Source organism: Symphalangus syndactylus, chromosome 3 (genome assembly GCF_028878055.3).
Source record: "Symphalangus syndactylus isolate Jambi chromosome 3, NHGRI_mSymSyn1-v2.1_pri, whole genome shotgun sequence".
Taxonomy (NCBI): domain Eukaryota; kingdom Metazoa; phylum Chordata; class Mammalia; order Primates; family Hylobatidae; genus Symphalangus; species Symphalangus syndactylus.
The window spans coordinates 80611258-81187973 of record NC_072425.2 but is presented as its reverse complement, the minus strand read 5'-3'; the positions used below and the strand labels follow the sequence as shown (position 1 = coordinate 81187973).

Below are 576716 nucleotides of genomic sequence, written 5' to 3'. Positions count from 1 at the left end.
AAGATACCCTGTATGGCCAGGAAACACCATTTCAGAAAGCCACGAAGTAAATGATAGTGAGGGATGAATGGTAGGGAGAGAGCACTGAGACTGTGAAAATGCTGCTTGTATAGCACTTTAGGCTCCTAGTGAGGCAGATCAAGAATTGTCTTATTATCTCGATATTGTATAATATGTTTCAAAAAGCCCATCCGGAACATTATTTTGATTTGTATTCCTTTAGAATCAACTTCAATTTCCAGTACTATCTTCTATCATTTATGTTGTTATAAAAGTGAATCAAATATTTGTAGCAAACTGTAGATTTTTCTTCATATAAGAAAAGAAAAAGACTATGATGATAAAGAAGAAAGACAAGCAAGAATGAGTTTATGCCCAAGTGTTTAGGGTTATATTGTATTTTCAATACTGTCTAGTTGTTTCTACACTGTGGAGATCGTGGGGTTTTCAAAAAATTAGGTTGAACTAAAGAGGAAATGATACAACAGTTTCTAGACATTTTTAGTCTGTTTGTATGATGAAGTTGAGTTCTTGCTCACTTACCTTTTCTTCACCTCCCATTCCTCCACCCCTCCCCGCCCCACACAAACCACACACTTGCCCTCCAGGCTGGGAGAAATTCATTATGTGGAATATCGTCTATCATACCACTTCTTCCCAAATACCTGCACGGTAGAGGAATTAATTCCCAGAGGGAGAAGTGAAATTTCCTGTTACAGATGCATTATATTTTATATAGTATCTTTTCACTGAAAGATCATTTATCTGATTACACACCAGGAAGATTTTCAGTTTCCTCCATTTCTCCATCACTGTGTATTACGTGAAGTTATTTCTTTTGCTTTCCTTTCCCCTATTGCACTATGTTCTTATATATGTTTCTAATAGCATCTTTCTCTTTTAGCAAGCAGTCTATAATCTGGACTTTAAGAAAACCTAGGCAATACCATTCAGGACATAGGCATAGGCAAGGACTTCATGTCTAAAACACCAAAAGCAATGGCAACAAAAGCCAAAATTGACAAATGGGATCTAATTAAACTAAAGAGCTTCTGCACAGCAAAAGAAACTATCATCAGAGTGAACAGGCAACCTAAAAAATGAGAGAAAATTTTTGCAACCTACTCATCTGACAAAGGGCTAATATCCAGAATCTACAATGAACTCAAACAAATTTACAAGAAAAAAACAAACAACTCCATCAAAAAGTGGGCAAAGGACATGAACAAACACTTCTCAAAAGAAGACATTTATGCACCCAAAAAACACATGAAAAAATGCTCATCATCACTGGCCATCAGAGAAATGCAAATCAAAACCACAATGAGATACCATCTCACACCAGTTAGAATGGCCATCATTAAAAAGTCAGGAAACAACAGGTGCTGGAGAGGATGTGGAGAAATAGGATGTGGAGAAACACTTTTACACTGTTGGTGGGACTGTAAACTAGTTCAACCATTGTGGAAGTCAGTGTGGCCATTCCTCAGGGATCTAGAACTAGAAATACCATTTGACCCAGCCATCCCATTACTGGGTATATACCCAAAGGACTATAAATCATGCTGCTATAAAGACACAGGCACACGTATGTTTATTGCGGCACTATTCACAATAGCAAAGACGTGGAACCAACCCAAATGTCCAACAACGATAGACTGGATTAAGAAAATTTGGCACATATACACCATGGAATACTATGCAGCCATAAAAAATGATGAGTTCATGTCCTTTGTAGGGACATGGATGAAACTGGAAACCATCATTCTCAGTAAACTATCGCAAGGACAAAAAACCAAACACCGCATGTTCTCACTCGCAGGTGGGAATTGAACAATGAGAACACATGGACACAGGAAGGGGAACATCACACTCCGAGAACTGTTGTGGGGTGGGGGGAGGGGGAGGGACAGCATTAGGAGATATACCTAATGCTAAATGACGAGTTAATGGGTGCAGCAAACCAACATGGCACATGGATACATATGTAACAAACCTGCACATTGTGCACATGTACCCTAAAACTTACAAAGTATAATAATAATAATAAAAAAGAAAAAAGTATACAACTCAAAAAAATGAATAAATTAATTAATTAATATATTGAACTTGTGTCCTGCAACCTTGTTGGTTTCACTTACTAGTTCTAGTAGCTTTCTTTTTTGATTATTTGGAATTTTCTAAATAATTGTGTCATCTATGAAAAAAAAAAGTCACCTACACTGCAAGGCTGAGTTTTTAGTATTGGGAAATATGTTTAAATTAGACATAAGCTACATTTTGCTAATAGTTCTCAGATAGTTTTGCAAACAGTTCAACATTTCATTTATCCAAAGGTCATTTATTTTGCAAGCTTGATTCCCAAGAAAATAACTATGATCCTAAAAGGACTCTGAGATTTAAGAAGAGATATATCTTATGTGAGTGTTGTGCATAGTATATTTGCTCCTATATTAAGCATAATTCCAACTGGTTTTCTAGACTGTAGGGAGTTAAAAAGAGGCAGTAAGTCTGTTTAAATCAGATATACTGTCAATGTCAAAAAGGGATAGCTGGCAAAATAACAATAGATAAAAATAAAAGACACACTCAACTTTACAGATTGGAAAAATTACAAAACCATGATTACTACGATACAGAAGTAAATTCATCAGACACAGAAGAATAAATATATGCCTCATTTATTCAGTTTATGAAAAAACATGAATGTGTAATATGCCTTCTTAAAATAATTTTTCCAAATCAACTACTAGTTTTTATTGGACATATGGCATTTTGTTTATAAGTTATCTAATACAATCTCAGAAGACTGATTTTTGATAGTAACAATATGCAAACATCGTCTTCACTTTAAATTTCAAAGCACATACAATAATATTACTTAACAGTATAAATACTTTGAAGTTTCAAATATTTCTAGGCAACAGTCTTATAGGAATGCCACATTATCATTTATTTATTTGATAAATAATATATTTACTTGGTACCATCTATGGGCCGAGAATATTGTGTGGTGCTAAGAATACAACTGTGAAAAAGATATTATTTCTGATTCTAAGGAGTGAAAAGTCTCCATTGGCCCCCAGGTCCATATTAATATTCATACTAAATGTTCATTCATCTACCTGGAAATATTAAGTGAGGTGACATAGACTTTTTTTCTGGCACATAGAAAATGTTCAATGTTTGTTGAAATTGATTCAACTCTCATGTATTTTTCACAACTACCCAATGAGCTTAAGCGTATCACTATCCCTACTGACTGTCAACTTATTACTAAATCTCTTTAGCCCAGAATCCTTAACTTTAAAATGAGTATGTAATTACCTAACTTTTGGGGTTATTGTGAAGATTCAAGAAAATAATAGCATGTGCATATATTTTTTTAAGTTTTCTCCTTCCCATCCTTTTAAATGCTTATTTCCAGAAGATCAGATGAAAGAACCATAACATCATGGTGGAATATATTTTGATTGCCTTTTGAAGTTTACTAATATCATTATTTTCATAATTTAAGCATCATTTATTTTTTGCAAATTAATGTAAAATAATTTTGTAGAGCACTATTGGAATTATTATAATAGAGTATATACATACATTCAGTGATGTCAGGATTTTATTTTATGGATAATTATTGAATAAATCATGTTGCATTGGAATTTAGTAATGCAAAAATCATAATTCACATTTGGGCTCTATATACCTTTAACACCTTGTTCCTGTATCTCAAATCCTACAAGGATACGCATGTATTACTTTATGCTTCATAGCTTTTTGTAGATTTTCTCTTCTCCAATTTTTAAAGTATGTATTTTTTGAGCAAAGTGTAAGGTAAGCAATGAGTTTAACATTTGTAGCCAGGGCAGACCTTCAAGAGTGGGCAGTTAGTTGATCTAGGAAGCTTCAGAAGTAGGATGTGGGAGAATGAGAGTTTGTCCATCAAAAGTTAGGTGAGCCTGTCAGTGGTCATTAGGCAGGTACCAGGAGAGCTGAGAAGCAAGTAGCAAGGATCCCACCTAATGGCAAGTGAATTTTGGAAGGGGAACTTTCCAAGTTTTTGCTCCAGATCTTGGCAGTGTATGTCTATATGCAAAAAAGAAAAGAAAAGAGACCCAAGTATGTTAACAGTGACTCAGTTAATATAACTAAAATGCTGGATATTTTTCATGGTGAATATTGGGACAGAAGTGAGCAGAGGTGAAAATTGTCATGAGACAAATAACAAGAAAAATGAAAATCACAGAAAATGTAGTTAATCAGCAAGTAGATTTTGAGCTGTGAACAAGTGTCACTATGTTAGTCCTGGGACGTATAAAAATATAGGAGCTTGCACCTTTAAGAAGCATATAATCCAGCTGCAGAAATCATCCTTCATTAAGTAAAAAGAAAATATAATTTTAAAAACATTCAGAGAATGATTTCTAACAAATTGTTTGCATGCTTCTGAGACATAGGACATGTGGCTCATGTTGTGATCTAAGGCTAAAAGAGCAATTTGTTGTTGATCTCTTAAAAATAGTCCCACCAATTCCTAAATCTGCATCAAGTCAATTTCCCAACAGTTTTCTCTCTACATACTATTAAGCTGAACAGCATTGAAAGAAATTGATAATTATAGTCTCCTTTGTAATTTGCCTTGTAAAGTATTCTCATTGAGATTCACTTTCCAGTACCCTGCCTGGATTGCTAATTCTTTTCAATGAGAATGCTTTGGCTGAGTTGTGTTATTAATGAAAATTTATGCCTCCCAGTAACTTTTTATATGAGGGGAAAAGAAAATAGCAATGACAGGAGAGAAAAGGAAACCATTAATATGAAATTCATATACAATGTTGCTCTCATCCTCTGGTTGGAGGTAGTTTTATATTCTTGGAACTAGAATTTACATTAAAACTTCCTGTGCAGCACAGTGGCTCATACCTATAATTCCAGCTACTTGGGAGGCTGAGGGAGGAGGATTGCCTAAGCCAGGAGTTGGAGACCAACTTGGGCAATATAGTGAGATTACATCTCTTAGGTTTTAGGTTTTTTGTTTTTTTTTTTTTAATTAGCTGGGCATAGTGGCACATACCTGTAGTCCCAGCCACTAGTGAGGCTGAGGCAGGAAGAATTGCTTGAGCCCAGGAGTTTGAGGCTGCAGTGAGCGATGATTGTCCACTGCACCAGCCTGGGTGACAAAGTGAGACCCCATCTGTAAAACAGACAAGCAAAAACTTTCTTTGTGACATGGTGACATTATTGAGGATTGAAGGTTATGGCATATAGTTTAGTCACATTAAATTAACTTAAGGCTTCACTGCGTGCTTTGCCAGCATTTCAGTCCTGTTTGAAAGGCTTTATTTTACTATGTGATTAGCTATATAGTTGGTCCCATGCAAGGAAAAGATTCTGTGCTTATGCAAGAAGACTGTCATACACAGAGCTCGTGAACTTTTTTTTTAAACCACTGTGATGGGTCAAGGTTTCTCCTGAATCTCTCTAGCTTTGCATATTTCCATGATGTGCACGACTTGACTGTCTTGCTTCTGGAATTAGCTCTGTAAGAGATTATGTTCACTTATGATCTACGTGGCTAGTTTATAGCACTTTGGCAGTTTCAGGAATGTACTGTCTCCCCATGGGTTGTAGAAAATGATTCTTGCTTCCAAGTTCTGGAGGCTCTCCAAATGTGGAAGGGGTGAGGAAAGGATAACATGTAAGTAAAAATAGCCAAATATTATTTTGAATAAATCCCACGAGGAATGAACACAAAATGGTTCATAGCATATATGTTTAGCAAGACCAGTGATCTTTCATAATGACAGAAGAGTTTTCTCCAAAAAGAATCCTTGTTCCAATTCATTTCTTATATTTTTATGGGAACTTCTTGAACTAGAAGCTTCAAATTAACACATATTTTATGTTTGTATGTTCAGTTTGTGTCATGCATGTCAGAAAAAAATTCCATCTGGCATTCAAGGTCATAGTTTGGGATGGAGAAAGATGGCACTGGTTCAAATGGGTAGACTACTGGACAATTTCTCAAAAAACATCTGAAACAGTCTCTTGTCTGTGCTCTGGAAAATGAGCAATCAGAATGGTACAAAGCTCTGAAATCAAGGGAGACTTCTGCAAGCCCAAATTTCTCTTTTAGTACTCTTTCCATATTTTATATTTATTTCTCTTCATTTTCTTGAAAGTATTTATTATTTGTAAGAAATGCACTACAATGCCTCTGAGTTAGAAGACATAGAGAGAATGGAGAAAAATCTTGGGAGGCTGTAAATGAGGCAATCTAGTATAGAAGCAACTCAGGTTGGAGGAAGAAGTGTGTGCATAGGCTGACAAGCCAGGCCAGCCCCTGTAGTTGCCTTGTGTTGAATCTTGGTCTTAGTAATAACCAGCATGTGACTTCAACAAGTCTTTTTCACTTTGCTTATGTGTAAAATGGCAGTAACAGTAGCACTTACCTCAATAAAGTTTATGTGGTGATTGAATAGCATATGGCTTATAAAACACTTAACACAGCATAAAATAGACACTCAAAAATTACTAGCCATAACAGGTTAAAAAATGTTAGTTATTATTTGAGAAACAAAGTTTGAAGATAAAAATGAGATATCAGAGAACACATGGGAATATGGAAGTTAGTTGTACTACTAATGTGCTGAGCAGAGTCTTAAAAAAGTATGTGTCCACCTGGCAAATGAGAAAATAGTGCCTTCCTGATACAGAGGGCATCATGGTCAGAGAGTATAGCCCCTAGGTAAAAAAAATACCATGGTATAGGTGAAGAACTACAAAATGGTTTGTACTTTAAGAGTATACTGTTCAAGGCAGGTGGATGTGGGAGACAGGATTTCAGAATTAGATAAAAGCTGTCTAATGAAGGCCATAATAGTTTATGTAAGTAGTTTGTACCTGTCCCTATGAGTAGTAGAATGCCATTGCTGGATTGTAAGCAAGAGAGTAGCATGGCCTGTTCTCCCAGACTGTCACGAGAGCACAGATTTACAAATTAAATACATTGCTCTTCATGTAGTCCCTTCTCAAAACCCATACCTATCTTTTACTCTTTGGCTCTTGACTTTAGTTGCATCCTACACTCATGCCTTGGTTTTGATTGTATGTTCTATGTTTATTATATGAGTATAGCTTGCCTGTAACTACATTAGAGAAAGGGTAGATTTGTCCTCATTTTCACCATGCAAGTATTTAGATAGGGAATCATTGTAATGCTCAGATTACTTTGCAAATCAAATATTTCTTATGAAATATATTGGATTAATATTAAAAATATATTCACTTATACAAATAGTGTTTATCAGGTAGGGCAAAGATATATCTATTTTAATAATCTAGTATATTAGAGTAGCCATGCAATACTTGTGTTCTGGAAAAATTATAAACTCACAATCACCTAAAATATTAGTCTTTTGTCCCTTAACCAATGTCTCCCATTGTGTCTCTCCTACAACTCATATTCTATGTGGCAGGCATGATGATTTTTCCTACAAGACAAACAGAAGGGAAATTTTATTTAAAACTTGAGGATATGGAAAGCAATAGAGAAAGTGAGTGAAGGGATCTAAAAGAATACTAGAAATACTGATGAGAATAACAAAATGATTTGGAAAATCCTTAGTACCTGCTCTTAATACTAATGGTTGCATTCTGAAATTCAGCTAAAGAAGCTAAGAGGTGTCAAAAATGTATCACATTATGTTCTAGCAGATGGTTAAGTAATATTTTTTCGTTAACTCATTGATCTAAAGCTCTTTCATCTGTATTAAAATTGTCCTAAGGAAAAAAGAAGTTTCAGAAATGTTTGTCATCCTTTATTTTGAGGGAAAAATCCATTTTCTATGATATCTGTCAAGTGCAAAAACCTATTTAAAGGAATTAGCTGTAATAATTCACTGCTTTGAATTGATTCCTTTTGCAGTATTGCTTCCCACACTTTCATCTTATTTCATTTAAGTGTCTTTATCTTGCAGTTTCAATGATCAAAACTTATACAGTACAGAATATATATGTACATTGTGTATATATATATATATAATATGTGTATGTATGTATCCTAAATACCAACAACCTGTTTAAATGCAACATTTGAGACTTACTTTTCTTGTATAGACTTCCTCATGTCTGCCATGCCCTCTAATGTCTGTCTGTTGCCTGTATACTCATCTTTTAAATACATTATTCTGCAGGTGTTATATCAACCGTTTTGGAAATTTTGTTTGAGTTCACTGTTTGAAGGTGGCCTGTGTTTGTGTGTATGTGTGTGCTTTTATTCCACAGGAGAGGTAACAGAGACACAGCTTAAAAATAAGGGCAAAAGTTGAAAAACAATTTTAGCAAAGTATCATAAAAGGAAGACAAATATAAGCAATGAAAAAGTGACTTGTGTTGGTATATGTTGATATTTATTGTTTATAATCTGAGAATCTTAGAGTTAATCTGTGGGCCCTGAAGGTGGTTGCCAAGGAGGCGTTCCAAAAAGATCTTGAGCAAAAGGAGCGTCAATGAAATAAAGGGCTCAATATACATTTATATTCTAGTATTAGCAAGAAATCTGGTATGATTTTCTATAAATCTGAATTAGACCATTTTACTCCTCTTTTGAAAAATTTGTAGAGATTCCCAATAATCTAGGTAGTGATTTTAAAGCTTTTTAACTTAAATATCCCTAAGGACAAAGAAGAGACAATTATGAAATTTCTTTGTCTTTGAGTCTTACCTTAAAAATGTATCTGAATATTTTATTTATTTCACAATTTAAAAGATTGTATTAAAATTTTACTATCAAGCAAAACAAATAGACCAGAAAGTTTCATCAGGTTTCTTTATATTTTAATAGAACACTGATGTTACCTTCAACATTCATCCATTTCACACATCCAAAAAAATTAACCGAGCATTTGCTATACAGTACAGAGTGTCAAATGATGGAACTGTGTGCAACTCACTATATTTTATCTCTTTGTATGAGCATCTTTCACAATAAATTGAATTTCTCGAGAGTAAGGACTCTTTATTATTCACTCTCATATCCCAGTGACTAGCATAGTGGTTGGAACACAGAAGATGCTGAGAAAATATTGAGTAAATAAAAATGTTTGTTAACAACCATTTCAAAAGTTTATGGTACGTTATATATTGCCATACAATAAAAAGTTTATAGTACAAACATATATGTATTTGAGTTCTTATTCCAGTATCATCCTACTCAAATCTATTATCTTTATTTATATCAGAGTCATTGATCTTAATGCTAATTCTGAACTTTCCCCAATTTTATATATTTGGCAAATATGCATGGATTTTTAAGTTTTGCACAAAAAAGTTTAACATCTAAACTCCTCCTTAAGCAAGATACACAAGACCTATGACTATCTGTGTCGTGCCTATTCTTTCAGTGTTAACTCTTACTGCTCTCCTTCAACTCAGTACATTTCACTTTTTCCACACCTCCGGGCTCTTACCCATGTTTGTACATATGTGCTTACATTTTGCCTAGACTGCACTTCTTTCTTTTGGATCTAGCAAATTTCTACTAATTCTTCCAGACCCATCCCAGGCATTTCTATATTTAAAACCTTCCTTGACCAACAGATGTAATCACTTCTTGTATGCAATCACTTTCCCTAATTTATACTTTTATTGCTATTATCCCCAAACCATGTTCCAAGGAAACTAGCCCTGCAGAATGCTAACAGTGTATTGCAGAGGGTAGGGGATAAAGAATATTCTAGGGTCAACAAAATTGGAAAATTATGTATTTAATAAAATTAAGCAAGTGCTTTTATTCTAGGAATAGTCAGAGCCTTTTCAGTTTTCATGTTTATCATGAGTCTTTAAGAGTAGACTTCATCATATGCAGAGTTTCCCATATATATTCCTCTATGAAATACATGTTTCACACATCATTTAACATCCCATCGGACACAAGCCTTCTACTAAATGTAGTTTGTGAAAGCTGTTCTATTGTTTTACTTACTATGATTATTTTCTTAAGACATGTGAGTCCTTGAGATCAGGGACTGTGCACTCAGTAAAATTTGCTACTCTTTTGCTTAGTAAAATGTGAGTAATTGTCTGAATATTGACTTAGTTTGCATATGAAAATATTCCAAATCATATCTCAATGAAAAGACTAAAAAAGTATCACTTTTCATCCATCTTATTTGCTGGGATTTTGTTTGAACTAGCGCATATGAATGTTTGATAAATAAGTAAAACATGTAAATAAAATGAGAATTTATTTTTAGTGTACTCTACCTATTTCAATGTTAGAGTTCTTCATATGCTCAATTTTCTATTGCATTATATTTTAATGGTCAAGAAGCTTTAAAAATAATATACACTAAAATTTTACATTTTTATAGTACTTAATATTGATAATTACTTCATGTTGATCATTATTATGCACATATTCAGTTGGAATTTTATAAAAGACAGTACAATTATTTCAACTATATTTAAGCCTATATTTAAAATATTTAATAGGCTACTGGGTGTAGCTAAATCCCTTTATAATATCAGATATAGCACCAAAATATTCATACAGACTGATGGCAAAATGTACCCAAGGTGCAAACATAGATACTTAGATTTACCATCTGAAATTTAGTTAGCTTTCATTCCAAATAGATTGTCAATATTGCTCCCATAATATATTTTAATGAATAATTGGCTTAAAAATACACTAAGAACATTTTCTACTCAATACTAACCCAATTTGTGGCAAGATAAAGAGTTTATAAAAACCACCTGAATTTGTGTATTTGATGATTGTTAATTGGTTTGGCTGAATTTCTTCAGTTGTTTTATTGAATCTACGAGTTGATTCAATTAAAAAAGTAGAACTTTATCAAACCTGTTTGCATACACATTCAATGCCATTGTTTAAACATTATTTTCCTGGTGTTAGACTATAGCCTGAGAAGTGAGATAAGCATTCTACTGCCATTTCTCTTCTCTCTTTCCCTTCTATGAAATGATTATTTTCTTCAGATAATTATTTTAAAGTCTGGAGATATAATGTTACTGAGAGCAATGTTCATAAAGAACATTGTAAGTGAATTATTGAAACATTATTCTCAAGTAGAGTTCTTAAAAACACAGGGAAATATTGAAGAATTAGAACTAATAATTGATCCTTATTGGTTAGTTATATGGAACTGTATTTTTCTTAGACAGTTTGACACACTTGCATTCAAAAATTTTATCTTTTTTCACTTTGAAGATACAATTGTAGTCTTTTAAACTACTCTACCAATTTAAACAATGAAAAAAAAGACTATTTCTATTCAAAACGAAGGAAAGGACTCAGGCTCATTTATACTGTTCACCACAATTAAGGGATAAAATCAATGAGGAGAGTGGGCCATTTAAATACAACTATTAATCATTCATTTTTATATGGTTTAACTTTTATTTTTATAATGACAATAGAGTATAAAATAGAAATATGAGGAATCTCTTCCGGGCAAGTTAATATATATGTTTAAAAAGTCATGAAAATGTAAAGATTGTGTTTTTAATAGTGATACTTCAACCCATAGTCAGGAACACTCTACTGTATTCACATACAGCATGGATTGATGGTAGCAGAAACAATGTTCTTGGATTAGGTTGATTTGATAAGTAAACTAATTAGGTAGAGAAATGTTTAATTCCAATGTGACTGATCAGACTTCAGTGTTTACATACCATTTTTATTTGGTCATTTTCTGAGCCTCAAAGTTAAAATGAGCAAAGAGGATCCTAATCTAATCAAATCTTCATAATTAATGCTACTACGCTAGATGTTTAGCAACAAGGATCATGGCCTTGGCCTCCCCCAAAACTGCTTTAATTGTTCTCTGCAGCTCAAAAGCCCACTCTTTTTTACTGTCTTTAAAACTATGATGATTTGTTAAATAGAACACTTCTTAAAAAGCACTTATACTCAGACTTTAATGAACAGAGGATTCATCTAGAAAGTTTGTGAGTAGGCAGATTCACGGGACCCAATACCCTATCTGTTTGATGGGTCTTAGATTGGACTTAGGGGTCTGATTTTAAGGAATGTCCTTAAATCTGTTACAGGTGGTCCACAGATTACATTTCAGAAGCACTGTGAGAGAGAATAGTTGACAGCCCAAAGAACAATGTTCAAAGGGTAGACAAGTTCAGATGTGTTTCAGACATCTTGCATACAAGGAAATTCAATCCACAAGACTGAACATTGCAAGAAGTCATCTCAAGAAGGGAGTGTAAGTTATGGTGTGATGCATGAGTCATGTGGAATGGTGTGCCTATGAATCCAAGAACATTCTAGCACTACCTCCTTCCTGCAATGCAAGGACCAGGGGATAAGGAAATGAGATTTGGCTATAGTCAACTCTAAGAAAGGCAGAAATTGCTGGATAATTTAGCCTGATTTGGTGACTTAATTTCAAGTCCCAGTGGATAGTGTTACCAAGTTTACTTCTGTACAGTCAGTCTCAGAATTGATTCATAAACTAGATAATATTGAACCAATAGGTGGGGACTAGTAATTGAAGCAAAGAAAATCAGGTAAGAAATGGCAGTCGAAACATTCCAAGTCTGCCTTTTATAAATATTCTAGCTGATCTCCATTTTCCAGACTCATCGTATGGTAACAAATAATTGATTCTTCAAAGGGAGAAAAAAATGGGATTTTGGTTTGTTTGTTTCACTCTTTGGTAGACAAGTAGCTTGTTGGGTATTGAGTAGTATTATATAAAGTAGCATTTTACTTTGTTTTTCCTACTTTAAGTAGCAGTACTCAGTATTCAAAAGAGCATTGGCAACAGGCCAACTATTAAATATTAAACTCCTTTTCTGGCTTTATGGATATTTATTTTAAACATTGCTCATAACCACTTTTTTAAAAAAAAGAAATGCACTTACTTCTGTGCTTTGCTTGAAAACAAACTATTTGTGGATACTATGGCAGAATATGCAAGAAGTAAGAAATTAGTCTACCTTGTCTGCCATAGGACTTTGAGATGCTTTGTTAACCCAGCCAGTGCTTCCCTGTAAGTAAACTTTGGAATATAGTGGAGACAGCTAGTGCAAAATCCAACAACAGCACCACATAGACAGGCTGTGGCATGATGCTTTGATTCATAGGCTAGAAAGACACCAGAAAACCATTTGTTATAGAAAAGGCCAATATTAAAACAGCCAAATAAAATCTACCTTCCCAACACACACACACGCACACACACACACACACACACACACACGAATGTGAATATATAGGCAGAATGGATTGTTGTTGCCAACAGAATCAAGCCTCGCTCCTTGATGTGATACTTATGGCCCTTCACTATGTGGTACCAATCTGGTGGTGATGCTTTTCTTTGTTCCCTTAATACATCCCTGACTTGTTCTACATTGTAGTCAAACTGGATAACTTAACACTCCCAAACTTACCCTAGGTATTGTGGCTGCACTCTCTCATCACACTCTTTCCTCTATTTGCTCTGCTGTTTTCTCCAGATGCAGAATCCTACCAGTCACTCAAGGCTAGCTTAAATGCTCCTTCCACCTAGAAGCTGTCTGTTCTTTATGATCAGAAGGAAATAAATCACTTTCTTTTCAATTTCCATAGCACTTTTAGATTTACCTTCTTTTCTAGGCCTTTCCATTTTCTCGTTTCTATTATATTTATCTGCATCTGGATCATCGCCTTTCTGAAAACTGTATGTTCTTGGGCATCAAGAACTGGTTGTCCCTTCCCTGCAATTGCCTTTAGCAAATAGCTTTATATAGGTAGTAAGTATGCAATATGTATTTTTTAACAAACGTCTTCTTCTGCATGCATTTTGTCTTATCACTAAGAGTTCAAAATATGAGCCTTGAAATTTAAACATCAGAACGCATTCTGACTCTATGGTCTATTAATAAAATCTAAAATAGTGTTATAGCAGTTTTTAAACGTGTTTTGGGATATGCTGTTGTTTAACTTTTAGTACCAGTCATGTCTTCGACTATCAAATTCTGCAAGGTTTTTTGTACCACCTGCTGTCAACCCAGAAAGTAGTCTCCATTTTGTAGGTGCACAACTTTCAAACTCATACAGCATTTTAATGCTGGTTTTATTTGTCCTTTTTTCTAGCTTTTCAAGATATTTTTAGATCTTAATCAGTTTTGCCAGTAAAAAGAGTAGCTGTCTCTCTCCCTGCACATACCCCCTTCATTTGCAGCTCTAGGTAGTATGATCCACAGAGAAGCTTAGCAATTCATAGATAAAACTGAGTGGTACAAGGATAGGTATAGAGACCTCTCTTCTATCTGGCATCAATTAAAATCAACAAATTATAAATCATCTACTATGACCATAATCCTCTATCTTATCCACAAAGATGTCAAAGGATATTTCACTGCCTTACTGTAATCAATATGTGTTCTTATTTAAAAATTTTTCCCAGTATACCCAGTGCATCACAATAAAAAGGGATGAGTTCCTATATCAAGCAAGTAATGTAAAGTTTTGTGTTATAAACTTGTTTGCATTTTTTGACAACATATATAGTTCTCCAGTGTTAGCTGTGCATTTAGACTTTAATGAATACTGAGAGAAGATTCTATTAATCATTTCAAAATAGTGAAAGCTAACAGTTTCAATCTTTTGAAACATCTATTAATTTAATTTTTTTAGAGATGAGACCTCACTGTGTTCCCCAGGCTGACCTCCAGCTCATTAGAGGAAAAATCAGTTGGTTGCTGTCTTAGTCCACCTGGGCTGCTATAATGAAGTGCAATAAACTGTGTGGCTTATAAGCAGCAGAGATGTTTCTTACAGTTCTAGAAACTGGGAAGTCTAAGATTAAGGCACTAGTAAATTCCATGTCTGGTGATGGCTCACTCTTCTGGTTCGCACTTGATACCTTCTAGTTGTGTCCTCACACAGTGGAAGGGCAAACAAGCTACCTTTGAGTTTTATAAGCAACTAATTCCATTCATAAGGACACAGCCCTCATGATTAATCACCTTCTAAAGTCTCCACCTTTTAATACTATTGCATTAGAGATTGGGTTTCAGCATATGAAATTTTAGGGACACAAACGTCCAGACCTAACAGTTGCAATTATGAAAAGTAATACAGAAAAATCCAGAGTCATATGGGGATAGATATCAGGCAAACCTAACCTAGGATGGAGGGTCAGGGAAGGATTCTCTAAGGAAGTGACAGTTAATCTAAATCCTGATACGAGTTGGACAGCCAAAGGGATGTTGACAGTGGGGCACTGAGGGGGGAGGGTAGATTCTTTAAGGCAGAGAAAGGAACACCTATCCTGAGATAGAGAAGGAGTCTGGCACTTTTTAGAAAAATTAAAGGCATCCAGTGCGACTGCAGGCAGAGAGTGAGAGGGAGCATAGAGGCTTCCTATCATTTATGGTATTCCTGCAGGCCACCTATTAATTTTAGATTTTAGCCCAAAGGGAATGGGAAGGCAGAAAGCCTATTTGCTTATTTGTATTTTGTTTGTTTTAATTAACAGTGAAATATAATCAGGTTTGCACTGTAAAAAGACCACTCTGGCTGCTCTGTAGGGAATGGATTAGAAAACAGCATAAGTAGGTGAAGGAAAACCAGTTTGAAGGCTTTTGCAGAGGTGAAGGAGAAAAATAACAGTACTTTGGAGCACATAATAACAAAAGGGATCAAGATTAGTGAATAGAGTCGAAAGAGGTTTAGGAAATAGAAATTATAAGACTTAGTAATTGATTGAATGTGGTGAGGAGCAAAAAGAAAAAGCCAAGGCTTTGTCCAGCATGGTGGATATTAATTAAGTATAATAGTTGCCCAAGGACAAATAGCTAATAAATGTTAGGGATTTGGACCTTGTTTAAAATTTGTGCTGTTAGCAGTATGCTCCTCTGAAACCCAGCTTAAAATGGCCAGGCATTCCAGTATTTGAAATTTTATATTATAAACTGGATGTGCTTGAATGTGCATAACAACATAATGGAGAGACATGTGCAATTTAAAATGAATAATGGAGCAGATCCAGGATCTGTCATTCAGAATTAGCTTTGATGACTCTTCAGAGAACCTATGAAATAAGGGGTTCCTTAATTTGTTTCATTCCATATCCTGGTGATAAACATAATAATCATAATGAGGTATTCAAGGTAAAATGAAAAATAAACATTCCCTAGGATCCTTGAATGAGAGAAAAAAATTTCCCCAAATTATAAAATCATGTATTTTCTCTGTAATGTTCTATCTTGCTCTGTCTCGCTTAATAATATGAAAATTGTGATACATATCCTCGAATTACTTTGTAACCATTTGCACAGATCAGGAGAATTAATTATATGTGAGGTCAGGTAGAATCTCTCCTTTTTTGAATTCAGATGCCCTTAGTAATGTGAGGTAGTAAATCCTAACCCATAATCATGTCTTTTTTTTCCCCCTTCTGGGTTAACAGAGAATCACAAAGGAATTATAGCCACAGGATTTCATCTTTAAAAATGTTGCCAACAATAAGTAACATTGTCACCAGGCAGAATCAGTTGCAATTTTGTCTTGTATATTCTTAAATTTTTGTTTCAAATTTGCTTTCAAAGTGTATTACTTCAAGTTTCTCTGACAGCTCTGAATGCTGTTTTCTATGTAATATACTTTTAGGTGTAATTGCATAGGAACACTGTATACATTATTCTGATGGAACAAAGGGAATAATAAAATATATTTAAAAAATAACAATTTTAAATGTTGATAGACCACTACAGATGGTGACACAATTTTGCCTCCTTCACAAGCTTGCTACTGTGTACATAGTTATAGGAATATTTTTCTAGCTCATTCCTTTTCCAAGAGAGGCAAATCAAGACATGTCAGATTATGCTTGATCTGTGGAAGATGAGCAAGTTCTGTGGCTTTGATCACAAGCTTCAAGATGATCAGGATGAGGTGTAGGGACCATGTGTCTCCAGCCATTTGGGACAATATGAGGAACATGGCAACTATCAAGTGAGAGGAAATAAGTTGTTTTGCAATACAGAAACCACCATTCCCATTGACAAGGGCTCAGACTTACGGAATCAAGAAATAACAATAACTTCTGAAAATAAAGGATAAAAAGTAGCATGTTAAGAAGGTATATTATTATTAATAACATTGTCATGTGGAGTGGTGAAGAGCACAAGCTCTGGACCCTGGCTTCTGGCATTATCAGTCACTAGCTCTGTGACTTTGGCTAAATTACTTAAGTGAGGCAGTGTTCTTGGGTGGCTTTGTCACGGGATCCTTGGGGTGTCACTTCACCAGCCAGAAACCTCTGTAGACAGCAGCACCTTCTGCCTGAGTATTGCTTGCTCTCACTGGGCTAGTTCTTCCCACTTGGCCCAGCAGACTGCACTTGGCTTGCACTACCAGCCTGGATCCCACACCTGCTAAGGCTGAGCCAGGTGCAGAGTGGCAAGGGGTATGTAAGTAAGTGAGTGTGGGGTCTGACTACTGCACACAGCCAGGTGTACTGGCTGCTGCAGCAGGGTGGGCAGCTCCAGGCACCGGCACAGGTGCTGACTCCATGCAAGGCTCCAGTTGGACCAGACATACCACAAGAAACTTCCACTGTGGGCACCAGTGTCTGGATGAGGGGAATATGGTGGTGCTTAAAAGCTCAGAGATGCCAGAAACCACAGAGCCCAAAGAGGGTGTTATAGCCTTTCACAGCCCTGGCTTGGGGAGCTCCAAGGTCTGGACTCCAAGAAGGACTTCAGCTCTTCTCTCTTTCATGTCACCTGCAGCATGGTGAGTGGGTTGATGGGGGCATGTTTCAGCCCATTTCTGTTACAGCTCTTTTAGTCCTGCTGCGTTGTTCTGGCCCACAACTCATGGGCTGGCCTGGCCCCACTGCTGCTTCTGTTGCATGGCGTGGCCACCCAGTGCCAGCAGAGAACAGGAGGGCTATAGTGTTACAGCAGCTTTGGTTTGGGGAACCCCAAAGTCTGGGCCACCAGAAGGGTCACCACTCTTCACTCCCACAGTCTAATAGTGTTTCACCACCTGCAGCTCAGCGAGCCGGCCAGGAACATGTTATAGCTTCTTTTCCTCCCATTGTTTGGTGGATCCTGAGATCTTGTCCCATATCCAGGAAGAATGAGGAGACATGGACAACTGGAGGGTGAGCATGGCAGAGAGGAACTTTATTGAGTGACGGAACAGCTCTCAGGACACCCAAAGTGGGTAGCTTCTATCCACAGGCAGTCTGAGTCTGGCTGAGTCTGGGGTTTTTATGGGCTCAGAAGGGAGGAAGTCTGTGCTGATTGATCCATGGACAGCCATGGGTGCGACTAGAAAAAGCACCATAAGTTCTCACTCCAGGTCCTGGACTCCTCCTGGAACAGCCAGCCCAGGCCCAGGCTTCAGATTGTCCCTGGCTTGAAGGTGAGGTTCCACCAGAGACCACCCCTCCCACCTAGGAACCCGTCTGCCTCCTGCCACCATCAACGTGCTGTTTGTGGTGCTCAGGCTGTCCATGCTGAGGGCTGCCCACAGGCCCACACCAAGTCACCCTCAGCTCCCTGGCCTCCCTCCCACACTCATTGGCACCCAAAGTCCAGAGGGGGCCAAGGCAGCAGGGGCTGGCATGTCAGCACTGCCCCAAGAGTGCTCACACCTGGCCAGGTTGTGACAGCACCCAGGCTCAGCCACAACTTTACTCAACATTGGAGCAGCCACTGGAAGTGGGGAGAGGCCAGGGAGCAGGAGCAGGCACATCAAGCCTGAGGGGTAGGGGGCTTACCAGGCCCCCAACAGCACAAGGATGCCCGAGTCTAGAGCCATGGGGCAGCTGCACCCAGGAACATGGGGCTCCTGCCCCACCAACGCAGTAGGGGTCAGGGCTCCCGCCTGTTGCCCGCCCCAACCAGCTCAACAGAGGGTGCAGCCCCAGCCATGCCTCCCCACCTGCAGCTGGCATCCCCACAACAGTTGCTCCAGATGGGCCTCTGCCACCATAAGTTTAAATGACGTTATCCATTAAGGATATTAAGGAGTGTTAGCTTTTATTACTGTTATTGTTACCCTAATGTACTTTCCCAGCCAGAACCTTTAACAAGCGCAGCAATAGGCACCTGATAGATGAAGCGAGGCAATTGGTATAGAAGCCTATTTTCCTTTTTCGTATTATGTCATTTTTCCTCTTCCACTCATGCACATGCCATGGTCTATACAAAATTATAACTGAAGTATTCCTTATTTTAAAGCTTATCAGTCCATGTGTGTTACAAGCTCACTTTTAAAAGCCCTCAGTTTGTGGGGAAAAAAAAAACAATGTTGGGGCTAATATTTTTAATATTGAGTATATTAAAAATACATACTATGTAATGAAGTTACACCAAAGCAAGGATTGGATCCTCTATAATTGAAGCAAATTTACTACCAAAAGCGTCATGTGCCTTCATAATCATAGAATTGTGATTTTAACTAATGGATGGCCATGAATTTGTAAGAATATATATATATATATATATATATAATTGTCACAGGAATGCTTATACCACTGATGGTGTTCAACACTGTAAGAGAAGATGTAAATGAGCCTAATTACCTAGCAGAAGCCCCTGGCTCTCCTGAATGTAAACTCTTGATTGCTGTTTCAAAGAGAGTCTGTGTTTAAAAACAAGAAAATAAATGAATGCATTTAATGGAAGTATATGTTCCTTTGGCCCTAATAATAGAGAGAATAAAAAAGAAAAATAGTTGGTAAGTATTGAAGAAGGAAACAAAAAAGTTTATAGAACAAATACAGCACATTAGTACACTTTAAAATATTTTATTATTCTTTAATTAACAAATTGTAATTGTTCACATTTACATGGCACAGTGTGATGTTTTGATATATGTATATAATGTAGAATCATTAATCCATTCTTTATTGTTAAAAATTATGATGTACTCTTAGCATAAACAATCAGAGAAGTATGAAAACCAAAAACTTAATGTGGTTATGTCTTGGTGGTAGGATATGGGTTGGTCATTCATTTACTTATTATTTAGCTAGCTATTTTCTTATTTTTCTGCTATGTATTTTTTATATCCTTAAAGAAGAAATAAACAAAAATGAAAAGTAAGCTGACCAGCTGACAATTAGGAAACTTTTTTTTATAATTTGCAAAACTGAACAATTTTTTATTATGTTCAGGAAATTTAAGAAATCCCTCTGAGATCACAGGGAAGACACTAAAATTCAAACAAATCAAATAGAAAATATACATTGCAAATACATTGCCCTTGGCAGAAAAGTTTTCTAAAATATAATAATAAAAAGATCAAATCAATGCAAATTTTGAAGAGCATTTACAATATAAAACAGTGGGTGAAGTTAGGGAATATCTTAGTTCAGTGAAGTCAGAGACAACTAACAATCTTAACCACAATAAGTTATCAAAGTATAATTTTTACAGCCACAGAGACTTCTAGAGAGTTATTTGTTTGCAATAAATCTCAAGTAATAGGTGACTTCAATAATACAAGGAAGAATAATTTACTATTCATCAAGGAAAACAAATCAATAGGATAATATGTTATTTTCTTCTTTGTTATTAAGAGAAGTAGATTTTTATGAAAAGCATGGTAACTATAAATGCATGATGAAAAAGAAGAAAATCAATGCCCTTATAAGATGTCAAATTCCCTGTCTTGGGCAGTTTTCTCGATGTGTAATGCCTAGACAACTGGTATAAAAAAAACCTGGGATGTTCCACCCTGGCCACCAAATCAAATTATCTGGAGTCACATTTCCTAGGAATCTGCTTTTTCAATAAGTGCCTAAGTTAATTCACTGAAGTTTGAGAACAACTAACATGAAGTATGGGCTAAAATCTATCAAAGGAAGTATGGGGTAAAATCTATCAAAGATGAACAAAGTGGTAGATTTCATACTTCTCTTTATACAAAGTGCTTCTGTATTTAACTGAAAGTTAGTTTAATATATAAACTTCCTGAAGAGAGAATGGGCTAATGCACACACACAAAAAAGAGCCTCCAGTGAATTTATACCGCTATACTTGTGACTAAGGTCATTTTGTGAAATTTATTTCTCACAGTTCTGGAGGCTGGGAAGTCCAATATCAAGGTGCCTCAGCAACTGGTGAAGGCCTTTGTGCTGCACTGTCCCAGGCAGGTAGAAAAAAACTGTGAGAGGGCAAGAAAGTGAACTGGAAGTCTCAAGAATCAATTCATGAGGGTGGAGTTCTCTTGATATAAATATCTCTCATTACACCCCACCCCTCAAAGCTGTTACATTTGGGATTAAGTTTCCAACACATGCTTTTTCGGGGAAACATTCAAACCGTAGCAGCTTGTATATACACTTTTACAGATATGCCTCTAGGTCATTTTCATTCAAATTGTTTTATATATTCTGAATAAGTATGTGAACTGGGTAAACTTTAAAATGCTTTTCTCTCATTTGCATAACTGATAGAAATAAAATATTCTTGTTAATCATTGAGGCATATGTAGTACGTTTCAGCTGATTAATTTTGTTCTAATGTGATCCCTGTTTATTTTTAATCCTGCTTCATAGAGTAGTCATAGTTGAAACAGAAAAGCATTATCTGAGATATTTATATTCGTTTGGTTATTAAATCCAAAGGTAAATTACTTTTGTTGTTTTCAGAGTTTTTATGTAATTTTTTTATCCTATGGTATTTCTAAAAGGCATGACTAAACTTAAGCTCTGGAAGGTTTAAGAAGCCAAAAATATAGGAAGAATTCATGAGACCAATAGTATGTTAATATCAGACGTAACATTCTGTCCTCATAATTGATGGCTTTGCTTTTCCGAAGGGGCACTATTTCCAAATTCTTCTGAAGAGCTAAAAGACATTTTTCCAGAAGTGAACATTTTAGCCCTTGATGACCTTCAGTGGCAGTAGTAAATATTTGTAACCTTAAGTCCTCATTACTACTTGCCAATAGCTGATGCATTAGGGTTCTCCAGAGAAATAGAACAAATAGGATATATGTAGATACGCAAAAGGAAATTTATGCTAGAAATTGGCTGATGTGATCATGGAAGCCTAAAAGTCCCACAATATACATTCTGCAAGCTGACGAACCAAGAAAGCTGGTGGTATAATTCAGTCTGAGGCTGAAGACAGGAGAACCAGTGGGACCACTTATCTAAGTCCCACTACCTGAAGACCCAAGAATCATGAGCTCTGATGTTTGAGGACTGAAGAAGATGGATGTCGCAGCTCAAGAAGACAGAAGGAAAATTTGTCCTTCCTCTACCTTTCTATTCTATTTGGATGCTTAACAAATTAGATAGGGGATCTTTTTACTAGATCTACTGATTTAAATGCAAATCTCTTCCAGAAAAACCCTCTCAGACACACATGGAAATAATGTTTTGCTAGCTATCTGGGCAACCTTTACCTCACTCAAATTGACCCATAAAATTCACCATCCCACCTAGTTTGGGAGAGAAAAAGACTAGCTGTACGATAATTTTTTTCAATAGCCACAGAAATCAATATAATCAGAAAGGGAACCATCATGAAACCCCTAGGCCTTTGGTGTGACAAGGAAAAGAGAAAACTAGATTACTGGAGCCAAAGCCAATGTTTCAACCTTACAATTTTCCCCATATTCTTAAATCACTTGTTTGGTAATTATTGTATGAAAAAAAGTATTTTTCTTTGTAAGATACACATTTGGAAGAGGAGGAGGTAGTTGGGTCTATGGTGTTAACACTAAAAATTTAAACTGTTAAAAATGATATGAAAAATTATGCCTGGCAGAATTTTTTTTGCGCTACATTGGAACATTATGAAAGGGCCTTCTGAGCCAAATATATGTTGTTTGTCCTTCAGAACCCCTCTTCATTGTTATCTATCTTTCTTTTTTTTTTTTTTTTTTATTATACTTTAGGGTTTTAGGGTACATGTGCACAATGTGCAGGTTTGTTACATATGTATCCATGTGCCATGTTGATTTCCTGCACTCATTAATTCGTCATTTAGCATTAGGTGTATCTCCTAATGCTGTCCCTCCCCCCTCCCCCCACCCCACAACAGTCCCCGGAGCGTGATGTTGGGAATTGAACAATGAGAACTATCTTTCTATAGGCTCAAGAAGTCTGATGTATGTAGCTCCCTTATCCTTTGGCTTCCTGAGTTTAAAAAATGGAGATGGCATCAAGAGTTGAGAAAGGGGGAGAAGAGATAAATTGGTCAGGGTTTTCCAGAGAGATAGAAGTGATCTTTGTGTGTGTGTGTGTGTGTGTGTGTGTGTGTGTGTCTGTGTCTGTGTTTATAGAAGGGATTTATTAGGGAAATTGGCTCCTGTGATTTTGGAGGATGAGAAGTTCCACAACAGGAGGTCTGCAAGCTGGAGACCCTAGGAGGCCAGTAACATGTCTGCCGCCAATTGTGACAGCCTCAGGACCAGGGAAGCCCATGATATAATTCTCAGTCAGATGCTGAAGACCCAAGAATGTGGTGAGTGGGGAGGCTGCTGGTGTAAGTTCTAGGGTCCAAAGTCTGAAGAGTCTAGAGTTACGATGTACAAAGGCAGAAGAAGAAGAGTGTCCCAGCTCTAGGACAAAGAAAGAAAAGTGTTTGCCTTTCCTCTGCCTTTTTGTCTTATCTGGGCCCCAGCCCAGGATCGTGACCACTACATTGAGAATGGACTTTTCCACTCAGTCCACTGACTCATAAGCCAACCTCCTTTGATAACACCCAATTGGCACATCTGGATATAATGCTCTACCAGTTATCTTGGTATTCCTTAATGCAGTCAAGTTGATGCCTATAAGTAACCATCACATTGAGGTATTTGAACCCCAGTTCACTCTGCCAGGTCTTCAAAGGGTGGCCCCTTTCCTTTACTGAAAGCTACAGCTCTTATCACATGACCCTCTCCACAGAGCTATGCTTTCAAGGCTCCAGGAACTGTTCCTTACCCTTGCCCCATCAGGCCTTGCGGTGGTAAGAACTTCCTCCTCTTGCTACCAGGCAGTACTGCCTTATCTCTTCTTCATTTCTCTATACCCTGACACACTTTTATAAATACTCTTCCTGGCCCGGCACAGTGGCTCACATCTGTAATCCCAGCACTTTGGGAGGCCGAGGTGGGCGGATCACGAGGTCAGGAGATCGAGACCATCCTGGCTAACATGGTGAAACCCCGTCTCTACTAAAAATACAAACAATTAGCCAGTCGTGGTGGCGGGCACCTGTAGTCCCAGCTACTCAGGAAGCTGAGGCAGGAGAATAGCATGAACCCGGGAGGTAGAGCTTGCAGTGAGCCGAGATCGCACCACTGCACTCCAGCCTGGGCGACAGAGAGAGACTCTGTCTCATAAATAAATAAATAAATAAATAAATACTCTTACTTATTCTTCTCTCTCAAACAGACTTTCCAATTTCCTGCCAGAATCCTGACAATCACTGTCTCCAGGTATTATGACATATGTCTATGTTCAGTGCCAATAGTTAAAACTATTAGGTTGCAAAGGTCTTGGCAGAAACTAATCTTCCATTAAGATTTTATGTTCTTAGGATCTCAAAATTATTTTTATTATATAAAGAGTAAATTTAAGTCCTGACTTTACCAAGTGAAAAACAAAACATAACAAATACTTGAAGTCCTTGCAATGGATAATTTGGTCAAAAGCTTCTGAGAAACTGTGGAGTGGGCTATTTATTATGTTAAGAACACAAAGAGAGACTATTTTTTTTTTTTTATGTGTATATTTTTTTTTTTTATTATACTTTAGGGTTTTAGGGTACATGTGCACAATGTGCAGGTTTGTTACATATGTATCCATGTGCCATGTTGATTTCCTGCACCCATTAACTCGTCATTTAGCATTAGGTGTATCTCCTAATGCTGTCCCTCCCCCCTCCCCCCACCCCACAACAGTCCCCGGAGCATGATGTTCCCCTTCCTGTGTCCATGAGTTCTCATTGTTCAATTCCCACCTATGAGTGAGAACATGCGGTGTTTGGTTTTTTGTCCTTGCGATAGTTTACTGAGAATGATGTTTTCCAGTTTCATCCATGTCCCTACAAAGGACACGAACTCATCATTTTTTATGGCTGCATAGTATTCCATGGTGTATATGTGCCACATTTTCTTAATACAGTCTATCGTTGTTGGACATTTGGGTTGGTTCCAACTCTTTGCTATTGTGAATAGTGCCACAATAAACATACGTGTGCATGTGTCTTTATAGCAGCATGATTTATAGTCCTTTGGGTATATACCCAGTAATGGGATGGCTGGGTCAAATGGTATTTCTAGTTCTAGATCCCTGAGGAATGGCCACACTGACTTCCACAATGGTTGAACTAGTTTACAGTCCCACCAACAGTGTAAAAGTGTTCCTATTTCTCCACATCCTCTCCAGCACCTGTTGTTTCCTGATTTTTTAATGATGGCCATTCTAACTGGTGTGAGATGGTATCTCACTGTGGTTTTGATTTGCATTTCTCTGATGGCCAGTGATGAGGAGCATTTCTTCATGTGTTTTTTGGCTGCATAAATGTCTTCTTTTGAGAAGTGTCTGTTCATGTTCTCTGCCCACTTTTTGATGGGGTTGTTTGTTTTTTTCTTGTAAATTTGTTTGAGTTCATTGTAGATTCTGGATATTAGCCCTTTGTCAGATGAGTAGGTTGCAAAAATTTTCTCCCATTGTGTAGGTTGCCTGTTCACTCTGATGGTAGTTTCTTTTGCTGTGCAGAAGCTCTTTAGTTTAATTAGATCCCATTTGTCAATTTTGGCTTTTGTTGCCATTGCTTTTGGTGTTTTAGACATGAAGTCCTTGCCCACGCCTATGTCCTGAATGGTATTGCCTAGGTTTTCTTGTAGGATTTTAATGGTTTTAGGTCTAACATATAAGTCTTTAATCCATCTTGAATTAATTTTTGTATAAGGTGTAAGGAAGGGATCCAGTTGCAGCTTTCTACATATGGCTAGCCAGTTTTCCCAGCACCATTTATTAAATAGGGAATCCTTTCCCCATTTCTTGTTTTTGTCAGGTTTGTCAAAGATCAGATAGTTGTAGCTATGCGGCATCATTTCTGAGGGCTCTGTTCTGTTCCATTGATCTATGTCTCTGTTGTGGTACCAGTACCATGCTGTTTTGGTTACTGTAGCCTTGTAGTATAGTTTAAAGTCAGGTAGCGTGATGCCTCCAGCTTTGTTCTTTTGGCTTAGGATTGACTTGGCGATGCGGGCTCTTTTTTGGTTCCATATGAACTTTAAAGTAGTTTTTTCCAATTCTGTGAAGAAAGTCATTGGTAGCTTGATGGGGATGGCATTGAATCTATAAATTACCTTGGGCAGTATGGCCATTTTCACGATATTGATTCTTCCAACCCATGAGCATGGAATGTTCTTCCATTTGTTTGTATCCTCTTTTATTTCATTGAGCAGTGGTTTGTAGTTCTCCTTGAAGAGGTCCTTCACATCCCTTGTAAGTTGGATTCCTAGGTATTTTATTCTCTTTGAAGCAATTGTGAATGGGAGTTCACTCATGATTTGGCTCTCTGTTTGTCTGTTATTGGTGTACAAGAATGCTTGTGATTTTTGTACATTGATTTTGTATCCTGAGACTTTGCTGAAGTTGCTAATCAGCTTAAGGAGATTTTGGGCTGAGACAATGGGGTTTTCTAGATATACAATCATGTCATCTGCAAACAGGGACAATTTGACTTCCTCTTTTCCTAATTGAATACCCTTTATTTCCTTCTCCTGCCTGATTGCTCTGGCCAGAACTTCCAGCACTATGTTGAATAGGAGCGGTGAGAGAGGGCATCCCTGTCTTGTGCCAGTTTTCAGAGGGAATGCTTCCAGTTTTTGCCCATTCAGTATGATATTGGCTGTGGGTTTGTCGTAGATAGCTCTTATTATTTTGAGATACGTCCCATCAATACCTAATTTATTGAGAGTTTTTAGCATGAAGGGTTGTTGAATTTTGTCAAAGGCCTTTTCTGCATCTATTGAGATAATCATGTGGTTTTTGTCTTTGGTTCTGTTTATATGCTGGATTACATTTATTGATTTGCGTATGTTGAACCAGCCTTGCATCCCAGGGATGAAGCCCACTTGATCATGGTGGATAAGCTTTTTGATGTGCTGCTGGATTTGGTTTGCCAGTATTTTATTGAGGATTTTTGCATCAATGTTCATCAAGGATATTGGTCTGAAATTCTCTTTTTTGGTTATGTCTCTGCCAGGTTTTGGTATCAGGACGATGCTGGCTTCGTAAAATGTGTTAGGGAGGATTCCCTCTTTTTCTATCGATTGGAATAGTTTCAGAAGGAATGGTACCAGTTCCTCCTTGTACCTCTGGTAGAATTCAGCTGTGAATCCGTCAGGTCCTGGACTCTTTTTGGTTGGTAAGCTATTGATTATTGCCACAATTTCAGAACCTGTTATTGGTCTATTCAGAGATTCAACTTCTTCCTGGTTTAGTCTTGGGAGGGTGTATTTGTCGAGGAATTTATCCATTTCTTCTAGATTTTCTAGTTTATTTGCATAGAGGTGTTTGTAGTATTCTCTGATGGTAGATTGTATTTCTGTGGGATCGGTGGTGATATCCCCTTTTTCGTTTTTTATTGCATCTATTTGATTCTTCTCTCTTTTCTTCTTTATTAGTCTTGCTAGTGGTCCATCAATTTTGTTGATCTTTTCAAAAAACCAGCTCTTGGATTCATTAATTTTTTGAAGGGTTTTTTGTGTCTCTATTTCCTTCAGTTCTGCTCTGATTTTAGTTATTTCTAGCCTTCTGCTAGCTTTTGAATGTGTTTGCTCTTGCTTTTCTAGTTCTTTTAATTGTGATGTTAGGGTGTCAATTTTGGATCTTTCCTGCTTTCTCTTGTGGGCATTTAGTGCTATAAATTTCCCTCTACACACTGCTTTGAACGTGTCCCAGAGATTCTGGTATGTTGTGTCTTTGTTCTCGTTGGTTTCAAAGAACATCTTTATTTCTGCCTTCATTTCATTATGTACCCAATAGTCATTCAGGAGCAGGTTGTTCAGTTTCCATGTAGTTGAGCGGTTTTGACTGAGTTTCTTAATCCTGAGTTCTAGTTTGATTGCACTGTGGTCTGAGAGACAGTTTGTTATAATCTCTGTTCTTTTACATTTGCTGAGAAGAGCTTTACTTCCAACTATGTGGTCAATTTTGGAATAGGTGTGGTGTGGTGCTGAAAAAAATGTATATTCTGTTGATTTGGGGTGGAGAGTTCTGTAGATGTCTATTAGGTCCACTTTATATAGAGCTGAGTTCAATTCCTGGATATCCTTGTTAATTTTCTGTCTCGTTGATCTGTCTAATGCTGACAGTGGGGTGTTAAAATCTCCCATTATTATTGTGTGGGAGTTTAAGTCCCTTTGTAGGTCACTGAGGACTTGCTTTATGAATCTGGGTGCTCCTGTGTTGGGTGCATATATATTTAGGATAGTTAGCTCTTCTTGTTGAATTGATCCCTTTACCATTATGTAATGGCCTTCTTTGTCTCTTTTGATCTTTGTTGGTTTAAAGTCTATTTTATCAGAGACTAGGATTGCAACCCCTGCCTTTTTTTGTTTTCCAGTTGCTTGATAGATCTTCCTCCATCCCTTTATTTTGAGTCTATGTGTGTCTCTGCACGTGAGATGGGTTTCCTGAATACAGCACACTGATGGGTCCTGACTCCTTATCCAGTTTGCCAGTCTGTGTCTTTTGATTGGAGCATTTAGCCCATTTACATTTAACGTGAATATTGTTATGTGTGAATCTGATCCTGTCATTATGATGTTAGTTGGTTATTTTGCTCGTTAGTTGCTATAGTTTCTTCCTAGCCTCAATGGTCTTTACAATTTGGCATGTTTTTGCAGGGGCTGGTACCGGTTGTTCCTTTCCATGTTTAGTGCTTCCTTCAGGAGCTCTTTTAGGGCAGGCCTGGTGGTGACAAAATCACTCAGCGTTTGCTTGTCTGTAAAGTATTTTATTTCTCCTTCACTTATGAAGCTTAGTTTGGCGGGATAGGAAATTCTGGGTTGAAAATTCTTTTCTTTAAGAATGTTGAATATCGGCCCCCACTCTCTTCTGGCTTGTAGAGTTTCTGCTGAGAGATCAGCTGTTAGTCTGATGGGCTTCCCTTTGTGGGTAAGCCGACCTTTCTCTCTGGCTGCCCTTAACATTTTTTCCTTCATTTCAACTTTGGTGAATCTGACAATTATGTGTCTTGGAGTTGCCCTTCTCGAGGAGTATCTTTGTGGCGTTCTCTGTATTTCCTGAATCTGAATGCTGGCCTGCCTTGCTAGATTGGGGAAGTTCTCCTGGATAATATCTTGCAGAGTGTTTTCCAACTTGGTTCCATTCTCCCCATCATTTTCAGGTACACCAATCAGACGTAGGTTTGGTCTTTTCACATAGTCCCAAATTTCTTGGAGGCTTTGTTCATTTCTTTTTATTCTTTTTTCTCTAAACTTCCCTTCTCTCTTCATTTCATTCATTTCATCTTCTATCAGCGATACCCTTTCTTCCAGTTGATCGCATCTGCTACTGAGGCTTCTGCATTCTTCGCGTAGTTCTCGAAACTTGGCTTTCAGCTCCATCATCTCCTTTAAGCCCTTCTCTCCATTGGTTATTCTAGTTATCCATTCTTCTAATTTTTTTTCAAAGTTTTTAACTTCTTTGCTATTGTTTTGAATTTCCTCTCGTAGCTCAGAGTAGTTTGATCGTCTGAAGCCTTCTTCTCTCAACTCATCAAAGTCATCCTCCATCCAGCTTTGTTCCGTTGCTGGTGAGGAACTGCGTTCCTTTGGAGGAGGAGAGGTGCTCTGTTTTTTAGAGTTTCCAGTTTTTTTGGTCTGTTTTTTCCCCATCTTTGTGGTTTTGTCTACTTTTTGTCTTCGATGATGGTGATGTACAGATGGGTTTTTGGTGTGGATGTCCTTTCTGTTTGTTAATTTTCCTTCTACCAGACAAGACCCTCAGCTGCAGGTCTGTTGGAGTTTACTAGAGGTCCACTCCAGACCCTGTTTGGCTGGGTGTCAGCACCGGTGGCTCAAGCAGAAATGCAGAAATCACCCGTCTTCTGTGTCGCTGGGCCTGGGAGCTGGAGACCGGAGCTGTTCCTATTCGGCCATCTTGGCTCCACCCCAAGAGAGACTATTAATAAAACGCCCAAGTTAGTAATCTTGGTAACTGCTTTCTATTGCGGATCACTGCTGGCAGACACAAATAGAAACACTGAAAATGAAATAAGTGGCAAGAATGTTAAACCAACCTGTCAATCAATCAGTGAGTATTTACTGTTCTAAAATCTCACGTCCCCAGTCCACTCTTTCTATTGATTTATCCAACGATTTGCCAAGTTTTGGTCATTCTGTTATCTTTTGTATTGATTTTTATTACTCTCCATTGACCCCATTGCTCATAAGAACTGCAATCTCACATGGTCCATTGTCATATCACTTTCCTTCTTAGTCTGATACTCATTCTCCAAGGAGAGAGCTACTTGATACACAAAAGCAGGAAGGGATATTGTCATTCTAATCCTAGCCATCAGGACTGAAGATCATGAGACAAATGTGTAAGCCTGCATTCCAGTAACCAATCTACGTTGTTTTTTCTCCTATTACATTGTCATTCTATGTTAAATTCACAGTCCGTCACAGTAATCTTGAAGTCAGAGAGAATGACAATTAGGCATCTAACCTCACAGTCCAGAGATCATTAAAACATTTGTGAGCAACTCCTATTTTTCTATTACATAGTATGTTTTTGTCCTAGAAATATGAGGCATCACAATTTTTGCTAATTTAGAAGTTTTCTTGGCCACAAAGCACAATAACCTTTCTTCTTATATATAGTGATACCACTAAATAAAATTTGATATGATTCTTAGATAACAACGTTATAAAGGTACTACAGTGTTAAATTATGAAATATGGTTAAAATGACATAATAAACAAGACTCGAATTACTTTACAGTAAAATTGAACAGGTTTTCATTTAATGTGTAGCCTTTAGTGTGTGTAGTTGTTTGAATCTGGTCTATATTATTTATTTCCTGTAGTGAGTTTGTTTTAATATTTGTATATTAAGTGCTCACTTTATGTTCTTTATTATAAAAAATTACCAGTGACAAAGTTTGTTTCCCAAAAGTGAACTCTGCTAAAGGGAAAAAAGTGGGTTTTTTGACAGGGAATTGTTTTTTAAATAAAATAAAAGTGTAAGGAAGAAAAATGTAGAGGTTATAGTGGATCAAGAGAGAGCCTGGAATACTCTAAGCTAACAATAGAATGGTAAAATATAGTCTTAATGGTTTGTATCAATGTTTCATTTTTCCTCCTTCTTCTTTTGTACAAATGTCCCATGAAAATAGTCAATAAACCTTTTAAAAACAATAGAGAAGAATAGATATCCAAGCTATGACTCAGACTAGAGAATAAAATAAAAGTGACTCCAAATTATGGATTAGGAAAGAAACGAAAGAGAAATATTCATATCTGATTGTATTGGCCTTCTCATTTGAAGTAAATGTGATATAAAATTTGGCTTTGAGAGCATAAGAGAATAAGGCATTTATGGGGAATATTGAAACAGAAGACTTCTGGTTTGATAGAAGCCAATTACAGGAAGGATAAAAATGTCTTTTCTCAAGTCCCATCTCCAGTATTTTTTTTTTTTTTTTTTTTTTTTGATGCTCAAGAACTTTGTTCTGGCAGTGCTCTTACAAGATAGATAGTTATAGAGAAAGCAGGTTGTAGCATGAGCCAGACACAATCAGGGGTCAGATGATTGACTAACCAGGAGGGTCTCTGTCCTCTATCTGAATAATGTTCTTAGTATTTTGGGGACTCTTCTTTTTTTTTCCTTTTCTTCTTAATTTTTTTATTTTAATAATTTTTAGGGTACAGGTCATTTTGGGTTATGTGGATAAGTTCTTCAGTGGTGTGTAGTCATTCTTTCTGACTACACAATGTGTAGTCTTTTATCCCTCACAACCCTCTCTTCCCACAACTCATAGTCCCCAAAAGTCCATTATATCGTTCTTATGCCTTTGCAGTCCTCATAGCTTAGCTCACACTCATAACTGAGAACATATGATATTTGGTTTTCCAATCCTGAATTACTTCACTTAGAATAATGGCCTCCAGTTCCATCCTAGTTGCTACAAAAGACATTGTTTTGTTCCCTTTTTTTTGGATGAGTAGTATTCCACAGTAGTATAGTAGTATTCCATATACATATATATATATAGCACATTTTCTTTATCCACTCATTGGTTGATGGGCACTTGGGTTGGTTCCATATCTTTGCAGTTGCAAATTGTGCTGCTGTAAACGTGCATGTGCATGTGTCTTTTTCATATAATGACTTATTTTCCTTTTGGTAGCTACCCAGTAGTGGGATTTCTGGATGGAATGGTAGTTCCACTTTTAGCTCTTTAAGGAATCTCCGTACTGTTTTCCATAGTGGTTGTACTAATTTACATTCCCACAAGCAGTGTAAAAGTGTTCCCTTTTCACCACATCCACATCAACATCTAATGCTTTTTGACTTTTTTTGACCATTCTCGCTGGAGTGCAGTGATATCTCATTGTGACCATATCCAGATTTTAATGAAGATTTCTTTATTTGCTTTCAGAAATATGTCTTAAATCTGTTTTTTTCCTTTCCATCAGCACTATCCCAGGCTTTGAGGTTCATCTGTTTCTGGTTTGCATGTCCCTAAGTAGAGGGGACATTTCTTACTTATCTGCTTTTCTGGCTTAGCATGATGCCTGATACGTAGAATCTTTGCAAATTATATTTGTGGAATAAATAAGAATTGGAAGAGTTTTAGAATACACCCAGTGGCTGAGATCTTCCCTTTATATAGGGGTGAAGGATCACAGCTGGGAGAGTAGGAAAGGGATAACAGGCTTGGGTTTTATAATTTAGGAAGCCTATTTGCAATATCACATCTTAACATACACTTTTCCAACTTGGAATTGTATGCAATGGTGCCTTCCTATGAAACCATCTGCTGTTACCTCTTCCGTGTCTTTATAATCCACTGCTTTTTAAGAGAGATGATAGCCATTTTGAATGCTAAAAAGTAGCAATTAATTACTATGCTTGGTCTTTCTGAAACTATATTTTTTCAAGAAAATCCAAGATTGGGATTTTTTTAATGCATATTCTTATTGGCTTACTACTGTCATTTCCTCCTCATTTCTACTCTCTCCAGAAATTAAAACAAGATTTCTTAACAACATTCATTTTCTACTAGTGAAATTGTGATTAATTTTCAGTATATATGGCTGATAATAAATTGAAAATGTAGTCAAGCTGAAGTCAATGTTTCTTTTATCTGCAATGTTTTATTATGGAAATTAATAGAAATTAAATACAAACATCAAAATCCTGTATTTTAAAAGTGCAGTTAATACAAAATGTATCTTATAACATTTTTCTATTCTACATTCATGATTAATGTGACCATAAATGCAAAGAAAATAGAGACAGAATTCAGATCTGAAAGCATTCAGACTGTCCTTTATTAGCCCTGAAGCTACAATCAAATTAACCCATGTGAATAGATTTATTTTTAATACATGTAAATTGCCACAAAATCAATCACAGTTAATAGGAAGTGGAAACTCGTATAGTTGCCACTCTGAGCAATAACAGGGAAAGTTTTGCCTTTTGATTTTTTCCGTCATCAGTTCCCTTCTTTTTCTTGAAATTGCAGTTGAACTATTTCTATTTTATATATATTAGTAGATATCTTATTATTTTAAAAATTAAATTAATATTGATTGGGAAAAATAATTTGTTGAAATTGAGGTACAACTTCAGCTCACATAATGTCTTTTAGTGTCAAAATGAGCTTTTAATAAAATTCAGTGTCTGTTTTCCACAAGTTTGACCCATAACTAAACTATCTCCCCCATAGTCATTGTTTATTTTTAAAAAGATGACAAACTATTATATACCTTCTTCCTTAACAGTAAAGGCCTAAATAGTATCTCATCTGTGTGGTCTTCTGACCTTTCCAGGCAGAGCTAATCACTCTTTTCGTATGGCCCTACAGTGCATTTATAGAGTATGGTAAGGCACATTTATTCATATTACATTATGGTTTTTTGATTAAGTGCTCATCTGGATGTACATACAGTGAATTATTAGGGCAAGGACTATATTTCAATCATATGTGATTTCCCATCACCTACGTATTTAGGGAAAGAGAGAGGGAGTAAGTAAAAACAGAGCACTAGATTTCAAAAGGAAAACAATGTCCTATTAAGTATTATTGGAGACAGAGAATGAATACTTTTTCATTGTGCTTTTGAGGAGAAATCAGCCTAAATTGGAATTCACTTTGGATAAAACATTTAAAATAGCCCATTTAAGATAATTGAACTTCTGTTTATTATATAAAACTGCATCCATAGATGTCAGTGTTTCAGCCACAGGGCTTTCTGAAAGAGTCACAGAATATACCGCAAGGAGCTGCCATGAACTGGGAGAATGACCGTAATTGATCTTTTTATTTCTAACTTTAGTGATTCTTTCCAGACTTATATATGAGTTGTTAAATCACAAATTCTGTTTCTGTCAATGCCATAATCAAGGGCCATGGTGCTAGAAATTCTACATAATTTCAATCTCGATTAAAATATAAAAATTCTGTTTCTTTCTTCCAAACAATTGTTCTATAGATCAGTCATTTCCAATTATTTAAGGGATTTAATATGTGATTTATCTTTGATTGCTCTCTCTCTTTCTCCGTTCTTCTCTTCTTCCTTTCTTTAATATTTACTGTGCCCAACACTAGGCAGATGATAGGAAAACAGAGAAATTGAGTTTGGTTTGGTTTCAGCTCTCAAATAGATTTAAGTCTAGTTAGGAAGGTACTGGATGTGGTAGACAGTCTCTTAGATTACCTTCTCCACCCCCGACAATGATTCCTGACTTCTAGTGTTTATTACTACTAGAAAATAATTACTGAGTCAAGTAATCTGAGGCAATAATCTGAGGCAAGATCTAGGTAAGACTGTCCTACTAGGGACCCCAAGTAAGCAGGTGCCACAAGGTCCCTGGCCCCCACATCTGCCCTTGACATAACTCAGCTCAAAGTGTCAGGATGGAGGTTGGGCAGGTTTAACTAAGGGTAGTTCTCAATATGGGATCAGCATCAGCAGGAGCAGCCCAGGGTAACTTGTTAGAATGCAAATTCTCAGGCCCCATCCTAGACTGAAAGAATGAGAAACTCCAGGAGCAGGGCCCAAACATCTGTACTTTAACAGCCCTCTAGGGGATTCGGAAGTACATTCTAAGTTTGACAACTGTTGTCCTGAAGGCCCCCCGGCACTCGCAGAGCACAGGATCCAGGGTGACACATTGAGGGTACTGTGAGGTGCTGCTGGAGAAAGCTCCATTGTGTCTGCACGTCACCTCTCATATAAATGGGGCATTTCTGATGGAACCACCATCACACAGACTTAAATCAGCTTTGGTTTTAATTATTTTCTAGTAGTAATGCTACTACTATTACTAGTAGTAATACTGGTAGTAGTAATACTACTGCTAGTATTTATGTTCTCTATCATCACTTCTTGAATGTGGCCAGACTTACTGCTTTCAATGAATAGAATGTGACATATGTGATGGGATGTTGCTTTTGAGATTAGGTTATTAAGAAAGACTGTTGTTTCTGCCTTGAGTTTCTCTCCCTCTCTCTCTCTCATTACTCATGCTGTAGTAAGCAAGTTATCATGTTCTAAGAAGCTCAGTGGAGAGGTCCACTGGTGTACAAAGAAACAAGGCCCTCAGTTTAATCACCTACAAGGAACTGAGGCTTGACAGCAACCACAGGTGAGCTTGGGAAGCAGATTCTTTAGTCCCAATTAAGTGCCGGAATCACTGCAGCCCCAGTCAACACCTTGACCACAATGTAACGAGAGACCTTGAGCCAGAACCATCAGCTGAGCCAGCCTTGAGCTCCTGGCATATAGAAACTGTAAAAAAGTAAGCATTTGTTGTTTTAAGCTACCTAGTTTTAGGTCAGTTTGTCACCCAGCAAGGCATAACTAATATGTAATATGACATTGAGTGTAAGCAACCCATTCATTAAAAACAGTATACTGATGGCATATAGGAAAAATATAGGTGAAACAAAAGAAGTCATATCTATTTGAAATAAAATGAAGTCAAAAGTCTTTTGATTTTGAATTTAAAAGATAAGGAGATTTTCTCTAGGAGGATGATGTTGGAATGAGAGAGAAATTATTCCAGGAAAAGAGTTATGTGAACAAAGCCTCAGAGAAGTGAAACAGTATGGTGTATTTTGTCAGTTTTTTTTTTTTTTTTTTATTATACTTTAGGGTTTTAGGGTACATGTGCACAATGTGCAGGTTTGTTACATATGTATCCATGTGCCATGTTGATTTCCTGCACCCATTAACTCGTCATTTAGCATTAGGTGTATCTCCTAATGCTGTCCCTCCCCCCTCCCCCCACCCCACAACAGTCCCCGGAGCGTGATGTTCCCCTTCCTGTGTCCATGAGTTCTCATTGTTCAATTCCCACCTATGAGTGAGAACATGCGGTGTTTGATTTTTTGTCATTGCGATAGTTTACTGAGAATGATGTTTTCCAGTTTCATCCATGTCCCTACAAAGGACACGAACTCATCATTTTTTATGGCTGCATAGTATTCCATGGTGTATATGTGCCACATTTTCTTAATCCAGTCTATCGTTGTTGGACATTTGGGTTGGTTCCAACTCTTTGCTATTGTGAATAGTGCCGCAATAAACATACGTGTGCATGTGTCTTTATAGCAGCATGATTTATAGTCCTTTGGGTATATACCCAGTCAAAGGGCTAATATCCAGAATCTACAATGAACTCAAACAAATTTACAAGAAAAAAACAAACAACCCCATCAAAAAGTGGGCAGAGGACATGAACAGACACTTCTCAAAAGAAGACATTTATGCAGCCAAAAAACACATGAAGAAATGCTCCTCATCACTGGCCATCAGAGAAATGCAAATCAAAACCACAATGAGATACCATCTCACACCAGTTAGAATGGCCATCATTAAAAAATCAGGAAACAACAGGTGCTGGAGAGGATGTGGAGAAATAGGAACACTTTTACACTGTTGGTGGGACTGTAAACTAGTTCAACCATTGTGGAAGTCAGTGTGGCGATTCCTCAGGGATCTAGAACTAGAAATACCATTTGACCCAGCCATCCCATTACTGGGTATATACCCAAAGGACTATTTTGTCAGTTTTAAGTACTTTGTCATGCTTGTGTGCTATGATAGAGCATAGGATGCTATACAAATCTTATATGCCATACTAGGAAGATTGAATTTTATGCTGTAGGGCCTGGGATTGAAATTTTGAAAACAAAGTTGGTACCTTTCACCCACCTAAGTCACATGGCTGACACTTTGACCAGGACCCTCTTTTGCCAAACCTATGAGGAGAATCTTCTTCTACACTATACTCCAGTCAGCTGTTATCAATCAACAATCAATGAAATGAAACTATGAATCTCGTCAAAATATCCAAAATCACACACACACACACACACACACAAGGAAATCAGCCTCTCCCTGACTCCCCATCTTAGGGATTACTTATGATTCTTCCTGGTAGTTTCTGAGAATTAGACACACACATATCTAATTCAATATAGGAAATCTGAAGACGTAACTAATTCATCTTCATAGATGCTACAGGGGTTTGCAAAAGCAGTGACCCAATATTACATATTTGTGAAACTGAACTGCAAATCTCGTAACATCCTACCTAGGTTATCTTCGGTTTCTTACATCCCTCCCTCTTTTTTCCCGCTTCTCAATTTTTATATGGATGGATTCAAAATCAGTTGGAACACCAGGGGCTACATCTTTAGTGACATTAAGAAGCTATAAAAGAGAAGATAGAGAAATGAGAAAATTGAAGTACTTTAGTGGTGATGACTACAGTAATTAGTTTAGTGTATAAGAGCTTGAAGATTATTTTTACTGCCATCTTCTACTCTAAGAGGATTCCTTGAGTCATTAGACATTTCTAGCATTTCAGGTGTCCCAACTGAAAAAGGTGGGGGTGGTTGATATATTGAACATCCTCATATAATATCATCAGTTATGCACAGCTCCATATTGGTTGTTCTCTCCTACATGTTAAAGAGTGGCTAAGAGGAAATGGACCTCAACTACCAAAGAGAGATTGATGTTTCTTGAGACAAGTTTTAAATTTGATTCATAAGATAAGGGGATATCTTTGGGACTAACACATTGTCATTATACCATACAGGGAAGAAAAATGGGCTTTGTTATTACCCTATCACTATTTTTTTTATCTAAAATTTTAAAACTCCTGTGAGGTTTTTAGGAAGAAAAAAGTCCAGAGCATACAATATATTCTTATTAATGCACTGTGTCTTTGCAATGTGTTCTGCAAGTTTGCTGGGGCAGGATAATAGCAGAATACTCTTTGTATCTATTTCATTTTTCTTTAAACAGATAAATATGCTAAGCAAACATTAAACACTGAGCTGTTAAGATGATTTATTAGAATAGTGCTGTTTCTATTTTTCACTGCTATGATACAATTGTCAAAAAAGTATGTAAGTAAACAGTATGCTTTATTTTCAACCAAAATTATTTAACAAGTTATATACTTAAGTCAAGATAAAGAATCATGTTCTCTTAGAGCTACCTGTTTATATGGCTAGGCCTTTTGGGTATAAGGATAACCAAAGGGAACTAGGATGCACTGAAAGTTTACCACTTAACACTATTTTACATTCTCCCTAAATGCAGTAGATATTAATTTCATTATTATGCAGGTGAGAAAACCCATCCTTGAAAAATTCAAGTAAGTTGTCAAAAGTCATTCATAACTGACAGAGACAGTTTCAAATCCAGGTGTGTCTGATTCCAAATCTTCTGCACCTACTATATAACCAGCAGCAACTACATCTGAACCCACCATGATCCTGATGAAAAGCAGAGTCAAGCTTTATAGCAGTATCAACTGCTCTGATTGAAGCTAAGTAAATCACCCATTTTTGAGTCAATTGATGTCAATGACTGAAAACCCCGCTGCATTGCCAAGCAATAGTTAAGGTCTGGTTGTTTTGATCAGATGACTTTCTCAGCAATTAACCATCCTGATGAACCAAAGAATTGATTAAACATGAAAATAACCTACTTTTGGAAAATGGAAACACAGTCTAATACAATCTCATAGTTTCCTTCCTCTGTGGAGAAGCAGTGATTCTGCTTCGTCAGCCAGAGGATGAAGGCAGGCAAGATCCCCTTTCCTCCTCTGCTTATTATTCACATTGTAATTTTCTTAACCACTTTCCTCAAAGATTGCCCAAAGAATCCTCTCAAATATCAGAAACCTTGTTCCTGATCCTCAGATGAAATATAAAAGCCAAATAGATGGCTGTTTTGTTTACTGTTCTGTGAAATTGCATTATTAGGTGAGGCAGCATTTTAAATTAAGGAGTGATACATGGCTATAACTGGCTTCAACCCGTTACCTTTTTATGATTAAGGAATATTTTGCAATGTTAAAAAATCCTGGGGAAACGATCGAAGATGTTTCATGCTGCTACTGTCCTGGGTGTAACTGTATTACCAACAGAGACTCTGCAAAGGAAACAGATGTGATACTGTTTAGAGAAATAAAGAATAAGATCTAGAACGTAATAGGATGATTTCAAAAGTCTCGATTGAAAAAAGTAGCAGAGGTTGACCTATTGAATGTCCTCATATAATATTATCAGTTATGCCGAGCTCCATATTAGTTTTCCCATACATCTTAAAGTGGTTAAGAAGAGATGGCCTCATCTAACAAAGAAGGAGTGATGTTTCCTGGTACAGCTTTTTCACCTGATGCATAACACAAAGGAATACCTTTGGAACAAACACATTGTCCTTATGCCACAGAGGGCTGATTTGGACTAATCAGCTAAGTACTATGCTAAGTACACAATGAATGCTCAGTAAATAATAATAGCTAGTTGTTTGAGTAGTGAAGGGATCTCATTCATACACACCGGGCCTTCACATCTCTTAAGCAGGAACTCATGTGTGAGAGCAGGTGGGCTGGACCACTTGCAAGAAACCCCTCTAGTGCCCCATTATCCATCTATAGCAGAGCTCAGGGGAGAAGGGAGCTCTTAATGGGTTTTTCAACTCCTCTAGACTATGTCTTCTTGTGTTTTAACATCTTTGTATCCCTTGCAGCATCTAACCTAATGTTTACTGCATAGAAAGTGCTCATGTGTGGTTTTTAAATGAGAGCAAAATAAATAGGAGAGAAACTTATGATTCATTTGGTATCCAAAGCAGCTGAGAGGTAAGAAACCAGATATTAGGTTTTCTAAAATGCCTCTATGTGCTAAGTGCCAGTCTTCGTTTATGGTATATGATAGCTACACCTTTGAAAGGAAATTATAGTAAAATATTAATAAATAAGTATTCCAGTAAAAATCGGGACCTCATGTTTTTCAGTGTCAGAGGAAAGACAGGAAGAAGTAACATCTGAAGTGTATCTTGATTGTTAAAGGGGAGTTTGGCAGGTAGATGATAATCTATGTTCTCACTCTAAAAACAACAAGAAATGCTACAGGCATAAAACCAGGGTGAAGAATGCTCAGTGCAATTTCCCTTTAAACAACCTTAGACTATATCTATTGAGCTCCATCCTCTTGGATAGACACTAAACCTCCATTTAAGCCACGTGCACCTCAGGGGCAACCTCTCTATCCCCATCTTTTACAAACATGGCAAAGGGTATGAAAACATCAGCACAATATACTTGCATATTTAAAAACTTCTATTGATAGTGCTCCCTTCAAGCTAACAAATAACAAAACAAATAATGTTTTGATTGCTTTTCTACCAGTGGTGGCAGAGTAGTGCTAGTCCATGCAAAATTCATTTCATCCTTTTTATCTTCCAAATTAATAGGTTGTGAATACAATTTTCGAATTACTGAATTTATAGTTTTATTTTGAAATCAGCACAATGTTACTTCTTTTCCAGATATATGAGATTAGTTCTGGAATTATACGTCGTATGTCTACTTCAGTACATGTACTAAATGTTTTATTATATATTATGCATCACTAATATGTTATAGGCAAAAGTATAGGGAGAGATATTTTATTTTGGAGGGGGATGTGCTATTTATCATTTTTCCCCAAAAGTGTTTATTGGTAGGATAAATTATTGTTGTGTATCATAGCAAGTGTGTATGCATGTGTGTGTCATCTGTTAATCTGCCATTTTATCTTCATAAAGGCAGAAAGAAGAATTTCATTTTAAGTAGTTCATTTCAGTAATACAGTTCAAAGTATCTTAAATGTGTTCCACTTCAAAACAAATGACTCTATCTTCTCTGAAGCAAAGCAAATTATAGTTATAGATGAATTTAATCTTGAAAATACGCCTAAAGTAGATCTCAAAAAGAAGCAAGCTGAATAGGCATTTCAAAAGGAAAGTAATTTATCTACATTTAACAATAACAACAACAACAAAAATATAGTCAAACTCTAAAGAAATTTCTCTTTGAGAGAGTTCCCATTTTGGCTTCTCTGGACAATATGTTGTGAAAATATATTTGATTAACACAGGTCATAGGCAGCTGGTGCAATGAGTGTGAGGACACTATATTTTGGAGAAGATGCTTTAGTAGATAAGATCTTTGATTTTGTTGTTCTTAATTTTAAAATGTAGATTTTCATTGGATTTGATTTCTACTAGATAAATTACTTCCCTGTAACCCCTAACAAACGCTATGGTGTTGGATATTGCTCTTATCAACACAGTCACAAGACAGGAATATTCCAGACCGTGATAAAAGGAGAAAGGCTAGCAGCATAGCACAGTATTAAGAGTATGAGCTTTAGTGCCAGGCTGCCTCCACTACTTCTTTAGTACTATCAGAGCAGGTGATTTATCCTCTCCTAGACACCTTCCTTTTCTAAAATGAATATTATAATAGTTTCTACATCTTAGAGCTTATGTGTGGATAAGTGAGCCAATATATGTGTATGTGTACAATATATATGTATATATATATATACACACACACATATATACTGTGTATACACACGTATATATACATATACACACATAATATATAATATATAATACATATATTTAATATATAATATATAATTATGTGCAATTATTTCTTTCACATAGTAAGCTCTATTAAGAGTTTTACTTGTATTGTTAAAGTACAAAATGTAAAGGCACTTAAAGAAAAGTAACTATGGGAGTTAAAGAAGTTGAAAATTATGTATTTATTTTGTATTAATCAAAAACACTAGGGCCCTGCACTGTGGTAGAAAATTTAAAAATAACCCATTTAAGACCTACTGTACATGAGACATTAAATATGTTATATTATTTGGTCGTCACTATAGCTTTATAAGGCAGGTATTACTATCCTTATTTTACAGAAGAAAAAAATTGAGAAATTAATATACTTATCCAAGACCAATGAACCACTGTACGGTTGAAAGAACTCAAACAAGGCTTGCTTAATTCCAGGGCCTGACCATTTAACTACTGCACAACACTGCCTCTTATGTAATCTTGATTCTTACATATGGAACTCATTGACACAAGTGTAGCTAAACATAGCACCTGGCTAAACAGAGTATAAAAGAGAAATCAAGCCTTGTTGTAATAACTGGAATACTGGATCAAGTTACAGAACAGAAAGTAGTAATTAATTTGGTATTACATTGATGTACTTAAATGACGTCGACTTACATGTTAATTAACTATTGCTGCATAAAATGCTACCATAAATGTTGTGACTTAAAATCAACTACCATTCATTTAGTTCATAATTCTGCTGGTCAGTTGTTTTAGATATGGCTGGGTTCTGCTAATCTCGGTGAGCCTGATCATATATGTGCAGTTAGTTGTGTTGTCTGAGGACTGACTGATTCCAAATGACCACACTCACATGTCTGGCAATTGTCTGGCTATTGGCTACGGTACCTCGGTTCTCCTACATTTTGTCTATTCTCCAGCAGGCTAGCCTGGAATTATTCATATGGTGGCAGCAAACCAAGAGTAGAAGCTGAAAGGGCTCTTGCAGGCTAGGCTTAAAAGTTGTATAACTTCACTTCCTTCGTGTTCTTCTACACAAAGTGAGTTGAAAAACCAGCCTAGTTTCAGTGGTTGGGAAAGAGATTCCTCTTCTTCATGAAGGTGAATAAAGAGTATTATAGTCATTTTCACAATCTGTCATGGCTTATATAGGGGTGATCCTACTAAGTGACTTAATTTCCTTATAAATTAGTATGGCAGACAATGTGGACAAGGGGTAGGCAATGGATGGGAATTGGTGGCATGAGCTCATAATAGTCTCAACACTATTGATAGAGATCTGGGAAAAAGAGACACCCTCTGAATGAGGCACTTCATGATTTTTCTATTTAAACCGGATTTAGGAAATAGGGCAGTCGATGTAGCTGTTTCTGAAATTAATTCTTGGAAGACCACATTTAAAGATAATAATTTTAAAACACTCCATCATTCTATTTCTCTGAATTATATCTTGAAAACGAACAAATATTTAGGTATTATACACCTTATTCACCCAACTCTAGAAGCACCACTGTTAAGCACTTACATTTTGGTTGAATGACATTGGTCCTCTAAAACAGCTCATATTTATATAAAACATAGAGTGGACGTAAATGAAGTATTTCCTAATTCAGTTTTCTTCACATGTGAATATTTTATAAATATGTAGAGCTACTATAAGATTTTTCCTTTCTAAGAATTACCGTGGGGAATTATAAACCATGCCACTAATCACCCTGGAAATTTTATTCTGAACAGAGTGTAAGCTAATTTAGTGACAGGTAGCATCCTTAATTGATTTAATTTTTAAAGATGCATATGTAGTTCTTTAACCATAGCTGAGAAATCACAAAGGACATTCATTGATAATTAGGTTTCATGGGTTCATTTCCTTTTTTGAAGTTTTAGGTTATTGATGATTAACTTGAATATTCTAGTTCTAAATCGTTTACTGTTTAATTTTTTTTTTTCCTTATTTGTTAGGCCTAGAGTGTCTCAGGATTATTTGGCAAAGATGGAATCTGCTCTGTCACGTAGTCTTAGGACATTCTCTTAATATTTAAGTGTATATTCCATTAAAAGCTTTACTCAAAAAAGGAAACTTTTTAAAAAATTGTGGTGGAATACACATGACATAAAATTTACCACCTTAACCATTTTTAAGTATATAGTTTAGTGGCATTAAATACACTTATACTTTTGTTTAACCATTACCACGATCAACCTTTGGGACTCTTTTCATCCTGCAAAACTGAAAATCTGTATCCATGAAAAAATAACTTTCCATCCCTCCTTTCTCCCAGCCCCTGGCAACCATCATTCTTTCTGTCTCTATGATTTTGACTATTCTAGGTACCTGATCATAAGTGGAATTATAAAGTATTTGTCCTTTTGTGAATAGCTTATTTTATTCAGCATGATGCCTTCAAAGTTTATCCATGTTATAGCACATGGATTTCCTTCCTTTTTATTTTTCCTGAAAAATACTCCATTGTATATGTGTACCAAATTTTATTGATGTATTCATCTACTAATGGCCACATAGGCTACATCCATCTTTTGGCTATTGTAAATAATACTGCTATAAACATGGATATACAAATGTCTCTTCAAAATCTTGCTTTTAGTTATTTCATATATATACTCAGAGTAGAATTGCTAGATCATGTGGAATTTATGTTTTTAAGTTTTTGAGGACCCGTAATATATTTTGCATTGCAGCTGTACCATTTTACACCCCTACTAACTGTATACAAACACTTCAATTCATCTACATCCCCAGAAACACTTACTATTTTCTGCTTTCTTTTTAATAGTAGCCATCCTAGTGGGTATTAGTTGGTAGCTCATTGTCATTTTGATTTGTCTTTCCGCTAATGACTGTGATGTTTAGCATCTTTTCATGTGATTGTTGGCCATTTGTACATCTTCTTTTGAGAAATGTTTATTGAAGTCCTTTACCCATTCTTTCAAAAAATCAGGTTGTTTTGTTGTTGCTGTTGAGTTGTAGGAATTATTTATGTATTCTGGATATTAACCTCTTTTTAGATATATGATTTGAAAATATTTTCACTCGTTATGTAGGTTGCCTTTTTATTCTATTGATAGTGTCCTTTGATGCACAATTTCAATTTTGATAGAATTCAATTTGTCATTTTTTATTTCATTTCTTTTCTTGTCTTTGGTTTTGGTGTCACAACCAAGAAATCATTGCCAAATCCAATGTCCTGAAGATTTACCCCTATGTTTTCTTCAAAGAGTTTTGTAGTTTCAGCTCTTACGTTTAGGTCTTTGATCCATTTTGAATTAATATGTATATATGGTGTAGGTAAGGTAAGGGTCCATCTTCATTCTGTTGCATATGGATATCCAGTATTCCCAGTTTGTTGAAAAGACTGTTCTTTTCCCATTGAATGGTCTTGTCACTCTTGTGGAAAATCATTTGGTTTTATATGAGATGGTGTATTTCTGAGCTGTCTACTTTTTTGGTCTATATGCCTGTCTTTATGCAAGGACCACACTGTCATGATTATTGTAGCTTGGTATAGTTGACCCTTGAACAACATGGGTTTGATCAGCTGTGGTATGCTTATGTATGAATTTTTTTCAATTAAATGCAGATGGTGTTCATAGAATGTGAAATCCTTGTATCTAGAAGGTGGACTTTTCACATATATGGGTTCTCCAGGGCTGAACGCAGGACTGGAGTATGAGTGAGTTTTGGTACTCTCGTGGTCCTGAAACCAATACCCCATGTTTACCAAGGAATGATGGTACTAAATTTTAAAATCAGAAAGTGTGAGACCTCTAACTTTGTTTTTTTTCAAGACGTTTTTGGCTATTTGTTGTCCCTTGAAATTCCAAATGAATTTTAGGATGGCTTTTTTTTTTTCTGCAAAAAAATGCTTTTGGGATTTTTATAGATATTGCATTAAATCTGGAGATTGCTTTGGGCAGTGTTGACATTTTAACATTATTAAGCCTTCTGATTAATTAAAATAGAATGTTTTTTCATTTATTGATGTCGTTTTCTATTTTTTCAGCAATTTTTTTAGTTTTTAGTTACAAATCATTCATCTTAATTAAGTTTATTCTTGTTCTTGATGCTATTATAAATTAAATGGTTTTCTTAATTTCCTTTCAGTGTATAGAAATGCAACTGTGTTAATTTTGTGTTCTACAACTTTGAATGTTTTCTGTTTCTTTGTTCTACTGTATAATGATCATGACAATTTGGGCAAAAGGAAAGCCATTTAGTATTTACCTTGGGAGATATTAAATGGTTTATTATTAAGTGATTTATACAATCACCAACTATATTATTTTCTTTAAACATTTCAAGAATCTTTGAAATTTGGTTAGTATTTTTAGTATTTTTCCAGCATTCATTTCTTAAGTCATGAGAAATTTACATGCTTGATGGGAAAATCTAGTCCCTCTCGACATGGCCACAAAAGAATGATGAATACAGAAAAAGGTATTCCAAGTCAGTTCTCCATAAATATCATGATACAGGGCTATCTTACTTTGTACAAACCTATGGGTTTGACACAGAGAAAGAAAGGAGTGATGGTAAAAAATTTTCTGAACTTTAGCAGAGTTTATGCCTGTTCTCTTTGAATATGGGTCATATTACTTTTATACAGAACAAATGGTACTATAGTTCAGCCCTGTGACCTATATCTACACAGAAATCCCTGGCCCCTCCCCAGCAATAGCTGTAAATTAATCCCCTTGATCTGCCTTTTTGTCTCCCTTACAAACAATGGTATGCATGTAGTAGATGGGAAGTGATATATGAAAAAATGTGTTTGTACAATAGATGAAGCAAGTCTTTATAGTGAGCCAGCAAGTTTAAATTAAAAACTGTATAACCATAAGGAATGTTCCTCTCTTCACTATAAATGGCATTGCTAATTATCAATAAGAAAATGTCACCTGCTGCTTTCTAAAATTGACCTTGTAATTAAGAAGAGACTTAGCGGTTATGCCTGAAGGAGAAATAAGTTTTACAATAAGAAGTATTACTTCTAGAGTATTTGGAAATGCAGATTTATTTTTACACTTTGCCATGTTTGGATATTTTGGAGCTATAATTTTCTTTGGGCAATGAGACTTCCTTTGTGAAGTCACAAACTTGTAATACTAGGACTCTAAGAAATTATACAAAAAGATGAATTCTATTCTTCCTCAGCTGAGGCAATGGCCTTCTTAACTTTGATATACTACAGCACTGCCAGACATGCAAATGTGTCATTTGATGTTGGTGACTTTTATTTTTTCTTTATATTCAATTTTTCTACCATGCAATTATTTTCTCACTTTTTAAAATTATAATTTGCCAACCTCTTATATTGGCAGCCACCTTACTTATTACTTTTTATAATCCATTTCTTAGTCCGTATTTTTAAAATTGAAAATAAATTTGTATTTACAGATAAAAATTATACATAACTTTGTTCTTTTGTAGTATTTCTATTATTGGCAATGTTGCAAATTTAGATTCTTCAGAATAGAAATTTTAAAACAAAGGATTATTTTATTAATATCATTGGTCTTAAGGTTGATTTTTTTATTTTCGGCTGAATATGTTTTATTTCGGAACTGTAAAATAGAGAAGTGATATTTTCTTTTTTTTTTTAATGTATCTCCACATTTGTTTCTTTGTTCTTATAGGAGATTGAAATGTATTGGCCAGGCTTGTTCTTTTTCCGTTTCTATGTTTAAGGACAAGATGGACTAATGGAGTCAGACTTGCTTGTGAACAAGTCTTACCTTTATACAACAGCTTACATTAAGCAAATAACCCCTCTGAATCTATTTTCACATCTGGAAAATGGCAATAGTATTACTAAATATAGATTAGTATTGCAAAAATGAAATAATGTTTGTGAACTACTACTCAATAAATATCCAATAAATGTTTTTCTTCGTTTACACAGCATATACATTTGAGAAAAAACAAAAATTCAAGAAGTTTTCAAAACTAAGCAAAGCTGGAAGATCAAATAGCTTTTATACTACTTGCTGATTGGAAAAAAAGATGGAAACTCCCCTATTCATTTCCTTAAGTTAGCCCAAATCTGACAGTAAAACAACACGAACTATAAAAGTAACATAAAAGAATACAAAGGAGAAAAAATTATATAACATATTAATTCTGCAGTTTAGTAAAATAATAATATGCTTTAATTATGAGGGATTTACTCTGGAAATATTAGGACTGATCAAAATTAGAAAATGACTTCAGTAATTGATCATGTTATAGATCAAAGGAGGAAAAATGTGTATGAATATTTTGATTAGTACTAAAAACACATTTGTTGAAATCAACAATATTCATTCCACATTTTCAAAGACAGTTTTTAACATGATATAAAAGCTACCTCAAACCATATTAAAGATTATGTTAAATGCTGAAACAGCACAGACATTTCCTTTTGCAATCAAAAATTTCCTTGTAATCCAGAAAGTTCCCTTATAATCAAGAAGCTGCAGCCTCTGATCATTTGCATTTATTAAATGCTTCCTATATGCTGAGCCCCCAGTCTAAATGGTCTCTTTTAATCTTGCCATTTACTTTAAGAGATTAATCTTATCCATTTTACAGAGGAGAAAATGAGGCAACTGACCCTTAGGTATAAATGTAAATTGTCGGCTGGGCACTGTGGCTCACACCCGTAATCCCAACAGTTTGGGAGGCACGGGCGGGCAGATCACGAGGCCAGGAGTTCAAGACCAGCCTGGCCAAGATGTTGAAACCCCATCTCTGCTAAAAATACAAAAATTAGCCTGGCGTGGTGGCAGGTGCCTGTAATCCTAGCTACTCAGGAGGCTGAGGCAGGAGAATGTCTTGAACATGGGAGGCGGAGGTTGCAGTGAGCCAAGATTGTGCCACTGCACTCCAGCCTGGGCTACAGAGCGAAACTCCATCTCAAGAAAAAAAAAAGAAATTGGCCTAACATTACATAAGTAATAAATGGCAGAGTTAGGACTTATTCTAGGTCCTTATAATTTGGGGATTCTTAAATATTCAGTGCTTTCTTACTGAACAAGGACACTAATCCTATGCTCATGGTACCAGAAAATTAGGAAGTCTAAATAAATTGTTGAAGGAGTTTGATCTCTGTTCATTAAAAATAGTAGTTATCCACCGGGGGAAAAAATGGAACCTCTCTTAGACTTCCTTAAATTGTGGTTCAATTTAGTTTTTAGTGCTTCAAGTCTAAGAATGATAGTTCAGTCCCCTTTCTTACCACCCAAGGAGTTAATGATGAGAGTTTTCTGAGAAGATGACCACAAATTCATTGATTAGTTCACTCATAAAAATCCATTCAGAACCTACCTTTTGCTCTATGTTTTCTGCAGGATGAGGGATGTGGAGATGAATACAATTGAGTCTTTACTTTAAAGATACTCACAGTATAGTAGACCCAACAAGCATGTAAACAACCTGATAGTATGACATGACTAACAATAAAAAAGTTATACCTGGTACACAGATGTTGCACACAAGGTAATGACGCACCATTGAAAGTAGGAGTGGCATTTTTTTAGGGATGTCTTCTTGAAGGAGACCACATTTGAGAAGGATTGTGAGAGTTCTATAAGATTTCATCATGTAAAGTGACATAGCAACCTGATGTTTCTTCAGGGAACCACAAACTATGTATTACATCATTAAGGGAAATTTTTCTCACCTTATGGAATAATTATCTCCTAATAATTATGCAGTGTATTATTTATATATTATCAAACTTATCAGATGCTTATTATTCAGGGCAATACCACATTTTAAAATATAATTACTCTCATAATTACTGGCATAAATAACAAATAAAATATGTTAAAGTGATCTGCTTTGATTTTATTCATTATGACATTTAAATGTAGCACCTAGGACTGTGTTGGCTTTCATAATGTCTTTAATGGAAAAGAACGGGACTGAACACCACTGAACTGCAGCCATTCCTAATAGGGCTTGGTTTAAACTTCTCCTCCCTGCCCATTTCATGTCCCTGGAAACCAAAAACAAGTTGGCCTTGCCAGAGTCCTTCACAGACTAACCATTTCCCCAATGACTTCTTTTATAAATTTCACAGCAATATATAACTGAAACAGCTTTTTTTATCTGAACTCCTTACTATATTGCAATAGTTTCCATCTATAGTGATTTATTCACTAGGTCAGAGTTACAATCTACATACTTAATGTACTTGATATTTGCAATAAATTGTGTACTTCTAAAGGGCTGTAAGGGTATATAAATGCATATGTGTGTCCATGTATTTCTTTTATTAGTACAAAGAATTAGGTACATATGTACAATTCTTCATCTAAGTAGGTATGGAAGGAAAATGTATACATTAGATTAAAAAATACAAAGGATTTTGTCCTATATTGTATGGCTTTATCTTAACATTAACAGCTTAAATATAACCTAATAAAAGCATCTTCTTATACTCTGCAGCTCTCTGGACGAAAACACTCCACTGTTCATTGCTTTTGAGACAGGCTCTGACCTTTTCTAAGATACTTACAGTGAGGAGATAACATGTCATATTTTTTTCTCGATAGACATTTTGAGGGTCTCTTGCATGGGATTTGAAGCTGAGTGTGCTGGGATAGAAGGGATTCACTCATTGTAATTCATTCGGAACACTTTGTAATCTTGAGTTTCCCTATCTCTCTCTAAAAATAATTAATGCTTCACAAAAGGTAATATCTCTTGAAGCAAATTTAATTTAAAAATCTATTTTAAGTGATGTGAGGTGATGACACACTTTAGTAAATTGTGGATGTTCAAAATATTCTTAGAAATCAGTTTTGTGTGTGTGAGTGCTTTAAATTCAAGAATCACAAAGGAAAGACAACCATAGCAATTCTGTTCTTTTTAAGGAATGCTGTTGATTATAAATGATTACTACCCAAGCTTATTAATCTAGCATCTTTAATTAAACTGGATAATGATGAAGTATATTGATTTAACAGAAAATGTTTAATTTTATGAAAAGAATATAATTTTCTGGCTTTACTTGTGTGGTCAGAGAAACCAGATTGTTTACATATCTGCTATAGCTACTCCTGTCACATGTGATAGTGGTATAATGAGCAATTTTGCCTAAGATTTTGATAAATTAATCAAAAAACATAAAAATCCTCAATCTTTACAGTTTTTTATACAAATGAAAAGTTGAGCAGATAAATGGAAATAATTTTGTTCAAGCCTTTGGTTTAATAAGGTGTATTGTATTCTGCAAAAATCTAAACCTGAATAGTGTTAAACACTTGTTGATCTTTCTGAATATAATAGAGATCACAACTACAGTTCATATAAATATACTAAAAAGATATTATTTTCATCCCTGCATTTATGTAACTTTTTTTAGCACTTACTATGTGCCAGCCACTATACAATAATTAGTTGTAAAACAGGATTACAGCTGTCATGGGACATATAGTATAACACTTTTTCTGTAAAGGTACAGACAGACAAATAAAATAATTAAAAACTAAGGTGCTGTTATAGAAAGTGATACAAGATACAGCATGGCCTCCCTTAGCTAAGGTCGTGGGTGTATTTGAGATTATATTTAAACTGGGTCATGAAGGATAAATAATTGGAAGAACACTTCCAGGAAAAAGATAGTGCATTCAGAGACCCTGAATTGGAGAAAAGATCGGAAGACAGGAGCCAAGTGAGCTCCAACAAGAGCATCTTGGAATGAGGTAGCAGACAGCAGGGCCATTGCATGCAGGACCTTGCAGGCTGCAGTAAAGAGTTTAGGATTTATTGCCAATGTAATGGGATGCCATTGATCATTTTGGAAAGTGTTAACATCCAGATGTCATTTAAAATATATTATCCTGCCTGTTGTCATCAAAAACATTTTGACTGTCAGAAGTGGAAGTAGACAGGCTGGAGAGAGAGCTAAGAGAAAGACCCAAGGTCCTGGATTTACTGAGACAGGTATTTGATAGTTTCCTATCCATTCTACTGCATTATGGGAGTGAACTTTATTTAACTAAAAACAGAAGGAACTAGCACGTGAATTGATTAATATTCTAAATGCATGTCGAAGAATTTGCCATTATCAGTGATTTTGGTGCATGTCCTTCTATTCCTCTTCTGCTCTGTTTTGCTCTTTTTTTATATGTGTTCTGGTTATTGTCACTTAACAGTATAATTAATGACCACATACCATTAAATAATTTTCTACAATGTTATCTTTTAGACACAAAATTTTACTGCTTAGATATACTATATGTTTATTTAAATAACCCCTTATTTTTTTTAACTCTGGACTTGTTTTCAATGCTCTACTATAAAAAACAACTTTTCAAGAATTTTCACTCACAAAATCTTAATGCCTATCTTGAATGATCTCCTGAGGATATATTATTTGTACAAAACCATCACTTTCTCTAAAACAAATATCCATCATTACTGTGGCAAAAACACAGAACAATAAAGCCCAGTTGAGAGGAGGCTGTAAGGCAATCAGCTTGGTGCACTCACTAATAAATGGCTCGTTAATACCCTTCAAAAGTGTCTCCCACCCCCATCAGAAGATGATTCAAATTTGTATTTTAACAGTCCAGCATGTTATTAGTTTTGGGGACTCTAAAGGTTTTAAACAAATAGTTGGAAATTTGAATATTAAATACACAGTTGGTAAAGTATATTTTCTCTAATCTCCTTCTTCTAAAACAGCTCATGATTTGGAAAATGATCAGCAAATATCAGCCCCTCAATGCTCTCTTCTTTTTGCAGCAGGTTTTGAAGACTAGCAAGCACGTGGTGAGGGAAACTATGTTGAAAAGATGTGTTAAAATTTGTTTATCTATGTGTATTTAACAAAATATATTTTATATATTTACATATATGTACTTTTTCAGCTCATCAATAGCCTTTTGTATGGATTTCTACCTGCTGCAAGGGCTAGAACAAAATAATGATGAAATAGACAACCTCATGGACCGTGGAACAAAATAAAATCCTAAAAATTCAGGGACCTTCTGACTCCAAAAACAGTAACAAGTGAAGTTCTGAAAAGTCTTATTATTTTTTATTTTGATAGCTAGAAGCCTAGAATAGGAAGCCCTGGGGTGGAAAGCTTATGGAGCCTGTCTCTTTCACTTACTTGTCAAAAATATTTTTTAAAAAACAAGCTGCTGCTTTGCTTATGTACAACGCTGATTCAGTGCAAATATGTGTCGTGGGGGAGGCAATTTTGTGATTCACTTAAGAAATGCTATTAATGTGGGAATTAAATAATAATTATAAATTAATACTAATTGATTTAATAATATTAATACTGCTTACATTTTTACAGCCTCTCTTCAAAACACCAGTCTGTTTGATCATCATAATAATTAACATTAGTAACAGAATCCTGGCTTCAAATATATCTTTTTTTTTTTTAAGTTTTTTTTTTTTATTATGCTTTAGGTTTTAGGGTACATGTGCACAATGTACAGGTTTGTTACATATCTATCCATGTGCCATGTTGATTTCCTGCACCCATTAACTCGTCATTTAGCATTAGGTATATCTCCTAATGCTGTCCCTCCCCCCTCCCCCAACCCCACAACAGTCCCCAGAGTGTGATGTTCCCCTTCCTGTGTCCATGAGTTCTCATTGTTCAATTCCCACCTATGAGTGAGAACATGCAGTGTTTGGTTTTTTGTCCTTGCGATAGTTTACTGAGAATGATGTTTTCCAGTTTCATCCATGTCCCTACAAAGGACATGAACTCATCATTTTTTATGGCTGCATAGTATTCCATGGTGTATATGTGCCACATTTTCTTAATCCAGTCTATCCTTGTTGGACATTTGGGTTGGCTCCAAGTCTTTGCTATTGTGAATAGTGCCGCAATAAACATACATGTGCATGTGTCTTTACATCAGCATGATTTATAGTCCTTTGGGTATATACCCAGTAATGGGATGGCTGGGTCAAATGGTATTTCTAGTTCTAGATCCCTGAGGAATCGCCACACTGACTTCCACAATGGTTGAACTAGTTTACAGTCCCACCAACAGTGTAAAAGTGTTCCTATTTCTCCACATCCTCTCCAGCACCTGTTGTTTCCTGATTTTTTTAATGATGGCCATTCTAACTGGTGTGAGATGGTATCTCACTGTGGTTTTGATTTGCATTTCTCTCATGGCCAGTGATGATGAGCATTTCTTCATGTGTTTTTTGGCTGCATAAATGTCTTCTTTTGAGAAGTGTCTGTTCATGTCCTTTGCCCACTTTTTGATGGGCTTGTTTGTTTTTTTCTTGTAAATTTGTTTGAGTTCATTGTAGATTCTGGATATTAGGCCTTTGTCAGATGAATAGATTGCAAAAATTTTCTCCCATTTTTAGGTTGCCTGTTCACTCTGATGGTAGTTTCTTTTGCTGTGCAGAAGCTCTTTAGTTTAATTAGATCCCATTTGTCAATTTTGGTTTTTGTTGCCATTGCTTTTGGTGTTTTATACATGAAGTCCTTGCCCACGACTATGTCCTGAATGGTATTGCCTAGGTTTTCTTGTAGGATTTTAATGGTTTTAGGTCTAACATTTAAGTCTTTAATCCATCTTGAATTAATTTTTGTATAAGGTGTAAGGAAGGGATCCAGTTTCAGCTTTCTACATATGGCTAGCCAGTTTTCCCTATCTTGTAATCAAGTATTAATTTATAACACAAACAAAGCATAGCCTCTGTTTGAAGTATATGTGAAGCAGAAAGGATCAGTCTAAGCTCCACCTGCACAGCAGGTGCCACACCTACCACTCCCACATCTCAGCCCTCAGCTTAGTCCCAGAAGTAATCTGTTGAACCCTTCAGCATAATGGAGCACAGCTGGAAAGCCACTGTGGTACGCTGTGCCACGAAGATGACAGTAAGAGTCTCTTCCATTTCTTTTTTCTTCAGATGAAGAAAATTAAGCCCAGAGAGCTCAATGATTTGTTCATTACCGCAGAGCTATTGAGAGGGAGAAGTTGGAGGGAAAGCGTTTTATGCCTGTAGAGTTCTCATATCACTTTTCTTTAATTACATTTACATGGGGTTACGTGTGTGTGTGTGCTTATTTTATGGGGAAAGGAGGAACAGGTAGCATACAATATGAATAAAGACCTACATGTGAAAACTTAGGCAAGTCACTTTTCCAACCATAAAATGAAAGCTTAAATGATAGATAAACCCTAGCATATCCAAAATTAAATTATTCTGTTTTCAGATGACCCTTAAACAATATGGGGTGGGGGTTAGGGTTGCTTATCCCCTGTGCAGTCGAAAATCTGCATTTAATTTTGACTCCTCCAGAACTTAACTACTAATAGCCCACTGTTATCTGGAAGGCTTATTAATAACATAAACAGTAGATTAACACATATTCTGTATGCTATGTGTATTATGTACTATATTCTTACAATAAAGTAAGCAATAAAAAAAGAAATATTATTAAGAAAATCATAAAGAAGAGAAAATGTATTTACTATTCATTAAGTAGAATTGAATCATCATGAAGATCTTTACCCTTATCATCTTCACACTGAGTAGGCTCAGGAGGAGCAGTATGAGGAGGAGTTAGTCTTGCTGTCTCAGGGATGACAGAGGCAGAGGAGGTGGAACAAAATCTGCATAAAGGTAGACCAAGGCAATTTAAACCTATATTGCTCAAGGGTAAAGTGAACTTATCATTTAAGGTGAGTTAAAATTTTATTATGAAATTTAGATTTGTTAATGAAAATCTAAATTTTAAATGCATATTTTATGTCATTGCTGTTGCCTCTTTTTTGCTGCCAAATTATTTTCTTAATTTTATTTTCAGATTTATAATTAGTACTATAGAAATGCAACTTATTTTTGGGTTCTGATTTTGTGTCTTGCTATTTTGCTGAATTAATTTACTAGTTCTATCAGATTTGGGAAGAAACTTTAGAGTTTTCTGCACGTAAGATCATATCATCTGCAAACAGGAATAATTTTACGTCTCCCTTTTCAATTTGAATGTTTTTTAATTTTTATTTTATGTTTTTGCCTAATTGCCCTGGCTTGGGCTTTCAGATAAACAACCCTATTCACAAATGGGCAAAGGATTTGAATAGATATTTTAAAAGAACATATACAGATGGCCAATTAATCATTAAGCATGAAAAGATGCTCAAAATCATAAATCATTAGAGAAATGCAAATTCAAACCACAATGAGATACCACCCCACCACTAAACTGCTATCAAAGAAACAAATTAACAGGGTTTTTTTTTTTTTTTTCACTTACAAGTGGGAGCTAAGCTATGAGTATGCAAAGGCAGACAAAGTAGTATAATGTAGTGAACACTGGAGAATCAGAAGAGGGGAGGGAGAAGTGGGCTGAGGAATGAAAAACTACTTGTTGGGTACAAATAACACTACTCAGGTAATGGGTACACTAAAATCCCAGACTTCACCATTATACAATCCATCCATGTAACCAAAATCCACTTGTACCCCTAAAGCTATTGAAATAAATATTTTTAATAAAAAAAATAACAAGTTTTGGCAAGAACTTGAAGGAATTTGAAACTTTGTACACTGTTAATTGGATTTAAAATGGCACAGCCACTGTGGAAAACAATGCGGTGATTCTTCAAAGACTTAAAGATAGATTTACCAGTTATCCAGCAATATCACTTCTGGGTACATACCACAAAATAATTAGAAGCAAGGTCTTGAAGAATATTTGTATACCCATGTTCATAGCAGCATCATTTACAATAGATAAAATGCTTGAACAACCCAAGTGTCCACCAACAGATGAATGGATAAGCAAAATGTGGCATCTACATATGATGGAATATTATTTGGCTATAAAAAGGAAGGCAATTATAGTTTATGCGACAACTTAGATGAGGTACCTAGAGTTGTTGAAATCAGAGGCAGAGAGCAGAATGGTGGTTGGCAGGAAGGGGAAACAGTGATTTATTGTTTAATACATAAAATATTTCAGTTTTGCAAGATGCAGAATTCTGGAGATGGATGGTGGTGATGATTGTACAACTACATGAATGTACATGATACCACTGAATTGTATACCTAAAAATGGTTAAGATAGTATATTTTAAGTTATGTGTATTTTGTTACAATTATAAGAATTGAAGAGAAAAACCAAGGATAAAATCATTTTGCTACTCAGAAAACTTGATAGATTTTGAAACAGATCCTAAAAAAAAAAAGGAGCATGTGGTTTATTAATCACTTTGCTCTGGAGTTGCCTGGTTTTTAAATAACTAATCTTAGCATGTTTTCATATGCCTGTTAAAAAATCCATCCATTTATTTGTTTAGAATGCTCTCCTAATACCTGATTTATAATGATATGCTATCACATTTAAAGGAAAAAGGATAAGTTCCAGCTTGTCTTGAGAATTTGTTTTTGCAGCTAGCAGCCTTCAGAGGTAGGCACCTGTGAATTCTTAGCAACTTCCCTAATCTCAGCCAGTTTTGGTCGTCGTGCATGTTGACACTGAGGGGAAAGCAATTTGTAAGGAACCAGACCTTTTTTTCATCAACTAACTACAGTGAAGCTGTGCACTTTTACCTCATTTGCAAAAGTATTCTATGAAACATTTTGAAATTTTTGCCTGACGATTGAGTTTTCATATTTTATCAGAATAAAAATGATCGGAATTACAAGATGTCAGAGTAAATTGTCAAAACTAATGATGCAATAGAAAGCAAGTAACACATACACAGTGCACTTCCCCCTTATTGCGTTTGTTGATCTGAATCTTTCAAATACAGATTGTCATAGAGAACAAACTTTCTCTTACTATACTTTGTCAGTCTTTATCTTGGTGATAACGAGCCACTGGCAGTCACGAAGCAGCAGTCTCATGCTCTCATTAATGTCAGGACTTAAGTCACAGGAAATCTCGTGGGACTCCTGGCTCTGGCACTCATTTTTATTTTGTTTTATTGTATGTTTGTTTTATTAGTGAGCAAAATTCTAAACAGTCTTTCAGCTGGTTTGGGGAGAGGGGAACATTCTTATTTTTATGCCTGTGCATTTCTGTTAATGACTCTCAGACTTTTTATTTCAATATGCAAGTGGCTTGTTATTCTTTAGCAGAAAACCCCCATAAAGTAAACAACTGTTCAACTCTGAGTAGTTCATGTAAATCCTAACTTGCCTGGTTAGTAATTTATTCATATACAAATTATAAAATAAGGTGGAGAATAAATTTTTAAGAAGGCTGAATCAAATTATAACCTCTATTTCTTCCTTTCCCTTTCCTTTCTCTTTCTCTTTCTCTGTTACTTTCTTCCTTTCTTCCTTTCTCTTTCCCTTCCTCCTTTCCTCCTTCCTTCCTTTTTCTTTCTTGTTCTTCCTTTCTTCTTTCCTCTCTCCCTCCATCCCTCACTTCTTCTCTCTCCCTCCCTCCCTTCAGCCCTCTTCCTTTCCTTCTCCCTTTATTTCTCTCTCCCTCTCTCACACCCTCCCTGCCTTTCTCTCTCCTATCGTGAAATGTACGATTTTCATCTCCTTTAGCCTCAGTTTCATTATTTCAAAGAGGTTGTTGGGCTAGATGGTATCTGAAGTCCCTTCTACTCTAATATGCAATGACTGTGATTCTAGTGGTGGGTTCAGGAGAAGAGTAACTGCACCAGATAATAACCTGGACATTATTAGTGTGTGATCCTGATGCTCTCTTTTCCTTTTATAATGACTTCGAAATATCACACACACACACACACACACACACACACACACACACCCCTGCACATCTGTTAAGCCAGCTTTGTAATAATAATCCAGATTTTATATGAAATATAAAATTTAAGTCTTCCTACAATATGAGTATTATTTATAAGAGTCTCAACAGTGAAATATATTAGATCATTTAACACTATTCAAAAATCCACATCAGATTCAACAAAAGTGACTCATGTACATAACTATCCACAGCAAAGTTCAAGATAAAACATTGTAAAATTGTACACTTGTGCATGCTTTCGTAAGAAATGCATAGGATGGATCTGATTTCTTCTTTCATAAAGGAAATGTGAAGTGGGCGTTAAAATTATGTTGGCTTGTGTTTCTGAAAGATGAGATGGTTGAACTCTATGTAAAGGTATCTTGGACAAGCAAATGATCCTGTAGCAGGATCACAGAAAATAATTACCATCCACAATGGGGTATACAACATGAATTTTTTTCACTTGTTCTCAAGAAGTTTTCGTTTTAAACACATGAGCCATGTGTTCAAAAGTTATTTTTCACATAATGCCTACATGAAAATGATGCTTTAGACAGGTGCCCAGTGGGAGTTAAGGTGATGCAAGGGAGGGGGTGATTATTGAAAACCTGTGCTGTGTTCTTAGTGTCATATGGTAATGTGGTGAATATGGCATTAAAGCAGGAGAAATTTATTTCTAATAATGTTTGTAGAAGCTTTTAAAGGAAATGCTAGAAGTTCATAAACCACTGTGGGGTCTATTTTCTAAATTCTTCCCTTTTTATGAACTTCAAAGAAAGTGGTTCTCTTTGTCATCTAGGAGGACTATAGACTATAGACCAGGAGGCCATCTTTCTATTTGTTTTGTTTTGCTTTTTATTATTATACTTTAGGTTTTAGGATATATATGCACAATGTGCAGGTTTGTTACATATGTATACATGTGCCATGTTGGTTTGCTGCACCCATTAACTCGTTATTTAGCATTAGGTATATCTCCTAATGCTGTCCCTCCCCTCTCCCCTCACCCCACAACAGTCCCCGGAGTGTGATGTTCCCCTTCCTGTGTCCATGTGTTCTCATTGTTCAATTCCCACCTATGAGTGAGAACATGTGGTGTTTGGTTTTTTGTCCTTGCGATAGTTTGCTGAGAATGATGGTTTCCAGCTTCATCCATGTTGAATGACTTTGAGAAAGTTAGGAAGCATCCCTGGTCCTGAGTTCCCTGATGTATAAATAAAAGCATAATCCTCTGGAGGCTTTTCCAAATCTACCAGTCCACGTTGAAACTAATAATAGTGATAATACTCAAGATATTTCTGGTGTTTCTTATTTGCCATGCAATGTATTAAGTGCTCTGTAAAGTGATCTCAGTGAAGCAAACATATAGAGGAAAATATTCACAATATTCATAAACATTTTCTTGCTTTACACACGAAAAAGCTGAAATTTAAAGGAGATAAATGATGTACCCAAGGGTACCTTGTAAGTTACTGACCATATATGAACCTAGGCTGTGTACTGACAAAGACAAGTGTTGGTTTTACCCAACAGTCTCTCAGCACTGCCTCCTCCCTTTACAGATAACAGGGTTGTTGAGAAAATTTTAAGCAAAGTAGTAAAATAATCAGATTGCTTCTCTTTTCTGTCTTTCTCTCCCTCCCTCCCTCTCGCTGTACTCTTACTACTCCATGAATTACTTTGTCCAGTCAAGGACTGGGCTTTCTGTACACTATTTCAAATGTGCATTGTTTTACAAGTTTTTATTCTGTTAGAATGCCTTGGCCAACAAAGAAGACTTCACTGGGGTGAATCTTATGGTCTGCTTGCTTCACAGAAAGGTTTATGGATAAGACTGAGATACAGACTTATTTGTAAAATTATAGTGATTCAGTAAATACAATGTAAGGAAAAGGCTAACAGTTTATTTTAATGAAATCAGGCATCCTCCTGAAATAGAACGATTCTCTCCTCCTCACCCCTTTCTCAACCTTCCCTTCAGCATGTGTCATTTCACACTTTCATACTTGTTTTGCTATGTGCTGCAAATCAGCAGAAACCCTTAGGAAAATTTGCAAGTGTTGGCAACAAATCCAAGTTTCCTTTCTTAAGCTGTGTGCTGTGGCCTTAGAAACCTCTCCTCTGTGATAACCAGAATCTTGACACAGGGACTTAGGTGAGCTGAGAAATCTGCATCTGTGCTTTTAATTCTGTATAATCATTTGCCTCCAAATAGAGCCATTCATTAAGGAGCAATAATAACCTTTGAATAGTGCTTTACACATTTGTGGCTAGCCTTTCAGCCCTGCCTTGCTGAGTTACAAATAAGTTAATTTTCCATATCATAAGTGATTGTTTTCTATAACCTTACTCTTGCTCATTGTATTTTTCTATCATTTTTTTCTCTTTGCCTCAATTATTCCTTAACCTGCCCCTCCCTCCTTTTTTTCTTGTTTTTAAATTATTTTCTTTCTTTTCTTCCCTTTCTTATGTCCTTCCTTGTTTCCTTATCCTGATAAATAGTTTATTCACCACTATAAACTATCATAAGTGCATACATATTTATATATGCATCTCTACATATAGGGATATACATATAGCCCTAGAAACAAAAATGTAGTAGTATCATATACTCTTTCTTATAAAACTTAGCCCCTGCAGTTGGAGATTTCTTTAGTAACTGCCCCCAACACAGGAATGAAGAGATTAATTGGGATTTTTGCTGGTGGTTATCTTCAGTGTCTGGACTATAGAATCGTCATGAACTCTAAAAGCCAAGTATCAGTAGAGCAGTGCAGTTGGAAATTTATTTTACCTGGACCAGTGTTGGTGGGAAGAATGAATTAAAATAGCTTTTGCACAGTACCTTTTTAAAATCTAGAAACATGTTTATCCGAGTTGCATATTTAACTTGGTCCTTAAAGAACAAATAAGAAATAAGAAGAAGAACAATTTGGTTGGAGAATGCTGCAGATGGATTCACATTTGTCTAGAGATGCCAAAGGAAATTTTCTAAAGTATTCATAGTCCGAATCTGGTGAAGATAGAGTAGGGAGAGTTGTTTTCACCCGTTCTGTTAATTAATCTGAATATATGGTTTTATTATATAGAAATGAAAAAAATAGAGGATGCATAAAAGGAGTAGCAAGCTAATGTCTGGCTGGAAATGGTCATCAATTAAATACATTTAGCCATAATGAAAAGCAAAGATTGACAGGTGGTAGCAACATTCCAGAAATCTTTTGTTTTTGTTTTTGTTTTTCGGTTTTTTTTTTTCTGTGTGTGTGAGATGGAGCCTTGCTCTGTCACCCAGGCTGGAGTGCAGTGACATAATCTCGGCTCACTGCAATCTCTGCCCCCTGAATTCAAGCGATTCTCCTGCCTCAGCCTCCTGAGTAGCTGAAACTACAGGCGTACGCCGCCATGCCCAGCTAATTTTTGTATTTTTAGTAGACATGGGGTTTCACCATGTTGGCCAGTCTGGTCTTGAACTCCTGACCTCAAGTGATCCGCCCACCTCCTCCCAAAGTGCTGGGATTACAGGCATGAGCCACCACATCCGGCCGCACATTCCAGAAATCTCGAATGTAAGTCAAAACTTCAAATTCTATCCAATGAACAATGATATGTCAAGGGAATTTTGAAAACAAGGAATTGGAATAAAGATAAGAAGAATATGAATGCATTGGTAGTGCAGGAAGGAACTAGATTTCTGGAGAAAAATTAGAAAGCTATTGGCATATTTAGGAATTAAAGTACCTTAATACCTTGCTAATAGCCAGCCATGTAATAAATGCTGTTTGGTTGAATGAATAAAGGAATGAGGTAACCTTTAGTCTACACACGGTTGGTGAAATAAAAAATAAAAAGGAAGGAGGAAAAACGGAGTCATATAAAAACCATAGAGAAGGCTTAAGTATTGATGGGAGGTGGGAAACGAAGAGAAGGAAGAGTTAAAAATACCCTGACACCAATGGCTGGAAACTGGATAGAAAGAGAAGTGTGTCTTATTCTAAAAACAACCACTTCTAAAACCATTTTCAGTGGATAACTAAAACAAGCACAGCAATATAGTAATTCTATTTTACTCTCCTCCTTTTACTTCTAGAACGTGTATTTGTATGTGTCTGTGTGTTTCTATTATGTGGTAAATGCTACAAATCTAATAGCGATAGAGGTAAATTTAATACATTTTTAAATGGAGGAAAAGCTACCTACATGAAGCAATTGGTGAGGTTGGTACTAGAAATAACAAATTAAATTGAATTTGATGTGACAGTAAGACCTCTAAATAGAGGCGATGGGCCCAGACTCCCCTGAGAAGACAGGAATGATGACACAGTTTTAGCGTTAACTATGATAGAGGTTTCAGAATGAGCACTCTCTTTGGAGGACCCAATTCTATTTCAATTGAGAGTTCACATATTAATATAACAATGTTGAATAATAATACCGTGTTGCTAAAGCTCAAGAGAGAATAAGAAAATGCCTTCAATTAAATATACAAGTTACGTAATATATATTAGTGTTCTTTGAAAGTTTTAAACTTGCAGAATATTAAAATGTCAGTGAACCTAATCAAAGGCTTCTACAATAAGATCCCTTGGCAGGGATTTGGTTTTCAGTGTTGTCTTTCTATACCTCCTAAAGAGAAAGGCACACTCCTCCTTATTGAGTTAGATCTTTTTAAATTTAATTGAAAATTAAATTTCCGCTGGCTTGCTCCAAATGAAATTCCTCAGTCAAAGGTTTATATGGCAAGCTCAAAGGTGTAGTCCTTCTGGAATTTTACACACACACACACACACACACGCACACACATACACAAAGCGGCTGAGCCTCTAGTTTTAACAGTAGTCACATTCTTCCATACATTTCAGTAGCTACTACTTTCTACTCTAAAAGTCACTGCAGCTCACTTATGGATGAAATTATTCAGGCTTGCCATACCTATAGTGGCAAAAAATGATTATACAAAGTGAGATTACAATAAAGAGCTGATTGTCAAGCCTGAATGCAGGTGCCCAAGTGATGCAAGCATGCCTGGAATATTTCAAAAGAAATTTATGTCAAAAGAACTATTCCAGGGATATTCCAGGGAGAGGCAATACTTAGCCTCTCACTAGCCAAGCTTTAGCTCAGCACAGTATTGCTGTAGGTTCTCATACTTCATATATATCTTTTTCTTATGAATATAATTACATACATTTTATGGTACATTGTAGAAATTCATTTCTGACAGAATATTCTTTTTAGTAATATAATTTAGAGTAAATAAAATCTATGAGACTTTCAGTTTTCAAATGCTTGAAATAGAGTACCTGTTAAGTTTAATAATTTTTTAAAAAGAAAAGTAAGTTAATAAAGTGAGCTGATTTTTTTCTTTAAACCTCTACCATGAATCATTTGGAGAATATATTTATTCATCTATTATAGAAAAGAGCAACATATTGTTTTAATAATACAAAAAAAGTACAGAAATAAGCAATGAAAGAAAGCTTACTTATTAGCATGTGCTGAAAGAAAGAAATAAAAAAGACACCTTTGAAGAAAGTAAGTTGAGATATAGGGGTATATTTTTAGGGATATTTGGGGCAAAAATTATTAATGTGGATTAGCAAAGTTATTCATACATGAATGTTACCAACTTCTACTTGGTCTTTAAGGGGAAAAGATTTTGGCTTATTGGGTCAGCTTCTGGGCTTCCTTTGGTATAAAAAAAATAGGTAAAGACAGAATTAGAGAGATAATTAAAGAAAGCAGAGAGACTAAATTAATCTTCATCTTAAGGAATTAGGAGAAGAATAGAGATAATGCCAAAAAAAGGATTTAATTCCATTTAAAAAAATCTTATATTCATATTCCATGTGCAAATAACTGTACCAAGTGCTTTTAGGGTATGAAATTGAGTAGGACCCAGTCCCTGATCTCCAACAGGCTCACAATTTTATAGGCAGGAACCAGATTACTATTATGTAAACTCTGCTTCTTGACAAACTAGATTAAAGTTTCATGCATATTATTCTGGGAGTCCAGGAAAAGTTGAGGTCATCGTTTCAAAAAAGAAAAAAGGAGAGGGGTGGCATTGTCATAATTATTTAAAACAATGGCATTTTAGTCATTCTTTGAGAACAGGGTAGGGCCTCGATAAGTTTAGAAGAGGTTAAATAAAGGTATTGCGGGCAAAGACAACAATCATGGCAATGTATACATATGTAACAAACCTGCACATTGTGCACAAGTACCCTAAAACTTAAAGTATAATAATAATAAAATTTAAAAAAAAACGACTATCATAATTACTGCATTCATCAGAATCCTGGCAGGACAGGTGGCACTCCAATGATATATATTACCATTTCTAGAACAGAAAGAGCCAGAAGAGCTAGCTGTCAGACCTGAAGAGAAGCTGTAGCCATGAGGAACAGCCACCTTATAGAAGCTGCAGCCTTTGACAGAGTAATGCAACCCCTGCCATCCTGTAGAGGAGCTGGGAGGGAGCCTTGGGAATAAATACTCCAAAGTTTCCTCTCCATTCATCTCCTACAGGAACCTCTCTTTGCACTACTCCAACCAGACACCAAAGAGAAAGGAGCCCATTAATTAAGTCCATGAAGTTCAGCATTTTGGAATACAGAGCCAGTGGGAAAAGTACAAGGCAGATCTGCAGCAGCAGAGGGGGAATATTCAGCCAGCACAGTCATTATCACATTTATCATCACTAAAGTTGACTAATTATCAAAGTTATCTTAATGACAGTTCACGTGTGTTATCTCATTTATTTTTCACAAAAACCCTAGATAGGGTATCATTATTTTATGCATTAAGAATCTGAGGCATTGAAAAGCCTAGTAACTTGCTCTTCATACCACTACTGTTAAGTGGTAGAGACCTGATGCGATTTTGCCAAAACCCTGCTTTTTCTGCTGCACATTCTACCTTCTTTTCAATGAAAAGGTTAAAAGTGTAAGGTGTTTGGGAACTATCCTGTTGAAATGTTGCTGAAGCAGGGGGTCCACTGAGAAAGAAGACAGAAAAAACGTGATGGGAAAGATAGCCTGGGATATAGTGGGGAAAGGGTTGTCTCTGACATGTCATGTCAGACGTGTGCCTTAGAAAAGGACCTTTGTAGAGTTAATTCTGATCTAAACAGAGATGATGTATTGGAGGAGAGAGAGTGAAGGAGAGCAGATACCTAAGAGGAAAAGAAGAGAGGAAGGAAGGGAGGGAAGGAGGGAGAGGGAAGAAGGAAGGGAGGGGAAGAGGGGCAGAGAAGTTAGGAGGCAGTGTAGGGATCTGCTGGAAAGATTCTTCATGGCAAAAAGTTGTAAAATCACTGATGATTTTTGTTATACTTCTCATTTGCTGTTTTTTGACACCTTGATGATGATTTCTTATTTTCTAATCTCACTTTTTTCAATGTTTTATCTTCTATTCTGCATTAGATTTATATATAATATGAAGTTTTAACTGCGACTATTCCTCTTTTCACATACTAACACTTTTTTCAACAAATGGGGGAAGAAAAGAGAGAGGAAATATAAATAAAAGAAAATAGAATTTGTTCTTTGTTTCATAATGCCTATCCTAAGTTATTGTTTTTTCTTTAGCTGTGTGGCTGTAAGTACTCATAAAATGACAAAATAGATAAGGGAGGAGATCCCAGCCTGCATTATTACATTAACTGTATCCACCTGGGTGGGGTTTTAGACTTGCTTATGTCGCCCTAGTGAGGCCTTGGTCACTTAAATGCCAAAAAGCTAGTCTTTCCTTATAAATCTTATCCTTTTTTTCAATCTAAAGAACATTAAACATATTTACAAGAAAAAAAACCAACCCCATCAAAAGGTAGGCAAATGATATGAACAGACACTTCACAAAAGAAGACATTTATAGGGCCAACAGGTTTTCCTGCACCTGCATTAAGCTTTAAGTTTGAAAAAGCCTCTATCAACCATCATTAATTACGCTTTTGTCTCAACTCTTCTTTGTTCATGGGTATCTTTGATAATTATTTGTCCAAGGTTTGAGCTCTCAAAACACTATGCATAGAATATTATTAATGATACCTTACAATGCATGTTGTTTTACAAGGCACTTTTACATCCCTTAGTCATGTTATTCTTAACTCTCCAACAAACCAATTGTTTAAATCAGTGATATACTGGTAAATGTTTTACAACCAGGTCTTTTGGGTAGAGGGAGCCATGGTTTGTAGTGTTTGCTGGTTTCCATGATGTAAATTCACCTACCATGCCTAATTTTAAGCTATTCATATAACATCATTGAACATGCAGCTGGAAAGAGGTGTTCATAATTGACTCTCACATGCCAGTATGAGCCAATTCCTGCACACTACTGGAACTGGAACCTAGGAAAATTCATACGTCCTGTGAGCTCCCACAGATCATAAGAGACAGAGCTAGCACTTGGATCCAAGTTCTTCTGAATCCCCACAAATTAATTCGCTTCACAAAATAGGCTATAGTGCAAAGATATAATTGTATCTTGGGCTGGTCTTTCCGGTGCCAAAGGATCACAATAGAGTCACTCCGTCTGCTTTAGACACCCCCATTGCATTCCGTGGTCAGCTCCATTGTGTCCACATAGATGGACCTGCCACTATTATTTGCTTCCAACAAAATAATGCTGCAAAATTAAACTGACTGCTTTTTGGGCGCCATAGACCATTCATTTTAATTTTATAAACTAAGCTCTACTTCAAGTATGGTATTAGTTAAGGAATTATTTATATTGATTCTTCAACAGATGCCTTCAATATGTTCAAAACAGGTATTACTTTTAAAAATCTGCCCACTGCAAATATGTCGGATGTAGAATCTTAGAACTGAAAATAGAATGAACATTAAACATCTGTAAGTCAAATCCCATAATTTAACATAATGCCTAATGTAATTCAGAACTCTGCCTTCTTGGGAACTCTTTCTAATACTCTAAGCTAGTTCCAACCAGAATCCTTCCCTGATCACCACAGGAAGTATTAACCCCATAATATTTCATAGTAGGTGGAAAATGGTCACTTCATTGTTTAAATTTGCATTTCTTGGATTACTTTGAAGATGAACATTTTATTTATGTTTTCCGTTTATTTGTATTTCTTCTTTAATGAATTATTCTAACCATGTTTTCCCTGTGTTTCTATTTCTCATCATTTTTAACAGTTATGTAATTATTTTTATTTGCCTAATATTTACATTTAAATCTACAAATTATTAAAAGGGTCATAATTTATGTAATCAGTCTAACACTTCCAATATTTATATACTTTTCCGTTTCACTTTCATAACGAATGTTATGATAAAAATATTTGTGCACATATTCATTACTATTTCCCTAGGATAAATTCCTAGAATTTGACTCAGGTCAAAGGCTACACAGACTTTTAAGGTTTTTCCTTTATGTTGCTTAAGTCCCCAGAAGAAAGGTTTGCTAGTCTATGTGTCTATTTTCTTAAGCCCCTCATATTTGCAGAAGAATGCATATTTAATTATTGTTGGGGGTTTAGTATTGGGAAAAATTCTTCGGCAGATTTTCTCTTCTGGTAGGATATTTGGATGTGCTAAATCCTATTGATGATGAAGGAGGTGAGAAGATGCTGCCAAACTCCCTAAAGCTTGGGCAAATGCCTTTGAATAATATGATCCCCTTTGTCCTACAAAGACAGAAATATATCTTTTTGCTACATTGAGTTTTTGACTGTGATTGAACTGAGATGGAATGAGAGTCTCCTTGAATTTTGTCACTCAGGGAATTTGAATGTAAGAGGAAAAAGAGTTAAGTGAAAGGCCTTGAGATACTTAGCCAATCTCCTAGACACCATTTGCATGCCATCCTTCAAAAATTACATTTCCTGAATCAATAAAAATATAGAGAAATATGCAGGTTGTTAAAGCAAAAAATTATACAAGTTATAGAGCCTCTTTTTTGGCCTTCTCTCTCTCAATCTGGTTTTTACTCACCTTCTTACCTGCTCTAACATACAGTTTCTATTCATCTAGTATAGGTTTCTACTTCTCAGCATGCTGTGAGATTTTATAACAGACTGTTGGCCCCAGCTGCATAGTCAAAAACCTCTCTTTTCTCTTTATCTATATTGCTTAACTCTTTTCTGAATGGATTTTAATCCCTGTTAACAAATTATCTTATTTTACATTTTTGCCAGACTGTATCTAAGCCAGTTTTTATACCAAATCAAGTTATGTAAGTAAGATTTATGGAAATGAGAACCAAAAGAAAGGAAGTCACTATAGAAATGTTTATTCATAACCAGATTATAAAAAGGATTTCTGCTAAAATTGTGCTAGAAATTAAAATGAATATATTTGTATATTAAATTACCACTAACTCTTTGCAACTGATAAAACCAAACTTTTCATTCAACGCCTTCTAAATTCAGGTACAGTGTTAGGTAACAGAGTCCCCGTATATATCATTGATGCTGTAATCCACCTTAGATTAAATAGTCTGACCTCCACATAACATGGGTTATGCAAATAATTTCTGACCAGTTCCTGATCAGCCAGGGTAATCATAACACTGACTGATCTTTTCCGTCTCAGTTCCCAACCTGGCACTTATAATGGCATTCCTTTAATACAATAATTTTCTTTTATTCTCAATGTATGACTTTTGCTACTGAACGTAAATGACATTTATTAAAGCCCATTGGAGTACATGTGTAATAGCACTATACTCTATAGAGAGGTACAAAGATCACAGAATTTGGGGAGATGTTGGCCAAATAATACATATTTGCAGTTAGATGGGAGGAATGAATTTAAGACATCTATTGGCCGGGTGTGGTGGCTTTCGCCTGTAATCCCAGCACTTTGGGAGGCTGAGGCAAGTGGATCACGAGGTCAGGAGATCAAGACCATCCTGCCTAACACGGTGAAACCCCGTCTCTACTAAAAATACAAAAAATTAGCCAGGCATGGTGGCAGGCACCTGTAGTCCCAGCTACTCAGGAGGCTGAGGCAGGAGAATGGCGTGAACCCGGGAGGCAGAGCTTGCGGTGAGCCGAGATCGCACCACTGCACTCCAGCCTAGGCGACAGAGTGAGACTCAGTCTCAAAACAAATAAATAAATAAAGATATCTATTGTACAGCATGGTATTGATAGTTAACAATAAAATGTCTTCTTGTAAAATCCAAAATGTGGCTGTTAAATATTCTCACCACAAAAATAATAACAATGTGAGGTAATACATGTGTTAATTAGCTAGATTTATCCATACCGTAATGTGTATATATATATATATGTGTATATATATATATATATGTGTATATATATATATGTGTATATATATATACTTCAAAACATCATGTCATACACGATACCTACAATTTTATGTCAATTTAAAAATCAATAAATGTGAAAAATAAGTACAGTTTTTATTTTTATATATCTTATCCTCCCAAGAAGATATTGAAGGATATGGATCCTATTCTCCTTTTACTGCCTCTTCCATAGGAGTTAGTAGGAGTTATACATATTATCAAGACTCATTACATGCGAAGTGATAGAACTCTTCTTAGAAAATTAAGTCTAGGATTATTAGGAAGGAAGTACTCATGAGTTACTGGACAAACATTCCTGAGAAGAATGGATAGGCAAAGATAATGAGCCCAGGGCATCATCTTTTTACATATAAATTTATTATGATTAGTAAAGGAGTAGCCTAGATTAGGAAAATACTTGCAAAATCATCTTGAAGGATAGTGAATCACTGTGGTTTTCTATCAGACATAGAGTAAATCTGAACTCTTAACCTCTCTGATTCTACCTCCCACTCCTCAACTTTTTACTAGGTTCTCTCTGGGAAGCTGGCCAACTTGCTAGTTCTCAAAACCCCAAGGAAGTTTCTCTCTCAGAGCACTTGTTGATCTGTCTGCCTGAAATATTGTTCTCCCAGATAACTGCATGGATGACCCTTTGATTTAGTCAGGACTTTTTTTTTTTTTTTTTTTTTTTTTGAGATGGAGTCTCGCTCTGTCGCCCAGGCTGGAGTGTAGTGGCGCGATCTCGGCTCACTGCAAGCTCCGCCTCCCGGGTTCACACCATTCTCCTGCCTCAGCCTCCCGAGTAGCTGGCGCTACAAGTGCCTGCCTCCAAGCCCGGCTAATTTTTTGTATTTTTAGTAGAGACAGGGTTTCACCATGTTAGCCAGGATGATCTCGATCTCCTGACCCTGTGATCCGCCCGCCTCGGCCTCCCAAAGTGCTGGGATTACAGGCATGAGCCACTGCACTCGGCCTAATCAAGACATCTTAAATGTTACTTCCTATTCAAAATTGTCAACTCCAAGTATGACACATAAAATAGTAAATAAAATAATAAAATATTCGGACTGGACTCTCTAAAATAGTCCCATGTATCTCTATTTCCTTACTTGGATTTACTTTGCATATGATTCATAGCACTTGTAACTCGCAGCTTTGTCATAAAGAGTAAGTGAGTCAATACATAAAAAGTGCTTATAACAGCACCTGACACCTGGTAATTTCTAGGTAAGTGTCATTAAATAAATCATCAATCTTCTACATTTTGTGGGAGGAAATGGAGTCTCAGAAATGAAGTGCCCAATAACTAGTTGTATGGGATCCTGTGGAGCTCACTGTGAATTATGGTAGTCTCCCTAGTTTCCTCCTGCCCAATGAATACTCCTATTTTTAACCTTTTTTTAACCAAGACAAATAGATAGGAATCTATATTCAAGACCAAAGGGCCAAATTTAAGATCAATATTAATTTATAACACAGAAAGAGAAAAAGCTTGCTGAAATTTTTAAACCACTAATAACCAAGCTTAATAAGTAGTGTTTCAAAAAAGTATCCATGACAGAGGAGTGTGAATTTGCCCTGCTGAGGTCTGAGCGATGGCCAGAGAGGACCAACTGCAATTATAAAAACTTATCAGAATGCTATGGTTTTATTTCAAGAAGTGATGAAAACATTGCATTCAACTTTACACTATATCTATGTCTGTTTAAATATATAAGTGATATTTTAAATTATTTACCACCCAATGAAATTGACATTACAGGATTTGTGCGGGCTTTGTTGGTTAACTTGCCATATGAGTATATGCCCAGGAGACCAAGCTTTCCACTTTAAGCAGCAAGGACATGATTTTTTTTTTCACTTCTGTTATTTTAGGATTTACTGTCACATATTTGCTCCAATATCATAGTTGAAATGGTTTTGAAATATACTTTATGCAACAATATCCATCTTCTTGGCAACGAATACATACTCTTCTAAACTTCTAATATGTGGGCATTGAAAGAGAGCATGCCAGTCTTTGGGTAAAATCACAATAAAGTGACATTTTCCAGCACACCTTGCACTGAATTTAATTGATGAAGCTATTCACTAATACATTTTTTTTTACTTATCTCCTTTGTTTCTTATAACTACATGGTTTACCTATTTTATTTTATTTTATGATCATAGAACTTACTTCAAGGACTAGTATGAAGGGCTTTCTTCCGTTTATTTCAAATAAGAACAGTTATCAGTTTTGATGGTGGGCTGGGACCCTTATGAACTACATGTTAATTTTGTTTCCTATGCCAATGATTCCATGTTTTAATAAAACAAGAATGTCTAAGTTTTTTTCTCAAGTGCCAAGACAGATGATTGTTTGAGCTCTGGTAATCTAATGAATGTGAGAGCAATGGCCTCATGCCAAATGGGAGTTAAATGCAAAAAGATGGGGCAAGTTTAGCTTTTCTACCTTGTAATGAAATTAATACACTCTCCACATGTGTTCATTTTACTAAAGAAGAAAATGACAACAGTTTGGGGCTGGCAATTCTATAGTTAATTCTGTTATTTCTGTTAGCTACACTGTGTTCAACTGGAAAATGAAATGGATTATTTCCTTCGCAGAGGATTTTCTTTCTTAATAAGAATCTGTATGTATAGTACTGGATAATAACAAGGAGTTCTAAGTACAGCTAGCTCAGTACTAATCATTTATTTCTTATCTGTTACCTCTACCTACCCCCATACATCTTCTAATGGATTTAAAAACAAAAGACATTGAGGGAGGAAAGGTTAATCACCTATCTTGTATCTGCCTACCTTTTTAACTAAAGGAATGTCTTCTTTCAAAAAGGCTATAATTTAGATAAGATTATCTTTACTGAAGGAATAAAGGAAGGGAGCAAGAAAATGAGGGAGGCAGGAGAGAAAAGAGGGAGGCTGGAAGGGAGAGAGAGCACTGGTAGTGAGGGCAGTGGGGAAAAAAGAGGAAAAGGCTTTTCTCGCTGTCACCTGATTCTGTTTGGATGATGGAAAAAACAATCCCCATTTGCTCTGTAAGCAGTAACTACGTTTCATATCTCTTGCATTCAGAATTAGAGAGTACTGACAGTGAAGTCCTCCATCAGAAAAAGGCCTGGCAAACTGTGGTTCATAGTCTTTATGCAAAGTGAAGCATTGCATTGGAAAGAGATCTTCAGATATACCAGATATGGCTTTGGTATGGACCTGTTAATCCTATGAGCACTGACTGGCTACCCTTACCTGGGCGAATACATTGGTGTCTTAGTTTTGGTTTCGTCAGACAGAGACTCTCATGAAAAGATTATATTGTAGGAAATTTATTTGGGAGTTAATCCCAAGAAACACTGATAGGAGAATGAAACAAGGGAAAAAAAAGAGGTCAGTACAAGTTATCAACCAACTTACCATTCAGTAACTGAGCTGAATCCTGCTGGGGAACACCGGCAGCTAGTATAAGAGCTTTTTCCTCAGAGTTATCCCCTCTAAGGGGCAAAGGGTGTTTATCTACTAACTTCCATTAGTCATTAGTTGAAGGTTGCTTGGGAGAGGAGAATGGGTGTTAATTCCCTGGCACCTTTGACCTGCCCTGCTGTACTGGGGCAGACCAAACTCTGAAGAAAGACATCGAGCAGAAAGATGGAGTTGCTGGAAGCTGGAAATCAGGCTGATGTTTTCCTCCTGGTAAGACCTGATGTTCACCTCTGACAGTTGATCTTGCCTTGCATTCCACTCCACCGCTCTTTCTCTCTCTTGTTACCCATCCCCCTTCTCCATCTTAAGGATAAATGTTTAGTCTTGCCTTGTGGTTCAGTATATTGTTGTTAATATGACCACCACCTCTCCTACCTGAAGGATAAAATTTGAAGTTTTCACTGATTTGGCAATCAGCAAAATACCAGATCTTGAATCAGAAAATGCAGGCTTAAGTCTTGCTGTTCAGTCTAGTTTACCAGCTTAATAACTCTTTCAGCCTCATTTTCCTTGCGTATGAAATGGGAATAATGTAATTTTCTCTGCTGAACTCTAAGAGTACTGTAAGGACTTAATGAGATAATACAAAGTGTGTTTACTAAATATATGTCCTTTCATCCTATATTCTAGAACTGGATCTCCATGAGGGCAGTGTTTGTGTTTTGTTCACTGCTGTTCCTGTCCCCAGGGCATAGAATACATCCCACATAGTAGCTACAGGACAGATATAAGAATTACCTATTAAAAGAAAGTAAACATTGAAGTATATTTCCTTGATTTCAAATATTAGCTCAGCTATTTGCTGGCTGTGTGATTTCACACAAGGTTTTTATCACTCTAAGAGACCTTTTCTGAGGGATATATTAATCAAATGACTTTCTGACAAGGTTGTTCTAAGTATTAAGAAGTTCCTAGGGACATATTCTCCCTCAGCACCATTCATAGCCTTATCCTTGGGGATAGTGTTACAATTCATACATCTAAATTTGAAAAAACAATCTATTAAACTACTGCCATAAGAAATATTTTTGATCTTTGCAGCTTCTGGCCTGGAGCTTCTAAAACGCTTGGCGTCTCCTGAGTGATCAGGTGTCTTTTGTTATTCATAACAAGCCCCCTTAAGAGTACACCTGAGTTTATTGTAATAAGGTGGTTTATAGCTGGGCCCTTAGATAATCTCAAGATGGGACTGGTCACCAGAAACACCAAGTGATTAGAGGGCTGGAACTTTTAGCCCCACCCACTGACCTCCAGAAGGGTAGGGGGAACTGGAGCCTGGAGAGAAGAGAGTTGACGAACACCTCCAGGTGTTGGGAATGCGGTTTAACTGAAGAGAGCATGGAAGGTCTATGCACCTGCTGCTCTCCCATACCTTGCCTTATGCATCTCTTCCATTCAACTTTAACATCACCTATATGAGGTGGAACTACAATTTCTACTCACTAATGTGTAAATCACAGCTCAGGGAAGTTAACATGACTTTTATGTGAGCAAACAGCTAGTGAATAGCACAGACAGGACCTAGGCATGCCCGACTCCAAATCCAGGGTAAAGGTGTTGCTTTTATACTTTTTCTCAAGAAGTAGCCTTCCTTCCCTCATGCATATTGTCAATTAGATCCTAATTAATAGACAAAATATCTTAACTGACTAAAGATGGCAATAGTCAAGGTGTTTCTTTTTGTTTGTTTTTATTTTTGAGATGGAGCCTTGCTCTGTCACCAGGCTGGAGCGCAGTGGCACAATCTCGGCTCACTGCAAGCTCCACCTCCCGGGTTCAAGAGATTCTCCTGCCTCAGCCTCCCGAGTAGCTGGGACTACAGGCATGCGATCACGCCCCGCTAATTTTTGTATTTTTAGTAGAGACGGGGTTTGACCGTGTTGGCCAGCATGGTCTCAATCTCTTGACCTCGTGATCCGCCTTGGCCTCCCAAAGTGCTGAGATTATAGGCGTGAGCCACCACACTTGGCCAAGGTGTTGTTTTATAGGCACATAGTTATGGATTCAGCATAAAATAGGGTTTTCTTACTAAGAATTATTTTTCCCTATTAGATTTTTGTACAATGTAGCCCACCTGCCTAGAGTAGGTATTTAATAATGTTGTATAAATAAATTAGGTATTTATTGGTATATTCAAAAATAATTATAAAGAATTTCCATGTGACAAGGAGGTGTCAGGCTTTAATTAAGGACATATCAGCAATAAAGAAAACATGATTCCTATTTCTGACAGGTCTCCAGTCCTGCGGATGAGGTGATTAAATAAACACACACACAAACATAAATACAAATTGTGAAAAGAAGGAAAAAGGGGAAAATCAAGGACAAGATGGAATAATAAGGCCATTAGACAGGGAAGGCCTTGGTAAGGAAATGATAACTCATAACAGAAAAACAGATGATTTCCAACTGCCCCGATTTACGTCCCCTTGACAGGAATCCAGGCACTGAAGTTTTGAATCTGATGAACCCCCGTTAAGAGCACACCTGAGTTTATAAGTAATAAGGTGATTTATAACTAAGCCCTTAGATAATCTCAAGATGGGGCTGATAATACCACCTCCTTAGATATAAGATCTGATTTCTAATAAGTTAAAACTGGGCCTATGTAAAGGGCCACAAGGAAACTCTTTGATGATGAAAATATTCCATATCTTAATCAGTGTGGTGCTGATTATTTGGATTTATAAATTTGTCTCATTTCATTGAATTTTACAGTAAAACTTTGCAAATTGTAATACATTAATTATACAATAATAAAGTTAATTAAAAATAAAACTAGATTTAAGCTAATAGGTCAATAAGCAAACAAATTAAAGATGAATTCAAATGATTCCGAATTACCCACATCTAAGTTTTAATGGTTTTACATGTCTGGGAGTCATGTGTTATTGGATCAGTACATGCAAACAGATAACTTTTACATCTGTATCAATAGTTCTCTCTGACAAGTCAAGTATATCAGACTTTTTTTTTTTCACTAATGCTACTAAGATAGAAGAGTAAAAGAGATAGATGCTTTTTCAATGATGTGAAATGTTGGATTTTCCCCCATACTGTGGCTGCATTCCTGAATAACAAGAGCATCACGATAATGTCTTTTGTTTATAAAATTCCTAGCTCTGAAGAAATCAAATTGCTTTGAATTTATGTCTACATTAAATAGCTTTTACCTAGGAGAAGTCAGATGTGTATTATGCCCATTTTGCAGGGAGGAAGCAGGAGCACAGGAAGCTTTAGGAGATGGCAGACTTAAGTATCTGTCAAGGGCTACAAGGGCTGTGATCATAAACATTCTGAAGTTTGTTTTTTTTTTTTTTTCATTTATGTATCATTCAAAGAAAACCTATTTCTGCTCTATGTGTATATGTCAGCATTTTAATAGCAGGAGAACAATGGAAGATGTTCATAAACACAAAAGCTGAAAGTATTTGTAATACCATTTCTTTATTCCAGACTTGATAAATTGATACACAAAGTGATACAACTAGATAATTATTAAATAATACATGGCTTGGGAGTTAACATCCATTATGCATAGATGTGAATTAAGATTTCAAAGTAAAAGGTTCTTCCTTTATTATTTGCCAAACAACCCTAAACATGTTTGTGCTGAAAGAAATAGTTTAATTTTGTAGTCATCTGCTGGATGTGAACAATGGGAAGGCTATTTGCTCACAATGTGTGGTAGCATCGTAGAGCAGAAGGCAGCAACCGTGGAAGCAATGAGCTGAGGTAGGATACAGCTCAGGCATTTACTAGTTGGGCAACATTGAGCCATCATGAAGCATTGTAAGAATTAGAGAAAATGTCTGGAAAACACGTACATGTTGTCTGGCAGACAGTAGACACTAAAAATAAAATAAGTAACTATTATTGGTATAATGGCTCTTTAAGGGCAATTTAGGAATAGTCCAAATCCAGACATCAGGAAAGGGAAGCACGGAATGTTGGAACATGAAACCAGGGCCAGATTAAGACTTTATTTCTCCTCATATTAGAAATATATCAGACTATATTAAGACTTTATGTCCCCTCAAATCAGAAATTTATGGTGTCCTCCATAGGTAATTCAAAATAAAAATATTATTCAACTACATAATACAACTCTAGATGTCTGCTGAATGTAAAATAGTTTCTAGATTTTATTATTGCAAAGTTCTGGATGCATTTATGAAAGGTGAGGTTTTTGTTTGTTTGTTTGTTTCATGTGGGAAGCTGAGATGCTAGGTTGGCTGGTTTTCTAGGAAAATGATGAGGCTCCCTGCAGGGTGATACAGCACTAAGTGGGGCTGACTGTGAATCCTCTAAGAGATGAGGCAGGAATTTAGGAATGCTGATGTCTAGAGATCTTTGGTAGGTGGGAATGATGCCTCTGTGCATGGTTGTCAACATTTACGGAAGACATAATTCTTAAAACTTTGTTGAAGGTGGGGATCTAACCCAGCCAGGTCAGGAGAGTTGAAGAATGTTTATGATGTAAAACTTTAAAACTCTGATATCTAGCTTCCAATCTGTGGTTAGAAATCTCTGAAATTGTAAAGTAATAATATTTGAAGACAAATATTATTATCTTTGTCTGATATTATCTTGTCTTTATAATATAGCTCTTCCTAGATACATTGATAAGTGGCATATAAAATATATAATTTTATAAATATAAGCTAAAAGAATAGTTCATATGTTTTGCAGTTCAATATTTTTATTATTAGAGTGACATAATTACTTTAGATAACAATCTCCTAAAGCTGGTTTAAGGTGAGAGTCTAAAGAGACATGCCCAAGATTCTGAGGACATAAAGGGCTGTAGCTACACTTTAAGGTAAATTACAAATAACCTATCTATACCAGGTTATAACAAAAATAATTGTCTTCCTTGAGCCTTGACAATGAGTGAAAAAAAACGAAAACCAATAATTTTAGTAACCACAAGTAGGTTCTCACGTATGGTTTGCATCCTGAATTCATTCTACTTGGGAAATCCAAAGAGAGAGAGAGAGAGAGAGAAAACCCTCAAGTCAAATATTTACAGTTGGTGAAGTTTGGTAAAGCTTCTAAATACATGGCAGGAGAAAATGCAAATTATATCTGATTTAGTTCACATTTGGCTCGGGCATCAAAGAATTCCTTCAGATAAAGCTTCAAGGAATATCAGCTTAGAGTCAAAAACCACAAAATACACAAGGAAGTACCATAAATAGGCATACCACAGATGAGAAATCGTATCTTGTGAACCTCATGAATAACGAGGGACATACATATTAAAATGAAGGGTGAGATACAGGATTGGCAAAAATTAAAAGTCATGTAATATGAAGTTTTGGCAAAGATGTGGAACAAATAAAATTGAAAAAGTCCATGTTTCAAATAAACGTATTTCGGAAACAAATTGGCAAATTACAGTAAAATTGAACATATGCATGCCCTGTGACTCAGCAATTCTACTCTTAGCTATAAACCTAAGGGAAACTTACGTGTCCCAGGATATCTGAATCAGGAGACACATGGGTGAACATTAACAGCAGCAATGTTTATAATAGCAAAATAGTGGAAAAAGCCCAATGTCCATGAACAGTTGAATAAAGAGTGGTAATGGGTTATTTTCATATAATGGGATACTCTATACATTAATGAGAATTAACAAACAACAGATGCATAAAAGAGCAATTCTATCATACAGACATGACACAGAGAAAATAGCAAGTCTAGTTACACAAACTTTAAAAACATGCAAAGTAGGATGTTAGAGGTTATTAACCGATGTAGTAAAACTATGAAGAATAGTGAGGGAATGATAAAGCTCTATGTTTATTTTATACCTTTGGTGGGTAGGAGTAATGGCTGATCTCAGTAATGGATCCATGAGGGCCTTAAAAATGATTGGCATGCTGTGTCCGGAATTGGTGGGTTCTTGGTCTTGCTGACTTCAAGAATGAAGCTGCAGACCCTTGCCGTGAGTGTTACAGTTCTTAAAGATGGCATGTCTGGAGTTTGTTCCTTCTGATGTTCGGATGTGTCTGGAGTTTCTTCCTTCTGGTGGGTTCGTGGTCTCGCTGACTTCAGGAGTGAAGCTGCAGACCTTCGCGGTGAGTGTTACAGTTCATAAAGGTGGTACCTCCAGAGTTGTTCGTTCCTCCCAGTGGGTTTGTGGTCTTGCTGACTTCAGGAGTGAAGCTGCAAACCTTCGCAGTGAGTGTTACAGCTCTTAAAGGCCACGCGTCCGGAGTTGTTCATTCCTCCCAGTGGGTTCGTGGTCTTGCTGACTTCAGGAGTGAAGATGCAGACCTTCGTGGTGAGTGTTACAGCTCATAAAGGCTGTGTGGACCCAAAGAGTGAGCAGCTCCAAGATTTATTGCAAAGAGCAAAAGAACACAGCTCCCACAGCGTGGAAGGGGACACCAGCAGGTTGCGGCTGCTGGCTGGGGTGGTCAGCTTTTATTCCCTTATTCGGCCCTTCCCACTTCCTGCTGATTGGTCAATTTTATAGAGCACTGATTGGTCCATTTTTGCAGAGTACTGATTGGTGCATTTACAAATCTTTAGCTAGACACAGAGCACCGATTGGTGCGTTTTTACAGTGCTGATTGGTGCATTTACAAACCTTTAGACACAGAGTGCCAATTGGTGTATTTTTACAGAGTGCTGATTGGTGTGTTTACAAACCTTTAGCTAGACAGAAAAGTTCTCCAAGTCCCCACCCAACCCAGGAAGTCCAGCTGGCTTCACCTCTCAATGCTATATTACTTAAATTGGCTACCTATATTAGGTACACAGTGTTCATTGCATTGTAATTATTTATCGCTAACACAGTGTTTACAAACATTCTTACTGTATTTTCAATACTTAATTTTTAAAAATTAGAAATAATATAGACACAATGCTGCTTGATATTCTTCTTATTCCCATAGAAAATATAAATGTTTAATGTTTCCCTTTATTTTTATTAAAATCTAAGTAATTATTTTGTCAAATATTTTTAACATATTCATCTTCATAACTTATTCTAAGAAATATCCACCTACTTTATAAACATCCTATCTAGAATAGTTTATTTTTAAAATTAGAAGTGCCATATTGGAGAAGGTGTGACAGAAATTCTCATATACCACAAAAAGTACTGCTCTGTTAATTGAGGTAACCAACTATGATTGTTTCAGAAGACTATTAAAGTTTTTATTTGTTGAAGATATTGTGTTTTTTTTTAGAGTTGTATACTCTGTCATCTCTCATTGGCATGATACAGAATAATGAACATTCTCTTCATCTTTAGAATCATTCATTGAATTATATATTCTCTAATCTTTCTTCATCATTATTTAAAATGTTTTTTCTATTGGTATGAGTAGGAACAGGATATGTACAGTTTAGGGAAATATGAATCAGAGGGAAATTGAGTAAACACACCCCCCCACACACAGACAGGGGTCTCTCTTTTAGTATTTAGTGTCTTAGTAGTAAATGAAAGAACTAGAAAACTTGCCCAGCTAGAAAGCTTGCCTCTCTCATGTGCACATCAATGTTAAAGGACACGGCCAGATTCACAGGATAAACAGGCAGTTCTTCATCTCTGTAAGAACGTTGTGTATCCTTTCCCTTTATAACAGAGATACACTACACCTTCTGAAATCTTTGGAACAGGTGATCCTCAGGCAGGCAGAGGGATATAAGTCATCGATGTTGTGTTATGTGCAAGGCTTCCAATATTAAAGTCTAACTTACTTGGAAAGAAGATTTCATGCCTGTTGATATTCCTCTCAAAGGCAATTATCTGCTGCTATCATGTCTGAGTTCCCAGAAGGCCCAGAACTGTAGTATTTTATTAATGATGTTCTGTAAGGAGATATATATTGAATTGTGTTATTTCATTAAAAATAAATTCCACACAGTTTCCAAGGATATACCAGCTTCTGTAATAAATCTAAACTGCCATCCCTCCTTTCTCTCTGGGTCCATTTTCTTTTGCCTTCTCCGCATCTGTGACTAAGCGTAGATGCAGTTATCTGGAAAGGTATGCTAATGAAGCACATGCACATATATTTTTCTATTATCATTTCCTGGTTTTTATGGAAAGAAACACAATTCATAGAGGATTTAGTACATTTGAGACTTCCACGGCAAGATTATATTTTCAATATTTATCTTTTGTTCACTCCATTTCCTTCTGCTTCATAATTTTCCATAAGCTGCATACACCTTCTTTCCAGCCACAAAGCCTAATTTTATTTGCCAAGAAAGAAGAAAACAGCATTATGAAGCATAACAGTATCCGTGCCTTTTCTATATTTCTTAATTCAGAGCAGAGTCATGAAGTTGAATACAGCAATCCTTCCCCACTGACACACCTGATTGTGAGTTCTCCTTATATAAAATCAACCTGTATGTGAATTTGCTTTTCAACAGCTGTGAGAAAATGGAATCTAGTCTAGTTAAGCCCAGTGAATTTTAAATCACTTCAGGTGAAGTTAATTATATTATAGAAGGAGCAGAGCTGAAAGTAGCAAATTAGGTAAGGTTAAATGCTACAGGAATAGATTCTAATCACTGAATCTTTAAAAGAATGAAAGGAAGGTAATTCTTCCTTTAAGATTGGCCATAAAAACATATTCTTAGAAGACTTCAATGCATCTCACTAGAGGTCAACCTCCAAGAACTTAGAGCTACGCCTCTCTTTGTGCCCTCCCATACCCCGGTGTCTAGCTTAGTACATCACATGTAGTAGACATTTAGTAAATATTAATTGAATGAAAGGAGAATGAATAGGAGTAAATAGATCACACCCAAGAAACAAGAATCAAATTAACCTTAGATTTTTCAAGGGCAACATTGTATACAAGAAAACAGTGGAGTGCTATTTGTAAAGTATTAAAATAACTTAGGATCTAGAATGTGATATCTGGCTAACTGTTGTTGAAATGTGAAGACTTTTTTTTTTTTTTTTTTTTTTTATCACACAAAGCCTCTGAAACTTTGAAAAGACCCACACAGGGAGCGGTTTGGATCAAGTATCTAGATGAGAAAATTGTTTAAAATCTTAGGAGATGTTGCAAGAAACATATTTTTAAAGTAATTTTATTCCTTATTATAAACTGTTATAAATATTGCTAAGAGCAAAGAAAAGAGAAAGCACTAACACAAAATTAAAAGTCTAGAATGATAATGCCAACATGACAGACATATTTGAGGAGTGGAATTCAATGAATGTGATGTGTGCTGAAGTGTTTGTTTTAAAAATAGTGGGAAAAAGGGGAGACAATTATTACTTAAAGGTATAGAAAAGGAGACAAAATTGAAATAATAAACTAAAATGAAGTATACCAAAACATATCAAGAACTACAATAAAATGTTAACTGAAAAAATGTCCAAATGATTACATACAACATTATTACCCTTTTTAAGTTAAAAATATCACACATATGCAGGCATATATATGTATATATAATGTATGGTGGATAACATGGAAATGAAGGGAGTGATAAATGTGGAATTCAGAGTATTGGTTGCCTGAGGCGAATTATGTGTTTGGAGTTATAGAGGAGCATAGGGTCAACTTCCTAGTTTTTGTTTTGAGTGGCAGGTTTGCTCATTATATTATTAAAAATCTGTAATTGTCTAAATGCAATTTTCAAATTGTCTAAAATAAACTAAATAACTATTATGATAGAGATCAGTAATATAGTAATATTTATCACTAATTTAACATTTATAGATTTTCACATATGTTGTATTGTATAATGTTTTATTTTAGTGAAAATGAACATATATAAAAGACTTTCATAGCTGTAATCCTGGCCTCAAGCCTTATAACTTTATTTTCTGTAATAGTATAAGATCATAGGTTTCTCTACCCCAGATTCTTTTAACACAGGGATTCTATGCAAACCTAAGCACTGCAGGTGAGGTGGAAAAAATGCATATACAAAACAGATGTATTTTCCAATTCAGAGCTTCCTTATATTAAAGTCTCTGTTTAATTAATTTTACACAATATTACATGGTTGACTAACTCCCCTTCTCTAAGCACCCCTGGGAATATCTGAAATATTGTACAGATGCTCTTACAGAGAATTACATTACTAAATGTCATTAACGTAAATCAACATTCAGCATTAATTTAGTGGTTGGGGCTTGGAAGTGACAAACCCATGGTTTTCATTCACCTCCAAATTCCTGTATATATTTATGGCTTCATACACTGGGAGTTTCTCTATATGGACTGCTTCCTTTTCAGGTAGGGATCCCCAGAGGAGTTTGACTCCCCACTCTCTAGAAACTGCTGCCTCACCAGTAGCCTCTACTGCCTTCACCATGTTGGCCTTTTTGGAAGCCTTCCTCCAATGAGATCACGGACTTTCTCAAGCCTTTTTCATACTGTTTGGTCACTTGTGGAAGATTAAAAACAGAGGAGAAAGTATTCTAGATAGAGAGGTAATATATATAGATATACAAGAGGCAGAGCAGAAATGTAGAATCTTACACACACACACACACACACACACAAAAATGAATGGTGATCTATAGTGTTTCAATTTTAGAAATGAAAGAGTGAGTGCTGCTAGCAACCCACGTGGGCAGAAGTCACCCATGGAGGTCCTTGCATGCATTTTAGGGTGAATATTCTTCATCCTACAGATGAGGAGCTATAAATGAAAAAAATTTAACTGGGAACATGGACTCAGGGGACTTAGCTCTGGATTGGGCTTGGGAAATACCAACTCTTTAGCACATTAGAAGACTTCACTTCCACACTTACCACCTTTTACTATAGGATCCTTGTTCTTTTTGTCCACATTGTTTTAACTGTTATATATTTGTTATATGAAATAAATCTCTACAAATCCTGTTTGGAAGCAGGTATGAAAAAAGGATGAAATTTATTTAGTGATTTCAATGTATCAAGAACTTTTGTGGTAGTATTTTATTTAATCCTCACAATAATCCAGGGAGGTAAACACTATCTATTACGATCTCCATTTTACAGATTAAGAAAATGAATCATGGGGACAAGTAACTTTCCAAAGAGCACACAGCAACTTAAAGAGTTATGTCAACTGTCTAAAAACAGAGCAAGTATTATTGCCCACTATGCTTTAGTATTTTTTATTGAAATGTACGCTGTGGCCTGTATAACTGAATGATAATATCCTGTATGAAGATTTTAGGTGTTGAAGAGCTGCAGACTGCATGTGAATGACGCCCCGTGAGATTCAAGGCTTTGCTCTAAATATTGCTGATGTACAACACGGAAACATGAAATGTGTTAATTGCTGTTCAGCTAACTCTCCCTATGTGCATTGTTTCTGTCCTTAAAATAAATAAGCACCTAGTGATGGTCCACAATGTGTTGTAGGTATTTAACTAAAATCATTCAATACATAATTTATCAATGTGATTATTTTGGAAAGACGTACCTAATGAGTTTTTCCATGTGACTCATTCCATGAGAGAACATCTTTATCTTAATTCTAGACATTTGAGATTTTGTAACAATACTTTCATATTTTGAATGTCACAAATATAAATGCAGCCAGCTGAGATAGCTTAATAATCACAAACAGTAGTAAAGAAGAAATGGAACGAATGTTTATTTTGTGTCTAATACATGCCAAGTACTATTACCGCACTAATTCTCAAAACAAACCTTGAGGCAAGTATTATTATCCCCATTTAATAGAGAAGGAAACAGAGGCTCAGAGAAAGTAGAGAACTAGCTCAAAATTTCCCTGTTGATAAGTAGTAGTGCTGGGATCCAACCTAGGTCCATCTATATCCAAAGACTTGGCTCTTTACACTGTAATATCCTGATTGTAATATGCTGCTATTAAAAGTGTACAGGCATCCGTGGATATATAAAAAGAAAAAGAAAAAAACTGAAGAAACAAAATGTAAATGGTGGCCTGAGCCTACTGACTCACAGGGCAGCATTCTAATGATTTGGCCAAAAATCTTCCCCAAATTGCAGTGTTGGGTTAGAAGTGCGACATAAATGACCATCTGGGTCAATGTTTTCAGTGTCAGTACAAGACCACCTTTCTCCAAGCTAAACACTTCCATCAGACAAAATTGGTTAAGGTAGGGGCAGACGGTGAATATTTCCTTTTAAATCCAGTATTACAGTCAAAGAATAATGGAGGGACTTTATAAATAGATAAACATTTTGAAAATATGGTATTTTTTATTGATGGTGCTGATTCATACACAAATATGGTTTTATATATTCAAGATACAAATGTGTCGGCATATACATTCCAGCCTAAATTACAAAGACGTATTTGAACTCCCCACACAAATAGTTATAATTATGTCCTGTATTCCATGAGCAGCTGTGATTCCTGAGATCTTTTACCTGCATGCGTAGCCATACTCAGTTCCAAACTGTATGATTATATTAACAGCCTGAAACTCACCAACCAGTGGAGACTGAAATTATTTTTGCTGCCACTGGCACCCAAATACCCACAGACTCACAGCTTTTCCCTATTTCTACCATGTTTGACCATGTTAGTCAAAACTCTGCAATTGTTTTTGTTTTGTTTTTGCTCTGCTCTGAAGTTACCTTCCACACTAGGACTCTGGAAAATTGATGGCTTTCTCCCTGAATCCAAACCCCATTCTATATAGCAATAGTTATTGTCAGGGATCCTTTTCTGAAAGACACCACTTTCTACAAACCAGTGGTGGACTTCATTGCATATTGATGCAAATCAAAATGGTGTTTACTGTGTTCCTTTGGGCCCTGTGTAGAGGAAGCTCTTGACCTGAGAAAGAAATACATACTCAAGGGCAAGCCCATAGTTACAGCCAGCCTCTACTCCTTATTTCTTCCTCATATGCCTGAGTTGCTATGTACCTAGCATTTCTCATTCATGTGAAATACACATTCGTCTCTGCTTCTCTCTTCCCATCCAATCCTTAGTGTTCCATGTTCTTATTTTAAGCCTGGACTGCAGCTATTCTATATTCCATCTCCAACCTATCGTACATATCACTGTCAGAATGATCTTTCCTGAACTTCATTTTGTTTATACTATCTCTTTTAAGAAAGACTTTGTAGCTTCCTATTAGCTACCAAATAACCTAAAAAATATTAAGCTTTACATTGAATGACCTCCACGATATGATGTTTCTCATCTTTCCAGACAACTATCCTGTACTTCCTCACTCCTACCCTACATGCTTATTCAACTTGTCTGGTTTTCATTCTCTGGTCGCTGACCTTGACTCTTCTGTACCTTGAGGACTGCCACCTCCTACTTCTCCATCTATTTCCATTAACCAATTTTTAATGGACTTTTTCTCCATGAAGTATTGTATTTTAAAGACTCTTACCATTGGAAAAAAAACCTTTATAGTCACTGAGTCAATAATTTACTCCCCTCTACGATATCCTCTATTAATGGTCACCTAGCTTATGTCTGGTGGCCTTATGGAAATTGGTGGGTAGGCTAAGAAACAGACTTATCTGTATGTTGCCAAGTACATTTTAGACACATTGTATATGTTTGAAACCTGTTTGTTAAATGAATGAACACATGAGTGAATGATTGATGGATTGGCTGTTTCTTAAGGCAGGAGTCAAACTTTTCCTGTAAATAGTCAGATTGTAAACATGTTCAGCTGTAAATATGTTCAGTTCACATATGGACTGTGTGGCATCTAGTTAACTCTGCTACTGTAGCAGCAAAGAGGACATAAATAATCTGTAAATAAAAAGAAGTAGAATGTTTGTGGCCTGTAATTTGTGAACCCCTCTGTCTTAAGTTAACATAAGGCATCTTGAGACAGTTTTTAGTTAGTATTCTTCCTCTTGTTACTTCAAATTTCTCTAGCTAAAATGTTATGATACTTAGATGTTCCAAAACAACTTGCATGCCCCCACTTGAATGCAACTTCTGCCATTCCTTGCAGTATTTTTAGTTTCTTCACTCATGAAGCCCTTCTCCCAGATTGTGTCCCATTTGTTTGTGGATCTTATAAAATCTGGTATCTTCAACTAAAAGCAATGCTTCATCTTGATATGACAACTTAAAAGTAAAGCAAGTTCATTTCCTGCCTTCCTCTATATACTACAGGCGTAATAATAAAGCATACAATAGCATTCATGTTTGTGGGAGGCACATCACATTTCCTGTTGATCCTAAGTCATACTTTTGCTCTGCACTCTTGCCTAAACCATTCTGTATTAGGGAGTGCTGGTTTTGTTTTGGGGAGGAGGGCAGGGGAGTACTCGAAATTTAACTTGTAACTCAAGTAAAATTGTTGAACAGAAACAGATAGATAACCAATTGGAGCAGAGTATAGACTAAATCCTGGGCTTCTGATTTTATGTAGTGCTCTTTGAACCACACCACTCTACTTTCCTAGTGAGAGAGAAAAAATCATGATTTCAAATTAGTTAACCTGAGCAACATTTGCCAGCCTTGTCAATAGGGCCCCATCAAACACACATGAAACACACCTGCTTTCACTCTCTTGCAGGTGCTACCTCAGCAATTTTTATAAAATGCCTTCTCATCTGAAAAACACTTTATGGCTTCATGCTAACTATACTTCCTTCAAAATTTACCATATGACTTTATGACATTGCCCCAACCTCTTCGTGTTATTTAATTAAAAGTTAAATAACTTTTAAAATTTTTAATATCCAAAGGAAATTATTAAAACATTATTTTCCATGCTGATAAGCTCTGTCCTGGAGAGCTCTTTGTGGTTCAAAGTTAACTCCACGCCTTTGTCAGTCTTTATCTGTTTGTCAGACTACTTTTTGTAAGTGCCTTTGTGACGTTAAATGTAATGTACTGTGTACTGACAATCACTCAGCTATAGGAAATCTGGGTGTCTTGGGCAAAAATTGACTTTCTTTCCTGAACTCATGAATATTGATGTCTAGAAACTGAGGTGCATTTTTGCCAGTGTCAGGTGTACTTGCATTATAAGTCAAAGTAAGCTTGCGGGTAGGTCATATACATCTTTGTATCTTCCACAATCCTGATTAAATTATGAATGAATTGATGTAAATCTATGTTGCTGCCTTTCTGAAGTTTCCAGGTTTATGTATTAATGGTGCTGTTTAAGAATAGTGAATGATCCCAGAATAAAGTTAGAAAGCCTAACTCGACAGTTCCGTAGCCTCATCAGTCAGTAGGGAGCAATGGTCTAGTAGAGTTTCTGGAAGTCTGGAAGAATCTTTGACTTAAAGCTCACTGAGTAGAGTGTGCTTTGCAAAACCTGCTGCCTCTTGGTGGAAAGTCCCCCATTAGCTGCATGCTTCATTAAAGCGTTTCCTGTATTTATTGCCACATGGGATATATAACACAGATTCCATGGGGAGGTTCCTATCCCAGTTGCCACAAGTTTAAGAGTTTCACAACCCTCTGATACTTGAGAGCTCTTTCAAAAGCCTCCCTGCTTAAAATGGCATAAATCACCTTTTGTCCACTAACTGAACACAATTAAAGCTAAAACTAAAGCGAGTAGCTCTTCCTGGATATGTAGCAACTATTTTCTGCCTCACCATGGACAGGTTAGGATACCTTTCTTGGAATGCTTTAGTTTTACTTTTCTGTCTGAGGAATTTTATCTACAATTGCGTTTGTATTTATGACATTTAAGCCTTTGATGCAGTGTGGTGGTGGCATAACCTGAGTAAACCAGTGATGCCACAAATACTCAAATAGAAAGCACAAATGATTTGATCATTAAGAGCTAAGAATTAAGAGTTGTGAATGAATTAAGAGTTGTGAATGAAATAAAAGACTTGTTGATTTAAGAATTAAGAGTTGTGGGCCGGGCGTGGTGGCTCACCCTTGTAATCCCAGCACTTTGGGAGGCCGAGGCGGGCAGATCACGAGGTCAGGAGATCGAGACCACGGTGAAACCCCGTCTCTACTAAAAATACAAAAAATTAGCCGGGCGTGGTGGCAGGCGCCTGTAGTCCCAGCTACTCGGGAGGCTGTGGCAGGGGAATGGCATGAACCCGGGAGGTGGAGCTTGCAGTGAGCCGAGATTGCGCCACTGCACTCCAGCCTGGGCGACAGAGTGAGACTCTGTCTCAAAAAAAAAAAAAAAAAAAAAAAAAAAAAGAGTTGTGAATGAAATAAAAGACTTGTTGATGTAGAATTTCTTGAGGACTAGTGTGAAGCACTGTTCACTGCTTGTAAAATCTTAACTGGATTTTCTCACAACTGCATAGAATTAGGTAACTTCTGTGTTCTGATTGTAAATGCTGCCTGAAGTAACATTTTACTGGACCGTAAATTGTTCTGACTATATTTCATGCCTGATAAAATCCTTACAGTTATTGCAGAAAATGTAAGCCCTTGTTCCATAACTAATCTTTTAAGTTTTCTGAAATAGAGAAGTCTTGAATAGTCTTCCTAGAAAAATGGCATGATTAAAAGTACCATATTGTTCTTTGCAAATAGGCTAGTATAATTAAGGATTTTGGTCACAGTAACCTTGGAATGAGTCCTGAGATACATTTTATAGGATATACACACGTGTGTACATGTATACTATATCCACTTGAGCCTTGAATAATGCAGGAGTTGGGAAACTAACCCCCACACACACAGTTGAAAATCTGTGTATAACTTTTTTACTCCCCCAAAACTTAACTACGAATAGCCTACTGCTGTCTGGAAGGCTTACTGATAACATAAACGGTAGGTTAAAACATCTTTTGTATATGTATTGTATGCTGTATTTTTATAACAAAATAAACTGCAGGAAAGAAGATGTTATTAAGTAAATCATAAGGGATAGAAAATGTATTTACTCTAAGTAAAACTGGACCATCATAAAGGTCTTCATCCTCTTTCTTTTCACATTGAGTAGAATGAGGAGGCAGAGGAAGAGGAGGAGTTGGTCTTGCTCTCTCAGGGATGGAAGAGGCAGAAGAGGTGGGGGAGGTGGAAGGAGAAGCAGGCATATTTATATAATTTTTGTGGAAAAATTTCCATGTATAAGTGCATCTGCACAATTCAAATCTGTGTTGTTCATGGGTCAACTGTATTTTAATATAATATTATAAATCAATGTGTGTTTGTACATATCTACTAACATCTCTGTAGATGTCTAGATTTCAAGAGATCTAAATACATTACTTTAATATTCCAGTGGCAGTATAATTGTAGCTATTGTGTAATACTGAAGAATGACGACCTCAGGCTGAAATATACCATCACTGCCTATGTCTACTGCACACACAAAAATGTTTTGAAAATTTGTTTCAACTCTTCCTTTTGAGAGGTAGAAAGATATAATGGAAAGGATTGGATTTCAGAGCCTGACATATCTGTGTTCAACTCTCTGCTCCCTGTCTTCCAAATTTTGTAAATCTTGATTTAGGTAAATTTTCCAGTGAAACAAACTCTAAGACAGAAGTTTTCATGCATGAACTTTATTGGGAAGTTACATGGGATCAATGTATTTATAGGTTTCCCAAGCTGAGGAAAGGGAGTCCGGTCTCTGTAGTACAATATTAATCAGTCATTAGCAGGAGCTGCCTGTGAATAACCTGTCTTGGTCAAGGCAGTTCCCTCGGGTGGAAGGTAGAAAATTCCCAGAGAAGGACTCAGCTGTGGGCTACCAGCAGCCAGCACTTCAGGCAGCTAGGGGAGTGAGTCTTTGTCATGAAGGTGGTGATGCCGTGCGGCATCTACTTGGCACTACTTGCATCATATAATATGTTTATCCCATCTGAGAACAGCTCCTCCAGAATCCGAATAGGTTGCCATCTTTAGGAAACCTCTTAGAGGAAGATTAGTGGGGAACCATGGCCCCTATTATTCAAGCTCACAATAGATACTTATTATCTCTCGCTTCTCTTCTCTTCTCTTCTCTTCTCTTCTCTTCTCTTCTCTTCTCTTCTCCTCTCCTCTCCTCCCCTCCCCTCCCCTCCCCTCCCCTCCCCTCCCCTTCCCTTCCCTTCTCTTCTCTTCTCTTCTTCTCTTCTCCTACCCAGTCTAAAATTCTCCCATCCTCAGCCAGTACCCCAATGAACATATGTGGCCTACCTTGTGGAGTAACACAGACTATTACTAAGGGATCTGAACCCCTCCTCAACATTTTATTTTTAGGCTGCTGCACTTGTCCATTTATTACAAAAAAAAAAGGAGCAAGGAACTTTCACAAAATGCCTAGTGTATCACCTGCATGCCAGATATTCTTTTCTGCCCTTATTATATAATAGCAGCCATATCAGATCCTGATGAGGAGACAATTATCCTGGCAAAGAGAGTGACCCTTCTCCTTGCTGCCAATCTCTTGACACAGGAGCCCAAAGTAATTTGGTGTAGGATATAGCTTGAAGCTTAATGAGATTCCTACTGTGTCCCCACTCAGAGGCAGTGTCTCCTCTCAGAAACAACCTCCCTCTGAAAACCAGGATCTCTAGACCCACAGAGCCTAAACTTTTGTGAACAGGAAATGCAAATTTCCCATTTAAGACTGTGGGAGTGATGCTAAGTTCAACCACTTCTGTATTTTCCCCTGTGTTCCTAGACCCATGTATTCTACCTGTTGGGGATACAGTATCAAAGAATGGTCATTGATTTAGAGAATTTACCACATCTTTAGGATTCAAAAGGCTGTTCCATCACTCATCAGACCAGCACCTTCTGCGGCATGCAGTGCTTACCAGGACAAGTGGATCTCATGATTATATGCCCACTTTCTGCCTCCATCCAAAGTAGTCCCATTGGTCTGGATGATATTATGCAGTATTATGTATTCAGATTTCAGATACTCTGTAGGCCCTCAGATCTGGGTGCTAAACAATGCCCTGCAGGCATGTAAGTCAAACCCTTATTTGTAATTTGCTCAGTTCTAGTCAAAAATGAGTTACTGCTCCTTCTAAGGTAGAAGATATCATAATCAGCTTATGTCTGAGTAGCAGGCTGAACCGGGGAATAATACTGAATTGAGACCCAGCATCCACCCCTGTTGCTATTAGGTTGGACAGCTCATCTACATTTTCAGGTATGGAAAATCAGAAATGAATAATTGAACAGCCCCATTGCAGCAGATGGATGCTGCCAAAGGAGTGGAGAGAAGCTTAGTGGGGTGTGTGTGTGTGTGTGTGTGTGTGTGTTTGTGTTAAGGGGTGTGTGTGCGATAAGGGGTTGGAATTTCTTGGGTGGGGTGTTAGAAATATAACAAAGTCCAGAAAAGGTCCAAGAATAGGTCCTGGGAGTTCTTAAGCTGTACAAGAGGGTAGTCCTCTAAAAACTCACTAATTTATACACTTTGTCCTTATCATTTTAATTTCCTGTTTTTGTTTGCCTTCAGTTTCTGAATTTCTTTTTCAATCTTACTTTACTTTTGGTCAAGATGGGTCAATTTGTCAAATTAAAAGAACACAGGCTAACTTGGTAAATTTGGGCAAATAAATGACTTTTGTGAGACTCAATTTTCTCATTTGTGAAAGTGGAGTAAAATTGTTATTATAGAATTTTAAAACCTGCTTATAAAGTGCTTATACATGGTGGGTGATCAATAGTTGCTTATCAATATTGAAACAATCCTAAACAATTACTGCTGAGCTAAGGAGGAAAGGATAGAGCTTCCATCCTTGTTTGGGGCTCTGGTTGTACAGATCTGGCAAGCTAGAAAGAAGGCAGGCAGATGAAAGGAGTTATTGGAGGTCTGCTTCCCATTTTATCTAGGGACCCACCTAATAAGCTGTTTCAGTGATTGGCCTTGTGTTTTGTTTGTTTGGTTTCTGCTTTCTTATTAAAATAGTATAATTTTTGCATTTATTTTTGGATGTCCTTCTTTCTATGTTGTTACATTTTTAAAAATTTATTTTCTGCTTATAAAAAAAATTATAAACGCTTAAAGCATAATATTCATGCATCATGAAGGAAAAAATTTCCCTCTTCAACCTCTTATTAAAAGGTTACTTTAAGTGTCTGATAGCTACTCCTTTATATTTGTTTCTATGCATAATTGGATATTACAGATATATATATATATATAAACATATTTTTAACAAAAGTAGGGTCATGTTATGTATATTGATGTATCAGATACTCCGTAGGCCTTCAGATTGTGGTGCTGAACAAAGGCCTCATGTCCTTTGTCCATAAAATTGGGACAATACTACTACTTACCTCATGAGGTTGTTGTGCGGGTTAAAGGAGAAACCTTTGTGATTCACATATGCCTGTAACATGCGTCTGTGTCATACACATGTAAGCCTGGTTGTGTTATGCCTGCCATAGTAAAGATTAGCTATTATTAGTACGTTTGTCTGAATCCATATCTTTTTGTTTGTTTGTTTGTTTGTTTTGAGATGGAGTTTTGCTCTTATTGCCCAGGCTGGAGTGCAGTGGCCTGATCTCGGCTCACTGCAACCTCTGCCTGCCAGGTTCAAGCAATTCTTCTGCCTCAGCCTCCCAAGTAGCTGGGACTACAGGCGCACGCCACCATGCCCAACTAATTTTTGTATTTTTAGTAAAGATGCGGTTTCGCCATGTTGGCCAGGCTGGTCTTGAACTCCTGACCTCTGGTGATCTACCTGCCTCAGCCTCCCAAAGTGCTCGGATTACAGGCGTGAGCCACTGCGCCCGGCCTGAATCCATATCTTAAATCCCAACATGATGTTTTATGTTAGTTTTTTTCTCTTACCTCCTCATTCCTCAAAGAGAACAATGACTAAAAAAAACATCAGTTGGGTAAATACAGCATTATCATAATTACAATTTCCCTGAGAAAAGTGGCTTGCAGTTTGAATATTCAGCATCATAATTACAATTTCCATAAGGAATGTAGAAAATTTATTATGAACAACAGAATAATCACTTGGTCCATAAGGGAGAACAGATTATTAGGGGAGTAAGGAGAGAGAAGAAGCAAAAGCCTGTGTTCTAATCAGCATTCAAGAGTAGAAATATAGAACCTGAGAAGAAATTTTAATAGCACCTTAAAATATCTTGCCTGAATTTATCAAAAATCTTATCATGATGGCTTCCATGGGATAAGTGCTGCCTATATAATTTTTTCTTTCACACAATTTAATCATGTTTATTAAACATCCCCTCTGCATTTTTACTCATTGTCATTCATATTTTCTATACTCATAAGAAATTTTGAAAAGCAAATTATGACAAAATTTAAAAAGTAAAAATATATTAAAAACAATATGGGAGAAAAAGAGTTTTACCAGTTTTTTTCCTCTCTGTAGTTAAATGCTTCTTTCCTGTCCACAAGAAAAATGGATAAAAGTTAAAAGAAAAAGAGAAAATGTCTTTTTGACTTCTTGTGTTACTTTAATTGGCTTTTATTTCAATTTCCCTTTTGTATGTGTTTTCTATTTTTTAGGTGAAGTGAGAAAAACAGAATGCAGCTTTCAAGGTTGGTACATTTTATAATTTTTATTGTAAATTGACAATTTGTAATTGTATAAACCTATGGGGTAAAAACTAATGTTATAGTGTATGACTCCAATGTGGAATAATTAAGCTAGTTAACATATCCATCCATTTAAATTCTTAACATTTTTTGTGGTGAGAAGATTTGAAATTTACCCTCTTAGCAATTTTCAAATGTAAAATACTCTATAATTAGTTAGATTTACCATGCTGTGCAATAGAACTAACAAGAAAAAAAGCTTATTCTTCTGGTCTAACTGAAATTTTGTACCCTTTGACTATCATCTCTCCATTCTCTCCAACAGCCAGCCTCTATAACCACCATTCTATTCTCTATTTATGTGACTTCAGTTGTTTTAGAGTCTACCTATAAGAACGTGCAGTATTGACTTTCGTGCCTGACTTATTTCACTTTGCATAATGTTCCCTTGTTCTATCCATGTCATAAATGACAGAATTTAACATGTATGTTAATATGAAACAATATGAAAGTAGCAGAGCGAAATATATCCTTAGCTTTGCACCAATAGTTATTAGAAAACATTATGTTTTTATTTTCCTCACTCATGGACAGAAAAGTACAACATAGACTTAAGTGAATTCAATATAGCAATTAAATATAATAGCTGATTCAATCTGTAGCAAAATTGTGAAGTTGGAAGTACATAACATTTTCATATTAACATTTAATATTAATAATTTTTCACTCCCTCCATCTATCCATCATTCCATCCATCTACTATGCATATATTTTTATCAATGACTCCTAGTTACATATTGTGTGCAAGGTCCTATCATCTAATTTCCTCTCTTCATACATTGTTTGGCTGACCTTCAACAGATTCTCAACACTACCCCTTGCTCCAGCACTTTCTGCTTCTTACTAACAATGGAGCTTCACCTATTGTAACAGGTATTCGATTTTAACTTGCTGTATCTGATAAATGAGCAGTGTTTCCCCAGCATTCCTCAGCTTGTGTGTATGCCAATATGTCTACTTCCAAATAATTGGGGCAAAGAGGAAATCATCAGTGTGATAACTACCAAGTATATTGTAATTCAAGTAAATTAGGAGAGTACAAAAAAATTCTAATCTGGCCTCTGAGATAGAACACTCAGAACTGAATTTATATATGCGCACCCTTGGATAAAGGTATAGTGTAGCCCTGCAGTGACAAGGTACTATGGCCCGAATGTTTTTGTCCTCTCAGAATTACTCTGCTGAAGTCCTAACCCCCAAGGTGATGGTCTTAGGCGATGAGGCCTTTTGGGAAATGATTAGGTTCATGAATCATGAATGGGATTAGTGCCATTATAAAAGAGGCCCAAGGGAGTTACCTTGCCCCTCTCAGCATGTGAAGACACAGAAAGTGCTGTCTCTAAGGAAGCAGGCTTTCACCATACAGTACTCCTGCCTGTACCTTGATCTTGGACTTCCCAGACTCCAGAACAATGAAACATACATTGCTGTTGTTTCAATGCACTAAATTGATGGCATTTTGTTAAAGCAGCTAGAACAAACTAAAACACAAGTGTTCTCATTATAAAAGTTTGAAACATCAATGGGTTGAAATGGAACTATCATCTCCACACTGTACTCCATAGATAAATGGTAAAACTTAATTATCTGCAATGTCCTTATGGAGAAATTAAAAAAGGAAAATAATTCTTGATAACTCCAGACCCATCTCCAGGAAACATTTAAATATTTGTGTGAAGGGGCCCAAATCTGAACCTGCCTGTGAAGCCTAGTCTATCCCTACAATATCCCATGGTCATGCCTCCATTTACACGTACTCTATGTAGATACTTCCGATGGCTTGCATTAGCCACTGTAGGTATACTCATGCCCTTCTTATAAAAGGGAAGCCCAGTAACAGATTTTTAGATTGAAAAATGCTTCAACTGTTATTCATTTTAATCATTTTTGTCTTCAAATAATAAAATCCAGGCCTATAGAGGTTAAGTATGTAAACTGTTCTAAATCAGAGTTCACTAATGACCAAATAGGGACCACAGTCACATTGTTTGCCATCTTAACATGGGGCATCCCACAGTGGTTGGTATGGAGGGTGGGAAGGCCTTTCATTTCGAATGGAAACCATTTCTGTAACAACACATTTCATACCAATCTGTTGCCTAAAATTGTTTATGTCCTCTATTTTTAAGCATTTCTCAAAAACCCTTTTACTTCCCTGAATATATCATGATCTCCCTGAAGGTAAAGCTCATGGCTATCATTTCTCTGTATTTTTACCATATTTATAAAGTTTAGGTAAATGTGGTGCAGTTCATTATTATTCTAAACCTTATCAATAACACTGAACCTCTGCGTCTATTCCAACTCAGTGAATCCCACTGATATTCTTTGTAGAAGATCTAGAAAAAAAAATCACTGAAGGAAACCAGAAACCAAAGAAAGATGGCTGGGTTTTGTTTTTGTTTTTGCATGTGTGTATATTTTGGAAAGTGTGTGAGGAGGAGGTGGTCAAAAGAAATCACTTAAATTTATCTGAGACTATGTGGGTTTAATGTTTTGCAGGGTAAACCATTAGAGCGACTGAAGAGAATAGAGAATGCCTACTGAAAATGTGAACGTATGTTTGGATAGATAGAGAGGATCCAGAGGCTAAACATTAGAATAAATAGACTCAATTTTTAAACACAGAAGAAAGGTTAGGAATAAGAAAACTAATTTCCTTTTTATTATAGATCTTAGATCTAATTTCCTTTTGTCCTTCCTGTGTATTTGAAAATAGGATGTAGCTCTTCTTTCCATGTGAGAGCTGTTTAATATTTTCACACTGAAAGTGTCGTGTTTAGATTTGAGCACCACACATTTAGAAGTCTATAAATAACCTATTTTGCCCTTCAAAATATACAGAATGTCAGTCAAAGAAGCAGAGATTATACAATTATTAATTAAAAAGGAATACCAATATTCACTTTACTCTTTCAAAGATCATTAAAGGTGATCAAATTTGTAACTCACCGCAACTCTTTTCAAAAATCCTTTTCTTCACCTGTCACATATTTCACACTGCAATGTTTCAAATCTCCATCAAAACCTTAAGCTCTTCTTAAGCCCTAGTTCTTGCCACTTTTGTTACATATGTATCTCTCTCTCCTTTCTTCCAGCATTTTATTATGTAGTTCAACCTAGTCTCTTTTACTAAAACCTTCCCTCTCACCCACCGACCTCTCTGATTTTATCTTTCTAGGTTTTCCTATGAAAGAGGAAGAGATAAGAATTAATAGGCAGGTTATGTAAATGCTGAGTGTACCCAAATGTCAGTAGATCTTGTCTCAGCCATGCATATTTTATAGCATGGTGATGGACTCAAAACTGCAAGCAGTGGCAGTACGTGTAGTGGATATAGCAATGGATTCACTTTTAATTAAACAGAGTGTGAGCTTTTATCTCTACTCCCTCCCCAAAAGTAACTAAAATAAGAATAAAGGATAAATAATGCATAACCCCCCAAGGACAAAGTAATCAAGAAAGGTGACAGACAATACCAGACTAAAAATGGCAAACACATTTTCAAAAATGGTAAGTGGATGGACAAAGATAGTCATAGTAGCATGACTGAAGGTTGAAACTGAAGCAATCAGAAAAGTAATAATAATGAAAAGGAGTCTGAGCTGCTGATCCCCAGAAGTGCCCAGAAATGAGAGATATTAAAGGTAGGGATTAAGGAAGTGACTGAAAACATTAAAATGGGGGTTGAAAGTTTGTAAATGGAAGAATTGGGCTCCCAGATTCTTTCCCACATCATGAAGCCAGGCAACTACCCTGGCTTCATTTTGTCAAAGACTTGAGATGTACTTTGTGAATTCTGTAATTCAACTGGAGAAGTACTGGTCTTGCAAATCCTAAGATCAGTTTAGGACAGAAAGAAGGCACTCTAGGCTGGCCGCGGTGGCTCACGCCTGTAATCCCAGCACTTTGGGAGGCCGAGGGGGGCGGATCACGAGGTCAGGAGCTCGAGACCATCCTGGCTAACATGGTGAAACCCCGTCTCCACTAAAAATACAAAAAATCAGCCGGGAGTGGTGGCGGGCACCTGTAGTCCCAGCTACGCGGGAGGCTGAGGCAGGAGAATGGCGTGAACCCGAGGCAGGAGATTGCGCCACTGCACTCCAGCCTGGGCTACAGAGTGAGACTCTGTCTCAAAAAAAAAAAAAAAAAAAAAAGAAAAGAAAAGAAAGAAGGCACTCTAGTGAAAACAGGATTTAATTAAAGTATACAAAAAATAAGATAATTAAATAAAAGTATGCTTATGAGAAAATGAGACCCTTGATACATCTCTCTAACTTCACTCTCAGAACTCTGGAAGCCAAGCAGGAAAACAAAGGATTCCTCTCTGGAGACTAAAGAACTCAAAAAAAAGAAGTGCAGATAGGGATACTGTTTTCTCCCAGCGAAAAGTTCAGTGCTGTATTGTGGGCTGCACTAAGGCTTAGGGACTGACAGGTCCAGCAAACACACCCAGAGATTCCAATCAGCCTTAGAGGTCCTGCAATAAACAGAAGGAAACTGCTATAAACAGAGGGGGAAGTTGTACACCATGAAAGAAGAACACCAATACAAACAGAAAAAAATAAGACAATGCAGGGTGTGATAGAAAACAATGGAAAAGCTATAATACTCTCAAAATGATGAGACATTATATCCCCTAAAGTAGAACAGGATGTATAGATAGATTAGAGATAGAGATAGAGATACATAGATAGAAGTAGATTTACATAGAGAGAGACAAAGAGAAAGAAAAAAGTAAAAGCTCTTGGAAAAAGAGGGAAAGAAATTGGAGTATATTGGAAGTTACCCTTAAGGAGAGTTTCCAGAAAGTTGAAAAAAATGACAAAAAGATTAAAAATAGGGAAAAATTCAATAAACCAGAATTAATGCAGAATACCCACCATCTGACTCATAATAGTTCTTGAAATAAAGAAAGGTTGGAGGTGAGTGATTAATAAATAATTGCAAACTAATAGCCAGAATTATTTTCAGATTAAAAGGGCCCAGTGATGCTACCAATAACAAATAGGATACCAAAATCATCATGAAAGTTCAGAATAGAAGAGACAGAAGAGTACACTACAGCTTCCAGAGAGAGAAGAAAGAGGAAAAAAAGAGTCACCTACGAAAGCATAAGAGCCAGAATAGACCATGACTTCTCAGTATCAACCCTGAAAGCTAGAATTCCATGGAGGAATATTCTCAAATTTCCACATACTCCACCAAGAAAGAAGAAAAAATGGCCTCCAGGAAATAAGGTCACGAATATAAGAAGGAGATAAAATTTCCCAGGTTATCAGTGAAGTTCTGGAATATCAGCTTATGCAGCCCCCTCTAGATAACAGCCAGTTCAGCAGACCAGCTGCAGCAAAAATGTAGAAAGAAGGACTCCAGGAGGACTGTTTTAAAACCAAATACAATACAATCAGCAAAACCAGAAAGAATGATGAATGCGTTCACACATATTAAGAGAAGATTTTCAGTTCTGCAGGATGATTTGGGAGTTAATTAATGACAGATTTATAGAAATCATGCAAGTCATGAAACAGGGCAATTATTAACTCCAGGAGAGATAAGAATTGGAACTATTTACACTATCTTTTCAATTTTTCTATAAATGTAAAACTAAAATGAAAAGTTTATTTACATGTAAAATAAGATATATAATCTTACAAAATTACAAAAAAAAGAATTGAAATAAATGTCTAGAACATCATATTATTCAGCTGACAATATGAATAGTCATAATAATGTAAGTGCTGACTTTTGATTTAACCAAAATCATACTACAACTATATAGAGAAGATAAATGTATATGTGTTATATGGGCAGTTTTAAGAAGCTAAATCTGTATATTCCATATGGGAAATCGATGAAAAAGATAAAAAGGAGGAGGAGGAAGAAAAAATGGCATTTTACCTGTGTCATTAGAAACAGATTATTATCAAAATATACAAATATAAGAGGTGAGAGTAAGCCTGTTGATAAGAATAAAGCAGATTATTATTATTACTCTATTTTCCTATTAGTGTATCATTAATATATTATTATAGAACTACTTGGCTTTTTAAAATATTAATCTGTATTACTTTCATAAAATAAAGCAAAATTTAAATGTATTTAATATTAAAAATTTATAATTTACTCTAGCTTTACATACCTGCTTTACCACTTACCTTAGGAAAGTCACTCTTTTTTTTTTTTTAACTGGTTTTTTTGTATATTTGTTGGATTTTTTTTGCTTTTCCTCATAAGGAAGCTAATGCAAGTGAATGATCCTACCTTAATATCTAACATGAAGCAGTGAGTCCTCCAGCATTCTTTTTCATTTCCCCCTTAAAGGAGCCAAGAAATGTGTTAGCTTCTTTCAGATATTTGAATGAGTCTTATGTGGAAGAGAGATGCAATTTGGCTTTGGTTTCAAGTGATAAAAACAGGAGCTGAAAGGTTCAAGAAAACATATCCAGCTCAATATTAAAAGGAACATTATTGTAAAACATGGCTATCCAGGGCACAGGTAACTGGTGAGTTCTCCATGGTAGAGTCTTTCAAACACATAAGGGGAATGAAATACAATATAGAGGTAATGCAAGTGATGAATAAGTAAACTAAGTAATGTTCCAATCCTTCATTCTATAGACTGGATGATGTTATGCCCTGCTACTTCTCCACAGATGCAACAACCACCAGAGAAGCAAGCTGTAGTTACTAATATGGTAGCAATTAAGATTAGACGAAAAAAGAACAGGCTCCGATTGCTTTACATACTAAGGAAAATGTAAAAAGTAGACTTAGAAAGGGATCTGAGCCAAATTCTGGCCCAGATTTAACATTGTGAAAAAGTTCAAAGTAAGGGTGAAATTCTGACATCTCATTTGAAAGCAATGCAGCTCTCCTGGGAAAGGACTGACTCGGGGCTTGCTTTATTATGAACTCCATCCTTTCTTAGTCACACACAGACAGACTCTGACTTGTATATATACTCTGCCCACTCTGCCTCTGCCTCTAAGGCCTCCAGAGTAGACTCAAAGTGGATTCATTTCCCCATTGGAAGAAAAGGAAGAGAGAGAGAGAAAAAAACAAAAAGAGGATCCAAAGGTTCCTTTGTACCTCCTAGCTCTTGTCCCTATTCTTGAACTCTGAAAAGGCAGGGTAAACGGTCAACCCCAAAGCAGGTGAAGAAATCCTACTCCAAACCACTCTTCACTCCCTGTGGCCCTGTCTTCTCCTTCCTATTCCCTGTTTTGCTTTTTTTCCAGGTCCCTTTAACTGCCTACTCACTTGCTACCTCAGCAATCAACCCTCACCCAGGCCTGCAGGAGCCTCTTTCCAGGATAGGAATGTGGTGCAAGCTCTTGCGCTAGGGGGTGTTGCAGTTTTGCTTTCTGATATTTAGCTATCCAGCCTGTTTGAAAATAGGGTCACCTCTGCAGCACAGATCCAGTTCTTAACTCTTAAGTCGTATTTCTATTGGTTACCCAATACCCAGGCAATTAATTCCAGGCTCTTTAGCATAACACTTACATTTTTCACCATCTGGACCAGGTGACATTTCCAACCTCCTATCCTGATCTTCCTCTAGAAAGCTCCCTTTGTTCCAACCACACTAAATTCTTCATGTACCCTCTATTGAGAATGCCCTTTCCCGCCATCATCCCTCTCCCATTCTCTCCCCTCTCTGCAGCACTCTGACTAGACTAACTGGAATATCTCTCCCTCCTCTGTAAAACCTTCTTATATTCCCTTATTTGAACTTAGAGAGCAATCCCTCTGTGCTCCCAAGGCTTTTTGCTCATACGTCTATTATAGCACTTAACATGATGTATTTTATTACCCAAGGCTTTTTGCTCATACGTCTATTATAGCACTTAACATGATGTATTTTAATTTATGTTTTTCTGGGTTTATCTTTCCTACCTGATTTCTCAAATAAAAGCATCCTATTCTTCTTGGTATTTACAGTACATAACACAGTATAAGGTTTGTAGCAGGGACCCAATTAATGTTATTTGAATGAATGAAATAAATATGTGAATGAATGAGAATGTACGCCATAGTGTGTGCCTTTTTAAACAACTGATCTAAAAAATTAGTGATTAAACAAAGAAAGCTTCAGTAAGCATCTTGCACATCTGGACAATTGTAATGCAAAATATTTACTTAGGAGGCAAAGAGATAGTCTCTTTTCTTGTTGAAATATAAAGGAATTTTGTTTCAAGGAAAATTACATTGAAAACATAACTGTCTATAATACAAGAGTCTAAGTTTATATCTTTGGGACAGTTCTTATCTTTTTACATTACAAGAGTGAACACGATTTAAACCAGTGTGATGATGTTTCCAGACAGCTAATAAAAAGGAAGATTAGAGAGCGATATAAAATGGCAGGTGCCTCGGCAGATTCCACATCTTAGACATTAAGCACAGAAGTGAAGCTGTTTTCTCAAGACCACCAAAAGTGCTTGATGTCAGCTTCAGCAGCATGATGCCGTTTTGACTGAGGTGTTCATCTTACCTTGTATCCCTGTTAGAAAATAATATAGAGAAAAAAAAAATACCCTAAAGCTAACAGTGGTAGATGATGACACTCAGAACAGAGAAAGCATCTGAAAAAAGCAGACTCCTGGAAAAAAGAATGTTGAATTATTTCTAGTCAATCACTTGCAACATATCCTGTGCACTCATAGACCAAACTGTTATGTCTAATCATATAAAGAATCATCTGCAGAAGGACTATATATTCTATAACTCACTTTATATCATAATCTCTTAGGGAGTTTAGAATTATGACTATTTAAAGATATGAGAGAAATGCACCAGGGTGATATTTCTCCTGGTAACTCACATGACTACCAGGGGTAACAGCCATCTTTACCCAAAAAGTGAATACAGAAAATACATAATCTTTTGTTTTGGTAACCTAATGAATGCAATTACAACAAATATTTTCTCTTTTGAGCTTTCTTTATCAAAGGTAACTTCAAAACCACCTCCTGTTTGGAGACAAAGGTAGTGCCGAGAACATGCTGTGAATATAGGCTAAAAGAAACACAAAGCAAAGAGACAGATACGTTAGGTGAAAATAATTGTCAACCTCAAAGACATCTAATGAACATGGAACAGGAATCTCAGAAATTGATCATGAAGATAATAGTAGACATTTTGTAAATGTACAATTTGTAATAAAGGGTTTTTTTTTAAGTGAACACGTGCATCTAGCCTTGACTAATTAGCTAATGACTGACTCCACTGATTGGTGGGGATGATTAATTTGTGAGCTTGTCAAAGGACAAATAATAATAAAGTCCTCTGTTCCAGCCTTTTTGCTGATGGTGCTGCCTGAATGTCTTTATATGTCTAAAGAAACCCAAACTTCTTTAGTCAATGTGACTGTTACCTGAAGGCTTATTATCAGGGGCCAAAGATAAGTTAGAGATATTTCCTGGATTGGCTCAAATCAAATTACATATTAGCAGAGGAGTTGCCCACTGCCCCTTCCTGATAAACGATCACTTAGCCTCAGGTCTGGTTTTCTCATATGCTGTTCTTCCTCTTTATTTTCTTACTCTTGCTTTAGTTTTCCTTCTCAATAGGACTAATGTGTATATGTCATGGCTATTTCACTTGTCATTGATCTGAAAGTCAGCAGAGCATAGGATCTGGAGACAAACAATCTGGGCTTGAATCCCAGTTTTTCCACTTACTGTGTACATTTTGGAAGAGATGCTTATAATCTCTAAACTTGGGTCTCCTCATCCACAAAATGGAGGATGCATCCTGAGGGGTTTATAAATATTAAATAGGATAATCTTGTTTAGGCCTGCCGTAGATACTCAATTGATGTTATTATAATAATTAAGTGATTATGCTGGAGAAGGGGAAGAGACATGAAGATTTTCACACTCTACACTTTGACCATATGTATAAGCAGTTCCCTTAAGTTCTTACTCAGAAAATAAAAATGCAACAGACATCTATTTTTTCTTTTGCTTAGATGCTGGGAGAATTAGAACCAAATTAATCTTGTTAGAATACAACACTTTTCAAAATACTGTTTTATTTGTATCTTGACTGCTAGAAGAATTAGAGTCCAAGTCAAAGTCAAATAACTTTACTGGGTCGGGCGTGGTGGCTCACACCTGTAATCCCTGCACTTTGGAGGCTGAGGCGGGCGGATGACCTGAGGTTGGGAGTTCGAGACCAGCCTGACCAACGTGGAGAAACCCCGTCTCTACTAAAAATACAAAATTAGCCAAATGTGGTGACACATGCCTGTAATCCCAGCTACTCTGGAGGATGAAGCTGGAGAATTGCTTGAACCCGGGAGGCGGAGGTTGCGGTGAGCTGAGATCATGCCATTGCACTCCAGCCTGGGCAAAAAGAGTGAAACTCAGTCTCAAAAAAAAAAAAAAAAAAAGAAAAGCCAAATAACTTTTCTTCTAGGCTAAGTTCCCCTTTTCTTTTGATTCTCCTGTTACTCAATCTTTGTTCTTGGTTTATCTATAATTGTATAATTTTATTTGTATTTGACTTCTGGGTTCTCTCAAATCCTTTTGAAGCAAAACAGTGAAATCTTTAAGCTTTCAGAAGTCCTCTGTCTCTCTCTCTCTCTCAAACACGCACACACGCGCGCACACACACACACACACACACACAATTTACACCATTAAAGGGAAATGATAAACCTAGTTTGGCCTATATTGGTTCCCTGTGAACCTTTTTGAAATTGCATATTTCCATGTCCAGCTTTAGATATTCTGATCCTCTAGATCAAGGTGGAGCCAGGAATCTGTATGTTTTAGCAAGCATTATGCACCTAGGAAATTCAGACTCAGACAGTACTCTACCACACTTGGAGAAACAATGGCCTATGTGATGCAGCAGGCATAGATATAAATGAGTCTGGCTTTCAAAGCAGAAACAGTTACCATCTCTGTGACCTTAGAAAATCACTCAACCTGAGATTCAGTGTCTTCATCTTTAAAAGATGGAGAAACTTGTAAATGTCTGTTAAACCTAACTTATAAAGTTGCTATAAAATGTCTGTTAAACCTAACTTATAATAAAGTTGCTATAAAAAGTAAATGAAATGAAATATTATATATCACAAAGATGGAAAAAACATATTAATTAAATGATTAATTAATTAATTAAATGAACATCAAATGATTAATTAATTAATTAAATGAACATCTAGGTTTCACAATCTGCAAAAAGACCCATATGAATTTTTAGAGACAAATAGCTTTTTTTTTGTTTAAAAATCAAGGCCCTTTGCTGTGACTTCTGACTGCTCCAGATAGATTAGGTGTGTTAAATCTCAGGTCATGACTCATTAGGGAATTGTGTAATCTGGTAGTAGCCCCAGCATTTTTAAAATACAGTAGAATAAAATGAAATAGAATAGGATAAAGATGAAAAATATCAGAGCACATTGCCCATAAGAAGAAGTTTAAAATCAGATGTCTAATACAGTAGTCTCCCTTTGTCTGCAAGAGATGTGTTCTAAGACCCCCAGTGGATGCCTGGCCACAGATAATATTGAACTCTACGTTTTTCCCTATACATACATACCTATGAAAAAGTTTAATTCATAAATTAGGCAAGTAAGAGATGAACAACAATAACTAATAATTAAATATTAATTATAATGACATACCATCATCACTACTCCTGCACTTTGGGGCCGCTTATTAAGTAAAATAAGCATTACTTCAGTACAAGAACTGCTTTACCTCAACAGTTTATCTGAAGCAAAACAGCTACTAAATGACTAACAGGCAGGTAGCACAGTGTGGATCCACTGGACAAAGAGATAATTCACATCCCAGGTTGGACGGAGCCGAATGGCCCACAGTTTAAAATGTATTAATTGCTTATGTCTGGATTTTTTCATTTAATATTTTTGGACAGCTGTTGACCATGGGTAACTGAAACAATGGAAAACTAAACCACAAATAAGGGGGGACTATTGTATTTAAATGTAGTTGTTTTTTGTGCCATTTTGTGTCTTCTCCTGAGTTACTCCTATATATTCTGAGTTGTGTTTGGAGGTCATACTCAAGAATAGAAGAAGAGAAGTGGTGGCCAGTATAGAGGGCAAGATGGGGCAGGAAGCAGGCAGCATCTATAGGTGAGACTGTGTAAGGGAAGCAGGAATATATGAAAAAGAATATGATTAAAGGAATGTTAAAAGGAATACAATTAAACATTATCATAGGTATGCATGTATAAGGAAAATGGCATATACATGGTTTGGTACTATCTGCGGTTTCAGGCATCTTTGAGGAGAAGGACAGGAGAATATGTGTCTCTTTAGTGCTTTCAAAAATCTTGTGGAGGGCACTAGGCTTTTAAGATCATGCAGAAAGGAGTTTTAGAGCAGCTTCTTAGAAAATTTTAAAAAAGAATGATCCTAAAAAGCTGAAAGACATGGGGCAGTTTGTATGTGCAAATATTCTAAGCTTAAAGCACACTGGTAAGGGAAAATAGTACTTTTCAGGTATAAGTTAAATTATACTTTGCAGGTATAGGTTCCTTGATGTATCAGATGCTCTTCTAATCCCCAACTACCTCTACCGAAAGCAAAGTTTAGGGCTATCATGAAAGATGGAGTCCTTTTTGTGGCTGACGGTTTAAAGGAATAGTGCTCTAGCATCTGAAAGTGAATTTTGAAATTCATTTTTCTCATTTTAACAAAAACACTGCCTTATGTAATAAAATAATACATTATATGCACTATTTAGTGGGTACATTAATGGCTACCATTTGTGAGCTCATACCATATACTAAGAATTGCACTACGTACTTTACAACCATGATCTCTTACCTTCCAGAACTCTAGGGGAAAATTTTAGTGTACATGCTCTATAGATAATGTTACTGAAGCTCAAAGAGATTAAGTAATTAACCTCAATCCACATGAGTAGCCAGGGCTAGAAGCAGAATTCACACCCCGATCTCTACAGTCATTTACTTGCAGCTGTACCTCACTGCCTCAGCCCCTAGGGTAAACTGGTGCTTATGGACTGATTTTGGAAGGTCACCATCATATGTAATATCTTTCTGAGAGGGAAGCATGCCTGCGAAGTCAAGCAATTTGGCTAAACAAAAGTGTTGTGCATTAAGCAGTCAGCCACTGCTGAAGATGCTCAGTGTCTCAACGTCTTCACTATACACATTGGGTATGTAACTGTCTTGTTTCTCAGTGGATTCTAAAGGGACTTGGTGGAAAAAACAGCTGCTTATTTGTTTCTCTTTTAAATGTTAATTTTGTGGTATGCTTCATAAATATATTTGCATTCTGTCACCCAAATGATAGTGATTGAGATGAAAATAATATCATGCTAAAAATATATTTTGGATTGTACAGTTAGAAAACAAATAGGTTCATGTATTTTTGTAATTTTACGGCCAGGGTTAGGGCAGGCATGTGTGTGGTGTGTGTGGGGACAGGAAATGGTATTACTCTCGGACCAATGTTTTCTTTTTGTTTGTTTTGTATTTGGCAATCAAGAAGGTTGATGTTAATTTGATCCAGAAATTATGCTGCATAGAAGTAGAGAGTATAGTATGCTCTGGATATCTAGTCCCAGATTCTATTCACTGTATGCATCCAGTGAGGGTTAAAATGAAAAAATGAAGCTGTTGTGACTAGCTCTGACAGGAACTCAGGGGACTTTCTCCTCAGTTCTCCCCCACATTGCAAAGCGAGGAGCCTTTTGTTCATCCCCTATCCAAGACCATGAGAGGTACAGATGTCCTCTTTGCAGTCGATTCTTTTGTAAGTAGAAGTTTGGGTTAGGCAAAGGAAACAGACAGCAAAACTGCTGATTTTCAAGGGCATCTTGCACAAGGAAATTTGCATCTTGTGATTCTCCTCACTCTCTCTGGTGTCTGAAAACAATCTGGAGTTATCAAGCCTTGACAATAGCTAATGAGAATGAACAGACTCACACAGATTCCCCCTTAGCAGCAATTGGATTCAACCTTTACAAGACAGGCAAATCAGCCCAAATAACCTATTTTTTTGAATGAATAAAAAGATTTTCTAGCCTCTAGCAGTTGTCTACTAAGAAGGAAGTCTGGTAAAGAAGTTGAGCTGTAATCATGACAATAAGACCTGTAGAATGTTTACTAAGTGCCAGTTATGTAGTGCTTCACATCAACCCTGTGGCCTGGGTACCACTGCCACCACCACCTTCATCACTATAATCCCCATTTCATAAATGAGGAAACTGCAGCACAGAGAAGTTCCATTTTCTGCCTGTGGCCCATATGCCTGGTTCCAGAGGTCATGGGCTCAACTCTTTTCTTCCCCAGTCAGGGTAAAAACTAAGGTATATCTGAATTCTGAGCTGCCTTACTTAAGGGCTGTCATCCTGAGACCTGTGGAAAAGGGGTTGGTTACAGTTCATCAGATCTTCAGCACAGTATCTCATGAATTATTCTTTCCATTTGTGACTGATCAATTAAAAAATAATGATTTAGAGTCTGCTATGAGCTAGGCACTGTAATATATGACAGGAGATATTGCTCAGTGGCTGAGGTGAATCCTGGAGCCAGGCTTCCTTGATTAGAATTTACTTACTAGCTGTGACCTGGAGATGTAACTTAACTTCATGGGCTTCAGTTTTCCCATCTAGAATTGGAAATAATAATAATTACGTTCTTCATAGATTTAAATTAGTTAATTAAAGTAAATCAATTAAAATAGTGCCTGACACATAGTAACAACTCAATAAGTTTTACTGTTATGGTTATTACTAACCTGTTTTACAAGCTAAAAATTATAAAATAGTTTTGTTGTAGTTATAATAGTCTAGATAGAGAGAAAAATGAATCATTCTGGATCTACTCTTTTTATGAAATTAGTCTAGATTTTAAAACAATAAAATACGTATAACTTTTTAAAGTCTTAATTAAGTTACCCTTTTCTAACCCAGGAATGTGTATGCATTTTTTAAATTGTTGGATTTATTTGATTTAATTAATTGATTTGATCAATGTAGCTAATATGTATTGATTCCCTACTAGGTGCTAGGAACAATGAATGAAAAATCCATGCACAAAATTTGTAGAATTAATGCTCCATGATAAGTTTCCCACTCTTTTTCACTCTGATGTTTATAAAAACTTTAACAGAAAATTAAAATTAGCACTGAACCTGTTAGTGATTCTATAGAATACAAGAAAAATGGTGCCTCATTATTAGTTGAAATATCATTTACCACATTTCTGCTTTTCATTTGTTCTGGGTAAAAATATCATTATCTAAGTAAAAATGTTTCCATAGACTATCTATACCCCAATTCTTGCTTATACTATATGGTTATAGTTGTTTCTAATCAAAGATATGTCTCACTTTAAAAACACAACAAATTTAGGATTATATTTTGGGGTGAATATTTGTCATATAGAAAAACCAACATGTCTATGATGAGTGTTATACATAATTTATATAATTAATTCTGCACTAAATATTTGCTCCAAATTAGTCACAACATAGACCATATAATAGAATTGTATCCCTAAAAAGATCAAGAAGTATTGGTCCTTTCTTTTTTGGGAGGGGCTTTATTTCTGTATCTGAAAGACTTTTAGAGGTTTAACTAATAAAAGGTTGTATTTTCCAGCTGTTCTCATTTGGCAGATGGTTAATTTTAAGCCTATAGAATAAGTATGCTTAACTCACTTTGTAAACCCGAAAGAACCATAAATTAGAAAGCTAGATATATTTTATCTGTTTTAACTATTGGCCATCCCAATTGCTCACCGTGATCTCTGCTGCTGGGATAGATTACAACAAATGATATTAATATATTCTATTCTTGAATGCATTAATGCCACATTCATTTAGTGAAATTGATTGCATAGGAGCCTAGATATGTATATTTAAATAATTAATAAACATTTTTACTTTGAAGTATGTGGGTGGCCCTTTTAAAATTCTCAGAGCAGTTTTTACCCCACCCCATATTTCTGTTCTAAGAAATAACATCATCACTCAGTGGAAGAGGAAGTAAACTTGCGTAGTATCTCTCCAGAGGTTAGAAATAGGATCCAATGGTAAGAGCTTCTGGGAGGCAAGATTTCTGCTCAATAGAAGGATGCGCTTTCTGATAATTAAAGCTGTCTGACAGTGGAGAAGTGACTACCTGTCATGGGGATAATTCAGGCAGAGACTGGGTGATTATCATTTAGAAATATGGTAAAAGGGATAATTCAGGTGGTAGAACATTTGATTAAGTGATGTCTCAATTTCCTTACAACTGAAACGTTTTGCTTAGGATTGTGGAAGTTCTTATCTAACCTAAAATTTTTTCCATGAAGAAACAGCTACATGGTACAGTGGTTAAAAACGCAATTTTATGATAAAACAGATTGACCTGGAGTTTGTGCCTTGTTGCTACTGACGAACAGAATGACTATAAGGCACTCATTCAACTTTCCCAGAGACAGTTTCTGTAGCTGCCAGAAAGAACAATATCTAATAAGTGAGTTTTGAGGATTGAGTTTTTTTTCTTCTTTTTTTATTTTATTTTATTTATTTGTTTATTTTTATTATTATACTTTAGGTTTTAGGGTACATGTGCACAATGTGCAGGTTTGTTACATATGTATCCATGTGCCATGTTGTTTTGCTGCACCCATTAACTCGTCATTTAGCATTAGGTATATCTCCTAATGCTGTCCCTCCCCCCTCCCCCCACCCCACAACAGTCCCCGGAGTGTGATGTTCCCCTTCCTGTGTCCATGAGTTCTCATTGTTCAATTCCCACCTATGAGTGAGAACATGCGGTGTTTGGTTTTTTGTCCTTGCGATAGTTTACTGAGAATGATGTTTTCCAGTTTCATCCATGTCCCTACAAAGGACATGAACTCATCATTTTTTATGGCTGCATAGTATTCCATGGTGTATATGTGCCACATTTTCTTAATCCAGTCTATGGTTGTTGGACATTTGGGTTGGTTCCAACTCTTTGCTATTGTGAATAGTGCCGCAATAAACATACGTGTGCATGTGTCTTTATAGCAGCATGATTTATAGTCCTTTGGGTATATACCCAGTAATGGGATGGCTGGGTCAGATGGTATTTCTAGTTCTAGATCCCTGAGGAATCGCCACATTGACTTCCACAATGGTTGAACTAGTTTACAGTCCCACCAACAGTGTCAAAGTGTTCCTATTTCTCCACATCCTCTCCAGCACCTGTTGTTTCCTGACTTTTTAATGATGGCCATTCTGACTGGTGTGAGATGGTATCTCACTGTGGTTTTGATTTGCATTTCTCTGATGGCCAGTGATGATGAGCATTTTTTCATGTGTTTTTTGGCTGCATAAGTGTCTTCTTTTGAGAAGTGTCTGTTCATGAGGATTGAGTTTATACATGTTACAATATCTCATGGGTATGGGTCTACAAACCTAGGCAGTCATGTCTTTCAAAATACAAAGGGAGAAATGATTGAGAAATATACCTGCTTGGAACTAGAGGAACATCATGATATTCAATGATTTTTTTAAAAAAAAATCTTTAAATCTGTAATGTATATTGGACCACTTTGATTCATGCTTAGTTTATAATAGCCGGAAGCAAATATCTTTGTGGCAGTTGTATGACAATTAAGACACTTTAGCAACTGCATGGATGAAGTATTCACAATTGATTGCTTTCTTCTGGAGATAATTCCATAATCTATTTCTAGATCAATAGCTCTGTATAGACACTAGAAGTGATTAAATATCTAACTAAATGCTATAAGCATCATTGTAATATCCTGGGAATCTGGAAATCACATAATCTCTCAGTTCATGTTTATCACTCTCTTTCAAGCCAACATCACCTGGGGCAGTTTAAGGTTTTCTTGCACATTTGTGTAGCATGATGATACTCATGCTGGCAACAATAAATCAAACCTCTGGTGATAGATGTTTCTTCTGTAAGCACACATACACATACCTTAATGCAAGTCACATTTCCCAAAGAGTACAGTGTGAGTATTACGTGCAGATACTACACAAAAGCAATCTCTCTTAGCCTAGGGTTTCGATCCTTCACTGTGAACCCTCCTGGAGCCTGCTGATCAGCATGCAGAACCAAGTTCCAGAGAAGTACAGAGAAATCTCTAGGGATCTCTGTCCACCTGTGAAGTGAGAAAGGATCCATATATTATTTGCAGACCCATCTTCACTTGTTCTCCTTGAGAAAGCTTTTGTTGTTATCTTAGAAGTGGAAATATATGTGTGTTTCAGCTGGTGTCTAACACATTTAGTTACAGAATACAAAAATGTTCAGCACTTTAGGGGGCAAATGTTATTTTTGGGGAAAAAAAACTTTTCCAAAGCAATGCACACACACACACACACACACACACACACAGAGAGAGATAGAGAGAGACAGAGACAGAGACAGAGACAGAGAAACAGAGACAGATTTGGCTTCTGAGATTTGTAATACAACCTGGGGCAATGAAGAAAAAAAATAGATGGTTAAGACAGGTAAGTAGAATTATAGATGTCTATTAGACTAACATGTTTAAAAGATGAATGTTCTCTGGACTAAAGTTAGAATGAATTTCTCTTTCTATTAGACTTAGTTTTAGAATGTTTTGGGTAGGTTTCTTAGCACCTTTAATAAGTGAGCACATTTCTTTTAAAATGTGTCAAATCATGATAAAAGCTGCTGCACTCAAAAGGCTCCAGTTTGCAGTACAAATTCAGCAATGCACAACAGCAAGCTGATCAAGTCTCGGTTTTATTTTATTTTTATATGATATCATTAGGTTTTATTTGGCTGCTCTTAGCTGCTGACAACAGCATACCTCCTATCAAATTTATTGTGAATTAAGAGATGATAGGTATGAAGTTATATTAAAAGAGTTTTCAGTGTGAACTTACATACAGTAGAACAAATTGGTAAAAACAGCTATGAAAATGTTTTATAATGCATAACTATTTGTCAAACAAGGAGAAAAAATGTGTACAGGATTGTTCTATTGTGTTTAAGGGGATGGGGATAGTTAAAGTAACAAAAATAGCTTTGACAATATTGTTTAAAAAACTTATTTCACCCCATGTGTCTCGAGCCTGAACTTTGAAATTTCACCTTAACTCCTACTGTTTGAAGATTTCTACATTTGAGACTTGAAAGAATTGAGAAGCAAAATCACATAAAAAATTATGAAGTTTTAGAACACCTAAAGCTATTACATACTATCATTTTGATATGTAATTTGGGAGCCATTGGTAGGATTTTGTGGTTTTTATTAGCCTAAGTCATATTTGCTTTATATTTCCAAAGCAATAGGTTAACATGAATTTGCATAATTACCATAAAATAGAGCAAAATTAATAATGGACCTCAACAGGGTACATCCTCATCTTTCCCAAACCTATTGGTATGAGTACCATATCACCTTAAAAGCCAAAATTAAAAAAATATATATGTCTTAACAATTTTAATCAGAACTCATATGATGTGAACAGCATTTTTGTCATGAAAATATTTCTTCATTAGATTACAATCACTGCTTATATTCACTATACCTACAATCCTATGACCTGTTTACCTAGAAAGCTTCTAAAATACTTCTGAGAATACCTTATACTCCAAAGTGTTGAAAACAAGTGACATTCTTTACATCCAAATCTTTTTAATGGGTTATTTCTATAAATGATAATGCTAATTATCTCAAGAGAGGCAGTAACAACATAGTAGAAACATCTTTGAGCTAGACAGGAGACTTGACATTTCTCAGTAGTACTCAGCACTCAGGACATTTGTAATTATAGGGTCAGTGTCTGTCTTCCCACTGAAGTGGTTCTCAACCTTGGATGCACATTGGAATTACTGCACACCTTTAATAATAATGATGCCTGGGTGATACCCTAGAGATTCTTGTTTAATGAATTACAGAGTGGAGTCTGGAGATTAAGATTTTCAGAATTGAACAACTTAGCTTATTCTAATATGTCACTAAGAAAATTGTGCATTTGACTGCACATTCAATGACAGAAGGGACCTTATCTTCAATGAATAAATTGATATCTAGCGCAGAGTAGACTGTTGCTAAATATTGGATGAATGGATGGATGGATGGATAAATGGATTGATGGATTGTATTGACAACTTTTCTTATCTTTATGGATCTTGGTTTTGTGTGTGTGTCTGTATTTATCACTCCCTGCCAGGTCAACTTCAATGTGTATGTATATATATTAAGAGGGTTGAGCTACATATCTCTTCCTTTTATTCAGATGACTTTCCTGAGAGCCCATTGTAATGGGTCTAGCTAGTGTTTGTTTTATCAAATGCAAGGGCCTTAATCATAGGAACTAGGAATATTTAAATATCCAATAAAAGCTATAATAGGTTTAATAATTTTTGCTGAATTAAATGCAAATTTTTATATTTTATAAAATCCTTTGTAGGAATGTTCTATTTTTATTCTTTTAAATGTAACCATGGATTCACATCCTATATCCTTAAAGATTTATTTGCCCTTGGGAAAGAATATAAAACATATTTTGTATCTGCAAAAAATGACACTTTTCAAAAATTGACAAATGGGATCTAATTAAACTTTAGAGCTTCTGACAGCAAAAGAAATTATCAACAGAGTAGACAGACAACCTACAAAATGGGAGAAAATATTTGCAAACTATGTATCTGACAAAAGTCTAATAACCTATATCTATAAGGAACTTAAATTTACAAGAAAAAAGCAACTCTATTAAAAAGTATACAAAGGACATAAACAGACACTTCTCTAAGAAGGCATACATGTGGCTGACAAGCATATGAAAAAAAGGCTCAATATCACTAATCATTAGAGAAATGCAAATCAAAATCATAATGAGATAGATCCCACACCAGTCAGAATGGCTATTAAAAAATCAAAAATAACATGCTGATGAGGTTGTGGAGAAAAGGGAATGCTTATACACTGCTGGTGGGATTATAAATTAGTTCCACCATTGTGGAAAGCAGCGTGGCAATTCCTGAAACAGCTCAAAAGAGAGCTACCATATGACCCAGCAATCTCATTACTGGATATGTACACAAAGGAATATAAATTGTTCTACTATAAAGACACATGCACATGTATGTTTATTGCAGCACTATTCACAATAGCAAAGACATGGAACCAACCCAAATGCCCATCAATAATAGACTGGATAAAGAAAATGTGGTACACCATGGAGTACTATGCAGCCATAAAAAAAGAATGAGATCATGTCCTTTGTGGGAACATGGATGGAGCTGGAGGCCATTATCCTTAGCAAACCAACGCAGGAACAAATACCACATTTTCTAACATATAAATAGGAGCTAAATGATGAGAACACATGGATACTGGGAGAGGAACAACAGACAGTGGGGCCTACTTGAAGATTGAGAGTGGGAGGAAGTAGAGGACCAGTAACCATGTACTAGGCTTAGTACCTGGGTAACAAAATAATCTCTACCACAAACCCCGTGACACAAGTTTGCCTGTATAACAAACCTGCACATGTACCCCTGAACCTAAAATAAAAGTTTTTTTTTTTTTTTTTAATGATGGTCTTTGTTTCCGATAAATCAGAAATCTGTGGAAGATACTTTAGTTATCCAAATTATTTGGTGAGAATTTTGTCTAACAAAGTTATTTTTTATAAATCTTTTTCTTTGTCAATTAAATTAGGCTATTCCAGTGGGACTGTTGTCATGATACATTATGTGGGTGTTGTTTATATAAGGACTTTTGCTGTTTTTGTTTAGGAAACATTTATTTTAACTAATCCTTCCTCATTGTCACTACTGAGCAATTGGCAGTGTCAAGAGTCATAGAAGCATTAACATTTTATACACAATGAGCCACGTGTGTAGGCCACAGTAGTGATTTTATTACAATGAGAGTCAAGAAGACTTTGCTTTGGTGAAAGAATATTGGACAAAACTCAAATGTAAGTTGAAGGCAATCTAAAAATTCATTTAAAACTTGTTTTCCTTCTGAAGTCATCCTTCAAAAGGCCCATGTCGTGATGAAATTTTAGAGGGATTAAACTTGAGTAGGTCAACATTATATAATGAACAACACTATATTATAATCAAGTTCAATTGCAATTACTAAATGATCCAGGCCTGCTAGTTTGATACAAAACTGCAATAAGTTACCCTATATTTGAAAGGTCATTCTGGCATTCTAGCAGTTTGATGTGTACTAGTTAACGGATTGACCAAACGCTTTCAAACTTTTTCAGTTCGTGATACCCTTAGTGTCTCAGTAATATTTTCATGGCAAAAGAGATATTTCACAGTTTTATTTATTATGCACTTAGGCCCTTAGTAACCACTTGAAAAAATATATGAATTAAAAGAAAAAATTATATTTAATTCAATTCTTAAATAGCCGCAATTAATTACTGGCTGGAGGTGTGAACCTGTTGGGCGCTACATGGTTTCTCAAACCGTAGAATCAGAATGGAAGCCACCCTCATTCCCTGTTCCAAGGTAATTCTTAAGGGGTACCTGGCGTGAACCCAGGAGGCGGAGCTTACAGTGAACCGAGATCGCGCCACTGCACTCCAGCCTGGGTGACAGAGCGACACTCCATCTCAAAAAAATAAAATAAAATAAAATAAAAAAAAATATATATATATATATATGCCAGGCGCGGTGGCTCAGGCCTGTAATCCCAGCAATTTGGGAGGCCGAGGCTGGCGATCACAAGGTCAGGAGATCGAGACCATCCTGGCTAACACGGTGAAACCCTGTCTCTACTAAAAATACAAAAAATTAGCCGAGCGTGGTGGTGGGCACCTGTAGTCCCAGCTACTCGGGAGGTTGAGGCAGGAGAATGGCGTGAACCCGGGAGGTGGAGCTTGCAGTGAGCCAAGATCATGCCACTGCACTCTAGCCTGGGTGACAGAGCAAGACTCCATCTCAAAAAAAAAAACTATATATATACATATATATATATATGCACACACACATATATATACACATATACATACATACATATATACACATATATACATATATACACATATATATACACATATACACACATATATACATATATACACATATATACACATATATACATATATACACATATATATACACATATATATACACTATATATATACACATATATATACACATATATATACACATATATTTATACATATATATATAATCTGAAGATCCATGTCGATTCCATTATTTTACGATGCAGTGACATTTATAAGGAAGTAGAAAAATTAAGTTAAATCTTTTTAATTATGATGAATATAGAAAGGGCATTTCTTGTTGAAACAAATAGGCTAAAAGAGCCTTGGTGTCAGCTATGCCTCTCTTAGAGAAAGGACTGTGACCCTGTCATCCTGTTGAATAATCTAGTGATATGCTTTAACAGCTATTGTTAAAATAGATTTTACCAAGCCAAGGACAACAGTTTGCTTATGAGCAATGAGAAGTATGTAGTGTTACCACAGTGCACCCTTTGGAAAGTGCTGCATGTATAATTAGTGAGGCCCTTCATAATTCATTTTTATTGTACAAATGCTGATTAAATGTATACCTTCTTCCACTCAAATGTAACATGTCCTTTCCTCAATATATTTTATTAGGCTATGTGTATATCTCAAGCATAGATTAATTTGTTTTGTAAGATTTCAAAACATTCCTTTTTTAGCCCTGTAATGAATATGAAATGGATCCCTACTGCCTATCTTAGAGAATGCGCGTTTCATAGAACTATTTAAAAAATAAATCCTTTTAAATTGCCCATCTGCTTAAGGTATGTTTGTGGAACATTAGGACTATGTCATGTCTTAGAAACATGTGTCATACTACTCTTTGAGGGCATTACTGCATTTTAAGGAATAAAATAATATTATTAAGAAGTATAATTTTTCCAAGAGATACAGTAAGAATATTGCTAGAGATTTGACCCATTTGTGAAAAATCTTTGCATGATTATTAGCTTGCTAAAAATAAAACGAACTCTGCAAACGTGATCCAAGCTGTTCTGTATGAAATTATGTGCTAGTTGCACAGTCCCCTGGGAGACCAGTGTGAGTCCAGATGCCTCTTTGCTGGTTTGTTTCATTTCTGGGGTTCATTTTCTAGAGCTTTTTATCATATTTTCAAAGTACAGAAGTCAGGCATCTCAAATTCAAGTCTTGTCCCCTCCAAACTTTAAAAAATATATGACATTGATATAATTTGGCTGGATAATAACAAACTGAACAAATAAGATATTTTCTTTCATTGAAGGTTGGTAATATTTTCCTCATTTAAAAATTTTTGGTTGGGCACTGTGGCTCACGCCTGTAATCTCAGCACTTTGGGAGGCCGAGGCGGATGGATCACCTGAGGTCAGGAGTTCGAGTCCAGCTGGCCAACATGGTGAAACCGTCTCTACTAAAAATACAAAAATTAGCCCGGCATGGTAGTGCATGCCTATAATCCCAGCTACTCAGGAGGCTGAGGCAGGAGAATCTCTTGAACTCGGGAGGTGGAGGTTTCACTGAACCAAGACTATCCCACTGGACTCCAGCCTGGGCGACAGAGCAAGACTCCATCTCAAAAAATAATTTAAAAAAAAAGGAATTTTGTAAATTGTGGGTCAGAATTCAAGCTAATGGAAACCTGTGGAAGAAAGAATTTTGCAGGCCTACCTGTGGAATCCGTAATTCTTTCCAGAGGCAGCGATATTACAAAAAAAAAAGTGCGAGGATGTCCCCAAGCAGAAAACCACCTTCATTGCAATGCTGACAGTATCTGGGTGTCCCAGGGTTCCTGGGGAGTGAGTGCAACTGATATCCCCGCTGTACTGCTACTGTGCTAAGTGGTTTTATATCCACTGAGAAGGATGTGTCAACAGGTGGCTGCTCAGGCCCCTAAAGAACGGATGGAAGTGAGGTCTCTGTGAAGCCTCTGGGCCAGATCTCTGAGGAGTATCTGTGAGGGGCATCTCACCCACGGCGAGGATGCTGCGTGGGAGGACTCAGTGCCAGGCTCCTGGTGAGAACTCTGAGTGAGGTCTCTGTGGAGCCTCCGTGTGAGGTTTCTGCGTGAGTTCTGTGTGGGAAGTCTCTATGAAATCCGAGTCAGTTTCTGTACGAGACCTGTGAGGCCACATGAGGTCTCTGTGGGAGGACTCCATTGGGCAGCGAGAGGGCCCTGTTGTCTCTTGTGAGGCCTTTGCAGAAGGTCTGTGGGAGGTATCTTCCAGAGGTCTCTGTGGGGTCTCTATGGGAAGTCCCTGTGTGAAATCTCCGTGCTGGGTCTCTGTGTGAGGGGCCACGGGACTATCTGAAGTCCCTGTGAGAGGACCCTGTGAAAGCCCCACAAAATCTCTGTGTGGAATGTTTGAGGGAATTCTCTGCGAGAGGTTTCTGGGCAATGAGTGTGGAGCAACCTGAGGCCTGTGTGTGAGGAATCTATTCAAGGTCTCTGTGGAGAGTGGGAGGTCTCCAGGCAAGGTCTCTGTGTGAGGAGGACTCTGAGAGAGGTCTCTGTGAGGCAGTGGGGGGTGCCGTTTGCCATTTCTGGGGCTGGAGGCTGGAGGTTGCAGTGAGCTGCATGGGTCTCTGCATGAGGTCCCTGTTTTATGACGCTGTGTGAAGTCTCTGAGGTCTTTGTGGGGTCTCTGTGTGAGATCTCTCTGTGAGAACCATAGAAGGTCTCTGACATTTGCGGGAGGTCTCTGTGGGACTGAGTGAGGTCTCTCAGTGTGGCCTCTGTGGGGTTCTCTGTGTGAGGACTCTGGGAATCTCTGTGTTAGGTCTCTGTGGGGCACCATGAGGTCTCTGAGAGCTCCGTGGGGTCTCTGTGGAGGCTGCATGTGGCTCTCTGTGGCAGTGAGAGGTCCCAGTATGCTCACTCTGTACGAGATGTCTCTGTGAGGTTCCTGCGGGAGGTCTCTGTGGGTCTCTCCATTGCTGGCCTCGCTGCATGTCATGGGAGGCTGAGCCGCAGAAGGGCTAAGGGCTTGTGGCTTCCTGTGTTCTTGCTGGCCTCTCATCGTTGCCTGTGGCGCTTCTCTCCGCCCGAGCCGTGGGCTCCACGTCCAGCTCCTCCACATCCCAGGACCCGCCTCTTGGTTTCCTGAGGGAACCCAGCAGCAGCCAGGCATGGCCCATCCTCAGTGGTCAAGGTCCCAGCTCTGTGCCACACTCTCTTGAGCTCCCGGGGGACCGGGGCTGCTCTCCGCTCCAGATCCCAGCTGCTCCTGCTGATCCTGGCTCCGCTGTCACCGCTGGGCCCACCTTGGAGGCTGCTTCAGTTATCCGGGCCCCAGACAGGACCTGGCCCCTGGAGAAGCCACAGGCTGGGGACTGTGCCCACCGCCCCCTGCACCCCTGGTGCCGGCCAGTCCCACATGTTGGGGGCAGGGCCATTTCCATTGTCATCTAGATCAGTGGCACTGCCTGGCACAGGCCTCTCCACCATTGAAATGAGGCCCCCGGAACTGGGCCTCTTGCACGCCTGTATGTGGCACAAGGCAGAGAAAACTCCCTCTAGAGACCTGGCTCCTCCTGTCCCTGATTTGTGGAGACCTCCTGCTTTCCCATATGGACAGGGCCCAGAGAGGGGAAAGCTGTGCGGAAAGCAGACGGAGACAGCAGGGACGGCTCCTGCCCTGCCCACACCCTGCCCATTCTGGACAGGTCACTTCCAGCTCCCTTGTGTGTTCAAATCCTGCCTGCCTGCATCTTCCCCTGCTGGTCTCTGGGGCAAGCAAGGATGTCAGGAGCTAGGGGAGATTTGCTGTGTGACCCCAGCTCAGCTGCTGGGCCGTTGTAAGTCACCACCTCTCCCCAGGGAGCAGTCCTGGGGCTACGTGTATATTAAAGGTCACGAGACTCCGACTCATGCCTGGGGTTCTCTAGTCCTTGCTTTTTCACCTACCGTCAACACATCCTTTAAAAAATTCAATAGGTGGGCCAGGCACCATGGCTCATGCCTGTATTCCTAGCTCTTTGGGAGGCCGAGGCCGATAGATCACCTGAGGCCAGGAGTTCGAGACCAGCCTGGCCAACATAGCAAAGCCCCGTCTCTACTAAAAATATAAAAATTAGTCAGGCATGGTGGTGGGTGACTATCATCTCAGCCACTTGGGAGGCTGAGGCAGAAGAATGGCTCGAACCCAGAGGCTGGAGTTTGCAGTGAGCCGAGATTGCACTACTTCACTCCAGCCTCGGCAAAAGAGCTAAACTCTGTCTCAAAAAAAAAAAAAAGTTCAATAGATTATTATGTGCAAGGTTATCAAAGATGTTAAGAAATTCGTCTTCCTTATTCACTTTGCCTTCTCACTAATATGGCCCTCTGTGTTGGGGGTAAATGTGGTCTTTCTAGGTCTGTGATCTGGGAGCTGGAGCAGGGATGGACCCTGGGGTGGGGCCAGGATGAGACACTAGGCCCCCTAGGCCTGTCTGAGGGGTTGGAATGTCAGAGTCTCCTGGGTCGCCGCACCACTTATGGCTCCCTCACACACACCACTTCACCTCCTCTTCAGTTCTCTGTCTGCATCCTACAGAGTCCCACGATCAGAAGCCTCTGCACACACAGGCATACCCTACTCCATTCACCCAGAACTACTCTGAAGCTGAGAGACAGGTAGGTGAGATAGACAAAGTCCGGTAACCCAGGAGCAGGGTCATTCACTCATCTGGGGCAGGGGATTTCACGGCCCTCAGCAGCCTCCATGGACCCCCGGGCTCCAGACCCCACCTACACATGCACAGAGCTGGAAGGTCTGTCCCCACTGCCACTCCAGAGTGCGAGAAAGGGAGAGACAGTGGGATGGGGACTCCGTGCTTCACATGTTGGCTGAGCTAAGAGGGCCCATCTCCATCCCAGCCCTTGTCAGGGAGAGTAGGGGCTTCCCAGGGCAGACATTACCTATTCTCCACCAGGATACCCAGGGTCAAGACTTCTCCTGCTTCTGAACTCAGAGCCCAGCACTCTGCCACCTAAACTTCCACTATTTTTTGACACATGAAGCTACTGGGCTGTGGCACTTCCTGGAGCCTGCATGGAGATGTTCAGCCCTGTGACATCTCTGCAAACCTTCTCCTTACAGCTGCATAAAGTTTGAGGTAGACAGTAGTAGTGGAAAGATGGGTTGAACCTTATTTCAGAGTGGGATCTTCATAGGTTTTTCTCATCTTGTTTTCAGAATTTTTGGTTGTTTGTGTAAAGACAGTATTATGGAACCCTAAGGTTCAGTGAAGGAACTCAGGATGAAGGTGGGCTTACAGCACCACTGTCAGCATCCCTCCATGTCCTGTGGCTTCCAGAAACCAAGCTCACACCAAGCATGGCACAAATAAAAGCCATCACCCTCTTATGAATAAAAAACCATATATATTGTGGAATATTAAATGTTCTGCATGTACTAACATGAGAAAAAATATTTTTTCTCTACAGAGTGAATTTTTTCTTGAGGATTTGTTTTTCTCTAGGGAAGGCTAAAAAATAATTTGTGACTGACCAAATCAGATACCTTCCCAAAGAAGACAGTGCCTTGGACAGTGGTGATGGTGGCTGGAGGCACTGGGTGTCTTTGGCCGGTGCTGAGGGGGACTGACTGGGGATACAGCTTTCTTGGGGAGCAAGAGTTGGGGATGTCACAGGCCTCATTGTTCATTGTTGCACCGGACAGTTTTCAAGGGCTGCTGATCTCTGATTTGCCTCTCTCTGTTGGGACAACCCTGGCTCTTGAGAGTGGCTTGTTGACTGCTGGCTGCATAGCTCAGTATTCTGCCGTGTTGTGAGTAGAAGAGTTGCCTGTGGTTGCAGGGAACCCCACAGACGGGGGCTTGAAACTCCTGTTTGTGCTGATTTACCTTTGAGGCGTGGTGCGCATGGCAAAGTGACATTTTCTTCTCCAGTTTGTGTCCAACTGCTGTCATGAGCTCCTGAGCTTCAGCACTGCTGCTGTACACACGTGATCTCTTTTTTACTGTTTTTTGTCTCTCAGCAGTGACTGGTGCTTGCTTACTTTTTTTCTTTGAAAAAGCCCACTCAAAAAATTTCTTGATGTTTTCTCCAAGGTGGCTTACTGAAGGAGGCTGTTTCTTTGATGGCAGTAGCTGGATGCCTTCATCCTGATGGGTGTCTTCTGTTTTCCTGACTGGGGTAACTTGAGGAGTCCTCAATCCTTCAAGCCTCTCTTCATGTTTTTCTAAGTTTTCATGTTTTTCTAAGCCCTCGTAGGGCTTCCTAGAGTTCTCCCTCTTGTGAGTAGAGGGAAACGTCGGCCTTTGGCTCTCGCATGAGCCTTGACAGTTTGGGTTCTTGACCTCCTTGTGCCCCAGGTTGCTCCTTCTGGCTGCCATGAAGTCACGTAGCTCCAGGGAAGGCCCCATGTTCCCAGTAGGCATGCTCTGGAGATGGCCCTGGGGCACCTGAGAAGCCAAATTCTCTGAAGGATGGGGCAGAACAGATGCTTGCCCATCTGGAAGGAGCACAACAGCGGCAGAAACTTGAGGCTGGGTCTCTGACTTCGTGGCCATTCCAGGCTCAAATTCACTAACAACCTCCTCCCTAAGGCACAGCTTTCTTGGATCTTGGGAGACAGACACTGTAGGGAGTAGAGAGCTTTTGCTGGTCCCTGGAGCCTCAAAACCACGCACATCCTCACTTGTGGCTTGGAGGTTTGCCAGCATACAGGTTCCCAAGGGGACTCTGGGTTGTGGCACTGCCTCCCTGGTCTCTCCAGCCTTTGAAGATTGGGCTCCTAAGCTCCTGCTCTGCTGGGTGCTGCCTGTGAGGCTGTATGTGAGGGGCTTAGATGGCCACCTGCCCTCCTGTCCAGCTGAAGGAGCCTTCAAGGGCCCATGACCATTCCAAGATGGCATCCCTTGTGGGACCATCTGGAACTGCTCACATGCAGGTGAGGAGACCAGAAGACTCTCTGGCGTGTGAACAGATGCTTTGGTCAGCACCTGCTTTCTCAGACTTGCCATTGGTGGCTTTCTAAGGGACGTGGCCACCTCAACTTTTGAGCCAGCCCCAGATTCACAGGTAGCTGAGGAGGGACCGGCAAGCTGTGTAAGGGACAAGGATGAAACCTTTTCCAGTTTAAAGCACTGAATGGGCTTGAGGACCGTGAGGGGTAGACGCCACCTGTGTTTGACCCATAACCTCACAATGTGGGCCCCCAGCACCTGCTGAGCACACGGCTCGAGGAAGGAAAGCACCTGGGCTGTGTTCACACAGGCTTTCCCACTTTCCGGGGTTGCTAGATTGCTGGTTTTCACGTGGGTGTTGGGCACGGGAAAAGCCTGGTTGGCAGCAAGCCAGGATCGATGCACAGTCATGGGGACCAAGCCCTCGTTGGTCTGGCTCAACCTCCTGCCTATGTGGGCTTTCAGGAGGTTTTCTACACGATTCCTCTCTGTGCATTTCAGTAAATCACTTCCCGAGTCACTCCTCAAGGGCTTCCTCAAGATCCTTTCCGACTCCTCAGAGGTGGCCCCCAGAACCTTCCCTGGGAAGCTTTCCATGCCCCTGGATAGATTTCGCGGGGTCTGCCCCAGAATTTGCCCTAGATGTGGGCACGGGTCCTTCTCTAGCTGGAACTTCACCTTCTGTGCCTCCTTGCTGCTTTCGCCTCTGGACATGGAGGACTGCCAGGGCCTGGGTTTGTCCTTGGCCTGACTTGTCCCTGGCGATTCGTCCCCAAGCTGCATCAGATCTGGAGACTCTTGGATCCTTCCCAGGTTGCCCCAGTGTTGGATGATCCACTTTTTTATGTGTTGCTCCGGTTGTCTCTGGAGTTCAGGACTGACTGGAAAGTTCTCAGGCAGAATGGATGTCAAGCTTTCCTGGGGAAGGTTAGGAGTGGAGACACTACGGATGTCCTGAGATTTTTGGACCCTAGAGGGTAAAGCTAACCCACCTTCTAGTTGTTTCCTCACCAAAGGCCATTCAGGGTGCTGAGTTTCAGGTAGGGAGAGAGCTTGCACTTTGTTCTGCGATGCAGGGCAAGCTACTCCAGTGTTCTTAATCAGGGATGGAAAAGCAGGAGATAGGACTGGGAAAGAGGATTGAAGATGGGCCTGAGCCTCGGCCTGAGCCATAGGTGTGGGCCGGAAATGGGGTGTGGATGAAATAAAGGGTTGGGACTCGGGCCCCAGATGGGACAGGGGCTGGGCCTGGTAAGGCAGTGGGGACAGTGTAGTATCCCTTTGAACTGGGCAGACATTGGACATTTCATTGAACAAGAAAGGAGGAGACTGTAAAGTATAAGACCTGTCAGTTACCCAGGCATTAGCCACCAGGGACTCGCTGTGCAGAGAGGGGAGGCCCCAGAAAAGCTGGCTATGCTTCCGAAAACTCTCCTGCAACAGCCTAGGATCTGAGAGCTTCTGAGGACTGGGCAGCTGTTTCGAGTTCTCTCCCATGTTCCAGAAGGGTTTTGGGGTTGTGGTGTCCTGCTCAGCATCCAATTTCACTAAATTCCCCAAAGAATTTAAGTGCTTTTCTGGGGTCATTTGGTCTGTAAATGATCCATCATTTTCTTTTTCTTTCCAAATGTTGACCTTGGCTCTTTCTGTGACTTGTATCCCCACGGCATGCTGGCCATCAGAGCTGAGCAAAAACGGGCTACCAGCTTCCATCTGACAGGTCTCTGGTGGGTGGCGGGAAAGATGATCTTTCTGGACTGATGAGTTGAAGGCACACCAGGTTCTGGTTGTCTCCTGCCACCAGGAGGAGGCAGAAACACGACTGACTGAGCCGTCAAGGCCTGCGATGGCTGGGACAGAAGCTGCCAAATCTCCATGTGGAGACAAGCTTTGAGGGAGGGTGCCCAGTGGAAGTGCCCCCTCAGGGGATGGAGTCATCAGTGTGGAGCCCCGCAGGGGGGGAGCAGGGAAGCCTTTCAGAGGAGGCGGAGAGCAGGCCAGAGGATCAGGCGTGTGTGGTGGGTGAGGGAAAAGCGCAGGTGGCTCGGGTGAGGGCTGTTCTAGGGGAAGGGAAGGTTCTGGTGGCTGGGAGGCACTTAGGGAGGAGACTGAGGTGGTCCTTGGGCCTGGTGATGGGGTGGAGGCCAGATCCTGAGGATGCTTGGCTCGAGGATCCGGGGAAGCTACCGGGGAGAGAATGGGAGCAGCATCTTCCATAGGCTCATGAGAGGACGGGGAGGCTCCATCAGGTGCTCTTCTGCCCACCTCACCTGGGGGGTCTGGACCGGAGAGCTGAGAAAGGCCACCTTTGTCAAGGTATGGACCCAGGAGGCTGCAGGAGACAGGAGGCATGAGCTGCAGCCAGGAGCAGGTGGGGCCAAAGAGCAGAGTGGGCGCTCGGGCCACAGCCCCTCCACCACCCCACACCCTGAGTGCCCGATTCTCCTGCTACCCCTCGCCCCAGGGTTTTACTCCCATCCTCTGCCCCCCAGGTCTCCCCATCCCAGGTCAGCTCCAGGCTGCCTATGGCCCTGGGGTCGCATCCCAGCCCTGGTAGGAAGCATGCAGGGAAGAGGAAGTGCCTCACCTCTGCAGGTGTGAAAGCAGGTCCAAAGTCTCCTCCAGGCCTCTCGGGCACTCTCTACAAGCTGGAAATCAGGAGACCGGGTTAGGGCAGTGAGGGAGGGGCCTGGGATCTCACAGGAGGCTGAGTGGCTGTTTCTTCAGGGAAGACCATGGGGAATTAGACCCCGGAACCCACACATCTATGTCCAAAGCCACATGGCCCAACGGTAATAGCAAGGCATGGAGGGCGGGGCTTTGTCATTCACAAAGGGCTTCCACACATCGACCCCCCACCCCCACAGTCCTCACAACTGCCCTGTGGGGAGAAAGGACTGGGATGGTCTCAAAGAGCTATCAGCCTTAGCAGAGTTGAACAGCCGTTCCCAGGGAGCAGGAGGCCCCCTCAGCCCCTCCGCATCCAGGCAGGCATTGGTCTCCCCAGGACACACACACTGCCCCCTGCTGGGTAATGCCCAGTCCCTGGCCCACCATGGCTTCATTCCGGCATGGAATCTGAGAAGGACCCGGGGTTCTGATTTCCTTCCTAGGAGCCCCCACCTCAGGCTTCTTCAACTGACTTCTTCAGAGTCAGTTCCCTCTGGGACAGACAAGATCAAATTAACTCTAGTGTGCCCTGGCAGAGCCTTACCTCTCAGACTGTGGTTTTTCATCCTGCCTCTGGGCCTCCCCCTCCACCGTACTGGACACTGGGAGACACGATGTCTTGGGGAGACAAGATGACGCTGGGAGACAAGAAACGGCGAGGAGCTAGGACCGGCTGTCCCTCTCCGCCCCCAGCCCAGCCGCAGCACGCTGCACTCACGAACACCATGGCTGTCTTAGTCTTGCTCAGGGAGCTCTGTGTGCTTCCTCCCACTCATGTTTAAATGGATGACAAACTCCTTTTCTTCTTAGAAAAACAGGAAGAGGGGGCCAGGCGCTGTGGCTCGTGCCTGTAATCCGAGCCCTTTGGGAGGCCGAGGCGGGTGGATCACCTGAGGTCAGGAGTTTGAGACCAGCCTGGGCATGGTGAGACCCCATCCCTACTACAAATACAAAAATTAGCCAGGCGTGGTGGTGGACACCTGTAATCCCAGCTACTCAGGAGGCTAAAACAGAAGAATAGCTTGAACTCGGGAAGCAGAGGTTGCAGTGAGCCAATATCTCTCCATTTCACTGCAGCCTGCACGACAGAGCAAGACTCCGTCTCAAAAAATAAAATAAAATAAATAAAGTAAAAATAGCACACACACACACAGGGATTTTCAATATGAGGTCCACCACGGACGCCATCAGTCCCTGTTCCTCCTCTCCAGGAACACCCAGGCTCAGGCCCACAGGCACTGCTGAGCTGTCAGGTAGGATTCTGCTTCCCAGGAGACCACAGGAGATGTCAGGCCCCGGTGGGAGGCCCTCGCGGGCCCAGCACAGGCCCCAGATCACCCCACACAGAGGAGGGTGGGCCCCGAGCCACCTGCCCCAGAAAGTGGCTGATGAGCCAGGGCTCAGGGCCTGGTCTCCGACAGGGACCTCCCCAGTCTCATGACCGGTCCTGGGGCTGAGTCCAGGGGTTTGATTTTGCCTTGATGCCTCCTGCGCTCCCCCACAGATGGACTGAGAGCTTGGGATGGAAATCCCAGTACACGATCTACCCTACCAAGCCCTGGCTGCCCTGCCTCTCCCTGGAAGCATGATGTTCTGGTGTCTTCTGAGACTTCCCATCGCAGAAGTCTCTCCACTGGATTTGGAAAAGTGGAACTAATAATAAAAAGAAAGGAGAGAATCAAGCTCTGTGGGTTTGAACTGAGGGCTCCTTACCTTTCTCTTCCCAGGAGATGGTGAGGGGGGGTCGTCACAACGGAGGTAAGAGAAGTAGGGGAGTAATAGGAAGAATAACCCCAGGGCAAACACCAAGGTGAGGAGGATATCCAACACCCATGGTGTGTGGCTGGGGGCGTTCAGCGATGAGGCGCTAAGTAATTTTAAAGGAAAGGGAAGATTCTCCATGTGAATAGGCGCGTTGCTTTCAAGCAACTGAGCTCTGGGCATCCCGGTGGAGACTAGGGACTGGGGCCCAGGCCTGTGTCACAGAGCTGGGGCCTTGACATCACAAAGGGCTCCTTTGTTGGGGAGGGGCAGTGGGAGGGGGAGGGGTGGTGGGAGGGGGGCAGAGGGCGGGGAGGTGCAGAGGGAGGTGGAGGGGCAGGAGGAGTGGGAGGCCAAAGCACAGCCCCTCTCCACCCCTCAAGCCGGGGATCCCCCTACCCTCCCACCTTCCACATCCCTCCTTCTCACTAAGTTTTGTCAGTGATAGAACTCAGCCAATTTTCTATTCTTTCTCCCTGGGACATAGATATTACCTGGTTCCTTTAATCTATTGGAGACGGTGGCTTGAAGTTACATATTTTATAGCCCTTGAAAATCTGAAGTTCTGAAATTTTGGCTATGTACCAGGGATTTTTATTCTCAGAATCTCGTTCGTCCTCAACTCCAGCTTTCCCACACAATGTTTTTGTCTTGTATCAATAGAGACAAAATGTAAATTTCTTTTACTCTTATTTAGTTTTGCAAATTTTGAATAGTAAGTTTTAAAAAATTATTTCTATCTCACTTTCAATCAAAGGGACCTACGCACATACAATTAAGATTTTTTTATCTTTTAAAATTTTATGTACTTATGTATTCATTTTATTTTAAGTTTCAGGATACATGTGAAGGACATGTAGTTTTCTCACATAGGCAAATGTGTACCATGGTGGTTTGCTGCACCTATCAACCCATCACTTAGGTATTAAACCCAGCACGCATTAGTTATTTTTCCTGAAGCTCTCTCTACCACCGGCCCTCCCCTGACAGGTGCCAGGGTGTGTTTTTCCCCTCCCTCTGTCCGTATGTTCTCATTGTTCAGCTCCCACTTGTAAGTGAGAACACGTGGTATTTGGTTTTCTGTTCCTGTGTTAGTTTGCTGAGGATAATGGCTTCCAGCTTCATCCATGTGCCTGCAAAGGACTTGATCTCATTCCTTTTTATGGCTGCATAGTGTTCCATGGTGTATATGTACCACATTTTATTTATCCAGTCTATCATTGGTGGGCATTTGGGTTGATTCCATGTCTTTGCTATTGGGAACAGTGCTGCAATGAACGTACACATGCATGTATCTTTGTAATAGAATGATTTATATTCCTTTGGATATACAGTAATGGTATATCTGCCACAGCCTCTGTACTGCACTGTGGGGAATTCTGCCCAGCGCAAACCACACAGTCTCCCTAGCACTGGAAGGGGAAAACCACTAACTAGACCCACAGTAATGGCGGTCACTCCTCCCCCCAGGAACTTGGTCTTCTTAGGCAGACTCCAGGATGCTGTGCTGGCCAGTGGGGATTCCATGCCAATGGGTCTTAGCTTGTGGGGTTCCGTGGGAGTGGGTCTGCTTGGCTCCCTGGCTTCAGGCCCCTTCTCATGGGAGTTGATGGATCTCCTGCTTCACTGGATTTCTGCAAGCCACCAGAGTATGCAAAAACTCCTACAGCTCAGTACCTGCCCAAGTGGCTGCCGACTGGAGCCCCTGCTATGGGTCTGCACAGCTTTGTGCAGACCCGGCCTATACTTGGGACCCAAGGCCCTGGTGGTGTGGGCTCACAAGGGGATTACCTGATCTGGGGTTTGCAAAAATCTGTGGGAAAAGCATAGTTCCTCGGGCGGGTAGCACAATCCCTCACTGCTTCCCTTGGCTGGAGGAGGGAGGTCCCTTTGCCCTGTGCAGCTCTTGGGTGAACTGTCGCCCAACTCTGCTTTGCCTTGCTCTCCATGGGTCACACCAACTGCCTAGTCAGTCCCAATGAGGGAATCTGGACACCTCAGTTAGAAATGCAGAATTCACTGGCTGCAGAATTCACTGGCTGTTTATGTTTGTCTCAGTGGGAGCTGCAGAGTAGAGCTGTTTCTCCTCAACCAGCTTGGCCCCTCCCCCAATTAAAATAATTAATATTCAAAATTTGTAATTCTAATTATGAAAGAATTATAGGTAGTTAAATCTTCAAGTGGTATTTCTGTAAATGTATAGCATTTACAGTTCTGGACTTGGTAATGCTTAAAGTGCATGATAACTTATGGGACTGCTATATAGGCATACCTCAGAGACACTGTGGGTTTGGTTTCAGGCCACTGTGGAGATGAGCTCTTTAGGGCAGTGTGCAATGGAAGTGCCACTGAGTCATGGTGAGATGGAGTCAGAGTGCAGTCCAGCAGTGGGGGAGCAATGAAGGCTTTTGGAGGAGGTGGAGGGCAGGCCAGACAATGGGGGGGTGTATGATGGGTGAGGGGAAAACACGTGGCTTGGCTGAAGGGCGTTCTAGGGGAAGGGAAGATTCTGGTGGCCAGTTCTGCAATAAAACAAATATGGTAATAAAGCAAATCACACAGAAGTTTTGGTTTCTAAGTGCATATAAAAGCTAGGTCTATACTATACTGTAGTCTGTTAAGTGGGCAATAGCATTATGTCTAAAAAAGTCAATGTACATACCTTAGTGAAAAATTATTTTGCTGTTTGAAAATGCTGTCAATCACCTGAGCCTTCAACATCATGATCTTTTTGCTGGTCGGTGGCCTTGCCTCAGTGTTGTGGCTGCTGACTGATCATGGTGGGAGCTGCTGGAGGTGAGGTGGCTGTGGCAATTTCTTAAGATAAGACAACAATTAAGTTTGCTGCATCAATTGACTATTTCTTTCAAGATTCCTCTGTAGCATGCAATGCTGTTTGATAGCATTTTACCCACAGTAGAGCTTCCTTCAAATCGGAGACAATCCTCTCAAACCCTGCCATGGCTTTATCCACTAAGTTGATGCAATTTTCTAAATACTCTGTTGTCATTTCAACAAGGTTCACAGCATCTACACCTGGAGTAGCTTCCATCTCAAGAAACCACTTTCTTTGCTCATCCAAGTTCTCATTTGTTAAAATTTTATCATGAGATTTCAGCAATTCAGCCACATCTTAAGTTCTCTTCACATCTTTTAATCTTAGTTCTCTTGCTATTTCCACCATATCTGCAGTTACTTCTTGCACAGAAGTCTTGAACCCTCAAAGTCATCTGTGAGGATTAGAATCAACTTCTTCCAAATTTCTTTTAATGTTGATATTTTGACCTCCTCCCATGAATCACAAATGTTCTTAATTTTAACCTCCTCCCATGAATTGCAAATGCTTCTAGAATGGTGAATCCTTTCTAGAAGGTTTTCAACTTACTTTGCCCAGATCTATCGAAGGAACGACTATACATGGTGGCTACAGTCTTATAAAATGTATTTCTCAGATAATCAGCCTTGAAAGTCTAAATTACTTGTTGATCTATGGGCTGCAGAATGGATGTTGTATTAGCAGGCATGCAAACAGCTTTAACTTTCTTGTAGTTCTCCATCAGAGCTCTTGGATGACCAGGTAAATTGTCAATGAACAATAATATTTTGAAAGAGATCTTTTTATAAAGCAGTATTTCTCAGGTGTGAGCTTAAAATATTCATGTGGTAAACACATGTGCTGTCATTCAGGCTTTGTGCCATTTATGGAGCACAGGCAGAGTAGATGTAGCATAGTTCTTAAGGGCCCTAGAATTTTCAGAATGGTAGATGAGCTTTGGCTTCAGCTTAAGACCCTAACAAAAGAGTCATCCTGTTCTTTGAAGCTTTGAAGCCAGGCATTTATTTTGCTACCTCGCTGTGAAAGTCCTGGATGACATCTTCTTCCAATATAAGGCTGTTTTATGTGCAGTTAAAAACCTTTCTTTAGTGTAGCCACCTTTGTTGCTTATCTTAGCTGATCTTATGGATGACTTGCTGCAGCTTCTACATCAGCACTTGCTGCTTTTCCTTGCTGTTTTATCTTATGGATAAGACTTCTTTCCTTAAACCTCATGAACCAATCTCTGCTAGCTTCAAACTTTTTTTCTGTAGCTTCCCAACCTCTCTCAGCCTTCAGAGAATTAAGGAGAGTTAGGGCCTTGCTCTCAGTTAGGGTTTGGCTTAAGGAAATGTTGTGGTTGGTTTGATCTTCTATCCAAACCACTCAAACCTTCTCCATATCAGCGATAAGTCTGTTTCACTTTCACACCACTCATGTGTTCATTGGAGTAATACTTTTAATTTCCTTCAAGAACTTTTTCTTTTCATGCACAGTTTGGCTAACTGTTAGGTGCAGGAATCCAAGCTTTCGGCCTGTCTCAGCTTTTAACATGCCTTCCTCACTCACCTTAATCATTTCTCACTTTTGATTTAAAATAAGAGATGTGTGACTCTTACTTTCACTTGAACACATAGAGGCCTTTGTAGAGTTATTTATTGACCTAATTTCAGTATTACTGTGTCTCAGAAAACAGGGAAACCTGAGGAGATGGGGAGATGGAGGAAGGGCAGATCGATGGAACCATTCAAGCACACATGTGTATCAATTAGGCTCACTGTCTTTTGGAGCATGGTTTGTGATGCCCCAAAACAATGACAATAGTAATATCAATGATCACTGATCACAGATCACCATAACAGACATAATAATAACAAAACATTTGAAATATTGCAAGAATTACAAAAATGTAACACAGAGATACAAAATAAGCACATGCTACCAGAAAAGTGGCACTGGTAGACTTGCTTGATGCAGGGTTGCCATAAACCTTCAGCCTGTAAAAACCCCCCTAACACATTTTATGAAGCCAGCATCATCCTGATACCAAAGCCTGGCAGAGACATAACCAAAAAAGAGAATTTCAGACCAATATCCTTGATGAACATTGATTCAAAAATCCTCAATAAAATACTGGCAAACCGAATCCAGCAGCACATCAAAAAGCTTATCCACCATAATCAAGTGGGCTTCATCCCTGGGATGCAAGGCTGGTTCAACATACGCAAATCAATAAATGTAATCCAGCATATAAGCAGAACCAAAGACACAAACCACATGATTATCTCCATAGATGCAGAAAAGGCCTTTGACAAAATTCAACAACCCTTCATGCTAAAAACTCTCAATAAATTAGGTATTGATGGGACGTATCTCAAAATAATAAGAGCTATCTACGACAAACCCACAGCCAATATCATACTGAATGGACAAAAACTGGAAGCATTCCCTCTGAAAACTGGCACAAGACAGGGATGCCCTCTCTCACCGCTCCTATTCAACATAGTGCTGGAAGTTCTGGCCAGAGCAATCAGGCAGGAGAAGGAAATAAAGGGTATTCAATTAGGAAAAGAGGAAGTCAAATTGTCCCTGTTTGCAGATGACATGATTGTATATCTAGAAAACCCCATTGTCTCAGCCCAAAATCTCCTTAAGCTGATTAGCAACTTCAGCAAAGTCTCAGGATACAAAATCAATGTACAAAAATCAGAAGCATTCTTCTACACCAATCACAGGCAAACAGAGAGCCAAATCATGAGTGAACTCCCATTCACAATTGCTTCAAAGAGAATAAAATACCTAGGAATCCAACTTACAAAGGATGTGAAGGACCTCTTCAAGGAGAACTACAAACCACTGCTCAATGAAATAAAAGAAGATACAAACAAATGGAAGAACATTCCATGCTCATGGGTTGGAAGAATCAATATCGTGAAAATGGCCATACTGCCCAAGGTAATTTATAGATCCAATGCCATCCCCATCAAGCTACCAATGACTTTCTTCACAGAATTGGAAAAAACTACTTTAAAGTTCATATGGAACCAAAAAAGAGCCCGCATCGCCAAGTCAATCCTAAGCCAAAAAAACAAAGCTTGAGGCATCACGCTACCTGACTTTAAACTATACTACAAGGCTACAGTAACCAAAACCGCATGGTACTGGTACCAAAACAGAGACATAGATCAATGAAACACAACAGAGCTCTCAGAAATGATGCCACATATCTACAACTATCTGATCTTTGACAAACCTGACAAAAACAAGAAATGGGGAAAGGATTCCCTATTTAATAAATGGTGCTGGGAAAACAGGCTAGCCATATGTAGAAAGCTGAAACTGGATCCCTTCCTTACACCTTATACAAAAATTAATTCAAGATGGATTAAAGACTTAAATGTTAGACCTAAAACCATTAAAATCCTACAAGAAAACCTAGGCAATACCATTCAGGACATAGGCGTGGGCAAGGACTTCATGTCTAAAACACCAAAAGCAATGGCAACAAAAGCCAAAATTGACAAATGGGATCTAATTAAACTAAAGAGCTTCTGCACAGCAAAAGAAACTACTATCAGAGTGAACAGGCAGCCTACAGAATGGGAGAAAATTTTTGCAACCTACTCATCTGACAAAGGGCTAATATCCAGAATCTACAATGAACTCAAACAAATTTACAAGAAAAAAACAAACAACCCCATCAAAAAGTGGGCAAAGGACATGAACAGACACTTCTCAAAAGAAGACACTTTTGCAGTGAAAAAACACATGAAGAAATGCTCATCATCACTGGCCATCAGAGAAATGCAAATCAAAACCACAGTGAGATACCATCTGACACCAGTTAGAATGGCCATCATTAAAAAATCAGGAAACAACAGGTGCTAGAGAGAATGTGGAGAAATAGGAACACTTTTACACTGTTGGTGGGACTGTAAACTAGTTCAACCATTGTGGAAGTCAGTGTGGCGATTCCTCAGGGATCTCGAACTAGAAATACCATTTGACCCAGCCATCCCACTACTGGGTATATACCCAAAGGACTATAAATCATGCTGCTATAAAGACACATGCACACGTATGTTTATTGCGGCACTATTCACAATAGCAAAGAGTTGGAACCAACCCAAATGTCCAACAACAATAGACTGGATTAAGAAAATGTGGCACATATACACCATGGAATACTATGCAGCCGTAAAAAACGATGAGTTCGTGTCCTTTGTAGGGACATGGATGAAACTGGAAAACATCATTCTCAGTAAACTATCGCAAGGACAAAAAACCAAACACCGCATATTCTCACTCATAGGTGGGAATTGAACAATGAGAACTCATGGACGCAGGAAGGGGAACATCACACTCCGGGGACTGTTGTGGGGTGGGGGGAGGGGGGAGGGACAGCATTAGGAGATATACCTAATGCTAAATGACGAGTTAATGGGTGCAGGAAATCAACATGGCACATGGATACATATGTAACAAACCTGCACATTGTGCACATGTACCCTAAAACCTAAAGTATGATAAAAAAAATAACAAAAAAACCCTGCAATATCCGAGAAGCATAATAAAGTGAAGTGCAATAAAACAAGATAAGCTTGTATATGTATGCATGCACACACCAATACACATCTACCTATCCACACACAAATATTTGTACAAACAAATCCTGTATTTTCAAATCCAAGAATACATCATTTGCACCTTAAAAGTATCTGTCATCCTTGTAGTGTCCTTTTCTGTCTTTGTAATCAGGGTAATGCTGGCCTCATAAAAAATGTTTGTGTTCCCTCCTCTTCAACTTCTCGAAGAGTTTGTGAAGAAATGGTATTAATTCTTCTTTAAACATTTTCTAGAATTCTCCACTAAGCTATCTGGTCTTGGATTTTCCTTTTTCAGGAGCTTTTTGACCACTGACTCAATATTTTTACTCATTATTTGTATTGATTTTCTATTTCTTCATGTTTCAGTCTTAGTGGATGTATGTTTCTAGAAGTTTCTCTATTTCTTCTAAGTTAAACAATTTGTTGACACATAGTTGTTTAGAGTAGACTGTTATTATCCTTTGTATTTCTATGGTACCAATTTTAATATCTCCTTTTTTATTCTAATTTTATTTATTTGAGGCTTCTCTCTTTTTTCTTAGCCTAGTGAAAGGTTGGTCAATTTTTATTATTTTTATTTTATTTTATTTTATTTTTTTGAGATGGAGTCTCGCTCTGTCTCCCAGGCTGGAGTGCAGTGGTGCAATCCGGCTCACTGAAAGCTCCGCCTCCCGGGTTCATGCCATTCCTCTGCCTCAGCCTCCCGAATAGCTGGGACTACATGCGCCCGCTGCCTCGCCCCACTAAATTTTTGTATATTTAGTAGAGACAGGGTTTCACCATGTTAGCCAGGATGGTCTTGATCTCTGACCTCGTGATCTGCCCACCTCGGCCTCCCAAAGTGCTGGGATTACAGGCATGAGCCACCGCGCCCGGCCATTATCTTTTCAAAAAATCAGCTTTTCGTTTCATTGATCTTTTCTATTGTTTTTCTAGTCTATTTCATTTATTTCTGCTATGATCTTTGTTATTTCCTTCCTTCTTCTAATTTTGGGCTTCATTTTTTTTTCTTTTCTATTTCTTTGAGGTTTATTGTTTATTTGAGATCTTTTTTCTTCATTTAGCACTTATCTGTATAAACTTCCCTGTTAGAATTGCTTTTGCTTCATCTCATAAGTTTTAATATGTTGTGCTTTTATTTTAGTTTGTCTCAAGAAATTTTATTTCTTTTTTGATGTTTTCTTTGATCTATTGGTTGTTCAGGAGTGTGTTGGTTGATTTCCACATATTTGTCACTTTTCTAAGTTTTCTCCTGTTTTCAATTTTCAGTTTCATGCCACTGTGTTCAAAAAGAATACTTGGTAAGATTTCAATCTTCTTAAATTTGCTAAGACTTGTTTTCTGGCCCAGTATATGACCTGTGTAGGAGAATGTACTGTGTATGCTCACGAAGAATGTGTATTTTGCTGTTTTGGAAAGTAGTGTCCTGTATATGTCTGGTCCACTTGATCTATAGTGTGGTTCAAGTCATCTGTTTCCTTATTGATTATCTGTCTGAATGATCAATCCATTGTTGAAAGTGGGATATGGAAGTCCCCTACTGTTATTTTATTATTGTTGTCACATTGCTTTTCAGATTTGTTAATATTTGCTTTGTATAATTAGGTGCTCCAATGTTGGGAGAATATATATTTGTAGTAATTATATCCTCTTGATGAATTCACCCTTGTATCATTCTATAATGACTTTCTTTGTCTCTTGTTACAGTTTTTGACTTAAAGTCTATTTTGTTTGTTGTAAGAATAGCCACTCTTTCTTTTTTTTTGTTCCCTCTCTTTCCTTTCAGTGTATGTGTCTCTAAAGGTGAAGTGAGTCTCTTATAGGCAGCATATATTTGGTTCTCATTTTACTATCCATTCAGCTATTCTGTGTCTTTTCTAATTTGGTCCACTGATATTTAAAGTAACTATTGATAGGCGTTTTGCAGTTTCTTTGTTCTTTTATTTCTCTTTTGCTGTGCATGATTTGATTATTTTGATTATTTTCTGTAGTGGTATACTTTGATTCTTTTCTGTGTCTTAGTATTAATTCTTTTTTAAACGTGGTAAAGTTTTCATTTGTGTATCTATTACCTGTTTTGTCTTTGCGATTATCCTGAGGCTTACATAAAACATCGTATGCTCTCATGTGCCACATAAAGATGTTTTGGTCATTGATGGGCCACATATACAATGGTGGCCCCATAAGGTTATAACATTTTTATTGTATCTTTTATATATTTAGATACATTTAGATACACAAATGTTTATCATTGTATTACAGTTGCCTACAGCATTCAGTATAGTACAATGCAGTACAGATTTGTAGCCTGGAAGCAATAGGTTATACCATATAGCCTGGGTGTGTGGTAGGTGGTATTATCTAATTTTGTGTAAGTATACTCTATGATATTCACACCATGACAAAATTGCATAATGAGGCATTATTCAGAACATATCCACATTAAGAAATGTATGATTGTAGTTATAATGATCTATTTTAAGTTGATAACAACTTAACTTCAATCACATACAAAACCCTACACTTTACTCTCCTCTACTTTTTGTTTTTTTGATGTCAGCATTTATTTTTTTCTTTATTTTGTAGTTATATTTATTTGTAATTTTTTTGTCTTTTAACCTTTTAAAAGTTAAAGTGATCATACTGCATCATTAGGAATATTTTGAATTTGACTGTATAGTTACTTTTACCAGTGACTTTTTATAACTACATATGGTTTCATGATACTAATCAGTCTTATTGCATTTCAGTTTGAAGAACTCCCTTTAAGATTTCTTATAAAGCAGGTCTAGTGACAATGGACTCCCTTAGATTATTTTGGGGGGTTTCTGAAAAAGTCTGTAAGTCCTAGCCAGAGCAATTAGGTAAGAAAAGAAATAAAAGGCATCCAAATTGGAAAAGAAGTGAAAGTGTCTCTATTTGAAGATGACATGATCTTATATAGAGAAAATTCTAAAGGCTCCAATTAAAACCTGTTAAAATTAAGAAACAAGCAAATTTTCAGAACACATAATTAACATTTTAAAAACCTGTTACATTTCTATATACTAACAGTGAAGTATCCCAGAAAGAAATTAACAAAACAATCTTGGGCCGGGCACAGTGGCTCACACCTGTAATCCCAGCACTTTGAGAGGCCGAGGTGGGCAGATCACAAGGTCAAGAGAGCAAGACCATCCTGGCTAACACAGTGAAACCCTGTCTCTATTAAAAATACAAAAAATTAGCTGGGCATGGTGGCAAGCACCTGTACTCGGGAGGCTGAGGCAGGAGATTGGTGTGAACCCAGGAGGCGGAGCTTGCAGTGAGCTGAGATCGCGCCACTGCACTCCAGCCTGGGTGACAGAGTGAGAGTCCATCTGAAAGAACACAATCTCATTTAGAATAGCATCAAAAAATTAACTACTTAGGAATAAATTTAAATAAGACTGTAAAATTTGTATATACCAAAAACTATAAAACACTGATGAAAGAATTTGAAGAAGATACATATCCCTATTACTCAGCATGATCTACAGACATAATGCAACCCCTATCAAAATTTCAAGAGCATTTTTCAAAGAAATGGAAAAAAGCAATTCTAAAATTCATATGCAACCACAAAAGACCCCAAACAGTCGAAACATCCTTCAGCAGAAAAAACAAAAGTGGAAGCATCACATTACCTTATTCCAAACTAAATTATAAAGGTATAGTAATCAAAATAGTATGGTACTGGCATAAAAACAGACATGTAGGCCAAGAGAATAGACTAGAGAGCACAGAAAGAAATAAATCCATGCCTTTACAATCAATTGATCTTCAGCATTGGGGCCAAGATTACACAATGATAAAAGTTTAGTCTCTTTAATAAATGGTGTTGGGAGAACTGGATATCCACATGCAGAAGAATGAAACTGAACCCTTATCTCACCCTACATACAGAAATCGTCTCAAATGGATGAAAGACCTAACATAGGACCAATATTGTAAAACTCTTAGACATAAATATCGGAGAAGAGCTCCTTGATACTGGTATTGGTAATAAATTTTCAGATTTGATACCAAAAGTAGAGACAACAAAAGCAAAAATAGACAAATGGGAGTAAATCAAACTAAAAGCTTCAGCACAGCAAAGGAGACAATAAATACAATTAAAAGACAACCTAAAGAATGGGAGAAAATATTTACACACTATACAGCTGATAAGAAATTAATATCCAAATAAATTAGGAACTCAGACAATTCCAAAGGATCTTATATTAGTCTGTTTTCATGACGCTGATAAAGACATACCTGAGACTAGGTAATTTATAAAGAAAAAGGTTTGGCCAGGCGTGGTGGCTCTGCCTGTAATCCCGGCACTTTGGGAGGCCGAGGTAGGTGGATCACGAGGTCAGGAGATTGAGATCATCCTGGCTAACACGGTGAAAGCCTGTCTCTATTAAAAATACAAAAAATTAACCAGGCATAGCGGTGGGCGCCTGTAGTCCCAGCTACTCGGGAGGCTGAGGCAGGAGAATGGCATGAATCTTGGAGGCAGAGCTCGCAGTGAGCCGAGATCGCACCACTGCACTCCAGCCTGGGTGACAGAGCGAGACTCCATCTCAAAAAAAAAAAGAGGTTTAATGGACTCACAGTTCCATGTGGCTGGGGAGGCCTCACTCATGGTGGAAGGCTAAAGGCACATATTGCACAGCAGCAGGCAAGACAGAATGAAAGCCAAGTGTAAAAGGAAATCCCTTATAAAACAATCGGATCTTGTGAGGCTTATTTACTACCACAAAAACAGTATGGGGGAAAGTGCTCCCATGATTCAACTATCTCCCATTGGGTCCCTCCCACAACACATGGCAATTATGGGACCTACAATTCAAGATGAGGTTTGGGTGGGGACACAGCCAAACCATATCAGACCTGAAGAGATACATTTCTAAAAGACATACGATTGACAATAGGTATGTATTAATAAAAGGATGTTTTCCATCACTAATCATCAGGAAAGTGCACAATGAGATATCACCTCACATCTATTAGGATGGCTATTATAACAGTAAAAAGGTAACAAATGTTGCTGAGGATATTGAGAAAAAGAAACCCTTGTGCTTAGTTGATAGTTGATGGGAATGTAAATTGGTACAGCCATTACAGACAACAGTATGGAGTTTCCTCAAAAAATTAAAAATGGAACTCCCATATAATCGAGCAATCCCACATCTAGGTATATATCCAAAGTAAAGAAAATCACTATCTCAAATATATATACACTGACATGTTCATTGCAGTGTTATTTACATAGCCAAGATATGGAAACTACCTGTGTCCATTGACAGATGAATGAATGTTTTAAATGTATTACACACACACACACACACAGACACACACACATATGTAATGGAATATCATTTAGCCTTTATACTGCCATTTGTAACAAGATGGATAAACCTGGAGTTTATTGTGGTAAGTAAAATAAGCCAGGAACACACACAAGAAAATCCTGCATGATTTCACTTATATGCATACTAAGAAAATGTCAAACTCATGGTAACAGAGTAAAATGGTGCTTACTAGGGCCTAGCAGTTGGGGGAAAAGAAAAAAATGTTTGTCAGAAGGTACAAACTTTCAGTTATAAGATGAATAAGTTCTGGAGATCTAATGTACAGCATAGTAACTAAAGTCAATAATAATTTATACTTGAAATTTGCTGAAAGAGTAGATCTCAAGTGTTCTCCACCACACACACACACAAGTAAAAAGGTAACCAAGTGAGCTGATGACTATGTTAGCTTGATTGTGGTAATCACCATTTCACAATGTATATGTACATCAAAATATCACACTGCACACCTTAAATATATACAATTTTTCTTTGTTAGTAAAACTGGCAAAAATATCTCTTATATGTTGCCTTGACTCCATTTCTAATTATTTTGTCAAAATAGAAGTCCTCACTGTTTGCATATGTTTAGAAACTTGTGCTACATCCAGAAGTCAGGAGTGGGGTAGGGTGAACTAAGTTACTGACTCTTTAGGAATCTTAGGGTGTGAGATGAGACTGGAGTTCAAGGCCTAGGAGCTGAGTCTGGTCTTGAGCAGCTTCTTTTTTGTTTTGTTTTGTTTTGTTTTGTTTTCTTTTCTTTTGTTTTGAGACGGGGTCTCACTTTCTTGCCCAGGCTGGAGTGCAGTGGCACGATCTGGGCTCTCTGCAACCTCCGCCTCCTGGGCTCCAGCAATCCTCTCACCTCAGCCTCCCAAGTAACTGGAACCACATACAGGCATGTGCCACTATGCCTAGCTAATTTTCCTGTATTTTTGGTAGAGATGGGGTTTCGCCTTGCTGCCCAGGCTGGTCCTGAACTCCTGAGCTCAGGTGATCCACCCACCTCGGCCTCCCATAGTGCTGGGATTACAGGTATGAGCCACTGCACCCGGCCATGAGTAGCCTCTTCTGATATCCCTGGTGTGTTCCGTACACATCTTCTTTGTCTGAATGTGCCTTTCCTTTCTCTCTATTGGTCTACAGATTTTTCCTTCTTTAGGATATTATCAACTGGAATTCAAATTTTTATCAAAAATTGGACCTAGCTCTTTTTATTCATATTTTCCTGATATATTTTTTCCACTAATTTATTTTCAATAGGTTTTATTGAGTGTTTTTTTGACACCTAAAAATTTTACCTGACAATCTTAGCCTTTGATTTATGTAATTATTGTTCTATTACGACTTCTTCCTGTCATCTCATTTTATGATTTTTCATACTTTCTTTACTGTTTATTTTTTCCTATTTGTACCTCTCATTCTGTAGATCAAATCTTTTTCCATTTGTTTGAAATCTGGAAATTTTTAACATTGTAGTGGTGGTTATATCATTATTTATGTTAATTTTCTCAATTTCCTCCATGTGTCAAAATTAATATCATCTCAGCAAACCAAGTAAGTACTCTAGCCTCCTCTTGCCACCTCTGGTTTTCCTTTCTCCCTTATGACAGCCCTTTGTCGCAGGAGGTACTTTGTGAGGTTTACTCGGGGTTGTTTTCAATACGTTATATTTTCATGTATTTTTTAGGGTATGATAAACAGCACCACCATTGATTCTTGAACCCTCAATTCTAACACCACGGTGTATTTCTCTTCTTACTGGGGTGTGTCCTTTAGGCATTTTCAAAGGGATTTATTCGAAATAAAACTTTTGAGGCCTTATTTTATAATGTCTCTTTCTGGGCTTTCATATTTAAAAGATTTTGGCTGCAAATAATTCAAGTATTAAAATTTGTTTCCTTTTAATCCTTGAAAAATATTACTTCATTTTATTCTTGTCTCCAACATTGCTGTTGGAAAGGCTGATGCCAATCAAAACCAATTTTTCCCTAAAGGATGATCTGACTTCTCATCATTTTGACAGGATGTTACAAAACAAAGCAGTCTTCAATGTTCTGAGTATAAATCATTTTGCAATTATAAATTTAACTTAAATATTAATGCAATACAAAAAGAATTAAAACCTTCTTGAGACATGCAAGTGCACAGGAAAATTAACTATCATGCACTCATTCAGGAAGAAAAGGTGTAAAAGAAATTTAATGAAAGAGATGGTCATTAGATGCAAGTGTGGTTGAAAGTAGGGATGCGATGCTGACAAGTGGCAGCAGGCCTGGCAAACTGTCTGTCCCAATTCAATTACTTCATAAAGAGAAGAATAATAACTAGGTTATCTTGGTGATGTGCTGAAAAAAGTGCTATTTTTCCTTTTTAATCATTCAAAACAAAGGTAAGTAAAATTCCTGGGAAATAAGAAATAATGCATTATAAATGTATAAAAGTTGAGGAAAATACTATATTTTTATGAATTTAAAATGCCATCTCATGTAGATGGTTATGTCTTTTCAGAAATACTTTAAAATTGATGACACATAGTGAAAAAATGACATAATTTCAAACAATTAATGGAAGAACATTAATCCATTTTCTTGAATCTTGGAACCAGGATTCTTTTGGGAGGCTTTGGTGTATCTATGTATCATTTCATCGCCTTCACACAAACCAAATCACGCCACCTGTGACTGTGGTTTGAAAAAAAAAGAAAACATAATAATGATGCTGTCAATTCACTTGAGATTCCATGATCAAAATTAACCTATGAACAAAGCACAGACTTTATTATAATTACAAAATAGGATGTAATTTACATAAAATGTGAAAATATAAGCATAGATCCATATTTGATAAAAGTCTAAAGCTATGACAGGGAATGTTGGAGGGGAGGGAAGTTGTATACTAATCTCTACATCCTACTGAGCCAATCAGTGCTGTTCAAATTGGATGGACCATATATTATTTAAACAGTATATTACTTAAGCAAAGAATTAAGCACTGTAAGTATATTATTTAGAGAAAGCAAATTTTTAAAAAAATCCCTTAAAATTATACATTAAAGACTAAATTGGAAATACAGTTTTAGAAGAAGAAAGTGGGGTAAATGAGCTACATTCTCTACCATTCATAAAAAGTCAAGGGATATTACTTAAAATGGATAAAACAAATTAGATGATTATATAACATTATTTACAGTTCAAGAGAATAGCATATAGTAAAAAAAAAGAAAATGATAAATCTTGCCTAACTCTGAAAAACAGGACTGAGGTCTGTGGAAGGAAAAAAAAAGTTTCTGGTTTTCACTGTTTTTTTGCCCATCAAACTGTTTGAATGATTTTCAATGCACATGCGTTGGTTTAATTTAAAAATGTTCTTACTTACAGATCCCCTTGAATTACATGTAAAATTAGGTTTCCTTTAGCCAATGGGGTATGAAAAGTAATCAACTCATCTAATGGAAGTTAAACATTAATAAATTACAATTTGGGGAAGAACATAAATGTACCCATTGAAAACAACCAGAACATAGCACTCGGCTCTACATTCTGCTTATCTAGGAAGTGGAATTCTTAAAATTAAAACAAAATAAGGAGCTTCACATTTTCTTTTTTCTTTCTTTCTTTTTTTTTTTTTTGAGATGGAGTCTCGTTCTGTCGCCAGGCTGAAGTGCAGTGGCATGACCTTGGCTCAGTGCAACCTCTGCCTCCTGGGTTCAAGTGATTCTCCTGCCTCAGCCTCCCGAGTAGCTGGGACTACATGTGCGCACCACCACGCCCAGCTAATTTTTGTATTTTTAGTCAAGACGGGGTTTTGCCATGTTCGACAGGATGTTCTCGATCTCTTGACCTTGTGATCAGCCTGCCTCGGCCTCCCAACGTGCTGGGATTACAGGCGTGAGCCACCACACCCGGCCATGGTTGGAGCATCTTACCAAAGACCTATACTTGTAGCTTTTCATTGGAAAGAAGGGAGAAATTTTATTCATGCCTTGATCTTATTAACAATGCATAACTAGATTGTGATGGCCATTATCAACAGAACTATCATCGGATTCAAAGAGCACTGTTTGTCTCCTTTAATATGGAGAAATATCACAAATAAGTGGGAAATAATTTAATGACTGCTTCATTTTTAATCATATAGCTGGGTGATAATTTAAGTCTGATGAGAATAGATATTTGAACAAAAATACCCAATTCCCTGTTTCATAATTTAATACATTTGTATTAAAAGGTTTAGACAATAAAGTTAATTTTGAAATGCATTATAAATAACTGAGTAATTAACAATCATTAAGTTTATTTTTAAATAAGTGTTTAGATAACTGAGTAATTAGCAATCATTAAGTTCATTTTTAAATAACTGTTTGGTCCACAAAAGATAAAAAATATATTTTAGAAAGAGAGGGCATTCCAAAATCTGTCTCGGGAACATTCAATCTCAAATATATTTTAATGAAGCAGAAATGTAAATACATGTCTAGATAATTTAGGTTAAAAAAGGTAAATTTTGGTTACCTGCTTAACTTTTATGAAACAGATATTTTTCATTCAAATCCAGCATATATTTTGCTATGACTTTCACATCCTTTCCTCAGAGAATATTTACCTAAACATTAGGGTACCAAAGGAACTAGGAAACAAAAACTTATTAAAGAGAAATTTTAAGTGAGGCGCACATTCTGATGTTAATTTGTTTTCAACATTTTATTAATATTTTGAGAACACTAAGAAAATAAAATCCAAAAGGGCAAGTAGGTATCATTGTCTTAGTGTGGGCCCTCTTTTGTCATCCTCTGTAAGATTGCAGTCATCAAAGAGTTTGACCCAAGAAGAAAGTAAAACAGTGGAAAAAATGAGCATTTCTCTAAATACAAATAGTAGAGTCCTTGAAAAAGAATCCTTTAAGGCCTTAGATTTCTTTAAATTTTTTTAGATAAATAGTCTGGCCTATGCAGAACGAAGTGAAATGGTGATAATGAACAGGATAGTGAAGTTTTGTACTAACTGACATAAATGACGAGTTGATTAATGCTTAGGATAGTATGAAAGAATAATTGAATGAAAAATGCAAATCGAAAGAAAAAATACCCAGACAGACCCTTTCCTAAAACATGCATCATGAAATATTTAAAAGCGTCTGCTTTAATGCATGGGCTGAGTCAAAGTAAGGCAAATTTTCAGATATCTAGAAGAGCAAAAAAATTTGAATCCAGAGGTGTGAGTCCTCATCTGGCATTTGCCCTGGGGTGTCTCCCAGTAACTACTGGCCCAGAACCATGAGCACCTAATTCAGGAGACAGAGACTGATGCCCATGCAGGGAGGAATATAGGTTAAAATGCGTTCTGCATAAATCTAGGATTTCTAAAGAGAAGCATGTTAAGTGCCTGGGCTAGGAAAATCCCACCCCCATAAGAAGAAAGTGAAATATATGCTTGTCTTTGTTCCAATAGGGTAGACAAAAAAATGAAAAAAAAAAGGTAATTTCTAAATATAACTCAATAGCCATATTGGTTTGGATTTGAGTTCACACTATCTATGGGCCTGAGAAATACCAGGATGGAAATTAGCCTCTGGCAGTGAGAGGTTAGGCCAGCTGCACTTCCTGGGTTGAGTGTGGACTTGGGGAACTTTCCTGTCCTACAAGAGGATTGTAAAACACACCAATCAGAAACTTTCCGGTCCTAGAAGGGATTTGTAAAATGCACCAATCAGCGCTCTGTAAAACACACCAATCAGCAGAATTCTAAAAGTAGCCAATAGCGGGGAGGATGGAAAAAAGGGCACTCTGATAGGACAGAAATGGAACATGGGCGGGGACAAATAAGGGGATAAAATCTGGCCACCCGCAACCAGCAAGTGGGGTCACCTTCCAGGGTGTGGAAGTTTTGTTCTTTAGCTCTTCATAATAAACCTTCCTATGCTCACTCTTTGGTTCCCTGCCATCTTTAAGAACTGTAGCACTCACCAGAAAGGTCCACAGCTGCTTTCTTGAAGCCAGGGAGAACACAAACCCACTGGAAGGAACCAACTCTGGACACAGTCCTGCGAACTAGTTTGAGTACAGTCATAAAGGGAACATATTTTTCACCCATACTTGGAAATAGAGTTTGTAACACAGCTTTCATTGTAGTTAAGTGAAGATAGTATATTTTACAATAAGCAACACTGGGACCACTGATCTCCATAAGGGAAAAAAATGAAATTGAAACAATCCCGGAGACCAAACATGAAAATATATTTTAACGGATAAAGATAGCTTCTCAACATTTTTAGAAAAAAACCTGGGAGGAATTTTTTTTTTCTTTTTTGAGATGGAGTCGCTCTGTTGCCTAGGCTGGAGTGCAGTGGCGTGATCTCAGCTCACTGTGAGCTCCACCTTCCCTCCCATATTTATGCCATTCTCCTGCTTGAGCCTCCCCAGTAGCTGGGACTACAGGCGCCCGCCACCACGCCTGGGCTAATTTTTTGTATTTTTAGTAGAGACGGGGTTTCACCGTGGTAGCCAGGATGGTCTTGATCTCCTGACCTCATGATCTGCCCACCTCAGCCTCCCAAAGTGCTGAGATTACAGGCGTGAGGCACCATGCCCGGCCATATCTTTTATCTTTACATGGGGAAGAAGAACAAACTACAAGAGGAAAAATTAATTTGATAACACAAAAATTTAATACTACTGTTTATTAAAGGATACTGCAATGTGAAAAAAAATACACAAAACTTGGCAGAGCTATTTGCAACACATCTTACCTAGAAAGGTCTGGTATCCAGAATATGCCTCCTATAAATAAGTGAAAAATAACACGTCTATTGAGAAGTTAGCACAAATAGCCCATAAGCATGTAAAAAGTGCTCAACCTCATAATAATCATGAAAATGAAAATTAACAATTAGATACCTTTTCACACATATTGACAATTTTTTTTTGAAGTCCTGAAACGTGTAGTATTGGCAAGGATAAAGAACCATGGAACTATTCATTCCCCGCACTAAAGTAGGACAGCCATTTGGAAAACAGACAGATGCTGGCTCATACAGCTGATCATAATGTACCCTATGACCCAGTGGTTTCACTATAACCTAGTGCAACCTAGTCAGCCTGATACATGCCCCAGAAAAATTCTTGCATTTGTTTACCTAGAGATATATGAGAATGTTCACAATTTTAAAAACCTGGAAACAATCTAGTTATCTCTCAATGCGGGTAGATAATGGACTGGGTAACTAAATGATCATATATTCCAATAATAGAATACCTCACAGCACTAAGAGCTAATGAACTGCAGCTATTCACATTCTCAAATACAGCACTGCAATGAGATACCACTGCATGCAGATCAGAATGGCAAAAATCCAGAAACCTGACACCACCAAATGCTGATGAGGATGTGAAGCAACAGGAACTCTCATTCAGTGCTGATGGAAATACAAAATGGAGAATAGTTTTGTGGCTTCTTAGAAAACTAAATCTACTCTTATTATACAACCCAGCAATCTTGTTTCTTGGTATATATCCAAAGAAGTGGAAAACGTATGTCCACACAGAAACCTGCACAAAGATGTTTATGGAAGCTTTATTTATAATGTAAAAACTTGGAGACAAGCAAGATTTCCTTCAGTAGGTGAATGAACAAACTGTGGTACATCCAGACAATTGAATATCATTCAATGATAAAATAAATGAGCTGTTGGCTGGGTGCGGTGGCTCACGCTTATAATCCCAGCACTTTGGGAGGCCAAGGCAGGTGGATCATGAGGTCAGCACATAGAGACCATCCTGGCTACCACCGTGAAACCCCATCTCTACTAAAAATACAAAAACTTAGCCAGGTGCAGTGGCAGGCGCCTGTAGTCCCAGCTACATGGGAGGCTGAGGTAGGAGAATGGCGTGAACCCAGGAGGTGCAGCTTGGCTTGCAGTGAGCCGAGATCGCGCCACTGCACTCCAGCCTGGGTGACAGAGAGAGACTCCGTCTAAAAAAAAAATTAAATTAAATTAAATTAAAAAATAAAATTAAAAAAAATAGCTGTCAAGCCACTAAAAGCTGAGCTTCACAAAGATAAGACACTATCAAAGGGAATGATGCCAGATTTTATGTTGAGTCAGTGAACTACCACTGGCTAATATTTTGTACAGTATCAAACAGAATGTCTAGCATTACTGTATTTTCTTTGAAAATTAAAAATAATCTGTGGCACCTTTGTGGATTTATTGCAGCACCCTAAGATGCTTTGGTGCAGTTGGGAAACTAGGGAGGTAAACTGTTTGCTAAGCTAAGGCTGCTATATTCGAGAGTTAGCTAAGCTAAATGTTGGACAATGGGATGGATGGTATAATTTCTTAAATCCTTGAGTCTTTATTAGCTGAAACCATCTGTGTTCAGACAAGTATTTTCCTTTTTGAGAGTGGATATTTTTTACTAGTGCTGCTTATTTATTTATGTATTTTAAAATTGAATGACCCTTTTTCTGAGAATAAAGCTTAATACAAATAAATTTAATCTGATGCAGAAAAGCAAATAGAAAAGAATAAAAATAATATCTAATCCCACAATTCAGGAATACACAGTCTCCGTATTTCTATGTGTATATACCCAGAGACTTTCTGTCCTAATCATGAATGGACATATTCATTTTTCATTACTTATTTTCACAAACATGATTTTGTACTGTTTTACAGTTATATAGTTGCTGTTTTACTGTTATACTGTTTACAGTCCACTTTATTCACTTAATAACATAACCATATATTTTAGATATCTCTCCTGCTTCTTTAAATACTTGTTTTGCTGGAAATACTTTTTCTTAGTGTTTATATGATCCCCATCTTTTGAACTACTGAGACTTTTCATTTTCTTTGTTGATTTTTCTGCCTCCTCATTGTTATAGAAAAAGATCCAGGTTGTTTTTCTGTTATTAAATGAAATTTGTGAATAATTATGTAGGGTCACTGTTCTGTCATTTTTTTGTTACCAATAATGTTAAAATTTATTTACTGAATCGTTAATGTTTAAATTTATCATAATCTTTTGTTGACAGCCTAGAGGGGCCCAGTAGTTTGCAGAGCTGGGGGACAAGATACACAGAGAGACATTACTGGGTGCAAGAGAAACATTTTTGTTCAAAAATTCCCTTAGAAAGTCAGCTTTGGCTGCCTTAAGACATGTGAGCAAGAAAGGCTCAATTATTCCTCCATGCCACCTAATGGAGACATTTTATTTGGAGGCTTTCCTGTTTAACTTACCAAGTAATTCTCAGTCTCTCCGAACTTAATGTTGGGTTTAGGCATCTCCATGATTTCCAGGCCCCACAGATAATGGCAGCTGATAGAAACTCTTCATATGTGACCTATAGAAATCGTGAGAAGAAGTGGGCCCAAACTTTGTCCCTGCATTTTTGACCTGCACTTTCTTGTCTAAGGTCTCAAGAATTCAGGTACCTGAGTAAGATCCTTAAATAGTTTTCAGCAAGAATATGGATGTTTTTTCCTATTATGTTAATTGAGTCATTGTAATCAGTAACTAGTCTCAAAGCTGAGTTTAAATTTTCATCTCAGTCCCAAGGGTACTTTTATCACGACGTCTACCAGTAGTTATACAGGACAATCTATGTATACAGAACAATCTTTGTTGATTTGCCAGAAAACACAAAATATTTACCTTAGACTTCTTTTCAGTCTTTTTATACTAATTTCAATACAGAATAGGCAGACCCATAGCTCTGCAGTCCAAGAAATGGAAGAGATGAGCATGATTTTTTATTTGTTTATTTGAAGCGAGGAGTGTATATATGTATGTTTGTGTGTGTTTATCAACAGCACTTGCTGTTATTGGCAATTTATGTCATAAACTATAAGCAAAGTGTAGGTTTAACTTGTGATTGTCTTATTATGATGCTTCATTGTATGACCCATTACCCTGACTGCCCTGAGGGATATTCTAGATTTCTAAACAGACAATACTTATCTGTTTGACCTCAGGCTATCCTATTTCCTAAATCCTCAGTGTGAAATCCTATGAAAGGTGATTGTCATATGCTTTATAAAATGACCATATGGAAACCCTGGGTTTTGATTAGACCAGATCTTTAAACCAATTTTGCAATCCCTTAGAAATCACTATCTACCCAGCAGCAGGCTTTTGCTGCCATTGAATGTCTCATGATAAAGCCACTCACCTGAAACAAATGGAAGGATTTGATCACCAGGAACAGCAAGACCAATTCTAGCTGTTTTTGTTATTGTTTTGTTTAAATGAGGAGAAAATGCTCACTTACAGAATGTCTTCATTCTGGTCATTCCTTTTACTAAAGGAGAAAAAAGTATATTTGAACCATGTAGAGTCATTTTCAAATAATATTAAATTATATTTAAACTACGTTTGTAAGTTTTTACTCCTCTAGGAGAAGTTAGTGTCAGTCTTTCTCCTCACCGCCACTCACCCCATATACTACAGTACTTTTCTGAGGTTATTACATGATGGAAAAACCTCTAAGATATCACAGAATTGAACTCTAATATTGTAGATGAGAGGAAGCCAAGCCAAGAGATTCCCAGATCTCACCAAAGGCCTTAAGCTGAAAAGCAGCCACCAGGATACCTGACAAGAGATTTGAGATTCCAGTACCACTGATTGCTGGTGGGCTGGTGGGTCACTGCAGCATGGCTGAGACTAGAATTGTACATCTCCATAATTGGGGGTGGACATAGGGGATGGGATGGCACATAGTGATAAAGTTTGCATGTTTGTTGGACTATTTCTTTTCTGTCTATATGTAGGATTTGAGGCATCCTACAGTAGAAATACTTATATGATGATGGGAATATGAACACTAAAAGATCAAGGACAAGTAACAACATGGAAGACAAGGTTGAAACACAGCAGGCAAAAAAGAGCACATACTAGCCGTATAGACAGCCGAGGTTTGTGGCAGATTTTGCTTTGCACTTCCTTGAATTCGAGAAAAGGAAAGTATTTTTTATAGTCAGCATTTTTCAGAGAAGAGAGTTAACATACAGTTCCTTAGAAGAAGCAGAACTTTCTCCATAAGTTTTAAGCAACATTTTCCCCTTCTTCTTTGGTATTTGGAATTACATTGTAAAGAAGGCTTGAGCATTCATCCTAACTCATGAATCTTCCTAACTGTACCCTGTAGGATAAAAAGAAGGTGGTAAATGTGTTACTGGTCACAGAGAGAATCTGAAGTTAGTGAAAACGTAAACAATGCATTGTGGGTATGTGGTGTTTTATTTCCAATAAAGGGATGCTAAAGTTGACCTGTTTCTGTGAACTTTATGGTAGAATGGAAACAATTAGAGATTTTGAGTCAGGAGACCAGTCTAGGATACTTATCTACTGTGTGAGAATTAGAAACACATGCTATATGGTTCTCACAGTGGTTAAATATGGTTAAATTTTGAAAAAATGTTTTGTAATAGGCAAAATTTCATATGCTTAATAACTATTATCCATTTAGTTGCTGAGTATTCTTTTGAGAAAATGGCAAACACTGTATAAGTGCATCTTTTCTGATTGTATTTAATGCCATATTTTTTCCCATGTGCTTTATTAGCTGCTTTCATGGAGGGTTGAGTCCTCATCACTATAAAGTGTGTCTTTTTTTGGCTAATGTTTTGTCTTTGCTTTGTTTTAGAAGTCACCATCACAGAGTTATATTTTGTGAAATAATATTATTGTAACAATGAAGAGTTAATTTGAGTCACAATAGTAAAATATAACATATAACCAAAATGACTGGTAACACAATAGGTGGAAAAACATCTCTTTCTGTTGTGTTTTATTAGATTGCCAAAACACCTTTCCCAGATTCACTGTTGTCAGCATATATTAAAAATAAATTTTAAAAACTGCAAATTTTAGTTTCTTGTTATGTGCTATAAGAGATGGATTTTAAAATGGCCCAGCCATATCTATTGAATTGGTTAAAGATTTATATCAGCGGAAAACTTGTTTTTTCACTTAGTCAACTTTCTTTGTTCATTACACAATCCAGATAACAGTATGTAAAGAAAAACTCGTCCTTGCTTGCCTTAGTTTTTTGTTTCATGATGCATTATTCTGTAGGGACTCATTAGATTGTTTTAATGCTATGCATTTTATTTGCCCTTTAAAGAGAATGGGGAAAAGATACACTGTGCTCTTAAATTTATTGCTAGATTTTCTAAAATAAATGACAAGAAGGAATGATTCCGTTACTAAAATATCCATGTGATTACTTCATCTATTACTGTGCTGAGTAACCTAATAACAAGTTTTTCTATTAAAATGTTCACAGTTTTACATATTTTCTATAATGAGCATCATAAACCCACTTCTTCATGTTCCAAAGACAGACTGCTATTCCATGGAGTATTTTTTTCCTTGAATTGCTTTGCACTACTAAGAAATTAGCCAGACTCTACTCATTTACATCCACTATTTGAGTTTTGAATAAACCAACAAAGGGGAGACTTTAACTCACTCTTGTTCAGAAAATTTGTAAAGAATATGGTAGATTTCTTTTTTTTTGCTAATAGAGTCCCCTTACCTCTCAAAAGAATTGAAAAAGAAATACCGTTCTATTTATTTTAGTGTGATATATGTTAGAATATTACTCTTCTGTCTTCAAATCAAATTTTGTATAATTACAAACATTTTATACCCCATCCAGAAAGACTGTAATGTATTCTCAATTTTATGCATTCCATGAAGCACACATATACGTTTCACTGTGCTATTTTCTGTTGTAAGAGCATAAAATCAGCTAGCACTGTTGAGGGCTTATTATATATGAGACATTGTGCTTCAGAGCTTTATGGAACTATCTAATATAACTTCATACTAACTTTATGAGTTATGAATTTTCCATTTTATGTATACAAGGAAACTGAGACCTAGATAAATTACATAGTTTCCCTGTGGTCACAGAACTAGTGTTGGAATTTAACCTTAGGTCTACCTGATAACAGAATTTGTGCTCTTCACTATTATTCTATTCCACCTGATGGCAAAACAATAGTATATATACAGTATTTTCCTGTTTTACTGAACGGCAGAGTTGCAGACCGGCTCTTCTTGAAGCAGAATTCAACTATGAAGCAGGCTAATGGAGGGGAAGTGGCCAGGCTTTGCAAGATCATTAGAGGCAAGTAAAGCCAGTAGGCACCTATGGCTAAACAGGCTACAGGCTCAGAGGAGAGAACTTAAATAAAGGGGCTCCAGTCAACAGAGTTGTCCAGAATTTTTCACTGCCACAAACACAGCTTCCTAACTTTGACTCCTGTGGGAATTAAGTTCTAATAACCGATCTTCACATTGTTTCTACCATTGCCTAGAAACAATAAATAATATTCACTACTGGTTTTCAAGTATATGCAGATTTCATGATAATAATTAAAGTACAAATTTATTTAAAAGCATCATTGAACTCAGAGTTTATATTTAAGTATTTTCTCAGTTGATAGTTCCTAATATTACTATTCAGTGGGCCTAATTTAAGTTAGGTTCAGAAAATACGTTGACATTAAAAAGTATCCTCATTCAAAAATATTCACAGCCACCATACTACTGGACTTATGCAACTCTGAACACTCACTGAGACCTTACTATTTTGCTAATCATTCAAATAAACACTTTCAATGTACAATTATGTTTAACCTTACAACAATCTATATGGTAAGTCCTATTATCTCATTTTTAGATGTAGAAACTAAGCTTCAATTTTCGCTTTCTAAATACAACTTACTATAAATAGTTTTGTGGAAATTAAAATGGATAATGAACTTAAAATAGCACAGCCTAGGTCTAAGGCAATAAATCTTTACTGTTATTAGTAGTAGTAGTAATTAATATTAGTTCTTTAAAGACATAATCCATTAATTTTATTTGTAAGATCATTGATAATATAACTTACCTATTCCAAAAAGGGGTTAAGAAAGTTAGCAAAAGGACAAATAAGGACATTTTGTTATGACTGAAGAGTAAACAGAATCTCATTAGATTTTAAGATAAAACAAGAGACTGCACAGGTGTGTCATGCTTAGGGAGCATGCTTCAGGCTGTGCTCCAAGACAATACTTGGGAGTATCATTCTCTTGGAGAATGAGTTTACTCCCATCTGGCATCATTTTATTTTATTTTATTTTATTTTATTTTATTTATGTTATTTTATTTTTTTAAGGCTAGATCTGAGCTTTTATTATTCACTAGGCTCTTTTTTTATTTTTATTTTTATTTTATTATTATTATACTTTAAGTTTTAGGGTACATGTGCACAACGTGCAGGTTTGTTACATATGTATACATGTGCCATGTTGGTGTGCTGCACCCAGTAACTCATCATTTAGCATTAGGTATATCTCCCAAAGCTATCCCTCCCTCCTCCCCGCCACCCCACAATAGTCCCCGGTGTGTGATGTTCCCCTTCCTGTGTCCATGTGTTCTCATTGTTGAATTCCCACCTATGAGTGAGAACATGTGGTGTTTGGTTTTTATGTCCTTGCGATAGTTTGCTGAGAATGATGGTTTCCAGCTTCATCCATGTCCCTACAAAGGACATGAACTCATCCTTTTTTATGGCTGCATAGTATTCCATGGTGTATATGTGCCACATTTTCTTAATCCAGTCTATCGCTTTTGGACATTTGGCTTGATTCCAAGTCTTTGCTATTGTGAATAGTGCCGCAATAAACATATGTGTGCATGTGTCTTTATAGCAGCATGATTTATAAACCTTTGGGTATATACCCAGTAATGGGATGGCTGGGTCAAATGGTATTTCTAGTTCTAGATCCCTGAGGAATCACTACACTGACTTCCACAATGGTTGAACTAGTTTACAGTCCCACCAACAGTGTAAAAGTGTTCCTATTTCTCCACATCCTCTCCAGCACCTGTTGTTTCCTGACTTTTTAATGATCACCATTCTAACTGGTGTGAAATGGTATCTCATTGTGGTTTTGATTTGCATTTCTCTGATGGCCAGTGATGATGAGCATGTTTTCATGTGTTTTTTGGCTGCCTAAATGTCTTCTTTTGAGAAGTGTCTGTTCATATCCTTTGCCCACTTGTTGATGGGGTTGTTGTTTTCTTGTAAATTTGTTTGAGTTCATTGTAGATTCTGGACATTAGCCCTTTGTCAAATGAGTAGATTGCAAAAATTTTTGTTTGTTTGTTTGTTAATTTTGCTTTGTATGTTAGTGGATGAGAGGGTGGTGTATTCGTTTGTTCTCACACTGCTAATAAAGTTACCCTAGACTGGGTAATTTATAAAGGAAAGAGGTTTAATTGACTCACAGTTCAGCATGGCTGAGGAGGCCTCAGGAAACTTACAACCATGGTGGAAGGGGAAGCAGGAACGTCCTTCCTCACAGGGCAGCAGAGAAAAGAAGAATGAGCAAGCAAAATTAACAAACAAACAAACAAAAATTTTTGCAATCTACTCATTTGACAAAGGGCTAATGTCCAGAATCTACAATGAACTCAAACAAATTTACAAGAAAAAAAAACCCCATCAGATCTTGTGAGAACTCACTCAGTATCACAAGAACAGCATGAGGGTAATGCCCCCATGATTAACTTACCTTCCACTGGGTCCCTCCCATGACATGGGGGAATTATAGGTACTACAATTCAAGATGAGATTTGGGTGGGGACACAGCCAGACCACATCATTCTGCCCCTGGAACCTCCCAAATCTCATGTCCTCACATTTCAAAAGACAATCATGGCCTTCCAACAGTTCCTCAAAGTCTTAACTCATTCCAGCATTAACTCAAAAGTCTAAATCCAAAGTCTCATCTTGAGACAAGGAAAGTCCCTTCTACCTATAAGCCTGTAAAATCAAAAGCAAGTTAGTTACTTCCTAGATATAATGGGGTTACAGGGATTGGGTAAATACACATGTTCCAAATGGGAGAAATTGGCCAAAACAAAGGGGCTACAAGCCCCATGCAAGTCTGAAATCCAGCAGAACAGTCAAATATTAAAGGTCCAAACTAAACTGCTTTGACTCCTGTCTCACATCCAGGACACACTGATGCAAGAGGTGGGCTTGCATGAAGTGCCCATGGCTTTGGGCAGCTCTGCTCCTGTTGCTTTGCCAGGTACATCTCCCCTTCTTGGTTCTTTCATAGGCTGGCATTGAGTTTCTGTGGCTTTTCCAGGTGCATGGTACAAGCTGTCAGTGGATAGACCATTCTGGGGTCTGGAGGATAGTGGCTCTCTTCTCATAGCTCCACCAGGCAGTACCCCAGTGGGGACTCTGTGTAGGAAGTTTTACCCCACATTTCCCTTCTGCACTTCTCTAACAGAGGTGCTCCAGGAGGGCCCCACCCCTGCAGCAAACTTCTGCCTAGACACCCAGGCATGTCCATACATCCTTTGAAATCTAGGTGGAGGTTCCCAAACCTCAATTCTTGACCTCTGTGCATCCACAGGCTCAATACCACATGTAAGCCTCCAAAGTTTGGGGCTGGCATTCTCTGAAGCAATGACCTAACCTGTAACGTGGCCCCCTTTAGCCATGGCTGGAGATGAAGCAGCTGAGACTCAGGGAACCATGTCCTAAGGCTGCACAGAGCAATGGGTAACTAGAACTGGCATAGGAAACCGTTTATTCTTCATAGGCCTCCAGGCCTGTTATGGGAGGGGCTGCTGTGAAGGTCTCTGATGTGCCCTGGAGACATTTTCCCTTTGTATTGGTGATTAACATTTGGCTCCTCCTTACTTATACAAATTTCTGCAGCTGGCTTGAATTTATCTTCAGAAAATGGAATTTTATTTTCTATCACATCTTCAGGCTGCAAATTTTCCAAATATTTATGCCCTGCTTCCTGTTGAATGATTTGTTTACATTTGATTACAAAATGATTTGTTTAATTATATTTTCTTTTTAGTATCAATTTTTTATTTTAATTTGGAGGGTCGTTTTTCCTACCACAACCTAGCAATTACCTTTAAATAATACATAAGCAGTGTAGAAAATGTCTAAAATACAGAAAAGCACAAAGAGAGAAAGTATTTTTCTCATAATTCTACTATTTTTCTATAAAATATAACACTGTGCTTTCAGGACTTTCTCTATATACATATTCTATATATAATATTTATGCTTTTATATCTTATTTTTATAATATGAAAGTATATATATTCATTTATAATTAAAATTATTAAAATATTGAAAAGCTATGTGTAAAATTTTTAATAAGTTGATTCAAATTTTAGTACTTCAAAACAGTTGACTATGTAAAGAATTACTGAGAGAAATAATTCTGTGATATGTGTGGTCAGCTCAAAATTGTCTTTGTGATTTTTTAAATATTCAAATTTTTATTTAAAAAAGTATTCAAGTAATAAGCAAAATATTTTAAATCTGCTATTGCTATGGAAAATGAGATTTTTTTTTAGCCACAGTTTGCACTGGTAATGATTAAACAAACAGCTTATCACAACCATGCTTCTAAACCCAGATACACATGCATTTACCCAGCTGATTTTTCTGCAAATGTGCAAAAGTAGTTCAATGGATGAAGAATCTCTTTAACAAACAGTACTAGAACCATTGAACAGCAGTAGACCAAAGAATGAAGTTTGACCTAAAACTGATATTATTTTAAAATTAACTCAAAGTGGATTGCAGATCTAAGTGTCAAATATAAAACCATAAAACTTTCTGGAAAGGATGTATAGAAAATCTTTATGACCTAGTATCAGGTAAAGTTTTCTTACATTTACCAAAAACAAATCGAAAAAGAAAAAATGGATAAATTGGATTTTCTCAAAATTAATAACTTTTGTTCTGTGAATGATACTGTTAAGAGGATGAAAAGACAAATTACCAACTTGAGGGGAAATACTTCCAAATCCTCTATCAAATGACTTGAATTAATAATATATAAAGAACTCTCTAAACTCAACATTAACAAAACATATAATCCAATTGGAAAATAAGCAAAAGTCTTAAACATCTTTCTAAAGAATATATACAAATGAGAAGTAAGCACAGGAACTGATGTTCAGCCATTTAGAGAAATGCAAATTAAAACTATGATGTGACACTACTACACATCTACTAGAACAGATAAAATTAAAGATAATACCAAATGTTGGCAAAGATGTTGAGATACTAGATCTCTCATATAATGTTGATGGGAATGTAAAATTGTATAACCACTTTGGAAATCTGTCAGGTTGTTTTTTAAAAAAAGAAATTAAACCTACAATATTACATCTAAAATTATACTACTGAGCATTTATCTAGCAGAAAAGTAAACTTATGTTAACACAAAAACCTGGAAATGAATGTAAATTGCAGTTTTACTTGTAATATCCAAAAACTGGAAACAACCCAAATGTCCTTCAGTGGATGAATAGTTAAATAAACTGTTGTACATCCCTGCCAATATTACTCAGCCAATAATTCACATTTTTAAAATTTGAATGCTTTCAAAAATGTCAGTGGTTATTCCTGGATCATGGTTGACTTTATTGTTTTGTTTTACTACTTTTTAACATTTTTCAGCTTCCTGACTGTTGGCATATATTGTTTCTATAATCTTTAAAAAGTCCTCAGATATTTTTAAGGAAAACAAAAGAATATGCTTCTCAAACTGGGGTAAGATTCTTGTTAAGGAAACCCCACAGCAATGTGCACAAATCCTCTGGATAAGCACATCTTCCTGGAATATCTGTTTTATTTGAACACTTAGCATGGTATGTATATGGAAAGCATGGATATTTTGTGCAGTAGTATATGAAATTTGGGTATATTTTTCACATGTAACAGATGATTACAAAGAAATGTCTTGCCTGAAGTGACTGCCCTAGGGCTACAATGCCAGATCCCTGGAGGGTACTGTGAAGACCTCTCTATATTCATTCTTTTCTTAGATGACAATGTATATGAAGCACTCCTTAGCACAAATATGCATGGAATGTAAAAATACTTTAATGCTAGACTTTCTGTTGTTTCCACCTGTCATTTGACATGTATTGAGAATGTGACACCAGCTCTCCCTCCTAAGCCTCAGCATTGATCCTCTGCCTCAGAAGAGATGGAGAGTGTAGATCAGAATTAACAGCTAACTAGAGGAAGAGAAGGAATTTAAAAATAATTATAATTGTAGTGAATATGAACCTCATTCCACCAACACGGATAGGCAAGAAACATCACATTTCTATTATCTCTAAAGTAACTTAACTTCTATCCCTGGCCTGTATCTCACTGGCTTAGCAGGGAATTCTGACTCAGTCATTCCTGGGTTTCCCCTAGCAAGTCTCATTATCCCTGCTCTGTCTTTGTGCCTGAATTCTGGTGTTTTAAATGGGGCCAAGGCCTCCGGGAATCCTCTCTGCATAGCTGTCTGGATACAATCACAATGCCCACTGTCATAATCCCCAGGATCATTTCAGGTTCATGACTGTGGTGCTCCCATATCTGCCTTGGGCATGAGTAGGGCCAGGACAGCTCCTTGAAGCACATCAATTAATTCCGTTTAATGTTGCCCCTGTTTCGTGCTTCCAGTAAGCATACGACTCCACAGAGAGTTCTTACGTAACCACCACGCCACCCAAACCTACCAGAGTCCCATTCTCTACGGAAAACACTTATTTAAAATGTACTATATACAAGGCATTGTTCTGAGTGCCTTATTACTATTAACTCATTTTTCCTCATAAAAACCCCACTTAGTAGAGGAAAAGGCAGTTACAGAGTTAAAGTATATGATTTTAGATACCTAAACCCATACTATTTTATTGAACTATACGTTGTGGATATTTTTCTAGTGGAATTCATTAACTAGACTTCAACTGAAAAATAGACATAATAATTGGCTAAATAATGTCTTTAAATAATTGTACCATTATTTAGTTCCCTAGTTTGCCATCAGAAGAAATATAAATACAAGTTTTACAAATAGAGTTTGGTCACTCATAGTACCTTTTTTCCTCATGTATCTTATTTGCTTATAAGATTGAAAGCTCTCAGGCCATCCTCTTTCTTATATTTCATTAAATTTCTTACAGTATGTAACATGTATGTGTCCACAACATTCACCTACCAGGGAAGCTACTCTGTGTTCAGAGAAGGCTTCAGAGCAGAAACAGCTCCTGCTTTTACAAAGAAGCAAACTGCAGCACAAGGGGAAGCCTGTAATCTAATTTTCAAATCTGAAATATATATCAGCATTAGATAAATTATTGATAATTTTGCTAATGTTACTGTGCCCCAATATCATGGTTCCCTTTCTTTTATGAAACAGTGGGCTGACAAAAGTATAATAAGGTCATATGTAAGCAATATTTTCATTTCCTTTGCTCTTTTCAAATGAATATAATGTTTGGTTTAATGCACTGAAAGAATGTCTGCTCATGTACAGTTTTTAAGTCATTTGGAGCAATGATGAAACCCTGCTCGAATATCTTACATAGTATTTGTGTGACTTTTAAAGAACTGTGTATGCATAAATCAGAGGATATGGCAAGGCCCTGACATGATTATATTTTGAAAGCTCATTAAAAATATTCTAAGAGTACATCACAGCTTTAATATGCACTCTTGAGGATTAACTGGTTTTCAATTTGGTTTAATTTCCTGAATAATAATGTACATTTTTCATTTGATGTATTTTGAAAACTAAGTAGTTATCACTGGATTAGAAGAAGAAGAAAAATGTATCTTCCCTTATCAGCTCCATCAAGTTACAATTATGGCTTGACTTTGCCATGCAGTTGTCCTAAATATCTTTGTATTTTACATTTGAATGTACCTTAGCCTCCCACCTAGATTAACCTTATACAAATCTGTCTTTAAAAGTGTCTGATGTGTCTTTAGACAATTGCTAGTTGACCTACATTACCCTTACACTGAAAGGTCTCTTTCTTTTAAAGAAGCTTTACCGCAGCTGTAGATTTTTTTTATTGAATCAAGCATTCTTCCTGTGTAATCAACTGTGTTCCCAAATGTAAGTATCTGCCTTCAATTGTTAAAACACAAAGACATGGGCACGATGTTTGCCTAACTTAATTGTTCTTCTTTTTATATGACTCACAACTTGTTAGAAAGCTTCTAGTGTGATGTTTCCTGTGGATGTGTCTCTTCTTTTTACTGACTGATGTTTGGAAAGACCAGCTGGATTTTGATCCGTAAAACTGCAGAAATTAAAGATAAATATCTCTGAATCATAACACTTTCATTTTCTTGTTAAAACAGCTAGCTTTAAACTTTGAGGAGTGAGGATGTTTACCTGATCCCCATTTTTTCTTTCTGATTACATTTAATCATCAGATCACAGACCTGGAAAACAAGGCAGAGATCATTGAGTCAGCCCCCATCCCCAAGCCGATATGTGCTTTAACCATTCACTTCCTATGGACTTTTCCTGGGCCAGAGTTTTACAGGTTTTCCTACTTAGGGATTTATGTATTCCTCTAGGCATGAGTTGAATTCTTATGACTAAATAAGGTTTTGTTTCAATCAAACTCCATTCATTTCCTTTCATTTGATTCTCTTTTCATGAGAGGAACCCATCTCTGTCTTGAGTTGGGCTCTTATAAAACCTTTTCCCCATCCCCCCAACTTTTTTTTTTCTGTACTTAATTTTTATCCCATTTCAACAAGTCCAACATCAAGAAGAGATACTACCACCCTAGGATGATTTGAGAAGTGCCGTTGTAAGAAATTTTCACCACAGAATATGTGTGCCTCTATTAAGACCATGTCTTTTTCATTTATTAGAGAATTGGTATATTCCTGTTTTCACTTCCAGAGAAACCTTCCATGTAAGTCTCAGGCCAGGTAAGGTTCAATGAGGAAGCTCAGTGTAGTGCCTTGGATTATTAGGTTGATGCAAAAGTAATTGCAGTTTTGACAGTGATGGCAAAAACCACAATTACTTTGACATCAACCTAATAGAAACTAGAGCCCCAGGCCTACTATCTACTTTTCAGGATGTTTTAAATCTTAAGCAAGGACTAGAAAAAAAAAAATTCTAAAAAGAGATTGGAAGGTGCCTAAATTGCTCTGAAAAATAAAGTCTATTAAAAAAATCAGAAAATTTTCTTCAGAGTTTACTTAAATGGCACATAACCATGTGCTTTAATTAATTAGGTATCAGGTTAACATAAGTTTTTTGGCAGTTAGGTTCATTATTTTAATGAAAGATCAATATAAGAACTTTATTATCTACAAATGTTTTAGATAATCCTTTAAAAAATCAAGTAAGGCAAAAAGACTCGTTAATAAGAGATGTCATGAGGTGGGAGCTCAGATTTAGATGCGCCCACCACATCCAGGTTAATGACATGTGCAAGGTGATCAGCAATTCCAAAAAAGTTTCTTTTTCCTTTATGTGATTGTTAAAGTATATCAGGCTGGGAATTGTGGCTTATCCTGTAATCCTAGCATTTTGGGGAGGCGAAGACAGGAGGATTGCTTGAGCCCAAGAGTCTGAGGCCAGGCTGGGCAACATGGCGAAACCCAGTCTCTAAAAAAATAACAAAAATTAGCTAGGCATGTTGGCGTGTGCCTGTAGTCCCAACTACTTGAGAGACTAAGGCTGGAGGATCACCAGAGCCCAGGATGTTGAGGCTACCCTGAGCCATGATCAGGCCATTGCACTGTAGCCTGGGTGACAGAGGGAGACTTTGTCTCCAGAAAAAAAAAAGAAAAACTATAACAATATTAGTTACGTGGGAAGAATTTATATGCATCAGGAAATGTACTCCTGTTTTGAGAGATTTACTTTGCATATCTTAGAGCCCAGTTTCTAGAAGTGATTAGGACAGATTCATATTTAGCGTAGATAGCATTTTCAACTCTATTTGATTAATTAAGGTTATGGAGATTTCAGTTTTTTGCTTGTTTATTTGGTTTTTGTTCTTTTCTTTTTGCATATAAAATATAGAAGTTGTTTGCTTCTATATTCTTGGCCACAAATTATGAGACTGAACTAAAAGTTATTTTTAATTAATAATATTTAAGATTTATTGAGAAAGTATGGGTTTTTTTTTGCCCCCTACCAATAAAGAGACCTGGAAAGGAATAAACTCTTTTGTTTCAGTTGAATACTTTTTAAAATTATTATGAAATTATTGGCTTTAGATTACTTAATAAAAAATAAATATTTGGAAACATTATTTTAAAAATAATGTCAACTTCACACAGGTTTAATAAAGAAAATTTAGCCTATTTAAGTTTATAACCATTAAAAAAAAAGATAGAAATAGCAACAGTATCCTACCAGATCTTCATGTCTCTTGAAAATCTGTCTTATTTTTTGAATGAGGCAGAATGAATTATGAAATTTCATATTAAAACCTACCTAAATTATTTTTCTAATCCAAAATTTGCTGTCACTCTTGAACACCATATGTCCTGGAAGGTGAGAGCGGGAGAAGAGTACACCACAAAGCATTAAGCATAAAAGAAACAGGATGTTAAAAGATGGCATGAAGTTGGGGCTCAGCTTTAGACCTGCTCATCATGTCCAGGTGTCACCGTCAAGGTGATCAGTAATTCACAAAAACAGATCACATTTTGGGTGAATCAAGGGTTTCAGAGCCATTATTTATTCATTTATTCTTATAATTCTTTTACTAAATACAGTATTTAGTAAGCATCTACAATGTACCAAGCACAGCCCTTATGGTCTAGGGATATGGAGATTAAAAATATGACCATCTAATATAATGTATCAATATTGGCTCATCAATGATAACAAACGTACCACACTAATGTGTGATGTTAATGCTGAGGAAAACTTGTGGAGAGAGGATGGGTGACATATGGGAGCTCTCTGTACTTTATGCTCAATTTTCCTGTATACCTAAAACTGCTCTTTGTCTTTGTCTTGGGCTGTCATAACAAAATCCATAGACTGAGTGGCTTAAACAACAGAAATTTATTTCTCACAATTTTAGAGGCTGAGGAATTCAAGATCAAAGTGTCAGCAAGATAGATTTCATTCTGAGGTCTCTTATCTTGGCTTGTAGGCAGTACCATCTCACTGTGTATTCACATTGCCTCATCTCTGTGTGGATGAGAAGAGAGATAGCATTCTCTCCTGTTCATTCTTATAAAGTTACTAATTCCATCATGAGGGTGCCGTCCTCATGACCTGATTACCTCTTAAAGACCTCGTCTCCAAACACTATTGCATTGGGGGTTATGGCTTCAATAGATGAACATTAGGGGTGCACAATTCAGTAACAGCATGCTCAAAAAATAAAGTGTTGAAATAAATACATAAAAATTAAAAAGAAAGTGTCTATTGGAAGAGCTAAATACACAAATAGACAAAGTTTAATAGAGCGATACACAGGTGAGGTGCTTTAATAGCGATATGCACAAGGTGATATAAAACCCCAGAGGATGGCTATCTAATTCAGGGTGGGGTCAGGATGGTCTACCTGGAAAAGGTCATGCCTGTTTGAAGTCTTGAAGGGCAAGTTAAAATTAGCCAGATAAAGAATATGGGGGAGGTAGCAGTTGCAGTGGTAAATGAGAGAAAGAAGGGGAGAGTGGGAAGGAAACTATTCCAGGCAGAGAGAATAGCAAGTGCAATTATACAAAAAAATTTTGTGTATGCTTGGATATCCTGGCTTGAACCCAAGCCCTGGCTCAAACATGTCTGAACATGCGTGTTGTACCAGGAGTCAATTATCATGAGCATTTTAGATTGAACAGGAGAAAAACTTGTATATACATGACAAGAAATAATGACTTCGCTGAAGAGACAGTGTGGTGTGTGCCCCTACCTTATTAGCCCAAGCCCTCAAGTTAAGCCATGTGGAGAGAAGGAGTTTAGTAACAGGCAGAAGGTACTGCTTTGAAGAGAGTATTTGTTAGATACAGGGAAATAAGAAGCTCTGCTTTGTGCCATGGGACAGAATTATGACTAGGAGAGAACCATTCTCCCCACTTTTGGACAGAGCCAAAATGAGCTGAGCACAATTAAACTATTAGGAAATCTAGGCTCCTTTGGAAACTGGAGGCTTGGTTTCAGATTTGGGAGCCCTCTGTCTGTCTTAGTAAGTGACTGGAGCAAAGGAATATGCAAAAATATTTATGAACATGAGCAACACACCAAAGAAATACTGGGACTGCTCTTGTGAGGGATAAGGCCTAGCTCATATATGGATAGGGTGAGAACCTGAGAAGTCTCTGTGAAGGCCATTCAATGTATTCCATTAGTTTTCACTGTTTTCTTAGATATTATTTTTTTGTCAAATGGCACCAGTATTAATCCCAGAAGGACTCACTGTCTCTCACTATTTTTGTCTTCCAACAATAAATCTTCAGAATTTTGACTGTGACCTACTAACATCTTGTAACCTGATCAATGTATGATATTGAGATGATATTCTTGGCTTACCAAAATAGTTAATTGGCAGAATCCTATAACTTATTTGAGTTCCATTGGATTATATATATATTTTTATGTACATTGCATTACTCCCTTAATGAAGAAAATTAAGGAAATTTGGCACAATACAGCTTTCCTAATGTTGTGCTTAGTGCCTTAAGGTTCTTAATGATTTGTTTTATGCCATTCCCAAGATTAAATTAAGGTTAGCATTCTAAATTATTTCCATCATTCTGCTTTTTTTTTTCAAAGATGGACTTTTTAAAAAGTCTTTCTAAAAATGCCCCTTCTCATCCTAGTTCTCACAATAATAACCAGCCCCTCAGAGATAAGAACAACATATTCTACAAGAATGCTGAAGGCATATGTTTGGTTGTGAAAATGTCTGACATATTTCTTCTGCTATTCATTTAGTTTTGTTCTTTTTGCTTCACAACCAACTCTCATTCTAATTATCACAACACATTGGACTTTTCCATAATGTTAGATATAAATAACATTACAGACAGCCTTTTACTTTTTGGATACCTTATTGTTAATACCCCTTCTCTACTTATCAAAAGGCAAGTAACAGCTGCCTTCTAACTTTCCTCATTTTGCTTACCTGAGAACGGTTGTCTCATTTCTACTACACATGCTATGAACCATAGGGGCTTTTCCTAGTGATTTCCTCTGGATACAATATATGATTTTCCATTTTCTTTAAGATTCTCCACTGTAATTCTTCTTGCTGCATATTTATTGTCTCTCCTGCTAAGGGCTTTTTGATGCACACATTCACAGGGTCCAAAAGTTTGAAAGGAGTGTCTGGGCCCCTGGCTGCTGAGAGTGTATTTTGTACTTTCACAGAACTCTTCCACTCTTATTTTTTTTCTTTCCTTCTTTCCTTCCTTCCTTCCTTTCTTCCTTTCTCCTTGCCTTCCTTCCTTTCTTTGTTTCTGTTAATCACATTACACTAGACATTTAATGATAGAATATTGAATATCACATGACTTTTTTTATTGATGAGTGATTTTCACATTATCATCACAGCTTTGTAAGAACAGCTGCCAGTATATTTTATCAGATGAAACTAAAATTAACCAACTGTTTTATTGCCATACAAAGCCCATGTATGTATAATATCAATTAGATGTTAGCACAGAGATGACAGAAACAAGTGTGTTTATTTCTGCTGTTTTTGAAAAACAAACATAAAATTCTAAGATAAAATTTGCCAGTTTGACTGTAAAGGGAAGGCCTGTAGTAATTAAACACTGGACCAAAGAATCCTCTACACTCCCCCTAAGGGAGAACTGCTGTTGGACTAAGCTTAGAAGTAGATAAGAATGAGAGAGATTTCCCACCTCAACTCACAAAATGAGCTTGAAAAAGCCATTCCTTCTTCCTCAGAGCTGGAAGAAGTGCATTGCCAGTGGGTCTTGAGCTTATTCCTATTTTAAACATTTTTTCAGGACTTCTTCCTGCTGACTTAATACTCATTCAGCTGGAGGTGGGAATCATGATAGCAGACTTTCTTAGTCCACATGGGCTGCTATAACAAAATAACTTAGACTGGGTAATCTATAAACAATAGTAATTTATTGCTCACAGTTCTTGAAGCTGCGAAGTCCAAAATTAAGGCACCAGCAGAATGAGTGTCTAGTGAGGGCCTGTTTCTCACAGATGGCACCTTCTTACTGCATCTTCACATAGCAGAAGAGGTGAACAAGCCCTTTTTATAATGGTACTAATCCCATTCAGGAGGATGGAGCCCTCATGATGTAATCACTTCCCAAATGGCCACCTCTTAATGCCACCACATTGAGGATCAATTTTTCAACAAATGAATTTTGGAGAGACACAAATTGCATTCAGACCTTAGCAAGCCTGTTGGATGTGAAGAGGTGAATGAGGCCCTTAGCCATTCCCCTAGTGCTTTTCTCAGTAATGGTATCTATGTGTCCAGGGGTGACCATGTAACCAGCATGCCACAATCACCTATTGTGCCTCTTCTCTTGTGACCATGATCCCCAAGGAATATTGAACCTTCTTAACATTTGTGAATTATGGAGCCTGTGATTTGGGATTAGAAAAATACTATTGATGTATTTTATTCAATCATTTATTTTAAAAACATTCATTAAGTATATACCATGTATTAGAGCACTGTGCTATGTTCTGAGGATTAAAGAAAGGCAAAACAGTGAACGATGCAAATATAGTTCCTAATCTCATGGAACATACCATCTCATGGAGGAACCAGGTAATAGACAGATGAACAACAATTACAGTAATTACTATTTGTGGTGAAAACTGTATAAGAAACAAACAGGAAGCAGTGATCTAGAATAGCAAGTTTTTATAGATAGGAATGCCAGAGAAAGTAAGATTTAAGTGAACAAACAAAGGAAGTGAAAAATTGGGTTAGGGTAGAGGAGCAAGGTTAAAGAATCTGAGGAAAAAACCAACACTGGCATGCACTAGAACTAAACACTTTATCTACAACATTATAAAAACAGTTTGTGGCCGGGTGTGGTGGTTTATGCCTGTAATCCCAGCACTTTGGGAGGCCAAGGTGGGCAGATCACGAGGTCAGGAGTTCCAGACCAGCATGACCAACATGGTGAAATCCCGTCTCTGCTAAAAATACAAAAATTAGTCACATATGGTAGCAGGCACCTGTAATCCCAGCTACTCGGGAGGCTGAGGCAGGAAACTCGCTTGAACCCAGGAGGCGGAGGTTGCAGTGAGCCAAGATCACACCACTGCACTCCAGCCTAAGGGACAGAGCGAGACTTTGTCTAAACAAAACAAAACAAAAGTCTGTATGTATGAATTGTCAAAGAAAAATTGCAATGGACAGACTTAAACAGGCAAGGATGACTTTATTTAAGACTGTTGCAATGGGGAGAGAGATTGAGCTCAATTCTGTTTAAATAAAATGTGCAAGAGTTTTTAAGCCCTGGAGTGAGCTAATAGGATAGTACTGGAGGGTACTAGGCCAGAGTTTAATCAATGTGATTAGACCATGTATTAGTTCATTTTCACACTGCTGATAAAGACGTACCCGAAAATGGGTAATTTTTAAAGAAAAAGAGGTTTAATGGACTCACAGTTCCATGTGGCTGGGGGTGCGTCACAATCATGGCAGAAGGCAAAAGGCACATCTTACATGGTGACAGATGAGACAGAATGAGAACCAAGTGAAAAGGGAAATCCCTTATAAAACCATCAGGTCCTGTGAGACTTATTCACTTCCATGAGAACAGTATGGGGAAAACCACCCCCATAATTCAATTATCTCCCACCGGGTCCCTCCCACAACACAGTGGGAATTATGGGAGCTACAATTCAAGATGAGATTTGGGTGGGGACACAGTCAAACCTTATCAGACCATGTGTGTTTACTCGTTGGTACTTAGTGAAGTTTGGCTCCAGCTGTTCTACAGAGACTAGGAGATAGGGGTTCCGTCTTTCTTGATGATTATATTTCAAAGGGATGACTCCTAGGTCCTTAAAAAAGACTTTTCTAAGTTGTGTAACTGGCAAGAGGCTGAAAGAAAATTTATGTCTTAAAGGAGAAGATAAATTATTTATAATTGTGTTTTCTAATATAAATGCCCTAAGGAAAGAGAATTCAGGGGCCTATAATCAGGAACAAACCTGTCTAAAGTTTAGTCAAGCTGAGAGAAACAGGCCATCTTAGTCAGTGACAGAGATGGGGGATAGGTAGGGGGAGAGGGAGAGAAGGAGGGAGAGAGGGAGTGTATGCGAGAGAGCCTGAAAGAGAGATACGTGGAAGAGAGAAGTTAAGAGAGACATAAAATTTAGTTTGCTGCTCCATAGTCACACCCAGTACTGACTATGTTACTGGAAAAGGGTCTTCAAGAGAGGGTTCTTGGATCTCACGCAAGAAAGAATTTGAGGCAAATCAATATTATCAGAGAAGTAAAGAAATAAAAGAATGGCGGGCCGGGCGCGGTGGCTCACGCTTGTAATCCCAGCACTTTGGGAGGCCGAGGCGGGCGGATCACGAGGTCAGGAGATCGAGACCAAGGTGAAACCCCGTCTCTACTAAAAATACAAAAAATTAGCCGGGCGTGGTGGCGGACGCCTGTAGTCCCAGCTACTCGGAGAGGCTGCGGCAGGAGAATGGCGTGAACCCGGGAGGCGGAGCTTGCAGTGAGCGGAGATCGCACCACTGTACTCCAGCCTGGGTGAAAGAGCGAGACTCCGTCTCAAAAAAAAAAAAAGAAATAAAAGAATGGCTACTCCATAGGCAGAGCAGTGGCATGGGCTGCTCAGCTGGTTATATGTATTGTTACTTCTTGATTATATGTTAAACAAGTGTTGGTTTATTCATGAGTTTTCTGGGGAAGGGGTGGCCAATTCCTGGAACTGAGGGTTCCTCCCCTTTTTAGACCATATAGGGTAACTTCCTGATGTTGCTATGGTGTTTGTAAGCTGTTATGGCACTGGTGGAAGTGTCTTTCAGCATGCTAATACATTATAATTAGCATATAATGAGCAGTGAGGATGACGAGAAGTTACTTTCATTGCCATCTTAGTTTTGGTGGGTTTTGGCCGACCTCTTTACCACAGCCTATTTTATCAGCAAGGTCTTTATGACCTGTACATTGTGCCAACTTCCTATTCATCCTATGATTTAGAATGTCTAACCTCCTGGGAATGCAGCCCAGTAGGTTTCAGCCCCATTTTACCCAGCCCCTATTCAAGATGGAGTTGCTCTGGTTCAAACACCTCTGACAACTGTACCTGGTTCCTTCACAATTAAAAACCCATTACTGAAGCCAGAGGTAGATGCAGGTTTTGTGGGGCTTGAAGCTTATAAAATTTGGGGGAGGGATATGGCTATTATTTTTTTAAAAACAGCAACAAATGAATAACTGCTAATGGAAAAATAGGAATGAAGCCTTGACAGGGGCCCATGCAAGCCAGAGACTTTCAATCTTAAACTTGCTTGCTTCATGGTTAATCCCCTTCTGACTCTAAGTATTAGCCTTATGGATACAACATTTTGCTTTAGACAAATAATTTCCTCAGTATAACACATCAAGGCTTTTGTTTATACAAGAGCTATAGAAAGCTGTGACTTTCTCTAGAATCTGCAAAACAAAGGAAGAGCCTTAGAACAGCATTTTTACTGTTAGGTTTCCTGGATTGCTTCGTTAACCTACCTGTCTTTTCTTATCAACTATTAGTATTTTAGGGGTAGCTTTTAATTTCTGTTATGATGCCATGCATTATTTCTATCAGCTTCTTTACAAATTATGTGTCTGATGATTCTTCCTCACCCTCTTATTCTGATATATGGTGATGTTAGCCGTCTACCTTTTAAAGCAGACGATGGTAATTAATTGTGATTGGTTACTGTCCGGTGCCCATTATCCTGCCATTGTTCTCTGAACTTATGTTTGCTTTGATGCTACACTCTGGAGTTATTTACGGCTTATTTCGAGACTATTTTGGATCTATTTGGCTTGCTTCTTATTTTATTGATTGATTGACTGATTGAGACAGAGTCTCCTTCCGTTGCCTAGGCTGGAGTGCAGTGACGTGATCTCAGCTCACTGCTACCTCCGCCTCCACGGTTCAAGTGATTCTGCTGCCTCAGCCTCCCGATTAGCTGGGATTACAGGTGTGCACCACCACACCTAGCTAATTTTTGTATTTTTAGTAGAGGTAGCATTTCACCATGTTGGCCAGAACTCCTGACCTCAAGTGATCCACTCACTTTGGCCTTTCAAAGTGCTGGGATTACAGGCATGAGCCACCGCACACAGCCTGCTTCTTATATTATTTTATCAGGGCAAATATAGTTATATCAAAAGGCATGGAATTTGCCTACAGAATGTGAGAGCTATAGGTAACCCTGGATAACATTAGGCTCACAGATTTTAAACTGTGAATTTTTTGAAGATCCTTTAGAAATTCTACAAGTTTTTCTGTGCATATATAACATATTAAACTGTATTTTAGGTGGCATAATAATAAACCGCCCACTCTGGGACTATTTTTATACACCAGATTTTAACACACTGGAGACCGTCAATATCTAAACATGTGATTCCAGGTTAACTCCCTGCTGGGCACAATTAGAATAAAGATTTTCCTGCCATACCTGCAATCAATGAGTATTTTGAGATTTCAAGGAGGTCAGTTTTTAAAAGCTCACTGTGTCTCACTGTGTGTATACATATAAATAGGGATTTTCTTAACATATTCAGCTAGAAATTTTAAAATATATTTGTCAGGGCAATCTTATTACTTTCACTGAAAGATTTCACAATAAATATTGTGTCTTTGAATACATCAAATTAGCAATTTATTGAGGTTGTCTGTATGATTTTATTTAGAGAGAAAATAGATTCTGCTGTTAAAAAAAATTAGAAAAGCATCTTTATCTCCAGTGACTTACCCCAAATCATACATGTAGTGATAGACAATCAGTACATGACAGTGTTTAAGAGCCTGGCCTTGGATCCAAAGAGATCTGACTTTGAATTATGCCATACATAAATGTCTGATGTGCAAATTCCTTAATTTTTATTAAATTCAGTGTCCTCTTCTATAAAATGAATAAAATAAAATCTATTATGTTTGGTTATTTAAAACAGTATTTATTGTAAACGTGTGTGTGTGTGTGTGTGTGTGTGTGTGTACTGAGTGCCTACTATGTCTAGGAACTATCAAATATACAAAAGAGGCTTGCTATTCTCAGTGAATCTTATATTTTAGTTGTGACAGGTAATATTTTTTAAGCAGAAGGAAAATGGTGTGATATGATAGGAAGTCGTTGATTAATTTTAGCTTGGGTGATCAGTGAAAACCTCTCTGATGAGGAAACATTTGTGCTGTCATCTAAATGATAAGAAGGATTCATCCATGAAATGTAAGGACATTCCAGGCAAAAGGGACAGTTGGAACACAGGCCCAATGCCAGTATGAACTTGATGTGTCTAAAGATGAAAAAAACCCATGTGTCTCAAGGTTAGTGTACAAGACAAAATTGGAGATGAAGCTTAGTAAGCTGAGGTAAGTAGTTTGGATTATTCCAAGTAGCATGGAAAGCTTTTGGAATGATGCAATTTAATTGTATTTACAAAATGGATCTCATTGATGGATGTATAAAAATATCATGCATCAAAATTAAATTGTTGATTTTTTTTCTCTTTTTTTCCATTCCAGTGAGTGGAATCTAGCTTTCCATCACCTGTCCTAACATCCAGTGGAATTTATTTTGGGAAATTATCTCTTCATTGGTGGGTGTAATTGGGTGTAATTGGGTGGTCCCAACCCAGGACATGACCTAAAATATGTTCAGCATATATTTCCAATCTGAATTTGAATATAAGGCAGATCAACAATGAAATTGAGAATGTTTGAAGCCTGTTCATATTGAATGGGACAGGTCCTATAGTCTCTGTTTCTTGGCCCTATTATAGCTCTTCTCTGCTTTGAAATCGCTTCTCCACTCTTCTTTTTGAATTCAAAAACTTTTAATATATTTCCAGTACATTCTCTTTAGCCAGTAACAGTTTCAATTGCTTGCAACCAGAGAACCTTAACTAGTACAGCACATCAATTCACTGGCACATAGTAGGTCCTCAATTACTGTTATGATTACTGATTGAGGTGAACTAGAACTCGGGTTTCCTAACTTTGAATTTTCAGCACACTGGTTTTTGCATGTCTTTTACGTAGTTTCTGCCTGGCTATATGCAGTTTTCTCTGCCTCTAACATGTTATATCTTGTGGGCTGAATGATCCCATAGAGGCTTATTGTGATATGTTTGTCAAATGTTTTACTTCTCAAGCAGGTCTCTGGCTTCTTGATTCTTAAATTTCAGTAGGTAATTTGTTTGGGTATTTTCTCAAGATAGTTATGGAAAAACATATGGAATAGTTTGTATTCAACTCTTTGATAAGCATTTCTTTAAATGAAGTGAGTGTTTTAGTTTCAATGGGAGAAGGGTGAGAATGAATGTGATTGCATGAGTTTGCCAATATTTAAAAAAACATGAACAAAAATTAAAGTAACTTATTCACCCTAAGAAATGTGATTAAATGAGCTCTCATTTTATGCCATGGATTGGCAGCTGCAAGACAAAGTGTATTCAATTATTGATGCTGTCAATCAGACCATACTATAATTCTGTACTATAAGCATCTGCCATTTGAAGCTAGCTAAAAGTGCTCCCCAAGTTTCAATGTCCTGCCATGATAAAACAGGGCTTTTTAACATCAAGAAGGAAACAGAAGGGGAACAGATGTGTGAGGGAGTTGGCAAGTAAACAAATCCCTAGTCTCAGTCTGGATTGAGAGTCCTCTATTGAATTGGATCTTTGAGAAGAAATCTTTTGAAGGTAATGAAGCTGCCATTCATAGAGACAGCGATCTGGCTCCCCTCATTAAACTGTGCTATATAGTACTGCCTCTGTCTTCTCCACTTCTGTGTCCTGTGCCCAAAGTTATATTCCCGATCCCATCCCTAGAACATATTGCCTAAGTGAACGACTAAAGATACCTGTTTGTTTGACCAATTCATAAGTAAGTCTAATGCCGTATAACTATTTCTCCAGGGCCTAAGAGCAGCACACACATCTGGAAAAGTAAATATAACTACTAAAATTGCTACCAATTATGTCTGATAACTGCAGCATCATTCACAATTTGTGCAGTTGCACAGGTGTCTCATTAATGCTTAAATATTGGGATTGACAGAAACAATTACAGTTTCCCTTAGATTTGTAAGAACCCTTCAGTTCAGTGAAAGAGTAGTGGACTGGAGCTTAGAGACATGAATTCTACTCCTGGCTCTCATACTAATAAGATATATGACCTCAAGCAAATTATTTAATCTCACTGGCTGCTGCTGCTTCTTTGAAATGATGGAACTAAGCTATGTGACCCTTGAGAATGAGCAGACTGTATGTTTCCAATGCAAAACTGGAACAACTGACATGTGATGGAATTTTTCTTGGGTGCACAAAGTATATTTTGAACACTAAAATATTCATGTAGCTGGAGTTCCATAGGAGCGTTGAGACAACATGTTTGAAATCAGGTAAGTCTCAGAAAATTAGGGACATATTCTCACCCTATTAATAACAGCTCCCTGTAGCCCTAAAATTCTAGTGCTTTAAGATTCATGGTGACTCAGTGAAGCATTAGTACCTTTTTCTTTTCTGTTTGTTTTCAATCAGTTTTCTTGCATGTAATTTACATACAAAAATTTGCTCTTTTTAGAATTCAGTTCTATGAGTTTGGACAAATGCACACAGTAGTATAATCCCATCACAAGAAAGATGTAAAACATTTCTATCACCCAAAAATTTGCCTCAAACTCCTGTGTAATCAATCCCCTCCTCTCATTCTCATTTCCTGGAAACGACCGATCTATTTTCTGCCTCTATAGTTTCGTCTTTTCCAAATGTCATATAAAAGGAATCATACAGTATGTAACACTTTTATTTAGCATCATAAATTTAAGACTCATTCACGTTGTATGTGTTACTAGTTTAAGTATGTTGCTGAGGGGTTGTGGTAGGAAGAATAATAACAGCCCCCCAAGATGTTCACACCCTAATCCCTGAAACTTATGAATCTCTTATTTTACATGATAAAAGCAATTTTGTAGATACAATTAAGATTTAGAATCTTAAAACAGAGAGATTATCCTGGATTATCTGAGTGGGCTTAATCTAATCATATAAATCCATATAAGAGAGGAGTAAAGAGAAAGATAGATGAAAGAAGGAGCAGAGATTAGAAGACTGACAGGGATTCCACCCATTATCGCTGGCTTTGAGAATGGAGGAGGAGTGGGGCAACAAGTCAAGGAATGTGGGTGGCCATCCCTATTACTTTTGAAATCTGTATGGAAGCCCCAATTTTCCCATTATACATTGTGTTAAATTTGAGTTCGTGTGTAGATCCTGACTCTTTCTTTAAATGTTTCTTTGTCTTCTGTCTGCTGGGCAGTTCATACTTTGTAATTATTTCTAATAAATGCAATACATAAATTGTCAATGACTATAAGGAGTTTTAAACTATTAACTAATGGAAGAGGCTTTTGAGTCAGCCCTAGATTCTAAGGTTCCTTCTGCCACTTACTAACCAGGTGTATGTAGCAAGTAGCTGAACATCTCTACGCTTCAGTTTTTAACTTGTAAAAAGTGGGAAACAATAAAGATTATTGTTATGAGGATTAAGTAGTGTTTTGTCAAGTGTTTGCTTAGTACAGTGCCTAGCCTAGAGAAAGCACCCAAGAAATGATGGTTTTATTATTATTAGAATTTTTAGTAATAAGCATTTCCAATAGTAGTCTTATGTCTTTATATTTTCAAATATAGGGATCTCTTTTGTGGGACATACTTACTCATCAAATACCCATGTGACCAGTAATGCCAGGCAGAATTCTTGTCAATAAACAATACAACAATTGATCTCTCTGTCCTTTGGAGCTCATTTTCTAAGTAGAAAATTTTTATTATAGTTGTGAAAAAGCATGAAATTTAGCTTCAGCCAAACAAGTGTCACATACTATCACTGACCGTTGCAAGTGGCTTTGTGCATGCTATTTAACCTCTTTGAACTTGATAAAAATAATCTCCAACTTCCAAGGTTATCATGAGATTCTACTAAGATGAACACATAGTTCACACTTTAAACATTAATTTTCTTCTCCCAAACAGAAATTTGGAGATTATACAATATAATATATGCTCATAAATAAATCAATGATATAACTAGAAATATGTATATAATTTGATGTTCATGATCTGCACTTAACTTTTTCAAATGCTAATTTACAATTTGGAGTTCTCATTCAATGTATTTCAGTTTTATAGAAACAGTGAAATTAAAGAAATTCTTGCCTTTGCATTTCTTAGGTGTTTATGAGGACAGAAGTGCTTTGAGTCATTGTTGTTCCAATTGTGAAGCAAATTAGTCCAATTGTAGCCTGATATTAACTCAGTGAACCTTGAAAGAACATGGGAATCCTGGTGGGATGAAGGGCCAGGTACCTGTTTCAACTCAGTTGCTTCTTGTATGGCTGCAGCATATGTGTATTCCTTGCTGATAGTCTTTTGATGTGACTCATGCACAGATGTCTGAGAGAATGGCCATTCAAACTCCCTCTTTATCTCTTTTTGTTTTGATATGCTTAGTCCCAACAAAGGTAGGAACTGGGTTTGACTGGACTGCATTATGGAGACTTTAAAAGTTGGCCCATACCCTGTGTGGCAGACAGAACTGTGACTTAAATTAGCAGACAGGGAGCTTTTGAAAGTTAGTAACTGCTAACACAGCTGGCTGTTCTTGTACCCTGTATGAATTAATATAATATTTCATTTTTATCATCAACCTACTTTTATATGGACAGTAGAAAAGGGAGAAAGCAAATAGAATTAATGTCTTTTGAAAATATCTTTTTTTAACACTGTTTTTCAGAATAATGAAGTGGCAGTTGAACCATTAAAATTTCATCCTCACAATATTCAAGTTTCAATTATAATCCATAGAACCCTCGTGGCCTCTGCCAAACTTATTTCACCTTGAACAGCTCTACTTTTAGCTCTTTTACATATTTTGCTTCCAATAATGATCTGAAAGTTCTGAAAGGTTTTACTAATAAAGTTACAAAGCAACATGTTTAATCTAAGGTAGAAACATTTTTCAGTCACCTTTATAAGATTTTTATTTGCCTTTTTAGGACATTATTGTTTGACACAAATTAGGGAGAAATCTTCATCAAAAACTTTTCTTCTAGCTCTCCAAACTGAGATAAATAATGAAAGTTCAATCTAGAATTTCAGCTCTCTCATGAAAATTACATCTGTCTTTTCTCACAAATATATACGGAACTCTTAGTGACAAAATGCATCACATGCTGAATGCATCTTTATAATTTATGCTTCAAGAATAGTTGAGCCAAATCTTCAGACCTCAAAATTTCACATTGTCATGTGAAAAATAAGAAACATAATTGGAATACATTAATATAGTCCAAAAGAATATATTTCTAAGAACTTAATTTTTCTAAGAAAAAGAGAGTTAACCTCTTCAACATAAGGATAATGAAGGATATATGTTGTCATGTAGGTGAAATAGCCAAGTTAGCCTAGTGCATGTAGCATGTACTCAACTGATGCAAGGGACTTTTGGCAGTTAATGGAAACAAAATGGAGAGTGACCTTTCTGTATTCTCAGATGGCTAGCAGATAAGGGTGCTTAAAAGTCCCTCATCCTAATTTTTACTAATCATCCTGGTGTCAGATTAAATGTTTTTCTGAAAGGCCTTCTTGGAACTTCTTAGCATAAATTACACCCTCTTCTACAATCTTATATACTTAGTTTGTGTGTATTTGTTAATGTCTCCTTGATCTCTTCTGCTTGGACACTCTGTGTATATTGGTTTCATAAACGTGATTTGTCCTTTAGTCCAAGTTCAAATGCCGGTTCCTCTCTGGGGACTTGCTTGACATCCTAAAACAACTCAATTTTACATGATCTTTTTTGTAACTTCTTTGTAATTGTACCTGTATTATAGAAGTTTTCAAAGTTTTTCAAATTAGCTATGTACTTTTCCAGATTCCACTTCTTTGCCTCTATTCCCTACTTCTTGCAATATCTTAAATCCTTGAAAAGCCAAGGTCAGTGTCTTAATAATTTTGGGTTCCCTCAAATCCCAACACAGAGCTGGCATATAGTAATCTTCAATTTTTACACAAAACATATTGCCTTATCTGTTTGTCTTCATCCGTTTTTTTTTATTTTGTTAAGAGTAGATAATGAAATACATATCTCCTCACTCACTATGTATTTCATTGTACAGTCATTAAAATTAAAAAAAATATTTTGGTACTGTTTTCAAAATATGTGTATATACATGTATTAATATATATCTAATAATTGTTTTATAACTAACATTTATTGGCTGCTTATTATTAATATATGACAAGTGCCATACTAAATGTTTCATATGTATTTGCTCATTTAAAGTTTATGACAATTCTATAAAGTGAGAAATATTTTTATTATTATCTGTATTTGTAAATGAGAAACTTGAGGGAAAGAAAGGTTTAGAGACTTGGCCAACAATCACATAGGTAAGTGATAATTGGCAGAGCCACTTTTAAATTTGAAACTCAGAAGATCTGGTCCTGAAGCCTACGCATTTAACCCATAAACTAATTTGCATATTCACAAATCTTACACTATTATTATACCCTATACTAAGAATTATGTACTTTGAATGTCATATTCATAGTTTATACTCCAATAAACATATATGAAATAGAAATTACAAAATGATAACATTTGAATATATAAATGAAGTTCTGGTATTTTCTTGCTGAACTACAGTGGATGTTCTCATGTATGCTGGGAGTGCCACATTCCACTTGGATCCCATTGATGAAATGATCTAAACTAGTAAATCATCTACCAATACTTTTAAAATCTCTCTCACTAACCAGCCCTTCTTTTTATTAAAACCTAGATAATATGAATATAATATTTCAAGTGACAAAAATAATTTGCATTCCAGCAGTAAAAACATCTGGTCAGCTAGAATGCTTCCATAAATAAAGATGAGGCACATGGAACAAGTTTAGGATATAAATATTTGTCCTATGGAAAGTCACTCCACATCAGACCAAGAGTGTGTCTTTTTTTTTTTTTTTTTTCCTCGAGACGGAGTCTCCCTCTGGCGCCCAGACTGGAGTGCAGTGGCGCAATCTCGGTTCATTGCAACCTCTGCCTCCGGGTTTAAGAAATTCTCTGCCTCAGCTTCCCAGAGTGCTGGGATTACAGGCTAGTGTGTCTCTTTTTCTATCCATCTCTGATTGTGTTACCAACGATCGTTTGGGAATTATTAGAATATAATAAAGCATTCTATACTCCTGAAATGTTTCATATTTTCATTTTTTTTTCGAGATGGAGTCTCGCTCTGTCGCCCAGGCTGGAGTGCGGTGGCGCGATCTCAGCTCACTGCAAGCTCCGCCTCCCGGGTTCACGCCATTCTCCTGCCTCAGCCTCCCGAGTAGCTGGGACTACAGGCGCCCGCCACCACGCCTGGCTAATTTTTTTGTGTTTTTAGTAGAGACGTGGTTTCATCGTGTTAGCCAGGTTGGTCTCTATCTTCTGACCTAGTGATCCGCCCGTCTCGGCCTCCCAAAGTGCTGGGGTTACAGGCATGAGCCACCGCGCCCAGCCTCATATTTTAATCTTTGCCATTGTTTCCACTGATGTATGTAAATTCAGATTTTTAATGTGAAATGACATGATGGAGCAAAGAGCTGTCAGCTTGTTTTGTGATGGTCATCAACAAAAGCCTAGCTCTGGCAAAGTGCTTTGGGGAAATTGTTTTATATTTTGGCCATCAGTTTCTTTATCTGTAAAATAAACTCAGTGCCTTGAACACAGAGACACTCAATTATTTCTTGAAGAAGGAACAGGAGACAGGTGGAAGGAAGGTGTTAGAGTACATGGTTAAGCTCCTTTTCTGCTCTAAAATTTACTGACTGATTTCTAAAACTTTGTCTTGGGTTTCAAATTGAAAGATTTGTGGATTTATTGATCAACTTTTTGTTTACCCTAACTATGGATCCAGCTGCATTTAAGTGTAGTATTTCATGCCACAATCATGTTACAGGACTTAGAAAGATCAAAAATCAATTTTCGGCCGGGCGCGGTGGCTCACGCCTGTAATCCCAGCACTTTGGGAGGCCGAGGCGGACGGATCATGAGGTCAGGATCCAGACCATACTGGCTAACATGGTGAAACACCGTCTCTAGTAAAAATACAAAAAATTAGCCAGGCGAGGTGGCGGGTGCCTGTAGTCCCAGCTATGTGGGAGGCTGAGGCAGGAGAATGGCGTGAACCCCGGGAGGGCGGAGCCTGCAGTGAGCTGAGATCGCGCCACTGCACTCCAGCCTGGGTGACTGCGAGACTCCGTCTCAAAAAGAAAAAAAAAAAAAAATCAATTCTCACTGATCACAGTGTTTGAAGTTCTCAAGGTGTTAAGCAACTAAGTCTATGAACATTTTAAGGCCCTCTTCAAACAAGAACCCTGCAGAGACACATACAAAGTACCATCAAACTAACAATGTGGATAGGCCTTCTAGTTAATATTCATTGGCACTCCTTACATTCTCCCATTTCCAGTTTGCATCAGGGAAAGAATTTATGACTTGATGCTAATTTCATTTAAAAGCTTCAACTCGAGAAGCAACTTTCTTCAAAATAGAATTTGATACAGAATAAGTTTGAGGGTGATTCTGAGAGCATCCGGCCTCTCTGCCTAACAATCTAAGGAATGGGCTGTCTTACAGACAGGGATGACAATGATTGAAAGATTTCAATTTCTTCTAATCTTTACACATGGAACTTCAAGAATTTGAATTGCTCTAGATTAAAAAAGGGGCACAGTCAACTATTTTCCAAATTTAATGAATCCTGTAGAGTTGAAACCCTCACAAGTTTTCTTGTGTCTTTTAAGCTTCTTTATAAAATATTATATACTGTCCTTTTGTCTGAATTATTCTAACACAAGATACCAAAACCCTTTCTCTGGGCCTTCTGGATCTTTCCCAAATTGCACCTAAGAATTTGAATGTGTGAGAAGGAGCCCAGAGACCCCTCCCATTAAATAGTTCCCTGAATGCTGTGAGTGTGAAAAGCATTCTTTTGAAATGATTCACTTTCCCAATATAGTAGTTATGCTTCCAGATACAATTATGTATTAGCTAAGGATATAAATTCTCTCAATTGTAATTATGTAGTCTTGTTACAAAACTGTCTGTACAATATAGGAAATGAGTGATTAAACTTTTATTCAGCAAAGTGTCATCATCAGTTGTTGAAACAGGTGTCAGTATTATTCTCTGTTGGCATTTTGCTTGGTACCTGGACTGTTAATCAGTTTGTCTGAAAGTGGGGATGATATACTGTTTCAGCCTGAAATCCTTTGTATTTCGTGGGTTTTCATGACATTTAATGTAATAAATAACTACCCTTGGGTCATTAAAAACAAGAAGGTCAAGTTTTCCTTTTTTCCTGACACAGCAGAGCCCTGATTAAGAATAAAGGTACAAGGTGATTTCTTCTGCTCTGAAATCTCATTTGGGTTGAGAGTGATATAAATGATTATTTTAAATGGAAGCAGCAAGGACAATAAGCCACTACTGATTTTATTTCATGTTGGCATATGCTAATAAAACTTAAAATTTTCTCAGAATTATAATAATTGCATTCTGTCTTGTATAAGGGTAGAAATACATTTTTATTAGAAGGGATAAAGACTTATTTGAACCCAATCTAATGATTTTGTAAATACTACTAGTCCCTTAAATAGAATAAAGAATTATGATACTACACAGTACTCTATGCATATTGATATTTATGACTGAAATTCTCTTATTTAGCTTCTTTGCAATTTTATCATTATTTTTAAAATGTAATCATAATCATTTTATTTTGTTAAGTTTTCATGATTTTTTCTCAAAATTTTAATAACTTGATTTCCACTAATCATTTTCTAATTTTCTTTGACCACCCTCTCTCTATTACCCCCGCTTCTCTCCCTCTCATTTTTATTTAAATGATTCACAATTTTCAAATAAAAATTTAAAAAAAATTTGAGCTTATGTTAAAGTTTTATTTCAAAGTTTGCAAAAAGAGAGGGCTAAGCTGGCCAATTGAAATATTCTTTCTCAGTAAAGACAATTTCAAAGTAAAAAGATTGACCAGACAATTATTGGTATCTGGACACACACAAAAAAAAGAAAACATCTAAAACATCTAGCTAAAGAGCATAGATACTTGACTAATAACCAATAAATGGTTACCTAATTTCAGAAGAAACCCTAGTTGTTGTGGGAACTCAGGGACCCCGAACAGAGGGACTGGCTGAAGCCAGGACAGAAGAACATAAATTGTGAAGATTTCATGGACATTTATTAGTTCCCCAAATTAATACTTTTATAATTCCTTACGCCTGTCTTTACTGCAGTCTCTGAACATAAATTGTGAAGATTTCATGGATACTTATCACTTCCCCAATCAATACCCTTGTAATTTCCTATGCCTGTCTTTACTTTAACTCTTAATCCCATCATCTTCGTAAGCTAAGGAGGATGTATGTTGCCTCAGGACCTTGTGATGATTGCGTTAACTGCACAAATTGTAGACCATGTGTGTTTGAACAATATGAAATCCGTGCACCTTGAAAAAAGAACAGGATAAGAGCAATGTTCAGGGAACAAGAGAGATAACCTTAAACTCTGACCACCAGTGAGCCGGGCGGAACAGAGCCATATTTCTCTTCTTTCAAAAGCAAATGAGAGAAATATCGCTGAATTCTTTTTCTCAGCAAGGAACATCCCTGAGAAAGAGAATGTGTCCCTGAGGGTAGGCCTCTAAAATGGCCGCTTCAGGGGTGGCCATCTTTTATGGTTGAAGCTGTAGGGATAAAATAAGCCCCAGTCTCCAGTAGCGCTCTCAGGCTTATTAGGATGAGGAAATTCCCACCTAATAAATTTTGGTCAGACCGGTTGTCTGCTCTTAAACCCTGTCTCCTGATGTTATCAATGACAATGCGTGCCCAAAACTTCATTAGCAATTTTAATTTCGCCCCAGTCCTGTGGTCCTGTGATCTCGCCCTGCCTCCATTTGCCTTGTGATATTCTATTACCTTGGGAAGCACGTGATCTCTGTGACCCACACCCTATTTGTACACTCCCTCCCCTTTTGAAAATCACTAATAAAAACTTGCTGGTTTTATGGCTCAGGGAGCATCACGGAACCTGCTGACATGTGATGTCTCCCCCAGACACCCAACTTTAAAATTTCTCTCTTTTGTACTCTGTCCCTTTATTTCTCAGACTGGCTGACACTTAGAGAAAATAGAAAAGAATCTACGTGAAATATCGGGGGTGAATTTTGCCCGATATCTGGCTGAATTTCCCCCGATATTAGTATTGTTGAACTTTATTAAAAATTGCTTGAGCATTTTATCAGCATTAAAATTTCTTCTTAAAAGAATGATGTGAGTTTCTCTGCTCAAGAAAGTTTTGTTCCCAATCAGATTTGGGACAATGTTTCTTAATAAATTACTACAGATAGAAGAGACTTAACTTTAAAGAAATTTTCAAATTAAATTTTATACTTATATCCCATTTATTTAAATCAGCTCTATTTACCTATAATTTACGTATAATAAAGTGCACATACTTAAAGTGTACACTTTTATGTTTTGACACATGAATGTAGCCATGAAACCATCACTGCAGTTAAAATAATGAACATATCCATCACCCTCACAAGTTTTCTTGTGTCTTTTAAGTTTTTCCTTCCTGCTTCCTCTCTGCGTCCTCAGGCGTAGAACTGCTATCATTACAGAATGGCTTTCTGTAATCATAATTAATTTGAATTTTTATTTTCTAGTGTTTTATATAAATGGAGTTGAAGAGTATACATTCTTTTTGGAGGGCTGCAGGAGAATCTGGCTTCTTTCATGCAGCATAATTATTTTGTGATTCACTGATGTATTGCATGCGCCATTAGTTCATTCCTTTTTATTGCACAGTATAATTCTGTTCCATGGATATAACACTATTTGTTTACCCACTCACATGTTAGTGGATGTTTGAGTAGTTTTGAGCTTTTGGAAAAATGCCAAAAAAGTTTCTAGGAACAACTGTGTACAAGTGTTTGTATGTCATATGTTCCATTTCATGTGAGTAAATACCTAGAATTTGAATGGCTGGATTATATAGTTGTGTATGTTTAACATTTTAAGCTGGATTATATAGTTGTGTATCTTTAACATTTTAAGAAACATCAAACTACTCTCAAAAATGGTTGTGTCATATTACACTCCTACCAGCACTGTATAAAAGTTTAGCTTCCTCCACACCCTTGCCAACACTTGATAAGGTAAGCCTTTTTTTTTTTTTTTTTGAGACGGAGTCTCGCTCTGTCTCCCAGGCTGGAGTGCGGTGGCGCGATCTTGGCTCACTGCAAGCTCCGCCTCCCGGGTTCATGCCATTCTCCTGCCTCAGCCTCTCCGAGTAGCTGAGACTACAGGCGCCCGCCACCATGCCCGGCTAATTTTTTGTATTTTTAGTAGAGACGGGGTTTCACTGTGGTCTCGATCTCCTGACCTCGTGATCCACCCGCCTCGGCCTCCCAAAGTGCTGGGATTACAAGCATGAGCCACCGCGCCTGGCCAAGGTAAGTCTTTTTAATCTTATTTAATCTAATAGCTGTGTGGTAATACCTTGTGGTGGTTTTTATTTGCTTTTCTGTTTTTTTTTAATTTATTTTATTTTATTTTCTAGAAAACAAGAACTAATCACATTGAGCATCATTTCATGTGCTGATGTGCCATCCATGTAGCTTCTTTTGTGAAGTGTGAATTCAACTCTTTTACCTTTTTTTTTAAATTGGTTTGTTTTTATATGATTAAGTTTTGAGAGTTCTTTAGGTATTTTATACATGAGTTTTTTATGTAACTTGCATATATTTTCCCCTGGTTTGTGGCTTTTCTTTTCATTTTCTTACAATTGGTTTTCACAATGCAAAACATTTTAAATTGTAATTAAATCAAATTTATCAATTTTTAATGGATTTTTTTGGTGTAGTATCTAAGAAATCTTCACTTAACCCAAAGACATAAAGCTTTTCTTCTTTGTTTTCTTCAAAAGGTGTTCTAGGTTGAGGTCTATGATATGGTTTGAATGTACCTGCTTTCCCAAAATTCATATGTTGAAAATTTCCAAAGTGATAGTATTACAAGATGTGGCCTTTGGGAGGTAATTAAGTCATAAAGGCTCTACCCTTATGAGTGGGATTAGTGCCTTATAAAAGAGGTTAAGGGAGCTTGTTTACCCCTTTCATCATGTGAGGTTGCAGCAAGAAGGCCCCATCTATAAATCTGCTCACTCCTTGATCTTGGGCTTCCCAACATCCAGCATTATAAATGGCAATTTCTGTTGTTTATAAATTACTCAGTCTAAGGTATTTTGTTATAGTAGCCTGAATGGACTAAGGCAGTCTATGGTCTTTAATTTTTCTATATCACATAGTGTGAGGTAGGAATTAAAATTATTTTGCTTCTTTTTATTTTTTATGTTACCAATTGTTCCAGCTCCATTGGTTGAAGTGACTATCCTTTCTCCACTGAATTATCTTTGTATGTTTGTTGAAAATCAGTTGTCCAACTATACGTGGGTCTATTTCTGGTCTCTGTTTTGTTCCATTCATCTAGTTGTCTGTTTTGACACAAAACCATACTTGAAAACTTGATAAATGCCATTTTCTAAAAAGTCTTGAAATAAGGTATTATTAATTGTCTGAATTTTTTTTCTTAACTTTCAAGGTCTTGGGGAGCTATTCTAGGTTCTTTGTATTTGCAAATAAATTTTAGAATCAGGTCAGGCACGGTGGCTCATGCCTGTAATCCCAGCACTTTGGGAGGCTATAGGTGGATCACTTGAGGTCAGGAGTTCAAGATCAGCCTGGCCAACATGGTGAAACCCCCTCTCTACTAAAAACAAAACAATTAGTCAGGCATGGTGGCGCATGCCTGTAATCCCAGCTACTAGAGAGGCTGAGGCAGGAGAATCGCTTGAACCTGGGAGGTGGAGTTTGCAGTGAGCTAGAATCACAACACTGCATTCCCGCCTGGGTGACAGAGCAAAACTCCATCTCAAGAAAAAAAAAAAAAAATTAGAGTCCCTATGTAATTTATTTAAAAAATTCTGTTGGGATTGTGATTAGTCAGTTTGGGGTAAATTGACATTAACAGTAATGGGTTTTCTAACCCATGAACGTGGCGTATCTGTACATTCATTTGGTCTTTAATTTCTCTCAGCAATGTTTTATGGCTTTCAGTGTACAGATCTTGTATGTACATTGTGAAAGACTCATCCCCATGTATTTCATTTAATTTTATATTATTGGTAATTTTTTGTGTGTAAATTTCAATGTCTAATGTTTTGTTGCTAGACTATAAAAATACAATTGGTTTTTGTATATAATTTTTATATTCTGTAGCCTTACTAAATCCACATATTAATCAGTTCTAGTACTTTTTGTGTAGATTCCAATAGATTTTTGCTTTGACAATCATCTGCAAATAAAGGCAGTTTTAACATTTTTTTTCTAATTTGGATGCCTTTTATTTCTTCCCATACTGAACTGGATAGAACCTCCACTACAATGTTGAACAGAAGTGGTGGGAGCTGACATCCTTGCCTTTTCCTGATCTTAATAAGAAAGCATTCAGACTTTCATCATAAAGTATAATATTAGCTCCAGGTTTTTGCAGTTATCCTTCATCAGGTTGAAGAAATTTCTTTCTAGTTCCAGTTTGTTTAAAGTTTTTATGAGGAATTGATGTTGAATTTTGTCAAATGCTTTTTGTATGTCAATTGAGATGATCATGTGGTTTTTATTTTTTAGTTTATTAGTATGGTTAATATGGTTACATCAACTGCTTTTGTATGAAGCAAATCTCTTTTAATTTAATGTATCTATTGTAAAGTTGCTCTGGCTATTCCATTATATCTGCAAGTCATTTGCCAAATTCTTCCTAGAACATTGATAAGTAATAGAATTAAGGTATTTTCTAAAATAACCGATAAAGACTTTACATCTTATTGCTAACTTTACTAGAGGCATTATAACCTCAGCTACAGTTTATTTATTCAAATTTTGTTTTTCATGCTTTATTTTTTGTTATTCTCTTTGACATACTCCATGCTACTTTGAGTTAGTCTCTGAACTGGGTGCCAGTAAGTTTTCTATTAATTTGAATTGTTTGGTAAAGTTTCTAATATAGTTAAACATAGATCTAAACAAATACCTAAAAGTAAACTTCCAAGAGAAATGAAAACATATATCCACAAAAAGACTTATACAAATGTGTATACTATATAATTCCATTTATATAAAGCTCAAGAACAGGTGAAACAAATCTTTTAAAACCAGAATACTAATTGCCTGTGAGAGGTGTGTGTTGACAGGAAGAGAGATGAGGAAGCTTTCTGGGGTGCAGAAATATTCTATATCCTGATTGAAGTGTTGGTTTCAGGGATACAGTGATTTCTTAAAACTGATCCGAGTGTATACATAAAATCGTATGTTTCACTCTCTGTAAATTGTACAACATTTAATTACATATATATACTTATAAATCAGTATATGTGTTATAATGTAATTATACAAATTATACATATATGTAGCTATTTAATTCTATGCCAGGTGAAGTATATTTTTTAGAATTATATATTTTATATATATATAAATTTTAAATTTTTTAATTATTTAAAATTTTCAAAGAACAAGTTTCTGTATCAGTAAGGACTTTTTGTTATAAATATTGGAAAATGACTCTGACTGTCATAAGCAGAAAAAGAATTCATCAGAAGGAGATTCACATCTCACAAAACAGGCATATGGACAGGAATAAAGAAGCTTGTGCACCTAGATCATATTGCAGGAAAACCTAGTGCTTTAGCTATCACTGTTATGCGTCTATCCTTAAAAATATATGTATAATGTAAATATATATGTACACGTACACACACATACACAGGTGACCCTTAAACAACACAGGTTTGAACTGCTTGTGTCCACTTATATGTGGATTTTTGTCAGTAAAAGTTATACCCAGTGTGTTGGTTCTCCTGCCTCCTTTTCTATCTCCTTTACCTCTTCCTCCTCTGCCACCCCTGAGACAGCAAGACCAACCCTTTCCCTTCCTCCTTAGCCTACTCAACATGAAGACAATGAAGATGAAGACCTTTATGATAACCCACTCCCACTTAATAAAGAGTAAATATATTTTTCTTCCTCATGGTTTACTTAATAACATTTTCTTTTCTTTAGCTTAATTTATTGTAAGAGTACAGTATTTAATACACAGAGCACACAAAACACGTGTTAATCTACTGTTATGTTACAGTAAGGTTTCCGGTCAAGAGTAGGCTGCTAGTAGTTAAGTTCTGGGGGAGTCAAATATTGTACACAAATTTTCAGCTGCATGAGGATGTTGGTGCTCCTAATCCACATGTTGTTCAAGGGTCAAATTTATATATAACTACAGCTTAAAAAATCTGGCCGGGCGCAGTGGCTCACGCCTGTAATCCCAACACTTTGGGAGGCCGAGGCGGGTGGATCACGAGGTCAGGAGATCGAGACCATCCTGGCTAACACGGTGAAACTCCGTCTCCACTAAAAATACAAAAAAAAAAAAAATTAGCCGGGTGAGGTGGCAGGCGCCTGTAGTCCCAGCTACGCAGGAGGCTGAGGCAGGAGAATGGTGTGAACCCCAGGGGGCGGAGCCTGCAGTGAGCCGAGATCACGCCACTGCACTCCAGCCTGGGTGAAAGAGCGAGACTCCGTCTCAAAAAAATAAAAAATAAAAAATAAATAAAAAATCTTTGTGTCACTCCCTCAAGCTTTCATATTTAGGTCATGTTAGTTGAGTCAGGTCACATCCAAGCCCCTCTCATTCCCAGGCTGCAGTAGAAATAAGGCCTTTCCTTCCCTCCAAGATTATCCTCAGCAACAACTTCCTAATAAAAATCAGGGAATTAATAGAAAGAGGAGCATATTGGTTTATGGAAAGCCAAAATGAAAACAAAAACAAATAAAATCATATTCACAGCATATACACACAAGCTGTCCATGACATTGTCTCTCTTGTATTTTGTCTCTATATACCTGATATTGGGATAAAGTGGAATGTAGTGTTTAGGGGAAGGAACTATTAGAAATAGAGAAAGAAATGGGTTGATCTGGCTTTATTCTTGATGTGGGAAATCAAAAGCAAATTGATAGGACAAATGACATACAGAGCATTTATTGTGCTAGAAAGCGTAAGACCTATACAATTAACAAGTCACAAGTTTAAATCTGAATTCTCCCTTATGGCTTTTTGACCTTAAGCAAGCCACTTATCTTTTCTGACCCCATGCTTTTCAATTGCAAAATGGAAGTAGTACCTGTCTCCCAGGCTTTTTATAAAGATTAGATGAGAACATGTATGTAAAGCATACAATGTGACACACTAATTCTCAATGGTTACTTGCCAAATACTTATTATTTTCCCATCTCTCTTCTTTAGAATATTGTGTTACTTTTGATTCATCCCTACTACCATCACCCTCCTGAAAGGAGTTATTATATATATTATATATAAAATATATATATATATATATATATTTTTTTTTGAGACAGGTTCTCACTCAGTTGCCCAGGTTGGAGTACAGTGGTGTGATCAGGGCTCACTACAGCCTCAACTTCCTGGGTTCAGGTGATCCTCCCAACTCAGCCTCCTGAGTAGCTGGGACAACAGGCGTGTGCCACCAGGCCTAGCTACTTTTTTGTAGAGATAGGGTTTCGCCATGTTGCCCAGGTTGATCTCGAACTCCTGAGCTCAACTAATCCACCTGCCTTGGCCTCCCAAAATGCTGGGATTAAAGGTGTGAGCCATTGCTCCCAACCTAAAAGGGGTTGTATATCTCAAATATGCTAACTACATCCCATCAGGAAATGGTATTGCTGTCAAACTCATGCAGTGGCACTGTTCTTGAGGGTGGTTATATGGAGAGATGATAGTTTCTTCTTCATGAAATGTAAGTCCTGATGAGACCACCTACCCTCCATCATTTCTTATTTCCCATTTTAGGCACAGTCTGCCTTACACCAATAAAAACTTGATTCCATTAGCTTGTTTATATGGCTGCTTTGTAATGACACTGGTCTGTGTATTTACTGTATTTTTGTATTAGCTGCTAGAAGTCTTTCCTTTCTACATTTAGTGCTCCTTTCAAGATATCTTATAAGGCAGGTCTGGTGGTAAGGAACTCCCTCTGTATTTGCTTATCTGAAAATAATCTATTTCTCCTTCACAGAGGAAGCTTAGTTTGGCTGGACATAGAATTCTTGGTTGAAGATTTTTTCTTTAAGAATGTTGAATATGGGCTCCCAATCTCTTCTGGCTTGTAGGATTTCAGCTGAGAGGTCCATGGTTAGCCTGATGGGGTCTCCTTTGTAGGTGACCTACCTTTTCTTTCTAGCTGCCTTTAACATTCTTTCTTTCATTTAGACCTTGGAAAATCTGACAATTATGTATTTTAGGGATGATCTTCTCGTGTAGAATTGAAAGGCCATTTCTCACTTTGTGCAATTCATGGAAGAATAATTTTCCCCCAAAAAAGGCTATCTGAAACTCAAAGAGAAATAAATGTTTTACATTAAAAATTGTGGAAAAATACTGAAAAAATTAAAAAATGGTTTTGTTCTAGAAGAGTTCTTAAACATGAGTGTGTCTAAGTGTAATCTAGGGTGGTGTCATCTTCAGAATCTCCAGTCTCACTCTAGACATGGTGATTCATTAATTCTGGGGCATTGCCCAAGAACCCACATTATCAACAACACTCTAATAATTGTGATGAGCTAATTCAGAAGTTGTTTTTTCCCTACTAGAAAGGATTTCTAGGGAGAAGTTTCTGTTTTTTTTTTTTTTTAACTTGTCATGTATTTTGCCAAAGGCAGTGGAAATGGGACCTGTACTATATCTAGAGAACACTGGGTGGTGACTCCTCAATAGTTACAAAGGAGGATCTCAAACTGGTGGCCAAGGACCAAAACCAGTCCAAAAATGTGTTCTTTCTGGCAAAATGGTGTTTCAAATGTTGTTTGTAATATCCTTAGGCTAAGCTTACTTTCTCCAGTTCACCATTGGTGTCTCTCTGGCTCCTTGTCAAAGTCAGCCACACTATATTTACATTTAAGAGACAGACTTGACTCTGAGGCATTCCAGTTTGTGAGCTTTGAGAATTTAAAAGATCTCTCTCTAAATCATCGAAAATTCAGAATATATGAAATATTTGGAAACTGCCTGATGATAATTATATTTTGTTTGTGAATTCTAAGTTGATCAGGCCAAGCCAAATCAATCAGGATCAATTTATGAATTATTTTCTACTCAAATCTGACATGTTCTGACATGTTCAGTGCAGGTTGGACCTCTACTCTTCTTCCATAATTTGTTGGTTTACTTCTCTGTTCACACTACTAGACTACAAGCAATACTTGAACAGGAATTAAGTGTCTTGCCTTGTCCTCTGAGCCTAGCATATTGCATAGAACTTAAAACGTGTTTAAATATTTGTTGAAATGAAGAAGGTGAAAAGGAAAGGAAAGAAGGATGGAAGGGAGGAAGAAAAATGACAATGGAGGAAGGAAGAAAAGGTAGAAAGAAGAAAGGAGGCAGGAAGGGATAAAACACTCAGGAAAGGAAGGAAAAAGGACAGAGGCAAGTTTCAACTGTGGAAAATGTGGGAATGTGACAAACTGATGCCTTATTTTAAGAAAATGAAAACAAGAATGTGGCCTATTTTAATTGGTAAAGTTTCTAGATCATAATCAAATTCAGAATTAGGCATCTTTGAGCAAAGACAAAAACAAAGAGAATTGTGCTTGAGTATCAGGCACTGCGTTCTCAGTGATTGATAACATTACCTGAGATCTTGCTTTATGTCACTTGAAGGGCTTCCTGCTGGGTTCTGAAATGAAAATGATATCAAATGAGTATTTTGCAAGATTATTTCCAGCTTGTGATTACTAATAACGTAGCTACACATACAAAATGGTCATCAGCAAAACACTGATGTGCTATTCATACTTTAATCTAATCAGGGGTTTTGTCATAGTCTGTCAACACAGTCTTCTCTTTGTGTCTTTGTTGTTTTTTTTTCCATTAGAAAAATGAGAGAGAGAAAGGTCATCTGTTGCTTTCAAAATTAAATTCATTTAAAACTGTGTATCTCAAAATCCTGCTATTTTGTTTGTTGGCTTTGGTATCTTCTTTATGAAATAAAACCCACCAGAAACACCATTTAAAAAAAAATCAAGTGAATTGGAAATCTATAAAGTTGTTTGGACACCATGCTGAGTAAGGTGGGTAAGAAAGCGGTGTATTGGAAAGACAGGAGTATCATGGGTTTAAATGCTTATCCAGACCCTATTGAGATCTGAGTAGTCTCTAATATGTCACTTTACTTCCCTGGGACTAAGCTTTTCATCTATAAATTGAGTGAATCTTTCAAATTCAATCTCTAGGAACTTATTATTAATTGAGTTAATACAGTACAGCACTATCAATTAACTGCATTGAAATCACAGCTCCATTTTTCAAAGGTTCTATATCCTTGAGTGAGTAACTTAAACTTTCTGATTCTTATTTTAATCACCATAAAGTGGGCATTATTATAGTATAAACTTCTCATAGTTTGGGAGACAATTAAAAAGAAACTACATATAAAATAGATAGCAACAACATTTACAAGTATTAGCGGTAGTTGTTAATGACCTCTGCCTACTGAGAAATAATTTTTGAACTTTTCATCAGACTAAATGAATAAAAAAAAATTTAGAAGCAATAATTTTGTGAATAAAAAATGGCCAAACCTACCCTTTCCCTAAAATTACTGACAGAAAAGGCTAAATTTGACATTATGAGGCTTTTAGAAAGCCTCATAACTTTGATTATTTATAATCTCTCTGTTTTTACATTCTTGATTATTATATTCTCTGTGTTAGTGTGGGAAAATGAGTGACTTAGACACAAAGCTTCCAAAATATACCAAGATCAAGCAATCATTTAACAAATGCATTGAACTCACTGAATGCTGAGTACTCTTCGAGTTCTGTTGGCCACCTAGAGGGCTATGCAACGTGTCTCCACGGGGAAGATGAAGCTGAGATAATGTATAAAAAACAACTTGTCAACAAATGCAAATCAATAGCCTATAAAATGAGTGCCTAAGTGCTAAGGGGATCCTTTGGAAAGCTTTCTTCAAAGCAATAAGGTAAACTAAAAGGGTAGTAGTGTTGTGCATAAGGAAAGACAAAGAATACCAAAATTCATTCACAGAGCACTTAGGGCCAGACAAACAAACAGGAAAACATGGTTTGTACATGTTAGAATTTCTTCTCCTTTGTTTTCCAAATGTTATTTTGGTCTTGTTTTGTTTTAAATTAATGTACAACAGTGATTTATCAATCACTTCTGTATGCCATGCCCCTATCTGGAACCTCTTTGCATATTGTCAAAAATTCATTTTAGAACATTTAAGTCAACATTAATGAGGTGTAATTTACATACAAGAAAATATATTCATTCTGATTTTTTTTTTTTTTTTGAGACGGAGTTTTGCTCTTGTTGCCCAGGCTGGAGTGCAATGGCTCAATCTCGGCTCACTGCAACCTCCGCCTCCCAGGTTCAAGCAATTCTCCTGCCTCAGCCTCCCGAGTAGCTGGGATTACAGGCATGCACCACCACTCCCGGCTAATTTTGTATTTTTTTTCTTTTTTTTCTTTTTTTTTTTAGTAGAGACAGGGTTTCACCATGTTGGGCAGGATGGTTTCAATCTTTCGACCTCGTTATCCACCCGCCTCAGCCTCCCAAAGTGCTGGGATTACAGGTGTGAGCCACTGCACCCAGCCCAGAATTCATTTTTAAAAGAATAAGTTTATCAAAAAAATGAAAGCATTAAAGAAAATACCTTGTTTTCATACTATGCATCCCAGTAATAGCAGTTTCAAAATATAAAATAATTAAATCCTTTGGAAATCATATTGATTTTAGTAAAAAAAAGTCACTATCTAAGAGCATTTTAAATAATAATTATCCCTACCTTTTGTTTTCATTGTATTCTCATTAATAACATATTTGGAGAGAGATAAGTGAAAAATTATTTGAAGCGAATTTTTTCATAATGAAAGTTGGTGACAGGATACAGTTTCAAACCAATGTCATGGAATTGGTACTTGTTATGACTCCTCATATACTTCTCTTCAAGGAGAATACATGCATTTAATTTTGTATCTCCTTTTAGAGAAAACAAATAGAATAATCATACAAAAATTGTGTAAAGCAACTTTTACAATAGCATCTTCCCCTACCCCCCACACACAAAAGTTTGTTAACTTGGATGTGATGCACAGCACACAGGATTGTATTGCGATTCCTTACACAACAGTTGGAAGGCAGTGACTCTTGTGTTTGATGCCATAGATGTTATTGAACCATCAAAACCTAATTGGTTGGATTATCTGATTCACTTTAACTCAGCTACATGAGGTTGTGGAAGAAGATATAAGAGTGACACAAAGCTATCACATCCAACAACAACCTCACAGGCGTTAGCTATGTGAATTGATCCTTCTATATTGTAGATTTTCCCTTGGCCTATAGTGCTCTACTCACTGACAAACCTCATGAATTTCCCAGCTCTGGTCACGTAGCAGATTGTTCATAAGGTAAGGCTAATTATCTTGATTGGATGTAATGTTGCTGCCTTTCTTGGTTACAAGAAAATGTTAAATCAGAATAGAATCAGTGATAATCTTTTCATAAAGAAAACGTATGTCTTTTCGTTTTGTACCTGTAGCACCAAATCCCATGCCTGGCACAACAGAGGTACTCAAATAAAATTTGTGGAATGAGTAAGAGGGCTAACAAATAAATAAATGAACAAAAGTCAGTGGAAAATCATCACTAGTGAAAAGAAAATACACAAAACTTACCCCTTCTGAGGAGGGATCCATAGCATCATTTCTGTGTAATAAAATAAAGCCATTTTATAAAGCAAGTAGTTATACTGACTTATTTTCACTTTTTTTATTATAAGTGGCAGAACCAAAGTATGAGAAGTGGCACTAAGTCACAGATGGATGCTTCCAAAGCAAGTAGCTTTCAAAAATTTCTCACTTCAAAGCCAGTTTGGAAGCTTAGAAATTATGTTTATAAATGCTTCCCTGTCATCTGGTCCACTAGTATACAGCTTCTTTTAATATCCTTCGTGGCTGCCAAAAGACCAAAAAAGGTTTATCATTCATGAAAACAGGTTTGTTTTATAAAATAAGTGATATGATAATTTCCAGAAGATCTTCAAAGAAGATAGGAAGTAGAAAAAAATGTTGGCATGAATAAAAACAGTTTGCATCTAGAAGCTGACTAAGGTTGTAGGTTAATAAGTACCACAACTTGGATCAACAAATACAAAAATTTTAGACGTGTGTGTGTTGAGGGGGTGTGGATATTTATGAGTATCTAATAGCATCAACATAATGCTCCTGCTTTGAATTGCAGTATGGTCATTTAGTGTCACACATACATCCTCTTTGTTTAAGGAATTATTTTGAAGTGCTGCATTCTAGTGCAAGGCATCTGTTCAGCTTGAACCCTTTGTCATCTTAGCATTCTGGCTGAAATGGCATAATAGGATGTCCTACTGTTGTGCCTTTTAACAAAGTCTCCACACTGACTTCTGGGAATCCATGAAGCTCTAATCACAGGTGCATGAGGATTTATTATTTTGTTGCTTGTTAAAATCAGTTTTTGCACCTGTGTCCATGAATCTTCAGAACATAGTTATTCACAAGTCCCCCTACGGACTTAGAATAACCTCTAAGCCCTTTCTGTGCACTACTTAGAAAATAGTAGTAATAAATTTGCTTCTGTATAGGTATTACTAAATATGGTTGTTATAGTTATAAAAAATCTAATAGTTTTTAAGAGCTACCCTGGGAAGACCAGTGAGAAATTCTGTTCAATAGTATCATCCTACTCGTCTATTGAAGTGTTGTTTATGTGTCAGGTAACAGTCCAATAAAGGTTACTGAGTATACATAGGTTTTCTCTGTATGAATGAAAGTCAAACATGCTAATTAAGTTTAAATGCCATATTTATTCATGGACATAAACAACTGAATCATTAAATATGTGGTACATTGCCCCCAAATGAGCTGTCTAATTACTTTCTTGAGTCTGGTCATTCCTTTGTGTACAGACTCTGGCTACGATGCATTTACATTGGTTACTCTCTTACAGTACTGTCTTACTGTCATACAGTCTGTATGTTGATATCAGTAATGGTGGCTGCTGAATTTGCAACACCTTACATATGTCCCTCAAAGTTGCTTCTCACACATTATCCTAAGAGAGGTGACCCAACATTTATACAAGGAATGTTGACATTGACTGGAGCATCAGAAATCACAAAGGAAATTGTCCTTGATCACAATCTTGTGGATTTTGCCCTATTGCATCCCCTTGCCCAGTTACCCTGAGAATATTATGGGTAAAGTAGAAAAATACTCTGAGTACCCCAACTGGTCACCTACCTAAAGAAGAGGTGGTACATACTATATAGCATGTGTGAGTTTTAATATCAATAATGTTCATTAATAACTGATGGCTTGGGTAGATCAATAACAACATGCAGAGGAACATGCACTTGGCAAAAACACCTTTTGTAGCACATAAACTTCAGTCTTACAGTTTTAATGTTTATCAGCATCTTGAGAAGCATTTATAGTCCCTCACACACTCCTTTATGATTCCCTTATTGATTAAGTTGTGATGCCTCCTGGACCTAGGACACAGTTCACTATTTTTCAGTTAAAATGGAGAAATATCTTGTTTGTTGCAGGTTCGTTTCAAGCAGTTGGCTTGTGGGACTCTGAGAGATGCTGCTGCCCATGACATGCGGGAATTATCATGATCAACTACCCAGCTTGGATTTCACCCAGTGGCCAAGAGCTTTGTGTGGGAGACGGCAAGGGTTGGATTTTTCAAAAGAGTAAACCAGGTAAGGTTCGAGGGAGACATCTGATCATTTCTCACTTGCTCTAAGGGCTTTAGTGTGCTGCCAAAATATATGAATAATGTATAGCTTTTCTATTTGTTTTCTAAGTCCACAGAGCAGGTTGTTAAAGAATGGGGCTCCCTTGGATTTAGGAGATTGCATATAGTAATAATTGAGTCCCTTTACTCTCTAGAGGAGAAAGGAGCTATTTTAAAATACACGTAATGCAGGCATATGAATACTGTAGAGGCCAGTACTATAAAGATTTCCTCTTTAAGCTACTATTCTGAACTCTAATGGTATAAACAGTTGTACTTTTGAAGGTGCATTAGAGAAAGTGTTGCCGTTAAGTATTTATATTTTACAAAATATAGAAGTGAATATCAGTTCGTGGCATATGATCTTATAAATATGCTTCAAAGTTACTCCAATTCAGAAGATTATACCATTGTTCTGTCTTTTATTTCTTTGGAAGTATTTATCATTCTAAGTCTATTCACCTGTTATTTAAGATGGTGATACAATGACATACTGTATTATTTGGGCTCTGAGGATTTAAAATATTGCACTCTTATTCAAGTACTCTTTTATCTACTTTTTTTATTACATGCTGGAAACTCTTCCCAACTATTAACCATATTTTGGTCAGATCTTCTTATCTCTCTCTTTAACTTGCTTCCTCCCCTACAACATAAATTAAATATGTTATCAATAATTACCTGAAGAAACTACAAGCTATTATTGTCTTCTGACTCAAAGACCATCGAAACTTTAACAGTTTCTTTGAATTTTATGCATTGCAAAGCAAGATTTTCTTTAAGTTCAAGTATAGAAACGGAAAAATGTATGTAAAATTCCTTTATTTAGAAAGCAATGGATGGAGATTATTCTATGTTACTAATGCTTGAGCACCTTAAGCTTTTTAAAAAAATATAGCTTTCATACTTTCTGAAAATAAAGTAAATGGAACTCAGTCAGTAAATTATAGCCTGACATAATTATTTGGATATAAATAAAGACTTCTGAAGTGTTTGAAAACAATCTTTTAAAGTTTAATAAACATTAATTTTCAATTCCCTTATATGCAAATAAGTCATTATTTGCATATAAGATGATATCATGAGAGTATAAAACCCAAATCGCTACAAATTTAAAAATTTTTTGAAATAGTGTAGATTACCAATCTCATGGCAGAAATGTTTATTTGATGAACTGAGCTGGTGAATAATTTTTTTGTCTCGTTTAGTGGCAAAGGGGATTACTGTCATTTAAAAGACTTCTGACAGTCTGTAAATGAAAGGGACATCAAAACACAGCATACGTTAGTAGAAGAAAGTGCAACCGAGTTCTGTGCTTCATAGCATTGGCATCTAACACATAACTGTAGTGAAAATACTTTGGGATAGACTTCCATAGTCTTGTATCTTTAAGTCTTAGAGTTAATCCTAATTATTTTTATTTCATTATTTACCACAAAATTGGGTTACATGTCAAAACCTCAGAGTTAGAAGGAAAAACTTAAAAACAAAGTTTTTTTGGAGATGTTAACATTCCTCTCTTAGTACTGCAACCAGCAGACAGAAAATCAGCAAGGATTTAGAAGAATTGAACAATACCATCAATCAACTGGATCTAGTTGACATTTATAGAACACTCCACCCAACAACAAAATATACATTCTTTTCAACTGCATAGGAAATATTTACCAAAATAAACTATATCCTGAGTCATTAAACAGACATTTACAATTTAAAAGAATTTGTGTGTTGATTGTGTATATCAAAGGGAATGAAGAAAAATAAGAAAAAATAAAATAAAAGAATTTGTGGCTGGGTACAATGGCTTATACCTGTAATCTTAGTGCTTTGGGAGGTCAAGGTGAGAGGATCACTTGAGACAAGGAGTTTGAGATCAACCTGGACAACAAAGTGAGACCTCATCTCTATGAAATTTTAAAAAATTAGTTGGGAATGGTGGTGTGTGCTTGTAGTTCCAGCTACTTAGGAGGCTGAGGTGGGAGGACTGCTTGAGCCCAGGAGTTTGAGGTTACAGTGAGCTGTGATAGCACCACTGCATTCCAGCCTGGGTGACAGGGTGAGATCCTGTCTATAAAAAAATAAATAAATAAAAATAATTTAAAAAAAATCAGGGCTAGCTGGGTGCGGTGGCTCAAGCCTGTAATCCCAGCACTTTGGGAGGCCAAGGCAGGCCGATCACAAGGTCAGGAGATCGAGACCATCCTGGCTAACATGGTGAAACCCCATCTCTACTAAAAATACAAAAAAAAATATCCAGGCATGGTGGCGGGCACCTGTAGTCCCATCTACTCAGGAGGCTGAGGAAGGAGAATGGCATGAACCCGGGAGGCAGAGCTTGCAGTGAGCCGAGATCGTGCCACTGCACTCCAGCCTGGGTGACAGAGCGAGATTCCATCTCAAAAAGAAAAAAAAAAAAAAATCAGGGCTGGGCGTGGTGGCTCATGCCTGTAATCCTAGCATTTTGGGAGGCCTAGGCAGCTGGATCACCTGAGATCAGGGGTTCGAGACAAGCCTGACCAACATGGTGAAACCCCATCTCTACTAAAAAATACAAAAGTTAGCTGTGCATGGTAGCAGGCACCTGTAATCCCAGCTATTCAGTAGGCTGAGGCAGGAGAATCGCTTGAACCCAGGAGATGGAGGTTGCAGTGAGCAGAGATTGCACCATTGCACTCTAGCCTGGGCGACAGAGCAAGACTCCATCTCAAAAATAAAATTAAAAAATAAAGATAAAATAATTGACATTATACAAAATATGTTCTTGGACCATAATGGAATTACACTAGAAATCAATAACAGAAAGATACCGGGAAAATCCTCAGACTGTTGGAAATAAAATAATTCACTTAATCCATAAAATACCCATGTGAGGTGGATCTTATTGTTATCTTCATGTTAGAGATGAGAAAGTGAGGCAGAGAGAAACTGAGAAACTTGCCCAAGTTCACTTGGCTAGTGAGAGCTGGAGTCAGAAATTGGACTCAGGCAGGCTGGCTCCTGATCACACTTTGCTCTCCCTTTGATACATGTTGGAGTCTAACTTACCCAAACAAATGCTTCCACAGATCAAATGATGCAGATAACTCACTTGGCTTCATTCAGGATAACTCAGGATAATTTCATTAGTTATGAAGTTCTAGGTTGACAGGTCTTTCTTCCTCCTATAAGCACTTTAAAGATGGTTTTCCATTGTCTTCTGCCTTGGTTGTTTCTGATCATTGTTCTCCTATATGCAATGTGTCTTTCTTCTTTGGCTGCCTTATCTCTGGTTTTTAGCAGTTTGCTGATGACTTGCCTAATGCTAATTTTCTTTAAATTTATCCTGTTTGGAATTTGCCAAGTTTCTTGGGTCTACAAGTTGAATTACTTTTTTTCAAATTTGGAAATTCTGCCATCATTTCCCTCAAGTAAATATTCTGCCACATTCTCTCTCTCTGCTTCTTCTGATATTCTAACTACATGTCAGATGTTGTCCCACAATTATTGAGCCTCTGTTCATTAAAAAATATATTTTTACTCTATCTGCTTCAGCTCGAATGATTTCTTTTCATCTGGCTTCAAATTCATTCATCCTTTCTCCTGCAGTTAAGCCTATAAAATTTGTAAAATCATTTCAGATATGTATTATTCCATTCTAGAAGATCCATTTGGTTCTTTTAAAAAAATCTCTTGGCAGCTATTAGACTATAACTTCCATAAGGGCAGAGCATTTTATCCATTTTGTTCATTGCATTATCCCTGTTCCCTAGAACTGGCATAATATCTGTTCACGGACAAACACATGACACCATCTCCCTAGCTGTGAGTGATGGGCTAAGGAACACGTGGATGTAGTAATGATTTGAGAACAAATGAGAGCGGCCCAGCTCTTTTTCTGTTCACTTCAATGCCTGATGATCTCAAAGTCCACCAATCCTTCTCTTCCTAAAAATCTGTATTTTGGATGATGCTAATTGCCTTAGTTTGGGTTCCAAAGAAGCAGACCTTGGGAACGCCAACCCTAAGATTCAAGTGCAAATAGATTAGATTATTTTGGAAAGGATGCCAGGAAATATCTATAGGTAAGCTGGGAACTGAGACAGGGTAAGAAGGGCAGCTAATAAAGGATGTATTATCAAAAGTGTCATTAAGTGGACAACTACAGCCTAATCCCAGTGGATAATTCTGAGAGTCAGTGCAGGGTTTTTCCTCACAAGAGGCAAGGGAGCTGCAGCTTATATACACCATTCTCATCAGTCATTGGTTGAGGGCTGCTGGGGTTGGGGTGGGAGAGTTAATTCTCCCATGCTTTTGAAACTGACCCAGTAGTCCCATGGATAGTTTTTAAGATAAACATAGAAATTGACCCTTCTGATCTTAAAGCTTGAAACTGACATTTGTCTTCTCTGAGTTCCTTCCTCAGGAAATGATGTTCAGGCCTCTGAAAAAAAAATAAAGTATCAAAGAACTGAAACTCACTAAATACTCACATCCACACAATGAGATGCCAGGCCCTTCACTCCTCATGATTGCTTCCTTGCCCCTCCCCAGTTCCTGTTTTCTCACACATTGTTACATTCCTTCCCTGCTATATAAACCTCTAGTTTTAGTCAATCAGGGAGATGGATTTCAGACTGAGCTCCCATCTCCTCAGCTGTAGCACCCAATTAAAGCCTTCTTCCTTGGCAATATTGTTGTGTCAGTGATTGGCTTTCTGTGCAGCGAGCAGCAGGACCTAGATTGAGTCCCCTGGTGTTTCTGTAACACTTTTAGTCTGCCATATGAGCGTTGCTGGAGACAGCAGGAGCCAGAGAATGACCTCAGGCAGTCCAAAGTCTTGCCGAGTGCACTGCAGTGGTGAGGCGTAAGTTGATATGGGTAGGGCACTTTTGTCAGGTGCTCCACTGATTTGCCCTGAAAACAAGTATCCAGTAAGACCAATGCTTAATTCAGCACTAGGCCCACATAAATATTAGCCTAGAATAGTAGCTAAATCACAGATTTCGGAGTCAACCCAACCTGGGTTCACTTGTCATGTCTTCTATCAATCTGCCTTGTGACCCTAACAAAATTACTTAACTTCTCTGAGCTTTGATTCCCTCACTTAGAAAAAGATGTAATGCAGAAGAATGATGCAGAGTCAATAACAGAGTGCCTGGCACCAGGGCAACACTAGAAAGGAAGACATGTACTTGGCTTCCTGGCATCCCTTCTCCTGGCTGTGAGCTAAAGCAATAAATGATGGAATTTCAGGCATCAGTGAGCCAGGAGGAATTTATATGAAGGACACGAGGAAAGGAGAAGACAATTTTCTGGCATTCCTGAATTACAATGTGGAGGGAATACCTCTTTGCCCTGCTTCCGGATTTCTAGGCTGAGTGCCCAGGAGAGTGGGTACTATTTCCAGAAAGGGAGAGACTGGAGAGAGAAGATGCTTCAGTGCAAGAGTAGCTAATTAAGCAATTTAAATATTGGGATATTTAGCCCATTAGAGGTCAAAACTCTGAATATTGCCCTAGATTTTGATAATATACTAGCTCAAATTAAGTATAGAAAGAACAACTTTTTAAAAGGGAGATAGAATGGCAATGCCAAGATGGCTGAATAGGACCAGCTCTGGTCTACAGCTCCCAGCATGAGCGACACAGAAGATGGGTGATTTCTGCATTTCCATCTGAGGTATCGGGTTCATCTCATTAGGGAGTGCCAAACAGTGGGTGCAGGACAGTGGGTGCAGCACACCGTGCATGAGCCAAAGCACAGCAAGGCATTGCCTCACTTGGGAAGCACAAGGGGTCAGGTAGCTCCCTTTCCTAGTCAAAGAAAGGGGTGACAGACAGCACCTGGAAACTCCGGTCACTCCCACCCTAATACTGCGCTTTTCCAACGGGCTTGGAAAATGGCACACCAGGAGATTGTGTCCCGCACCTGGCTCGGAGGGTCCTATGCCCACGGAGTCTCGCCAATTGCTAGCACAGCAGTCTGAGATCAAACTGCAAGGTGGCAGTGAGGCTGGGGGAGGGGTGCCCGCCATTGCCCAGGCTTGCTTAGGTAAACAAAGCAGCCAGGAAGCTCTAACTGGGTGGAGCCCACCACAGCTCAAGGAGGCCTGCCTGCCTCTGTAGGCTGCACCTCTGGGGGCAGGGCACAGACAAACAAAAAGTCAGCAGTAACCGCTGCAGACTTAAATATCCCTGACAGCTTTGAAGAGAGTAGTGCTTCTCCCAGCATGCAGCTGGAGATCTGAGAACGGGCAGACTGCCTCCTCAAATGGGTCCCTGATCCCTGAGCAGCCTAACTGGGAGGCACCCCCCAGTAGGGGCAGACTGACACCTCACTTGGCCAGGTACTCCTCTGAGACAAAACTTTCAGAGGAACGATCAGACAGCTGAATTTGCAGTTCACAAAAATCTGCTGTTCTGCAGCCACCGCTGCTGACACCCAGCTAAACAGGGTCTGGAGTGGACCTCTACCAAACTCCAACAGACCTACAGCTGAGGGTCCTGTCTGTTAGAAGGAAAACTAACAAAGAGAAAGGACACCCACACCAAAAACCCATCTGTACATCACCATCATCAAAGACCAAAAGTAGATAAAACTACAAAGATGGGGAGAAAACAGAGCAGAAAAACTGGAAACTCTAAAAAGCAGAGCACCTCTCCTCCTCCAAAGGAATGCAGTTCCTCACCAGCAATGGAACAACGCTGGACGGAGAATGACTTTGACGAGTTGAGAGAAGAAGGCTTCAGACGATCAGACTACTCCGAGCTACAAGAGGAAATTCAAACCAATGGCAAAGAAGTTAAAAACTTTGAAAAAAAATTAGACGAATGTTTAACTAAAATAACCAAGGCAGAGAAGTGCTTAAAGGAGCTGATGGAGCTGAAAGCCAAGTTTCAAGAACTACATGAAGAATGCAGAAGCCTCAGTAGCCGATGCGATCAACTGGAAGAAAGGGTATCAGTGATGGAAGATGAAATGAATGAAATGAAGCGAGAAGGGAAGTTTAGAGAAAAAAGAATAAAAAGAAACGAACAAAGCCTCCAAGAAATATGGGACTATGTGAAAAGATCAAACCTACATCTGATTGGTGTACCTGAAAGTGACAGGGAGAATGGAACCAAGTTAGAAAACACTCTGCAAGATATTATCCAGGAGAACTTCCCCAATCTAGCAAGGCAGGCCAACATTCAAATTCAGCAAATACAGAGAAGGCCACAAAGATACTCCTGGAGAAGAGCAACTCCAAGACACATAATTGTCTGATTCACAAAAGTTGAAAGGAAGAAAAAATGTTAAGGGTGGCCAGAGAGAAAGGTCGGGTTACCCACAAAGGGAAGCCCATCAGACTAACAGCGGATCTCTGGGCAGAAACTCTACAAGCCAGAAGAGAGTGGGGGCCAATATTCAACATTTTAAAGAAAAGAATTTTCAACCCAGAATTTCATATCCAGCCAAACTAAGCTTCATAAGTGAAGGAGAAATTAAATACTTTACAGACAAGCAAATGCTGAGTGATTTTGTCACCACCAGGCCTGCCCTAAAAGAGCTCCTGAAGGAAGCACTAAACATGGAAAGGAACAACTGGTACCAGCCACTGGAAAAACATGCCAAATTGTAAAGACCATTGAGGCTAGGAAGAAACTGCATCAACTAATGAGCATAATAAGTAGCTAACATCATAATGACAGGATCAAATTCACACATAACAATATTAACTTTAAATGTAAATGGGCTAAATGCAGCAACGAAAAGATACAAACTGGCAAATTGGATAAAGAGTCGAGACCCATCAGTGTGCTGTATTCAGGAAACCCATCTCATGAGACACACATAGACTCAACATAAAGGGATGGAGGAAGATCTACCAAGCAAATGGAAAACAAAAAAAGGCAGGGGTTGCAATCCTAGTCTCTGATAAAATAGACTTTAAACCAACAAAGATCAAAAGAGACAAAGAAGGCCATTACAGAATGGTAAAGGGATCAATTCAACAAGAAGAGCTAACTATCCTAAATATATATATATGCACCCAATACAGGAGAACCCAGATTCATAAAGCAAGTCCTGAGTGACCTACAAAGAGACTTAGACTCCCACACAATAATAATGGGAGATTTTAACACCCTACTGTCAACATTAGACAGATCAACAAGACAGGAAGTTAACAAGGATACCCAGGAACTGAACTCAGCTCTGCACCTAGCGGACCTAATAGACATCTACAGAACTCTCCACCCCAACTCAACAGAATATACATATTTTTCAGCACCACACCACACCTATTCCAAAATTGACCACATAGTTGGAAGTAAAGCTCTCCTCAGCAAATGTAAAAGAAAAGAAATTATAACAAACTGTCTCTCAGACCACAGTGCAATCAAACTAGAACTCAGGATTAAGAAACTCACTCAAAATTGCTCAACTACATGGAAACTGAACAACCTGCTCCTGAGTGACTACAGGGTTCATAACAAAAAGAAGGTGAAATAAAGATGTTCTTTGAAACCAACGAGAACAATGACACAACATACCAGAATCTCTGGGACACATTCAAAGCAGTGTGTAGAGGGAAATTTAGAGCACTAAATGCCCACAAAAGAAAGCAGGAAAGATCCAAAATTGACACCCTAACATCACAATTAAAAGAACTAGAAAAGCAAGAGCAAACACATTCAAAAGCTAGCAGAAGGCAAGAAATAACTAAAATCAGAGCAGAACTGAAGGAAATGGAGACACAAAAAAACCTTCAAAAAATTAATGAATCCAGGCCAGGCGCGGTGGCTCACGCTTGTAATCCCAGCACTTTGGGAGGCCGAGGCGGGCGGATCACGAGGTCAGGAGATCGAGACCACGGTGAAACCCCGTCTCTACTAAAAATACAGAAAATTGGCCGGGCGTGGTGGCGGGTGCCTGTAGTCCCAGCTACTCGGAGAGGCTGAGGCAGGAGAATGGCGTGAACCCGGGAGGCGGAGCTTGCGGTGAGCCGAGATTGCGCCACTGCACTCCAGCCTGGGCGACAGAGCGAGACTCCATCTCAAAAAAAAAAAAAAAAAAAAAAAAAAAATTAATGAATCCAGGAGCTGGTTTTTTGAAAAGATCAACAAAATTCATAGACCGCTAGCAAGACTAATAAAGAAGAAAAGAGAGAAGAATCAAATAGACGCAATAAAAAACGATAAAGGGGATATCACCCCCAATCCCACAGAAATACAATCTACCATCAGAGAATACTATAAACACCTCTACACAAATAAACTAGAAAATCTAGAAGAAATGGATAAATTCCTTGACAAATACACCCTCCCAAGACTAAACCAGGAAGAAGTTGAATCTCTGAATAGACCAATAACAGGCTCTGAAATTGTGGCAATAATCAATAGCTTACCAACAAAAAAGAGTCCAGGACCTGATGGATTCACAGCTGAATTCTACCAGAGGTACAAGGAGGAGCTGGTACCATTCCTTCTGAAACTATTCCAATCAATAGAAAAAGAGGGAATCCTCCCTAGCACATTTTATGAGGCCAGCATGATCTTGATACCAAAGCCTGGCAGAGACACAACCAAAAAACAGAATTTCAGACCAATATCCTTGATGAACATTGATGCAAAAATCCTCAATAAAATACTGGCAAACAGAATCCAGCAGCACATCAAAAAGCTTATCCACCATGATCAAGTGGGCTTCATCCCTGGGATGCAAGGCTGGTTCAACATATGCAAATCAAAAAATGTAATCCAGCATATAAACAGAACCAAAGACAAAAACCACATGATTATCTCCATAGATGCAGAAAAGGCCTTTGACAAAATTCAACAACCCTTCATGCTAAAAACTCTCAATAAATTAGGTATTGATGGGACGTATCTCAAAATAATAAGAGCTATCTATGACAAACCCACAGCCAATATCATACTGAATGGGCAAAAACTGGAACTATTCCCTTTGAAAACTGGCACAAGACAGGGATGCCCTCTCTCACCACTCCTATTCAACATAGTGTTGGAAGTTCTGGCCAGGGCAATCAGGCAGGAGAAGGAAATACAGGGTATTCAATTAGAAAAAGAGGAAGTCAAACTGTCCCTGTTTGCAGATGACATGATTGTATATCTAGAAAACCCCATCGTATCAGCCCAAAATCTCCTCAAGCTGATAAGCAACTAAGCAACTTCAGCAAAGTCTCAGGATACAAAATCAATGTACAAAAATCACAAGCATTCTTGTACACCAATCACAGACAAACAGAGAGCCAAATCATGAGTGAACTCCCATTCACAATTGCTTCAAAGAGAATAAAATACCTAGGAATCCAACTTACAAGGGACATGAAGGACCTCTTCAAGGAGAACTACAAACCACTGCTCAATGAAATAAAAGAGGATACAAACAAATGGAAGAACATTCCATGCTCATGGGTAGGAAGAATCAATATCATGAAAATGGCCATACTGCCCAAGGTAATTTATAGATTCAATGCCATCCCCATCAAGCTACCAATGCCTTTCTTCACAGAATTGGAAAAAACTACTTTAAAGTTCATGTGGAACCAAAAAAGAGGCTGCATCGCCAAGTCAATCCTAAGCCAAAAGAACAAAGCTGGAGGCATCATGCTACCTGACTTCAAACTATACTACAAGGCTACAGTAACCAAAACAGCATGGTACTGGTACCAAAACAGAGATGTAGGTCAATGCAACAGAACAGAGCCCTCAGAAATAATGCCACCTATCTACAACTATCTGATCTTTGACAAACCTGACAAAAACAAGCAATGGGGAAAGGATTCCCGGGCGCGGTGGCTCACGCTTGTAATCCCAGCACTTTGGGAGGCTGAGGCGGGCGGATCACGAGGTCAAGAGATCGAGACCATGGTGAAACCCCATCTCTCTAAAAATACAAAAAAAATTAGCTGGACGTGGTGGCGGGCGCCTGTAGTCCCAGCTACTTGGAGAGGCTGAGGCAGGAGAATGGTGTGAACCCGGGAAGTGGAGCTTGCAGTGAGCCAAGATTGCGCCACTGCACTCCAGCCTGGGTGACAGAGCGAGACTCCGTCTCAAAAAAAAAAAAAAGGATTCCCTATTTAATAAATGGCACTGGGAAAACTGGCTATCCATATGTAGAAAGCTGAAACTGGATCCCTTCCTTACACCTTATACAAAAATTAATTCGAGATGCATTAAAGACTTACATGTTAGACCTAAAACCATAAAAACCCTAGAAGAAAACCTAGGCAATACCATTCAGGACATAGGCATGGCCAAGGACTTCATGTCTAAAACATCAAAAGCAATGGCAACAAAAGCCAAAATTGACAAATGGGATCTAATTAAACTAAAGAGCTTCTGAACAGCAAAAGAAACTACCATCAGAGTGAACAGACAACCTACAAAATGGGAGAAAATTTTCACAACCTACTCATCTGACAAAGGGCTAATATCCAGAATCTACAATGAACTCAAACAAATTTACAAGAAAAAAACAAACAACTCCATCAAAAAGTGGGCAAAGGACGTGAACGCACACTTCTCAAAAGAAGACATTTACGCAGTCAAAAAACACATGAAAAAGTGCTCATCATCACTGGCCATCAGAGAAATGCAAATCAAAACCACAATGAGATACCATCTCACACCAGTTAGAATGGCCATCATTAAAAAGTCAGGAAACAACAGGTGCTGGAGAGGATGTGGAGAAATAGGAACACTTTTACACTGTTGGTGGGACTGTAAAGTAGTTCAACCATTGTGGAAGTCAGTGTGGCGATTCCTCAGGGATCTAGAACTAGAAATACCATTTGACCCAGCCATCCCATTACTGGGTATATACTCAAAGAACTATAAATCATGCTGCTATAAAGACACATGCACATGTATGTTTATTGGGGCACTATTCACAATAGCAAAGACTTGGAACCAACCCAGATGTCCAACAACGATAGACGATTAAGAAAATGTGGCACATATACACCATGGAATACTATGCAGCCATAAAAAGTGATGAGTTCATGTCCTTTGTAGGGACATGGATGAAACTGGAAACCATCATTCTCAGTAAACTATCGCAAGGACAAAAAACCAAACACTGCATGTTCTCACTCATAGGTGGGAATTGAACAATGAGAACTCATGGACACAGGAAGGGGAACATCACACTCCGGGGACTGTTGTGGGGTGGGGGGAGGGGGGAGGGACAGCATTAGGAGATATACCTAATGCTAAATGACGAGTTAATGGGTGCAGCACACCAACATGGCACATGGATACATATGTAACAAACCTGCGCATTGTGCACATGTACCCTAAAACTTAAAGTATAATAATAATAAAAAAGGGAGATAAAATTAAGTCTGTTTTGAAGGTAAATAATCATAAGATAATGCAATTAATAATTATCTTGTCACAAAGGAAGAGCTCCCCTGTTTGTGAGATATGCACTTTCTTTCTTTGGAATACTTTATCTTTCTTAACTGTATGAGTCATAATTATGGGGAAAATGGACAAATAATTTTGATCCAAGTATTATAACGCAAAATTTCTCCTCACATAGCCCTTCAAAGTGAATCCTGCTAATCAGGATGTACAGAGATAGTCCATTCCACTTTTCTGTATACAAATATATGATTTAGAACTGTCCTCTGGAATATAAAAGATTTGACAGTGAATTAATATGTTTTCACAGTTAAAGGTTAAGTGTTTTAAAATGAACCGAAAATTTATATATTATAGTTTACATTAGTTTTAAATTTATTTTTGTTCTCTGTTGTATGAATGGCAGTCACATTATTTTATGGTGATGTATATTAGCTTCTCCGTAAGGTAGAAAGAGTGTCAAGATGTCCTAATTCTGTTTCTTAGAAGTTTATAACAAAGCTATAAAAATTTGTACTGTTCCTAAGCTTAGAAGCAATTTTTCTCTCTTAAAGCATTTTTTAAAGTAAAGATTTGCCAAGCTTAGGATTACATTACTATAGGCTCATACATAGAAGCAACATTAAGCTATAAAGACAGGATATAAAAGATGAGATCTCTGAAAACATTCCTGAAAATAGTATGCCCCATTAATGGGCTATGCCTTCCCCAAGGTGATTCATGAAAAATACTTAATAGCACCTGTGTATGCAATACATCCCTTGCTGTCTGCAGAGAGCAATGGGCATTCTCACCTGTGTAACTCTTCACATTCTTAGATCTTCTGAAATAAAATCTTGAGAATTTAGTAAGGCAGCTGATTCCCTCATTAAAAATCTCATGTGACTCTTAAATACTTTCTGGCTGCATATTTGTTTGCCCTCTAAACACTTTTTAAAAAGCCTAACACATGTAAAACTGCATGTGGCCAGAAACAAATTAGTAGCCTCCCTGCCCTGTCCTCAAGTAGTTCACACCTACCAAAGAAAAAACAACAACAACAAAATAACAAGCCATATAAACAGACATATGAACAGCTCGTTTCAGGACAAATGAACTGAGAGCTTTAATGACATATTCCAAGCAAAATTACCCAGAAATTAAGATGAAGGACTGTTAAAACTGTTAGAAATATTAAAAAGCATGAAGCTTAAGAGGCATTTCAGCTGCACTGCAATCAAATGGAGGGAGTTTTAATTGATGAGAAACTGGTATGAAGGTATTTGAGGCTCAGAGTACAGTCTGACAAAGTCGCCATTTTGTAAAAATAAACGTTATGTTTGAGGAATGGAAAACTTGAAATTGTGATATCGGGAGAGATGCAAGAAGTGGCTGGATGTATAAGTAGTGGCTAGACTGTAGTGTTTTTGCATGCATGCACAGCTATGGTGGTGTTAAAAGTGAAAATGAAGCCATTTATATATATATTTTTAAAAAGATAATGGCAGAGGGTCGGGCGGAAGTAGGGAAGACATGTACAGAAAGAAATGATAAACTAAGAGCGTTCAGGTCCATGAGGGCGGAAATGTGTGGTTTCTAGCCTATTGTATCTCTAGTGCCTGGAACACTTGTCCTTCATGGATTCTGTTATTCTCTGTTAAATGCTGACTAAATAAACGTCTTCCAATGAAAATCAATACATTTCTACATTTGCAACTTTTTCCTTTATAAAACTGACTTTAAAACCCTTCATACAAAGAATGAAAAGAGCTTGTGTGTTTTTTATCACAGCAGTGCACATATGCACACAAGTGCGCACACACACGCACACACAAACTCTCTCTCAGTGTATGCTTGAAATTAAACCTCAGATCCTGCTTCTGAAATTTACGCTTCAATTAACATGGGGGCAGCTGCTACCCTACTTTATTTCCCTTTTGAGACATTTTTCTTTCTGGCTTTATCCTTCCCTTCATTGTTTTATCATCACATCAATCACTGTGTTTCCTCCTCGAGAACACGGCATGCATCGCAGGCACATTTTTATGGCTAGAAAGCAAACGTAGCCTACTTGGCACATACTGCTCACAAAAACCTAATTAAGTAATTCTGCTGAATGTATCATGTCCTTTCCATTACACTGCATTTGTGGTCAAAGTAATAGGGGACACTTTAAGGATATAGAAAATAACTGGGGGAAGGAGCCTAAAGAAGACACAAAACGCACAAAAAAGTGAACGTCAGTTCAGCTCTATTTGATATAATCCTCTAATGAGCTGCAGCACATTAACACCTCTGGTAGAAGAATCTCCTAACTCAGAGCATCATTTTCCCTTCAGTTATTTTATTGAAAATTACCATTGTTGTATGGCTCCTTAGTAGTACATCAGAGTCAGTATTTTTTGTATGATTGAGTCATCTATTTTCAGAGAAGTTCTATTATGGTCTGAAAATAATCTAAGAAGTTGTTTCTAAATGTGCAGACTTGGGGAAATGTGATATTTTTCACTAAACTGTAATATGCTTGAGGTCAGGGCCTTTGTCTTTCTTCCTTAAGACTTAACCCCAGAGTCCCACATACATACTCGTGTCTGGTAACTGACTGACTGAATGAATATCAAAACCTGTGCTAACATCACACTTCTATCTGTTTTTTTAACTTGTAAGTTCAGGGGTACAAGTGCAGGTTTTTACATAGGTAAACTTGTGTCATGGGGGCTGTTGTACAGATTATTTCATCACCCAGGTGTTAAGCCTAGTACCAATTAGTTGCTTTTCCTGATCCTCTCCCTCCTCCCACCCTCCACCTTCTGAAAGGCCCCATCATCTGTTGTTCTCCTCTATGTGGCCATTTGTTCTCATTATTTAGCTCCCACTTATAAGTGAGAACATGAGGTGTTTGGTTTTCTATTCCTGTGTTAGTTTGCTAAGGATAATGGACTCCAGCTTCATCAATGTCCCTGCAAAGAACATGATCTCATCCTTTTTTATGGCTCCATAGTATTCTATGGTATATATGTACTACATTTTCTTTACTCAGTCTATCATTGATGGACATTTAGGTTGATTCCATGTCTTTGCTATTGGGAATAGTGCTGCAAGGAACGTATGAGTGCATGTGTCTTTGTAATAGAATGATTTATATTCCTTTGGGTATATACCCCATAATGGGATTGCTGGGTTGAATGCTACTTCTGTCTTTAAGTCTTTGAGGAATTGCCATACTGTCTTCCACAATGGCTGAATGAATTTAAACTTCCTCCAACAGTGTATAAGCATTCCTTTTTCTCCACAACCTTGCCAGCATCTGTTACTTTTTGACTTTTTAATAGTAGCCATTTTGACTGGTCACACGTCTATATTTTTAACAGTAGGAAGAATATCTCTCTCTTGTTGGTGGTACCAGTTGGTAATTGGTTCATTCTGTCCATTGTCAGATAATGCTACGTTATCTTCTCATGGTTAACTAAAGTGCCGTTATTTAGTAATAGATATTTTAAAATCACAAAGTGATGTATAATCGTACCCTTGTAGTACATAATAGTATAGAGGATTTAATCTCAAATAAAGGGACAAGAAAAAGCATTATTAGGTATCATGCTGCCTTTATGGATAAAGTATAGTTTCTTCCACAAGCTTTCACAAACTTTGAATTTTTACTTAATAAGGTCTACATGTTGTGAAGGTCTCATATACTTGGGAGAAAGAAGTAGGGTTTGCCATTTTCAGGCTGTTGGGTATGTACTGCTGGGTAGAATTTATTAGAATGCTGCCATCCCAGCAAGCTACCCTTTTCTTCTTTGAGGAGGCAATCTATAATAAGTTGTGATTGACCTATAAACTTTCAAGTTTATCTGACTTTAAGTAAGGCCTAGGTTTGAATCATAGCTCTGACACTAATTAATGATCTTGGGCAGCAGGGCACGGTGGCTCACGCCTGTAATCCCAGCACTTTGGGAGGCTAAGGTGGGTGGATCACAAGGTCGGGAGATCGAGACCATCCTGGCTAACACGGTGAAACCCTGTCTCTACTAAAAATGCAAAAAATTAGCCGGGCATGGTGGTGGGCACCTGTAGTCCCAGCTACTGGGGAGGCTGAGGCAGGAGAATGACGTGAACCCGGGAGGTGGAGCTTGCAGTGAGCCGCGATCATGCCCACTGCACTCCAGCCTGGGCGATAGAGCGAGACTCAGTCTCAAAAACAACAAAAACAACAACAACAACAAATGATCTTGGGCAATGTATCCTCTCAGAGTTTTGATTTCCAATCAGTAATATGGAGATATTAGTAGTGACCCAATGGGACAATTGTAAGGATTAAATGAGATCACTGATATAAAATACTCAGCCAAGTATCTGATACTGTTACTGTGATGATGATGATGATGACAACGATGATAATAATGTGAAGTCTATATATATAGCATGTCTACCTAGAAGTTCATTTGTTTAAAGCCAAATGTCACAATATTTTGACCTTGGTCTCCAGAAGTAAGTGAGATAATCCAAGGCCAGTGCTGAGCACAATGCCTGACACCTCATAAACACTCAATAAGTGTTTTGTTGTGGTAGCAGTTACTATTATTTGCTTTTATAAAACATTTTTCTTCTTCAGGCTCTTTGAAGATATCTTGGTCTAGTGCATTTCTATCAACAATTTCCATCTTACGATAGTGGCAGTTCTACGAGTTATGGTCAGGGTTTTGACTTTGAGGTAATGCTCTCCTTAATAGTCTAATATAGTTCGTATCATATTGGTGCCTTGAGGTAAATAGCATTTTCTTTACAGCCATAGATTACCAGAATGGTTTTTCTATCAAATTATAGTCTTTCGGATCATAAAATGCATTAAAAGCAACTAAATGAAATGTTAACATATATCTTTACAGTAGCAAACAAATCATCCTTCTTTTTTGACATAATTCTCTAATTTGGAAACATAACCTTGAAATACACGCATAGAAACGGTCTTTGGGAATCCCTGACATTAATCTAGCAGTATCTATAATTATGCCTTTAACCTTTTTTTATTACATGTATTTTATTAAAAAGACTGTCATTAATTTTGAAAGAAAAGTTAGAATTAAAACTGTATTTAACATGATAAAATAATATGAAATAACTGACAGCATTCATCTACAACATGCCACCTAAAACCATATTAGGAGAAGAAATGGGATAAATACAGACAATTCCAAGAGTTTCTGGCTAATGCTTTGTAAATTATTGGTTTTGGGTTGGTCCATTCTTCTCAGCGAGTGCAGAATCTACATCACAAGATCAATCTAATCTGAGGTGTAAAGAAAGAGAGTGTAAATGGGAAAACTACAGTGGGAGTAAGTGAATTCACCCAACATCAGCAAAGTGGGCATCGGAAACAAAGGAGGACTGGAAAACTGCTCATCTTCTCTCAGCAGCTCACTTTTCCCCTCAGTGAGGTGCAGAGGAAACAGACATTGGAAGGGAAAGAGATTCAGGGATGTACTGTGGTTGGGAAAGTAGCACTGATATAATAGACTATGGAGTTGATTGAAAGCCAAGCAGAGTCATGCCAGAGGCTAGCAATTTGATAAAATATTTGCAAGAGGTTTGAACTGAGTGGTTAGGAAATCCCTGAGTGAGCAAATGGAACATTTTATTATAAATAATTTACTCATTCTAAGGATAAAGTTTAGCATGAAATTAACATACTGCTGAAGACAAACAATCTTCATAAAGTCTCTTCTTCAGAAATAGGTAAGGAAAATAACCAGTACCTGAATACATCATGTATCTTTCTATTAAATCTAACATGACAATAGCAATAAAATAATAATAGTAACTACCCTAATTTAAATATCAGCCTTAATACAGGTCTTTTATACAAAGGTATGTGTACTCTGAAATGTAGACATGGTTATAAATATATTCAAGATGAAGAAGCTGAGACATAGGAAGGAATGTAATTTACCAAGCTCACACATGTGTGAGTTATTCTCCCAAAATGTCCTCTTTATAAAATCTATGAGTTTTCATTATATTAACCTGGTTTTCATTTTCTAAAATTAATAATCCAATCCCTATGCCATTATACATGTGTGCTATTTGCTCTACTATAAAATACATTTCTGTGATATTGTATAATTTACTTTTCGTTTTGTGTGTGTATTTTGCTTTTCCATGAATTTGAAAGCAGCTTAAGACTTAAAATCCTTAGTATTTCTTTTCATGGAAGGCCCATTGCTACCAGTGATATTATAGGCCTGATTCTAAACAAGTGTTTGCTGATGATAATGTCAACAATCATCTGGTTTTCCTTTTCATCAAAGAACAAAACACTTCATGTATAATTCTTGGCATAATTTTGTATGTAAATGTATATACCCATGACTTACTGAATAGTTACCTACAGGGCCAAGTTAAAAGTTATTTGAATAATACTTTAGTGTTCATCTAAACAGGATTTTTCTTCCTCTAACTAAGTACCAGAGTGATTGAATGGATTGTTTTCCAGCATGTGCACTGGTCTGGAGATATGTGTTCCATCTACAAAGGGCTTTGAAGCCAAATACATTTTGCAAGTGTGTTAATTTATGATAAGGACTGTTCATGAGTATGGACTCAAACAGAAAGAATTTAGGTTTACCTGCCACAGGGGCTCACTCCTTTCTTGCATAATTAGAGAATTGTTGGTAATAAAAAGAAAGTGAATGATATTAAATTATTTTTTTACCTCAGCTCACAACTCTGGTGTTAAGAATGTAAGCCTTGACCAAATGCATTCTTATTCTCCTTTCTCTCTCTGCTCTCTTTCTTGCTTCTTTCCTCTCTTCCTTCCTTCTTCTTCTTTTCTCTCTTCCCCAAAATCCTTATTCTCCTTCCTCTCTCCTCTCCCCTACCTATGAACATGCTAACATTTTCTTCTTGGGGTGTCCCTGTCTTTAAATCTAAACAGATCATCACATCCAGTAGCTATCCCTTCTTTAGAGATGTTGTTGTCATCAATGAACTTATACTTTTCTCTTTTTTTCTTTTTTATTAAAGCAAATTCTGGATATGACTCTCTTCAGAAGCAGGGAAAATTCCTGCTAATGACCAGAGAGACATTGTAGTTTTAAGGCAACTTCAGTAGATTCAATTCCTTTTACTGAAGAATCAGCTTTTACAGCACAATCTGACTTTCACACTTTTGGTAGTAGAATTTGAGACATTCAAAGTGCAGCCTAATTGTTAAGCCAAAGCCAGTTAGTACCAAGCTGCATCACCGACACCATCAGCAAGAGGATTTTACTGAGGTGAGTCTTTTTTTGCATAGGCACTGGGCCACAAGAAAAAGTTTCAATTTCTGTCTGTTCTCACTTTCAGATGCATTAGAGATAATATCTACTCTTAAATATTAACTTTACCCTCAAGGAGTTTATGATGCCAGTGACAAGCAGAGCTGACATGTGCCATTATGCAAAGGAAAAAAAAAGGCAGCACTGTATATGACAGTCAGGAGCTTGGGTAGATGATAAGAATTACAGCAATCCAGAGAAAAAAAGAGGCCATGGTGGACTGGAATCTTCATGGAAACTATGAGGAAGGTGAAGTCAGAGTTTGGCCTCAAAAAAAGGGTGAGAATACAGAAGAGTAGGGAAGATGTGGTGGGATATTTCGGCCAAACAATATGATGAGAGCAGAGGTTCAGGAGAAAAACATGTGGCTTATTCAGGGAAAAGTAAATACATCCTTTGATTGTATGGAAGCATTTGCAAGAACAAGTACAGAAAGAGATGTTTCAGAAGGTAACTGGGAAGAAGATTGTGAAATGCCTTTAAATTTGAGGGTAAAATTGCTGAATCTGAATTCTGAATCTATCCAATGGAAAGCCACTGAAATGTTTGGTTATGAGGAAAATAAATGGAACACTGCATTTAAGGAAACTGAAGCCAGATAAATTTAGCTTTTGTTAATTATTTACTCATTTTAATCATTTATTCAATAAATATGTCAATACAGATTGAGCAAGACATGGTAAGATTTGAGATAAAGGTCTGAATGAAGCAGGAAAGTAGTAAGGAATTAGAAGCCATCCAGAAAAGAAGTTTCAAGAGCCAAATTTGGGAGGGCAGTAGCAAGAGTTGGGTGAGAAGCTATGGGTTTCAATATTTCATCTGTTTATTGATAAGGAGTATATGCACATCACAGGAGCCATGGAGCTCTTCTGGAAAAACCACCTTCAAGTTATAATCTATTTCAGTCAAAGACAAGGACTCTTAGATCTTACACCACAGACAGTGTAGTAACTCATTAAGGGTGACTATATTGCAGTTGTTACTATGGGAAATGATGTCCTCAGATAGACTTAATAATAGATCGGAAGCCCTCAAGCCCATCCTTGCTGCTGTTGCTGCAGCTGAAACTCAGACACCTGAAACTCAGACACCAACACCTGAGCAGTCCACGTGAAGCTAGATTATCCAATAGTAGTAGCACTCATATACTACATCATTTATTTGGAACTGAAAATGTACTGAGTTTTGTTGTTGGTCTTTATAATGATATCTCACAAATACCTCACGATTAACTTGGAGAAAAGTGAAATATCATGTATCCTCACAAACTTGCCCTACCATCATCCGAAGTCTCTCCACCTGGGAACCATCACTGTCTCTCTATTTCTCTTGTCATAGCTCACCATCACTACATCCTTTCCGTTTTTGAAGTATCCCTTTCAATCTATTTTCTCCTCTCCAGGTCTAAAGCTACACCTATAGTTTGGGTCCAATACTTTCTTACCTACATGCCTACAATCATCTCTTTCTCTTAAAAAATGTTTTCCTGTAGTACTCATTTCATAAGTCTCCATGACTTCAATTTTGTTTTCTACCCATTTAAAACCCACACAGAAAGCAAGTCTCAACATATCATCACTAAACCCTTAGGGATAAAGCACTTATATCTTAATGTATTATGGGAAATTCTTCATCATCAAATTTCTTTCTCTCAAGACTCACGCCTGCTATGCCTATGCTTATGCCTTGCCTTTTGCCTCATTGTTATTCCACAATGTTTGTCCTCTCCTGCCCTGTACATCTGGCTTATATTTATCCTTCCTGGCCCCTTGCACATACTTCTTCTACATCTGTTCATCTCACTAGAATGTGAATCCTCTAAGGGGGACCAGGTCTTATTCATCTCTGTGTTCTCAGAACATTTGATTCTCACAGAGCTGGCATGTATGCATGAACATATGCCTTTTCTTTTCAATTATATCAAGACTAAATCACATAATTCTTTGTCAATTTTGATAACTGGAAATCAAACCCTGCTTCTCTTTTTGACTTTATTTCGCTGAAATGCCATTAAGGGATGGGAGAAAAGAATAACGAGTTCTAGAAAACCTAGAAAACTGTTGTGGGCTGGCAAATATGATGTAAATTAGCAGGATTGAAAACAAAAATTCTATCTTCAGCACTGGAAATATTGCAGATGGTATTCAAATGTGACTCAAAAATGTGACTTCATAAAAAATAATAGTATTTATATGGGCAATTCAAAGTAGATGGAAAACTAATTATTATTAAAAAGTTTTAAGCATTTAAATGCCTTTCCATGGTTGTATGTTTCTGGAATTTAGCTAGGCTGTAAAGATCAGTAAATGTTTTAATATTTACTGATATTAAATATACCTATACCCTACCTATACCCTACTTGTATGAAACATAATCAGTATCACATATATACCATTTGTGTCTAGGCCTGTAATCTAATTCCTAGAGAAAATTAAAAATTAACCTCTCATTATATTACATATACTTGTAAATAAGTTTGTTCCCACTATTTTATGACTTAAGTAAGGCATACCTAAGGTCTTGTATTTAAACATTCTTCCCTGCCACATATTTTTTCTACTTTTGCAACTGAAGGAGGAAAGTATAATAGATAGGATTACAATGCTTAAAAAAATCCTGTGTAATAATTAAGGTGCAAGTGATTAGTACATTCTGTCAGTTACTGGGACTTACAGTACAAATGTTGGAAATGATATATATTGTTATGGATATAGAAGAACTAAAAGTAAATTCTTTACATATAAATTTTTATAGCTGGTTACTAGCAAATTTGAAGCACTGAAAGAGGCATCAAATAATTTCCCAGCCAAGAATTCCAACTTGTAGAATTTCTCAAACCCATACCTCCTAGAAAGTCTCCCACCCTATTCCTGAACATCTCCAGGGTATAGTTGATGCAAAATTGATTATCAACTCTGATTTGATGTAAGCCAAAAGAGCACAGTTATTATAGCCCAGTACAGGGTCTAAGATAACTTATGATACTTTTTATTTGAAAAATAATATTTTCTCCTGGCATGAACTTGCAGCAGAATGAAAACATACTTCACTAGCAGAAAGGGCAGTGTTTTCTCCATCTGATCTTTCATCAGATATAATTCTTAAACCAGAACCTTCTGAAATACGTGATTTGGAGGCCTTCCACAAAAAAAAAAAAAAAACTGTCCTGAAAGAGATGGTAAACTACAGTTTGATCTCATTTGTCCTAAATTCTGCACATCATTCACTCATTACTTATCATTGTCTCACCCTTGTGAGCTATGTCCCGTAACTCATTCTAGTCAACATGATGCATTTAATATTGAAAGATTTGTATCTTGGAAATAACTTGACTATTTTAAACTTTGGTCTCTAATGAATCAGAACATAATTGCATTTAGTATCTTTCTACTTCCCAAGTCTAATCAAATTCCACCCAGGGGAGTCTGCATCTGGCCTCTACATCTGGCATTCTTTATGAGATTTATTCAGGGGCATGATTTAAGGAACTCCGTGACTGGACATTGAAGTTCCCCCAGTGTTTGTGTTATGAAGATCAATAGCAAATTCAGCTTGCCTTTACCATGTAGAATATTGTTTCCTGTTTGGAAACAGTTACAGGTTCAAGCAATCATTACACATGCAGAAATCCGGTAACTAGTTTTAGAATATACTAAGAAGGCATTTGCAGTTTTAGTCTAGAAACAAGTCTGTCACAAATCAGAATCACATAATGCCAGATTCTATAGAAGTGGATGCAAAATATCTGCCAGATTAGCCTTTGGACAGTGTGATTCAATCTGTAACGTAGTGTATTTGTGATGTCACCTCTCCTTGTATGAGCTGCAATCCACATCTCTATTTCTCTTCCCCACTAGACTATATAAACATCTTAAAGTCAGGAACTGTTAATTTTTCCCCTTTACTATAGCATTCTTCATTCCTAAAACAGTGACTGGCAAATGGTAGATGGTGATAATTCAATTTTTTAAATGCCTAGTACCTAATAGTCCCTTTATATGTATATATATAAGTAAATTATTTAATTGATAAAATAATAATTATGCATATGAATTTATTGCAATGGAAGTGGGCCTTAATAGTTAACTGGGGCATTTAGTGGTTAAAAGAAAATGATATGCATCTTCTTTCTCCTCTTTATTACTTTAGAAATCAATTACACTGAAAATTCCAATTTGAATATTACATTAAAATATTGGAAGCAGTTTCTTTGCTAGTATTCCCAAATTACACATTTTATTAATTAAAAAAAATAAAATTATCTTCCTGCTAGCAGAGAGTGACATTTACAGTGTGTTTTAGGGGTCTACAAATTTCACCCTGTCTGCACATGCATCTGCATTCACCTTACCTTCTTTTCCAGTAACTCTCCCTGTGTTTAAAAAGAAATTAAAGCAGCTACTTTTCAGAGTTTGCATATCTGACCAGATGTTCTTATATTTGAAAGAAAGTTTTTTAAGACTGTTGCAAATTATCATAATAAGTATTAGATTGCTTCTGTTACTGTTCATAATGTGAAAAAAAAACAGGTGTTAGGGTTGTTGCTACATAAGAAAATAATCACTGGGCTTTAATATGCTAGTCTTAGTCATTTCAAAGTCTGACCACCCAGAGAAGCGTCAGTTGTCTCATAGAAAACTTTTTGCAGAAGACTAGCCACTGGACTGGTACATTGCACTTACTTGCCTCATGCTGGGAGAGCAACTCAGTTCTTTCCTTATTTAATCTACGGCACTATCACTGAAATGGGTAACAGCACCATGAGTACCTGCTACTGGATCAACAGAACCTGTCTGAAATGCATAACCAACCATTCAGATTATACTGATATCCAAACAACTTCCCGATGTTTTACCTCTACCCCAAATCTTCTACACTGAAGAAGAGTAAAAGGACATTGTCTTAAATGGAACACACTAGGAAGTAGCTATACCTAGAGGAAATCACACAAAGATGATCTTCATGTGAAAAAATAACTTCATAGATATTTGAAATGTTAATAACTACTATTAGTTCCCAGTGTTTTTTTGTAAGATCTTAAATTCACAAACTTCTACCTAACATTCTTGAATTTCTTTTCATGTTTGTATTCCCATATTACCCTGAGTTTAGGTTTGTTATAATTCTTAAAGCAATAAATTGTACTTTTGCACATATTTAACTCTCTTGGACTGAGAGCTCTTTGTGGACTCTTATGCATCTTACTTACACTGTAATCCAGTGCCTAATAAGTGTTGGACATTTATTAGCTCTCTCAAAAATGTTTGCTGAATTCATAAATGTAATTTTTCTGCACACTACTTTTATATCATTTTCAAATGCCCATTCTTTGCCTTTCATCCACATCTTTAAATAATTCTGCAATTCCATCACTCCATTTAGCATTCCCTCAAAAAATCAGTCAGAAGATAGTGATAAATATCTACCATCTTATAACATTGTGCTTTGTTTCTCAGGGCCTGCCATACTCCCTCGACTGTCCTAAGATAACTTATTTTCTAGGTGCAGAGATAAAAACACAGAAAAGACTAAATTATAAAATGATGAAATAACTAAAAGGAACACCATAAATTATATGAATATAGTGTATTCTAAAACAATTTCTAAGCTAGATTCATTCTGGAGATCATATCTGGAAAAACTTTGGGGTTTTTGTGGGTGGGTACCAGAGTTTACAGTTTTGAAGGGCTGTCAGACCTCCTGGGAGAATACAGTACAAACATACCTTGGAGATATTGAGGATTTGGTTCCAGACCACCCCAGTAAAGCAAGTCACATGAAATTTTTGGCTTCCCAGTGCATATAAAATTATATTTATACTATACTGTAGTTTATTAAGTGTACAATAACATGATGTCTAAAAAGCAATGTACATTTCTTAATTAAAAATACTGTAAGCTAAAAAATGCTAACCTTCATGTGATCCTTCAACAAATCACAATCTTTTTGCTGGTGGAGGATTTGCCTTGATGTGGATGGCTGCTGACTGATCAGAGTGATGAGTTCAGAAGGTTGAAGTGGCTGTGGCAATTTTTAAAAATAAGAAAACAATTAAGTTTGCCACATCAATTGATACTTCCTTTCATAAAAGATTTCTCTGTATCATGCAATGCTGTATGGTAGCATTTTACCCATAGTAGAATTTCTTTCAAAATTGGAATCAATTCTCTCAAACATTGCTACTGCTTTGTCAAATAAGTTTATTTAATATTCTAAATCTTTTGTTGTCATTTCACCAATGTTCACAGTATGTTCACCAAGAGTAGATTTTCTCTCAAGAAACCATTTTCTTTGCATATCCGTAAGAAGCAACTTCTCATCCATTCAGGTTTGATCATGAGATTGTAGCAATTCAGTCACATCTTCAGGATCTACACTTACTTCTAATTCTCTTGCTATTTCTATCTCATTTGTAGTTACTTTCTCCACTGAAGCCTGTAACCTTTCAAAGTCATACATGAGAACTGGAATCAGCTTCTTCCAAACTCTTGTTAATGTTGTTATTTTGACCTCTTCCTGTGAATTGTGAATGTTCTTTATGGCATCTAGAATGGTGACTCTTTTGCAGAAAGTTTTCAATTTATCTTGTTCATAACCATCAGAGGAACCACTATCTGTGGAGCTGTAGCCTCACAAAATGTATTTCTTAAATAATAGAACTTAAAAGTCAAACTACTCCTTGATTCATGGGCTGCAGAATGAATGTTGTATTAGTAGGCATGAAAACACATTATTCTTATAAATCTCTGTCAGAACTCTTGGATGACTAGTTGACTTGCCAATAAACAGTAATATTTTGTAAGGAATCTTTCTTTCTGAGGAGTAGGTCTCAACATTGGGCTTAAAATATTCTGTAAACCATGATGTAAATCGATATGCTGTCATCCAGGCTTTGTTGTTTTGTTCACAGAACCCAGGCAGAGTAGATTTAGCATAGTTCTTAAGGGCCCTAGGATTTTTGAAATGGTAAAGGAGCATTGGCTTCAACTTAAAGTCACCAGCTGCATTAGCCCCTAAGGAGAGGATCAGCCTGTCCTTTGAGGCTTTGTAGCCAGACATTCCTCTCCAGCTATGAAAATTCTAGATGGCACCTTCTTCCAAAATAAGGCTATTTCATCTAAATTGAAAATCTATCGTTTGGTATAATTATCTCCATCAATGGTCTTAGCTAGATCTTCTAAATAACTTGCTGCAGCCTCTACATTAGCCCTTGCTGCTTCATCTTGCACTTTTGTGTTATGGAGACGGCTTTTGTTAAGCCTCATGAGCCAGCCTCTGCTAGTGTTCAACTTTTTTTTCCTGCAGCTTTCTTACCTTGATAGAATTAAATTAAATCAGGGCCTTGCTCTGGGTTAGGCTTTGGTTTAATGGAATCTTGTGTCTGGTTTGATCTTCTATCCAGACCACTAAAATTTTCTCAATATCAACAATAAGTCTGTTTTGCTTTCTTACAATTTTTGGGTTCACTGGAGGAGCACTTTTAATTTTCTTCAAGAACTTTCATTTGCATTCACAACTTGGCTAACTGTTTGGTTAAGAGGCCCAGCTTTCAGCCCATCTGGGCTTTCCACATGCCTTTCTCACTAAGCTTGATCATTTCTAGTTGTTGTTTTTTTTTTTGAGACGGAGTTTCACTCTTGTTGCCCAGGCTGGAGTGCATGGCACGATCTAGGCTCACTGCAAACTCCAACCTCCGCCTCCTGGGTTCAAGTGAGTCTCCTGCCTTAGCCTTCCAAGTAGCTGGGATTACAGGTGCCCGCCACCACACCCAGCTAATTTTTTTTTTTTTATATTTTTAGTAGAGACAGGGTTTCACCATGTTGGCCAGGCTGGTCTCAAACTCCTGACCTCAGGTGATCTGCTCACCTCGGCCTCCCCAAATGCTGGTATTACAGGCGTGAGCTACTGCACCTGGCCCATTTCTAGTTTTTAATTTAAAGTGAAAGATATGCAGTTCTTCATTTCATTTGAACACTTAAAGGGCACTATAGAGTTATTAATTGGCCTAATTTCAATATGATTGTGCCTCAGGGAACAGGGAGGGCCTAGGAGAGGGGGAAAGATGAGGAACTGCTAGTCAGTGGAGCAGTCAGAATACATACATTTATCGGTTAAGTTTGCCTCTTATGTGGGTACGATTTGTGTCACCCCAAAACAATTATAATAGTAACATAATAGAGCATCGATCACAGATCACTGTTACAGATATATTAACAATGAAAATATTTGATATATTGCCAGAGTTACCAAATTAGGACACAGAGACACAATGCAAGGGCATGCCATTGGAAAAATGGCACCAATAAACTTGTTCGATACAGGGTTACCACTAACCTTCAATGTATAAAAACACAGTATCACAAAGTGCAACAAAGCAAAGCAAAATAAAATGAAGTTTGAACGTGTAAATGAGAGAATTGGTAGATAAACCTGACCCAATAACAGCCTTGAACATTAGAGGGGATGAGCAGCTTGAATTTGCCCCCAACATGGCACCTCCTTTCACTACTGACTCATATCAGAATCTTAGGAAGAGAGAAGGAAATGCTACATAAAACTCTTTAAAATATTAATAAAAATGAGATATCATCCATCTAAAAGATATTGGACACAAAGAGTTTGTCTTTTAATATAAAAGAACAAAAAGGAATAGATGCATTTTATCCCCCTGTAGCTCAGGAATATTGCCTAGTTTTGGGAACTGGAGGGTGCAATTAATCACTAGATAATATAATATGCACAGAAGTAGTTTCTGAAAGAATCACAGATATTATGAAGAGGAAGAAGCATCCAGTGGATGTAACTGTACCTAACTGAAATATCAGTGTTATCCAACAAAGACTTTTCTAGCAGATGGAAGGGAGATCAGAAGAGTATAGTGGCAGATAGACATATTTTTTAGTCCATGCTGACTTTGTTGATACATCAAAATACCTGGAGCAAGACTCAGCAGGGCATATTAGCAGGTGACAGGTTACATACATAATAGATGTTTCAAGGAAAATGAGGTAACTGAGACATGGAGCAATGAAGGAAAGTTTCATAACTGGATTTAGATTAATAAGAATAGATGAGGGAAGTATGGTACTGACAGATAAAGATGAGAGAAGACAAAGAAAAAAATATGTGTGGTCCATATGGGAGGCAACGTGTGCATGGCATTTTGACTAACTGTTGCTCTGTGTACATGAAGAGAGGATGATGAGAAACTGGTTTAGAAATTAAGCCAGGCAGAAATTAAAGAAGCCTATAGCATCATCACCTCAGAAATCAAAACATACAAGGCTCCTGATATGAAGATTTCAGAAATTCTTAGATAGTCAAATCCCCTTGACTCATAGCCAAGCAGTGGGTACTTTGCATATTTTATCTCTCATCTTCAAAAGCTCTCTGAGGTAAGTACTATTATGTTAATTTTGTATAAATCAAAATTAAAGCTCAGAGAGTTTAAGTAACTGACCCAAAGTGACATCTTAAGAGTTGAGCCAGAACTCTAGATCAAATGATTGTGGTTTCACAGACCACTACTTTTCTAATTTTGCTCTACTTGATTCTCTGATCACAATAGGATCAGGTCAAGCTTGAATGTTCCCTTCATTGTTTTATTTCCTTGGATAAAAAATTATGATTCCCTATTACATAAAGATAGAAAAAACATTAAAGGTGGATCTCTAACTTCTTGAAATTAGTTTCTTACATGATATTCACATTACCTGGTAGTTCTTGAACACGTTGACTTTGAATTTTCAACTTTGTTTTTTATAGTGCCTTAGGATAGTTTAACACTGCATATACTCAAGTGTTTTGCCTCACCATGTTAAGGCTGTAAGAGATAATATGCCTAGTTCTTTGACAGAAGACACCTTCTTGTGCTCTCAGTGACCTATAGGAGGAGTGTAAGAGTTAAGGGTGTTAAAAAGGTAGAAAGGATATAGGTTGTATAAAGGAGAATGAGGCCAGTGAAAGAAGTCTTTGAGTTGAAGACTGATGAGGCTGGGATTTAAAAGGCTATGAAGAGGGTAGAGTGATTAGGTTTGACTTGGTATACTTAGAAAATAGACTTTAGGGCTGGGCGTGGTGGCTCACGCCTATAATCCCAGCACTTTGGGAGGCCAAGGCGGGCGGATCATGAGATCAGGAGATCCAGACCATCCTGACTAACACTATAAAACCCCAGGTCTACTAAAAAAAAATACAAAAAAATTAGCCAGGCATGGTGGTGGGTGCCCGTAGTCCCAGCTACTAAGGAGGAAGAGGCAGGAGAATGGCATGAACCCAGGAGGTGGAGCTTGCCGTGAGCCGAGATAGCACCACTGCACTCCAGCCTGGGCGACAGAGTGAACCTCTGTCCCAAAACAAAACAAAAAAAAAACGGACTTTAGAGTAGACAAGACCAGCATTCTGGACTAGAAACAGACATGACTTAAGACTTGAAGATGAAGATACCCATACTGACAGGAAATCAATAAAGGCTTACTCTATTGCTGAATGAGGACAAACTTTCTAAATACTTGTGAGCACCTAACTTAATTAGTTTTAGAGATTGTGCTAAAGCTGCTTTGAATACATTTGAGAATAGCCAATGGCATAGCTACTTTTGTGATGACCCACCTGAGAAAAGGTACCAGTAGTAACTGGGATATCTTGTTCCTGAAGTTGGTTGGAAGAAAGAAGCACCCTATCATGTGGGGTGTTGGTAAAAGGAGTCATTTAGGAAAAAGCAAGCTACTCTGCTGCCACTTCTGACTTGTCTATGTGGAACTTATTTAGCCACACTTTATCTTATGAATCAGTTTGGTTTAGCAAGAATAGCCTACAAAGAAATCACATTCTGCTGAAACTGTGTGTGAATTTGTCTTGGAGAGTTGAAATAATGGATAGATAAATCCAATTTTAAAAGGTAAATGAAAGAAAATCTTCAATTTTCGCAGTTCAGGTAGCATTATGCATGATGTAGTTTTCTCCTAATTTAAAATGAGGGAAATCTCCAAGTTATTTATGAATGCAGTGAGAAAATTAGAATATGCTATCAAATATATCTTGATGTCAGTTTAACCCAAACATTAGCCATGCATTTTAAATTTCCAGAAGCAAAAAAACATGTGCTCATAAGTGGACCTGGGTTACTTTTTTAAATTTACTATCAGAAATGGGTCTTGGAATAATAGAATAGAGGTTTGTATTAGGTACAGTGTTAAAAGAGAGGAGAGAATGACTAGGAATAAATTTGTCACCAGGAAACATTATTTTGATATGGTTAGAATTAATTTTGTGTGCTTAGGTTATTGAGGTAATATAGTAGCAATTATTCAAAAAAATATGTTCATAGATGTCATCTATAGTAAATATTAATTATAACTCCATTTTAGCTCTCAAATATATCCAATTCTCCCCATCTTCTCTTCTTCTGGTTGATATAATGGTCTCTTAACTCAAGTCTGTCCCTGCTCAGTCTGTGCCATTGCATGTGGCTTTTTATCTGGAGGAAAGTGGAGTTCCTCTTTTGTCCATTGCTCTCTAGGCAGGGGAATAGTAGCTGTGTCTGGTGAATTTGCTATGGAAATTAGTTCTAGCCCTAGTATCTGGCTTTTGATAGACTGACATGTCTGAAGACTACAAGGTTTTCTTCAGATTTACTCTCTGAATAAAGATACCAGAATCACTCATTTAGGTACAGCTACTGCTGAGGGCTTAAGTCTTCGTTTTACTGTCTGTATTTCTTTTCTTCCCTGGATTTTATGGGACCGTTAGTTGCCCAAAATCATAACAATCCCAATATCCTCTGATAGAAGAATTAATCAGATGAAATAGTAAGCAAATGCAAAATGGGTAAGATTTGCATGGCAGAATTCAAGCTAGGGTTCCCCTTCCCCTGGTTGGTAGCTTGGAATTTTCTTTTGCAGTCCTCCATGACCTGCCACATAGCTTTCCTGGGCATTTTCAGACTTTGGGAATAATGCTCACTCCTATTTAGTTACCAAAATACTAAGGGACCATTTTCCCTGAGTGAAAGCTTCCAGAGAGTTTCCGTGGCTTTCTTTTTGAAGTGTCAGTAAATTTTAGCCCTATTCCATTTGTCTATACAGAAGGACCACTTTGCTTTTGCCATTGGCAGGATTCGGCGGATACTACGGCCATAAAACCAGTGTAAATAGGACAATAAGTAACTTTATTTATTGAGGCTGCATTCAAAAACAAGATAACTCTTGGGTATGAAATAAAGAATCTCTTCTAAGGAACAGGGGCCATGTGGTCAGCTTATACGATATGCAAGAAATAATTATGTTGGTTGTGAGGAACTATGTGGTTTTCTTTTTAGAAACAAATCAGCCCACAGATACTCATTGAGAACCTATGGGAGAAGCATTGTCCTAAGTATATATGGAGCTTACATTCTAATGGAGGGAACTAAAAAATAGATAAGGTCAAAAGGTAATAATTTAAGTGACCCAAAATGAGCTGGGAGCTTTATTCAGCTGATGTGCACCAGGAGCACCTGAAGACTGGGTAACTCTCCGAGTTAAAGCAGGCTGAGATTTTATAGGGTGAGGAGAAGATGGAGGTACCTGTCCTTGGAGATTGGTTCAGTTGGTAATTTTCATCATTAGCTGCTGTAAAACTTGCTGGTGGTGAGGTAGGAGATTATTTTTGCTGTTAGTCCTCTGCTCATGATTATTGGGCACCCCAATGACTGTCAGAACAATTCTTATGAAAGTTGTTTTTATAAGCCTTGTAGTTTGTTGAAGTTGAGGTTCAAGGGCAGAAGTAGGGAAAAAAAGAATAAAGGGAATTAAAAAAGGAAAGAAAGCAATGTTAAGGCAATTTTGGTTGTTTAACACAATCTATTCAAATAAAATATCTAATGATTTATAAATTGAGTTAACAAAGTAATTTCAGGGAAACATGGAAGAGAGTCTTTAGGGAGGTATCTCTCAGGAGGTGACATTCAAGTTGAAACCTGACTGTTGAGAAGGAGAAAGCCATGTGACGATATGGGAGATTTAGCAACTGCAAATGCTCTGAAGCAGGAATAAGCTCAGCATGTTCAAGGAGAAGAAAGAACAAGAGAAAGAGACATGTGAGACAAAGGTTCGGCTAGAGTTCATAGGCTGTGCTTTGATACTTGATTTTACACTAAGTGCAAAGAGAGGCCCCTGAAGTATTTTTGGCGTAAGAGGAACACAATCTGTTCTCCCTGTTGTCAAGTTTCCTCTGGCTGCTATGTGGAGTATGGACAGCATGGGGTCAGTAGGCAAAGGGGAGAGAACACTTAGAAGGTTACTAAAACAGCCCATATTAAAGATGGGGGTAGTTTGTATTAAGGCTGCAGCCATGAAAATGGTGAGTGGATGACATGGGGAAGAAGAAGTAAGGATGCAGGAAAGGTCATAGTTGACTGGAATTGTTTTAAGCTGGCATCAGCCCTGGCTGCTTGGCAAGCATTTACAGCAGATTCTGATGAGGTGTTTTGGAGACGTGGTACTCAAACCTCAATGTGCTTAGAAATCACTTGGGCATTCTGTTACAGTGCAGATTCTAATTCAGAAGGCCTGAGATAAGGACTGTTTTCCTATTTTCTAACAAATTCCTAGGTCACAGTAATGATGCTAACCAAAGTATACACTTTGAGTAAGAAGGCTTTGGAGGCTATTTTTGGAGATGTCTTTGTCCTTTCTAATTCCCCCAAATACTTAAGGCATCACAGTGGGTACAGCCACATTTGACTTCCTTCTTCACCATTCATAATACCACGTGAAGGCTTTTCCTTGGTCTGTTTATTGGCCCACTGGAAAACATTGTCATCTTAGAAGGCTGGTTCTTGGTAGATTTCCAATTCAAATTTGAAAATGGTAGAAGCTACTTAAATCACTTTATGTCCAAATGTCTTTAGTTTAATATTTTGAGGTTATTCTATCATGTACCATTTACAAATTCTACATTATTTCTGAGAAAGAGTAATGCTTGTTACATGGAAAATGCTTAGTTTTTTACTTAATTATTTACAAAGCTCTGTATGTTTTCACTGGGCATCCTTTAGACTGTGTAGTAGAGACACTGAAAGTATTTGTCCTCTATAAATATGGAAGTCTTTCTAAATTATGTTAAATAATTTAAAGCTAATGTCTTAGTGGGAAAAAGACATTTATAAATGAATATATGTAAAGGTAGTAATCTGACTAAAATATTGCCTATACAAATTAGAAACAACAAAACAATTACTTTCTACACTGTGATTAAATAACAAAGTTCCAAGTTTTTTTTTTGTTGTTTTTTTTTTTACTTTTCTCTTACAAATATAGAGCAAGGGGGAAATAACTCTAGATCAAGAGGACTACGTTCTTGAATTCCAGGAACATCAGAGGAATGCATGGGTTGCTTAATAATTGATGATAGGAAAGAATGCTCATGCTTCAGATGATCTTATGTTACTATTTTCCTTTATTGTTAGGAAGGTATTTTAAGAGTAATAGGCTGAAGATGTTAATAAACATAGGCTCTGCTCAGCCACCCACTGTTTGAGTAAACTTTGGCAAATTATTTAGTCTCTCTGAATCTTAAGTCCTCATCTGTAGAGTCTGGATTATAGAAGAAACTCATAAGTTTTGTAACACTTAAATAGGATATGCCTGTAAATTGTAAGCATGATCTTTGGGTACACAGTAAGCTTTCAATAGATATTAGATATTAATATTAGTAGTACGATTACTAATTACTATTTTCCCAACAAGCACAAATTCGATTCAGGAAGAACTAGTTGGCAGAGCCTTCAAAACATATTCAGTCGTGATCTGCAGCTCATATACCAGCTGCTAATTTGCTTGTTTATTTCATTTGATTTTCCTTAGCTGCACATAAGGGAGGTGGGTGGTAGGAGCTTAATTTATTTGTTCCTTATTTTGAAAATGTGGGTTTTGGCTCTCACACTATTTTGAGGCATGGCCTGGTGGTGGCATTGGCGATATGCATACTTTAGGGAGGTGGGAGGACAGTATAGCTCTCCTGGTGGCTCTAATGTCTTTCTTTCCCCAAGTGATCATCATAGGTGCTAGATTGCTAGTGCTGCCAGCCAAAGGCCTCCTCCCACTGATCTGGAAACACATGAAAAGAGCCATGACTCATGGGCTACAAGTTTTTCAGCTGCTTGATACAAGCACTGATAGGCTCAGCTCCCATATTTCTGTCACCCCACAGGCTGACTGAAGGGGAAAGGGCTCTTTGGTTTTCAAATAAAGTGCTTCCCGAAAATAATCGAGAACAACTGAGTGAGAGATACCGTAAAGAGGGTAGGACATTGTTTCTGTCACTTTGCCGAAGTCAGTGATAAGGATGATCTGGGGTAGTGCCAGGGTATCTTCAGAACCTTAAAGGTATGGCATTTGAAGTAATTTCAGATTTTTATTTACAAACTATCTGAGAATCCCTGCTTTCCTGCCTGGATTTTATCCATTGCACCTTGCACATTTCTCTAGTGGCGCTTAACTCATTGCGTTATTTGTTGTGGTTGCTGTTATTGACCTTCCTGTCTTCTGTGGACTATGTGCTCTGTGAGGGCAAGTCCTCTACCTTTGTCATCTTTAGTTCTCCAGCCCTGCGTTCAGTGCCTGTTAGACAATCAGTACTTAAGTAGCAATTGTTGGCTACATGAATGCATAGACTCGTGAATGGTTGGATGAATGGATGAATGGCTCTGCTGATGAAATTGGGGAAAAGGAAATAATCTAGCAAAGTCTTTTGTGGTGGATGTGGGAATACTTTTTGATTAGCAGAGAACATTTGGTGGGGGAAATTATTGACTCAAAAGCCATTCCTGAAGTTTAGAAAAGTTTATCTTGCTGTGAAACTTAAGGTCGTAGTATAAAGCTTGAGAAATGCTACTCTGTCCATAAAACCTCTGAGTAATTTTTGGGAGAATTTAGAATGAAAGAAGAAAGTGTCCTCAGACATAGAAATGGAAATTTGTGTTGTCATTTATAATGTGACATTTAAATGAAAATTAAAACAGATTTAGTTTATATAAAGATGAGATGTATTCAATCTACAGGAAATTTATATGGACAGAAAGCTTAATGTTCCATTGAGAAAAATGACAGAAGTTCATTCAGGCACTCACTGAAATCATATTTATTAAAGACCTATTTTGTACTGGAAACAATGGACCTAGAGATGAATCAATCCATATCTCAGTCCTCTGGGGCCCAGCAGTTAAATCAAGAGGCAGATGTGTGTATAAGTAATTATAGCAGTAGGAAAATAGAGGTATAATTAAGACATTATGGAAACAGAAGAAATTGACATATTTAACTCTGCTCACAAAAATCTAGAAAAAGGGAGAAGGTGATAGTTCTGAGTGGAACTTACGTGTAAGAGTTTACTATAACAGGAGAGAAAAAGAGGTTATGCATGTGCAGAGAGGGAGTCCAGGAAGAGCAGCATGCATTCTGAGAAATGTGAATTCTTCAGTATGACCACTGCCAAAGTGAGTAGATGAGATTAGAAAGGCCAGCAGAGAAAAATCCCTCAAGACTTTTATACCAAACTGTGGATTTAAAAAATATATTCCTCCATTTAGATGACACATAACTGAAGAATAAAGTAATCTACTAATTGCTTTTCCAAATACTGTGGTATATTGTCTAATAAAGACATTGTGTTGTCTACAGCATGTTCTAGTTTAACTTTAACAGACAGAAAAATATTTATTCAGTGGTTATGTAGTCCTGACCTCATATACTTTTAATTCTTTTGGTAAAGGCAATTGATGAAAAGCATAATAATGTGATTTAATTTTATTCTCTTAGGTAATTTGATATAAATCATTTTACAAATCAGAAAAACATCCAGGAAAAATTATCACTGTAGTTTTAGAAATTGTCTTATACTCAAATGGACTCATTGACAGGGTCAACAATAAAATGTAGGACCTCTAATTTCGTACCCATTGACTTTCTTATGAGACCACCTGAATCAATAAATGCAATTACAGGCACACCGGATTTGTGGTGTTTTATCTTCTTTGTTATGTCATGGAAAGTCTGTTCTAGGTTCACCAGGTTCTTCTGCATGACCCTGAGTGTCTGCCTCATAAGCTTTTCTATTCCTTACTTCAGATACCATCACAGATTGTGGTACTCTTCTAATCTAGTTCAAAATTGCATCTATCTTTAGCCAAAGAATTTGTTAACCAGACATCATCCTCTCAAAGATTAGTTTACCCAGATTCATCAGTGCATTAGAGGAATGGCTACAGAAAATCAAGAGCACATCTTCAAAAGCTACCTAGTTTTATCTGATATTTGCCTGACCTACATTTTTAAAGTGCCTATATGCAAAGAATTATGTGTTTGTGTGTGTGGCTGTGTGGATGTATGTATGCACAAATAACTCTGATATTGACCTTTAAATAGTGGGCACTATGTTGTAAGGCATTATTGTGAGTACTTTCTCATAATAGAAACTAATTTAATCCTCGTCTATGAATGAATACCAATTAAAATCCCCATTTTATAGGTGAGAAAACTAAGGCTCTGAGAGATTAATGTGTAGCTTTCTTATGTCATGAGCCAGGAAATGGAGGAGCCAAGAATTGAACTTGGGTGATCTGAGTCTAGAGCTCATGCTATTAGATGCTGTGCTAGGCTCCATGGAAGAATAATTCCTTCTTTAGTTTCTCCCTGCACCCTGGAACCATGAGTAACAAAGTTCTTTAACTTTTCCTCTGTACTTTGGTGACAGGTTTGCCCAAGATAGATGTACAGCGGGGCACAGCTAGTGTATTATGTTCAGATGTCCACAATTGTCCTGTGATGTGGAATAATGATGTACATGCTACCTTGACATGGGCATTAATACTGGTCATAGCTTACTCAGGGCACAAGGGATCAGGAGTGGCTGAAATGGGAGAAGATTCGCCAGCAGTAACAAACATTCTTACTTAAGTCTCTGTATTTTCTGAAGAGGCACAAAGCAAGAATATTAACCCAATTTGGGTTTTGGCTTTCTGGTTTAACTGCCTCTGCATTAAGATGTCCAAATATCAAGGATGGCATTCGATATTAGGAAAAAAATCAGATAATCCACAGTTATATAACCAAAGAGAAGAACTCTGAGACAGAAAAGAAAGAAGGCAAATTCTTGTCTTGTCAATTTTCTGTTAACCGATTTGAAATTGTAGGGTGTTTAAGCGAATGTATGCTTTCTAGGAGATGGAAATTGGAGAGAGAAATCTGGGAAATTCTGGGTTTGCCCTGGAAACAAGAGAGCAGGATTTAAGTGGCCTTTGTCCATTAGGGGGTCACAATTAGTTGCATCAGAGAAGATGGCAGAAAAGCTCACTTGAAAATTGTAACTTTCTTGTAGGAATCCTCTGAGTGAAGTTCTTTCTTTGTGAAACATTTTACTATTGAAGTAATGTACTACATTTAGATGACAACTTCCTTACAATATCCCAAAGTACATGGCCCTCTGGGGGTACTTCATCAAATGGGGATCTTTTGGGTTATCTTTGTGTCTCATTTCACTAAAGAGAAAGCTTTAGCAAGGTAGAACTTCGGAAGCATCTTGAAATGATGCATAGTGAGTATATTAAAGAAAAGGCATACTTAGTTTAAATGTTTTTAAATAACATCCACTTTTAAAACTAATATTAAATCATTCAAATCATTTGGTGATGAAAAAATTACTAGGTGTTTCTGTATCTTCAGACTCCATCCTTATCATCTCAGATTCTGGCCCCCACTTTCAATGTGTCTCTTTGAATGTGACAGGATGTAAGGAGCAGGCATGTTTATGTCTATGAGCCTTTAAACCTAACCAAAGCATACAGCAAGTCAGGTCAGGTGCTTTCAGAAAGGTGCTAATAAGACCTCTACTTTGGTTTGGGCCTATTTATGTCATATTCTTTTTCTTTTTCTTTTGCCGTTTTTAAAACGTTGTGTTAGAAATAAATTTAAACATACAGAAGTTTCAAGAATAGTGCAAAGAATTCCTGTATCCCCTTTATCCAGAATCACCAGTTTGTAACATTTTATCATATTTGCTTTAATTTTCTTAAGTTAGAACATATTTTTTTCAGATCCATTTGAGAAGTTGCATGTGTCATGCCCCTTTACTCTTTAATACTTTAGTGTATATTTCCTAAAAGCTAAAATATCTTCTTACGTAAATACAGTACATTATTTAAATTCTATCTATTCTACTTTTATCTAATCTACAATCCATATTGAAATTTGTCCACTGTCCCTATCATATAATTTACAGCACAGGTACCAAATCTAGTTTAAAATCATGTATTACATTCACAGTATTAGAATTCTGACTAACAGGAGGGGCTATAGGAAGATAATTTTCAGACAACATTTAGAAAGGAGCTATGGGGGAGTCAGATTTATCCTTTTTATACTCAGAAGAGGTATCCCTGTGAGTGATGTGCCTTTTTATCCTCAGAACAGGTGATACATCCGTCAAGGTTGTCCAGGGAAGCAAAACCAGTAAGATATATGAGTGTGTGTGTGTGTGTGTGTGTTGTGTTGTTGTGTATATACACATATATGAAGATATTTGTTTTAAGGAATTAGCTGTTACAATTGTGGGGCTGGTAATTCAAAGCCTGTAGGGCAGCCTGGCAGGCTGGACACTTTGCCAGGATTTGATATTGTCATCTTGAGTTTTAAATCTGTAGGTCAGGCTATCAGTCTGGAAACTTAGCAGGAGCTGATGCTGCAGCCTTGAGGCAGAATTTCTTCTTCTCTAGGAAACCTCAGTTTTTGCTCTTCAGGCCTTCAGACTGATTAGACAAGTCCCATCCACGTTGTGAGGGCACTCTTCTTAAAGTCAACAACAGTAGTTGTTAACCACATATGTAAAATACCTTTACAATACCACTTAGACTAGAGTTTAAGTAATAACTAGCCTAGCCAAGTTGACAATGAGACTATCACAGGAAGTGATTATCACTCACATTTTATAGATGAAGAGCTGTACCACTGTTTTTACTAAAGGTGCTCACTGTGTGTGGCTGAGCTAGAATACAAATCCAGTGTGTCCCATTCCCAAAACTCATGCTTTTCCATGGCATGCCCTGTTGCCTAACTTCATTGTGGGATGATTCAGGAAGTGGTGAGTTTCCAGTCACCCATGACATGCAAACATGGGCTAAATGACCAGCTAACAGGAATATTTTAGAAATGAGTCAAGCCTTGAATGAAATATTGTAATAAATGACTTATACAATTCAGTTTGCCTTTATGGATTTATATTAACTTAAAAAATAATGTGTTTTAAAGTCATTGTATTTCTTTTATTAGGATATAATATTTTTATGCACAGATACCTTTGTATTAAATTAGTACCCCTAATTAGAATAGACAGATCAATTATACCCCATTTTTTCCTGGAACCTACATTATTTATGGTTTTACCACTTAAACCACTGTCACTATTTGGCAGTTCGGTTTAATAGAGGGCATAGCGAAAAATATGAGTCTTTATAGAAAAGCTGTTCTGTTCAAAATCAATCATAAATGACATCTATGTAAATATAAAGTTTAAATATCCAAATGAGCCATTTTATCTTTATATTTTATTACAAAGATGATTTGATGGCTAAACATATTTTTGTCTTTTTTTTTTTTTTTTTTTTTACTTCACAGCAGAACTGTAATGAGAGCTTATGGTATATCTTGAAAATTATCCTCACTATTAGAAAGAGTTTCATCCATTGTAGGTCATCTTAAGTAACAAATAATAATCATAGAAGTAATATTCAGTAAGCACTTAGTAGGTATCAAGTACTTTGCGAAGTGATTTATGAGCATCGTCTTAATTGTTTCTCATAACAACTCAAACAAGTAAGTACCGTTACAACATCTATTTTAAGGAAAAAAGAAATTAAAAAAAAGCAGGCACAAAAAGATTACATAACCCTAAAAGGAATATCCTACGTAGATCATGTGCAGGTGAATATTTTGTTTTCTAATCTGTACTTCGTGTATTAACACAATGGATTTATTTAATACATAATTCAAACTGTCTTTTTAAAATCTGAGAGTGTTCATATTTCAATAGATGATGGAGGAAGGTAATTATGTACCTTGTCCTTCGTCACCAGCAAGATGATTGCCAAATTAGAAAATTAATTTATGACCTTTTAACACCAAGTCCAAAGTTTGTCCATTAATTTACAACATCTTATAATAAAACCCACTGTTATGACAGCTTAACATATGAAATTCTCAATTGCTTAGCAAATATTAATTTTCTATATTGCAGTCTATAATTACCTTCACTGGGCAATTGCATGGTTCTCTTCTTGAATAATATGTTGTCATCTTAAATTAAGGTGGATTTTTTTTCTCATAGAATTATAGGAATGTACACCTCTGTCTCTAGGGGTATTTGTCACTTAGCAAGGAATAAAGACACCTTTTTAGTTTGATTTTAAAATTTCAAATCTAAAGATGTCTTATTAGGAGTACAGAAAGGACTATGTGCCAAATTTAATTTTTGTTTGTTTTGAGATTTGACTATAGTGAGATTTTGTGAAGAAAAATCTCCTATGTAGCAAAGCAGTATTGTTGGATCTCAACCCAAGGATAGATGGTAATGGTTCAAATATTGTTATGAATACAATGGAAATGTCATGAGTGTCTTTCAAAACTTGTGATGTTACTATTCCTGGCTGAATTTAAGCATGGCTGGAAAAAGAGTAAGCTGGGATTTATCTTTGCCTAAAGATGTTAAAATCCCTTCTAATTTAGATGTTTTTTAATTCTCTAATTCTGCATCTTTACATAATATAGAGAACTTTCCTTATTATGCTTATCATTTTAATAAAGCATAATTCCTATTTTAAAATTACTCATATATAGAGATTTAATTGTATAAAATTATTTTTTACAGACTAATTTAATATCATATAGTTCCAGAACTACACAGTAATTAAGCACTGAAAAATAATGGCAATTAAGGAATAGTCAGTTTTCGGTTATCTAGATGTATGTTTTCCATGTATCCTACTCATATGTTATACTGGTACATTAAATATTTAAGCACACAGACCAAAATTTCTGATGGTGACACAAAGACTGTTGATGATGCCACAGCGGGTTACTAAAATCTGCTCAGATAGCATTCACTGAATGCTCATACCACTGAATATCCAGTTTATTTATAAAACCCCAGCATCAACCACATTGCAGAGAAAAGGGCATATGAGACTAAAGGAAGAAGCTACCCTAAGGTAAGGCATTATTTACTTTCAAAGGTAAGAAACTCATTAGAGGTGAGAAACTCAAGAAATAAACTCATCTGTCTCAGAGCTGGTTTGATGTACAGGTATAGGTATAATTCTAGGTATAAAGCTTGCTAAATACGTAGGACTCTCTGGTCCAAATTTGTTTGAATATGTGTTTCTACCACCAAGATCTAAACCTGTGTGCCTCTGTGAGGCCCACACCCTGATGAGAGGGAATGTAACTACTAGTAATGACAAAGCATTTAAGAGTCTGTCTCACAAGACTGAATATTCATGTTAAACAGTGACTAAGGCACTGTTCCTAAGGTGGATCTAGGTATCTTAGGGAAGGATCCTAAGATATCTCTGAAGTTAGAATTAAAAGTTTGAAGTCAAAGCGACCATCATGACACAGATCAGAATAGAGTTTGGAGCAATATGGAACATAGAAAAGCTTTAACAGGTGGTATAGAGAAGTTTTCAAGAGTGAAGCATTAGTTCTCTTGGCAGTTCAACCTAAAAGTTTCCCAAGTAAAAAAAAAAAAAAAAAAAAAAAAAAAAAAAAAAAAAAAATTTCAAGTCATCATTTGTCCACTTTAAGTAGTATAGTATCCTTTGTATATATGGTTATGCATAGTACAACTGACATATTTATTATTTGTTGGGGTTATCACGATATAATTTTGAATTTATGGATCCTGAAGTTTTTTTCAAATGAGGTCCATTCCACGTCAGTGCAGATGAGCCCACTGCTCATTCTTGCTCTTATAGGCAAACAGGGTGTCCTAAAAATGGGTTGTCCACAGGGCACAATATTGCTGACATCCTGAAAAAAAAATTGTGGAAAAAATAGTCTTCATTTTTGCCGGGTGGTCAATCTATGAGATGTTAGTTGCTGATGCAAGAGAGGAGGCTCAACTGACCAAGGCTTTGGAAGTAGGAAAGGGAGGATCTTGCTCTAATCAGGGCTGATGGCTGGTACAGAATGACTCAGCTATCGTCTGGCTTCCAGACCTTCAGATAATCTTTTTTTTAGTGTTCCTTTCTGAGTTTTTCTCTCACTAGTCTTTCCCTTGATCAATTTCCTTTGGGCTTTCAGGATCAATTTATACTCTCCCCTACCAGTGTACCTCTACTGGTCTCCTTTTAATATGAGGAAATGCTCCTTCTCTGTTTCCTTCCATGACTCTCTCTCTCTCTCTGTTTCTCTCTCACTCATTCTCTCTCCTCCCTGGGTCCCTTTGTCTCTCTTCTTCCCTCTGTTTCTTCCTCTTCCCACAAAAACCTTCTCTTCTGTTTCCTCCACAGACCTTGTATGGCCCACCAACTCAGACCCCAAGCTATCAGCAAGTAAAATCAACATCCCTTCTTTTGTAGGACTGGGAGAAATTAATTGCCAAATCTTCCCAGAGGGTGAAGGAAACTATTTCCATGCCCTTCTTCCAGTACCTCCTAGAAAGAGAAGAAGAAAGAAAAAAATTAGATTTTCAATTAAAGCATAATTCTACCACAGTCATATATTTTTATTTCATTTAAGCAGGTGAATTCTTACTTTATCCCTGGGTAAGTCCTAAATTTAGGCACCTCTGTGGTTCCTAAGCCACCAAACAAAAGAGAAATTATGTACATTCTAATGGGTAGACTGAGTCAGGACTCTGGTATCAATACTGGGGAGATCAAATAAGCAACACTCCTTACAGAATAGCACCAGAACAAAGCCTTTTCTTGTCAGGGTCTGCTATGCATCACACATGCAAACAGACTAATTCTGGAGAGGGTAAAATGTTTAAATTAGAGAATTAAAAAAACCTCATATGCATCTTCTCAAAATATAAATAAAGTTGGTATGGGACCAATCCTCCTGTGATTTTCTTGCCTTGAAACTTACTGTTTTTTTTTTTTTGACTTATGAAATATTCACTGCACCATTTGAAAAGTCAGAACCATGCTTGCCTAGACTTTCAGGTTTCAGAAGAAAAAGCAGTTCCTCTTGGATATGACTTACACACATTGTGTAAACTTTGGTATGGTATATGGTTGGCAAGCCATTGAACTCACAGATAAGAAGGGTAAAAATAACATCCCAATGTCTGTAAAAGATGTTCCGTGTTGTAGTTCACAGCTTTCATTGAGCTGTGGAATTCAGATTTATTTCTAAACCTCTCTGTAAAGGCTCTCTGGTGAGATCTGTTAATCACAACAGACTGGGAACAATTCTTTAAAAGGTATTTTTTAATGAGGCATACATAAGAAGCCCACGTTGAGCATAATATTAAAGGAAGAGCAGCATAATTGTAACAATCTTGTGGGGTGTGTGTGTGTTTTCAATAATTTAGGGTCCAGAAAAATTTTCTGCAGTGATCTTTTTGTATTTTTGTATTGACAATTAAGTGCATACTTTAATTTTATATGACTTGTATTTATTTTATTTCAGCAGCTCTACATTTATTCCTCAGGCTTCACTCTTAGGAAAAATAAGAGAAGGGTCATAGGGGTAGTTTTCTCTTAGGATGGGAGAGAGAGATTTTTCTCCTTTCCTATGACCCTTAATTAAAAATATATTTTTCAGGAAGCATTTTTACCCCAGTGAACACGTAAGTCCTATTCAATATTTTTATAGTCTTTGTATTTGTGAAGTGGTTTAAAATGGACCTGATTAGACACTTGTTTTGTCATCTAAGAAAAAATAAACACTTGAAAGACAACATGGACCCTTCATCATTTATTAGCAAAGAGGTTAAGCTGCCTGCTCAGGTTGGTCTTCCAAGTAAATAGAGGACAAAAGAATAAAATTTGTCATTCTGTAGCTTCTAATATGTATTGCTTTGGTTGCTTACCTATGTGACTGCTTTTTATGCGTTAATCAACACCATAATTATTAGGAATGACAATTGCACATCAATAATTCTCCAATATAAGTACATAAAAAGATTAATGTTACATGGGCTCCAGAATATACAGAAGAAAAGGTCACTAAATGATGTATTGGAACAACCATAACAGACCAACAAATTAAACCCAACAGGAGAGATCAGCATTTGTTGGATAAACCTAATAAAATCTTGTAGTTTATTGATGTTGTTCTTCTACTGGGCAGAAATAGCTCTAGGATAAGATAGAAAGGCAATAAATAAGCATGTGGATCAAAGAGAATTGCTGAAACACAGGTGGAGATCAAGGTAGCTCCAAGTATAGCTGTAAGTACAAATTTTGAGATATCCATCATTGCCAAAATGTTATCTTACTTATGGAATTATTTTTCTGTTACTGAATTATAAAGAAACCAAGGTTTGTTTGTTTTCTCTGAACTCTGAATTAGCGACTTCTAGTAGTCATAATTTTAGTGAGTCTCTGGGAGGCTATTTTTACTAAAGACCATCTTTTAAATCACAAAGAGTCCTTTCTCTTTTAATGACTACTCTCCTGCAGACTGGAATGGTCTTCCGTCTTGATGAATTATTTAAAAAGGCCAGTGGACATATAAATATATGAACACATGACTGATATAGACAAAATGGTAGGTTAAAAAAACGTCCCTTTAAACATGTTTTGTACTAAATCTACATTGAGCTGAATAAGTCTAAGAGACAGTTTATGCTATTTGGACATTTAAAATCAAAATGAATTCTACTTCCAGTCATCTAATCCAATAAACTGTTCAAAGATAATAACATAAATATTTCCATAAAAATAATAATTACAGCATTTATGTCAGAACAAAAAAAAAACAAAAGTAACTTAAAAGTCCATGGGGATTGATTACATAAAAGTTAATACTTTTGTGTCATGAAATAATATGCAGCAATTAGCAATTATGTTTATTAATATTTTTATTGATCCAGGAACATATTCCTCACAATAGATTTAAAGGCAGAACAAAAATTGTACATAGCAGCATCTTTTAGACTCTTTCCTTTGCTAAACATATATTTAAAATTTCTGGGAGGAAATATAGGAAAATACCAAAATTATTAAAAGACTTTTTGGAAATACATTTTATTTTTATACTTCTTTGTATGTTTCACATTTTCTAAAATAAGAATATAATACTGCTTTAATTGCCCTAAAACAATGAAGATTCTTTTACTTTGTTTTTGTTGTAATGAAGCATTTCTATTTTTCAAGCATGTCAAGCTTGTTCTTTGCTGCTTGTACCCTCTGTCCAGAATGTTCTTTTCCCACTCTCATAGCTGGCTGCATTAAATTATTTTACATATTTGCTCAGACATTACTTTTTCATCATTCTTACCACATTATCTTTCTTCATTTTTTTCATGGCACTATCAGAAATTATATCATTAACCTGTTATTTAATGTAATTATTTGTTTGATGTCTGTCTATTGCATTAGAAAGAAAACCTACAAGGGTAGCAGAAAACTTTCCTATCTTGCTTACTTCTACGTCCCCTGGAATTCGGTCTGGCATGAAGGACATATTTGTTCAATAAAAGGATGTGCTCTTAAAGAATTAATCAATAGTTGGCAGTGTGTATATAATTGTCAGGCATATTAAGAAGAAAAAAAGGAACTAACATTAATGAAACCACCTACTATGTTTTGGCATTGGCAGGATGAAATGCATTTTACTTTTGAAGAAAAATATGAGCATTAAGAAAATAAAAATAGAAAAATGAAGCAAGGGGTAAGGGCAGCTTACAAAATAAATGCCAAGAGTTCCTATTCGGCTGCTGGAGTGTGGGCACAGCTCTGTCTCTAAATCAGTGGTCTATATCTCTTTGTTTTGGGTATATATCCCTTTGAGAATCTAATCAAAGATGTGAAACATTCCCTCAGAAATATATTTGTGTATATTTGGACATGTACATGATGTTTTACAAACAATTTCTGCAGATTCACAGACCGCCTTAAGAGTAGTTTCCACAATAAAAGCTATTGCTTTGTCTTTTGTGACATACATAGTAAGTTACAAAGCACAGGATAGTTAGAAATCTTCAGAAGAATTTGCAGTTGTATCTAGGAGCAGCAGCAGAAGTTTTACTTTAGCCTCTCATAGACAGAACACATTGCAAATATGATCACATTTAGTTATTATTACCTCAAGATCAGCAAATAGAATTGCAAAGTTAAAGAACTTGCTAAAAATTGGAAAGCCATCATAGAATTTCATGCGAAGCTAAGTCAAAGATGAATGTTTATTCCACTGAAGCATGTCAGTATAAGTTTTATGGGAGACCTGATGTGTGAGTTATATCTTGAATAGTCGTAAAAATAAAATAATAGCTAGGGCTGATTGAGTGCATTACAAGTGCTAGACACTCTACTAAGTGCTTTACATACATCATATTTTTAAAGTCCCAACAGTATCCCTACTTTATAGAAAAAGTAAAAGAATTAGAGAGGTTCAGTTACTTGCCCCAGGATATTCAGCTAATAAATAGTAGAGCAGGGTTTCAAGCCTAGCAAGTCTGACTCTGTCTTTCCATGCTGATACAGCATTTCTCTACGGGAGGATAAGATTTCAATCACTAGAGAAGAGGGCAGAAGTCAAAAGCCATTCCCAGTGGGGGCTACTATAATACCTGTACAGATGTTACTATATGCCTAGAAATAGCGAAATAATTTTAAGCGTGCTAGGAATAATGTAAGACCAAAAAGAAAGAGAGAGAGAGAGACAGAGAGAGGGAGGGAGAGAAGGAAGGAAGGAAAGGAAGGAAGGAAGGAAGAAGGAAGGAAGGAAGGAAGGAAGGAAGGAAGGAAGGAAGGAGGAAGGAAGGAAGAAGGAAGGAAGGAAGGGCAAAAAGAGAAGAAAGGAAAACATAATTTCCTTGAGACTGTACATAAATCTATTTTCACAACTATTTTGAAATAAAACTGGGAGAAATAAGTATCATTTACTAAGTAACAAAGGAACTCTAGTAAATGAGGGACTCTAATAAATTTAGGTGTTACATGGATTTATGTATTAGATTTGGTATTTCTTGATGAGAACACATGGACACATAGACAGGAGCAACACACACTGGGGCCTATTGCAGGGTGGAGGGTGGAAACAGGGAGAGGATGAGGAAAAATAACTAATGCATACTGGGCTTAATACCTGGGTGAAGAAATAATCTGTACAACAAACCCCCATGACACAAGTTTTTACCTATATAACAAATCTGCACATGTACCCCTGAACTTAAAAGTTAAATTTTAAAAAATTTGGTATTTCTATTGGTTGCTTATAAAATGGTTGTTTGAGTGAGAGCCTTCTGAAAACTTTATCTTCTAGCCAAAAGCAAATATTTTCTTCCGTAAAAGGACAGATTTTATGGCACCTTTATACATAAGTTAAAAGATGGATATGATGGAAGTGAACCTTCTCATGGGATTTAAAGTGCCTCTGAAAGCCATCAATTGCTAAGAACTATAAGATTTTTCTTCATTGAATGTCATGATGATATATTCTTTGCACCAGATATGAAATAAATACATATGTGTCTATCTTTCATCTAGGAAGATAAATCAAGTGCCCTAAAAATAGTCTATTTTTCTGAAATATGTGATATTGTATATTAAGAAATAGTTGAGAGAGCGTGGTTAGGGGCAACCTTTGTGCACATTTTAGTTACCATTTTAATACCATTTCATTGCTATATTCCAACAATACAGTGGAAATAGCACTAAATATAAATGCTCTTTCGTATATCCTGACAAGTTTTAGAAATAATAATGGTAGCATTGTTAATATTAATGTTAAAAATTACTAAAATTTTACCTAGCAACTATTATGTACTAGGAAACATGCCAAGCACTTAAAGATAATAGAATTTAATTCACATAATTATGTTATTGTTGTAGGACTTTCTCCTTAGTTCAGCTAAAAACGGGGGTCCTTGTCACACGGCCATGAAATATTAGGCTCACAGACACCTTGAAGGGTGAGGAAAAATGGAATTTGTTGGGCAAAAAGGAAAAACGGGGGAAAAAAGGACTCTCTCCTGAGCAAGAGTCCGACTAGTACGCTTCCCACTTCACAGACTGAGTCTCAGTTTCCACCCAGGAAGAGGAAAGGCCAGGCTCTTCCCCGCTGCAAATGGAGGAATTTCTGTGGCTCCACCCCAGTGCACATTCTTCCCAGTGTGTAGGCTGGTTGGAGTTTTTCCGGGGACCCGCTTACACTTAGCTGTCTCATTATGAGGCTAGACTATTATGATCCCCATTTTACAAATGAAACTGAGACCTGAGACCTGAGACCAGGAAGGGAAGTTAGGTTGCCCCAGGCCGCAGGTTAAGGTGGTGGTAATGGCATTTGCCCCAGGTGAGCCTGCTTCCAGACCCTCAGGTTTTAACTCCTACCATCTTAACCTTGTCATTCAACTCTGAGAAAAGACTTTCTTCATTTAACATGCATTTAATTTCCAGACAGAAACTACTAAAACATGGTTACAAAAATATAATGCAAGAGGAATCATTTAGCTTACTGCTGAGAATACCTAGGAATATATTTACCTCTGGATTGAGAGAAAGAAATAAGAATGCTTTCTCACTCATCTAAAATGACAGATTATCATAAATTCTAAAATAATTGGTATGCAGCAGCCTTTGTTTTTAACATCCACAAAGTCAAGGGTCATGCCTTCCATTTCTTTTGTGATGTCTCATTGTGTTTAGTACACTGCCCTGCAGAGTTAAGTGGTCAATAAATGCTTGTTGATGGACTTTCCCATTGGGCACCCGTCAATATCCTACAGTGTACTTTTAAGATTTAATGAAACTGTACTCTCATAAAAGAAATGTGCTTCTGTTCTAATACCACATGAAAATCAATATATGTACTATAATGCCTTGAAAACATCCATTAATTTTTCTCTGCCTTGTCTTTCCCACCTGTTTATTGAAGAAAATAATAATTTTTTTTTTTTTTAGCAAATTGAAACATGAGAAAGTTTAGGTTTGATAACTGCTCTGAAAATACTTGTTGCTTACCTTTTAGCAGTTAGGTAGCTTACAAAACCTTTATTATATTCTCCAAATGCTAGTTTTCTTTGTTTATAATTTTTAAGTGTGGAGAAATTGAGACTGTCCATTAAAGTTACTCTGTAAATTAATGGCCAATCTACAATATGATTTGGCTGTGTGCTTGATAACCACTGTATAGGCATAATTAAATCCAGGAGACCTGGATTTCCACATCTTGTGCTATTACTACTCACTGTGTAACTCAAACTCTCTGTCCTTAATTTCCTTATTGGTATAAAGTAAGAGTTGAAGAAAATCATTTCTAAAGTTCTTTATAGGGTAATATTTTCTGATACTATTATATATTTTGTACTATATATACTATATATTCTTATATGTAGTAAATATACTATATGTTTTCATATGATTGCTCTCATTTAACTGAATTTTATGTTAAAATATGACTCATGACTCAAGGTTAGAGAAATATTGGCTTAGAATAGAAATAATGTGTGCCAAATTCTCTCAACCATGGTTCCTACCTGTAATCCCAGCATTTTGGGAGGCCAAGGGGGGCAGATCATGAGGTCAAGAGATCGAGACCATCCTGGTCAACATGGCGAAACCCCGTCTCTACTAAAGAATACAAAAATTAGCTAGGCATAGTGATGCGTGCTTGTAGTCCCAGCTACTCAGGAGACTGAGGCAGGAGAATCACTTGAACCCGGGAGGCAGAGGTTGCAGTGAGCCAAGATCGCGCCACTGCACTCCAGCCTGGACACAGAGTGAGAGTCCATCTCAAAAAACAAACAAACAAAAGTGTTACTATGATTTTTAACCTTCATTCCATTTATATAATGATCTTTGTATAGACCACTGCAAATATTCTTTCATAACATAAAAATATATTTTATAAAATGTGACTATAAATGTTTGTGCTTGTTCTGAAAATTACCAATTTCTATAACATATTAAACTGCATGCTCTCAGAGAGATCTGTAATTTTAGAGTGAAAGGAAACTTGTAGATTATCTAACTTCATTATTTTATAGAAAATAGAGAAACTGAGGCTCAAGGAAGTTAAGCAAATTGGCCAACGTCACATAGCTATTTAGTGGTGGAACATGTAAGAATCAAGATCTCCTAACCCTTGGTCCAGTGTTCTTTCATGTACTTCTCCAGAGAGTACAATTCCAGGTATACAATTTGCAGCTTTGTTTGGTACATACATATGTAGGATTGCTATGTCTTCTTGAAGGATTGACCCTTTAATTATCACATAATGTTCCTCCCTGTATGTAATAGTTTTTTTCACTCTGAATTCTACCTGTTATTAATAGAGCTACTCTTCCTTTCCTTTGAAATCTTGGGAAAATATAATTAAAAGTAAAATTTTCTGCCAATTCAGAAAACCTCTCCACAAAGACAGAAGAGAAAGAAAACAGTTCTATTTTTGAATAAGCACTAAATCAGAATGTGATCCCCACCACAGACAATCTGCTAAAGAGATTGCAAAGAGAGAAAGAAATTCTACCCTTTTGTATAGTCAGGCAGGTATGATCCATTACATACATGTTTTCAGGATAAATGATGACTAATCCTCAAATAAGAGGACTTGAAATTTGTCACACAGTTTATCTTAAATTTACCTGATAATTAGAGTGACAGTACACGTTTACTAATTGTCTTTATCCAAAGGAAAAATAGACTTCTCATATCTTTACAAAAGGAGGCATATTGCAACTACCCTGAGGAAGTTAGGAAGCTGAGAGATAAGGGAACTATCTTCTTTGATGATTACATTTCAAATAGATAGCTTCTGGGTTCTTGGGAAAAAAAGTTTCCTGAGTTTAAAAACTGACTGGAGGCCTATTTAGCTTTCAGAAAGATTTATATTCATCATAGGGGGCAGAGAAAGAATTCACAGTTAGAGGTTTTCTAAAAGTCTTTTTCCATTTTACATTAGGGAAAACTAATTTTTTTTCTTTTTTCAATTTGGATGTATCCTTACAGAAAGGGGAGAACACCGATTGCCAGGTGGAGGTGAAGAACAGGTTCCCCAGTTAGCCTATGCTGACCCCGATGGGGAGAGCGTCTTGTGACTGCTGGGGTGGGAAGATTTGCAGCTCCCCAACTGACGGAGATCCACACCAAGGTGGAAGTGGCCTCATTATCACTGGGTAACTGTGAAAGTCCTCTCTGTCCACTAGTCCTCCTCTGGCAACCCCTGAATAGGGAGTGGGAAGGGTGCCGTATTACCGCGAGATAGGGCATAAGTGCAGGCTGCCCCTGTGGCTGGCACGGGATAAAAAGTCCAGATCCTGCTTTGTCTTCTCTTCTATAACATAGCTCTGGTGAGGGGTTAGGGTGCTTTGTTGTAGCCTCTGGAAGGTAGAAGTCTTCCCTGCCCATTCAGCCGTCATGAGCGGGGATGGGAACACAGATATTTCTGTGGTGTTTAGCTGGAGTAGAGTTATTAAAGTCTGAAAGTTTTCTGTCCTGCAAAACTGCCCCTTTCCTGGTCCTTTCACTAGAAAAGGCTGACTTGTTCAGGCTTCTTTGTCTGCACCTGTTGATGTCCTGTATTGCCTACTTCTTAAGCTCCAAGTCTGGGATACCTGAGGCAAAAAGAAAACCAAGGAAACTCACCACTGTGCTAAATTCTCTAGCTAGTCAGCCTGTTCTTCAACTTTTAGAGACTTCGTATGTTTCTTTTGTAAACACTGTATAGTATTTGTAACTGTACTTGGCAGAAATAAGGAAAGCTACATCCACTTTATCTTCCTGGAAGCAGAAGTCTCTCTGTGCATATTTTGAAAATAGTGGCATAGGTCACTCAGAAGGATGTGACTAACATCCAGAAATCCAATCCCTTTCCTTCCTAACCACTCATTGTTAAGACCCATGAGGACAGGGGCTGTTTTATTCACTTTTTGATAATTTTCAGTCCTTTTGGTGTCAGTAATAAAACATTTTCTTGTCTTTATAAACAGGTTTTTCATGTCTGAGAATGCATACCAAAGTGAAGGATAATAATTGTGGTACCCAAACGCTGCCCCTCCTATCTGAATAATTGCAACACTTTGGTTGAAAACTTAAGATAATTGTTTGACCAAAGGAAAAATGGTTCCCCTTTGTCTGATTAAAATTGTCTATTTCTTCTATCGCTTCAAGGAAGAATTTAAATGGATTTTTTAAAAATACAAAATAAGTCAAGTTAATGGTAATGATAGGGGAAGAATTTTTACTTCTGACTAAAAGAATGATAACTCATTTTGTGCTTTAATGACAACAGTAAGTAAAAATAATTATTCATGCATGCTTGCCATCTCATTAAGCATTGCTATAAAATTCTCTCCAATAAAACTCAAGTGGGTATTTTTTGCAAGGTTGGGCTTTAGGAGGTTTATTATTTCCATTAGTCTGTGGAATTTGATTACTCAATCAACCTGCTTCAGTCCAGAAAAAATTCTTAAGGCCCATTAATTTAAGGAAACTTCTTTGTAAAGTGCATGATTGTACAATGCTTTTCTTTCTTCTACTTCTATGTTTTCAATAATTCTTGTTGCAAACCACTTACCATAAGCACATTAAACACATTTCTAGCCGCAGGTATTCTAGAAACTTGAATAATAAAGATTAATATGCTGATCCAAACTCAATTATTGATCTGAGCATATCAAATATATCAAACTTCTTTTCAGCATAAAAATATATTTTCAACAGCAGAAATAAACATTTCTAGGTTTAATTACTGTAGAGGGTTTTAGGTAAAACTTAAGATTTTCTCATGGTTAAAACAGCCTCATGATCCAAAATGAATTTAGGAATATATATTGAATGTTGCATGTTGAAAATACAGTTCCCAAGGTAAAATAATACTTTGCTTCCTACTTTTTTCTAAAAAAAAGAAACCACATTTCCCCACAAATCATGTAAGTAAATATAGGACTCTACACATTTCTGTGTATGCATGGTGAGGGAGTTAGTAAGTGTTGTTCTACATGAGAGCATAATCTGTAGAAGCCCTAGAAAAGCACTGTTCCTGTCATAGATGGCTTAGATTAATGACATGAATGACTTAGATTAATAATAACTCTCTCTTGGTGTGGGATTCCAAACTTAGTTAAGGCCTGACATCTAATTCTAGTTTGTTTATAGGCATTACTCTTTCTCAACACTAGCAAGTTAACCTTTCTATAAATGAGAAATCTACCTTGAATCAACACAGAAACTTTAAAAAATAATTTTATTTTTTCTGGATACATAGTAGTTGTATATATTTATGGGGTACATGAGATACTTTGGTACCGGCATGCAATGCATGATAACCACATCATGGAAATCGGGTATTCATTACCTCAAGCATTTATCTTTTGTGTTACAAACAATCCAATTATACTCTGTTATTTTAAGATGCATAATTTAATTATTATTGACTACAGTCCCACTGATGTGCTACCAAATACTAGGTCTTATTCATTCTTTCTAATTTTGTTTTGTGCCCATCAACAATCTGCATATCCTTCCCTGTACACCCTATGACCCATTCCAGCCACTGTTTCTCTATTCTCTATGTCCATGAGTTTAATTCTTTAGATTTTTAGATCTCACAAATGAGTAAAAACATGCATAGTTTCTCTTTCTGTGTCTGGCTTATATCACTTAACATAATGCCTTCCAGTTCCATCAGTGTTGTTGCAAATGACAGACTCTCATTCTTTTTTATGGTGAATAGTACTTCACTGTGCAGAGGTACCACATTTCCTCCATCCTTTCATCTGTTAATGAACACTTAGGTTGCTTCCAAATCTTAGCTATTGTGAACAGTGATGTCATAAACATAGAGGGCAAATATCCCTTTGATACACTGATTTCCTTTCTTTTAGATACATACCCAAAAGTGATATTGCTGGATTTTATGGTTTCAGTTTTTGAAAAACCTCAAACTGTTCACCATAGTGGTTGTACCAATTTACATTCCAACCAACAGTGTATGAGGGTTCCCTTTTTTCCACATTCTCTCTGGCATTTGTTAGTTCCTGACTTTTTAAAAACCATTTTAACTGGGATGAGATGATATTTTATTATAGTTTTGATTTGCATTTATCTGATGATCAATGATGTTAGCACATTTTCAAATGCATGTTTGTCATTTGTATGTCTTCTTTCGAGAAATTTCCATTCAAATCTTTTGCCCATTTTGTAATTGGATATTCGATTTTTTTTTAACTTTAAGTTCTGGGATACACGTGCAGAACCTGCAGGTGTGTTACCTAGGTATATGAGTGCCATGGTACTTTGTTGCACCTATCAACCCATCACCTAGGTTTTAAGCCTGCATGCATTAGCTATTTGTCTTGATGCTCTCCCCCACTTTGTGCCTTCCCAACAGGCCCCAGTGTGTGTTGTTCCCCTCCCTGTGTCCATCTGTTCTCATTGTTCAACTCCCACTTATGAGTGAGAACATAAGAGTGTTTGGTTTTCTATTCCTGTGTTAGTTTGCTGAGTATGATGACTTCCAGCTTCATCCATGTCTCTGCAAAACACATGATCTCATTCCTTTTTGTGGCTGCATAGTATTCCATGGTTTATATGTGCCACATTTTCTTCATCCAGTCCATCACTGATGGACATTTGGGTTGGTTCCATCTCTTTGCTGTTGTGAATAGTGCTACAATAAACATACTGTGCATATATATTTATAATAGAATGATTTATATTCTTTTGGGTATATACCCAGTAATGGGATTGCTGGGTCCAATGGTATTTCTGGTTCTAGATCCTTGAGGAATCGCCACACTGTCATCCACAATGGTTGAACTAATTAACATTCCCACCAACAATGTAAAACCTGTTGCTATTTCTCCACATCCTTGCCATCATTAATTGTTGTGATTTTTTAATAATTGCCATTCTGACTGGCGTGAGATGGTATTCCATTGTGGTTTTGATTTACATTTTTCTAATGATCAGTGATGTTGAGCTTTTTTTCATGTTGGCCACATAAATTTCTTCTTTAAAGAAGTGTCTGTTCATATCCTTTGCCCACTTTTAAAAGGGTTGTTTGTTTTTTCTTGTAAATTTGTTTTAGTTTCTTGTAAATTCTGTATATTAGACCTTTGTCAAAAGGGTAGATTGCAAAAATATTCTCCCGCTCTGTAGGACACCTGTTCAATCTAATGATAGTTTTTTTTGCTGTGCAGAAGCTCTTTAGTTTAATTAGAACCCATTTGCCAATTTTTGCTTTTGTTACAGTTGCTTCAGGAGATGTCATCATAAAAGCTTTGCCCATGCCTATGTCCTGAATGGTATTGCCTAGGTTTTCTTCTAAGGCTTTTATGGTTTTGTGTTTTATATTTAAGTCTTTAATCCATCTTGAGTTAATTTTTCTATAAGGTGTAAGGAAGGGGTCCAGTGTCAATTTTTTGCATATGGTTAGCCAGTTTTCCCAGCACCTATTATTAAATAGGGAATACTTTCCCTATTCCTTGTTTTTGTTAGGTTTGTTGAAGATCAGATGGTTGTAGATGTGTAGTCTTCTTTTTTATTTTTTTGAGATGGAGTCTCACTCTGTCACCCAGACTGGAGTGCAGTGGCAAGATCTTGGCTCACTGCAAACTCCGCCTCCCCCCAGGTTCAAGCGATTCTCCTTCCTCAGCCTCCCAAGAAGCTGTGACTACAGGTGCACACCACCATGCCCAGCTAATTTTGATATTTTTAGTAGAGATGGGGTTTCACCATGTTGGTCAGGCTGGTCTTGAACTCCTGACTTCATGATCCACCTGCCTCGGCATCCTAAAGTGCTGGGATTACAGGCATGAGCCACCATGCCTGGCATGTGCTCTTATTTCTGAGGTCTCTATTCTGTTCCAGTTGTCTATGTGTCTGTTTTGGTACCAGTACCATAGTGTTTTGGTTCCTGTAGCCTTGTGGTATAGTTTGAAGTCAGGTAGCGTGATGCCTCCGCCTTTGTTCTTTTTGTTTAGGATTGTCTTGGCTATATGGGTTCTACTTTGATTCCACGTGAAATTTAAAGTAGTTTTTTTTTTCTAATTCTGTGAAGAATGTTAATGGTAGTTTGATGAGAATAGCATTCAATCTATAAATTATTTTGGGCAGTATGGCCATTTCATGATGTTGATTCTTCCTATCCATGAGGATACAATGTTTTTCCATTTGCTTGTTTCCTCTCTTATTGCCTTGAGCAGTGGTTTGTAGTTCTCCTTGAAGAGTTTCTTCATATCCCTTCTTAGCTATATTCCTAAATATTTTATTCTCTTTGTAGCAGTTGTGAATGGGAGTTCATTGATGATTTGGCTCTCTGCTTGTCTATTGTTGATGTATAGGAACTCTTGTGATTTTTGCATATTGATTTTGTATCCTGAGACTTTACTGACATCGCTTATCAGCTTATGGGCTGAAATGATGGGGTTTGCAGATGTCATCTGCAAACAGAGACAGTTTGACTTTGTCTCTTCCTAATTGAAGACATCTTTTCTTTCTCTTGCCTGATTGCCCTGGCTGGAACTTCCAATACTATGTTGAATAGGAGTGATGAGAGAGGACATCCTTACCTTGTGCCAGTTTTCAAAGGGAATGCTTCCAGCTTTAGCCCATTTAGTATATCAGTTGTGGGTTTGTTATAAATAGCACTTATTATTTTGAGATATGTTCCATCAATACCTAGTTTATCGAGAGTTTTTAACCTGAAGGTATGTCGAATTTTATTGAAGGCCTTTTCTGCATTTATTGAGATGATCATGTGGTTTTTATCATTGGTTCAGTTTGTGTGATGGATTACGTTTATTGATTCACTTATGTTGAACCACCCTTGCATCCCAGTGGTGAGGCTGACTTGATAGTGGTGGATAAACTTTTTGATGTGGTGCTGGATTTGGTTTGCCAGTATTTTATTGAGGACTTTTGCATCTATGTTGATCAGGGATGTTGGCCTGAACTTTTCTTTTTTTGTTGTGTCTCTGCCAGGTATTGGTATCAGGATGATGCTGGCCTCATAAAATAAGTTAGGGAGGAGTCCTCACTTTTCAATTATTTCGAATAATTTCTGAAGGAATGGTACCAGTTCCTCTTTGTACCTCTGGTAGAATTTGGCTGTAAATCCATATGGTCCTGGGATTTTTTTTGTTTTTTTTGGTTGGCATACTATTACTGCCTTAATTTCAGGAGGTGTTATTGGTCTATGCAAGGATTTGACTTATTCCTGGTTTAGTTTTGGGAGGGTGTATGTGTCCAGGAATTTATCCATTTCTTTTAGATTTTCTTTTAGTTTATTTGTGTAGGGTTGTTTATAGTATTCTCTGATGGTAGTTTGTATTTCTGTGAGGTCAGTGATGATATCCCCTCTATCATTTTTTATTGTGTTGATTTGAGTCTTCTCTCTTTTCTTCTTTATTAGTTTAGCTAGCAGCCTATTTTATTATTATTTTTCAATAAAACAGCTCCTGGATTCACTAATTTTTTGAAGGGTTTTTTTGTGTCTCTGTCTCCTTCATTTCCACTCTGATCTTAATTATTTCTTGTCTTCTGCTAGCTTTTTGATTTCTTTGCTCTTGCACCTATAGTTCTCTTGATTTGAGATCTTTCTAGCTTTCTGATATGGGCATTTAGTGCTATAAATTTCCCTCTTAAAACTGCTTTAGCTGTGTCTCAGAGATTCTGGTACATTGTCTGTTTGTTCTCATTGGTTTCAAAGAACTTCTTGATTTCTGCCTTAATTTCTTTATTTTCCCAGAATCATTCGGAGCAGGTTGTTCAATTTCCATGTAATTGTGTGGTTTTCAGTGAGTTTCTTAATTCTGAGTTCTAATTTGATTGCACTGTGGTCTAAGAGACTGTTTGTATGATTTCTGTTCTTATGCATTTGCTGAGGAGTGTTTTACTTCCAATTGTGTGGTCAATTTTAGCATAAGTCCCATGTGGCTCTGGGAAGAATGTATATTCCATTGTTTTGGGGTAGAGAGTTCTGTAGATATTTATTAGGTCCATTTGATCCAAAGCTGAGTTCAAGTCCTGAATGTCCTTGTTAATTTTCTGTCTCATGGATTTGTCTAATATTGCCAGTGGGGTGTTATAGTCTCTCACTATTATTGAGTGGGAGTCTAAGTATCTTTGTAGGTCTCTAAGAACATGTTTTATGAATCTGGGTGCTCTTGTATTGGATGCATATGTATTTAGGATAGTCAGCTCCTCTTGTTGAATTGTTCTCTTTACCATCATGTAATGCCCTTCTTCTTCTTCTTTTTTTTAATCTTTTTTGGTTTAAAGTCTGTTTTATCAGGAACTAGGAATCCAACCCCTGTTTTTGTTTTTTGTTTTTTTTTTTGCTTTCCATTTGCTTGGTAAATATTCCTCCATCCCTTTATTTTGAGCCTATGGTATCTTTGCACGTGACATGGGTATCCTGAATACAGCACACTGATGGGCCTTGACTCTTTATCCAATTTGTTTGCCAGTCTGTGCTGGGTCTTTTTTTTTTTTTTTTTTTGACGGACTCTTTCTCGGTCGCACAGGCTGGAAGGCAGTAGCATGATCTCAGCTCCCTGGAACCTCTACCTCCCAGGTTCAAGCAATTATCCTGCCTCAGCCTCCTGAGTAGCTGGGACTACAGGCACCCACCACCACACCAGGTTAATTTTTTTGTATTTTTTAGTACAGATATGGTTTCACCATGTTGCCTAGGCTGGTTTCGAACTCCTGACTCAGGCAATCCACCCACCTTGGCCTCCCAAAGTGCTAGGATTACAGGCATGAGCTACCACACCCAGCCTAGTCTGTGTCTTTTAACTGGGACATTTAGACCATTTACATTTAAGGTTAATATTGTTATGTGTGAATTTGATTCTGTTGTCATGCTAGCTGGTTATTTTGCACACTAGTTGATGCTGTTTCTTCATGATGTCAATGGTGTTTATATTTTCTTGTGTTTTTCAGTGGCTAGTACTGGTTTTTCCTTTCCATATTTAGTGCTTTCTTCAAGAACTCTTGCAAGGCAGGCCTGGTAGTGACGAATTCCCTCAGCATTTGCTTGTCTGAAAAGGATTTTATTTCTCCTTCACTTATGAAGCTTAGTTTGGCCGGATATGAAATTCCAGGTTGAAAATTCTTTTCTTTAAGAATGTTGAATATTGGCCCCTACTCTCTTCTGGCTTGTAGGGTTTCTGCTGAGAGGTCCACTATTAGTCTGATGGGCTTCCCTTTGTAGGTGACCTGGCCTTTCTCTCTGGCTGCCTTTAACATTTTTTCCTCATTTTGACCTTGGAGAATCTGATCATTATGGGTCTTGTGGTTGGTGTTCTCACGGAGTATCTTAGTGGTGTTCTCTGTATTTCCCAAATTTGAATGATGGCCTGTCTTGCTAGGTTGGGGAAGTTCTCCTGGATAATATCCTGAAGTGTGTTTTTCAACTTGAATCCATTCACCCTATCTCTTTCAGGTACTCCAACCAGTCGTTGGTTTGGTCTTTTTACATAGGCCCATATTTCTCAGAGATTTTGTTTTTCCTTTTTATTTTTTTGTCTGCCTGCCTTATTTCAGCAAGATAGTCTTCCAACTCTGGTACTCTTTCTTCCACTTGATCAATTCTGCTATTTATACTTGTGTATGGTTCACGAAGTTCTCATGCTATGTTTTTCAGCTCCGTTGGTCATTTGTTTCTATCTGAACTGGTTCTTCTAGTTACCATCTCCTCTAACATTTTGTCAAGGTTCTTAGCTTCTTTGCATTGGGTTAGAACATGCTCTTTTACCTTAGTGAAGTTTGTTATTACCCACCTTCTGAAGCCTACTTCTGTCAATTTGTCTGTCTCGTCCTCCATCCAGTTCTGTACCCTGTTGGAGAGGTGTTGCAATTATTTGGAAGAGAAGAGGCACTCTGGCCTTTTGGGTTTTAAGCATTTTTTCATTGATTTTTTTTTTCTTATCTTCACGATTTTTTCTAGTTTTGATCTTTGAGGCTGTTGACCCTTAGATGAGGATTTTGTGTGGACTTTTTTGTTGATGCTGTTATTGTTGCTTTCTGTTTGTTTTTCTTTCAGTAGTCAGGTCCCTCTTCTGTAGGGCTGCTGCAGTTTGCTGGGGGTTCACCTCATGCTCTGTTCACTTCTGTGCCTGGAGATGTCATTCAAGGAGGCTGGAGAAGAGCAAAGGTGGATGCCTGCTTCTTCCTCTGGGATCTCTGGCCTTGAGGGGTACTGACCTGCTGACAGTAGGAACACTTCTGTGTAGGATGTCTGACAACCCCTGTTGGGGGATCTCACTCAGTTGAGTGGCATAGGAAGCAGGACCCATTTAACAAGCCACTTTGGCTGTACCTTGGTGAGGAGGTGTGCTATGCTGGGGGAAAACCTACTAATCTGGGCTGTCCAGATTCCTCAGAGCACCTCTCTTGACTGAGGGTGGCTCCCCTGCCCCCTGTGGCTCTCAGGTGGGTGGCTGCTACCACACTGCCCTTCCTTCCTCACTGTGGGTCATACCTGCCGCCTAGTCAGTCCTAATGACAGGACCTGGATACCTCGGTTGCCAGTGCAGGATTTGCACACTGTTTGGATCTTTTTGATGGTTGCCTCTGATTGCCACTGCTTCTAGTTGGCCATCTTGGCCCCACCCCACATTCTTAGATTTTTTTCTTTTTCTTTTTTTTTTTTGAGACAGGGTCTTGCTTTGTCACCAGGCTGGGGTGCAGTGGCATGATCTCAGCTCACTGTAACTTCCACCTCCCAGGTTCAAGCAATTCTCCTGCCTCAGCCTCCCAAGTAGCTGGGATTACAGGTGCACACCACTACACCCAGCTAATGTTTGTATTTTTACTAGAGACGGGGTTTCACCATGTTGGCCAGGATGGTCCTGATCTCCTGACCTCGTGATCTGCCTGACTTGGCCTCCGAAAGTGTTGGAATTACAGGCGTGAGCCACCAAGCCCAGCCAGATTTTTTCTTATAGAGTTGCTTGAGCTCCTTATATATTCTGGTTATTAATCCCTTGTCAGATGGGTAGTTTGCAAATATTTTCTCCAATTCTGTGATTTGTCTCTTCACTTTCTTGATTATTTTCTTTGCTGTGCAGAAGCTTTTTAAACTTGATGTGATCCCATTTGTCCATGTTTTCTTTGGTTGCTTATGCTTGTGGGGTATTACTCAAGAAATTTTTGCCCAGACCAATTTACTGGAGTTTCCCCCAAGGTTTTCTTTTACTAGTTTCATAGTTTAAGGCCTTAGATTTAAGTCTTTAATCTATTTTGTTTGGATTTTTGCATAAGATAAGAGATGGGGATCAAGTTTCATTCTTCTGCATATAGATAACCAGTTTTCCCAGCACCATTTGTTGAAGAGACTGTCTTTTCACTAATGTATGTTCTTGGCACCTTTGTCAAAAATGTGTTTACTGTAGGTACGTGGATTTATTTCTGGGTTCTCTACTCTGTTCCATTGGTCTGTGTGTCCAGGATATTTTTGTTTGTTTTTTTTGCCAGTTCCATGCTGTTTTGGTTACTGTAGCTCTGTAGTATAATTTGAAGTCAGATAATATGATGCATCCAGTTTTTTCTTTTTACTCAGGATAGCTTTGGCTATTCTGGGTCTTTTGTGATGTCATATCAATTTTAGGATTGTTTTTTCTATTTCTGTGAAGAATGTCATTGGTATTTTTATAGGGATTGTGTTGAATCTATAGATTGCTTTGTGTAGTATGGATATTTTGACAATATTAATTCTTCCAATTCATGAACATGGAATATCTTTCCACTTTGGGGTGCCCTCTTCAATTTCTTGCATCAATGTTTTATAGTTTTTATTGTAGAAATCTTTAACTTCTTTGGTTAATTCCTAGGTTTTTAATTTTATTTGTGGCTATTGTAAATGGAATTACTTTTTAATTTATTTTTCACATTGTTGACTATTGGCATACAGAAATGCTACTAATTTTTATATGACGATTTTGTATCCTGCAACTTTACTGAATTTGTTTATCAGTTCTAATACTTTTCTTGTAGAGTCTTTTGGTTTTTCCAAGTATAAGATCATATCGTCTGCAAAGAAGGATAATTTGACATTTTCCTTTCCAATTTGGATGCCCTTTATTTCTTTCTCTTGTCTAATTGCTCTAGGTAAGACTTCCAGTACAGTGTTGAATAACAATGGTAAAAGTGAGCAATCTTGTAGTAATTCAGATCTATGAGGAAAAGCTTTTAGTGTTTTTATATTCTGTATAATACTAGCTGTAGGTCTGTCATAAGCAGATTTTATTATGTTGAGGTATGTTCCTTCTCCACCCAATTGTTGAGGGTTTTTATTATGAAGGCATGTTGAACTTTATCAAATGGTTTTCAGCATCATTTGAAGTGATGTATGGTTTTTGTCCTTCATTCTGTTGATATGATGTTTCACAGTGACTGATTTGCATATGTTGAACCATCCTTACAGCCCTGATGTAAATCCTACTTGGTCATGATGAATGTTATTTTTAATATATTGTTGAATTTAGTTTACTAGTATTTTGTTGAGTATTTTTGAATCAATATTCATCAGAGCTATTGGCTGGTAGTTTTCTTTTTTTGATGTATCTTTGTCTGGTTTTGGTATCAGGACAATAATGACCTCATAGATGAGTTTGGAAGTATCTCCTCTTCCTCTATTTTTCAGAACAGTCTGAGTGGTATTGGTATTGCTTTTTGAAACAATTGGTAGAATTCAGCCGTGAATCCATCTTGTCCTGGGTTTTTCTTTACTGGGAGACTTTTTATTACAGCTTTGATTTTATTACTTGTTATTGGTCTGTTCAGGTTATGGATTTCTTCATTATTCAATCTTGGTTGGTTGTAAATGTCTGCGAATTTTTTTATTTATTCTAGATATTCCAATTTATTGGCATTTAGTTGATCATGCTAGCCACTAATGATCCTTTGAATTTCTGTGGTATCCATTGTAATTACTTCTTTTTTCATATCTGATTTTACTTATTTGGGTCTCCTCTCTTTTTTCTTAGCTAGTCTAGCTAAAGATTTGTCAATTTGGTTCATCTTTTCAAAAAAATCACAACTATTTGTTTCATTTATCTGTTATATTGTTTATCTTCATTTCAAATTTATTTATTTCTGTTCTTATTTTTAGTATTTCTTCTACTAATTTTGGATTTGGTTTGCTCTTGATTTTCTAGTTCTTTAAGATGCATCATTAAGTTATCTACTTGAAGTTTTTCTTCTATTTTATGTAGGCATTTATAGCTACAAATTTTCCTCTTAGTACTGTTTTTGCCATATCACATAGGTTTTGGTATGTTGTGTGTCCATTATCATTTGTTTTGAACAAAATTTTCAATTTCCTTTTTAATTTCTTTATTGACCCACTATCATTCAGGAGCATATTGTTTAATTTCCATGTGTTTATATAGTTTCCAAAGTTCTGCTTCTTGTTGATTTCTAGTTTTATTCCACTGTGGTCAGAGATGACACCTGAAATTTCTTGAACTTTTTTGAATGTTTTAAAACTCTTTTTATGACATAACATATGGTCTATCCTTGAGAATGATCCATGTGGTGAGGAAAATGTGTATTCTGCATCTGTTGGATGAAATGTTCTGTATATATCTATTAGGTTCATTTGGTCTATAATGCAAGTTAAGTCCCATTTTTTGTTGTTGTTGTTGTCATTGATTTTCTGTCTGGTAAATCTTTCCAGTGTTTAAAGTGGGGTGTTGAAATCTCCATCTATTACCTACTGGGATCTCTCTCTCTCTCTCTTTTTTTAGTTCTAATAATATTTGCTTGATATATCTGGGTGCTGCAGTGTTGGGTGCATATATATTTAAAATTGTTATATCCTTATGCCAAATTGACTAATGGATCAGTATGTAATTACCTTCTTTATCTCTTTTTACAGTTTCTGTCTTGAAATCTATTTTGTCTGATATAAGTATAGCTACTCCTGCTCTTTTTAGGTTTCCATTGGAATGGAATATCCTTTTCCATTTCTTTATTTTCAGTCTATGTGCATATTTATTGGTGAAGTGTTTTTTTTTTGTGTGTGTGTGTGTGTTTTTGACAGAGTCTCGCTCTGTTGCCCAGGCTGGAGTGCAGTGGCACAATCTTGGCTCACTGCAACCTCCACCTCCCAGGTTCAAGCAATTCTCTGCTTCAACCTCCCAAGTAGCTGGGATTACAGGCATGTGCCACCATGCCTGGCTAAATTTTTTATACTTTTAGTAGAGGTGGGGTTTTGCCACATTGGCCAGGCTGGTCTTGAACTCTTGACCTTGTGATCTGATCCACCTGCCTCAGCCTTCCAAAGTGCTGGGATTGCAGGTGTGAGCCACCGCACCTGGCCAGTGAAGAGTTTCTTATAGGCAACAGATCACTGGGCCTTGTTTTTTTTAATCCATTCAGCCAGTCTATCTTTTTTGATTGGAGAGTTTGGTTTCTTTACATTCAATGTTATTATTGAGTAAGAGATAAGTGGTGACTTACTCCTGCCATTTTGTTATTTCTTTTCTGGTTGTTTTGTGGTCTTCTCTTCCTTATTTTCTTCCTTCCCATCTTTCTTTTAATAAATCTGATTTTTCTCTGGTGGTATGCTTTAATTTCTTACTTTGAAAATTTTTTGTGTGTATATCCATTGTATGCTTTTTCAATTTGAGGTTTCTATGAGCCTTGCAAATACTATCCTATAACCTGTTATCTTAAACAGATGACAGCTTAGCACTGATTACATAAACAAACAAACAAACATGCAGAAAAACCTAATAAAAATCCTACATTTAACTTTACCCCCACAGTGTTTAACTATTTTGTTTCTCTTTGTGACTTATTGTACTGTGTCTTTTACCCTATGACTTTAAATATTTTTATTTTTAATTTTTGCAGTACATAGTACTTGTATATATTTATGGGATACCCGAGATATTCTGGTATAGACATGCAATGCATAATAATCACATGATGACAAATTGGGTATTCATCCCCTAAAGTATAGCCCTTTGTGTTACAAACAATCCAGTTATACTCTTAGTTATTTTAAGATCCACAATTAAATTATTATTGACTATAGTTCCCCTGATGTGCTATCAAACACTAGGTCTTATTCATTCTTTGAGTCATTATTTTGTACCCATTAACCATTTCCACCTCCCTTCCTAAACCCCCTACTACCCTTCCCGGCCTCTGGTAAACATCCTTGTATTTAGTATGTCCATGGTTTCAATGGTTTTGATTTTTAAGATCTCACAAACAAGTGAGACTATGTGATGTTTGTTTTTCTGTGCCTAGCTTATTTCATTGAACATAATGATCTCTAGTTCTGTCCATGTTGTTACAAATGACAGAATCTCATTCTTTTTTATGGCTGAATATGTACTGTCTATGCCTTAAAAAGTTGTTGTGTTACTATTTTTGATTGGTTCATCATTTAGTCTTTCTACTTAAGTCAGGAAACGTATACACACTACAATTACTGTGTTAAACTATTCCGTGTTTTTCTTTGTGCTTACTATTACCAGTGAGTTTTGTGCCTTTAGATAATTTCTTCTTGCTCATTAACATTTTTTTTCAGATTGAGGAAATCCCTTTAGCATTTCTTGTTGGACAGGTCTGGTGTTGATGAAATCTCTCAGCTTTTGTTTGTCTGGGACAGTCTTTATCCTTCATGCTTAAAGAATATTTTTACCAAATATACTATTCTAATGTAAATTTTTTTCATCACATTAAAAATATGTCATTTCACTCTCTCATGGCCTGTAAGGTTTCCACTGAAATGTCAGCTGCTAGATGTATTGGAGTGCCATTGTATGTTATTTGTTTCTTTTCTCTTGCTGCTTTTAGGATCCTTTCTTTATCCTTGACCTTTGGGAGTTTGATTATTAAGTGCCTTGAAGTAGTCTTATTTGGGCTAAATCTGCATGTTGTTCTATTTCCCTCTTGTGTATTTGAATGTTGTTATCTTTCCCTAGGATTAGGAAGTCCTCTGATATTGTCTCTTTAAATAAACTCTCTACCTCTATCTCTTTCTCTGTCTCCTCCTTAAGGTCAATAACTCTTACATTTGCCCCTTTGAGACTGTTTTCTAGATCTTGTAGGTGTGCTTCATTGACTTTTTTTGTTTCCTCTGACTGTGTAATTTCAAATAGCCTGTTTTCAAACTCACTAATTCTTTCTGCTTGATCATTTCTGCTATTAAGAAACTTTGATGCATTCTTCAGCATGTCAGTGGCATTTTTCAACTCTAAAATTCTTGCTTGATTCTTTATATTACAATCTCTGTTAAATTTATCTGGTAGAATTCTGAATTTCTTCTCTGTGTTATCTTGAATTTCTTTGAGTTTCCTTAAAGCAGCTATTTTGAATTCTGTGTCTGAAAGGTTACATATCTCTGTTTCTCCAGGATTGGTCCCTGGTACCTTGTTTAATTCATTTGATGAGGTCCTATTTTCCTGAATAGTGTTGATGCTTATAGATATTCTCTAGTTTCTGGGCATTGAAGAGTTAGGTATTTACTAGTCTTTATAGTCTGGGCTTGTTTGCATATGTCCTTCTTGGGGAGGCTTTCCAGGTATTCAAAGGGACTTTGGCTCCAAAACAAATAATACTGTGGTTTTTATAGACCCCCAGAGGTACCTTCTTGCTGGTCTTGGATAAGATCCTGAAGAATTCTCTTAATTACAAGGCAGAAACTCTCGTTCTTTTGTCTTACTTTCTCCCAAACATAGAGATTCTCTCTCTCTCTCTCTCTCTCTCTCTCTCTGTGTTGAGTCACTTGAAACTGCATATGTGGTGATGTAAGTACCCTTGTGGCCGCCACCACTGGGACTCTGCTGGGTCAGACCTAAAGCCAGCACAGTATTAAACCTTGCCCAAGGGCCTTCCCTTTAGGATGGTGAATTTCTCAGTGCCCAGGCATATCCAGAGATGCTGTGTGGAAGCCAGGGATTGGAGTCAAAAATCTTAGTGATTCACCTTATGTTCTACTCTCTTGCATCCTAGCTGGCACTCAGACCACATATATTAGTCAGGGTTTCCTAGCGGGACAGAAGTAGTGGTATATATGTATATATAAAAGGAAGTTTATTGAGTATTGACTCACGCGATCACAAGGTGAGGTCCCACAATAGGTCATCTGCAAGCTGAGGACCAAGAAAGCCAGTCTGAGCCCCAAAACCTCAAAAATAGGGAAGCTGACAGTCTGTGGCCAAAGGCACAAGAGCCCCTGGTAAACCACTGGCATAAGTCCAAGATTCCAAAAGCTGAAGAACTTGGAGTCTGATGTTCGAGGGCAGGAAACATCCAGCATAGGAGAAAGTTGAAGGCTGGAAGGCTCAACAAGTCTGCTCTTTCCATTTTCTTCTGCCTGCTTTATTCTAGCCATGCTGGTAGCTGATGAGCTGATGTCCCCCAGCTTGAGAGTGGGTCTGCCTCTCCCAGTCCACTGACTCAAATATTAATCTCCTTTGGCAACACTGTCTCAGACACACCCAAGAACAATACTTTGCATCCTTCAATTCAATCAAGTTGACACTCAATATTACCCATACTGAGTTTTTCACACCCTTTCTTCCCCTTTCCATAGTCAAAGAAGCTTCTGCTTGTGGCTACCATCACCACCAGTCCCCAGGGGGTTCTGCCATGCCACTGCTGATGTTAGCTTAAAGCCCAAGGGCTGTTCTGTCAGCTTGTGGTGAATGCTGTCAGGCCTGGAACTTACCCTTCAGGGCAGTGGGCTCCCCTTTGGCCGAGGGCAGGTCCAGAAATGCTGCCTAAGAGTCTAGGCCTGGACTCCAGGACCCCAAGAACCTGCTGGTTGCTCTACCCCACTGTGGCTGAGCTGGTACTAAGGTCCAAGACAAAGTCCCCTTTACTTTTCACTGTGTTTTTCTCAAATAGAAGGAGTCTTTCACCGTAGCCAATAGGTGGGAATGTGCTGAGTCTCACCTGAAGCCAGCACAGCTCAGAGCCCGAGGCCAATAGCCTACACCCTGGGTATCACTGCTGGTTATTCAGGGCCCAAGGGCTCTTTAGTCAGCAGGTGGTGAATTCTGCCATGACCAGGCCGTTCACCTCAAGGCAACAGGATCCCTTTTTGCCCAGGACTTGCCTAGAAATGTCATCTGGGAGCTAGGGCCTGGAATGGGGCCTCACAACTCTACCTGGTGCCTATCCTATTGTGGCTGAACTGGCATCCAAAAGGCAAAACAAAGTCCTCTTTCATCTTCACTCTCCTCTCCTTAAACAGAAGGAAGGAATCACTTTTGTTGCTATGAGCTGTACTTGCTGGAGTTGGAGAGGAGATGGTGCAAACCCTAACATAGCAACTTTTAATGAGAATTAAAAAGAAGTTACTTTGAAGATCAAAGTCACACTTATAACACCATTCTATCATGATAAATATAATTTTATTTTTCCTTCTTAATCAAGTCAGGCTTTTGCATGTGTTCAAATTAAATGACTGCTCATAAGATTTTATATTAGGTGTTTGGGAGTGTCGTTCCTCTGCTCAGAAATACCTCACTAATGGCAAGGTCATCTTGCCAGATATACTTAAGTGTCTGCCAATTTGACTTAAGACTGTAATTGTCTTTATAATGTTACACATTTTTCAAATAGGAAGTAAAAATATGTTTAGTTGCTCAAACTCATTGGAGCTCATTTGTTCAGTTAATTAGTTTATGTGTCACTTATTAAAAGGAATGGGACAGATAATGATTTTGAATAATGTACATGTTGTTCATATCAATGGGGATAACACACACACAGATACACATGCACACACACACAGACCACACACACACACACATAGAACCCCCCCCCACACACACATATATTTAAAATGTTTACTGTATCTCTTATGAGAAGTATAAGCCCTTAATTCATTCTCTTGATTATGGGATCATAGAAGTCTAAAAGCATCCCCAGGTTGGATGATACCAGGGTACTTCCCATATGCGTGGGTGAGTAGTTAATATTCACAGCGATGGAGTTGACATGTCTTTTTTTTTTTTTCCCCAGATGTATGATCTCACTTATATGGGGAATCCGAGAAGTCAAGCTAATAGAAGCAAAGAGTATAATGGTGGTTGGCAGGGCATGGGGAGTGAGGGAGTAGGGAAATGGTGTTCCAAGGGTACAAAGTTTCAATTAAACAGGATGAATATGTTCTGGGGACTTACTGTACAGAAGAATGACTGTAGTTAATAATAATTATTGTATACTTGAAAATTGTTAAGAGGGTAGTTCTTAAATGTTCTCACCACACACAAGAAATGATGAGTTATGTGAGGTGCTGTGTACATTAATTAGCTTTACTTAAGCATTTCACAATTTTACATATATCAAAACATCATACTGTATAGAGTAAATATATCTAACTTTGACAGTTTTACCTTAATAAGCTCTGGGAGAAAAATATGATTTTTTTTAGCTTTTTTTTTTTTATTTTTTGAGATGGAATCTCCTTCTGTCGCCCAGGCTAGAGTGCAGTGGTGCAACCTCAGCTCAGTGCAACCTCTGCCTCCCAGGAGGTTGCCCTGAGCCAAGAATCAAGCAATTCTCTAGCCTCAGCTTCCTGAGTAGCTGAAATTACGGGTGTGTGCCACCATGCCTAGCTATTTTTTGTAATTTTAGTAGAGACAAGGTTTCATCATGATGGCCAGGCTAGTCTTGAACTCCTTACCTCAAGTGATCTGCCTGCCTTGGCCTCCCAAGGTTCTTGGATTACAGGCATGAGCCACCGTGCCTGGCCTCTTTTCAGCTTTTTAAATATGGGAGGTTCTATGGGTAAAAATTGCCATATATAAGAGACATAGTTTTAGAGAGTCATCAATTAGCATGGGGTTTGAACTTGTGAAGGTAAGGATGATGTATTATACTGATTTTTATTACTTTAAATATAAACATTAAATAGTGACATTGAAAATATTAGAGAAACAAGTATAAAAGAGCAGAAAACATATATATATATATACATAAAAGAGCAGAATATATATATGTATATATAGCATAGGAAGTATCCTTTTTTTAAGATGCCTAGCAATCAGGATATTTTTTATCTTTCCATTTTGTGCATGCTTAGTGCCTTCTACTAATCATTGAAACTGAGTGTCTCGATGGTCTGATCTGTAAAATGGAGATAATGGCATCCTTACCATAATTACCTAACAGGGATTTGGTGAGGGATAAGACTTTTCAAGGAACTCCTCAAAAACCATTACATAAATACAGAGTTTTACTATAACTATGTGGGAGTATGTCCTTTGAAACCCATTAGGGAAGAGAGTGTCAGATGTCTTAAAAGTAAATGTAATATCTCATGCTTGTTCCCAAACGTATGATATTGCTGTAGACATTAGTTTTGTTTTCTTTTTAATTGTAGAAGTTAATGTGATTAAATTCTAGATTTTCATACTTCCTTTTAAAAAATTAAACATTTCTTAAATATTTAAGAATTGTTTAGTATTTATAATTTTAAATACCAAAAGAGAAACTAATTTTCCCACACTGCTTCAAAAAATAATATTTTTCTAAAAATAAAAGTTTAAATATACTTGGAAATGGCTTATCAGTGAATGGCTCCTATATAGGTAAGAATCTTCTCTTTTATTTCTAACGATTTAGGCATATATTATGAACTCTTTCAACATGTAGTCCTCCTTCACCTTCCAATGTAATAATATCCTTGCCTATCTTTACCATTTTTCTTTGTTCATAAAGGTAGTATCTTTTTTTTTTTTTTTTTTTGAGGTTTAAGCTAACCCTTGATCTCCTTGATCCCACTGTCAAACATTTTACTCTTCAACCCCGGTTTGTTTTTCCAACTACATATTGAGGTCTCTATATTATATATTAGTATATTCATTGTCTTATAGGAACTCATGAAATGTGTGCTGAATAAATAATGGTCATAGCTGAGATTAAGATTATTTGTCAGAAAAACATATGACTATTTCATTAGTTAAGTTGCTTTCACAGTATTTGATTTGATACTCTACATACCATTATAAACAAGTAAGAAAATATATTGGGTAAAACTGTGATGTCAACATTTATAAAACATATTTAAGACTAACTATAGTAAGAAATATGTGGCATATTATGTTGAAAAACAAAGCACTGTGGATAAACATGCAAGAAGACAGAAATAAGTGAGTATGGATGTCCATTTCCTGTATGGGAAGATGAAATTCTCTAAATGTAAACTATTTACAAATTAATTTGCAAATTTTTGAAATTCAGTTAAAATCTCAGTAAATATTGTGGTTTTCAACAATGTAAAATCAAAATTTAATAATAATAAAAACTGTAGACTTGGTGATAGAGCTAGACCCTGTCTTTAATTGAAAAAATAAAACATTAATAACTGGCTGGTGATAGTCAATATATTTTAAATTAGTTAAGATGGGATTTACCTTACCAAATATCAAATGAAATTATAAAACTACAGTTATTGAAACATAAACTATTAAGCCAAGTAGGGTATTAGACCTCAGAAACGAACCTGATATCATAGTTTCATGTATGATAAAGAATGACATTTGCATTTGATTGTAATTACATCTGATTCTAGCTTTGGAAATCTGCCAACACTGTTACTTTCTGAGTAGCTTACTTAGTGGAGTTTACCTATATTTTTATGTTTTTATAGAACCAGTTTATTTATTCAACTGTTTTACACATTTTAATTAACTGCTTACACACATACACACACATATAGTATTTTTTCTCCTTTCATTGAATTCGTCAAATACAATTTTTCTAAATTTTCTAATACAAAGCTTGCTTTTCCTTATTTTTTTTTATTTTTTTATTATACTTTAAGTTTTAGGGTACATGTGCACAACGTACAGATTAGTTACATATGTATACATGTGCCATGTTGGTGTGCTGCACCCATTAACTCGTCATTTAACGTTAGGTGTATCTCCTAATGCTATCCCTCCCCCCTCTCCCCACCCCACAACAGGCCCTGGTGTGTGATGTTCCCCTTCCTGTGTCCATGTGTTCTCATTGCTCAATTTCCACCTATGAGTGAGAACATGTGGTGTTTGGTTTTTTGTCCTTGCCATAGTTTGCTGAGAATGATGGTTTCCAGCTTCATCCATGTCCCCACAAAGAACATGAACTCATCATTTTTTATGGCTGCATAGTATTCCGTGGTGTGTATGTGCCATAATTTCTCAATCCAGTCTATCATTGATGGATATTTAGGTTGGTTTCAAGTCTTTGCTATTGTGAATAGTGCCGCCATAAAAATATGTGTGCGTGTGTCTTTATAGCAGCATGATTTATAATCCTTTGGGTGTATACCCAGTAATGGGATGGCTAGGTCAAATGGTATTTCTAGTTCAAGATCCCTGAGGAATCACCACACTGACTTCCACAATGGTTGAACTAGTTTACAGTCCCACCAACAGTGTAAAAGTGTTCCTATTTCTTCACATCCTCTCCATCACTTGTTGTGTCCTGACTTTTTAATGATGGCCATTCTAACTGGTGTGAGATGGTATCTCATTGTGGTTTTGATTTGCATTTCTCTGATGGCCAGTGATGATGAGCATTTTTTCATGTGTCTTTTGGCTGCATAAACGTCTTCTTTTGAGAAGTGTCTGTTCATATCCTTCACCCACTTTTTGATGGGGTTGTTTTTTTCTTGTAAATTTGTTTGAGTTTATTGTAGATTCTGGATATTAGCCCTTTGTCAGATGAGTAGATTGCAAAAATTTTCTCCCATTCTGTAGGTTGCCTGTTCACTCTGATGGTAGTTTCTTTTGCTGTGCAGAAGCTCTTTAGTTTAATTAGATCCCATTTGTCAATTTTGGCCTTTGTTGCCATTGCTTTTGGTGTTTTAGACATGAAGTCCTTGCCCATGCCTATGTCCTGAATGGTATTGCCTAGGTTTTCTTCTAGGGTTTGTATGGTTTTAGGTCTAACATTTAAGTCTTGAATCCATCTTGAATTATTTTTTGTATAAGGTCATCAGATATTAGATCTTTTGGTCATTCTTTTTGTGTTAACTATTTGCCTTATGTTTTATGTCTTAAATTAACACTGCCATTTCTGATGATAAGGAGTGTCCTTTACCTCTCCTTCGTCCTCCTCTTGTTCTTCATCTTCTTCTTTGCTCCTCTGATACTTGTTCCTACTGTTAACTTATTTTCTTGTAAACAAGGTATATTAAAATTTTCTTTATTTTTTCTTCTAAAGTTATTATAGACTTTTATTAATTGTCTGTATCAACATATATTATTGTCACAGCCCAAGGTATTTTTGTTTTATTTTCAATATTTTGGAAGGTTATCTCTTTAACATTCGTTTTAAAAATCACCTTTTTAATGAAATAAGAACAAAATATAATTTAACTGTGCTATATGTAAGAGGACGAATTTTGCATACTTTTATTTTCCCATCCTTTTCTTTGTAAATATGTATGTTATGTTTAGAAGTTCAGTCAAAGAAAAGAATTCCTCTCCTGTTTTACTCTAAGAAGAGAATGACCTTTGTTCCACAATGCTTTAGGTTTTAGTGTATATCCATGAGAATGATCTCTATTCTGATTAATAAATGTGGAAATACTGGATGCTCATAGGAGTACAACCTGGCATTCTAGAAATTATTGGAATACAGGAATAAGAAAAGAAAAATTTTAATTTCTATGCTAATCAAGTTTGATTTGGAAATGTTTTAAGGAGACACATCTCATTATGTAAAAATAACGTCTTCCCATTTAAAAATATAGAAATTTAATAAAAACATAAAACTAAAAAATAATTCCAAAATATTAAATTATTAAAGTATTATTTTGTTTTAAGAATAATTTTGACCCATTTCGTTTTGTAAACAAATCAGCTAGATATAAATTTCTGATTGTGTAGATTTAACTTTGTAAGTGATTTTTAAATCATTTTTATAACATATCTCTCTTTTCTTTATTTTACATTCTGAGGCTACTTGAATATTCAAATATTACTTTTAAAAATAGCAATAGATGTTATATTTCTGGAACTTTTGCTTTATATATGAATATCATTACATTGCTTGTTAACAGGAACAATATCTTTTTGGTTATAAAGTTTCAAATCCCAACATTTTCCCCTAAGGAATTACAGACACTTAAACCAAAGGAAGAAAGATATGTATGAGTCAATTCATGGTATTGCTGTATGCCAAATGGATCTGATTTAGTTTGTACAATTCCACAGGGCAAAACTAAGATGAAAAGGTAGAAGCTATATAGAAAGTTGGCTGGATAAAATGTTGATCTAACACTGAGAGCGTCCTAAAAATGGAGGTAGAACTGCCTTCCAAAGTCATTAAATACAAGTATTCCTGCAGTGATTTGGTGCCTACCTTTCAAGATATTGTGCAAAGATAGTTCACACTAGATAATTATAAAAGGTAGGAACTCCTCTTTAGGTGAGTATCTGACTCCAAAAATAAAGGATTCATCTTTTTTCAAAGCCAATATGTTCCTCTGTAATTTGTAATTAGATGGAATCATGAGAGTGTGACTACATGTATTAAGCTTCTATCATCTATCGATCTGTTGATCTATCTATTTATGAATGACTATTTATGGGGTGGAGCCAAGATGGCCAAATAGGAACAGCTCCGGTCTACAGCTCCCAGCATGAGCGACACAGAAGATGGGTGATTTCTGCATTTCTGTTTGAGGTACCGGTTTCATCTCACTAGGGAGTGCCAAACAGTGGGTGCAGGTCAGTCGGTGAAGTGCACTGTGCGCGAGCCGAAGCAGGGCGAGGCATTGCCTCACTCGGGAAGCACAAGGGGTCAGGGAGTTCCCTTTCCTAGTCAAAGAAAGGGGTAACAGACGGCACCTGGAATATCGGGTCAGTCCCACCCTAATACTGCGCTTTTCCAACGGGCCTGGAAAACGGCACACTAGGAGATTGTGTCCCGCACCTGGCTCGGAGGGTCCTATGCTCACGGAGTCTCGCCAATTGCTAGCACAGCAGTCTGAGATCAAGCTGCAAGGTGGCAGCGAGGCTGGGGGAGGGGCACCTGCCATTGCCCAGGCTTGCTTAGGTAAAGAAAGCAGCCAGGAAGCTCTAACTGGGTGGAGCCCACCACAGCTCAAGGAGGCCTGCCTGCCTCTGTAGGCTCCACCTCTGGGGGCAGGGCACAGACAAACAAAAAGTCAGCGGGAACCTCCTCAGAATTAAATGTCCCTGTCTGACTGACAGCTTTGAAGAGAGTAGTGGTTCTACCAGCCAGAGAGAAAGGTCGGGTTACCCACAAAGGGAAGCTCATCAGACTAACAGCTGATCTCTCAACAGAAACTCTACAAGCCAGAAGAGAGTGGGGGCTGATATTCAACATTCTTAAAGAAAAGAATTTTCAATCCAGAATTTCATATCCAGCCAAACTAAGCCTCATAAGTGAAGGAGAAATAAAATACTTTACAGACAAGCAAACGCTGAGTGATTTTGTCACCACCAGGCCTGCCTTAAAAGAGCTCCTGAAGGAAGCACTAAACATGGAAAGGAACAAATGGTACCAGCCCCTGCAAAAACATGCCAAATTGTAAAGACCATGGAGGATAGGAAGAAACTGCATCAACTAACGAGCAAAATAACCAACTAACATCATAATGACAGGATCAGATTCACACATAACAATATTAATATTAAATGTAAATGGGCTAAATGCTCCAATTGAAAGACACAGACTGGCAAACTGGATAAGAAGTCTGGACCCATCAGTGTGCTCTATTCAGGAAACCCATCTCACATGCAGAGACACACATAGACTCAAAATAAAGGGTTGGAGAAAGATCTACCAAGCAAATGGAAAACAAAAAAAGGCAGGGGTTGCAATCCTAGTCTCTGACAAAATAGACTTTAAACCAACAAAGATCAAAAGAGACAAAGAAGGCCATTACATAATGGTAAAGGGATCAATTCAACAAGAAGAGCTAACTATCCTAAATATATATGCACCCAACACAGGAGCACCCAGATTCATAAAGCAAGTCCTGAGTGACCTACAAAGAGACTTAAACTCCCACACAATAATAATGGGAGATTTTAACACCCCACTGTCAACATTAGACAGATCAATGAGACAGAAAGTTAACAAGGATATCCAGGAATTGAACTCAGCTCTGCACAAAGTGGATCTAATAGACATCGACAGAACTCTCCACCCCAAATCAACAGAATATACGTTGTTTTCAGCACCACACCACACCTATTCCAAAATTGACCACATAGTTGGAAGTAAAGCTCTCCTCAGCAAATGTAAAAGAACAGAAATTATAACAAACTGTCTCTCAGACCACAGTGCAATCAAACTAGAACTCAGGATTAAGAAACTCACTCAAAACCGCTCAACTACATGGAAACTGAACAACCTGCTCCTGAATGACTATTGGGTACATAATGAAATGAAGGCAGAAATAAAGATGTTCTTTGAAACCAACGAGAACAAAGACACAACATACCAGAATCTCTGGGACACGTTCAAAGCAGTGTGTAGAGGGAAATTTATAGCACTAAATGCCCACAAGAGAAAGCAGGAAAGATCCAAAATTGACATCCTAACATCACAATTAAAAGAACGAGAAAAGCAAGAGCAAACATATTCAAAAGCTAGCAGAAGGCTAGAAATAACTAAAATCAGAGCAGAACTGAAGGAAATAGAGACACAAAAAACCCTTCAAAAAATTAATGAATCCAGGAGCCGATTTTTTGAAAAGATCAACAAAATTGATAGACCGCTAGCAAGACTAATAAAGAAGAAAAGAGAGAAGAAACAAATAGATGCAATAAAAAATGACAAAGGGGATATCACCACCGATCCCACAAAAATACAATCTACCACCAGAGAATACTACAAAAACCTCTATGCAAATAAACTAGAAAATCTAGAAGAAATGGATAAATTCCTCGACAAATACACCCTCCCAAGACTAAACCAGGAAGAAGTTGAATCTCTGAATAGACCAATAACAGGTTCTGAAATTGTGGCAATAATCAATAGCTTACCAACCAAAAAGAGTCCAGGACCTGATGGATTCACAGCCGAATTCTACCAGAGGTACAAGGAGGAACTGGTACCATTCCTTCTGAAACTATTGCAATCGATAGAAAAAGAGGGAATCCTCCCTAACACGTTTTATGAAGCCAGCATCGTCCTGATACCAAAGCCTGGCAGAGACATAACCAAAAAAGAGAATTTCAGACCAATATCCTTGATGAACATTGATGCAAAAATCCTCAATAAAATACTGGCAAACCGAGTCCAGCAGCACATCAAAAAGCTTATCCACCATAATCAAGTGGGCTTCATCCCTGGGATGCAAGGCTGGTTCAAAATATGCAAATCAATAAATGTAATCCAGCATATGAACAGAACCAAAGACAAAAACCACATGATTATCTCAATAGATGCAGAAAAGGCCTTTGACAAAATTCAACAACCTTCATGCTAAAAACTCTCAATAAATTAGGTATAGACAGGACGTATCTCAAAATAATAAGAGCTATCTATGACAAACCCACAGCCAATATCATACCGAATGGGCAAAAACTGGAAGCATTCCCTCTGAAAACTGGCACAAGACAGGGATGCCCTCTCTCACCGCTCCTATTCAACATAGTGCTGGAAGTTCTGGCCAGAGCAATCAGGCAGGAGAAGGAAATAAAGGGTATTCAATTAGGAAAAGAGGAAGCCAAATTGTCCCTGTTTGCAGATGACATGATTGTATATCTAGAAAACCCCATTGTCTCAGCCCAAAATCTCCTTAAGCTGATAAGCAACTTCAGCAAAGTCTCAGGATACAAAATCAATGTACAAAAATCACAAGCATTCTTGTACACCAATCACAGACAAACAGAGAGCCAAATCATGAGTGAACTCCCATTCACAATTGCTTCAAAGAGAATAAAATACCTAGGAATCCAACTTACAAGGGATGTGACGGACCTCTTCAAGGAGAACTACAAACCACTGCTCAATGAAATAAAAGAGGATACAAACAAATGGAAGAACATTCCATGCTCATGGGTTGGAAGAATCAATATCGTGAAAATGGCCATACTGCCCAAGGTAATTTATAGATTCAATGCCATCCCCATCATGCTACCGATGACTTTCTTCACAGAATTGGAAAAAACTACTTTAAAGTTCATATGGAACCAAAAAGGAGCCTGCATCACCACGTCAATCCTAAGCCAAAAGAACAAAGCCTGAGGCATCACGCTACCTGACTTCAAACTATACTACAAGGCTACAGTAACCAAAACAGCATGGTACTGGTACCAAAACAGAGACATAGATCAATGGAACAGAACAGAGCCCTCAGAAATGATGCCGCATATCTACAACTATCTGATCTTTGACAAACCTGACAAAAACAAGAAATGGGGAAGGATTCCCTATTTAATAAATGGTGCTGGGAAAACTGGCTAGCCACATGTAGAAAGCTGAAACTGGATCCCTTCCTTACACCTTATACAAAAATTAATTCAGGATGGATTCAAGACTTAAATGTTAGACCTAAAACCATTAAAATCCTACAAGAAAACCTAGGCAATACCATTCAGGACATAGGCGTGGGCAAGGACTTCATGTCTAAAACACCAAAAGCAATGGCAACAAAAGCCAAAATTGACAAATGGGATCTAATTAAACTAAAGAGCTTCTGCACAGCAAAAGAAACTACCATCAGAGTGAACAGGCAACCTACAGAATGGGAGAAAATTTTTCCAACCTACTCATCTGACAAAGGGCTAATATCCAGAATCTACAATGAACTCAAACAAATTTACAAGAAAAAAACAAACAACCCCATCAAAAAGTGGGTGAAGGACATGAACAGACACTTCTCAAAAGAAGACACTTATGCAGCCAAAAAACACACGAAAAAATGCTCATCATCACTGGCCATCAGAGAAATGCAAATCAAAACCACAGTGAGATACCATCTCACACCAGTTAGAATGGCCATCATTAAAATATCAGGAAACAACAGGTACTGGAGAGGATGTGGAGAAATAGGAACACTTTTACACTGTTGGTGGGACTGTAAACTAGTTCAACCATTGTGGAAGTCAGTGTGGGAATTCCTCAGGGATCTAGAACTAGAAATACCATTTGACCCAGCCATCCCATTACTGGGTATATACCCAAAGGACTATAAATCATGCTACTATAAAGACACATGCACACGTATGTTTATTGCTGCACTATTCACAATAGCAAAGAGTTGGAACCAACCCAAATGTCCAACAACGCTAGACTGGATTAAGAAAATGTGGCACATATACGCCATGGAATACTATGCAGCCATAAAAATTATGAGTTCATGTCCTTTGTAGGGACATGGATGAAACTGGAAAACATCATTCTCAGTAAACTATCGCAAGGACAAAAAACCAAACACTGCATGTTCTCACTCATAGGTGGGAATTGAACAATGAGAACATATGGACACAGGAAGGGGAACATCACACTCCGGGGACTGTTGTGGGGTTGGGGGAGGGGGGAGGGACAGCATTAGGAGATATACCTAATGCTAAATGACGAGTTAATGGGTGCAGGAAATCAACATGGCACATGGATACATATGTAACAAACCTGCACATTGTGCACATGTACCCTAAAACCTAAAGTATAATAATAAAAACAAATAAAAAATAAAAAAAAATAATAAAAAAAGAATGACTATTTATATATTTATTCTAGATAAATAATAAAGCCCTAATTACTCTGGATAATTAATAAGTAGCCTATTATCCATCAAAGTGTTGTGGCTTTTTGCTAAATTGTGGAAAGGGCAAGTTTGCATTTCAGTATCCTGTAGATGTTATGGCTTCTTTGCGGCCATCTTTCCTGAACCTTCCTTTGAATATCAGACAGATGGCAAGCTAGGCAATTCATATTGCTCACACTGGAATCTCCGAAAGGATAGTAACCAAAGCAAAAGCCCTCTGTTGGAAAATCTGTTTGCAACTTCATTACATAGTGTGTGGCTCTTAACTAGAGGAATTCTAAACAGTCTTTTAGGAGTCACTTTATACATTTTTTTTTAATTGCTGAGTTTCACATGTTACTTGTGTATGTAGTTTAAATATTTAATGTTTAACACAGGAAAAAAGAGAACATTGATTTCATTGTTAAAGAATACATACCAACCACATAGAAGGGGAGAATGGAACAATATAGATTCTGCATTTCTGTTTTAGAGAAGTACAACTAATTGTGTAATTTACCATTCTTATTTTAAAATGAGACATAAATTATAGCTGGGTCAGACGGAATGAAAAAAATTAGAGGAAAATAGCAAAAAGAAGTTCGACCTTTTTCTTTCCTTGAGCAGCTGCTTTATCTCCCCTAAATAATAGGGGACGATGGTCCATGGAATTTAGTAAAAGAGAACCAAAAGCATAATAATGTTTAAAGATAGCTTGAGAACCACTGGGGATGTCTGGATTTTACTTCTTGTTCTGCCAGCTCCTATAGGATTTGCATACATTATCAGAGCTTCAAGTTTATGATCTGTACATTGGAAGGCATATATCATATAATAATAATGGCTCTTGATTTATTGAGTGCTTAGTATGTGCCAGACACTTTGCCAAGCTCTTTACATCGATTATTTCATTAAATCTTCGTAATAATCCAATGGGTTAGAAATTTTCCACAAACTGATACTGAGATTACATCTGCAGCCTACCTGCAAGCTGACTGACACATATACCTGAAAACTACACAAATATTAAAACCCTACCTAGTTCTAAAATTGTATGAAAAATTGGCTTAGTACTTACTAAGGTCAATTGCACTTTAAATTGCCTATTCCTGATAAAAGCCATTGATTAACTAACTACAGTCTTCCTGGATAGCCCTGTATTCTTTCAGCCCTGGAAGGACCTTTGGACAAATGCATCCAAGAGATGGATCCAAGGGATGCACTGGATCATAATATGCAGTTTCCTCTTTCTTTCTTTCTTTCTTTTGTTTCTTCCTTTCTGTCTTACTTACTTTCTTTCCTTTTTCTTTTTTCTTTCTCTCTCTCTTTTTCTTACCACCCTTCCTCAATGATGTGTTCTATTTCTCTTCTTATGCCCTTGAATCAGAGAAATTTTTTAAAAATCCTGTGTTTAAGAAAGACTCTACCTGGTAAGAGAAAAAAGTGTGCAAATGATAATTAATATACCAGAGGTGCACTGCATGTAACATACTGTAATGGAGGCATATATAAGAGACTGGGAAGACATTTCTACTCTACCAGAAGTAGGAGGAGATAAATACAGGGAAATCTTCACACAGGTACTAGATGGGTCTTGAAGAGTAAATTGGTACACTTCAGATAGGCTAGAGATGTAGCTGAGCTTTCCAGACCCAGAGGGTAGAACCTGAAACAACCACTCTCATACTTTGTACATTCTGGATTTTACCTTGCAGGTTGATGAAATTATTTTGGATATATCTTTTTAAATCTCCAATGAGATATATTCAGAATGCATTCCAGTGGACCAAATCTTTCTGTGGCCTTGGCTGGATTTGTGAGAATAAGCCATTTAAGATTTAATACGTTTATGCTTTTAAATTTTGGAGGAACTTCTGGTGTTACGTAGATACAACATGAAGTCATTCCTGGAGATTCATTTAGCATCTATTTTCAGAGTGACAATGATTGCCATATTGGAGAGATGACTGATTTTGGTGGTTGTCCATTGTGAACACATACAAATTTTGAAATTCAAAATGGCCATTTATTTCAGCCTTATGGAATTTTCATTTTAACATCATTTCAATTTAACAAGTTTCAAAAGGAATCTCATTATTTATATTTTTATTTTTTGCACTACTAGTAAAATTGAATATATTTCCCTGCTTATGGTCAGCTTTATAATTTTCATGAGGATTTCACATTGCTTGCTTGTGTGTTTTGCTCGTATTTCTATTTAAGGAATTTTAAAATTGTTGATTTATAAGAATGCTTTATATATAAAGGGTATTTATATTTTGTTAATTATATTTATTGAAATATTTGTTAGTGTTCCAATCTACATAATTTTTAGTATATTTTCTCTCATTCAGAAATTTTAATTTTCACTGCATTTAAAACTATTAGCCTTTTCCTTTAGACTGTATTGACATTATGTTTAGGAAGAATTTTTTTACAATTCTCATACAATCTATTACAATTTTATCAAATTGCTAGAAAAGTTCTATTGGTATTTTGATTTGTATTGCATTTAACATATATAGTAATTTGAAGAAACTTGACATTTGTAACTATTCTTTAAATATTCAGCCTTACCATCCAAGAACATAATAAATCACTGTAATTATAATTTTAAAAATCTTACAGTAACATGTTATACCCTTTAATAATCACAATGGTAAATTAATACCTAAGTGTTGTATTTGTTCCTTGCTAATCAATCTCTGATTTACTGGCGCCCTTTCCTGCTCTTCTTTCACCTCCTTCAAGTATAGACATCCAAAACTTCACATCCTTAATCTATTTTTATTTGACTTTTGTATATGGTGAGAAATAGGACTCTAGTATTATTCCTGTGCATATGGATATCCAGTCTTCCCAGCACATTGTATTGAAAAGACTGTCCTTTCTTCAAGTTATGTTCTTGGTGCTTTTGTCAAAAATGAGTTGGTTGCAAATGTGTGGTTTTATTTCCGGGTTCTCTATTCTGTTCCATTGGTCTATGTGTCTGTTTTTATGTTGCTGTTTTTGTTACTATAGCTTCATAGTATATTTTGAATCCGGTAGTGTGATGCCTCAGGCTTTGTTCTTTTTTGTTTTTTCAGGACTGCTTTTGCCGTTTGGGGTGTTTAGTGATTCCATAGAAATTTTAGGACTTCATTCTATCTTTGTGAAGAATGTCATTAATATTTTCATAGGGATTAAAAGCTATATCTCATGAAGATAGAAAGTAAATCGGTGGTTACCAGAGGCCAGGAAGGGTATGGGGAAGGAAAGATAAAGAGAGGAAAAATGGGTACAAAAATACAGTTAGAAGGAATAAGACATAGTGTTTGATAGCTCAGTAGGGTGACTGCAGTGAATCATAATCTATTTTACAGCTATTCAAAATAGCTGTAAGAGAATACTCCAAATATTCCCACATAAAGAAAAGGTAAATATTTGTGGTGATGATGGATATCCCAGTTATCCTGATTTAATCATTATATATTATATGAATGTATCAAAATATTACATGTACCCTTATAAATGCACATCTATTATGTAACAATAAAAAATTCTGGGCCAGGTGCGGTGGCTCACACCTGTAATCCCAGCACTTTGGGAGGCTGAGGTGGGCAGATCACGAGGTCAGGAGATCAAGACCATCCTGGCTAACACAGTGAAACCCCATCTCTACTAAAAATACAAAAAATTAGCTGGGCGTGGTGGCGGGTGCCTGCAGTCCCACCTACTCGGGAGGCTGAGGCAGGAGAATGGCGTGAACCCGGGAGGCAGAGCTTGCAGTGAGCTGAGATGGTGCCACTGCACTCCAGCCTGGGTGACAGAGCGAGACTCCATCTCAAAAAAAATAAAATAAAATAAATTCTGCCTTATTTGTTTCTTATAGTCTGATTGTACAGTTTCATCCATCCCAGTGATTACAGCTATTACCTGAAAGTAGATGAATTTCCACACTTACACATTGACCCAGCCAATATAATTACTTGTCGTCTTTGCTATCATTGCCACACCAAATTCAAAATATCTACTACCAAACCCACTATCTTATTTTGGGGGCTGAATACCTTGACTTCCATATTTTGGTTAATGGTATTTCAATATGCATCCAAATTTTTAAAAAGTATGGCCATATTTGTCTTTTTTCTCTCTTTATTTCCATAGGCAATATACAGGCAGTTCTTAAAGATTTCAGCTCTATGAAGTTTCCAGCATCCATCCTTTTGTCTCCCACTCTGTGTTTCCATAACCACTATCATAGTTTTTGCTCTTCTCATCTCCTGTCTAGATTATTTCTTTGGCAATTAAACTAGTCTTTTTGTTTCCATCTTCTTTTCTTCCATCCCAATCAGCCTGATAAGCATCTAATTAATCTTTATGAGACAAAACATTGATTTGTTGCTATGGTTTCAAATGCCCCCCTGCAAATTCGGATGATGAAACTTAATGGCCAATGTAACTATGTTAAGATGTGGGGCCTTTAAGAAGTGATTAGGTTATAAGGGCTTCTCCCCTTGGGAATGAGATTTGGGCCATTGTAAAAGAGGCTTCACACAGTGTTTGGTTCTCTTGCCCTTATGCCTTCTTCCATGTGAGACCACGGCATTCCTCCCCTCCAGAGGATGTGAGACGGCACGATCTTAGAAGCAGAGGTCAGGCCTTACCAGACAACTGAACCTGCTGGAGCCTTGGTCTTGGACTTCTCAGCCTCCAGAACTGTGAGAAAACGAAATTTTTTAAATAAATTACCCCATCTCAGGTATTTTGTTACAGAAGCACAAATGGACATACCATCTCTTTTCTTTTAAGGATCCTTCAGTAGTCCACAGTGGTTGCTTGCCTAACTGAGCACAAGTCCCTCAATTTAGAAGGCTCTCATGCCTCAGTTTCTTTTCTATTCTCCTTTTCAGGTGATTCTTCTCCTTTTCAAGTCCTTACTGTATCTTGAAATAGGACTATTGTTGTTCTTTAGAAATATATAATGATTTCATTCCTCTGCCTAACTAGGTAAACTCCAGCTGTTCCCCTAGAGTACCATCTCGCTTATCTCTCCCCAGTGAATGCTACCATCCTTAAAGCTGTATGTAATCTCCTCCTCTTCATATCTTGATTTTGGAAACTTATTATGGCATGACTTGAATATAAAGCTGTTTGTGTATTTGACTTATCTTCATTTCTAGATGTTTTAGCACCTTAACTGTGGAGATTGATCTTATTCATCTCTCATTTTATTCAGTGTTTTGTGCACATTTGGAATCATCTAAATATTTATTAAACCAAGTCAAATAGGCTCAATTATTCTGGGAATTGCCTGTGATTCAGACTAAGAAACAAATGCCTAATTTTTATTAGATTCAAAATATGACTCAGTTAAGATAAAACCTAAGGTAATGCTGACTTTTTTTTAAATTTTGCCTTTACCTAAGTCGAGTTTTAATTTAAGGTGAGCAGCTGGGAACCTCTGATTATAAAATTCTGTATGCCAATGGGTTTTTTATAGTAAAAAATAGTTATTTGTTAGAAATGCATTAGCACATATAGGTATTTGATTCAAAAGCTGTGATTTATGACTTAGACTGGAATTTTATGGGAACAATGTCATATAATACCTGAAAATGCCATTTATTTTCATGCACTATTTAAATTACACTTATACCAAGTTACAGCAATATTTAAAAAGAAATATTCAGTGCCTCCTCACATTCGCCACATTTTTATCACAGTTGAATTGAATTCAGAATTACTGAATGGGAAATATTTCTTCTACAAATGTTACAGTTGAATAATTAATCAAATGAGAAAAATGTTCAGGTGTATATTTTTATCTTCCTTTGTTCTATTATTTTTTTATTTGTAAAATGAATATATTCATGCTTCTGGATTTTTCCTTTTGAGTAGGATTCATAACATATCTCTAAACCCATAGCACATCTCACAAAAGGTAATATAAATACAATTTTCTGATGAATGTTGTGAGGGCTAGCTTTTCAAAATGGATTTAGACTGGAATATTCAGAGGTGGAAGTGCTTTAGCTAAAATATTAACTTACTCTGAAGGAAATCTAAAAACAGAAATTAGTATATCCTGTTGGAAAGAAGCAAGTATATATCTTAAAGTCATAGATAACTTGGTATATCAGTGAATGTGAAATGAAATTGAGGTAATGAAAACACTTTCTGAATCTAGAATAATGATCAGGGATCTACTCACAGCATTTCTACATCTTTTATATGTTGTAAAAGTAAAGCATTAAATATGTTAGTTTTGTCTTTTGTCTAAAAATAGCTGCAATTCAGTTGCAATACAGTGTCTATAATTTTAAATTCAGACAAGTAATTGGAAAGTTTAATATCTCCCTTTATTACCACTAATTTCTAAACTTGCCTGATTATTTATGAACCACCGAATCATATGCTTTTTTTAATCGGATCCTGACACTGTCCCTCTACTTTCAATCAGGAGTAGCAAATGTATTTTTATTATATATATACTGCGTAAAACATGATGATTTGAAGTATACATACATGTGTAATAATTAAATTTAGCTAATTAACATTCATTACCTCACAGTTGTCATCATTTTTGTGGTGAGAACACTTAATCTCCTCTATCTTTGCTTTTTTTTTTTTTTTTTTGAGATGGAGTCTTGCTCTTTCGCCCAGGCTGGAGTGCAGTGGCGCTATCTCGGCTCACTGCAAGCTCCACCTCCCGGGTTCACACCATTCTCCTGCCTCAGCCTCCGAGTAGCTGGGACTAAAGGCTCCAGCCACCATGCCCAGCTAATTTTTTATATTTTTAGTAGAGACGGGGTTTCATTGTGTTAGCCTGGATGGTCTCGATCTCCTGACCTCGTGATCCACCCGCCTCGGCCTCCCAAAGTGCTGGGACTACAGGCGTGAGCCACTGTGCCAGGCCTATCTTTGCATTTTTGAAGAATGCAATATATTGTCATTAACTGTAGTCACCATGCTATACAATGGATCTCTTGAATTTATTCCTACTAGCTGTAATTACATATTTGATTGACATCTCTGTTTGACCCAGAATTTTTGTTTGTTTGCGTTTTTTTCCTTTGGGGTGGAGGTGTTACTTGGTGGTTTTGCTTGCTTGTTTTGCAATGGAGATATAGATCTGGCATGGACTTAGTTGCATCTACACCTCAGTTTTTCTGGAGACCGATGGTAGGCATTTCTGATATATCTGGTGATTTGATAGATCAGAGCTCTAGAATGTAGGTTCTTTGTAGATTGGAACAATGTAAACTGACCCATATGAGAAATGAACTTGTAACCAACAAACCAAATGAGTAAGTTAGCAATAAAGGCATCCTTTTTAAAGTTAATCTGAAAAATCTGTAAAGTTCAACTCTTTTTAAGCCTATTCAGAGCCTTTAGTCAAAAACATCTCTAAATAAATCCAAATAACACTACTTCTAAAAAAATATCCATAGCAGCATTTTATTCTTCATTTGGATCTGTTTATATGATGTCCTACTGTGTGCTCCTGGTACCCAGGAGTCTTATTTTCTCATAGAACTTGCTTTTGTGTGATAACGGACGAACAAGATGATTTTAAATGGTGAACCTGTTCTGAAAGCCAGTATTATACTTTTTAAAGGACTTATGGTTAAAAGAGTTTGGAGAATGTTGTGTTAAAGTTCAACCAGTTTCTTTTCTAAAGGACTACAGTCATCCCTCAGTATCCACAGGGAATTGGTTCCAGGACTCCCAGTGTTACCAAAATCCCAGACTCTCTAGTCCCTTATATGAAATGGCATGGTATTGGCACATAACATACATACATCCTCCTGTAAACTTAAAGTCATCTCTAGATTACATGTAATAGCTTATATAATGTAAACTCTGTGTAAGTTGTTGTTATACTGCACTGTGTATGGAATAATAATGACCAGAAAATAACTTTGTGCAGGCTCAGTATACATGTAACCATCCTAGTTCATGTCATCCAGAAAGTAATATTTTCTGGAGTTTTAAAACTGTGATCTGTAGCTGGTTGAATCAGCATATATAGAACTCATGGATACAGCAAACTGACCATACTTAGAATTTTTAATATTTTAATCTTTGTTATGAATCTCCAAGAGGAAAACATAGTATGTAGCATTTCACAATATAATTTGTCTGTGAAAATCTCGTTGCACAGACTATGTAGCAGCTCCACTGTTCAATAGAACATACTTTGTAAATGCTGTTCTACAACATGCATAACTAACTATGAAGGGTATAAACCTACGAATTCACAGCAAGAAACGCCACATATCTAGACTATGTTTCCTGATAGCTTTATGAAAGAAGTTAAACTGATTTGCCAAAACAGAACCTTAATATAATCTTGATAAAAGATCTATGTGACAGGCATTCTGTAGGAAAATTATAATTTAAGGAATATGTATTCACATTGCTTCCAACAAGATAAATAAATATATTGACAATTTGACAGCAATAATATGAAATTTTACTTGGCGTTATTCTTGCTATTTATGAGACCTTAAAAAAGAACCTCTAAAATAAGGAATAAGGCAAGCATATCCATCATTTTGAAATATAAAAGAGTATAACTGAACAAGAAGCCCCATTTTTATGCAGGCTAAAGAAAGAGCAAGTATGCAGAAAGCCACTGGTTAGCCTTTCTGAATATTAAGCTTTTTGAAAGCAAGAATTATATCTTTCTAGGGCCTACATGGGTGCCTGGCACAAAAAGACATCCACAAATGTTTCTTAACTTCAGGATAGGGCCACTAAGGAATGATATTCATTGGGTCAAGTTGTCCTGGTTCTGAAAAAGCTAATCCGGCTGCAAATGCTGCCTGAAAACTGGGTGTCTGCCTGCATGCGTTAATATTTAAATGACTAAATGATTAGAATTTCTGGCAAATGGTCACTAGTGAAGACAAGTTTCAGGTTATCCGAGCTAATGTGCAAATTATAGTCTCAGAAAATTTGAAATAAGTAGCACTCAGATGTAGAATCCTTATTCTTGTGTCTGAAATGGCAAATGGGCTATTTGCTATGAAATGGAGCCGCAGGAAGAACTTTAAATTCCAGGCGGGGAATAGTGAAACATTAGCATATCAGGGTCTCATGTCGTTCACCCAATGCCCAGGGCAGAAATCCAGTTATAGGAGGTAGGTTGTGGCATGAGACATTGGGCTGTGAGATTGTACAAAATTCTTAGAAGCCATGGCTTCCTCAGCTTTGTCCTTCATGGTGGAGAACATCGTTAAACATTAGCATATCAGGGTCTCATGTTCTCCACTCAAAGTACAGAGCAGAAATCTAGTTATGGAAGGTAGGTTGTGGCATGGGATATTGGGCTGCGAGATGATACAAAATTATTAGAGGCCATGGCGCCGTCACCTCTGTTCTTCATGGTGGAGAACATGTGACTCTTCCACTTCAGAACAGGCTTGGTTTTGGTGGTGTGGACAGAAATGGTTTTCTAGGAAGCAGACTGGCCAAGATTACTAGATAGTGTGTTATATCAAGTCGCTGGAGGGCATGGTCCACTTTGTAAGTGCATACTTAACTAGCTTAGGGACCTCACTTTTCTTTGACAGATTCTATCCAAATTTCCATAACTAAAAAAAAAAACAAATTAGAAATTCAAGATTAAATTCTTAATTCCACAAAGGAACTGTGTAATAGAGTTATTATATTAGTATATTATTATTTGATATTATTTGATATATTTGATACTATATGTGGTATTATTTGATAATATTATTATATTAGAATTATATATATTTATAATATAATTATGATATTAGAATTAGAATCCAGACCCTTGTCTTCAAATCTACCTCTGCAAATCTATAACGTGATCTTCGTCTCTATCCCTTTCCAAATTAGACTTTATGTTTAATCTATATTTTAGACCATTTTAAGAATATATCTCCCTCCTCTTTTTCCAAATTATGTCCTTAGGACATCTTAATTCTTATAATGGATAATTATTCTAGTTTTTCGAACCTAGGTACCTTATTTCTGCAAACAATTATCTCAAAATAATATACCCCACTTTTTGTGGTCACACTATGTTTGCGGTTGTTGATGCTGCACTTTAAAAGCCGTTCCTATTTCATGAAGTCATATACTTTCTCAATAACTGAGAGCTAAAATGTTAGAAGGGGTCTTTCGGACCAAGACCCATTATAAGTCACCAAATATCTTTTATGGGAGTCAGAATGTGAAGGCTATTTTGGACATCAAGGCAATAAAGGAGACGATATAAACTATGGGAAAATAAGGACATTAGAAGAAGAAAAATATGAAGAAAATATTTCAGAAAAAAATAAGACTTCCAAGATTCTCTTCAAAAATAGTGTCTTTTCTATGGTGGTGTTTGCTCTTATAGAGAAAACTGTGAAAACAGTCATGCATAAGGGTATGAACAGGAGTGCTATGTTTGGGAAACATGCACAAACTTATCAAATGTTTTCTTTTTCTTTTTTTTGTGAATCTTGATTTCAGTTGTCTTTATTTTCACAACTTGAAAAATTCTTTTGAAATATTTTAACAGTGTATTAACCCCAAGAGGCACAGGAACTATTTAATTTATATTTGACGTTTAACTTAAAGGATAAATTACCTAATTAATTTTACTAGGATTTCTTATTTCAGAAGTTCATTCCAAGTAAGGTATTGTGACTTAAAAAATAAACTACATAAAAATAATACACCACTCAATCAATTCACATATAGTATATATACAGTATATAATATGTAGTATTATTTATATTATATGTATATATTTGGTATATTACATATTATATATTTTATCATGAATTTATTGACATCAGCACTGATGATTTGTGTAACTACATTAATAAATGTCTATTCCTTGCTTTTCTCATTGATGCAAAACAAGGGCATTACAGTTTTTTATGCCATTTTGTGTTTAGTTTATATAATGTGAAGGATGTTGGCATGTAAATTGAAATTTTATGTGTGCAAGAGAATAAAGTTTAAAATATCACCTGAATATCACCCGATATCTTTTTTCTTTTATATGATGGGAAATTTCTAACTTACTGATCCATTTATTTGAATAAATGGTGTTTTATTTTAAAAGTGACAAACTATAAAATGTAGTGACTTCAATAATGATCATAAATGAGCCATTTTAGTTCTAAGAAATATTGCTGTCAGTGGAAGTCCTTGCTGTATTTAGGAAAAAAAAATCCCAATAGATAATGTACTGTATTCCATAAATTCTCAAAAAATGAATATTTAAATAGATATAATTTTTGGGTTGCATTCTCAACTCAAATAGTTTTGCTTCGTCTGCAATTTATGGTCAGTGGGAGTTTATCTGTAGTGATGCTTATGTTGTCAACACGACAATCAGATTGAAGACATTTTTTAATGCAACTGCCATTGCAATTGCTCTTTCTGTAGAGATGGATATGTAAGTGAGTTATGCTACACATTCTTTTTTCTACTCTTTCTTCATTTAACTATTTCATAGCACCTTTTTACTGACAACCACTCCTCCCAGAATCATTGAAATAATATGCTTAGAACTTCAGAAAATCCCAACAAAATTCTGTCTTTTGTTTTTAAAAGGTCCAAAATTGTATCCTAGTTGAAAATGTCATCTGCAAAATCCTGAATTAGAAAAGCTATCCATGGGTTGTGGACTATGAGGCCACAGTTATTTATTTTGACTGTTGTGGATGTAATAAATCATTCTAAAATAATGTTGGCATTTATGCATTCCACTAATATGACAGTTTAACAGCCTGTCCCGTATACTGCTGCTTGAGTTAAGGATTTGCTATCACATTTTCCAGCTTAGTTCTCCCAGTCTTAACACACCAGACAGGGGTAATGTCAATTGCAGAAGTGCCAAAAGAGCAAAAGATGGCTAATGTGTTCATTTTTTATGGGCAATTTAAAACTCTATACCATTGAGCACATTTCTCTGAGTGACTCTCATAGCTCACAGTGTTTGCTTCTTTCCTCTTTCTTTGGGCTACCTGAAGCCTTTTTTTGCTGCAGGTATGGCTTTCAGTTTGATTTAAGTCTGTTTTCTCTGCCAACCGACAGGTGCACAGAATGCATTAGCAAGAAAGATATCATAATTGAAATCAATACCGTGACTATGAAGAGTGTTTCTATGATGAGTTCTGGTCCTGTGTATTTCATATGCTGCCATAACCACGTTGATGTAATGGATTAGACACTTCCATCAATTCAGTTCACACACACACACAAAGACACATGCACAACCCTTGACTAACATTTCTTTTATACTGAATTTATTGTGGCCTCCCAGTTGTTTGATTAAACTGAACCAATCAATACATAAAAAGAAAATATTCACTTGCTCTTCCAGGTCAAAAATGTGATTTAAGCACCACAATGAATGCTTTTTTTTTTTAATATAAAGGTTCTAATTCCCATGTGCAAATGAGCATAGATTTCAGTTTATCACTGCTATATGCGCAACATTTTTACTTCTTGACTTCTAATCATTGATTCTTTAAACTTTCACAATCATCGCCAACTGCCCATATTTTCCTCCAGTAATTTATAAGATACACTTTTTCCCAGCACTTTTCCCTTCTACTATGTCCTGTTCTTTCAAGTGCAAACTTTTGACCTCTCTGAATTTTATTTTTCTATATGTAATGGGAAATTCTAAAGGAGAATGTTATTGTTAGATATCATAGCTATATAACCCACCTCTGAAATTATTTTCTGGCTTTTGAGGGTATCTTGATCAGGTAGCATCCTGGCCCTGATAATAGAGAAGCAGCAATATCAGCCATTCTCAGGATATCCCTGCCTTGTTTACGGCCAATAAACCATGAGAAGAATTATGACATTTCCTGTAGAAGAAAGAGGATCTCTTCACTTTTAAAATTCCCCGTGTCCTTAAAAACACAAGAAGGATGTACAGAACATGTCATTTAATCCCTCTGGTGCTCACATTTAAACACTAGTTTTTAGAGTTTTAGAATATACACTTACTGTGTGTTTATAATTAAATTACATTTTATAGAAAGATTGGGAAATAAGCTGATTTGTTTCCGTTCTGTGATTAATATCTTTTTTACTCTAGCACCACATTGCCAAAAGAGAGTAGAGCATGTGGGTACCATTGGCCCTACTTGCAGAGAATGAATTTACACTTATATTTGGACAATTATACCTTACAGCTTTTCTGTTTCCTTCACATATAAAATAGCTACATTAGTAGATGACACCATTTTCTTAGTATTCCCCTTTTATAGAGCTATACCTCTGTGGTCTCCTAGTAAATTCTACAGGCTAATGAGAAAGAAAATGAGAAAATGGGCCAGATGGACCTATAGTACCGTCTTTGTATTGTCATTGATATGGAGTTGGAAAAGCTCCCAGAGGGACTTTTCTGAAACACATTCTAAGATTTTTCTCTAAAGAAAATGGAAGTCAGTAGTTGGAAATGAACAAATTTTCTTCGGGTAGATAGAAAAATCCTTTAGTGTATTTTCAAGTGTAGACAAGACTTTGCAAACTGACACAACATCCTTGGAAATTGATGTTTACAAATGATTGGGAATGACTGCCTTGAATATCTGTACAACTTCCACTATTATCAGCTGTCTCTTTGTTCAGGCAAAGAGAATGTCACAGTCCATCAGCAATTTTGTTCCATTGCTTTTCTGCATGAAAGTATAAGGAATTTCTTAAGCAAAGTTTAGATTTACTATGAAAGATGCTGACATAATTTTTGAAACTTCTTTCGATAGCTCTTACTTTCTCTTTACTCTAATATTAAAATTGTCTCCTCCTATCTAATACTTCAAAGTTTTGTTCAAGTAGGAAAAATATATATTTTTGATTAATTTCCTCATATCTTCTAAAATATAAGTCAAACGTAATCCTCCTGTGTCTTCTGAGCACATTTAAGAGGTATGTCTAAAAGTAAAGCTTGGTCTGTTCTTTTAAAATATAAACATTGAGGATTGAATTAGGGAACATTGCATGCTTTAATTGCAAATAATGCAAGCTAAAGGATTGCCATTTTTTCCATTGAACAAATTCACCATACTGTGTGGAGTGTAAGTTTATAAAAGCCATTTTTTCAGAGGTAAATGAATCCAGTACTAACATAAAATGTTTAAAATAAATATATAATCACTGAGAATATTTATGATGTCTGGTGATTCCTAGAGATATTTATTTTTATTAAGTACTTGATAAGTGACCACTTATAAACTGAGCTAGGTAATAATTTCACATTTATTGACTAATAGAGAAGAAGAAAAGTAAGATAAATGTTTATTATACAAATGTCCCCTGCTTCTTTTAAAGAGAAAAAAAAAGGATCCAGGAAAAATGTATGTGCTTCTTAATAAGTCACTATTCTATCACTAGTTGCCAAATAGATACTCAGAAAACCAGGCAGAAGAAAGGCATGCTGGCTTATTTCAATTTTTGTGCTTATCTGTTTATTTCCTTGAAATTGTTTGATCACTCTGGCTTTTCATTTTCCATATCTTTGTGGCTGCATGGACTATTTCTGAAGATTGGCTCAATATATCAGAATACCATCTCTCCTGCCTTGTTAATTTTTTTTCTAGAAAAACACAGGGGTTCCTAAAATAACTCTACTTCCATCCTCCTTTATTGAAGATTCTCCAACAAATTGAACTCCCTAGGAACTTTCATTTAATGAGGATGACTAATGTTTACTTAGCTTTGAAGGCATGTATTTTGAAGTGTCCAAGATTAGAATCTGTCGAAGTGGCTAAGTAATAACATAAGAATGTGTTTGCTATGCTTTGCTTACGAATGTCATTGCACAGGGCAAAGCTTTGCATACAGCTTCTGATTCAGAGTGACCATGAAAAAATTACAGATAAATTTTAGTTCTCTGTATATTTGATCTATGTAATTGAGTGTGTATGTGTGTGTGTAAGGATCCAGTATGAGAATTTTCAAAGTAAGTGCTTTCTCTACTATGACAAAGGATTTGTTATAGACAAATTCCTTGATAAACAAATTTATTCACATTCTCATTGAAATGTATCTGGTTCAGTGCTGTCAGTAAAACTTTCTGCAATGATGGAACTGTCCTATGTCTGTGCTATTCAGTATGGTAGGTACTAACCTCATGTGGCTTTTGAGTACTTGAAATGTGGCTAGTGTGACTGAGGGTTTGATTTTTAAATTTTATTTAATTTTAATTATCTTAAATTTAAGTAGCCACTTATAAATGGAAGCTACTGTATTGATCAATGCAGATCTAGTTGATATATGGATGCATACTTGACTTGATTAAAATCAATATTCAGTATATGCATGTGTATGTATATATATATATAGATGAGAATCTTTAGATACCCAGAACTATAGGAAGATACACAATTTTTTTCTAAATCCAGTTCATGTGTACACTGTACATGAACAGAATGAAAGAAGCCAGTTATATCAAAAGAAGGAACATGTAGGAGGCCATAGCAGATAGCGGTTGAGAGTCTAGGCTTTAGAATATGACAAACGGGTTCAAATCCTAACTCTGCCCCTCATTTGCCATGCTAACTTAGACAAAATATTGAAGTTTTTTTAGTCTCATTTTCCTATGCTGTAAATGAAACTAATGAGATTATGTATATATAATGTACTCATTACTCAACACAGAGAAATAGCTAGTTTAGTAACAATCCTGTTCACGATGGTGTTGTCTTCATACATATTGACTTATTTAGCGGTCATAGAACTTTTATTAAAAATACTGTCTCCATTTCTCAGATGAAAGACTAAGCTCAAAGTTATTATTTTCAATTTTACTCGGCTAATCCAAAATTTGGATTACTTCTAAATACGTATTCTTTTCATTATGCTACAGTGTCTTCTTTGGTAAAAACCAGCTAAACTCCAGTTAAAGTCTAAACGATTAGGTTGGTGCAAAAGTAATTGCAGTTTTTGCCACTGAAAGTAATGAATAAAAAAAAAAAATTAAGCATGAGAATGCAAAGCAGAATACTAACCTGGACCTTTAAAATAGAGCAAGGAAGAAAGGAAGGAAGGGAGAGAGAGAGAAAGGAAAGTAAGAGTAAAGTTAGCAAGCAAGAAAGGAGGAGACAACCTCTCCTGAATTTATATTTGAGGAATATGCATTTGCCCATTTCTGGGAGAAAGAAGTAAGAGTGAGTGGGTAAGAGAAAGAGAGAGAATGTGAATCACATGAATATGAATGGTCTGTCTTGAGAATACAAGCCTTGCCTGTCTCTTCTGACTTCTTCAAAGCAAGAAATGCAAGAAAAAGTTTGCAGAAGATATAACTTTTTAAAAAGTATAACTCTGTCCATTGTTAATTAGTATCTCAGGCTTAGACTAATCAAATTAGCAGTTCCTTCTTCCTTAGAGTCGTGGTGGAGAGAGCAGAGAAAGGCCTGATCATAAGAGGGTCCAAGTTTCCTCTCCTTTGTTTGACAATGGCAGGAAAACCGTGGCAGTACACCTTTAAAATTATTGTGTGTATTTTACTCCCTTAGTGGTACACAATTTAACAGGTGCTCTCTGGAGATGAGAGGGATTATATTTCTAACGCAGTGGCAGGGAAAATACTGTCCTCAAACTAAAAAAAAAAAAAAAAGGGAAATTGAAGTTTTCTTGGTAAATCCAACTAATCTAAATCATGATTACAAACCAATCAGTAAGTGACCCTGATGGGCTACAGTAATTAATTGCAAAAGCACAAGTAGTGTATATTTGTATAGTCCATGTAGACTGAATAAATATTATTTAGCCTGTACATATTTGCTGCAATTTTTAAAGGCTTACAGGTACAGTGTGATCAAAGATTGATTTAGAACAGAATTAAGAGTGCTTATGAAATTTGCATTTTCTCAATCAACTTACACGAAAAGTACAGGCAAATGCTTGGGGAGGAATCTTCATCATTTTGAATGAATGGAACCATCATTTAGAATGGTACCACTAAGCTGGATCTCAGTTCTTGGCTCTATTATGGCCTTCATGATAGTCTTTCTGGAGCTAATGTTCCTCTCTTGGTTATGTGATATTTGCCCTTAAATTTAGACTTCCTGTTTAACCAGATAGAAATCTCATGAAAAAATATAAAAATATAATATTTCTCCAAATATCACAAAATACTCATGGAAATAATGTGTATCAGGAACATGGATGTGAGTCCAACATTCATAAAACTCTACCAGTTTTATACCTAGTGGCTTTCTTCTCTCTTCTCTCTCTGCGTCTACATAAAACACAAATTTTACATAGGTGCAGAAGATTGTAATTCCGTTACATTAAGTACACACATGCAGCTCCTGCATTTAAAGTAATACGGTAACTTTTTAAAGAAAAACTACAAAACTTGCTGTTAATTATAGTGGCACAAAAACAGTATTTATTGTCATCTCTCTCCCAACTCATTAGTTCATATGAACGGCATCTATTGTAAAGAAAGCCAAGTCATTATTTATTTTTTTATTCTTACAGCTAAATTTTCCATATATTAACATCACATCAAAGTGATGGAGTTCGAGGATAGAAAATAGAACGATAAAGTAATATTATTACTTTATTAGGTTCTACTTTACAAATCTGTGGTCTAGGGACTAGAAAAGTATGAGAAAATTGCTCAGTATTTTTGCCTTGAGCTTTATATATTTACTTAAAATCTGCTGAATCAATGCTGTAAGTTATTGAGACACATGGCTAGAGCTGTAGCCACCTCCAAGAGCCCAAAGCCATTAGAAATTGGAAAAATATTGAAATATCTGGACCTTGAATTTAATACAACCAAGTCCATGTGAATTACTCATGGCAGAAAGAACATAAATTGTTTCCCTCTTTAAAGGGAAAAGGAAATTAATTCAGTATTTCTTCTTGTTTGCATTAAAGTGGCTTTAGGGCATGTTAATTGGAGATTCTTTTGAATTATTTATACTTGTAACCCTGAAGCTAAGGAGATAAGTTGGTGGAATTTTTTATTTTTGAGTGAGTAGTTTCACAGCTTGCCTTCCATGATTATAAGCCTGGGAGGGTGAATCTGTTTACTTATCTGTTGAAATAAAATATAAATACACTGAGAAAAGTGTTCATTTACTGAAATATTTCCATTATCTGGTTAACCTTGCCATGGTATTACTGCATCCCATCATACTCCTGGTATATTCTAGAACAGCTCTGATTTCCTTTTTCTGATGTACTCTTTCAACATAGAAAACGTTTTAACCATATACTTATACAAAATTCCTCCAAGACACAGAGAGCTTTACCATTACAACTTCCCTTAACATTGACTTAGAATTCAAAAACGTTTATTAAACTATTACTAAAGGTGATTTCATTTTTGTATTTTCATTAAAATAAATACACAAGTCATAAAACAAACTATTTTTAAGACCATTAGGCAGTAAATCCTGATTTTTATTTCAGAAAATATGGCCATTATACCTAGTGTAACAAAAAGTTCATGAGACCACCTGCAGTATGAAAAGAAATTCCCAAGGGAAATTAAAGCTAAGAGCTAGTGGGAAGTGCCTTGAATTTATATGTGCATGACAGATGACTCCAATGGAGACAGAATGAATGATACATACAAGTCTGAGAGCATCCTTTTAGCACCTAACCTAGGCCTCATATATATCAGTTATTTAATATATATTTGATGTATGAAAATCTCTAATGTATTAAAACTAAAGTCAATGTCATCATAAAATGTTTTGAGAATGGATAAATAAGATCACGAAAGGACGCCTTAAAAAATTGTGATGGAAGTTTGGCAGCACAATTTCATAACTGCTTTCAAGATTACATAAGCTTATTACAGGTATTTTTGCTATCTGTCGTGAATAGAACAGGAAGAAATATGACATACGGAACACATGCATTTATCTCTACTCTCTCCTGCAACTTCATTAAATTGGTTGTACAAGAACAAACCCAGAAAGGACAAAGAAGAGAGTTAATAAGAGTAGAGAAATGATATCAATAAAATGATGGGAAATGGAAAGCAGATGGTCAAATGCTAAGGACTTAGCAGAGCAGAGGAAAAAGAAGCCTAAATGCCTGCAGAAGATAAAGCAAGTGTGAGGTGAGCTTATCAAAGGTGCAGATCCCCCAAATGCTCAGAAAGTAGACATTATATGAGGACATATGTTAACGATGAGACTGAAAACTAGGGTATTGTTCAGAAGTCTAATAAGAAGCAGTTAAAGGCCTAGGTCTCTCCACCCAGCCAACATAGTGATAGCAAGTTTATTCTCCGTAGAAGTAAGTGAGGAAAGTTGTGTACTCCAGGAAACCAGATACAGTGAAAGAAAGGGGAGGCACCGTCTTGAACCCAGGAAATGAGAATTAGCTATGAGTCTATCTCCCTACCCCTCACATCTTTTCTCCTCTTCACGTCCTGCCCCCAAGAACCTTGAAATAAAGGTTATAATTCTAGCTTCCTTAAATAGCAGATTGCAGTTATATCCTGAAGAAGAAAGCCCAGTGAATAACTAAGATTTGCCATAAGATATACCATCATAAAAATGCTTTGAATAGATTTAACACAGTCTTAGGATTTGTGTCTATAAATTCACTTGCATATCGTTCTCCTCCCCCACCCCACAGGCAGCAGTTAGAGTAGGTAACTGTTATTTTTGGTCCTAAGGCTTGTGGTGATTTTTAAATCAAAACGAAACTTCAAAACATAAAATTCTCTTTTAATTGCACTTGTAGTATAAATGGACAATTGTATATATATAAAATCTACATGTTCTTAGGAAAAACTGTATGCATTCTGACATTAGTTTTTACAAAAAGTAAACCAGTAGTAAAATAATGGACAGTGGCCCAATCATGCTGTAAAAGCAGCTATACTCTAAGATGGGCATGGAAATTAGGTGCCATTGGTAATATTACGTAAGCCAAAAAGCAGACTTTGAATTTCCAATCTACTTATTCATACATGCATAGAAACATTACCTGGTCTCTGTGAGGCATACAGAAGAGCCAAGTTTCATGCAAAACATTAGAAAAAAAAACCTTTTTCTCTTTCTGTTTTTAAAATATTGGCAGACACTGCAAGTCTATTTTTGGAATTAAACATAGCTAATTATTTTTAGGCATGGCACCAAATGTTTATGTCTTCAGACTCAGCAATTCTCAAAATTGGTTTCTGGACTTTTCTTTTGCACTCATAAAGCTCATATTCCAGGGCTGAGAAATATACATAAACTTCAAACGTAGGTACCTTTTTTAGCTTGTTATGAGTCAGGGTGAGGATGAAGAAAGAGAAAGTTTATTTAGAATGGAGGGGAACATTTTTGTTATTGAATATTGGAAGTGAGAGAGGAGACTTTTTTTACTCTCTATGAGGAATTTATTGATAGGTTATGTATTTTATTTTCAAGACCAGTACCTTCTCATTGTAAGAAATGAAACAGGTCCTTTAAAAATAAATAAAATTTGAGGAAAGACTTCTAAAGGCATTAATTAGCCTGTCTATAAATCTGCTACAATTTATGTAAAGTAACAGAAGATTGTGAAATTGGTATTTTAAGAATCCTAAATGATATTAAACAGCCTTAATCTTCTTAACAAGCTGTGATTACTTCAATTGACTATGTTTACAGTGGGAAAGTGGAAAATGTACTTTCTTTGACTTGAATTTCAGGGCTAACCTGAAAGTACTTTTAGTTTGAATAGCAATTATTTACAGATGATATTAAAAATTACCATATTTAAAGTGAAAAATTATCATTGTAGTGCTATTGATCATAGCAAATGCATAATGCATGGGACATAAATCAGATTCCATAATTAAACATTTAACTTGTGAAAGTGTAATTTTTAAAACTGTTTCATACCTCTAACAGTTAAAATAAATGAGAGAAATATTTATCTATGCCCACAAAAGGTATACATAATGCGTCTAATGTTGACTAATATCCAGGGTCTAAAATGAAATCAAATAGTTCCATCTTAAGTGAACAAAAACTATCCAACTGTGCAGAAATAGTAGGGTTTATATGATAACTGGGTTGGCAGAAATAAATAATTAAGCCATTGAACCAGTTATAACCTAGTAATTGAAGATTCCTTCCAAAATCACGTTGAAAGAGATTACATTACATCCTTATGGTCTTAATAGTAATGCTTCAGATTATAAACACTGGTGTTATTCTTGTCTTTTCAAATTTATCAAAACATAGTTTTTGTGACTTATGCATTTTAAAGAGCTAGTATTTTTATCTATCTATGGAAAGATACCTATTAAGTCCATAAGTAAACTTGGCGTTATGGAGACATTCTAGTTCAAGATTGCAGAAAACCATAGATAAAAATTAAATAAGTTAATATCAGGTGGTGATTTTTAATCTCTAGATAGACTGCCTTTAGCCTCCCTGTGAGTTATTTTGAAACCTTGGACAGTACAGACTGAGACATTTCTCAGAGTGACAGACATTTTATCACAAAGCACTGTTTAAAAGTATTCTATTTAGTATCAAACTAGGCATTTTCATATTTTTTGTGCTTGACTTGGATATTACTAAACTTGGAGAAGACTTGCTACTCTAGCAGATGAGTGCTAAGAAAATGTGCTGATCATTTGGAGAAGGCTTTCCAGGGTCATTTCTTTTTGTGTGCTTCAACAGCTTATTCTCAACTCTACAGGTCAAACACTCAACTTCCTGAGATATAATTTATTCCTTCCTCCTTTTTTTTTTTCTTTTTGAAACAGAGTCTCACTCTGTCACTCAGGTTGGAATGCAGTGGCATGATCTCAGCTTACTGCAACCTCCACCTCCTGGGTTCAAGCAATTCTCCCACCTCAGCCTCCTGAGTAGCTAGGATTACAGACAGACATCACCACACCTGGCTAGTTTTTGTATTTTTAGTAGAGACAGGGTTTTTCCATGTTGGCCAGCCTGGTCTTGAACTGCCCACCTCAGCCTCCCAAAGTGCTGGGTAACAGGTGTGAGCCACCACACCTGGCCAAAGACATACTTTCTGCTTTCTAGAGTAGATTGGAAATCAGCATACCTGGGAAGCTGACATTTTAGACTGCACTAGTTTGCCTAGCTTGGACTTGGAACAAAAGGAAATGGAGATAAGATTTGTTTCATCCAGAAAATGATGAGGACTAATGAACCATCTGTGCTTTTATAATAAAGATCAATTCTCTAGTGACTAGAATATTTCTGTCACCATAATGAATGATTTTCTACCTGGCCAAAGCTGGATAAATACTGCCACAATTTCTTCTTTGTTTCTGTTTTAGTTGAAGAATTTTCACTAATATTTATTGAGTGCCTAAAATGTGATATTCAAAGTAGACAAGGCTGTTGTCTCCCAACAGTTAACATTCTAGTTAGAGATGATAAAAAACCAGCAGTGATAGGTTAAGTAGGTTAATATCATGTGGTGATAAGTATTATGAAGAAATAAATTTGGCATTGATGATATGACCAAGAGTAATGGATTGGGATAGATCAGGGAAGGCATCTCTGGGGATGTGACGTTTGAGTTAAGATCTGAAGATGGGAAGTATCAGATGTAAATATCTGGGGGAAAGGAATTCCAGGTTAAAGGAACAGCAAAACACAGGTACATGTCAGAAAAGAAAACATTCGGGTGAGGAACATACATTCTTGACTCTCCAAATGTGACCATCAGGTTATATCATATGCTATTTGAACACAAATATTTCTTAATGTCACAAATATTTCTTAAATTGCTTAAATGTGATATATACTCCCAGAGGGTATAGACAGGGTCCTGGTAATTTCCATATTCCCTACTATCTAGAAGAGGCTCTAGTGTAGATTTGAGATTTGGGACTCAACACGTATTTCTGAATTGACAAGAATAGTCACATATGAAGACCATTACTTGTAATTCAAGAGCAATATCCTGTTACAAAATTAGGCAGAGGCCAATTGGGCTAGTGGGCCAATTCTCTGTTTGACTGGTCCCTGGTTTTGATGCTGACATATGCCCTCCAAACCCAGAAAAAAAACATCCCCTTTATTAAAATAAACCAACTCAATCTGTTAGCTAATGGAAAAGAAGATTCTGTTCATGGAACCAAGTGCCCACCAATCCCTTGAAAAAGTTTTGCAAAATTTCTGAAAACTCACCTCTTGCCAATTCCAATGGTCTCTCCTTTGTTTCATAAAGGTTAACATTAAAAACACAAATTCTGCTTGGAAGAGTTGCATTTTAAGTAAGTAACTAATCCAAATGATACTTTGATGAAGAAAAACTCAGTCTAGGTTCTGGAACTGTGGGGCAATCAATCAATGTTACTCCCATACACCAGGCACATACAAGATGTACCTAGGGAACTGCTTTGACCCATCGCTATGTAAGGAGAAATGTCGCTAACAATTCTCTGAGAGCATGATTAGAATAAGTAACCATGGAACTATAATGGAAAAGATAATACAAAATAGAAAAATATACTGACACAGTTGAAGAAAGAGGATCACAGTATCAGAATGTGTGTGAGTAAATCCTTTTGTTAAAATTCAAAAATAATAAACATTACTTAATCATATTAGTAATTATTAATCCATTCCACAAAAGACTTAAAATGACTCACAGGGAATACGTATAGTAAAATAAGATAGTGTGTGTGTGTGTGTGTGTGCATGCGCGTGTGTGTATGTATATGTACTAATATAAAGACAAGTAGATACAGACACAGATATAGATAGAGTAATACATGATGTCTAGGAAAACTACAATTGAGTGACAAATAGTTGCTACAATAACATTGTAACCTGGCTTTGCGCATCCCAGAATCCAGTATTAAAGAGTATTCCATGCAACACTAGCCCTTTGCAGCATTCAGTAAAAATGTTCAGTGTCCCATAAGCTTTGAAAAGGTTGTGTATACTCTGTGACCCTTTTTTGGAGATTCAGAATGCACACTAGAATAGGAAAGGCTCTGAGGAACAACAGGAAAATAATTATGCATGTATTTTCTTAGCCTGTTGTTTCCCAAACATTTTTGTGTTTGCTTTTTAAAATTTATTAACATCCAGTAAATCTCTATGAAATAGTGGTCCACCAAATACCCTGAGACCCAGAGGCCTAGTGCTCTTAATTTCCAGGAAGCTCAAAACAAGTGTTGTGTTCTAATTCTAACATTTTGTGATGTGGATATATCTATTTTATTTCTTCCACTGGTGCTAATGCTTTGTATGATATGGCATTTTTCTTGATGCTGTTTATTATTTTATCTTATTTTCATAATATATGTTTCCTATGAGTTTATCACATTCTTTATGGAAACCTTTGATGAGTTACTAATTAATAAAGCAGTGCTTACTGTAATTCAGCAATGACTAATTTTCAGAATCCTTCCAAGTATGATTCCAGGCTCCTCACTCCTCCCCTGCCTCACTACCTATTCCTCCTTCAGAACCTAGGCCCAAAGGAAATACCCCTCTTTGTAATGGTTCATAAGAGGAGGTACTGCTGCTATTACTGTCATACTTCAGTGGTTGGAGTCCATCTTTATGCCATGCAAACCAAATAGGTGCTTCCTCTCTTGACTGTTAGCAACAATGTCAAACCATCGCTTAGCAGAGTGAACATTAGGAATGACATAAAAGTACTCTCAAGTAGTTAAATGAGTTATGTAACACATTGACACAGTGAACACGTTGAAACACTATAGTGACATTTAAAATCATCTTTTCTGTGAACACTTAATGTTAGATAATTTAGTTCACTGCATATTGCTATGTTAAATATAGTCTCAATCATTATAGGTGGAAGGCTATACATTTCATTGTAATTTTATTTTTTTCTCAAAAAAATAAATTTTTATTATACTTTAAGTTCTGGGGTACAAGTGCAAATGTGTAGGTTTGTTACATAGGTATACACGTGACATGGTGGTTTGCTGCACCCATCAACCCATCACCTATATTAGGTATTTCTCCTAATGCTACCCCTCCTCTAGTCCCCCATCCCCTGACAGGCCCCGGTGCATGATGTTCCCCTCCCTGTGTCCATGTGTTCTCATTGTTCAACTCCCACTTATGAGGGAGAACATGGGGTGTTTGGTTTTGTGTTCCTGTGTTAGTTTTCTGACAATGATGGTTTCCAGCTTCATCCATGTCCCTGAAGAGGACATGAACTCATCCTTTCTTATGGCTGCATAGTATTGCATGGTGTATATGTGCTACATTTTCTTTTATTATTATTATTATTATACTTTAAGTTTTAGGGTACATGTGCACAATGTGCAGGTTTGTTACATATGAATACATGTGCCATGTTGGTGTACGGCACCCATTAACTCGTCATTTAGCATTAGGTATATCTCCTAATGCTATCCCTCCCCCAACCCCACAACAGGCTCCGGAGTGTGATGTTCCCATTCCTGTGTCCATGTGTTCTCGTTGTTCAATTCCCACCTATGAGTGAGAACATGCAGTGTTTGGATTTTTGTCCTTGCGATAGTTTGCTGAGAATGATGATTTCCAGCTTCATCCATGTCCCTACAAAGGACATGAACTCATTCTTTTTTTCTGGCTGCATAGTATTCCATGGTGTATATGTGCCACATTTTCTTAATCCAGTCTAGCGTTGTTGGACATTTGGGTTGGTTCCAACTCTTTGCTATTGTGAATAGTGCAGCAATAAACATACGTTTGCATGTGTCTTATAGTAGCATGATTTATAGTCCTTTGGGTATATACCCAGTAATGGGATGGCTGGGTCAAATGGTATTTCTAGTTCTAGATCCCCGAGGAATTGCCACACTGACTTCCACAATGGTTGAACTAGTTTACAGTCCCACCAACAGTGTAAAAGTGTTCCTATTTCTCCACATCCTCTCCAGCACCTGTTGTTTCCTGACTTTTTAATGATGGCCATTCTAACGGGTGTGAGATGGTATCTCATTGTGGTTTTGATTTGCATTTCTCTGATGGCCAGTGATGATGAGCATTTTTTCATGTGTGTTTTGGCTGCATAAATGTCTTCTTTTGAGAAGTGTCTGTTCATATCCTTCGCCCACTTTTTGATGGGGTTGTTTTTTTCTTGTAAATTTGTTTGAGTTCATTGTAGATTCTGGATATTAGCCCTTTGTCAGATGAGTAGGTGGTGAAAATTTTCTCCCATTTTGTAAGTTGCCTGTTCACTCTGATGGTAGTTTCTTTTGCTGTGCAGAAGCTCTTTAGTTTAATGAGATCCCATTTGTCAATTTTGGCTTTTGTTGCCATTACTTTTGGTGTTTTAGACATGAAGTCCTTGCCCATGCCTATGTCCTGAATGGTATTGCCTAGGTTTTCTTCTAGGTTTTTTATGGTTTTAGGTCTAACATTTAAGTCTTGAATCCATCTTGAATTAATTTTTGTATAAGGTGAAAGGAAGGGATCCAGTTTCAGCTTTCTTCATATGGCTAGCCAGTTTTCCCAGCACCATTTATGAAATAGGGAATCCTTTCCCCATTTCTTGTTTTTGTCAGATTTGTCAAAGATCAGATAGTTGTAGATATGCGGCATTATTTCTGATGGCTCTGTTCTGTTCCATTGGTCTATATCTCTGTTTTGGTACCAGTACCATGCTGTTTTGCTTACTGTAGTCTTATAGTACAGTTTGAAGTCAGGTAGCATGATGCCTCCAGCTTTGTTCTTTTGGCTTAGGATTGACTGGGCAGTGTGGGCTCTTTTTTGGTTCCATATGAACTTTAAAGTAGTTTTTTCCAATTCTGTGAAGAAAGTCATTGGTAGCTTGATTGGGATGGCATTGAATCTATAAATTACCTTGGGCAGTATGGCCATTTTCACGATATTGATTCTTCCAACCCATGAGCATGGAATGTTCTTCCATTTGTTTGTATCCTCTTTTATTTCATTGAGCAGTGGTTTGTAGTTCTCCTTGAAGAGGTCCTTCACATCCCTTGTAAGTTGGATTCCTAGGTATTTTGTTCTCTTTGAAGCAATGGTGAATGAGAGTTCACTCATGATTTGGCTCTCTGTTTGTCTGTTATTGGTGTATAAGAATGCTTGTGATTTTTGTACATTGATTTTGTATCCTGAGACTTTGCTGAAGTTGCTTATCAGCTTAAGGAGATTTTGGGCTGAGATTTTGGACTTTGTAATTTTAAAGAATAATTTCCTGCTTTTTGTTTTTCTGTCTTTTGATTTTTTTAAATTTTAATATTTGTTGTGTACCTATTAGGTTCTAAGTACTAAAGTATGTACTAAGGTTATTGCAGTGAACCAAACAAAGCCCCTGCTTTACAGAGTTTACATTCTATTCACAATAAGCCTGTGCCACTTGTGAAATGAAAAATAGCGAAGAATTATTTTCATGTATCTTTTCATCCCCTACTTGTTTATTGGAAGTTTGAGAATGTCAGTTTGTGCCATGACTCGAGCTTGGGAAAGAGAACATGTATTGAGCACTTCGTATCTGCCAGGCACATTCCTATGTTCTCAACCTAGTGAGGTACGTTATCCAATTTTACATTTGTGAAAATAGAGGCTCACAAAGGTCCAAGGTGATACATTAACACTGTCACATGATTTGAGCCAGGGTTTTTCCTGCATTGATAGCCCTTCCAGTTTTGTTTTTCTAAACAATATATATGACAATAAAGGAAATGTTAGTACAAATCCTTTCTGGCGGGGGGAGGGGGGGAACAGAATTACAAACACCTCCAGGAAAGAATTGTCACTCTAAAAACTCATTAGTGAGCTTTTGTTTCCAAGTCTTTTCAGTGGTTTTCAGGAGACATCAGGCACATTTAGGGAGTTATGGCTGCTAAACTCTTTTCAGTGGTTTTCAAAGAGTGGATAGCTGATGGCCCCCTGCATCAAAATTTGTAGGTGTATTTGTTACAAATGGTGTCTGTTAGATGCATATCAGACCTACGGACTCAAACTTTCTTTTTTTTTTTTTTTTTTTTTTTTTTGAGACGGAGTCTTGCTCTGTCACCCAGGCTGGAGTGCAGTGGCGCAATCTCGGCTCACTGCAAGCTCTGCCTCCCGGGTTCACGCCATTCTCCTGCCTCAGCCTTCCGAGTAGCTGGGACTACAGGCACCACCGTGTTAGCCAGGATGGTCTTGATCTCCTGACCTCGTGATCCACCCGCCTCGGCCTCCCAAAGTGCTGGGATTACAGGCTTGAGCCACCGCGCCCGGCTCAAACTTTCAAAGAGAGGGTTATGGGTTGAATTGTGACCCCCTGGAAATTAATATATTGAAGCCCTCATCCTGATACCCTAAAATGTGACTTTCCTTAGAAATAGGCTAATTTAAAATGTAATTAGGTAAGCTAAAATAAAGTCATACTGGAGTGGAGGACTCTATTACAATATGACTGGTGTTCTCATAAAAAGGGGAAATTTGGACACAGGTACACACACAGAAAAAAGGCCATGTGAAGATGAAGGCAGATGTCTACAAGCTAAGGAACACCAAAGATTACCAGCAAACCTCCAAACTGTGGGAGGCATAGAATAGGGCCCAGAAGGAACACAGCCCCCAGAAGGAACCAACCTTGCTAACACCTTGATTTTGAACTTCATGAGAAAGAGGAAGGGAGATCGCAAGTGTAGCATCAACTGCTAGAGCGGTGAGCTCATTTATTCTAAGTTCTCTTATGAAGGTTGTAGGGGAATTTAAATAGGGGGAGGAGGAAGGGGAGGAGAAAGAGCAGGAGGAGGAAAAGAGAGGGGAGGAAGGATGTGGGGGGAAGTATGAGAAGGCAAGCTAACTGAAATGGCATTATTTGCTTCTTAAAAAAGAAAAGAGACATCGAGGAATCAAATCTCAAGGAGAGCAGTATGATTTTGAATTAAGGAGGCAATAGAAAAAAAAAAAAAGCTCAATCTGTCAGCCCAGTAATTAAAGCTAGTAACCAGGTCAGGAGTCTTGTATGGTGATTTATTTATTTATTTATTTATTTTTAATTTTTTCTTTGTAGACTTACCTGAGTATTTAAATACATATAAAGGGATCCACTGCTTTTAACCAAAGTCATTTTGCATGGCCTTAGCCTTATTCTCTAACATTTTTATCACTGGACTTTAAAAATGCTGATATTATTCTGCGTGTAGAAATTTGTGGGTAAAACATAGATGACTGGAGGGTACTTATTTATGTATTACTTGTATTCTTTATTAAACAGCCCTATTACAGTTAAAATATTCAACTTTACAAAACAACTAAACTCACATACAGATCTTTATCAATAATATCTTCCATAATGAGTCATACCTTTGCAGCCAGTATGTGCTGATTAAATACTAAATGTTCAGAAGTAATTTGGAAGTCTTCTTAAAGCCATATGTAAATTTTTTTTTTTTTTTTTTTTTTTTTTTTTCCCTTAAGCGAACTACACCTGCTTTACCCAAAGGGTTGCTCTAACCTACATGACCCAGTTCTCCCAGTTCTTTCTTTATGGGATGAGATGCTACCTTGGATAAAGCCAGTGTGATTAATCTGAAAAACCTGGTCTTATTTATTCTTCCAAATTTGGAGGCTTTTTTTCCCCTAAACGTAATAAAATGATAAAACTGGAAGGAAGTTTGAAAAGTCATTAAGTCTAAATCAGACCTAGATACCAACACTACCTTTTGCTTAAAATAACTCCAGAGGCAAGGTTACCTATCTTAGTCACTGTTGTGCACTTTAAAACCCTTATTGGCAGGAACTGCATTAGCTTAAATGTTTATTGCTTTGTAAATCCCACAATAGCTCTGTTATTTGTGAACACAGAGCTCCTTTTTCTTTAAAAATTCCCTATAGTGAAGAAAGTGTTTTGTTGTAATTGTTGTTTGCTAATTTTTTTAATTAGCTTCCATTTTTCCAGGAAGTCTTTTTTTTGTCCTAAATGAAGTTCAACTGGTATTTCAAAGTGAATTTCAGCTAACAGAAAATAACCATGAATTTCTTTGTTTGGTTATCTTTATGACCTGTAGTTTTGGAGCCCTATACTAATACTTTAAAAGGTTATTATCCGATGGTAACATTGTTTTTGAAGAATTATCTTTCAATGTATTGGTCATGTATTATATTCACTAGGATGATATGTACTACTCTTAATTATTGATATAATATCAGTATCAGAATGGAAAATTAATATGTGAAAAAATGTTAATTCAGCTTAGCAGAGATAAACATTGGGAGGGAGATGTTCCTTTAAAATATGAGAAGCAAGCTGAGCCACCTAAAAATGAAGAAGGGGCCGGGCGCGGTGGCTCACGCCTGTAATCTCAGCACTTTGGGAGGCTGAGGCGGGCGGATCACGAGGTCAGGAGATCGAGGCCATCCTGGCTAACACGGTGAAACCCCGTCTCTACTAAAAATATAAAAAATGAGCCGAGCATGGTGGCGGGCGCCTGTAGTCCCAGCTACTCGGGAGGCTGAGGCAGGAGAATGGCGTGAACCCAGGAGGCGGAGCTTGCAGTGAGCCGAGATCAAGCCACTGCATTCCAGCCTGGCGACAGAGTGAGACTCCATCTCAAAAAAAAAAAAAGAAGAAGAAGAAGGTAGCCCATAATCTTTCAACTTTATAAGCACATTAGAGAAAAAATAACCCTTGGATTTAATGAAATCCATGCCTTCATCATAACGCATTTATTAATTGCCTACTATGCACCAGGCAATGTGCTAAGGAGGCAATGGGAATAAAGATAAATAGCAACCCAAATACCAGCAGTCAGATAAGTAAGTAGAAGTTTGCAATGCTGGGTAATAAGAACTATGATACATGTATTTACGGGGAATTGTTGAGAAATGGTATTACAGATGGTGACTTTTTCAAGATGTACATGGAAAAGAAATTATCTGGGAAATCTTCATAATAACATTCTAAGCAAATCTTCCAATAATGTTTTTACTTTAATTGCAATGAAAAGAATTGCCAGACTTTCACATCTTTCAATAGAAGCCAAGCCATAGCAATTGTCAGGAAATCATTCAAAAGCTAGCAACAGATGGGACATTTAAGGTCCATTTTGACTCTGAGATCCTATATTTCCGTGAGATTGTATGTGCAAATAAAGGCAAGCTTGTCCTGAACTTTACTGAGCTGAAAACTAGAAATGTCTTAAAAGATAAGGTCATCATTTTTCTTAGCTGCTGTCTGCCAGGAGTGTAAAGGATCTTTTTGACTGTTTTCTTCAAAAATGAGAAAACAAAAAGTATAATGGAAAAAAATTGATGATTTTTGTTAAGTGATGGTTGCGACCTCTCAGTAGCTGGAAGTTCCTCAAGACACTTCCATTTTTAAAACTCACTTGGCATATTTAAAAAGAAAAGGAATAGCAAAATAAGTTCTGAATGAAAATATTTTGTCATTTTTGCATCAGTATTCATATGCATAGGAAAGAAACTGAAAAGCAAAAGTATGATTGTTGAAAAGTAAATTGGCTTCTATTGCCATTCTCCCTTGACACAAACTCTTGCTACAGTTTCTTATACAGTATATTTATCCAGAGAGTATCTGTGCATATCCAAGCATGTGGCATATGTAGGTACATGCACATTTATACAGAATACTAGTGGTAAAACAGTATACGCAGCATTCTGTAACAGGCTTTTAGAGTTTGTTTTTTTGTTTTTTCATATTTGTCCACAGAGAAATGGCACATCATTTTTTAACAAAACATTGTAACTTAGAGTCAACTTATTGATGGACATTTTTTTTTTTCCTGAAATTTCTCAATGTTGTTCCTCAAATATATATCTGTAGGATAAATTCCTAGGAGTAAACTGAGTAAAAAAAAATGTGCATGTAATTTTGATTGCTATGCTCAATTGCCACCAATAGAGTTTTAACCAATTTTCCCTCCCATTTATATAATGTGTTTACACACACATTTATTACTGTGATACATTATTAAATTTTACTCATTTTTCCTGTGTGTCAAAAAAATGGCACTTTACAGTAGTTGTAACTTACATTTCTCTTATAATGACTAAGGATGATTCATAGTCTTTTTTTAATGGAAATTTTCTATTTCTTGTTGACTTGTCAGAGTTCTTTAAGACAATTAACCTTTGTGGTATGAATTACAAGCATGTTTTTCCAGTTTGCCATTTATCTTTTGATTTGGTCATTTTTATGTTATGCAAATTTTCTTGAATTTTTCTAAATTTAATTTACACTTTCCTTTTAATAGTTTCAAAGTATTATACTTAGAAAAACCTTTACAACTCTGCAGTTCTTAAAGAAAATTCATTCAGGTTTTCTTCCACTTTTTACTGCTTTTATTTATGTTAAAATCTTTGACCCATCTGGAACATATATTAATAAAAATACAACAAAGAAATAGAACTTTATTATTTTTCCCAATTACTAGTGACTATTAACATTTTATTAAGCAATTTATGCCTTCCCTAGTGAATTGAAATGCCATCTTTATTATATTCACTTTATTATAAACTAAATTTTTATTTCTGGTTGTTTTAATCTGTTTTTTTTTTTCATCTTTACTACACTGTTTAAGATATTTTAGCCTTATAACATATTTTAATATTATGTAGACTAGCTTCCCACAATATTCTATTTGTTTTCCTTAGAATTTTCCAGGAATCCTTGCTTATATTTTTCATGTAAACTTTATTTTTATCATTTTAATCTTTTAAATTAAAAACAAAGTTTTAATTATAATAGATACATACTAGTTGTACGTATTCATGGGCTACATGTGATGCTTTGATATAAGTATGCAAGGTGTAATGATCAGATCAGGGTAATTGGAAGGAATTATCTATCTCCTCAAGGATTTATCATTTCCTTATGTTAGGAGCATTCCAATTCCACTCTTTTAGTTATTTTGAAATATACAATAAATTCTTGTTAACTATAGTCACGCTATTGTGCTACCAGACAGTAGATCTTATTCCTTCTATCTGACTGTAGTTTTGTACCCATTAATCATCTCCACTTTATCCTCCAATCCCCACTTCCCATCCTGGCCTCTGGAAACCATCATTCTACCCTTTATCTCCATTTGAATATTTTTTTGGCTCCTACATATGAGTGAGAACATGTGATATCTGTATTTCTATACCTGACTTATTTTGTTTAACATAACATTGTCCAGTTCCATGTAAACTTTAGATATAAATTGACTAAATTTTAAAAAGTAATCTTTGGGTATTTTTATTATGATACCGTAAGTTTTCTGAATCAATTTAAGAGAACTGATACCCTGATAATGTTGAATCTTCCTGTCTAAAAAATGGCACAATTTTGCATTTGTGAGGACCTCTTTCTGTTTCTTAGTAAAAATTAAGACTTCGATCCACTTCAATTATTTATATTTTTGTCAAGCTTTTTCTGAGATACTATACCTTTTTGTTTCCATTGTAAATGGGGTATTTTCCTCTAATTTACCTTGTTAATGGGTACTGCTTGTACATATAATGTCTATTCATTCCAATATGCTAATTTTGAACAACTACCTACACGAGTCTCTTATTACTTTCTACAGTTTTAATTGATTCTCTGGGCACTTCCAAGAATATAAACATAGGTCTGGAAATTCTGATAATTACATTATTTATTTTCAGATTTTTAAAACTTTAATTTTTCTTCCGTTGTCCAGTACCACTAGGGCAATATGAAATAGTTTGATGATAAAAGACATTCTTTCTTTAATCTTCAATTTAATGTGTGTTTTAACAATGTAAATCCATGTATGTGTACATTTCAGTATCTTAAGAAATATTCATATATTTTGATTTTAAGAGATTTCATCAAAAAGGATGTTAGCATATTTCTATATTTATCACACACTTATCTGCATCAATAGAAATAATCAAATGGTTTTTATATTAATTTATTAATATAGTTGATTATATATTTATGTTAAAGCATTCTTGTATTCGTGGAATACACCCGTTTTTCATGGATTATTGTTATTTTATAGTGCTGATTAATTTGATTTGCTGATAACTTATATAGAACCTTTACATTGATACAATAAATGAGCATGGTTTATAGTTTTGTGTATGTGTACATCTTTTATTCCATGCTGTGAAGAAATTTAAACAGAGTATTCTGTTACTGAAAGTGGTATAATTCTTTTCATAAAAGCATCTTTGCTATAAACTATGTATGAATAAATAAGAGATTTACTTATTTATTGGAATGGGGAGATGTTTGTTGATGGAAGTTTTTTCAGATCATTTCTGGCTATAATTTATGTGTTCTGGTAATATTATTTTCTTAGAAAATCATCTGTTTCATCCAAGTTCCCAAATTTGTTTATATAGGGTTGTGAAAAAAATCAATCTTTTAATATTTATTTAATTATTATAATTATGATATTTATTTTTACCAAATTCTTGTTTATCAGAGTGAAAAAAGCATCTTTTAAGTGTCTCTCCATATCGCATGTTTCTATTTTTTATTATCATTTCTTATCTTTCATATAATTATACATTTTTCTATTTCACTTTTTGTCGCTCACAATATTGTTATCTAAAGGCAACTTTCTTGAATTTTTTTTACGAGTTCCATAACATAGCAAGATGGCAAAATATAAATGAGGATAGAGAGGACCTAATCCCCATGATTATTTCAGGTAGGTCTAATTGATAACTATCACATTTTATGCCTTTTCCTATCAAATATATTTTAGCTGGTTCCTATACATTCCAACATGTAGGTGTCCACTGTAGCTGTCTAAATAGTCTGTAATTCTGCTTTGACTTATATTTTGTTCTAAAAGTTATTTAATATTTTCCCCTTAATTTCAAAAAGCAAATGTTTATGTTTCTGTTGTTTGTTTTTCCTAGGTTTTATTACTAATCCTTTTTGTTTTGTTTTGTTTTTGTCCACTTATTCTGTTAAGGCTAGAAAGAGGTGACTTAAATCCTCTACTACTAATATGTTTCAGTAATTACTCTATATATTTAGTAGTTTTGCTTTATAAATGTTGATGTTATATTATTTGGTACACAGAAATGAGTAATTGTTAGATCTTTGTACATTGCACCTTCATCGTAAGAAAGTCTTTTTCTTGTCTGTTGCTTTTTTCCCTGAAATAAACTCAAGTTAAATTATTTTTAACTTAATTAAATTAATTAATTAAGCTAAGAGTGCTTTGGAGTTGTTTGTGTTGGCAGGTGTGTTTTTACTTTTTTCTTTCTTTTCCTACTTTCTATGTCACATTGTTTTCAATACATTTCTAAGATAGTATTAATTTTGAGTTTTCTTTTTTATGCATTTTGAAAGCTTTTCCTTGTTATTAGTGAATTTAGCCAGTTTTTTTTAAGATAGAGAGTTTAGGTCTTAGCTCTGTTCTTATGAAAGGAATATGATGAAGTGATTGAGATAATGTACTGTGGAGTCAGACTGCTCTTCAAATCTCAGATCTACAATTGATTAGTTGCAGAGACTTTGGCAATTTGCTTCACTTCTCTTGCCTTAATTTCCACATCTGTAAACTGGTACCTTTCTCAGAATTACAGTGAGGATTAATTAGGTTAGTATTGGTAAAAGACTTTAAAAAGTGCTTGGCCCATAGGTTTGTTACTATTATTATATTTTGTGTCATATATTTTATTTTACTTTTCACTATATTGTCTACATTCAGTTTCTGTTGTTTTGTTATGTATTTCTTCTGAGACCATGGAAGACATAGTAGATTGTGTTTTCCAAAGATGGCCACAACAATAGCTCTCATTTCATTTGTTCTTACTATTTGACTTCAACAATCCCCTTTTGGAAAGGCGGAGCCTGTGTCCTCTCCCTTTGAAACTGGACTGGCATTTGTGACTGCCTTGACCAACAGATTAAAGTAGAAGAAATGCTATGTGACTTCCAAGGCAAGTCATAAAAATGCCATACAGTTCCACTTTTCTTTCTTTGACTGCTCACTCTGGGACAAATCAGCTGCCATATGAGCAGTATGACGGTCTGGAGACTGCCCTTCTGTAAAGGAGACCAAACTAGCCTAGAGAGACTCTTAAGACTACATAGAGACAGATGCCTGGGCAGCTCCTAGTTACTCCAGTCTCTAATTGTTTCCACTGCAGCCTCCACATGAATGGACTCACACGAGGGACTCTGAACCAGAACTGTCGACAGTTCTTTCTCGATTTGTGACCCACAGAACTGTTGAGAGATAATAATACCATTGTTGCTGTTGTAAGCCACCGAGTTTGGAGGCGACTTATTATACAGCAATAGCTAAGGAGAACAAAAGTTTGTATTTTTGTTCTAGTGGTTACCTTTTTTCCCCTAAAACATAGTAGTGGTTACCTTTCTATCAATAGCTTTATGTAATGTGTTTAATCTTCTATTTTCTGAGAATGTATCTACTAGCTCTTTATGAGTCTTGATGTAGTTAGGATAATCTTCCTTTACTGTCCAATTTTGGCATATGATACATTTTTACTTAGTGCTTACTTTTATACCTTTCAAAATCCTTAAATTTTTAGTTAAAAGTTAAAAAATAAAAATTAATTTCACTTGTCAGTTAATAAAGCCACCAGCAAGATATATGTGAATTTTATGCAAAAATTTCTAATTAATCCTACTTTGCAGTAAAATAACATGGAAAATTAAAAGCAGCCTTGGTAAATGTGAGTCTAGTTCCTAGATCTAAGAAAGAATGGGACTATTCAAAGGAAAAGAATTGGGGTTGAACTCCTATTTATAATAATATCATTAGCTGTAACAAAAAAATTCAGAAATCATTTGAACTCCCAGGATAAATCTTTGAGAACATCAGTGTAATCTATCTTTTCATCTTGTTCCTCTAGGAATAAATTAAATTTGTACTATGCCGGTAACCATCAAATGTGAGCTATTCAGCACTATATGTTATGACATACAAGTTAGGCCTTCTAAGTCTCCCCAATCATCTCTTCTCTTAATGTCTTTAGAATGTGACTCAGTGGGTATTGTTGAAATTATTTTATCTTGTGCCCCTTGGGAAGGAGGCAGAAGCCTAAAAGACAACATTTTCACATAGAAAAATGTATTTTCAAAAATACAGACCCTAACACCTACATCAAATATTTTTTCTTTATGTACATATAGTACTGTGTCAAAGAGAACCCAGATTGGCCACTCGGATAAACTGATTATTCAGAAATAAAACCAGCATTTTGCATAAAGTGTCTAAACATGTAGTGATAAAAAATTATGACCCATAGAACATTACAGTGTTACCATTTGAAAGTACATAGAAACAGATTGACTTTGCATTAAGTTGTCTACACAAAGAAGAAATACATCACCACAGAGCCAGGCCAGGGGGTTATGGGTTATGGCATATCATAATCAGAGACACACAAAGAAAGGAAAGGAGGCCACCAAGGAATAGGAAAGAACTGCAATCACTGATAAACCAAGGGTTATATAGCCAAATATCTAGGTAGACACGGCATCAGCAATTTGAAATTTATTCTGAAGAAAGTTGCTTATGCTAAATACTTGTTAAATAATTAATTAAATTAATTAATTCAGTGAACATTTACTAGGTTCCTATTTTATGCACTTGAAAAATATGAAAAGCCACTAAAATATTTACTCTGTTTATACATATATATATAAAAATGTATATATATAACATGTATATATATTTGTGCCTATGAGCATGTATGTATGTAAATATGTATACACACATATACATTTGAGAGATTATGCATGTATCTTAGGTTTGAGCAATGAGAAGACTGTGGTGCTGTATTGAAATGTGGCAGAGTGATGAAGAGGCAATAAGAGTTTAGGTTTGTCTATATTAAATCTGAGTTTCCTTTGAAATGTACATATTTAGATATCAAGTATGCAGTTGGAAATACAAGTCGGGCTTTCAAGTGGAGAGGCCAAGGATGGATATAAACATCTGGGAGTCAACAGAATTTAGATGTTATTTTAAGCCTTAAGACTAGAGGAAATAATTAAATAGAAAAAGACATGCACTGGGCAGATTTAGTGGTCAAGTAAGAGAATAAGACCTGGCAAAATCAATTAGAAAGTAGCTGGTGAATCAGAAGAAAACAAGGTTACTGTCATTTTACTGAATATGGGAAAAGATAATGTTTCAAGAAAGGAGAGTTTAAAACTTTAGGTTCTGCTGAGAAGTCAAAGAAGACGTGGATAGAGGCATTACCATCGGGTTTATCACTGAGGTTACTGATGACATTTACACTTGTTCTGAGCACATATCATGTTCCTGGCATTGAGCATGTACATAATAGATGCTCATTAAATATTTTTAAAGAGGAAGGAAGCAAGTAAGATGGAAGAAAGGGGGTTAAGAGGGAGGGAGGGAGGCCTTCAAGAAGGAGAAAAATAAGAAAAGGATAGCTAGATAAATGAGCCAAGTGATTTTATTTTATTCTTCCTTCCTAGACAAAAAATGAAATTTGATTGTGTGGGATGCTGGTTAGAAAATGAAATCACAGGCAGCAGGAATAGGATCTAGACTCTCAGCTGCAGATTTGGGGGTTCCCAAGTTTTGGGCAGAGCTATATTTTACCTCTATGAACTATACAAACTATATATGATGGAATAGTTTTATACAGGCCTACTATAAATAGTCAAATGTCAAGAAAATAGTAGAAGTCTTCACTGCTGTGAAGCGAAGTTATTTTATTCATTTATTTTTACACAAAAATGTTTCTTGTCAGAAAGCCCAGCTTGCCTGCCTAGAGCCAGTTTAACCATGGGAACTTTCTCATGCTTTCTCTTAAATTCTCTCTAGGAAAGTATGATTTGGGACTGGTTGTTTATTTTAAAGAAATTAAGAAACAATGACTAAGCGGCTGCTTTAATCCTTAAGACATACTGCCTTCAAAATGCTAACTGGCACCTGGCTGGCAAAGAGCAAATAATTCAGTTTCTCCACTTGCACAGTTGCAAATTATTTGGTCACTGTAGTGTAAAACAAAAAGAGAGCTGACATCTGTCTGGTATATTAGTTGTTAAATTCTCGTAATTGATTAATATCATCTTTAAAATTTAGATGTTTCTTCATCAAGAGTATCTATTATCAGTTAGTTTGGACTAGTGGCTTGACCTTCCCCAACTCCTCCTAATGAATAGCTACCTTTGTACCTGCAGATTGGACAAATAGAAAACCACAAAGAATGTCTGGGCTGGTTTAACAAAATACCATAGACTGGGTGGCTTATAAACAACAGAAGTTTAATTCTCACAATTCCAAAGGCTGGGAAGTCCAAGATCAAGCCATCAGTAAATTCTGTGCCTGGTGCAGACCCTCTTTGTGATTCATAGATGACTGTCCTCTTGCCATGCCCTCACATTGCAGAAGAAATGAGAGAACTCTCTGGGGTTTCTTTTTTTTTTTTTTTTTGAGACGGAGTCTTGCTCTTTCGCCCAGGCTGGAGTGCAGTGGCGCAATCTCGGCTCACTGCAAGCTCCGCGTCCCGGGTTCACGCCATTCTCCTGCCTCAGCCTCTCCGAGTAGCTGGGACTACAGGCGCCCGCCACCACGCCCGGCTAATTTTTTGTATTTTTTTTAGTAGAGACGGGGTTTCACCATGGTCTCGATCTCCTGACCTTGTGATCCGCCCGCCTCGGCCTCCCAAAGTGCTGGGATTACAAGCGTGAGCCACCGCGCCCGGCCTCTGGGGTTTCTTTTATAAGGGCACTAATCTCATTCATTGGGGCTCTGCTCTCAGGACATAATCATGTCTCAATGGCCCCACCTCCTAATACCATTACACTAGGGGTTAGGATTTCAACATGTACATTTTCGTGGGGAACAAAAATATTCAGTTCATTGCAACCAGCAACTCTGACTTCTTTTGATGCAGTATTTTTTAGCATATTGGGGAGGTAGTAAAATACTGTGTGACTCTGCACAAGCTACTAACTTCTTCCTAGAAAAAAATAAAAACAGATACTCTCCCAAATTTTACAATTTGGGGAAGTTTATCAACCCTTAAAGCCCATTTATGGACAAAACAGCTCAGGAATTCTGAAGGTATGGACAAGACAACCTGGCATCAGAATTACTGTGGAGCTGAGGAAACTTGAAAATGTGGCTGTCTTGGCCATACCACGTCAAAATATCCATGTTTGTTAAAGGTTTAAAGAACTTACAACACTACAATTCTGCCTAGATTCATGGACCCAAGATTAAGAGGCCTCAGTCAATGGCAACCTCTCTAAGTATTCCTGTTCTTATGTTCCACTTAATTTCTTTCCCTTGTTTTTTGCTGTCCCCCTTTCTAGTCCCCTCTTCTCTCTCTTCTCCATCACTACCCACCACCCCTTATACACACACCACATGTTTGCACACGCACATGTGCAGCACACATAGAACCAGAGTGGCTGCCTTAAGACCTTGATCACAACTGCTGCAAGCTTTTTGTTCTCCAGGGAATATCAGACACTGGTAAAGCAGTGAACGTTTCATCATCTTTTGAACCAATCCCTCCCTCCCTCCCTCCCTCCCTCCCTTCCTTCCTTCCTTCCTTCCCTCCCTTCCTCCCTTCATTCCTTCCTTCCTTCTTTTCTTCCCTAATATGGGAGAAAAAAAAGATCACTGCTCTGGCTATCTTTGCTTTCATTTCTGAGTGGTTTGGAAAGGTGTATAAAGCTAACTTCAGGAACTTTGTTCTGAATTTGCAGGATAGCCCTGTACCTAAGACAAAAGTTGGCCTCACAATGTGAACTTTCTGGGATATATCCTCTATTAGCTGCCCAGATTATCTTCTTAATTGATGTAAACTTCTAGACTTGTCTTCTGTTTTTTCCTTCCCACCTCTCTCTCCAATCTTAAGCAGTTTCTGAAGAGATGCTTTTCCCTTATAGGCAATGAAGGATGGATTATGTTCCCAAAATCAGTTTTAAAGTCCTTTGTTTTAAACTTGGAGCATATTGTGTCATGGTAATTACACATAAATGATGATGTTGTCACAGCAGCCTATAAGACCTCTTTGACCCATCACGTTAGGAATAGCATTATTTATTAATTATGGGAATATGGAAGCAGGTGCTGTAGATATAGTGACCATTTCTGCATTTTCCTTGGCTTGTCACCATACTCCAAACATTGTCTATAGAAAACATCAGAATGTCTAGGAAATCCCGGTCACTTTTTTTTTTACTGCCTCTTATATCCAAAAGGGTTAGAAAAAAATTGATTGTCCCAATTTTTGGTGATAGAGAAGATAACAGTAATTTTTTTTTCCGGAAGCAGAGCTTTTCCCAGGCAAAATTGCAGGAAAGACAGCCATCTCAGGTATCTTCCCATACCCTCTGGCCCAGTCATCTCTGGAATTGCTGTGCCTCAACTTTAGCAGGTGGTTGAAGAGAGGATGGCCATTAAGAAATAGGAGCTATTTATAAATGCGCAAGTCAGGAGCTGCTGCATCTGAATGAAGAAAACAATTTAGTTATTTTTTAAAGAAAAAATGCTTATTTTGTTATCAGAAGCAATTATGTGGACTACGAGAGAAACAGGTAGTCCAAGGTAATGTTCACTCACTCAGAAGAAGCCCTGAGTGAGTAAGTAGAAATTAGCTATGAGCTAGACTCATTTGAAAAGCCTGTCAGCTGTTTAGTCCACACAAAGGTTTTGAGCTCTAGACAGCAGAAGAAATGGTTTGGCCTAAAGAAGGGCCAAGTAGAAACATTTAGTGTCCAGAGCAAATAGGAGGGAAATATTAAAAAGGATTAACGAATCTATTCTAAAGAGCAACTAATTACAAGCTTGGATAGCTGAGACCAGGAGCTATGAAAATGTCTGAGGTGACGAGAACAAGGAAGAAAGATAAAGAAGCAAATCATAGTTTGGAATTAAAAGGCAATTACCTAGTTATTACAAGCTCTGAGGCTTTAAAAAATTATATTCAAGTCATAGTATAAAATTAAATCATAGAAGTTTAGACTATGGAAAAGCCATAGAGATCACGTTATCATATGTATGTTAAGAAGTAACAATTATGCACTATAGTCTAAGTTAATAAGTATGCATGCATTTGCCTAACACAAAAGATATATAACTCTGTCCTTCTCAAGTTTAAATGTTTATGTCTGCCCCCCTTATCCTGAACTCACAGCTTGAAATAAGCATTGCAAACATAAAATATCGGAAATTAATCTCTCCTCTTTACTGATTAATTTTCTCCTCCTGCAGTCTTCTTCTCCGTTGATGACAATTCTATCCATCCAGTAGTGAAGCCCGAAAATTTGGAGTAATCTGTGAATCCTCTGTCTTTTTTTTTTTTTTTTCTGAGACAGAGTCTCACTCTGTCACTCAGGTTGGAGTACAGTGGCGCCATCTCAGCTCACTGCAACCTCTGTCTGCCAGACTCAACTGATTGTCCTGCCTCAGCCTCTCAAGTAGCTTTGAATACAGGCCCTTGCGACCATGCTCTGGTGATTTTTGTATTTTAACAGAGACGAGGTTTCGCCATGTTGGCCAGGCTGGTCTCGAACTCCTGACCTCAAGTGATCTGCCTGCCTCAGCCTCCCGAAGTGCTGAGATTACATGTGTGAGCCACTGCTCCTGGCCTTAGTGAATCTTCTCTTGATCTTCTATCAGGAAATGTTGATAACTCTATCTTTAAAATATACCCACATTTTCTTACTTCCTTTAGTACGTCTATTCTGATTTCAGCCATCACTTATTTCCCAGAAGACTGCTATAGTCTCCTAACTGGTCTGCCTGTGTCTACCATCGATTTCCTTCAATCTGTCCCCACTACTGCAGTCAGAGGTGTCCTGTTTAAATATAAGTGAGATCGTGTCACTTTTTGGCACCAAACCCCTGATGATGTTGAATCTCACTCCAAGTAAAAGGCAAAGTAAATCCCCATGCCCTATGGAGTTTGGTGGATTTGTCCCCAGTTATTTCTCTGACCTTATGTGCTACTACACTTCTCCTTGCTGATCTGTTCCAGCACCCTGGTCCTTTTGCTGCTTGCCAAATATGCTAGGCCTGCTCCTACCTCAGGGCCTTCGCACCTGTTCTTTCCTCTGCCTGGAATTCTTTTATCTCCAGATGTCTATATGACCTTTCACTTTTATTGATTCTCTACTCATTGAAATCTTCACATTTTTTGATTCTTGTCTAAGTCTTCTTGGACTACCCTTTATAAAATTCCAACTCTACAGCTCCCCTCTCTCTCCAACACTCCCTACTCACTTTCTATGATTTATTTTTCTCCATTATAAATGCTCTTATATATTTTTGTATTTATTTTGGTCATAGTCTCATCTGTCTAGAATATTAGCTTTGTGAAAACAGAGATCTTTGCTCTTTTGTTCACTGCTGAATCCTCTGGCCCTAGAGCAGTACTTGGCTCGCAAAAGACCTTCTGTAAGTATCTGCTGAATTAGGCACATTTCCCATTTATAATTACTTTAACTTAAACAGACCCTGGGCCAATCGATCTACTTTTTGTACCTCGTAGTATCATTGAATGGAATCAGCGCCTCTTTAGAAATTTTCCTACATGCAATATGAGCCTCTTCATTTAAAGAAATATCAGTTTGTGTAGGAGTCTCACTCTCGACTTTTCCAATCCCCCTATAGGATGAGGTTAATGTCAAAAGTCAAATTGTACCAAAAGGCAAGGACATGAAGCTGTGTCACAGTAGTGTGACAGGGCAAGGAACTAGAGAGTGAAAAGAGGTTTTGACCAGATAAAAGGAGAATGGAAGAAGACGGTTGGCTGAGGACATGTCCCAAATGATTGAGCATCTCTCATAATAAGCCTCTGTTCTCTGATTTTATCAGATCCACCTAGACAAGTTTTTTTAGTGATGAAAACTTATGCTTCCTAAAAGCAGAAACCTTTTATTCCCTTTATATTTCAAAGTATAATCTTAGAAATGACTCCTGTAAGTCATTTGTCAGACTATAAAGTATAAAAGATGCAGATTTCTGACCATTCCCTAGAATAACTGGTTCAGAATAATGTCAGATATGTTTTTTAAATTTTTCCATATCATTCTCCTGGACTGTAAATCCCTAGGAGTATCTGTGGCCATCAGAATTTCAGATGTGACCAAGAAAAAAAAAAATCTATGAGGAGAAAGAAGTGTAGCTAAGAACTATAGTTTTGCAGTCCTATTTCTACAATTGTGTTTCAGTTTTCTAAAGAATACAAATAGTGAAGAGTGGGAGTGAAGACTTTCTTGGACAAATGCATTTAGACAAAAATCAATTAAATGGAATTACTGTGGGATTTCTCAGAGCCATTTATGACATGTACTGAGTGTGATATATCATGAAGGGCATAAACTAGGCCACATTTTCTAAAGTTTTTTTTTTTACCATTTACCTGTTAATCATAGGTTATGATTATGCAGAATGAATATTCTAGGAAACACATTTGATTAATACTAATATAGTGTTATGGTATTTATAAGAGAGAATTTATTACAATAGTAAAGCAACATAAGGATGCTTCAAACATCTTGCATTATGTAACACTGAAAAAATTAAAATGGATGTGGCAAGAAATTATTGCTTACCCTTTGATGTCTGCACACTGGTGAACTGTGATTGACTGTGTTAGCACTACCAAGTTTATTTACCTTTAAAATGAGGTCCAAAGAGGGCAATGCTTAAACCAAAGTAATAATGTTCTAAAGACACTATTTTGGGGAAGCTGGTATCTGAAATATGTGCAATTTAAGTGTAGCTGGGCCTTTCTGGCATTTCTCAAAGCAATCACCTACTTCACCTACCCATAAATCCAGCTCTGTTTCTTGTTGCTCTGAAGTTTTGGAAGAAGAATTTTTTTCGTTTTGTTTTGTTGTGTTTTGTTTTAATTTCCCCTTTCTTTCAACAGCCACTATATCATTAGTATGCTCTCCAGAGAATGAAGAAATTGTACTGAATATTTGGCTCCTGGGTCAGACAAAGCAGCAGATGTTTTCTTGTACCATGTGCAGGGGTGCAGTTATTTTAGGCCTTTTCCAATTTGCTTTCTTACTGAAAGTTTTATGTTAAAGTGTGTTGTTGTTTACTTTCTCCTTTTAGAATAAATGTCTGTATACTTTCTGAATTATGTCTCCAGCCTGTCTCTGTCTTTTTCTGTCTCAGTCTATCAGACTCAGTCAGTCTCTCTTACTCATTAATTCTTTCTCTTTCCTCCCACCTCTCTCTCTTTTTTCTCTCCCCCCTCTTACCCTCCTTCCTCCCCCTTTACCTCTTTCTTTTTCTCTCTCTCTCCCTTCCTCCTTTATATAGATTGACCATACTAGTCCAGTAGGATTTTTTAAATTGAACCTTAAGAAGTTCAGTTTCAAAGGTAAAATTTAGGCATAGTGCAGCCTTAGACCAAACAGTATAATGGTACAAAAGGTAGCAGAAAAATATGGGCTTTAATGTTAGACCAGATGTGCCTCATAGTATCACTTGGCTGCATTACCTCTAACAAGGTACTTAAGAGAATGGGTACCACTTCTTTATTTTCCAAAGAAGCAAAAGAGGGTAGTAGCTAACTTGTGGAAGTATACAAAAGAAGTACACAGCATTTATGAGCATTGTTGGACTTTTATTTCCACCTACCTCCCCTTTTCCCATTAAGACCTCCCCTTCTATTTTACCCTCCTGTGTTCCTTAGAACTTCCCCATACAGGTTCTAGAGAGCATTTCCTGGCATTCCTTGTTGATCTTTTTCTTTAATCCAACAACGAGATGGTCAATACTTTTCCTCCAATGAACCAATTGCAGAAGATTAGTAATAGCTGCCTAGAAAGCTTGTTGAGAAGGGCTGTGAGGCCCAGGTAGGGCTTTGAGAATACAAGCCTCGTGATTGATTGGTAATGTCTGTCATTTGCATGATAAGGAGGCTGCAACATATGAATTTTTCAAACTTACTCCAAACCTATTCCTCTCTTTAGTTTCCAAACCAAATTTTACCATGCTGACCTTGTCTTCTTGGGCCTTAGCTATGGCCTTCCAAAATAGCATATTTTTACACAGGCTCATGCCTACAAATGTCTTAATTTGGGCTGATGGTAGCCTGTATAATTCCTTTCAGAGACACTTACATGTATACAGGCTAGATCTAAATCTAAGAGTGGAATTTCATGCAATGTCCTTGCAACAGTTTTCTGTAGTCACATTGTATATAACTCTCATGACCCCCTATGAGGGCTCTGCCACTACTTAACTCTGCCATTGTGGTGATAAAGCAATAATAGACAATAAGTAAATGAATGAGTGAGGCTGTGTTCTGATAAAACTTTATTTACAGAAAAAGGCAGTGAACTAGATCTCATTCACACATGATAGTTGTATGACCTCTGCCTAAAAACTATATTTCTTTTCTTAAAAATAAAATTAATTTCTGGAATACATGTGCATAATATGCAGGTATGTTACATAGGTATACATGTGCCATGGTGGTTTGCTGCACCTACTGACCTGACCTCTAAGTTCCCTCCCCTCGCCCCCCACCCCTCAACAGGCCCTGGTGTGTGTTGCTCACCTCCCTGTGTCCATGTGTTCTCATTGTTCAACTCCCACTTATGAGTGAGAACATGTGGTGTTTGGTTTTCTGTTCCTGTGTTAGTTTGATGAGGATGATGGCTTCCAGCTTCATCCATGTCCCTGCAAAGGACATGATCTCATTCCTATTTATGGCTGCATAGTATTCTATGGTGTGTATGTACCTTTTCTTTATCCAGTCTATCATTGATGGGCATTTGGGTTGGTTCCAAGTCTTTGCTATTATAAATGGTGCTGTGATAAACATACGAGTGCCTATGTCTTTATAGCAGAATGATTTATATTCCTTTGGGTATATACCCTGTAATGGGATTGCTGAGTCAAATGGTATTTCTGATTCTAGATCCTTGAGGAATCGCCACACTGTCTTCTACAATGGTTGAACTAATTTACACTCCCACCAACAGTGTAAAAGTGTTCATATTTCTTCACAGCCTCGCCAGCATCTGTTGTTTCCTGACTTTTTAATAATCGCCATTCTGACTGGCTTGAGAATGGTATCTCACTGTGGTTTTGATTTGCATTTCTCTAATGACCAGCAATGTCGAGCTTTTTTTCATGTCTGTTGGCCATGTAAATGTCTTCTTTTGAGAAGTGTCTGTTCATATCCTTTGCCCACTTTTTGTTGGGGTTTTTTTCTTGTAAATTTGTTTAAGTTCCTTGTAAATTCTGGATATTAGACCCTTGTCAGATGGGTAGATTGCAAAAATATTCTCCCATTCTGTAGGTTGCCTGTTCCCTATGATGATAGTTTCTTTTGCTGTACAGAAGCTCTTTAGTTTAATTAGATCCCATTTATCAATTTTGGCTTGTGTTGCAATTGCTTTTGGCATTTTCATCATGAAGTGTTTGCCCATGCCTATGTCCTGAATGGTATTGCCTAGGTTTTCTTCTAGGGTTTTCATGGTTTTGGGTTTTACATTTAAGTCTTTCATCCATCTTGAGTTAATTTTAGTATAAAGTGTAAGGAAGGAGTTCAGTTTTCTGCATATGGCTAGTCAGTTTTCTCAGAACCATTTATTGAACAGGAGATCCTTACCCCATTGCTTGTTTTGCCAGGTTTGTCGAAGATCAGATGGTTGTAGATGTATGGTGTTATTTCTGAGGTCTCTATTCTGTTCCATTGGTCTATATGTCTGTTTTGGTACCAGTACCATGCTGTTTTGATTACTGTAGCCTTGTAGTATAGTTTGAAGTCAGGTAGCATGATGCCTCCAGCTATGTTCTTATTTTTTAGGGTTGTCTTAGCTATACAGGGTCTACTTTGATTCCATATGAAATTTAAAGTAGTTTGTTCCTAATTCTGTGAAGAATGTCAATGGTAGTTTAATGGAAATAGCATTGAATTTATAAATCACTTTGGGCCGTATGGCCATTTTCATGATGTTGATTCTTCTTTATACATGAGGATAGAAGGACCTCTTCAAGGAGAACTACAAACCACTGCTTAAGGAAATAAGAGAGGACACAAACAAATGTAAAAACTATATTTCTATTCACACTAACTCACAAGTGATGCTAGAGGCTGTGACACAAGAGAATGAACTCTGCTGCTGACACTGTCAGAGAAATCTAAACAGGCTTTCAATGAGCTATAAGCAGGGTCTTTGCTGTCAATTTGAAAATATTTCATTAGGCTTCACAAAGTTGACTACATCAGTGGTTCTCAAACTTGAATGTACATCCTAAGAGGGGCTTATTAACACACCATTGCTGGCCCTACCACTGGCATGTCTAATTCACTGACCCTAGGATGGGACCTGAGAATTTGCGTTTCTAACAAGCTTCCAGGGGATGTGGATGCTGCTGGCCAAGAGGTCACACTTTGAGATCCACTGGCCTGAGCCTTTGCCTAGAAAATCTGAGATGATAATGGGGCAACATTATTCAAGCAACAATGAAATTGGTTAATCCTCCAAACATTGTTCATAGGAAACATTTTACACAATATTTCTACTCAGTCAACGAATACATCCCTCCTATTGGCAATGTAGGTGCCTACTGGAAGCAGCCCAGTAAGCATAATCTAAAATCAATGGATATGCTGGTTGGTGGTAAGAGCTGCAGGTGATTTTGCAAAGGAACCCCAGACTAGCAGGCTTCCTGTACTTGCCGTCTCCCTTCAGCCCCATTCATCTCTTTTGGCCAGCTGTAAGAACTTACCCTGGCATCTAGAGTGACGCTTTAGGGAAATGAGTTTTTACCTAAATCTAATAAAAATCAAACAGTACATTTTGTCACGTTGATGCAACCTCAATCTTATCATATGGTTTTGTTTCTGTGAAAGTACATAGAAGGCTACATTGGCATATGGTTATCAATTTGACTAGGTGAACTAGAGTAATGAACAATCCATTGTTTTTCCCTCTTTTAGGCAAACGCTGCACATTTCTTTCTCTGTGTGTGTGTGTGTCTACGTGTGAATGTTTGATGTATGTGACACTCTTGGGGTTCTCTTACTTGGGAGAGGACATTTTTAAAAATGATATTTATTGGATAAACTGGCAACCTTCCTTCTCCTTCCCAAACTCCTGTTCTACTCGCTGGCTAATGCCTCAACTATACAACAATATAGTATCTTTTGAACTATATTATCTGGAAAAGCAGGTCTTTAAGCTGTTAGCAGTCATTCATCCCTGAGTGAGGATAAAGTGAAGATGAAACTGGATAGAAAACATGAGGACAGAGAATGAAGCAAGACAAAGACAACAGAATTGGGAGAGGAAGCAAAGAAACTTGCCTCACTCTGCCTTTTGCCAAATAATGACCCTAGTGATCAGTATGTTAATGCAAAACAGAAGATAGAATATGTAAATGTCATTCACACACTTGTAGCTTTCATTTATAAAATAGACACTTGGAAATTTCTTTTAAAATCCACAAGATAGAAAACTTTACATGAAGCAATACAACAGATGCTCTAGCACAGTACTGCTGAGTTTACTGGGGACTTTCCTTATCTCTTGAAGATACCCCTGGCCACATAGCCATGGAAAAGAAGTTCACCTGAGGGAGATAGCACATGGCATGGAGGCAGCCCAGTGGTGACAGATAAAGCAGATGATTTTGCTTTCCTGCTATGGTTTACAGAAAAGCTATCTGGTTTTATTTCCCTAATCCACACTGAAGCACAAAAGATGGCTCCTTGCCCCAGGTAATATATTGAGTGGCAGATTAATGACATACAGGACAGAAAATGAAGAATATGAAGGCTAAATGTCATTATAGACTTTTGAGGCAGTGGTTACCTAAATTGTGCTTATAGTCTACATTCAAAGAAGAAAACAGATAATTCACTTCAGAGGTTTATTGGAAGAATTATTTGACTCTTGTTTTTCTAATTTAACATACCAGAGTTTTAGCTGCACAAACCGGCTTCACAGGTTCTCAGAAACTGGTTTTCCTTTCGTGAGGAAAAAGTGAGAAAGAGAAAACAAAATCAGTAACATGTTGCAAATCTAGCATTTTGCCTGTTTTTGTAAATGATTATTTAAGGGAAAATACTATATATATACTCTATATATAGAGAGTATATATATATACTGTAGTATATATATTATAAAATACTATATATAGTCTCTATATAGCATAAAATACTATAGTCTCTATATAGCATAAAATACTATATATAGTCTCTATATAGCATAAAATACTATATATAGTCTCTATATAGCATAAAATACTATATATAGTCTCTATATAGCATAAAATACTATATATAGTCTCTATATAGCATAAAATACTATATATAGTCTCTATATAGCATAAAATACTATATATAGTCTCTATATAGCATAAAATACTATATATAGTCTCTATATAGCATAAAATACTATATATAGTCTCTATATAGCATAAAATACTATATAGACTATATATAGTATAAAATAACTATATATAGTCTATATATAGCATAAAATACTATATAGACTATATATAGTATAAAATAACTATATATAGTCTATATATAGCATAAAATACTATATAGACTATATATAGTATAAAATAACTATATATAGTCTATATATAGCATAAAATACTATATAGACTATATATAGTATAAAATAACTATATATAGTCTATATACATATAAAATATGTAGTCTATATACAGTATAAAATACTATATGTAGTCTATATACAGTATAAAATACTATATGTAGTCTATATATAGTATAAATACTATATATAAATAGTATATATAAATACTATATATAGACTATATACAGTATTTTATACTGTATGTAGCCTACATATAGTATTTTTATATATAGTATATATATAGTATTAAAGAAAATGAGTTACAACTAAATGCTTCCACACACATTGGATCAGCTCTTAGAGATGCTATTGGCTAGGCTATAAATCTTTTGAAGTATCAAGTTTCCAATAAAATATGGGAGGAACTTTAAATAAGTTGAACTAGCAGATGCCAATTCCATGTATTAAAAAATGTTTAACACTTGCTCCATGCTGTGGTTCAATTCACTTTTGTACATTTTATTAGGTCTGCAAAAACTATATTATCCTTTGAGTCCGAATTTGTTTCCCTTCAAGTGTATTTGGCTGATGTTAGAGATGAAACCTGATATAACCCAATGGAGCATAGATTCAGAAAAATTGAAAATGGAGTGCATATCGTTTCCAACTTAGAAGCTAATAGAAGTTATTTTGCTACACTGGACTATTCACTTCTTGTCTTCCCTTTCCTGATGGAAAGTTTCATGGATTGGAAATCTTCCAGCTGCCAATAATAATATTCACGATATGCATTTGGCTAGAATCAATTATGTTGTAATCACCAGAATAAAAACATGAGAATTCAGCTATGAAAATAGCACATTTATGGAAGAAAATGCACAGTCTAAAGAAATCGTAACTTTCAGTGTCAACTTTAACTTCTGAAGATGGAGAACAAAATGTTCCGTGAACATTGAGAAGATAATTTCCTATTATCACCAAAGCTTTGTTCCTGTTCCTTCTGTGGTTATCAAATCTTATTTTTGTAATGAATATTAATGCTTATAGCACTCTAAAACCAAAAGTCTTCTGGTGTCTAAATTAACTGACTTTTTTTTTAAGCATATTTAACACTTAGAAAGTTTCTGCAGAAGCATCTATTGCCATGTTGATGTATATTTTGAATGTATATTTCATTTATATAAGGCATTTCATGTTCCAAGTTTACTGAGATTGTAAACTACAGTTTCAAGTTTCCTCTTCCTACATGTGAGAGCCCAGACATTTTAATATAATGTATACGCTACCTTCTCTAAGTCGCAATTTAAATTTTATCACCACACTGTGGGAGCTGCGGGTATCTGTAACTTGATTTCACTCCATGGTTTATGCCCTGAAGTGTCAGGCAGATAGACAATGTTTTGCCAGTCAGTTTCAGCCTGTTAAAACTCAGGGGCAAGGCAGAGATAAAGTGATGGAAGGCCGATAGTAGACTTCATAGCTCCTAGGACTTTAGCATCTGTGCAGAGGGCAGTAAAAGGAAGCCACATCTCTATTTGCATAGATTCATGTATGACTTCAAAACACTTACTGGAGGTTGGAAGGTCTAAAACAAAAGCCCCTGTTAAAGAATGAAAATGGAAAGAGTATTTGATAGGCTGTAGAATAAATTTTGGCAGCGTCACTTTTAACAGGTAATAGTGTGTGAATTAGACCTCTAAATCATCCACTATTTGGGTCAGTTTCCTCATCTATAAAATGGGGATGCTACTGAAATTTATTTCATGGAATTTTTGTTAAGAATGAGATGAAATGGCCAGCTAGATGCCTGGTCTCTGGAGTTCTGAATCCATTCCTTTTTCTTCCTTTCTTTCTTTTTATTTATTTATTTGTTGCTCCTTTTTATATTTCCACCATAGCAATCATAACAATATTTGTTGGGACATTTAATGTGTCAAGCACTATGCCAAGCTTTACATTCCTTATCACATGTAATAGACAAATTAACCCTATGAGGTAGGTACTTCTTTTATTTTCATTTAACTGGGGAACATAGTGAGGATCAGAGAGGTTCATGCAGGTTAGTGGTGGATTGCAGATTTGAACATGTATCTATGAACTCAGAAGTTCCTAACACATTTGTACCATATGACCTTCAGAAATCAGAAGGCGTAAATTCGGATTTCCCTAGGCGTTTTGGAAAATGGCTGGGCTGCAAAGAGAAAAATCTTTCAGAACTTTGGCCAGTTCCAAATGAGACCCTTTTTTGTAAGCCCTGTTGGACAAGCTAGTTATATCTAAAGCTTTCTAGCATATTTCTATTCATACATTTGCACAAAAACACCATCCTTTACAATAGCCATCTATGATTGTATCCAAATATACAGCATAGTAGGAAAATCCTATCAGAGGATAACAGAAGAGGTCCTTCATGTTGAAATAAGAAATGTTAATTCTATAGATGCATCCACATCTTTCTATAATAACATTTGCATGTATACACTCCCTAAATTTTCAGGGATTCCTGACACTTGGTAAATGTTATCACAATCAAATCAGAGTCTGGGAAGCTTGACAAATAAGGAAGTATTATTGTGTTAATTTTATAACTAAGATGACATCAAAGCCATACCTTAAGTCATGTTTGTATAGGAAGTTGTCAGGAAAGACTGAAAATATGATTCTTGAATTTTAAATGATTGAGTAGCAGTATGAGACACAGGCTGCTGATGCCAAGTTAAGCACACTACACGTGCTTACATTTTCTGTAATGGCAAAAAGAGCTGAGGGCAATTGTCTACATCAAACCATCAATCAAGAAGTATTTATGATGAGTCTTTGGTGTGCTGAGCAGATCCTAAATATTCTTGAGTTTTAATTTCCTTATCTGCAATATAGGAATAATAAAAATATCTGCCTCATTGGCTTGTTGTAAAGATTAAGTGAAAGAATATATGTGAAAGCATTTTGTACACTCTGAAGTGTTATATTAATGTCAGATATTGTATTAAGTTCAGACCATCAATCTTTATTGAGCATAATCTACTTGGTAATGGGAATCCAAACACTGAAATGCAGGTTATTTTACCCCCAGTGATATAACCATCTAATGGAGAAAATGTGTGTCTTATCTAAACAATTAAAATTCAGATGAAAACTGCTACTATAGATGTGAAGACAAAGTACCATGCTGCTATAGAAATAAGGGCTGCATTTAATTCAGGGTAAAAAGGTCCTTTGTCGATCAGGTGGGAATGATATATTGAACTAGCTCTGAAAACTGAGATGGGAGTTTTTCAGGAAAAAAAGATTCTTGGTAAGAAATATCGTACATGGAAGGGATTTTGTGAGCATCAATATAAAAGAATAACAGAGTAGCCTCCTGTGACTAGGCTGTGGAAGGTGCCTGAAGAAATAGTAGAGCTTGCAAGGTAGGTTTGAAGATTGTATGTGAATAATTTTGAGCATAATACTTAAGAGTTTTATCCTAAATACTATGGAAAGTCATGAAAATATTTTCAGCAGGGAGCAACACAGATTTTATTAGATAAAAGTAAGAGCAAAGGTGGTAATCATTCCTACCTTCAGGTGTTTATCTTCTGAGGAGGTCATATCAGTATAAACAAAGGCATGTTGCCTCCTTGACCTTCACCATCAGGACAAGAATTTAGGCCAAGATCAGAGAAGGAGCTTCATCCAGAGTTGTCTTGAGTTATTGGAGCTCATACAGTTGATACATAAATCAAACACCTAAGAGTGCTGGAGAGATTCTAGAATCAACATTGTAATAAGAGTGAACAGGACTTGAAATCTTCCTTATCTTACAGCGCAGGTAACACTAACTCAGTATTTTCCCTAATGACTCACCACATGTGTTGCAAAAGCATATCCCTGGATAGTGTCCCAGTGAGACTGTTTCTGAGCGAAGGATCATATCTCGTAGTCATTACATTCTGGAACAGAGTTCCCAATATTGGCATATAATCTACATTACATGAGTAATAACAAAATTACTATAATAGTGATAGATCACTCCCGAAGTTGGCAATGTCTCACTGAAGATGTTGTATTCAATTGTCTGAATCACAAAGAGCTAAAACTACAGTCCTGACAACCTCCCTCCCCTATGGCTTCATGCCGCTGTCTGCCAATGAGAGGAATTTGTGAGAGCTTTGGAAGGAGAAAAAGAAAGAGGGGCTGGTCTTCTCTGGAGAGAGTTGTGGTCAGACACATGAGCAAGTGTAGAGTTCAAAATGCTTTCCTGGAATGCATCTTGAAGATCACCTGCATTTAGCTGAGAAAGTTTGTGGGTGCCTCCAGAGGTTGTTGAGGTTCACAGTGGCTTCAGGTGAGCTACTGAACAGGCTTTGTTGTTGCAGGCTGGTATTTGGGGTGGCAGTTTTCCACAACTTTACTTTCTTGGCCCTTCTAATGATTGTGTAAGCTTCCAGTTCCTATGTTAACAACTGCTATACATGAAATGAAGAGAGTAGATTAAATTCTTCTTACTAAACACTAAATCCGCCTGATGCTGGTATGGGCAGGCAGTTACCCTTATACAATACTTGGCCAGTAGAATGAAGCCTGCTAATGGGTCTCTGTCTCTCTGTCTCTCTCTCTCTCTCTCTCACACACACACACACACACACACACACATAGAGACAAAAATTGTCTTTGTCTCTCTCCCCCGACTCTAAGAAATCTGACTTTTAGGAATTCATCCCAAAGATATATGTTTCATAAACATTTATTGAGTACCTTTCATAGAGCAGGCACTGGATTCGATGTATAATATATATGGTTCCCCTGTCACAGAGCTTTCAGTCTACTGGGAGATAGAAAAAAGTGTTCATGCATTCACCATACAGTGTGGTGTATATCACAATGGTAGTACAGGGTACAATGAGAGAGCCAAAGAAAAGCATGCAAAATATAGACCTCAATCAGAATCGTCTCCCTATATGAGGTTATGTCTAAAAGGAAATGTGATGGTTAGGCAAGAATTAGTTAGAAGTGCATATGCTTATGTGAAATATATGTGTGTGTGTTTGTGTGTGTGTATCAGTATGTCTGTTTGTGTGAGACAGAGGGAGAGAGAGGGAGAGACTTAAGAAGAGTAAGGGTACAATGAAGAGAGAGGAGGAAGGAAGAGCATGTACAAAGACTCATGAGTAAGTGGCATTTTGTAAACTGAAAGCAAATAATTTTACATAGCAGTGTTCTGACCCAGTATGCTTTGATTCCATAGCTTGCTTCTCAATCTTCAAGAAGAGAACATTTCTTTTATTAAACCTTTACAATTAATGCAGAAATAGAAGCTTATAATTCTGAGTGGATTCTCATTTTAGAAATGTCGCAGCTCATGCTGAGCAGCTGTCACCCACACTAAGCCAAATACTCTGCTGAGAAGTCTTTGGAATAGCTTAATAGAAACATGGTGTATGCATTTTCCCATTGTTCTGTTCTGCAAAAAGCTTAGTGCAGCCACATTGATATCTTAGAAAATATTTCTTTTACAGTCCTTTATTTGTTATGAAAAGACCTCAACTTTATATAACATAGATTTTTTTCAGTTTGGATATAACCTCACTGAGCTTGGTGGACTACAAAGAATACAATTTCAAAGCAGAGATTGCAATAACCAGCTACTCCTAATATTGTGTCCAGTTGAGGTTTCCTGACTTTAAATGATTAATTTATATCCCTAAAAGACACAGGAAAATACCAGTGGCTAAATAAGATAAAACCTAACAGGCACAGCACATATCAGACTCTTAATATTTACATGCTATGCTAAAGGCATTAATGAAACATAATTTCCTCACTAATTATACACACAGTGAAACAAACATTCTTATAACCGTTCCATTCTTGGTCACAAAGACAGTGTGGCAGAGCCCTGGTAATGCATAGCATTCCTAAATTGGGACTGATGGCACATGCTTCTTACAAGAGAGTATTTACCAAAAGTTCAAATGGCAATGATCCTGTCCCCATTGTGACACTTCTCCCATGGAGATGCACTTTCTCCTTTTCCTGGTGGTAAACAAGTTGCTCATCTTATGGTTTATTAGTCTCTATATATAATTCAAAAAATTGGTCCTATCCCTTAAAGACTCAATAAAAAAAGACTTTTATTCTTTGAATTTTTTTCCTCCTGTTATATCTCACCTTCCAATTTTCCATTCCCTCAGAGTTCAGCTATCCATCTCACAGTATCAAGTCCTTCAGTATAAAAGAGAAAACAGCAGATATAAATACCATTTTAAAGAGAGTGAGCTGCCAGGTCTTTTGGAATAGAGGATGAAGAATATGAGGAAAATGAAGCAAAAATGTAGGCAGGATATTACTGGATGCTTAATTGTTGTTGTTTAGTGTAATACGCTGATAAACTTTAGTATGTCCTAAAGCATCTCATTTGTATATGTGTGTATATACATATATACATACATATATATACATATATACATATATACATACATATATATACATATATACATATATACATACATATACATATATACATATATATACATATATACATATATATGTATGTGTGTATATATATATATAAACAGACCTTGAAATCTTTAAGCTGTCTTTAAAACTATAATCAATGAGAGTATTTTGAAGGGGGAAACTGCCTCTGCTGAATTGAAGCCTTCAGATTACACAATTTTAAGACAGTTATGCACCTAGGAGCTGAATCTAATAGGCACAGTCAGAGAGCATAGTTTCAACAAGTTTGTAATTACATATACTGGACTCCAGGAGGTTGGCATCCCATTACTCTAGTCCATCAATGATGAGAAGATAAGAGTTGTGCATGTATATAAGCAATAGGCCATAGGCAAAAGCGGTATTTCAACCAGCATTCTGTTCCTTAACATTCATTTGTAGAAGATTAATACGCAAGAGAGTCTGTCAAAGACAAAAAATGAGAAGAGACCTAGAAGAAAGAGCTTCCAGAAAAAAAAAATTGAGAAAATTTTACTTAAGGACAATGCACTGAAGCAAGACCACACAGGCTCAGCTTTGTGAACTCCTGAAACTCCTTTCTCCATCTTTCCCTGAAGGTTTCCCTCCAAAGCTACTTCATGTGTAAATTTGATTATGGATTTATTACTCAGGAATTAATGTGTTTTTCATCACAAAAATATCCAGACTTTAAGTCAATATTACCCTAGTTTTGAGATGTTTAAAATGGCAATAACGATATTTTCTTCTATGTAGGGTTCTTACGCGGATTCAGTGAGATAATGTATGGAAAGTGCTCTAGTTTAGTGCCTGGTGAATCCTTAATTATGTCATTTATGGCAGTAGCCACAGCAGTAAAGTGGTAGGAGATGTTTTTTGTTTTTTTTGTTTTTTTTTTTTGAGACGGAGTCTCGCTCTGTCCCCCCAGGCTGGAGTGCAGTGGCGCCATCTTGGCTCACTGCAAGCTCCGCCTCCCGGGTTCACGTCATTCTCCTGCCTCAGCCTCCCAAGTAGCTGGGACTACAGGCGCCCACCATCATACCCGGCTAATTTTTTTTTTTTTTTTTTTTTTTTTTTTTTTTTTTTTTAGTAGAGACGGGCTTTCACCATGTTAGCCAGGATGGTCTCGATCTCCTGACCTCGTGATCTGCCCGCCTCGGCCTCCCAAAGTGCTGGGATTACAGGCGCGAGCCACCGCACCCGGCAGAGATGCTGTTTTTATTGAGTTTCAGCCAGGATCCAGAGGCCCACATTTTGACCACAATAAAAGGTTTAGATATTGGAATTTTGGTGAAAAAAAGATACACTGTTTGGTAGCTAAAGTCCCAATACATATTTATATAGTATGTAAATCCCATGGTGCCAGATTTGGGGACTTCTGTCCATGCCCTTAAGGTGCTTCATTTTTTTAGTGTTCTTGAGAGCTTCCCAAGCCCTCTGTGATGCTAGCAACTTCTCTCCACAATTTGATGGGGTTTTAGTATTGATGAAGGACCTTGTGGAAATGGCCCTTTCAGGTACAGCCCTACCCTGATCAAGCATTGTTGTAATTAAAACTGTTCTGGTTCCCAGGACAAGGACATTAAAGCTAGGTTTAGTAATGAATAGATTGTAAATGAAGGGTACCCTAATACTCTGCTTCCCTCTGCAAGTTTGTTCCATGTCCTTCCCTGCAGACTGGGTTTTTCAGTTTCTTCATATTCTCTACACCCACCTCTCCTTCCAATTTCATGTTCCAATTTCATGTTTTCATTTATTGTGGTAGAGATTATGGTCATGCTGCTAAAATAACATTCAACTCATTGTCCCACAGCTACCACCAGCGCTTCAAGAACCAAATACCAAATTTTGGGAAAATAAAAGATGGTTGGCCCAACTTACATTAAATATTTACTCACTCATCTAGAAAGTGGTTTTGGGATGGAGATGATGGTGCCCATAACCATCTGTGATAGGCAGAATAATGGCCCAACAAAGTTGTCCATATCCTAATCCTTAGAACCTCTAAATATGTTAGCTTGTGTAACCAAGGGACTTTGCAGATGTCATTAAGAAACAACTTCTGCAGTCAGGAAAACATCTGTAATACATTCTCAAGATGTACTGTTTGCAGATGTTCCAGAAAAGTGTATTTCTAAGGAAACCTCCAATCTGAAGGAGTTTGCAGTCTGAGACTGATGACACTAACACAGAGAGAAGCTCAGAGAACAGTTAACAGGTTGCTTTATTACATCTCATGCTGGGACTAAATGGGTTCTGCAAATTGGAGCTAATTCTCTGAAAAAAAAATGTCATTAGATAACAATTTTACCACAGGCTTTCTGACAGTGCTTATGAATGAACTATGCATGGGTTTCAACTTACCTGTTATTAATAAAGGCTCTCTTTTTGGAGCCCAGAAGAGAAAACTAGAGATTGTTCCATTGGTCTCAGCTGTCTGAAGGCTAAGTCAGTACCAGTAAACCACCCCCTCACTTTTCAGCCTTCCCAGGAGCCAGGAGAAAGGGCTTGGAAATTAAACACCAGGGCACAAACTATTTGTGGAATGACTGATGTTGACACCTCCATATTTCAGACATTATGGCAGATAAATCGTTCTATGAATTACACCTACAGTACTATTCCTTTAATTATTAGCCCAGTTCTACTAGAATTTTCCTCCATGTTCAGTTTAAATATTAATCTTGCTCTATCTAGAACCCCAAGAATCATAAAAAAAAAAAAAAAAAAAGATAAGGATCTTGAGATGGGAAGATTATCCTGGATTTTCTGGGTTTGCTCCCAGGATGTTAGTAAAAGGAAGAGAGAGGCAGAAGAATCAAAATCAGAGAAGGAAATGCAATGATAAAAGCAGAGTTTGGAGTGGTGCTGGGCCCTGAGCCGTGGAATACAGGAAGCCTCTTGAAGCTGGAAAAGGCAAGGAAATGGATTCTCCTCTATGGCCTCAAGAAGGAATGCAGCCCTGAGACCCATTTTAGACTTTTGACCTCCACAGCTATAATAAATTTGTTCTGTTTTAAGCCATTAAATATGTGATAATTTGTTACCACAGCAATAGGAAGCTGATATACCATTGATTCCAGAAGTAGAGGCAGTTTCCAAAGGACATTGCAGCCAGCCACCACCCTTATAATCTCAAGACCTCACAGAAATTAAAAGTAGCTTCTCAAAATTTAGAGACTTCTTACTTTACATTTTCTAGCTGTTTTCCTGCCACTGAAATAGCCTCAGTGGATAGCCACTAGATTCCTCTTACATGCCAGTGGAAGCTGTTTCTATTTCTTATGAATAATAATAACTACCTTGTGAACTTTTTGTATTAATTTAAATAATATATTTACATAAGGCTACTTGGAACAATGTCATGTACTGTCTGTTCATTATATTCATCCAACCAACCTTCTTTCCGTGCCTCAAAATATGTCAAGCCCTCTCCTAGCTCACATATTTATTTATTCAAACATTCACTCAAATATACCTATTCAATACCAGGTATGGTCCTGGCACTGTTCCAAGTGATAGAAACTTAGCAGTGAATACAACAGAAAGTTATTCTTGCCTCCTTGGAACTTCCATTGTTGTGGGGCTCAGGCAGATAATAAACAAAAGCAACAGTGATAATTTTAAAAACATAGATGAAATAGGGAGTGCTGGTGGGTCAAAAGGGATGTAACCTTAAATACCACGACTAGAGAAGGCCTCATTGGAAAGATGACATTCAAACAGAACATATGAAAGAGCTAGATTGCAGATATTGGGGAAGGAAGCAATCCAGACAGGGAAAATTCCAGGTGCAAAGTTTAAGCTACTCTTTCTCTCATCTAGGAAATACATAAAACAGCATCTTCTTTACCCCACTGTCCCTTCCAGCTACCTTTCCATTTCTCAATTCTGGCTCCCATGCTGTATGGTTTCTATGCTCGTGATTATGCACTATATTCATTTGTTTATTTGTCTCTCATATGTCCATTCAATAAATGTTAAGCTCCATGCAGATATTGATTTTGTCCATTTTATTCACTGCGTAACATCAGAACCCAGAACAGTGTCTGGGCGCATAATAGGCAATTGATAAATATTTGTTGAATGGATATGTTAGTGAATGTTTTTAAAGAATAAAGTTAGACTTCCTATCCTTATCGATAGGTTATTACTGAATATATTTTCTTCTGGTTTTGCTTTTGTAAAGTATTGATTTCTAAAACCTCATTCTTATTCTTATTGGAAATTCTGGACTACTATACTTTAAATACAGTGAAAATGAATATTATCCTATAAAAATTTTTTACCTACTTTTCTCAGTTCTACTCATTTTAAAGAATATTTCAATTTTAGCAAGAAACAAAGTCAGTATATGAATAATAGTTTGAGTTTGATCACGTGTTTTTGTTCTGCATGCTGCTGCCTCAACTATGTGGGAGAGTGAATTGAGTTGTTAAAGTATACAAATTAAAAATTAAAATAATAAAAGTCTCCACGCCTTTTAAAAATTTCTACCAAATATTTAGTCCATATATTAATCAGAACATGGTTTTTGGTGGTTTGTGTGTGTGTGCCTATCAAAAGCTTGAAAGAGTTGAATTCATGGGTGCAGCTGTTTGGCTCATTTGTAAATAAGATACATCAAGCAGTTAACATAGTACCTGGCACACACCAGCTGTTCAGTAAGTGCTTGTTATTCATTCATTCATTCATTGACTTACTGAAAGATGTATGAAGGAATGCTGGGTGGCAAAGCCACACATGGTAATTCCAGTGCCTTTTGTGAATACAACTCTCACTGTGTGAAAATGGAGGTGACAGCTTCATTTATTAGCTATTTTTATTGTCCCAATTGTAATACATGCGTGTTACAAGGACTCTAATACAATTTAGGTTCCACAAATCTGTAGGCCTCGGCATCAGCCATTCATATAATCATTTGTATGTACCTTTAAAGCAATATGCGTCATATGTCTGTCCTATACACATGGCTGTGCACAAACGTTACTTGCCCATTTTGAAAACTAATTTATAGCCATTTAGAACCAAGTATGTGCCTGTGAAATTAGCAATGTAAATTAAGAATAAATGAAACAATAACACCTGTTGTAAAAGGTACTTTAGCTCCTTAACAAACACATGAAGTTGGTACTCTTAAATTTAGAAAATTTGACTGTAGAGATTGGAGGGCAAAGGAAACAATTTTTTCTAGTTTCCAGATTATTTTTCCTGAAGAAGCCTTCCTGTTGCTATTTTCATCCTACCCCAGATGTGCAGAGCCCTACGGTAGGCATCAGGACTTCATAATTTTTGAAATAAGACATAATTCCTGCTTCAGTTATTACAAGTAAAATAAAACAGAAACCATGGCTTAATCAAAAACTGTATTGCCTAATGGACCTAAAATATCCGGGAGTAGATCTGGCTTTAGGCTCAGCAGGCGTCAGGGCACAAATGATGTTATCACCACACTCCCTGCTCAAACCCACTGCACACCAATTTCTCATCCAGGTAGCAAGAAGGGGAGTTTTCTCCCAGAATTACAAGCATAAGTTTGAGAGAATCAAGTCACTGTGGCCAGAGAAATTGTCTTTTCAGGGATGAAGTAGTATAAACATGACCACTCAGGGAAAAATTGGGAATGGTTACCAAAAAAGGGCTGAGGAGATACTGGCTGGCAAAACCACATCTCCTCACTTCTATGAAGAAGCCTCCCAATGTGTGGGGAAGGAGATGACTACTGTGCCCAGTCGAATTGTTTGCAAATCTGGCTTTCTGTTAGAATCACCTGGTGGGCTCTTTTATCTGTAGGACGCCAATTTGAGCAAGTTCTGCTTGAGCCATAATGCAGTAACCTAGAACAAGAATTATTATCCTACCATAATCACTAGAAAACTGGACAAAAATAGAAAACAACTGCTTTAAAAATTAGACAATAGGTGGGGTGCAGTGGCTCACGCCTGTAATCCCAATACTTTGGGATGCCAGAGGGAGCATACTACTTGAGAACAGGGGTTCCAGACCAGCCTGGCCAACGTGGCAAAACCCCACCTCTACTAAAAATACAAAAAAAAATTAGCCAGGCGTGGTGGCACATGCTTGTAATCATAGCTACTCAGGAGGCTGAGGCATGAGAATAGCTTGAATCCTGGAGGTGGAGATTGCAGTGATCTGTGATCTTGCCACTGCACTATTGCTGGGGCAACAGAGGGAGACTGTCTCAAAAGCAAACAAACAAAAATATTAGACAACAAAGACTGGGCTCTCTTAGTGAAGGGAAATGAACAAGGTAAGCCCAAGGATCACGTAGAATTTATGCCTAAAGTCACTTTACTGATCATGGCACAGAAATGAGGATCCTTAACAGAGCATGGGAATCTTAAAAAGTTGAGTAGAAGCAGATTTTCAGCTTTCTAAAGTTGCTGGAATTTGCAGGATAAGAAAGCTGGAAAAAAAAGTGGGCGGGGTGCTATATTAAGTAAAAGCTCCAGGAATCTGCATATACATTCCCTTGAGGCTCTTCCTCAGTAATAAACCATGTACCCATAGATTGAGATTCTATAGGCTGGAAAAATGCCAACTAGGAACTAGTATGCTTAAAAATTCCCAGAGTCACACAGAACTTCGAGAGGTTTGAGTTCTGGCTGCACACTGATGAGAGTTCTCATTGACCATCTGTGGCATTCATAGAAACCCCAGAAGAGTCATACTTTAGTAGGTACGTGAAATAGCACAGAGCAATGGGAGTAAGAGTAATAGTAGACAAGAGGAATTGATAGAATCCATAAATTCACTCTGGTTTTTTTGTTTGTTTGTTTTTTGTTTTTTTGCCAAGAAATAAAGACCCAACTTTGGAATTCCAGGAAAAAAAAAAGGAAATATCATCAATAATGTTATTGATTAAAGAAAGCCCCAATACATACTTGTACAATGTCAAATTCTAGACATTTGTACAAGTTCTACAATGTCAACAGAAGACTTCTTCTCTTCTTTAAATAAAAAAAATCTTTTTGTGCATTTGATTTGTACACTCTTTCCAGCCCCATCTCAGTAAGTTAAAATCATATTCTTCCTTCACTGTCCAACATAAATACCATAAAGCATTCTCAAGCTTCCTTCTAACACTAAACAAAAAGATCATCCTCCAGTGAATGATGTCATTTGAATGTCTCATGGCTGTGCACATTATCTCATTTAACCATCACAAACGCATCGGGTAGGTACCTCCCACTGAGGAATCTGAGGCTTAGAGTGCTGGTGAGTAGCACTGGACAAGTCTGGAGTTGAACACAAGCAATCTGGCTCCAGAAAACAAGCTCACCTCTACCATCTATGACTTATGATAGATTGTGTTGTACTTGTTTTGGATTAGGTGTTCTTGTAGACAAAGGCTATGGTTTTTTGTTTGTTGGTTGGTTGGTTGGTTGGTTTCTTTCATCCTTATATGCCCTGTACCTAGCATAGTGTTTTGCCTATACAGGTACTTAGTTATTGGCAGATACTTAATGAATGAGTAAATGCATGCATTAATGAAAATTATTTAAGTATCTTTTGAAAGGCAACTCTGTTATGAGTCATACCCAGATATAAGTGATGTCTACAGAGTAGAGGGTATACTATTGATGTGTTGAGTGGTTTTGTGTTTGGTAAATACGAGTTTTGTTGAATTCCTTTTGAGAATTTTTTCTTTTAGCTCCCCTTTTCTTCTTGCTTTGTGTTCCTATCCTAGGATTCTGAAGCAAAATATTCTTATTGGTATGTAAAACAGATTGTGTTTTCAGAGCTAGCAAATTTAGTGATCGGTATTCTAATCATTAAATATGAAATTCCTTTAGTAGGGTAAGATTTGGTAAATAGAGAAGGGAAACTAACTAAAATCATTGGATGGAAGCCTCCCTTAGCTTCTCTAGAGGGAAATATACCAGTTCAAAAGGAATCAGGAAAAAAGGGAAAACAATTATGAGGAAAACCACAAGCTTTACAGGTTCAATAATTTTTTATTTCAGAATGCATTTTCTTGCTCTTATTTTCCTTCCTTTAAAACTAAAAATGAATGGGAAATGGCATGGTAATAATGAATTTGAGATTGCAATCCACAAGGACAATTTTTTCTGTTAAGTTACTATATGGTTTGAACAAAGAAAACTAGGCATCTTTTATGTAAAACCTGGGAGTGATTAGTGGAAGGACAGTGATAAATTACCTCCCATCCTTTTATTCTTCACCTCTCCCCATCCCTGGATCTCCCCATCATGTCATAGGGTCTCTGAGTTCACTGAAGAAACAAAATCCAGTATACCATTAACAAAGGTTTAGCATGAAAGAGACCAAAGCACACTATTGATTCACTTCTGATTTGAACAAATGATTCATTAAAAAAAAATGTTCTTAAAAGGAATTGTAAATGTTGTGACTGTATTTTTCCTTATTTTAGGCATCTGGGTTTGCACTTAAAGTGTCCTAAAATGGACGCAGTAACAATGAAAGATTAAGAGGCCTATATTTCTAGTTTTTGTTTTAGAAACTAATTGGCAGGAAGAACAGCCTAATGTAGGTATTGCCCAGAGATGAGGTTGGTGCTTCACTGCATCAGAGTTCAAGTGACTCAGAAAAACTTGCCCAAAGGCCTTGTAGTAGTCATGCTCAAGTGGAAAGGCCAAAAATTTTAATGGAGCAGTGATATCCAATAATAATTCGTTATGATGAGTGGGAACCCTTTATCAGTGTACAAAGTAAGACATAGGAAGCAAAGGACACGTGGAACCTGTCAGGAGGAAAGTGCAAGGTGGCTAAGGGAGCAGTTCAAGAATGGGGGCTGGAACCAACTGGGAAGACACCAGTAACTTACCCGATGACATAGTGCTAGCCACATATCTAGGGTTGAACCGGCCAGCTCAAAGGCATAAAGCAGTCCAGATGCATTGCAAATAGCACCTTCCTTGATGACTTTTCAGATTGCCTGATATCAAGGTGAACTTTGCTTCCTTTGTACTCTCAAGACATTTATCTGTACTGCTCCAATATAGTTCATTATTTTTCATCTTTGACCATAGATGGGCTCTGGTGACAGATAACCTGGATTACCTTTCTAGCTGTGTATTCTTGGGAAAATTATGTAATTGCTCTCTTTCTGTATTTTTATCTCTAAGATGGAGATAAAAGTTTCCAGATCTCATAACATCTTTACAAAAAGTAAATGAGTAAATAAATGGAAAAATCTTAGGGTAGTTTCTGGCAAGTAGTAACATTCAACAAATTTATATTTTGTTAATAAAGTTATTATGATCATCTTACATTTTACCACAGTGTCTAGTATAGCACATTGTCAGTGATCTGTAAATATCCAATAAGTTACCGAATAAAAGAACATGAATCCTGGGTTTAGCTATACCTCCAGATGTCAAAATAATCACCTCTAGTTAGGATGAAATGAACAACATAGATAGGTAACAGACACTTCTTAAAACTTGTCAAAGTGATAATACCATTCTATTACAGTTTATTATTAATTTGTTTTCATTACATGTAAGCCAAAAATAGTTTCCAATATTTAGAGAAAATTTACTCCTGATTAATTTATATTTTTGACTTTAGACACAATTGCTGACAGAATCATTTCCTGAACAAATACAAGCTGTGACTTATTTACATTGTGATCAATGTTACAAGCCAGGGCCAAAAGATATTTTAGTTCTGGGCTATTGCAGAAGAGTTTCTGGTTACATCACGAAGTTAAATCATTTGAACAATTGTTATTAGAGTTTTAACTAAGTCCAGTGAACTGTAAATAGGCAAGTTGGATCTCGTTTAGGCAGAAAATTGGGCTGTAGATGTGGGGTGTGTGGTGATGCTTATTGAATCAAACAGACCCTGTCATCTGCAAAAAAGGAAAAGTAACTTGGCATCATAATCTGTACTTTTGATTTGGTTGGTGAGTCTTTGACCATGTATTCTTATTTTTATTTATTTTTGCCGTTGTTTAAGAGCAACTAAAAAAGTCATTGAAAGGTGCAGCGTATGGTAGTATCTATTCACTCATTATTCCTAGGCCATGTGACTCAATTCTTCCTATCTTACTTCCTTTCTAAGTTCTATAGATTATTTTTGTATGCATTTTAGGTATTTTTATCCTTTGAAAATTTTTAAACTATTGGATTGTTTCAAATATCTTTAATATATATTCTAAAAGTAACAAAGACTTTGCATTCACATTACATTGCTTTCAAGTTATCGGTGTCCAGTTATTACTAACCTCTTGGCATGCTCTTCATACTCAGACACTCAACATCTCCCTCAGTTTTGGTTATTCCCTCTTTCTTAACTCTCATTTTACTGCAGATTCTATTGATACCTTATTTCAATGCCTCCTCAAATCTAGAAATAACTGATCCCTTTTTCTGGAATATATATAGTTGACTTATACAATTGTTTTCTGCCTCTGGTTTCTTGCTCCTCTGATTAACTTCACACACTCCTGCTGGAGTTGTTTTCCAAAACACAAATATGAATATAACCTTCTCTAGCTTTTAAATTTCTAATTTACTTTTCTTGCCTAAAGATAAAATCCACACTTCTCAATCTGTTACTTGGAGTTTTCCAGCACATAGCTTCCTGCAAGCAACTCTCTCCAGTTCATTCTCACCATGTTTTAACAATGTACTTAAAAAGTTAGTATCAGACTTCTGCTCCTTTGCTCAAGCATTTCATTCTGTCTGGAAATTCTTTACCCTACATATCTCTACATAAATCTTCACTATGCTATACCATATTTTTGTTGCACTAGCATACATGAACAATCATGTCCAAGTTAAATCCCATGTAAGTAATAACTTCTACAGCCACATACTAGGATCTCAGCACCCCACCAAGATGGTCATCATCCAACCATCTCCCAGAATAGGAAGTAGTACACAAGGATATACAAATAATTAGTACAAAATATAAAGCATCTTTCTAAAACACAAATTTGAATCCATAGTAAGTAAATTATTACCTTTTATATTAAAGTTATCAATGTAGTAGAATAACTATTGCTGTTGTTTGATCTCTCAAGCATTTTATCCTTCATTGGACAGACTTACTCCTCTTGACACCATATGATTCTGAGAGGGCTTTCATATTACATCATATGTCTGCCTCCTTAGCTCTAGTTGATTGATCTAGTGCAAATCTGAACCAAGCTAAATGAATCAAAGCCTTTCCCTGTGATTTTTCACCGAGACTCTGACATGAAAAACTACCTTCTTTATGCCAAAAACAGAAGACGTGAGATATGGGAACTAACAGTTATGTAAGTAAGCAAACTTAAAAGATTGAATGTTTATTGGACAAACAATATTATTCACGTTCGTGACTGAAATGGCCCCTGACTGAGTCTTTCATTTGCCTGATAGAAATGGCCTCTGACTGAGTCTTTCGTTTGTCTGCATTTTCTCATAACTTTCTTTCTGCCTAATTTTGATACTGGTTTCTGGCACTTGCCTGAAAGAATGCAGGCAATATATGGATATATCATGGAAATTAATTGAAATTGTGCTTGTATTTTTAGAATATAAGATAAAATTTCAAAGAAATTTTGAAATCACTGTAAACTGTTCAGTGCCTCCTGGATGTCTCAGACTATGACTTCTCCTTTGCTATTAAAAATATATTAATGAAGTATTTTAAGGACGGCATTGAAACATTGGAAAATTTGTTAATGTTTTTTTGTTGGCCAGTGATTACATAAAAGAATTATTTACTAGCATTATTAAATTAATTAGAAAATGTTGTGAGTTAGCTTCTACCGAGATGAAATGGCGAAAATACCTGAAGAGCAAAATTTCTGAAGTATGATTTGATAATGTTCTCATAGAATCTTCTTATTGAATCATAGATACTAGATTATAGGTGACTGAATTCTGCATCTTACTTGATAACATAAGACATACAATATGCTAGCTGGTTTCCTTTACACATGAATCCTTCTCGTTCTATTTTCAATATAAATCGAGATGGAGAATTATACTATTTTTTACCCTTAAGAGGCCCACTCAGTTTCTCTTTCTTATTTTTTCCATCAATAAAAATGAGGCTAATACTATCTTTTAGCTTACACTTGTACTAAATAATTTTAATAAGGTTGTGTTTAAATTATATACTTATTTCACTTATTACTGAATGAAAAAATATTGTCATTACACTTATATCTTTTGCACTTTCAAAGGCAAAATAACAATGAAATAATGATACTAAAAAAAGATACTAAAATTTCATTGCCAACAATTATTTTCCTCTTAATTATATTCTTGGCATTATACATCCAAATGTCTTTATCTCCTACTGCCCCCCTGCTTTTTCCCAAGTAGTCCTAGAGGCCTAGGACCCAACTGGATCTTCTTGAGAAATCTTACTGACCACTAGTATCAACAATTAATAGCAAAGTTAATTTAAACAACTTAAAGCTATTAGGAATAATTTCACCCTATAAATGTAGTATGTGTTCATATTATTCTTTGAATTTTGCCCTCCATGCTCTTCAACCTTTGGCAGGAGTTTGGTCTGCTTAATGATGCAATGGCAGAGATTCTATGGAGCCGAGGCCACTTTGGGAAGTCCCCACCAGGAACCACTGGAGAGGTCAAAATTGGAAGGCTGGGTAACACCAAATACGGTTCAGGAGCATGGATGTCCCAAATGCTAAGAAGGGAATGGAGAGAACAGTGAAATCCCAGTGGGCAAGAGTAGCTAAGAAATTGAGATATGGAGCTAATAAATTGACATATGGAGCCAAGAGACAGAAATCAGTGTAGTACCTGACACTCAGTTCATTTATTTCTTCATTTGTCTAGAAACTATTTATTGTCTGCTGTTACCAGACACTGTTCCCAGCACTGAGGATAGAATAACAAAAAATAGGGAAAAAATTACTGCTCTTCAGAAGCTATTATTAAATCGTCAATAAATGAATGGCTGTAGAAGAATGAAGTAATTAACAATGCACATTGTTAGAGAAATCACAGAGATGAAGAGCAAGAGCAGAAGGGGGGCAGGAGGGGAACAGAAAGGACAGAGATTCTGAATTTTGTCTTCTATGGGACAGTCTGGACATGTGAGTTGATGGGTATAGACTGATATAAAAGGAACAGACAAGTAGCAGATAATTCGGATGAAATTTTGTCCATTTTATTCCACACAGGAGAGGCAATAAATAATTTGACAGCGAAGAATTCTTTTTTCAGTTTCTCCCCTTTCTTTTATTTTTTAAATATGATGGGTCCAAGGGTCATTATTCTGTTTAATGATGGAGACATCTCACAGATATCAATGCAATCTCAGGCTCTTTCTCAAGATATCACATAAGATGGTCTTATTTCTACTGGAGTCCAGTTGACTCCAATTAGTACAAGAGATTCACTGACCTGCTTAGTTCAACAGATCTCTCTTATCTAGCAGAACATTAGACAATGCCTATATTAACCTTCATGTTCTAGAGTCATTGATTTTTTTTCATAATTACTATAGATTCCTTTCCATAAGGTAGCACATTTACTAATAATTTAGCAGTCACAACATCATCTTGGCAATCATAGAAACAATAAGCTCATGTATAACTCATAGAAACAGAAATAACAAACTCATGTATAATGAGTTTGGGTTAGGATTTCCAAATCAGTTATCTCTGTTGAACAGACATCTATCAACTTTTTTTAGTTAAAAAATTCTCAATTACTCTATACCTGTGGGTAATAGGTTGCCTTATAAGAGAAGGCAAAGGAACTATATTCAATCATAAAAATATTTGAACTGTATTTGAAATAATGTTTATTGTTTATAGTTAGTTAAGCAATCTGGTATAACAGAAAACATGCCATTTGGTTCTTGTTTATCAGAGTTCCAGATAATGTCAGGAAATCCCAGAAGGATATAAAGGAATTTAAGTTTTCATTTGGATTTCTACACTAGTCTTTTTTTCATAATTATTCAGTATGAAATCCAAGAAAATTTCATATCAGAAAACTGGTTTGTAAAGCAATTATCTAAGATAAAAATGGACTTGTTAATTAGCTTGGTTTAATCATTCTACAATGTAAGTACATATCAAAACATCATATTGTACTCCACAAATATACACAATTATTATTTGTCAATTAAAAATGAAAATTGAAAAACAGAAAATTATAGATGCTTATTAAGTGGTTTTTAAAAAAGAAGAAAAAATAAAAGCTGCACACATGCTAATTAAAATTTGAAACAAAGAACTAGTTACATTTTTTAGCTAAGGAGATTTTAACTCATATTAAAATATTCTGTGACAGTTTCAGCATTTTAATTCTCTGTCAATTCACCTCAAATATTATGATACTTATGGGAAAATAGTATCTAACTCATCTTTTAAAATAATTCATAAAAACAAACTAAAATTCTTATATTTCAAGCCAATTAACAAGTCGGGTAACAAAATAAGGAAATATTCATAATCACCATTTTTATACCTTATAAAAGCAGTCTGTCATCCACTCAAATCAGGCATAAAAATGGTGAGTTCTCTAAGAATCTAGCAGTCATTCAAATCTAGCCTTTTTGTATACAGGTCTGCGTGTAACTTCCTTTTGGCTTTTATTGTTCTACTCTAAGTTTTCTCTTTGCTCTGAAACAGAATAAAGGAATGAGGAAAACCTAAATAAATAAAGCCATGTTTTTCAAAATAGTCCTTTTTCAGTGTTTACAATGGAAGTAAAAATTTGAACTAATGAATTCCTCCTTGGTACATACTTTGTGAAGGATAGTTTTTCAGCTGTATTGTGAATGCACAGTCAGATTCTTCCCCTGTGAAACTCATCCTTAGGGTATCCTTGGAAGCTGCTGTGCACCCATGCAGAGGAGCACTAAGTGGAAATAGCAATTGGAAGGGCAACCCCCTCTTGTCTGTGCCAGGGTGGCTCTTCATTGTTACCCTAGGGATGTCATAACACAAGCCCCCCTCCCACCCACATCCTTGTCTATTAGATGTGCTCCGCTGAACCCTGATTGAGTTTTAATCCAATTTTGAGAGTGGAGGGGACACTGAAGGAAAGACCTGTGAGACGCTGAGGAAAGAAAAGGCTAGGGAGAGAGGAAGCCTGCTTTTCTTTTGTCTTCAAACTCCCTGACCAACTTTAAGAGCCCACCTTTCTCTGACCTTCCTTTAGTAACTTTCTCTCTTACCTGAGAACTCTTTATTGGCACTTGATATGGTTTGGCTGCCACCCCACCCAAATCTCATCTTGAATTCCCACGTGTTGTGGGAGGGACCCAGTGAGAGGTAATTGAGTCACAGGGGCAAGCCTTTCCCGTGCTGTTCTCGTGACAGTGAATAAGTCTCACGAGATCTGATGGTTTTAAAAAGGGGAATTTCCCTGCACAAGCTCTCTTCTCCTGTCTACCACCATGTGAGACGTGCCTTTCACCTTCTGCTGTGATTGTGAGGCCTCCCCAGCCATGTGGAAAGACTGGGCATGTCTTTATTAGCGGCATGAAAATGGACTGATACAGTAAATTGGTACCACTAGAGTAAGGCACTGATGAAAAGATACCCGAAAATGTGGAAGCAACTTTCAAACTGGGTACCAGGCAGAGGTTGGAACAGTTTGGAGGATTCAGAAGAAGACAGGAAAATGTAGGGAAGTTTGGAACTCCCTAGAGACTTGTTGAATGGCTTTGACCAAAATGCTGATATTGATATCAACTATGAAATCCAACCTGAGGTAGTCTCAGATGGAGATGAGGAACTTATTGGGAACTGAAGCGAAGGTGACTCTTCTTACGTTTTAGCAAAGAGACTGGTGGCATTTTGCCCCTGCCCTAGAGAATTGTGGAACTTGAACTTGAGAGAGATGATTTAGGGTATCTCTCGGAAGAAATTTCTAAGCAGCAAAGCATTCAAGAGGTGACTTGGGTGCTGTTAAAGTCAGTCAGTTTTATAAGGAAAGCAGAGCATAAACGTTGAGAAAATTTGCAGCCTCACAAGATGATAGAAAAGAATAAAACCATTTTCTGAGGAGAAATTCAAGCTAGCTGCAGAAATCTGCATAAGTAACAAGGAGCCAAATGTTAATCCCCAATACAATGGGGAAAATGTCTCCAGGACATGTCAGAGGTCTTCATGGCAGCGCTTTGCATCACAGGCCGAGAGACCTAAAAGGAAAAAGTGGTTTTGTGGGCCAGGCCCAGTGTCCCTGTGCTGCATCAAGGAGCCTAGGAACTTGGTGCCCTACATCTCAGCTGCTCCAGTCGTGGCTGAAAGGGGCCAATGTAGAGCTTGGACTGTGGCTTCAGAGGGTGGAAGCCCCAAGCCTTGGCAGCTTCCACATGCTGTTGAGCCTGTGGGTGCACAGAAGTCAAGAATTGGGGTTTGGGAACCTCTGCCTAGTTTTCAGAAGATGTATGGAAATGCCTGAATGTCCAGGCAGAGAAGTTTGCTGCAGGAGCGGGCCCTCGTGGAGAACCTCTGCTAGGGCAGTGCAGAAGGGAAATGTGGAGTTGAAGCCCCCACACAGATTCCCTATTGGGGCACCACCTAGTGGAGCTATGAGGAGAGGGCCACTGTCCTCCAGAACCCAGAATGGTAGATCCACTGACAGTTTGCACCACACACCTGGAAAAGCCACACTCAACACCAGCCCACAAAGGCAGCCAAGGGGAGGTTATACCCTACAAAGCCACAGGGGTGGAGCCGCCCAAGACCATGGGAACTCACTTCTTGCATCAGCATGACCTGGATATAAAGCATGGAGTCAAAGGAGATCATTTCAGGGCTTTAAGATGTGACTGCCCTGCTGGATTTCGGACTGCCATGGGGCCTGTGGCCCCTTTGTTTTGGCCAATTTCTCCCATTTGGAATGGCTGTATTTAACAATAGCTTTACCCACATTGTATCTACGAAGTAACTAAGTTGCTTTTGATTTTACAGGTTCATAGGTGGAAGGGATTTGTCTTGTCTCAGATCAGACTTTTGACTGTGGACTTTTGAGTTAATGCTGAAATGAGTTAAGACTTTGGGGGACACAGAAAAGCATACATTAATTATTGTTTCCATCTACCTGGGATTTTAGAGACATCTTATTTTCCCAGTAAACGTTAAACCTCTCTGTACTTCATTCACAAAACTGAGATTAAAAATCCCTGTGTCATAAGATTGGATGTAGATATTCAGTGATAGAATGAGAGTCAATACTTTAAAGTGTCTACCACACTGCCTGGTGCACAGTAGGTTCTTTAACGATTCTAATTGGATCTACTGCATTTTTACAAACCATTCCTTAGAATGGGGTTACTGTCACAGAATTATATCACATTTCTGTCGAAAGGAGCAACATTTTCTGATCTTATTCACAGTTTAGGGAGGATATGCTGGACCTTCTAATCATGCATGTCTGATATTATTATTCTCAAAATTTAACTATTAAGTACATAAGAGGAAATGAGAAAAATCATTTAGATCCAGAAAACAAAGATAGAATCCCCCAAACTTCTTAGATACTTGTCTCAATAATGATCTTTTCTATTGCAGTGAATAATTCATTAAAAAGAAAGGATTAAAATCAGTAGTAACAAGTTGTCTTAGTTTGTTTGGGTTACTATAACAAAAAGGCTGAGTGTCTTGTGGACAACAGAAATTTATTTATCACAGTTCTGAGGCTGGGAAGTCCAAGATCAAGTTACCTGATGATTCAGTGTCTGGAGAAGGCCCATTTCCTGGTTCATAGAATGCACTTTCTTGCTGTGTCCTCACATGGTGGAAAGGATGAAAGCACTTCCTATGGTCTATTTTATAATGAAAGGAATCCCATTCATGAGGACTGTGACTTCATGAGTTAATCACTTCCCAAAGGCATTATTTCCTAATACTGTCACCTTCACAGTTAGAATTTTAACAGGAATTTTGGGAAGACACATTTAGTCCATAGCATTAGTCTTACACCAACTATTTCCTAAATCCAGAGCTGATTTTGTCTCATAATTGTAAACAGATATGAGTTATTGTTTATTCTGCCATGTTCATGGAACATATTTTAGAAAAAACTTCATTTCCACAAATATATCTTGGGCATATCTTATGTCCAAAGCTTTCAAGCAGGAAGTAGCATGATCAGTTTTGTGTTTTAAAAAGATCATTCTGACTATTGTCTAGAGAATGTGGAGGAAAGCAGGAGTAGACATAAGGAAATAGGACTTTCTAGGATTGTGTGTAATGAAAAAGCCAAGAGACCTTAAAGAAATTATATAGGACTTTCTTCTAAGGATAACTTTTCTTGACTGACCGTTTCACATAGTATGTGGCTTCTCTGAGACCTTGTTTGCCATGACTTCTAGATTCCTGGCTAGGTTCCAGGGTTGTTGAATTTGCTGGAAGTCTAAGCATAGAAGAATTGGATTCTTACAGTAAATTGAGTGTATTATCAAGATAACCTTGTTTTCCCAAAAGTGGAAAACACCATGTGTCAGTTGCTTGCATATTTTCCTTATCTTTTCTTTAATGAGTCTTAATGCTCTCAGAAAGATTTGTCTACAATAAACTACCAATACATAAAGTTTCAATAACAAGAATTTCTGACTGGAATTCACAGGTGAAAATTAAAATTCAATAGCAGTTGCAATATACCAGTGATTTTCACTTCTGCCTTCTAACAGCTAGTGATTCATGCTTTTTAAAACATAAAGCAAATTATTTCTAAATGTTCTCCTAAAAATAAGAAATAAAACAACTAGTTTGAATTTTTAAAAAATGTCTTCATTCAAGAAAAACTGTATCTCATTCCAATCTGACATTGTATTCTTCCTTCTAATCCTATTAAGGCATTACTAGGATGAGATTATCATCTCAGTAAGTGTAGTTGCAACACATATTGAAAGTCCATAGGTGTCTGAAAAGGGGATGCTGCAAAGTGGAAATGCATAACCTTTGATTATAAATTGCACACTATCATTCTTTAGAGCACAGAAGTTTTCTCTTCATTGTAGAAACACGGATTTAATAGGTGGAAAGTAATTTTGATGCCCAGAAACACAGTACTCTGTGAATAAACCCTCATTTCCTCCATTACAGGAAAATAATATACAATCTGTCCTGTGCCTTCATAAATAAAAACCTGTTCATAGGCATGTATCCAAGCAGACCAAACAGTACAGAAATGGCAATAGCATATTTATGTCCATTTGGATCAGCATGTGTTCATCTTGATTTGTAATATTTTCAATTGAATTTTGGCCCAACAGAGAAGGGGGTGAACTTTATTTTGAGTAGAAAAACACTGTCTTAATATTATGACCCAATGTCTCAACTTTTCTTTATGGGTAAAACAATATGGCAAATACATAAAATCTCATAGTAATAAATAGCAGGCTATACAATTATGTCTTTGATAGAAATGTGGATTCCCTCATCCAACCCACTTCCTTTACCTCTGTCTTCTCTATCACCCAAAAAGATAGTCTCCTCAGCTAGAGGCACCTGCTTTAAGGGGGTGGTTGTCAGAGCTCTAGCAAATTAATGAAGTATTAAAGCAAGTTCAAGTCTTGATTCTCCATTAAAAATGATGAGTCTAAGCATTATTCATCTCATCTCTATGGTGCAAATAATATAATAATTTAAAGAATGTGTATGTAAAAGTGCTTAGTAAACCTTAATTCATGAAGTTGAGGTAAGCCTTGTCCCAATTGTATTTGCTTTCCTTAATGAAAATTCTTTAATCATGCTCATCTTTTTTCCTTCCTAGGATACAGTATCACCCTGTCTGTACTGTAATATCTTACTGTTTAATTATTAATTTAATCACAAAGAAAGTAAGTTTAGGTAACATCAAATAGCATAGGAATAAAGGAATAGAGGAGTGCTCTCTTCTTTTTTGTATTTCAATATTTTAATCACATAATTGCATGGTTATTTTAACAATTAGAAAACGTTTAAAAATAGACGAACTCGAAACGGGAAATTTCTGAAGTGAAGACCACTGGAATCACTTTGGTCAAATGCTGAAGAGACAGACTTTTTATAAATATGTGATTTTGGGTTGCATTCTATTTTAAAATTTACTTTTGGCATGTAACAACAAGACTTTTGTTCATTCCATGTGGGAGAAATGTATCGAACATCAATAAGTAGGTAATGTTCTGGGCTCTGGGTTACAGCAATAAATAATCTAGACAAGGTCTGTATATATTAGAATTATTTTTATTACTGCATATAGAGATCTATCTCCATATATACACATTCAGCATAACATATATGTGCAGAATTCACTAATGGAGATTCAGGCTATTTCCAATACTTCACAATTAGACAAAAAAGGAACAAGGATTTTTCAGTATACACGTTTCTGCACTTATGCAAATGTTAAATAAAATTAATAGGTCAAAATTATTGATATTTATTTTACTAGATATGCCAAATTGCCTTTTGGGAAATTGTGCAAATTTAAATTCCCAGGAACAACAAATGTCTTATAGGACACAAACATTTTGCTTCTCTGATAGATGAATAGTGAACTCCCTGATTAAATTTTCATAACTTTATTAATAATATTGAGCATTGGGGGTTATTTATCTTTTCTTCATTGATATTTAGGCATTTTTTTTTTTTTTTTTTTTTTTTTGAGACAGAGTCTCACTCTGTCGCCCAGGCTGGAGTGCAGTGGCGCGATCTTGGCTCACTGCAAGCTCCACCTACCGGGTTCACACCATTCTCCTGCCTCAGCCTCCCGAGTAGCTGGGACTACAGGTGCCCGCCACCGCGCCCAGCTAATTTTTTGTATTTTTAGTAGAGACGGGGTTTCACTGTGGTCTCGATCTCCTGACCTCGTGATCCACCCACCTCGGCCTCCCAAAGTGCTGGGATTACAGGCGTAAATATTTAGGCATTTTGTATATCATGCATATTAGTCCTGGAGCTTCTAATTATACTGAATTCTTTTCTTCCAAAGTTGTTGCCCATCAATTTATGTTGTTTAAGGCAGACTGAGAGGTGCTTTTGATTTTTATTATTTAGATTTATCAGTTATTTTCTTTATGTCTTTCACATTTTGTCATGTTTCAAGCATTTTCTGTCCCCAAGTTTCAAAAATATCCATTTAAGTTTGCTCCTACTATGTTGCATTGTTATTTTTTTACATTTAATTATTTGATCCACTCTGAATTTTGAGTAGGGAATGAAGTAAAGCTCCAGTTTTACTTGTTTCAAAAAGCTTCCAGTTGTCCTATCGACATTTAGCAAGTAGCTAGCTATTTTTCCACTAATCCAAAATGTCATTTTTATACATGTTGCATTCTTGTATATATTTGAGTTTATTGTGAGGTTCTCTCTTTTTGTTTCATTCCACTTGGGCTTATCCAGTTTGCGTTGCTATAAAGAAATAACTGAGGCTGGGTAATTTATAAAGAAAAGAGGTTTGTTGGCTGCCCCACAGTTTTGCTGTCTGTGAAAGAACCATGGCGCTGGCATCTGCAGCTGAGGAAAGCCTCAGTGCGCTTCCTCTCATGGCAGAAACGGAAGAGGAGCCAGTGTGTGCAGAGGTCACATGGCGAGAAAGCAAGCAAGAGAGAGAGACAAGAGTTGCCAGGCTCTTTTCAACAACTAGCTTTCTTAGGAACTAACAGAATGAGAAATCCCTCACTGCCTCCCCAAACCCTGAACCCAGAGAGGGCATTAATCTACTCACGAGGGATCCACTCCCATGACCCAAACAACTAGGTCCCAACTCCAACATTGGGGATCAAATTTCAACATGGGATTTGAAGATTAAATATCCAAACTATAGCATCCATTAATCTGCCTATTCTTTTGCCAGTTCTATACTTTATTAATCAGTATTAGTATATCTTATATTTGGTAGGGTTATTAAGCCCTCATGACACTTTCTTCTAAATCAGTCTAAAAATAATTTTGTTGGTATTTTATATGCTATTGCATTTTGTTTCTATATGAATGTAGGAAATACTGGTGTCTTTAAAATGTTAAACCATCTATTCCAAGATTGAAAATATCCATCTATTCAATTCTTCATTAATTTATACTTTTTACAACCTTTATAGTTCTTATTAAATTTAGTCTCAAGAATTTTTGTAGTCTTATTGCCATAATTGGTGGGATTATTTCAGTAAATTTTTGAGTCATCATTTAGAATATAAAAACACTCTTAAAAGTTTTATTAATTTTAATTTTATGTCATTGAGTTTTCTAGTAACAAAATCCTATCAACTTCAAATGATTACAATATTTCCTTCTTTATTTAAACAGTCATAATACTATTTTCTAATTATATTTGTCAGTACATCTTGAATTATATTAAATAGCACTGGTGATAAAAGATAATCTTAAGTTGATCTTGACTTGATTTGCAATACTTCTAAAATATTACCATTCAATCTAAATATCATATGACCTTTATTATTTTATATTGATCTTTTGATATGTGTATATAATTTATACATACATGTGTGTATGTATAAATATAAACTCACATTTAGTTAAGAAAGCATAACATAATCCATACTTACTCAAGATTTTTATTAGGAAACAATGTTGGATTTTATTAAATTCCTCTTATGTGTACATTAAAGGAGTTTTTAGTCTTTTTTCTATCAATCTATTACTATAGTGAATTATAGTTATTGATTTCCTAATATGAAAACATCTTTGCTATTCAAGAATAAACCACTCTTGGTCATAATATGTTATTATTGCAATGTACTGTTGGGTCTTATTTGGGTTTTTCTTGAACTCATCATAGTAAGTGAACTTGTACAATTTTCTCTCTTGAGTGTTTACTTTCTCAGGATTTGGTATTAGTGTTACTCTGGCTTTTAAAATAATCAGAAATTGTCCTTAATTTTGTTCTATTCTGAAATACTCTAAAAGGCCTTGCAATTATGTGTTTCTTTAAGGATGAAAGAATTTAACTTTGAAATTAAGTTTGGCAATATTTCAGGAAGTAGCTCTCTGACATTCTTAATATCCTCTATGATTATTGACCTGTTTAAGATTTTTACCACTTCTTAAGTAAATTTTGGTAGTTTATGTTTTTCTAAAAAATCAATTACTTTTTCTAGGTTTTCAAACATTTAATTTCTTCCATAGCTGCAATTCTTTCCTCTTTATCAAACCACAATCAATATTTATACTTTCTCTGTCTTTTGCTAGATTAGTCTAACTAGTGTGTATTTATTTTATTAGTTTCTTTTAGGATAAATAACTCTATACTTTTATTCTGAATTTATTAATTTTTTACTGGCTCTTCTCCTTCCTAGTTCCGACACATCCTGAAAGCAGGGATTTGAGGGCCCAGGGACAGCAAAAACTCAGTTGACTATCCAAGCCAAGTTTAAGACTGACTGCTTTCTCTTGACCTGTGGGCAGTTACATCTGAAGGGGGCTGATTGTGGTACAGCTGGCAGTTCATAACCAATGAGGGCTGTGTGCTTCTGCTGTGAATGGCATCACACAAGGCTGAGTGGGAAAATACTTTCTCGTGAGATTCTGTTTAAAAATCAAAAGTAGAACTTTATTAAATCATTTTTGACAATGCTGTACAACTGTGGCCCTTCCCATCTGTCTGCTCACCAAAGACATGGAGAGCTGGGCTTCCCTTAGCACAGAGCAAATCAGCCAAAGAGCCGCAGGCCTGGGTAGCCTGGGGAAGAGAAGCGGTCTTGAGCGGAAGAATTTCGATCAAGTAATCCTGGAGTATTAAGCCTGGGTAAGATCATCAGTTAGTTTCTGCCACTTTTGCTGAAGCTATTTGTGAAAGAAAAAAAGAAGACCTTGTAATGTTTAAAATTGCATAAAAACTGTTTAAAGAATGGGTAAGACAGGAAGCTTAATGACTCTTGGTTCAAATTTCACATTCAGTAAAATGAGAGAGAGGGAGAAAGAGGGAGGAAGAGAAGTGAGGGAGGGAGAGAAAGAGAGAGAGAAGAAAAAAATTAACACATGGTTTTCTCAAATCTGGAGCAGATGTTTCCCAAGTGTTCACAAAGATAGGTCAGAAGCGCATCTCAGAACTGAATTAGAGCACAGCCAGCCAGTCCTGACTCTAACTATAAATCAAAATTCATCTTTCAAAAATAGATGATAATGTGGTAGTCTTGAGGAAACAATTTGATGTTCTTAGAAAATACCATATAAACATATTATTTTATAGGCTATTTCCCATTTTGCAACATTAGAGAATTGCCTAAAATACCCAAAGTATGCAAATAAATTCATAGTACCTCCTAGTTTAGACTACAAATTATCTCATGTGTCAGAAACTCCCTGCATGTATCACTGTATTCAACCCCCACTGTGTGCAACCCTTGCCTTCCTCGCACATTTTGAGCTTCCAGTAACCCTTAAAGCTTTCTCATGTCCCTACCTTTTGAACCCACATAAGAGCAGAACATTTCTTACTATGGCCTAATTTTCTGCATAATCTTGGTTCAGAGAACACTGTGACAATGCAGTGATGGATGGAGAAAAGAGAAGAGGTGACATTTTGCTCTGCTTAGATGGTCTCCTTGATGGCCAGAAAGCACTTCATGCACATTCCTGCCTCTATTGCGTTCATTTCTTTCAAAGGATTTAATACCTGGGTATTAAAATCTCACCTTTCAAAAGTTTCCACTGCAGAATATCCACCCCACTGACTAAATGAGATGCAGAAGTCCATCCAGTTTTTGTAACTGGGATGCAACTCAAGCACTGATCTTAATCTTCTTTACATCCTTGTTGTACTTCTTTAATAGCCACATATACTGTCTTGCATAGGCTTCAATTTGTCTTTGTTATTTCGGTTTACCAAACCAGACAGTAAACTCCTTGTAGGCAGGAGTCCCGTTTTTTGTTGTCGTTGTCTCTTGTTGTCACTACCTCCTCTAACTCTCCCCATCTTCCAGCACTTAGCAAAGACTTAAACATAGTAGACTTTCAACTCTTTCTTAGGGAACTGAACTGAAAATACACCCCAGGAGATCAAGTATACCAGTTATTTTCCAAAGACCAAAATTAAGTCAGAAAAAGCTTACAGATTGAAACTCTTATCCCTGGATTTATGGATGGCATTATGGATGTTGTCTATGGATGTAGTTACATTCTAGAAATCTTATATAAGCACCTAACTAGTACTTTTTAAAACTTCCTATTCACAGGCCTTTCTCTTTAAAGAATTTTATTAATGGGTCAGTATAGATCTTGGGAATTTGTTTGTTTGTTTTTTTTTTTTTTGAGATGGAGTCTCGCTCTTTCACCCAGGCTGGAGTGCAGTGGCGCTATCTTGGCTCACTGCAAGCTCCACCTCCTGGGTTCACACTGTTCTCCTGCCTCAGCCTCCTGAGTAGCTGGGACTACAGGCGCCCGCCACCGCGCCCGGCTAATTTTTTGTATTTTTAGTAGAGACGGGGTTTCACTGTGTTAGCCAGGATGGTCTCGATCTCCTGACCTCATGATCCGCCCTCCTCAGCCTCCCAAAGTGCTGGGATTACAGGCGTGAGCCACCGCGCCTGGCTGGGAATTTGTTATTTTTAACAAGAATCCTAAGGGATTGTAGTTTGTAGCTAGGTTTGAGAAACACTGCAATAGGCCTGACAAACCTACATCTGAGATGTCCTGGAAAAAGGTATATTTTTCTCATTCGAAATTATATATGCCATTTACCCCTAAGCTCACAAGAATAGCATACATTTCCAAAAAACAATCCCCTTTATGCAATTATTAAAGGACTTTAAAGATCAATTAATTTTTCAAGAGATACAAACTATTTTATCTATTTATTTTTCTGTCTGTTCAACCATTTATCTATCTCCATCTGTCTGCCTATGTACCTACCTGTTTCAATATCCACTATCCAATATATCCATTATTAACCTTATTCCAAAAAGGACTCTCAGTGCTCCTGCACAAGTAGTTTATGCTTCTAAGTTAAGCATATGCTTACTGCAAGAAGTCACAACAAAAGTTTTTATAAAAATAAATATAAGCAAAAAGATTTAATAATTACCTCTTGTTTCATTGAATTTTTTCTTTGGATTAAAATATTTCTTGAGACTTGAGTTATTGGTTTCATTTTTTATGAGCAATTTAAGTAATCTAACAGGCAGTTCTTATGCTTAGAAAAATTTACTTGATATTGGTACTAAAGTTTCCTTTTCTTATTTTCATCACCAGGTCTTCTATTCATACACGTTTGTTCTATGTTAAACACCTCTTTTCCCTTGGTGTTTATGTTTCATACACAAAAACCAACTGAAAACCATCTTCTTCTTAGTCATTATTCAGTCCATATTAAAAAGGTTGAGCAATTTGATTCACTAGTTCATCTCTCTATTTCCTTAACTACTTTAAGCCCATTTGCTCACTTTCCTGCTCCTTTCAATTTATTTTACTGCTCTGATCCTGTGCTACTTGAAACTGAAGAGATGTGATTTTATTAGGCTTTCATACAAAAGAGATCATCAATTTCAAGATGCAAATTATCTGTGCAAATCCAAAATAGCACTTATCCTTTCTCCATATAAAGCATTCCAATGACTTCATTTTCCAGTCCTTAGAATTGACATTTGACTTACCATTTTTGCTTTCTTTGACTCTCCAGGACTATTCAATAAATGCAGCAAATTCAGATCGTTTTAACTATTCCACTAGGACATAAAGTCAAAGGATCTAATGTAGATATCAAATTTTGGAATTTCTTCAAATTTAATGCTTTTGTAGCAGTTAATAGAAAATGATGGTGATTCCTAAGTAGGACTAGCTTACCACTTATTTAGAACCTCTGCAGGTAAGATGTGGACAAATAGCTTAGAGTCCCACCCTTAGCTTTACAGTTCCAGAAATTTAATTTGTGTCAATGCATCTGCAATTGATCAGATTGAAATCTACTGAAATAGACTTTTCAATAAAAAAACTCCCAATAGACCAGCATAGAAAGTTGATTTGTCATGAGACTTCACTGCCAACTAAACCAACTGTTAAGTCATCTAGTCAGTATACCCACTCCAGCTAGGGAAATGATCATAAACAGGCAAAACAAACAAACAAAAATAATAGTAGAGTTTTACTTGGCAAACAGGGAGCCAGATCAATGAAATTAATGGGACATAAAGGGCTAGCATCCTTAACCTACCAGATGGAATCATCAAGAGTTGGGATAGTTCTGTCAATCAACTCAAAATCCCCACAATAACGGAATCAGGGAATTATCTCCTTAAGTCAATGCTAGCCAATTACTAATATACACTGAGATCCTCTTTCAATCTTTTCATTAGTTAGCCTAGTCTTTCTTCAGATATGTAAATACCATTAATAAGGTAATTAATTTCTTTGAAAAGAATTATCTTATCTACCTTTTTTTTCTGAGCCAGACCCTTTGCTATGGACATGAAATATGTTATTTAATCTGGAACAACAACAAAAATAAATCCTATGAAGTTTTTATAGAAAAGTGAGATCAGAATCTTACCCATTGCCACATAGTTTGCAACTAGGATTCAAATCCAGATCTAGCAGTAACAAAATCCATACTAAATTTTTTTCTCTACTTAAAAATACTTACTTTAAGGAAACATGACATACAACTAATTTCGTGTATTGGTTTTATTGCTTTCTTTGACTCTTTTCTCTTAGAGGATAAACTTACTAAGGAATTCTGGAAACACCTTATTACTTTACCTATATATGTTACTAATGCATAGTATTTAACTTACTTGCCACAAAAAAAAAAAAGAAAAAGAAAGTAACCCAATCAGTTCCAAAGAAAACAGGTGGTTTTCATGAAGTACACAGAAAAGGAAGGAAGTTGGGCAACAAATACACTTTCTATTAGTAACCCATCAATGAAATTCTACTTGGTCACACGGTAACCAGAAAACGTGCTCAAGTAATGCAGAAAATTGATGCATTTTTCCCCTTATGTTTTCCAACGTGAGTTCCATTTAGTTAACAATTCTAGCTAAGAATTATGTGTTTTTTGAAATGGAGTCTTGCCCTGTCACCCAGGCTGGAGTGCAATGACGTGATCTCGGCTCACTGCACCCTCTGCTTCCCGGGTTCAAGTGATTTCCTGCCTCAGCTTCCTGAGTAGCTGGGATTACAGGCACGTGCACCCCAGCTAATTTTTTTGTATCTCACTAGAGACGGGGTTTCATCACGTTACCCAAGCTGGTCTTGAACTCCTGACCTCGTGATCCGCCCCCCTCAGCCTCCCAAAGTGCTGGGATTACAGGCATGAGCCACCGCACCCAGCCAAGAATTTGTGTTTAATAGTGAAATTCCATTACAGGCATAGACTAATGAGGAGACTGTAATGTTTTCCAAAGTGTAACCCAGGCTGCAGAAGTTAGTAATAAAAATCAATACAAAATGATTCTTGAATCCTTTAAATTATTGAGTATATGCAATAAGGTGCTATTATGGTTTTAGGTAAACATTTCTTTTTTATGTGAGGCTTCCCAAGCATTGCAGAACACTGAGCATCCCTAGCTTCTGACTACTAAATGCCACTAGCATCTGCCAGTCTTGTTACAAACACACCAATGTTCCCACACCACATTTGCAAATATTCCTCCTGTGGCTGGCAATTCTGCCCACTGAAGGAAAGCATGAGTGTAGTAGTTGATAAAGGACACATTTCTAAAAATTCCAAAGTGAGGGCCAGACCCATAACTTTAGAAATATTAGTACATGAAGGACTGTTCTATTCCCCAACTCCAGCTAATAGCATGACAGAAATAAGTTAACCTTTCTCTAATAAGCTACTAAGAATTTCTTTTCTCATCTATATCGAATAACTGAGGCAATTTTCTGCATCAGGATACTCAACCAAATGTTAATTTGAACATTACTGGTTTGGACTCAAGATAATTTGCTATTTTCAATATGAACTGTAATTTTATATTGTTGATGATTAATGATAATATGAAGTATATATTATTTATATTATATTAAGTAAAAACTATATTAAGTATATTATGGAATAAAGAAATTAACAAGGAATACATTTCATTTAAGAAAATAATCATGATTAATATCTTGTGCCAAGACCTATGCTGGACATTAGAGATACATAAAAGAATGATCCTATCTTTGTGGAGAGTATAACTTAGTAAAGAAGACAGAATATTAACCAAGTAATTACCATATGGTTTGCTAAGAGATACAGAAAATGAGTGTACAAAATGCCATGGGAAAATCCAGGTGGTAGTGATAACTCCATCTAGGGGTTTAAAGAGAGATTCACAGGAGATATTTCATTTCACTTGGATTTTAAGGCATGCGTAGGAATTTGCCAGATGAAGATAGCCTTCAGTGAGAGAAAACTTCATGGGCAAAGACACAGGAGTATTAAATAACAGTAGTTCAGTGAGGCTGGACTAGGAAGAAATGGTAGGAAATTAGGTGTAAATGATGTGTGTGCACTTGAAGGAATAAGTGATAAGAAGTATGGCTACTCTCCTTTGGGTAATAGGAAGTCTGATGAAAATGTATAGGTGATAGTAACAAATGATTTAGTTTGTGAATGTCAATCATATACATTTCCTATCTGGTTCACTCAGTAAACATCTCTGCATTTGTGTTGCAAATTAAACTTATCATTTTATGGAAATTTGGGGGGAAAGATGTTTCTAGTTGCCATTGGTAGATTGCCCTGGCGTCCTCAATCCCCACTGTCTACAGAGTACATTAAGAAGCTTTTCACACTAACCCAGAAGTTATATTTTCTTTTGTCTTGTGATGTCTGCCAGTTTTTAAGTCCAACTATTTTGGTCTTTAAGATTTAGATTGGCTTAGATGGGACATTAAGGTTTTTTTTTGCTGGAGGGACAAAGGTTACCTTGTAATTGTTTAATTGTATATGTCTGTATGCACATCATTCTCATACAAAAATGCTTTTGACTGTAAGGCACTTTTTTTAATTAAAAGGCATGCTTGTAAGGTGAGGTGAATGGTATAGCATAAATATTTTCAACTAATAATCACAAAACTAAATGTTATCCAAGAGGATTAATAAGGGAGTTCAATGGTTCTTTTGGATGATTCTGAATTACCTTAATTTTGCTTTTTTTCCCCTCAAACTCAAAACATAGTTTTCTCTATGCTTATATTTGTAGTATTCATTGTATTTTCCCTTATTTTTTTATTTTGTGATACCTTTCTTAATATTCAATATGAACATCTCAGTGTATTTCATAAGCAATTTCTGTAAACCTTTCTAGCTGTAGAATTCCTTTATATTTTAAATTAAATCTCAATGAAATAAATTCAATGAAATAAATAGGAAGAAATAAATTCAATGAAAAGGACCAACTGAAGAATCTAAGCATTTGTATTGTTAGCCATGGAAAAATGCTTTACTTTATGCTCTTTAATTAAAATCTACATTTCTCTTATCAGTTTTCTTTCTACATTTGTGCCCCAGTGAATATCCAGGAATGTAGCTGATATACCAGGCTGCTGTCATAATTGGATGAATAGAAAAAGGAATAAATTAAAAAGAAAGATATATTCCACCCACACAATTTGAGTTAAGGATACTTTATTCTATATACACATGTATCCACTATTTGTCTATACTGTATCAATAAGGTATATGTAAACTGTATTTTAAACAGCTGTAGAAAGCTGTTGGAAGCCAAGGTTTTTGCCAAAAGCAAATTGCCAATGGCCAGGGTTATGTCTCTGGTGACTTTTTTAGTAATAACTGAGATGCTGGTAGAGTTACTGCTAAGGTCCATACCCTGCGTCACTTAGCTGCGCAGTTGTGGCTCTCACTCTTCAGTGGCAGATAATGATGCACTCAGCAGCACTGCTCTAAGTTTTTTGATACTTAACTAACCTGAAAAATAGCTTCAGGCATGACTGAACAGACCACTGCCTCCTAGAAGCCAGGCCTTTTTGAGACTTACTGATAGTGGAGAGAAAAACTCTTAGTGAAACTGACCATTAGCGAGAAATAACCCATTTTTTTCTTAGACAAATAACAGTCCTTACATATTGGAACTGGGTTGATACTTCTCTCCTTCTTTGTCCCTTGACTTTTCATCTGTGTAGGGGAAGGTCTTGCTTTGTGGAACGTCAATCTTGTACATACTTGATGTATAGTCATTGAAAATAAGCATGAATGCATTAGTCTATGTAAATTCTTTAGGAGTGGTTATTACAACACAGTTTATATGCTTGTTAATATTAGCATTATTAAGGTTTTATATGATGTTCTTAAAGGAGGCCTAAGGACATGAGTTCCACTACAAAAGGAAGTGGAATAAAATTCATGATTAGTTTAATGAGTCACTGAAAAATGCCTACTTTTCAAAGCAAGGCTATAATTCTTTAATCAAAGACTGGAGGCAATGAAGGAAAATTACATTATCTCACTACATCACTTATCTTGAATTCAAATATGAAAAGTGTCCTCACAAAAAAAAAAAGATGCATCAATTCTGCATTTGATGAGCTGGGCAAAATTAAAACTTTTAATTCCCAGCTTTGTCATTGATTGGTTGTCTTATAAAGGCATTTTTCTTTGCCTCCCGTATTCCATACATGTAGACAAAGCATATTTTATAGTCTTCAGCTATTTCTCTTATTAGAGATAGGTTGAAGTAAAAGCAAAGGAAAAAAATCAGAGTCCAGGGAGAATTACTGAACAGTGTTTTAGGTAAATTGAAAATTATTTTGCCTTTAATCTTTGGGGGAGTCTGATAGTGCAGACCAGAGTCTTGAGATAGATGGAGCTAAGATCAAACCTTGGCTCAAACCTTGGCCACCGATTACTTCTAAGTGTCAAGGTGATCTTGAGCAAATTTATTAACTTTTCTGAGGCAGATTTTTTTAATCTATAAAATAGGAATGATACCTACCTTCCAGAGTTTTTATAAGAACAAACTTGATAATGCACGTAGAGCATTTCACAGCAAAGAATTTGGCACTCAGCTTATGGCAGTTATGTATCTTAGAGGAATTTTATTCTATTTCCTGCAAATGTATAACTCATGGAACAATCAAAAATATTCTCACATAAAGTTTTATGTGCTGAGCTTGGGAAATTCTTCCTCTTACCTCATAGAACCAAAGATATACCAAAATACATTTTTAAATAATGAGAAAAATCTATTTTTTATTATAAAATGTTTGATTATGTCTACCTTTAAGCAATCAAAATCTTCAAAGGTAATATGCCTATCATTATAAAAATCTAGCTTTTCATTTATCATAAGAATAAATCAGACTTCAGAAAAAATCTTTTCTGTCAAATATATATTCTCTTTTTCATGTTAAAAAATTCCAGTAAGAAAATCAATAAAAATATATAAAATATATATAAAGTCATTACAGGGTTCATGTTTCCAGGAAATTTTTAGAACTATGACCCACTGGAACCCAATATTCTAGGCCCTAAATATGAGTGTGAAGGACACAAGAACAATAAACTAGCTTACCAGATTAATTTCCTAGGCCTGGCTTTACTTAAATTTCTCTAGAGCAGGGTTGTTGTAGAGGTGTTCAGGATTACTTTAACTGTCAAGCACTCTTGCTGCACAGAATTGTGTAAGTCTTAAAAAGAAGTTAAAATAATAAATATTTAATGAGATATTACAACAGACATTCAACTTGTATACAATCATTTTACATTGTGTTAAATGTATATATTTGTCAGGGTTCTCTAGAGAAAGCCAATTTGTGTGTGTGCATGTGTCAGGGATTTTCTATATATCTATGAATATATAAAAATGTTTATCATAAGGAATTGGCTCACAAGATTATAAAGGCTGAGATGTCCCAAGATCTGCAGTTGGCAAGCTGGAGACCCAGGGCAGCCAGTGGTATAGTGCCAGATCAAGTCTGAAAACCTAAGAAACAGGAGAGACGAAGGCATAAATTCCAGTCCGAGTCCATGTCTGAAGGCAGGAGAAGACCACCATCCCAATCTCCAAACCCATTAGGCAGAAAAATCTAATTCCCCCTTACTCAGCCTTTTGGTTCATTCAGGACTTCAGCAGATGGAATGAGGCCCACCCACACTGGGGAGAACAATCTGCTTTACTCACTTTACCAGCTCAAATGTTAATCTCGTCCAGAAACACCCTCATGAACACACCCAGAATAATGCTTAACCATATGTTTATCTGAGAACCCCATGGCCCAGTCCAGTTGACACACAAAATTTACCATCACACTACATTATGGGATATGGTATATTCTAATGTGATATAAGAGAGGAACATCTGGACATAAGAAAGTCTAACATTGATGAAGGTTTTAAGAAAGCACTGGAGGAATTCTTTCTAAAGCTTACCCTAGACAGGTCATGTTGATGTTCATCACCACAAAAAAGAGAAAAAATCCTGATTAGAGTGGGAAAACAGAAAAGCGACCCTGAAATCCTGAGCATCCCTGCTAGGCAGAATTAGCAAATCCATAAGTCTTAACTGGACAAAAAGTGGAGTGATTCTCAGTCTAGCTTGATCAGTGATACACAGATTTGTGTTCTACCAGATGACAACTGAAGACCCTGTGTGGGAATCTGGATAGTGTCCTGTATAGGGCCTGAGTAGAGCTGCTGAGAGCTGCATCTGCATGCAGGAAGGGAATGCCTTTTTCTAATTCACGCAATATCACCCTCTGGGCCAGCAACAGCCTTGATTATCAACTAGTAGTATCATACACCACCACTACCACCATTAGCCTCACAGTAACTTTGTAAAAATTATATAATTAATTATGTTATTAGCTTGATAAATCAAGGTATACAAAGACTTAAAGTTGGTTAAATGTTCTTAGTGGAGTCTGTCAGACTCTACAAAGTGAATTACTAGATACAACCAGGACATTATAATAGAAGAAACCTTAGAAATAATATTATTTCACTTTCCTCTAGCCATCAGACTTTATCGCTGCTGACTGTGCTAGATAGATGCTGGACTATACAGACCTCTGTTCATAGGGAGTTTACACTGCAGTGAAGGGAGAAAAATAAAATCTCAGTAAACAATATAAATAATGAGATAGTTGTGTTTGAGATAAGGGCTGTGAAGGAAGTAAACAGGATAATGGAAGAGAAAATCACTGGTAAATACCATAGAAGCCAGGGAGAGCGTAGAGGGAAGGCATTTTATGACAATATATTCAGACGCAGCTGCAGGAAGTTCTGGGGACTGTTTGAGCTTGAAGGGGAATAGCAATGTAAATAAAAGATCAATGTGGCTGAGTGAGGGATCAGCAAGACTTGAAATTTGTAAAGGAGTGGGAGTAATACAGAACAGACCATGATACAAGGTTTGACTTTCATTTTAGAATTCATCAGAGGCCATTGAAAGGTTTAAAGAATGAAAATGATATGGGGAGGATTTTCTTTTTCTGTTTTGAATTTTATTATTGAGTAGATACTAGATCAACAGGGTTTATAAATAAAACAATAGATGGTATTGTTTTGTTAATTTTTCTCATTTCTGTTGTCTGAGTCAATCTCCATGTTTTCTTATCATGTCTGTTCTCCTAAGTATTCCTTTCAATCTTGCCTTCTTTACTCATTTTATTTTCTCTTCTGTCTCTTTCTTGAATTCTAGCAGCTTATATTTCAGCTCTTTTTTCTTTCATTTCATCTTCCTGCATCCAAACATCTCTTCCTTGAGTTCTTATATTTCCTCTTTAGGGTCTTCTTTCATAGCAATCACTTCATGTATTTATTTAAGCCTATGATGAAATATTTGATTACAATTTTATATGCTCATTGTGATTTTTTTCTTGAGATTGTTTTTTATTCATTGATATAACACCTTCTTCATAGAGTACAACCATGCTATTTCTTCTACTGTTTTGTTACTCGTGGTTGAATGTAGAAGAACAGGTATTTACTGTTACTGTTACTGGAACAGGTATTTATTTGAAAGAGGTTCCTGGTGTGGGCCTATGCAGCCTTCTAGGCTTTGCAGCTCAAGGGTCTCTCTTAGTCTTCTCGGATTTAGATTGTTCTCATCCTGTATAGAGCCTCTGAGCTTATCTGTGTAATCAGCTATCTTTAAGATATCCAGTAGTTTCTGCTGCCAGCTCTGCATGCCACGTTCCCTATTTCTTCACTGCTATTGTCATAAACAGAAACAGCTGTGTTGTCCAAGGCACTATTTATTTCAAATCACTGTAGAACTTGTTTTCACTGGCATTGTCTTTAATCTGACATGGCTATTAGACTCATCACCTTGGCAACTGCTGTCTGATGGTAGCATTCTCAGAACTCAGCCATGTTTACTACATCTCCAGCATCAGCTTTAACTTTCACATTTCAGGTGATTCCTTACTCTTAGAGAATGTATCTGTGTTGTGCTCTCCAGAAGGGGCTAACTCTGGGTCTCCAAGCACTTACCAGCCAGGTGCCCTCCTTTCCTCCCAGGTGTCTCTCCCAGATCTTAGCGGCATTTGGTAGCACTAACTTATCATTGGAGTTATAACTTCTTTCTATACCCTAATGTTTCTGCAAATTGAAGTTAGGCAATTTTTGACATTTTATATATGTTTGTTTGTTTCTTTGTTTTCCTGATGCTTAATGGTTTCTAAGAGTAATAGTGAATTGTTTTTAGGTAAACAATAACCATATAAAAGAACTACTACCGCCGGGCGCGGTGGCTCACGCTTGTAATCCCAGCACTTTGGGAGGCCGAGGCGGGCGGATCACGAGGTCAGGAGATCGAGACCACGGTGAAACCCCGTCTCTACTAAAAATACAAAAAAATTAGCCGGGCGTGGTGGTGGACGCCTGTAGTCCCAGCTACTCGGAGAGGCTGAGGCAGGAGAATGGCGTGAACCCGGGAGGCGGAGCTTGCAGTGAGCCGAGATTGCGCCACTGCACTCCAGCCTGGGCAACAGAGACTCCGTCTCAAAAAAAAAAAAAAAAAGAACTACTACCATGTTCTTATTGATTTCTTTCTCTGTCTCTCTTTCTCTATATTTTTAATGATCACTGTGGCTGCTAAGGGAAAAATGGGTTGTTTGCGGACAAGAATATATATAAGCAGAAGAATTTGGAGCAACTTCAGTAGTCCATGCTACAATGATTGTGGCCAAGATTGTAGTATGGCAGAAGAGATAAGTCAATGTATTTGAGATATATTTCAAAGGTAGAGTGGATAGAAATTAGTGAATTGGGAGTTGTATATAAGGGAGAAAAAGCAATTCAGGAAGGGTACTATATGTTTAGATTTGGAGAATAGGGTAGATGATGGTATTATTTATTGAGAGTTCTTTTTGGACATATCGTGTTAGATACTGGATAATATTGTAAGACATCTGTAAAGACATGCAAAATCTGGACTGAAGATATAAATTTGGGCATTAGTAAATTATGGATGGCATTTAAAACATGGCATTGGAGGAAATCAGATTTGGAGAGAGTTTAATGAAAATAAAGATCCCAAGACCAAATCTTAAAGGACACCAACATTTACAATAAGAGAAATTAAGGAGCCAGGAAGGAGATTGAAGAGGGATAACATAGAGGTAGACAGAATGCCTCATTTCACTTAAAAGAAATCTGAGTTCTATGAACCCCACCTCCAAGCTGCCCATCAGTGCTTTCTGAGCCTGTCTCTCAACACATTGCTCTTCATCTCCGTGATTTAAGATAATACTTCAAAATTTCACTCTTAGTGTGAAAGTTTACCCAGTGAGTAATATTTTAATAGTATCGATTGAATCTTAAATACTATCTGTATGTCATTAACTTTAACTTTATATCTCTAGTCCAGACTTTTTTCCAGAGCTCATATATCATCCTTCTAATTGACAGCTCTACATGAATGTCTAATAGGATCCCAAATATATATGTCCATAATTATAAATATAAAGCAGACATTTGTGAAATTATATTTTCTGATGACAACTACAGTAATAGATCACCCAAAACTTTTAATATGTAAATAATCATAATTGCATAATATGTAATATATCATTCATGTATTTGGTACTTATTTAATAATATATTCAGGAAAATATATTCTTTTGTTATTTTATCTTCTTAATATTTCAAAGTTTACTTGTGAATAGGACAGTCTCAGCTTTCTTCAGCAATTTTGTTCAAATAATCCTGTTCTTAAGAAATGTCAGCTGCTTTGTGGTTTGATATAATGAGGCAAAAGCTTTTTCTGTCTTCCTGTATTTTTGTGACATTTAACTTGCTTATTCTTAGGGAATTTATGTTAAAAATGTATGGGCTGAAAGCCTTACCCACAGCTCACTGAGTTCTTTTCATGAATGTGGAAATTACCTTTTGATGAAAAGGGGGGTCTGCTCACAATGATGTGACATCTCAGTTTAGGAGACAGTGACTGCTGTCACTATTCACATAAGTGCCCACTGAAAGCAAACAGGTCAAGGTCAGCTTCGTTTTCCCCTTGGAAAGTGTAGCATCTAAAGAGCATAAAATGCTCTGGGACCTTAATAACGCAAAGTGGAACAACAGATTAAAACTCAGTCTTTTCATTGAATCAACATATGAAAACCAGAAGCAGCTGTAGTTTTATTGCATTTGAACCTGATTTATTAAAACGATGGGCTTTGACAGAAAGAGGTAAAAATGTATAAAGCAGTTACTAGATTTTTTTTAACATTCTACCTCAAAATTTTGCAACCTCAGGAACTCTAAATAACTGGCCATGGAGCTAAAAGCTGTCTAATTGAAGTACCTGCAATGGTTATAATTCTGACAGCTATAACTCCTGGTATCTGCCCTCTTGCCTTGGAAAGTCTCTTTAAGTCATGCTTTTGATGGGCAGATGCAATTGAGTTGGGAGAAACCACATTAAGCTACGTAAAAGGTTTTTATCTAGACATCATCCTATTTTATCTTTCAATAGCTCTACACACGGCTATAACTCAATTTATATATTTATAGCCCATATACTTATACAAAACAATTAGAGGTGGTTTTCAATAATTTAGTCAATGTAATAAACTAGAAAGAAAAGTCAGGGTCAGTAGAAACCTAGATGACATAGAATATAATATGGAAAAGATTTTGTAGTATATAAGCAAGCTTTACATATCTATCAGTTTACTAAAACTAGTTACTAAAATTAGGCTGCATATTTAGCTTTGAACTTTTTGGCACAAGTATAATTATACTACTTTTACAAAGAAAGAGATTGAAGTTCAGAGAAGTTACTTAATCCACCCAAGAGCATAGCTGGAGAGCAGTAGAGTTGAGATCTGATCTTGAATGTCAAGCCTTGATCCCCTAAATCTATGTTGTTTCTACCACAATATGCTGAGCAGTTTTCATTATTTCTTTTTAAGTCAGATTTCACCCTAGACATATCTTTCCTTCTATATTGAGCCTTCTTCTTTCAAAATGTAAATTTCCCTGAAATCACCTTAGAGGTGTGATGCATTGATAAATTTTGTTACCTTTGATTTGTTCCAGCTGAAGAACTCAACCCCTGGGTGGTGGGTCAGCAACCTTTTATTATTGGAGTTTGTGAGTGAGAATATAATAAGGGCTTCTACCCGGAAGCATCTGATTATTATGGGCATACAGCCAAATTACATGAACCTATTGTAGAAAAATTACCAGCTGAACTCTATTATTTAGGTTTCTATAATCTATCTGCAATTTACTTTTCCAGCCTTAGATCTTTCTTCTTCCCTCCATTATATTCAATTCATGAAATATTTATTAAGCACATATTATGCTAGGCATTCTGGGGAGATAAAAAGGATGAGTGAGATACATTTTTTACTGTTAAAAGAGATTAAGTTTATTGCCAGTGATAAGCCGAGTGCAAACATAAAGTGGAATATGTTAAGTGACATTAAAGAAATAGAAAATGCAGTGGGATTTTAAGGAAAAAGGAGTTCATTTGATTAACAGACCCCAAAGATCTGTATGACTCAGGGGGATACTTTTTCTAGGCCTTGAATGGTGTTGGCAAAATACAAAATACATGACATTTATACCACTGCTCCCAAAGTCATACCTTGTTTGACATCACTAATCACTCATGCCTTTTTTTTTTTAAGATGAAATGATTTTGGAATTTTTCCCTCATATCACTCTCAAGAAGCCTTGCCAGTTTATCAGAGTTGAAAGCAGAGAAAAAACTTATTTTTAAAAAACCTTCATTATGAGGAGATACGGGGAGGGAGGCTGGGAGCATGGTAGAAGTTAAGGAAGAAACATAAGTAAAGGCAGAGATGGGAAGGCGTATACATTGTCGGGAAATCCAAAGTTTCCCAGTTTGTCTATCATACAGGCTATATATTTGGAGAGAGAAAACTGAAACAAATATAGATGTGAGGCCCTATTTTGAAAGGCCTCAAATGCATTCCTGGGAACATATATACATAAACTTCCTTCTGTAGCCAAACTGTACTACTTCTCAGAATCTAATCTTTTTCCATTTCTGCACATTTGGCCCAGAATATCTGACAATATAATAAGAACAGTGTCCTACTCTTCTCTATTATCTGAAACTCTGGCCATCCTAGCCCTAAGATCACTCTCTGACCCTCTGACTTCCTTACCATGACACTATTATTATATTTATTGACTTTTATGATGTGCTTTCTGATAACATTGGTTATATCTTTACATGTAGGTGTTCTGTTTCTCCAGCTATATTGTAAACTCCTTGAGATAAGAGCAATTCCTATTTCTACAGGTATTTCTAACAGAGATTAAATGATTGTCAGTGGTAACATGGTGAGAGATTCACAAAAACTTGACTTAAATTTAAATTGGGAAGAAAAAGAACTTAAAGTTTAGCAGTCTGGCACTGTCTCCCAACATAGCTCTGTCCCTGTGAATGTTTAAATACCTTCTACAGTCTCATAGCTAGAGGGAGAGTTGAATATAAGACTTACCGGTGGCTGACCTTTTTGAATCCAAAACTAATACAGTCATAGCAGAACAAATACAATTGAATCAGAAAATAAGCAGCAAGTTTCAAAATCTGATGAAGTGTGTTAAGGTCTATTTTAGAGGGTCTAGAGTTCAAACCAGTGGTTAAAATGAAGGCACAACTCTAAATCTAGAAAAGTCCTCTATTGCACGTGGGAATCAATGTCAGAATTGACAAAATCCCCAAGAGTTTACCTGAAGATCAATAACTATATTCATGAGATGCTGAAACATATGAAGTAGTATGAAGAGGTTACTCTGTGGCTTCTTGAATTTTAGAGGAAAAAAGTCAACTAAAATACAAGTTACTGGAACATAAGTTGTTATACCACAAAGATTCACATGTTCTGGCTCAAAACACGAATCTTAGTTATTTCTCATTCTATAAAAAGAACAACGTATTTTTTCTATGCATGTTTCTTTATTTTCCAAGTGTTCTACTATGAATGTTTTCACCTTCTTAAACCAAAAATAAACTTAATATAAAAAATAAAAGCTTATGACTAGGTTATTGTTTTCAAATCACCAGCAATATGTCTATACCAAATTTCTGTACATTTGAGCAATGAAGTTTTCAAATTTACAATTGGACCACTAATAAAAACTAATTTGGATTTTTCGAAGATTTTCTCCCCCACTTATTCCTTAGTTCAGGCAATTGATGAGTTTTAGCTACTTACATACAGGCAGATAGGTCAAGTGAGTTGGGAAGAGTCAGGGAAGTAATCCTAGATCCATTCGTGTGGGCAGGACCCAGTCTGAGGATTGAAGAGGTATGACTGGATAGGCTGTTTCTGTGATGAGACATCCAGGCTGGCCAAGAGTTTATACTTAGGAATCTCTTTCTGGGTGAAGAGTACCCAAATGTCATGCTAGAAAAACAAGAACCAAACATGGGTGTATTAGTCAGGGTTCTCCAGAGGGATAGAACTAATATGACATATGTATACACCAAAAGGAGTTTATTAAGGAGAATTGACTCCCACGATAGGCTGCCTGCAAGCTGAGGAGCAAGGAAGCCAGTGGTAGATCAGCCCAAGTCCCAAAGCCTCAAAAGTAGGGAAGTTGACAGTGCAGGCTTCAGTCTATGGTCAAAGGCCTGAGAGCCTCTGGCAAACCACTGGTGTAAGTCCAAGACTCCAAAAGTCAAAGAACTTGGAGTCTGATGTTTCAGGCCAGGGAGAAAGATGAAGGCCAGAAGACTCAGCAAGTTAGCTCCTTCTACCTTCTGCTTGCTTTTCCTAGCAGCACTTGCAGCCAATTGAACGGTGCCCACCCAGACTGAGGGTGGGTCTGCCTCTCCCAGTCCACTGACTCAAATGTTAATCTCCTCTAGCAACACCCTCACATACACAGTCAGAAACAATACTTTGCATCCTTCAATCCAATCAATATGACACTTGATATTAACCATCACAATGGGGAACAAAGGCAGCTCTGTTATCTGTTTTGTGTTACCAGGGCTGGACCTCACCAGAGCATTATCAGCACTGGTTCAGCCCCAGGTCAGAACAGTAGAGAAGTTGAGTCCAAAAGACCAGTGGTCAGCCTTGAAGCAGCACTGCATTGAGGGAGAATGAATTGCAGTTAAATTCAGTTTAACTGCAGCCCTTATCCAACTTTAGCTGAGACTTTAGAAATATTTTCTCCTTAAATCATGTCCAGACTTAGAACCATGTGCTATTGTGAGTCGGAAATTAAGAGAAACAGAGGCAGGGAGAATTAGATGGGGCTGGTATTTTTCACCTATATGTATAAGAGGAATGCTGAGATGTTTGATTTATTTGTACCTGTTTGGCCTTTTCATGACAAGTTGTAATCTGGGAATGATGATTTTCATAATGACAATTAGGGCTATTTCTAGTTATGTTTTCCTCACCCGGGGGAAGCTCCAGTTATGATGGAAAGAGCCCTGGTTGAGGAGTCAGGAAACAATGGTTCTGGTACTTTTTCTGTGGCTCACAAGCTGGATTCTTCGTACAACTCACTTTTCCTCTCTGGATCTTTCTTCTTCTGTGAAATAAAGGGATTGAGCTAGATAGATGATCTCTATGGGTGTATTTTTAATTTACCATGCTGTGACTCCATTAAGCAAGCCTGACTTTTAGCCAGAGCTTTCCAGAACAGGTACCTAACTAATAGATTCTACATGTGGAGATTTGGGACAGAAAAATATCTGCTTTGATTTTTTTAAATAGAGACACTTAATGAAAAGGCTGCATGACTGAATTTCCTCTCTTGTATTTTGAAGAATTTCCATTTTCTTAATATAAGCAGAGACAAGAGGTAAAGTAACTTTCTAAAGTCATAGAGTTTGTAAGTGGCAAGCCCCTACTCAAACCCAGGTGTTTCTGACATCAAACTCTACACTCAATCAGAAAAATCATAGCTAAAGTGGCATCAAAGGTGAAGATGCTAGTTTTATTTTCCTACCTGGGAATTGCTGTTGATACGGTGAAGAATATGTGAAGTGTCTACCATAGGAAGGACATTTCCACCATAGAGAGGACATTTCCACCATAGAGAGGACATGTCCACCATAGAGAGGACATTTCCACCATAGAGAGGACATTTTGCCACTTGTTAGGCTTGCATTCCCTATTCATATGTGCATTGTCTGATTCCATGGGAAGCATCCTCTATTCAGCAATCCCATATCTGTGACATTCCAAGAGGGATGCACTTGCTTGTTTACTGTCTACATCTACTCCTCAAGGAAAGTTCTTTAGGGTAGTATGTAGTACAGGTTTTTCAAGTTAAGCATTACAGTTTTGATGGAAATGCTCATCTCTGCTTCATGCAGTATTGGGAGGGCATCTTGACTGAGGCTGATGTAGTCTCTCATCCTCCAGGACCTGCCTCTCTTCAACAGTATAGTTGTACTTTACATGTGGCTGTCTTCCAAGAGTGAAAGCAAACACTCCAAGGCCCCAAAGGCATAAGCATCAAAATCCCTGGACATCATTTATACTACATTCTATTCACCAAACCAGTCATAAAGCCATACCAGATTCAAGTGAAAGGACTTACGTCTCCACTTCTAGATGAAAGGTGTGGCAAGTACCGAGAAGGAAGAAATTGCCAGGGGCTATCTTGTAGACAGGCAGAACAGAGTTCCAGCGAAATTTCATCTACCTAATACCTAAGGGACTTCTGTGAATCTCAATTTTCTCATCTTTAAAATAGCTCATTTTAAGATTGTGTGTACTCATATAAATGGTGCATGTAATGTGTCTAACAAAATTCTTTATTTATAAAAAATGCTAGGTATATATTTATTTCCTTTTCTTTTTCTGTAATGCTTTCATGAAGAAGAACAAATTAAAGTAAGGTTAGAGAGTATTGTTTCTCTGAAGGAGAATAATATCCTTCTGCTCACTGCTGAGCATCCCCAGTTGAAGAGCTATTAACCATATAAATAAATGTAACACTTGAAAATAGGAGTGCCATGGGCTGGGACTTTTGATTTGTCATGTATGTAAAGTTGATATTTGTTTGCTGTGTCTCTGGCTTGTTAATGCATATTGCAAGTCTCTACCAACTGAGAGTCATAAGCCTCTAATTGTATGATTGGCTATTTCTTTGAGGGACCCCGAGGTGCCCCAAAGTGAACTTCATCTTCGCCTAATGGCCTGTAGTTTAAGTCATGCCATCTCAAACGAGTCAGTCACATTTGGGAATGTCATGCAGCAGCTTTCACAAGGATGTGGTCTGAAAGGGACAGAAACATCACTTCATTTGGGAGATTCACTACAAGATGGTAGAGTTCCATATACAACTCTCTGTTATCTAATGAATTATATTGGTCTCAGTGGTCAGTCAGGATGTCTTTTTATTCTCCTTCCACTTAAAGCCATTATCTTTGGCTAGTCTTCTAAATGAACCTTCGAAAAATACCCTTGCAGACGGAATGATTCAGTACTTATTCTAGGTTTTATATTTTTGTAGTAGCCAAAGCCTATAAAATACAGTTATCTGGAGCTTTAACCCTTTAGATATGAAATTTTACTATAAGCCATGTCATGAAAATACAGCACAGAATATGGTATCACATTCTTTGACTACAAAAATTATGTTGAGGAATTAATATCACAGACTACTTTAGAGGAGGCAAATTCTATGGCCTTTTATCAAAATATTTCTTTTTAACATGACAGAGCTGCTTAGCATTTAAGGCCCTTCATTTAAATCAGCCTTGTTAAGATTAATTTGAATGATTTGAATTTGAGATGCTATTGATATGGAGTATAACAGGTGCAGTTTGGTTGGTACTCAATTTTCACCAGAGAGTGTTTATCACAAATGATGGGATAAATATGCTGGCAATTAGAGACATTTGGGAAATGTAAAAACTAGACCTCTGGAATTGGATTTGAAAGTAGCTGTTCTGTTCTTAGTGATTGATCAGCCTTAGGCAGTATTATAGTATTTCATTAATGTCACCAGTTAGTTTCATGGGCTCGGCTCACACTTTGGCTCCCACAGAAAAGAAGGTCACTCAGTTTTTTTTCACTGTCCTTCTTATTTCCCCTGAGTTCTGGTCTTGGAAATCTAAGTGCGCCTTAATGATCTGGAACTGAAAACTCTCCTATTCCAGGGATGAGACTCTAAGAAAGCCCTGCAGTCAACAGCATATGTTCATAAGGTTGGCTCTAATTTGGCTGCAGAAAAATACTAGGGGAACCATAACAGTCTAGCTTCTGCATTTGGGCAGAAAATTCTACCATACTGTATGTCCAGAGTGCCACTAAAATATTCCATAAATTAATGTGCTAAAAGAAGTTTTTATATATGCTGCATATAAGCAGTTTTGCTTTTAGTATCCTCTGAAACAAATATACTTATTAAATATAGACTGCTAAAATAAATAGATATACTTAGATCAATAGTGATCTTTAATTACAGAAGAAACTACATGTCTTTTATTTCTCTTTAAGCCAATGGATTGTTATGCTGTTTGGGCTTCTGAAAGGTCTTAAGAAATTTATAGCCACAGCTTCCCTCTGGTACTGAGAAGCTTTAGCCAAATAGCCAATGCACACACATTTTTCTTCTTCCTTCTACGATCCCCAGTGTTTTGCTGAAGAATATATATCCTCCTGACTTTGTGTTTTCTGGCTCCAGAGTTCTGAATGTCCTACCAGAAGCACAATTCCTTTTGACATCAAGAGATTTGAAATGGCATTTAGGATACTGCTGGCTGCCAGCCTTCTTTTTTATATGGGTATCTATCTCATTCTATGTGTTTAGTGTGACTAATACACAGCCTTCTCTTTTATGGCACATGTCATTATCTTCTAAACAGTCTTCCCTTATATTATTGCTGGTAATATTTATTTTTGTTCACTAGAGATTTACTTGATTCAATGAAAGGCGACAGCAAGAATCATTGAAGAAAGGCATGAGCTTTCCTTTTCCTGTTTTTCTTTTCCTGTATTGATTCCATCTCTCCCCAACAGCTAGTCTATGTCCCAGAACATTACTAATGAATGCTAGCAGCCGCCTTGATAGTGATCCCATTTCTCAGGAAGCCAATGGGGAATTTCTGATGAGTGCAATATTTTAATATTTCACTGGGAAAAATAAGTTGTTGTCTGTTTACTCAGAGGTAAATAAAAAATTATATGTGCATATGAAACTATTCAAAAAAGAAACAAAGAAGAAGATAAACATAGTTTGTCTCTGAGGTATTTTCTTGCTGTCTTTGAATAGGAGTGTGCAGATGGTATAATATGCATCATTATAAATGTGATATGTCTGTGATTGAGGGAAAACTTCCTTTCTTTTCACCTGTTTGATTTTGAAATTGCCAGTGGAAAACATTTCAAGTGGAATCTTCTGTTCTTGTAAAGAGAAGTAGTTTAGTCCTCCCAAAGTCTTATCTTAGATGTTGTTCCTAAACTTAAGTGCATGATTTTAACATGTTAACTTCAAACATTCTTTTTTTTTTTTTTTTTTGAGACGGAGTCTCGCTGTCTCCCAGGCTGGAGTGTAGTGGCGCGATCTCGGCTCACTGCAGGCTCCGCCTCCCGGGTTCACGCCATTCTCCTGCCTCAGCCTCCAGAGTAGCTGGGACTACAGGCGCCCGCCACCGCGCCCGGCTAATTTTTTGTATTTTTAGTAGAGACAGAGTTTCACCGTGTTAGCCAGGATGGTCTCGATCTCCTGACCTCGTGATCCGCCCGCCTTGGCCTCCCAAAGTGCTAGGATTACAGGCGTGAGCCACCGCCCCCGGCCCAAACATTCTTCTTAACGAAATAAGGTCAGATTTCTTGAATCTAGATGGGATTCAAACTCTAAATTGTGAGCAGGGTTAATGACTGCCAAGTCATAGGGTACCCTTCAGACTACCACCAAGCGAATGCTTCAATGAATAGACCAATTGTCTTTAAAGCCACTCCTTGAAAGAATCCACAGTAATATGCGAGCTTTAAATGACATCTCCGTTGTTGTGGGAGTTGTGTTTTCTATTACCAAAAATAGGCTGAAAAAAGTCCTAGGATATTATATAACATTATTGTGCTTTTTCCATATAAGAATTAAATAGGCTGAGTACAGTGACTCACACCTGTAATCCCAGCACTTTGGGAGGCCAAGGCGGGTGGATCACGAGGTCAGGAAATCAAGACCATCCTGGCTAACACGGTGAAACCCTGTCTCTACTAAAAAAAAATACAAAAAATTAGCCAGGAATGGTGGCGGGCGCCTGTAGTCCCAGATACTCCGGAGGCTGAGGCAGGAGAATGGCGTGAACCCAGGTGGCGGAGCTTGCAGTGAGCCGAGATCACGCCACTGCACTCCAGCCTGGGTGACAGAGCAAGACTCTGTCAAAATAAATAAATAAATAAATAAATGTTTTTTAAATGTCCATGTTGGAGAATCAAAGGTTACCTGTCCCTTTTTTACAGAAAGGTTCACGTTTTATTTAATTTTAGTCAGAAGGCCAATTACAAAAGCATTTTTGAATGCCAGATGAGTTCCAGAAGCAATATTCTGTGCCATGAGGACTACATAGACCAGTGTCTCTTGACTGAAGGCAGATTCCTGTCTAGAAAAGCTGTCCTTCATTCCTGAGAGTGCAGCCTTGAGAAGGACACACTTACAACTGAGAGAAAAGTAAAGTAAAGAAACAGGAAGACATTGCCGACCAGGTAGATGAATAGACTCAGTGCTGGAATCAAATCCAGATTGCTCTTACCTTTCACATAGCCAAGTAAATCTAAGTATATAGTCTATTTTTAAAGCTCTTCCTTCTTCATATTTTATTAATTAGATTTTGATTTTGAAACCTATGATTTTAGGAGATAATTAAAACTAGAAGAAATGTTATTATTCTTAGTTTTGTTTTTGTAAAAGCCTGGGAAATATGAAGTGGCCCCTTTTCTCCATTCACCATTATTCAATCCTCTCAAATATTTGGTTCAACTTTGATCTCAACAAAAAATAGATAAGCACAAGAATGAGAAGAAAATGTTGACAAATAACTCAGTATTTTTCAAATGCTGAGAATTTGGTCCAAAGATAGAAAACCAACAAATAAACAAAAACATAAAAGAAATAGAAAAGAGATTATTTAGATATCATAAATATATTTTGACAAATTGGACATTTGTAATCCTAGCACAATAAATCAGTCAGCAGTAGGCATGTTGCCTGCTATAGGCGTCACCCAATTTCTCAGCACATTTTAGACCAGTAAATGATTACAATACTTAAAAACATAAAGCCTCAAAATTCTCTCAGTGTAATTGAACTCTTATATGAAATGAATTGAAAAACATAACTTGTGGTTCTTTTGATGCTGTGATAGTGGCTTGGAAATGGAAAAGACAAGGAAATGTCTTAAGTTGCCATCATCCTGGGATAGCTTGCTTTTAATTCCCAGGAAGAGGTCCAGGAGGAGGAAGGATTTTACAGCTTTTGTACTGAAACCCACAGAGCGACTCTTCTGTAACACGGTGGGAAAAACAAGGGTTTAGGAAACAAACATCTGTGGTTCTAATTCCATTTGGACCTGTGTGATTCTGGACAGGTTAGCAAAACTTTCTGATTCTCTATTTTCTTATAGACAAAACAATAATGCTGATAGGTATCCTGTAAGATGTGAGTTTCACTAAGATTTTGCATTTATCTGGAATGTAGTGAAGCCCTAAGCACTTGTTATTTTCCTTCTTCTAATCCGTGTGTTTATATACATAGCCCTATTTCACTATGAATTGTTAAAACATTTCAATAATATTTTAAAAAGTGTGCTGCTGATAATAACATCATATAGCTTGAGTCTATCTTTCCTGGAAATTATTTTTAATGGCTTTTGATACTAGTAATCTATTCCCAAACTGGACACTGAGAAAGCATACACTGTTGAATGTTTTGTTTTAAGCTTTCTTATGTACTGTCTCAAGACAATTGAACACATTAAAAATAGGAAATCAAGTAAAAAGTAGTATCATGCGCTAGTTTTGTGAAGACCAGAAATTAACTCCTCTCCCAGCTCTGATTTTTCCACATAAGTCAATTCATCTTTTATCTTATTTTCTCCCATATATAAAATAGAGACGGTGGCATTTATTTTTAGCAATGTCATGAAATTTTCAATTCTTGGGAATTTAAAAGAGCATTAAATATTGCATTTTTGCAAGATATTTTTTTTAATAGCACCAAGCTTGAATATATAATTCATAGGTTCTTAAGTCTTCATGCTTATTTTCACTGATTCATATTCTAGTGGAGTAATGACAAGAAATTGGATTTTTAAGTGTGCAGTTTTTCTTTATTCACCGGTCTTTGGAAGAGCTTTTTTCCTTAAGTAAAACAATCTTTCCAAAGATATAGTTCATAAATCTTTGGGTATTTCTCTGAGGAATGTTCTCGTAAGGGGCACATTTTAGACTGTATTGTCCTATTGTCTTTTATGGCTCTCTGCCAAGAGACCTGGCTGATTTCATTTAGATTGCCTAGCTATTGTCTGCAGTAGCTCCAAGCACAAAAAGCACTATGTCCCTTTGTTTTCCTGAAGGTTCCATGGGAGTGCTACCAAGTCCAACAACAAGAAAGAAAAAAGAATGCGGAAGGAAGTAAGGATAATCAAAGATAAAGAATTTTAATTTTAACGAGATAAAATTCCTGTGTAACAATAAAGCAAGAACAAAAACCCTAAAAGAACATAGATGGATTATTCCTACATTGCATAGGTAAAGTAAAACCACCAAAGGCCTTTACCAATATTTAAAAATGATTTTTAGTTTAGTTACAGAAAAGCAGATTTGCTGAGGAATCCGTGTGCCGTTAGTAAAAAATCCTCTGCACTGAGAAACAGCATGTACACAATTGCTTTCTAGCATTTTCTCACCACTTTTATTTCCCCTTCATTCTTATTTCTTTCTAGTTTGTTTTATGGTATTTTTCTGCCACAAATTTACAGTCTCTAAATAATTGTGCTCTGGAGACCCAAAAATCCATCAGTGTATCTAAAATGTAATTTTGAGGGAAATATAACCCCCAAAATTCTCAAGTTGAAGCAGACAGATTTTAAATAAATCAATATGTAACATATTTTTGTGTATGATGAGTTTGTTTTGTCTTTTTGTTTTGTTGTTTTTAAATCCAGGCAGTTTTGTTTCTTACTTTTTTTTTTCCTATTTCACTTAAAGCATCACTGTCGTGAACTATTAAACAATACCACAAAAGGTACGTAAAGCTTCCTGGTCTGGGCAAGAAGAACTTTGTAAATTGAAACAGTAGGCTTTTCCTCATAAGCTGACTTGAGCTGTCAGAAGGATAATTATGTGTTGCTTCAACTGGAATTTAACAAGGAACTACACTCATTATTAATTGTTTTTCCATTTTACATCTAGAAATTCTGTGACTAATAATTACCATATTGCTGCATCAAGTAAAAATCAAACTGCTATTTGGTGGTTCATTTGAAAGCAGTGGGGTGAAGAAAGGGAGGCGGGTACCTGTAGACCTACTAAAATTGTGGGTCCCAGAAAAAGACCCTTTAACACTGAATATTTCCAACAAATGCAGTGTTACCAAGTTTCTTCCCTTTCTGTATAGCCTGTTTTCTTTGGCATTCAGCCACTAGAAATTAAGACCCAGTTTCCCTGGCAACAATAAAGATGCACAAGTCCTCACAAGAGCTCCTTCATTCAGATTGTTAGCTATACAAATAAAGTTCCACAAAGAGATTGCCTCAGAATAAAAGAATAAAAGAAAGACCATCCCCATCTATTGTGACAGGCGTTAAGGTATTATTCACAGTACCTCCAATTGGACAATGTGTTTTTGTGATGAACTGAATTACCTTAGATTGGTTTTCCACATCTTTTTGTGCCTGGGATAGCAGCCGAGGCTTTTATAGTCTATGTAGTTTTCCTCCTCAGTTCCATTAGCATCAATCCTATTTCTTTCCAGTTTGTTTTAGAGGAAATTTACTTGTTAAGTTGCCATATTACCTTTTAAAGAGCCGTTCCCAGTTGAAATTTAAGTATAGCTCAGAGCTTTCAAAATTAATGTGCATTTTTTATTCTATGTTTTCTCTATCTTCTCCACAATATGTATGCTGGGAATAAAGAAACTCTAGTATTTTAACCTGTGGTCTGACCTGTGAAATAAATTAATTATGGTGGGATTATTTCAAATTTGACTTGAAATCTTGAAGGGTGTTTTTTTTTGCTTGTTTATTTTTCATAGTGCATTTACCTATACTTCTAAGGTAAGGGTAACACAGGTGGTTGGTTTTAAATTTTACTAGAGACAGATTGATACATTTTATTAGGCTTTTAATTAACCAAGCCCTCTGTAATATTTGCCAAAAGAGGGCCAGACTTCATATCAATAGGCCTTTAAAATTATAAATCTAGAGAGGGGAGTAACTTACATCTTGTTAGATCATAGAATGAAGTATCTGGCAAAAGGTTTGATACAATTAATAAGAGCTGTTAGTCACTGAATGTTTATTTTGTGCCAGTCACAGTGCTAAAAGCTTTACTTAGATGCCTGAATCAGCACATCCCCATGAATTATGTGTTATTATTGTACCCATTTTAAAGATAAAGAAATCAAGACTAAGATTGTATTAACCTGCCCAAGTATATATGTTTGTTAAGTAGTAAAGCTGTAATTCAATTCCATGCACTCTGGTTCTAGAGCCCGTGCTTTTAACTACTTCATTACAGCTTAAAATTATGTATTTCTGGGCCGGGCGCGGTGGCTCACGCTTGTAATCCCAGCACTTTGGGAGGCCGAGGTGGGCGGATCACGAGGTCAGGAGATCGAGACCACGGTGAAACCCCGTCTCTACTAAAAATACAAAAAATTAGCCGGGCGTGGTGGCGGGCGCCTGTAGTCCCAGCTACTCGGAGAGGCTGAGGCAGGAGAATGGCGTGAACCCAGGAGGTGGAGCTTGCAGTGAGCCGAGATTGCGCCATTGCACTCCAGCCTGGGCGACAGAGCGAGACTCCGTCTCAAAAAAAAAAAAAAAAAATCATGTATTTCTGGAGAACATGGTGAAACCCCATCTCTACTAAAATACAAAAATTAGCTGGGCATGGGCACCTGTAATCCCAGCTACTCAGGAGGCTGAGGCAGGAGAACTGCTTGAACCCAGGAGCTGGAGGTTGCAGTGAGCCAAGATCGTGCCACAGAGCGAGACTCCATCTCAAAAAAAAAAAAAAAAAAATCATATTTTGAAGTGATTTTCCAGTCAAGAGATGAGATATTTTTTAGTGAACCCATCCTAATTCCTTCCAGTTTTTCTATAGCAATGATACCAGCTAATGGTCTTTGCTGATGGATGCAGAGAATCTAATATGAACCAACTTGCATGGAGTTTGAACTCCTAACATCAGACTTTTCAACATGGGCCTCTAATTCCCTGTGCTAACAGCACAAGACAACATTTTATCCAGACAATTACAATTGCTAATGCATACACGTAGGAATTCCAATATTAGTCTGGGTAGACCAACTGAGAATAAATTGATAACCGTTATTTTATCTTGTGGAATGTTTTCAAGTAATTTTTTTTTTTGCATTCATTCCATAGGAATGCAGTTCATTCAGCCCTAGGAAATATATTTGTTTAGTCAATAAATTATTGCTAAGTTAATACTGTGCACAAAGCCTTACACTTACAGGTATACCAAGATAGCCCAAATATGGTGCTAACCCTCAAAGAGTTGACTTGTGCTTCTAAGTGGCAAGGAATACAAGGGGACTAGAAACGCAGTGGAAACAAGGACATCTGGATGCTAAATCTATGCTACTGACTACTGGAGTGAGCTTATGTTATGGTTATTGGATCTCAGTTTTCTCATACATAAACTTAGGGTTCTTGACCCTTTGATCTTCAAAACCTTCTGATCCTAGTTTTCTAGGATTCTATTGTTTCTTAGGTTGGGAGCCCTCACAAGGTTATTGGGTTTGCTGGTTACTGACCTACATACTAAAATCCTTTGACCCACCTATGATGCCTTTTCAAGACTCAGATTTTGCTAGAATTTATTCATACTGTGCACTTCCATTATAACAGTCTAAGAGAAGTAGTGAGCCTCTTTTTTAAAAACACATTTTTTTTTTTTACTTGACTGCCAAAGGTAAAATGTTTTAACCAAAATTATATTTAACCCAGGCTAGCAATGATCCAGGGACCATAGGTAAATTATACAATTAATTTCCAAGCCCTTATGATAAATATGTAGCATCAGCTTCTATATAAGATGCCAGAAGAGGGCTCTTTTGCTATTAAAGCCCCAGATTTCTTTGTTGCATTATTAATGGCAAGGATCATTTTCTATCTTGCAGGATATTTATTGTCTATTTGTATTTTGTCCATTACTAGATGTAGACTTCATATACTAGTAAGATAATATGTATTAGCAAATGTCCAAAATAGCACAAATAATTAGTACTTATCAAGCAAAAATTAATTTTACAATAATATTGAATGTACATATAATTGTATATGAATGCTGCAATTATAATTTATTCCTATTTTGTTATTTTGTGAAGATCACATATTAGTTACTACTCTCCCAAAAATCACACTGAACTATCTTTTCATAATGCCCACTCTCAAGCTTTCTCATTCCTTATATCCACGGATTTTCTACTTGCCACTCCAAAATTAGATAGCTTACTGAAAAAATTATTGCACTGTTAGAAGCACTGCCTTCTTATTAAACTAACAGTGTAATTATTAGCTAATGTTGATGAAAACATGGCATTATTTTTGAAAATCTGGAGACAACTTGATATTTGGTATTATATGGCTTATTATAAGTAAGTTCAAATCAATCTAAATAATACCTGCTATTCATTTAGAAGTAATATAGGCAGTATTTTCCTCTCAGTTCTCCATACACAATTCACACGCTCCTGCATTCTCTGGACTCCAATTTTTATTTTTATTTTTATTTCGGGGTACATGTGCAGGATGTGTAGGTTTGTTACACAGGTAAACATGTGCCGTGGTGGTTTGCTGCACCTATCAACCCATCATCTAGGTATTAAGCCCAGCATGAGTTAGCTATTCTTCCTAATACTCTCCCTCCCCCTACCCCACCCCCCAACAGGCCCCACTGTGTGTTGTTCCCCTCCCTATGTCCATGTGTTCTTATTGTTCAGCTCCCACTTATAAGTAAGACACTTATACTGTCTTCCACAATGGTTGAATTAATTTACATTCCTATCTCTGGACTCTTACACTTCATGCCTTTATTCTTGCTGCCCCCATGTCTTGTGCTATTAAGCCTGGTCTTTTTAATAAACATTTATTCTATCATCTAAGATGTGGTTTGAATATCACCTTCATATATAGTGACTTCTCCAGAAATAATGCATCACTCTCCCCTATGTGACTCTAAAAGCCCTTGTGTATCTCTGTTGCAGCATTCTTTCCTGTTTTTAATAAGAGAAGATAACCATACTTCATTGATCAATTAATATGGGTGAAGCCCTTTGCATTACATTTATTATACTACAATTATCTTTTTCCAATCTTCCCTTTCCTGATTTTAAGATCCTTGCAGAAAGAGGGAGCACATTTTTGTTGAAGGAATGAATAATTAGAAGAATGATTACTCTGAACTAGCCACATTCACTTGGATTATTCCCTTCCTAAAACATGATTATAAGTAAACAAAACAACTGGTCAGCGTTAAAAGTTTCCTAGAGCCATTTTTTCTGTACAATTCCAGTAAACTCACATAGGAGAAATGCATGATGTCAGCCTCTTCGTTTTCCTTTTTTTTTTTTAATTTTTATTTTACTTTAACTTCTGGGATACCTGTGCAGAATGTTTAGGTTTGTTACATAGGTATACATGGGTCATAGTGGTTTGCTGCACCTATCAATCCATTATCTAGCGTTAAGGCCCCACATGTGTTAGGTATTTCTCCTAATGCTATCCCTCCTGTAGCCCCCCAGCCCCCGATAGGCCCCGGTGTGTGATGTTCCCCTCCCTGTGTCCATGTGTTCTCATTATTCGACTCCCACTTATGAGTGAGAACATGTGATGTTTGGTTTTCTGTTCCTGTGTTAGTTTGCTGAGAATGATGGCTTCCAGCTTCATCCATGTCCCTGCAAAGGACATGAACTCATTATTTTTTATGGCTCCATAGTATTCCATGATATATATGTGCCACATTTTCTTTATCCAGTCTATCATTGATGGGCATTTGGGCTGGTTCCAAGTCTTTGCTAGTGTCAATAGTGCTGCAATAAACATACATGTGCATGTATCTTTATAGTAGAATGATTTACAATCCTTTGGGTATATACCCAGTAATGGGATTGCTGGGTCAAATTGTATTTCTGCTTCTAGATCCTTGAGGAATCGCCATACTGTCTTCCAAAATGGATGAACTAATTTACATTCCCACTAACAGTGTAAAAACATTCTTATTTCTCCACAGCCTTGCCACCATTTGCTGTTTCCTGACTTTTTAATAATCACCATTCTGACTGGTATAAGATGGTATCTCATTGTGGTTTTGATTTGCATTTCTCTGATGGCCAGTGATGAAGAGTTTTTCATATGTTAGTTGGCTGCATAAATGTCTTCTTTTGAGAAGGGTCCATTCATATACTTAGCCCACTTTTTGACGTTTTTTTTTCTTGTAAATTTGTTTAAATTCTTTGTAGATTCTGGATATTAGACCTTTGTCAGATGGGTAGATTGTAAAACTTTTCTCCCATTCTGTAGGTTGCCTTTTCACTCTGATGCTACTTTTCTTTTGCTGTGCAGAAGCTCTTTAGTTTAATTAGATCCCATTTGTCAATTTTGGCTTTCATTGCAAATGCTTTTGGTGTTTTAGTCATGAAATCTTTGCCCATGCCTATGTCCTGAATGGTATTGCTAAGTTTTCTTCTAGGGTTTTTATGGTTTGGAGTTTTACATTTAAGTCTTTAATACATCTTGAGTTAATTTTTATATAAGGTGTAAGGAAGGCATCCAGTTTCAGTTTTCTGCATATGGCTAGCCAGTTTTCCTGGCACCATTTATTAAATAAGGAAATTTTTCCCCCTTTGTCAAGTTTGTTGAAGATCAGATTATTGTAGATGTGTGGTGTTATTTCTGAGGTCTCTATTCTGTTCCATTGTCCTAGATATCTGTTTTGGTACTAGTACCATGCGGTTTTGGTTACTGTAGTCTTGTAGTACAGTTTGGAAACAGGTAGCATGATGCCTCCGGTTTTGTTCTTTATGCTTAGAATCGTCTTGGCTATATGGGTTCTGTTTTGGTTCCATATGAAATTTAAAGTAATTTTTTTTTCTAATTCTGTGAATAAAGTCAATGGTAGCTTGATGGGAATAGCATTGAATCTATAAATTACTTTGGCATTATGGCCATTTTCACAATATTGATTCTTCCTATCCATAAGCATGGAATGTTTTTCCATTTGTTTGTGTCCTCTCTTATTTCCTTGAGCAGAGGTTTGTAGTTCTCCTTGAAGAGGTCCTTCATGTCTCTTGTCAATTGTATTCCTATGTATTTTATTCTCTTTGTAGCAACTGTGAATGTGAGTTCATTCCTGATTTGGCTCTCTGCTTGTCCATTGTTGGTGTATAGGAATGCTTGTGATTTTTGCACACTGATTTTGTATCCTGAGACTTTGCTGAAGTTGCTTATCAGCTTTTATCAGCTTAAGGAGTTTTGGGGCTGAGTGGATTGGGTTTTCTAAATATAGAATCATGTCAATTGCAAACAGAGACAATTTGACTTCACCTCTTCCTATTTGAATACCCATTATTTCTTTCTATTGCCTGATTGTCCTGGCCAGAACTTCCAATACTATGTTGAACAGGAGTGGTGAGAGAGGGCATCCTTGTCTTGTGCTGGTTTTCAAAGGGAATGCTTCCAGCTTTTGTCCAATTGGTATGATATTGTCTATGGGTTTGACATAAATAGCTCTTATTATTTTGATATATGTTCCATCAATGCCTAATTTATTGAGTGTTTTTAACATGAAGGGATGTTGAATTTTATTGAAGGACTTTTCTGCATCTATTGAGATGATCATGTGATTTTTGTCATTGGTTCTGATTACGTGATGGATTATGTTTATTGATTTGCGTATGTTGAACCAGCCTTGCATCCCAGAGATGAAGCTGACTTTATTGTGGTGGATAAGCTTTTTGATGTGCTGCTGGATTTGGCTTGCCAGTATTTTCTTGAGGATTTTCTCATTGATGTTCATCGGGGTTTTCCATTTTTTTATAGCATGGAGTAGAAGACAAAACACAGGCTTACGTCTCAGGTAATTTTGGAATGGCTTTGAGTCTAATCTCCATGTATGAAATTCAGCACATTGTTATACCTTTCTGAGACTGAGCTTCCTCATCTACAAAACGTGGATAAAATATTTATCTCTCAGGGTAGATTTATTAAATAGAAGGAAAGAACTAAGTGTTCAGAATGGTGCCTGATACTTAATAAGTATTCAAGGACTGTTGGTTTCCATCCTTTAGGACTCTTTTTACCAGGAACTAATAATCCCAGGTTGCATTCTTTACTATTGCCTTTTTTTACTCTGAACAAACCTAACAGGAAAAGTAAAGAGGGAAGTACTAAGAGGCCTCTAGCTCAGAAAGTTACACTCTTGAGAATCTATTTTTTCTTTCCCTTCTCTATCTCCTTCTTGGATTTGATGTTACTCTCAGACTTTTCTAAGTGAGATGAAGGTGCCATGGAGTGAGTATAAAAGATCAATGGCCAGTGTAAGGCGAAAGAAATTTCACACTGCACCTTCCTTACATGGAAGAGTACCAGAGCATCAAATCATCACATCGAGTGTGACATGTTTAATAGTTGTAGCACACTTGGCTGCCTGAAGACTCTTCAAAGGTAATTTTATCTGAGAAGAAAGAGTTAGCTCACACCTCTTTCCTCCAGTCTTTTCACAGGGGAAACAACCTAATTGCAACTTTAAAGGGACCTCATAGTCTGTGTTCCCTTTCAAAGATGATAGCATTTGGTATTGAGTCACTGGGTATTGTAGCTGTGAGAGAGCTTTCAGAATCGAGTGCAAAGGCAAGACTCATTCAGGGAAAGCTCTAAGACCTATATGTACTCCCGTTTGAATGAGGTTCTGGCAGTGCTGCTAGCATTTTGCTTCCATTTGTGTCTGAGCATCAGTGAACTTGCACTGCTATTATTTTCATATCTGTGTTCCTTTTAGAACAACTCCTGTGGATTCTACTTTAGACTCTGCAATTCTATGCTCTGAAAAATGAAGTGGGTCTCTAAAATGACTGCCTTTTTCTTAGAAGGGATACGTGTAAGGGAGTTTGCGGTAGCTATGAATTTTAGACTTTGATGACTTACCTATTTTCAAAAGTAGCCAAGCATATGAGGTGTTTTATATCTCAAAAAATGCACAGACTCCCCTTAGAAATGAATCATTTATGAGGTTGAGCAAACATCCAACTGAGGTTTCCATTTGAAATTGTATTGGTGAATTACCACTGGCCCTTTTTGCTTTGTCCTCTATGTTGCTTGAGAAAGGTTTACCTTAGTACGCTTTTCTAATTACCCTTAAGAAATACTCTGCCCTATAACTAATAGAGGTAAATGGACAACTATGGGAACTAAAACAGCAGTAATTACTGAAACAAACAGATGAAATGGAGTGGCTCAGAAATATACATAGTAGAGAGAGTCTAGATTTTTAGAGTTAGAAGAAACCTCAGAGTGTCACTAACCCAACTCAGTGATTTATAGATTAACAAACAATTGAGCTACAAGAGAAAGTAATTGTCCCAAAGTCAGAATATATCCCAAAATATGAAATTTCAAATGGTAATACCAAAGAAAAATGGACAAAATAAAGATTTAGAAATTATTCAATATTTTTGTACCTTTTACACACTAAGGATTGCAAAAGGTGCGAGGAATATAATATTGACCAAAACAAATATGATTTCTGCCCTCATAGACGTTTGGCTAGTGGGGGAAAGACCCCAAACAATCATACAAAATAAATCTAAAGACATACTTCTGTTAAATGTTGTGCAAGAGAGTTGTGTAGTGCTATGAGAATGTATAATAGAAGGCAGCATTGGGAAAACAAGGAAACCATCTGGAGGAGGGAAGTGAGATCCGAAAAACAAAGAAGCCAAGGAATTAGCCAGGAGGAGGAATTAAGGAATGGAGGAGAGGTGCATGGAGCATTCTAGATAAAGAAACACCATGGAAACTTCATGAGAAAGCTCAGAATGTTTTTCTTGTGTAGTAAGTAATAACATAAGCATAAGAGGAGTAAGAAGGCGAAGGAAAAAGTAAGTAAATAAAACAACATTCATTTTGCCATAAACAAGACACTTTTATTTGTGCTATTTTATGTAATTCTCCCAAAAGCCCTGTGATATAGCTATTTTTCCCCCAGTTTACAGATAAGGTAACCAAGGTTTGAAAAGTTTAAAGAATTTGAGAACGCTTCACAGCTAGTGAACAGAACAGTCAGACTGTAGGATTTTAAAACACTGTGGTACTTCTGGGCAAGAAAATGGTGGGTGGTGGGATGAGGAGGCTGTGAAAAATGCTGAAGGAAGAAACAGGTAAGACTAGAGCAGTAAACTTGGAATGCATATGTAAATTGAAGATGTGTATATGGCTGTAAAGCCACGTAGCCTCAATAGTAAATTTCTCAGTCAGGCATGAGATTAAATAAGAAGTTTTCCTCTTTGACTTTTTCATTCTTGCATGGTATCCTCTAGGGGTGGGGCATGGAGAGGGGAGAGAAGGCAATTGAAAAATTTGAAATTTGTAATAAGAACAGTTGTCAGGCTTGAATTATTTCTGTCTCTGTGTCCAACATGGAAGAAAATGAGAAAAATTTTCTAAAGATTCTTCTTCAAATTGTGTGGGTCTTCCTTTTGCCTTAGTCTGCTCATGCTGCCATAACAAAAGGCCACAGACTGGGTGATTTAAACCAGCAGTCCCCAATCTTTTTGGCACCAGGGACTGCACAGACCATTACCAGGCTACGACTTGGGTATTGGGGACCCCTGGTTTAAACAAGAGAAATTTATTTTCTCACAGTTCCATAGGCCAGAAATCCAAGATAAAGTTTCTGGTCAATTTGGTTTCTTGTGAGGGCTCTCCTCCTGGCTTATAGACAGCCACTTTCTCTCTATGTCCTCATGTGGCCTTTCTTCAATGCATGTGTGTGGAGAGAAAGAGAGAGAGAGAAGAGAGTGAGAGAGGTTCCTCTTGTTATAAAGTGACCAATGTTATTTAATTAGGACTCCACTTGTATGAGCTCAGTTAATCTTAATTACCTCCCACAGACCCCATCTCCCAATAGTCACATTGGGGTTAGGGCTTCAATATATGAATTTCGGGGGAACACAGTTCAGTCCATAGCACTTCATTTTATTTTTTCCTACATTTAATCACCCTGTTGAATTTTCTGAATAGCAGTTATCACTGCTGGATATTTTTCTTACTCATGTATTTATCTGTTTAGTTTTCACTATCGTGATCTATCTCCCCAGAGCAGAATACAAGGTCCATTAGACCACTGTTGTTTCTTGTTCATCATGATACTCTCAGAGCCTAGAACAGTGCCTAGCACAAACAGGACACCAGAAAACATTTTCTTATGAAGAGAAGAGCTTATGCTCTATGAGAGCTTCGCTGGAGAGCCCATTTTCTGAACACTTCCTAATAACGTGACTTCTCATCAGTACAAGAAAAACCACCCCCTGGTGTTTCAGAACAGTTGTTGAGAGGGAAAACAGAAGTGGAGTATCTTTGTCTTCAGCTGTTCATGCATATTCTTACTTTCTCTCTAGATATCTATTACTGCATACACAGAGAATAAAGTGTGCCAATCTGACTTCCTAACTCTAATTGCAATCAGGTTGAAATGATGAATGATTCTTGGTCCCCGTGCTTCAGAGGAGGTACATATGGCAGGTTGATCAATGTTTAAATGGAAACGTGATCTGTTATATAGTGAGCCCAGCAGTGAAACTCTCTTGTTAGCACATTCATTCGTGTGTATGTGGGTCAGTGGGGGACGGATTCTACCTTATATTTTTCCCATACTGTATTTATCTTCTCATTATAAATATTTCTAAAATAAAAATAGAATAATATTTCTTTGATTTCTTTTTCATGAGTATTGATAAGACTGGCATTATCAAAGAAGAAAGGGCATCAGTGTTAAAAAGGGAGAATCAGATTTAAATTATGCCAAATTTGAGAAGAAATGTGTAATTTTTAGTAGAAAGAGTTAGAAAAAAACATACAGAAATACAAAAGGATTGACATTATTTTCACCACAATAATGGAGAGTCAGGGTGTTCCATCTTAGGATCATGGAATTATAATTGAAAAAAAACATGTAAACAAAATGGTCATTAGAGGTAGTGTCCTCAGTGGGCTCTATATTGGGAGGTCTGAAGGAGGAATTAGAATGAGGTTTGTGCCTAATACAAAATATGAGGTCATAGAGTGAGAATTTGAGTTATTTATAAAAGTTAATCTCTGTGCTAGATGGTGACTCTGAAAAATGCAGACACATTGCTTCTATTCTGGTTAAACTAAGATAGGTAATAACTGTTACACTTATACATCATGTTTCTCATTTGTCATTGTTGCTTGGGGGAAAAAAGCAAAAAAAAAAAAAAAAAACAAAACAAAAAAAACCATATACTGGGGAAAAGCAAATTCTTACTCCTTACTCTTCTTATACAGTTAAGGCAACTTTTCTTCTTTACTTACCCTTCCTGTCCTTATTATAACCCAAGAAGGACAGAGAGGAGTAGGGGACAAGGAGTCATTGCTTTTTCTGTGCATAATATGTGCCGGATGCTTTTTGTGTCCAGCAGAATTATTTTATAGGAGTTTTCTTCCCCCTTCAGAATAATAGGTAATAGAAAAAAGAGGTTACAGTGGATAGCTATTAAAAGCAGCCTTTAATAAAAGTCTGCAATCAAAGGAAAAGTAATTTAAGTTACCCAATGATTGGTACAGTCAACATAGTTCCAGAATAGTTCACCCTACTTCCTCATTGTTTCCAGAGCAAAGAAAAAGATTTTTTTAAGTTTAAATCAACTCTCTGGGTATTCAAAAGAGTTAAAATGGCAGTTCTAAGTGCAATAGAAAAATGATAGTTTTGTCACATTTATTCTCTATGTGTACGTATATTGATTATTTTTCACAATATGTCAAGTCACCCCACAACTTAGTGATGTAAAACAACAATTATTTCTTTTGTCAAAGTGTCTTTTGGTCAGCAATCTTGATTAGGCTGAGCTAAATAGTTATGCTGGGCTGTTGGGCTCACTTATGTGGCTGAGGTAAGCTGCTGGTCAGTGTGGCAGTTCTGCTTCTTGGGACTGCTGGCTGTTGGCTGTGGGGCAATGAGGGCAAGTGGGCCATGTGTCTTTCATCATCCAGCAAGCTAACCTGGGCTTGTTCATATGGTGGTTCAGAGTTTCAAGACAGTATATAGAAACAGACAAAGTTTCCTTAGGTCCTCGGTTGGGAAGTTGTACCATCTCACTTCCAACACTGTTGGTCAAAATAAGCCATGAACCAACCAGTTCAAGAGATGGAGAAATAGACTCCGCCTCTTAAATGAAAAGAGCCACAGAGAATCATGACCATTTATGTAATCTAACACAGCACATGTAAATAAAAATACAGATGCATTTTTCTTTAATTTTCACTTAATTATGCTTTTCAACTTTCCATAAAAATTTAAAGAATCTCAAGTTATACCATCATAGGTTACATATGTTTACCTTTAAACACCTTAAGTTAACAGAAATTTGTACTAATAAGTCTTCTAGAACCCAGGGCTAATCTAAAATTGGAAGAATGCTAATGACCTATATATAAGTATGTTTTGAATCAAGCTGAGTAGAAAATGTAGTGAGGCAAACCAAAGAAAATTTTGGATTCACTGTGGATTCTCCAGAGTTAACATACCAGCTTGGCTTCTAAAGCAGAAATATTCAGAATAATCACTCTGAAATATACTAATTCTGCAGCTCTTCCATTTCCAAAGCTTAGTTCATTGCTAAGTGCTGGACTGCCAGGCTTCCATGGAAGACTGTCTGTCCACTTAATTTCTCCCACGTTCCACTTTGAAATAGTCATAGTAGGTACAAGCTATTGTGAATAAAGCCTTGGAAAACAGGCTAGTGAACATTTTTTATGGTTATTAGTGATAAAAAGGGATCAAACTTGTATGCCTCTTTATGGTTTGGGATGCCCAATTTATCACTGATACTGTGGGTTGTAAGTGTCTATCAAATCTGAATTTGGCCTATTTTTAAGCTGTTCAATTTTTTTCTTTAAATAACCCCTTTCCCTTCCCAGCTGCAGTCTCTCACATTAATCCTTGTTTTGAAACTAATCAAACACATAAAGCATATTTAAAATAAAATTACTGATCCGTTTGCCCTCTTCTCCCATCTGTAATATCTTGCAAATGTTTTCTTGCTTAAGGCAATTTTGAGTTTTAAAAAATAAAGATATCTTAAATGAATTCATCTTTTACCTCATTTCTGGCAGCCAGGGATCCCCTTCTCTGGTTTGTGTTTTTCAATCAGAATTAATACTTGAATTTAAAATATTATTGTTATTTCCACCTCAGCCTTCCAAGTTACTAGTTTCCCACGTGGCTATTTTGATCTCCCTTTCAAGCATATATACTGTTTAAAATTGAAAGCTCTCTTTTCCCATAGTCCCACCAGAAATATTTTGTAGAAAAAAAAAAAAATACAGCCTTTCCCAGGGCTGCTTCTAAGCTGATTTTAATTGACTGCTCCTGCCCTGGGACAGACCAAAACAGTTCTGATTCCAACGTGGTCTCTGTGGCAGCCCAACAAAGCATTCAAAACGCTCAGTGGGAGGGATCAAGGTGAGTTGGAGGCAAAGCTGATGGAAAATTGGAAGGCAGAAGCTTATATATTTGTCACACCAGTCTACGGCAGCACGTTCATGAGGGTTTATATTCCTGGTGCGTGACTCCTAAATGTCAGATAAATTATCCCAGGGAAAACAAGTGAGTTATCAAGGTTGACTGTTCTTGACTTCCCGACGTTTCATAAACTCTTTCTCTTCTCAAAACTAAATGTATCATTAGTTCAGTTTTGATGGCAGGGGAATGTAATCTGCACTTGGCTTCTAGCAGTGTGTGCTGATAAGGCACTATTGCTGAGAGATTTAGCTCATACAGGAGTAACCAAGACAAACTTCTGTTGCAATAGTTTAACTCTCCCAGAGACAAATATTCCCTTGTCAGTGGGCATTCTTGCAACCACTACCCAGGAGATTTAATTGAAAAGCTTAAAACATGTAGAAGCAGTGGGAGAAATCCCCAGGAATTTAGGAATGATGAAAAAGTTTAATCTTTGTCAATGAAAAGTTGTTCTAATTTACTCTTCACACTGTGAGGTATTAGGCTGTGCAGCATTTACAATAGCAAGAAATTAGAAGCCTTTTTCTCCCCCAGCAATAGCCTTGAAGTGACCTAGTTAAAGTCATGTTTATAGTTTATTTTGAAGTGCTGTCTTACTTTAATTTTGTATACTAACATTTGGTTGCTCTGTTAGTAAAAATACATAGCCTTTAGCAAACTCAGGACTCAGTAATCAAAAGCTGAAAACTGTAGCTCTATACTCAAGATTTTGATCTAGGATGGACACCTCATCAATAGTCAAGGTCTAACTATAAAGAGAAATAGCCCAGCAGTGGAGAGGGAGACCATATGTATCAAAAACAAGTGTTTTTTTATTGTCTTCTCTCTTTGTCTCATAGCTTTAGTTTCACAATGCCTCCCATAACTTCTTTTTATCTTTTCTTTAAAAAAAAGAAATCATTTAAACATCATATTCCCCCAAAATTGAAAAAAAAAATGTGTAATTGTAGAAGATATTCAAAGGAGCAGTTGCTCACTCAGCTTCCTCTCAACTCTACCCCTATCTATGTATCTTCACTTACTCATATATTGACTGATGCAATGACTCTCTAAAATACACTGCCAAAATGTAGTTTTCATGGGTGGCGAATAAGAGCAAACATGAAAACAGACCTTAGATGAAACACAATTGTACGCAAAGCTCATTCCCAATCAATTCATCAATTCTAATAAGTCAGGCACTGAAGGATTTTGTGGGATAGAAGTTGAATCAATTCAAGGAAGGCAAAACAATTCAAAGTGGAGGATGGGAAGCAATAATCCCTGAGATGAATAAAGTAACTAAAGACTCAATTTGCACAGGGGTCTTTATGCTTTGGTTCTATGTTAGCAAGGAAACATTAATGGCCACAAACAAGCCTGGACAGTAGTGTGCCCAACTAGAATTGTCTTCCTCTAGATACTGAACACTGAATTAATTTTCTTTTGGGGCTCAAATGTGACCACATTTTGTGTCTTTACAATAGAGCGAGTTTTTAGTTCCTCATCAGCATGTGTTCATTTCTCTCTACTTCACATAACATTGTTCAAATCTCCGTGTTAGCATTTACTACATTATACTCTGATTTATCTATTGAAGCCCTCTGCTTACCTCCATCTAAACCATGAGTTAGCTGTTTGAAAGCAGGGAGCATTGCATTTATCTTTGTATATCTAGTGCCTAGCACATGCTAAGAGCTCATATAGTATGAGATTTTTGTTGCTCTGAAATGTGTAGTCCACCTGCTATTACAGAAAGAGAAGCTTTCATAGGGACTCTTTTGATTTTATTCATTATTTTATGTGTCAAATAATTTTAAATTTCCAATATATTTTAGGTACAATGCTAGGTGTGAGGCATATACCAGTGAATAAGACAGTGTTTGCCCCCAGAGCTTTCAATCTAATGGGAAAACAGATTTGAAACAAATACTTCCACAATTATATTTTGAATTTGATCTTGTTATGTGCTAAGAGCAGAACTACATGATGCTATGACAGCAGAGAACACAGTAGACTTTCAGAGGTAAAAACATATTATTTGTAGAAGTAATACGATCACACTTGTAAAATGTGCAGCAATCAACTGAGTGAAAGAACATTCAGACAGAGGGAGCAGCACTAGTAAAGGGTCTGAGTTGAACAAGAGGACAGGAGGGCAACAGCATGGCAACTTTGGGGGCAATGGTGGAGAATGAAGTTGGAGAAGTAGGTTTGTTAAGACCAGATTTCTCCTGGCCTCAAAAGCCATTTTATCAAACTGAATCAATATTTCATGAGCATAGTTAGGGTGTTAAGTGTTAAATACTAATATTATCATATTTGCCTTTTAAAAATCATTCTTGCTTCAATAGAGAGTAGAACAAACATAATTCTGAGGTAACAGAAGAATATTGTGATAGTCCAAGTAGATACAGTGGTGGCTCGGGCCAGGATGGTGTCAGCTAAGATGGAGAGATTGGACAGTATCAATTTATCCCAATGGGCTAAATCAGCAAGACCTCTTCATTGATTCTGTGTAGGAAAAAAGGGAGAAGATGAAGCCTAAGTTTCTTCTCTACTTGTCCATGTGGTATTTAAGCTTCCATCATGGAATGAACATTAGGCTATAACAAAACAAAACAAAACAAAAAACAAGAAAGCACAGACAAATTGTATAAATATTTTTCAAAAATAAAAAGCCTTTTTGTTTGTTGATATTTTGTTGTATTTATTCAAATCAGTGAATTGCCACTTTAAAATAATCACTACATGCTTTGCTCCATTGATGGTCAGTCCCAGGACACACAATAGGGGCTTAGGCTTTTTCAAGGTAGAGATGAAAGATACCAAAAAAAAATCACCTGTAAGGAACCTTGAGGAGCCTTTAGATATTATGTAAATTTAACTAGTAACACAGATATTATTGCTACTGTCCTATCTAGTACATACAGTCTTTCTATGCTTTTAGCATAATGTTTTGAATTCAGAATCAATGTGACCTGAAGTTCCTATGGGTTTGTTTTCATTCCTGGTACCCACCAGCTTCGGTGTAGCATGAAATACATTTTAAAACCAGCCAAAAAGCCTAACTGAAGGTTACGCAGGATGTTCACCCCATTTTTTTCCATAACACAAACATATTCACCATTTCCTCCCATCTCAGCACCATCCATTATCAAAACATTCTATATCTCAAATAAGCTGTGGATCTTTGTCAAGACAGGTGCAAGCTTTGGCTGCTCCACTTGATATGTTCTGTATAGCATTCTCATTGTTTTAAGAACTCTTGATATCTTATAATGCTTAACACCTACCAGTTGGTACTCTAAGCATCTCCACATGGGGCTTAGCATTCTTGACTCTTATAATTCACATGTGCCTTGGCCAGTGACCAGTATCCACACATAAAAATATCAGAATCACACAGAGGATATTTCGTATATAGAGGAAAAAAGAAATATCCATGCCTGAAGGATGTAACTACCTTACATCAGGAAAGGCCATGTGCTAAGAAGTATATAATCTGATGTGCAAGCACTAAGCAGACAGCAAGCCAAATTTGTGATGCAGGTTTAGGAAACAGACAGTGACAAAGAAATATGACCTGTTATAGATTTATTGATATATAATTCACATATTATACAATTCACCCATTAAAATGTAAAATTCAATGGTTTTTGGTATAGAGTTTTTTGTTGGTTTTTTTTTTTTTTTTTGACAGAGTTTAGCTCTGTCACCCAGGCTGGAGTGCAGCAGCAAGATCTCAGCTCACTGCAACCTCAGCCTCCTGGGTTCAAGCGATTCTTCTGCCTCAGCCTCCCTAGTAGCTGGGACCACAGGTGGATGCCACCACACCTGGCTAATTTTTGTATTTTCAGTAGAGATTGAGTTTCACCATGTTGGTCAGACTAGTCTCAAATTCCTGACCTCAAGTGTTGCACTTTCCTCGGCCTCCCATAGTATTGGGATTACAGGCATGAGCCACTGCACCTGGCCTTTGGTATCGATTTTTAAAAACATCTTTTTATTAAAATAGGATGAATGAAGAGAAGCATTGGCTAAGCAAGGCCTGCTGGCAGACTTTCCTTAAACTAGGTATCCAGCTCATCTCATCCTTTTCCTATAAGCTCCCTTCCATTTTTAAGCTTATCTTTATTATGACATTCACCACCTGCTTTCCTTGGAAAAACAACATTGGTGCTGCAGTTGCTGACTGAGTAGTTGGGATATGTCAAACTGTCCCTGTGCCTAATGCTAATTGGGCTAGGATGATAGCAGAGCATTTCAGTGGTCATAGGCCCTCCTGTGGGTAGGATATTTTTATGCTAATGAATATATTTTTCTTCAATGGTTTTTGTGGGTCACACTGAAGGTGTTGCTCTGTCTTTCAAGGGAAATAAGATATTTAATTGTTTTCAAAAATCTGAATGGAAAATTTTGGAGTTCAGACATAATGTAAGTGTTAAACTTTTAATTGTGGAATTCTAATTAGATTGTTACTAAATTTTTAAAATATTACATTATAGGTTTTGAGGCATCTAATTGCTTTCTAATTACTTCTGAAGTGGATTTTATGGAATTAGTGTCCACCTATGTCTTATCTCCTGTGTCCTCTAAGAGGCCATGTAGAGTGCATGATGCTTCTAAGCAATCTTAAGTAAGAGGACTTTTGCTATTACTATCTTTTAAGAACTTCACAATTAGCTTTGAGGGTCTGGTTGAGTGGGAAAAAAAGTATGGTACAGAGGAGTCCTACTTTTCAGTATGATTTCATCTCAAATGTTGTTAATGAAAGACATGAAAATTGAACACTTGTTCTAATTGTAGCTTATTAAGTGCACTAGTATATGATCAATGGAAAAACAGTCTATGTTCACCTTTAGCACACATAGGGCTTCCCATAGGTTATGAAATGCATGCTATCATTGTAATATTATCAAAAAAACAGATTGTCCTAGTCTAAAACATATAAAATTAAATATTTATTCTCTCTCTCTCTCTCTCATACACACACACACACACACACACACACACACATCCCCTTTCTCTCTCTGTTGCTTCATCATGCAAAATACAGCTCAACAGATTTTTACCAAATTTAGAAGATTTGTTCAAGATGGCCTTTCTTATAAGCGCTGGCATACACCGAAGTCACTTTGGGACATTCTGGGTTAGAAAGGTGAGGAAAATACCTTACAGAAATATAGGCAAACTACTTCTTGTTACTTGCTGTAACTTGCTGAAATACAAGCAACAGCAGAAAGGATTCATTTGACAAGAATTAAAATTTTCTCCAGCATCTTATCTAATAATTTCATTAAGTTACTATTCCTCCTTTGGCAGTCAATTTATGCATCTTACAGTCATTTTCTTCCCTAAATAGGTTACCCTGATTATACCACATTTTGTGAAAATAATTCTGATTCTTGGGAGATATTTTATGCTAATTATAAATAACATTTGGCCATTTGGCCTTTTCAAAGAGCTCGTTGTTCAGATCACACTTATTGATTGCCTAGCACGTGCCAGGTCCTCTGCTAGCTGCCAGATCCAAGATGTATTGGAGGATTCGGAATTTGTAACAAATGAGACATAATAATCTTCCTCAAGCATGTACCTTCACTACAATCTCCTAAAAAGTGGCCCTGGTCAGATTTCCAAAATTTTGCATGGTTGTCAATGGTTAAATAAAAAAGAATGTTTAGCTACTGGGAAAGAGACACATTTCAAGGTCTTCCTGGAGTGTGGTTAGCAGCCCTTGCTTTCTCGTGGCTCAGTCTGCCACGCTAATGTTCCTGGTTGAGAGTGTGAGAACGACACTCTAACGGCAAGGGATTATTTAGGCTAGCAGCACACTGCATCTTCAGACTAGAAGAAGCAGGGGCTTTTAAAAAGCCATTTTCCAGGAACAAAAGGGTTTCTTGAGGGTTAAAAAGGTGTCATAATGTGTCTGACGTTAATATTTAATTAGAAAAATATTAAAAGTTTTGGCAAAAGTGACGGTTAAAAAAAAAAAACTAATGTTTAGTGAGTACTTACTATGTACTAATTGCCACACTAAATACAGTCCATGAATGACTTCCTGTAAGTTTCACAGTGACCCTAAACTAATGTGTTGCTATGCTGAAAGCGAGTTACACTGCAGTGTCACGGTCTGCCTCACCCAAGTGCCCATCTTTGTCATTATCAGAACAAAGAAACCTTTGCTCCTTGTCAGAGATTGCCACTAATGCTCTTGGTAATGACCAGGGATTTTTTTTCACAGAGGTGTCTGCAGCTCTGTGACAAGGAAATGAGTCCTTTCATTCTGGAGAAAAATGCACCGTATAAATTGCTTCTTACATTTCTTTCTCTTACGCAGCAGAGCCTTAGAACTAGTCTAAGAGTTAATTGAAAAGCAGAACCCTGGCCACATTGCACATTGCACCCAGGGTAACTAGCAGAGATAAACAACATGTACTTAGAGGTCTGACTACCTGGGTTTAAATCTTACCTGTTCAACTTGGTAAGTCTGTGTGACCCTATGCAAGTAACTTAGCCTATCTTGGCATCCCTTCCATAAAATGGAAATGGTGATAGCACTTAACTCATAAGGTTGTGATAAGAATTAAAAAGCCATGATGCATAGAAAGCACTTAGTCCAATATCTGGTATATGAGAAGGGCTCAATAAACAGTAACTATTTTTATAATACTGTGTCATAAAATGTTCACTATTATGTAAGGATGTCACATTCTTATTATTGGTCATACAAGTAAGGAAAGATGCTGCTTGGTTTTGGATAGTGAAAACTGCCTTTCAGTTTTTTCTTTTTTAATTGCTTTTTTTTATTATTACTTTCTTTTATTACTATTATTATACTTTAAGTTCTAGGGTACATGTGCACAACGTGCAGGTTTGTTACATATGTATACATGTGCCATGTTGGTGTGCTGCACCCATTAACTCATCATTTACATTAGGTATATCTCCTAATGCTATCCCTCCCCCTCCCCCCACCCCACAACAGGCCCCAGTGTGTGATGTTCCCCTTCCTGTGTCCCTGTGTTCTCATTGTTCAATTCCCACCTATGAGTGAGAACATGCAGTGTTCGGTTTTTTGTCCTTGCATTGGTTTGCTGAGAATGATGGTTTCCAGCTTCATCCATGTCCCTACAACGGACATGAGCTCATCATTTTTTATGGCTGCATAGTATTCCATCGTGTATATGTGCCACATTTTCTTAATCCAGTCTATCATTGATGGACATTTGGGTTGGTTCCAAGTCTTTGCTATTGTGAATAGTGCCACAATAAAAATACTTGTGCATGTGTCTTTATAGCAGCATGATTTATAATCCTTTGGGTATATACCCAGTAATGGGATGGCTGGGTCAAATGGTATTTCTAGTTCGAGATCCTTGAGGAATTGCCATATTGTCTTCCACAATGGTTGAACCAGTTTACAGTCCCACCAACAGTGTAAAAGTGTTCCTATTTCTCCACATCCTCTCCAGCACCTGTTGTTTCCTGACTTTTTAATGATTGCCATTCTAACTGAGGTGAGATGGTATCTCATTGTGGTTTTGATTTGCATTTCTCTGATGGCCAGTGATGATGAGCATTTTTTCATGTGTCTTTTGGCTGCATAAACGTCTTCTTTTGAGAAGTGTCTGTTCATATCCTTTGCCCACTTTTTGATGGGGTTGTTTGTTTTTTTCTTGTAAATTTGTTTGAGTTCTTTGTAGATTCTGGATATTAGCCCTTTGTCACATGAGTAAATTGCAAAAATTTTCTCCCATTCTGTAGGTTGCCTGTTCACTCTGATGGTAGTTTCTTTTGCTGTACAGAAGCTCTTGAGTTTAATTAAATCCCATTTGTTAATGTTGGCTTTTGTTGCCATTGCTTTTGGTGTTTTAGACATGAAAGTCGTTGCCCATGCCTATGTCCTGAGTGGTATTGCCTAGGTTTTCTTCTAGGGATTTTATGGTTTTAGGTCCAACATTTAAGCCTTAATTCATCTTGAATTAATTTTTGTATAAGGTGTAAGGAAGGGATCCAGTTTCAGCTTTCTACATATGGCTAGCCAGTTTTCCCAGCACCGTTTATTAAATAGGGAATCCTTTCCCTGTTTCTTGTTTTTGTCAGGTTTGTCAAAGATCAGATGATTGTAGATGTGTGGTATTATTTCTGTTCCATTGGTCTATATCTGTGTTTTGGTACCAGTACCATGCTGTTTTCGTTACTGTAGGCTTGTAGTATAGTTTGAAGTCAGGTAGTGTGATGCCTCCAGCTTTGTTCTTTGGCTTAGGATTGACTTGGTGATGCAGGCTCTTTTTTGGTTCCATATGAACTTTAGTTTTTTCCAATTCTGTGAAGAAAGTCATTGGTAGCTTGATGGGGATGACATTGAATCTATAAATTACCTTGGGCAGTATGGCCATTTTCACGATATTGATTCTTCCTATCCATGACCATGGAATGTTCTTCCATTTGTTTGTGTCCTCTTTTATTTCATTGAGCAGTGGTTTGTAGTTCTCCTTGAAGAGGTCCCTCATATCCCTTGTAAGTTAGATTCCTAGGTATTTTATTCTCTTTGAAGCAATTGGAAATAGGAGTTCACTCATGATTTGGCACTCTGTTTGTCTGTTATTGGTGTATAAGAATGCTTGTGTTTTTTGCACATTGATTTTGTATCGTGAGACTTTGCTAAAGTTGCCTATCAGCTTAAGGAGATTTTGGGCTAAGACGATGGGGTTTTCTGATATACAATCATGTCATCTGCAAACAGGGACAATCTGACTTCCTCTTTTCCTAATTGAATACCCTTTATTTCTTTCTCCTGCCTGATTGCCCTGGCCAGAACTTCCAACACTATGTTGAATAGGAGTGGTGAGAGAGGGCATCCCTGTCTTGTGCCAGCTTTCAAAGGGAATGCTTCCAGTTTTTGCCCATTCAGTATGATATCGGCTGTGGGTTTGTCATAAATAGCTCTTATTATTTTGAGATACATCCCATCAATACCTAATTTATTGAGCATTTTTAGCATGAAAGGCTGTTGAATTTTGTCAAAGGCCTTTTCTGCATCTGTTGAGATAATCATGTGGTTTTTGTCTTCGGTTCTGTTTATATGTTGGATTACATTTATTGATTTGCATATTTTGAACCAGACTTGCATCCCAGGGATGAAGCCCACTTGATCATGGTGGATAAGCTTTTTGATGTGCTGCTGGATTCAGTTTTCCAGTATTTTATTGAGGATTTTTGCATCAATGTTCATCAGGGATATTGGTCTGAAATTCTCTTTTTTGTTGTGTCTCTGTCAGGCTTTGGTATCAGGATGATGCTGGCCTCATAAAATGAGTTAGGGAGGACTCCCTCTTTTTCTAATGATTGGAATAGTTTCAGAAGGAATGATACCAGCTCCTCCTTGTACCTCTGGTAGAATTTGGCTGTGAATGCGTCTGGTTCTGGACTTTTTTTAGTTGGTAGGCTATTAATTATTGCCACAATTTCAGACCCTGTTATTGTTGTATTCAGAGATTCAACTTCTTCCTGGTGTAGTCTTGGGAGGGTGTATGTGTCCAGGAATTTATCCATTTCTTGTAGATTTTCTAGTTTATTTGCATAGAGGTGTTTATAGTATTCTTTGATGGTAGTTTGTATTTCTGTGGGATCGGTGGTGATAGCCCCTTTATCATTTTTTATTGCGTCTATTTGATTCTTCTCTCTTTTCTTCTTTATTAGTCTTGCTAGCGGTCTATCAATTTTGTTGATCTTTTCAAAAAATCAGCTCCTGGATTCATTGATTTTTTGAAGAGTTTTTTGTGTCTCTATTTCCTTCAGTTCTGCTCTGATCTTAGTTATTTCTTGCCCTCTGCTAGCTTTTGAATGTGTTTGCTCTTGCTTTTCTAGTTCTTTTAATTGTGATGTTAGGTTGTCAATTTTAGATCTTTCCTGCTTTGTCTCGTGGGCATTTAGTGCTATAAATATCCCTCTACACACTGCTTTAAATGTGTCCCAGAGATTCTGGTATGTTGTGTCTTTGTTCTCATTGGTTTCAAAGAACATCTTTATTTCTGCCTTCTTTTCGTTATGTAGCCAGTAGTCATTCAGGAGCAGGTTGTTCAGTTTCCATGTAGTTGAGCAGTTTTGAGTGAGTTTCTTAATCTTGAGTCCTAGTTTGATTGCACTGTGGTCTGAGAGACAGTTTGTTATAATTTCTATTCTTTTACATTTTCTGAGGAGTACTTTACTTCCAACTATGTGGTCAATTTTGGAATAAGTGTGATGTGGTGCAGAGAAGAATGTATATTCTGTTGATTTGGGTTGGAGGGTTCTGTAGATGTCTATTAGGTCTGCTTGATGCAGAGCTGAGTTCACTTCCTGGATATCCTTGTTAACTTTCTGTCTCATTGATCTGTCTAATGTTGACAGTGGGGTGTTAAAGTCTCCCATTATTATGGTGTGAGAGTCTAAGTCTCTTTGTAGGTCTTTAAGGACTTGCTTTATGAATCTGGGTGCTCCTGTATTGGATGCATCTATATTTAGGACAGTTAGCTCTTCTTGTTGAATTGGTCCCTTTACCATTATGTAATGGCCTTCTTTGTCTCTTTTGATCTTTGTTGGTTTAAAGTCTGTTTTATCAGAGACTAAGATTGCAACCCCTGCCTTTTTTTGTTTTCCATTTTCTTGGTAGATCTTCCTCCATCCCTTTATTTTGAGCCTATGTGTGTCTCTGCACATGAGATGGGTCTCCTGAATACAGCACACTGATGGGTCTTGACTCTTTATCCAGTTTGTCAGTCTGTGTCTTTTAATTGGAGCATTTAGCCCATTTACATTTAAGGTTAATATTGTTATGTGTGAATTTGATCCTGTCATTATGATGTTAGCTGGTTATTTTTCTCGTTAGTTGGTACAGTTTCTTCATGCTTGGTCTTAATCCCGTGCTGAAGGCTCTATTTCTGTGGTCTTCCATATGTTGCACAATATGTGTTTCTGTCAGTACCCAGAGGACTTAGACCTGGGATGTACCCACATTTCATCCATGGATCCCAAGGTAGGGGAGAGGAATAAGGGAAGAAAGCCAGAATCAGATGGAATGCAGATTACTATGGTGTTTGCAAAGGAAGATCTTGGTTTTAACATTTTGCTTTTATCAGGGTAGTCTGGCAATGAAGGCCAGAGACTAAAGGGCATAGCAGCCTTTGCCATGGTCCAAATGTATATACTAGAAGCAGGTCCAGTGTGTTGCTTTGTATGTAACTGAACTTCAGGTGCCATCACTTTTTCCATTTATGTACCCATTAGTTGTACTAAACCATTACGTGTGTGTGTGTGTGTGTGTGTATAATTATATATATAAAATCTTATTTCTTCATCCCCTCAAACTCTATGCAGGAGGTATTGTTATCCCAATACTATAGATAAGAAAACAGATGTTCAGATTAATTCTCTTTTCCAAAATTAGTTAATGGCAGAGCCACGATTTGAACTCCAAAATGTGTTCCTTTAAATTGCTTCACTGGACATCCAAATAGCATGAGCTGTCAAGGAATAGTATGGTTATCAGAACAGATGCCTATTATTCTGTACTGAGTCATTATAGTGATTGGGAATGCTGAAACCAAAGAGTTTCTTTTACTGGTACTAAAGTCTTAGGTAGCCGTGGAGGAAATTGTGGCTATTGAAGACTAGGAGCTATGTCATGGGTTACTCATGTTACAGGACTGGAAATGTGAACACACAAATCTGGAAATATGTACCAATTAAATGCTAATTCCCATAAGATTGTCTCAGGAATTAGGTAAAGGCTGTCGGTGTACTTGGCTCAAAGCAGCTGGCTGAGTTGTGAGAGGGGGCATGAAAATGGAAATGCATGTTGAGTACTTGGCATATTCCTGTATCTGGGTGCTGAACACCACACATAGGGATCTATTCCATGATCATTCCAGGAAAAGATTTCCCAGATAGGACCAAGATTGAATGAAGAATGAAAGAATCTCACCCTAAGTCACAGGTAACCTTTCAATCTTAGGGAACCCAAAAGAAAAATAATTTTCTCATGAATATATTTTACTTATATTTCTGCTTAGAAGTATTCCTTTTTGCCCTTAAGGGAAATGTTAATTAGTAGTGATGATTAGAATGAAATATTGATAAAACACATATTATTTTAAAAGTGCTTTTTCTTCCTATACAGTTTATCTCTTGTTACAATAATGCTGTATAACAAATAACCCCAAAGCAAGTAATTTAAAATAACAACTCATGAGTCTATGGGTCAGCTGGGCACTTCCAACAATCTGGTCTGGTCTCAGTTAATCTCATCTTATCTCTGCTGGAGTCTCATATGCATCTGTAGTCAGCTGGCAAGTGGACTAGGAGCTAACTGGTCTGGGATGGCCTCAGCTTACAGGACTTGGCTCTCCTGTTTATGCTTTCTTTTCCTCAAAAAGCTAGTCTGGACTTGTCCAAAGGTACAGCAGAGAGTGATTAGAAGCATGCCAGGCCATGTGAAGCCTGGGCTTGAAACTGGCACATTGTCACACTAGTCTAACTCTGATCCAAAGGTTGGAAAAATAGACTCTTGTCATGAAAGTAACTTCAAAGTCATATTGTGAGTGCTGTGGATACAGGGAAAGAAAGAATTGGAGCCATTTTTATAATCAATGTAGAATACTTGCTATTTAAGCCTTGCCTGTACTGAAGGAAATGTCAATAAAATTATAGCCTTGAGATGGATGACATGAAAAATAAAAACAGTGACTCTGCTAAAGTCTCATAAGTATGTGGCCAAGTTGGAACTCAAGTTTTTCACTCCCACTCATCCAGGGATTGCTGCATTGTGTGTGATACCATTTGGGACATGTTTTTTTTCTCTAAAAATTTGCCATTAAGGCCATTTTCTGACATATATAAATTCAGAGCTTTTAACTTTGAAATTAAATATGCCCAAATTAGCTTTAATTTTTCTTTCCCTTTCATTAGGTAGGAGAAATGAGATTGGGATGTCCTGAAGTTCAACTTTCACACATGGACATGCCCAGAAATATATTCTTTGTTTCAAATGAGGAAAGCTTATTGCAGGTGTTTGGAAAGGAAAAACTTCATTTAAAGTTAGTTATATTGGCTACTTATCTTGTAAAGGTTACATCTCTGTACTCATGGCTTTGAATGGAGAGCAATGAAATATAGGCGTTTCCCATTCTTTCTAGTTTCTGAGTGTTATCATTTTTTTCATCTGAATCAGCATCATCATTTCATTTTGAATATAGTGCAGCATTTCTCCAGATGTTTTAATTTTGTCAGCTCAAGAGACATGTGTGGATTTATTTTATTGTTAAAAATGTTGATTTTCAGGTAAGAGACAATATATGCTTGTAGTATGACATAAAAGTGTTTCAGTGAAAAGTAAGTTTCCCTCTCACTGTTAACTGCTAGCTCCTTGTCCAGATGCATATGGGATATGTCCTTCCAGGGCTGTCCTATGTACAGGTAAGCGTATGTAAATATTTTTATACAGTTGTTTACACCTCTTATTTTAATATAAATATAAACATACTACCCATGCACATTTTTCATGTAAGTGAAACCTTGTTTCACATAATGATTTATCTTAGATATTTCATGTCAGTACATAGAGAACTACCTCATTTTATTTATAGACACTCACGAATTCAAGTATCATACCGCCCAGTAAAATACCTCACCGGTGTCCCTTTCTTTGCCTTCCTTCACGTGTTAACCACACACTATTTTTGAGAATTTCCATTTTCATGTTAAAGATTTTATCTGTCTCAGATGGGTCCTGCAATCTGGATCACTCTCAAGTGGTAATGAGATGTCTACCCTCCTTTCCATGCCTCATTCTCTGGGATCGCTGGAATATTTCTGTATTATAGGGATATTCTGCCTTAGCTTTTCCAATGAGGTCTGAGAATGGCCAGCAGTGGTTCCAATAAGGTGGTCCATTTGGTCCACTTTGCTTCTCACTTTCTAACCCAAGTGTTTATTTTCTGATACACCCAGACATGCATTTCATCAGTGATAAACAATTACTCTGCTTGCTTACTCATGTTAAAGCCAGCTCTAGTAGTACCCTAGAGGCCCTCAGAAAAGATACCAAGATGTAGTACAGATCCATTAAAGGTTATATGTAAAAGCCACATCTTCTCCATACTTCTGTATCACAAAGCTTTTGAAGACATCAGGAATGGGTCAGGTGGAAGGGCCCCTCTTCTCCAATTGCCACCATGGTTTGGGAGTTATAGATAAAACAAGACTTTCTACAGTATAACATTTATGTCTCAATGCAATGAAATTTAAGTTTGGTGAACATTTTACATTGTAGAATATAGTCTAATGTTTAATTGCAAAATACAGTATAATGTTCATTACCATGAACTTCAGGATCAGCTAGACTCTGTATGACCATAGGCAAGTTTTTTGAGCTTTCTGTGTCTCTCAGTCCTCATCTGTAATACTGGGTCAATAATGCTTCATTGGTCCAGAGACTGTTTTACAGATTAAGTTAGATATTATGTGTAAAATGCTCACAGAGTACCTTACATAGCAATTCATGGTAGCTATAATTTTGAACTAGGCCAATGTGCCAGCTCCTGCAAAAGATCTTCTCATACTTTCCTTCTCCAAGGGCCCTCACCCATTTCAAATCCAGCATAACTCCTGGCTTTCTCCTTTCCCAGGAAAATTATTTATACAGACTTTCTGGCCCATGGACCTCAGTAAGGCCCAGGAGTGCTGGATGAAACATCTACTAGGTACAAGACAATGCCTTTGGTATGGCACAACTAATGAAAACGAGTTTAATTTTTTTTTTTTTTTTTAGAGGTAAATACCATAGTATAGATAAACAGGACCTGGAGTCAGCAGGTTTGGATTCTAGCTTTTTCACCTACTGCTGGGAGTCTTGAACAAAATGAGCCATAGCTTCTTCATATAGTAAATAGGAATAATAAAGTCTACCTCATAGGTTTTTAATAAAATACTTTAATTTGAGGAATTAAATATAAGATAATATTGGTAAGTACCTGGCATATACCAGGTATATGTTAACTGGTAATTTCCTTCCTTCACTTTAGTATATGTGATTGATATCAATTTAGGTATTTCTTTGGAATGGAGACTCATCCAATTCATATTTATTATAAATATTTTACTTATCTTTTGCCCCCCTGTCTCAAATTACCATGTGAGGGCTCAGCACCTGCAGGTGCATAATAGATACCAAGTGACTGGTACTTTTAAATTGTTTTTAAAAGCCAAATAAAGAACATAATTAGGATGATTTTAGTCAACAAAGTTGTCTCTTTTAAAACAATGAAACACCCTAAACTAGACTATAACAAATTCTTTAAAACAGTATAAATATGCTGTGAGGGCCATATGTATAGTTGCTTTCTTCCCTACCCTTGCTTTACAGAATGCACCATTTTCTTTTAATTAATATTTCATCAGATTGTACTCTAAGGTCCAAGAAGGTCTAGGAAGATATGCAGAACACAGTAGAATTATAGCATAATCATTATTAGTTAATTAAAAATCAGATCATAATCTTGATGTGGACACACAGTGTACAATTACCCTTATTATTTGAATTTCTCAGCACATACATCCTCTTAACTGTTCTTTATCCCTTTTTAACTTTGACTTCACGCTAGGTCATTTCCAGGTTTTGCAATTACTATAGTTAACAAACTCAAGAAAAAATACTACTATTGATTAATGAATCTATCCGATGGCCTTCTGAAGGTTATACATTCATTAGATTTGATATGTGTGTCCTTAATGTGGCATCGGTAACCAAAGCTGAGAAAGAAAGACACTCCAGTTTGATTAGCTACTTACTGTGTGCCAGGCATTATGCCTGGCGTTTCACATGTGGTATTTTATTGAACCTTTATGTGGCCAAATCTAACCTACAACCATAAAGAGAAGGGGATTCTGAGAAATGTAACTCCTGGCTTGCCCTCTGTGCCACAAAGGAAACTGTAAAATGTGCTGGCAACTGTAACAGGTAATCCGTAACAGTCAACCTATTGGGGGAGGAAGTAGCACCCCTATTCTTATCATCTGACCACTCAGGAGAGTCTTTTCAAAATTAGAACAGAAGCAGCTTATTGAAGAAGGTTCTCACCATCACCCAGAGGCAGAGCCAGGTGAGAAGACTGATCACTCCTGGGAGCAACCAAGCACGATCGTCTAGAATCAAAAAGGGAGCTGGGGCCAAAGCCAGGAATGACAGAGCCCTACAGGGCTTTCCCAGAGCAAACACTCAGGCTTCTTGCCTACGGGATGTCCTTGTGCTCACCAAAAGCAGGTCCTATCTGGGAATCTTGTTTGGGGAGGTTATGTTTAGCAATGCATGTAAGTCTCAGCATATAATTCTACTCTTAGAGGTGGGCATTGAAATCTGAGGAGGGCCATCAATTTAGTAGAGAATCAGGCAAGGAAGGAAGGAGTTACAGGACCATGGACTGGTGCAAAGACAGAGGTAAACACCAGTGCTATGGGAGTACCCAAGTATATCTGGAAGTGGGGAAAACAGCGATCAGTGTGAGTCATTAAGATGCTAACAGAGGGAAAATTTGAAACCAGAAACACAAGCCTTAAAGGCTGCACAATTGCATTTAGTGTTTTGGCTCTGATTTTACCAACTGAAGGGTAATGAGGTGGCAGGACAATCCAGACAGAGGGGAAACCATATGAGTCAGAAAAATGCAGAGGGAGAGAAAGAGATCCAGTGAGGGAAGGAAAGTGAGAGAGAGAAGATGTTCTTTCTTTAACTGAGGTATTTCTCATTGTGAAGTGGAGAATAGAACTTTGTTTTTAAAAATTAAATAATACAACTCTGATTAGAAAAACTAATTAAGGCTTTGAAAGCCCAGTTTAAAGTTTCAAGGCTCTATTATTTGTCCATTTGTTTACTGCCACTTTCAAAATGTCTCATTGCAAATTCCTACTCAAATGTTATGCCCATAATTTACAGCTAGAAATCATACTCACAGCTTTGTAAAAATGAAAAAAAAATTGTATTAAGATGTGACTTATTTCTGTGCTCAGATAGCATTAAAGGTTTGACCCATAATCACACGACCAACAGCAAGATTTTTTTAAATCTGACAATTTGTAATCATGTTGAAGATTTTGAACTGAGTTTAGGCACAAACTGGTTATCGTACCTGTGCCCATCGGAGACGACTTAAGTTTCCATTACCAATTAGAGTTCAGATCTTTCAAAATCAACAAAGGCGATAGCCTAAAATTTCATGTGTCTTAATAAGGTTTCAGAAGGTAATTTTTTTTTTTTTGGCCTTTGATGGGCTTCAAAATCCAAGGTGACAGAAGACTACCCCCACCTACTTCTCGCAGGAAGATAGACCTCAACAAAACAAAGTTGAAAGTGTGATAGCATGTGTCCAAAGCATAAAGGATCATGTCTAACAGAGGTTTTTATGATCAAGAAGTCCCATGTGTAATCAGAAAATAGTGTCTTAATTGATACTTGACTCCTGTCAAAAGCTATTTACCTGAAAATAATGAAGGCATTCCCTTAGTGTGTTTCACTGTATATTAATTCTGTATCATGGTATACATCTGCATTAGCTACTTTTATATGACATAAAAAAGAAAAAGGCCATTTACTTTAGAAAAAAACAATTGCTAACATTCAAAGAGAGTGTGCTACACATGCAGCTGGACTGTTTGCATGAATTTTACTGCATTTAATCTTTACAGCACCTCTAAAATATAGGGATTGCATTTCCCGTTTTACAGCAAAGGAAGCTGATGTTCAGCTTCATTAAGTAACTCATCCAAGGTCACACAGCGGGTAAGTAGCAGAGCTGAGATTTTAAAACAGAGCCGAGATTTCCATCAATATAGCTCCTTCTCTATCCAGAATTCCACAAAACCTTTCTAGGTTTATGTATTTGAAGTAACCATAAATTGTAAATGAATAAAATACCTTTCTTCTTTTAATGTTGAAATTTTACAATTGGGCCCAAATGAACATTACCATTATATACCACATGAAAGCCTACCAAGCTCTAAAATTTAGGCACTTTTTTCCCTCTTTTATTTCCTGCTTGAGGATTCCTAAGTGGTTCATCATAAGAGGTAATTTATTACAAATAATTTTGTCTATTAGATAGATATGAATAAAATGTGAATGTGAACAATATTTTTTTTGAGTAGTGAATCTTAACTAGAGGTGATTTTGCCTCTCCTTCCCTCTGGGGACATTTGGCAATGTCTGGAGATAGTTTTATTTGCCACAACGGGGAAGGTGCTACTGCATCTAGTGGGTAGAGGCCAGGGATGCTGTTGAATATTCAACAATGCCTGAAACAGCCCCCACAAGAAAGAATTATCCAGCCCCAAATGTCTCTAGTCCTAAGGCTGAGAAACCCTGCTTTGTGTTGTTGTTTTCAATTAGTGAATCACCTGGGAAGGAAGTTCTAAACTTAAATTAATAAAAGTGCAACTTGTCTTCTATTCCAGGCTGCCTTCTCCTGCCACAGATACTCTATCCCATTTGCTGTCATCCAACTACTAACACCGTTTTCACTTCAGAACACCAAGCCTTTTTTGTTCTCTTCATGGCCTCCTCCCATTAAAGCTGAAAGTATCTGCTATCAGTCATTTGTCCTGACTAACAGTACACTCTTTTTAGAATTTAAAAACCTACACTTTAGACCTCTCTTCACTAATTACAGACTCCATCATTCAACAAATATTTATTGATTGCCTACTATGTGCCATGCTCTGTTCCAGGCTTTAAGGGTACAGTGGTAGCAATCACAGATAGGACCCCATTATTCTGTCTACACCTTGTGAGGGGAGATAGTCAATAAAGAAACAAACAAAATAATTTTCCCATAGTGATACTTGCTTTGGTGTCATTCAAATAGGATGTGCTGGTAGTAACTGGGGAAGGTAGGAATTTTTATTAAGGAGGTATTATTTGAACTAAGATGCAAATGACAAGAAGAAAACAACCATTTAAAAATCTGGGATCGGAGAATTTCAATCAAAGAGACCAGAAAAATCTACAGTCTCTAAAGCAGGAATGAGTCTGGAATGTTTAAAGAATAGAAAGCAAGCCAGTGTGAGTTGATTCTAGTGAATAAGTAAAAGTGACAGAATAAGAAGCTGGAAAAACTCGACCAGACCAGATCAGGTAGGGGGTCATATGCCATGGTAGAAATTTCAGTATTCTTATTATTGCAATTAAAAGCCATAAAAGAACATTAAGCAAAGACCTAAGAAAATATGATGTGTGTTTTAAAAACAACTCTGGCTACTATTTGGAACATGTCCCATGGGAGGCATAAATGAAATCAGAGAATCAGATAGAAAGCTTTGGAAATAATGAGAGATGTTGGTAGCTTAGACTATGGTGTAACAGTGGAAAGGGACAGAGTGGGTTGTTATCAAGAGTTACTTTGGAGGTAGAGCTGACAGCTTGATGATGGGCAGGGTGTAAAGGGAAGACAAATATCAAGAGTGATACCTGCAGTTTTCACTTCAACAATGGAGTTGAGGCTCATATTATTTACTGAGATGTCGCATAGTGACAACTAAGCTGGTTAGAAGGAAACATCGCATGGTCTGTTTGGAGCTATGTTATATTTGATGTGACATGCAACAGAAGATGTCAAGGATGCAGGACAAAGGAAGCTAGAGATCAGAGATGGAGATGTGCATTTGGAAGTTTCCACCATGCAAATGGCATTTAAAACCTTGGAAATAAATGAGATCAGTTGCAGAGCCTATATTTATAGACTTATAAGGAAACTTGTGGCAATTCAACCTCCAGGAGCTCACATCTATCCTGGATAAAAATAATTGCAGGTATCTTTTTATAAACAAGAAGTATTATGTGCAGCAGAGGAGATCTGAAAAATTATTACGCTTATTTACTATGCTCTAAACCAAACAAAAAGTGTAGGAAGGGGACAGAGAACACAAGCTTTCAAATGATAAAGTAGTTTTATAAAGGTAAAGAGCATTGTTAGTTATTTTAGAGTAACTGAAAAGAGTGTGGAAAATCTGAAATAAAAAGGAACGGCTCACAGTGCCTTTAGACTGGTTAACTCGTGTTCACCAAGACATTCTTGGAGTCTTTTGGGTGTGGCTGGTTGTTTTTTATCATCACCTTCTTATATTGGGTATGCTCTCCTAAAGCCCTGGTGTTTTTGCCTGCTGAGTTAAATTTTACTCAGTAAATCATGCTTATATTCAAGTGTTAGATTTTCCAGTTATCTATATTAAATTTCATCTTTTTAGGCAGTTGGGATTGTGTTAAAACCTGATTCCGCTTTAAAGCCTAATAGTAGTATTTCAAGTTTCTTGTCACCTGCAAATTTAACAAATATATCTTCACTTAAATCTTAAAGAATTTAATCAGCGGAGGACCATTTTACCAGGGAGCTCCCACTTGTTAGACATCACACCTCTCTTTCGGTACCACCAGTTACACATATATCAAACTGTAAAGGCATTGAACCTATATTTTCATCTTTATCTTCATTATTTTCTACAAACTGTCTTGCTGAAATGTGCTCCCACTTGGCCTAAAAATTTCAATAGAAGAGTCTATAGATTTTTTTTTTTTTTTTTTTTTTTGACGGAGTTTTGCTCTTTGTTGCTCAGGCTGGAGTGCAATGTAGCGATCTTGGCTCACCGCCACCTCCGCCTCCCAGGTTCAAGTGGTTCTCCTGCCCCAGCCTCCTGAGTAGCTGGGATTATACAGGCATGTACCACCACGCCCAGCTAATTTTGTATTTTTAATAGAGACGAGGTTTCTCCATGTTAGGCTGGTCTCAAACTCCTGACCTCAGGTGATCCGCCCGCCTCGGCCTCCCAAAGTGCTGGGATTACAGGCATGAGCCACCACACCCGGCAGAGTCTACAGATCTTAATGCAAAATAAAGCAAGGTCAATATAACATAATTTATCAATAAGGCATATATGGTAGCTCCTAGGATCACTATTCTTTTTCCATTTGCTCACAAATCTTAAAAAAAAATTGTCTATTTAAAAATCAGATTTAGACATTTCTTTAAGTTCTCTAAAGTTTTTATCATCATATTGTCCTAATCAGTCCTTTAATACCTATTCTGCTCTCCATATTCCTCAAACGTTGCTGATAGCAACTCTGCAAACTAAACTGCACATCCTCTCAGTTGCCCTGCATGCCTACAGTTCCATCTGGGCAGGAGACACACACTTCCTGAGTGTTAACTCATCTTGTTGGGCTTCAATTTCCTCTCACAAATATCTGCTCCTCTTACTAGCCTGACCATCCTTCTCATTGGCAGAAATGATGGACTATAAGTAGGAGTAAAAGAGTTATGTTTTTCTCTGTCAATACATTACCAGCATATTTTAAGGCAAGAGCCATTATTTATTTGTTTATTTGTTAAGCTTTAAGTTTTACAGAAAAAGATATATTAAACCACAACTTAACCATAACACATATGGCAGACAGATTACAACCACATCATTCTCTAGAGTTGATGCTTCATCATGAAATCAGGCCTGCTCTTTTCCTTCAAAGAAGCAGTAGAGTAGGTTCATTTTCACAAAGGAAAGTAACTGAAAATTGAACATGAGGTTATTAGATCGAGGATACTTTCTTCCTTTTCTTATCTTTCTATTCTACTTTTTTCTTCTTTCTTTTTTCTTCTCTTTCTTTCTTTTTTTACAACCATATCAAATAATAAAGTAAAACCATTGAAAAATCTCTAGATAACATTGGATTGGGTTTTGGTTTTAATTTTTTTGCATCTTTTCTACTCAATTAAGCTGACATTTTAGTGAAACTACTGTTCCCCAAGTAATTAAATAGCATACTTGCATTGCAATTGCCTTCATAGCCTGAGAGTTTTTGTTATCTCTGTGAAAAAAATAAGATAATAGTTTTGATGCATTTACTTAAATAGGAACATGGGTCCCCAGAACACAGATGGACTTAATAATAGTTTTAAGTGAATGAATGAATCCATGAGTGAATAAAATGTGACAAACGTATATAAAGTGTATACATGTGGATTCATAAGCTGTCCAACCCATATCCTTTGCTATAGGATAGTATACAAAATGGGAGCACATTTTTGTATGACTCACTAGATTAGATGAAAATATATTTCATGATTTTCTGGGAAATAATTCATCATACTCAACAAACTCTATCTCTTTACTGGGCCTTACTCAACTCTTACTTCCTATCTAAGATTTTGTGGTACTTGTAAGTATGTATACCATTTAGTGGAAACACAGCTTGGTAGTCCATTGACTGTCAGTTTTCTTGTGATTTCAGACTGGTTTTTATTTTTCTGACCACATGTTCACATTGCCAAAATGTTTTCATTTTAGAGTCACTTACTGTAGTTTTATATGGGGTAGAAACCAGTAAGCTGTGCAGTCAAACTTCATTAAGTCATGTCAAAATGTTGGTAAAAAGTACCCCTACTTACTTCTGTCACTATGCATTTCCATTTTCAACCTTACTGCACACTTTCCAATGTCTTTGTTTGAAAGCAGAACAAACAATGAAATAATAGACATTAGAATTTCAAGAATGAACTCCTTGGTTTATCCCTTAAAAGCAGCCAGAGGGGAAAAGATGGCTCCCCTACAAAGCATCAGAAATGAGTTTGACAGATAACTTTCCACCAACAACTGTGAAATCCAGAAGCCAGTGGAATGAATCTTTAATATGCTCCAAAGATAGCTGACAGTCAAAAATTTGAAACCCAATAAAACTATGGTTTTAAGAACCAGAGGGAAATAAATTCCATTCCAGAATTTCTTTTTTAATTTATCAACAAAAGACCTTAACTTCCTAGAGAATGTTTCAGAAGTAAATAATTGACATCAGAGAAAATCTGACATGAAGAAAGGAATGTGAGCAAAAATAAAATAAGACATACTTGTTGGGAGATTTAAACCTATTCTTAAAAATAAACATCATAACGTCTAACTTGTAGGACTAAAATGAAAAAAAAAGCTAGAGGTAAAATATAAAAAAGCTATGCAATGTAAGCTAGGAAGAGATCAGAATTAAAATGTTTTCAGATATGTTTACTGTTTGGGGGTAAGTTAAAGATACTGATTTAGATTTTATTAAGTATGCATGTTCATGCTTCAATGATATCAATTAACAGAATGGAGCTAGTGTATTTAAACACCAAACCAGTAGGTATAAAAAGAAATGAGAAAAAAAAATCATCAACCAAACATATTTTCAGTTAAAATTCCAACTTAGAATATATTCTAAATAGTATTTAGAAGAGCAAATGCTGTGAAAAATATAATTTGTGAAAAAATATGGGGTGAATTGTGGTACCAGATATTAAAGATTGATTTTAAAACAATAGTAATTAAGACAGGATATCCTGCTGCAGGAATAGACAAATAGCATGTATGACAGGCATAATATTGCAGATTATTAGGAAGAAGATGAGCCATTCAATAGATATTGCTAGAACAATTGTTAATCTATATGGGAAAAAAGGCATATTTACTTCAAACTAATGCACAGCACAAAAAGCAAAAATATTAAAGGAAAAATGGACAAATTTGTCTACCCTAAAATTATAAACTACTAGAAAACACAAAAAGTGAGAAAAGCAGCTATGAAATAATAGAATATATTTGTAACATATAAAATTAAAAAGGAATTAATATGTGTAACATATAAAGAATTTCTTCAAATCAATTAGAAAAGACAAGCAACCTAAAAGAAAAAACCAGGCAAAAGAACAAACTGGCAGTGCATAGACTAGAAAACTCAGCAGAACAAGAAATACTGAAAAGATATTCAGTCTCATGTTAAATCTAGGATATACAAATTAATACCACAATGAGATACTGTCTTATACATACAACATTGAAAATTTTTTAAATTTTATTAACAAATCTTGATGAGATTGTGGAGAAACGAGAACATGCATACATATCTGGTGTCTATAAATTACCAGCAGAGTTAATAATGGGCACAGTTAATTAACTAGCAATTCTTTTCCTAGATATATGATCTAGAAAAAGTCCTTCACATATGCAACAGAATAAGTGTACAGCATTAATTATAATCATAAAAACTAGAAATAACACAAATTTCTATTAACAATAGTATGGATACATAAATTTTACCTCAGTGATTACTAAACAATAAAAGGAATGAATAAGCTACTTACATCAGCATGAATCTAATAAACAGTATGTTGGGTAGAAAAGAAATAAGATGTAAGAATAATACCTATGCTTTGATACTCCTTATACAGAATTTTAAAATATGTAAAACTAAACACTATTTCAAGCAACATACATATGTATTACAACTATGAAGGAATTCCAGGGAAATGATCAAAAGTTCTGAATGCTGATAGCTTCCAAGTGGAAGAGAAAGGAATGGCCTCACGAGAGCCTTCAGTGATGTAGAAAACACCCTATTTCTGAATGTGGTTGTTCTATTAGCATTTTTCATATATTTTATATATAAAACATTAAACATATAATTTTATAAGTATAAAATATTGTATAAGACAAAAGTAAAAATTAAATTATGTACTTTAAAAGAACAAAGAGAAAAAAGATACAATGCTTCATTCCCCACTCCTATCACTTATTCTGATATAAAATAAAAACCATCAAAATAAAACTAATGCATTGTAAATCTTCTTTTAGTAAAAGTTTAAAGTCAACCATGTTAAGCTTTTCCACAAAAATTGGTTTCTAAAATATCACATAAAAATCAACACACAATGCATTAATTAGTGCATGTATTTGGCGTGGGATAAGGCACTAATCTCTATAGGCTTTGGGTTTTTTCATCTGTCCATTGAGATGGCTTGGATCAACTACCTTAAATGAGATTTTTCTGCAGTCTCTATGTACTTCCTCTGGTATATGACTTGAACACCCTCTCCAGTAATGAGGAGCATATATTACAAGCTGTTATGTTCTGGAAGACAGAAGCCATGTCTTTCCTAGCAATACCTTCAGTGCCTAGTGAAGTACCTGGCATGTACTACATGATCCAATAAACGTCTGCAGAATGAAGAACAATGGCATTATATGCTAGTGAATTCTAGACATGCTAAAATTTGATCATATTCTAGAAATCATTATATGACAAATTACATGGATTTACACTATCATTACAGGGATATTAGGTGCTAAATTATCAAAGGATGAAATAGTCATTAATTGTAGGGTGCACAATTTTTACATTTTATCTTCTCTGAAGTCAAGTTTGGTCTTAAAATAGACGACACCTTTTTAAACTCTTGTCAGCCAGGCAGCAGTTGTGCTGCAGTTGTCATTGCCTAATTATGAACAAACTTAATTTTAATATTATTCCTGGTGCCACGGCTAGACAACAGAATTCCCTCAATGCAATTAGTCAACAAATCTTTCCAGGAAAGAATGTGAGTCCTACTTGTCCTGTCCAAAAAACTTTCATTGGCCGGGCGCGGTGGCTCACGCTTGTAATCCCAGCACTTTGGGAGGCCGAGGCGGGCGGATCACAAGGTCAGGAGATCGAGACCACGGTGAAACCCCGTCTCTACTAAAAATACAAAAAATTAGCCGGGCGTGGTGGCGGGCGCCTGTAGTCCCAGCTACTCGGAGAGGCTGAGGCAGGAGAATGGCGTGAACCCAGGAGGCGGAGCTTGCAGTGAGCCGAGATTGCGCCACTGCACTCCAGCCTGGGCGACAGAGCGAGACTCTGTCTCAAAAAAAAAAAAAAAAAAAAAAAAAAAAAAAAAAAAAAAAAAAAAAAAAAAAAACTTTCATTGACATATTCTGATATGCTCAAGACAACCCAGCTTGAAAACTTTAGAATGAATACTGGTATTTTGAAAGAATATTCTGCAGACAATAGTAGAGCACCCTTTCAAGAAAACCTCCATCAAAAATGTTCTTTAAAACAAGCAAATTGTAGAGAGGGTGGTGTGGCTATATTGTCCTGGCTTGTCTTGAACACCCGGCCTCAACCCATCCTCCTACTTCAGCTCCGCAAAGGGCTGGGATTATAAGCATGAGCCACTGCTCCTGGCCCCCTCAAAATGTTCTTGATTGTCCCAAAGAATGAGATTGACTGGGAAAACTCAGAGATAAAGAAATCTAAGTAGAAAAACAATTCAGAAGAGTTGGACTCTAAATGCAAGTAGATTTTAGGAGAACCTCAGTCAACTTATATGGCTTATATTTTCTCTGTAAATGAACAAGAATGTATCTTTTAAAAATGGTTCCTTTAATTACTAATCTAGTTTCTGAAGCTGTCAAGAGTTAAAGGGTTAATTCCCACTAATAAGTCATAGTTATGGAAACTGGGAGCCAGGAGAGGGCAGCAGAGAACTAACCTAAAAGTTTTGTTTTGTTTTTTGTTTTAACTATTAATATATACAAGGGACTTCACAGTTTATGAAGCTCCTTCATGTATGTAGGAACTCATGGCATCCCTACAAGAAAACTGGTGTAGGCCAGTTATTTTCATCCTCATTTAACAGACAAGGGAAATGTGAAGAAATTAAATTTGAAGGACAGCAGCTAATACGGGGTAGCCCTTGACTAATGATAAGTTTGAGAGTTGGACTTTGGCTCACCCTTCTCCATCAGCTGCTGGTAAGCCTTACAGAAGCCTAGTGGGTGGTCAGGAATAGTATTGGAGATGGGGTCTGCTGGACACACTGTCTAGTTGGTGTCTAACTGAGGTCCAAGTCAGCTAAGCCTAGAACCAAAGTGTCTGGTGAAGATGTAATGAATCAGCATGCAGATGTGAACTAAGAAGTCAAGCCGAAGACCAAGGGAGCTTAAGTGGATATCAAATCAGCCCATGAACACTAGAGAGAAGACAGGCCTGAACAGAATTAAGCAGTGGGCCAGAGAGAAAACCACAGATGGCATATCGTGCTATCAGTGTGCCTGAAAGCACCATGAGTACTGCTACGTTGTCCATTCCTGCCCTTTCTGGTCATTAAGTGGCCCAGCCCCAGATATATTGAAAAACAGAACAGATCCTGGGCCCTCAGCAATAATGTTTGAGCAAGACTCTGGGGTATTTTACACTGGCGAAGGTACAGATGAAATAACAGATATTTTCTGTGTTCCTACCTCACTATCTAAGAATAATAATAATAATAAATCAGAGGGAGAATTTCTGCTTCATTTACCAAGTGGTTAGTGTTTAAAAGCTAAAGTCAGGAAATGAATATTTTGAAGTCCTACTGGGAAGGCATATATGATTCTTCACTCCAGAGAAATTGCACTAAACCTTTTGGCCTGACAGGTGTAGTCTAGCTGAAATAGTTCATCAAGATCCATTTCTGTACTGAGCTGTCATTTCACCAAGTAAGCTATATGGTTTGGATTTTGAAGGTTTTGGTTTCTGCTGAAACTCAAAGATGGGAAATGTTCTGAGACAAGAGCAAACTCTGCTTAATATTCCCTGGCATGGTCACCTCTTGGGAACACCCCTAAAGAAGGTTGAAATGTGTGCCTGCAGCTGCATTTTCTTAAGAGAGGACGGGTCTCAGAATGCAGAATAGAGAAGTAGCTTTTCCAGATTCTCCATGTTGTGTGCAAAATATCAACTGTGCCAGTTCATACAAATGTTGTGCGAGTCCCTTTCCCAGAAAGCACACAAAAAGGAAAATAGAAGGAGTCAGTATTCTTTATTATTCATCCAGAATAGATCATGCTTTGTGTTAAGTGAATAGAAAAAAGTGTAAGCAAATACTGATATGTAGAAGGAAGATGAAGATGGGATTGGTATATCTTGTCTCAACAAAATCTTTGTTCTAACCAGACGATTATACATACATTGTCTAAAGACTTATATAGCATATCATAGGATGCAAATACATTGGGAACTGAATGCCTCTAACTGTTGTAGTCATTTCATTGGTGAAGTGTCTTTGACTCTTTTAGTTTTCACTCTGCAATAATAAATAAAATTCAGAAATATATTTTATATCAACATTTTATATCTACATTTATATTATTGTCAGAATGAAGAGAATGAAGCACAGAAAAAGCTGTGAGAGACAGCTCTTAGAACAAAATGGACCTGGATGTATATCCAGTTTTTATCACTCATTTACTGGCTAATTTTTGCCAAGTACACAATACCTGTGAGCCTTGATTTTCCCATCAATCCCCACCTTCTAGTGTTTTTAGGGGCCCTTGTCACAGATAGAAATTTGATAAAAATTATCTCATATAAATGTATACATTTAAGAGCATCTAAAGAATAGTTGGGAAAGTACAAAAACTTCACAAAATGGTAAGGACTAGAGAGATTTACACATAAAAAGTAATTAACTAGCAGCTAGGCTAGAGTAAATAAGTACAAAGAGTAGCAGAGTGATTGAAAAGGTACCAACAGTAGAAAAGTATAAAGATTGTATTGTTGCAGTTTCCATATTAAAGGACTATAAAGAGAAATGAGAAAGAACATAGCCTACTCCATATCATGTTACATGAGTGTAATGACTATGGCTGGAAACTTGGTTGGCAATAGTTGTTAAGAGCTGAGTGCCACACTTGAAATGTACAACCCAAGGATAGTATATGCCCCACCCTCAGCCCCAAGGCACCGATAGCAGTAAACTTCTGAATATGTCTGAAAAAGGGAGGAATATACATCTTCCAAATTTCCACTATAAGTGCATGTAAGGCAGCATCACCCTTAGATGATTCCATAAGATAACTGTTGGTACTCAGACATGTAAACTATCTCATCTTCCTCAATATACTTTATAAACAGTAGTACTGGGGCCAGGCATGGTGGCTTAGGTCTGTAATCCTAGCACTTTGGGAGGCCAAGGCAGGAGGATCACTTGGGACCAGGAGTTTGATACCAGCCTGGGCAACATAGACCTTGTCTCTACTAAAAATAAGAATTTTAAAAAATAGGCAGACATGATTACTTATGCTGTAGTTCCAGCTACTTGGGAGGCTGATGCAGGAGGATTGCTTGAGCCTAGGAGTTCAAAGTTACAGCGAACCTATGATCATGCCACTGCACTCAAGCCTGGGTGACAGAGCAAGACCCTGCCTCAAAAAACAAACAAAACAGATGTACTACAGGAGTGGAGCCAAGATGGCCGAATAGGAACAGCTTCGGTCTACAGCTCCCAGCGTGAGCAACGCAGAAGACGGGTGATTTCTGCATTTCCATCTGAGGTACCAGGTTCATCTCATTAGGGAGTGCCAAACAGTGGGTGCAGGACAGTCGGTGCAGTGCACCGTGCGTGAGCCAAAGCAGGGCGAGGCATTGCCTCACTCGGGAAGCACAAAGGGTCAGGGAGTTCCCTTTCCTAGTCAAAGAAAGGGGTAACAGACAGCACCTGGAAAATTGGGTCACTCCCAACCTAATACTGCGCTTTTCCAATGGGCTTGGAAAACGGCACACCAGGAGATTATGTCCCGCACCTGGCTTGGAGGGTCCTACGCCCACAGAGTCTCACTGATTGCTAGCACAGCAGTCTGAGATCAAACTGCAAGGTGGCAGCGAGGCTGGGGGAGGGGCGCCTGCCATTGCCCAGGCTTGCTTAGGTAAACAAAGCAGCCAGGAAGCTCGAACTGGATAGAACCCACCACAGCTCAAGGAGGCCTGCCTGCCTCTGTAGTCTCCACCTCTGGGGGCAGGGCACAGACAAACAAAAAAGACAGCAGGAACCTCTGCAGTATTAAATGTCCCTGTCTGACAGCTTTGAAGAGAGTTGTGGTTCTCCCAGCACGCAGCTGGAGATCTGAGAACGGGCAGACTGCCTCCTAAAGTGGGTCCCTGACCCCCGAGCAGCCTGGGAGGCACCCCCTAGTAGGGACAGACTGACACCTCAATTGGCCAGGTACTCCTCTGAGACAAAACTTCCAGAGGAACAATCAGACAGCTGAATTTGCGGTCCATGAAAATCCACTGTTCTGCAGCCACTGCTGCTGCTGACACCCGGAAAAACAGGGTCTGGAGTGGACCTCTAGCAAACTCCAACAGACCTGCAGCTGAGGGTCCTGTCTGGTAGAAGGAAAACTAACAAACAGAAAGGACAGCCACAGCAAAAACCCATCTGTACATCACCATCATCAAAGACCAAAAGTAGATAAAACCACAAAGATGGGGAAAAAACAGAGCAGAAAAACTGGAAACTCTAAAAAGCAGAGCACCTCTACTCCTCCAAAGGAACACAGTTCCTCACCAGCAATGGAACAAAGCTGGACAGAGAATGACTTTGACGAGTTGAGAGAAGAAGGCTTCAGACGATCAAGCTACTCCGAGCTATGGGAGGAAATTCAAACCAATGGCAAAGAAGTTAAAAACTTTGAAAAAAAATAGATGAATGTATAACTAAGATAACCAATGCAGAGAAGGGCTTAAAGGAGCTGATGGAGCTGAAAGCCAAGTTTCAAGAACTACGTGAAGATTGCAGAAGCCTCGGTAGCCAATGCGATCAACTGGAAGAAAGGGTATCAGCGATGGAAGATGAAATGAATGAAATGAAGCGAGAAGGGAAGTTTAGAGAAAAAAGAATAAAAAGAAATGAACAAAGCCTCCAAGAAATTTGGGACTATGTGAAAAGACCAAACCTACGTCTGATTGGTGTACCTGAAAGTGACAGGGAGAATGGAACCAAGTTGGAAAACACTCTACAAGATATTATCCAGGAGAACTTCCCCAATCCAGCAAGGCAGGCCAACATCCAGATTCAGGAAATACAGAGTACGCCACAGAGATACTCCTCAAGAAGAGCAACTCCAAGACACATAATTGTCAGATTCACCAAAGTTGAAATGAAGGAAAAAATGTTAAGGGCAGCCAGAGAGAAAGATCGGGTTACCCACAAAGGGAAGCCCATCAGACGAACAGCTGATCTCTCAGCAGAAACTCTACAAGCCAGAAGAGAGTGGGGGCCGATATTCAACATTCTTAAAGAAAAGAATTTTCAACCCAGAATCTCATATCCAGCCAAACTAAACTTCATAAGTGAAGGAGAAATAAAATACTTTACAGACAAGCAAATGCTGAGTGATTTTGTCACCACCAGGCCTGCCCTAAAAGAGCTCCTGAAGGAACCACTAAACATGGAAAGGAACAAACAGTACCAGCCACTGCAAAAACATGCCAAATTGTAAAGACCATCGAGGGTAGGAAGAAACTGCATCAACTAACGAGCAAAATAACCAATTAACATCATAATGACAGGATCAAATTCACACATAATAATATTAACTTTAAATGTAAATGGGGTAAATGCTCCAATTAAAAGACACAGACTGGCAAAGTGGATAAGGAGTCAAGACCCATCAGTGTTCTGTATTCAGGAAACCCATCTCACCTGCAGAGACACACATAGACTCAAAATAAAGGGTTGGAGAAAGATCTACCAAGCAAATGGAAAACAAGAAAAGGCAGGGGTTGCAATCCCAGTCTCTGATAAAATAGACTTTAAACCAGCAAAGATCAAAAGAGACAAACAAGGCCATTACATAATGGTAAAGGGATCAATTCAACAAGAAGAGCTAACTATCCTAAATATATATGCACCCAACACAGGAGCACCCAGATTCATAAAGCAAGTCCTGAGTGACCTACAAAGAGACTTAAACTTCCACACAATAATAATGGGAGATTTTAACACCCCATTGTCAACATTAGACAGATCAACGAGACAGAAAGTTAACAAGGATACCCAGGAATTGAAATCAGCTCTGCAACAAGCGGACCTAATAGACATCTACAGAACCCTCCACCCCAAATCAACAGAATATACATTTTTTTTAGCAGCACACCACACCTATTCCAAAATTGACCACATAGTTGGAAGTAAAGCTCTCCTCAGCAAATGTAAAAGAACAGAAATTATAACAAACTGTCTCTCAGACCACAGTGCAATCAAGCTAGAACTCAGGATCAAGAAACTCACTCAAAACTGCTCAACTACATGGAAACTGAACAACCTGCTCCTGAATGACTACTGGCTACATAACGAAATGAAGGCAGAAATAAAGATGTTCTTTGAAACCAACGAGAACAAAGACACAACATACCAGAATCTCTGGGACATGTTCAAAGCAGTGTGTAGAGGGAAATTTATAGCACTAAATGCCCACAAGAGAAAGCAGGAAAGATCCAAAATTGACACCCTAACACAAAATTAAAAGAACTATAAAAGCAAGAGCAAACATATTCAAAAGCTAGCAGAAGGCAAGAAATAACTAAAATCAGAGCAGAACTGAAGGAAATAGAGACACGAAAAACCCTTCAAAAAATTAATGAATCCAGGAGCTGGTCTTTTGAAAAGATCAACAAAATTGATAGACCGCTAGCAAGACTAATAAAGAAGAAAAGAGAGAAGAATCAAATAGATGCAATAAAAAATTATAAAGGGGATATCACCACTGATCCCACAGAAATACAATCTACCATCAGAGAATACTACAAACACCTCTACGCAAATAAACTAGAAAATCTAGAAGAAATGGATAAATTCCTCGACAAATACACCCTCCCAAGACTAAACCAGGAAGAAGTTGAATCTCTGAATAGACCAATAACAGGCTCTGAAATTGTGGCAATAATCAATAGCTTACCAACCAAAAAGAGCCCAGGACCTGATGGATTCAGAGCCGAATTCTACCAGAGGTACAAGGAGGAACTGGTACCATTCCTTCTGAAATTATTCCAATTGATAGAAAAAGAGGGAATCCTCCCTAACTCATTTTATGAGGCCAGCATCATCCTGATACCAAAGCCTGACAGAGACACAACCAAAAAAGGGAACTTCAGACCAATATCCTTGATGAACATTGATGCAAAAATCCTCAATAAAATACGGGCAAACTGAATCCAGCAGCACATCAAAAAGCTTATCCACCATGATCAAGTGGGCTTCATCCTTGGGATGCAAGGCTGGTTCAACATATTCAAATCAATAATTGTAATCTAGCATATAAACAGAACCAAACACAAAAACCACATGATTATCTCAATAGATGCAGAAAAGGCCTTTGACAAAATTCAACAATGCTTCATGCTAAAAACTCTCAATAAACTAGGTATCGATGGGATGTATCTCAAAATAATAAGAGCTATCTATGACAAACCCACAGCCAATATCATACTGAATGGGCAAAAACTGGAAGCATTCCCTTTGAAAACTGGCACAAGACAGGGATGCCTTCTCTCACCACTCCTATTCAACATAGTGCTGGAAGTTCTGGCCAGAGCAATCAGGCAGGAGAAGGAAATAAAGGGTATTCAATAAGGAAAAGAGGAAGTCAAATTGTCCATGTTTGCAGATGATATGATTGTATATCTAGAAAACCCTATTGTCTCAGCCCAAAATCTCCTTAAGCTGATAAGCAACTGCAGCAAAGTCTCAGGATACAAAATCAATGTAGAAAAATCACAAGCATTCTTGTACACAAATCACAGACAGAGAGCCAAATCATGAGTGAACTCCCATTCACAATTGCTTCAAAAAGAATAAAATACCTAGGAATCCAACTTACAAGGGATGTGAAGGACCTCTTCAAGAAGAACTACAAACCACTGTTCGGTGAAATAAAAGAGGATACAAACAAATGGAAGAACATTCCATGCTCATGGGTTGAAAGAATCAATATCGTGAAAATGGCCATACTGCCCAAGGTAATTTATAGATTCAATGCCATCCCCATCAAGCTACCAATGACTTTCTTCACAGAATTGGAAAAAACTACTTTAAAGTTCATATGGAACCAAAAAAGAGCCCGCATCACCAAGTCAGTCCTAAGCCAAAAGAACAAAGCCGGAGGCATCATGCTACCTGACTTCAAACTATACTACAAGGCTACAGTAACCAAAACAGCATGGTACTGGTACCACCACAGAGACATAGATCAATGGATCAGAACAGAGCCCTCAGAACTAATGCCGCATATCTACAACTATCTGATCTTTGACAAACCTGACAAAAACAAGCAATGGGAAAAGGATTGCCTATTTAATAAATGGTGCTGGGAAAACTGGCTAGCCATATGTAGAAAGCGGAAACTGGATCCCTTCCTTACACTTTACACAAAAATTAATTCAAGATGGATTAAAGACTTACATGTTAGACCTAAAACCATAAAAACCCTAGAAGAAAACCTAGGCCATACCATTCAGGACATAGGCATGGGCAAGGACTTCATGTCTAAAACACCAAAAGCAATGGCAACAAAAGCCAGAATTGACAAATGGGATCTAATTAAACTAAAGAGCTTCTGCACAGCAAAAGAAACTACCATCAGAGTGAACAGACAACCTACAGAATGGGAGAAAATTTTCACAACCTACTCATCTGACAAAGGGCTAATATCCAGAATCTACAATGAACTCAAACAAATTTACAAGAAAAAAACAAACAACTCCATCAAAAAGTGGGCGAAGGACATGAACAGACACTTCTCAAAAGAAGACGTTTATGCAGCCAAAAAACACATGAAAAAATGCTCATCATCACTGGCCATCAGAGAAATGCAAATCAAAACCACAGTGAGATACCATCTCACACCAGTTAGAATGGCCATCATTAAAAAGTCAGGAAATAACAGGTGCTGGAGAGGATGTGGAGAAATAGGAACACTTCTACACTGTTGGTGGGACTGTAAACTAGTTCAACCATTGTGGAAGTCAGTGTGGCGATTCCTCAGGGATCTAGAACTAGAAATACCATTTGACCCAGCCATCCCATTACTGGGTATATACCCAAAGGACTATAAATTATGCTGCTATAAAGACGCATGCACACGTATGTTTATTGCGGCACTATTCACAATAGCAAAGACTTGGAACCAACCCAAATGTCCAACAATGATAGACTGGATTAAGAAAATGTGGCACATATACACCATGGAATACTATGCAGCCATAAAAAATGATGAGTTCACATCCTTTGTAGGGACATGGATGAAACCGGCAATCATCATTCTCAGCAAACTAACGCAAGGACAAAAAACCAAACACTGCATGTTCTCACTCATAGGTGGGAATTGAGGAATGAGAACATATGGACACAGGAAGGGGAACATCACACTCCGGGGACTGTTGTGGGGTGGGGGGAGGGGGGAGGGACAGCATTAACACATCAACATGGCACATGGATACATATGTAACAAACCTGCATATTGTGCACGTGTACTCTAAAACTTAAAGTATAATAATAATAATAATAATAAAGAAAGGTATTAATAATAACAACAACAAAAAAAAATAAAAGTAGTTCTGGTCCATTGTCCTATAACAGAAAGTACATAATAATTACAATAGTTATAAGATTTGCCACAGTAATTTGTTACTTCTAATGTTTATAATATTAGTTTATAAATGATTTACCATTTTACATAAGGTGGAAACAAGGTTATCTCTATTATATCAGTGTCACTCCCTAGCATTATGTAGATGGAAAAGCCATCCTGGGATTTAAGGCAAGATTGTTGGATAATCAAATAAACTGAAATGATTATTTGCACATGTATGTTTATGTGTATTGGGATTTGGTTTTTGGTTTTTGGTATAGGTCATGTGGCTATGTGTAAGTTTTAAAGTCAGATAAACTTGATAGTCAAAAGGATTAAAGAGGAAAGAGAAGCCTAATTTGCTTCCACCGAGGGGTATAACTCCAACCAACCCCAGGAAAAAAATTGTCTTCACGATGACTTGTTTTCTGGTAAACTAATAGACTGCGGTTGAGGGAGTGAGGAATGTGTATATGCAGTTGTGCTTATAACATGGCTGGTAGAAATGGGTCCTTAAACCATCTAAAGGGGGTACCTCTTACTGAGTTAGAGGGTCTGGAGTATCTTTCTCCAGATTTAGGTGATCTGGCAAAGCGTGGTCAGAGCACTCTGTGACATTAAAGAGAGTGGACTGACATTAGCTTTTGCATCCTGAGCATGCTGCTCTGTGCTGCCCATCTGCTGTTGCCCACTATGTTTGAGTGGCTTCTTGAGCTGCCCCTGCTCTGTTGTATATTTTTGCAGTGCAATGGTGACACTCACCAGCAATTGCTGGAAGAGCTTTCACTTTCCACATGGCTATTTGGCAGTTAAGCAAACTATTTCATGGCCTCACTGTTAATCTCTGCTGATGAGATTCCCACTGGGACCAGCCAGCACACTATAGAAATGGGGAGACCTCATAAGTTGGATGTCTCTGGCCTTCTGCATGAACTCAACATCAGGCTCCCTGGGCTCTAAGTGTTGCTACTCTTTCAGTATGCTCCTCAATGTAGACAGAATATATTCTCTCATCAGAATATCTGGTGAGATTACAGAGCCAGAAACTCTAGAAGTTATAATTCCATTTTGGAGTGGTATAAGAAAGGCATTCGGAAGGAGTATCAAAAGTGAGCCATGGGTTGAATGCAAAGCAGTTTCTAAGCTGAGTCCTGCTGAAATTATCAGAAAACAGAAGGATTAGTTGAAATAGTTTCTCTACCACAAAAATAGTTCTGTTTGGCTTTAGGTTATGAACATTAGGCAACCTGCTCTTCCCATAATAGCTCCATAGACAAACCTTTGTCTCGCCTCTTTCAGGGTGTCATTCATAGTACGTCTACGCTTGGAGTGATCTGTTGCTAATTCAATAAATAATGAGCACTGACTATATGCCAGTATCTATTCTAGGCCCTTATTAAAAGAGATAAATAAAACAAAACAAACTCTACCTCAGGGAACTGACAGCATAGCGAACCCTTAATCTCTCTTTTTCTTGCTTGCTTACATCCTCATTTCACCTGCCCTCCAAACTTCACCTCAAGGGCTTCTCTCTCTGTGAATATTTTCCTAAATTTATTATACCAAAAACAGTCTGCATGTCCTTTGAAATCCTATAGCATTTTCTTGCCTTTGATGCTCAGATGGCTTTTTATCTTCTGCTTCTCTGTACTCTAGTTTTGTGTGCACGTGTTCTTCCAAATTGCATGTTTCTGCAGGATAAAATATCTAGAATATAAGCTCCGAAAGGGCAGCATGATTCTGTGTGTTTTGTTCACTGCTGTATCTGCAGTGATAATAGTAAGCACATGGTATACTCTCTGTCAAAATTTTGCATGAATGAATAAATGAATGGATTTGTATCCTTCATAAGTACCTTGTTGCATTGTATATGGAATATTGGATTTGAACTCAAAAGCTCCAATTCAAAAATCAAGCTTAAAAGTTGACTTTCCCTGTCCGAGACTCGACTTCCTGATATGTAAGATGGAAATAAAAATTTCTGCTTTATTTATATTACAGGATTGTTTTGAAGATCAAATAAGTATGTTATCTATGAAAAAGAACTACTTTGTTCACTGGTAAATGAGAAAAAGTTATTATTACTAAGTATGTAATGATTACTATTGAATGAATAAATGAATGAATATGTTATAGACTAAATGTTAGTGTCTCCCAAAATTTACATATTGAAGCTCTATCCCCAATGTGATGGTATTTGGAGACGGGGACTTTGAGAGGTAATTAGGGTTAGATGGAGTCCTTATGATGAGATTACGGCCCCTATAAAAATAAAACTCCAGAGAGCTTGCTCATTTTCTCTCCCCATGTGCACACAAAGAAGGGGCATTGTGAGCACACAGCAAGATGGTGGCTGCCTGTAAGACAAGAGAAGAGGTCTTAAAAAGAAACCTACCTTTAAAGCACTTTGGCCTTGGACTTTGTAGCCTCTAGAACTGTCAGAAATAAATTTCTGTTGTTTAAGCTGGTTATGGTATTTTGTTATGGCAGGCCGAGCTGACTAAGACAGTGTATATGCATACACTACATGAATAGAAAAAATTTGATTCCATAAAGTCTAAGCAATTTGGGGATCCAATCAAAATGTAAACAAAGGCACTGTAGAGAAGACAGAGACTTTAGTCATCCCAGAGAACTAATTGATGCCCCAAAGCACTATGCCACAACTTTGTTAAGTATATTTTCTGAGACAAGCTTTACTGCTAAGTTCAGGATATAAGGAATTTAACTGTATTAACAGACTGAGGTCTCAGTGGGTGCTTATGGCAAATCACTTTAACTCTCTGATCTTCTGTTGCCTTATCTATAAGGTGAAGACTAGAATGCCCAACGTATCTACATCCTAGCATTGTTATGATAATCAAAGAAGTTGATGTGTTGCTAAATAATTCATAAATTATTAAATGTTGATAAAATGTGAGATATTATTGGTAGCAGCATGCCCTTAAAGACTCATGGGTTGTGTTACATCCTTTGCTTCTGAAAACTAACTTCCTTACACAAGATTTCCTTATGATCTAGAAATTTCTAGCATCCTAAAATTCATTGAGAGTGTTAATTTTTTAATCCACACCCTGTGAGCCATGTTTTACAGGGAAGAAACTATCTTCCAGAGGCAAAGTACATTGTCTAAGGTCACACAGCTTGCCAAAGGCACAACTAGGTTCTCAACACATGTTCAATTAACTCCAGATATGGAACTCTTCCATTAAAGCACAAAAATCTAAACTTTTTGTTTTTTAAATATAATTGTTTTTATTTTCTGTGAAATCTACTTTCCCTTATTATTGCATTCAATTCCGTAAGAGTAATATCTGATATTTTATAAAATGCTATACTATCTCTGAGTTTTGGTAGATATGCAATATTATTATTGGCAACTATTTTCAATGTACAATTCAACTATTACCTCTTGGTAATTGTTAATGGGTGTCAATTAAGATTCACAGGATACCCATATTATTGATATATAATTGTTCACAAAGATTTTTTAAAAGGGCTGTTACTGTGAAAATATTTTATGCTTGTAAATATAAAAGGTATGTGACCCTGAATATTTTGAAACTTTGAGTGCTGGCATAAGATAAGAGGACCAGAGTTCATATTCCATATCTGCAGATATTACTTATTAAGCAAATAATGAGATGAGTAGAGAGGCCTAAATTATATTTAAATCTCTGGATGAAGGATAGTGAGGAGGTGTAGAATTTTATAATAGGCTTTTGAATATAGCCTGTAACTAGGCACACAGTAGAAGTTAAGAAGAAATTGCTTCACTAAGCACCATTATTCTGAAGAATAGTAAGAATAGCAAGCAGAGACATTGATGACCTCAGAGAAATATGAATAACACATTATTGCTCAGATTATATTGACAGCCTAGACTGTCTCTCAGGAATTTAAAGCAAATTGGGCATTCAGAGACCAGAAGGGTTTCTTAAAGATCCTTTCTAAATTTTAAAGATCTTGTTAAGTCAGTCTTGGAGAAAGAACAGCAGGTATTTCTTCTGAGAGTGACATAAATTTTTCCTCCCCATAAATCTTATCATTTAATGACAGTTCAGTAATGGAAGACTAAACCCAGGACTCTTGAGCCTAATGTGGAAAGAGATCTGGTTCAGTCCTCATGAGAATTCCTATTCTCCTAGCTAAGGTTTCCATCTGGGAAGCCCCGTAGGGACGGAGGTCATGATACAATTTCAGGACCACAAAGAGCCCAGTGGAGAAGCTTTTCCTCTAAGCATGAGATCATGGCCTCGTTCTGTGATTTCTTTGGTGCCACCCCTGAACATAGATTTAATAATCATGCTAAGCAGACAAATAAAAGCCAGGATCTCAGTATTCCTCTGCGCAAACGAAAGATAAGCCGACCACTGACATTTCTCCAAACTTTGTTCTCTGTTGCTGATCACAAATGTATTGTGAGTATTGGTGCCAGGTAATCTGACAATCAAAATCATGGAGAAAATTTAGGCTGTCTCTGTGGTACAGTCAGTAGTTATCATTGGCTTAAAGATTAGGTAAATTAAGGTAACAGGGTGCTGGGTTTGCCACACTGAAGACTTCCAGGGGCTTTAAACAAATGAAACCGCTGCATCCATGTACAGGACACACCCCTCTAATGTGCTTTTTTTGGCATAGCAGGAGCCACAGAAAACCTCTTTGGCTAGCTTTTATTTTTGCTAGGCTGTCAAGCTATAGAGCGAGAACATTATATGCATGTGTGTATGTATGTCCACATATACATACAAGTGAGTCAGTTGTTTCCTGTACTTGTGAACAATTGAATATTTCGGTGATTTTGGGAGCTGCTGCCATAATTTTCTTTATTATCACCAATACCACCATCATTCTCATTCTCATTATGATTGATAACAATTACTGAGCCCTTCACATGTAGATCAAGATAGATGGTATTAACCGCATTTTACTGGTGAGGAAACTATGGTTTATTCCATCACACCTTACTGCATGAGACCCATGCAGACCCCGGATCCCTGAAAGACTCTCATAATCTGAGGCTTAATGGAGGAGTTTCACTTATTTAGTAACCAGTGTCACGAATCTGTCTTACACTTTTAGAAGATACATATTTTTAAAAAGTAGTAAAAAATTTTTGTATTGTCTTTAAAATATATTTTTAAAGTAATAAAAAGGTACTAAAGATCCAACTACATTTTATCAAATGTAAATCACTGCCCGTTTTTACTATGCAACTCTTAAATATGTGCTTTTACATGATTCCTGACCATCCCCCACCCTCTTATTCACAGTTGGCCTCTTTGTAGGTCATTCATGTATTTATTTAACAAGTATTTTGAGAAGAACTTGCTTGGTACCAGACATTGTTCCAGAGACTGGGGATACGGATATGGCAGTGAACAAAACAAATACAAACCTCATTAGAATACAGAACAAAAATGTGGTTATAAAAATTGATTGATCTTGAGACAGTGTTTTTTTGTTTTGTTTTGTTTTTTAACTTGGAGATCAGAAAAACCAACAGTTTGATCTCTCCCAATCCCACTCCAAAGCAAACCACGCCCACAATTTAGGCCATACACTTCCTGTATGCAGGCATTATGCTGGGCTCTATGGAGCTATCAGCTAGAAGAAAGCTTGTCTTGTCCTCAAGCAGCATGTGTAGGAATGCTGTGCTTCCTATAATTTGGATTTGTCTAAGTCTCTTTCTAGGGCTCTAATCTATCTAGTAATGCCTTAGCAAGTCACTATTTCACACATTCACAGAACCCTGTGTTTTCAAGATGTTCTATGGTTTAGGTCTATAGGGATTAGGCATTTCCACTTGCCAGTGCCATGCTAGCAAGACCTGATGCAAAAACCATTTCCCCAACATGCCAGTTGGCAAAGGCACCAGCTTTGGTTTTGTTTGGGCAAACAGATTAGCCCTCTAAGGGTTAATTAGGAGGTGAGCCCCTTTCAGGGCCTGGAACTGTTTACTTCAATCGTTTTCATGCAAACTGCCATGTTTCACTTGGGTATTAATTGTGTCCGATGGATCCATTATTTTGTAATCAGAGCAGTTCCTTGGTTAGCTCTCTAGGGGTTAATTAAGTGGATGAGGTAGTGCCCCGGATATTACTAACAGATAGGACCACGTGGATTTCTCATCAACCTTATTGGAGAAAGTCCCGTTGCTATGAACTGTCAGGATTCTCAGCACCAGTGTTGCCTCACACAGTTGGAGCTTATTAGGTTACTATACCAAGACAAGCCCAGCTGATTCATCAGTGCAGACCTGCCTGACTTGGTCCCATTTCTGCTCAGAGAGGACTTGTGCCAGTGACTCTGGAAATCCAACCTGCTATAAGCAGCCCTGTTTACTGCAGAAGATGATTCCTGCCCCAGGTTAAATGGGTACGCCTCATGGAAATGTCGGTGCCTTTAACCCGAAGGCACTTAGAAGCTAGGAAAATGGCAATCTACCCTGAAATATACTGTCCTAAACACAGCAAGAGACCATAATGATTGGTAAGCTGATTAGACATTTCTCTGATGTTATGCCACTGCTGCTAAAGGGGGCTGACCTGTCATCACCAGTTCTTTCCCCCTTGTTTTTTCCTCCCCCTACTGAATTTCTAGCTCTGGTTTCTTTATGTAAAATGATCACACATTTTTTTTTTTTTTTTGGTCTTATGCTATGTTTTTATTTTGCAACAAGCCCACTGGGATTTAATAAACAGGAGATAATATTATGTATTGAGGTGTGACTGAGGAAACCAATACACTGTAGAACTCAAATATTTAAGCCTTTCTGCATGTGGAATCAGGGAAAGCAGCAAACCAAAAAGGATTGTTTGCATGAGGCTTGGTACTCAGACCCACAATATCAATTATAGTGAAGTATTTCTGTTGCATGTAGAAGTGTCCAAACTATAGCCATCAGTCACTTAGGAAAATGGTCTTGGAGAAATATGAACCATTTTTATAGAGTTAGCTCTTGCCAAATTATAACAGAAAGACTGATTGAGAGTGGAAAATGTAACATGATGGAAAGGACACGATGAAATGGAAAGATCGGAATTTAATTCTTACTTCTTCCATGTATGAGTTATATGATTTGGGAATATTTACTTTACTTCTCTGAGTCTCAATTTCCTTATCTTCAAAATGGGGATAAGAGATCTAGCAACTTAGGAGGCTGAGGTTGGAAGATCACCTGCACCCAGGAGTTTGAGGCCAGCTTGGGCAACATATCAAGACCCTGTCTTTAAAAAAAAAAAAAAAAAACAGTGAGGGTAATAATATTGACCTACTTTCTACCACAGGATTGTTGTAAAACTTAAGCATAGCGCCTGGCATATATTACACGACTCTATTAATATTATATGAATCAAAGACCCACTGGTTTTAAAAAATTAATATTGTTTCAGAAAAATCTCTGTGAGGTATTAAGCATTTACAATCTTTTGTAAGGCTTAAAAGCAAAAAAAAAAATCTGGTGATGGTTGATATTTATTACATTCTTCTGTTTCTGCACACAAACAGAAAGTATGAATTGTTCCCAGCTATGTTCTGCAATGTCTGGATTGTTCCAGAAACTAGCCTGCTAGTGAGGTCTTTTTGCTTTGGTTCTATGGTTTCCTTCTGTCAGAGTAAGAAAAATGTAAAAGCAAAGTTGTTACATCTTTCTGAAGCCAGGTACAGCCTTGCAAGATAGAGTAAGGAGTACATGTAGTAATAAAAATATATTAAGTAAATGAAATGTTCAAGATAAGGAAATCTATAGAGATAGAAAGTAAATTCGTGGTTGCCTAGAGCTGGGGGTTGGTGGTGGATAGAAGGGCAGTGACAGCTAATGAGTACAGAAAGAATTTTTGGAGTAATTGATGAAAATGTGGTGATAGTTACACACCTCTATGAACATACCGAAAAACTGAAGAAACCATATTTTAAATGGGTAGATTGTATGATATGTGAATTATATCTCAGTAAAGCTGTTATTCAAAAAAGTACATTTAGAAATTTTGTGTATATATACAAAATATATATATTTGATTTTGTATATATACAAAATATATCTATTTGATTGTGTATATATAATATATACATATATAATATATAGTATATATGTATATATAATATATAGTATATATAATATATATATGCTATATGTATATTACATATATATATCCTAACAGAGATACTTGCAGTGATATTGGATAGACACTGATGGATGTATAACTCTGAAATGGAAAATGCTAACTCCTTAATGAAATGTTCCAATGGCAAGAGGAAGAAAGCACACACACTTCCAAAAAGAAGGTAGTCACCAATCCTGTGGCAACCTTCAATACTGCATTCTATGGGAATCTGGTAAGGTATATGATCTGAATTTGAAACCACTTTCCTAGCTCCTTTTACTTTTCCAGTCTTGTATTCTTTTTTCTGTCTGTTTCTGTGGTGCTGAAATGTCTGCACCTAATCAGGCTTGTCTCTCTGGAAGTTTAGACTAAGTGTTAGTAGTAACAAGCTTCTGGCAATGAGACAGAATACCTCTATCTCATTTATTCCCACTGAAAACTATACAGATATTTCATCACTATTGGTAGTAATATTGCCAGGCACTGTGAAAAATGCATCATCTGGATCTTCTGATTTCAATTCTTATAACAACACTCTTCCTAATTTATTTTATTATGTTCATTTTACAGATGTGAAAACTGGGGCTTGAAGAGATTAGAGCCAGGATTGAAATTCAGGCAGTATGGCTTCCAAGTCAACGTTCTTAATCACTTTCCTATGCTATTTTGTGTTACTGTCATTTCTTTGATTGTGCTTTCAGGAAGCTTGAGTGAAAAATTCTACTATTCAGAAGGATCTCTAGGTTATTGGGATGAATTTTAGAGAGAAACTTGTAGAAGTGGTTGATCACTTGTGCTCCTGTACCCATGGTGCATGGGCATCATGGTCATATTTTCCTTTTATTTCAGTAACTTTTTTTATTTTTATGGATTAAAAGGTACAAAGCATTTACAATCATGTGTGACACTTAAAAGAAAAAAAAAGAATCTGGTGATGAATGATATTTTATTACATTCCTCTATTTCTGCACATAAAAAAGGTAAAAATTGTTCCTAGCCATATTCTGCAACTTCTGGATTATTCCAGATAGTAGCCTGCTACTGAGGCAGTAGTTATGTTACATGGGTATATTGTGTGGTGGCAAAATCTGGGTTTTTCGTGTACTCATTACCCAAATAGTATGCATTGTGCCCAATAGACTTTGAAGGCCTCACTACCAGCATGGTTTTCCTTTATAGCCACTAGTCAGGATTTAGATTATTTCCTTCACTCATTAAGAAACATACTAGATGCCAGGTTCTGTGCTAGGTGTGTGGTGTATATCAGAGAACCAGAAAGAATGCAGAGCTTATCCTCTAGAAGAAAAAAATAAATTAAAAAATAACCATAAATAATTATGAGTATGATGATTGTATCAAGAACAATCGCAAAGTATAATAACGGCATGCGACTGTGGATTCTTCCCTAACTTGAGGGGAGAGGAAGAAAAGCCTCTCTAAGAAATGGGGATTGAAATTGATATCTGAAGGATAACTGGGGGTTAGTGTTCCTATAAGAAGGAACAGTTTATCTGTAAGCCCTGAAGAGAAAGGAGCATGGCATTTCTAAGAAGAGGAAAAGTTTGAGATCAGGCCAGGTTTTGCCTCTGAGTCTGAAACCTCATTTACATATTTCCTTTTGGACTTCATCTTAAATTTGCCCAACCTTGGCCTGACGATTTGCTGTCACATTTAATCTCCTTTCAGATGCTGGTGTCAGGTTTAAATTCTATTGCACTTCTTTGCACTACATTTAAGAAAGTTTACCATCTCTACATATGTAGCACACAGAGGGCAGGGAAAGTTAGCCTGTCCATGAGGCAGGGTTGTATAATAATAATTAGTTCAAGCTCTAAAGTCAGACTGCTGGGTTCAAATCCCAGATTTACTTACTTCCTGGCTTTGTGTACTTAGCCTGTTGCTTGGACTTTCTGTGCCTATTTTTCTCATTTGTAAAATACAAATAAAAAAATTTTACTTATGAAAGATTAAATGTATAAATAATATGTGGGGCACTTGCAAAAGTACCTAGCACATAGTAAGAAACCAAGTGTTAGCTATTAGCATTATATAGTGTAATTAGGGGCTTAATATATGTTTTCTGATAGGAAGTTGATAATTACAATAAAATCAGTGCTGATGGAATTTCATCTTACCAAGAATGTTTGAAGATATTCTTGCATTCTTTGATCTGAATTCAACTGTTTGCCTCTAATTCCTAGGAGATGCTATTGGAATTTTTGTTGCTTTTGTGGGGAAAAACTACATATCCACTTTTGGTCAAGCGGTCGTGTTTTGAGTTTTCATTTTGGCTAGTCCTCTGCAATATAGGAGACTACATATTTATGTATTCTAATTTTGTAATAATAGTGATTATTATTAAAACCATTTTCTAAAATTTATGAGTACATTTAACTTTATAACTGTAGAAACCTATACTAAGAAAGGATCAGTGAATCTTTGATAGTCACAGATGGTAAGAAGCAGATCTATGATTTGAACCTGGGTCTTTTGCATCCAAAGCCCTCCCCTTTTCCTCTCATACCCCGTTCTTCTATTTGCATGTACTTAGGCCTCCTGCAATCTGCTCTGGACAAACCATTGTTTAGAAGCATCAATCCAATATCCTTTCATTAAAGTAATTTCTTCATAATGACTTTGTTGGTTGTATAATTTTCATAAAATGAATTTAAGCTAAAAGTCAACATGATGGCTATAGGGCCTTTCCAATACACTGTTCATAATTGAATATATTTATATAAATGTGTTCTATAACGGCATGTTCCCACAAAAGTTGCTAGAGATAAGAAATTTGCTTTTCAAAAGGTCTGTGGTTGAATTCTGGTAAGCCTGATAGTTCTTTCATCATCTGCTGTCTGCTCACACTTGTAAAGAACAGCATTGGTTACATGGCATTCCCTGATTGTAACCTTTTTGGCAAGGGAAGTTCTAACTGCATTGCCTGTGTTGGGGTGATCAGACCCAACACCAAGTCGTGGGGGTGACAAAGACTGGCAGAGTCAAAGGATTGAGAAAAAGACAGTTTGAGAAATAAAGCTGGGACCAGGGGGCCATCGCTAGTGTATGGAGGTTGTGAAGGCCCCGAGCTCTGTGAGCATGTGCTATTTATTGGTAATCCAACAAAGAAACAGGTGGTGAGAATGTGGAGGTCAAAAGGGCAGGCACATCATCTACAGCTGTGACGGTTTAGCATTTATAAGGAATATGTTCTGCTATTTGAGATAATGGGAATACAGTCGATCTAGGGCTAGAAGCAAGGAGCCAGCAAGTCTAGACACATTCCAGAGGACATTATGCAAGCCCTGCCTCAGTTTCCCTCCCAACACTCAGCTTTTTCCCAACAGCCTGACTACTAGGAAACACTTCTATTATAAAATACTTGGTATAATTGAAGTTGTGAGCTCTGAACCTTTTTTGATATACACCATAACAGGAAATAAAATGTGAGCATGCACACCAATTTATATATAATTGTTTACTTATAAATTGCATGCATGTACAAGTGTTCATACCTAAGAAAAATGTAAAGTTTTAACAGTAGTTTAGATTAAGTTGGAATTAGCTATATTTTTAATATCTTAGAAATTGCAATGTCTATACTATCATTAATCCCAGCTAACTTATAATAAGAGTGGACTTAAGTCCATAGTGCAAAATTTTTTGATAAGTTTGGAATTTTATGGTTTTATTTTCTAATTAGGCTGTTACTACATTTACCTTATAAATTGGCTGAATGTTTATAATAGAAATTAAAGAAAATTATTTCTTTAATTTTCTTGTTCATTTGTGTTTGTATAACTTGCATTTTGCTTTATCTTCAAACTGTAGTGTGCTTGGAAGGAATTTATTAAAGTCATTTATCTACTTCATAACATTTATTTAGTGTAAGTCCAGTAAGAGAAACTATAAGTTTATTTAAGCAAGTGCTGCTGAAAAAGAAGGAATGAGTTATGTCATTTTTATACCTATGTATTGTAGCATTCACTCTCTTGTGTAAAACTACATTGGGTACCTTATGCAATACAGACCATATATGAGTGACATATATATGTATAGGTATATATACATATGTGTGTGTGTGTATATATATATATATATGCATACATTCGCAACTGGAAAGCCGCAAACAAGGCTCATTTTCATAACATGGGTCTAAATTTTGAAAACTGTATCTCATAGAACACTAATCCTCAAAAGTGCTTAGTGGCAAATGGTTCCATAATCAAATAAGCTTGAGAAAGGCTGAATATGCTATTTCCCTTTTGTAGATTTACAATGCACATTATCATAAACATGGTTCTGAGAAATCCTGCAATAAAAAAAAAAACTTTACTTTTGCTTAACTTATTGGTTGCCAAATGCGTTAAATGTGGAATATATTTCACCCCAAATCAGTTGGAATACCTCAGAAAAAAATAGTGTGGCCAATATCTTAGTAGAACAGGCATAGACATCTTGGGTTAAGTCAGTTTTAACTTTTTGGTCAAACTGCATTCATTCATTCATAAGTGCAACAGCCACACTTCAAAATTAGAATAACAATCATTACATTATCATGTAGATTTTCATTTTATTTCTTGGTACTCTTTAGTTATTTTATATAGAATCATCAACACTATGGAAAGTGTTTCTGTGATTAACCTAAACCAAGATATTCTCTTAAAATCCAATATAATATCATATTATGTAACAATTATGTAGCATGCTTAATCCAAGTTCATTTCAGTTTCTATCATTCTTATATTTTAAAAAAGCATGAACTGAGAATTTGCACGTCAAAGATGCAATGACACTTCATTATAAAAGAAATGCCTAACTGAGCTTTTCTCTGTATATATCAGAATTCTTTGGAGTTGCAAGTGACAAAAGTAAAAGTCAAGCTTTAGCCACAGGCCCTGTCTCTTCTGCGCCATACATCTGCAGAATAGCTGGTGACATATCCAAGATCATTCTTAGAGCTGCAGATCCTAAATTATGGTTTTCTTGTTAGGTCCTGCCAGGGGCTAATTGGCTTTAGCCAATCACTGTGTAGGGTGCTGTATTCAGGCCTGGGCTGTATGCAAATCACTGAGGTATCCCTGGGATGTGAAGGTGGGTGGTGCAGATGAGATGAACCACATGATTCTCATGTGCATATTTATTAAAGAGTATGGGAAACTAGTTTTCCCATGGAAAGAGTGCTGAGACAGGACAAAAACAATATTTAACTGATGGAAGCTGAAAGAATGAGGGTCGTGATCTACTCAATATACCACTGGAGGCTGTACGAGTAAACAGCAAACTGTTTCTCATAAATGCAGAATGTTGGCAAACTGACAAATTGAGTCTGAGACCCAGAAGGAATGCTGAGGGCAGTCACGCCCCAAGTGCAGTGTTTCTTGCCATTAGGTACATCTGAAGCCTGTTAATAATAATATAAACCTGTTATCAATTAAGCAGCCGACCAATCATTGCCTGTTCTGCCCTGCCCTTGCTACCCAATAAATAGGAAGCACTGTAGCTGCTCAGGGGCTGCCTTTGCTCACTAGAAGCAGGGTGCTCCTTTCTTCTTTTCTTTCCCTGTGATCCTTCCTTTAAAATAGTTTCTTTTGTCTTAAGTTTTCATTTCTATGTTTGTCCCTTACGTTCAGTCTCATAATGAAGGTCTCAAGTAATAACTAGTAGTAACTGTCCTAGTGAGGGTCTCAAGAAGTAATTGTAGCAGTCAGCCACATTTAACATTTGCCAAATGCCTACTCTGAAACCAAAGCAAGTTGTGAACATACAGACTAAGCAAGAAGACTTTTTTAAATAAAATTATATCCATAGGCTTCAGATAGAACTAAAGATAGCTATTTGAACTATTTAAACTTTCAAGAGAAACTTAATTTTGAGTACATATCTTTTAAAGAATTTTAAGTAACAGGTGGTTAACAAAGGAGCATTTTGTTTTTTCTTCCTTGATAAACCTAACACTTAAAAGCAGGACTCATTTTTTATGTAAGCCTATGGTAGAGAGAAAACATTTTGAGGAATTAGACTGAAGCCTTAGACTTCCAACGAAGAAGTCCAGTTCAAAGTGGAAGCCACAGAGCCAATCCACAGAAGTACCTCACAGTTTCCTAAAGGTGAACCTTATTCTCCTTTTATAAGTTCTTATTTTATGCAAATAGACTTGCTGCAAATGCTCTTATACCCAACAGAGATACAAAATTGAGTATAACAGAAGTGGGCAATGGCTAAAATGGCCTGGCCATTCGGACTCCTTGGCTGAAGCTTGTTTAGAGTCCATTTGAGCAGCCCTTTTCCCTCCACCTGTACCTGCTCTATCAAGAAATTACTAAGCCATTTAAAACACATGTTATAAACAACTACAGGGAAAAGGAAATGAGTTTGAGGCCTCTGCCTTATTCGTAAGTCATCTTCACTTTCATAAGAAATTAAGTCTGCAGAAACTTAAGAAATTAAGCCTATTTATATAAGGATAAACCCACAAGGAAAAGAAGAAAATACTTCAGCATTTTGCTTTGAAATGCTTTCTGTAAGTAAAGCATTCTGTGGTTTTTGGAAATTCTTGATTACAATCTAGCCTCCCTCTGGGAGGCTATATATTTTATTGCAGGTTTGTGCATTTTGTTTTAATCAGAAAGCAAATTAAATTTCAGTAAGGCCTATGTAAGGAGTATTCACATTTAAGAGGAAAGAAGACGTTATTTATGTAGCTTTGTAGTACGAGGCATACAAAAAACGGGAATGTGTGAAAGTTAGTGCTTGGATATTTGAAAAGACTCTATTTCTAAAATAAGGCATAACAATCTAAGGCTTAGATTTAGTATAGAAATCTAGAACTATTGAAAATTAAAAATCCTTGGAAGTTATAGCCTGGAATATGATCACTTATAATTTGGTATTTGTGGATATCGATACAAGCTTTTGAGTTTTTAACTTAAACTTATTTACTATAATTTTTTTATGAATTAGGGGAGGCAACTGTTGACCAAAAGACAAACTCAAATTAATGCCTGCTCTGTTTTTGTTCACTTTTGAGGAAGAAAAAAAGGGGAGTGATCAAGTGTTGTAAGCTTCTTCTACAATTTTTTAAATACAGATTATGGAACTTCAAACTTCATGCAATAAATATAACACGCTAATTTCTTTATCCCTAATATCTACATTAGTTAAGGTCTAGATAAAATTGTGTGTATATATGTCAGTATAGCAGTAACATGTGGAGATCCAGACAAGTCTTATAAAATGCTCCATCTCACTTATCAGCTACTACTGATCTTTCCACATCATCTTGTAGCATCTAAGTGTTAAAAAATAGCCAAACCAACCGAGAGTCAAAAGAAAAAACTAAGATGCAGCTGTAGCTCCTCCTGGTTGAACTGAATAAGAAAAGTGAAAAGGTGAGAGAAGGGCCCCAAGGTCTTTGGATTTTTCTGTCGGGCACTTTTTCTTGTCCTTAAAATTTCTCCTAATGCCTTATAATAAATGCACAACAGGTTAAGGTCCTAATAACCTCAGTCTCAACACCTTGACTTCTATAACAGGCTTCTCCCCACCTCCCATGACAGAATCCCACTCCCACATCACACTTACACACAGCACTATTCCATCACCAAATCCACTTTCTGGGTTTTGAGTCTGCCAGCTGGGCTGCAACCCACGTACCCTCTGCAGATGCAGAATTGCATATATACAGACCCTCGACAACTGGTAACGGATATTAAGCACAGACTATATAATACTTGGCCTTCCTTTTTATCCCATATCTGTTAATTGTCTTCATTTTGGGTATCTATTCTTTGGCCTAGCCATTGATAAGAAAAACAAGAAAGCAGGAGCTGTGTTCCCAATTAGAGTGCAAGTACCTCATGGTTTAGCTGAAAACACATAATCATCTCTGAGAATAGAAAGTACCTTGGATTCTTTCCTGCCTCTATTTACGTTCCTTTAAAAATTACCAATATACCCATATCCAGTTCCAATATAGACCTATTATATCAAGATTTCATGACAAGGCCTCAACATTTTATTTTAAAATTCCCCAGGTGATCTTGATTTGCAACCAGCGCTAAGAACCACTCATCTAATAATTTGCAAACCCTGAGACTGGCCACAGTGTTTAGATTGTAAACCTTATCTGATCTGCAGCAAGCTATGATATCCCAGGACAGAACTCCAAATGTAGCATCAGATTAAGGCTTCAGATTCAGTTTCTATTCTATTAATTTTTGTCAAGATGTGAATAAACAAGTACCATTTATTTGTATACAATTAAGAGTTCTTTAGAAAATGTGCTTGCTCTGCAGTTTTTTTACGATCTTGCTTCTGCTTAGCATTCCAGTTTTGTCTCTTATGACTCTCCCTTGCAGCCTAAGACCCAGTCACACTAAACTGCTGGCAGTTACCCAGTTAGCCATATTCTCTCTAGTCCTTTGCCTGTGTTTCTGCTGCTCCCTGAGCCCCTCTCTCTTCTTGTCATGTAATTCCTCTCCATTCTCCAGGACTCAGTATAAATGCTACATGCCCTGTATAGATGTCACCTAGTCTGCTAAATATTTCCTGAATCCTAGTCAAATTCTGGAGTCTTCCTATGACTCCCATTATACCTTATGTTTCCCCTGTCATAGGGGTTATCACATGCTCTTGCCTGTTTACTGCTTTGTATTACTCTGGGTTATAAACTTCATGAGGACAGAAAACATACCTATATTGGTCACCATATTACCCCCACTTTCTAGCATAATGTTTTACATGTACTTAGATGCTCAATATTTCTCAAATTTATTTGAATACAGATTTTTACTTGTACACATATAAATGTGGAGTATAGTAGCAATTATCTAGATATTGTAAGCCCAAATTACTGTCACATAAAATATCCAAATGATTACTTCCCTTGTAAGAAAACCCTTTCATGCCAAATTTCATATACTTGAGAACTAAGATGTCTCTTCTCTCCCACTTACTAGATCTGATTCCTTAAGAAAATTCTTTTACCTCCTCAGGCTCCAATTTGTAATTTTGAGACTCTACTTGCCAGAAAGCTTAGGAATGAACAGCACAGGTTCTTGGGATTTTGCTGGTTTCATCTTTGAGGACCTATGACATAAGTTTATATGAGAGATGCATACCATGAAACTAAGTGTTTCTGCTGCTTCCAGGTAAAGGACTGGCTGGGCTGTGCAGTGTCATCTCTGGCAGATGGTGCTTGAGCAAATGGCCTGGTATATCTCTGGGAACCTATGTGCCCAATAGTGAAAACCAGAAGTCCCAGAACTGTGCTCTCTAGCTTCTTGGAACCCCCCAAATTCCCCACAGTGGCTACTAAGCACAAAGTGTGAGCAATGTGCTTTGCGTTAAAGCAGAAATAATGTCCAAATAATAGCCTAATAAACTAGTCATTACTTCTAATTGCTGGTATTAGCACTTTAAATTTCCATTCTCAAGTCTAGTTTTCATCAAGCAACTCTCAAACTTGCAGCACTTCCCTACTTTGCCAAAGATCAAGTTGCCATAGAAATATATTTTGGTTTTCTTTTATTCAGAATCCATAATTTTGTTGAATTCACACAGAGGAACTATGTGCTTCTTTAATGAATTAAAAATTTAAATCTGAAACACTTACTGGGCCCAGTTTACCCTCTGCTAATTCAAAGCTCCTTAGCATATCAAAGTGATAAGAACACAGCATAGTGCAAGAGACAGCCCCAACTGTATAATGAGAGATAGGACAGTTGGAATTTGAGGCAACCCCTACAGTGCCCAGGGCAGTCGTGATTTTGAATATTCTGTGCTTTTTATTGTTAGGTATAAGAAACTAACACTACTGTGCTCTGTCCCAGGCTGTCTTGCATATTCTTGGACAGACTGTGTATCCCGCTTTTCTTATTTGGATTTTGAGAGGTGTTCCTTGTATTCTTGATTAAATCCCTGTCTATATCAACTTACAAATTCCTGAAATTCCAATGGTGCTGAGTTATTGGAAAGAAGCAGTAAAATAGAACAAAAGTATGTGCTTTGGAACTTGAATGACTATGGTTGGACTCTAGCTTAATCCTAGGCAGGGTTTGAAATCTCTTCAAATCTCCCTTTTAGGTTATTGTGAAGACTGAATGAGATCATAAGTGAAATTTGAATAAGATCATTAGGATGAAATCACCTCTAAGAGGCAGGAATTTATATGTGTTCTGTTCCCTGCTGTGTCTCCAGTGCAAAGTATTCACTTCATAAATTTTTTTGGATAAATATATGCAAAATATCAGCATTTGATGTGCATATACTTGGTGCATAGAAGTAGTCAATAAATGAAAGTTGTTAGAATTGTTTCCGGAATCAGTGGACAAATGAGAAGTCTATTTAGTAGACAAAACTGAATGTAAAATACTGTTAAATTTTTGGAAAGATAAACTTTTCTGCAGAGACTGAGGGATTTGTCATATGTTTTATGAACTTGATCCGATTACTGTATCTAGTTATATTCTTATAGTTTCAGTCTTCGCATTGGAAAAAACTATGTACTAGCCGATTGTGTTGTAGTCATGACCTCAACTGCATCTGTTTGTGATTGGAATGTGCCTCAACTTAACCATTACAGCCAGAACTCTTCTGAAATGGTTTTCACATAGCATTCTATGTAGGAAAAGGAAAGCAGGAGAAGACCTTGGAGAAAGGAGTTAGCTAAAAGCTGGAACTGAGAAAGAGGTTAGCTAAAAACAGAACTTTGTTTCAACCATCTTATTTCATCTATACTTCTTACTGATGAGTATGTTGAACCCACCACTGTCATAACATGTACTACAGTGTGTGTTTTCAATATTTTGAAAAGACTCATCTGTAGATTAGTTGAAAGAGTAATAAATACCATTAATCTAAAATCACCAAATTGAACATTTGCCCCACTTACACATGTTCTTCCTCCATGTGAATCCATTATATCCACATGTATGAATTACATAAATATTTTAATTTGCAGACATCATGGCATGCTACCCCAACTATTTAGGTGTTTAGCACTTACAGTGGAATGCCTGGGCTCTTCTACATAACCACAAAGCAATGGTACACCTGAGACATTTAACATGTTATGAAGGCATTATTTTGATTCATATTCAATTGTTTCTAATTAGCATAGTAATGTTCTTTTAACTGTTATTCTGGAGTATGGAGGGGATTAGAACCCTATCAATGATCATACATTGCATTTGGTTGCCATTACTCTTGAGTAGTACTTTAACATTGAACTGTCTCCCAGTGTTTTTTCTTGAATGACATTAATAGCTTTTGAAGAGTTTAGATTGTCTTGCAGAATATCCCTTACTTAGGATTTATCTGATTTCCTTATGATTAGATATTTTGCTGTCAAGAATCCAGATATGGGGCTTTGGTTAAAGTCCCTAAAATACACTTTGGTTAAAGTGTATTTTATTTTTTGGTTGTTTGTCTTCCCTACCAGCATGTGAGCTCCTTACAGACAAGAACTATGTCTTACTCATTTTTGTAACCTCAGAACTGAGTATACTGCCTGGCACATGGTACCAATAACTCATTGCCTTCCCTCAATTTGTTCCTCCTTTTTATTCAGAATTTTAGTTGCTTCACTCAGCCACCCACACTAGAGAGCTATTATACTTGACACCTCACTCTCCTCTCCTTTTCCTTCCATCTCAATCTAATCACAAAGCCCTACCTTTTTACCTGATGAATATTTCTCCAACCATTCCCTCATTTCCATTTCTACTTCAGCCTTCAACACTGTCTCCAGAACTATTAAAACAGCCCACTAACTGACCTCTTTGCTGCCAGGCTTGGCCCCATCAAATCCAGCTTCAAGACAGTTTTTAGTGATCCATCTGAAAAACAACCCTGATCGTGTTGCTCTCTTGATTAAAAATCTTCAGAGGCTTCAGTGATTTATGGAATGAATGGAGTTCAACCGCTTTAGCCTGTTAAAGAAGTTCTCTATGATTTGATTGTCTCCTACCTCCTACCTCATCCCGCCTTGTACTTTTTGTTCCAGTAATGTCAAAACCCTTGAAATAGACCTGTTAGACCTGCCGCATCAGGCATTATAATGCCTCCTTTTACACATTTGGTCTCATTTCATCCTTACATCAATTTGTGACATAGATAGAATTATTTGCATTTTTTAGATAAGAAAATGATTTGAATAATCAGCTAATAAGTGGTAAAATCTGGACTTGAACATGAACCCGAAGCCCTTGCCTTTCCACACTGCAAAGATATTTCTTACTCACCATGCTATTTCCTACCTTCATGCCTAGTGCCTATATGCAATGTCTTTCCTCCAGCCACTTACCCTTTTTGCCTCGCTAACTCTACCTATCCTGTAGAAACAAGATCTAATATGTTTTATTACCTGCTATGTTGAATTTGATACCACCTTGGTGGTTCTAAAATATCATAGCCTAACCCTAGTACTGCATGTACTATGTTGTAACTTAATGATCACTTGACATGTCTGTCTACCTCCACTAAACCAACAGGGCTAAGATATATTGGGTTATCCTTGTATATATAAAGGAGAGCCAGAATATCAGCTCAGTAAACACATGCTGGGTGAGTACAAGGGATGACCATGGGCCACAGAGCTCTTGATGTTGCCCCATGATGCATTGCTGACTAGGATAAAGGCATAAAGACATGAAGGCGTTGCATACACTTAGTGATGTGCAAACACATTACTAAGTTATGTTACAGAAGTGGAATTCAAAGTTATTTTTAATTTATACTGGAAACAAAAAATTTCAAAGAACAATGCTTAAATGACTTAAAAATTATAATTCTAATACTGCTATTAGTACTTTTTGCCTTTTACATTTCACATACAGGCATTTGCTTTGTTACACTCAGGATAGAATTTGTTCTATGCATAAACACAAACTATATATATAGTTGTTGCTATAAACACAAACACAAACTATATATGTATATATAGTTACATATATGTTGCTATTTTCACTGATTGTGGTACTTTTAACATTTCTATATATCCGTCATAATTATCATTTTAATGATTACATATTTTTCTAGGTTGAATTTATTAAATTTTTTCCTCTAATCTTGGACACTTATGCTATTTTCAGCCTTTTGGCATCATAGATAGCTGTTCTGTGCATATATTTTTGTTTCTGTTGAATAATTAGAAATTCTAGAGAATAAAATTACCGAATCAGTCTATAAATTTTTATTAAGCTTAATTGCTGTCCAAAAGAGGTATGCCAATTTATAAGATCACTAGAAATAAATAAAAATAATGGATTCCTTACTTTCACCGGCAATGAATACAATCTTTCTTTATTCATTTGCTTCTTTAATAGGTGATTAAAGGTATCTTCAGGTTCCATTTGGGATAGTCTTTCCTCGGTATTTCTTTAATATTTCTCTATGTAATTTTGATGATCATAAGTCATTTGCTTACCCAGCTTTTTCACTGAGATTTCCTTCTGAATTTTTAGTTATTGTTATACAAAAAATTTAATAACAATGTTTTCACTTAGTAGATAGAGGCTTTCTGTATTTATGTATTTAGTTGGGGCAACATATTTCTCGAGTTTCTTCTGTGGATTATTATATTGCGTAAGGCATGCCTCTAACACTTGTTTTCTAAATTGCTGTATTTTAATCCTTATTAAATGTCTTACCCCTTTTTTTGGAAAGCTGATTTTTTTCATATTTGTTTTGGGTTTACTTGTAATTTCCTACCCCTTCTCACTGATGTGTCTTTGTGTTTGTGCCAGTACACGCAGTTTTAAGTTCTAATACTTCTTTGTAAATTTGATGTCTAATGTGATTAGATTTTTTCTTTTTATATTTTCTATTACAGTCACACTTCATATTTTTTGTGGAAATTCTGTTGATTCTAAAAAACCATATTGCTGCTTTGAAGTTGCACTAAATCTGTAAATTTCCCTGGGGTGAGCCGATGTGTAATTTTTAGTCCCAGTCTGGCAAAAATTATACCTACCTTTTATTTTTTAAACTTCTGGAGATTTATAGGTTTCCATAAAAAACATTTTGCTCTTGTTCAGTATAATTTTAAGGGTGTTCTATTGCTTTTTAATAAAATAACAGCTAACATTTACTAAGCATGTAATATGCACCTGACATTGTACTAATTATATATGTTATCTCAACGTTATTCGTAGAAGACGCCCACAAGGTAGCTACTGTTAACTATCACCATAAGTCTCCCGAGGAAGCTGAGGTTTAGATTGATCATGTAAGCTGTCTAGGGCCACATGGCTGTTAAATAGCAGAGCTATGATTTGCACCCAGAACTGTCTTTGAAGGCCATGCGCTTAACTGCCATCCTGTATTTATTAAACTGGAATTAAGAACTATGAAAATGAAATTTAGGTTGAATAAAAACAAAGTTATTGTGCTATGGTTAATATTTCAACTGAAAAAGAAGTGGAAGGCCAATATCTGTTTGAATATGAAAAAGAACTCAGTTGTTTAGTAGATCTTTCATACGGTATGACCCAATGAAGTAACATGATTGCTGCTGGGAGAACTCCCTGCCAGAACCTAGAATCATCCTCCATAAAAGGAGGGCAAGCTCAGACCCAAGAAAGAGTCAGATCATCGCAGGGTTGGTGGGTAGCCAAAGATGTATGTTATGTAGGGGAAACTTCCATACAAAGCAGCCAAAAGACAAAGTACATCTCCACCCTTGCAATACCTACCTGTCTAGCCTTCATAGTGGAGTCACTGATGACATGTTAAGCCACTGATTGCTTTCTTAATCTATTTACTCTCTGCTTATGGGGATTGTTTGGGTTCCCTACAATCTGGTAAGCATTACTTAGGGGGTGCTAGGGGAGGCCTATTCCCAGAAGCAGCATTTATCTTGCAGCCAGGATGCTTTCTCCCATCTCAGTGTCCTACAACTTCTCAAATCACATACCCAGAACATATTTCCACAACAATTGCTTTAAATAAAGTAGTGAAATCCAGTAAACTCCTGTGTTAATAGATACATGTCAGTTTATGGAAGGTGATAGTCCCAGTGGATCAACATCAACAATGCTGTGTTCTCAGCCATATATTTTTAGAGTAGCTTATGTAACTGGGAGTTGCATCAGGGGACAACATCATGGTAGATAAAGAGGAGATATATGGAATAAATAGTTGAGAGGTGGGAACTTTAGGTGTGGTTAAAATAAGACATTTTAAGAGCTACTATGAGCAGGAGGGGAAAACATAATGAACAGAAGTTTCAAGGAGACAGTAAAATCTTTAAGAATTAGCCAGTCCAACAGTAAAACTGACTTTGCAACTTAGTGTTTTACCTTCTGAAGTGTTTAAGCAGAGAAAAAAAAGTTACAAAAGTATTCCTAAATTGCAAAGGAAGTTGGCTTAAATTATAGGTTCTTGAAGTGCAAGTCCAGGACCAGTAGCATCCACCAAAAACCACAGTTAGAAATGCAAATTGGTGGACCCCATTCTGGACTACTGAATCAGAAAGTGAGGGTGGGGTCCACCAGTCTGTGTTTTAACAAGTCATGCAAATGCTTCTGATACATGCTAAGATTGGAGAACTTTTAACCTAGATAAATTCTTACTGTCCTGTACAGAGTTAAACTGTTAAACTCTTCTTATTTGTCACACAGTATACTTCTATAGCATTCAATACAATATCAATTGTATACTGCATCTAAGGGAAGTTAGCTATTGAAATAGCAAAAGGATCTTTCAAAAGTGGTTTTAGCCAATAAATGGCTTCATAATGTGAACCATGAGATAAGATTTAGCTGAACTTCAGATATCCCAAAAATGTGGATGAATGCCTCACATCATACCAAGCTTATGTCCACTAGGGAAGGCATGGATCATCCTCGTTATAGGTCTAAACTTTTTTTCCAAAGACAGATGAGGAAATGAAGAGAAACCTGAGTTATCATAGTTTAACTCTTTGCTTTTCATCATCATCAAACTGAATTGAAATCCTCAGGAAATGGGTTGTAGTAGATGGGAAGAACATTGTAGTTTCTCATAGCTAGGACATAATCAGTGTTGAATTCCCTTGCCACTTACCCATATGTGTCTCTCTCCACACTGTTAAGTTCCTTTGGCTTTGGGGGCCATGTCTCATCCATCTTTATCTTCTATAGTGCTTAGCACAGTGCCTGTGAAAATTAGTGTTCAGTCATTGCTTATTAATTGTGTTTAATTTGGTCAATATTCCAAGTTTAAAAATATCTTTAAGTATTAAATAAGAGTAGAAGAAAATCCTCTAGGCTCCCATAATCACACACTATTTACATTTTAGAATAATAATTCTCAATCTTTTCTCTAAAACTTTGTTTTACATGTTTATAATCACATTTAAAATTCTGAGTTCTACTTTTCCCCTGTATCATTGTGCATTAGAGTCAAATTACACAACATACTCAGATATGCAAAGAGAATATAGCTTTACAACTTGCTAGAGCTAACTTGATTCTTATCTCATTATGTAATTAGGAAAACTTGACAATTCATAATATCTTAATTTCTTCCAGTTTAAGCAGTCTGTCTGTAAAATACTCAATCAAGTTTAACTCTCTCTCTGTCAGGGTTAGGTTAAACAGCCCCTTGGGTGACTGAGCGTATTTTACAGGCTCAGTGTTCTAGATTTGTTTTCCATCTGTTTCTTTATGAGACAGAATCTATGTAGATTTTTTTTTTTTTTTTGAGGGGTAATGGTGGGAATGGACAGGAAAATGGCTTATGTGGGATCATAATGATGGGGACAAAAGGTATCCATTTTTCCCCTTTTATTATATTGCCTGACTTCTACTGGTTCACTGGCTTTCTCAGAGCCCCCACACTCACTCCCCTGGGCCCGCTGGCATACTGGGATTATGAAATGCACATGGGAGTCAGGAAAACTGTTTCTGCTCCTCTATCTAACCATCTTCATCAATCAGTTTTATACCATCACTCCTATATTACTTTGGATGTGGCCTTGAGTTAAAGGTGGAATTTTCCAAGTGCAGAAAGGGAAACCACCCCTGCACTTTCAGCTTTCTCTTCAACCTATGGAAAATTCTCTCATTCCTTGTAACACCTGCCTGAGAGAAGCCAAGACACATGCTTCCCACCTGCTTCCCCTAACTCTCTTCCCTTCCTGTTTGGACTTTTTATTCACATCTCCCTGCTCGTTTGGATTCTCCCCTGCACCAGCATTCATAGAATGGTTTCCTCTTCTTGCCTGACTAGAACTACCACACCATACTTTATCCTGTGTTTTCTGTGAACTTATAACAATATTTTTTGTTTGGTTTTATTTTTTTAAGGCCTATCTCTTCATATGAAAAAGGAGGGACTTTAAAATTAGCAACCCATGCTGTTGCTCCAGAAACCTGACTTTCGGGTTGTCTATGTTCTTAAGAATGTCTGTTTTGAGACTTACAGTTGATCCATGATGTATGGGGCAGTACCCACTGTCTCCTTCCCTGAAGAAAGAGACTTAGTTGAAATCTAACATGATTTAATAGGGAAATATGTTCATTAAAAAAATTTAAATGGTATACATGTTAAAATTATATCAAATACCCATTTATGCTCTTGTGTTATATACTGAGCACCATAATGGGAGATGAATGTCCTTTACTTAATCCTTGAGTTGGTATCATTACTCCCGTTTTGCAAATGATACATTCAGGTTCAAAACAACTTATTTCACAAAGAGGACATTCTTTCAACTAATCATGCCCAAGATTTAACCAAACACACATACCGTAGTTGATTCAACCATTCCTCCATACGTAGACATTTAATTTGCCTGAAGTAGTTTTAAAGACAGATCTACAACTGCTAGTACAAAGGCATGGAGCTTCACATTCAAAGAATACTTCAAACCAAATGGGGAAAACACATAGATTAAAATAGTACTAAAATATACATCAACAACCAACTGCAATATAACAATCTTATTTTGATCTTGATTCAAACACAATGTAAAAATGTCAATTAGGGAAATTGAACATTGACTAAATGGATACTTGATTATAGGGAATTATTGTTTGTTTTGTAGCTCTCAGGCTTTTAAATGGCTCCTGGAGATATATGCAAAATCATTATAGATGAAACTAGTTTTCCATGTAATGTGAGGTGGAGGATTGGGTTGGGGACAAGAGAGGTAGATGAAACAAAGTTGATTGTTGAGCATAATTTGATCATTGTTGAAACTGGGTGATGGGTACATAAGGGTTAATTCTTTCCTTCTGTATATGTTTGAAACTTTCCATAAAAAATTTTCAAAAATGGGGGTAATAACTAGAACAGCATTCCTTGTGCTTTCTGAGTTCTGATCAAGGGAGTGTTCTTTTTCTAATATTAAGCAAACATGCATTTACGTAATTTCAGTTTCAGTTCCCAGTCCCTCAACCCCTCACCTTCAACCACTGCAGAGACTGCCATACTCTCCTTCTACATACTGCACATCACTTGACAAATTCTTTTTGGGTGACCCTTGTCAGATGAAAAATCTTCTTCAATGTACAGTAAAGAGAGGTAGTCAGTTCACTTGAGTTATTCATGTGTGAGTGTTGAGGGCATACAGTCAACACAGCTAGTGAACACAATGGCTGTCAGAAACAGGCCTTGCCAGAGCCTCGTTATTCCACTTCTTACTGCAGTTTTATCATGTGTCTGAGGAAGTGTTTCCCCTGCCAGGCAGGATGGCAATTCGAAAATTAGTGCTAGCTTCAAATGCCCGGGAGGCATACACTGACATCTTCTACCTGTCTCGTTGGTGCAGCCAGGATGTCCTGCAGAGTGTCTCATTAACACCAGGGGCTTAGCCCAGGCAGGGTGCCCCAATTTGCCTGTGCATCCTATCTGGGCACAGTCTTTATTCAATCCATGAAATATCCTCAAGTCACATTGCATTAAACCCCTAAAGTGTACCTGTTTTCTTTAGAAATGTTTACAGGATTTTTCTCTTTTCCCCGTGCTACTGAACCCAGGTATCTGGCAAATCCAGCTCCACTGAGACAAAAAGTGGCAATGTTTCATTAATAACTTTTACTCTCCATATTAATCAGAACTCTTATTTGTATAGTAACATTTGTTAAAGGGAAGAAGGAAGAAAATGGGCAAAGATAACATATGGGGGAGAGGGGAAGAATAAAGAATATAAGATATTGATTGCAGAATATGAATGAAGCAAGTACATTATCTTGAGATTATCGTGGGAGTCTGAAATGGAGACTTAAAAATAGATTGAATATATGAATTTTTCCATAAGACACATGATGAGAATTAGAGTAGGGAAAAATATCCTCTTGAATTTATACCTTTCTTTCATGTCCTGTACATGCTAATATGAGGTTTAAGATGAAAGATGGTGGACTTTGGTTATAACACTTCCTCCTCTATAGCTGCTCTACAAAATTCAAAGAAAACAGTATGTCATTAAAAATATTCATATGACAGTCAGTCTAAGACATAGCTCATCTTCAAACTCCCAGCATATACCAGTGACTTTTTCATCTTTTTCCAAAACTTGTCATTGATTTTGTCAGTTTTATACAAGTTGACAACATGGAGCTGATTGATTTCCTCAGGGTAGAGCAAAAGGGAGCAAGTTGTAGGGGGTGATAGTCATGGAGATTGACATATTAATGGGGTGAATTTTCTACTCTGAAGCATGTCCTAATCATGTCTGTTCTTAAATGAACCAGAGTTTTAAACTGAAAGCAAATGGAAGAAAAGGAAGTACATAGTATGTAGATCCTGACTCATTGGAACTAACATTTGTGATAGTACTAAGCTTCGTGCTTCTTACACACTGTATTTGATTAAATCCTTAGAAGTATGTATGCAGGTAAATTTTATTCTCCCCATTTTACAGATGATGAAACTGAAAATTTAGAGAAGTTCAGTAACTTGCCCAAAGCCATACAGCTAGGAAGTCACAGAGCTAAGGTTTAAAACCAGCTCTGTCTGAATCTAACGCCTGTTTTTCTTTCTACTGCACCTCATTGACTCTCTTACTGCAAAGGAGATCATGCTAAAGTAGTTCATGGGTTTTGAAAATATTATTCCAGGTACTAGGGAGTTATAAACTTTTTGAGTTACAATAATTATAACTATAAATTTGTATGTTGTGTAGGGTAAGGTGTCATGGAAAAGGAAAATATATGCAAATTATAATATGTCGCTAACAATTTGTGTGGTCTTGAACTAATATATTAATTCTCTGGGCTCACATCTCTGCCAAATGTTTGATCTAATCAAATCACTTTATATAAATTATATTTTTCTTCCGTGATTTACTTTTTCTTGTTGACGGATTTTACATCTCAACAAGTCAGAACTGAGACTTTAAAAGATGTGACTGCTCAGTTGGGCTGGATTTTTAAAAATTATATCAGCCTTCCATGTTAGCCAATTTTCCTCTCAGTAGCTCTGACCTACACATGCACACAAACCCAGCACCCCTCTATAGTCTACATACCTAGCATTATTTTTATTCAAGGAAGGACAATTCAGAGTAGGTTTTATACACAGAAGCACACAGGTAAAGAGTGGTTCCAAGCAGCTCACTCACTCAGTACAGTATGAACATTGACAACAGCCAGTCTATCTCCTGCACTGTTCTCCAAGAATTTTTGTGAACTTACTAAGTTATGTTGATCTGGACCCTGGTCCAGAATTCTTGCCACATTGTATGAACCTGTGCTGACCTCTTCCACCTCATAACTCTGAGAAAAGAGTTTATGAGGTGCAATAGACAGAGAATAGATGCTACATGCTAGATTCAGACACAAAGATGGTCTTGGATCTCTTTTGAGGGAACATTTTTCAGTCAACAATAGTGGTAGCTTTTTGGAAAGTTTTAGACCTTGAGTTTTACAAAGGAAATGCTAACAGTAGTGCTGTGGTATTATTCTACCTAGAGGACAAGACACAGTTGGATGAAGTCTTCTCTGCCATAGATACTGTCAATGAGACTGTCTTTCCTGCCAAATTGATAACTTCCTGGGTAGAATATATACTATAGTTCAATTCCTCTATGTCTACAGCATCTAGCTCAGTGCCTGATATATAATAGACAGTAGATCAAGAAAGTAGCAGAGTATATTTTTTAGTGGGAAAATAAGTGAATTTTGGAGCCAGACACCACTGGGTTCAAAATACTGGTTCTGCTAATTAGTCTGTGTTTTTGGGAAAAGTCAGTTAAATTATCTGAGTCTCAGTTTCCTTATCAGTAAAACAAGAATAATAAAGCTTCCTTTGAATGTTGTTTAAGATTTAGAAACAGTCAAGGCAAAGCAGCTATTAGGTAGTAGACACTCAATGTATTGTAGCCAACAGCAACAGTATTTGAAGTTGATAGCACTCAATTAGTATTGGAACAATGGATTTATTATAAATATCTGAATTATGAACCATGTCATAATAAACTGCCATGAACCTTTTGAGGGAAAAAAAAAAAACAGGATTTTAACGATTAAGAGCCATCTGTCTCGTGAGGCAGTGAATCCCTGTCCAAAAAAAAAACTTCAAGCTGTCTTTGAACAACCACTTAAAGTTGGGAAGGAAGTTACGTTGGACCATTGCTAGGAACCTTCCAATTCAGTTTTTGAAATTCAGACTTATTTTTAGTAGTGAAGGCTTCCCAGTCAAACACTGAGCCTCATTGTTCAAGATAATTAGTAATTTACCTTTGCTGCAATTGCATTCTGTGGAGAAACTGAAGAGACTACAGCTAGCTTTTAATGAATCAATCTGTTTTGCTAATAGCAGCAAAAAAAAAAAAAAAAGAAAGAAGGCAAAATTTAGTTTACAAGGAAGGGAGTGATAATCATTCAACATTTGATTTATAGTCAAAATGCAGTGAAGGAAGGAAAATGGTTTTGAAAAAATCTCCCAGGATGAAAATAAACAGTTCACCTTATCTCATGCTGATTAGCACATGGACTCAAGCTTGGCATCTGTTTTAATAAAGTTTGTTTTCAGAGAGTGGCAAATGTATAGAGGATGGAATGTTCAGCCCATCTATGACCCCGTGGAGCTGATCCTCCAGTACATCTCACAGGGGGGTGGGTCAGAGAGGGACACTCCAAAGAGGAAAGACAACAAATGGATATTCTCATGAGCCTAACACCACATAGTGAGCCTAACACCACATAAGTGAGGCACTGGCATTTGTGTCTATTAAGGAACAGAATTTTAATTGGGAGACTATTTAAAGACTAAATCTTTTGTGCCTGGAGAAATGACATCGGGAGACTTGCCATGATTGAGTTAGCCCTCACTTAGAAGTATACTCCATAATAAAGCTATACAGATTTTCTTCTCTTCCTTCTCTGTGGTCAACAGCGTATCCATGCTGTTTATATACAGAGTCCAAAAGACTTACATGTACTCAATGGAATTATAAGTGATACTGCTTTTACTGTGTCCTTCTCGTCTTTTTACACACACACACACACACACACACACACACACACACCTGTTACACTCATCCTTCAAGGCAACCTAGATGGCATGTCCTTTGTGAAGCTTTCTTTTCTTTCCCTTTTGTCTTCCCACTGTTAATTGTGCCTCTTTTAGAAGTATATGCAATAATGTGTTTTCTTAAATTTTGCCCAAATAAAAATCCCAGATCACCTTTGCCACTTAGTTTATATATAGAACTTTTTAAACTTTTTAAAATTGCATAGTCAAGTGTATTGGTCTTTTCCTTTTATTAGTCCAATTTCTTAAAATTAAGGGCGCAGCCTTATTCCTTTGGGAAACATTTATAGAAAACAACTTTATGTATGTTCAGTTTGTAGATACCCACGGCCTACTTATACTTGTTTTTCAATTTGGTGAGCCAGAGGAACAATTGTTCATATGGAGAGGTCCGTCGTCTTTCCCTTGCTTACTAAAAGGGTCCTTGGCTTTGCCCTAAACTTCCTCCTCTCCCCCTCACTCCCTGACAAAGGAAGATCTTTCCTTGCCAAACTCCTTTAAGATTTCGTGCTACACAATCAAAAAGAATTGTAGCCCTAGAGAAGGAAATTCAGGTTTATTTGGAAGAGATTTAGAGACAACTTCTAGAGAGTGAACAACTATGGTGTCTGAGGGAAGTGAATACAGAAACAAATAGAATTTTTAAAATATTGCTGTGGTTTGCGAATATTCTTCACAGAGTCTGAAAAATACATGCAAAAGAGCCTGCTTTTCTTCGAATGTACATTTTGTTTGTTGGAGTGTTTTTTCTTTGATCTCAACACTGCTCGGGTCTACTACATATGTTATAATTTTATAAGCAAGGCTTTTTTAAAATTTATGAATATGAGCAGGTGCACATCTCTATAATGTTCTATAATATATGTTCCCAATACTTCAGATACTTGGTTTCCCACATCTTCTTCTTTTTTCTCATTAGAGGCCCCTTCTGGTCGCATAGTGGTTTTCTTTTCCCCATCCACTTAATGAATGGTTACTTAAATGAGCCATGATAAATGTCCTGGCATGGTCTCAAATTAAATCCATTACAAATGTTGGGTTGCTTTGGCTAAAATGCCTCTTATCCCAGAAAATGAAATTCCAGACTCCTTTTTCAGAATTATCTAGGAAGAGCCTACATTCACAAATTCTCTCATTAAAAAAGTGGTATAGTGGTTGAGAGCTCAGCTCTGAAACTCACTACCACTCTTTCATCTTAGTTCAGTTACTATTGACTGTAATACTGGGAAAATTACTTAACCTCTTTATGCCTCAGCTTCCTTATCTAAAGGGAGAACATCCCTTTAGATATGTTCTATCTAACCTCACAGGGTTTTGGTGACACTGTATATGAGTTAGTTCAGGTAAAGGACTAGTAGAGTAGCTGACGCCTAACATAGTAACTGCGTCCAAATAGGAGGTGTTTTAAGAGGTTGTCTTACAGATACTGCATGAACATTTGCTAGAGCTAAAGGCAACCACATTTGGTGATCCATATTTGAGTTCCTGGGTTCTAATTCATTCATTCGCTAATTCATTGGTAGTTCACTGAGTCCCTTCCATGGCAATTCTGGCTGTATGCCAGCTATGAAGCCACAAAGATGAACAAGACACAGTTGTTTCTTCCAAAGAGTTCAAGCGCTGCAGATAAAATAACTACATAACAAACAAATTAAAATGCAGTGTGAAATGGCAAGAATAAAAAAGCCTATAAGAGACAAGGACAGTGCAAAGGAACAAGTAATTAAGACTGTTGAGGAGCTCTCAGAAGACTTTTTAAAGGAGACAAAAGACTAGCTGAAGAGTTGAATAATGGCAGCCCAACAGCAAAACGAGCAGGAGAAGATCAAGCAAGGGAAATAGTGTGCAAAGTTCTGAAATAGTAAGCAATTTAATCTTACTGGAGTATAAAGTTTGAGTCCAGAAACCGCAAGAGATGGTGCTAGAGCAACTTAGTGCACCCTGGTAAGAAGATGATAGATCCAAGTCAGAGACAGCTGCTGTTTGTTGCATAACTACTGTTCATATAACTAGGCATTCAGTTCAGAAGTGTCTCCATACCTGGAGTAGACACAGGTTGCGATTATGTGGTTATTTTACTCCACCCATACTTCTGTTTTCCTACTTTAACATCACTTGAATTGACTGCTTGAGCTCGGATCCTTAGAAATAGGAATTCAGCCAGAATAAGGCAAGCAGCAGCATGGATGAATGATACACAGATACATCAAGATGTGGGCAGAGCCCTTAACGTAACTAATTGCACTAAGCATTACACTTGACTCATTTAAACACCCAACTTCTTATTTGTATAGTTTGAGAACCTTCTATTTTTCCAGTCCAATTTTACTTTCAGACCTCTTGTTGAGGCTGAGCTAGTCATTATATTTTCTGTGTCTAGAAATAGTCTGGCTTCTCCTGCTTCTTTTGAATTTTCTTGAGCTAACTTTGTAAGGAGCCTTTCCTCCTAATTGTCTTCTATCTTAACATGTGTCTATTTGCATTTTTCCATTTTAGATATTTCACTAGGCTACTAAAAATGAACTACTGTCCTCCATTGAATCATGGACTTATGAGTCAACTCAGGTTAGGCTGCACCAATCTTTGGGCTAAAGTCTTGTCCCTTTAATTCTTTGCATATTTCCCAAAGCAACACTTTTCCTTTGGGCTTTTCTGGTGGAAACATTTTTGCCTAAAATTATTGCCTCCATTGACTGAAAACTCTCCCCTCTAGACAGATTAATGCCCTCAGTCATAGGTCTACTAGAACTAGATTGATAACTTAAATCTTCCTGGTTTTCCTGGCAACCATGGTTTGACCAACCAGGACCCACAATAATCCAGCTAACTATACCCTGGATGTGTGTCTGCAGCCTGTTCTGATGACACCTCTCCTTTCCCATGATGTGCAGTGCTCATGTATCCTTTCGCTTTTAGTAAAAAAAAAATTAGCTGATTATTGGAAACAAGATTGTGAACAGCACAATGTTTCTACATTTCTACATGATGTGCTGTTCTTTTTCTCTTCCAAAAGATTCCCTTTTCACCTACAAATGGTGAACACAAAGCAAAATAGTCCTTAATGTGATGGTTTGGCTTCTAATATAATTGCTGCCTCACCAGTAGAAAACTCCTTCAGGTCTCATTTAAATTCTTTAACTCTTTCTTGGCATTCTGTAGAGATGCTTCCTAAATCTCAAAGCACTTGCTAAATAATCTATATTCCTGTCTACTATTCCAACAATAATTTTTTAAAACTAGAGGCTAGGTATTGAATGACCACATCATGTCAACTGCCTGATGAGTCAGTATTATATTAGCATTTGTGTGTGTGTGTGTGTGTATGTGTGCACATTTCTGCTGTCCTCATTTCGTCCTTGTTTAAAAAGGAATTCATAGCTATAGAGTATTTACAAAAGCTAATTAGGAGCTTTCACATTCATATAACACCTTTCTACTAAAAATACATAAAATACATAATATATTTTCAGCATACCCCTACAATGATGTCAGCTCTGTATGCTCAAAAGACAAGTATTTCACTTCAAGTCTAGTGCCCTAAGACATTCCTAGAATTTTAAAAATGTTTTCTCTGAAATGAAAGTCAACAAGATACTTAAATGTTTTCACTGAAGACAAAACTGCATAACATTTACCAATTATGTGAATATGGAATGGATAATAGCATGTGTGGCTAATTATCAAATTGTTACATTTATCAAAAATTCCACTATTACATTTCACAGTTAATAACACTGGATTCTATTACAATACTGCTTCTGGTATGCTACAGTATATAATTGTCTGAGGTAGTCATATTAACTGTAAAAGACCTTCACAAATGAGACGGTGCCCTTGAAATTATTTATTGAATTGTTCTGAGGAAGGCATTGATACCCACAGTTGAGCACAGGTTCTGAATTCAAAGTTAATGTCATTTAAAATATGTCCTATAAGGAAATATATGGCTTTATCTATTTTGCCTATACAAATCCCTCTGAAGCATAAATCATAAAACAGAAAGAACACTTATCAACTGAGTAGCAGTATGCTGACAAAAGCTAGGAAAATAAAAGCAACTCCATACCATTGTACCAAAAGACCCTGAGGGCTGATTTTTCTAGAGTGCAGGTGCTGCAAACTAATGCATAATTTTTGGTTTTTTAGGAAGTATTTGAATATCCAAACAGGCACATTAGTTAAGGAGTTGCATGGATATTGTCAGTTCTGTGGTTTGCAAGAGCTGCGGAATGGAGAAAGGACACAGTGATAGATACTTCTCATCTACACAGTGTGCATAGCTAGATAGTTACTCTATACACTCAAAATCTGCAACTCACACTTTATTAGCAATTGCTAACTGATCTACCTGAAATGGTATTTTGGTTTGCTTCTAAAGACTGAGGTCAAACAAGTGAGAGGAAACAAAAAGGTGTCTCTGAAGAAAAGCAATTTAAGAAGTAAGCTTAAATAATTTAATAATTAAATAATATATTTCACATTTATAATTTATATAAATAAGTAGCAATTTTAGCTTAGTTTTTTGAAATCATAAGAAAAACATGACAGGTCATTAGCTATCATCCCTGAGAACTTGTTCTGAGAGAGAAATCCTTGTTCTCCAAGCCAGAATGGAATGAGTTTTCAGTTTGTTCTACGGCCAAGAGATATTATCCTCGTTTTCTAGGCTGACTTGCAAAGCCCTAACCTTCAAATATCACACATAAGGATATTTGAGTTCTTTGTGAGTTGCTGAAATTCTGGGCTTCTGGGACACAAAAGCCAGGCTGAGCTTTCCTAACTAGAGTATGTGCGAAACCTCCAACTAACTGCCTGGAATATACACATTTTGGAAAATTGACAGAAAATGCTCCCTAGCAACACAGCTAAATAGAATGGGCTTCTCGGGAAACATTCTAAGAGGCAACAAGATCCCAAAGCAGAATTCCGAAAAGAAAGAAAATGAATAATCAGCTTTCTTCTGCTCTTCACAGCTTCCCCTCTACCTAGTGAACAACCAGCAAAGGAGCTGCGTTGTTACAAGATGCACACTGGGGAGCAGAGCGGCAGCTGGTGTACAGGCAGCTGAACGCCCCAGCAAGCCCTGGCCCCAGGAAACAAACACCTCACAGGTTTACGGTAGAATGAAAACGGGAAATGAAGCTAATTCACTTAGGAGGAAGCCTCCTACACAGGGAGGACGGCCCGAGACCTCCAGAGCACATGAAGCTTCGCTAAGGCATCTCTTAGAAGGGAGACCTACAGAAGTTCATAGAAATGAACAGCCCCTTCTTAAAGAGGGTGATATTGAAGTTGTGTTTACAAAAATAAAACGCACAAGGGCCCACTGGAAAGGGATGGACTGGGGTGTGGGGGGTGGGAAATCCTTGTTTACTGAACAAATGTCCTTCAAGTAAACTATGAACCCTATGACTTGGGTTGCATTCACTCCAAACTCACTGAAGTCAGCCAAATCTTCTGTCTTCCTAATGAATTTAGCAGATTATCCTGGTTATACTTTTTAATAAATTTCACACATGATGTGAGCTTTGTAAGGATGGTATTAAATTGGGGCAGAATAGAAACACTGCAAAAATTTTGAAGTAATTTTTTTTTTTGCCATTATAAAAGTAACCCATCCTCAGAATATAAAAAAACTAGGAGAGAACGCGTCAGTACATGATGAAATTACCTAACTGACATTTTGGTGTATTTACTTTCCAGTAGCCTTTTACAACTATACCGTGGCAATTTCTACTCCTACTGCTATGCCTCCCCTTCCCTCCAGCTAAAGCTGTTGATGGTTCCCTCCTGCACGGGTTTCAGTAGGGCAGAACGGCAGGCCGGTGCAAGTGGGTAAGAACCTTTGATGACTGCTAATAAGGGATCCCCTCCTAGCATTTGCTACAGTATCTCCAACATGCTCCCATTTCAGAGGGTACTGACTCTTGCCCCACCCCCATCACTGAGCTTCTTTTGACTCTGGAACTTAACATGTATAATTCTGAAGACAAGCTATAGGAATTCAGTGAGATTTGTTAAAAGAATTCATGCACACCTATTTAGTGTAACACACTGTGCAAGCCCACTGAACATTTGCAAAGGGAATGGAAGGCACAATTCACATACACAACTAACACAACATAAATAAGTAAAGGGATCATAGGAGCAAATGCAGAGGGTTGCAGGCTTTGTATTAGCCGCAACAAACAGTACTGGCTTGTGTCTTCACCATGTTTTCTAGTATTCTAGCACATTTCTCATCTGATTTGAGAGCCGCAAGGATTGCATATGGATAAATTATCAGAGAAAGAATGAAGCTGACTGGGATGCTGTCTCCTAAAACTTTCAGGCACAAATCTTTCTCAGACAAAAGAAGGCAGAAGCCTGATGGAAAACTTTTTTATTTTAAAATTGTATCCCTTCTGTTGCACACTGTTTCCCTGATGCGGCACCGTCTACTTTGGTTTGGGTCTAGTAGAACTTTTCAGGGACAGTGTCCATTGTCATGGGGTGAAAATGTGGAGAGTGTTTCTGGCAGGATCTATGTCAGTGTATGCTCACTCATGGGTTATAGGTTTTCATTCCGAGATTTCCTGGTCTGTCACCAACTAGTTCTCGGACGATTGGCAGGTTGTTCGAACATGTTGAGTCTCAGTGTTTTCATCTGTAAAAGGGACTAAAAGCATTTATGTTGCCTCCTTTGTCAAGCTGCTTTTAGTACTGAATGAGAATGCCCAAAGGCACTGAGAGATGGAAGATATTTCTGGCACCTGGTTCTCTTAAGCTGTAACTAGATTCACCATTGATTGCCTGGAATCATAAGGCATGAGCGGTTAGTTATGTGAATCGTATGTACTGTTGACAAAGACAGGAATCCCCCTCTGCTAAGGCAGTGGGAGCCCATCTGTGATCAGCATTCCTATAGTCACGGAGACTGAAGGGGGTGCTGGGCAGCGAGGGCAGGCAGTGTGTGCGCTTTCATAATAGAGCAACAAATGCTTCCTCAAACCAAGTACCAAGAGAAAACAGCCTGCACCTGGACCTGGGTTTTTATCATGTTGTGTTTTTTTTTTTTTAAGACTTGAGTTAGATCCTGTGTGGAATTGTGAATGCCCGTATACCTACTTCATGACAGGACAGCAGAGCAATCTGTTTTCAAAGGCCAAAGCTGTTTTTATTTTCCCCCCAGCTCTGCGGTTTTTCTTTGCTCTCTTCATCCCAGTGAGGCTTTTTTTCCCCCTCATTTTGAGTCAGCAGACTGCTGGTAACAAAGGTACCCAGCTGTTCTCTGAGCTCTAATCTCCAAACAACTTTTAATAGGTACTGCCTGCCTGGCACACCGTTGGCTGTCACAATAACACACCAGATTGAAGGTATTTTAAGGAGGATTTGGAGCATTATGGTGAAGCGTGGTTTTACCCAACAGTTTAAGAATAGAATACTAATATCTCTCTGTAATGATTTGTTTTCCTTTGATAGCTGAGTGTGTGTTCTGGACAGCTTGCTGCCATACAGCACTGAAAGGGAGCTGGCAGAAGTCTCCCAGGTATTCCCAATCAGTCCTGGACAAACAATAATCGGCTTAGCCGACACGGATCCAGCAGATCATAATTATCTCAACTAATCTCACCCCAAAAGCAATGTTGTGTGGCAGACACCAGATTGTCCCCACTTTAAAGATGAGGAAAGTGAGTTTGAGAAGTAGCTAAGGTCACACAGCAAGTTAAGTGGCAGATCCTAGATTCCTACCAAAGCAATCTGATGCCATCAAAATCCATCAGCTTTTTAGCAATTTAAGTTTGTAAGATGATGGATTCATTTAGATTGATTTCATCATTCCACAATGTAAACATAGATCAAAACATATTGTAACCCATAAATGTAATTATGTCAATGTTAAATAAATTTTTAAAAATCGTAAAAAAAAAAAAAAAAAAAAAACAGACCATCCTGTTTTTCTACTGAAGTGGGTATAAACAGAGACTGCTTAATATATGCAAAACAAGGTTAAACATGGTGGATGGTCCCATTTTATTTAGTGAGTATCTCCAAAGCTAACACAAGCCCACCATTGAAATTTTTAATATATCAGAGAAATCACATCTTTATATAGTCTTGGCCTCCAGGAAGATTCGTGTTTCTCCCATTTTGAAGGCTCATTTACAGCCAAGGAGAAGCTTGGATATGAGGAAAGCTTAACCTAACACTATAAAGCCTCATTAATCGACTCCATTAATTATTATAGAATCAATATTAGAATTGGAAAAGTATATGATTGTATCATTTAAATCCTTGTTCTCAGGAAGTCTCTCTCTCTCTCTCATATCTGTATCTCTTGCTACCTCTTTCTCTCAAAGTGCAATGTGGCCTTGGGGAGTTCAGCAATTTGTCAATGGTATGCAAGTGAATAGAAGATTTACTTAAATGACTTCAGAGTCTCATTTTGAATCTTTGTCTGCTTTGTTTTTCCATTTCCTTCATCATTGGATTACTCCCTGTCGCTTTTTGCTCTTAATTGTACCACCTTAAGCTACATTGTAGTCTGCTGTTTATGGTAGGGTTACAACATGTTAGAATTTTATTTCAAATAAGATTAATTAGCTTCTGAGAAAATATCTGAGTAACTCACTCAAACTGAAAGGATGGTGCATTACTGCAAATGCTGTGATACCAGGTCCTGGAGCAGACACTTAATATCTGCTGTTAGACACTTAATAAGTGTTGGCTACTCAATGCTTTATTTCCCACTTCCAAGCCATTTTACGCATTTGGGATTGCCAGATATTTAGCTTATAAGGGAGTGAAGTGTCTCTGGGCCTTTTAAAATTTCATCTTTGTGGTGCAACAGTAACCTTTTGTTAGGAATTTTGTAAAACTTTTTCGGAGTTAATTGCATAGGGTGTTGACTTGTTAGTCAACACATAAATATTAAATTTATTAAAAACTACATTGTGATAAAAATATATTGACATAAAAGTAAGTATACACTTCGTTTTATACTTTGCTATCTCAAAATCTCAGAAATGGCCTCACTTAAGAAGTGTTATCTCATGTTCCAAGTTAGTGTTGAATATTTGTGCCTAAGTTCTCACATTCTATTAATAAGCACTTGTCTGTGCAGTGTTTGATTCTTCCCTATAATTTTTGGCTTTACCTGAATCATCAGTGATAGCCAATTACTGTCTGAAGTCTATGGAAGCTCTTTACAAGTCAGAATACCTTCTCCTTGGGGATCAGCTTTACTTCTGTATTCTGATCTCTGGTGGCCTTGCCTCACCTTTTCTGATTTCTGGGATTCCAGATTCATTTTCTTATGCTCTTCACTTGAACTGTCCTCTCCTTCAGTAGGAATCTTCCTATTTCTCTAGGGACTATGGAATTATTGTGCCTTTTAAGTTTTGTTCTCTAACCTATAACCTTGATCCAACCAACAAATGCTTTCAAAGTTATATAATTGCACGTTAATAATAATATATACAACAGTTGAAGAATTTGTACATGCCAGAAACTATTCTAAGAACTCCCCACATGTTATTTTATATAATCTCAGCACCCTATGAAATTTATCTTTAATTTCTAAAACAGCTAGCAATTTTCATAGTTTTTATTAGTTTTGACTAATTACTAGTTTTGACTATCTCAAATTACTTAACGTATCTGTTATTGCCTATTTCAGGTCACTTTTTATAGCTACTGACATCATCTCCTTCATTTTATTTTTGACAGTTCTTTATATTATAAATGTGGTTCCTTTCATAGCTGCTCCTGCTGGTGGTACTCAGAGTGCTAAATTTCCCCACCTGCCTCTCAATATCAAAGTGGCTTAACGCTCTCTCCAGCCAAACAGATCAACAAGCCTTGCATCTTCGTTCTCCTTTCTGTTATCCGATAGCTCTGAGAAGTACCCTGCCTGTTTTTAATTTACACCTTAGTGTTTCTCAATATATTGGCCACAGATCAAAGGCAGCACAACAGGGGTATACTTGTTAAAATTCAGATTCCTGGATCCCACGCCCAAGAAATGATCTGTGGATCTGACCTTGCATTTTATACTAGCCTCCAGTGATGATAATATGCACTAAAGTTTGAAAATCACTGTCCTAGATGAAAAACTGTCTTATCACTTGGCTTCTTAAAGGGACCTTATTTTTTGATATTTAAATGCCATAAAACAAAATATGAATTAAGCAGATTTCTTCACAGGGAGAAAGACGCAATGCTGAAATTCTCTGCATAGATGGTCTTTTATACACTCACTCTCATCTAGGCCTACCTGTCCTATTTCTGAAAGTTCCTGTGAGCCTTCCTAGTAAGTACCCAATAAGCAGTTGTCTGTGCAGTGTTTGATGTTTGCCTTGGGGCCTGCTGCACCAAGATTAAATTGGTTCCATAGGCTCAGAAGAGGTGAATTTTGGATGATTACAAATGTGTGCTTGTGTGTGTCTGTATACTTATATATATGCTTTCCCTATATGAGTGTAGGCAGCCCCCCATATCTGCGGATTCTCATCCATGGATTCAACCAACTGCTCATCAAAAATATTCAAAAAGAAAACAAAAAATACAACAAAAAACACAAATACAGTATAACAATTTGCATGACATTTATATTGTTTTAGTGTTACAAGTAATCTAGAGACATGGAAGGATATGCGTAGGTTATATGCAAATACTATGCCATTTTTTATACAGTACTTGAGCATCTTCTGGTTTTGGTATCCATGGGGGTCCTGGAAACAACCTCCTGAAGATACAAAGACAACTGTGTATATACAGATGTTAATTTCAATGATTATGTATATTGTTATGATCTTCTGTGGGTGTTATGTATATACATTTGTATATGAGCAAATACAGCATATATAGAAACCTAAATCCTACTTCCACCTTTTATACTGTAGATGTCCGTAATATCCTACCAACTCATCATGATGTAACGCTGTTGCTATGACAGGTAGAGTAGCTTGAAAAGCTGCGAAAGTGAAAGATGAGAATCGATGAAACATAGATTTTATATGACTGCATTGCACCTGCCTAGTTGTGGAAAAGCTACGTTAAAAGTCTACCGACCCCAAGCCTTCTAATTCTGTTCAATATAAGCTCTTTGGTATGTATTCCATATAAGCCTAAACTTAGCTTCATAATCTTTCTTAAAACACTGGTCAAGGGAGTCCATAACAGAAGTTCAAATATAGTATGAGTGATGAAAACAGTTTTGAGAGAAAAAAGACAAACACTATTTTCTTTGAAATCTTGGTGCCTAGCACAGTTTCTGACACCTGCTAAATAAATAACAAATAAGTGAGTGGTCAAGAAAAAACCTCCATTTGTGAATCATTTTATGACATTTAGGTTTGATTTCCTCTTTAATTGGATATTACCCACCACTCCTATATACTTTTGGGGCCAACCCTGGACACATGAGATTTCATCTTGGACATATTGAGGCAAAAATTTATGGTAGCTAAATTCTTAATCCAAGAGCATCACTACCAATTCCTGTCTCCTGATGAATATATGGGAAGCTCCTCAAAGGCAGAGCTAGAATGATAGCTCTTATCTACTAAGTAGACATGATGTGTTTGTCATTGTGCTAAATACTTTATATACCACCTCGCATTTAATCCTGCCAGAAAGTTTGTAAAATGTTTTATTTTCCCCATTTTAAAGAAACGGAACACAGAAAGGTTGAGTAACTTGCCCAAGGTCACATTGCTAATAAAGTGGTGAAACATGGGTTGTCTGCCTCCACCTGTAGGATTAGACAGACTTGCACCTTTCCTGCTGTATTCCATCCATGTTTGCTTCCCCAGTATTTGCCGTAGCTCCCTACAAATAAAAGGTGCTGAATAATTTTTTGTGATTATATGTAGTTCAATAAACTGGTACACAAGAGATTGTTAGTGCTTCAGGTAATTTTAGGCATTATTTGGACTATGTCTCAGTCATGGTAGGTAAGATAATGAACTCTTACAGCCAAATTCCAGGGTTTGAATGCTTGAACCACCACTTGCGAGATCTTGGACAAATTACTTCTCTACACCTCAATTTCCTCACCTGTAAAATGGGGATGTTTGGTGTAATAATTAAATACATTGATATGTGTAAAGTTATTTGAAGATGAATTCTGGCATAGAGTAAATCCATTTAAGTGCTTCTAGGGTTATCAGTGTTACTGTTATACCGGAGGCAAAATATAGTGTTCAGTGACTTTCATCTGTTTAGTAATGTATTATGATGCAACAACCATAGGTCAAGTTTATGTTAAGTGGATGAGACTGTCATGGTGCTTGCCTCTATACAACTGGCAGCCTGTCAGGAAAGGTGGACAATTAGATAACTACAATAAGCTATGAAGAGTTGCATGCAAATTTAGGAGAGGTGAGCAACACACATAGGAGATCCAGGTTGTGAAAAAGCCTTGAATGCTGAGATCTTCAGGAAGATTTTTAGACAAGGTCAAGGTTTAGTCATAATGACATCTGAGACACTTATAACTGGCAATAAAAAATGAATAGTTCAAGGAGCAGAGAATGGTAGCCAAGAGAATAAGGATGTGGTTACAGTAGTTCAAATGTGAGGTTACAATGCTTCCATCTAGAAACGGCAGAGGGAAGGAATGGAGGGGATACCTCAAAAAAAGAAGAAGCAGTAAGATGTATTGACTGACTTGAAAGAAAATATAAGAACTTGCTTAAGGACTTCTAGGCATTTAGTTGCAGAGATGGATCCAAAATGTAAGCTTTCTAACTTGGGGTCCCCGTGGTAAGAATGCAGTAGTGCAGTAATGAAAAGACTTCCCATTATTATATGGTTCTCAGAGTGTGACTACAGCACCATCCCAGAACTCCTTAGAAATGCAGATTATTTGGTCCCAGCTTTATGAAGCAGAAACTCTAGGGGCCCAGCAACCTGTGCTTTATCAAGCCATCCAGGTGACTCTGATGTTCAAAATGTTTGAGAACCACTTGCACTAACTTACTCATTTAATATCTATTATGCCTTAGGTGGATACATTTGCAAAGTGGAATCCAGGTGCCTTTAAGGAGTTTACAGTCTAGTAGGTATGTAAACATCAAAAATCACCCAAGTAATGAAATCTTAGCAACAAAAAGGGCATGAGTACACTTAACAAAGGGATTTAAACTTGCCAGAATAAATAGAAGTTCCGGGAGAAGTATTATTTAGGATGAATCCTGAAACATAAACAGGAGTTTCTTTTAGGTAAAAGCACAGTTGTAGAGAAGCAAAGGAAGGCCTCAGTAGCTAGAGCACAACAAGGAAAGGCAACGGGAGACTGGATGAGGATGAAGCATTGGAGACCCAAATGATCATGCAGCCTCCTTGGTCTTCATCCTCTGTGAAATGGAAAACCATTGAAGGAATTTGAGAAGAGCAGCTTGATGAGATTTGAATTTTTAAATTACTACTTTGGCACTACACGTGTAGACTATATTAACCCCCTGTAATCTACACAAGTATGAACCCAGCCATCCTCAGCAGTGGCACCGATATCTTCAAAAGTTTCTGGTTTGTCTGTCTCTCTGCCTTCTGGATGGGAAGCCTAGCCCTGATGCCTCTGTGTATGCTTTCTGATCTAACAGTTCTGGCTAGTTCAAAAGCAGATATTAGAGTTTGAGTTTTAAACTGGCCTCCAACTATGAAACCACCAAGAGTTTCAATTTAATTTCCTTTTCATGCCCATTCACACCTTGACTCCTTTTGAGAAAAACCAACTATTGATACAGATAATAAGCTTGTTTTATGCTTTGGAAGGAAAAAATGCTCAGCTGAATTCATCATTAAATACAGGCCTCTCATGATGGAGTCTACATTTAAGTCAGACTTCTATTAGCTGAGAAAAGAGTGTCCACTGAGGTATGAAATGTTTATCGTAGCTAGTTCCTGCAAGTGCTGCCAAAAGAGATAGTATTTTCAATGGCCAAAAGCCGAAATGCACAGGACATGAATTATGTATGTCTGTCTCTTTAAAATAAATCAGCACAAATTATCCCATAGGGCAGACTGCAGGAATTGAGGGCCCCTATAAGAAATATTTTGTCTTGGTCTTCTCAGCATCAGAAACTTTGGGATGTAATAGTGGTGACTGAATGAAATTCCAAATCACAACCTTGAATGTTTAAGGGGAAAAAAGGGTAGGAGCAACCAGTGACCTCCATTTCTGAGCATCATCTGTCAAGATACCGGTAATCAACACATGATTATTATTCTCATCAGCCCAAAGCATGAAAGTAATTGAGTGAAAAAAATCCTCACATTATGTGAAATGATTACTGCCTTTGAGCCATAATAAACAATGATCTCGCCCTGGTGCTAGGCAGCAAAACAAATGAGGGCTGCCTGCTACTGGTGCAGTGCCAGAATCATTACCAGAGTCTACAGTCACCAATCCCCTACTCTCTAGTAAGGAGCTGATTTCATTGTCGGGGCTGGGGAGATGCTGCTCAAATGCTGCTCAGATGCAACATTTGGCTCCACATTGGGGAAGCTGGCTGCCTGGCACAAGCCTACTCTTCAGAACTGAAGTTCACATTCACCATGTGGCTCCCCAGAACAATGAGGATGTCCATGAAGAGGCAATGACTTTGGAACATTGGAACTCACTTGTTGCTTACAAATGTAAGTTGTCAAACCAGGCAGCCAGGCAAGCATAAGGCAGTTGGAGGCACAATAAAGGAAAGGTATTACAAAAGGAGGCTTTGGCCTTCTCAAAGAGTGAGGCTGGAGATTAATGCAAAATCTGAAGATCTGAAAGTGCTCTCTGCTACTGGCCCTGTTCCATCAAAGCCTCAACAAGATGAAGGAATTCTTGGAGCAGTTCTGAATGTTCCCCACAAACTGAGCTAAGAAGAGCCACTGGATTGTTTTATAAAATGGTTGGAATTGATGAGCTCGGGCTTCAACCTCCCTTGCGCCACCTTGCAAAGCAGGGTCAGTTGTTACCCACCCTCCACCCATCCTCCGGGCACCTTTGTACAAACTAGATGCCACCTCTTTTTGCCTCCTAGCCTGGTTGTCCTTGTTGTAGAGCACAACCTTCATAACTGTAGGAAGCAGCCCTGAAAGTACTTAAATATTTAAAAATCATGCTGATTTGCTTAAAGGTATCACCAGAAATGCACGGTTATTTCTCAAAAAGGGCCATTTCCACTTGCAGTTCCCACATGTAAAGAGCTTGGAAGTCGTCACTCCTGTTCTTAAAACTAGAAAAATCTGAGCAAACTGAAAAATTGGTGACATTTCTTTGACTCCTCATAGAATTGAGAATACAAAGCAAACTGCTATCCCAGAATCTAAACAGAAAGGTGAATCCAGAGAATCAAAAATGAAATTCGCTTCCCTGGACAGATGCTACTGGAACCATAAATGGGTAGAAAAACTTCAGTGGTAGATTTGATGGATTGTTGGAAGCTGCATATGGACTAGCTAAAGGAAAAAATTCCTGTGTAGCATAATCTTAGGGGGCCCCATACTTTGGTAAGTTTTATCTCTAGGAAACTCACCAGGTTCTCATGTTAGAAACCCAGGAAAGATCTCTTCTTGGCTTTGGCAGGGGAGAAGAAGAAGAGTTACCATTGTGAAATATGCCAAGAGCATTCTTCATAACAAATGCCAACTCCAGAGGAAAAGGCTTTATCCTACCAGGAGAAAGATTTATTTCTCTGACTTCAGCATCCTCTAGCTTTCCTGTTTCAACTGGGCTGCGGAGAAGCTAAGAAAACTTGTAAGGTCGTAACCACAACATACAAGCCCATTGAAAGACTGAGATTTGTTCATAAGAGTATAGAACATTTCCCCTCTACACCTTACCACCATACCAACAGGATTCCAATATAGTAACAGCAGGTTACAGATGAAAGAACTGCCAGGCATAGATTCTACTTAGTGAAGTGACAAAAACAAGGATATTAGAGGAATTACAGGCTTCAAATTCCTGTATTAGGGTACCCAAATACAGCAACCATTAAACACAGTTCAACTCCTAGCCGGATAAACATTAAACTTTTATGGGTTAAGGTTCATTTACCTCAGCTCCTATTACCTGAAACATCATGTCCAACTTTCAACAAAAGATTACAAGGTGTATAGTAAAACAAGAAAAAACAGTCTGAAGACAAAATGCAAACATCAGAATCAGACTGATTCTGTGACACAGGTTTTTAAATTATCAGATAAGGAATTTAAAATAGCTGATTAATATGTTGAAGACTCTAATTGAAAATGTAGAAAATACACAATAACACATGATTAATATAATCAGAGAAATGGAAAATTCTGAGAAAGAATCAAAAGGAAATGCTAGAAATAAAAAATAGAATGAAGAATGCCTTTGAGGAGTTCATTAGTAGAACAGACACAGCTGAGAAAAGAAACAGTGAGCTTGAAGATAAGTCAATAGAAGCCTCCCAAATTGAAAAACAAAAACAAATCAGAGAACATTCAGAATTGTAGGACAATTTCAAAAGGTATATTATAAGCATAATTAAAAGAGAGAAAACAGAGAAGAAATACAAGTAATAATGATGAAAATTTCCCAAAATTAATGACAGATAGTAAACCACAGATCCAAGAAGTTCAGCAAACACCAGCAGGATAAATATCAAAACAGGAAGGAAAGGAAGCAAGGAGAGAGAAAAAGAGAAGAGAAAAAAGAGAGGAGAGAGAAACTACACCTAGACGTATTGTATTCAAAATTCAGAAAGCAAAAGACAAAGCATTTGAAAGAAAGCAGGGAGTGGAGGATTGAGAAACAACTCACAGAAGAACAAAGATAAGAATTACATCACGCTTCTTGTCAAAAACTGTGCAAGCAAGAACAGAATGAAATAAATATTTAAAGCGTTGAAAGGGAAAAAATCCACAAATATAGAATATCCAGTGAAACTCAACCTCAAAAAAGGAGAATTAGAGTTTTTCAGACCAACAAAAGCTGAGGGATTTTATGACCCAGAAGACCACTCTGCAGATGTTAAAATAAATTCTTCAGGGAAAAGGAAATTATATAGGTCAGAAACTCAAGAAGAAAAGAGTGTAACAGAAGGAATAAAGAAGGATAAAATATTTTATTTTTCTTAGTTCTAATCTTAATTGATATAAAAGATAACTGTTTAAAGTAGTAGTAGAAATGATATATTGAGTGATTATAGCACATAGGACAAGTGAAATGAATGATAGCAATATCACGAAGGATGACAGGGAGAAATTTTGAGGATATTCTGTTTAAAATACCTGCACCACATATCAAGCAATATAGTGGTATTTGAAATTGGACTTTATTAGTGAAGTATGTATATTGCAAAATTTAATTTTTAATAAAATTTAATAAGGTATAACTGATATTCCAAAAGAGGAGCTAAAATTGAATCATATAAATATTCAACTAAATCTAGAGAGGGCAGAAAAGAACCAAGGACAAATGTAACAAATATAAAACAATTCAAATATGGTAGATATTAATCCAATTTTATCAATTACTTTAAATATTAATGGTTAAATGCAGTAATTATAGAACATTTTAGAGTGAATTAAAAATACAAAAACAAAACACAACTCCATGTCATCTGCAAGAAACCCACTTTAAAGATCAAGATTCAGCTTAAAAACAAAGATGGAAAAAATTTTACTGTGTTCCTACTAATCAAAAGAAATAGAAGTAGTGTATTAAACAAAATTGACTTCAGAACAATGAAAATTATCTGGGATAAAAAAAGAGCATAACATAAATAGCTCAGTTCTCCAAGAGTACATAACAATCCAAAATGTATGTGTACCTAACCACAAGGCATCAAAATAAGAGGCAAAATTGATAAAATTCCAAGGAGAAATGGACAAATTCCCTATTATTGTTGGAAACTTTAACAGCTCTCTTTCAATAATTGATAAATCAAGCAGGCAGACAAGCAATAATGCTATAGTTGATCCAAACAGCACTACCAATCAACTTAATCTAATTGACATTTATAGAATATGCCATCCAGCAATAGGAAAATATACATTCTTCTGATACTCACGTGGAGCATTCACCAAAATAGAGCACACTGTGGGCCATAAAACACCTCAAAAACTTTAATAAGAATTATACAACGTACTTAGATTACAATGGGATTAAAGTAGAAATCAATAACAAAGACGGCTAGAAAATCTCAAATATTTAGAAATTAAAAGACACTTGTACAAAACACATGGGTCAAAGGACTCTGAAGAATAACTTAAAATATTTTGAACTAAATGAAAATGAGAATACTACTTATTAAAATGTATGTTACAGAAAAATCAGTCCTTAGAAATATTTTGTAGCATCAAGTGCATATATTAGAAAAAAAAATCTAAATAATTTAAGCTTCCACCATAATAGAAAATTAAAAAAAGAGCAAGTTAAGCCTAAAGCAACAGAAGAAAAGAAATAATAAAAAATTAGACCAAAAATCAATGCAATGGAAAGAAAGAAAACAAAAGCAATGAAACCAAAAGCTGTTTCTTTGAAATGATCAATACAACTGACAAATCTTTAGCCAGGCTAGCCAAAAATAATAATAAGGAAAAGACACAAATTACCAATATCAGAAATGCAAGAGGGGTCATTACTATAGATTCCAAGGAGGTTTAAGTGATAAGGAAATGCTACAAGCAACTATTCCTGCAATTTTGTTACCTTAGATAAAGTGGACTAAATCCTCGAAAGACACAAACTACCAAAACAGGGAGAAATTGATACAATCTGAATAGGCTTACCTCTGTTTAAGATGTTGAATCCATAATTACCTTTCAAAAAAATAATGCACCAGGCCCAGATGGTTCCACTGGTGAATACTACCAAAGATTTAAGAAAGATTATGATACTAATTTTCCACAATCTCCTCAAAAATAGAAGCAGAGGTAACACTTTTTTGTTTTGTTTTTGTTTTTGTTTTTGTTTTATAAGACAGAGTCTCACCCTGTTGCCCAGGCTGGAGTGCAGTAGTGCGATCTCGGCTCACAGCAACCTCCACCACCCAGGTTAAAGTGATTTGTGTGTCTCAGCCTCCTGAGTAGCTGGGATTACAGGTGCCTGCCACCACACCTGGCTAGTTTTTGTATTTTTGGTAGAGTCGAAGTTTCACCGTATTGGTTAGCTGGTCACAAACTCCTGACCTCAAGTGGTCTGCCCTCCTCAGCTTCCCAAATAACACTTTCTAGTTTATTGTATAAGCCTAGCATGACCCTAACACTGACCAGATGAAAGGCTGTGCTCCAAGTGCTCCTGCCCAGTTCCAACAAGATTCATTTTCCCACTTAGAGAGGGATTGCATGCTGTGTACTAAATGTTAACGCAGAGACGGCCCATTCAGACTGGAAGTGACCATAAGCATCGTCTACTGTAGCGTTTCTCAAGCTTGGCTATTTCTATGAATCACCTAGGGGCACTTGTACAACGCATCTTCCTGGGCTTTCTCTCTGGAGTGTCTCATTTGGCTGATTTCAGGTGCTCTTGGGATTTTGTTTTTAACAGTTGGCTGAAAGGATTCTGAAGATTGGCTAAATTTGGGAAACAGACCTGGCCCATCTCATTTGACAAGTAGGAAGAACTTGAGTCCAGGAGGCAGGGGGAATTTGCCAAAGGTTACTCAGCAAATTGGTTAAATTGGTGAAAAAACTGAGGCTTAAATCCTGAATTTGATAAGCAATATAATATATACACACATATATATACATTATTTTTAGAAAAAAATACTGCTTTTGCATCCCTAATGAAAAAATAGAATGGTAGAATATTCAGAAAGTATAGATAAGCAAAAAGAATAAATTAGGAATAGGCCATGACCCTACCACTTAAAGATAAGCCCTGCTAAATTCTGATCTATCTGACCACTATGTTTGCTATTTTACTCATAGATTACATATGCCTGATTATATTATTACAATATTCTTTGTCACTGCCTTCAGTTTGTTTCATTGGTGAGTTTTGTATTTGCCCAGAGTAACATAAAAGACCAGATTAGGGTTCTAATTTTCCTTCGTTTCTTTCCATGGTTCCTTACCCAACGCTCACTAGTTGTGGTCAGCTTTTATTATGTGTTTGCTAATCCATTACTAAGGAATGGAAAAAATAAATATATTCCCCTAGGTGCCATAGTTGGAAACTGATATATTTTTTTAACTTTTAGGTTCAGCAGTACATGTGTAGCTTTGTTGTATTAGCAAACTGCATGTCACAGGAGTTTGGTGTACAGATTATTTCATCATCCAGGTAATAAGCATAGTACCCAGTAGGTAGTTATTCAGTCCCCCTCCTCCCATCTTCGACTCTCAAGTAGGCCTCAGTGGCTGTTTTTACCTTCTTAGTGTCCATGTGTACTCAATGTTTGGCTCCCATGTGTAAGTGAGAACATGCAGTATTTGGTTTTCTGTTCATGTGTTAGTTCATTTAGGACAGTGGCCCCCAGCTCCACTCATGCTGCTGCAAAGGACATGATCTTATTCTATTTTATGGCTGCATAGTATCCCATAGTGTATATGATTCCTCATCTTGTGAATAGTGCTGCAATGAATATATGTGTGCATGTGTCTTTATGTGGTAATTTGTATTTCTTTGCATATATACCTAATAATGGGTTGCTGGGTCAAATGGTAATTCTGTTTTAAGCTCCTTGAGAAATCACCACACTGTTCTCTCTAATAGCTGAACTAATTTACATTCCCACCAGCAATGTATAAATGCCCCCTTTTCTCTGCAACCTTGCCTTCATCTGTGATTTTTTGACATTTTAGTAATAGCCATTCTGACTGATGTGAGATGGTAACTCATTGTGGTTTGTATTTGCATTTCCCCAGTGATTAGCGATGTTGAGAATTTTTTCATAAGCTTATTAGCTGCATGTATGTCTTCTGAAAAGTATCTGTTCATGTCCTTTGTCTACTTTTTAACGAAGTTTGGTTTTTTGCTTGTTAATTTGTTTCTTACAGAGTCTAGATATTACACCTTTGTTGGATGCATAGTTTGCAAATATTTTCTGATTCTATATGGGAGAATGTATTTCTTTCATTCTGTATCTCTGTGCAGAAGTGCCTCAGTTTAATTAGGTCCCATTTGTCAATTTTTGTTATTGTTGCAATTGCTTTTGGCATCTTCATCATGAAATCTTTGCCAAGGTCTATGTCCAGAATGGTATTTTCTAGGTTTTCCTCTGGGATTTTTATAGTTTTAGGTTCTACAGTTAAGTCTTTAGTTGATCTTGAGTTAATTTTTGGTTATAGTGTAAGGAAGGGGTCCAGTTTCAATTTTCTTCATATGGCTAGTCAGTCAGCCCAGCACCATTTATTAACTAGGTATCCCTTTCCCCATTGCTTGCTTTTGTTGACTTTGTCAAAGATCAGATGATTGTAGGCACATGGCATTATTTCCAGGCTCTCTATTCTGTTTCATTGGTCTATGGGTCTGTTTCTGTTCCAATACCATGCTGTTTTGGTTACTATGGATTTGTAGTATAGCTTGAAGTCAGGTCGTGTGATGCTTCCAGCTTTGTTCTTTATGCTTAGGATTGCCTTGGCTATATTTGAGCTGGTTTTTGTTTCCATATGAATTTTAAAATAGCTTTTTCCAATTCTGAGAAGAATGTTATTGGTAGTTTGATAGGAATAGCATTGAATCATACTGCTTTGGGCAGTATGGCCATTATTACAATATTGATTCTTCCTATCCATGAGCATGGAATGTTTTCCAATTTGTGTCATCTCTGATTTCTTTAAGCAGTGTTTTGTAATTCTCATTGTAGAGATCTTTCAACCTCCCTGGTTAGCTGTATTCCTAGCTATTTTACTCTGTTTGTGGCTTAAGGGATTGTGTTCTTGACTTGGCTCTCAGCTTGGATGTTGCCAATATATAGAAGTACTACTGATTTATAGATGTTGATTTATGATCTGACTTATGTACCTTGGTTTTTGTATCCTGAAATTTTGCTGAATTTTTTTTATCAGACCAAGGAGCTTTTGAGCAGACACTATGGGGTTTTCTAGGTATACAGTCATAATGTCTGCAAACAGGGATACTTTGATTTCCTCTCTTGCTATTTGCATGCCTTTTATCTCTTTCTCTTGCCTAACTGCTCTGGCTAGGGCTTCCAGTACTATGTTGCATAGGAGTAGTGAAAGGGCATCCTTGTGGTATTCTAGTTCTCAAGGAGAATGCTTCCAGCTTTTGCCTGTTTCGTATGATGTCGGCTGTGGGTTTGTCATAGATGGCTCTTATTATTTTGAAGTGTGTTCCTTCAATGCCTAGTTTATCGAGAGTTTTTAACATGAAGGGACGTTGGCTTTTATCAAAAGCCTTTTCTGCATCTATTGAAATGATCAGGCGGTTTTTGTTTTTAGCTCTGTTTATGTGGTGAATCACATTTATTGATTTATGTATGTTGAACCAACCTTGCATCCCAGGGATGAAGCCTACTTGATCGTAGTGAATTAGCTGTTTCCTATGCTGCTGGTTTTGGTTTGCTAGTATTTTGTTGAGGACTTTTCCATCTATGTTCATCAAGGATATTGGCCTGAAGTTGTTATTTTGTTGTTGTTGTTGTTGTTGTTGTTGTCTGTGCTAAGTTTGGGTATCAGGATGTTGATTTCATAGAATGAGTCAAGGAGAAGTCCTTCCTCCTCAGTTTTTTGGACTATTTTCTGTAGGGTTGATACCAGCTCTTCTTTACACATGTGGTAGAATTCAGCTGTGAGTCTGTCTGGTTCTGGGCTTTTTGTGCATTGGTAGGCTGTTTTGTTTTGTTTTTTACTGGTTTAATTTGGGAACTCATTATTGATATGTTTGGGGATTCAATGTCTTCCTGGTTCAGTCTTGGGAGGTAGTATATTTCTGGGGATTTATCCATTTCTTCTAGATTTTCTAGCTTGTGTGCATAGAGGTGTTCATAGTAGTCTCTTAGGGGTTTTTATTATTATTTCTGTGGGAAATTTGTCTTTGTTAATATAAGAACTTCTGACTCTGATTTGAAATGTCATATTTGTCAGATACAGTTCTCCTTCCTATTTCTTGATAATATTAAATTCATGTAAGAAGTCAGACTTTCAGGGGATGAAAATATCCTAGAAGATAAAAGGGTTTGCAGCTCATGTTGTACCTCAGATAGTCTGACCTAAATATTTGGAAGAGGTGGGAACTGCAACAGAAACCCTGTACATAATGCCAAGCCTATGCTCAGAGTCCCACATAGGCCACTGCCATTGTATCTACTGCCAGGTTTCAATGTAATTTTAGGTCCCATTTGGAACCTAAAGCAATTACTCTGAGATTATTCTTGGATATTAGCTGGAACGAGGAGGGAAAAGAAATTGGAATCCGGAAATGCAGGTCATTGGTCACAAAATCAGGATCAAATGCCACTTCCCCAAGGAAGCCTCCATTAAACTTCAGAATAGATACATTTCCTTAATATATCCCTGAGGTATCTTTTTTTTTTTTGTCCCTTTTACTTTTCCTTCATAATGGTTAGCACAGTTTCTCATGAAATATTTGTGTGATTATTTGGTCTCCTCTTGTAAATCAGAGTTCAAGTGTTTTGCTCTCCATTGCATCTGAAACATTCAGCACAGTTCAGGGTTGCATAGTTTTATCCAATATATATTTGTAAAATGAACAAATTAATGAATAACTGAAAATTAACATTAAGGTAAACTGGGATTATCACCTGAGTCTCAGGTTGTTTTGAGGGTAGAAAAGGGACAAAGATAGCTCTAGTTTTGTGATTGTTAGTTTGTCACGATGATGTACATTCTAACTTTTTTATTAAAATCAGAACTATCCGCATCTTGCCCTTTCATGGACATTAGTTATGATTCTTTCCAAAACCTGTGTTCCTAATGTAATAATTGCTTTGAAAATTGAAAATATCACAAGTAATATGTATTGATATAAATTTTTCCAGACAATGTTAAACACAGAATTTAAACAGAGGGAAGAGTACTAATTTACTTATGTTATTTAAACATTGAACCTCAGAATTCCTGCAATGATGATTTCCTTATGGGCTTGACATAAAAATTACAATTTAAAACTTCTCAATATGTTATTGTCCTATGTGTGTGTTCTATGCATTTTTATAATTTTTAACAATTCTCCATTGGATAAAAAATTTGTAGTCTCCATGTACAGAAGTGGAACCTTTTCTCAATCCTACAAGAAATTTTTTAATGTAAGGCCTGCTTTTGCTAAGCCTTGGGAGAATAGGAGAATGAAATCAGTAGGTTTTAATAAGAGGAACTTGTTATCTCAGCTCCTATCCAAGAATTACTTCCCACTAATATATTTCCATTTTGTTAAAGGATCTTGAATAAGGACTGAGTAGCATGGACGATTTGGTTGCCTTTTGGATCAAATAATTTCCAGTTCTCTTGACATTCAATTTGAGACACAACTTTGCTATATGTGATATATAACTCTACCCACTAAAAATTATTCACTTCAGGAACTATTTTTTTATCACTATATTTTTTGTACAAACTTTAGTTTTTGAAGCACTAGAGGTATGTTAATGATTCATGTAATAATTTGATGCAATTTATAAACCTATACAGATTATTTGGAGTTTTCTAAATTATTAAAAATATTTAATTTGCATGAGGTAGCAGTCACTTTTTTGGTGTACAGTTCTATGAGGACTAACAAATACCTAGATTCTTATAACCACCAACACAGATAGAATTATCTTATGTGGGCCCTTCAAGGTCAGACCGTCACAAAATATAATTTGTGGTTCAACAACTCAACTTCTAGGAATATGTCCAAAGGAAATAAAAACTTGTGTCTACATAAAAACTAGTAGATGAATGTTTATAGCACACTATGCATAAGCATCAGAAATTTTAAAAATAATATTACTATAAACTAAATGTTACCTTTGTTAAATTTTACTTTTTTATCCAGGATAAGACAATTATCTAGTATATCAGTTGGAAGTTGCTTATCATTTCTCATATTCTCAGCATTTGCTAATAGTAGGATGGTTAAGAGTGCCATTGAATTGATCTAATTTAAGGCACTTGAGTGCAATTACGTATTCTTATTCTTCTGTTTTCTAATCTAGGTGCTTGCATATGTATGGAGGGGCCTAATGGATCAGTGAATTATCAAAACAATGAGTAGCACTTGTATCAAGAAACTATTATGCAATTATAATTAAAAACCATTAGTCATTAGAATTTTTTGTCATTTTTTCCCCTTTGGTAAGTGTTCTTTATTTTCTTCCAGCTCAGTAGGCTAATTCTAAAGAATAATTTAATTTTCCAAATGCTCGAGCACACCAACTGTGTTCATGTGTTTCTAAGAATTATTTAATAAGGCCTGCAGATTAACTTGCCATAATTTCTGAGTAGTAACCACGTCCTACACAGTGGTGGCAAAAAAGGCTGCACATGCTGGAAATGATTGACATCTGGGCATGAAGAGGTATCAGGGCCTGAAGAACTTCACTTCAAAAATATCAGAGCATGTACCTCTTCACCTTAGCAATGTAACTAGTTTCATTTCTTTCTAGGAACCGAAGAAAGAATTGAAAAGAAAATAAGGGCAATGAAAGCCCCATTCTTTAGCCAGAAATATCCTTTCACCTAACAATCTGACAACTAGTTAAAACCCTATCATCTTCCAATTTTATGTACTAAGAGGATAAAGGTAATAAATTCCCTTGAACTTACTGATTTCCAACTTCAAGTTGAAAGCAGGGGTATAGAAAAAAATCAGACATCCCTTCTTTGTGGGAAACATCTGCTTCTTATTAGCAAGCCAGGAACCAGCCATAAAGCAAAGCTCAGGCTTCAAAATGAAGAGCCATTGTAGACAATAAGAAACTAAAAGTAGAGCTACTTACTATCAGCTTCTTCTCATTCACTACCCGTCTTCGCCACATTCCTCTGTACAAGCGTATTTGACAGTTGTTGAAAATACTGATAAAAGTTGTAAGCCAAATGTTTGCAGGATATTTGGATAATTTTGACTGATTGATTGATTCCTGAATAACTATGCTAGAGGAAGGAGAGACCACACTAGTTTAACATCGAGATTTCCCTGAGTATAGCAGATAAGCAGATTCCTTTTACCTTGAGGCTTCTTTCTCACACTATTCCTATTATATGTTAAAATCATCTGGATCATGAGACCCTTCTAAGTCAGGCTTGGGGCAGGAGGAAAAGGCGAATAAAAGTGAAGAATTTAAAAATATACATAAAGGAGAAGAAAAAGAAATAAAAAGATCAAAAGTGGAAGGCAGAAATAAGGAATTCTATGTGTCAAAATGTCTTTTATCATCCCTAAAAACATGATTGTTACTTAGAGACCCAGTGCTCAGAAAATACACTCGAGTACCCTATTCTGAAACATCATTGCAACATTTTATAGGTTTAAAATGTGTAAAGCAGTAGTTCTCAACATGCTAACCCTAGACCAGCAACATCAATATTACTGGAGAAGTTGTTAGAAAAACAAAATCTCAGGCAGCATTCTTCATGTAATTCCACAGTCAGAATCAGGGTGGAGCTCAGGAATCTGTCGTAACAAGCCCTGCAAGTGATTCTGCTGCTGTCCAAAGACTGAGAACAGGAATTTAGAGAAGGTGGTGTTTCTTTTAATAGTCAATTTCAGATGGACAGTTTTTGAATGGAGATATCATAAAGGTGAAGAAAAGAAAGTAGGCTCCTTGGGGCTATAACTGGGAGTTGCCCAGGGAGGTGGCAGCTATGAGCAAAAATGATCATCTTGAGAAAGCTACAAACCCCAACAAAAATAACTGATGATAGATGAATGGCTTGTGGAGTAAAGTGCCTTGGCCAGGCGGTATGGAGGGGTTGCCAATCAGAGAAGTAGGGTGAGAAAAGGAGGAGCTGGTGGCTTGAATGGACTGTTGCAGGAACAGAAAGTCAGGCTACATCTTGTAAAACTATGATTAGCATCACACTCCTCTCACTGCCCTTGAATGGACCTTGACAGTAGAGACAGTAGAGAAAGGCAGTAGAGAAGATTAGAACCTAGGAGACTCTAACTTTGATTAACTTTTTATCCTTGAGGATAAATCATGAGGAACCTATAACCCTTTTGGCCACATGCAAAAAAGCAAGGTAAGCCAGAATCTTTTTAAACTCTCCATTCTCTTGCATGTGGGGAAGGCATAAAGTCCACATGAGACCAGCTCCTCTCCATGAGAGCAGCTCATATGTATGTGACCTTATACATGCTTCTCAGTTTCCCTTTCCCTCCACTCTTTTCCCAACCACTACCCAGTGGTGGGCAAAAAGAAAGCAGAGAAGGCAATTTTGCTCGGTGGTAAGAGGAGTCTCGTTTCCTTTTATGAAGTCCTAAACCAACTCTTGTGGGGAAAATAAAGGTGGGATTGTACTGACACAAAGCTGGCAAAAGAACGTAATCACCAAGTCCCACTGCACCCTAGATGAAGAAATAAATTCGTTAATCCCGTGGTTATAAGAGTGACCCACACAATGTGACTGTCCTTCAGAGGCTCGGGGTTAACAGCTGAGACCAACATTCCCTTTGACATGCAGGGCAGTTGTTGGCATACATGTGGATCTGAGTTCATGCCCTGCCTGTGTCTTCTTGACTGTCCACCACAGGAGGCATCTCCCTTATCAGGCCACTTCTCTTGCCAGGAATAACATTATAAATGCTTAGCCTGAGGCTTTCTCACAGTTTGTGACCACACTTTAGGGTATTTAAACTCCGCAGTAAGATGAAAATGCACAGAGCTCAGCAATCCCTATGGTCATGAAGCTTCTAACTAATATGTATATCAAATACAATTCCATCACTTTTAATGAAATGGAATAGAAAAGTGGCCCATATAACTTCACCCATCTGCCTGACCTTCTACTGCTAAAGTACCATGTATTTGAGTGTGCAGCAAACTGAAGTCAAGATTTGGTGACAATGAAGAGGGTTTATATCACATAAATTCAAATTGCTTACTGTCCTTAAAAGTTATTCAGCTATTCTGCCATGTTCCTAAGTCAGGCATTCTGCCTCTTCCTCCTGTACCCCTGTACTCTCTATTCCTGCTATTTCCTAATGCAGAATGATGTACACAGTATTCGATTCCTTTTCTCCAAATATCCAGGCCTGTCTCACCTTCTCCTAAAAAACCTGTAAAGGAATTTTTCCAAACAAATGTTATTTCCCTGCCTACAAATAATTCTGGTGCCAGCAATTTTTTTTGTCATGTCACAGAAATTCAGCCTTTGTTCCTTACTGCTGATTTAAAAATCAATTTGACCTGGCCTCTTACATTTGACCTTATTTCTCATTCTCTTGAACCCTTCTCTACTCAAATCTCCTTTCCCTAGACCAGTCGACTGATGTAATGTCACTCAATTTCACCCACCTCTTTGTTCCATATGTTGTTGTACCTACTTGACTACTAAACCACATGGTGATAAGCTGCAGATAATGTTAAGATTGGAAGGTACCTTTGGACCCATTTGGATTTATTTTATTTTAGAGACAGAGTCTGTCACCCTGGCTGGAGTGCAGTGGCCTGATCATGGCTCACTGCAGCCTCGAACTCCTGGGTTCAATAGATCATCCCCCCACCTCAGCCTTCCCAGTAGCTGAGACTACAAGGCGCATGCCACCATGCCTGCTAATTTTTTAATTTTTTTTTTGGAGTGGCAGGGTCTTATGAGATTCCCCAGACAGTTCTTGAACTCCTGGCCTCAAGCAATCCTCCCATCTCTGCCTCCCAAAGTGCTGAGATTATAGGCGTAAGCCAGCCACTGTGTCCAGCCTTGATTGACTTTAAAACAGTATTTCTAGGGAATGCTGTTGAGCCCATGGTGTTCTGTGGCTATTTGAGGATATTGCAGGGAGCAACTCAGGAAATAAACCTGACTGGGTGAGATCTAGAACCTCCATCCCTATTTGAATGAGAAAAACAGGGCTTTTCTCTGCTTTATACATTGAGCTTCCATGTAAGATTTTATTTGGAGCAAAAGGGAGGGATTATAATGCTTGAAAAACAATCAAGTGGTATAATATCGGTAAGGAAAGGGGCCCAGAGGGGTGAGGTCTCAGGGTCCAGGTGTCTAGATTACAAACTATGTTAGGGCAGAGTCATGCTGAATCGATGCTGTTATAACTCAAACTATCTCCATGCAAATCAGTTATACTTAAATTTTGTAATTAAAAAGAAAATTTATTACTAAAATTTAAAGATACACACGTTAGGTATAAAATTCAGTGGTTTTTAGAATATTCACAATGATGTACACTTTCTGCTTCCTCTATGGACATTTTATATAACTGGAGTCATGTAATATGTGATCTTTTGTGAATGACCTTTTTCACTTTGCATAATGATATCAAGATTCATCCCGATTGTAGCATGTATCAGTACTTCATTCCCTTTTGTTGTCAAAGGATACTTCTTTGCATAGATACGGATAACACATTTTATTTATCCATTCATCAGTTTATGGACATTTGGAAGTTTCTACTTTTTGGCTATTATGAAAAATGGTGCTATGAATGTTCACATGCAAGTTTTTGTATAGATACTTATTGTTACTTCTCGAGTATATACCCAGGAATAGAAGTGCTGGGTTTTGTGGTATACCTATGTTACTATAGTAACTTTTTGAGAAACTGCCAAACTGTTTTTCAAACAGGCTGCACCATTTTACATCTCTACCAGCAATATATGAGAGTTCCCATATCTCCACATCATTGTCAACACTTGTTGCTATCTGCCTTTTTTATTGTAACCATCTAGCAGATGTGAAGTAGTATTTCATTGTGGCTTCGATTTGGGTTTCCCTGATGGCTAATGATGTTGAATATTTTTTTATGTGTTTAGTGGTCATTTTTAAATCTTCTTGGGAGACATATCTATTCAGATCTTTTGTCTATTTTTAATTGGGTTATTTTATTATTGAGTCATAAAAGTTCTAGATAGAGTCTTGTTACAAGTTTTTATTAGATATTTATAATTTACAAATGTTCTATTGCATTCTGTGGGTTGTCTATTCATTTTCTTAATGGTATTATTTGCAGTACTAGTTTTCATTTTGATAGAGCCCATTTTATCTTTTTTTTAATCTCTTGTGCTTTTGATATTGTAACTAAGAAGATCTTAGCTAACCCAGGATCATAAAGATTTATTCCTGTGTTTTCTTCTAAGAGCCTTAAAGTTTGTCTATGACTCATTTTGAGTTAATTTTTTGTGTGTGTATGATATGAAGTAGGGGTTCAACTTTATTCTTTTGCATATGGATATCCATTTGTCTCAGCACCATATGTTGAAAAAAAAACTTTTTTCCCTTTGAATTATCTGTCAAAAAACAATAAATTTATTTCTAGACTCTCAGTTCTGTTCCATTAGTCTATATGTCTGTCCTAATGTCAGTACCACACTGTTTTGATTACTGTTACTTTATAGTAAATTTTGAAATCCAGAAGTGTGAATAATCCAAATATATTCTTTCTCGAAATTGTTTTGGCACCTTGGGTTCCTTATAATTTCTTTATGAAATTTAAATCGGCTTTTCTATTTCTGCAAAAAAAAGCAGTCATGATTTTGATATGTATTACATTAAATCTGCAAATCACTTTGGCAGGCACTGCCATCTTAACAGTATTAAACCTTTCAATCGGTGAATATATGGTGTATTTCCATATACTTAGGCCTTTACTGTCTTTCAACAATGTTTTAGTCTTTCATTTGTTTTCTTAAACTTAGTTCTAAGTATCTTATTCTTCCTGATGCTATTGGAAATTGAATTTTTTTAATTTCATTTTCAGATTGTCAAATACACTCAGCATTTATATATTTATATTGATCTTGTATTCTGAAATCTTGCTAAACTCATTTATTCTAATAGTTTTTAGTGGATTATTTTAGATTTTTATATATAATGTCATGTCATCAACAAAGAGAGATTTTTAATTCTTCCTTTACAATCTGAGTCTTTTCCTTTTTTTCTTCCATAACTGTCTTGAGTAGAAGCTTCAGTGCAATGGTGAACAGAAGTTGTAAGAGTGGAGTTATATTTAATGGATATGTTCACTGATTTAAGAAGGATACAGCTGTGCCTTTCTGGTTGTATTTACATATTTTATAGATATCATCTATATTATATGTATAATGTAGGTAAATAGATGTATATTTTTAACACACAAGTTATGATGACATAGAGGAATAAATACCAGAAGGCTGAGAAACAGCATAAGAGAATCATATTAGACTTTAATATTTTCCATTAGTTTGCAACTCAGCAACATAATCTTTGAGTTTCTCCCTACTTTATCACTTTTCATAGAAAGCCCACACACCTTTGCAGACCTCTCCTGAGAGTGAAGGAGATTCTGATGACAAACAATATAAGATGGGAGCACCATTAGGACATATAAAAAAAGCCCCTGATTTCAACAAAAAGTGGTCATTCAGTAAACATGCGCTGGTCATCTTCACCATCTAAACTCGGCGGAAGATGCCACATGAATGTTGTCATGAGCAGAAGAACTCACCTGCTGAACTTTTTGAACATTAGGCTGTTTATGAGTGACACCATGGTAAAATGGAAAGAAAACCAAGCCAGGAGCCAGAAAAATGTAGTCCATAATCTTGATTTCTTTTGTGACTTTCACCAGGTCACTTACATGTTCTCACTGTAGCATAAAAATTGGTATGTTTGCCATCCAACCGTCAGATGATTGTTATGAAAATAAAAAATGATAACATTTAGGAAACCACTGGTGTTTCTGCAGTTCCAAGGTATGAGAGTCAGTTTGATGGAATTATCTGTAAAACTGATAGAAAGAATCCCATTATATTTTCTCCAATGTTTTGTTCTATTTGTCTGGGCATCTGGTAACTAAGAGAGGGTTCCCCATAGCCATTTTATCTTAATTATCAATAGGGCCATTTTAATGTTCCAGAAATAAAGATAAGTGAGGTTATTTTAGTGGATAAAATATAATTAAAAGGACATTTTCAGAGTCAGATTTACTGTTCATTTTTGGAGTAGTAATCTAGTAACTTCTGCTAGTAAGCCTTTACTTGGTACTGGACTGTTTCTCAGTTTTCATCATGCGTAGCACTTTTTGTCTTTCCTGCCCTCCTCTTCTACCATGCAATTGTTTTCTATTCTATAAATGACTCTCCAGGGTGTCTGTTGTTATTTTACATATCACCATTTCCTGGGTTTGGGGTCATTTCGTAACTTGGACTATGAGGCTGTCAACAAGAGACTGTAGAACTTACTTTGTTTCTTATATTAAAGAGTTGAGCTAGATGACTGCCTCTGTGTTTGTTTCTATTTTTCTATCTGTACAAGACTGCTATTATTCTATGCTACATAAGTGATTTTGTTTTAAAGAGGAGTTACTAGCTTTATGAAACAGTTTAAAAGCAAACTAACAGACTAGTGAAACACAAGATTGCCCCATTGCTAGTCACAAGGGTCCAGATTGGAAGCATCCCTAGTACTTAGTTTGGTGCCTAACACATACTAGGTATTCAATAAATAATTGTTACATGAATAGATAAAATGAAGTAGACTAGCTCAGTGTATGTGGATTAGCTGCTGTCTACACTTGTTCAACCATAAACATTTGTTAGGTATTGCTGTTTGGTTTTAGGGGAAGACATTTCTGAGACATGGCAACACTGAGGTTGATGTATGCTACATCATTTTAGCATGCCATGATCTGCTAGATAACTCTTGAGCTGGCTGACTCCTTAAAATTTTTATTTCTGAGAGGATGCCTTAAGAAAGAACATGTAGTGAGAAGTGTTCCCTAAAAGAGTTTTCATCTATCCTTGAGAGATTATTGTAGTCCTACTGGGGCAAAATATACCATGGTTAAAAGGGTTGGTTTGGAATTAATATGCATCATCGTTGAGTTCATGATTAAAGTTACATTCCATGGCCAACCTAGATTTCCTAATAAAAAAAATTCTGTGTCCCTGGAGTTGAGCTTGTGTTCTATTTTTTATAGTTCTCATCTAATGCAAGGCATTTTATACAGTTCTATAAATTTTCCATCTTGCTCTCAGTGGCTGAATACAAGCTGTATAAATTATTTCAATTCCAAATCACTTGTAAAGGCAATCTCCACTATTCCTCCCTCTGATAGCCCCACTATTTTGATCTCTGGTAAGGATTTTTTTAATCTCAGGTAAGGATTTCTTCTTTTTAATCCTCAGAAGGCCCATGTTTTCTGTGGCTCTTTTCCCCATTTAAAATTGACTTTGTGATTGTGTTTCAATTTCACATTCAGAGTTTGTTTTGATTGATAAATGTTTGCAAGAAATATCATCTCCCCTTAACGCTTTTTTCCATCTCTTTTTTCTCTTTTTCTTCCAGAAGCTTTGCATGGGTAGCAAAGCTCTCCCGATAACACTGGAAATAAATCTTAATGTCTTTGCCCTGTGATAGGCCTAGACCTTATCATTCTTCCTTTTACCCCAGTGATAATTGCTTATCAGTACATACAGGCCTATTCATGTGATTCTGATGCTACTGGGGTTTACATCTTTAGGAAGATAGACAGAAAGTGCAGTGCTCTGAATCCATTAATGGCTTTAATAGAAACCAGACAAAGAAGGAATACTGGGCCAGGTTGACTATCTCAAAATGATAAGGCCATCTATGCATTTTTGGATGCTTGCTTATGAAGCTGTTTTTCCTCTGCTCTGTCTTGGCGGCCCTATAAAGGAAAGATTTGAAAAATGCAATTCTATCAAAGCTGCAATCAAGATAAAAGATTATATATTAAAAATATATTCAAACTCATTGCCATTTTTACTTTCCTCATCAGCTGAAATGAACCTCAGACAGAAATCACCCCCAACACAACACACTCAAACAAGCCTACAGCCCAACAAGACATTGGGACCAGCCATATTCTTTAAATAAACTTAAAAAGAAAAGATTGAACTTCTTACTTAAAAAATAAGTATATCAATTTGGAACACCGAATACCAAGTGTCTTAGGGTATGTGGAGAATTAGATAGAAACTGTGGGGAAGAAAAGTAGAGGGAAACAGACTGGCAAGAGAAGGGGAAAGGGAAAGAAGAATAAAATGAGGCCCTGAGAAAAGTTTTTTAATCCTGTCTCATTTGTTCTCGAATCATCTCAGAGAAGTTGGGGATCACAAATATGATATCCTCACCAGAGCAGTTAAGAAACATGATAACCAAATTGGCTAAGGTTAAAACAGCTACACATGGTCTTAACTTCTAAAGTGTCCATGGTGGGCACATAACACTATGGAATAGTGGGAAATGCCTGACATGATTATTTGGCTGAGGACCACTGGATTGATATGACCTCAGCCAGTCACATTGTGCAGGAAGTAGGAAGTTTATCCAGTTGAGAGTCATGTGTTACTGGGAAAACTAGTTAATTATTTCCCTTTTTCCAAGGGAAGGAAACAACTGTATCCTGCCACTTTCGGATATACTGCCTCATTATGGGCATCAGGGACATTTCCTCTTCTTGCATAACAAAGGCAGCCTCACTGCATATGTCTAAGAAAAAGCCTCCCATATTCATCACTGTTCATTATTACTGGGCTGGTTGATGGTTTTAAAAATCACATCAGATAAAAACACAAACCCATTTCTGGAAGGAACTCCTCTTACATACATACCTGCTACCAACACAGAGATCCCTGCTGCATTCTCCAACATGTATCTCTGCCCATACCTCCATTTCAAACCATCACCCTATTTGGTGTCTCTTTCTCATTCTGCTACATCAGCTCTCTTACCTGTCTTCAAAACCCAGCCTAATTCTGCTTTCTCTTGAACTCCGTTAATTTGTTCAGGTGCCTTTGTTGTGTATCCACTATAAGCCAGAGAATATTTCAAACTCTGGGAATAAAACTACTTATCACGCTATTTATCAACTATTAGTTGATATGTCATCAACTAAATATATCACACTCTTTACCGTCAACACAGTTAAATGATAAATACCCTAAATGACTCATCTAATAAGTGTCAGAACCTATGTTACAAACTGGCTTACATTTATCAAGAAGGTATGTCTTCTAGTAATTGATATTTTGAAACTAAGATCAATTCAATTAACTTTTATTGAGCATATACTATTTGTACAATAATGTGCTTTAAGCTGTGAGAGAAACAAAAATGAATCGGATAAAAATCTCTACTTTTTAATGAACTAACAGGCTACTGTCTATTTAAATATACATTAAATTTAAATAATATAATTTATCTTGCCTGGTATTTTAAAGTGTATAAGAAAAACACAAAGAGTTCAAAAACTTATCATGGGAAATGATTAATTGTTATTATAGAGGATTAGGTCGATACTTCATTTTTAATACAAACCACTGTATCAAGAAAAGCTAGATTAATAAGGGGCCAATTCAAGATGTTCCAAGACAGATATCATACAAATTGTAATTCTCATACTGAAGGCTAGTTTGATTATTTCATTCTTCTTAAAAAGAAAGCATGTCACTTTGGGTTAAATTATGTATTCAGTGGGTTCAAATTCACTCTTTTTTCAAATGGCTAGTTAAAAAAAATATTCAACCAGCAATGCTGGCATTTCCTCAGTGCTGGTACATAGTGGTGTTCAAACAAGAGAAACTCGGTCCCAACCAAGATGACTAGTTTTCATATGCAATAAATCCTCACTTAATGTTGTTGATAGGTTCCTGGAAACTGCAACTTAGGACATATAACAAAACCAATTTTACTACAGACCAATTGATAAAATCAAGGATTAAGTTTCTCTGGCATATTTCTAGTTACAAAAACAACATCAGTTGGGAGGCCGAGGCGGGCAGATCACAAGCTCAGGAGATCGAGACCATCCTGGCTAACACGGTGAAACCCTGTCTCTACTAAAAACACGAAAAATTATCCGGGCGTGGTGGCGGGCGCCTGTAGTCCCAGCTACTTGGGAGGCTGAGGCAGGAGAAGAATGGTGTGAACTCGGGAGGCGGAGCTTGCAGTGAGCCAAGATTGTGCCACTGTTCTCCAGCTTGGGCGACAGAGCGAGACTCCATCTCAAAAATCATTGAACTTCAAAATAAAGACCCAAAAGACCTCTAATAGTAAACACTGAAATAAATGTGAGCTATATATACATGGTTAAGAAAAACTAATAAAAACAAGTGAGATAATTATCCAATTTTTTACGAATCAGTGAGTGACAGCAGTTGTTGTGGTAGTGAATTAAATCAAGGAATAAATGTTTGCAAAGCAGAAATTTTAAGGAGCTCCCCCTACCACAGTGCAGTCGAAAAGCAAATAATCACAAATATGGCAGGATCACGAGCGCCTTCTTACCACATCATTTATTGTCATGCATTTGTATGATTATCATATACTTTACAAATTTTAGTTTTATAATAATTCATATTCATTAACTTATTCATTTTTCAATCCACTTTTTCCATTTGGGGGTCACAGGTGGCCAGAGCCCATTCCAGCAGCTTCACACTCAAGACAGCAACCAACCATGGACAGGATGCCATCCCACTGTAGGGCACACTCACACATACACTGACACTCACTCACACTGGGGTTAGAACACACCACACGATTGAAACACACCAACGAAGCTAACGTGCACATCTGCGGTGTGTGGAAGGAAACCAGAGTAGCCTGAGAAAACCCAGGCTGACGGGGAGAATGTGCAAACTCCACACAGACAGTGGCCCTAGCTAGGAATCTCATCAATGTTATGATGAAATGATGTTGACTGAAATGGCATTATTCAAGGACTTGTACTTAAATATCTCCATATACATTGGCTTTGTTTAAGGGTCTCTCTGTCAAACAGACTAAGTAGCAACATTACACAAATTCTTACAAAGGGCAACAATCAACAAGAATGCAAAATTATGTGGCACAGCATGATTTGAACTATTTTAAAAATGTATAAGAATATAAACAGATTGAATGGGAATCTGGACAAATGGAAACAGTTATAGAAATGAGAATTTTTTTGAATAAGTTCCTTTAATATTACTATAGTGGTTTTTGACAATAGAAAAATAAATAAATTGGGACTATTTGAAAGTCTGCTTCTTTCTCAGTTGTGGTACTTTCTAATTTAGAAACACTTGCTGATAGATGAATTTTATAGGCTTGGGTTTGTCATATATGAAACAAATTGAAATACGAGAGGGAAGAAAAAAGAAATGGAGGGAAGGGAAGAGAGAATTTAATTTGTTGAGGGCTGATGGTGAGTTCATGGTGGACAAATAAAATATTGGTGTATAAATCTGCCTACACTGTCTGTTCCCAGGACCCATTTATCTATGTTCATTGGTCATGTTGCTGGTGCTCACACTGTAATATTCAATCTGATTGATCGGTCTAGGTTTAGCCTGAGTGTGACTTGTGAAATAGTTAAGTGCTCCTTCCCAAAATGTATGAAGGTTTTGCCATAGGGCAGCTTTTATGAACTTGATTGTCAAATTTTGCTATAAACTTTAATTTTCAACTGTGTGCTGCAGCAAGTTTTTCTCATATCTCAGTGTAACTTTCAATTTAGCAATTATCAAAATTTTGATAAATACTTGTCATTGCTTGGAGTAGATCTTCTTAGAGCATCACAGAAGTTGTAAACCTCCTTTTGTGCATCATCCTTATTTTCCTGACTAGATTGTAAGCCTCTTGTAAACAATGATTTCATTCCTAGTTTTTTTTCAAACTTGAAACTAATAATAGTTCAGCTGTACTTGTCCTTTTTTTTTCCTTCCTGCCCCCTGCTTTCTCTTCTCTACTTTAAATAAATTTCTTTTCCAAATGGTCCTATCCTTTTTCCTGCACAATGCCTCTGAAAGACTTGCAACAATATAGGAAAAGCACTGGACTTGGGCAAAGAAATCTTGATTTGTAGTTATGTCTGCCATTAAGTAACACTGAATGTAACACAGGGGCAGAAGATTGGGAGCATATTTTGCAGACTTTCTGGGCCTTAGTTTTCTTATCTGGGAGTTGAGAGGCATAAACCAGTTGAGCTCCAAAGTTCTTCTTGATCAGCTATCGTGTAATTTGTGATAGTCCCTAACGTATCTCCTGACTTAGAAATTCTACAAGTCTATGATTCTGTTACATCAGTAGCTATTCAGGACTGCTCTGTGGATCCCTGGAGGTTTTGCTGAGGTGCGCTGAGCGCTTCTGTGGCATGTGCAAGAGGGGCAAGGGGAGCCAACCTAGCTGCTTCAACCAGAACAGCTCACTTTGAACTATTTTAGATATTGGTCTTTCTGAACAAGATTTCATTTGAAGAAAGGATTCTATGGTTAAAAAAAATTTTGTTTGGAAACTTCTGTACAGGATTAAGAAAATTCCTTTAAAAATATGTGAAAACACATTGATGGTGATTATAGATCCCAAACAGATGATGTCTAGAAATAAGAAGGATTGAATTGCTAAGCAGTAATCAATAAGTTGAAAATATTTTGTAAAAGCAATTTGGAATTGTCTTAATAGAAATAACAGCTTTAGTCATTGTTTGAATAAGAATTGAGCTGGCATGTCAGGATAAGGAGACTAGGCAGGTGGGAATATGTTTTGTATTAATTTTAGGTACTTCACAGTACAGTGGCTCCCAACTGAGAGTCTGGATAAAATTTCTACCAGGCTAGAGTGAAGAATAATTATGAGAATATATGGCAGTTGTTTTATGTGTACTTTCTTGGCAAATAAAAAACTATCGTCAACTTTATGGTAGTGCCCCCACTTTTAAAAAGTCTGTGAAATCCAAAAACGTCAGAACTATTGCTCTACAGAGCTTATCACTGTGTCAGACATTCAGATGCTGCTCAATAAATGTTTGATTGAATACGGTGTCAGGAATGCAGAGATTGTATTCTAGTAAATTAAGTTGGTCATTTGATAAGAATGGAACCATGTAAAAGTCCAGTGCCTAAAGAAATAATTTTCCACAATATCTTTATTAAAGAATTTAATCCAACTCCATTGACTGAGGCTTTTGAAATTTATAGTGAAGAAGCCAGAAGGAAAATAATCCCCAATCTTCCTTTTCTTTTTCTCCCTCCTTTTTTTCTCCTTCTTCTTTTCGGCTTATTAATACCACTCGGTGGCTCCATGATGTGTGGAATCTGTTTCTGAAGGCTTCCCAGTAAAGCTAGCATGCTTTATAATGTTCTTTCAGTGGGAAAATGTATTTCAAGTTACCAAAAAGAGCTTACAAGTTGATTTTGGAGTTGTGCCATACTGCAATTTGAGCACTGCTGCCACTTCTCATAATTTAATACAATACCCTCCATAGAGCTTCTTTGGTGAATGTGAGGTATTCAGGTTGTTTCACTCATGTCTAGTCTTTTCACTGAGTTTATCCTGTTAAGTATCTAAAATCAATGTCACATCATTGTTGCATATCTGAGAAAGAGGTTTTAGAAAACAATCCAATCCCCTCAAAAGCTTATTTCACGTACTGTAACAACAATTATTTGACATCATGTATAGTGGAGCTAATATTGAGTCACAGGAGAATTCGTTATTTAAAATCCATTCTACTGCCTTTTATTAGGTTGATGCAAAAGTAATTGCGGTTTTTGCCATTTTTTTTTTAATGGCATACATGTGCCATTAATACATGTACCATTTTTATTATCTCTATGTTAAATAATATATGTTTAGGAGTTCCCAAGTCCTAGAAGTCAGCATCTACCTCTCTCCTAATCTATAGAAGTCTTTTGGACAGTCAGTCTTTTATTGGACTTAGAGAAGTCAGTGTACATGATAATGGATATCTCTAATATTTCAAATGAAGACTTCTGGAAGAGCACTCCAGAAACCTGGTGGCAGTCTCTTACGGGGAGGCAGCAGAGGAAAGAAGTGACCCACTATAAACATACAGGATGAAAAGCCCAATGAGTATCCTTTATATATAAGGTCTATCACACTCCCTACATAAGCATCCATGCAAATGCATGTGCATCACACAGACACACACACTCTCTCTCTCTCTCTCTCTCTCTCTGTCTCAAGATTAGGCACTGTGATTAAGTCATAGAGGTTTATGAAGTCAAATCTGCCGTTCGTCGGCCAGCTGGCAAGTTGCACCTGCACACAAAACATCATCTGTTTCTCTTTTCCACCTGAGTCTCTTACCCAGGCATTCCTCCATTATAATTTTTGTGGTTGATGCCTTCTGACTATGGCCTTCCTAAACCCTCTTGGCTTCTCTGTCTTGGCTTTTCAGAGAGTATGTTGTTGTTGGCAGCATTGGGTTTTTGGTTTTGTTTTTTTCATTTTTAGTTCTGTGCACTAACCTGGAGTATGAGGTCCAGGACCCAATGTGCTTTTCTTCTTCCAGGTATTACTTTAGTTTAGGGCCTATAAATCTTTTGCCTCTTGATTCTTCATTCCTAGCTGCACATAAATTCTCTACTGTGCCAAGATTTTAACCAGATACCAAAAGTAAGAGACAACTCTGGCTCTGACTCTAATCTGCACCTTCTGTAGAACCCTAGGTACTTAAGGCTGAGTTTAGAGTATTTTTAAAATTTGTATGGTGTAACTGAACAACCCACCTCATAATAATAGTATACTCTTTTCTCTTATGGTCTGGCAGTTATGGGTCTCAGCTGAGCAGTTCTCACTCGAATTCTGTTTTGTTTTGTTTTTTTGAGACAATGTCACTCTGTCGCCCAGGATGGAATGCAGTGGCATGATCTCGGCTCACTGCAACCTCCACTTCCCAGGTTCCAGCAATTCTCCTGCCTCAGCCTCCCAAGTAGCTGGGATTATAGGTGCATGCCACCATGCACAGCTACTTCTTTTTCATTTTTAGTAGAGACAGGGTTTCACCATGTTGGCCAGGCTGGTCTCGAACTCCTGGCCTCAGGTGATCCGCCCACCTTGGCATCCCAAAGTGGTGGGATTACAGGCATGAGCCACCATGCCCGGCCTCAAATTCTTATATATCTGATGTCAGATGGTGGCTGAGACTGGAATCATCTGAGGGCATCTTTGCTGGTTCCTGGGCTGGCATAACTGGAACAGCTGAGGGCTGGTCAGGCATATCCCCCTATGAAGCTTCTTCCCATGGCTAGTTTAGACTTCTCCACAGCATAATGGTCTTTGAGCAGTTGGCATTTTTACATGGCAGCTGGCTTCACCCAAAGTGAGCATTCCAAAAGAGTCAGGTGGAGGCTGAAAGGTTTCATATGACCTAGCCTCAGAGTCACACAGCACCACTTTCTCCATATTCTCCATTTCTCTACATTCTGTTGGTCAATGTAGACATAGGCTAGCTCAGATTCAAGTAGCAAGAGAAATAGACCTTACCTTTCAAGGGCCTGTGCATACAGGGAAGAAGGGAATTGATGGCCGTCATCTTGGAGACAAGCTACCTCAGTGGGATCAAGTTCATTATATTAAACTAAAACATTATAATTTTCAAAATAGCAACTAATTCAGACTGGTGTCCACCTCCCCCACAACCTCCCTCAAAAAAAAAAAAAAAGCTTGTGTGAATCTCCTTCCTGAAACCCATTTAAAAGACACACCAGTTAATTCTACATTTTGAAACAGATAACACCTGCTCCACTGAACACGACTTGGGAAGGAATAATTTGCTTGGTGGCTGGAAAATAAGTGCATTGCATTAGTATTGAACTTGCTTTAGACCCATTTAGTCTTAAAGAGAACAAATCACTGGCTTATCAGTAGTTCACAGACAAGGCAAAAAGATACATTTTTGCAAACTTCTCCATTGTGGTTAAACCCAGGATGGCTTAATTTCAGCCTGATAGAGTTCAGACTCATAAAAGCAAATTGCCTGGCACATAGTAAGTACACAGTAAAAATTAGCTCTAAGTATTCAACTAAATAATAAAGAATTACAGTCTGAGCATAAAAGTACTTAGTAATTCATTAGAAAAAATATCTTATGTTATAGGCAGGAGTCTGAGGCCCAACAAGGGGCAGGGATCTGTCTAAGATCACACAGCTTTTAGTAGCAGAGCCAGGTTTGAAGTTCATCTGGACTCAGATTTCTCACTTATGACGGGGGAAAAAAAAGCACATCTCGAAGTGCTTAATAACCTGGGAATTTTACTGCAAAATGAAGGACATTATATTTCAGCTGGAGTTTTGCTGAATTCTACAGAGAACAGCTTGACCCTCAATTAACAAGCACATGCACATCTTAAGTCTTTCACATCTGCCAGGTGGGTGCAAATGCAGGTAATTAGCCCCGACCTTGAGTGGCCTATGCATTTCACCCAGTTACCAGTGTTGCAGAAAGCTGTACTGAGCTTTGATTAAATTCAGTATAAAGCCAGCAAGAGTCATTATATGTCAGAAGTAACTGATGGTATTGCAAGGAATCTTGCTGAATATGTGTATATGAATATTAAATTCCTCTTTTGGAGTTTAAAAATTCAATTTGACAAAAGAGAATTTTTGAAACCTGTGTCAGCTAAAGCTGAAAATAATAGGTATGTCATGTGTGTATGTGAAAATATAAATTTTTAATAGCATTTATTGGGCTCTTTAAGTGTTTTAATTTTTAATTTTTATTGATACATACTAATTCTACATATTTATGGAGGTGTGATATTTTGCTACAAGCATACAATGTGTAATGATCAAATCAGGGTAATTGGGATATCCATTACCTCAAACGTCTATCACTTCTTTGTGTTTGGAATGTTGCAAATCTTCTCTTCTAGCTATTTTGAAATATACAACACATTACTGTTAGCTATAGTTGCCCTATTGTGCTATTGAACCCTAGAATTTATTAATTCTATCTAACTGTATTACCCATTAACCAACCCCCCTTTTTTTAATCTCCTCTTCCCACTACATTTCCCTGTCACTAGTCACCACCATTCCATTTACTACCTCAATGAGATAATTTGTTTTACCTCTCATATGTGAGTCAGAACATGAGATATTTGTTTTTCTGTGCCTGGCTTATTTCACTTCATATAATATCCTCCAGTTCCACCTGTGTTGCTGCAAATGACAGGATTCCATTCTTTTTTATGGCTGAATAGTATTCCAGTATGTATATGTATGACATTTTTTATCTATTTGTCCATTGATGGACATTTAGATTGAGTCTATATTTTGGCTATTATATGAATAGTGCTGCAATAAACATAGGAGTGCAGCTATCTCTAAAACATATTGATTTTCTTTCTTTTTGATATATGCACAGCAGTGAGATTTTTGGATCATATGATAGTTCTATTTTAGTTTTTTTGAGGAACCTTTATACTGTTTTCCATGGTAGCTACACTAATTTGCATTCCCACCAATAATATACAGTGCTCCCCTTTCTCCACATCCTTACCAGTATCTGTTATTTTGTCTTTTTGATAATAGCCATTTTAACTGGGATGAAATAATATCTCCTTGTGGTTATGATTTGTATTTCCCAGATGAGTAATGATGGTGAGCTTTTTTTTCATTTACTGCAACCTTACTGAATTAATTTATCAGTTCTAACAGATTTTTAGTGAAGTCTTTAGGTCATATCATTTGCAGACAAATACATGGTACATACATTTGCAGAAAATGGTACATACATTTGCAGAAAAGATCATATCATTTGCAGACAAATGTATAATGTGTTTATAGTATTGATATAATTTTATTTTATTTTTTCACTTTATATTATTAAATTATTTTTGTATTGATCACTCCCTCCTCTGTTCTCCCGTAGCATCCTAGTCTCACCATTATAACATTTACTGCATTATATAACTATTTTAACTTTTTTGCAATAGTACATACATTTGCAGAAAAGATCATATCATTTGCAGACAAATACAGTTGACTTCTTTCCAGTTTGGATGCCTCATATCTCTTTCTCTTGTATAATTGCTTTTGCTAAAACTTTTAGTACTATGTTGAATATAAGTGGTGAAATTGGGCATCCTTGTCTTGTTCCAAATCTTAAAGGAAAGGCTTTCAATTTTGCCCCGTTCAGTATGATGTTAGCTGTGTGTTTGTCATACATGGTCTTTATTGTTTAGAGGTATATTACTTCTAAATTTATACTCAATTTGTGGAAAGTTTTTACCATGCAGTGATGTTAAGTTTAGTCAAATGCTTTTTGGCATGTATTGAAATCATCAAATGATCATATGGTTTTCATCCTTGATTCTACTAATATGATTAACCATCTTTACATCTCTGGAATAAATCCCACCTGATGATAGAGACTGATCTTTTTAAGGTGTTGTTCAATTTGGCTTGCTAATATTTTGTTTAGGATGTCTGCATCTATGCTCATTAGGGATATGGGCATATAGCGTTTTTTGTTGTTCATCTTTGTCTGGTTTTGGTATCAGGGTAAAGCTGGCTTCATGGAATGAGTTTAGAAGTATTTCTTTTTAAATTTTTGTAATAGTTTGAGTAGAATTAGTATTAGGTCTTTAAATATTTGGTAGAATTCAGCAGTGATGCCATCAGGGCCTGGGAATTTTTATGATGGGAGGCTTTTTATCACCACTTCTATCTCATTATTCATTATCAGTATGCTCAGATTTACTATTTCTTTATGGTTCAATCTTGGTAGGTTGCATGTGTTTAAGAATTTATCCATTTCTTCAAGGGTTTTCAATTTATTGGTGTATTGCTACGCACGATTCTCTAATGATACTTTGTATTTCTGTGGTATCAGTTATAAGGTCTCCTTTTTTTGTCTTTGTTTCATTACCAGGAGGTTCAAGAATCCTGGTTCTTAGTGTTACTTAGAGAAAGTATTCTGCCAAGTGACTTACTTAGCCAAAAAAAAGAGAATTTATTGAAGGCAAATTGAGAGCAGAGAGTTTATTAAGAGAGACAGTACACTCTGAAAAGATAAGACAAAGCAAGCTGCAAGCTGCTTAAGGGAATGGGCCAGCAGCACCCTGAGAGTTCTGCATTGGGATTTTATGACGTCAGCCCTGCCTTAAGTCCCCTACTTCTCTCCCCACCACCTCCCTGCCCTAGTCCCTGACTCAGGCTTGTAGGACCAACGGTTAATATGAGTTGGTGCACATGCGTGGGCCAATGTTGAATATGAATGGTTCCTGCGTTATCTCTTAGGAATTTCTTCATTGCCCTTTGCCCCTCCTTAGGCATGCATCTAACTACATTCTGACAGGTTAAATGCAGAGTGAATGATTACTGGGCTTCTTAATGGGTGTTCCTTTCTGCCCAGGTATTTCCCCTCCTCATATCCAGCATGCTGATTCCAGTGGTCCCTGGGGCGTGAGATTTCCCAGACCTCCCTTTTCTCTGGGGCTCCCCTGTCCTGCTCATGTCTAGCTATCTGCCTACTCTAACAATTTTACTTATTTGGTTCTTTTCTCATTTTTCTTAGTCTAGTCAAATGTTTGTCAATTTGTTTAACTTTTTTTAAAAATCAAATTTTCCTTTTTTTAGTTTCAATTTTATTTCTGATCTTTATTTCTTTCATTCTACTAATTTTGGGTTTGGTTTGTTCTCACTTTTCTAGTTCTTTGAGGTCCGTTTTTGGGATGTTTATGTGAAGTCTTTTCACTTTTTTGATGTGGTCATTTATTGCTATAAACTTCTGTTTAGTACTACTTTTGCTGTATCCTATAGGTTTTAGTATGTTGTGTTTCCATTTTAATGTGTCTCAAGAAATTTTTTAATTTCCTTCTTAATTTCTTTATTGACTCATTGGTCATTCAGGAGTATGTTGATTAATTTCCGTATTTTTTGTACAGTTTCCAAAGTTCCTTGTTATTGATTTTTAGTTTTATTCCACGGTGGTCAGAGAAGACATGTAATAAGATTTCGATTTTTTTTTTTAATTTGTTGAAACTTGTTTTGCAGCCTAACATATGGTCTATACTGCAAAATGTTCCAGGTGCTCACAAAAAGAATGCATATTCAGCAGCAGTTGGATAAAATGTTCTGTGTTGGTTTGATTCAATTGCTTATATGTTTGCAGCCATTTACTAGGTACTAGGGGTAAGTGTTAAAATATAAGATTACCTTTCCTTAAGCAATTTATAATTAAAGTAGTGAAGACTAGCACACAAATATTTAGACACTAATAAATTACCAATTATTAACCTATATTTAAAGAGGCAGGCATTATAAAAACAGGTAAATATATCCATTTAGGATTTGTTTTCAACAGGAAAGATTTCATAAGAAAGTTGCAGCTAGATATGGCCTTTGTGTGTATGTGACAGGGTCTCACTATGTTACCCAGGCTGGAAGGCTGGAGTGCAGTGGTATGATCATGAATCACTGTAGCCTCAACCTCCTGGGCTCAAGCAATCCTCCCACCTCAGCCTCCCAATATGTTGAGATTGCAGGCATGAGACACCATGCCCAGCCTGGGCTTTGATTGACAGACAGGATTTCAACAGGTAGAAGAGTTCATATGGATATTGTTGTTCATGAGAAACCAACAATAATACTGAAATTATCCACAATCCAAGTTCAAAATACTAACTCAACAAAGAAAGAAAAGCTATTTAACTTTGGATGCATGTGAAAAGGCAAAGAAAAAGAGGGGGGAAAATCACCAATTTAATATATGACATAAAAGAACTCTAAATTCAACTGCAATTTGAATGCTAGCCTTACCAAACTCCAGAAAATTAGATAAATGTTAGCATCATCTGTGAAATTAGCATATTAGTCAATATTTTGCATTAACCATCGTCTAGTGATTAATGATTTTTATCCAGACAATGATTGATTTCTACAGTTAATTTCCCATCTAATGACAATATATTCTAGTTAATATAAGGAAAAAATAGCTCCCATAGTTCTCACAAGTTGCCTTTTCAGTGGTATTTGGATTGGTCTGCACATCAATTTCATATGTCTATGTATAGAAAGTCTGTCAGTTTCCTTTTGTGTCTCCTTAGTTTGGTAAGATCCATTTTATAAGTGATGCTTCTCACAAGGCACCATTTACTTAGTTAATGTTCCCTCACCAAACTTTCATTTATTACAAAAATAAAGAGAAGGAAAAAATAGAAAACCAACCAGAAATCCACCACCTTAACATAACTTCACTTTCCCTCATTGCTTCCTAATGTTTGTCTATATGCATGTATAATGTGTTTATAGTATTGATATAATTTTATTTATTTTTTCACTTTATATTATTAAATTATTTTTGTATTGATCACTCCCTCCTCTGTTCTCCCGTAGCATCCTAGTCTCACCATTATAACATTTACTGCATTATATAACTATTTTAATTTTTTTGGCTTCTTTTCCTTACCTGTGATAATATTTGCATATAGAGATAGCTTTCTTTGCCTCTGCTCTAACAACTTGCATAAAATATGGCACATAGACTGTAAATAATTGTTGAATAATTTGATGTAAGCGCATACATTACAATGAACCAATACGTCATGATTTATGTAGCCATTGTATCTATGGCTACATTTTAAACGGTTTTCAATTATTTTGCATTTATCCATTGCCCTTCTTGGGATTAGTATCCAAATATTAGAAAATATAAGGATTTAAGCACGCATATATAAAGTCAAAGTGTTGTCGTGATAGGTTAGGGCAAAGGACTGGAGGGGTATTTTCAGTGAAAATTCATCAACCTGATGGTGAGTTATTTGGGGGCCACATCCTGCAGTGTTGTCATTAACACCTTTGTCATTAACACCTGACAGAAGCAGAAAAGTTGGAGAAATGCGTCCGAATACCCAGAGTAGTAATTTCCCATAGTCAGGGTTTGGGTTTAGGTAGAGATAGAAGTGAAAATGAGGGTATGATATTGGTGACAACTAGAGCCTTGTGGAAATTGAGAGACAGGTGAAAGCAAATTGGGATCAAAGGCACATTTTTTAAAAAATGGAAGGCAGCTCAGCTGAATAGTGACAAACATATAATATTTTAATATGACTGCCTATTTCTCACAAAACAATGCAAACAACTACCAGGACTTCCTCTGACACAAAATGATGCATATTTCTCACTTTTTGTCTTCTAAAATGTTCTCTCCATAGGAGTCCTATGAGATGCGAGAGACAGCTAGTGGCAATGGCTGCCGAATGTAAAGTTATACAGTCCCTATGTTTGCATGATCAATATTTTACTTGTGTTCCTATGTGTTTGAAGTTGGCCTTGACATTGTCAGCTCCTCTTTCTGTCTATATCCTTTTTGTGGGCAACCACCTCCAATGTTCTAAAAATAAGGATGCCTTGACACCTGGCATCTGCCAGGTCTTGAGAGAGCTATGCTAATTATGGCTGCCTAAAGAGCCCTAGTGAAGCTCTGAACTGTCTTTGTTTTGATTTATCATCTGAACACAGATTGCGAGGGCTTACGGAATAACCTTGAAAGGTCACCTATCCACTTGCTTGCACTGGGGTAAAAAGACCAAAGCCACAAGCAAATCATCCGGGAGAGAAAAATTACTCTCTAAGCTCTTCAGAGAAGGCCGTAGACACCCTCAATAACTCACCTCAGTACGGAAAAAAATCCTTTGTTGTTGTTGCTGCTGCTCATTGTGTTCAACCAGATTCCTTATGTAGTAGTGTGAGTACCTGAATCTAAGTGCTTTGAGAAAGAAAAACAGAGCTTGGAATAATCATTAAGATTTGTGTAATTTTTCCTTGATTTTCAATGCTGGCATTTTCAGAGTACCATTCCCTTTTTCGTTGGCTTTTCTGTGTAGTATAAGGTCTGTGCTGGCCCTGTCCTGCCCAGCTGTATTCGGTAAGACTTAGGCTGAGAGAGGCTGCCTACCCCATGGAAAGTGGCTGTTTACACCAGAGATCCTGAACTCCCTGGTTTCTTCAGGAGAGCAAGTTCAGCTCTTTGCTTTTAGGCACACTGGTGAAAACGGATGCCAGATAGCAAATTAGTGTGGGATCCCTGTTTTCACGACACCTTTCATGACTTCTTTTTACAGGGAGCAAAGCCCTTGATGCCTGCTTGGCAGAGATGATGTAGTATATCAGAGTGGTTAACCACACAGACTTTGTGTCAGGCAGACCTGGGTTTTCATTCTGACTCTTCCGCTTACATTGGTCAATGCACTCAACCACTGAATGCGATAACCTCTTCTATTGTGAAATAAGGGTATTATTTTTTCTCCCCACAGGAATGTTAAAAGGACTCATTTTGCTATAATACATACTTTTCCTTTTTTTATGCCTTTGTTCCAAATTTTTAAAATTGACTACTTCGTTTATTATATTCCATTGGCTGGAAGCTTCGATAGGTAAAGTTCACTATTGAAGATGCTTTTTGCAGAGATACTGAAGCTCAGCAACATTTCTAAAATACATCCAATGTGCTGAGGAACATAAGCCATCGTGTCTATCCTCTATCTGTCTATCTGTTTAAGAGTTCTGTATATATTATCATCAATCATGAACAGATATTTAATCAGTCAAAAACTAGTAGTGGCAAAGCTACATTAGATGTGATACCTGCCTTCAAGGAATACTCATTCTATTATGTCGAATCTTGTTGAAATGCTGTTTTTGTAGGTCAAAAATGGTAGAATATTGGCAATTTCATAAGGTTCAGCCTAACACTTGGACAATGTATGTGTAAAAAGATCAGTAAATATGACGTAAGCAGTGCTATTTGCTGAAGAAGAAAGATTTTAATACTAACAATTCATTCAAAGGAATGATTGCTTAGTACACACTAGAGCAATAGGGAATGATCCATGCAGACTTGTGGCTTGATTGAGGTTCCTGGAGCTGGAACCACTTCTCATTCCTCCTCTCTCCTCTCCTCTTTTTTCTTCTTTTGAGCTTAGTCCAACTATTGTTAAGAACATAGAACAACAGTTTTAGGGGAAGAGCAAAAGACTTGAAATCATAAAACCCGAGTTCAAATCCCAGTTCTACAACTTTCTTGCACGAACTTCATCATTAACCTTTCCATGTTTCTGTTTCTTCATTTGGCCAAAATGAGAAAAATAAGCAGTCTTGTTGGGGTGAGAACTAAATGGGTCAATGTGTTGTTAAAGTGTGTAGCACAGTGTTTAACTCATAGTTATCTGTGTTCTCTTGTTCTGGACATAGGTCTTTGGTTCCAGCTGTGCATAATCATGATGCAGTTTCTATGTATATGGTGATGATGCTGGCTCTCTGGATTGGCCTAATGTCTGCCTGAGCATCTCATCCCCTAGTGCCTGCCAGAACTTTCCACTCATGATGTAGTTCCTTCGTAGTTCCTCCCATATTTTCTGTATTCCTGCACACATACACACACACACACGCACACAGAGAGACAGACAGAGAGAGCATTCACTCTGTTATTCATTCAATAAGTACTTCTTGATCACAAACTATATGCTTTGAAGATGAGGCAGTGGGTAGGATAAGATCCCCATCTGAATGTATCTTATATTTTGTTGGGAAACCAGGCAATCAAAAATGAACAAATCAGCATACAGTAAAATTCCAGGTAGTGACAGAGGCTTTGAATAACAATAAATCAGAAGACTAGCAGAGGATGATGAGCAGACCCTTGATGGGAATGCTGAATTTAGTGAAAGAACAAACCATGCAAAGACCTGGGTTAGAGCTTTCCAGGGAGAAAGAAGAAGGATTGCAAATCTCCCAAGGTGGAGAAGATTTGGACAAGTTTCAAAACTATCAACAAAGCTGGGTGAACTGACTGCTCTGATTGCTTTATGGGAAATAGAAGGCTCAGGATGGTGAGCAGTGGTAGAGGAAGAAGACTGAGAGGCTACTGCAGTCATTCAAGCAAGAGATAATTATGGTGTGAACTAGGGTGGTAGCAGTGGAAGCAAAAGAATAGTTTCATTTTTTTTTCTTTTTTAAGATGAAGCAATCAATCAAGTTGCTGATTAATTGGATGAGGGTGGTATGAGAAAGACAGGAATCAATGATAGCTGCTGACCTGCTCTGAGCAACTGGATGAACAGTGGTGCCAGTTATAGAGATAGGAAGAGTAGAGAAAGAACAGTCTGTGGGGGAGGTCAGATGAACAGTGATGCCAGTTATAAAGATAGGGAGAACAGAAACAACCCCATCAAAAAGTGGGCGAAGGATATGAACAGACACTTCTCAAAAGAAGACATTTATGCAGCCAACAGACACATGAAAAAATGTTCATCATCACTGGCTGTCAGAGAAATACAAATCAAAACCACAGTGAGATACCATCTCACACCAGTTAGAATGGCAATCATTAAAAAGTCAGGAAACAACAGGTGCTGGAGAGGATGTGGAGAAATAGGAACACTTTTACACTGTTGGTGGGACTGTAAACTAGTTCAACCATTGTGGTAGACAGTGTGGTGATTCCTCAAGGATCTAGAACTAGAAATACCATTTGACCCAGCCATCCCATTACTGGGTATATACCCAAAGGATTATAAATCATGCTGCTATAAAGACACATGCACACGTATGTTTATTGTGGCACTATTCACAATAGCAAAGACTTGGAACCAACCCAAATGTCCATCAATGATAGACTGGATTAAGAAAATGTGGCATATATACACCATGGAATACTATGCAGCCATAAAAAATGATGAGTTCATGTCCTTTGTAGGGACATGGATGAAGCTGGAAACTGTCATTCTCAGCAAACTATCGCAAGGACAAAAAACCAAACACCGCATGTTCTCACTCATAGGTGGGAATTGAACAATGAGAACACTTGGACACAGGAAGGGGAACATCACACACCAAGGCTTGTCATGGGGTGGAGGGATAGCATTAGGAGATACACCTAATGTAAATGATGAGTTAATGGCTGCAGCACACCAATATGGCACATTATACATATGTAACAAACCTGCACATTGTGCACATGTACCCTAGAACTTAAAGTATAAGAAAAAAAAAGGGAGGACAGGTTTGTGGGAAGGTCAATTTGGTTTGGGATTTTTTTGTGTGTATATATATATTCAAAGAGTCATAAATGAATCTGGGTACTTGATTTATTTAAGTGGAATTTTAGGGCTCCGCATGAGTTAATTGGATCCTTCCAAGGCCACAGTCTGAGAAACACAATAGCATTCACTTACAAGGCCAAGGAGTTACCTACATATACAACCCCACTTCTCCCATAGTCAAAAATAGTTGACCATAGTGAGATGGAGTGAATGCTTTACTTTGGCATACAAAGCTAACGACTTCAAACCCAATACCTTGTTTATTTAACAGTGATCTAGAGCTATTATCTTAGCTGTTTGGGGTACAGTACTTACAAAGTAGAATTGAAAGTCTAATCTATACTTAAAGCAATTAGCTTTTAAAGTCAGCCAGGCACAGTGACACATACCTATAGTCTCAGCTACTCAAAAGGCTGAGCCTGGAGGATCACTTGAGCCCAGGAGTTTGAGCCCAGCCTGGGTAACATAGTGAGAACCTGTCTCAGGAAAGGAGGGAAGGAGGAAAGAAGCAAGGAAGAGAGGAAGGAAAGACAGGAGGGAGGGAAATATCCTGACTAGAGACATATTTAGCCACATTGCAAATGTTGACAAGGAAGACTCAAAACCAATAACTAGTTATTAAGAATATTTGCTATGGGAGAAATTTTATTCATTTTAGAAGACATCTACTTTCATCCTCATAAATACCCCTTTAAGGTTGGTTTTTTAGCTTCATTTATTGAGTAGTTGACTGACATGTAGAAAAGTTAACAATTTTGCTGAAACTCACGAAAAAAAAGTCGACCATAAGTGAGATGGAGTGAAAAAGTGGGAATTACTATTCCCCACCTTATCTCCATAGGAAATAGCCCAAGGAGCAGGTCTTGCTGACTAAATTGAAGAACTGATGTGAAGGGAGCCAGCCCTCTTTTATGCTCTTCCTCTTCTTGGATAGTAGGAGAACATCCCCAAAAAGATAACCACGTACTTTGTCCTTTCTGTATAACCCACCCTTCTCTAGCTCATTTGGCCAGTCTTAAACATCTTGTCACAAATGACCTTTACCATGTTGATTTTGGAACGTATACCTCTACATCTTTAGGAAACTAGTTTTACAGCCTTTATGGAGAAAGTGCTCAAGGAGGGATGAGCACTTTCCCTGATACTCCAGCCATGATCTGTTTGCACCTACCTTCCCTCCAAGTCAGACCTGCAGTCCCTTTCTTTCCTGTGCATTCTCGTGCAAGAGCAGAGAGAGGCTGTCAGTTTTTCCTAACGTAGGCCCTTAGGAAATATTGTTGAATGAATAAATAGTACTAGGAAACCCCACTCCTAAACGCCATACTCCTAAATGGTGCCCAAACTCTGCGTATATAAACTGAGAGTACTAAATTGACTACTGTAATGGCTGTGGACAGCTTACCTCCTCTTGCCCCACTTCCTGCTTCCACAGGTCACAGGTGCTAATTTCAAAAGTACTCAGTCCCTTTGCCCCTGTTATTTCTTAGTTTTGTTTTTCCTTTTCTTTTTTGTTTTTGTTTAAAGATGTCCTGAAGATTAACTGGTGTGTGTGTGTGTGTGTGTGTGTGTGTTGAGTTGAGGGATGTGGTCACTGGAAAATGTCACATGGGGTAATGGACCATCTTCTGTCTCTTTTCTGTCTTCTCTGGCTGTTTTTTTTTTCTCCTGTTCCCCCTCCAGAAGCCAGCTCCACCCCAAGGTTTGTAAGTAAGAATTCTGCCTAAACCAGTTTCCTCAGGGTCTAGTCATCTACCACCCAGAAGAAATACTTTCCCCAACAAGGCAGTTTCCTTTCTAAAAGGAATTTCTGAGAATAACATTGTCTCTCCTTTGTTATAAATGTGATTGTGAGAGTTTTCCAGTGAGAAGTGTCTTGGGTTGGAGAGGAAATTGAAAATCTTCAGTTCCAGTCCCTCAGAATGACAAAATAACAAGTTCAGTTTGATTTTACCATCAACCTCTCACCATTGCAATTTTCACCTCACTGGAGTCTGTCTGCACTTGATATCTCATTCACCGTTCTTCTGCTCTGTTTGCTGGGATATTCAGGATGGCTTGGGAAGTGTTGGGGAATTTCGAGGGGATTTTGCTTCTTTAGGCTACCTTTTTCTCTCAGCCAGTAGAATCATATTAATAATCATATTCATAGAAGTAATAATAATAAACACTAATTGAAAACCATAAACATTTACCACCTACTATATGCCTTATCTTGTACTAAACTTTTTCTTGTGTTTTGCTAATTAATGTCAAAAAATCCCCCTAAAAATTATTATCCTCAAATTACACAGATGAGAAAACAAAGATTCAGGAAGTTGGTATTATTAATTTACTCAAAGATGCGCAGTTAAACTATTCAAGCTAGCATTCAAGCCAAGGGCTCCTGAGTCCAAATGCAATGTCCTATCTGAATATGAAAACAAGAGGAGAAAATTGGGGATATCCTAACCTTTTATGTTGGATGTATACTGTAAATTTTTTGTTTGATGCCTTGTTGTGGAGCTGTTTAATTTGAAATACTATTTTGATTGACTAAAATTATTACACTTTCACATCAAAGCAGATTCAGAACCAAAAAGAAGTGGAAGAAAAATACATGTTGTATATACATGATGCACATGGTTGATGTGTTGTGATACTCATCTTGAAGAGTGAGAAACTACTGGTAGACACACCCTCTTTCCTCATTCAGAAAAGAATGTCATAACAATTCTGTTGTCTCATTTCCATGTATTTATATCACACCTAAACTGTCAAACTAAAATAATTCAGAGTCCACAGAGAAACATGTGTCTAATTACTTTTTTCAAAAGAGAAGTGCTTACTTCAGTTCAACCTCTTCCCCTAAAACTCTATTGTTTACAGCATTTACTTTATATTTAAATACGGTATTTCCTTTTCCTGCCTACAATGTACTGTGATAATTACAATTTTGTGACCTTGGGCAAGTCATTTAAACTCAAAATTTTCCTCATTTATAAAATGGAGATAATACTAATGCCACCACATAGGATGTTACAAAGATTTTTTTAGAAATAGATGATGAATATAAACTCATTATCACATGTTAGATCTCAGTAAAAGCCAATCTCCTTTCCCTACTCTGCTTCTAGAATGTAAAATTCTAAAGATCAAGAGCCAGCTATGACCCCTACTCCAGAGCTAGGAACACAAAATGAATTAAATATTATGCTGATTTTGTCAGTGATCTATAGTAGAATTCCATCTCCTTAGCCCATAAAAGAGCAGTGCTCTTTCTATATTCCCTCAGACCACAATCCAGAGCCCAGAGCTCAGGCTTATAAATGACAGCTGGTGTGTTTTCCCTTCTAACTCAGAGCTTTGAAGGAAGTTTTGACGTAGGTATTTACTTAACAAGACAGTGTTCAGAAGACCCAATTCCATTTGCTGATACCATTTCACCACTAGATTTCAACCAGTTGAGCTACGGTTCACTGCTCACCTATTAAAACCTGGTTGATTCTCACATATGAGATGCATTGGGAAGGTCCACATGCAGTCTTCCACTGCTAAGAAGATGAAGCCAATGGTTGTTGTAAGGCTCATAAACCTGTTACCCTCATAGATCAATTTCAGAGCAATTGTGCTTAAATGACTACAATCCAGGCAACCAAGAATAATTTCAAAACTACTCAAGCTAGCATTACTCAGTATTATGAAAGGGACAACAAATCTCTGGTAATCTTAAAATCTTGTTAATCTGTTTGTTCTTCCCAGTCCACTGCCCCACACAGTATAGCTGCCTTTCTCAACTCATGAAAACTCCACAGCCCTTGTTTTCTTTCTTCTTTTTGTCCTCTCCTCTGCCCCTTTTCTGTCATTCTTCCACTGCACAGCCCTGGAACTGTGCAAGACCACACCTATCTTGGAGGACAAGAAAAGGAAGACTCTGATGTAGACCTTGCCAGAAGTTTCTGGTAGCAAAGCAGAGAAAAAACTCTGGGATAACTCAAATTAATAACTAATATCTTGTCATGCGACAGTCAAACTTAAGTATGTGAAACAAACCATGGTGGGAATTGCAAAAGGAATGATGAAATCTGGTCAGGGAGAGTACCAAATTGGAAGTTTGAAGTTTTATTCTCACCTTTTTTTGTGCCACCAGTTAGATGTATGAACTCTGAATGGTGATTTTACCTCTCTGATTCTTTACTTGCTTTCTTTTATTAATATGGAAATCAAGGCTTTTCATAGTAAGATAGAATGACTGATGTAAGGTCACACAGTTAGTGGGTATGCAGGATGGCTCTAGGAAAGCATCATGTCTTTATATGCTTTTGCATCTCTGGTACCTACCAACAGGGCACTTGGCACATGGTAGGAATTCAATGACTTTTGGATGGATGATGACTTGTATCTGGGTTTTCTGAATCCAGGGTCAATGCCCTGTGTCCTACTTGGTGTCTCACTTCCTCACTGTGCCTCTTTTCTGTTAAGGTCCCACCTACTTCAAATGATTGAGAACTTCTAGTCTGTGTATTTATGATACGGAACACCAGTGTACACCAGTCTCATTGTCTTGATGGCAGTAACATCTCTACTATTAACTAATGCTTTTTATGTAAGCATATAAATTCATAGAGCTTCTAAGATGCATGCATTTCACATAACTTGGTGGTAAAATTTGTAACCATTGCTCTGAAATTATTTCATTTTCTGAGACATAAAATGTTGTATGTATACAATTATTAATCGTTAGATTAGGATTTACGACAACGTTTCAAGGGTAACTTGAATGTATTTAATAGGAAATTATTTTTCCATATTATGTGTTTTTATGTGTTCAGTTCATTGTGGGGAGAGGCAAGGTGACTGGAGAGTATAAGTGGGAGAGACAGAGTATGTATTGTGTGCTGCATCTACAATGGATTGATGACATGTATATAGCACTTTACAGTTTGTAAATGTATGTAAAGCACTTCACATACATTTTTCTCCTGAACTCCCCTCAACCATCCTGTAGGGTTGATACTATTATTAACCACAGTTTACTAATAGGAAGCTGAGGCTAGGTAAGCATCATTGAAGTGACTTGTCATCCAAGATCACAAAGCTATGGCTAACATTCATATCCAGGTTCTCTGCTCTCAGCACAAATCTTAAACCAGCATAGAGTAGTTCAGAGAAGAACCTCTTTAATCAGATTACTCAGTTTTAACATGACAGTTTTGCTACTTATTAGCTGTGTGAGCTAAATAAGGCAAGTTACTTAACCTTTATATGCCTCAGTTTCCCATTCACAAAATGGGATGAGGATATAACCTACCATATATGGTTATTAAGGGAATTGAGTTAATGCATGTGAAGTTCTTAGAACCTGATATGTAGGAAACAATTAAATATTAGTTCCTGTGTGTTTATCTGCATGTACATGCATGCATGTGTGTGTGTTTATATGTATGTCTGTGTGTGTTTACACTGAACTGTTTCTCCCATTTTTGGAAATCTCACAGATTTACTTCTGAAGTATACTTCATTTCCTTTATACAAAAGAGCCCATTCCTAGTGTCTGGCTGATTATAAATTATGTGTGGTGTATTTATGAGGTGATTGAGAGCATGCATCTGACCATCCATTTGGGAAAAGGGTTCCAATGTGTAGAAGAGGAACAGAGACAAACCTCTGACCTCTAATGTAATCTTCACTAAAATGCTCAGATAAAATCCCTACACTTCAGGAGCTGATTGCCACAGTAACCCTGCAGCCCACTAAATATAAGGCAGGCTGTAATTTAAAATTTCATGCAGGAAGGAATAGTCAGTTTTCACAGAGACTCTGTAGATTAAACACAAGACAAGAGCTTGGTGTCTGCCCCATATATGAAGTATAGAATCAGACAGTGTGGCTTTTGAATTCTTTCCTGGTCAATTTTATTGATTAAACCTCAAACTAACCTGGTGCATGTTGCTTGGATGTCTAAAATCAGCCTTTGAACAAAGTGAGAACACTATATCCAAATAGTCAGGGAGTAGAAAACTTCAAACTACTATTGTATTTGCATTATAGCTTCTAAAAACCAAGAGACCAGTCTCAGAAGGCTTTAGGGTCACATGTGCTAAACTCTATCACCTTACTTGGAGGTGCCATGTTTTTCTTTCTGGCCCTTCACTAATCTAGATGGACATGAAGATCTGCCCTCTGAATAAGAGGGGAACTACAGCAGTCCTTAGGTCTTCCCGGGTGGGTTATAAAAGTTCCTGAACTGCTGGTATAGGAAGGTTTTTTTGTTTTTTGTTTGTTTGTTTGCCATCCTCATCATTTATCCTTTCATATCATCTCCATTCAAACAAAACCATACTTCAAAATAACCCTCATTCTGCCACTGGAAAACAGTGTGAGGTCTGCAGAAATAATAACGAACTTTAGTGTCAAAGAAAACTAGATCTATTTGAGCTCACGTTTTCTTTTTATGATCAGTGTGATAAGGGAAAAGTTACCCAGCTGTTTTCTGCCTCGATTTTCTTATCTGTAAATGGAGATAATATTATCTCACAAGGTTGTTAAGAGGACTAGGTGAGATAAAACATGGGAAAGTGTTTGGCACCTAATGAATATTTAAATGTTAATTCAGAGAGAGAGAGAACCAGAGGCAGGGAGTATTTACTGGCTTTTGGAAACAGTGGAACTTCTGGAAAAATACAGATGGATGTCTGACTTGTTAATAAAATTTTAATTTGACTGAGATCAATGAAAAGCTCCATGTGTTGAGTACAAATACATACTCATCAGCAATCCCAAGGAAAACCCATCAGGGTTATTTCCTTTCATTAAAGAGCAATATCAATATTGATCAATTCTCCTAACTGACCTGTGGTTTGCTTTCATACATTAAATTTCTGTTCTGCACATAGGGCACAAATCCTCAAATTGCCTTTAGTTCCTAAATCATTATGTCACATGAGAAACTAAACATAAACAGAGTCCTTACCAAGGAAAAAGTACCACCTAAGAAGCACTTCCCCTATTGCCTTATCCCCTCAAGCTGCCTGAGCTTCACTGATGACCTGTGCAAGGGCTAAGGGAATATCCTCACCCATCCCAGATAGGCCAACCTCTCACTTAGGAAATCAAACCATCTGCATGACAAGGTCAAGAAGCAGTCCCCTCACTGAGGACCAGAAATGAACAGCATACCAACAAACGAAAAGAGAATATTAGGCTTGATGACACAGGAAGTGCTGGAAAAATGCCAGGGCAAACATCTGCTTAATAAAGATGGTTAAAGACATGCTAATCATCTTGTTAGTGGCGGTCAAAACATTGAAGATACTCCCTTTAAAGGCAATAGCAATATATTCTGCCTCCTGAACTTGGAAGCACTAAGTAAATAAATAAATGTATAATACTTGGTGGTCAGAAGCTTGGACAGTTTGCCTCCAATTGCTGTGCCTTACCATGTTTGTCTGCAAAGTTTTTCTGGAAAATCCTTTCAGGGCCTCAGATTCAACCTGCAAAATGCATTATTAATTAAAAATTTTCTTACTAATTTATTGCCAGGGAATTGAATGAATAAATGGCATAGAAAGGCACTTAGCATCCTGCACATTTGAGGGCCTTATAGCTAAAGCTGTGTCTTTCTCGATCTGTGTTTCAGACTGGCTTCATTACTATACATTATTTTGTTTCTCCTGGCTAAGCAGGATCTTTCCTTTGCACCTTTGCTTCTCAGTATCAAGGCAAAATTCTTGCCTCGAATCGAGGTATTAACTAAAGCACTCTAAACAGCTGGTGTTGGAAATCGTTACTATGCACCTTAAGTCCTGTCCCCTTCATATGTCAATACAGGATGGGACCGGAATCCAACCTCCATAATAGGTGAGAGATGGTGACTACCCACATGAGATATGATTCTTCCTCCTCCTCAGTTTTATGGACAGAAACTGACACTGGTTTTTCTCAGCTATAATTTACATTAAGGGTTTCATTTGCTTAATTTGGAGCAAGAACTAATTATTTCCTTTGAAAGACTTTTTCCTTTAATATGCAATAATGGTGGTTTTCCATTTCTAGTAACAAGAAATCTTTCCTTTTGTCATTGGCATTGGTATCAGAGGATCACAGTGGAATGCTCTTCCAAATTATAGTGACATTGCAGGGGTGAACTATAAGGGAAGTAAATATAGGATTCTGCTTTATGTAAAGATTACATACTTTTCCATATCTCTATTTTCCTTTTTCATTCAGGTAGATTACTATCAGGAGGAGAATATTAAACAGTATAAAAATATAATTTGCAAGATCATGTAAAAAGTACTTTATTAAAAAAATATATATATATATATATACACATTTATGCACACAATTAGTTAATTCCAGAGGCTACCCAGTTTGGTTCCTTTAGGTCATATATGAGAAATAAGGAAGAACTGACTGTCCCTGGATCACCAAATGAAGCAGTGACCAGGAGTATACCAACCCCAGGCCTTTCCATTTAACTGAATTTTCTTCCCATACATGTTAAGCTCATAGAAAACCAAACAAAATAAAAGAGATTAGTAACTGAGGACCAGTAAAATGGAAGTAAGGATGGCAAATCCTGGTACAAGAGCTGCCACTACCCCTGCATTGCTGATTGATCTGATCCTCCTTCCTTGTGAGCCCACACACTCAGCCTTAGATGTCATCTCAATCCAGTGGCTTCAGGTGACCATTCCCACTGCTTACTGTTCACAGCTCACAATGTAAAGCATACTTTCTATTTCTGGTTTAGTAATTAAGTATATGGGGTTTAGAATGGGACTGACCAATGTTCAAATTCCAATTCTAACATTGACTAACAGTATGACCTTAAATAAGTGACTTAACTTCTCTGAGCCTTGAACTCTTTTATAAAACAGAGATAACTAATTTTCTCCCAGTATTGTTAGATAATATATGTAAAGTGCTAGCACACAGTAAGTTCTCAATGATATCAATCCAATGGTCCAAAAGAATCAATAGCTTTTCTGTATTTTCCATTTTTCAACATTGCAACGTTAGCTGTAGTAAAATGTGTGTGGGGAGAGTTTTATAGAGGTGTCCGATGGTGTCTTAGGCCTTGGTGCTGGATTCTATATTAAAGGCAAGTATAAATTGGTCTAGGAGAGACCTTAGTCTGCTCAGGTTGCTCTAACAGAATACCATAGACTAGGTGGCTCATAAACCACAGAAATTTATTTCTCACAGTTTTGGATAGTAGGAAGACCTTCATGAAGGCACCCATATATGTGGTGTCTGCTAAAGGCCCACTTCCTGGTTCATAGACAGCATCTTCTCCGTGTCCTCACATGGTGGAAAAGGGTGAGGGAGCTTTCTGGGGTCCCTTTTATAAGGGCACTAATAAACCCATTCATTAGGACTTCACCCTCATGACCTACACACTTCTCAAAGGCTCCATCTCCAAATGCCATCATATTGGGGGTTAGGATTTAACATATAAATTTTGCAGTAATGCAAACATTCTCTCTCTAGCAAGATCCCATTTAGACATAAATCTAGTTATTATAATCTGTTTGATCCATTTTCAGCCACATGTTCAGTGTCCCTCCAAACATCTGTTGCATTGAATTGCAGTTTGGCTAAAGATGGCTCATTTAGAATCTAAAGAAGGCTGAAAAGTTTTTAGAATTCAGGGTAGGATCAGTGCCAAAGCTGATTCTGGAGCTGAAGTGTTCTTACATTTCATCCCAGGAGCAAAGGCTGCAAAGGACAAAGAACCCACAGAGTATAAGCAGGTCCGAGAGGCTCTTTTATTGGATGTCCTTTCCAGTGACACCATTCAGCAAGAGGGAGCTGAGAGCAGTCGAGCACACACTCAACTAAACCAAAAATGATGTTTTCATTGAAGCCTACTGGGGCTTGTTTGCAGAGCCAGAATCTGGGACAAACGGCTTGCCACATCTCTTAATGCCTAGCCTCAGCACTTTTTTAATATGAGATCTGTTTCTTTCCTATTAAAAATCAAAACAGCTGCAGTCACTCTTTGACATGAATTGTTTCTTGTTTTCTGTTTCTTTTTTTTTTTTTTCTGGGAAGCATTTTGCCAATGTGAGGTTGTGAGACAGCATTGGATAGTGATATATTCAGGCTCCCATGTGATGGGGGGAGAAAAGTTTAGAGATCACTTTAAATATTTCACTAACACAGTAGTAAAATATTTAACATGTGTATAGTGATAGTGCTGCTGTTTAGTACGCTCACACTCCTTTTTTATGTCTAATAAAACTTGTCTTCTGAGGATATGCAGTCAAGAGCTCTCCCTAGAATGTTATTTGTAATAGATGCTTCTGAATAGATTATTTTTATTTATACTCGTAGTCAGGGAGTCGTTGTAACCTGGAGAAGTGCAAAAGTAATTTTCTTTTGAGGCAATAAGGGTAAGACCGCCCACCCGCCATCCCCCGGCCCCACACACACACTCTTTCTTTAGTGCCCTTCTAGCTCTCTATCACCTGAAGTAATTAATTAGTCATCCAAAAAGATGTGAATATTCCCAGCAGTTGAAGCCTTCCTGGTTGTCTGGGAGGTTTAATTCTCAGATACTTAGCATTAGGAGTAACCCTGAAATGCCTCCCCTTGTCTTTATCTCTGTGGTCTGTGATTGTGAATATCTTTTCTCTTTTGTGGTCTTCCACTCTTTGAAAATGAAAAAAAAAATGTAGGTAAAGCCCAAATTATAGAATGTTGCCTAGTCTATTTCTATAGTATTGCATAATTATTGAGAGATAGCATCTTATGAATGTTCAGTTGTTTGCTTCCACTTCTTTTTTTTCCGTTTACCTAAAAAAAGTCCATTGGAACAGAAGTCTTTGTTGCTGCCTTAGTGGAATCTTCTCACGGGCTTTCTAGGAGATTTATGTACTTAGAAACAAACTTAGATTAAAAAAAAATACAGAAAGTTCTACAAAGTATCACGGGAGTGGTCCAGTTCATTGTGTATTCTTATCACACAAATTATTCTTTTCCAGTGAGGCTGACTCCCGGCCTAGCATCTACTCAACTGGAAACTCTATGAAGGATGTAATATTTATTTTGTGCTTTCTTACAGCTTAATCACCTTCCTAAAACTTAATCTCTTAAATGAAAGTGAGATTTCTGAATAGTCCCTATTTAGAAATATTAGGCCATACGGTACAGTGGACAAAAGTAGAGATGATGGAACCAGACTCATTACTAGGCTGTGACATTGGGCACGTGTCTTAACGACTCTGAAAATCAATTGCCTATCTATAAAACAAGAACAATAGCAGTGCCTCCTTTCTAGAGTTGTTGTGAGGAGTAAATGGTATATACAGAAAAAAAACCTAGCATTATGCCTGGCATATAAAATTATAGCTATTTTTTATTTATTAAGCAGTTTGCTTAATCCACACCATTTGGTCTCAAGAGATATAATATGGAAGGAAAAGCAAGCTCTGAACATGCCTAAGTAGAAAGGAATGGTTTGATTTAGTAGTAATATAACAATTCTGTTGTTGAGAAAAAAAGAAATAACTCTGCCTCAAAACTGGAGAAGAATTTAATGTCTTATGAGAACAAGTCTATTTTCCTTCCCAAATGGCTGACTTTCAGGCAGAGATGTCAAGGACAGCATCCTGTGTGTGGAGGCCGAGTAGCTATCTGGGTAACACTCAAACCCAGGCACCAGCTTCACCTGCTCTAACAAGAGGGCAGTGACACAGCCTGTGGATGAGGAAAGGAAAGCGCCTCCCATGCGTTGTTTTATTTCATTGCTTAAGCCATCACTTCGCTTACTTCCATCTTATGTTGGGGCAGATTCACATGTGGCAATCTTACAGCCTGTGGGAAGCTAATTAATAATTCAGATAAAGTGAACGTGTTTGTTTTCGCAAGGGCATTGTAGATCAATCAAAAATGTCCGATTCTGTTGGAATAATATACTCTTTTACAGAATTAGACTATAAAATCCACATCCTTTGTACAACCAGAATTGGATTAAAGGCAAGCAATTAATCTCCTCTGCTTTTTCTTATCAGGGGCATAAGACATAAGTATTTTACAATGTTTAAATTATTTAAAAATTGTATCCCATTTCCTGTATAAGAGACCATCCCAACTAAATCTTAAATGTCATTGAAGTGTCATAAATGTGCAACCAATCTAGCAAAGCCAGGTTTTAATTACCTTTTACACTAACTCTGCACTTGAGAAACAGTTCCAGATCTTGTCCCATTTGACCCAGTGAAAAAGTAAGACAGTTATTAATGTTCCCATTTGAGAGGTAAGGAAACTGAGGGACAAAAAGTTAAAGGTCTTACCCAGAGATATCCAGCAGGTGGCAGGGCTAGATTAAATGCAAGTCTCCTAACTCATAGTTCCAATAATATCCCATATGTGCAGACTTTCCAGGTGATACAAGCCATAATAATGCCTTCCATCAACGTTATGTCCCATATTTGGAAAACTCTCCACTTTTCTCTTGACCCAGAGGACAAAGCAATCCAGGCAATATCAAACCACTAGAAGTCTTATGACAAGTAGATTTCTGCCTATGTGTCTTCCTGATAACTAAGAAATAGTTAGCTACTCCTTATGATAACTACATGAAGATTCTGGAAATCTGCCACAAAAGTTCTGATTTGGCAAATTCTATTCTGGGTTCTGATTAAGCAAGCTTTGGGTAAAAACCACAGATCTGTACTTTGTACTTATAATATACATTTAATATATAATATATACTTATATAGTAATATATTTACAATGTATATTTCAATATTTAAATATTCTTAAGTTACATATGGTTCAAAATTCCAAAGACACAAAATTAGATATAATTTTCCTGTTCCACCTCTGTCTCCCATCTACCCAACTGCTTCCTCTTTTTGCGAATTCTATCTTGTCTTATACTCAACATTCCTGCCTGAAAGCCAGCCTTTGGGGAAGGAAAATACACTTGTTCTCAGAAGACGTTCAACTCTTCCACAGTTTTGAAGCAGAGTGATTTCTTCTCTTTTTGGCAACAGAATTGAGTTACTACTGAGTCAAGTAAACAATATCATCTTTGTATTCTTTGAAAACTATTTTATTCACATATAGGCAAAGATGTGTTTAAGTATTTCTTCACATCTTACATAAATGTGGATCTTCATTGTAAACTACCTCTACAGATGATTCCACAGTCAGTCTTCAGATGATCACTCAACTCCTCCAGAAAGAACATTCACTCTTTTAGAACACAGGAGTTCATCAGGTACACCTGCATGCTTATTAAAACACAGATTTTGGGGGCCCCATACTTTGAGAACCCTAATCTAAGGCAACATTTATTGAGTTCTACACTAATAGCTTGTTAATTGCTGTCCTAAAATATATTAGTGGCCATAAAAGGAGTATCATGTGGTATTTAGTAAGTGGCAGACACTGCTCTAAGCACTTTACATATGTTAACTTGTTTAAGCCTGCAACAATTTTATGAAGTAGGTACTGTTACTATCCCATTTTACAAAGGTAAAATTGAGGCAAACAGGTTAAGTAACTGCCCCATTTTAATTCATTCAGGTGGTAAGTGCTAGGACCAGCCTGATTCCAAACCCATGGGCTTAACCATTAGTCTATGACACCTTCCTGCCCTCAAAATGAGGCCTAATAAGACACTTGCTTCCATGTAATCACCAAGTTTGATTAAGAACTGCCTTTCTTTACTATGAAACTATCAAATGTGAAAATGTAACACAAAAGACAAATTAAATATGTACTTTTTTAAATAGAAATCTTTTTAAGACAATAAAATTTGTGTCAGATTTCACCTAGAATGAATTTAGGAAATTTTCAATGCATTTGCAGCCTTTCAGAACTTTCAGCAACAGTTTTATGAAATAAGACATAACAGTGTTTTGAACCAATAACAAGGTTTTTTAAAAGTACAATGTATTACATTTGGTTACATAAAATTTACGTACAAAATTATATACATTATATAAAACAGTGTCTTAATATATATGGAGCTATTTAATTCAAAGCAGTAGGGTCCAGGTACTTGTGTGTGCTGGATCCAACTTATATCAGCTTTGCAAGAGTCAACTGTTAATTTTTCACAAATTTTATAAACGTGTTATATTGTCAGGTAGAAATTGATCATGATAGAAAATATTTATATCATGGAAATCAGCAAAAGGTAGAAAACAGGACTTCCTCAACCCCTGCCTACCCATTTGCCCCGCCCTTTGGAAAGCCAGTTGTTAAGCATTTACCACTCTTCCAAGTAGGTCTTGAATCCTAAACCAAATTCTACATAGTATGGACTTTTAAAAAGAAAGATACTTTAAATAGTGCATTACCAAGACTGGCACATTAAATAACATGTTAATCACAGTGTTGAGTTCTTAACTTCAATCACTAAATTCTTGCCAGTAACCAAAAAATGTGGATTAGACACACAGAATTTATCTCTCATCCCTTTGCTATTAAGGACCTAAATATTTATTTCTCCACAGTCCTTAAAGCTAAACACATCATGAGGAAAAAAATGCCTCTAGGTCCTCACTCTGATATTCCTAGGATGCAAATCAGAAGTCTAGATTTTTAATAACTTCTCTGGCAACAGAATGAACAATGTGGAGTATGTCTGGGGCAGGTTTGATAAGTTAGGATTGTGCTTCTAACCTGCCTGTCTTTGACCCTTATAGCAAGCATTTCCTAAAACCAAATAGCATTTTGAAATTTTCTAGAATTAAATAGGCTTGGAATTCCTCAAACATGTTGAGATTATTCTTACACTTGCTCTGTCGACCCTTTCTTTCTCTAAGGTGATAAGCAAGAAACTTTAACTTTTTCTTTTCTCATCTTAGTGATGGCTGAAATATTGCGTAAATTAAATGACTTTAAGGTATTTTAATTACCTACTCCCTATTTGTTAAGCCCAAAACTGTTGATAGTCAAAACGTCCATTCAGTAATCAGAAGGAATACTGACTGCTTTTGTCCTGGTAGCACTTGAAGTTATGATAAGCCCTGAATAAAAGCATGCAATATCGGGTGGTAATGAACACAGTCATGGTGACGAGCATTGCATGGACTGTGTTGCAGGTTCTTCAAGGGAATCCACATTATCCAAGGTAGTACTTGCAGGCCTTTGTTGACTCAATAGGAAGGTGACTCTGCCCTGTGTTTTTCAGACATTCCCACTGTCCTTCAAAACTACAGCAATACTGTAGCACTCAAAAGCTCCCTAAAAAGCTTTCTCTAAAGACCTGTTATGACCCCTAATAAGACAGTGCAGAAAAATAAATGGTGTTCAATTACAGGTCTTTTCTGCAATCCCAGGAAGAGTGGAGAGGACCCACCATGGAGGACTGCAGCTTGAGGTAGCATCTCTCCTGAACCCCTAACATGACAGCATGTGATCCTCATCCTCTCAGGGCCATAAAATACAAAGCCACCTCTCTCGTCACAGTTCCAAACTGCGTGTTCACACAGCAGTTGTGAGGGGTATGACAAGTCATTTTTATCAATAACAGCTTGATTGTGGAAGTTTGAGGAATGAAGCCTATTAGCAAGCAGAATGAACCACTGACACTCCATATAACACCATCATTTTTACATACTCTTGAGTCTATTTGTACTCTTGAGTAGAAGCGAAAAGAGTGGAGTTAATCAATATATTTTATCTATCCCACAGACTCATTATCTGGGAATGTCACAGCAATGTGCCTTATATATAAATGTCATTGGTCACACACATAGAGAGCTGCCACTTTATCTGGCTTTTGATAAAACACTAATACAATAAAAACCCAAAGTGATTGATGAATGAACCAGCATGTCCTTTGATTATTCTTAAAGTCACATTTCTTTCTTGCAATGGCAATACTAGGATCTTCAAGTTGTCTTCAAGGACGCCCAGGTACTCTTTCCACAGGAAAGATACTCAGAAGCTACGTCTGAAAACCCAAAGGCTGGGCTAAGCTAGCAGTGACCATCCCCATCTCATCCAGTGACTCTCTTTCCTAGGAAACATACTGACCACGTTGGCTTCTCTTCCTTTCCTGTTGAAACATATCCTTCCTTAAATGTTTTAGAGCTTCAGTTTCACAGCTATTGCTGTGAAGTCAGAAAGAGAATTTGACCCAATCCTTCCTATGAGGTGTGAATTCCTTAGAATAGAGTTTCTGTTCTACACTCTTCTATTGGAAGAGTGGTCCGTTCATCAGCTGAATGAGAATCACCTGAAATTGTTCATTAACAGTGAAGACTATAGGTACCTTCCTGGACCTGATGAATCAGAACAAATATTCTTCCCTGTTATACTCTTCCAGAATGACTTCTTAGTACACTAAAACTGGAGAATCCACTGCTTTAAGCCAACAATGGCATTTATTTAAGGTGTCTGTTTTAGTCAGAATTCCCCAGAGAAACAGAAACAATAAGATGTGGGTGCACACAAACGTACGCACAGATTTATTATGGTCATTGGATCATGAAATTATGAAGGCCAAGAAGTCCTACCATCTGCTCTCTGCAAGCCAGAAAACCAGGAAAGCCAGTGATATAATACAGACTGAGCCCAAAGGCCTGAGAACAATCAGAGAATAGGAGAAGATGGAGGTGTCAGCTGAAGAAGCGAGGGAGAGAAAATTCGCTTTTTTTCAGCCTTGTTCTCTCTGAGCCCTCACAGACTGAACGATGTTCACCCACATTGGTAACAGCACATCTTTACTTGGCCTACTGATTCAAATGCTAATCTCTTCTGGAAACACCATCACAGACACACTCAGAAATAAAGTTTTAGTAACTATCTTGGCATCTCTTAGATGTTTAATGTTATATGTCAATTTGAATATAACTATCAATGTCCTTTGTGGCAGTGGTGAGGAAATCAGGGAGTAGTCCTTGTGGAAAAATTGAAGAAGTGCATTCCAGGTGGAAAAATAACTTCTGACTCCTGCGGTAAGCCTCAGTGCCGGCCTGCCTGGAATACTCAGAAATCTCTACTTGCATGGACAAAAAAGTTAAGCCCTTTATTCTGTAAATTGGTCTTACTACTGTAAGATCTGGGATTGTTGTGGTGGAGAGCCAAGTCCAGATCACAAGGTGTCCATCACTGTCAAGGTCAGCACTAGTCCAGACCCTGCACTGTGGATCTGTGACTTGTTCATGACAGACTGAGGTTGTTGGAGGATTTTTAGGAGGACAGAGAAAGGAAGATTAGGATAAGAAGGGGAAACTCTCCCTTGTTGAATAAACTTGCAAAAAGTCTAGCTTTCTTATATCCCAGGTTTCCAAAATGTTGCTATTCTCCTCAGACAATTTTATCTAATTAACATCTATTTTTCACTCCTTTACGCAGTAATCAGCTTTCAATTACCGGAACCCAGCTGCTGATGCTGAAAAGTACTGAAAAATCAGATTCATACAATAAATCCTTAGATGCCCTCGCCATTTCCTAAACCAAGACAGAGGAGTTTGATTCCTCAACTTCCTCCTTTTTTTTTACCTATGTACCTTTCATTCCTTTCTCTTTCTTTTTTTAATTCCTTTTTATAGGTCCTTTTGTGACTTTGGTTCCATTCCAGTACCCATTATTGAAGGCCTTAGGGAAAGGATCAAAGAAGAAAAATATAAACAAACATGAGCACTAACAGAAGTTTCAATCTTATAAGGATACTAAAGGCTTTACATATACTGATATTTTCCGTTTTGTTTTAAGGAATGAAACTAATATTGAAGAGCACTCTATCTAAATGTAATATTCATGTGTCTGTCTGCTACAGAGAAATTTATCCTCCAGAGGAAAAATGTTGTCAGCACTTTACACATCCCGCGTTTCTTTTCTAAGAGATGCCATTGAAATCTGTCCCTAAAGGCCTTATAAACAAACCTGACTTACGCTTAATTAAAGGGCTAATTATTTTGATACTAACGATTACATCTAAAAAGATTAAATTTCAGGCCGGTCGCCGTGGCTCACGTCTGTAATCCCAGCACTTTGGGAGGCTGAGGTGGGCAGATCACTTGAGTTCGGGAGTTTGAGACCAGCCTGGTCAACATGGTGAAACGCCTTCTCTACTGAAAATACAAGAAAAAAATTAGCCAGACATGGTGATGCACAGCTGTAATCCCAGCTACTTGGGTGGCTGAGGCAGGAGAATCGCTTGAACCGGCCAGGCAGAGGTTGCAGCGAGCCCAGACCGTAGTCCCTGCACTCCAGCCTGGGCGATGGAGCAGAACTCAATCTAAAAAATAAAAAATAAAATTTTTAAAAAGTTAAATTTCAAATTATTTTTCACATGCAGATGTGCAGTATGTTCATTTTATAATATGTTGGCCACCTTAAGACTTTGAGTGAGAGGGAAAGATGGGAAGGGAAGGGAAGAGGGCATAATAAGAAAAAAACAGAAGAAATAGAAGGAAAGATGGAAAGAGTAAGGACAAGAGAAAGAAAGGAGAAGGGAATATAGAGGGGATAGGAGGGAAAAAAAGAGAGATTGTGACCTTTAGTATGTTTGTAGTGAAAAATACAGGTACAGCGTGTAGCTATAGAACTTGGGGTGTGACTTTGCTATTTTAAATAAAATAAAAAATAAAAATAAAAGGAGAGAACCACTATTTGCTAAGGGCTTTCTCTATGCTTGCTACTTTATGTACTTTCAACTCATTTAAGCATCAAAACAAATAGTAGAAAGATATAGATATTATCCTTGGCATTGGGAAACTCATGCCTTATGAGTTTACATACTATGATGAACATAGTTATCACCATTTACAAAATCAGAAATCGGTCTCAGATACGGCTATTCAAAATGCCCTATTCTCTTTCCATGTTATTTATTTTCATGGTTATATCTCCGTTTCCATAGCATACCATTATATCTTGGATGTCTTGATAATGAATTGCTAGTTCCAAGTTTTTAGTCATGAAGTCAGCTGCCAATTATAACAATGTTGATAAGAAAATAACATAGTTCACTCTTATTAGTTCAAGTTCTCACAATGGAGATCAGAACAAGGATTGAGAGTCGAAGGTAACATAACTTCCTTGGGTGTTAATAGACTTCATAAGCATCACTCTTTCTACGGTAAAAATGGAACACAAAAATCAATGTTTACTCAGGGTTAAAATGCAAACCCCTTACTGTAACAGTCCTCTAGCTGTAAACATGACAATGCCCCCAAAAGGCAGGAAAATCTGCTCAATTCCAGCTCAAAACCTCCTTACTTGATTCTAGACATGTTTTTCCTAAAACTAGATTAATCAATTAGGAACAAAGAAAGATACTTTTCTTCAGATTTACATTAAAACTTCTCAGTTGGTTTCAGAGAAATATCTGAGACAAGAGTATTTATAACAGATCCCCCAGCCTAAGGGAAAAACCAGCCAATGACTGTCAAGAGGGAGGGTCTACATGTCCCAGGAACAGTGGTGGCCATATGTCCTCCTTTGACTAAGACAGTCTCTATTTTTCACTGCTGCCCAGCATTATTACACACAGTGCCCCCACCCCTACAGAAGCATCCCAGTGTGGGTGGTATAGTCTATGGTCACTCTACTAGTAGAAAACCTAGATTACCAGAGCAGATACAAATGTACCCCCTTTCACCTTGGATTTTTCATGCTGAGAACGTGCAATATTAATACAACATATTAATACAACATTACGAGGCCTTGATAAAGCTGAAACTAGTAAATTATATAATAAATGCTGCTTGTTTGATTTACAAAATGTATTGAGAGATAGCGCTTAGTTTTTCTGCTACAGCAGGTCTACAGCTTTTCAAAGATGGGTAGAGGGACCTCAGCCAGGTCAGTGACAGATCTGCATTGAAATCCTAGTTCTGCCACACTACCGAACTGACTTTGATCTAGTAGCTCAGATATCCTGAGACTCAGCTGCCTCTTCCGGTAAAGGGATAGGAATAATGCCACCTACCACTCAGGGTTTTTTTTTTGGTTGTTCTTGTTTGTTTGTTTGTTTGTTTTACTAGAGTAACTAGAACTTTAGAGCCAGAAAGACCTGAGTTTTTCTGGTCTTTCTGAAAGAAAGTCCTTGTACAAGTAAACTTAACCCAGAGACTCACTTTTCTTATCTATAAAATGGTAATGAGAACAGGTCCTATCTCAGGGGAGATTGTTTTGAGGACTGAATAAAATAGTGGATATCAGATAATCATGTCATAAGTATTTTTATTATTAGCATTATTTCCAAATATTATATAGAAAGATATTTAATAGCCCTATAAATGATTTGTTCCAGAAATTGTTAGTTAATATTTCTTTTTTTCTGGCCACACATTGTTAGACACTAACAGGCTTACTTTAAAACCAGTTTTCTTGTTGGAAAACTGAACTAAGCGTTCACCTAGTTGTACATACTCAATGAAGCTTTCACATAAACATAACCTATGAATTATACTCCTGAAGTGGCTAAGTTAAAGCCTGAAATGACTTTGTTTTCCATAAAACAAAGTTAAACTGCCAGGATTCATTTCTTTATGTAAGTTGGTTTATACTCTATCTGCTCTTTCATACTTTATCTGTTTTTCACCTTCATTTTGAATCATGAAAATCTCAGTTTGCTGAGCCATTTATTGGTTTTCTTTCAATACAATTTATTCAGAAGAGGATAATTAGCATGTATATTATATGAATGTAAATATTATTATATTAATGTGATTCCCTATGATTCCAAAAATGTTTATCAAAATACAAATAAACTAGAATATATACATATTTGATCTTCTCTCTACCTCTCCTACATGTAATTTCCTTAGTAGAGAGAGAGAGAGGTGGGAAATTATAATTTTATATACAATTATATATTATAAATGTTTTAAAGGTAGAGATAAAGTACCATAACAGGGAAAATAGAAGTAGTAAAGAAAAGGAGACTTATCTTCTGCCCTAACTTTAGTCAATTAATTGGTCACATTATAAAGATACAGCAAGTTATCTATATACATTATTCATTCAGAACAGAGGTTACCTATGATTGAATTTTGAAGGACTTTTATTGTATTTTTATGTTTTTATTGTTTGTTTCCTCAAAATCAGTGCAATATAATGCACACTGAAAACATTTTTAAAATAAAAATGAAGAGAAAGCAGAACTCCTAGAATAAGTAACTAATAGAACTAATAGCTATAGCACAATCTAACACTTTAAAGTTTGGCATATTTCCTTTCATTCTTTTGCTTTATGCATGAAGGTATTTTTTCTTAACTATATTCATGATGTAGATATAAATTTATTTTTTCACTTAATATCTTTTTCATATAATCATTTTCCAAATTATTAAATATCTCTTATAGCCATCATTTTAATTCCTGCATAATAGTCCATTTGGAACCATGAGTCATGAATAATACAATTGTCTTTCCACAGCTGGACATTGTTTTTTCAGTATTTCAATATATTAAATAATAAAGTGCATCTTTGCTGCTTAAAATTATGTGATTCAAATTTGGGAAAGTCAAATTAATATAATTAATGTGTTTACTGGACAGAGTTTCCTTACTAGACTATAAGCTGTTTGAGAATAGTATTGCATTTGCTCATCTCTGTCCCCAGCTCCACTTTGCATATAAAAGGTAGCCAGAAGGTGTTTATTGAGTTCAGTTAAATATACTTCCTACTTTGATAGTTTTCTACTCTTTTTTGGACAGAACTCAAGCAATTAGTTGGCAACCATCAGTAGATAGAAGTTCCCAAATACCTGCTAAAGTTAGAGACAAATATATGTTATTATACTTTTTGGAATGTAAAGAATTGCATGTTCTTGCTTAGCTTGATTGATATATAATTTTTTTAAAGGTTGCATTTATACCACCTAGGAATCTAATAATAATTTAGTATGAATTAAGAGTAGGCATGCAAATGGGAATTTTAGATGCAGCACTCTATCTGGAAAAGGATTACATTAACGAAGGCCAGAGTTAAACCTTACTATGGCAAGACGTGTTTCTCTAATGTGTAAAAACATGCACACAGAGTTAAATACAAAACGGCATCAGTGATCACTTAGATAGTTGATAGATAAATAGATAGACAATAGGTCATTTTCCAGATGCCTGTGTCTTCTCTGAAACAACTTATAAACAAAAAATAGAAGCATAAATCTAGGCATACATACTAGATTCATATTAATATCAATTTGTATTTATTTTGGCAGATACTGGCTAGCTACCCACCAGCCTTTGATCTTCTTCATAGCCAGTAGCTAAACTACATTTTCCTGCCTCCTTTGCATTTAGTTGGGTGTGCCCTCATGACTGAGTTCTGACTAATGAAATGTGAACAGACATTATGAGTTTATTGTTGGGTCTGGTTTATGAAAACCTTATATTTATGATCCTCTCCATCTTTTTTCATATCAAATGGAAAGGACTTCAAAGACCTAGAAGAGGGAGGAGCCACAAAATAGAGCCCAAGTCCCTCGATGTCTTCACGGAGCAGAACTAATAAACTTCTATTGTTTTAAGCCACTGAGATTTAAGGGTTTATCTGTTATAGAAGCTGGTAGAAATTTATATTTGTTCATTTCCAGAGTGTTCCAGAAGGGATTTAAGACAGCTATCTTGTCTGAACAGCTTTAAGTGAGAAAGAGGCTAAAATGTCTAGGTTCATTCAGCACCAACTAATTAAAACCAGGTAATCTCCAGAGAGATTATCTTTTGTTCATGAATATCCACACTTCAAAGAGTCCAGTTTTTCATGGAACAATAGATAAAATTAAAGAATCTGAAAGGGAAAACTACTTAACAGAATTCTTCTCCAGTTGATATTTCCCAAGTAAACTTTAATAACCTTATGAAGGAGGGGTAGTTGTTCTCCGTGGGCACATGTGTTCTATCTAGATGGGCCTGGGTGGGGTTTGAAACCTGAACAATTATCACAGAAGGCAGCCAACCTTTCTTTGACCCAAAGTGAGACATGTATTTCTTTTTCTTTTCCTTTTTTTAATTTTACTGTAAATCTGGGATACATGTGCTGAACGTGCAGGTTTGTTACATAGGTATATATGTGCCATGGTGGTTTGCTGCACCCATCAACCTGTCATCTAGGTTTTAAGCCCCGCATGCATTAGGTATTTGTCCTAATGCTCTCCTTCCCGCTTCCTCACAACCGCCGACAGGCCCCAGTGTGTGATGTTCCCCTCCCTGTGTCCATGTGTTCTCACTGCTCAATTCCCACTTATGAGTGAGAACAAGCGGTGTTTGGTTTTCTGTTCCTGTGTTAGTTTGCTGAGGATGATGGTTTCCAACTTCGTCCATGTCCCTGCAAAGGACGTTAACTCATTCTTTTTTATGGCTGCATAGTATTCCATGGTGTATATTGAGGCATGTATTTCATAGCTTGTCCTAACTCTATCTTTACAGGAACTTAAGTAACTTCTTAGCAAGAATTTTTGTCCTGGGTATGATTACCTCCTTTGTTTTCAGCTGTAATATAAAATACTTAACAGACTTTAACATCTACCTTAATAGATTAATCCATTGCCTCCAGATTGCATATCCTCTCTGTGGCTATTTACATCAAAAAGGGTTTTCAGTACTTCCTTCAGTTGAGAGATTTCATGTCATACCATGAGCAACATTTCCCTTTGCCTAAATAGTGATAATAATGATAAAAATATAGAGCTCTGACTTTATGTACATGATCACATTTCATTCACACAATAACCCTGTAGGACAGTTAATATTGTTCTCATTTTAAAGGTAAGAAAACTGAGCATTAATAGAGGGTTAAGATTTAAACACAGTTTGACGGTTGCGCATATGTGCTTTTAGCCATTACCTTATACTGCCTTACAGATTAGGGGCATTTTGCATCACATTTGTGAGGCCAACAGGCATCTTAAGCCAACTACCCTTTAATTAGTAATATTAATTTCAAAGAAACAAACCTCAAAGCTAGACAAAAATCACTTTCATCTTTAAAAATTTTAAGTAGAATAGGCATACTATATATGTCCAAGTATTTCTATGTAGGCCAAGAGGAGATTCAGAACTGTAGGAGAAGAGCAAACAATTTGCATTTCAAAGAGATCAAAATAAACACTAGAACAGAGGGCTCTCCAGTTTCAGGAAAGATTAAACAGAAACTATTAATTAATGACTTAGGACAAGCTTTGCTAATTGTTCACTAGTTGCTGGAATACAAAATGAATTCATGTTTTCAAATAGATACAGTCCATTGGAAAGCTGATTGAGAATCAGGGAAAAAGATAACAAAGCATAACCCAGAGGGAAGATGAGAAAATTGTGTGTTTTTTTTTTTTTTTTTTTTCTATTTTTAAAAGGAAGTGTTACTGGAAAAAATCTGCTTTTTAAAATAGTTATAGTTGCTATCTATTTGCAATGAGAGGTATTTCAGTGATAATGTATGAGAAAGCATGGGAGAAGTATAAGGTAAAAGTTAAGAGCTCAAAAAAACCTGGATTGAAAAAAATACTGGGAGTCAAAAAATCCTGGATAGAAATACTTGCTCCCTTACTGAGACTGTAACATTAGGCAAATGACTCATCAAGCAAGAAAAGTTCTTTCCCCTTCTCCTGAAATCAGGAGAAAATTGCTTCAACAGGATTATATGGAATCCTTAATAGTCTTTGCCTGTAGTTAAAGACACATCATGACTTCTGTCTAACTCCTTCCTGGCAAATCTAGAAAACAAATATTAGGCTAGATATCCTCTTTTGTGGCTTGTGGGAGAGTAAAGAAAGTTGCTGCTGTATTGGGATTGCTCTGCATTTCCAGAGTTTTTTGGGCCAATGAGTTTTTTCCATGCCCTTGAAGGCAACATACATGAGGGAGTTCCTTTATAGCAAGGCCACCTGGAAGAGTTTACAAGACCTCCGCAAATAAGATATTCCTAGAGACTATGGAATAACTACTCAACAAGCCAGAATGGAGATTTACTCATCCAGATGAAAGGGAACTACATGCAGGATAGCTCTTGATTGTGGATCCTGAAGAACCCCCAGAAATTGCTACACAAAAGGCGTGAGCTTTAAAATTTCCCAGTCCCAGAGGACACTAAGTTATCTATAGCACAGTTCCAATTAAATAACTATTTTCTTGATCTTCTTACCTCCCCTGAATAAATTATAGAGACAATAGAAGAAAAGAATAAAGATGCTGTCTGACTATATTGCCTGCTCAATTTACTAGTTGTATGCCCATTTTATATCAATTTCATTGCATTAAATCATATTAACAGCTAATTCAGCTAATTTTTATACAGACAGAATCTCACATTGTCTTTATAGGCTTCAAACCATATAATAATTGCCAGCATATATCAGTCCCTAGCCAAGTAACTATAGACCGAAATACTATCTTCAGTTACCCCCAGAATTGGTAATCTGCATATAGCTAATAGAAAGATATTTACAATAGTGGGTAACTGTCTACCTACTTGTGTGAGCCACTGAATAATTTTATCATTACACCTGTAAACTTTTGGAAAAAAATATTTTATAATATATAACACATTTGATGCTCTCCAAGTCTGGCTTTCATTTTGGCTGTTTCCATTTCCCCTTGAATGTTCTCCAAGTTGAACCTCAATATTGAAAGTTTCCATTCCTTCCTTACCAAAAATAAGTAGAGAGAAAGAGGTAAAAATGCAATGCTTTGGATGATAATTAGAAATCATGTATAAAGATATATTTTATTTCCGTAAAAAGAGAATTCAAATCCAATGTTTCCTGCCAGGTCTGGGACTTTGGGCTTCATCTCAAGTTGGCTTGAGTCCTTCAAAGAACTTAGGTAACCCTGGTGATTTTCCAGACTTGCTCATGCTAAAATTGATTTCTTTTCGTTTTAAAATGTTTTATACAACTCTCACAACTCTTCAGTATCTGATTTTCATGGAGTCCAGGATTTCTGAAGTTATAGTTTTAGATCTCTGGAAATTACAGCCTCAGATGTATTTTGGACACCATTATTCATTAAAACCTTTGCTTTCTTTTTTTTTTTTTTTACCCTTACCTCAACCCAGTCTTCACCCATTCCTCTCCATTTGAGAAATAGCTTTACTGACTTCAAAAAACAAAAAAAAAAAGTCTTATTGATTGCCAGAAGGTTTACGGAGATTTCTGTGCTATCCATTTATTGTTTTGTGCCCTTGTTCATTTGCCAGTCACAGAACTAAATTAATCATAGAATTTCCAGGCTAAGCAATTTATCATTACCTTATCCATCAAAGCAGCTGTTTCCTCCTAAACTTTCTTTTTAAACAACATACAACAACCATGATCTCTTTCCTTTCTTACTTGTGTTTTTTAAAAATAATGGCTGCTTAAAATTCATTTATCTTTCTCCATTTTACCAGTCTCTTCACTCTCCTTATCACTGTATCATCTGTTTGAGGACATCTTTCTGAAGTGTACTTCTGTTGCAGAGGAAATATATGCCTTTATTTGGTTTGCTTTCTGTCCTGACAAATACTGATTCAACAAACTAAACCATTATCCTATAAAAAATAATCACAAAGACAGCTATTATTTATGTGCTAGGCACCATATATACCACCTTTAATGCTCAGTTATTCTGTGTTGTTATCAAAAATTAACGGAGGAAACAGTGAGAATCATAGACATAGATGAATATGTCCCAAAGCTAACAAATGTCAAAATCAGAATTTGGTTCAGGTATGAGTGAGCTCAAATTTTTGCTATTTTTAGTCTTTTATGTTGCTTCTTTAAGTCTACCCCCTGATGTTTTGATTTGTGTTTCTTACATGAGTAGAGTAAGTGGGGAATAAATACCCAGCATACAAAAAATGTAAGTATAAAAATATCCAACTTTACATGCTAAGTTTTAAAAGGTACGAATCACTGTGCTTGAGAATCCCTTTGATCAGAATTAGTGGAAAGGCCCTAGTCAACTCCCTATCGATTTTAGCTTCCTGCTTTATTCCTAATGAAACAAAATTCGTCTTGTCAAACCTTGGTCACAGTCGGACATTATGAGCAAGCTTTGATTGTAAGACTTCTGCTGACAGAGAAAGCTAAGTGGAGTCAGCAGTTTGCCTTCTGGGCTAAAACTGAGAAATATTTGTGAGGAGAATAATAAAATACAACATTCCTCCACAGTTTCTAAGCTACTCAAAAAGTTGATGAGATATGGCCCCAAATTATTCACTTTTGCCTAGCTGAAGGACAGTAGTAGAATGGGCGAGCAGTTCCAGACGTAAAGGGACCTTGCCTACAGCAGGCTTGCGGGGTGCTTATCCACCCTTCTTCTAGGCAGTCCTTCACTTTGGAGCTGAAATTGATCTACCTTTGTTGAGCTCCTTTCTAGTTAAGTTTTGGCCATGATTTAGTTAGATACTGTCTTCCATGGCAGACATGCTTACAGCCAAATTAAGGAATCTAAACAATAAACAAACTTTCTCTTAACCACTGTTGAAATAAATCAGAAATAAGATGCCAATTACTTCTTTATTTAACTGGTGATAGGCAGATTGGGCAAATTCTGCCAAAGAAGACAGTACTCTCCAGTGGAATTTATAAAAAATGACTCGCACTTTACCATCAATTCAAAAATGAACTGGAAAGTATGAAGTATATCATAAAACTTTTATGTTGGACATAAGGAGTCATCTGATTATAATTGAAAATCTATTTCCCTGCCCTACCAAAGAAATTCTAAAAGCTATTACAAAGAAATATTCTTTTTAAGGAGTGGAAAAATCATTAATCTGCCCAGGGACCCCACACATTTTGATCTAGTGATAGATACATTTGAGGAAACCAGGAATTCCTCATGCTGCTTTAAATTCTCCATCTCAATGAAGGACACCAGGTCTCACTCAGTTGTCAAAAGAGTGTAAATAATCTTGGCTTCTCCTCTCATACACCCTCCACAGCCGACTGGCTGTGAAGCATTTCTGTTGTGGCTCAGAATACCTCTTGAATTTGCCCATTTACCCAAGCCTACGCCCATGACCCTGAGAGTAACCACTATTTTTTTCTGACTTCAATTAACATAAGAGTCTCCTGAGTTATCAGCTTCAACTCTTTCTCTTCTGCAAGTCTATTTTTCATGTTGGAATCAGATTAATCTTTCCAAAATGTAAATCTGATCATATCACTCTTTTGCATAAAACACTTTAATGGCTTGCCATTGCTCTCAGGATAAAGTATAAACAGCTTATCACAGTTTATAAGCCCCTTGTAAATCATTCCTCTAATTACCTCTTCAGCCTCTTTTCTCTCCTCAGTTTTTGTTCCAACAATTCTGAACTACTGTGTCCCCAATTGCAGTGTCTCTTATTGTCTCCATGCCTTTGCAAACACTATTCCCTATGTCTGTACTTCTCTCCACCAAGGATGAGGGGAGGAGTATAAATGGAAATATGCTGTTGCAGAGCTCCTATATTTTACTTGAAGCAATTCAATATTAAAGTTGACTTTGATGAAGATATACAGACACTCCATGACTTATGATGGGGTCATATCCCAATGGACCTATTACAAGTTGAAGATATCATTACATTGAAAATACATTTAATATCCCTAACCTACCAAACACCATAGCTTAGTCTAGCCTACCTTATATGTGCTCAGAACACTTACATTACCCTAAAGGTGGATAATATCATCTAACAGAGAGCCTATTTTGTAATAAAGTATTGAATATCTCATGTAACTTATTGAATACTGTACTGAAATGGGAAAACAAAATGGTTGTATGGGCACTCAAAATACAGTTTCTGCTGAATGCATATTGCTTTCACACCATTGTAAAGTTGAAAAATTATAAATCGACCATTATAAATTAGAGACCATCTATATACTTTAATCCCTAGAGGAATAAATAAAAATAAGTAATAAAACATAGGTTAAAAGTCAAAGGAGGAATTGAAATACAAAACAAAAAAAAATTCAGAAGGAATAAGGCAAGAAATGAAAAAGGAACAAAAAATGCAAGGGACAAACAGACACCAAATCGCAAAATGACATCCCTAAATGCAACCATATCAATAACTATATTAAATTTAAATGGACTAAGCAGTATAATGAAAGGCAGATTGAGACTAGATTCAAAAGCAAGAAATAACTACATGCTGTCAAAAAGAGAAGCTTTTTAAATACAAAACCACATGTATGTACAAGTAAAAAAAGAAAAAAGATATACCACAAAAACATTAAGAAAGCTAGAGTGGCTATTTTAATCATTTAAAATGTCACCCCACAGTTTGTGTGTTACAGATGACTGAATCACAGCTTAAGGAAAACAGCAGAAAGTTATACTGTGAACCAGGCAAAGGGTACTTGCTGTGGGGAAATTATTGCTGCAAGATAGGGAATCCTCCATGGCAAAGCAAATACTGTCTGTTTAGATACTTCTCAGGTCATGTTTTATTGAATATTATCACTTCACCTCTGCTGCCAGGAAATATTAGGCTTCAAGTGTGTTTCCAGTGGACTTGTGAATACTGAAACATAATTATTTGAAAATAGTTTCAGCTCTAGATTTATTAACCAGAACTCTGTTTCTCAACATATTAGACTAGAAGAGCAACCAGATTTTAACAGCTTGTTTTTTAAAAAATCTTAATTTCAAAATGGAAGGAAGCTGGTTGTTCCTGTTGTTCTCTTGAATATTTTCCTTTCATTCATATATTTTAATATCTTATTTTCTGAAAATTAAGGAATAAACCAAAATGAAATAACCCCCAATATATTACCCCAGAAAAGATGACTTAAAAACAAGGAACATTACTAGATACAAATATGGATTCTTCCGAATGATAAATGATTTATACATCAGAAATTGAGCATGTGCTTAATATCAGAGCTTTAACATACATGAAACCCAAACCTATAGAACTTAGGAATATGCAGACAAGTTCACATTCATAGTTAGAGATTTTAATACTCATTTCTCAGGAATTAATAGCATAACTTAGAAAAAATTCATAAGGATTTAGAAGAGCTGAACAACACATTCAACCACATTAGCCTTAATGACTTTTAAAGACTGCTTCACCCAAAAAGTACAAATTCACATCCATTTCAAGTGCACATGGCCTGGCAGCAAGATTGATCATATGCTGGTCCAATAAAACAATCTTAGTAGATTTCAAAAGATGGAAATTTTTCATAATGTATTCTCTGACCTCCCAGAATTAAATTAGAAATAATATATTTAGAAGAAGACCTAAACATTTAAGAATAAACCAACTAAATCCTAAAGAAGGGAATTTTGTTGGGGATTTAGAAGATGATTTAGATGGGACAAAGAAGGAAGCACAAAGTAAATTAGAAAATGTTTTCGACAGAATGATACTTTATAAAAAATCAATTTGTGAAATGTAGCTAAAGCAATGTAGAAAGGGATATTTATAGTTTTTATACCTTACATCAGTGAAGAAGAAAGGTCCAAAATTAATGATCTAATCTTAGGAAGCTAAAATGAATTAAAAGACTAGACTGAAGACAAAATAAATAGTCAGAAATAATAAGGATAAGAACAGAAATTAATGAAATAAAAATGGCACACAATAGAGAAAATCAATACAAGCAAAAGTTGGTCCTTTGAAAATTTTAATAAAACTGAAAAAATTCTAGATTTATCAAGAGAAAAGAAAGGTACAACTCACTGATATTAGGAATGAAACACATAACCTCTAGATTTTCAGACATTAGAAGAATAATAAGGGAAGTTTATGACAACTTCAGGCAATAAATTTGATAGCTTAGATGAAATAACAAAAGTTCTTGAAACAAATTACCAAAATTGACACAAAAGGAAATAGAACATATAAATATTCCAATATCTGCCAAGGAAATCGATTTGTATTTTACAACATTCAAACACAGAAATTCTAGGGTCTGTTTGGATTCGCAAGTAAGTTCTGCCAAATATTTTTAAAATAAATCATAAAAATTCTATACAAACTCTTTAGGAAAAAGAGAACAAAAATCAAGGAACAATTTCTAACTGGCTTTGTGAGAACTGTATTGCAGTAGTCCCCCCTTAACCACAGGGTATACGTTCCAAGTTCCCTGGTGGATGCCTGAAACTGCAGACACTACCAAATCCTACAAATACTATGTTTTTCCCTATGTATACACACCTATGATAAAGTCTAATTTGTAAATTAGGCACAATACAAGATTTTAAAAATTGCTAATAAAATAGAACAATTATAAAAATATACGATAATAAAAGTTATACGAATGTAGTATCTCTCTCACTCTCCCTTAAAATAACTATTGTACTCACCTGATTTTGGACCACAGTTGACCATTAGTAATAAACCACAGAAAGCAAAATCATGAATAAGGAGGGACTACTGTACTCTGATACTAAAAGTATATAGATACATCACAAAGAAACTAAAAACTAGACAAAAATTCGCATGAAATAGAAAAACTATTGACCAAATATTAACAGAACAATTCCAAAAAATATTACAAATACAATATTCAATAAATGACAAAGTAAGGTTTATCCCAGAAGTGTGAGGTTGGTTTAATCTTCAAAAATTAATCAGTATTACTTGCCACATTAAAAGAATAATGGAGAAAAACAATAAGATCATCTCCATAGATACAGAAAAGCATTTTTTCATTCCATACTCACTTGTAATTTTAAAAAATCTTAGTTAACTAAGAAAAAACACTTCCTCATCTTAATGAAGGTCATCTATGAAAAACCCACAGCTAACATCAAACTTAATGGTGAAAAACCAAATAATTGTCCTCGAAGATTAGGAAAGGAAGGAAGATAGCTCTCAGCACTTATATTTGACATTGTACGAGAGGTACTAACAAATGCGAAAGACAAAAAATGAAGGTATACAAATTAGAAAGGAAAGAATGAAACTGTCTTTATTTTGAGACGACAAAATATTTGTTGAAGGAAATTAAAGAATACCTAAAGATATGAAGCTCGTACAACATTCGTGGATTGGAAAGTTGTTCAATACTGTTATAATATCGATTCTCCATAGATTAATTGAATCAACACAATTTTTGTCAATATCACAGAAAATTTCTTTAGAAATTGTCAAGTTGATGCTAAAATTTATATGGAAATTCAAATGATCTAGAAAAGCCAAAGGATTTTTGGAAAAGAAGACAAAAACTGGATGAATAACACCATCTGATTTCAAGAATTAAACTGATGATAAAAAGCTACAGTGGCTGGGCGCAGTGGCTCACGCCTGTAATCCCAGCACTTTGGGAGGCCGAGGTGGGCAGATCACAAGGTCAGGAGATCGAGACCATCCTGGCCAACATGGTGAAACCCTGTCTCTACTAAAAGTACAAAAATTAGCTGGCCCTGGTGGTGCGTGCCTGTAATCCCAGCTACTCGGGAGGGTGAGGCAGGAGAATAGCTTGAACCAGGGAGTCGGAGGTTGCAGTGAGCCGAGATTGCGCCACCTCACTCCAGCCGGGTGACAAAGCAAGACTCTGTCCCAACAAACAAACAAAAAATAAAAGCTACAGTAACCAAGACAGCCATACTGGTATAATATAGTACAGATGTACATACTGTTATCTATTCTGGTGGAGCAGAATAGAACGCAGAAATAGAGATGTACATATATGGTCAATTGATTTTTGATAAATGTCCCCAGGTAATGTTATAGGGAAAAGAAAGTATTTAATTATTTTTATTAACTTATTTATATTTTTGTAGAGACAGGGTCTCACTGTCACCCAGACTGGAGTGCAGTGGCAATCACAGCTTACTGCAGCTTCAAACTCCTCGGCTCAAGCAATTCTCCCACCTCAGCTTCTTGAGTAGCTAGGAATACAGATGCATGCCACCATGCCTGGCTATTTTATTTTCTATTTTTGTAGATATGGGATCTTGCTCTGTTGCCCAGGCTGATCTCAAACTCATGGCCTCAAGCAATCCTCCCACCTCAACCTTCAAAAATGATGGGATTACAGGTGTGACCCACCATATCTGGCCAGAAAGGAAAGTCTTTTTAAGAAATAGCACTACAAAAAAACTAGATAGCTGTAGGAGGAAAATAAATCATCTTCCCTACTGCATACCATACACAAAAATTAATTCAAAATGGATCACAGACTTGAATGTAAATAATAAAACCATAAAAATTTCCAGAAGAATACATAGGAGAAAATCTTCAAGACATTGGCACAGACAAGGAGCTCTTAAATAGAAACCAAAAGGATAAATCATTAAAAAAAAGTTAAAATAGATTTAAATTTTAAAACTTCTGCTCTTTAAGAAATATGAAGAAAACAAAAGGGTAAACCATAGATGAGCATAAAATACTCACAATACATATATCTAATAAAGAACTTGTATTTAGAATATATACATAACATTTATATCTCTATAATTTAAAAATGCAATTAAAAGTGAGCAAAATGTTGAACATAAAATATACCAAAGAATCTACCTAAATGGGCGATAAGCAGACAAACAGATGCTCAGCATTGCTAGTTATGAGGAAAATGCAATGAGATAATATAGTCCCACTAGAATGGATAACACACAATGTTATCCAAGAATGGATAACACACGTTCTTGTGGATAGTCCCACAAGAATGGCCAGGCACGGTGACTCACGCCTCTAATCCCAACATTTTGGGAGCTGAGGCGGGCAGATCACCTGAGGTCTCGGGAGTTCGAGACTAGCCTGACCAACATGGAGAAACCCCGTCTCTACTAAAAATACAAAATTAGCCAGGCATGGTGGCGCATGCCTGTGATCCCAGCTACTCAGGAGGCTGAGGCAGGAGAATTGCTTGAACGCAGGAGGCGGAGGTTGCAGTGAGCCAAGATCATGCCATTGCACTCCAGCCTGGGCAACAAGAGTGAAATTCTGTCTCAAAAAAAAAAAAAAAAGTCAGTATCCATGTCGAAGGGGATATGGAACACATGAAACTCGCTTGCATTGCTAGTGGAAATGCTGAATGCTATAATCTCTTTGGGAAATGATGTGCCTGTTTCTTATAAATACTATACAAATTCCTACCCTATGTATAGGTATGTATTTCTAGGTATGTATTTAAGAAAAAACATAAGTATGCACAAAAATGTCTATATTAATATTCATAGCAGCTCTTGGACACAGCCCAAGCTTCCAAAAATAGTTGAATTGATAAGCAAGTTGTGACAAAACAGAATACTACCAGACATAAAAAAAGAACAAATTACTGTTACATGCAACAACATGAATCTCAAAAACATTATGCTGAGTGAAAGATGCCAGACACAAGAGTATATATTATATGATTTCATTGATATAAAATTATATAAAATGAATACTAATCTATAGTGACAATGCAGATCAGTGCTTACTTTAAGCCAGTAACAGAGGTTGGGATAGACTGAAAAGAGGTAAAGAGGATGATGATAATGTTCTGTATCAGATTGTGATGGTGCTTACAAAGGTATAAACATCTTTCTAAATTCATTGAGCTGTATACTTAAAATCAAACCATTGACATGTTTTAAGTTTGCTTCTTAATTTAGGTGGCAAATATCACAATCTTTACTACCTAAAAGTCCACCTTCTTTGAGGTGGAGAAATTGATGAGGGAGGAATAATGTCAAGGTAACTAAATAAATTATAATTTTCTATGAATTATTCTGTGCATTAGACATTTAAATACATGACTTAGTTGAGCCTTTTTTTAAAGGCCATGCAATTTTATCTTTTATTGTAAAACATATGCATGACTTTTTGAATGTCAAAATAATTTCAAGGACATCAGTAGACATTTCTCAAAAGAAGACATACAAGTAGTCAACAGGAATGTGAAAACAAAATGCATGCTCAACGTCAGTAACCATCAGGGAAATGCAAATCAAAACCACATTGAGAGATCATCTTACCCCAGTTAGAATGGCTATTATTAAAAGGACAAAAAATAATTTATGTTGGTAAGGATGTGCAGAAAAGGGAACTCTTTAACACTGTTGGTGGAAATGTAAACTAGTACAGCCACTATGTCAAACAATATGAAAATTTCTCAGAAAAACTAAAAATGGAACTCCCATATGATCCAGCAATCCCACTGCTGGAACTGTAAGTCCATTAAACCTCTTTTTCTTCCCAGTCTTAGATATGTCTTTATCATCAGCATGAAAATGGAGTAATACACAGTATATCAAAGGTGTATCTACACCCCCATGTTTATTGCAGCACTATTCACAGTAGCAAAGATACAGAATCAATCTAAGTGTCCATCAACAGACGAATAGATAAAGAAAATGTGGTACATATATACAATGAAATACTATTCGACCAAAAAGAAAATATAAAGTGTTGTTTGCAGCAACATGGATAGAAATGAAGGCCGTTGTATTAAGTGAATTAAGCCGAGCACAGAAAGACAGTGTCACATGTTCTCACTCAAATGTAGGAGCTAAAAACATTGATAGCATGGAGGCTGAAAGTAGAATGATAGATACCAGACACTGGGAACTGTGGCCAGGAGCAAGGGAGGAGATGAAGAGAGATTTGTTAATGGATGCCAACGTACAGTTAGACAGAAGGAATCAGTTCTAATGTTCCACAGTAGAGTGACTGTAGTTAATAATATATTGTGTATTTCAAAACAGCTGGAAGACTTGAAATGTTCCCAACACATAGAAGTGATACCTACTCAAGGTGATGGATACTCTATATACTCTAACTTGATCATTACATTCTATGCATGTAACAAAATACCACATTGTCACATAAATACGTACAAATATTATGTATCAATGAAAAATATTTCAGAAATTAGCTTTATTTTTCTAATTATAAAAGTAATACAGGTACATTTTTGAAAAAATTCAGAATTCATAATGTTATAAAAAGAAAGTGAAAATCACCATTAATCCCACCACTTCAAAAAGTTAGTATTGTCAACATCTTTGTTATATCCTTCCACTTTTCTCCATTCATACATGTTTGTATATTCATATATATAAAAATATATATGTTCATACATACAAATGTGAGTACAGCATATATCATTTCATTTTCCATGTTAAGTACACAGTTGTATTAGTTTGTTCTCATGCTGCTGTGAAGAAATACCCAAGACTGGGTGATTTATAAAGAAAAGAGGTTTAATTGACTCACAGATCAGCATGGCTGGGAAGGCCTCAGGAAACTTACGACTGAAGGGGGAAGCAAACACATCCTTCCTTATATGGCAGCAGGAAGGAAAAGAATGAACAAAGAGGGAAAAGCCCCTTATAAAACCATCAGATCTTAGGAGAACTCTCATCATCACAAGAACAGCAGCATGGGGATAACCACCCCCACTATTCAGTTACCTCCCACAGCATGTGGGGATTATGGGAATTATAATTCCAGATGAGATTTGGGTGGGGACACAGCCAAACCATATTAGCAGTCAAGGGTTACAGTGTATTGGCTAGATGGTATTTTACTGTATGGCTGTTTTATAACTTATATAACTAAATTCCTACTGTTACATATTTCCATTTTGCTCTATTATAAACAAACCTGTAACAAACATATGTATATTAGTTCACTTATTTTCTAATGATACATTTCTAGAAATAGGAAAAAAAAGAGTCAAAAGAATTAACATATTGAACTTAAATATATTTAAATCTAGTATATCAATTAATGTCCAGTTTTTATTCCTTATATCAGTATGTGGATGTTCATTTTCTTCTACCTTGTTAATTCTGGCTAAAAATGATTATCAAACTTTATCAATATGACAGGCAAAAACTACATACCCCCTATTTTTAAATTTGCATTTCTTTGCTTACTAGTAGTTAATCACCTTTTCTTATACTTATTGGCTATTTTTAATGTTATTATACTCATTTCCTAATTTTCTATTGGCATTCACCTTTTTATCTATTACATATGTTTTAAATATATTCTCCAGTTTAACAATCACATGTGTATGTTATTTGTTATACCAAGTTTTTAAAATGTGTACAACAGAGTCAATCATTCCTTCCTGGCTTCTAACTTTATTCACAGAAAATGCTACTTAACTCTAATATTATAAAATTATTGAATTTTCTTCTAGTACATGTTTTCTTCTTGCATTTGAATCCTTAATTCATCTGGAATTTACTTTATTGGAAGAAGTAAAGTTAGTATGCAAATTTGCCCACGAAATATCAAGCCAATCATTTGTATTTTTCTCACTGATTTAAAATGCTGCCTTTAATATAAACTGGCTTTTCAAATATATTGAAATATAATTCCTTACTTTTTGTTTTCTTGACTTTATTTTTATGTAAATAGCATGCTGATTTATTATTATAGTTTTGTATCTTATGTGTGAATGCATTGTATGGCAGGTGTTTTCATAATTTTTTTAAGGTTTCTGATTATTTTCATATATATTTTCTTCCAAATGAACTTTAGAATTAATTTTTCGAGCTTAAAACATTATTCTTTGTAATGTGTGTTCTATGGAAAAAGAAATTAATGTTTTTATAATATTTAATCTTTCTAAATACATAGTACATCTCTCTTTTAGTAAGTTATTTTGATTCTTGATAGGGTTTAATAGTTGTCATATTAGTTCTATGTATTTCTTGTTAAGTTTATACTAAGGAATTTGATGTTTTTGAGATGCCATGACTGAAATAATTTAGTATTTTCTAAATGGTTTGTGTAGACAAGAAAATTTTTTAAAAATTATATTTATTTTGTAGTGTGCTAAGTCACTTATTCTACTGTTCTAATCATTTTAGTTGATTTCCATTGGTTTTCATGATAGACATTAATTTGATCTGTGAATAATGATAGTTTTGCCACATATTTTCCAAAAATTATAGCTCTTATCTTCCTAATTGATTTGCTAGCACTTTCTGGGTTTTTGCCTTGTTTCTACATTTGGAAGAAAATTTTCTAGTGATTTAGTGATTCACCATTAAGTTTGATCCTACTTGTTATTTTTTATTCATAAATTTGTTTACATATAGATATGCTATTGTAGACATAGATATATATGTAAACACTGTAATCGGATAATTATTTTTTTACTAATTTTTCCTTTACAGTTCAAGAATGAATGTTGAAGTTTATGAAATACTTCTTTATCTAAAAGTATTGTTTCAAACTACTGAAGCTTAATTAAAATATGGTGTTCATGGATAAAGTGTACCCCTGAGAACCCCAAGTTGAAAAGCAGATCTCAGTAATATACCTCTTATTATTCAGTTGGATTCAGTATCTGCTAAACTATCCACATTTAAAACATACTCATTTCCGTTCTCATTTGCTACCTATTTAATTTCACTTTAACAGGTCCACTGAGTTTGTTTGAATGTGAAAGAGGGATAGTTCATTTATCATTAAATGATATTTTTTTCTGAAAATTATTTCTCTTCCCATTCCTCAATATTTATCTCAAAATCATTTAAAAGAGCATTTTTATTATAGCCATCCTGTATCTTGATTCTGCCTCATTCCTATGAGAAACACAAAAACAATACAGGGATACTTTGAGGATCTTTTGTTTGCCTCAAATAAGAAAATCCCTTCATAAATTAAAGTGTGCTAAATTATGAAAGATGCATACATTAAAATTCAAAGGTTAAAAGTAGAAAATGTATACATGAAGAAAAACATTCCAACACCTTGCATTGAATATAACTTTGTTTTGTATGTTGCACCTAAAGGCCTGATATGGAATGAAACTTCTATTAGCTTTGTTTTGAATAGAGGATGATATCCTAAACATTAGTGATGCTGACACTGATTCAAACTGAACTGCTTTCTTAGCTGTTGACCTGTTTCTTTCATTTGAATTAAAATCGAGCCTTTGAGTGTGAAATTTATACTGTGTTGTCTCACAGGCTGTGTCACACATTATCTTTATACTTGTCAAACATTGAAATTGTCATGACAACTCTGGGAAGCTATTACTATTATTATCCCCATTTCACAGCCAGGAAAACTAAAATACAGAGAGATGAAATAACTTGACCAAGAACATGTTACTAAGAGGGTCATCCCTCAGGTTTATGCCCAAATCTGAGTGATACCAAATCCAGCATCCTTTCCATTACACTTGCTGCCCTATTTATGCCCCTTCACCTATTTCTATCCTAACTCACCTTCTCTTCCTCCCTTCTTTTGTCCCTTCCATGCAGACCCGTGACCAAGGTGTAGACTAAGAAGTGGAGTCATGCTTCACACGGCCATATCATGCTGGCAGCCATTCCTGGGTCTGGCTGTGGTGTTAATCTTCATGGGATCCACCATTGGCTGCCCCGCTCGCTGTGAGTGCTCTGCCCAGAACAAATCTGTTAGCTGTCACAGAAGGCGATTGATCGCCATCCCAGAGGGCATTCCTATCGAAACCAAAATCTTGGACCTCAGTAAAAACAGGCTAAAAAGCGTCAACCCTGAAGAATTCACATCATATCCTCTGCTGGAAGAGATAGACTTGAGTGACAACATCATTGCCAATGTGGAACCAGGAGCATTCAACAATCTCTTTAACCTGCGTTCCCTCCGCCTAAAAGGCAATCGTCTAAAGTTGGTCCCTCTGGGGGTATTCACGGGGCTGTCCAATCTCACTAAGCTTGACATTAGTGAGAATAAGATTGTCATTTTACTAGACTACATGTTCCAAGATCTACATAACCTGAAGTCTCTAGAAGTGGGGGACAATGATTTGGTTTATATATCACACAGGGCATTCAGTGGGCTTCTTAGCTTGGAGCAGCTCACCCTAGAGAAATGCAACTTAACAGCAGTACCAACAGAAGCCCTCTCCCACCTCCGCAGCCTCATCAGCCTGCATCTGAAGCATCTCAATATCAACAATATGCCTGTGTATGCCTTTAAAAGATTGTTCCACCTGAAACACCTAGAGATTGACTATTGGCCTTTACTGGATATGATGCCTGCCAATAGCCTGTACGGTCTCAACCTCACATCCCTTTCAATCACCAACACCAATCTGTCTACTGTACCCTTCCTTGCCTTTAAACACCTGGTATACCTGACTCACCTTAACCTCTCCTACAATCCCATCAGCACTATTGAAGCAGGCATGTTCTCTGACCTGATCCGCCTTCAGGAGCTTCATATGGTGGGGGCCCAGCTTCGCACCATTGAGCCTCACTCCTTCCAAGGGCTCCGCTTCCTACGCGTGCTCAATGTGTCTCAGAACCTGCTGGAAACTTTGGAAGAGAATGTCTTCTCCTCCCCTAGGGCTCTGGAGGTCTTGAGCATTAACAACAACCCTCTGGCCTGTGACTGCCGCCTTCTGTGGATCTTGCAGCGACAGCCCACCCTGCAGTTTGGTGGCCAGCAACCTATGTGTGCTGGCCCAGACACCATCCGTGAGAGGTCATTCAAGGATTTCCATAGCACTGCCCTTTCTTTTTACTTTACCTGCAAAAAACCCAAAATCCGTGAAAAGAAGTTGCAGCATCTGCTAGTAGATGAAGGGCAGACAGTCCAGCTAGAATGCAGTGCGGATGGAGACCCGCAGCCTGTGATTTCCTGGGTGACACCCCGAAGGCGTTTCATCACCACCAAGTCCAATGGAAGAGCCACCGTGTTGGGTGATGGCACCTTGGAAATCCGCTTTGCCCAGGATCAAGACAGCGGGATGTATGTTTGCATCGCTAGCAATGCTGCTGGGAATGATACCTTCACAGCCTCCTTAACTGTGAAGGGATTCGCTTCAGATCGTTTTCTTTATGCGAACAGGACCCCTATGTACATGACTGACTCCAATGACACCATTTCCAATGGCACCAATGCCAATACTTTTTCCCTGGACCTTAAAACAATACTGGTGTCTACAGCTATGGGCTGCTTCACATTCCTGGGAGTGGTTTTATTTTGTTTTCTTCTCCTTTTTGTGTGGAGCCGAGGGAAAGGCAAGCACAAAAACAGCATTGACCTTGAGTATGTGCCCAGAAAAAACAATGGTGCTGTTGTGGAAGGGGAGGTAGCTGGACCCAGGAGGTTCAACATGAAAATGATTTGAAGGCCCGCCCCTCACACTACTGTCTCTCTGTCAATGTTGGTAATCAGTTAAGACAGTATGGCACGGTAAATTACTAGATTAAGAGGCAGCCATGTGCAGCTGCCCCTGTATCAAAAGCAGGGTCTATGGAAGCAGGAGGACTTCCAATGGAGACTCTCCATCGAAAGGCAGGCAGGCAGGCATGTGTCAGAGCCCTTCACACAGTGGGATACTAAGTGTTTGCATTGCAAATATTGGCATTCTGGGGATCTCAGTAATGAACCTGAATCTTTGGCTCATGCTCACGGACAATTATTCAGCATTTTCTACCACTGCAAAAACAAAAGAAAAAATAAAAAAGAACAACCTACAGTGTAGGATTTACATATTAAAAAGACACATTTGTCTAAAACATACTCTACAGAAAAATTTGTATCTATGATTATCATTTGTTAAAGCCTTGCATCATACCATATTGTTGGTTCAGTACCACAAAGAGATCAATATATTCTTTTCTTCCTTTTTTGAAACGTATATGCTGTACATGTTTTAAAGCAATATGAATGAGAGGTTGTGCTTTTAGTTACTCACCACTATAGATCCAAGTGTGATTTCACCTTCCGTTACCTACAGATAACCCTGAGACTAGATCCCTGGAGTTATGGGCAGAGATATTTTGAGAGATGTGTTTGTCTGATGTAGGATGCCAAGAAACAGGACCCAAGGCAAAACTGCTCAACTCTGTTAACTTCTGTTACTATAAATAAAGGCATGTGCCTAGTTTTGATACAGAATGGAATATTTTTTATACTTGTAATAATATCACACTGGACCAGTTTACTGTAACAAAGCCCTTGGTTTCTCCAGAAGGTGGTACACCACCAGATGTACCTGTAAAATGCAAGGTAGGTGTTAATAATGAAAATGATTCATTTAATCACTCTTTGAATTTACTTTCCACAGTCACTATTAGCGGGTTAATAGAAAATGGAAGAAGAGGTAGTGGTTACAAATAACCATAGGATAATATTCACCAATAGCTAAGATCAAGAATTCAGATGTTCAAAAGCTCTCTGAATAAGAAAGAATTCTTCTCAGATGCCAACACAAGCCAGGGTGATATATACATAACATGATGTTAATGCAAACAAGGATTTGTTTAAAACATGATAACTGCCTGCATGCTAGATTGCTGCTAGTCAAGGGAACATCTAGCTACTGCCACTATGTTGTCTACTTGAATACTGTACACACAATATTACCTTGAATAGACAACTTCAGGGTTTCTTCCTGCTTCCTTACCAATTAGATTTTGGTTTTTACTTTGAAAATTATCTTGTATAATAAAGAGGAATTTGTCTTGTTTTCTAAGAACTGAGAAAAAACAAGGTGGATTAAAAAACATTTAGTGATTTTTTTTTCTCCACTGAGGAAAAAGCAAGGTTATAGCCCTATAAATATGTTAAGTTGTGCTAATTTTTTTTCCTCTCTCTGACCCAAGGATACTTGTCCAATTCAGTTTGTATTAATAACTGTTACTCAAAGTTAAACATCCCAGTTTTTAAAAACTGATGTCATGCCATGACCACCAGTGATCTGGTTCAGAGCAGGCATAGTTTCATTTGGCTAAATGTTCAGTGAATGACTTTCAAAGCATATGGTTATGTGATCTGAGAAAGCATTGAATGTGGACTGTGTTCATGCAATGTCAAATATTTAATCAGCATAGAACCGATAGGAAATACCTATACTTTTCCCATTTCAAGAGGGATCAGAGAATAGGTCATGTTTTTAATAACATGTAAGCTGGAGTAGAAACTCTCTGGGGTTTGCTTCTTGGCATATTGGATTGGTGGGTTGACATTCAAAAGGCTGGCTTTTTTTAGTCTGAAATTTGAAAATTTGAAATTTTGAGGAACTTCAATAAAATTAAATTGACCCCAATAAAAGTAGGATAAGCCCAGAAATTATTTTTGCCAATCAGATAGCAACAGAGTTAAACCCATTTCTCCCCTAATAAAGGGTTGAAAGTATGATGAAAGATTGAAGAATTGCCTGTTCAAGTCATTTTTCATTTGACTTTTCTGATGATTATTATAGATCTTTTATTTATTTATTTTTTTTATTTTTATTTATTTATTTATTTATTTTTTGAGACAGAGTCTCGCTCTGTCGCCCAGGCTGGAGTGCAGTGGCGCGATCTCGGCTCACTGCAAGCTCCGCCTCCTGGGTTCACGCCATTCTCCTGCCTCAGCCTCTCCGAGTAGCTGGGACTACAGGCGCCCGCTACCACGCCCGGCTAATTTTTTTTTTTTTTGTATTTTTAGTAGAGACGGGGTTTCACCGTGGTCTCGATCTCCTGACCTCCTGATCTGCCCGCCTCGGCCTCCCAAAGTGCTGGGATTACAAGCGTGAGCCACCGCGCCCGGCCTTATAGATCTTTTAGAATTTTATTTTCCATTTGTGCCAAATACCTTATACCAAACAATGCAAATCAAGCTCTGCTGCAAACTCTATCACAAATCCAGCTTGTGTGCAAATGGAATATGGGGTCTTTCAAATTTAAAAATGAACAAAGTGTTAGAGATTTCAAAAAAATTTCCAAAAGTTGATAGAAACTATCTTTATTTTGCAGCATTGTGTGAAGTGTAGTATTCAACTAATTGTCATAAAAGAGAAACATTGAACAATTAATAAGAGGGCTTTGTGATTTTGACTGCTCTTTTGTCAAAATAAAAGTTGACCAAAAACAGCTGAGTGAAATGAAATTGGACTAAAACGTACCCATCCATGAAAAAGATTTAGTTAAAAGGTTTCGTTATTATTCATCTTATTGGAAGAAAAGAGAATGGATTTTCTCAGAGGTCCCATACTCTGATTTATGGAATAATGGTTATTTATTTCTAAGCATTCTTCCAAAAAAGTCCTGTTGACCAATATATCAGGGAAATGCATTCTGTAACCACCGTTAGAGATTCAAAATCTCTATGAGCCTAATAAATCCTCCGAAAAGTCCTGTAAACAAGAATCCTGTTTAATATTATCTTCAGGCTTCACTAATTTATATGAGCAGAAAGCACTTCTTTTCATGCCATAACTGTTAACATTTTCAAAAACTACAGCTCCACAGAACCCAGATTCGTCAACTTCAGAGTAGTACTCTTCTGAAGTATTCCTAAACCTAATGCTTCTAATAAGAGTAAAATTACTGTTTGAATTGGCCTCCGATAGACCACCAAAAAAATATTGCCTGTGTCAGTGCTTAGATCATAAAAGTATATTGACCAGATATTTTCAGGGGAATTGACTACTTTTTGCCTGAAGCATCCATCATAGTAATGGATTAATAGGTAATTGAATAGACATTTAATTTTCTACACTCTCACTATCTGAGCAGATCTTGGGTTCCTTTTTGTGCGTGCAAAGCTCTGGTATCCATTGACAGAAACGCTGGTGCTTTAGTACTCAGTTTCACAAAAGGATTCATGAATTTTCCCTCATGGCTTCTGATTACCTCTTTGTTTTATCAACTAGACCATGGTAGAGCATAACAGCTCATACCAGCACAGGGACCAACTTACTAGCTTAAATATGACATCTCTGAGTCATTTTCTTCCCAGAGGCTTTGTTTCAAAGTATCCCAGAAAGAAATACTGTTGTTTGACTCAGCATTTCATTCCAGTTGATTTTCATTCCACTCTGGTTTTGCTCAACCTTCTCAGCAATCTTGCTTGTTACTGACAACTCCCTAGTAGGAAAAACACATTCAGAAGTTGCCCTACGGTATTTAGGATGGATTCTTTTTTCATTATTCTGTCAAATATTCTGTGCTCCTCAGTTCTTACAGGAGTCCAGAAGTTGCAATCTTCTGTGACAATTTAAAAAAGGATTGTTTAAATGTCACTTGCATTGAGGCCTGACTTTTGTCACTTTACTCTGGTACAAACACATGTATTTTTATATCAGAGGAACAAAAGAGAGAATGTGATCTTGGAGAAATAAAATTGAGTAGAGTCCCATGTAAATTAACTTCTATTTCCAGGGTCTCTCTTCATCTCTGTGTCAAGACATTTGTTTTAAATTCAGGGGATGTGCTCCGAAGCCATTCAACACTGAATATGTCGTGAGGCTTTCTAGGAAAGAAAAAAATTACATAATTTTCAGCTTAGAAGCCTAAGACCAAACATAAAGATATATCAAGTATTTAAGGAAGGTTGGAGGGAGACACTTGACCCATGTTAATCCTGTTTTCTTTCTTGCCAATTTTTATAGTTATCTCCTACCTGAAGAAGAATCAGAGATTATGTTCTTCCTTGACTTTCACTGGTGTCCTTTTTATACCTTTTTTCTATGACCCAGTCACCTATATCTCACATGAGCTATCCCAAATGGATTCTGTGGCATCTGAATCTAGTAACAAAACCTTTGGGACCAAAGGCATTCCTTCTACTCAGCACTTAGGTAAAGACTTACTATCTCTATTACTACAATTAACATTCCCTGTTTGTTAGATTCATACATCATGTGCCTGGTTATTTCCATTGATTTTCCACCATTGGCTTTGGGAGCTCCTTTTAATTCCTTTCAGCTAGAACCCTTGATGTTTTTCTGACTGAGGAGTTTGGGGATTATTCTGCCTTTGGGTGTAGAAAGGTTTGAGGAATGAAATATTATTTGATTTGTTTGATTTTTGAATTTTCTATTTTGGTTAGGCAACAGAGGGTGTTTTCTGGTACTTTGGCAAACACTTGACATGAATCTCTCAGTGATGCTCCCCTTTTCACCTTCAAAAGCCATTCCCAAAAGAGCCTTCTCATTTACACTCCAGCTGGGAAAGGACAGCTTTACAACATAGGTCTACAAGATAAAGTGATAGCTGATTGCTGTGATGTTTAGCTCAATTAACCTAATAAACATTGGGTCCAGGGGCCGTATGTCTAGGCTTGCAAGGATTAGCCAAGTAAACAAGGTTTTAAATCAACAGTTAATGACATGTTTTTGACTCTGAAAGTGGTTTGTCTGTTTGGAGAACAGTGAGTGTAACTGCATGTTTTCTCAAAAAATGGTAGGGACTAGAACTTCCTTATCTTGCGTGAGACTTTTAACAAATGGTCTAGGATGAAATGTGTCCAACAACAACAAAATACATAATTAAGATGTTTGTAAAAGGTTTATTTTTCTAAAATAGGACTGGGGCTGATGTTACTCTTTCCAAATTTGGGAGTTTGATCAGGACAAGCTTGCATGTGCCCCAGACTGCCCTTTCTCAAGTTTACCAAGGTCTTTAATACTTCTTCTCCCTCCCTGACCCGCTTCTCCCTGGAGAACATCCTGAATAGGAAGGAGAAAAAGAGCAGGAACTAAAGTCCCCTGAGACAGCCCACAGAAGGAGAAAGGCTTTGGTATTCCCCCACATTCTTGCCTCCTTTTCCTGATGCAGCAATTGAAATGATCCTTCACTCTCTGCCTACTCACCACTGTCACTTCTCAGCTGCTGCCATCCTCATCAATGAACGTTCTCTCCAGGGATAAGTCTTCTTTCATTGGTAACTGAGATTCTTGGGTAATTGTTAAACTGGAAATTGCTTTAAAAAAAAAAAAAACCCTCCAGCTATCTCATATAACACTTTAAAAGTTAAGACTTACCATTCACATAATCACAAGCTGACAGCAATCTGCAGGTTGAGTGATTCTAATTTTTTTCCTCTCCCTTCCAGAAGCAGGTGGGTTGATATAATGCCAGCCTTAAATAGAAAGCTTTATTTATAGCCTTAGCAGAATGAGAAAAGAGCTGGCATAATCAGGAGAGTACTTCACATTTTAAAGAAGACTTTACCTTTAATATGCAAAATAGTCATTAGAAGACAACAAAAATGCAAATTTATGTTTTACTAAATTGCTTAACTATATTCCAATAAAGTTCAAAAGATAACTGTCCATACTGAATATGGGTCAGAGTCAAAGACTTTATGCCTGTTCTAAAAGGACCAAAAAAAAAGCAGAAATTTGGTTGCCATGTTAATTTTATTTTGTTGCACACCTCCTATTCTAAATTGCTTTAATATCTTTACACTGCAATATATTGAGTAAAGTCAACTATACAATATAATCAAATAATAAACAGGAGATTAATTCAGACTTGCAAAAAAATTTTTTCATTCTTTACAATGTATGTCCAGCAGCAAACTGATATATATATATATATATATATATATATATATGTATCTGTGTGATAACAAGAGATTGGAATTGGCATGAACAAACTTTGTATAGAGGCTATTTGGAAGAAAACATGCTGTTTTTCTCCCCAGTTATAAAATCAGGTATATCATAAACACCTGAGTTGCTTCATACACAAGACAGTTGTCTTCAGGTTTTTTCCATATGGTATAGAATGCCCCAAATCATAATTAATTTCTATTGTTTATATATACACATATAAATATGTGGGGAAGGGTGGTTAGATTTTTTTGTGTTTAAATTATAACTATTTTAAAAGTTGACAAGCCTGAGCAGGAGAAAAAGAGACAGAATGTGTATCTGTGTTTTCCTTTAATGTCTTTTATCAAAATCCTATTTTGAGAATATCCCATGATTGAAAGTTAATAACCAAGAACCTAACAAAACTTTTCCTAAAAAATGCCTGAAAGTTTTTGTTTTCAAAAAATTAATGCTGATGACAAAAGTATCTTGATTTAGCTTTGCATCTCATTAGCTATTGGTTAATTGTTATGGGCATGTTTTTTTTAACATGTAAAAACAAATTAACTTATTAACATGTAAAGTAAGTTAAGAAAACATGTTTTCTTTGCTGATGAAAGGGCTTAAGCATCTGACATCTCAGTTAAAGTCATTGAAATATTAATAAGAAATGAAATGCAATATGAGACAATCGGAGTCATAAAAATATCTTCTTATTGAGAGAAGTAGGTTATATGAGTCTCACAGGGAACGTGAGATATCACTGTATTAATTAGTAATCCCCAATACTGTCAGAGATGAAGCAGGTCCAGTGGAATCTCATTCAAATGCTAAGGTGAGTGGAGACAACTCAGAGAGGAATCAAAAGACAGGCTTATCCAGCTACATAAATTTACAAAGGGGTCATAGTTCAACCTGCTGGGCATCCAAATTTATGTAATATCAACCACACTCTAAAGATATTCCACTTTAGTGGAGTTAAATCCTGTATCACTTGCAAAAGTATCTCAAATTCATGTGACTTAATTACATAAGCAAGTAATGGGCATAACTTAAGGCATAAGATCTATTTGAGCAAGAACTGAAGGGTTCAGCAAGCCGTACATACAACACCACCATCTAGTTTTTCTTTCTGAGTTAGCCTTCATTCAGCCAAATGATTCAAAACGTTGTGTCAAGTAGGAAGGCACAAAAAAAATAAAAAGAGAAACATCTTTATTCTTCAAGCAAATTGAAAAAAGGGAAAGAGAAAATTGTCTAGTGTTAAAGAGGAAATGAATTGAAAATTTTTAAACTCCTCTTGGGCTGAGAGTGAAGGTGCCCTCTCTTTACCTTTCATACTTGAGGGAATGGGCTTTAGCGAGATGTGTTCAGGCAGGTGTCATCATCTAGGGTATCATCTTTACTCCCTGTGGCTCATTAGATGGCTTCCAGTGAAGAAGGAGGAGGCAGAGAAGGAAGCAGAAAGCTGACAGTCATGGTACCTGGAAGTCACATTGTTAGATAACAAGAAAGTCTGGGATTCATCTCAGGAAGCAACAAACATACAAATACTGAGACTGTTAGCAAGAAATCAGAAAAGGTCCCTTTGCTATTTTTTTTTCTTTATTTTTTTTTTCTTTGAGATGGAGTCTCACTCTGTCAACAGGCTGGAGTGCAGTGGCGTGATCTCGGCCCACCGCAACCTCCCCCTCCCGGGTTCAAAAGATTCTCCTGCCTCAGCCTCCCCAGTAGCTGGGATTACAGGCACCCATCACCACGCCCAGCTAATTTTTGTATTTTTTTAGTAGAGACAGGGTTTCACCATGTTGGCCAGGATGGTCTCGATCTCCTGACCTCGTGATCCGCCCGCCTCAGCTTCCCAAAGTGCTGGGATTACAGACATGAGTCACTGCACTCGGTCTGCTATTCTTTAATTGCAAAATGAAAAGCTTGCCCCTAGAGAGAGAATTTCTTGAAAATTTTCTGTCAATGCCAGAGCTGCTCTGGTCAGAGTCACATCTCTAACAGTGGGCTTTTATTTTATGCTACTAAATCAGTAAGACTAAAACAAAGGGCCATTTCCCATAAACATAGTTTTGAATGTGTTGGGTAGACATCTTGCCAATCAATATTAGGAATTAGCTTGTCCAGTAAACTCACCAATCAGGGATAAGATGGTCCCAATACTTCAGGACTTGTACTTAAACAATGGGAAGAAGATAATATCATGAAGTCAAAGCTAAACATACTTTTAACTCAGTGGCCTGGCTTCTGACTCGGCACCTTAAAGACTTTCTGGTCATGTATTCTTTCACAAATTTAGAAGTTCATCATAGTTTTGTGTTTCTGTTTCTGTTTTGTTTCTTCTTTCTTTCATTTTTCTGTCATGAGCATACTGCCCTTGCTAGATGGCTGTTAATGTTTTTGTGTTGTTTGATACAGTCGAAATAAAAATTAGGAGTTTCTACCTTCTCCCTTTAAGGCAGATAAGCTTGTTGTACAACCCTATATTCTTCTCTTAATTACTTCATTATCAGACCTAAAACACAGGACATGAAGATTAATGTGGAATAAAGCCAAGTTAAGGAGAAAATTGAGAAACCTGAGGGGAAATTTGCCTACTATTTCTGCCACTGATTGGTGGAAAATCTGAAAACACTGGCTTCTAGGGCTTGTCACACTGGTGCCTTTCATCAACTCTTATAAATAACTAAATGCAAAAATTATGACCCTCTATCCAAAAAAAATGTGTTGGGAAGGAGATCCCTTATTATAGCTATGCAGGTATTGTTTTATTCCATAACGCTGTCATTGGCAAATCAGGACATGTCAATAAATCTCTCAAAATAGTATATGTATATTAATGGCAGAATGACACGTATATACATATCTATTACTAAGAACCATCTGGAGAAAAAAATTTAAAAATAAAAAAAAAGATAAGGCAGATGGAAAATATGTGGATTCTCCCTATTCTGTTTGCTAATAAAGAAAACTAAGAACTCACCTGAATCACCCCAGAGTCAGGGTCTCAGAGATGAAAACCCAAGGAGAGTCTCTGCAAAAAGAACAGAGTGCGAGAGAGGATACCTCTTTGATTGAAATACCTAAATCTTTTATGTGATTGTAAAAGTTAGATCTATAGTGAATAATTTTGTATTGCCACATTGGGAGATAAATTTGTTTACCAGATCCCCATCTAAGGCAGAAGTAACATTTATGTGAACCTTTTCTAATGACAGCATCACTATTCGTATTATTTCCAAGCACAAGAGAGCAAGTATGCGAGTACCATAGCACAGAGACAATTCACTACATCTAGTCTATTCCTTTAGCCATGGGCTATTAGCTGGATGTACAAAAGACTAATAGGTTACATCCATTCTATACATGCAGGGCTCTCATAAAAGTTAAACAAACACTTCTTCAAACCCACACACACAAATCCACACTGTGGCATCCAGAGTTCCTTTAAGCCTCACGCTGTATCAGTACAAACATCCTACAGGGAATTAATTCACTGAGCACAGAACAAATGTGTAATGCAAAGAGATTACCAAGTCACCTCTACCACCTTGATTTATATAAGCTCTTCTATTTTAGCAACACCTGGAGCATCCAGTAGTCTGTGCTTCAGTGGTCTCAAGAGCTCTTCATGGCACTACTGTAAGAAAGTTGCTGGCTTTAATGCAGGGCTGGTTTCAATATAGGGCAGCTGTTTTCTGCTGTGAGTCTTCTGGGGGAAAGAGAATGGGTTCACAGAAACTGAAAGTAACTGAAAAATGTATCCTGGCTGGTGAGTGTAGGGAAGAGTAGTTCACTGTTCTGCTGGTTGAATATATTTTCAAAAGAACATTTAATAAGAATTGGAGAACACAAGCATTTCAAATAAATGGCAATGATCATATGAGCATATATAAGAGAATTTAATTGCCGAGGAAAATGGATGTTTATGCATATCACATTGCCTCTAATATTGATCTTGAGTTGGTTTCCAAATTGATAAGTAAATACATTCTATATTGAAAATCATTTTAAATGTCTATATCTTTTAAATATTGCCAATAATTAGCTTAAATACACGCCCTCAGAATATTCAGGAATCTACTCAGTTCTTTCCTTCCCATCCTTGATTAGAAGTTAAAAATCAGATTTCTCTAGCTTTGTCTTAAAAGATACAGAAAATTTAATTTTCCACTTATCCAAGCACAATCTCCTTTCATTCATTTACTCATTTAATTATGCAACATCTGCCGAGTATCCATTATCATAGTAATCGAGCTGCCCATCACTGAAGTTGTTATCAAACTGTGGTTCAAACCTCAATCCTGCGTTTCTCCACATTAACTCCTTTGGCTTCCATATTGATTGCAACTTGTGTCTCATTCTGTCATCTAAATCATGTGGTTTAGAGATAGGCCTTAGTGTCCACCTGGCCAGGCACAAGTCTGGCGTTAAGGACCTACCTGCTTTAATGATCCACTCTCAGGGAGTCAGAACAGTTAAGTACTAAAAAGACAAGGATCTGGAGTGAGAGTCCCTAGGGCTATGTCACTGGATTCATGTTTCTTTATGGGCAAGCTACTTAACATCTCTGCATCCCCATCTCTCAAAATAACCATAACACTACCTACCTCACAAGGGTGCTGTGAGGCTTACCATGAAAAGCATGAGGAAATGGTATACAGAATTGGGGACCTAGTAGAAAGGTGCGACAGGATTAGAGTAACTAGATGTCATTGAGTATGAACCCTGCTTTCCCTGGGAGCCCTAGGTTTGCCAGAATATGTCTAATCTCTTTACGGCTAGAATCTAAAATGGTGTTGGCCATCGATTGGCTTAGGTTATCTTTAATGTCATTGACTTTTACAAAATTCATAACACCTCTTTCTCAGAGAGATGCTGGATTGGAAAAATTATTAAATTAATTTTAACAAAGGAGAACAAAAATGATTCACTTCCAGGTGCTGGGTGTAGGGGAACAGTTGTTTATTTCAATATGAAACAAGAGTTTGAATGGGTATCTTCAAGGGGATGCATTTTATTGGAGACATTTATTGCCTGGGGCTTTCTGTTTTCAGTCTGACTCCCCAGCTTTCTGTATCATTGTTTTCACATACATCCCCTTTTCTCCTTTATTGGAAGAGAAGCTATAATTCTCCTCATTTCATGATAATTCTTTTCAGTCTGTTTTGCTCAAAGGACAAATTCTTTTCAACAACTATTGTAATTATTTTCTTAAAGGGCCATTTTTAATTGCCATATTGTTTAGCTAAGCCCTATTGTCTTGGTGTCCTTCAAAACTGTCAGTTGCTTTAAAATATAGGGGTGGGAGGGGAAGCTGATAAGCACATTGTTGTAATTGATTTGTATGTTTGAATTGTCTTATCAGAAAACAAGGTTATGAATTTCATCTGTTGAGACACAAAAATAAAATACTTTCTTAAAAAATTGTATTTTGTTCTTGAATGTTCTAAAACAGCATTTATGCTTCTCTTCATCTTTTTAATATTTCATTAATAGTGTTGCATTATTAATCATATAATAGAAGCCTATCCTTCTCCTACATCTCTTATTATAGCTCAGTCCTTTACTACATAAACTTGGGAAACAGTAAAATAAGGTTATTCAACATGTAGAATTGAAGCAAATCATGAAGAGCCCATTCTGAGGGGTCTGCATTTAAGGCTGACCGTGGAATGACATTGAGACAGATAGATGGCTGTGAAAAATAGGACACTCAAGGTCTACTTTTCCAATGGAAAATATCACCATAAGTGACGGGAAATGGCCAGAAGATATTACTTCTGTCAGTCAAGAAACTAAGAAATGAGACGAAAATAACTGAGCTTCATTTTTGTAAGTGCTGTGGTTCAAGATTTTGCCATATTAATTTAGAGAAACTTAAAACAAAATATTGTTGTTGTCTTAGTCAGCCCTGGCTGCCATAGTAAAATACCACAGACTCGGTGGCTTAAACAAGTTTGTTTTTCAGCCTTCTGGAGGCTGGAAAGTCTAAGGTCAAGGTGCCAGCAGAGTGAGTGTCTAGTATCTAGTGAGGGCTCTCTGCTTGGGCTGTAGGTGGATACCTTCTCTCTTTGTCCTCACAGGGTCTTTCCTCAGTGCATGCAGAGAGAGAGAGAGTTTCCTTTTTTATAAGGCCACCAATTCTATTAAATTAGCACCCTACCTTTATGACCTCATTTAATCATAATTACCTCCTAAAAACCCTATTTCAAAACGATAACATTGAAGGTCAGGTCTTCAATGTATGGATCGGAGGGGGGACACAATTCAGTTCATAGCCATTGGTTTCTGCACATTGATCAAAATGCTACATCATCTTTCTTTACCATGAGTAGGAAGGATGTTATATATTAGGAAGGCAAGTTAAGAAAGTCAATATAAACAAGCAAATATGGAACAGAAAAGGGTTTCAACAACTAGTAAATATTCCTGTCTTTATTGTACTTATTTTATTACTCCTTGACACTTCAAGACTCTGACCAAGTTGTCGCTAATTTTCTGCAATGGCATATAACTTTTCATTCTATAACACTGAAGTCCTGATTTCTCACAATACATTCCCAGAGCTATGTTCCCACTTCTTAAAAATCTTCACCACTTACATTTCTTTTTCTTTTACTCAGTATCATTAGTCAACTAACTTCTTTCTGGAACACCTATCACTCATCTGATGCTCCTCCCAAACACATCAAGTTCTCCCTTTGCTTATGTTCCAACACATGCTAAAACAATCACTATACAAGGGAAAAAGCATGGTGATATTCCCTTCATGGTTCAAATGTACCCACTATCCTGGACAGTTTGTACCATTTTCAGTATGTAACTGGGCTCATCTACGTGAGTCAAGGGATGGGCTGTTTGCTTGTTCTCCGTGGTTATTTCAGTATGTAAACGTTAATCAAAGTGTTCATGTCTAAATAAGCACTGTGGTGTTTACTGGTTTACTGAGGCTTTTTGCTTGTCCTGGAGAGTCCTGATGATTGAAATGTAGAGACCCAAACTGTCTGTTTGAAGAAGATAACTGCCTAAATTAAAAGTTGTTCAAGATGCATACAAGTTCCCTTGTAGCTATTTCTATTGGTTTTGCAGATAGTGCAGAGCCAGGTGTCAGGCGCAGTGTGATAAGCCAGCATCTGTCGAATTCACTCATGCTCCCTGAAGTTTCCGGAGAACAAAAATGCTGGGTTGGAAACAAGTTCACAGAGACTTATCCCACACACTGGAATACAAAATTCCAGAAACTGGGGAAAGGTCAGGGAAAAAGGGTTAGGGTCCTCATGTAAAACAACCTTACTTTGTCAGAGATTGATTTGTGTTTACTAAACTAGACTCCCCCATATGAAACACTCTGCCTTTTGCCTTTCGTGAAGGTGAAAGGAGCTAAGGGTCCTGGTTCTGATGATTCCTAAGGCTGGAATTTGAATTCCTAAATCTCTCAGGTCCTATTTGTATACATCATTAGTTAATGAGGCTTCTCAAACATTACTCTTTCAAAGGACCACAAAAAGACATGTGATCCTGAAATAATTAACAGGGATGCCATTTTTATTTTCCTAATTATAAAAGTAATATGTGCTTACTCAGTGAGAAAATTTGGAAAAAATAACAAGTCAGAAAAAATATTTTATACTCCTATCTTTCAAAGGCAATCACAGCCATTGTTATAGTAGAATGCCTTTTGGTCTTTTCAAAGTAATAAAATGGGTTTTAAAATCAAGATTCAAAATGTTTCACTACCACACCACAACTCCTTCCTACCTCTTCTTTCTTTTTCTCCTCCCCCCTGCTTCTTCTATTCCTCCTTCCCTTTCCCCTTTCCTTACCCCTTCTTTCCATTAAGCATTCCAAGGCCTCTTGTAAGATGTCAACAAAGTAACTTCTGCTCCCAAAACAGAAATCACCTGCCTACTTTCTCATCCAGAGCCTCAGATAAGGGTTCTGAGAAAATCCTCTACAGTGATCGTGATGTGAGTTGTATCTTTAAAAGTTCATTTTCTTTAACACAATTTATTCAGGCCAGTCTTTAGAGTCCTCTTTGAAATTTATAGATCCAAACAAGAGGCAATAATATCTACCAGTTACTGGACACCTATGCATCTGGCACTTTACAAAAGCTGGCTTGTTCATCTTCCCCATAGCCCCAGACATTCACACTATCTTTTCTGTGTTATAGATTTTCACCTTGAGCTGTCTAATTCCAAAATCCATCCTCTTTCCACCCTGCCATGCTGCCTGTCAACTCCAAAACTTTCTAGGTAGAACAAAACCTTGCAATCATTTCACAGAGGGGCCTCTGATTATCGTGCCGTACACGTGCCATGCAGCTTCCAGAGCTCCCTTTGCTGTTAGTTGATTCATTTCCTTTTTGTGCTTTCCGCTGACAGCAGTCTTGGATCTCTTATTCATTCCCCTGGTGTTCCCTGCAATAATATCCATCCAGGTGAACTCTCTTACTGCAAATGTGGGCCTAAGGAGGGATGCTCTGAAAATGCAATTGTAATCTAGTGTTAATTAAAAATTAAATGCTAATACAGTGCAATCTTTGGTTGCCTGCTTAGAAAAGCCTATTGACTGTCTTAAAGGGCAAAGGGTCATTTTTCTTCCCCTGAAATTATCATCTTGTGATTGCACAGCCAACACAGGGAAAAAGATTGTCATGCCTCATCACCTTCAAAAATCTTCTACTTTCATGTTAATATAGTCCCTTTTTATTAGCTAGCTTGGAAAATTGGTATGTAACCCAAATACAACAGAGTGGTCTGCTTTTCTTCTGACATAGTTTTCATGATGGGAATGAATTTTCCTGGAATTGAAGTAAAAGATAAAACTAGATTGTCACCCATAGGAAGAGAAAACCACATCTGCTTTTTTTTTTTTTTTTAATAGGAAATCATCTTTGTCCATTCTGCAGAACTTCAGTTTCCTACAGAAGGGAAGTGTAAATCGTGGAGTAATTGAAACAAAGGAGCATGCTTGCCCAATTAGAGAGCACTGGGTATTGAATAAGGCTGGGAATTTCTGTTAATTGGGGTAGGAGAGAGATAGAGACCACTCTCTCTCCAGAGGTTAATGGTGCAGATGCACACGGTGTGGCAACTCTGGCCCAAGCACCACAGCTGCCTTCCCCAGGAGGATGGAAACTCCCCTCCAACTACCAGGAGAATAAAGATCATTAACAACAGCTGCCTGCTGGTGTTGAATAAAGCAACCCAAGCATGCCACTGGAAATTCATCTCATTCAGAGACAGATAAGCAGAACGGCATAGAGTAATTCCAACACAGAAAGCTTAATATATTATTTAGGTTTCCAATTAAATGCCTGCTTGTTAAGCAGAGACAAGGCTACTTGTCCTTGTGTGCTTTTGCAATCTGTACAGGGCAGCATGGATTATTGATGTTCCTTCTCATCTCTGTCACTTTACCATCACACGCTTTCATTTGTCAGCCTTATTACACACAAAGTACCTTTTCCAAATTCCTTATATTTTCACATGTCCCTGGGTTGGTATATGGAGAAATCTAAAGAAAGGGGCCCAGTCTTGGGTGCTTCCAGTGAGATTGGAAAGAGGGCTGACACCTGGCCTCGTTGTAAATCATTTGCTCGAGTATTTACTCAGTGCCTCCTCTGTGTCAGCTAACACACTAGGCACTGAGGCTTCTGCACTAAACAGGACACCTGGAAAAGGCAACAAGTCACTACCTGTTCTTCAGCCCCTGCTCTATCTGGAAGTCATTCAGCAGACTGCCTTTTATTCAAGCCACTGCCACCTTTGTAAGGTGGAAAACAAGGTTGGTATATCACTTCTGCCATAGGAAGCTGGGCCAGGCACATAGCTCAGTGAAACAGCAAGGAAAAGACCTTAGGCACAAACACTTGGTCACAAGTTCAATTTTGCTACCAAGGAGCAGCCTCTACTGGGCAAAAAGTCTCTTTAGAGACTGTCCAAAGTGAAAACTTTTAGAATTGGGCTAATACAGACACTTTCCATTTTAGAAATACCTTCCAGAAAAAGAAGATAAAGTGATATGTAATAGATTCCTTCCTCTGTCTTATAAAACTACTTAACAATGGTGGTAAGCAGCTCTGGGATGTCAATAACCCCTTGGTGGAAGAGTAGCCTAATACAGAACACTGCATATAATAGGTGCTCAATAAATGTATGCTGGATTAATGGTTGCATGACCTAGAAAGACAGGGCACATGGTGACCAATCATATTCACAGACAAGGAGTAAGAGTTTATCTATATGAATCTCTTTAATAAATTGTTCACTTTTTGTGGAGTTTATTGGTATATATTTTTAATTTTTAATTACACAATTAATATATGTTTACTTTAGAACCACTAGAAAAAACAGATTAAAAAACAAAAAAATTAACGTTTTTAATCATTCCAACATGAAGAGATAACATTGCTAACACTTAGATGGTTACATTAACACAAGCACAAATTATTATTTATATGTATATATATATGTATTTTTAGTGGGTTCATACTTTATTTTTGCTTAGCATTTTATTGGGAATCTCACAGAATTCCATTCTTTAATTATACTTTAAACAAAATACTATTATTAGATATTGGTTGTTTCAGATGTTTTATCTGATAATAACTTACTATGTACTGAATACCTTTGGAAATAAATCTTCATTCATGCTCATAATTACTTCCTTAAGTTAAATTATTAGAAATAGAATTACTGGGTCAAAAAGTAATGCAATTTTTGAGGCTTTTTAGTGATAGATTAACCTCCAGAGAGGTACCAATTTACAAATTGACCAAAAGAGTATAAAAGGACTCTTTTCCCTAACCCCTCATGAACTATTCTAGATTTTGATGAAAGCAGCATCTATAATAAAGGTTGTCATTCTTTCCTTTTACATGAAGCACACTTTTATCCCACCTGACCCCAATTTATTGCCCTGCAATGATACTGGACCATTTGTTTGCAAAGGGTTTTTTTAATCATGTAATTTACTCTCAAGTTCTTACAGTAAAGAGGCATGTGCCTAACAGGTCTTTTCTAATTTATTAACTGGTAAAATAAAAATACCAGTACTCACTCAACTGTAGGCAAGAAGCTTCAGTTATTCACTTACTCAATAAACATATATTGAGTACTTTCAAAGCACCAGGCACTCTTCTAGACTCTCCTATGAAAACATTGAACCAAATAGATAAAATCTCTAACCACGAAGAGCTTGTATTTTGATAGAAAAGAAAGAAAATTTGCAAATAGATATACTGATATGTTAGGCTTTCTGTCCCCGCCCAAATCTCATTTTGAATTTTAATCCCCATAATCCTCACATGTCAAAGGAGAGACCAGGTGGAGGTAATTAGATCATGGGCGTGGTTCCCCCATGCTGTTCTTCTAGCAGTGAGTGAGTTCTCATGGTATCTGATGGTTTCATAAGGGGCTCTTCCCTATTCACTCTGCACTTCTTCCTGCTGTCTTGTAAAGAAGGTGCCTTGCTTCCCCTTCACCTTTTGCCATGATTACAAGTTTCCTGAGGCCTCCCCAGCTATGCTGAACTGTGAGTCAACTAAACCTCTTTCCTTTATAAATTACCCAGTCTTGGGCAGCTCTTTATATGGGAATCTCACAGAATTCCATTCTTTAATTATACTTTAAACAAAATACTATTATTAGATATTGGTTGTTTCAGATGTTTTATCTGATAATAACTTACGATGTACTGAATACCTTCGGAAATAAATCTTCATTCATTCATTCATTTCTCTTTATGAAAACAGACGAATACATATACAATATCAGGTAGCCGTTAGTGCTACTTGGTGTTCTAGATAGGGTACTCGGAGACGTCCCCTCTGAGGAGACACCTGAACAGATACTGAGTGATCAAGCCATGCTTTAATCTGAAAGAAGGAAAAGCAATGTGCAGAGGTCCTAGGAAAGAAGTGGGCATGGCATGTTCATAGAACAGCAAGAATGCCAGTAGTATTACTGGAGTGAAGTGGAAAGACAGTAAGCAACGAAACTGAAGAAGGAGCCAAATCAAGTAGGGTCTGGCAGGCTATTTGGCAGACTTTGAATTTTCTTCCAAGTGATGGGAGACATTGAAGGGCTTTCAACAGGAATGAAGTGTGGCCTGATTTACATTTTCCAAAGCTCCTTTGGACTGATACGAAGAGAAA

General features: G+C 36.9%; 2 protein-coding genes across 3 annotated transcripts; one reads left to right on the top strand and one right to left on the bottom strand.

The window, feature by feature from the left end:
- Nucleotides 1-123423: 123423 nt before the first annotated feature.
- Nucleotides 123424-129561, bottom strand: LOC129479377 (spermatogenesis-associated protein 31A1-like). Its single transcript, XM_055272390.2, has 5 exons — nucleotides 129288-129561; nucleotides 128119-128212; nucleotides 127492-127552; nucleotides 126641-127236; nucleotides 123424-126190 (listed from the first exon to the last, which is right to left on the bottom strand). Exons 1-5 carry the CDS (start codon nucleotides 129516-129518, stop codon nucleotides 123630-123632), a joined length of 3543 nt encoding a protein of 1180 aa, XP_055128365.2. The 5' UTR covers nucleotides 129519-129561; the 3' UTR covers nucleotides 123424-123629.
- Nucleotides 129562-199067: 69506 nt separating this feature from the next.
- Nucleotides 199068-569982, top strand: LINGO2 (leucine rich repeat and Ig domain containing 2). 2 transcript variants are annotated; one of them, XM_055272391.2, is made up of 6 exons: nucleotides 470318-470727; nucleotides 471313-471444; nucleotides 478599-478651; nucleotides 485757-485839; nucleotides 556512-559251; nucleotides 562619-569982. In XM_055272391.2, exon 5 carries the CDS (start codon nucleotides 556547-556549, stop codon nucleotides 558365-558367), a length of 1821 nt encoding a protein of 606 aa, XP_055128366.1. In that variant the 5' UTR covers nucleotides 470318-470727; nucleotides 471313-471444; nucleotides 478599-478651; nucleotides 485757-485839; nucleotides 556512-556546; the 3' UTR covers nucleotides 558368-559251; nucleotides 562619-569982. The 2 variants fall into 2 exon arrangements, with proteins under 2 accessions (XP_055128371.1, XP_055128366.1); XM_055272396.2 differs by lacking the exons at nucleotides 470318-470727; nucleotides 471313-471444; nucleotides 478599-478651; nucleotides 485757-485839 and adding an exon at nucleotides 199068-199156.
- The last annotated feature ends 6734 nt before the right edge of the window (nucleotides 569983-576716 follow it).

Coding starts and splice junctions, on each gene's coding strand:
- LINGO2 (XM_055272396.2), top strand. CDS start 556,547: ATGCTTCACACGGCCATATCATGCTGGCAGCCATTCCTGGGTCTGGCT.
- LOC129479377 (XM_055272390.2), bottom strand. CDS start 129,518: ATGCCCAGAGCTCAGTTGCTTGAAAGCAACGCGCCTATTCACATGGAG. Junction 127,553..128,118: donor GAAAAACCACAGTCTGAGAG/GTAAGGCTCTGC, acceptor CCTGATTTCCAG/CTTGTAGAGAGTGCCCGAGA. Junction 127,237..127,491: donor CTGCTTTCACACCTGCAGAG/GTGAGGCACTTC, acceptor TGTCTCCTGCAG/CCTCCTGGGTCCATACCTTG.